The following is a 572013-nucleotide window of genomic DNA, read 5'->3' as shown; positions in this document are numbered from 1 at the left end:
GGCAGATCATGAGGTCAGGAGTCTGAGATAAGCCTGGCCAACATGGTGAAACTCTTTCTCCACTAAAAACACCAAAAAAAAATTAGCTGGGCGTAATTTTTTTTTTTTTTTGAGATGGAGGTTTTGTTTTTTTTTGAGATGGAGTTTCGCTCTTGTTGCACAGGCTGGAGTTCAATGGCACGATATGGGTTCACCTCAACCTCCGCCTCCTGGGTTCAAGTGATTTTCCTGCCTCAGCCTCCTGAGTAGCTGAGATTACAGACATGCACCACCACGCCTGGCTAATTTTGTATTTTTAGTAGAGATGGGGTTTCACTATGTTGGTCAGGCTTATCTCGAACTCCTGACCTCAAATGATCCACCTGCTTGCGCCTCCCAAAGTGCTGGGATTACAGGTGTGAGCCACTGTGCACGGCTGACTTTCCTTGTTTTTAATGACCTTGGCAGTTTTGAGGATTCCTGGAGAGATGTTTTGGTGAATGCCCCAGAGTTGGAATTTGTCTGCTGTTACTCTCCTGATTAGAAATGGGGTTGCAGAGGCAGGGCTGGGTGTGAGCATCATCCAGTAGGGCAGTCATTTACTTACATCGGTATGGACGTGTGGATGTCTGTGTCATACTCTGGGTTGTAGACTGACACTACTTGATTTTGTTGTTCAGATTGTTCTGACTTAGCCAGCAAAAGCTCTCTCAGTTGCTTCCTGTGTCCCTCTGACACACTAAATGTGTATATATATATTTTGAGAAGTAGTCTCTCTCTTGTTGCCCAGGCTGGAGTACAATGGTGTGATCTTGGTTCACCTCAACCTCTGCCTCCCAGGTTCAAGTGATTCTCCTGCTTCAGCCTCCTGAGTAGCTGGGATCACAGGCATGTCCCACCATGCCCAGCCAATTTTTGTATTTTTAGTAGAGACGGGGTTTCTCCATGTTGGTCAGGTTAGTCTCGAACTCTCGACCTCAGGTGATCCACGCAGCTTGGCCTCCCAAAGTGCTGGGATTATAGGCATGAGCCACAGTGCCTGACCTTTTTTTTGTTTTGGAAATGGAGTCTTGCTCTGTTGCCAGGCTGGAGTGCAGTGGCACAATCTTGGCTCACTAACCTCCACCTCCTGGGTTCAAGTGATTCTCCTCCCTCAGCCTCCCAAGTAGCTGGGACTACAGGTGTGCACCACCACACCCAGCTAATGTTTTATTTTTAGTAGAGACAGAGTTTCACCATGTTGGCCAGTATGGTCTTGATCTCATGATCCACCTGCCTTGGCCTCCCAAAATGCTGGGATTACAGGTGTGAGCCACCGAGCCAGGCCTGACACACTAAATCTTAAGACAGCATGGGAAAAGCCAGAAGCAACTCAATTTATAGTAGAATGTGGATAAAGTGACAACGTGTGGCTTCCAAGGCTAAGTCATAAAAGACATTGCCACTTTCAACTTGTACCCTCTGAGGCTGCTCACTTTGTGGGAAGCCAGTGGCCATGTCAGAAGGACACTTAAGCAACCTCTGGAGAGGCCTCCACTGGGATGAACTGGGGCCAAGAATAACCATCAGCTCTCCAGATGTGTGTCTGGGCCTCCTTGGAAGTGGATCCTCCAGCCTGAATCAAGCCTTCAGATGACTGTAGCCTTAGAGGGACCTCAAGGCTGAGCCCACCAAGATAGACCCCACCAGAATTCCTGACAAAAAGAAACGGTGGCTCACGCCTGTAATCCCAGCACTTTGGGAGGCTGAGACAGGTGGATCGCTTGAAGTCAGGAGTGTGACACCAGCCTGGCCAACATGGTGAAACCCCATCTCTACTAAAAATACAAAAATTAGCCAGGCATGGTGGTGCACGCTGGTGATCCCAGCTACTTGGGAGGCTGAGGCAGGAGAATCATTTGAATCGGGGAGTCGGAGGTTGCAGTGAGCCGAGACTGCACCACTGCACTCCAGCCTGGGTGACAGAGTGAGACTGTGTCTCAAATTAAAAACAAAAAAAGAGAGAGAAACTGTGAAACGATGAATGTTTTTTGTTTTTTTTAAACCTCTAACTTTTGGAGTAATTTGTTATACAACAATAGAAAACAAAGGCACAAGGGTAGAACACTATAAAAAAATAACATGTAAGGCCGGGTGTGGTGGCTCACGCCTGTAATCCAAGCACTTTGGAGGCCAAGGCGGGCGGATCACCTGAGGTCAGGAGTTCAAGACCAGCCTGACCAACATGGTGAAACCCCGTCTTTAAAAAAAATAATACGGGCCGGGCGCGGTGGCTCAAGCCTGTAATCCCAGCACTTTGGGAGGGCGAGGCGGGTGGATCACGAGGTCAAGAGATCGAGACCATCCTGGTCAACATGGTGAAACCCTGTCTCTACTAAAAATGCAAAAAGTTAGCTGGGCATAGTGGCGCGTGCCTGTAATCCCAGCTACTCAGGAGGCTGAGGCAGGAGAATTGCCTGAACCCAGGAGGCGGAGGTTGCGGTGAGCCAAGATCGCGCCATTGCACTCCAGCCTGGGTAACAAGAGCGAAAGTCCATCTCAAAATAATAATAATAATAATAATAATAATAACAACATGTATAGGACATGGTCCACCTGGGCAATAAAGTGAGACCCTGTCTCTACAAAAAAATAGAAAGAATTAGCTGGATATGGTGGCATGCCCTTGGAGTTCCAGCTATTTGGTGGAGGATTGCCTGAGGCTGGGAGGTGGAGGCTGCAGTCAGCCGTGATGGCACCACTGCACTCCAGCCTGGGTGACAGGGCAAGACCCTGCCTCAAATAAAACCTCACAAAAACCAAAAACAGAAAAAGAGCTTCTGGAAATTACATACGTGAAGACAGAAAATATAAACTCAATAAAGGGTTAGAAAAAACTTGAGGAAATCTTCCAGAAGTTGGAGCCGAAAGACAACAAGATGCAAACAGGAAAGAAAAGCGTATTAGACAATTCATTCTAAAGTCCAACTTCTGAAAAATAGGAGTTCTCGAAAAAGCAAAGAGAAAACAGAAGTAAAAAAGTACCACTGAAACAATCCAAACAATTTTCCAAAAACGGAACTGAAATATCCTTAAGTTTTCAGGGTGAAAGGGCATCGTAAATGCTCAGAATAATGTTTGAAGATAGTGTACTAAGGTGGCCAGGCTTGGTGGCTCACGCCTGTAATCCCAGCACTTTGGGAGGCTGAGGCAGGCAGATCACTTGAGGTCAGGAGTTGCAGATCACTTGAGGTCAGGAGTTCAAGATCAGCCTGGCCAACATAGTGAAACTCTGTCTGTACTAAAAATACAAAAATTAGCTGGGTGTGGTGGCCCGCGCCTGTTGTCCCAACTACTTGGGAGGCTAAGGCAGGAGAATCACTTGAACCCAGGAGGTGGAGGTTGCGGTGAGCCCTGATCGCATTACTGCACTCCAGCCTGGGTAATAGAGTGAGACTCCATCTAAAAAAAAAAGGCAGGAAGAATGAGGGATACAGAAGAATCAAGGATGACAGATGACATCTTGAGTTTTGGCTATAGCAACCTAGTAGATAGAAGTGACAGTTACCGAGATGACAAGGAAGACGGTCTGCCTCACCTCTGGCCCCTGAGGGCATGACTGGATTTCACAGGCTGCAGGGAAGCAGCACCGTCAGGGCTGGGCTAAGTTCAACTGAGGCCAGAAAGTGAAGAGGGTTTGGTGGAGGGTGGGGAGACAGTGGGAGGTAGATCAAGGGAGAGGAAACCCGTCACCGGAGTCACGGGCTTGCAGGAGGGCAGAGACGGCCAGAGGGACTGAGAACCATAGCACTGTGTGTGTAGCCACAGCAGGAGTGGTCCACATTGGTGGCTGGCAATGAGATTGGTTGGTTCCCCAGACTTTGTTTGTTCCTTTGACATCCAGGCTTCGTACGAACACCCATGTCCCCTTCTCAGAAAATTGCCCATCCCCTAGTTGGAATTCTTCTACTAAGACAAAATTTCCCTTCCAGTGACCTATGCCCAGTAGTTCTTGTTTTTTTGTTTGTTTGTTTTTTGAGACAGGGTTGCCCAGGCTGGAGTGCAGTGGTGTGAGCATGACTCACTGCAAACTCAACCTCCTGGGCTCAAGTGATCCTCCCACGTCATCCTCCTGGGTAGCTGGGATCATAGGCATGTACCACCATACCCAACTCTTTTTTATTTTTATTTTTTGTACAGATAGGGTTTCACTATGTTGCCTAGACTGGTCTCAAATTCCTGGGCTAAGCTATCCTCCCGTCTCAGCCTCCCAAAGTTCAAGGGGTTACAGGCATGAGCCACAGCACCCAGCCATTCTCAGTGGTTTTTTTTTTTTGTTTTTTTTTTTTTGGAGACAGAGTTTCATTCTTGTTGCCCAGGCTGGAGTGCAGTCCTGGCTCACTGCAAACTCTGCCTTCCATGTTCAAGCAATTCTCCTACCTCAGCCTCCTGAGTAGCTGGGATTATAGGCATGTGCCATCACTTCCAGATAATTTTGTATTTTTGGTAGAGATAGGGTTTCTCCACGTTGGTCAGGCTGGTCTTGAACTCCCAACCTCAGGTGATCCACCTACCTGGACCTCCCAAAGTGCTGGGATTACAGGCATGAGCCACCTTGCCCGAATCAAGTGGTTCTTGATTTACCTTCTGGTTAACTACAATGCAGAGCACATGACTTCTGTGCTTCCTCCCTTTGAACATTGAAAGCTTTTTGCCTGGTCATACCAAACCTTGGCAAGAATAATTTCACCAGTCACCCATGAGAAGGGTCACTTCTGCAGTGGGTCTTTAAAAAGAACAGGTCTGGGTTTTCTTTTTAATGTGATGTTGTCTGTTTGTTTGTTTGTTTGTGACAGAGTCTTGCTCTGTCGTCCAGGTTGGAGTGCAGTGGCATGACCTCAGCTCACTGCAACCTCCACCTCCGAGGTTCAAGTGATCCTCATGCCTCAGCCTCCTGCGTAGCTGGGATTATAGGCGTGCACCACCACACCTGGCTAATTTTTATATTTTTAATAGAGATGGGGTTTCGTTGGCCAGGCTGGTCTCTAACTCCTGGCCTCAAGTGATCCACCCGCCTCGGCCTCCCAAAGTGCTGAGATTACAGATGTGAGCCACTGAGCCCAGACTTCAACATGATTTGGATATTTAAGGTGCTCTTGCCATCTCAAAGGCTTTTGTACATTTCTTCAGATTACCCACTATCAGAAAACCTTCTCAGATACCAGATCTAAGAAAGATTTCTTTCTTTTTTTTTTTTTTTGAGACAGAGTCTCACTCTGTCACCCAGGCTAGAGTGCAATGGCGGTCTCTGCTCATGGCAACCTCTGCCTCCCGGGTTCAAGTGATTCTCCTGCCTCAGCCTCCTGAGAAGCTGGGATAAAGAGGCAGAAGCTCACTATAGCACTTATCTCAGACTGGGTTGTATTATTGTCAATCACTTTTACTGAGCAACAACTAAGTGCCTGGTACTATACTAAGTACTGAGTACCCAGTGGTGCTGAAGACACAGTCCCAGTGGCATAGGAGACAGGCACATTAACTGACAAGATGAGATAATGTGAGTAGGGCTCTGTCTTCGCCTCCCTAGACTCCAGGCTCCATAAGGACAGAATCTATGTCGTACTCAGCTTTTTCTTACCTGTAAATAAGTGTTTCACAGGTGGTTGTCGAATTAATATAAATTCCTTTTTAATTAATTAATTAATATAAGCTGCCTTTCTCATTGAGACCAGAAGTATCAGGGTCTCCCATTCAAGCCTGCTGAAGCAGGCCAGAACTGAGACAGACCAGAAGTTTTGGGCTCCACTTCCCTCTTTCAATCCTGGAGCTCCTAGCTCCTCCCAAATCCCCCCAACCCATGCCATCAATGCGGTCAACTCCCTTTTTTTTTTTTTTTTTTTTTGAGACAGAGTCTCGCCATGTCACCCAGGCTGGAGTGCAGTGGCGTGATCTCAGCTCACTGCAACCTCTGCCTCCCTGGTTCAAGCAATTCTCATGCCTCAGCCTTTGGAGTAGCTGGGATTACAGGCATGCGCCACCATGCCCAGCTAATTTTTGTATTTTTAGTAGAGATGGGGTTTTGCCATGTTGGCCAGGCTGGTCTCGAACTTCTAACCTCAAGTGATCCACCCACCTCAGCTTCCCAAAGTGCTGGGATTACAGGCTCGAGCCATCCTGCATGTGCCAGCAACCCCTTCTTAAATTAACCCCTTGTAGAATAGTAGAGCTTGTCTCCCCAGATAAAGGGCTGTAGGGAAGGAAACCAGCCCAGGCAGTTTTCCTAGCTCCCCACCTACCTCATTCCCCCAGGATATATTTTCAGTGAGCATCCCAGCTTCCCCCAGGCCACCTCCGTTAATCTTGTTAATGGGTCCTCCTGGAGAACCTGTCTCCTCAATAACCCTGACCTGATGGAAGCAGGAGGCACTGGGCAGCGCTGGACAGCACTGTGCGCCCTGCCCTTTGCAGTTACACTTGCTCAGCTGAGCGGTTTGTTAGGTTCGTGACTCCAGACTATCTGGTGACTGGAGTCTGTTTGCAGAGTGTTGCCACCAGGTACGCTGACATTCTGCCCCACTTTCTGGTGCCAGGCCCATGTGACCACACCCACCCATGCCCCAGTGAGGCTGGCTCAGGTTACCCCTGGGCACCTCGTGGTTCCTCAGGAGGCCCAGGGCTAAGTAGGAGGGCCCCGCCCCACCCTCCAGGTGGCGTGGATGCTTGAGGAACACAGAAGGGCCCCACCTGAGATCTCTGGGAGAGCCGTAAGGACATGCAGTGGCCTTGGCTGTAATAGATACCAGAATCTGGGGGCAGCCCCACTTCCCATTTCCCAAGCTTCACTGCGTGGGCCTCACCAAGCCACCTGGGGCTTGTCCATACTTGCCCTGTGCACTGAAGTCTAGCGTCAGTGCCAGCCTTGGCCCGTCCCTATCTTGACCACACTAGGCTGGGAAAAGTGTTCCAGATCATAATCGTAACTGCAGCTGGGCGCGGTGGCTCATGCCTGTAATCCCAACAATTTGGGATGCCGAGGTGGGTGGATCACCTGAGGTCAGGAGTTTAAGACCAGCCTGGCCAACATAGTGAAACCCCGACTCTACTAAAAATATAAAAATTAGCCAGGTGTGGTGGTGCATGCCTGTAATCCCAGCTACTCAGGAGGCTGAGGCAGGAGTATCACTTGAACCCAGGAGGCGGAGGTTGTAGTGAGCTGAGATTGTACCACCGCGCTCCAGTCTGGGCGAGGAAGTGAGACTTTGCCTCAAAAAAAAAAAAAGAAAAAGAAAAAAAGCAACATCAGTGACCAGCGGCCTCCTGTGCTCATCGTGGCGTTACCATCCGCTCAGCAAACGCCTGGACGCTGTTGTCGCCGCCTTTATTTCTTACGCCTCACAGCTCATTCATCAGCAAGTTCTTTCAGCTCCATCACCAAAATATAATCCTAGTCTGTCCATTTCTCACCATCTCCCCTGCTCCACCCTGGAGGCCTGCAGTGGCCTCTTAATGACTGCCCCACCTCCACTCTTGCTCCTGTCTATCTTCACATGGCCACCAGAGTGAGCTTTTAAACATGTAAATTGGGCCAGGTGTGGTGTCTCACACCTGTAATCCCAGCACTTTGGGAGTCCGAGGCAGAAGGATCACTTGAGGTCAGGAGTCCAAGACCAGCCCGGCCAATATTGTGAAACCCCGACTATTATTTAGCTGGGCATGGTGGCGCACACCTATAATCCCAGTTCCTCGGGAGGCTGAAGCAGAAGAACAGCTTGAACCCAGGAGGTGGAGACTGCAGTCAGTGAGCAGAGATCTTGCCACCGCATTCTAACCTGGGTGACAGAGATAGAATCCATCACACACATGCACACAAAGGCCAGGCATGATGGCTCATGCCTGTAATCCCAGCACTTTGGGAGGCTGAGGCAGGCAGATCACCTGAGGTCAGAAGTTCAAGACTAGCCTGGTCAACATGGTGAAACCCTGTCTCTACTAATAATACAATAAATTAGCCAGGTATGGTGGCACCCACCTGTAATTCCAGCTACTTGGGAGACTGAGGCAGGAGAATTGCTTGAACCTGGAAGACAGAGGTTGTAGTGAGCCGATATGGCACCATTGCACTTCAGTCTGGGTGACAAGGTTAAACTTCATCTCAAAAAGAATAAAGAAAAATAAATCAGAGTGGGTAACTCCCTGATTTAAAACTGTGCTTTCTCATCACCCTTAGAATAACATCCTGACTCTTTTTTTTTTTTTTAGAGACAGGGTCTCGCTATGTTGCCCAGGCTGGAGTGAAGTAGCTATTCACAGGTGCAATCCCACTACTGATCAGGAAGGGAGTTTTGACCTGCTCCGTTTCTGACCTGGGCCAGTTCACCCCTCCTTAGGCAACTAGTGGTCCCCCACTCCCAGGAGGTCACCATATTGATGCCAAACTTAGTGCAGACACCCGATCGGCATAGCACACTACAGCCCAGAACTCCTGGGCTCAAGAGATCCTCCAGCCTCAGGCTCCCGAGTAGCTGGGACTACAGGCACGTGCCATCCTGCCTGGTTCTTTTTTTTTTTTTATTTTGAGACGGAGTTTCGCTCTTGTTACCCAGGCTGGAGTGCAATGGCGCGATCTCGGCTCATCGCAACCTCCGCCTCCTGGGTTCAGGCAATTCTCCTGCCGCAGCCTCCTGAGTAGCTGCGATTACAGGCACGTGCCACCATGCCCAGCTAATTTTTTGTATTAGTAGAGACGGGGTTTCACCATGTTTACCAGGATGGTCTCGATCTCTTGACCTCGTGATCCACCCGCCTTGGCCTCCCAAAGTGCTGGGATTACAGACTTGAGCCACCGCGCCTGGCTTTTTTTTTTTTTTTTAGACTGAGTCTTGCTCTGTCACCAGGCTGGAGTGCAGTGGCGAGATCTCAGCTCACTGCAACCTCCGCCTCCTGGGTTCAAGTGATTCTCCTGCCTCAGCTTCCCGAGTAGCTGAGACTACAGGCGTGCACCACCACACCCAGCTAATTTTTGTATTTTTAGTAGAAACAGGGTTTCTTGTTGGCTAGGATGATCTCCATCTCTTGACCTCGTGATCCGCCCGCCTCAGCCTCCCAAAGTGCTGGGATTACAGGCATGAGCCACCGTGCCCAGCCTAACACCCCGACTCCTTGCTTTGCCCTGCAGGAGCCTGTGCATTCTGGTCCCCTGTGGCTACCTCCATAGTCATCTGGTGCTACCATGTATTCACTGGCCTTGGCACACAGCTTCCCTGTTTCCCCAAAACACCCAGCTTGCACCTGTCTCAAGGACCGCCTGCTGTTTCCTCTTTCCTCTGCTTCTCACCAGACTGGTCTCAGTGTAAATCTCACCTATTCAGAGCCTCCACCCAGCACCTTATCTAAAATGGATCCCTCTCCCAACCCCGCCCCACTCTCCAGCACTTCACCCAGCCATCTTGTCTTCAGAGCCCTTATCCACCTGAGATTATCCAGTGTCTTTCTGTACCTCTTTACTCTCTGATCCTCAGGAGCCCCAATGCAAGCTACTCAAAGACAGATCTTTTTTTTTTTTTTTGAGATGGTGTCTCCCTCTGTCCTCCAGGCTGCAGTGCAATGGTGCAATCTTGGCTCACTGCAACCTCCCCCTTCCAGGTTCAAGCAATTCTCCTGCCTCAGCCTCCAAAGTAGCTGGGATTACAGGTGTGTGCCACCACACCCAGCTGATTTTTGTATTTTTGGGAGGGGACAGAGTCTCGCTCTGTCACCCAGGTCACCCAGGTTGGAGTGCAGTGGCATGATCTCAGCTCACTGCAATCTCCAACTCCCCGATTCGAGCAGTTCCCCTGCCTCAGCCTCTAGAGTAGCTGGGATTACAGGCGCACACCACCACGCCTGGCTAATTTTTTTGCATTTTTAGTAGAGACAGGGTTTCACCATGTTGGTCAGGCTGGTCTCGAACTCCTGACCTTGTGATCTACCTGCCTCGGCCTCCCAAGGTGCTGTGATTACAGGCGTGAGCTACCACACCCGACCATGATTTTTGTATTTTTTTTTTTTTTTTGAGACGGAGTTTCGCTCTTGTTACCCAGGCTGGAGTGCAATGGCGCAATCTTGGCTCACCGCAACCTCCGCCTCCTGGGTTCAAGCAATTCTCCTGCCTCAGCCTCCCGAGTAGCTGGGACTACAGGCACACGCCACCATGCCCAGCTAATTTTTTGTATTTTTAGTAGAGACGGGGTTTCACCATGTTGACCAGGATGGTCTCGATCTCTTGACCTTGTGATCCACCCGCCTCGGCCTCCCAAAGTGCTGGGATTACAGGCGTGAGCCACCGCGCCCGGCCCTGATTTTTGTATTTTTAAAGTAGAGACGAGGTTTCACCATGTTGGTCAGACTAGTCTTGAACTCCTGACCTCAGGTGATTCGCCTGTCTCAGCCTCCCAAAGTGCAGGATTACAGGTGTGAGCCACCACACCCAGCCCCAGATCTAGTTTTTAAAATAACTTTTATCTTAGGTTCAGGGGTACATATGCAGTTTTGTCATTAAGTAAACTTGTGTCACAGGGGTTTGTTGTACAGATTATTTCATCACCCAGGTATTAAGCCTAGTACTCAATAGTGATTTTTTCTGATCCTCTCCCTCCTCCCAGGCTCTACCCTCAAGGAGGCCCCAGTGTCTGTTCTCCCCCTGTTTCTGTCCATGCGTTCCCATCATTTAGCTCCCACTTGTAAGTGAGATCATGCAGTATTTGGTTTTCAGTTCCTGCACTAGCTCATTTAGGATAACGGCCTCCAGTTCCATCCATGTTCCTGCACAAGACACGATCTCATTCTTTTTTGTGGCTGCATAATATTCCATGGTGTATATGTACCACATTTTCTTTATCTAGTCTAACATCAATGAGCATTTGTAGGTTGATTCCCTGTCTTTGCTACTGTGAATAGTGCTGCAGTGAACATACACGTGCCTATGTCTTTATGTATAATGATTTCTATTCCTTTGGGTAATGGGAATACTGGGTTGAAGGGTATTTGTTTCTAACTCTTTTTTTTTTTTTTTTTTTGAGACAGAGTTTTGCTCTTGTTGCCCAGGCTGGAGTGCAATGCCGCTATCTGGCTCACTGCAAACTCTGCCTCTCAGGTTCAAGTGATTCTCTTGCCTCAGCCTCCCAAGTAGCTGGGATTACAGGCATGCACCACCATTCCCAGCTAATTTTGTATTTTTAGTAAAGACTGGGTTTCTCTATGTTGGTCAAGCTGGTCTAGAACTCCCGACCTCAGGTGATCCGCCCACCTTGGCCTCCCAAAGTGCTGGGATTACAGGCATGAGCCGCCTCGCCCAGTCTTGTTTCTAACTCTTTGAGGAATCCGCACACTGCTTTCTACAATAGTTGAACTAATTTACATTCCCAACAACAGTGTATCAGCGTTCCCCTTTACCTAGAAATCTTGCCGGCATCTGTTATTTTTTTACTTGTTGAGGCAGATCTATTTTCTGTCATGTCTACATGAGTGTCCCCAGCAGCTCTGCCAAAAGTTTCTCAGTAGAAACATTTTTGAGGGATGAATGATGCTACTAATTTAGATACGTTCTCCTCTACTCTTACACAAAACTCAAGGCCCACCAGCTTTTTTTTTTTTTTTTTTCTGAGGCAGAGTCTCTCCCTGTCACCCAGGCTGACGTGCAGAGGCAGGATTGCAATCTTGACCTCCTGGGCTCAAGCAATCCTCCTGAATTAAAAAACAATGTTTTTTTGAGTCAGAGTCTTGCTCTGTCTTCCAGGTTGGAGTGCAGTGGCGGGATCTCAGCTTACTGCAACCTCTGCCTCCAGGGTTCAAGCAATGCTCCTACCTCACCTTCCTGAGTCCCTGGGATTACAGGCATGTGCCACCGCACCAGGCTAATTTTTGTATTTTTGGTATCGATGGGGTTTCGCCTTGTTGGCCAGGCTGGTCTCGAACTCCTGACCTCAGGTGATCTGCCCACCTCGGCCTCCCAAAGTGCTGGGATTACAGGCGTGAATCGCCACACCCAGCCCATTTAAAATTTTTTGTAGAGAGGAGGTCTCACTATATTGCCCAGGCTGGTCTGGAACTCGTGGGCTCTAGTCATTCTCCTGCCTTGACCTCCCGAAATGCTGGGATTACAGGCATGAGGTACCCTGCCCAGCCCCCACCAGCTTTTAAAAAAATAATGTTATTATTATTATTTTATTTTTTATTTATTTTTTGAGACAGAATCTCCCTCTGTTGCCCGGGCTGGAGTGTAGTGGCCCGATCTCAGCTCACTGCAACCTCCACCTCCCAGATTCAAGCTATTCTCTGCCTCAGCCTCCCAAGTAGCTGGGATTACAGGTGTTCACCACCATGCCTGACTAATTTTTTTTATTTTTAGTAGAGACAGAGTTTCACCCTGTTGGCCAGGCTGGTCTCAAACTTCTGACCTCAAGTGATCCACCCGCCTTGGCCTCCCGAAGTTCTGGGATTACAGGTGTGAGCCACTGTGCCTGGCCCCTTCCAGCTTTTTGAAAAATATTTCTAACAGTAGAAATTGGTCAGACCATAAGTTGTATGATTCCATTTATGTGGAATGTCTAGAATATCCAAATCTATAGAGGCAGAAAGTCGATTAGTGTGTGCCAGAGACAGAGGGGAGGGAGAAATGGGGCATGACTGCTAATGGGCACAGGATTTCTTTCTGGAGTGATAAAAATGTTCTGAAATAAGCTAGTGGTGATGGCTGCACAATAATGTGAATATATAGAAACCACTGAAGTGTAGACATTTAAAGGGTGAATGTTACGGTATTATGAATTATATCTCAACAAAGCTGCTATTTTTAAAAAGAACATGGCTATTATATAATTGAAACATTGCCCAATGGGTAGAAAAAAGAAATGAAAAATCGTATAAAATTCTACGCCCGGCCGGGCGTGGTGGCTCACGCCTGTAATCCAAGTACTTTGGAGGCCAAGGCGGGCGGATCACCTGAGGTCAGGAGTTCAAGACCAACCTGACCAACATGGCGAAACCCCGTCTTTATATAAAAAAAAATCTACCCCCAGAGATAGCAACTGAGAGCCTATTAACGAGTGTCCTTGAAGACATTTTGCTGGCAGTGTGCACTCTTACAGACAGACAGAGTTACTCTCAGTCTTTTCTAAGATCAAAAAACCTGAAGATCATGACATACTCCCTCGGCAACCTGGGCCGACCTCAGGAGTGAGTCTCACCAGAGCGTGAAGGGCTTCTATTAGGGTAGGGCTGTGATGATGGGAGAGGGGCTTTGTGGTTTGTAGAGACCCACCAGCTATCTGTAGTATACCGAAGAATCACCGGGAATCATACATAAACAGCATCGTATTATAAATGCTCTCCCGTTACCTGCATTGTTTATTTAATCTTGCATCCTGGCATATCTGTGTTAACATGTAGGGCTTTACACCAACCCTTCAACAACCTTGCAATAGTACACTGTGTGGATACTGCATAATTTACTTAACAGTCCCCTTTTCTTTTCTTTCTTTCTTTCTTTTTTTTTTAGACACGGGGTCTGGCTGTCACCCAGGCTGGAGTGCAGTGGCACAATCACGGCTCACTTCAGCCTCCACGTCCTGTGCTCAGGTGATCCTCTCATCTAATTATTTATTTATTTATTTATTTTTGAGACGGAGTTTTGCTCTTGTTACCCAGGCTGGAGTGCAATGGCACGATCTCGGCTCACCGCAACCTCCGCCTCCCAGGTTCAAGCAATTCTCCTGCCTCAGCCTCCCGAGTAGCTGGGACTACAGGCGTGCGCTTTTTGTATTAGGCGTCCAGCTAATTTTTGTATTTTTAGTAGAGACGGGGTTTCACCATGTTGACCAGGATGGTCTCGATCTCTTGACCTCGTGATCCACCCGCCTCGGCCTCCCAAAGTGCTGGGATTACAGGCGTAAGCCTCCGCGCCTGGCCCAGGCTTGTCTTAAACTCCTGAGCTCAAGTGATCCTTCCATCTTGGCCTCCCAAAGTGCTGGGATTACAGGTGTGAGCCAACTCACCCAACCCTAACAGTCCCTTTTAATAAGCTGCCTCTTCTAGGAAGACTTTGGGACCACCCACACCAGTGTGGACTGCCTCTGCCAGCTCTTCAAGTTCCCCATTGATTTTTCCCAGGGTAGAGAATCTAACAGTGACAAAGAAAACACTAGAAGTTGGAATCTGTGTACTGCCGCCTTTCTTTCCTCACTGGAACCCCAGGACTTCAGCAGAGGGCATACGCTATTAGAAAGTACTTATGGAATGAATGAAATAGTGACTTAGTAAACAATCTGAGTAGATAAATTCATGAGTAAAGCTGACCCTGGAGCAGCTCTCCAGAGTCTCTGAGGTTGTGAATAATAAACCATCTTCCCTGTGTATTGGGGTAGTTTTAGAATATAAAAAGCATTTTTGGTCGGGCGAGGTGGCTCACGCCTGTAATCCTAGCACTTTGGGAGGCCGAGGTGGGTGGATCACCTGAGGTCAGGAGTTCAAGACCAGCCTGGCCATCATGGTGAAACCCCATTTTATTAAAAAAAAAAAAAAAAAAAAAAGCATTTTCCTGGGCATCACCTCCTTATTTTTGATTTTCGACAGATAAAAAGGCATTATCCCCCTATTTTGCACTGAATGAACTGAGACTCAGAGAAGTCAAAGGTGTGAGCCTGTCATCCAGGTTGAACACCTCCCAGGTTCAAGCGATTCTCCTGCCTCAGACTCCTGAGTAGCTGGGATTATAGGCACATACCACCACGCCCAGATAATTTTTTTTTTTTTTTTTTTTTTTTAGACGGAGTTTCGCTCTTGTTACCCAGGCTGGAGTGCAATGGCACGATCTCGGCTGACCGCAACCTCTGCCTCCTGGGTTCAGGCAATTCTCCTGCCTCAGCCTCCTGAGTAGCTGGGATTACAGGCACGCGCCACTATGCCCAGCTAATTTTTTGTATTTTTAGTAGAGACGGAGTTTCACCATGTTGACCAGGATGGTCTCGATCTCTTGACCTCATGATCCACCCGCCTCGGCCTCCCAAAGTGCTGGGATTACAGGCTTGAGCCACCGCGCCTGGCAATTTTTTTGTATTTTTAGTAGAGACAGGGTTTCACCATGTTGGCCAAGCTGGTCTTGAACACCTGATCTCGTGATCCGCCCGCCTCAGCCTCCCAAAGTGCTGGGATTATAGGTGTGAGCCACTGAGCCTGGCCCACCCTGCTAATTTTTGTATTTTACTAGAGATGGGGTTCCATCATGTTGACCAAGCTGGTCTCGAACTTCTGACCTCAAGTGATCTGCCCTCTTTGGCCTCCCAAAGTGCTGGGATTATAGGCATGAGCCACCGTGCCAGGCCCCGACCTAATTTTTCAATTATTCATAGTGACAAGGTCTCAATATATTTCCAAGGCTGATCTTAAACTCCTGGGCTCAAGTGATTTGCCTGTGTCAGCCTCCCAAAGTGCTGGGATTCCAGGCGTGAGCCACACAGCCCGTCCCCAGAGAGATTCTCTTCATGCAGCATGTGATGTGGTCCACAGACTGCTTGGTGCCAGTCCGTGCTTAGAAACTATTAAAGTAGTTTGAGAGAAAAATGTTACATCTGTTCAACCCAATAACAACAACAACAAAATGGGCTTATAATTTGTATATCCTTTTTTTCCTTTTCATTTTTCCAGCAATTCATTTTTATTATGCTTTGCAATGGTTTTAGAGTGGAAATTAGAAACAAGCTGAACCAAAGCAAAACAAAATTGGTCCTTCACAAATAGTTTGAGAAGCTCTGGTCTATGAGACCTGGGCTGGTGTCCAGGCTCCACCACTACAAGGTAACAACTTGACCTTGGGTGAGCCTCCCAACCTATATGACTCTTAAGTTTCCTTTTAAGTAGAAAGGGATAATAATAGTACCTACTCTACAAGGTTGTTGAAAGCATCAGATAACATATGCAAAACATGTGCCTACGTAACAGGTGGTGATTCTCCCCACCCTTTCCCGTCCCCTCCCATCCTTTCTAGTGACTCTGGAATGATATATTCTGAGAGGCCAGGGGAAACCCAGCTTAAGAAAGAGGGATGGAGCAATAAGTGCTGGAGACAGGCAGAGTCGTGGCTCTAAAGAGTTGGGGAAGGCTGGGCGTGGTGGTTCATGCCTGCAATCCCAGCACTTTGGGAGGTCAAGGCAGGTGGATATCACCTGAGGTCAGGAGTTCAAGACCAGCCTGAGCAACATGGAGAAACACCATCTCTACTAAAAATACAAAAATTAGCTGGGCATGGTGGCACATGCCTGAAATCCCAGCTACTCGGGAGGCTGAGGTAGGAGAATCACTTGAACCCAGAAAGAGGAGGCTGCAGTGAGCCAAGATCACGCCATTATACTACAGCCTGGGCAACAAGAGTGAAAATAAAAAAAAAAAAAGTTGGGGAATAGCAAAGAGAGCTAGAAAATCTTTTCTAGAGGGAGCAAGAGCTGTACAGAGGACCTCAGCCTTCCAGGGTGCCTGTGTTTGGAATAGGACTAACCTGTGAAGGGGAACAGACTATGCCACCTGTGAAGGGCATCAGACTATGGCAAAAGAATTATTTTGGGCTGAAGACAACTGGGACATAGCTGACACAGGAAAAACTCTATGCCCTCTCTCTCTCTGTCTAAAAGAGGGACATACATTTCCCTTTGTAAAAGTGACATATTGGGACCAGAAGTAGTGGCTCATGCTTGTAATCCCAGCACTTTGGGAGGCTGAGGTGGGTAGATCATTTGAGGCCATGAGTTTGAGATCAGCCTGGGCAACATGGTGAAATCTCATCTCTCCTAAAAATTAGCTGGTGTGGTAGTGGGAACCTGTAATCCCACCTACTCAGGAGGCTGAGGCACAAGAATCTATTGAACCTGGGAGGTGGAGGTTGCAGTGAGCCGAGATTGCACCACTGCACTCACCTCAGCCTGGGTGACAGAGCAAATCTCTGTTTAAAAAAAAAAACAAAACCCTAAATAATCCTTATCTATCATTATTTCCCCTATATATTTACCATTATTTGCCATCCCTAAAACCCCTCTTCTTTTGTCTACTAATTTGTCCACAATTTATCACCCTTTGTTAAAATGCTACACAAGCGCCAAGTCTAGCTGCTTTTTTAGGTTTTCATTTTTTTCTGCGTAGCCCCCATGCATATAAAATTTAAAACATTGGCCGGGCACAGTGGCTCATGCCTGTAATCCCAGCACTTTGGGAGGCCGAGGCGGGTGGTTCACCTGAGGTTGGGAGTTCAAGACCAGCCTGACCAACATGGTAAAACCCCGTCTCTACTAAAAATACAAAAATTAGACAGGCTGTGGTGGCACATGCCTATAATCCCAGCTATTCAGGAGGCTGAGGTGGGAGAATCACTTGAACCCAGGAGGTGGAGGTTGCAGTGAGCCGAGATCATGCCACTGCACTCCAGCCTGGGTGACAGAGGAAGACCCTGTCTCAAAAAAAAAAATTGCTGGGCTCAGTGGCTCATGCCTGTAATCCTAGCACTTTGGGAGAATGAGGTGGGTGGTTCACCTGAGGTTGGTAGTTCGAGACCAGCCTGACTAACATGGAGAAACCCTGTTTCTACTAAAATACAAAATTAGCCGGGGACAGTGGCCCATGCCTGTAATCCCAGCTACTCATGAGGCTGAGGCAGGAGAATTGCTTGAACCAGGGAGGCGGAGGTTGCGGTCAGCCGAGATCGTGCCATTGCACTCCAGCCTGAGGAACAAGAGCGAAACTCAAACAAACAAAAAAACCCTTATTAAATGCCTTTTCTTTTGTTAACGTGTCTTTTGTCAGTTTAATTCACAGTCCCCAGCAACAGAACCTAAAATAGTAGAGAAGTTTGCATTCCCTACACCTGTTTTAGTTAGCCCCTGAGCTTCTTGAAGACAGATATCCCACCTCCATCAGCTTCTTGGCCTAGTCCGTTATCTGCCAGTTAGTATCCCGGGTCCCTTGTGGGAGGCTTGCAGCTAACTCAGTTACAGGGAGTGGATTAGGCATGGGAGAGGGAGCCACAGCTGCTATGGGCTGGTAACTGTGGGCTGTGAATTTAGCAGAGGTGCGACAAGTGGCTTGGAATCCGGGGGCTGCAGGGGTAGCAATGAGGCTGCTTTCCCAGCACTGGTGAAATGCTTCACTGGACTTTGGCACTACAGGCTTGGGGTAAGTGGCAGTAGGCAGTGAGCCATGGACCTGCAGGACCTTGAACAATTCCTTCTAGGGCTGAGAGACAGCCTGGGGGCTGTGAACAAAAATCACAGAGCTAACAGCCTGTATGGATGACAGAGGGTATGACCGGGGATATATCCCCAACACTCCTTGGAGATTGGGAACCCTTTCACTAGGGGTTGGTTAGGGAACCCCTGGCCCCAGGCTGCCCATAGCTAAGCTGAGTGCCCATTGTAGAGGAAATGAGACAGCCTTCTCATAAAGATCTGTTGAGGAAAACCATCATCACCAGAATATGCATAGGTCTTTGGCAAAGGACAAGCAAAGATGAAATCCAAGTCGCTGTGTCCCAGGACATACAGCATCAGGTGTGGGGACTGCAAGGCTTTGCCACAGGCATCTCCAGGCAGGGGGCAGGCTAAGCCAGCAGTTGTGGAGGCACCCTGAGCCTCCGCCTTGCTCAGCAGGACCCCCAAAAGCAGGTACCCAGGTGATCTTAGAGTCGAACCTCTGTATGCTAATCTCCCATCCAGAGAAGCTGAGCAGGAATGGGACCCCCGGCATGGGGGCAGGGTTGACACCTCTTCTACTCCTCTGGAAGGAAGGTGGTGCAGATTCAGCAGGGTGGGAAACTGAAGGATGTCCTGTTTGAGGTCATGGCCATCTGGTGAAGAAGACATCAAGATCATTTGATGAGAGTCAAGCGATGCAGGAGCTGCAGGTGAGGAATGGAGGAGTGATGGAGGGAATGGGAGAAAGAGCTGACCAGGACCGTGCCCCACCGAGATGGATGCCACTGACTGGTAAAGTCATCAATGAACACAGCTGTGGTCTAAGCACTCAGCAGAGGGCTGGGCACATTGTACGTAGTCAGTACATACTTGTTGACTAAGTACACAGTCATCGTTGTTGAGAGAGACGAGAGATCAGGTGGAAAACACATCTTACGTGAACTTGGTCAGCGAAACCTCTGGCAGTGGAGGAAACTTCTCCCAACGGAGGCACACCTACCCAAGGCCTCTACCCTGACCCAAACTCCCGACTCTGCCCTACCTAAAATAAATCTGGAGGCTCCAGATGCCCTGGAGGCTGGACACTGGTGTTTCTCTTCTTCTGGGACACAGGCTGCCTCAGACTTGCCTCATCTGACACCTATATCCCTTGCCCAAGTCTGCCTTGCCCCCTTGCTCCTTCCAGAAACCCAAATCCAGGTTCACTCTTGCTTCCTCAACAGACCTGACTGCAGAACAAAGTCCAGACAGAGGCAGAGCCACCCATGGTGCCCAGTGCCACCACCTCCTCCTGGGCACCACGTTACAGCAGGGCTTCCCATCAAGGCAGCTAGCAGCTCAAGTGTGGATCTTATTGCCAGTTCTCCTCTGTCTCTCTCTAGACCTGTTTTCCACTAGGAAATGCCCAGTGAAGATAAAGAGTCCTTGGTCCTCTTATCTCTGAGGGCTTGAACAACTTTCTGGCACTCCCTGGACAAGGTAGCCGCCCCCCGGAGGCATCCCATCCTTTTGGAGTTGGCCAAGAATTCCTGGCCCAAGGCAGCAAGAGCCTGGCAGCAGCACTGCCACAGAAAGGAACAGAGCTTGCTCCCCAAGGGCCTGAAACACCTGCCAGTACTGCCACCCGCTCTCCACCCCCAAGAGCTCTGCCCAACCTGTCCTGCAGGTGTGTCTGGATCAGGGCCAGTGGGGCCCAGCACCCACCTCATTTACGGGAAGGGAGGATGTAAACAGAGGACAAGGGGCGGGCACAGGGCAAAGGCAACCCAGGTCTCTTGTTTGCACCTCACTCAGCTCAGAGGCTGCCCACATCACACCCCAGGGGGGCTGGTACCCTGGGATCCCGGGAGCTGCCCACTGAGGGGCAGCATGCAGTGCCATGAGTTGCCTTTTGTTTTCTTTGTTGTTTTTTCTTGAGATGGAGTCTTGCTCTGTCGCCCAGGCTGGAGTGCAGTGGTGCGATCTCGGCTCACCACAACCTCCGCCTCCCGGCTTCAAGCAATTCTCCTGCCTCAGCCTCCTGAGTAGCTGGGATTACAGGCATGAGCCACCACGCTCAGCTAATGTTTATATTTTTAGTAGAGACGGGGTTTCATCATGTTGGTCAGGCTGGTCTCGAGCTCTTGACATTGTGATCTGCCTGCCTTGGCCTCTCAAAGTGCTGGGATTACAGATGTGAGCCACGGTGCCTGGCCATGAGTTGCCTTTATTTGCCCTCCAACCACCAGCCTCCAGATTTATTTTAGGCAGATCAGAGTCAGGAGTCTGAGTAGGGGCAGAGGACTTGGGTAAGTGTGCCTCAACTGGGAGAAGTTTCCTCTGCCTTTATTTCACCTTCCCCCCACCACCTGGGCCTGTTGCTGGCACTGCCCTTGGCCTGCCTGTCCTCCCTCACAGCATGGTCACGGTCCCTACCCACTTAGCCTATGGCCAGGATGCAACTAGAGAGCGGCTGGTGCTCGGCCATTGGCCAGAGTTTGCCACGTGGCCCACTCAGGGGAGGGAGGCACTTTAGGTTTCGTTTTCCCACTTCAAGGAGTGGAGAGAAGGCAGGGGATAGAAGGCCAAGGAATTTGAAGGGGCCTCGGCAATTATCAGGTTGGAACCCAGGTAGAGTGAGAATAAATAATACCACTTGCCTCTCAGGGTTAATCCATGAAGGATGCTTTTAAAATTTCCTGTGGCCCACAATTTTAAAAACTCCATGCAGTCAACAAATCTTTTTTTTTTTTTTAAGAACAAATATTTATTTTTTCTTTTTTTGTAAGAGATGGGGTCTTGGTATGTTGCTTAGGCTGGTCTCAAACTCTTGGGCTCAAGTGATCCTTCTGCCTCAGCCTCCCAAGTAGCTGGGATGGCAGGTGTGAGCCACCACTCCTGGCTAACACGTCTTTCTTGACCATCCACCAGGTTCCAGGTACCCCTCTAGGGGCTGGGATACATCAGTGAACAAAACAGACCACTGCCTGCCCATATTAGCCTTCATTCTAGTGGGGGATGGTCATGAAACAAGATAAATACACAAATATCTCACACATTAGATAATGATGAGTGCTGGGGAGAAAGAGAAAGCACAGGAGAGGTGGGGAGGGGTTGCCAGGGAGGTCTTCCTGATGAGGGGTTATTATTTGAATAAAGACCTGAAGCCACTGAGGGACAGATCCTGGTGAGCGTGGAGGGGAGGATCGGGGCAAGCAAAGAGGCAGGGCAAGGTGTTGAGGTGCGGCCACGTGTGGCACGTTAGGAGGACAGTGAAGAGGCCGGTGCTGCTGCAGGGAGGGAGGGAGCGGGCAGAGAAGAGGATGTCCAACACGGACCTTGGTGCCAGTTCTCCCAGGACTGTGTAGGGGCTCAGTGTGTGCTCTAGTGAGAGGAACGCCTTGGAGGGCTCTGAGCAGAGGAGAGTCATAGCTCACTCATGACTCAGCTGGATCACTCTGGCTGCTGGGTTAGATAACAATACATTATTAGTAAATGTTGACCTTTTTTTTTTTGAGACAGAGTCTCGCTCTGTCATTCAAACTGGAGTGCGAATAGTGCAATCTCGGCTCACTGCAACCTTCGTCTCCCAGGCTCAAGCAATCCTCCTCCTCAACCTCCGAGTAGCTGAGACTACAGGTGTGCACCACCATGCTCAGCTATTTATTTTGTATTTTTGGTAGAAAAAGGGTTTCACCATATTGCCCAGGTTTGAACTCCTGACTTCAGGTGGTCAGACCACCTCAGCCTCCCAAAGTGCTGGGATTATAGGCATGATCCACCACCGCTGGCCAAATGTTGGCTATTAGTTTTGAAATGTTTTTTGAAATTGTGATAAAAGAGACATTTTAACCATTTTTTTTTCCGAGACGGAGTCTCGCTCTGTCACCCAGGCTGGAGTGTAGTGGTGCAATCTCGGCCTACTGCAACCATTGCCTCCTGAGTTCAAGCAATTCTCTTGCCTCAGCCTCCCGAGTGGCTGGGATTACAGGAGCCTGCCACCACACCAGCCTAATTTTTGTATTTTTAGTAGAGACAAGATTTCACCATGTTGACCAGGCTGGTCTCGAACTCCTAACCTCAGGTGATTCACCCTCCTCAGCCTCCCAAAGTGCTGGGATTACAGGCATGAGCCACTGCGCTCAGTCATAACCATTTTTTAATGTATAATTCTGTGGCATTAAGTGTAGTCACATTCTTGTGCAGTCATTGTCACCATCCATCTCCAGAACTCTTTTCACCCTCCCAAACTGAAACTCTGTACCTGTTAAACAGTAACTCCCCAAGCTCCCTCCCCGCCACCCCAGCAACCATCATTCGCTTTGTTTTCATTAACGAGACTGCTGTAGGCATCTCATGGACGTGGAATCATGCAGCCTTTGTCCTTTGGTGTCTGGCTTATTTCTCGTAGCTATTAGTTTTTTATTCTTTCACTATAAAATAGGAAGAATAATAGTTGCTTTGACTACCTCAGAATTGTCATACGAAGACCCAAGGAGGTGACGCATGGGAAGATGTTTTATAAATGGTGAAACCGAGTCCAAATGTTAGGATTGCCAGGGTCATTAATCTGCCCAGGCAGAGCTTCCCAGCTGGCAGTGAGGCAGGACATGCTGCATTGGGGAGATTTCTTTCTTTTTTTATTTTTTATTTATTTATTTTTTGAGGTAGAGTCTCACTCTGTCACCCAGGCTGGAGTGCAGTGGCGTGATCTCTGCTCACTGCAACCTCTGCCTTCCAGGTTCAAGTGATTCTCCTGCCTCAGCCCCCTGAGTAGCCACGATTACAGGAGTCCACCACCACACCCAGCTAATTTGTGTGTGTGTGTGTGTGTATTTTTAATAGAGATGGGGTTTCACCATGTTGGCCAGACTGGTCTCAAACTCCTGACCTCGTGATCCACCCACCTCAGACTCCCAAATTGCTGGGATTACAGGCATGAGCCACCGAGCCCGGCCACATTGGGGGGATTTCTGAGCCTCCTTCCAGACATTAAACGGAGAGTGGTGGGTCACCAAGTGCTGGGCAAGTGACTGACTGCTATCCCTGGGTCAACAGTTTCGGGCTTATTGGAAAGGGCCTCCCTTGGCTGGGGCGGGGGCCTGGCATGCTGACCTTAATGAGAGGCAAGGAAGCCAACTCTTCCTACAGTCACCTGATGCCAGCGTTTTTCACCAGTTGACTCTGTGATGCTCACCGTATACCCTGGCCACACTGCAGAGTGGCAGAGCTGCGCACTACACATTTCCCTAAACTACTGACCACCCTAGTGCCAACTCCGAGCAGACGTCTCCGAGAGCAACTGTCGCAGTCTCTCACCTCAACTGTGGTTGGATACCAATCTTATCTTAGAGACATTCCCTGGGAATCTGAGGAGCAGAGTGAGAACTGAACCCACTCTGGGCCAGTGGAGGAGGGGGTTGGTGAAGCTTTCATGGAGGAGGTGACCAGATACTGCTTTGCCCTCTTCTCAGTAAGAACAACAGTAGAGCAGCGGAAGGGGAGATGGTGTGTGCCACACAGCAAGCCTTACGTGCATCACATCAGTTAATCTCACTAATCCCGCAAGGCGGGGACTCTTAGCACCCCACTTTACAGCTATGGAAACTGAGGCTCAGAGAGGTTCAGCCACTTGTTCAAGGTTACAAGCTCTAGGCGGCAATGCCGGGATGAGGTCTGAGGTCTGCTGGCCTCTGCAATCTGTGCTCTTTACACTGTGGGCGCCTTCTGAAAGGCAGGGCTGCCCAAGGTGTGGGCAAGGGCACTACTGGTGATTCTGAAGATGAGCTCCGGTGGCACATGGCCAAACATTTCTAAACATTCAATAGGTGTTAATTCACTTTAATGTATGCTAGGAAAGTGATAACTAGTACATCAAACTTTTGATGAGACAGACAGATGTGAAGTCTCCTTTGGAATTACATTTAAGTAAAATGGGCAGACTGTTTAAAGGGTTTTCAATCCACTTCTAAATTCTTCCAGGTGTCACAGCAAAATGTTATGACTATCAGTTGGAGGGGCTGAATTGTGGTAAGATAGACATAGCGGTACCATTTTAACCATTTTGTCCAAAGAAATCAGAAAAATAGGCCGGGCGCAGCGGCTCACGCCTGTAATCAATCCCAGCACTTTGGGAGGCCGAGGCAGGTGGATCCCTGAGGTCAGAAGTTTGAGACCAGCCTGATCAATGTGGAGAAACCCCATCACTATTAAAAATAGAAAATTAGCCAGGCAAGGTGGTGCATGCCTGTAACCTCAGCTACTCGGGAGGCTGAGGCAGGAGAAACACTTGAACCCGGGAGGCGGAGCTTGCAGTGAGCTGAGATCGCACCATTGCGGTCTTGCCTGGGCCATAAAAGCGAAACTCCATCTCAAAAAAAAAAAAAAAAAAAAATAGAAATCAGAAAAATGATTTATTCCAAAAGATGTTTTGGTGTAATTCTGTTGGGACAGATCTGCCCTCTGAATGTGCTCTCCGACTGACCCCCAGCTGGTATCTTGTCTGCCTTGCAGCCTTTTTTAAACACTTGATTGATTTCCATGTTGTAAGAAGGCAGGAGTCATCTTCAAATCCACAGATTCCAAGGAAGGACTAACATATTTGTCAGAAGAACAGCATCTTCTACCTCAAAAGAGTGGGTTAATATTGTACAGTCAGCACAGGTTAGGTTAAGCAGGCACATAATTCATCAAAATGCAAAAAAAGTGAAAGAAGAAATACTGCATTGTTAAGATACTTAAATGGAGTGTGAACATTTAAAACGGCCAATGCCCAATAGGCAAGTCAAGAAAGGTGATCTGGATTTGGAGGTGATTTTGCATCTGGAAGGAATTCTCTTCCCATGACCTTAGTGAGTCCTCTGGGGCATGTCTTCATCCTTAAGGTCAATGATGCTTCAGATACCAGATGGTTTCATTTCTCTGTGGTCCAAAGAGAGGGGTGACTTGGGCCAGAATTGCAGTCAATCAAGTTTCCTGCTTTATTATATAGGATATTACAAGCTGGGCGTGGTGGCTCATGCCTGTAATCCCAGCACTTTGGGAGGCCAAGGCGGGCAGATCACAAGATCAGGTGATCGAGATCATCATGGCCAACATGGTGAAACTTCATCTCTACTAAATATGTGAAAATTAGCTGGGTGTGGTGGCGCACACTCGTAATCCCAGCTACTCAGGGGACTGAGGCAGGAGAATCGCTTGAAGCTGGGAGGCAGAGACTGCAGTGAGCCAAGATTGTGCCATTGCACTCCAGCCTGGGAAACAGAGCTAGACTCCAGCTCAAAAAAAAAAAAACTGTATTACAAAGGATACAGACAGACAGATGTGTAGGGCAAGGCTTGTGGGAAGGGGCATGGAGCTTCCACGCCCTCCCTGGGCACACCACCCTCCAGGAACCTCCATGTATTCAGCTGTCTGGAAGGTCCCATTTTAAACATACAGTGCTGAGGTATTAAAGTATAGGCACATTGTGGAATATAGGCACGTGGCTCACACTTGTAATCCCAGCACTTTGAGGGGCTGAGAATGACTTGAGAGCAGGAGTTTGAGATCAGCCTGGGCAACATAGGGAAATCTCATCACTATACAAAAGTTGAAAATTAGCTAGGTGTGGTGGTACGTGCCTGTAGTCCCAACTGCTTGGGAGGCTGAGGTCAAAGAATCACTTGAGCCCAGGAGAAGCATTAAAATATGTTAGAATTTACGGTGTCTGCAGATGTGACCATGGGACAAGGTGACTAAAGATGGAAATTCAACAGCTGTGACAGCAGAGGACTTCTCCTTCATCTCTGTCTGTGGGGATAAATAGATCTGCTAAGCTGGGAAATTCAGGACACATGTTGGGAACAGGAGAAAGAGGAGGTGGAAAAGGGGTCAAATGCAAGCTCTCCATCCAAAGAACCAAGCAGGTGCTACTGGGCTCTCCTGGGAGCCTTCATGCTCCCAGGCCTTTGACACAGGGCTGGCCATCCACTCTGTACACACCTGACAAACAGCTGATAGGTGGCCCCTCTGTGGGCTGCATTCCGAACCTGCTGGTGCCATTTTCTCACACCTGTCCGACTGGGCAGTGCCCAAGCAAAGCCATCCAAGGAACTTCACACTGCCATGGATCCATATACGTCCCAGAAACCAAGTAGAACCCAGTGACTAGACATCCCATATCTCAAAGTTCTGAGTCAAGAGCAGAGATAACACTTAGCCCAGGATCTGAGCAGCGAGAAGACTGAGCCTGGGAAAACCCCAGGGACTTGCGATGAAAACAAAATCATTTCCAAAATGGGGATGGAGCCAATCTCCCTGGAGGATTGGGGTCCTGGCAGAGAATCCTCACTCAAGGTTGCAGTAGGCAGACTCCCCGTATGAGTCCGTTTTCACACTGTTGATAAAGACGTACCCGAGACTGGGAAGAGAAAGGGGTTTAATTGGACTTACTGTTCCACATGACTGGGAGGCCTCAGAATCACGGCAGGAGACGAAAGGCACTTACACGGCAGCAGCAAGAGAATATGAGGAAGAAGCAAAAGTGGAAACCCCTAATAAACCCGTCAGATCTCGAGAGACTTGTTCACTACCATGAGAATAGCACGGAAAGACAGGCCCCCATGATTCAATTACCCTCCCCAGGTCCCTCCCATGACACATGGGAATTCTGGGAGATACAGTCCAAGTTCAAATTTGGGTGGGGACACTCCTACCACTATGGTCTCTAGGCACAATGATCCAGAAATACTGGGATATGAGATTTCTCTCTAAGGAGCATGTTCATTGCTGGGGATGGGCCCTCGTGCTGAGTGGCCATCTGTGCCCCAGGCCTGTGGAAGTTGCTGCTGCTCCACGTGTGCCTTGGATACCTCCATGCAGCACAGCCCAGCCCAGCAAACCAGTTGATTCTACTTTCTGACTCAGATGATCTCTAACTAGCAGCCAGGCCTTACTCAACAGTACAGTTTACTGGATGTTATCTGGTAATTTCACACGCTACAAAGCCTTTAGAGAAGAGATCGCTCTTTTTTTCCCCCTTTGTACCTTCAGTATCTTGTACAGTACTCAATAGATAATAGCTTATTAAATATTTGTGAATAAATCAGTGGATACATGATCATCAATCCTGATGTGTTTTATTGAATGCCTTTCTTTTATAGTTTTTTTTTTTTTTTTTGAGACAGGGTCTCCTTCTCTCACCCAGGTTACAGTACAGTGGTGCAATCTCGGCTCACTGCAGCCTCGACTTCCCAGGTTCAAGCAATCCTCACATCTCAGCCTCCTGAGTAGCTGGGACAACAGGCACACACCACCACGCCAGGCTTTGCTTTGTTTTGTTTTAGAGATAGGATCTCACTATGTTGCCCAGGCTGGTCTCAAACTCCTGGGCTCAAGTGAAGTGCCCACCTCAGCCTTCCAAACTGTTAAGACTACAGGTGGGAGCCACCATGCCTGGCCACCCTCCATAGTGTTCTTTCAAGGTTTATATTTATACATGTGTGTAATACACACCACACATCTTTACATACATATGTGTATAATTTGTTAACTCTATGTTTTTAAAAATCCAGAATCTTGTGATGTTTCTAGAGAAATAATTTTATCTTTTAATATATAATTTGCATTTGCATTTTTAGAGGACTATTTGCCAGCTCCTAAAGTCAGTACATCTACCTCTGAAAACAGAATGGTTACACAGAACTGTGTCATGAAAAATAATTATCTCTTTTTATTTATTTATTTATTTAAAGACAGGGTTTCACCATGTTGGTCAGGCTGGTCTTGAACTCCCGACCTCAGGTGATCCGCTCACCTTGGCCTCCAAAGTGCTTGGATTACAGGCGTGAGCCACCACACCCAGCCAACAATTCTCTTTTAAAAATTCACAGCAATCAGGATAAATCTTATTTTGAAAAAGGAAATATACCAGGCACAGTGGCTCACCTCTGGGCCTCCCTCCAGCACTTTGGGAGGACCAGAGAGGCGGATCACAAGGTCAGGAGTTCGAGACAAGCCTGGCCAACATGGTGAAACCCCGTCTTTACTAAAAATACAAAACTTAGCCAAGCGTGGTGGAGCACACCTGTAATCCCAGCTACTCAGGAGGCTGAGGCAGGAGAATTGCTTGAACCTGGAAGGCAGAGGTTGCAGTGAGCTGAGATGGGGCCACTGGTGGCACTCCAGCCTGGGTAACAGAGTGAGACTCTATCTCAAAATAAAAAAAGAAAAAGAAAAGAAAAGAAAAAGGGGAAACCATTCAAGTGTGAATGGAGTCAAAATGGAAAAAAAGAGTTTCAGCCAAATTCTTTTCTATGCAGCATTCCCCGTGGGCAAACATCTCTTAATGAGAGAAATTCCTTCTTTCCCAAGTCAAGAACTTGCTGCTCCAAGTTGCTGATATTATAATGGTTCAATATTTTATATCAACTCCTGAGTCTATTTCTGGATTGGGAAGTACTTTTGGTGTCATGGGTAATCTAAATATTGATGGATGGAGCAGTTGGAATGTTGAGATCTTCAGGGGTAAAAAGGAATTTTTTTTTTCTTGAGACAGTGTTTTGGTCTGTCACCCAGTCTGGAGTGCAGTGGCACGATCTTGGCTCACTGCAACCTCTGCCTCCCAGGTTCAAGTGATTCTCCTGTCTCAGTCTCCGAAGTAGCTGGGATTATAGACACGCACCACCACGCCCAGCTAATTTTTGTATTTTTAGTAGAGACAGGGTTTCACCATGTTGGCCAGGATGGTCTCCATCTCTTGACCTCGTGATCTGCCCACTTCTTCCTCCCAAAAGGGTGGGATTACAGGCGTGAGCCACTGCTCCTGGCCTCAAATTTTTGTATTTTTTGTAGAATTGGGGTTTCACCATGTTGATCAGGCTGGTCTTGAACTCCTGACCTCACGATCCGCCCAGTTCAACCTCCCAAAGTTCTGGGATTACAGGCATGAGTCACTGCACCCAACCAGCAAGTTTTAAATGTAAGTCTGAGCCAATTTTTTTGTTTTGTTTTGTTTTGTTTTTGAGACAGTCTTGATCTGTTGCCCAGGCTGGAGTACGTTGGCACGATCTCGGCTCAATGCAACCTACGTCTCCTGGGTCCAAGTGATTCTCCTGCCTCAGCCTCCCAAGTAGCTGGGATTACAGGCACCCGCCATCACGCCCGGCTAATTTTTGTATTTTTTAGTAGAGACAGGATTTCATCATGTTGGCCAGACTGGTCTCAAACTCCTGGCCTCTAATGATCCACCTGCCTCAGCCTCCCAAAGTGCTGGGATTACAGGCGTGAGCCACCACAGCTGGCCTAAACATACACCTAAATTTAGATGGAAATATGTACTCTCTTTTTTTATTTTTTGAGATGGAGTCTTGCTCTGTCACCCAGGCTGGAGTATGGTGGCTGTGATCTCGGCTGGCTGCGATCTCTGCTCACTGCAACCTCTGCTTCCTGGATGCAAGCGATTCTCCTGCCTCAGCCTCCTGAGTAGCTGGGACTATGGGTGCTCGCCACCATGCCTGGCTAATCTTTTGTACTTTTAGTAGAGACGGGGTTTCACCGAGTTAGCCAGGATGGTCTCAATCTCCTGACCTCATGATCTGCCTGCCTCAGTCTCCCAAAGTGCTGGGATTGCAGGCATGAACCACCGCGCCAGGCCCAGAAATATGTACTTTAAAACAATGATAGATGAATAAAAAGCCACCCAAGCTTGTACAAAATGGAAAATGTTATTTGCTATCAGGAAGCCTTCCATGTCATATATATTTATATATGCTAAAGATACATTTTTAGGACCCTTGTGAGCAGTGATGCAGATAAGAAGGTAGTGGTCAAGGATGGGTGGTCACATACCCCAGCTCTGGCTAGCGTCCATGCAGCCCCTTGCCCTGTAGGCCTGTACCCCAGGACAGGCCTTTGAGGCCCTCCGGGACGAGCTGGTTAACCATTCACTCTGCTCCCAGGGTGAGGTAATCCAGTCTCCCCAGGGAGAGGCGAACCTTGCGGGTAAACCAGCCCAGCCTGCACTGCAGGGCTGATGTCACCCTCACCAAGAGCTAGAGCTAGCGGAGGTTGCTGCTGGCCAGGCCACAGGTGGGTGGGGAACCTGCGGTCAGGGGGTGGGGATGGGGAGTGGAAGGTGGGGGATGGGTTCTCTTGAGCTAAGGGCACATTCCTGACTAAATTCACCCCTAGGCTACTCCGGTGGAAACCACCAGCTGGTCCCAGGGCCCTGGTGCACAGAAAGAACCACAGGCTGAAGGAAAGAGATCTGTGAGAGCCCCCCTACCTAGTTTGAGGGGCGCTTGGTGGGAGGGGGCAGCTGGGTGGAGGGGAGTGACTCTGTAGGTGGTGAGAACATGGGAAATCCTGCAGAGAAAGCCCTGAAAGGCTACTGACCCTTAGTCCTGGCTCTGCCATACCATAGGCTACTGACCCTTAGTCTTAGTCCTGGCTCTGCCATACCGTAGGCTACTGACCCTTAGTCCTGGCTCTGCCATACCATGGTCTACTGACCCTTAGTCCTGGCTCTGCCATACCATGGTCTACTGACCCTTAGTCCTGGCTCTGCCATGCCATAGGCTACTGACCCTTAGTCCTGGCTCTGCCATGCCATAGGCTACTGACCCTTAGTCCTGGCTCTGCCATACCATAGGCTACTGACCCTTAGTCCTGGCTCTGCCATACCATCGGCTACTGAGCCTTAGTCCTGGCTCTGCCATGCCATGGTCTACACTCTGCTGGGTGACGTCCACCTCCATTCCCCAAATAAAGACAGACCATAGGTTCCTTGGCGCCGTCTCTCTGCTTTTAAGTGCCAGGTGCTTACATAGATGATCTCATTTCATCTTCAGAGCAACCCCAAGAGATGGCTGTGAGGGTCAGCCGCATGTGGGAGGTGGGGAAGCTGAGGAAGGAGCAGTGGGTGCTTACCCCGGATTACCCAGCAGTGAAGGCCGACTGAGGACTTCAACCCAAGCAGGCTGGCTCAGTCACCCACAGCCACAGTGCCATCCTGCCTGGGCCCCAGCTGACTTCTTCTGGGACCTGTCTTCCCCCACCACCCTCCCCCATCTGGCATCTCATATCCTCCTCCTTCCTCTCTGCCTTTTCATATCCAGTTCCTTGGAAGCCCTAGTCCTCAGAGAGGAAGCTAAGGAAGCATTGATTCACAGAGCTTCCCCATCCAGCCCAAGGGTATAATGAACAAGAAAAGCCAATCAGTAGCAAAGAGGTCAACCTTTTGCCCATTGATTAGAGCTAAAGGTCCTCAGCCTTGCCAGAGGTCACCAATCAGAGGTTCAAAGGCAGCCATCAATTTCTTGATGAGGTATCAGATAGATGATTCATTTATTCTATAAATTGTTTATTGGATGTCTTCAGTGGGATAGGCATTGTGAGCAAAGTGGGTAAAATGCCATGCACTCACAGAGTGTTCGTTTTAGCCGGGTGAGAAAGACAATTAAAAAACAACAAAAATAGATAAATCTTTTGTGTGTCTGAACATGATAAATACTATGGAGAAGAACAAAACCAAGAAAGAAGATAGGGAGGCAGGCAGGGCTGGGGTGGGCAACGGGTGTAATAATTTTTAAAATTTTTTTTTAAGAGACTGGGTCTCGCTAGGTGCGGTGGCTCACGCCTGTAATCCCAGCACTTTGGGAGGCTGAGGTGGGCAGATCACAAGGTCAAGAGATCAAGACCATCCTGGCCAATATGGTGAAACCCCGTCTCTACTAAAAATACAAAAAATTAACCGGGCGTGGTGGCGGATGCCTGTAATCCCAGATACTTAGGAGGCTGAGACAGGAGAATTGCTCCAACCTGGGAGGCAGAGATTGCAGTGAGCCAAGATTGCACCATTGCACTCCAGCCTGGGCAACAAGAGTGAAACTCTAACTCAAAAAAAAAAAAAAAAAAATAGAGAGAGAGAGACTGGGTCTCACTCTGTTGCCCAGGCTGAAGTTCAGTGTGGAATATAGCCTTCCACTCCTGGGCTCAAGACATCCTCCTGCCTCAGCCTCTTGAGTAGCTAACTTGACTACAAGCATATGCCACCATGCCTAAGTTTTGTTGTTATTGTTGTTGTTTTTGAGACAGTCTCACTCTGTTGCCCAGGCTAGAGTGCAGTAGCACAGTCTTGGTTCACTGTAGCCTCTGCCTCCCGGGTTCAAGTGATTTTCTTGCCTCAGCCGCCTGAGTAGCTGGAACTACAGGTATGCACCACCACGCCCAGCTAATTTTTGTATTTTTAGTAGAGACAGGGTTTCATCATGTTGGCTAGACTGGTCTTGAACGCCTGACCTCAAGTGATCTACATGCCTCAGCCTCCCAAAGTGCTGGGATTACAGGCATGAGCCACCGTACCAGGCCCTGGTACGGTTGACGAGACTGGTCTCAAACTCCCAGCCTCAAGCGATCCTCCCTAGGCCTCCCAAAGTGCTAGGATTATAGGTGTGAGCCACTGTACCCAGGCTGTTTTTAAGATGGGAGAAATTATAATACATGTATCTGCCCATGTAACTAATCAAGTAAAAATGAAATTTTTGGGAAGAGAGAGAGTTGCTAGAGCAGTGTCCTTGGGTAGGTGAGATGGGAGGGGATTCAGTGCCCAAGCAGAGGGGTTGGAGGAGCTCAGGAGCTCAGCCGGTCATCTGCCGTAACAGGAGAGAGAAGGCAGAGGGTTTAGGTGTGGAGGCTGGTAGGTGGGTGGGTGCAGAAGTGAGACATTGGAGGGAGTCCTCATCTGGTTGTTTCCAAGATACTCCGCCGAGTGAGGAGTGGAAAGGAGGTGAAGGTTTGATGAGAGAGAAGGTATAAAATATTCCTCTGAGCTGGGCGCCTGTAATCCCAGCACTTTGGGAGGCCGAGGTGGGTGGATCACGAGGTCAGGAGTTTGAGACCAGCCTGACCAACATGGTGAAACCCATCTCTACTAAAAGTACAGAATTTAGCCAGGCTTGGTGGCGGGCACCTGTAATCCCAGCTACCAGGGGGCAGAGGCAGGAGAATCATTTGAACCTAGGAGGCAGAGGTTGCAGTGAGCCGAGATCACACCACTGCACTCCAGCCTGGGCAACAGAGCAAGACTCTGTCTCAAAAAAAAAAAAAAATTCCTCCGGGAAAGAAGAGTGAGTCAACTTAGGAAAGGTAATATGATTGTCAGGGAACACTAGGGCCCACATGAAGTTCATGATCAGTAATTTAGAGCAGAGTTTCTCAATCTCAGCATTATTGACATTTTAGGTCAGTTAAGTCTTTGTTGTGGGGAGCTGGCCGGCGAGCTACAGAATGCTTAACATCCCTGACCTCTCTACTCACTAAATACCTGAGCAGCTACCCTCAGGTGTGATAATAAAATGTCTCCAAACACCGATGTCCCTGATGTGGACGGCGGTGGGAAGGGGTGCCAGGTACAAAACTACCCCCTATGGAGAACCACTGATTTAGACTGAGAACAGTCAATGTGTCTGTTAATCAGCACAGGTGCAAAGTCGGAATAGACGGAGGGTTGGATTTTTATCAAGACTGTGGTTCTGCCAAGCTAGAAGAACAAAGCAAAAGGGGCCAAAAGAGTTGAGAGTTTCTGAAAGAAAGTGATTGTAGGCTGGGCACAGTGGCTCACGCCTGTAATCTGAGCACTTTGGGAGGCCAAGGTGGGCGGATCACAAGATCAAGAGATGGAGACCATCCTGGCCAACATGGTGAAACCCCTTTTCTACTAAAAATACAAAATTTAGCTGGACATGGTGGCACACGCCTGTAGTCCCAGCTACTTGGGAGGCTGAGATTGCACCACTGCACTCCAGCCTGCTGACATAGCAAGACTCCGTCTTAAAAAAAAAAAAAAAAATAGAGTGATTGTAATGACTGATCATAAAATTTAATCTGGGTAAACAAGGGAGAGAAAACATTGAGGGATAAGGAAGAGAGAAAAGACAGAATTATCAATGGATTAGATATCCCCATGAAACTGAAGGGTTGCTGGAATTATAATTCCACAAGAGGTGGGCTATGAAAATGAGAGGCAGTGGCCAGAGTGAAATTGAGAATATTAAGGTGTTCAGTGTTTGGTAATGACAAGGTTTAAGACATGACCAACGGAGTCTGTAGTCAATGTGGTGGACAAGCCCCGCCGAAGTCTTAACAAAGGGTTTTTCAGTCACATCCTTGATTTCATGGATCTTCTCTTTGCCTGGAAATGATTTCTTTTGTTTTGTTGTGTTTTAAGTCCACAGGACCTTTTTTTTTTTTGAGACAAGGTCTTGCTCTGTCACTCATGCTGGAGTGCAGTCATGTCTCACTGCAGCCTTGACTTCCTGGGCTCAATCGACCCTCCTGCGTCAGCCTCCCAAAATCACACCTGGGATTACAGGTGTGAGACAATGCCCCACCATAAGCATCTTTGGACATTCGATACTATTGACTACTTCTACCTTGAGATTTCTGTTTCTTGGGTCTCTCCGACACCATCTCTCTGGTTTATGTTTTCTTCCTACCTAGCTGATCTCACCTTCTCAATCGACCAGCCCTTCTTTCTCCATTTAGCCCATAAACATACGGAAGCTCTATCCCTGCACTGTTTTCCCTGTTTTTTTTTTTTTTTTTTTTTTTTAGATGGAGTTTTGGTCTTGTTGCATCACTCCTTTTGGAGTGCAATGGTGCCATCTCAGCTCACCGCAACCTCTGCCTCCAGGTTCAAGCGATTCTCCTGCCTCAGCCTCCCAAGTAGCTTGGGGATTATAGGCATGTGCCACCATGCCTGGCTAATTTTGTATTTTTAGTAGAGACAGGGTTTCTCCATGTTGGTCAGGCTGGTCTTGAACTCCCGACCTCACGTGATACGCCCGCCTCGGCCTCCCAAAGTGCTTGGATTACAGGTGTGAGCTACTGCTCCGGCCTCCGTTGTATTTTTCTACACATTTTTCCTGATCAGTGTTCAAACTCTTAAAGTCAGCCGTCATTTAAATGCTTTATGACCCTAAAAGCTACTTGTTGATCCAAGCCTCCCTCCTGAACATCTGCCTACAGAACATCTCAGGCTCCTCAAAGTGCAGTGATCAGATCAGCATCTCCAGCACCCAAGCTGCTCTTCCTCCTGAAGACAGGAGCCTGGTCCACCCAGCCACGTGTCAGACTCTCTGTTATCTTGACTCTGCCCTCCCCTTCACCTCTCACAAGTCCTGCCCTTAGGACTGTGATGTCTCCTGACCCCTTGCTCCACCCCAGTCCTCATCTCCGCTGTCACCACTGCTACTCAGGCCCTCATCCCCTTTTCATGGGAACCGTAACAGCTTTCTGGGTGAAACCCTTTCTTCAATACTCTCCCATCATGCTACCCTCCACATTGCCATCAGTGAGACATTTGACTCTGTTACCCTACATTTCATGATCTACAAATCTCTCAGCCTCATTTTTGGCCACGCTTGCCCGGAATGCTAGGTTCCTATCCTATTCAATTTCTTCCTGTCCTCTGTTTAAATCGTACCATTTCATGCATCTTGACCTTTGCACATGATGTTCTTTCTGCCTAGGCGACCCCCATCTCTGTGCCCTGGTGAGTTCTTCATCTTCCTGGAACCCACACACATCTGCTTCCAGAGTCTGTGTTCTTCTCTGTGGTTTCAATGTCACCATATGTACTTCGTCATACATTTATTCCCATTATGTGTTAAGTGTCTGTTTACTCATGTAACTTCAAGAGGGGAGAGTCCTTGTCTTGGTTTCTTTTATATCATCAATGCCTGGCACAAAACAGATTCTTCAATGAATCATCATTCTTAATGAAGGCATAGTATTCCATATTGGAAATAGATGAGTCATACTTCGGGCAACTTGTTCCAAATCTAGATATGTTGTTTATTTCACTTTTTTTGAATTTACTGTTTATTTTTCAAAAAGAAGAAAGCATTTTCCTTTTTTTTTTTTTTGAGACAGAGTCTCACTCTGTTGCCCAGACCGGAGTGCAATGGCACGATCTCAGCTCACTACAACCTCCACTTCCCGGGTTCAAGCGATTCTCCTGCCTCAGCCTCCCAGGTAGCTGCTACTATAGGCATGAGCCACCATGCCCGGCTAAGTTTTGTATTTTTTAATAGAAATGGGGTTTCACCATATTGGACAGGCTGGTCTCAAACTCCTGACCTTGTGATCTGCCTGCCTCGGCTCCCCAAAGTGCTGGAATTACAGGTGTGAGTCACCCGTGCCTGGCCTGAAATACTGTCTTAAAAATTGCTAAAAGCGCTGGGCACGGTGGCTCATGCCTGTAATCCCAGCACTTTGGGTGGCCAAGGTGGGCAAATCATCTGAGGTCAGGAGTTTGAGGCCAGCCTGACCAACATGGTGAAACCCCATCTCTACTAAAGACACATAATTAGCCAGGCATGGTGGCACATGCTTGTAATCCCAGCTACTCAGGAGGCTGAGGAAGGCGAATTGCTTGAACCCAGTAGGTGGAGGTTGTAACGAGCCAAGATCGCACAATTGCACTCCAGCCTGGGCAACGAGAGTGAAACTCCGTCTCAAAAAAACTCCAAAAAATGCTAAAAGCATTAAAAATACTGGGAAGCAGAGGTTGCAGTGAGCCAAGATTGCATACCACTGCACTCCAGCCTGGGCAGCAAAGTGAGACACTGTCTTAAAAAAAAAAAAAAGATGTCTAACACTTAATAAAAAATTCTGAGACACACACAAAAATTCAAAGATGGTGGGGTACAAGTGGCTCAAGCCTGTAATCCCAGCACTTTGGGAGGCCAAGGAGGGTGGATCACTTAAGGTCAGGAGTTTGAGACCAGTCTGATGAACGTGATGAAACCCCATGTCCACTAAAAAATACAAAAATTAGCTGGGTGTGGTGGTGCATGCCTGTAATCCCAGCTGCTCAGGAAACTGAGGCAGGAGAATCACTTGAAACTGGGAAGTGAAGGCTGCAGAGGGCTAAGATCACGCCACTGCACTCGAGCATGGGTGACACATGCTGAGACTCTGTCTCAACATAAAATAAAATAAATAAAAATAAAAATACAAAAATTAGCTGGGCATGGTGTGGGTGCCTGTAATCCCAGCTACTCAGGAAGATGAGGCATGAGAATTGCTTGAATCCGGAAGGCAGAGGTTGCGGTGAGCTGAGATCGTGCCACTGCACTCTGGCTTAGGCAACAGAGTGAGGCCCTGTCAAAAATTTAAAATAAAAAATAACAACAAAACATGGAAACGAGGTAAAGGCTATCTTCAATGGGCTCATTAGTAGACTCAAAATAGCTGAGAAAAGAAAGAATACATTTAAAAAACACTACAGTTTGCTGTGAATATTTGGACAAAGTTTTAATCTTTCAGAGTCACAATTTCTTGCCAAATTGAAAGGAATAATTCTTTTCTCTGAGTAACTAAGAGGAAGAAATGTCTCTGGAAACATTAAATTTTTTTTATTCTGTAGAGATAGGGTCTCACTTTGTTGCCTAGGCTGGTCTTGAACTCCTGGCTCTCACTTGGCCTCTCAAAGTGTTGGAATGACAGGTATAAGCCACCAAGCCTGGCCCTGGGGACACTTTTTAAGGTGTTGTAGAGATGTAAGTAACAGCCTTTGGAAGCTTTTCTTCTGTCCCACTGATGCTTAATTTTTTTCCAAAATGGAAAATAGCTCATTTTTTTATGATAACATATGCCCTGTTTAACTTTTCTCAGGAAATATATACCACCCAGAGATAACCACTAACATTTTACAAAGTAGAATCATGAGTACAAACCTACTTTTTTTCACTTAATAATATATCCTGGACAATGCAACCTGTCGATAAATATAGCTCCACAGCATCACTTCAATGACTGCCTAGCATTTGAATAAATATCTCTATTGTAGTTTATTTCACCAATCTTCTCTTTAAAAATTTACTTATAGATTTTTGTGTATTTATATTTTTGTAAATGGTGTCTTGCTATGTGCCCAGGCTGGTCTCAAACTGGGCTCAAGTGATCCTCCTGCCTCAGCCTCCCAAAGAACTGGGATTACAGGCTTGAGCCACCACAACCCTATTTATTAATTTTTTTTTTAAGATGAAGTTTTGCTCTTGTTGCCCAGGCTGGAGTGTGCAATGGCGCTATCTTGGCTCACTGCAACCTCTGCCTCCCGGGTTCAAGCGATTCTCCTGCTTCATCCTACTGAGTAGCTGGGATTACAGGTATGCACCACCACACCCAGCTAATTTTGTAGTTTTAGGAGAGACAGGGTTTCTCCATGTTGGTCAGGCTGGTCTCGAACTCCCGACCTCAGGTGATACGCTCGCCTCAGCCTCCCAAAGTTCTGGGATTACAGGTGTGAGCCACCGTGCCCAGCCCACAAATTTTTTTTAAGCATCTCCTGAACCAGAATAGGTTCAGAGATGCTTTTTTTTTCCTTTTTCTTTTTTTTTTTTTTTTTTTGAGACAGGGTCTTGCTCTGTCATCCAAGCTGGAGTGCAATGGCATGATCTCAGCTCACTGCAACCTCCACCTCCCGAGTTCAAGTGATTCTCCTGCCTCAGCCTCCTGAGTAGCTGGAACTATAGATGCGTGCCACCATGCCCAGCTAATTTTTGTATTTTTAGTAGAGATGGAGTTTCCCCATGTTGGCCAAGATGGTCTAGATCACTCGACCTTGTGATCTGCCAGCCTCGGCCTCCCAAAGTGCTGGGATTAGAGGTGTGAGCCACCGCACCCAGCATTTTTTTTTTTTTTTAAGTGAAAGGAAGTTTATTAAGAAAGTAAAGAAATAAAAGAATGACTACTCCATAGGCAGAGCAGCCACCAATCCCTTTCTGGTTGACACTGGCTTGCTAGATTTTGTCTGCAATTATAGCATCATCACAATGAGCATCCTTTGTGCACTTTCCCAATTATTTTTCTTGGAAAAATTCTTAGACATTAAATTGCTGTGTAAAAACATATGCATGTTTTTTAAGGCTTTTAAAAACCTGTGAAATCATTCTCTAGAATGTATCTCCCATTTGTACTTGTAGTCCCAGCACGTTGGGAGGCTGAGGCAGGAGGATTGCTTGAGTTCAGGATTTCAAGACCAGCCCGGGCAACACAGTGAGATTCCTGTCTCCAAAAAAATAAAATAAAATTGCTGGGCTCAGTGGCACATGCCTGTAGTCACAGCTACTTGGGAGGCTGAGGTGGGAGGATCGCTTGAGCCCAGGAGTTCTGGGCTGTAGTACTTTATGCCAATCAGGTGTCCCCACTAAGTTTGGCATCAATATGGTGACCTCCCGGGACTGGGGGACCACCAGGTTGCCTAAGGAGGGGTGAACCGGCCCAGGTCAGAAACAGAGCAGGTCAAAACTCCTGTGCTGATCAACAGTGGGATCGCACCTGTGAATAGCCACTGCACTTCAGCCTGGGCAACATAGCAAGACCCCGTCTCTTAAAAAAAAATTAAATATATATATATATAATTTAAAAATTACCTGGGTGTGGTGGCACATGCCTGTGGTCCCGACTACTTGGGAGGCTAAGGTGGGAGGACCACTTGGGCCCTGGGGAGGCGGGGTGCTCAAAGCTACAGTGACCTATGATCATGCCACTACACTCCAACCTGGGTGATAGGGTGAGAACCTATCTCAAAAAAAAAAATTGTTTAAAAAATATAAAAATTAAAATTAAAAAGAAAGAAAGTGTTTCTCGGCCAGGCACAGTGGCTTATACCTATAACCCTAGCACTTTGGGAGGCCGAGGTAGGCAGGTCACCTGGGGTCAGAAGTTTGAGACCAGTCTGGCCAACATGGTAAAACCCTCTTCTCCACTAAAGATATAAAAATTAGCCAGGCCGGGTGCAGTGGCTCACGCCTGTAATCCCAGCACTTTGGGAAGCCAAGGTGGGTGGATTACAAGGGCAGGAGTTCAAGACCAGCATGACCAACATAGTGAAACTCCATCTCTACTAAAAATACAAAAATCAGCCAGGTGTGGTGGCAGGCACCTTTAGTCCCAGCTACTCTGGAGGCTGAGGCAGGAGAATCGCTTAAACCTGGGAGGCAGAGGGTGAAGTGAGCTGAGACCAAGCCATTGCACTGTGACCTGGGTGACAGAGTGAGACTCCGTCTCAAAAAAAAAAAAGAAAAAAATAATCGGCCATCGTGGTGGTGTGCTTGTAATCCCAGCTACTCAAGAGGCTGAGGCAGGAGCATTGCTTGAACCTGGAAGGCAGAGGTTGTAGTAAGTTGAGATTGCATCACTGCACTCTAGCGTGGGCGACAGAGCAAGACTCCATCTCAAAAAAAAAAAAAAAAGGAAATGTCTCTCAATTCACACCTGGACCAGTGGTTTATGTCAAGTTGGAGTTTCTTCATATCCTCGCCAGCTCTAGACGTCAGGGGCATTTTTAAAGTCTTTGCCAATTTGATGCATGAAAAATATCTCCCATGGCCTTAAGCTGCTCACATTTCAAGTGATGATAGTGAAGAGGAGGTACATCTGTCTGCGTTTGCCATAGAGAGTCTGGTTTTCCAATCCCTAGCATTTGCTCTGCCTGGAACGTTCCAGGCAGAGCAAATGCTAGGGATTGGAAAACTAGACTCTTTCTTCTCTTCTGGCTAGAAATGAGCCCAGAATCAAGTCTGTGATACAAAGACTCTAAATCCTAGCTTGCCTTACAAACACACAGAGTAGATGAGGATTGACCAGAGGATGCTGGGACTTTCCCCTGGCACTGTGGCCTGGGTCACTAAGGCTGGCAGGTGTGGAGGGGGCAGGTGAGGTTGAGTCATGCAGGACACTGGGTGTGGTTTCCTGGATCAGCTCCAGAGTTGACACGCAGGTTCCAGTAACGGGCGGCTGAGCTGGGCTAATTGCTGCTGCTGGTGCCTCAGCCCAGCCCTGCACGTAGCAGGAGGAGGAGGAGGAGGCGGAGGAGGAGGAGGAGAGGGAGGAGGAGGAGGAGGAGGAGAAGAAGTGGAGGATAAGAATAAGAATGAGAGGGCAACACTCCAAAGGGATGGCCACCATGAGGTTCTCAAGAACTGAAAACTTACTTCCCATCTTCCCTGCAGGATCCAAGGGTCCCTGGAAAGCGAGGCCCATTGAATCTGCCCTCCACCCCAGGCATGCTTGTATGTCCATGGGGCATTCCTCAAGCTGTACATCTAATGGTGGGATTTCAGGCACCCGTGCAGCAGAGACATTTGGGTTGCTCAGAACCTCTCAAAGCAGCATCAGTTGTGGAACTGAAGAAAGAAGCCAGCTTTCAAGCTCTGGTTTCCTAAACTTACTTCTATCTCTGAGAGCTTAACCTGTTTCTTAACCTCTCTGAAGCCTCAGTTCGCTCATCTGTGAAATGAGACACTCATCCTCTACATTGTTGAAAGATTTATATAGCTGTCTTTGGAATTTCCTGGGCTCTAGCCTAGGCTTTCTTTCTCTCTTTTTTTCTTTTTTTGAGATGGAGTCTCACTCTGTTGCCCAGGCTGGAGTGCAGTGGCATGATCTTGGCTCACTGCAACCTCTGCCTCCCAGGTTTAAGCGATTCTCCTGCCTCAGCCTCCCAAGTAGCTGGGACTACAGGTGCGTGCCACCATGCCCAGCTAATTTTTGTATTTTTAGTAGACACAGGGTTTCACCATGTTGGCCAGGCTGGTCTTAAATTCCTGCCCTCAGGTGACGCACCCACCTCGGCCTCCCAAAGTGCTGGGATTACAGGCCTGAGCCACTGCACCCCACCCTAGCCTAGGGTTTCTACTCTCCCTTGGTGACCTCTTCCCTCCTGGGTCTTCGGCACCCTGCATGGAGCCATGCACACAGCAGATGGTTAAGAAACACAGAGAGAATGAATGATGTATCTAAAGCAATAACTTGACACATTACCTGTCACCTGATAGGTACTCAGTAAGCGGTCAGCTGTCAACATTAAGCTCAGACTCCAAGTCAGCATGATTTGTGACTTTGAACAAGTTACCTTCCTTTTCTGAGCTTCAGTTTCCTCATCTACAAAATGAAGAGTGTTATAAGCCGGATGCAGTGGCTCACACCTGTAATCCCAGCACTTTGGGAGGCAGAGGCAGGCAGATCACAAGATCAGGATTTCGAGACCAGCCTGGCCAACGTAGTGAAACCCCATCTCTACTAAAGATACAAAAATTAGCTGGGCATGGTGGCATGCACCTGTAGTCCCAGCTACTCGGGAGGCTGAGGCAGGAGAATCTCTTGATCCCAGGAGGCGGAAGTTGTGGTGAGCTAAGAATGCATCACTGCACTCCCCAGCCTGTGCCACAGAGTGAGACTTCGTCTCAAAAATAAATAAATAAATAAATAAAAAGGAGAGTGTTCTATACTGAGTGCTCAGATCACTGGTAGTTATGTATAGGGGCTAATTGTAAGTGCTTGTTCTTCTTGTAAAAAGACGGGTTGAGGGGGAAATATATGCAGAGCTATTTCATGGAAGAGTGAAGTTCTGCCAACTCTCCTCCCTCAGCAGAGAGAGGGGATGGAACAAGACTGCTGGGCAGTGGTGGCATCTTTGGGCACTCCAGGTTCAGCAGCCATGCACAGGCCAGAAGACCATGCAGAGATAGTCCAGTGTGCATGAGGGCCCATGATATGCCATGCACTGAATTGGGTTAAAAGTCAATGGTCTTGGAGGTGAACAAACTTGATTCTTCCCAGTAAGTATCAGGGGCCTCTGGTGTCCATCCCAGGCCCTCATAGTAGAAGGGCCTGGCTGGGCGTCCATACTCATGAGTATCCTCCCATCCCCCCGACCCACTTCATTCATTCTCTTGTTAACATGCCCAGCGAGCCATCCTTTTGCCAGGTAGAGGGGGTACAAAACGTGCTCCTCGTCTGGGAGCAGTAGGTGAGGGAGGCATAGATTTTGTTCCACCAGGAGTTGAAAACTGAGTGCCTCTGGGGCCACACAGGTACTGCATGGAGCAGCCTGACTCCAGGGTGACGGACTGTGGTCTGGGGAGAGCCGACTCACTGTGCCAAATCTTCTCATTCTGTTTTTCACATTTATTTCTATTTTTCATTTTTTTCGAGACCAGGTCTCACTGGTGATTTGTAAGACAAAGCACTCAATGTAGAACAATCTTCATTTTGTAGACGAGGAAACTGAGGCTCAGAAAAGGAAGATAACTTGCTCAGAGTTACCAATCATGCCCAGGTGGGATCGTGCGACCACAGCTTCCTGCAGCCTCGACCTCCCAGGCTCAGGCTATCCTCCGGCCTCAGATCCTGAGTAGCCGGTGTACACCACCACTCCTAGCTAATTTTTAAAAATTATTTGTAGAGACAGGGTCTCCCTAGGTTGCCCAGGCTGGTCTTAAACTCTTGGGCTCAAGTGATCCTCCTGCCTTGGCCTCCTGGTGTTGGGATTTCAAGTGTGAGTTACCTTGCCCAGACAATTTTTTTAAAAGACAAGCAACAAATTCATTTTTTCTTGTGAAAATGTTCCTGCTTTTAAAAACTTGACAACTTGTTGATTTTTTGGTGACTGTGGCAAACATATCTGCAGTAGAAGGATGGTGGGTACCTCAGTGGAGCTCTCACAGGCCTGCAGCACACGGAGGCAGGGTTGGCTTCCTGAGTGTGGCCTGTCCAGCGATCTTACAGGCCCTGTGCTAGGAGGACCGCACCTCCATGACGTGTGCTCTGTTGCTGCCAATTAAAAAAAAAAATTTTTTTTTTGAGACAGAGTTTTGCTCTTGTTGCCCAGGCTAGAGTGCAATGGCGCGATCTCGGCTCCCTGCAACTTCTGCCTCCCAGGTTCAAGTGATTGTCTTGCCTCAGCCTCCCGAGTATTTGGAATTACAGGCGCATGCCACCACGCCTGGCTAATTTTTATATTTTTAGTAGAGATGGGATTTTGACATGTTGGCCAGGTTGTGCTCGAACTCTTGACCTCAGGTGGTACACCAGCCTCGGCCTCCCAAAGTGCTGGAATTACAAGTGTGAGCCACCATGCCCGGCCTAATAATTATTTAAAGGGTCCAGGCTTTCACTTTGCACTGGGCTCTGCAAATTACAAGGCCTGTTCTGACTGGAGGCAAGGCCTGAACCCATCTGGCAGTGGGGGAAAAGGGCCAAAGAGGAGGTGAGGAAATGCTTCATAGAAGGGCCCCCAGGGAGGAGGTGAGTAGTGCAAACAACAGGCCAGGATGTGACTGTGTGAGACTGTGAGGTGGGAGTGTGTCGTGTGTGCCAGTGTGCAAGTGTGTGAGGCTGTGAATATGGTCCATGTGAGTGCATGAGAGCAGGCAGTGTCTGCAGAGTGTGCAGGGGTATGTGTGAGGACTTGTGAATATTTATCTTTGTGAGTGTGTGTGTGTGACTTTAGTTCCCATGAGTGTGTATGAGTGTGTGTGTGGTATGTGAGGGAGGTGGCGGCCAGGGCAGGGAGAGTCACGGGGCCATTTAACAAATATTTATCGAGCACCTCCTCTGTGCCAGGCGCTGTGCGAGGTGCTGAGGTGAGTAAGCCCAGCACTTGCCCAGAGGTGCTCACAACCCGGGAGGGAGAGGGATGTGTAAACAGACAACTGCGGTGAGAGGGCAGATTGAAACCAGACTCCGCAGAAATGCAGCCCCTTCACCCACCTCCCCCAGGAGAAGCCAGATTTCCCAAGAATTGGTGGGACAGGTGGGGCTCTGGGAAAAGCCGGAACTGTCCCGGGAGGCCGATTCCAGCCCCTCCTCAGGCACACCCAAACACCACGGGAGGGGTGACCTCCCTCTGAACTGCACAGCGACACACCCAACCCCACAGAAGCAGATAAGAGGTGACCAGCAGCTCCGGCAGGTTAGGATATAAACAGCTCGGCCCTGTGGCTTCCTCCCCGACCCCACCCCGCAGCCGGGACGCACCTGAGGGGACCCTGAGCGGACCCTGAGCATGGGTGGGTGAGAGATGGGGCCCATCTCCTGCTAGGAGGAGTCCATTCAGAGGTGAGAGTCAGGGTAAGAGTGCCTGGTGCCCGACAGAGAGGGCCAGGACTGTGCCAGGACTCTGCAGCGTCCTGAAGGGTGAGAGAGGAGACAACTGTTGGGGAGAAAGACGTCCCTCCCCAGAGCTGCCCTCTTCCAGGATGTCCAGCGCTGCCCTGCAGAGGCCACCTGCCCAGGCGGCCCCATCTAGCTGCAGCGTGGGCGCAGGCGTGCTGCGAGCTGGTCCCCACTCTCACCCAGCCCAGCCGGTGACCTCGGCCCGCCAATAGCCTTGTCAGTAAAACGGCCCGCCAATAGCCTTGTCAGTAAAACGGGGACGCCCAGTCTCCTCAGAGAGCTGTGGGGCGGATCAAATGAGATAATGGGATGAGGAAAGCGCCTCATAAACTGCAAATGGCAGGACAAAGGTCAGCGCGCAGCGGGCAGTGCCTGCCCCCAGCCCTCCAGAAGAGGATAAAGGGGCTGAGCGCCACATTCCCAACCTTCCTCCCTGCTAGGATCTCCTTTAGGAGCTGAAGAGGCTGGGGGTCAAGGGAGGCCAAACAAGCTGGCCTGGGCTCCAGAGGCTCCTCCCACACTTCTTGGCTAGGTGACTTCAGGTCACACCAGGCCACCTCTCTTAAGGGTGCAAGGACCCAAGGTATTGTGGTGAGGGAAATTAGCCCCGAGTCTAATGTATAATTTTCAAAAAATGGGGTCATTTTTAGACTAAGTAGTTGTGAAAGCTTCCCCAGCTCCTGAGGCTAAACCTACGCCCTGGCCCGCACCCCCTTTGTCTAACTGGCTCACACTTCAGAAGGGAAATGTAAGTAAATAGTCTTTTTCCAAAATGGCTCCAGGATTCCGGGTTCTCTCATGCCAATTTCTCCACTCTCCTTTCCACCATTTCTTGCTCCTCCAGAGCAAGCCACATTTCCAAACATCCACACACAAGCTTTCGTTTCCCTAAGATCCCTTCTTTACCCACATCACTTCAGCGAATAATCTGGTTGGTATTTCCAAGATGACAGAGCAGTATTTCAAACTCACGAATGGGATTTGAATGTGCTCTATGGAGTGTGAAGCCTCAGACTCAAGGAACTTTCCACCTGGAAGGCATTCTTCATAAGTAACATCAATGAACTATTCTTCTTAAAACCTAGACACATTATCACTGTGGAAACAGAATAACAGTTCTGGCATCTATTGAGGATAGAGCCCCTACACCAGGAAAGGCTCCCGGGAAAAGATTTTAGGACAGAAATGAGGCACACCTGGAACCTCTTTCCACATGTCAAAAGGGAATACTACGTCTCCTCTCTTCTTAGAGGAGGATTAAACGAGGCAGCGTGGGCCAGCACAGTGCCTGGCATGAGACTACACTGTCCTTGGGTGCTATACTCACTACCTGGGCGACAGGATCATTCGCATCCCAAGCTCAGCATCACACACTATACCCAACAAACCTGTGTATGTACCTCCTAAATCTAAGGTAAAAGTTGCAATTATTAAAAAAGAGAAGGCCGGGCGCGGTGGCTCACGCCTGTAATCCCAGCACTTTGGGAGGCCAAGATGGGTGGATCACAAGGTCAAGAGATTGAGACCATCCTGGTCAACATGGTGAAACCCCGTCTCTACTAAAAATACAAAAAAATTAGCTGGGCACGGTGGCGCACACCTATAGTCTCAGCTACTTGGGAGGCTGAGGCAGGAGAATTGCTTGAACCCAGGAGATGGAGGTTGCGTTGAGCCGAGATCGCACCATTGCACTCCAGCCTGGGTAACAAGAGCGAAACTCCGACTCAAAAAAAAAAAAAAAAAGAGAGAAAGACTATACTTTCACCAAATGTAACTCCTTCTCTCATTCTTTCTCAATAAGTACCTATCTCCATTTTTTTTCCCCTTTACAAGATCCTAATTCTGATTTTGTCAGACTCAAAAACTGGGATTCATATGACAGATATACAGCTTACAGTCCATTTGGCTGGAATGTAAAAGCATCTGTTCCACAAGGCCGGCCATGCAATTCTAGACATCTTGAGAACATCAGGTCCAAACCCTAGCCTTACAGGAAGAATCAGTCCTAAAGAGGACAGACTTGGTCAAGGTCAAGGTCACCCGAGCAGTGTTGTGACATAGGGATGCTCCTGACCTCTGCTCTCTGAGTTCATGTCCTTGCGTGAAGTCTTGTAGGTGTTCTCCAGCAGCCTCACCTGCTTCCTTTGCTCGCCTCCCAGCCCCCAGCCCACCTGTCTGTAAGCCCAAACCTGCTACTCCCCTCTTCATCAGCCTGTGCCCTCACCCTCGGCCTGGTAGACACTCATCCTCCTCCCCTCCAACCTCTTGACCATATTCCATCCAAAGGCCCAAATTTCAGTACACAGGTAGCTAAGACAAAGGTTAGAAAAAGCCCAGAAGGCACTTTATTGGAGGTCTCTGCCTCCATTCACAGGAGAAAGGAGCCAGGAGTTCCATCCTCAGGGTCCCGGCATCAGCCCACTGGAGGGCCTGGAACAGTCCAGCACTCTGTGGGAGAGGAGTGGGAAGGGAATGTTTTAGAAAAAATAGATCTCTATGTACATCTGACATATTTATAGCACATAAATTAGGGAGTGCTCTGACCCCTGCCTGTGGAGCCCAAGCACCAAGCAGGAAGGTGAACGCTAGTCCGGAAAGAAGGTGCTAGAGCCCCTGTCCCAGGAGGCTCTCCATCTGTCTTCTCCATCATGGCGCTCCCCAAGGGCCTCCCCAGGCCTCCCTGGCTCAGTCCAGGTGTCTGCAGGAGGATGGTGCCGTCTCCGTTTAGTCTGGGTTTGAGGAGGCACCAGATAAAAGGAGACACGCTTGCAGCTATAGAGTCAGCTTCAAACCCCAGGGCTTGTAATTCCAAGAGGAGGTCGGGGAGGCGAGGCCACAGTCTCCAAGTCCCAGGACGATGGCAGACAATACACCAAAACTTCAGCTTCTCTCCACAGCACAGCTGGGAGCATTCCCCAGTGGAGGGGTCATCTGGCCTGCCTGTCCTCCCAGGAGGGGTTGCAGGCCCCGAGTGGCCCATGAGTTTGGTCCTGGGTATAGTTCCAACCCTCAGTTCCAACTCTGGAGAACCTCTTCCTCCTTCCAGCCACTGGAGTTTTTGCCAAACTTGTAGACGAGTCGACGGCCATCCACCCGTTCCAGGATCTCCCGTTTGTAGTAGTACCTGGGTCGGGAGAAGGGTGATCAGAGGTGCTTAGGCAGGAAACGGGCCCCAGACGGCTAGCCCTCCCACGTGGCCCGCATTACCCGCAGGTGACCCGAGCCCACTGGTCTCAGCCTGACTCACACTTCCTGAACTCCTCTGTTCTTCCCACCCGCAAGCAGAAGCTGTCTGCTCTGTCCTTACACTGGCCTGTAACTGTGGTCAGGACACATGGCTCTCTGCCCTTGCTTCTTTGTATCCTATGGCTATGACTTGTGTCTGATCATTAAATTACACGATTTTTAAGGCCAGGCGGCTGGGCGCGGAGGCTCATGCCTATAATCCCAGCACCTTGGAAGGCCGTGGAGGGCGGATCACCTGAGGTCAGGAATTCAAGACCAGCCTGGTCAATATGGTGAAATCCCATCTCTATTAAAAATACAAAATTAACTGGACATGGTGGCACATGCCTGTAGTCCTAGCTACTCAGGAGGCTGAGGCAGGAGAATCACTTGAACCTGGGAGGTGGAGGTAGCGGTAAGCTGAGATCACACCACTGCAGCAAGACCCTCTTTCAAAAAAAAAAAAAAAGAAAAAAGGCCAGGCACAGTGGCTCATGCCTATAATCCCAGCACTTTGGGAGGGTGATGCAGGAGAGTCATTTGAGACCAGGAGTTTGGGACTGGCCTGGCCAACATAGAGACCCTTGTCTCTATTTTAAAAAGAAAAAGAAAAAAAAAAGAAATACATGATTTTAGGGCTGGACGGGAACTGAAGATGACCTGCTCTCCCCCTGGCCATAGGAAGAAACTGAGGCCAGAGAAAAGCAACTTAATTCCTTCAACGAGGAGAAAGGCAGGCCCTGGGGTGGGCACAGTTCCTGCGCCACCAAGTGCACTGTGTCTGCTGTCTGCCAGGATAATACTCTCTCCGTGTTGTCTTTTAATGCACGAAGTAGGCCAACCCTGCTGCTGTCCTCACTCCACAGACTCAAGCCTGTTGCATGAAGCCGAAAGAGGGAGATGGGCCCATAAGCGCCTGTCCCCATGTCCGGCCGCATCGTGCGGGTCCCGGCCACCAGCGCACCTCATGGCCCGGCTCAGCTTCTCATAGGTCATGTTGCTGTTCTTTTTCTTTTGGCCCCACAGTTGGGCCACAGCCTCGGAGCGCAGGAACTTGAAGACGCCTTCGTGCCGATTCTCCCATTTCATGAGGCCCTCGTTGAGCTCCGGGTGGATGAGGATGTCCCGGATGAACTCCCACAGGTGGGTGCCTCTGGGCGCTGCAAGGCCAGCTTCTGTCAGTTTCCGTCCAGTGTCCCCTCTCACCCAAGGCCAGCCAGCCCTGCCCGCCCCGGCGCACCGCTGACTTGGCCACAGGCACGGAGCAGGCCCCTCCAGAGAACCTGCAGCGCCCTCTGTGCGGGGTGGCTGCCTTTCTCCTCAGCCCACCTAAGCACCCACCAGTGGCTTCCTCACATCACTGAGGGGTCCCAGAAGGCAGGCAGTGGCCAAGTGCAGAGAGAGCTGGAGTCAGTGGACAGGACATCTGGACTCTAGTGCCAGGCGCCTCCACAGGGACCCTATTTCCCCCTCCTCTCCAGGACCACCAAGCCAGGCTCTGCAATCAGGTGGTGACCAATACCGTAGAGCCCCCAGCATGTGCACAGCCTTAACCAACGCCATGCGGGAGACCAGAGAAAACGGGGGACAGAATACCCACAATGCCCTGCAGTGCCCCAGGGAACCGCTCAGTCTCAGCGCAGGGCAGACCCAGGCGCCCCCGGAGCTCACCATGCTTGCTCTTCTTGCCCTCGAGACAGTCCCAGTACTCTTTGCTCAACTTTCGGGGCCGGCCTCGTTTCCGCTTCCCGTGCTTGGGATCCCCCTTCTTGTAGTCAGGAAAGCCATCTGTGGGGACAGGGTGGAAGGTCAAGGAGGGTGAGGGGGAAGTTAGGGGGAGCAGCCCCTCTACAGGAAAAGCCTTCAGACGAGCTGGGCCCTCTGGGCAGTGGTAAATGGGACGCCCTCTTGGTGACCTCCCACGACTCACCACTGGGGAAGAGCTTGCTGTCAGTGGGATCCAGGTCCACGTCGCTTCCACCGGAGTCTGAGGAGTGGGAGCTCCGAGAAGTACCAGTCCCTGGGGGGGTGGTGTCAGAGTGAGTCCCTTGCCAGCCCACCCTCTGCTGAACCAGGCTGCTGGCTCTCAGGACACCCTTCCCAGCCTGTTCCCGTTCCTGCCAGAGGGTCCGAGTATTGGTGCCAGGAGCCAGAGGGAACCAGGGACACTTGGGGGAAGGGAGGTTGTGCCCCAGAGAGGGCTGTCACCTGTGGTGGAGACGTCAGAGCTGCCGGGGGAGGGGGCTCCTGCGCCACAGCTGCCGGGGTGGTAGGGGCTGGCTTGCTGACCGTCGTCTAGCAGCTCCTGGGCAAAGGGGCTGCCCTGGTCTAGGAAAAGGAGGTGAGAACTCAGAGAGGGCTCAGGGGACCGGACTAGGACGGGTGAGGCTGCCCATGGGTCTGATGACCTGCTGCGATTTTTCTAGTTGAGGGAGGAAGAAGTCTGGGGAGGGGGTCATCTCTAGCACTCTGTGGAGGGGCAGGGATGGGACAAGACAGGCTGCGGAAGGAAGGAGAAAACGGGTTCTCACCAAAAGGGACTGGGTCTAGGGTCTCCTGGAAGGCCATGCCATCCTTCTCCAGCAGCTCAATGATCCAACTGAGCTCATCAGAAGAGCTGGAAGCTGACAAGGAAGGAAGGAAGGAAACGTCACACTCCCCTCATTCCTCCCTCAAGGGCTCTTTCTGGCTGTGCCTCTGGCCCAGAGCTCCAGGCTGCCCACAGCCACACTGAACTCAACTCGGCTCAACATATGGAGCCGCTCCCCCGCCTCCAGGGCCTGGACTCACTGAGGTCTCGCAGCTGGGCATGGAGTTGGTCCCCTAGAGGCCCAAAGACCAGACGCAGCTCCTCAAGGGCACAATTGCAGAGGGTGGCCCCGTCCATGTCACACCGTGAGAAGTCGATGGCGCTGGCGTCGTACTTGTTCTTCTCCACTTGGTAGCTGATCCAGTCCAGAACCTGCGTCTTCGACCAGAACTGGGGCTGTTCGCCTGACCAGCTGGCCTTCTCTGCAAGAGCCAGGCATGGCAACAGGCTCAGCTCAGGCTGCCCAGCAGACCTCACAGCCCCGTTCCTTTTCTTTTCTTTCTTTCTTTTTTTTTTTTTGAGACGGAGTTTCGCTCTTGTTACCCAGGCTGGAGTGCAATGGCGCGATCTCGGCTCAACTGCAACCTCCGCCTCCTGGATTCAAGCAATTCTCCTGCCTCAGCCTCCCAAGTAGCTGGAATTACAGGCACGCGCCACCATGTCCAGCTAATTTTTGTATTTTTAGTAGAGATGGGGTTTCACCATGTTGACCAGGATGGTCTCGATCTCTTGACCTTGTGATCCACCTACCTCGGCCTCCCAAAGTGCTGGGATTATAGGCGTGAGCCACCGCACCTGGCCTCCTTTTTTTTCGAGATAGGGTCTCACTCTGTGGCCCAGGCTGGAGTGCAGTGGCGCAATCTCAGCTCACTGCAGCCTCCACCTCCCAGGCTCAAGTGATTCTCCTGCCTCAGCCTCCCAAGTAGCTGGGATTATAGGCATGTGCCATCATGCCCAGCTAATTTTTGTATTTTTAGTAGAGACAGGGTTTCACCATGTTGGCCAAGCTGGTCTCGAACTCCTGACCTCAAATGATCCAATCACCTGGGCCTCCCAAAGTGCTGGGATTACAGGCGTGAGCCATCACTCCCAGCCCACACAGCCCCATTCCTGGTGCACACTGGGGACTCCCACCTCAGCCCTTGGAGCTCTCCCAGGAGTAAGGGCAGGAGGTAGCATTCACAACACCATAGTCCTGGTATCCGACACCTCCCTCTGCCTATCACAGCCCCACAAACCCCAGCACCTCAATACTAAGTCTCAGCCTCTAGCCCTGGAATTCGCCTAGAGACCCTCCTCCCCGCCCATTTCCCCATCTGTCTAACAGGCCCTTAGATGGATCTGTCTCCCCCTCCATGCCCCATCCCACCCCACTGAGACCCACCTGTACCCTCCAATGACATCTGGGGGTTGCTCAGGGTCAGCACCAAGTCATCGGCCCCAAAGGTGGCAGCAGGGGGAACAGAGGCCAGGGTGGAGTCGTCCGAGCTGTACATAGCACTGAAGTAGTTGCTGAAAATGTTGCTAATCTCACAGGTTGCAGCCATGAGGCTACCTGTGGGTAAGGGGAGAGAGGATGAGGTTCGTGAGGGGATGAGGGTCCTCTCCTTACACTCCCAGCTACTCTGCTCTGCCCAACCCTGGGCAAGAGTAGCCCCAAGGGGCAGGAAGATCAGTAACTCTGTGGACACTCTCTCTTCAAGAAGGGCTCCAAGATCTCAGACCAGGGCAGGATGGCAGGAGCCTGCTGCTGGGCTTCCTGTTTCTTCAGATCTCTGGGGCCCTGGAGACAGACTGGCAGCGTCATAGCCATTCTGCCCTCCCAGAGACAATCTCCCTCTGTTCCTCAACCCTCAGGACACCTACGCTCCTGCTCCGAGATCCTAGACTGGAGTGCGCAGGTTCAGAACCGCAAATCCTCTGGACCCCTCTGCAGTTTCCCAAGAGCTGGGCAAGGGAATGACAGGCAGGGAATCCTACCGGAGTGGCGGAGTCTGGCTGTGGCAGGCAGGCCGGCAGGCAGGCTTACGCCGCAGGCGGGAGATAAATCCAGTTCTGCCAGGTAGCGCTGAGGTGTATGGCCGCTGCACTCCCCTACCCAGCTCTAAATAGAGCCTGGAGGGAGCTCCTCCCTGAGCTCAAGCCTTTATAGTGCGTCCCCTGCAGTAACCTGAGCTGGTGGCTCATTGGACGGAGGGGATTTCCTGGCCTTTAGACTGGGCTCCTGGCCCCAGGTGATTTGCATATTCAGTGCCACTTGGCCCGGATCTTAGCAGGCGGTGCTGGGAAATCAGGCCCGGCTGGTTTAATGATTGTCAGAGTCTGTCATCCCGCACCCTCTGGGGTTGGGCACAGGGCACTGGCTTGGGCAGGTGAAGGGAACATTGCTGGGGTGGGCGTCTGTGCTTTCGGCTGCCCTGTGGCCCAGGAAATTCCTCTGAGGGGCCAGGCTAGAGATGGACCAGGCAGGGGGAGGGCAGCTAAGGGAAGAACATGAACATGAACCCCTGGCTGACCTGAGTAAGAAAGCTGCTGGCCCCTAAATTCCAGAGGTTCGGTGACAAAGAGGCCTAGTAGGGAGAGGAGTTACTGGGTTTAGGGATTGTTCCCAGAACACCCAGGACTCTGGCCAGGAGCTGGGAGACGCTCCAGGCTCAAGGCTGGGCAATACCCATGGATTAATTGGTGGTGGCCGGGTGTGCCAGCCTAGCCTTGGCCCCGGTCCCCACCAAAGAGCTCCTTCTCCAGCACCCACTCTATTGGCAAGGTCTTCACTCCTGTCAACTGCCTGGACTTCATCTGAGCATCAGGGTTGCTGCAATCATTCCTGAAGGACCTAGCTTTGCTTGAAAGTTCTTCTCTCAGCGCATGCTGAAGCTGTCCCTCCCAGAGTTGCCAGAATCCACATGGGTAAGTTCATCCCTGCTCTCTGGACCTCATCTAATCTCTGGTTCACTTGGCCCAGTTTTCCAGTACCTTCTGCTGCCCTCTAGTGGTCAGAAGCCTGACTACCTGGGTCACGTCATTCAAAGAGGGAACGCAGAGTATTAATGTATTTACCAAGCACATTTCAGCATATTCTGTCATTTAATTCTCACACCGAGAAAGCCCTGTAAGGAACGCATGGCTATTCCCATTTTATGAACAAGAAAGTTGCATCATGGAGGGTTGAATGGCTTGCCCAGGCCACACAGAGTTGGCGAAGGGGTGAGGCTGAGAGTCACATCCAGGTATCCAGGTGTGTTGTACATGAAACCCTCGCTCTTTCCCTGCGCAGGACCCAATGCCTTCGGGCTTCAGAGTCTTCCCACCCAGCTCCATGGCCAGAGCCCTTGCCTTCCCTGTGGGCAGAGACCCCTACGTCTGTGGCTGTCTCTATGGACTCAGCCTGAAACACAATGGACAGTGTCCTATAGAGCCTCCTTGAGACCCTGAATGGGGTAAGACAGGATGGCAGAGGCAGGGGACTGATAGCCAGCACCTGCAATTGTGTGATCTTGGGTGAGACCCTTGGAGTCGGCACTTGTTTCCCCCTCTGTAAAAAATGAAATTGTCTGAATTTAATAATCCGTAAGATCTCTTCCAGATCTAGTTTTTTTGTTTTTTTTTTTTTTTGGAGACAGAGGCTCACTCTTTCACCCAGGCTGGAGTGCAGTGGCATGATCTCGGCTCACTGCAACCTCTGCCTCCCGGGTACAAGCAATTCTCCTGCCTCAGCCTTCCGAGTAGCCAGGACTACAGGCCTGTGCCACCATGCCCAGCTAATTTCAGATCTAGTTTTTCATGTATCTAAAAAGAAGGATCCAGTGGCTCATACCTGTAATTCTAGCATTTTGGGAGGCCGAGGTGGGCAGATCACGAGATCAGGAATTGAGGCCATCCTGGACAACATGGTGAAACCCCATCTCTACTAAAAATACAAAAATTAGCTGGGCGTGGAGGCACGTTGCCTGTAATCCCAGCTACTCTGCAGGCTGAGGCAGGAGAATTGCTTGAACCCAGGAGACGGTGGTTGCAGTGAGCCGAGATTGCGCCATTGAACTCCAGCCTGGCGACAGAGTCAGACTCCGTCTCAAAAAAAAAAGGTAGGATCTGTGTGACCCACCTCCATTAATGCCACAACTTGGGGAGTTCCTGGCCACCCTGAGCCAGGGTGAGTGAGATGGTTACTCAAATAAAAGGTGACTCCACCTCCAGAGATACTCCTTTCGTTAACTCTATAGCCTGAGGACTAAGAAAGTCATGGCCAGAGCTTCTTGCCTTCCTCCTCTCTGAAGCTCCTGGGTGCCTAGGAGAGAGTTAAAGTCCAGGATCCCCCCCATCCCCAGGCCAGTGCAGGCAGGAGAGCCTGGGGCTCAATAGGATTTTCCCCAGCCCTTCAGGGGGCCTCCTCCAGGGAGCCTGAGGCAGACACATCCTCCACCCAGTCCCTCCCCCAGGAATGTGGAAGAACCGGCTTCTAGCCCCAGGGCTGCTCACGTGCTCCCTGCCCTGAAGAGCACCTGGCTGGGGCTCCCGGGATGGCGGGGTGAAGAGGAGGATGTACAAGAAAAATGAGAGGGCTGTCAGCTCCCTTGCCTTGTTGGGGCTTCCTCACGGGTGACACGGAGCTGAGATAAGGGATCCCTATCGGCTAGCACCTTGAGATAAGTAGGAAATACTTGGATTTGAGGTCAGTGCCTTGGAGGCATGGGATGTAGGTGGGGACAAGGTTCTGGGATAGTGGTCTAGGGAGCTATGGAGCAGGACGCCAGGGCCTTCCCCGTATTCTGCGGTGGCAGGAACAGCCCAATGGCCTCCCCTCTCCCTACAGAGCTTGCGCATATGGCAGCACAGCCTCATCTTCGGGATGGAAGGATGTCCTATAAAAGGACAGGCACATCCAGTAGGCCTGTCAGGTACCAAAGTGGTGAACGAGGCAGGCTACACAGCTCAGGATACCCATGCTAAGAAATGGGAGGTCCCACAGTTAGTGGAGTCACAAAACGGCGGTACAAGGGCTTCCAGCCTTAGCTTCCAATGACCCTTCTTGATTACTGGGCCTATTGGTGCAATAGGTTTTGTAGAGCAAAGAAACATAGCTACTGATAAGTTAGGTAACAGGTGGGGGAGAGGGGGAGGCAACTGGATGGCCCTAAAATAGTCCTTGCCAGTAACATACTGCCAAAAACAGTCCTGAAAGAGCCACAGAAGCAGTTTGCTATCAAAACGCCAGTGCCTGGAGTAGCTCTTCCGATCCCGGGCCTCCGGATCCCTCTCCTGTGACCCATGTCACCCTCTCTGAGGGTGGAGCTGAGTGTGCCATGGGGCAGAGGCTTCTCCAGTCTACCACTTGGTTACCACTAATGCCTTGCTCTTGCTGAGTGAAAGCAAATCGACTGTTCCCAACGCTTGTGCAGAGGGAGGAAGCCTGTTTGATAACCTCAAGCTGAGGACGGAGCAGAGCTGTGAACAGGCTGGTTCAGGGGTGCCTTGTATTGAAGAAAGGCAACTGAAACACACTCATATTTCTTCCAACCGTCCCCTCATCCCACTCCCAAACCCAGATTGCTAACTGCTTAGGTCCCATGTTGAGGCCGGGAAATCAGAATTTAGTGCTAAGTTCTGAAAGACTTTACTGATTACCACACCATTCATAGTCATCTAGGGCCAAAGACAGGTGAGGCCCAGGGAAACCCTGGGGTTGGAGAGAAAGGTAGAGAAAAAGTCCTAAAACACTTTTTTTATTTTTATTTTTGAAATAGGGTCTCACTCTGTCACTCAGACTGGAGTTCAGTGGCACAATCAAGACTCACTGCAAACTTGACCTCTTGGGCTCAAGTGATCTTCCTGCCTCAGCCTCCTGAGTAGCTGAAACCACAGGCATGCACCACCATCCCCAGCTTTTTTTTTTTTTTTTTTTTTTGAGACGGAGTCTTGCTCTGTCACCAGGCTGGAGTGCAGTGGCGTAATCTCAGCTCACTGCAACCTCCGCCTCCTAGGTTCAAGCGATTCTTCCGCCTCAGCCTCTCGAGTAGCTGGGACCACAGGCGGGTGCCACCACACCCGGCTAATTTTTTTGTATTTTTAGTAGAGATGGGGTTTCACCATGTTGACCAGGATGGTCTCGATCTCTTGACCTTGTGATCCGCCCACCTCAGCCTCCCAAAGTGCTGGGATTACAGGCGTGAGCCACCGTGCCTGGCCTTTTTTTTTTTTTTTTGAGACAAAGTCTTGCTCTGTCACTCAGGCTGGAGTGCAGTGGCACGATCTCAGCTCACTGCAACCTCCACCTTCTGGGTTCAAGAGATTCTCCTGCCTCAGCCTCCCAAGTAGCTGGGACTACAGGTGTGCACCACCACGCCTGGCTAATTTTTTATTTTTTAGTAGAGACAAGGTTTCACCATGTTGGCCAGGCTGGTCTCGAACTTCTGACCTCAAGTGATCTACCTGGCTCGGTCTCCTAAAGTGTTGGGATTATAGGTGTGAGCCACTATGCCTGGCCTTTTTTTTTTCCTGTAGAGATGAGGTCTTGCTATGTTGGCCAGGCTGGTCTCAAAACTCCTGGGCTCAAGCGATCCTCTCGCCTTGATCTCCCAAAGTGCTGGCATTACAGGCGTCAGCCACTGGGCCTGTGTAGGGTAGTCCTACAGGGTTCTGTGAGTCCCTCCTGGCTGGCGCAGACAAGACATTGTAGAAATAAAAGACACAAGACACACAGAAAAGAGAATTTGGGTCCAGAGGTCTACTGCTACTCAATTGCAGGAGACCAGCAGTGGCCCTGAATGCTGGGAGGGGAAACTCTCATTTTTATTGAGTTGCAAATGTGGGGGCAGGGTGGGTAGGGCATGGTCTTGGTGGTGGAGACTGGGGGCAGGGTAGATAGGATGTGGCAGTGGTAGTGTCATTCAGGTAGGGGCTGGGCTATTTCTGGCACCCGAAGTGAGGTAAGGAGCATAATGCATCAGTACTTTTTCCAAACTTATCAAGAAAGAACAAAGACATAAAGATTTATATTACTATTACTGATTATCTTTTCTAAGAAAAACCAGGTGCAGAAGCAGAACATGAGAGTGGACATGGAACGTGACCACTGAAGCACAGCATCACATAGAGACAGTTAAGCCCCGGAGGTCTGTAGGCCTCCCTGACAGCTGTCAGTCCTACCGCAAGAGCTTGGAGAAGCGGAGTTTTCTCCTAACTCCTCCGGGGAAGGAGAGGCCTCAGCTATTTTGGACGTCTCCTTTCCTAGCTGGCTAAACAGCGGGCGCTTTCACAGTGCTGGTGCTGCTGCCGCACAGCCAAGGCGCCCTCCAGCAGCCCTTACGCTGGTGTGACAGAGGGCTTAGAGCATCTTGCCTTAGTGTCATTCATTTCACAATGTCACCCCAGGTTCACACTTCCGACCTGAGAGGCATTAGTAAAAGAATTAAGATCACCTATGAATAACTAATAACTACTACGCTTGTATTTCTAGTTACTTTCTTCTTTATTATTTATATGGAAATAGGTGGAGGCTTTTTCCTCCTGCCTCCGCACTTGTGGGATCTCCCCCTACATGCCTGGCCCATTTTTTTTTTTTCAGTGATGAAAAATAGGCATGCTGCTGCAGATAGAGAATTCAGCTGCTTCACGGAGAACTGAAATGCTATTCCTTTTTCATTTTCCTGCACCAGCTGTGCCATTTTGCCATATATTTTTTTCCTATGCATGTGTGGGACACCCACCCCCTTCACCCTGGCTGTTCCCTGAGGACAGGGAAACACTGTCATTCTCTGGGCCTCCCCCAGTGACCTTTCCTGAACAAACACAGTGAGGACTCCTGGTGAAAGAAATTTAATAGTCACTTAATCCATAACTCTTTTTGCTTGAAAACTTTATTAAAATAAGGATTAAACCTGAAAAAAGGGCGATGAGAATGCTAGCCGTTTGCATAAAATCAGCAAGAAAAAGGAAACAGGGAGAGAAAGAGGAAAGGAAGGAAGGGAGAAGGGAAGCAGGAAGGGAGGGAGGGAGGGGAGATCATTCCTCTTCACTTCTCCCCAGAGACTCAGAAAGGGAGGAGAAGACCCCCTGCCCTCAGTGCCTGCAGCCTGTAGCCGGGAGAGCTGTGGGCAGGTTCTCTGTCTCAGGGCTCAGTGGCCTAGAGAAGTAAGTTCCTACCAGAGCAGAGGCCCAAGAGTCACAGACACCTAAGCCTAGAGAACAGGTTATCCCGAAGAGATATAAACTCCAGAACGCTGATCAGAGAACTGGCATTTGGGAACAAACAACTATTCTGTAAGCCTAGAGAGCCTGAAGAGGCAGGGCCATGCACACGAGCTTCTAACTGCCCTTGGGTGCCAGGATCTGTTGGACATAGTTGACGACATTGCTGTGGAGCTGGGAGGCGGTGGATGCGAACGTCTCCTTGGCGAGGGTCTGGGCCACCTCGCTGCCACCCATCATTGCATGGTACAGCGGAAGTGTGTACTTCTGCTTCCCCTGCAAGAAACACACGTGCCTAAGCAGCTTTCCAGGTGGGTGTGTCCAGCCTGCCTGCCCCGAGTCCCAGTCTAACAGCAGCCATGGCTAGGTGCTAAAAGGGATGTGGGTATCACAGCTGGAATGAGGAGTTTTCCATCAGAAGTGCTCTAATTCAGGCATCTTCTTGGGGGCCAAAGATCCATGGAGATGGATCTCAGTATGCATCCCAATCCATGCTAACATGGGGATATCTACACTCAACAAAACGAATGAGGTGGGTTGACACAATGGGACTCCAGACTTTTGGAAAGGCGTAGGTGGTAAGCCACCAAGTGAACAGCAGGTATCGATGGCTTCAGCACATAAAGCTCATGGCTGCAGATGGTCCAACTGCAGTCAAACAAAGGAAAACCCAAGGAAAGGTCAAATTCAGGCAAATGTAAGCCAGTGACATCACAAGTTCCTAAAATCTGGAGCCTTGAGGAAGCTGTCAGAGGGCTCAGAATATCCCCAAAGAGGCACGCAGCCCTGACTCCATGCAGATCAGGAAATCTGAGCATTGCTTCCTATCCAGCCCAGCCCCCTCCCTGCTCTGGAATCTGATGACATCCAGTTCATCCTGAGAGCCCTGGGCCCTTCCCCAACAGGGCAACTTTCACATGGTGATGAAGGGTCTGGTTGGGGTCCCAACCGTGCCCAAGTCACAGGGCAGAGGGGACCTACCCTCCCAGCCTTCGCTCCTCTTGCTCATCCCCTGGCCCCTTTCCCTCTTGAGTTTCCCACATGATGCCATCACCCTCTTTCCCACCTGTGGGCTAGCTCTGAGCAGTTTTTTTCCCTGGGGTCCCACCAGCTAAACTGTAAAAAGCTCTGAAAGCCTGCAGGCCTCCTCTTGTCCCTAGGGCAATGCCTCCAAAGCCACACTAGTAAAGAGGCTGAGGGGTAGGGTCCTCAGGTCACTGCCCCTCCCTCGGTGTCTCAGACGAGTCCTCGATGAGCGCTGCCCACGTGACTCCTGCACGTATGGCTGAGTGGGTCCCGGGGTGCTTGTGGGAGCGGCCAAGCAGGGGTCACCCACCTGGTCCTCCAGGAACTCCTTCACTTTCCAGAAATCTTCCTGGTGGTCGTTCTTAAGGACGATTTGGCCCCATCGTAGCCGCAGCTCTGCATTCCGGGCATTTGAGATATTTGGGTATGTCTCTCCAAGTTTTTTCACATTCCCTGGAGAAGAGAAAGAAATGGTTTGTGGCTGGGCACGGTGGCTCATGCCTGTAACCCCAGCACTTCAGGAGGCTGAGGTGGGTGGATCACTTGAGGCCAGGAGTATGAGACCAGCCTGGCCAACATGGCGAAACCCCGTCTCTACTAAAAATACCGAAAAAGAAATTGGCCGGGTGTAGTGGTGCATGCCTGTAATCTCAGCTACTTGGAGGCTGAGGCTCTAGAATCAAGAATCACTTGGGGCTGGGCGCGGTGGCTCACGCGGTCAAGAGATCGAGACCATCCTGGTCAACATAGTGAAACCCCGTCTCTACTAAAAATACAAAAATTAGCTAGGCATGGTGGCGCATGCCTGTAGTCCCAGCTACTCGGGAGGCTGAGGCAGGAGAATTGCCTGAACCCAGGAGACGGAGGTTACGGTGAGCCGAGATCGCGCCATTGCACTCCAGCCTGGGTAACAGGAGCGAAACTCTGTCTCAAGAAAAAAGGAAAAAAAAAAGAATCACTTGAACTCAGAAGCGGGAGGTTGCAGTGAGCCAATAGCACCACTGCACTCCAGCCTGGTCCACAGAGCGAGATTAAAGCAGACTTATTTCCCCAAAATATCCCGTCCCACTTTTCCTCCCACCACTCACCTGCTAAAAGTCATCCTGGCTCTAACGTTTTTCACCCCCTGGTGAGTATTATTTTGACTGAGCAGCCAGAAAGCATTAGTGGCTGAGAGCTTTGGATGACTGGGTTCTGTGTGACCTGTCTGTACCTCAAGTTCATTCTCTGTTACCTGGCCATTAACATCACAGCACCTACTTCCTAGAGGAGTTGTGAGAATTAAATGACTTAATAGACACGAAGGGCTTACAAGAGTCGCCTGCAGAAGCTTCAGACTTGAGGCATGCCAGGCTTTACTACTTTGCCCTTGTGGTGCTTGTAAGTAGAACCTATAACCTCCAGATGGCACATTCTTTGTGGAGTTCCAGCCTCCCTATTGTATGTGGCAGTCCCCTAGGGGCAAGCATCATTACGTTTTGTTTGTTTGTTTTTTGAGACAGAGTCTCACTCTGTCACCCAGGCTGGAGTGCAGTGGAATGAACTTGGCTCACTGCAACCTCCGCCTCCCAGATTCAAGCGATTCTCCTGCTTCAGCCTCCTGAGTAGCAGGGACTACAGATGTGTGCCACCACACCTGGCTAATTTTTGTATTTTTAGTAGAGATGGGGTTTCATCATGTTGGCCAGGCTGGTCTTGAACTCCTGACCTCATGATCTGCCTACCCTGGCCTCCCAAAGCGCTGGGATTACAGGCATGAGCCGCTGTGCCCAGCCAGGACGCTACTTTTTATAAGTCTCCCTCTGGCCCCTGACAGAAAGCTCTGCACACAAGGAGTCTTGATTCACCATTTTTTCTTACCAGGAGGCAGAGGGGATTTCTGGAGGATCTTATCCAGGAAGTAGACCAGCTGGTAGGTCTTCCAGGGAGAGATGGCCACAGCTTCAATAGCCTTCACGTCCAGCTCCTCCGCTGACCACAGCTGGGCTAGCTCTTCAGCAGGCTTCATGAGTGAGTCCCCAGGAGAGAGATCAGGGAGGTAAGGGGGCCAGCCAGGGGTATTCAGCCATCGATCAAACTCAAAACCTGTTTGGTAGAAGGAGAGAAGATATTATCAGAATTCTCTGGCCAGGTTACGGTCAACTGGTTCAGGCAACTCCCAGAGGCCTCAAGTTTCTCCTCTCTCCATCCCAAACTCTTTCCCCAGCATTTCACATTACTTTCCCATATAACCACTTGCTCCCACAGGGTCCTAGTTATCCTAGAGATCGTGCTGTTTCTACCGTGTAAGTGCTTTTTTGGGGAAAAAAAAAGTGCTTTTTGCTCCAAATTAGCGCTGTGTTGTCAGAGCCAAGTTGATGGATGCTATATTCAAGTGCACATTCTTTTTTTTTTTTTTTTTTTTTTTTTTCTGAGAAAGAGTCTCGCTCTGTCACCAGGCGTCAGGCTAGAGTGCAGTGGTGGGATCTCGGCTCACTGCAACCTCCACCTCCTGGGGTCAAGCAATTCTCCTGCCTCAGCCTCCTGAGTAGCTGGGACTATAGGCACGTGCCACCACGCCCAGCTAACTTTTGTATTTTTAGTAGAGATGGGGTTTTACCATGTTGACCAGGATGGTCTCGATCTCTTGTCCTCATGATCCGCCCACCTCGGCCTCCCAAAGTGCTGGGATTACAGTTTTTGTTTTTTAAAATATTATTATTATTTTTTAAAAGATGGGGTTTCACCAAGTTGGCCAGGCTGGTCTTGAACTCCTGACCTTGTGATCTGCTCACCTTAGCCTCCCAAAGTGCTGGGACTACAGGCTTGAGCCACCATGCCTGGCTCAAGTGCACATTCTCTTACCGATCACCAGAACCACACTGTATGTAAGCACTGGGGTTCTAGGACCAGGCTGCCTGGGTTCCTACCCCAGCTCTGCCATTAACCAGCTGGGAGGCCACAGGTGTGTTACTTTACCTCTCTGCACCTCAGTTTTATCTATAAAGTGGGGGTGATAGGGCCTACCTCAGTGATAGTTATAAGGATTACATGAGCAAATAAACAATAAAAGCTTAGCATACCACCTGATGAATAGAAGTACTCTGGAATTATTATTTTTGAGACGGAGTCTCACCCTGTTGCCCAGGCTGGAGTGCAGTGGCGCCATCCACTACACCCAGCTAATTTTTGTATTTTTAGTAGAGACTGGGTTTCACCATGTTGGTTGGCCAGGCTGGTCTCAAACTCCTGACCTCGTGATCCACCCGCCTCAGCCTCCCAAAGTGCAGGCGTGAGCCACCGCGCCCGGCTGTATTCTGGAATTATTAACTACCATTAGCTACAGAGTCTCATGATCTTGAAATGCAAGCCTCCAACCAAAGAGTAGGTGCTGCTAAGGCCTGACCATTCCCACTGTCAGAGGACACGGACTTCACCTAACTTCACCAAACCAAGAACAGAGTGACTCAGGGTTCAGTTCACAGCAAGAAGTGGGGGTATGTCTAACGGACTGTGGCATCCATGACAGGACATCGTTCGTCCTTTCTTTGGAAGCGGTACCTCCCAGGCAGAAATCAGGACAGCCACTGGGGCTGCCCTCACTCGGAAGGCCGTAGGAGGGACTGCCACCGCTCCTGCCATGTGAGTTTTGGCTTGGGGCAGTGCTGCGGCAGCAGCAGCTCTCCGGGTAAGCTCAGGGTCTATGTGTGTCCAGGTGGGAGGAAAACCAGCGGAGAGAGTAAGGAAACAGATTGGGAGAAAATGAGGCAGAGAGGAGTCAAATGAAGTCATTTTTGTGAAATAAATCCCAGGATTCTGGGTTTGCTCCCCAACGTGCCCCTACCTGGCTGACTCTGGTCCAGTGTTTTCCCATCCACCACCATCTTCCAGAGTGTAAATTAGATATTCTTCGCTATTTTAAAGAAGCCTGTGGGCCAGTTTCTCTGCTTACCCGGAATGGTATCCACTCTCTTTTTCTTAAGCTCAGGGAAATATTCCAAGTAGAAGTCCAGAAAATCATCGGCTAAGATGCTTTGGAATTTGAATTCATGGACATAGGCCTGTGAGGAGGGAAGACTCTTCAGACCCTCTCTGGCCCTGTGGGGAGTGGAGTCCCTCTGTGTCCTGGGTCCTCCTCCAACCCCTTACCTCTTTCGCCCCCTGCCTCTACCCTTGCTCTGGCCCAGTGGCTTTATCCGCTCCTCTTCCTTCTCCCCTCATGTGACTGTACCTTGAGAAAATTGTCAAACTGATCCTGATCACCCACCAAGTGGGCCAGGTATGAGACAAAGCAGAAACCTTTCTCGTAGGGAGTCTCATTATAGGTGTCGTCCGGGTCAACACCTGGCAGAGGAGAAAGCAGACAAGATTTGAGCTTTTGTAGCCTGTCACCCTTAACGTTCTTCTCCAGCTCCAGAGTCAAAGACTAGCAGTGGAAGAGATCAGAATTCAGCTTCCCCAGCAACAACAAGGCCAAGATCTCTCTCTCCAGATCTCGGCCTGTCTCAAGGTGCTTCCAAGGATCTCAGAAGGGCATTCACTGTGGATCTAACACGAGGACAAAGAAACCAGCCTTCTGGAGGAACAGCCACATTTCCTTAGTCCCAGGATATGCTTTGTGTGGGTAGTTTCCATCAACTTTTCCCACTGAGCACCAGGCTATGTCACTTCCAGCCCTACTGGTCACCACCTAAATACTCAAACCTCCCCTCCCAGATCAATTGTGGGTTTTTTTTGTTTGTTTTTTTGAGACTGAGTCTCGCTCTGTCACCCAGGCTGGAATGCAGTGGCACGATCTCGGCTCACTGCAACCTCTGCCTCCTGGGTTCAAGCGATTCTCCTGCCTTAGCCTCTCCATTAGCTGGGATTACAGGCGCACACCACCACACCCAGCTAATTTGTGTATTTTTAGTAAAGATGGGTTTCACCATGCTGGTGGCTAGGCTGGTCTCAAACCATGATCCGCCCACTGCAGCCTCCCAAAGTGCTGGGATTACAGGCGTGAGCCACCGCGCCCAGCTAATGTGTTGTCTTTACAACTGTTCCAGGCTAAAACTAATTACCAGTCTCCAAGAAATTCATCTGCACACTTAACGGCATCAAGGAACATGAGCTTCAATTGCATTAAAAGGTTTCAGATTCGGCACACATGGAATGAAGGAAAATCTTAGGAAGTAAAAAGTTCTGAACTTGGAGAGTGGACCTGGATCTCAGCTGTAGTCATGCCCTGGTTAGATAAACGACCTGGGCAAGACATTTAATTTTTCTGGCACTCAGACCTGTCCTCTGCAAAATAAGGGTAATGCTTTTACTCTACAAAATCCACAGGTCTGCCCTGATGACGATGAAGGAATGGGAAAAGGCCTGGTAAAATGATATGGACTTGTACAAACACAAAGCAATGGTAAAGTCATCACGAACCGCACAGAACTGGACAGAACTCCTATCTGGCTGCAATGGCTTGGGTTCAGTCAGCCTAGTGACCAGAGAATTGGCTAGAAAGAGCTCTGGAGCACTCCTCCCTCTGAAGAAAGTATTCTAAGTGTGCACTGATCAACATGAAGCTCAAATTAACTTGGGGCTCCAAGCTCAATCGAGGGAAGTGGGTGTCAGACAGAGGAGCCTCCTGGACCTGGTTCAATCTTCACACGGAGCTTGTTGAGTGGGTGTTCCTCTCCAGTGATGTCCATGTGCTGACGCAGCAAAGCCCGCCCCGTTGCAGCCTCCAAGCAGGTGTATGCAGCGCCTGGTACAAAATCAAACGTAAGCCCGAGGAAAGTCTGTCACCACATCCAAATGTATTTTCCTGTGCTGCCTCCTTGTGGCCTTAAGAAGAACTGTGACAGATACCTGAAGCTTAATAGTATTACCCTCCTGGGGACCCAGGGCAAATAGGGACAGTTACAGAAAGCCTGACTTAGTCCCTAGCTCCCTGTTGCTCTGGGTTACAAAGGACTTGGTTAACTCAGGCTGTTGGCCTCTCTCCTAAGTGAGGACTGGGGGAATCACACCTTTCTAACAGTTACCTTTGCTTATCAAAGTACTATATTTTAATTTTATCTTATTATTTTATTTTTTGAGACAGAGTCTCACTCTGTCACCCAGGCTGGAGTGCAATGGCACGATCTCAGCTCACTGCAACCCCTGCCTCCTCCTAGGTTCAAGAGATTCTCCTGCCTCAGCCTTCAAGTACCTGGGATTACAGGTGTGCGCCACCACGCCTGGCTAATTTTTGCATTTTCAGTAGAGAGCGGGATTCACCATGTTGGCCAGGCTGGTCTGAAACTCCTAACCTCAGGTAATCTGCCCGCTTCAGCTTCCCAGAGAGCTGGGATTACAGGTGTGAGCCAATATGCTCAGCCTTATTTTTAGATAATTATTTAATCTTCTTCTTCTTTGTTTTTTTGAGACAGAGTCTTGCTCTGTTGCCCAGGCTGGAGTGCAGTGGCATGATCTCAGCTCACTGCCTCCCCAACTCAAGCAATTCTCCTATCTCAGCTTCCTGAGTAGCTGGGACTACAGGTGCACACCATGATGCCTGGCTAATTTTTGTATTTTAAGTAGAGACGGGGTTTTACCATATTGGTCAGGCTGGTCTCGAACTCCTGACCTCAGGTGATCCACCTTCGTCAGCCTCCCAAAACGCTAGGATTACAGGAGTGAGCCACTGCCCCCAGCAATGATTTGATCTTCTATGAAAGTCAGAATTATTTTCATGACTGTTTCTGTCAGACAAAAGAAATTATCACCCCCCAAATTTTTAAGGATCTCTAAGTCTTCCTCTGCATTAAAAAAAATGACTGAGAGACGAGTGAAGGGGAGGGAGACAGGGTTTTTGAACCAGCCAGCTCTGCCCCTTCCTAGATGTTCTGACTCTGAGTAAGTGACTCAGTCTCTCTCAGCCTCAGTTTCTTTAACTGTACAATAGGATAAAAATATTTGCTTGGGCTGGGCATGGTGGCTTACGCCAGTAATCCCTGTACTTTGGGAGGCCAAGGCAGGTGGATCATGAGGTCAAGAGATCGAGACCATCCTGGCCAACATGGTGAAAACCTGTCTCTACTAAAAATACAAAAATTAGCTGGGTGTAGTGGCGCGCATCTGTAGTCCCAGCTACTTGGTAGGCTGAGACAGGGAAAATCGCTTGAACCCGGGAGGCAGAAATTGCAGTGGGCCAAGATAGCACCACTGTACTCCAGCCTGGCGACAGAGCGAGACTCCTAAAAAAATTTAAAAAATTGTTTGCAGGATTCCTAATGGCTGATTAAGATGTTCACAAACAGCTCTTGCTATATACATTCTGAATGAAAGTACAGATTTGTACGAACTTTCTGGAAAGCAATGGACAATATGTACTAAAAAGACTAAGTAATTTAAAATGTTCAGGGCCAGGCACAGTGCCTCTCACCTGTTGTCTCAGCACTTTGGGAGTTTAGGCAGGCAGGTCACTTAAGGTCAGGAGTTCGAGACCAGACTGGCCAACATAGCAAAATCCTGTCTCTACTAAAAATACAAAAATTAGCCAGGTGTGATGGTGTAAGCCTGTAATCCCAGCTACAAGGGGTGGGATGCGGGGGAGCTGAGGCAGGAGAATTGCTTGAGCTGAGATTGCGACACTGCACTCCAGCCTGGGCAACAGAATGAGACTCTGTCTCAAAAAAAAAAGGTTCAGATCCAGAAGTTATGTTTCTAAGAATTTATCCTTATTGAAATAATCTGATATAAATAGACATTTATATGTAAAGAAGTTTGCCAATATATTTCAATGGAAAATTGTAAACAACCAGTAAATGATGAAACATCCATACAGGCAGCTATGGAAGAAAATCTAATGACCTGGGGAAATGTTTTAAAAACATCAGTCATAGTTTGACCATTCATACACACAGAAAAATGTTGGGAAGAATATACTACTGCCTCGTCTCTTCACTCCCACTTGTATTCTGAAATCCCATAAGGAGATCACACTGGCCCCACAGGTTAAGAATGGGAGGCAGAGTCCTTAGGAGAGAGGTGGGCACTTTACCAAAGAGGATAGTGGAGATCCTCCTCTGGGCGTACATGGTGAAACCTTCATTGAGCCAGAATTCACCCCAGTTGGCATTGGTGACCAGGTTCCCAAACCAACTGTGGGAGATCTCGTGGATGATGACATCTGCCAAGGAGCGGTCCCCAGCTAGCAGGCAGGGGGTGACAAAGGTCAGACAAGGGTTCTCCATTCCTCCAAATGGAAAGGACGGTGGCATGAAGAGCAAGTCGTACCTGCCAACAAGCGGGGAGGTCACCGAGAGGCCCAGGCTTCCCAGATCAGACCCTACCTCACTTCCCGGACCAAGGGCTTTCCAGTCTATTTCCAAGCCCTAAGAGATGCAGTCACTAAACAGGCAGAGGACAATCTCGGGCCCAGTGTGGAAAATACAGCCCAGGCTCCTCAGCGCTTCTCCCACGTGGCTGCCCTGCCTTGCTGGGACTTCCCTCGTCCAGGTGGTGTCTGCTCTCCTGGAGCTCACTCTCCAGGCACTTGTTTCCCTCTCTCCTTCCAAGCAGGTGTGGAGATGGTAAGTATATTATCAGCTCCATCACACGGAGTTCCCTGGAGGCCAACCTGGAGTCATAAAGACCAACATGGAGCCTTTTATCTTCTGAAGACGTCAAAGTTAAAAATGGAGTGTGGGGAAACTTCCAGCCATGGGAAAACACGGGTCAACAACGGCCCTTGACGGTGCTGCCCCATCTCAAACTGGCAACTGCAGGGCACATTCTGATCACCTCAAGAACCTCTTTTCATCTGGGCACGGTTGCTCACACCTGTAATTCATTAGTCCGGGCACAGTGGCTCACACCTGTAATCCCAGCACTTTGGGAGGCCAAGGCAGGCGGATCACGAGGTCAGGAGATCGAGACCATCCTGGCTAACATGATGAAACCCCATCTCTATTAAAAATATAAAAAAATTGGCTGGGCTCCGTGGCTCAGGCCTGTAATCTCAGCATTCTGGGAGGCTGAGGTGGGCAGCTCTCTTAAGGTCAGGAGTTCGAGACCAGTCTGGCCAACATGGTGAAACCCTGTCTCTACTAAAAATACAAAAAATTAGCTGGGTGTGGTAGTGGATGTCTGTAATTTCAGCTACCCGGGAGACTGAGGCAGAAGAATCTCTCAAACCTGGGAGGCGGAGGTTGCAGTGAGCCGAAATCACGCCATTGTGCCCAACCTGGGCAATAAGAGCTAAATTCAGTGTCAATGCCCTCCCCCCAAAAAAAGTAGCCAGGCATGGTGGCATGCACCTGTAGTCCCAGCTACTGGGGAGGCTAAGGCAGGAGAATCGCTTGAACCCGGGAGGCACAGGTTTCAGTGAGCTGAGATCGCGCCACTACACTCCAGCCTGGGCAACAGAGTAAGACTCTGTTTCAAAAAAAAAAAAAAAATTAGTTGGGTGTGGTGGTAGGCATCTGTAATCCCACATACTCTGGAGGTTCAGGTAGGAGAATCACTTGAACTTGGGAGGTGGAGATCATGCCACTACACTCCAGCCTAGGCGACAGAGCAAGACACCCATCTCAAAAAAAAAAAAAAGCCTCTGCTCCTAGGTCCTCTCTTCAGCAACAGTGAGAAGCCTGGCTCACACCCTCCTCATCTCCTCCTCTCCTTCACTTCTGGGATCAGGGAAACTTTGCACTGGGAGGCAGAAGGAGAAGAAGCCACACCAGGAGGGAGAATGGGAACCAGGGACTCAGTTTAACTGGAGACATTAGAGTCAATGCAATACCACACCTTCCCCAAACATAAGGTCCAAAAAGCTTCTCTCCTGTTGCCAAAAATTCTTCTATCACTCCGTCGTACTCCTTCTTGGCAGCATCAATCAGGCAGGGCTCGGCCCATACCCGGCTCCTAAAGACAAGAGAGCAGAGAAAGTGTAATGGTGACTAGAGACCACTGCAGAGTCCTGATCCGAAAGCACCTGGAGAAAACCGGCTTCCGCCAAGTGAATGTGACAATGCAGTCAACCACAGTGACAGGCGGCGCAAGAACAGGTCACCCACACAGATCCAAGAGACGGCTCACCACACCTGAGAAATAAGAACCCAGGACAGCCTCGCAGAGGTGGAAGCTGCCTCTTTTAGGCAACAGGATCTAAACCCACAGTGCTACCTGGTTATGGCTTCTCTACTGAATGCGATCTTGCAAAAGTTATTTAACTTCTCTGAGCCTCAGTTTCCTCATCTGTAAAATGAGTGAAGATTAAATAAGACAGCATTACGAAAGCCCTTCAGACAGTGGTTTATACAGTAAATTAGTTTCCTTCTCCCTACTTATAGGAAAGATGAAGAAAGGGTTCTAATAATAGAATCTGGAATTGAAAGGAACCTTAAGAGAAAAACTTTTTCTTTTTTTTTTTTTTTTAAAGACAGGATCTTGCTCTGTTGCCCAGGCTGGAGTACAGTGGCATGATCCAACCTCTGCCACCCGGGGCTCAAGTGATACTTCCACCTCAGCTCCCCCACCCTAGGACTACAGGTGCATGCCATCATGCCTGGCTAATTTTTTTTTATTTTTTGTAGAGGCAGGGTTTCGTCATGTTGCCCTGGTTGGTCTCAAACTCTTGGGCTCAAGTGATCCACCTGCCTCAGGCTCTCAAAGTATGGAGATTACAGGCGTGAGGCACTGTGTCCAACCTAAACCAATTAATGTTAATAGAAATTTGTTAATTGCCTTAGCACAATAATGGGATTGTGGTTATAAGGGAGAATGCCTTTATTCTTCAGAGAGGTTCACAGATATACTTGCTTTTAAATAGTCTAGCAAAAACAGAAACAAATCTACTCCTAAACAAAACTAATATGACAAAGTGGATGGTTCTACAGGTGATCAATGCATCATCCTTTCAATTTTCCAGATATTTGAAATTTTCATAATAAAAAGATAGGGAAACAAAGGTGACTTGAGGAGTCCTCCAACAAAAACAAAAACAAGATCCAGTCTAATGGAAAGATGCAATGGCCTCAGGGCTCCTGCAGCTAAAGGCTCTGCTCGGCCCAGAGCCCCCGGCTGTGCCATAGAACTGCTTTCCCACACGGACATATGAATGAGACTGGCCAGGCCTGGTGGCTCATGTCTGTAATCCCCGTACTTCGGAAGACCGAGGGGGACAGATCACTTGAAGTTAGGAGATTGAGACCATCCTGGCCAACATGGTGAAACCCCATTTTTACTAAAAAAAAAAAAAAAAAAAAAAAAAATTAGCAGGGCATGGTGGTATGCGCCTGTAACCTCTGCTACTCGAGAGGCTGAGGCAGGAGAATCACTTGAACCCGGGAGGCAGAGGTTGCGGGGAACCAAGATCACACCATTGCACTCCAGCCTGGTGACAGAGTGAGACTCTTTCAAAAAAAAAAGAGACTGACGGCAAAGTGGGATGGGTCCAGGCCACAATGAGGGAAAACTTCCTCTCTACCTTTGCTGAAGCACAGGAACTATTCCTACCAGGAGGAAAAGATACAGGGAAACCAGTATCGGGTACTTCTCAAACATCAAAAGCAAAGACCTAGCCATGCAAAACTGCACTTGCATGTGAGGAAGCACAGAGAGTCTGGGCTTACTAGAGGACAGGATCAGACTGGGATGGGGAGGCAGTGGCACGAGGTGGGACATGAGAGGCCCAAGAGGGTCGGGTCACAAAGAGTCTTATCTGCCCTGTTACAGAACTGGACCTTCAGGAGATCGAGACCAGCCTGGTCAACATGGGGAAACCTTGTTTCTACTAAAAATACAAAAATTAGCTGAGCGTAGTGTCATGCGCCCATAGTCCCAGCTACTCGGGAGGCTGAGGCAGGAGAATCACTTGAACCCGGGAGGCAGAGGTTGCAGTGAGCCGAGATCACGTCACTGCACTCCAGCCTGGGTGACAGAGTGAGACTCCGTCTCAAAAAACAAACAAACAAAAACTAGAACAGGACCTTCAGAGCCATGGGAGCATTTTAAGCCAAGTGACATGATCGGATTTAGTTTTAAGAGATCGTTCTGACTGCAGGACACAGGAAATATGTTAAACTACAAGAATGGGTGAGCTTCTACAAGAAAAGCACGCAGGAGAAAAGAACAGGTCAAGGACAGAAGCTTGGGGTAATACCGACACACAAGGAGCTGGGCAGGGGAGTCCAGGAAGGAGACCAGAAAGGATTAACCAGAAGGCCCTATGACCAGCATGGGTGGTGCCACAGAAGCCAGAGGGCCAACAGGGAAGAAGAAAAATAGCAGAACCCTGAAGACGAGGGCTAAAAAGCATCCCATGTGTCATCTGTGTTGAGGTGAATGGCCTCTCTTACTACACAGTTTCAATGGCATGACAGGGGTGGGGCCTGGATTCCAACAGGTTGTAGCAATAAATGACTGTGGGATGGGGGAGTTTTCAAGAAGTGCAGCCAGTGAGTATACATGCCACTCAAGCTACCTGGATACAGAGGAAAGGACAGTGTTTTTTGCCAGAAGAGAATATCTGCTCAAGGGTTTTTTGAGTTTGTTTTTGAGGTGGAGTCTCACTTTGTCACCAAGGCTGGAGTTTAGTAGTGCAATCGTGGTTTACTGCAACCACCTCCTAAGTTCAAGTGATTCTTGTGCTTCAGCCTCCCAAGTAGCTGGAATTATAGGCATGTGCCACCACGGCCTGGATGACTTTTCTATTTTTAGTAGAGTTGGGGTTTCACCACTTTGGCCAGACTGGTCTCAAACTCCCGACCTCAGGTGATCCGCCCACCTCGACCTCCCAAAGTGCTGGGATTACAGGCGTGAGCCAGCGCACCCAGCCTTGAGTTTGTTTTTTGCTTTGCTATAGATCTAAGAGAAACTGGCGCTTGCCTAGAGGGGGAGGCTGCAGGTTTGAAGAAAGAGGTAAATGATGAGACGGAGTCCCGGAGGGCATGTGGAGGGAAGAGATTTGGCTTTAAACAGAAGGAAGGACCTTCGTCAGAGTCCAGAAGGGTAAAAGCAGATGAAATGACTTTTTAAATGGAGGACAAGAAACTGACATAATCATATCTGATGAATTTAATATTCTCAATAAAGCAGGAGACAAGACCATCTGCTTAAGTGAGGGGATGGGGTTTGGATAGAAACTTGAAGAGTAAAGTCTTAGAATTGCTTAAAGGAAGTGAGATGGAAAGATAAATAAAAGGACTGTTGAACAACCTTGAAAGCACATCGGCTGCTGAAGACTGTACATCTGTTACATTTTTCTTGAAAACCCCACAAATGTCTATTTCGACTTTTCTTTAATTCCAAGTTTTCAGGAAGAAATGCGAAAGGTACGTATAGTGAATTACTGTGCAGTCTCATTATTTTCTACATCTCCCAAATACCCACTCATAGAAGTAGAGAAAAGGAATTGTATAACAAGGGACTGGGACATTACAGCAGCGGGAGAGTGGGCAAGGGGGTCTGGGGTGTTGGTGAGAGGTAATCAGCCACATACTTGGGCAGGGAGAGAAGCCCAGCCAGGAGGGACTTGACCGCCCAGGAGAAATGAATAGCTTTCCAGAAGGGAGGCTGCCATGTGTTTAAGGGGGAGACACGGTGGGATCTAGTGTGAGGGAGGCCGTCAGAGAGCTGGAAGGTTAGCAGAGTCAGAATGAATGAGGATATGGTGCTTAAAAGTTCAGATATTGTACAGTTCATGACAATGACTATGTCTAGGCCCTAGACTCCAGAACATGGCTGTGAATGTGGGTGGCTGACAGAGTGGAGAAGGCTCCTCGAGTAGAGGTCAAGAAACCCTGAAGGTTGGTGCAGTGGCTTATTCCTGTAATCCCAACAATTTGGGAAGCTGGGGGGAAGGATCTCTTAAGTCCAGGAGTTCAAGATCAGCCTGGGCAACAAAGCAAGACCTTGTTTCTGCAAAAAATAAACAAAATCAGCTGGGCATGGTGGCATGCACCTGTGGTCCCAGCTCCTCTGGAAACTGAAGTGGGAGGACTGCTTGAGCCCAGTAGCTTGAGGCTGCAATGAGCTGTTGTTTTGACACTTGCACTCCAGCCTGGGAGAGAGCGAGACAAGAAAGGAAGGGGAAAGGGAAGAAAGAAAAGAAAAGAAAGAGAAGAAAGAGAGGGAGAGAAGGAGGGAAGGGAGGGAAGGGGGGAAGGGGGGAGGGGGGAGGGGAAGAGGGGAGGGGAGGGAGGGAGGGAGGAAGAAAGGAAGGAAGGAAGGAGGAAGGAAGGAAGGGAGGGAGGGAGGAAGGAAGGAAGGAAGAAGGAAGGAAGGGAGGGAGGGAGGGAGGGGGAAAAAAGAACCCTGTAGCCACCTTTAACCCTGGGTATTAGACAGAAGGGAAAAGTCACCAAAGATGATGTGACAGGACACCAGACAGAAAAAGACCATGGGACAGCAGTCAGTGTCTTCAAGGAATTACTTTGTGAACTGTTCTACCACCACCTTGGATTTCAAAATTACCACAGTCCTTAAGCCCACTGGACTTCAGCTTACTACAAGTAGAAGGGTTAAGACAGGCTAGCCTGGGTCATCGAAGATCCCTCCGCCAGGACCCACATTTCAGTCAAAATAAATGAGAATGCGCCTGGGTGCGGTGGCTCACACCTGTAATCCCAGTACTTTGGGAGGCTGAGGCAGGTGGATCACCTGAGGTCAGGAGTTCGAGACCAGCATGACCAACATGGTGAAAGCCCTTCTCTACTAAAAAATACAAAACATTAGCCTGGCATTGTGGTGGGTGCCTGTAATCTCGACTGCTCGGGAGGCCAAGGCAGGAGAATCACTTGAACCTGAGAGGCAGAGGTTGCAGTGAGCTGAGATCACGCCATTGCAATCCAGCCTGGGCAACATGAGCAAAACTCAGTCTCAAAAAATAAAAATAAATATAAACACAAAAATCAATAAATGAGGATGCTCTCAGTCAAGCCGCAATCTCATCACCAGTAGTATAGTGCAAAGGGCACTAGATTTGCAATGGAAATACCTGTATTTTAATTGCAGCTTTGCCAACTAATGGTCCTGCACAAGCCATTCACCACAGACTTGGTTTGCTTATTTTTAAAATGCAAAGAGTATCATCCTCATTGAGTCTGTGTAAGGATTAGACAAGATTATACATTAAAGGGCCTACTGGGGTATATTCATAACTCCCCTCTGCCCAGGATTTTCTTGCTGCAGTAACAGGGACTGGGATAGGTGGCACACCTTGTCAAAAGCCCCTCCAATTTAATACACCCCCACAACACCCTAAGATGTCACCCAGAAGACAACGACTATCCATCTAATCAGGGAAGGAGTAAGTCTTTACCACCAGCTAAGTGGATTCTGTCACCTGGTTCGATATACAATGGTGTCATTTTATCACAGGAGTACAAAAAAACTCTTTATCATTCAATATCTTTAGAATCTATTTTTCTCTCATTTCCCATTAATAGTTACAAATAGAACCTTAGTAAGGATATTCTTGAAAACGACATTCCTTCACTTATCTATCTGCTCGTCTACTGCAAAGATGACGTCCTTTGGTCATTCCCTGCCCTGCCTATTGGGAAGACAGCCCTTCGTGAGAGGAAGGCGCTTTGTCTTTCCAGACTGGTACTGTTTTGAGTGTGTGCAGTGGGAGCAGATGCCAACAGAATCCCATCTATTATTCCATCTGATAACCAGAAACTAAGACTCCTGATACCAGCAAGTGCCACTGAGCCAAGTTATGAAGTCTGAGGCTTGTAACTAATCTTGTCAAGGACACCAATGTCTCCAGAACTGGGAGCAGGGCCAGAGATAAAGCACAGCAACAGCGCCAGGAAAAGGTCACGGTTTCACTGTCCAGCCTTTGATGCTCCCACATCGGGGCCAAGCTATGGTGGCAGCAAATATGAGAGCCAGGAAAATCCTATGCTCCTGGTCAAACCCCTTTTCTCAGAAAACCTTACAAAATCCCTTTTTATCTTGACAAGATCCATCTGACTTCATGGAGGCATTGCTGTCACCACAGGCTTAGATTCACGCATCTGCTGTGGACACCTCCCTCTTAGAAGGAAATAATAATACCAAAGTTGTATATTTCCAGGAATTAAGTGCTAGAGAAAATGGGGAGATTTGGTACAAAGATAGGAAAGTAAATATAGGTGCTAGAAGGGCATTTAGAACTTAAATATATTAACAAAGATCCATTTCCCAGGCTGGGTACAGTGACTCACACTTGTAATCCCAGCACTTTGGGAGGCTGAGGCGGGTGAATCACCTCAGGTCAGGAGTTAGAGAGCAGCCTGGCCATCATGGTGAAACCCCGTCTCTACTAAAAATACCAAAATTAGCTGAGTGTGTGGTGCATGCCTGTAATCCCAGTTACTCAAGAGGCTGAGGCAGGAGAATCGCTTGAACCCAGGAGGCAGAGGTTGCAGTGAGCTGAGATCGCGCCACTGCACTCCAGTCCAGCCTGGGCAACACGGCGAGACTCCATCTCAAAAAAAAACAAACTCCAGCCTACTTTCCAACATCCATGGACAACATCCTTGTCCCAGGCAAGGCAGCCCAGGGCAGCACTACTGCTAGCAGGGCTGATGACGTCATTCCAGGCAGCAGGATTAGAACTGGAGACAGGGAGTGAGAAAGGCAGGGAGAAAACAGCACTTCCTCCAACTGTAATCACGCTGCATGCTTCTCAGCTGCAGAAAGGCTCTGGACTCAGAGAGAGGATCCAAGACTGCCCAAGAACCACCCCAGCAGGTCCACTGGTCAGAGTCCTCCTCGCCTCTGAGGTCAATCCAACCTTGCCTGTCGGGTCTTTGTCTCATACCTGGGTCCAACTTCAGCCGAAACCAGATCTCCGATGGCCAAAGCTATCAGATAGGAGGGGATGGGCTGACACATCTGGAAGAAGAACTTATTTGGACCTCTCTTCTCCCAGGTGCTAGCACTCATCACAGCTGTGAAGCCATCTGGGACCTGACAACAGAGAAAGCTTAGGAGATTTTACCTGGAGAGAGTCTCCTTTTGATTAGTTTGAGTAACAGCATGACCAGCCACCTGTGTGTGATGAGAATGGCCCAGAGTCTATCTTGGAGAACACAAGGTTTCAAGAAACTAAATCTGTGCTTAACTGATGGAATTTCAAGGAGGGCTACATACAATTTCAGCAGGTGCAAGAATTAAAAAATAAGCCATTTTTCAGAAGTACTACTGAAGGGATATAATTATTTACCACTGATATGTGACCCGATTGATAGGGCTGAAATTATTTCTTATTCCCAAGGGTGGGTGCACCTAATCTTAGTCTCCTTACCTCAATAAGAGCTGAATATTTGTATTTAACGGCAGGAGTGTCGAAGCAAGGGAAGAAGGCCCGGTTTAGGACAGCCTGGCCCTGGGTGTACACAAAGGGCTTCTTCTTTCCTGCTGTCTGCTCAGGAGTCAACCAGCAAACCTAAGCAAAAAGAACATTTCAGAACTGACATCTCCCACACAAGCTCAGTCTGGCCAGAGAAGGGAGCTGGCTGGAATGAGATAATTTTAGGTAATTCTTAAATCCTTTCTGCCAGATAGTCTGGTTTGGACCAGAAAGCTCTCTCCGCTTGTGTATTTAGTTCATCCTGGAATCTAAGCCAAGGTATAAAGTCCACTTCACAGGCAGAGCCACCAGAAAGGGTCCATTCCTCACTGCATCCCATGGGTCATCTCACGGACCCTGGACCTGGCCTCTGACCCTGTCATGTGTCCCCCACCTATGCCCCTCTCACTGTAGTAGTTTCTCATCAAACAAAAATCTACTGAAGCAGCTGTATGTGGACTTGTGATAAGACACAGAAAAGCAGAACTCAACTGGGAGTCAGTGATTAATAAGTATTTTCTTTTTTTGTTTTTTTGAGACAGAGTATCATTCTGTTGCCCAGGCTGGAGTATAATGGTGCAATCTCAGCTCACTACAACCTCCACTTCCCAGGTTCAAGCGGTTCTCATACCTCAGCCTCCCAAGTAGCTGGGACCACAGGTGTATATCACCAAGCTCAGCTAATTTTTGTATTGTAGAGATAGGGTTTTGCCATGTTGGCCAGGCTGGTCTCCAACTCCTGGCCTCAAGCAATATGCCCACCTCAGCCTCCCAAAGTGCTGGGATTGCAGGCATAAGCCATCACGTCCAGTCTAATATGTGTTTTCTATTTTCTTTTGAGACGGAGTTTCGCTCTTGTCGCCCAGGCAGGAGTGCAATGGTGTGATCTCGGCTCACTGCAAACTCTGTCTCTCGGGTTCAAGCGAGTCTCCTGCCTAAGCCACCCAAGTAGCTGGGATTACAGGCACGTGCCACCACAGCCAGCTAATTTTGTATTTTTAGTAGATACAGGGTTTCACCATGTTGGTCAGGCTGATCTTGAACTCCTGACCTCAGGTGATCTGCCCACTTTGGCCTCCCAAAGTGCTGGGATTACAGGTGTGAGCCACCGCGCCCAGCCTAGTATGTTTTCTATTCCTAAAATTTATCTTTTCAGAAGAAATTTATTTTATATGATAGGTACTGGTTACGTGATTCATAATCTGTTGTCTGTTAGCTCTTAAACAAAGGGGCAAATCTGGGCCGAGCACCGTGGCTCACGCCTATAATCCCAGCACTTTGGGAGGCCAAGGCAGGTGGATCACTTGAGGTCAGGGGTTCATGACCAGCCTGGCCAACATGGTGAAACCTCATCTCTACTAAAAATACAAAAATTAGCCAGGCATGGTGGCACGTACCTGTAATCCCAGCTACATGGGAGGCTGAGGCAGGAGAATTGCTTGAACCCAGGAGGCAGAGGTCGCAGTAAGCTGAGATCACACCACTGCACTCCAGCCTGGGCAACAGAGCAAGACTCTGTCTCAAAAAAAAAGTGGGGGCAAATCTGAATGATTACAACAAAACCTGGTTTTTGCCTATAGCAAACAGGCATTCATTTACCACACAGATATAATGGGGAAGGGGGACAGGGTGGAACACGTCGGTAACAAATACCATTTAGAATTTAGAAATGGATTCGATTACTCCAGGATGATTCACAGGGGAAGAAAACTTTCTGGCTGGACCTTCAAAGACAAAGCAGGATTGAGATGGCTGGAAAGGAAGGGAGGAGACATTCACAAGGAGATGAATGGCAACATGAGCAGAGGCGTAAACAGATGTTGGCTCCAGATGCAGAGTGGGGAGGCAGGCCTGAGCAAGTCTAATGAAGGGCTCTGAACACAGGTCTCTGCCTGATACTATTTAAAGAGGCATAAGGAAGCTACATTGGGATGCTGAGATTTTCTTTGAGATTTTGTGTGTGAAAAGTTTAGTCTCCTTATAACAGGTAGAGCACAGTATAGAAAGGGTTGAGAGAATAACTTCACAGTGGAGAAAGCTGACAAACACTGCTTCAACCAGCGGACCAAGGTCAACGCTGACAGTCATAAATCATGTGGATACTATGCACCCTCAATACCTGATGAAAATGGCACTTTGGCCAGGCGCCGTGGCTCACACCTGTAATCCCAGCACTTTGGGAGGCCGAGGAAGGCAGATCACCTGAGGTCAGGAATTCAAGACCAGCGTGGCCAACATAGTGAAACCCCATCTCTACTAAAAATACAAAAATTAGCCAGGCGTGATGGTGCGTGCCTGTACTCCCAGATACTTCGGAGGCTGAGGCAGGAGAATTGCTTGAATCCAGGAGGCGGAGGTTGTAGTGAGCCAAGATCGCGCCACTGTACTCCAGACTGGGCAACAGAGCGAGACTCCATCTCAAATAAATAAATAAATAAATAAAGTCTATTAAAAAAAAAAAATTAGGGGCCGGGCACGGTGGCTCACGCCTGTAATCCCAGCACTTTGGGAGGCCAAGGCGGGTGGATCATGAGGTCAAGAGATCAAGACCAACCTGGCCAACGTGGTGAAACCCCGTCTCTACTAAAAAATAAAAATTAGCTGGGCATGGTGGCATGTGCCTGTAATCCCAGCTACTCGGGAGGCTGAGGCAAGAGAATTGCTTGAACCCAGGAGGCGGTGGTTACAGCGAGCTGAGATCGCACCATTATACTCCAGCCTGGGCAACAAGAGTGAAACTCCGTCTCAAAAAAAATAAAAGAAAATGAGCTGGGCATAGTGGCACACACCTGTAATCTTAGCAAAGGAGGCTAAAGCAGGAGAATTGCTTGAATTTGGGAGGCAGAGGTTGTAGTGAACCAAGTTCATGCCACTGCACTCCAGCCTGGGCAAGACAGTGAAGCTGTCTCAAAGAAAAAAAAAGAAAAGAAAGAAAAGAAAAGAAAAAGAAAAAAATGAAAACGGAATGAAAGAGCCTGACAGTACATACTCTTTATAAAGAGTCTGAAGTTATGAAGAGGGTGCTACCTACAGGGAGAACTCTCACCAGCACGGTGCCAAGGACAGGAAGGAATAAATACAAGTGTCATCAGTGAAGACCTTCACAGTGCAAAGGATAGTTCTCTGTAAGCACAGGCCTCTGCCATCATGCCTTAAATGAGAGCTATTCAGTTTTGATATTTAAGGTGCCACTGTTAGTGGACAAATTCAGGGAGGACTTGATTTTTTTCTAGTCATTATGTTTAATTTCTAATTCCTGCCAAAAATCAGGGAACAGACTGTAACAGAGCAACCAAACACATTTCCAGATGTTGCTTCTCTATGACGCACTGGAATTTTCCTTTGTCTTAGAGGTTAGTCTCCATCCCATGCTTTGGACTTGAATTTTCTAAACAAGTTCTATCACAGTGTTGGTTTATTTATTTATTTATTTATTTATTTAGATGGGAGGCCGAGGTGGGTGGATTACTTGAGGCCAGGAGTTCGAGACAAGCCTGACCAACATGGTAAAACTCCCTCTCTACTAAACAATACAAAAATTAGCCAGGTGTGGTGGGGCACGCCTGTAGTCCCAGCTACTAGGGAGGCTGAGGCATGAGAATCGCTTGAACCCGGGAGGCAGAGGCTGCAGTGAGCCGAGATCTTGCCACTGCACTCCGGCCTGGACAAGAGTGAGACTCTGCCTCAAATAAATAAAAGAAAAATTAAACTGTAAGCAAGCAGTTTACTGTGAAACTTGCAACCCACTCTACCTGAGAGATAACTGGCAGCCACAGCCTAAGGACTCTCCGGGAACGATTTTCTGACTCTTACAGATATAAGCCACGTAACTCCATCCTCTTATTTCCAATATTTGCCCTCTGCCCCGAAAAAAAGAGTTAACCAACAGTGAGGAGGCCAAATTATTATAACACCTATAGCACCCTGATTCCAGTTCTCACTTTCACTCAAATTCTTTCGTTAATCAAATCCACGACTTCACAGGAGGAAACAAAAAGATAAGAGCTTTAACCGCGTAACTAGAATGCCACACAGAACAAAGAGCTAGGTCAGCATCTGGCTAGTTCCAGAGCCAGCATAAAGCAGAGAGAAGGTGGCTGATAATCAGGGACCTCGGCCCAAAGTCCGAGGCAGCACTAAGCGAAGTGCATGAACAGTAGTAGGTCATCCAGAAAGCCATGGAGGGTCTTAGAAACGGCGGGTGCGAGGAGCGGGAATGAGGCACAATCTAGACAAGCCGCCAAGGCCTGGGAGGAGACGCAGAAAGGATGGAAAGGGCGAAGGGTGCGCCGCCCAGTGGCTGCAGCAAGCCCAGAAAAAAGAAACGAGGCAGCCCGGGAGGAAAAGAGGAAGCAGCGGGAGGAGGCCGAGAGGCGGCGCGCGGGAAGTTCGGCCCCTCCAGGGACCCGGTGGAAGGGTCCTCCCTGTCCGTCCTCCTGGGTGGGTGCGGGTGCGGGTGCGGGTGCAGGTGCAGGTGCGGGTGCAGGTGCAGGGCGGCTCGGGGCCGGTAGGGCGGGCAGGCAGCGGCGGGAGCAGTCCGGGCGCACTTACCCCGGGTCCCTCCCCGACGCGGTAGGTGAGCAGCACCTGGAGGCGCTCGGCGGCGCGGCAGGGCTGCGGGAAGCACACGCACAGGGCCTGGCCGTAGTGCGAGAAGGGCCGCGTGTAGAAGCTCACGGGCTCCGCGGGCGGCTCCTCGGACCCGGGCCGCTCCCGCCGCAGCGCCGCCGCCGTCACCTCCAAGCACGGGTGCGAGTCCAGCCGCAGCTCGGCGGCGTCCTCGGGCTCCAGGCAGCGCAGGTCCAGGACTGCGGTGCCGCTCAGCCCCCGGCTCCCTGCGCCAGGCCCCGGCGGACCGAACTCAGCCCGCAGGTCCAGGTGCAAGTGCAGCAGCTCGAAGGTCCGGAAGTTGGAGGCCGAGGCCACGTCCACCGCCTCCGCCGAGTGCAGCTGCTGCCGGGCCGCCCCGCCGCCGGATGAAGGCCCGCAGCTCGCCATGGTCCGTCCGCAGCGCCGTTGTTCACTCGCCGGGCAGCGAACCCGCGGGGAGCCACGCCCCGAGCGCCGCGGCCCCGCCCCCGCCGCGCGGCCCCGCCCCTGAAATCTGCGCCCGACCGCATCCCCATCCTGCGCTCCACTGCCCAGTCTTCAAGCTGCACGTGTGCCTCGGGACTCCGGACGAAAGAGGGCGGTGGGATCGTGTACCCCACGTTTGCCCATCTGTATCCTACTGAGGTGTTCCTGTCGTCCCGTTGGGGCACCCTTCTCTGCTGACCCTTCCTGCTTCCTCATCTTCTAGGCAGCGGCGAGAACCGAGCCCTGGCTGGTAAGGTCTGAGTTTGAGGTGTCACACCCTGCGCTAGGCCAGTTTTTAGGACTGTGTGTCACCTTGGGCAAGTCACCCAAGAAACGTGAATCTTCCCGAGCCTCTTTCTGCACCAGTAAAACAGAGTCATAATATCTATGTATCTCACGAGGTAATGTGAGAATTCTACCAGGTAACGTGTTCTGACACACCAGGCAAACAGCAAAACCATGCACCACTTCACGGAATTCACCCTGGATCGAGGCTTGTGCTCCAGCCACTCCAGGCACGCCTATCTTTCTATTCTTGGGCTAAGGAACAGGAATCAGCACCAGGCAATTTAAGGCTTGGCTGTCCATCTCATGTCACTTTATTTCCCTTACTGTATTGTACCGCTTGCAGAGCTAGAGACATCTCCACTGAATGAATACTTTGTTTCTCTTCTGTACCAGTGGGTTCCAATGGCCCTTCTAAGAATAGGAGCTAATCAACGATGTTTTTACCGTTCAGCTAGGAAATGAGATTTTTAAAAAGAACAATGTAGTGAGTTTTTCATTAAGGGAAATAGTATTCTATTCTGTGCTTCCTAGTTTTTATAGAGTTGAAATTATTTTATTTCATGAAATAATGCTTATGGTAGATAATTATTTTAATATTCCATGTAAGTTCAATGTCAGGGTTTTTTGTTGTTGTTGTTTAACTCTGGAAACCTGCTTTTCTGTAGCATTGAGAACAGTGCTTGGTACATATTAGACATTCAGTACACCTATCTTGAAATTATTCAGTCTTTGATCCAATGCACTTGTGCTGAGTATCTACTAGACACCAGTTGTTACTCTGAGTGCCTGGGATACTGTTTGAATAAGTCTGGCACAATTCCTCCTTGTGGCGCTCATAACCTCACTTACATTTTAGCACACACACAAGAAAACAGGTCATGACACTTCCACATGCTGTGCTCGATATGAGAAGAAAAGGATGCTGGGGAGCACAACTAGCCTGATCCTTCTAGTTAAATATTGACAGAAGAAGAGGATGTCATCCTTGGCTAAAGGGTAAAAGATTTTAGGCCAGGCGTAGTGGCTCACGCCTGTAACCCCAACACTTTGGGAGGCTGAGGCAGGAGGATCACTTGAGCCCAGGAGTTCAAGATGAGACTAGGCAACAGAGGGAGATCCTCCTCTCAGCAAAAAAATTTTTAAAAAATTAGCCAGGTGTGATGATCCACATCTATGGCCCTGCCTACTTGGAGGATGAGGTAAGAGTATTGCTTGGGCCCAGTAGGTAAAGGCTGCAGTGAGCCATGATCATACCACTGCACTCCAGCCAGGCAACAGAGCAAGACCCTGTCTCAAAAAAAGATTTTTTTTTTTTTTGTGAGACAGAGTCTCACTCTGTCACCCAGGCTGGAGTGCAGTGGCACGATCTCAGCTCACTGCAGTCTCCGCTTCCTGGGTTTATGCAATTCTCCTGCCTCAGCCTCCTGAGTAGCTGGGACTGCAGGCGTGTGCCACCGTGCCCGTTTAATTTTTGTATTTTTAGTGGAGACGGAGTTTCACCATGTTGGTCAGGCTGGTCTCAAACTCCTGAACTCAAGTGATCCACCCACCTTGGCCTCCCAAGTGCTGGGCTTACAGATGTGAGCCACCACGCCTAGCAGGAACTCTATTATTTCCCCTTATAGCCTCACTTCTTCCTGGGAATACCAGGAACCTCATTTCTACTTCTGCTTCCCTGCATGACTCTGACAGTGTCTGTCTAGTTTGCCTCAGAATTGGCCTGTAGATGGTAATGTAATAACGTACAGCAGAGATATTCAGGAAGGCCTTCTCCTTTGTAGAAAGGGGAAACTGTGGGCACAACCCACGTCTTCCCCAATTCATTTTAATTATTTATTTATTTGTGAATGCTTAGAATGCAACATATGTTGCACATTTCAAAATAATGGCCATAAATTTTCCATTCTACAGAAAGGCATGATTTTATAGATTTAAAAGTTACAGGGCCAGGCGCAGTGGCTCACGCCTATAATCCCAGCACTTTGGGAGGCCAAGGCTAGAGGATCATTTGAACTCAGGAGTTCAAGACCAGCCTGGCCAACATGGTGAAACCCCATTTCTTCTAAAAATACAAAAAATTAGCTAGGCGGTAGTGGTGCACACCTGTAATCTCAGCTACTAGGGAGGCTGAGGCAGGAGAATTGCTTGAGCCTAGGAGGCAGAGGTTGCAGTGAGCTGACATTGTGCCACTACACTCCAGCCTGGGTGACAAACTGAGACCCTGTCTCAAACAATAAATAAGTAAATAAAAATTTACAATAAATTCCAAGCAAAAATAAAAATAAAGCTATAGACGTATTTTAGTTAAATTGAAGAAAACCGGCCGGGCGCGGTGGCTCACGCCTATAATCCCAGCACTTTGGGAGGCTGAGACGGGTGGATCACGAGGTCAAGAGATCGAGACCATCCTGGTCAACATGGTGAAACCCCGTCTCTACTAAAAATACAAAAATTAGCTGGGCATGGTGGCGCACGCCTTTAGTCCCAGCTACTCAGGAGGCTGAGGCAGGAGAATTGCTTGAACCCAGGAGACGGAGGTTGCAGTGAGTCGAGATCACGCCATTGCACTCCAGCCTGGGTAACAAGAGCGAAACTCCGTCTCAAAAAAAAAAAAAAAAAAAAAAAAAACTGAAGAAAACCAAGACATAAAGATGATCCTACAGCAGTGAGTGAAAGAAAACAGACAGATTATCTACAAAAGAATGGCAATTAGAAATTGGACCAAGGGCAGACCTCTTATTAGAAACATACAAGCCAGAGACATTATTTTCAAAATATTGAGAAAAAAAGCCAACTGTCAAATTGGAATTGTATACCCAACTAAACTATTTGGTCATGTGTAGTGGCTCAAGCCTGTAATCCCAGCACGATAGGAGGCTGAGGCAGGAAGATCACTTTGGCCCAGGAGTTCCAGACCAGCCTAGACAACATAGGGAGACCCTGTCTTTATAAAAATAAAATAAAATAAAAAATGAACTATTATTAAAGAATAAGGGAAAAATAGGTTTTTAGATTAAAATTGAGAGTATTTACCATCCATAGATCCCTAATAAATTCTAAAGGAATTATTTCAAGAAGGAAAACACTCACTGAAGGAAGGAATGAGATGCAAAAAGGAAGAGTGAGCAAAAAAAGTAGAAAAATTTAAACTAGCAACTCTATAAAACAACAATAATAATATACTAATAATGTTTGTGTGAAGGAATCAGGATAAAACTAAACTAACAGATTAAAAGTACATGAGAGAGGGGTAACTGAAGTTAAAGCATTCTAAGCTCCTTGCATTTATTAGATGGAGAGTAGGGATAAATGTGAGATCTTAAGTATCTGTATTAAGGTTTTAAAGGAAACCACTTAAGTAATATAAATTGAAGACAGTATATAACTCACAAATCAATAAATGGGCAAATACACAGTTAAAAAAAAAAAAAACTCAGCTGGGCGAGGTGGCTCACACCTCCAGTCCCAGCACTTTGGGAAGCCGAGGCGGGTAGATCACCTGAGGTCAGGAGTTTAAGACCAGCATGGCCAACATGGTGAAACCCAGTCTCTACTAAAAATACAAAAATTAGCCACGTACAGTGGCAGGTGCCTGTAATCCCAGCTACTCATGAGGCTGAGGTAGGAGAATCTCTTGAACCCAGGAGGTGGAGGTTGCAGTGAGCCAAGACCGTGTCACTGCACTCCAGCAAAGTGAGACACAGCCTGTATTTCTATTTACTAGTAATGAACAATGAAATTTGAGATTTAAAAACCAATACTAGGCCAGGCACAGTGGCTCACACCTGTAATCCCAGCACTTTGGGAGACCAAGGCAGGTGGATGACAGGTGTGAGACACCTAGGATTACAGGTGTGAGACCAACATGGCGAAACCCCGTCTCTACTAAAAATACAAAAATTAGCCAGATGCGGTGGCAGGTGCCTATAATCCCAGCTACTCAGGAGGCTGAGGCAGGAGAATCACTTGAACCCAGGAGGAGGAGGTTGCAGTGAGCCAAGATTGTGCCACTGCACATACCCCAGCCTAGGTGACAGAATGAGATGCCATCTCAAAAAAAAAAAATCCACAACAACAACAAAAAAACACCAAAAAACCCAATACCATTTACAAAGCATTTCCTAAAATGAAATATCGAGGTTTAAATATAACAAACTATATGCAAGACTATATGCTAAAATTACAAAACACAGATAAAACTCAATCCCAATAAACACTCCAGCAGGCTTTTTGGTAGATAATAACAAGCTCATTATAAAATTTATAGAGACAGGCAAAGAAACTAGAATAGCCAAACATTGAAAAAAATAAACAAAATTGTAAGACTCATACTTTCTAATTTCAAAACTTACTATAAAGCAATAGTGTGATCCTGATGAAAGGCAGACACATAGATTAATGGGACAGAATAGATATCCCAGAAATAGACTTTGACAAAGGTGCAAAAAATAATTATGGGTCACATTTCTTACAGTGGACTTATATCACAATATATAAAGAACTCTCAGAACTAAACAGTAAGAAAAACAATTTAAAAATGTGGCTGGGCGTGGTGGCTCACAGCTGTAATCCCAGCACTTTTTATTTTTTTTTGAGACGGAGTCTCAACTCTATCGCCCAGGCTGGAGCGCAGTGGCACCATCTCAGCTCACGACAACTTCCACCTCCTGGGTTTAAGCAATTCTCCTGCCTCAGCCTCCCAAGTAGCTAGTATTATAGATGCCCACCACCACGTCTGGCTAATTTTTTGTATTTTTAGTAAAGACCGGGTTTCACCATGTTGGCCAGGCTGGTTTCAAACTCCTGACCTCAAGTGATCGGCCCACCTTGGCTTCCTAAAGTGCTAGGATTAAAGGCATGAGCCACGACCCCCAGCCAATAATCCCAGCACTCTGGGAGGCCAAGGTGGATAGATCACTTGAGTTTAAGGAGTTCAAGACCAGCGTGGGCAACATAGTGAAAACCTGTCTCTACAAAAAATATAAAAATGAGCCGAGCGTGGTGGCATGCATCTGTAGTCCCAGCTACTCAGGAGGCTGAGAGGGAAGGATTGCTTGAGCCAGGAGGTGGAAGTTGCAGGCGAGAGCTAAGATTGTGCCACTGCACTAGTGCTCCAGCATGGGTGATAGAGCCAGACCCTGTCTCAAGAAAAAAAAAAAGCATGAAAGATTTGAACGGACACTTTACTAAAAAAAAAAAAAAAAAAAATAGACACACAGATGGCAAATATATGAAAGGATGGACATCATTAATCATTAGAGAAATGAAAATTAAAACCACTGTGTACCTGTCAGCATTGCTAACATAAAACCAATGGCACTACCAAGTGCCAAGAATGCACAGCAGCCAGAACTCTCATAGGTTGCTGGTGAGAGGCAAAATGATACAATTTGGGAGACAATTTCGCATTTTCTTATAAAGTTAAACAGATACTTGCCTTAGGACCCAGCGATACAAGATATTTATTCACCCAAGATAAATGAAAACAGGTTCACACAAAAACCAGTAAGTAAATGTTTATAGCAACTTTATGAATAATCATGAAAAATTGGAAATAACTCCAATGTCCTTCAACTGGTGAATGGATGAACAGACAAGGATACATCTGCACAACAGAATAAAAAGGAACAAATGATTGATTCACATGCCATCTTGGACGAATTCAATGCACTTTGATAAATGACAGAAACCAGATCCAAATACTGCCTATCATAAGATTCCCTTTATCTACCGAAAAGATTAAACTATAGACAAAAAATACACCAGTAGCTGCCACGGGTTGGAAGGAGTAGGGGGAGGGGTTGGCTATAAAAAGGCAGCATGGGCCTGACACAGTGGCTCACACCAGTAATATCAGCACTTTGGGAGCCCGAGGTAGGAGGATTGCTTGAGCTCAGGAGTTCGAGACCAGTCTGGACAATATAGTGAGGGCTGGTCTCTACTAAAATTAAAAAAAAAAAAAATTAGCTGGGCATGGTGGCACATTTGTAGCCCCAGCTACTCAAGGGGCTGAGGCAGGAGGATTGCTCAAGCCTGGAATATCAAGAGAGCCCTGATTATGCCACTGCATTCCAGCTTGGGCAACAGAGCAAGACCCTGTCGCAGAATGAAAAGAAGAAAAAGGCAGTGTGACATTTTGGGAGCGAGGTAATTGTGGTTTAAGATTATTTGTGTGAAACTGTGGTGGTGGGTGGCCATCTCTCAGCATTTATCAAAATTAGTTGAACTGTACCCCACAGTGAATTTTACTGAATGTAATTTAAAAATCATCCAAGATGTGGAGAGAAAGACGGAATGAAGACTGGGGAAATGAATACAATTGCATTGCAAATGAATTGCATAACCACTCTGAAGGGAGCAGGGAAGAAAGTATACTTAAATAGCTTTGGAACATGTTTTGAATACTGAAGACTGAAAACAACTGTGTGCAAACACTATTCTAGCTGGCAAATCCATTTCTCACAGAGCTATGGTTTAGTAAGTCCAAAATATATGTAACCAGGATTGAACAAATGAGCAAATTATTATAATGAGAAGCCACGTTTCTTGCTGTTACAACTAAGACAGCTAGAATGAATCCTGTGGTGCTAGATTGGAGTTGGAGGGACTTAGTTTTTTAGCACATGGACACATACAGAAATACACACAAGTTTATGTGCATATGTTATATACTACATATGTTTTCTAGCTTTATGCACTGACAGAAACTAGAATATGCAAAACATGGGGAAAAGGAGGGAAAATAGCCAGTAATTCCTTGTCTTTTTAGCTAAAGGTGTTAGCCATTGCCAGTTTTCTTGTTTTTGAGACAGGGTCTTGCTTTGTTGCACAGGCTGAAGTGCAGTGGTGCGATCTCAGCTTACTGCTCCCTCCAACTCCCAGGTTCAAGGAATCTTCCTGCCTCAGCCCCTTGAGGGCTGGGCCTACAAGCATACGCCACTATGTCCAGCTAATTGTTTTGAATTTAATAGAGACCAGGTCTCACCCATGATGTAACAAATTGAATAGAATTATTATTGAGGCTGGACGCAGTGGCTCATGCTTGTAATCCGAGCACTTTGGGAGGCCAAGGCGGGTGGATCACCTAAGGTCAGGAGTTCGAGACCAGACTGGACATGATGAAACCCTGTCTCTACTAAAAATGCGAAAATTAGCCTGGTGTGGTGTCTGGCATCTGTAATCCCAGCTACTCGGGAGGCTGAGGCAGGAGAATTGCTTGAACCCAGGAGGCGGTGGCAGTGAGCCGAGATTGTGCCACTGCACTCCAGCCTGGGTGACAGAGCAAGACTGTCTCAAAAAAAAAAAAAAAAAAGCATTTATTATTTCAAGTCATTCTCCTGCCTTCAGCCTCCCACCTCCTGCATAGCTGGGATTACAGGCATGCACCACTACATGCAGCTAATTTTTGTATTTTTAGTAGAGACAGGTTTTCACTATGTTGGCCAGGCTGGTCTCGAACTGCTGACCTCGTGACCTTCCTGCCTCGGCCTCCCAAAGTGCTGGGATTGCAGGCATGAGCCACTGGGCCCAGCCTAGATAGAATTTGGACAATGAGTTTTAACTAAAAGTAACATGCCACAGGGTGGAGCTATGACCATACTTCCATAATTTGCAGACATTTCCTATTTGAAAACAGATGCACTTTTTGTTTTTGAGATGGAGTCTCGCTCTGTCACCCATGCTGGAGTGCAGTGGTGCGATCTCAGCTCACTGCAACCTCTGCCTCCCATGTTCAAGTGATTCTCCTGCCTCAGCCTCCCAAGTGGCTGGGATCACAGGCACACACCACCTTGCCTGGCTAATTAACAGATGCACTTTCAAGATAGCAGGTGCAGTTGTATCCATATCCAAACCAATTCAGAAATCCACTATTGCGGCTGGGCACAGTGGCTCAGGCCTGTAATCCCAGGACTTTGGGAGGCCAAGGTGGTGGGAGGATCACTTGAGTTCAGGAGTTCAAGACCAGCCTGGGCAATGTGGCAAAACCCTGTCTCTATTTAAAAAAGAGAAGTAATCTACTATTGCATGCCAGTTTGGCACAAGGTGTCAGATACAAGGAAAACCAAATGGGATATTTCTGACAGGCATTTCAACCTTAAAAGTGAGAAACTAACTTCACTATTCCAGTAGGGAAAACCTCCTTCCTACTCTGCTTGTTTCTCCAGTTATTTATTTTAGCAAGTAAAACAACTAGTATACCAAATTTAGTTTTAGAATATTTATTAAACAATTCAGCTGGGGATGGTGGCTACTACCCATAATCCCAGCATTTTGGGAGGCTGCAGCAGGAAAATCGCTTGAGACCAGGAGTTGGAGACTAGCTGGGGCAACACAGCGAGACTCCATCTCTACAAAACGTAAACTCAGCCAGACATAGTGATGCACACCTGTAGTACCAGCTGCTTGGGAGGCGGAGGCGGGAGGATCCCTTGAGTCTAGGAGGTCAAGGCTGCAGTGACCTATGATTATGCCACTGCACTCCAGCCTGGGCAACAGAGCAAGACTGTGTGTCTTAAAAAAAAAAAGTTAAACCTAGAACTACCATATGACTGAGCAATCCCACTCCTACGTATATATCCAAAAGAATCAAAAGTAGGAATTGAAACAGATAGTTGTACACCAATGTTGATAGCATAATTCACAACAGCCAAAAGGCAGAAATAACCCAACTGATAAATAAACAAAATGTGGCATATGCACACGATGGAATATTCAGCCATAAAAATTTTGCTACATGCTACAACATGGATAACCTTAAAACATGCTAAGTACATTAAGACAGACACACAAAAACAAATATTGTATGATTCTACTTATATAAGTTACCCAGAAAAGACAAATTCAGACAGCAGAATTTTGGTTACTAGTGGTTGTGGAGTGGAGAGAATGGGAAGTATTTTTTTTCAGACGGAGTTTTGCTTGTCACCCAGGCTGGAGTCCACTGGCACGATATTGGCTCACCGCAACCTCCGCCTCCCGAGTTCAAGCCGTTCACCTGCTTCAGCCTCCTGAGTAGCTAGGATTATACAGTAGCGCCACCATGCCCAGCTAATTTTTGTACTTTTAGTAGAGACGGGGTTTCTCCAAGTTGGTCAGGCTGGTCTTGAACTCCTGACCTCAGGTGATCTGCCCGCCTTGGCCTCCCAAACTGCTGGGATTACAGGTGTGAGCCACCATGCCCGGCAGAGAATGGGAAGTTTAAAGGTACAGAGTTTATGTTGGTGAAGGCTGGACGTGGTGGCTCATGCCTGTAATCCCAGGATGGGGTGTGGGAGGCTGAGGCAGGAGGATGGCTTGAGGCCAGGAGTTCGAGGCTACAGTAAGCTATGATTGTGCCACTGTATTCCAACCTAGGGTTACAGAGTAAGACCCTGTCTCTAAAAACAAAAGTTTATACTGATGATAATGAGAACATTTTGGGCATACATAGTAGTGATTGTTATACAACATTGTGACTGTGTTTCAGTGCCACTGAATTATACACTTACCAACAGTTCATAAATATTTTTTGTATATTTTACCACAGTAAAAAAAGCCCAAATACCCAAACACAATCAGCAATTAAATGCCTACCATATGTACGGCAGTGGGACAAAAGATAAACTGTTTACAGTACCCACATGGATTTGTTCTCCACTTCCCACAGATGCAGGCAAATGTGGAATTAACTAACATCATGCCTCCTATAAGGCCACATGTCACTTCCAATATTATCAGGAAAATGGCCTGTTCTGAAGTGCTCGTCCATTTTCCAGGCCCAGCCAGACCCCTAAATATATCCTTTATGAAGATCAGCTTCAGACGACTTGGAACACATTCAAAACAGTACGTATTTTATTTTCAAGCATACAAGAAACTCCCAACTCTTTCAGTGCCAGTAACACTCTTCACAAATTCTTCATATAGAACTGGGTATATTGGAAGCAAGTTGTTTCCGGCGAAATTTCTGATGATCAGGAATTAAGACTCAGAAGCCCTAAACGTAAGAGAGTTTTGTATCCAGTATCCTCAAAACCAAGACATAGTGTATTTTACTTTCAAAGTAAAGTATAAATATTTTACCATATCCTTCAATCCAAAAAGCATTTCACTGTGAAATGATCCTTGTTGACTCTGCATAATTCTCACACATAAGTCACTTCAAGTGAGATGAAGGACTAACTATAAAACATGCATTATTTGAAGTATATAAGCATGAAACGTCCAAGCCTACAACTTATCTTAAAAGAAAGAATAAGTTCCAGCATTTTATTGTTTGAATAACAGAACACACAAAACCAGGCAGAGAAGTCCCTAAGGAGATGAAAATCTATTTCACTGTTTTTTGGCGCTTTGGTCCTTCACCTTTCAAGCACTTACTGTATTTTCCTTTAATGATTTAGACATTTATTTTTATCACAAATGCAATTCAAGTGTGAATAAATAAATGCATTATCTTTTAGCACCCCTTTCCCCCTTGTTCCTTTAAATAGAAAAAAGTGCTAAATGTCTCTTTATAGCCTTTTGGCCATAGCTGTCCCATGGTTTTAAAAACGGACTGTAACTTGATCTTCTGAAATCCTTCTCAAACTACAACTCATTCTGTTAAAGAAATCCTAGGAAAGAAGTCCTACTGATATTGTCGATAGTCTCCAAAAGGTGAGGAAGGTAATTGAGTTGAAGGCAACTGGGAGGGGTCTTCCGCAAATTGAGGACCTGCAAGTGACAAATAAAAAGGATTTTTAAAAAATCACCTGAATATTATATAATTAAAAAGAACAAGTCTCTATAGAAAGTAAATAAAATCAATCAACTAAAAAAAATGTGCTAAATTAAAGCTATACCCCTAATTTCTTTATAGATCTGCCTAATTCCCATAAGAGTACTGGAGAACCTTCAAATTTGGTATAACATATGACAGACTGGCTTGTTATGCTCCAGAATGAGCAGCTCTCAAACGCTATGTCAGACGGACTAATTTTAGCAAGAAGCAAAATTCAAGTTTTTAAAGCAATTGCTGTAACAAGCTGCCATATATCAAGATTGGAAGAGTTTCTCCCACTTCTTGTCATATTTTTCAGTAGCTATTTAAAATTATTTTCACAAAATGTAAGTATCTTAGTCATGTTTTAAGAGACCTTGGTAATCCAATTTATATAACCAATTAAGTAGGGAAAGAGATCTAAAATGAGAAGATCCCCCCACCCCTCCCCAGCTTGCTGTAGAACAAAGTCTTGCAGTTTTCATTTCCAAAGGATAGGAGAGCCTGTGAACTGAGAAAAACAAAGTGGCTTAAAAAAAAAAAAAGACTTTTAGGGGATGAATCACTCTTTTCTCCTTTAAGAAAAACTGAAGTAGACTAAAAAACGTCTGGAAGGAAGAGAGAAAGGGCAGTGGTAGAATTCTCTGAAGCTTTCAAAATGCTTCATTCACATATTTTTACTTCACTATAAATGCAGTTATCTGTTAATTACAGAAGAATTGAGAAGATACTAGGTAAAAAAAATAAGCTGGAGAAAACCACTGTTACCATTTAAATACAGTTCTATCTTTTCCCACTGTTTTAAAAGCTTTTTCATGTAAGTTCATTGGAAAAATATAATTAACTTTTCAAAGATTTCCCCCCGACACAGATTTCAAAAACACATCTCCTGTCTAAAAATAAATACACCTCTTTAGGCTGCTTCTATATAAATGTGGAGTTTTAATTACTCAAAAGGAGATTCCAGCTGGGTGCAGTGGCTCACAACTGTAATCCCAACACTTTGGGAGGCCGAGGCAGGAGGATCTCTTGAGCCCAGGAGTTCAGGATCAGCCTGAACAGAGACCTCGTCTCTACAAAAAATACAAAAATTAGCCGGGTGTGGTGCTGCACACCTATAGTCCCAGCTGCTCAAGAGGCTGAGGTGGGAGGATCGCCTGAGCCCAGGAGGTCCAGGCTGCAGTGAGCCGAGATCACACCACTGCACTCTAGCCTGGGCCACAGAGACTCTGTTTCAAAAAAAAAATTAAAATAAATAAAATAAAATAAGGAGATTCCCTCTGAGGAAAAAAGCTGAAAACAAAGTACTCAAGGCTAACTTCTATAAGGCAATGTAACTATTTAAGTTTTTGCTATATCCATTTCTGAATTTCTAGAAATATGAAACTCTTTTGATGTTTTATGTAGTCTTTCACACTGAAGTGGTCAAAGAAAAATTGGAAAATGACCATCACAACAGTGTTAACTCAGAAGTAAGGAATGAAAAACAAACAGAAGGTGAGAGGGTCTGCAAGGTCATCTAGATCACCTCACTGGCATCTAATGAGTAGTGCACTTGGAAAATTGTGCCAAAAAGATACTGAATCTCTTGCTAGGTGCCTCAGGGAAATCAAAGCAAATTGGGAATTATGATCTATTCCTAATGCTCAATCTTTTCCAAGCTCCAAAAATAATTTTCAACACGTCTCACTATTCTACATATTTCCTTCCAAAATGCCAGGTTAAATTTTCACTACATTATCTTTTTTATTTTTTTGAGACGAAGTCTTGCTCTGTTGCCCAGGCTAGAGTGCAATGGTCTAATCTCAGCTCACTGCAACCTCCACCTCCCTGGTTAAAGTGATTCTTGTGTCTCAGCTTCCCAAGGAGCTGGGATTACAGGCATGTGCCACCATGCTCGGCTAATTTTTGTATTTTTAGTAAAGACAGGGTTTCACCATGTTGGCCAGGCTGCTCTCAAACTCCTGACCTCAAGTGATCCGCCTGACTCAGCCTCCCAAAGTGCTAGGATTACAGGCGTAAGCCACTGTGCCTGGCCACCTCACAATCTTTCTCCATCCTTCCACTGTCAAGGATATTTTTGTTTAGACACTGAAGTTTTTTTTAAGAGATGGGGTCTTGCTCTGTTGCCCAGGCTAGACTTGAACTCCTGGGTTCAACTGAGTAGCCTCCTGAGTAGCTGGGACTACAGGAATGTACCATCTTGACAGAAGTTTTTTGTTTGCTCTCTGCATCAGACAGTAGGAACAACAGGCAACAAATTACACCAACAAATTCTTAAAGGTACTTCCCCAGTGAACCCTAAAGTGCCCTTCCCAAATATAAGTCACTTTCCACTACTCTCTTCTTCAAAACAAGCAACACTATCTAAAATAAGCTAATTTATTTGTTAATGTGTTAGTCTGTCTTCCCTTACCAGAATGTAAGTCCTTGAGGGCAGGGACTGTCCTGTTCATTATCTAAAACAGTGTCTGGCATGCAGATGTACAATACTAAGTTGTCAATTGACTATCATTATTGTTACACATCTATAGAACCATTTTTCAAGCCTCTTTAAAATGATCAGATATTTCTTACAATATATAAGCACTGATAAAACCTAAGTACTATAAAGATGAACAGCAAATTATTTACACAAAAAACTTGTTATTGTGGCTAAACATAACATGTTCATTTTTTACCTATTATCACAGTCCTCATGAACCACAGCATATTAACACATACCACACATTTTAGCAGACAAAGTATGTTCTTTCTTAACATCAGAAAACCATTCCAAAACATTTGTGCTATGGTTTTAAGCAAAAAGAATACTCACCATTGGGAAACTGTGCAGAGGCAAATCTTGTCAACAAGATACCAGCTCCTTCAATTAAAGCTAGGAGAATACCACCCATTGCAGCTGACCCAACCATGGCCACTGGTCCATCTGAAGACATTAATAACAAAGAGATTTTTTTTTTTTTACAGAAATTTAGTCTACTGTAAAGAAGAGAACTGTCCATATGGCTACATGTTTCCCCTAACTCTCTCTCACTGCCTAAGACCTAGAGTCAGTAAACTACAGCCACCCACTGCCTATTTTTGTAAATCAAGTTTTACTGGAACATAGCTATACTCTTTTGTTTATGTATTATCCATGGCTGCTTTCATGCTATGACAGCAGAGTTAGGTAGCTGTGACCAAGACCACACGGCCTACAAAGCCTAAAATATTCACTATCTGGCCTTTTACAGAAATAGTTTGCAAACTCCTTGGTCTAAACCACTAAGCTCAAAGAAATTCTGTTTTGCTCTCTGTCCCAAGGATTCAGAAGATGGTTCTAAGTTTCTTAGTCATAACAACTCTATGTGGCAGGTATAATTATTAATTAACTCCAGATTACTGGTGAAGAAATTATAGTATAAAAAGTTTGGTAAACTGCCCAGTCATACAGCTAATAAATGGCAGAACCGGGACCTGAAGTGCTCTCAACCACTGTAATATATGGCTTAGAATTCCATGCCCTCTCATTCTCAAATATTCCAAATAAATAGAGCCCCTTGCTTTTTCCCCAAATCACCATAACCCTGACCACCCAGGCTCAAGTGATCCTCTTGCCTCGGCCTCCAGAGTAGCTGGGACTATAGGCATGCACCAACACACCCAGCTACTTAAAATTTCTTTTGTAGAGACCAGATCTCCCTATGTTGCCCAGGCTGATCTCAAACTCCTGGGCTCAAGCAATCTACCTGCCTCAGCTGCCCAAAGTGATGGGATTATAGGCATGAGCCACTGTGCCTGGTCAATGCTGTTTTATATATTACAGATGTCATTCAATTAAAGTAGATGAGGTTTTCCAAAAAATGTGGCTTCTACTAGTGTGTCTAATGACTACTTACTTCTTGCTGCCAGTATGGCTCCCGTTAAGGCACCACTTGTGATGGAGTTCCAGGGATCTTCCTTTCCTCTAACTTGAACCATACTACAGTCAATCATGGAAAACAGGCCTCCCCAAACTGCAAAGCTACCTATTTTATTGTAAAAAGAAACAAGCAAATACTAATTTAAATTTCACCTTCTATTTAAAATATTATACTCAAAAACAACACTCACTATATTCTCAAAACTCTTATAGTCCAAACAAATACATGCAAACACAAGTTTGAATAAACACTGAACAAGAGTCAGAATACTTCTTTTGGATAAAGCTTGGATTGTATTCCATCAGCTGGAAAATTAGCAATGGCCCAAAGGCTAAAAGAAATAAGCTGGCCGGGCGCAGTGGCTCATGCCTGCAATCCAGCACTTTGGGAGGCTGAGGTGGGTGGATCACCTGAGGTCAGGAGTTTGAGACCAACCTGGCCAACATGGCAAAACCCTGTTTCTACTAAAAATACAAAAATTAGCCAGGCATGGTGGTGGGCACCTGTAATCCCAGATACTGAGGCAGAAGAATTGCTTGAACCCAGGAGGCAGAGGTTGCAGTGAGCCGAGATCATGCCACTGCACTCCAGCCTGGGCAACAAGAGTGAGACTCCAACTCAAAAAAAAAAAAAAAAAGAAAACAGAAATAAGCCAAGCCTAAAAGAGTCAAGATGCATATGTGTGAAAACAAGCAAATCACCTTTCCAGAACACCATATCTCTGGGTTAAGCACCAATAAACAAAACCAAATTACTCTGCTTCCTCTTTCCTTCTCCTTTTCTTTCATAACTTTACTTACCTCTATTTTTGGCCTTTCTTCATTATATGTCATTGAGCATCTACTCTATGAAAATCACGTATGGGAAAACAAAAGAAATCCAGCTATTCTGGAATGTATTACAGGTGTAAGCCAATACATGCTTAAGTGGCAAATGAATGATATAAATAGCTAGAATTATGGAACATCAAAGGGATGGAAATTGTCCTTCCATCTTTTATTCCTGAGGCATGAATTTAAAATGACCTTCACTGGGCACGGTGGCTCACACCTGCAATCCCAGCACTTTGGGAGGCTGAGGTGAGCAGATCATGAGGTCAAGAGATCAAGACCATCCTGGCCAACACAGTGAAACCCCATCTCTACTAAAAATACAAAAATTAGCTGGGCGTGGTGGTGCACGCCTGTAGTCCCAGCTACTTAGGAGGCTGAGGCAAGAGAATCGCTTGAACCCAGGAGGTGGAGGTTGCAGTGAGTGGAGATTGCACTACTGCACTCCAACCTGGCAACAGACTGAGACTCTATCTCAAAAAAAAAAAAAAAAACAAAAACCTTAAATCAGCAGATTACTTTGTGCTTAAACTCTGCCTAAATACAAAAATATTGCAAAAGAGAGAAACAAAGACCCACACACATACATACATAAATATAAATAAAATCTAAAAAGACAACACTACGATTTTAATTGTCAGCATTTCTGGATGACATAACAGATGATTTTATTTCATTGTGTTCTTCTATATTTCCCAAGTCTAAAACAAATACATAAGACTTGCATCATATAAAAAGTTATTATATTTAATAAGATTAAAGAAAAAAGTGGCTGGTCCTTTCTTTGTTGTCTCCATTCTCACTGCCTCACTTGATTAAGCAAAAAAAGAAAAGAAAAGAAAAAAAAGCTGCACAAAACAGCTCTAGTCACTTTAATCTTTACCCTCTGAAATCTCAGGGTAGGAGGTAACATGTGTTAGAGCAATAAACTGAGTTCCACCAAATGTCTGAACCAGAGCATCTCCAGGATCTTTTTCCAATTCTCACATTATCAATTAAATCTAGTGGATAGTACCAGTGAAAGTATAGCATAAGCATCCTCATGTTTAGTCCAATATTAGACATCACATACTATGTAAAAACAACAACAACAGCTATTTCTTCTAACTCAGTAATTCTATGCCCTGGGAGAGAGCTATAATGTCTACGTATATTAGAATTACCTCACTAAATTTTTCTGACAAGACTCTCCCATATCCTCACGAGAGCCTGAAATCTCCCCATCCCTTGAGCATCATTGCCAGAGTAAGTTTTGACTGATGAGAATGGAGAGTTTGAGTCTAAGCAAGGTGAGGAGGAGATCCATAAAGGGTAGCCTGGTGTGAGGAGCCAGAGCCAGATGAGGTGAATGTCTACACACCTGGGCTGCCTAGAATAAGGTTTTAGAGCCTAAGCAAGGGAGAGATTCACAAGGAAGGCAGCCCGGCATGGAGTGTCAGAGCATACCCTGACGAACGGCAGCATGTTGTGGGGTACCACAGACCAAGCAGGTTAAGAAGGCAGGTATATATATGAAAGGGAAGAAAACTGATTCTTCAATGCCTCCTGGAGAAAAAAAATAAATGAATCCTGTGGGGCTGAATTGGAAATACGAGGTATCAATGCAAACTCGTGATTTTTAATATGTATAGATTTAGAGAAATACAGATTGCATACCATTCTTCTTTTTTTTTCCTTTTCCTTTTCTTTAAATTTTGTTTTGTAGAGAGGAGTTCTCTCTAAGTTCCAAGGCTGGTCTTGAACTCCTGGGCTCAAGCCATCCTCTTGCCTTGGCCTCCCAAACTGCTGGGATTACAGGTGTGAGCCACCACTCCTGGCCCTAAATGCCAGTCTCAACTAAAAGGAACTGGGCTCTTTGGAGAAATGGCTATGACAGGAAAAGCTGCCCTGCCCACGGCTAGGGCAGGAAAAGTACAAGATGAGCCTGAAATGTCTTCTTCAAAAATGCAAGAAAGTACTGAAAGAATAACAGGGACATGTCAAAATCATATCTGAATTTTCCTATGAAAATATAAGACCTAAGGCTGGGCGTGGTAGCTCATGTCTGTAATCCTAGCACTTTGGGAGGCTAAGGTAAGCAGATCACCTGAAGTCAGGAGTTTGAGACCAATCTGACCAATATGGTGAAACCCTGACTCTACCAAAAGTACAAAAATTATCCGGGCTGTGGTGGCATGCACCTGTAATCCCAGCTACTCAGGAGGCTGAGGTGGGAGAATCACTTGAACACTGGAGGTGAAGGTTGCAGTGAGCCAAGATCATGCCATTGCACTCCAGCCTGGGCAACCCTCTCAAAAAATAAAAAATAAAAAAATAAGAAAAAATAAGATCTTTCAGAACTGTCCCTGCACCTTGATTTGAGTGCCTTAGTAAATGCTCACTAAGTTAATAAAAACATCATGAAATTAAAATACCATGAAAAATTCTCCATAGTTTCCTACAAAAAGCTAACCTCAAGGATTTGAAATGGATAACTCTGATTCACTCATAACACCACTCACTCTTCCTCTATTTCACCCTACTTTTTTAAAAAAAGAAAACTCTCACAGTTTCCCCTATTACCAACATCTACATTAGCATGGACCATTTGCCACAACTAACGGTCCAATATTGACACAGAGTCTTGCTCTGTCACTCAGGCTAGAGTGCAATGGCACTATCTCAGCTCACTGCAACCTCCACCTCTCAGGTTCAAGTGATTCTTCTACCTCAGCCTCCCAAGTAGCTGGGATTACAGGCACTCACCACCACACACAGCTAATTTTTGTATTTTTAGTAGAGACAGGGTTTCATCATGTTGGCCAGGCTGGTCTTCAGCTCCTGACCTTAGGTAATCCACCCACCTCGGCCTCCCAAAGTGCTGAGATTATAGGTGTGAGACACCGTGCCCAGCTGACCCATTACTATTAATTAGTCCATACTTAATTCAGATTTCCTTAGTTTTTAAATGTCCTTTTTCTGTTCCACAGTACATTACATTTATTTTTTTATTTTATTTTTTGGAGACGGATTCTTGCTCTGTCACCCAGGCTGGAGTGCAGTGGCACAATCTCGGCTCACTGCAACCTCCGCCTCCGAAGTGGAAGTGGTTCTCCTGCCTCAACCTCCCAAGTAGCTGGGACTATAGGCATGTACCACCACACCTGGCTAATCATTTAGTTGTTATGTCTCCAAAGACTTCTTTTGGCAGTGACAGTTACCTGATGGCATTTAACTCACTGAAAAGGTATAAGATGATAGAAGCAGCCTCTCAAAAAAAAAAAAAAACAAGCAAAAACCTATATGGCTTTTGCACATACCATAGGTTCAGGGTTTGGTGTGGACTTTAATACCACTTATCATTCTTGAACAACACCAACACTAAAACAAAGAAAAACTAGTTACTAATTACTTGCCAGGGTAGATAATTATGACAGAGGGAAAAAATGAAAAAGATACATTACCTCAACCCTCAGGGCCTAAATTTCCTCATCTGGAAAATGGGAGATAATAATAGTACTAATTTCTTCATTATTGTAAGAGTTAAATAAAATAACACCGTAAAACACTTAGCAGAGTGCTCGGCAAATGCTAAGCACTCAATAAATGGTAGTTATTAGCTACTAACTTCTCAAGAAAAACAAAGAGAAGATTATTTTGATGCCCAAAACTTCTAAGGAATGACTGAAATATTAAGTCTTTCTCATGTCGTATATACAATCTCTCCAATCTATATCCTTGTGTTGTTTGTTTTTGTTGTTGTTTGAGACAGGGTCTCACTCTGTCACCCCGGATGGAGTGCAGTGGCGCAATCTCACTGCAGCCTCAACCTTTGGGCTAAGTGATCCATCCACATCAGCTTCCCTAGTAGCTGAGACCACAGGTACATGCCCCAATGCCTGGCTAATTTTTGCATTTTTCTGGAGATATGGGCAGCCATGTTCCCCAGGTTGGTCTTGAACTCCTGAGATCAAGCTATCTGCCCAATTCAGACTCCCAAAGTGCTGGGATTACAAGTGTGAGGCATCGCACCCAGCCCTGACTATACCTTTGTAAGGGAATATAACCTACAAACATTTTTTCATCACCTCCCTTTTCCCAGTTTCTGAATAACTAAGTTTACAAAGTACAAAGAATAGAATCTTTTCAAATTTTGCAATGACTTCTGCACAGTGTCCAAAAGCTAACATTGGAGAAGAGCCCAATCAGCGTGATCAGTTTCTCCTGCATGAAACCCCAATCCTTCAGATCATATTCTTTTCAGTTTTATGTTACCTCAGAAGCTATCATTTCTGACTCACAAACCTGAGCTTTTTTTTTTTGAGACAGAGTTTCACTCATTACCCAGGCTGGAGTGCAATGGTGCAATCTTGGCTCACTGCAACCTACACCTCCTGGGTTCAAGTGATTCTCCTGCCTCAGCCTCCAGGGTAGCTGGGATTACAGGCATGAGCCACCACACCCAGCTAATTTTGCATTTTAAGTAGAGACTGGGTTTCTCCATGTTGGTCAGGCTGGTCTCGAACTCCCAACCTCAGGTGATCCGCCCACCTCGGCCTCCCAAAGTGCTGGGATTACAAGCGTGAGCCACCTCACCTGGCCTCAAACCTGAGCTTTAAACACACTGTCTTTCTTCTGGAGAAAGAAAAAAAAAATCACTCAGTATCTAAAGGACAGAGACAAGATTTTCAAATGGGTATCATAAAATTCAGGTTAACTTTTCAAGAAAGAACTATGGGGATATATGTTTGTGACAAACTATTAGACCAAACTAAAATCATTAATTGTTGTAATCTAAAAATAAAAAATAGCTCCATCTTCAAATAAACAGAAAAAAATAGTTCAGTAAAAAGGAAAATTCTGCTCACCTCCTAACTGCGGAGCCCTGGTTTTAATAGCTGTCAAACTCCCTCGTAGTCTGTGGTTTACTCCCTATAACAAAACAAAGGAAGCAACCAAAAACATATTAGAAGTACATTTCTAAGCCACTGATGGGCCCACCAGTAATACCATCAAACCCAAGTTTCAAATGGTGATAAAATAAGACCATTCACTCACTTACCACTGGAGAATTGCGAAAACCTTTGATTGCTTGAAAGATACCTCCACCAATGGTACCCATCGTAAAGGCCCCACCACAGTCATCCACAATTCTCCATGGGCTAAGAACGGGGCAAAAAAAAAAAGATTACCATATTTCTCATTCACAAATCATAAAACCTTCTTTGCTAATGCAGTAAGGGATGGAACAGATTATACTGCAGGACCCGCTGCAATCAATAAATATTTGGCCTATAAAATGACTTGAGGAAATGCTGTAATCAAACAGGCCAGTCAGAAAATCAAAGCAGATTTGACTACAAAGCTAACCAGGTAACTGATTATATTCTTTCAGGACATGTGTACTAAGAGAAAGCAAAGGGAATACCTAACAATTTAGTAAATGAAAACCCATTATTTTTCTAAGATCTTTAACTCAACATAGTTAAATATTTTAACCCTCTGCTAACCTGTGTCATTACAGTACATCAAACAGCTATTTACGGTGTGCTGAGTCCTACATATCTAAGCACAATCCAGAATGGGGATAACTGCTTTGAAGAAGGTTAAGTCTGAAGAGCCAGGAGACCCTAAAACTTGTATTTTGTATGCCATTTGGGGAAGAGGGAAACACAAAACAGGCAACAGGGCTAGGATAGCAGAGTAATAATTCAAGGTCCTGGGCATTTTGACAAATTGAGGACATCTTGGTTCCTGCTCTTACACAATAAAACAAATGATTAACCAAAATATCAAGATTTGATTTTTTACTTATGACCCCAGAAACTTTAAACTCTGGTAACCTGAGACTTGTGAGAGCAATTACATTGTTTTATAATTATTTATGTGTGTGGTTTATTCATGCTCAATAAACGCTGAATGAAAGAATGAATTTCTGTCCATGGATTTTTCAGAGAACACATGCTATTACCTCTTCCTATTTCCCAGGTAATTTTTGCCCCCCGCCCATCCCCAGAAAGAATTCCAAGGAGGAAAACAAGGCCGGCCCCACAGCCTAAAGGAGCTTATCCAAACCCCTTGGCTAAAATGTATGTTCCATTCATTTAAAATGCTTCACTCTGCGGATTCATATCATGATACAAGTAAAACCTCAAGAATGGAACCCCCTCAAACGCCTATCTTCAGTTCCTCAACGCAGGAAGTGAGCAAGCGAGGCGGAGGGACGCGCCCAAGGTCACCTCAGCGAACAGAGGGGATTTTAACTGGACCCGCACAAGACCGACTACGCCCTGCGTTGGGAGGAGGTTCCAAGGTTCTATCAAACTCAAGTCTGGACCTCTTCACCATCCACCCCAAAGTCACAGGGGTGCTGGGTTGGGAGAGCGAGGCTCAAGCGGTCAGGGAGGTAGTGGGTACAGGGCTAAGAAAAAGACTGGCCACGAAAGACCGCACTGCTCACAATTACCAGGCCCAAATCGACGAGGCTGCGGTTGAGTCTGGCTTGCAACTTGGAAGCCTGGACAGGGGAGAAGGAGGGCAGTGGGCAGGGGGTGGAAAGAGAAATGCAAAGACAGCGGTGAGACTCACCAAGGCTCTCGCGCGTACTCCTCCATCTTGACTCCAGCGCCGCGAGTGATGCCGGGCAAGCTGGGCGGAGCCTGACCCCAGAGGCGGAAGTGATCCCAAGAGGACGGCCTTAAGGTGTATGAGGATTGGTTCACCGTTTCCCCCTGCAGCCAATGGGAGCCGGGACTCCTGTGGATAGCGTGTGGTTGGGATATTGGTCGCGGCGTGGCGAGACTGGCCCCGCCCACGTCCTCGAAGGCCCTGGGTCCGGGCTGTGTGGGCGGAGAGCTACCAGTGACGGAGTCACACTACCCAGTTACCAGAGGTTCCTTGGCCCGAGATCAACCCGATGCTTCCTAAATACGCTTCTTTTTCTTTCTTTCTTTTCTTTCTTTCTTTTGCTTGCTTGCTTTCCTTTATTTTTCTTTCTTTTTTCTTTCTCTCTTTCTTTCCTTTTCTTTCTTTTTCTTTTTTGGTACTTTTGCTGTCAAATGTGAATTAATACTACCTTATTCGTCACGTGTTGTGAAGCCATTACCATATACACGTAACTCCTTTAGGGCAGACAATGTCTTAGTGATTTATAATAACCGCAGTGCCTAGAATGTAGTAGCTGCTTAATAAATGTTTGTGAAATTGAACTATTTGAGCCATCTGGAGAGCCATGACCAATTTGGAGCCCTCGATTTCAGGCCTCTCCACCAATGATCACCAGAATGTGTGAAGATGTTTGGCTCAGAGAAGAGGGGACTTATGGGGACCTGGCCGGGGATGGTGGCACGTGCCTGTAGCCCTGGCTATTCCAGAGACTGAGGCGGGAAGATTGCTTGAGCCCAGGAGGTCTAGCCTGCAAAGAGCTGTGATCATGCCACTGTACTCTAGCGATAGAGTGAGACCCTGTCAAAAAAAAAAGAAAAGAAAGAAAGAAAACGGGGACCCATGGGGCTTTTAGTTTACTGTCAACAAAATCCCAATCATGTGATGGCTGTTAAAGGTGCTCTTCTCCATTCTGTATGTTTGTAATTGACTTTAAAACATGTATATATTTATTTTATGGATAAGTCGACTTGATGAATAACGGAAGACTGCAAAAGGGAGTGAAGGTCTCTCCAAAAGCTTGGAAATGAAGTAAGCAGATGAATTGACCCCTCCATGGAACTAAATAAATGTGTCTTTCGTATGAGAATGGTTCATACTACTCATCTGATTTGGGTGTGTAAGTTGGAGAAGACTTGTTTGGAATGTGACTGTAATTAAGAATAGTTAACTCTATTTAATTGTACAGGCTGAAGAGAGGTTGTGGGAGAGGGCACGTGGAGGAATTCAGAGGGCAAGAATCTGATGTTTAGTCAGCACTGCAGACCTGGTGGGTATAAATATTTCAGTAACTAGAGATTTGCACACTCATGGGGCAAGGATATTCTTTCTGGTCTCACCAGGACCTAGATAAAATATCCCTTAGCTCTAGCTACCTCCCTTTATTCTTGTTCTGAATTTATTAGACAATCGTCTTCTTAATTAGCTTCTGAATAGATTTCAAAATAGTGGAGAATACCCTGGCTTGTGTTTATAACTGTTCTTCTCCATTTGGTAGTTAATACTGGCTTATGTATCTGCCTCTTGTGAGTTAAGTTATTTTGGCTAAATCACCAGGAATAGTCAGGGTTTTCCAGAGAAACAGAACCAAGCGGATATATGTGTATACATATCCTATGTGTGCAAATACATAAATATCCTTTTGGTTCTGTTTCTCTCTATATGTATCATATATAATTAATAAGTAAATATTTATTTATGATGAGTAGTTGGCTCACATGATTATGGAGGTTAAGTCCAATAATCTGTGTCTGCAAGCTGAGATGGAGGAAAGTCAGTGATGCAGTTCAGTCCAAGTCCAAAGGCCTGAGAACCAGGGGAGCTGATGATGTAAATCCCAGTATGAGGGCAGGAGAAGGTGAAATGAGATATCCCAGTTCACCAGTGAGGCAGGAAAAGAGGGGCAGATTCTTTCCTCGGCCTTTTCAATGCCCAACTACGCTGAGTAGGGCAATCTACTTTGCTGAGTCTACCAATTCAAATGCTATTCTCATCTGGAAACATCCTCATGGACACACCCAGAACAACATTTAATCTGAGCACCCTATGGTCCACTCAAGTTGACATATCAAATTAACCATCACAGTGATGATGAGTTTCCGAGTTTACAAAGCTGAAGTCCAGCTTCTAGGCTGTGGTTCCCCAGCTCATTTAATTCCAACAGTCCCTATCCGAAGGGAGTTTACTGCTCTGGGAAGCCCCGGTCAAGTGGCTAAAGAAACTTTGAGTAAAGAGACTTCTCACTCTTTGATCTCTTTTAACTGCAACAGATAACAGAACATTTTTGACTCGGCAGGGCCCATGATTTAGTCTTTTTTGGGTAGAGAAGGAAGATGTCACGTCTCCTCAAAAATACTCACTTCCACTTGGTTCCAGGGTGCTAAGTGAAGAAAGTTTTTGAAAGGGTTAGAAGGGGCCGGGTGCGGTGGCTCACGCCTGTAATCCCAGCACTTTGGGAGGCTGAGGCGGTTGAATCACGAGGTCAGGAGTTCAAGACCAGCCTGGCCAAGATGGTGAAACCTCGTCTCTACTAAAAATACAAAAATTAGCCAGGCATGGTGGCACGTGCCTGAAATCCCAGCTACTTGGGAGGGTGAGGCAAAGAATTGCCTGAACCTGGGAGGCGGAGGTTGCAGTGAGCCAAGATCATGCCACTGAACTGTGGCCTGGGTGACAGAGTGAGACTCCATCTCAAACAAAAAAAAAAAAAATGAAAAGAAAAGGAAAAAGGATTAGAAGGGTTGGTACTCTAATCTCCCTCTAGTGAGTCTTAAAGAAGTCTGAGGGACTGTGGTGGCCCTCACTGATGTGATACAAAGGCATAAATAGAAGAAAGCAGTGGAGGTCCTTTAGAGAAGACTCACTATAAAGGTGAGGGGAGTTTGAACTTCTGATTCAACATACCAGTGTATAGTCTATTGAAAGTTACTGTCCTGGGCTCAGGATAGGACTGCTGCTAGAGCCCCATGTGGTCAAGGTACTCAGTAGATTGAGCTGGCTGCTGTGGCCTAAGGAACTCCATGCACCAGGTCATAGGTCACGTGCATGGCACCAAACCCACAGTCCCACCAGGTCTAAGTCCTGGAGAAATTCAGATTGGCATGGATAAGTCAGCCTCCTGTTGGGTTTAGGGTTTTAGTTTGTGACCGGGGCTGATTTGGTGGACAGAGGGGTTTGGCTAAAAGGTGACATTGGTGGAGAGACAAGGAGGCAATCTCTCATCTCTGCTGCCCCCTTTTTCCCTCCCACTCTTTCCTCTCAGGAAGACATTAGTCTGGCCTGTGTTCTGTCTCGAGCTCTCCTCTGCCCGATTCTGCTGATTTCAGGAGTGTTGGACCAGGCCAATGTCTTGCTTCCAGAGGTAAAGTCTGCTGCCTTTTAGGGAAACTGTCAGCATCCCTGCAAAAGGAGAAAACCAGTATGAAAACTTCTCTTTTCTGTGGTCTCTTTCAGGTCCCTGCCATAGTCATTGTATGTCAGCATATCTATTGATCTTTACATGTATATACACATACATATATCTACATAATTTAAGTCTACGGCAGGCACTAGTTAGTGCTTACAATGTGTCTCATGCTGTTAAGTATTTTGCATGCATTATCTTATTTAATATGCTCAATAATTCCATAACTCTGTGAATTAGGGGTTTTTGTTAGATTTATTTTATTTTACTTTTTGTTATTATTTTTTTAGACAGTTTCACTGGGTCGCCTAGGCTGGAGTGCAGTGGCATGATCTCGGTTCACTGCAAGCTCTGCCTCCCAGATTCAAGAGAGTCTCCTGCCCCAGCCTCCTGAGTAGCTGGATTACAGGCATGCGCCACCACACCCGGATAATTTTTTGTATTTTTAGTAGAGATGGGGTTTCTCCATCTTGGTCAGGCTGGTCTTGATCTCCCAATCTCAGGTGATCCACCTGCCTGGGCCTCCCACAGTGCTGGGATTACAGGCCATGAGCCACCGCGCCCAGCTTTTTTTTTTTTTTTTTTTTTTAAGAGATGAGTCTCACTATTTTCCCTAGGCTGGACTCAAACTCCTGGGCTTAAACAATCCTCCCGCCTCAGCACCCCAAGTAGTTGGGATTCCAGGCATGCACCACTGCACCCAGCTTGTAGATACTCATAATATCCTCATTTTCCATTTCCTAAGGCTCAGAGAGGTTAAATAACTTACTTAAGGTCACACATCTCAGATTTGAGCCAATGTCATTTGACTCTAGAGCCTGTAGTCTTATCTGCTATATTATACTGCCACCCTATATTCCTGAAAATGTGACTTTCCTGGGGTCATTCAGCCCAACTGAGAGCCACCTACGCATTCACTAAATTGGTTCTGGATCTCACTCTTCCCCCCTACCCTGCACCACATATTTTGACTGGAGCTTTGGACCTCTTCGCCTTCTTTTCCCTCCCCATCCCTCTAGCCACAACAGTGCTTGTTTTCCTCTGGGGAATAGACCATGCCAGAGTCCCCTGATATCCAGGATAGACTTGTCTCAGGTGGTAGTGGATTCTGAGCTGGAACAACCCTACAGAGTGGGTAGGGCAGTGGCCTCTCATTGTAGGGGCTGGAGGTGGCTATACTCCCTGGCCTCTGGGTTCCCAAATCCTCCAGCTCCAGCCGTGATGCCTTTCTAGGGAAGACTTTTGGAGTCTGTGAGCAGTCTCAGGGAGCCCTTGGGGCTCCAGGGAGTCAAAAGCTTCTGACTGAGTCATGTCAGAAGAGCCAGCGATTTGGAATTGGGAGGCCTGACACAGAGAAGATACTGGGGTTTAAGTGTAGAGACCTTTGGTTAGGAGGCATGAGTCCTGCCCTTTACATTTGAAAGCTATGGATTTATTTTTCTTTTTTTTTTTGAGAGAGAATAGGAAGGAGGAAAAAGGAAGAGAAAGAGAGAGAGAGAATGGGGAGGAGGGAGAAGGAAAAGAAAGAGGGAGAGAGAATGGGAGTATTGCTTTCTTGCCCAGGCTAGAATGCAATTTAGTAATGGGTATTGAAAAGCTCTTTTATACTGATAATTATACTTAATGATGTAGTCAGGAAGGAATAAGGGAAGAAGATAACAAACAAACAGCCAACCAATATTTAATTTAAACCTATGAAATGCTATGCGATTACTGAGGAGTGATTTACTTCCAATTATATAGTCACCTTTGGAATAGGTGTGAGGTGGTAATGTATGTTTTGTGTATTTGAAGTGGAGAGTTCTATAAATGTTTATTAAGTTTACTTGTTCCGGGTCTGAGTTCAAGTTCTGAATATCCTTGTTAATTTTCTATCTCGTTGATCTATAGAATCGTTAGCTCTTCTTGTTACATTGATCCTTTTGCCATTATGTAATGTCATTCCTCGCCTCTTTTGTTCTTTGTTGCTTTAAAGTCTACTTTATCAGAGGCGAGAATTGCATCTCCTGCTTTTTGTTTATTAGTTTATTTTTACTCTCTGTTTGATTGGTAAATCTTCCTCCTTCTCTCTGAGTCTTTGTGTATTGTTGCATGTAAGATGGGCCCGGATGCAGCATACCGATGGGTTTTGGCTTTTTATCCAATTAAAATATATATAGGTTTAATACCGGCATTTGATGCTAGCTGGCTGTTTTGCCCATTAGTTGATGTAAATTTTTTATTGTGTTAAAGTTCTTTGCTTTTTGATATATTTTTGGAAAGGCTGATATTGGTTGTTCCTTTATATGTATAGTGCTTCTTTCAGAAGCTCTTGTAAAGCAGGCCTGGTGGTGGTGAACTCTCTAAGTACTTGTTTGTTCGCAAAAGATTTAATTTTTCCTTCGCTCATAAAGTTTAGTTTGGCTGGATAGGAAATTCTGGGTTGAAAGTTCTTTTCTTTAAGGATGTTAAATATTGGTCCCCACTCTTTTCTGGCTTGTAGGGTTTCTGCTGAGAGATCTGCTGTAAGTCTGATAGGTTTCCCTTTATGGGTAACCTGACCTTTCTCTCTGGCTGCCCTTAGTATTTTCTCCTTCATTTCAACCCTAATAAATCTGGCAATTATGTGCCTTGGGGTTGGTCTTCTTGAAGAATATCTTTGTGGTGTTCTCTGTATTACCTGGAGTTGAATATTACCCTGCCTTGCCAGGTTGGGAAAATTTTCCTGAATGATATCCTGAAGAGTATTTTCCAACTTGGATTCATTCTCTTCATCACATTCAGGTACACCTATCAAACGTAAATTAGGTCTTTTCACATAGTCCCATATTTCCTGGAGACTTAGCTCATTCCTTTTCATCCTTTTTTCTGCATTCTTGTCTTCTCGTTTCATTTCACTGAGCTGGTCCTCGACTTCTGATATCCTTCCTTCTGCTTGATCAATTCGACTGTTTAAACTTGTGCATGCTTCGCGAAGTTCTCGTGTTGTGTTTTTCAGCTCCATCAATTCACTTATATTCTTCTCTAAATTGTCCATTCTCGTTAACAGTTCGTCAAACCTTTTTTCAAGGTTCTTAGTTTCTTTGCATTGGGTTAGAACAAGTTCTTTTAATTCACAGAAGTTTCTTATCACCCACGTTTTGAAACCTGCTTCTGTTATTGGAACACACGTGTAATCTATTAAGCCTTGTTCCGTTACTGATGAGGAATTGCAATCCCCTGTAGAGGGAGAGGCATTCTGATTTTGAGTATTCTCTACCTTTTTACGCTGGTTTCTTCCCTTCATTATATATTTGTCCATCTGTCGTCTTTATAATTACCGGCTTTCTAACTGGGTCTCTGACGTCCAACTTGTTGATTCCCTGCGCCGAAATCTGAGCAATCCACTGAGCCGGCCAAAACAGCGGTGTTAAGATTGCTGGTGCTTTTCTGCCCGGGAATCTCCGGACTCTGCACCAAGAACTGGCATGCTAAGACACCAGCAAAACCACCACGCCGGCCACAAGAGTCGCCCTGGCGACCCGTGGGGCTCCTCCACTGGGAATCTCCTGGTCCATGAGCAACAAATATTCGTCTGAAAGTGTGGCGTCCTCTCGTTCTTTGCGCTTTCACTGGGAGGTACGTGCCCGAGCTGCTAATCATCAGCCATCTTGGATCTCTCTCTGGATTTATTTTTCAAGAATCTTCCTGGAGCAGAAACCACTGGGCCCAAAAGAAAAAAAAAAACCACTGAAACCAGATGTACAGGCCTAACCCTGGGGCTGAAGGTAATGATTTGCTTTTAGGCCCTGACTCCTCCTCAGGGAGCAGTGAATATTTTTGGCAAAAAACCTGAGAAACAGTCCTCAGAAACTAGAAAAAGATTTGCTTTCAGCTGACTAGGAGACTAAAGGTCGGCTGAGGTCCCAGAGGCAGGGACCCCAGAAGATGATGCTTTTTTCTGGTCAACACTAAGAGTGAAGGCCTGCTGACTCAAAGGGGTGCAGGGGGAGGGGATGGACATAGGGAGTGCCATGTCCGCCCAACATACCTAACTAAAAGCCCACCCAGCGTGGCTCAAACCCTTTGTTATGCCCTCTGATATGACCGCCCTGACTCCTCCCTACAAAATGAATGTGTCTTCCACTGGGTTTGTAACAGTCGTACCTCTCTATAAGGCTCCTTGTACCTCTCCAGCTTGCTTCACTTTGCCTTACAGTGTAGTTATTGTTTTTTACCCTATTGAATTATACATGTTTAAGAGAATAACAATGTTGACCGGGTGTGGTGGCTCATGCCTGCAATCCCAGCACTTTGGGAGGCCGTGGTGGGCGGATCACAAGTCAGGAGTTTGAGAACAGCCTGACCAACGTGGTGAAACCCTGTCTCTATTAAAAATACAAAAATTAGGCCAGGTGCAGTGGCTCATACCTGTACTCCCAGCACTTTGGGAGGCCAAGGCAGGCAGATCACCTGAGGTTGGGAGTTCAAGACCAGCCTGAGCAACATGGAGAAACCCCATCTCTACTAAAAATACAAAATTAGCTGGGCGTGGTGGCACATGACTGTAATCCCAGCTACTCACGAGGCTGAGGCAGGAGAAACACTTGAACCCAGGAGGCAGAGCTTGCAGTGAGCTGAGAACGCACCATTGCACTCCAGACTGGGCAAAAAGGGCGAAACTCCATCTCAAAAAAAAAAAAAATAGCCGGGCATGCTGGCATGTGCCTATAATCCCAGCTATTCAGGAGGCTGAGACAGGAGAATTACTTGAACCCAGGAGATGGAGGTTGCAGTGAGCCAAGATCGTGCCATTGCACTACAGCCTGGGAGACAAAGTGAGACTCCATCTCAAAAAAAAAAGAGAGAGAGAGAGAGAGAGAGAGAATAACAATGTTGTAATAACAAGGTTGTAGTGCCTGGCAGGGTGCTATATATAAATAGTAGTATCTGAATAAATGCTTGAATGAATGAATGAATGAATGAAAGAGAACCAGGTGGGAAAGTGCGTGTGTGTGTGTGTGTGTGTGTGTGTGTGTTTAGAGGGTGTTTACTGTTGAGAGAAAGAAAAAGATAAAAAGATGAGAGAAAAGATGGGATGGGGAGAAAAGAACCCAGGACACGAGTAAATAAATAATTATAATCATTACTAATAAATATGGTGTTTACCATGTATTGGGTATATCAATGAAATGTTTTCATGTGTAAGACCTAATTCAATATTCACAACAATTGTACAAGTCTGGTATAACTGTTATCCTTATTTTGCAGATGAACTCAATTCTCAGAAAAGAAGGTAGATTGCCCAAGTCACATAGCCTGTAAGTAGCAATTCCAGAACCAAACACAAGTCTGTTGGCCTCAAGGCCCAAATGCTTAACTGTTAAATCATACTTCTATCCAACCTTCCCTTGTTGGGTTTTCCCGTAGCCCCTGTGCTTCTCTCTTTATTCATTCATTTATTTATTTTTTGAGATGGGGTCTTGCTCTGTTGCCCAGGCTGGAGTACAGTAGCGTGATCATGGCTCACTGCAGCTTCAACCTTCTGGGCTCAAGCAATCCTCCCACCTCAACCCCCTGAGTAGCTGGGACTACAGATGCTCACCACCACACCAGGCTAATTTTTTTTTTGAGAGATGGGGGTCTCATTATGTTGCCCATGTTGGTCTTGAACTCCTGGACTCAAGCAATCCTCCTGCCTTGGCCTCCCAAAATGCTGGGACTATAGGCATGAGCCACTGCACCTGTCCTGATTTTGTATCTTTAGTTATATCTCTTGCTCTTAGAACAATGCCTGACATATAATAGGCACTCAAGAAGTCACTCAATAAATATATACTTACTGACTGACCAATAAATTGGCTACTGACTCTTAAAATGACAACCCTAGGTTTCCCTAAAGTCTTTTTCCACTCTTCCTATCAAGTCTGCCTGCCTTCCTTCTCTCCCTCAGTTCCCACAGTGGGCACCATTCCCCTCTTCAGCCTTAACCTAAAGTGGGACTAGTGGACATTAAATGCCATGGCCAAGTTTTAGTCCTAGACGATCCCTGGACTCAGCAAATGCTGATCAAGTGACTGTCTCTCTCTGGCTTAGGATGGAAAGATGCCAGGAAAGATCGAAGCATCTACCGTGATGGGTTACACCAGGGCTTCTAGAAGGGATTTTGTGGCAGGAGGGAGGGGGGCAGGGGATTGAATGTCTCTGTGACTTGTGCAGGGCAGCATGATGGATGAGCAGTGGAAAGCCCTTCTATGAAACATGCCAGAGCTGTTGCAATAGTATCTCTCCCGACGGCCCAGCATTCTGTTTCCCTGAAGACATGCTAAATCGTGCTCTGGATTTATATGTGGGTGATGACCTGCTGGCTCCTCCTTGTGCTCCCAAAGGAGGTCTGTCTACAGATGCCCAGCAGAGGAAGAAACAGATGACAACAGGGGGAGGTTTGAACCGTCTTCCTAAGAGCCTTGGAACTTCATGGAAAGTGACAGCCTTTTCAGAGGTTCCTGACTACTGCAGATCCCCTTTCTTTCCCAAACAGCCTGCCAGTTTTTAGTGTTGGTACACAGTGAGAGGGATTTATTCTCTCTCTCTCTCTCTCCCTCCCTCCCTCCCTCTCCCCTGTCTAGCTATCTCTATCTCTAACTTTATCTCTCTGTCTCTCTCTTAAGAAGTGGCCAAAGGAGCCTGGAGCCTCTGATGCTCGGCTTTCAGGTCCTCCTTGGCAGAACATGGGTAGAAAGACGATGGGTAGGCAGGAGGTTAGGAGTAACAGCTCCTCATCTTGAATCTAGTCTTTCCTGGAGCTGTATACACCTGGGAGTCCCCCAGCACATAACCAAATACAGTAGAAGGAGGTCCATGAACCACACATTGACCACAGCGGTCCGTCCACCCGGTGATGGAGTAGTAAAATATGCTCTCGAACGAGCCTCGGGCTGGGCAGTTCACGGGCCCCCATGGCCTCGTCCCAGCTTGTCTGAATCTCCGTGGCTGTGATCTGCTTCTGCCAGCCTCCGCATTTTTGTATCTTTTTCTCATTGCGTGCCCCCTTGTCTTTAAAAGGCTAAACTGCTCTGTACTAAATTTGGTCACGCAGCGCTCCAAGATTCCCTGGAATGTCCTCAAGTTTCAAACAGCTCTGACAGCGAGGTAGGCCCGCCCCCTGCCTGGGGATTGGCTTCTCCTCTCCGGGCCGGCAGTTGTCGGGTCTTATTGGCCGCTGATTAGACCAGCCGGGGGCTGCAGGGAGGCTGCTGCGTCCGGTGAACACTTCAGCACCTGTAGCACAGAAGGACCAAGGAGCTGCAGTCCTCAACCAGCCGGGGGTTTGCTCCTCAGCCCACTTTGCTGCATCCAGATCAGCTCACCCCTCTTCCTTCCCTGCCCACCAGAACTCTGATAGCCCATTTTGCCAAGATGTCCAGGGTAGCCAAATATCGCCGGCAGGTGAGTGAAGACCCCGACATCGACAGCCTGCTGGAGACCCTGTCTCCCGAGGAGATGGAGGAGCTGGAGAAGGAGCTGGACGTGGTGGACCCAGATGGGAGTGTTCCCGTGGGGCTGCGGCAGAGAAACCAGACCGAGAAACAGTCCACGGGTGTGTACAACCGGGAGGCCATGCTCAACTTCTGTGAAAAGGAGACCAAGAAACTTATGCAGAGGGAGATGTCCATGGATGTGAGTGAGCACAGCCCTGGAGGGGAGGAGGGAGACGGGAGGGCTGGAGACCCTGGCTTCATGATTAGGATGCTTCCTTCCTTAGAAGAAACGTTCTTGTTGGCAAAGGATTTTAATGCTTCAGAACTGATGATTATTCACTGAACTAGTGGTGCGAATCTCTTACTCCTAATTTCTGTTTTATAAGCAGAAGTTGGCTATGTTGGAGGAACACGACGTTCCACAAAATCAAATAGAGCTACTAGTAGAATGGGAGCTGGAAGGTGTCCTTGAAGAGTCCATTGTCAAGTTGACTCCATCCTCGTCTCACAATGCCTTTATTTTTCTCCACACTCATTCTAGCCTATTGTGAGGAGGGTAAATTGATAGAGTGATACTTTAAGTCTCCCGTCAGCCACCCAGAAAGATGAAGCTAAGCCTTTTTTGTGGGAGAAAAACTCATTTTCAAGTCCCCAACCTTATGAGCATCTCACAGCACATGGAGGCTTGGGGGCAGATGAGTTTCCCAAAGCAAGGGGAGACGGGGACCACGGGTCCGTGGGCTGGGGAAGGTGGCTTAAAGACCTGGTAGCTTCAAATTTATTCCCAGGGAAGATGTTTTTTGTGGTGGTTAGTTGGTTTTTTCGTTTTGTTTTTGCACTCTCCGGAGGAGCCTCTGGAGGGAGCATGCCCTCTTTTTGGTAATTAACCCTTTTACCAGCTAGCGAGGCCACTTTGCCGGGGGATGAAGATATTCATAGAGGAGGGAAAGGGGGTGATGGTTTTGGAAGTATCTGCCCACACCTAGGATGGGCTTTAAGCACAACTTGCTTTCTGTTTTCCTGAGTTGGCATGGAGGAATTTTTGGTTCACTATTGCATTCATATGTGAGTTTTCTTTGACTCCATATGTCACACTCCATTCCAGTCTCCAATGGGGTATGACTTTGTGGGATCCCTTTGTCCACGGGAAAGAGTGTTGCAGAGGAAAATCGTTCGAGTTTTTGTTCTAGTTCTCTTACTCAGCCACATCTCTTGTACATTATCCATTACTTGTGAATTCTTGCAAGAAAAAGATCAGTCTCAATTCTTGCTTTTTGTCTTACTTCTACGGAAACTGAGGCACAGAGCTTCAAATGACATGCACATTCTCACAGAGGAACTGAGAATGGAACATTATCATCTAAAATGCCTGTGAAATGTCTGGCTGGGTATGAAATTGTGTTGACTGCTAGTCACAGAGCATATTGGTGGACACAGCCCTGACTCCTTTAGTGTAGGGATGAGAAAGAAGGGAGAAGGAGGAAAGGGGGTGAGGCAAAGAGGAGCTGGAACTCTGTCTCTGTCCCTACTGCCTCCCACCTTCACCGCCTATGTATAAGGGTTTGCCAAGAAGAGGGAGAAGGAGGGAAGAGGGATAGAAGCCAGGAGGCTCAGAAATGTATTATCCTGTATGCACAGTGGTTGCCCCGGATGCAGCTATGATAATGATGAATAAAACCAAAATACTTATAGAAAAAGTCGTAGCACTTACTGTGAGAGCCTGGTACCCCAAGACAGCTATCAGGAATCACACAGAAAGAAATGAAATGCACCCAAAGGCTTTGGCATCCCTGGAAATCGTTGGCTCTGCTCTTCCCCCCTCCCAATCGCAGGTTCTGGGCCCATGACTGCCTTGTGTCCAGCGGCTTCAGGGGCTCAGAAAGGTACTCCTGAGGCTGAAGTCAAACAAAGCAGTCTAATTACAAGCCAGAGTGTGAAGGACCCTCATGGTCCTGGAAATTTCACTGTCATAGACTTTTTCTTCAGCCAGTTAATACTGTGGCAAGTGTCTCCTCCCTGCCTCACCTCCCTCACCCCTGCCAGGCCCACACTTGGTTCTGCAGAGAGAACCCAAGTCAAGGAATAGAAGTGCTGTGTGTGTTTGTGTGCATATCCTTAATGTAAGGAGATGCCTTCAGGTCCAGTTTTCCCCTGTGGATTTAGGCTGTTCTGATCCCCTCACTCTTCCTCACCCTGTCCAAGGGCGTACATTGGCATAATGGCTGGCTGGAGTTCGGGGTGCATGCTAAGCCTGGGCAGAAGTTATCTCTGTAACTCTGGGTGAATGGGAATGAATGAACCCTAGAAGGTGGCTTCTTTAGCACCATTAGCAACATAGTGAATGTGTGGTGAAAAACTTCTAAGTGTTAGAAAAACCTGGTTTGAGTAACAGTGTCCCTGTGTATCACAGGTCACCTAACCTAAGTCTCAGTTTCTTCACCTACAAAATGCGGATGGTAGTACCCATCTCACAGCACTGTGAAAACTAAAAGGGATACTGCGGTAGAGCACTTAGCACAGAGCTCAGCGTGTCGCAAACACTCAGTGAAGGCCAGCTATGAAATTATTACCTCATTTGAGTCAAGGAACCCAGAAACTGGTGCAGTGGGCGAAAAGCACATCTGTACTCCTGCCCAGCCCCTCTCTTCCCTCAGTCTCCTGAGGGCTGAGCAAGCCTCACCTGTCAGTTCAGTGGCCCGAGTAAACAAGCCACCCCTGGGTGCTCAGGCTGGGGACCACCAACACCACAGACACAGCACAGTGGTGGGGGCAGGTGGGCTCCAGGCTGTTGGCCTGGCTGCAGCCCTCACTGACGGTGGCCTTCACTCCATGGGGGGAACTGGAAGGAGGTCGAAACAGAGAGTAAAGCAAGATGAGCATTTACTAAGAAGCTTCTACATGCCAAGCACGTTCCCCTTTTCTTTAAGCTTCACAATTCTTGGGAGATGGGTATTTTTATCCCTGTTATCTCAGAGAGGTTGAATAATCTTCCCAAAGTCACACAGCTAATTAGCTGAGATCAGTGCTTCTTCCTTGCTGCCATACTAGGGAGCAAAAAAGACAGTAATGTCAGTCCCTGCCCTGAAGAATTTGTGATCTAATTAGATTCTATACAAAACACACATGTATAGAACTATCAGAGTGTTACAGAGTAGAGACCACAAACTCTTATATTGGCTGATCTATTGATGAACATATTATATCAGCCAATAGATGAACATCTAATTGTTCATCTCCCCACCCCCATGAGTAGGAACATAACTATTTTTCCCACACCCCCCACCAACATTACTATTAAAACTAAGTGTGGATTAGGGAAAGTAAATCCTAACTAGATACTGGCTGCTGTTAAGGAATTTCTGTTAATTTCTTTTAGGTGTGATAATGGTATTGCAGATACACTTTTTAAAGGCTTCTTCTCCTTTAGACGTAAATACAGAAACATTTGTGGGAAAATTTTATTGGCTTTGAGAATTAGCCTTAAAATAATCTGGGTGGGAGTACAGATGAAACAAGATTGGCCACCAGTTGACAGATGTTGAAGCTGGGTGATGGGTCTGCATGGGTGTTCATTATACTATTTTTTCTGTTTTTGTATGTATGTCTGAAAATTTTCATAATAAAATTTAAAAAAGAAAGAAAGAAACCAACAGTGGGAGGTAGGCCTTGAGACAGTTTTTTTTTTTGAGACAGAGTCTCTCTCTGTCACCAAGGCTGGAGTGCAGTGACATGATCTCGGCTCACTGCAACCTCCGCCTCCTGGGTTCAAGCGATTCTTCTGCTTCAGCCTCCTGAGTAGCTGAGATTACAGGCATGCACCACCATGCCTGGCTAATTTTTGTATTATTAGTAGAGTTGGGGTTTCACCATGTTGGTCAGACTGGTTTTAAACTCCTGACCTCATGATCTACCCGCCTCAGTCTCCCAAAGTGCTGGGGTTACAGCTGTGAGCCACCATGCCCGGCCAAGACAGTCTTAAGGTCTGTCTTTTCCCCAGAAGGAGAGCCCCAAGATTCATACTCTGGCTATTGTGCAAAGTGAGTCTAGGCTGCAGAAGGGCCCTTGGCCTGCTTCTCCCTCCAGGGCCTCCCTTCATGGGATGGGATACTCCAGAGAACCTCCTAGTTGTTTACCTACTTTTTCATGAATATTCCACCCATGCCTCTTCCAGGTCAACTCGTATTTGTCCTGCCTGTCTCAGGCACCACTTCCTCCAAGTAGTCTTCCCTGACCCCCAGGCTAGGTCAGGCACCTTGTGTGAGCACTCTAATGCCAGCCTGTACCAAAGCCCTCGGGACATCACTTTTATATAATCATCTGTTTTCTTGGGCTGTCTCACTCACCAGCTTGTGTGATTTGGAGGGCAAAATGCAAAGGCAGGGCCCAGCACACGGCAGACCCTCAGCCTCAGTTTGTTCAGTGAATGTTAGCAGAGGGGTGGAGGAGGGTGGAGGTGGGACTTGGAAGCATTGACCCCAGCTTCTCTCCCTTCCTTTAAAGGGCCAGACCTGTCAGCCAGTGTAGCTCCGCCCTGATCCTCTGGAACTCTCCTTCAGCCCAGGTAGAAGACAAAGCCCCTGGCCAAGTGTGTAGCCAACAGTTCAGTGAAACTCTTGTCCTTGGCTCGGGTTTCAGGAACCGGATCCCAACTGGTCAACTCGTATGTCCTCTTTCCTTCCCAAGTGGGAAAGAAAATCTCCAGGCTGCCTCCCCCTCCCTTCTCCCTGGTGTTACCAGGGGCTGGGGATTAGCGCCTGTATCCAGCCAGGGGCAGGGGCAGCTGAGCTTTGGGGGTGGGGGTGGGTGGAGGAAAGCTGTCCCTAGAGGTAAACTTAAGAAGCAAACCCAAAGCACCCTACTAATAGCAGTGGCCAGGCCTGAGCCCTCCTGACCATCCCCTCCCACTGCCTGCACAGCCTCAGCAGCCCCTCCCCGATCAGTTCTAGTTCACAGCTCAGTGTCCACAGTATCTCTACAGAGCCAGGAAAGCCCAAGGCTGGCGGCCTAACCCTCAGAATGCCCTTTGCAGGGGGCTGGGCCCTATCAGGAGTGCGCTGAGCAGCACGGCTCAACGCTTAAGGAGATTAACCCCAACTGGTACACACCCAAAATAGCTCTGGAGGCTAGGGTGGAGAGGGCAGAAGAGGTGATGGGGGCCTGCTGACCTGGGGGGGCAAAAGCAGGCACCCAGCGAGGGTTAGACTCCGTTAAAAATCTCTACCTGAAACTTGAAACTGCCTCCATCCAGAGTGTGAAAAAGCAACTGATCGTTTCTTAAACTAGGTGGTACAATTCACAGGTGTTTGTCTTAAATATTGTTCTTACTCATGTTTTCTTCTGTATATGTATAATATTTAAAGAATTTTGAGGTTAGATGTGGTGGCTGATGCCTATAATCTCTGCACTTTGGGAGGCTGAGACAGGAGGATCACTTGAGCCCAGGAGCTCGAGACCAGCCTGGGCAACATAGCAAGACCCCATCCCTTAAAAATTGGCCTGGCACGGTGGCTCAAGCCTGTAATCCCAGCACTTTGGGAGGCTGAGGCGGGTGGATCATGAGGTCAGGAGTTCGAGACCAGCCTGGCCAGCATGATGAAACCCCATCTCTACAAAAAATACAAAAATTAGCCAGGCGTGGTGGCGGGCACCTGTAATACTAGCTACTTGGGAGGCTGAGGCAGGAGAATCGCTTGAACCCCGGAGGCGGAGGCTGCAGCGAGCCAAAAGCACTCCAGCCTGGGCAAGAAGAGCAAGAAAGACTCCGTCTCCATTTAAAAAAAAAATTAAAAATTAAATTTAAAAAAAAAGAATTTTACCAGCCTGGCCAACATGGTGAAACCCCATCTCTATTACTACTAATAAAAAAAGCCGGGCGTGGTGGTGCATGCCTGTAATCCCAGCTACTGGGGAGGCTGAGGCAGGAGAATCGCTTGAACCCGGGAGGCGGAGGTTGCACTGAGCTGAGATCACGCCACTGTACTTCAGCCTAGGTGATAGAGTAAGACTCTGTCTCAAAAAAAAAAAAAAGAATTTTGGGTAAGCAAGGTATCAGTGCCTGCCCCCACCATCAGTGCTGCCTCTGGGTGCCTGCCTTCTCCTTAACGGGGCAGTAGGTATAAGAGCTTGGCTGGATGGAAAATGCAAGAGGGAGACAGGACAGATGGACAGGACCAAGGAGCACTTGTAAAATAAGCTGGCTCAGCAGTGAGAGCAGGATATAGATGGTTAAGAGGTGGGGTATGAATCCCGGTAACCAAGGGGAGGTTGCTCCCAGCATCAGAGAAGGCTGGAGGCTTCAGGGATTCCAGGGGCTTCATGGCCTCCAGGCTGGGACAAGAAAGCGAGGACAAAGCCCCGGTCTAATCTGTCTATCCTCCTGCAGTCTCTCTTTCTCTCCCCCAGGAGACTTTAGAGTATCTGTGTCATACTGTGTCAGCATATCTACAGCTGGGCCCAGAGTGTGCGGAGCCTGAATGAAGCATGTCGAGAGAGACAGGCAATCTAGACACATGTATATAAACACACACACACACACACACACGCACATGCACTCACACACAGAGCAGGAACAGAGAACAACAAACAGCACCAGGCATGGGAGACAGGAGAGGCGACACTGATATTTGCATGCCTGCCAAGATGGATAAACAGGAATATCCTGAGCCAGAGGACACAGGCCTTTCCAGACCAGGCCTTTCCTTATTTATTGGACCACTTTTGGTATAATCGGCAATAAAACAGTAGTCTCCATTCCATGCGTCAGTTCCCCCAACGGCTTGTTAGCATCTGGGTAGTGTGGTGAGGCAGAATCTAGCCCTCGGGTGTCTGGAATCATATAGGCCCAGGTTTGAATTCTTCTCCTGCCCTTTACTGATCCAGCGACCTGGAATAAGTTACCCAAGGAAGGAAGAACATTAACTTGATTGGTTGCCTTCTGGTGCCAAAGGCTTTATCAATGCTATCTCATTAACACAACTTCTTGAGGCCCAATTACTTTACCTGTCAAGTGGGGATGATACAATCACCCTTGAAGGGTTAGAGTGAAGATTAAATAGGATGAAGCATTGAAAGTGTTTGGCACATCATGAGAGACCTTCTTTCCTCACTCTAAATTCTTCAGACTTTGTGCCGGTACATCTGCCAAATCAACATTATTTTATCTCTCATGGCGTTTAAAAAAAAATACCATCAGTGAGAGTGAAGGAACCACAAAGAGGGGAAGGGGAGGGAGAAAAACAGGGAGGCAGGGCTTGTGTAATTACTCGCCGCCTGGCCCCAGCCTCCTGATTTCTTTGAGCTTCTGCCTAATTTATTTTATGTCCCTGGCTCAGGGGTCCAAACTGAGTTGCTGGGTTGGAAAAAGGCAGAATGAAAGGAGATTGGGGGAGCTTTCGGGCTGGATTCTCCTTGTCTGCAGGCTTCCACCCCAGCACAAGCTCAGAAAAGCCAAGGCTGCCTTGGGAGAAGTTGGCCACAGCTGTCCCTGGGGCCCACTGCAGAAAGGACAAGCCGGGTTGTCGGGATGCTGTTTACAAACAGCTAGGAATAGAAGCACCTCCTGTTCCCACACCCCTCCACCACCCTCTCATGGACGGCCTGCAGGCTCCTTCTGATTGCTACTTCAATAGGCCTTCCCTCGAGATCCAGCCAGCAGGGCCAGCAGGACTCCTGTCCCCAAGACTGGCAGGTGAAAGGTGCTATATCCTCTGGCAGACATTCCCAGCAAAGCTCTGAGTGCAGAAGGTATGAGTCTAGTGGTTAGAACAGGCTCCTCAGGGGCCAGCTGGACCTGGGTGCAGATCCTCTTCTGCTGGTTGCTGGCTGTATGACCCAAACAAGTGATTTCACCTCTTGGAGCCTGAGTTTCCTCACCTATCAAATGGAAATTATGGCCTGTGTGGTGGCTCACACCTGTAATCCCAGCACTTTGGGAGGCTGAGGCGGGCAGGTCACCTGAGGTCAGGAGTTTGAGACCAGCCTGACCAACATGGAGAAACCCCTGCCTTACTAAATAATACAAAATTAGCTGGGCGTGGTGGCGCGTGCCTGTAATCCCAGCTACTTGCGAGGCTGAGGCAGGAGAATCACTTGAACCTGGGAGGTGGAGGTTGCAGTGAGCCAAGATCACACCATTGCACTCCAGCCTGGGCAACAAGAGTGAAACTCCGTCTCCAAAAAAAAAAAAAAAAAAAGGAAATTACGATGCTTAGCCACAGGATAGTTATGAGGTTTCAGCAAAATAATCCGTATAAAGCACTAAGCAGAGTGCTAGGTTGGAAGCTAGTAGTAAGGGCCCATGCGTAGTAGTTTCCTCCCTGCCTTTGACTCCATCCACTCCTTCCATTCCCATTCTCTTCATTTTTTATACACAGAATTCATGAATCATGCTTTATGTTTACAAGGAGGGAGGAGGACTCCATTAAATTATTAATTCTCCAGCTTTTTAATGAGTTCCTAATATGTACTTTCTATGTGCCAGGATAGAATAGTGAAGAAGACAGACAAGATCCTTGTCCTCACAGAGGTTACAGTCTATCTTTGTTGTTTGTTTGTTTTTGAGACAGGCTCTTACTCTGTTGCCCAGGCTGGAGTGCAGTGGCATGATCTTGGCTCACTGCAACTTCCATCTCCTGGGCTCAAACAATCCTCCCGCCTCAGCCTCCCGAGTAGCTGGGACTACAGGTATGTACTGCCCAGCTAATTTTTTTAGTATTTTTAGTAGAGATGGGGTTTCACCATGTTGCCCAGGCTGGTTTGGGACTCCTGGGCTCAAATGATCTGCCCACCTCGGTCTCCCAAAGTGAGAGAGTACTCCACCGCACCCGTTCTTGCTGAGAGGCTTAATAAGGTGAGACTGATAATCAGTATTTTTAGTAGAGATGGGGTTTCACCATGTTGCCCAGGCTGGTGTGGGACTCCTGGGCTCAAACGATCTGCCCACCTCAGTCTCCCAAAGTGCTGGAATTACAGACCTGAGCCACCGTTGTTCTATTTCCATATACAGATCATATACAGCATGTGTACATATAACACATAGCATATATCTTCTAAAAAAGAGTAATGTCATTTAAGGGAAGAGTATATGACCAACCATATCGGTGAGGGACAACTTCTGACAAAGTAGTCAGGGTCTTCACCACCAAAGAGGTAACATTTGAGCAGATTCTAAATGGCCCGAAGGAGCTATCCTTGAGAAGGTGTGGGGAAAAGCTTTCCAAGCAGAGAGAACATCAAAGACACAGGCCCTGGGGTTGGGGCAGGGTTAGTGTGTCAGAGGAAAAGCCAGGCCCTGTAACTAGAGCAGGAGGAGCAGGGAGGGAGGCTGGAGGAGACGAGGCCCTGGAAGTAAGCAGGGTTCTGATCACGTGGGGCCTTTTAGGGCAGCAGAGGGAGTTTGACTTTTTATTCTAAGTGCCATGAGAAGTCATTGGAGGGTCTTGAGCAGGAGAGAGATGTGATCTGATTTATGCCTTTAAAAGGCTCCTTCTGCCAGCTTTCAGATAAACAGACTGTAGGAGGGAAAGAGTGCAGATATGAGACCAGTTGGGAGGGTGCTGCCGTCGCTCAGGTGAGAGCTCAAAGATGGTTGATGAGAAATGGAAACTGGCTGATGCATTGGGGGGAAAAGTGTCAGGTGATCAGTCCTGCCCAAGCTATTGGGTGAATTTAATTTGATGTCCTTTTTTTTTTTCTTGAGACAAGATCACTCTGCTGCCCAGACTGGAGCGCAGTGGCGCAATCTTGGCTTACCCGCAACCTCTGCATCCTAGGTTCGAGCCATTCTCCTTTCTCAGCCTCCCGAGTAGCTGGGATTACAGTTGTCTGCCACCACTCCCAGCTAATTTTTTTGTATTTTTAGTAGAGACAGGGGTTTCTCCATGTTGGCCAGGCTGGTCTCGAACTCCTGACTTCAGGCAGTCCGCCTGCCTCGGCCTCCCAAAGTGCTGGGATTGTGGGATTGGCCAGGCACAGTGGCTCACACCTGTAATCCCAGCACTTTGGGATTACAGGCACAAGGAGGGCGGATCACCCAAGGTCAGGATTTCCAGACCAGCCTGGCCAACATGGCGAAACCCCTGTCTCTACTACAAATATAAAAAATTAGCCGGGCGTGGTGGCGGGCACCTGTAATCTCAGCTACTCAGGAGGCTGAGGCAGGAGAATCACTTGAACACAGGAGGTGGAGGTTACTGTGAGCTGAGATCATGCCACTGTACTCCAGCTTGGGCAATAAAAGCGGGACTCCATCTCTTTCTTTTTATTTTTATTTATTTATTTTTTTAAAGATGCGGTTTCACCATGTTGGTCAGGCTGGTCTTGAACTCTGACTTCAGGTGATCCTCCTGCCTCGGCCTCCCAAAGTGCTGGGATTACAGGCGTGAGCTACTACACCCGGCCCAGGACTCCATCTCAAAAAAAAAAAAAAAAAAACTCCACAAAGTGCTGGTATTACAGGCATGAGCCACTGCACCCCGTAGAATTTGATGTCCTTTACTGCCATGGGAAACAGCAGAGAAGGAGTGGTTTTGGGAGGTGAAGAATTCTGATTTGAACAAGTTAGGTTTATTGTGCTTAGTAGACCCCCAAGGGGAGATGTTGGGTTGACAGGGGATGTATAAGTCTGGGGCACAGTGGGAAGAGGGGACAGGAGATTACATTTGGGAATCATCAGTCTGTGGATGATACTGAAAGCCTTGAGCCTGGAAGAGATCACTTAGGGAATAAATGTGAATGGAGGAGAGCAGAAGGCTGAGGCCCCAGCCCTTCCATGAACCTGCCTCCCGGGTTCATTGTACCCATATTTAGGCATTGGCAGAGGAGAAGGAGCCAACAAAGGGACTGAGAGGCAGGAGGAAACTCAGAGTGGTCTCACCAAATCAGGTGAGGAAGGGTTTCCAGAAGGAGAGAGTACTCCACCGCATCCATTCTTGCTGAGAGGCTTAATAAGGTGAGACGGACAATCAGTCACAGTAATTGGTAAGATGGAAGCCGTCGAAACATTGGCAAGAATGATTTCACTGTGGTGAAGAGTGGACTCAAAGGAGAGAGTATGGATAAGGATTGGAGATGGAGCATCTAGGTAAGTCTCTTTTTTCCTCAGTTTTGTTCTAATGGGAAGCAAAATAGGGTGGTAGCTGGAGATAAATGTGGAATCAAGAGAGGATTTTTTTTTTTTTTTTTTTTTTGAGACGGAGTTTCGCTCTTGTTACCCAGGCTGGAGTGCAATGGCGCGATCTCCGCTCACCACAACCTCCGCCTCCTGGGTTCAGGCAATTCTCCTGCCTCAGCCTCCTGAGTAGCTGGGATTACAGGCACGCGCCACCATGCCCTGCTAATTTTTTGTATTTTTAGTAGAGATGGGGTTTCACCATGTTGACCAGGCTGGTCTCGATCTCTTGACCTCGTGATCCACCCGCCTCGGCCTCCCAGAGTGCTGGGATTACAGGCGTGAGCCACCGCGCCCGGCCGTAAGAGAGGATATTTTTAAAGACAAGGAATATTATTGCATGACTGATGGGATAGTTCAGTAGACAGGGAGACTTCGATAATGTCAGAAAATGGGGAAAAAGGGATGGAATGCAGTTGAGGGCTTACGTCTCAGCAGCAGATGATCACGTCTTGTATTAGGAGAGAAGGCAGCAGAGATGGGCCAAGATGCAGCCAGGTTGATAAGTGTGGTGACGGGAGGATGAGGTTCATCTTATACGTGCAACGTGCTGCTCTGGAAGAACAGCACTGGCGGCCGTAGACTGGTCCAAAGGGAGGAGAAACCAGGGAGGGTATGACAATAGTCAGAGGTTAAGCCTTGGGTCACAAGAAAAATGCTCAGAGCTCCCTGGATAAGGGCAGAGAAAACATGAAAGCACTTCCGGATATGAAATCTGGCATGAGAATAGTCGACAGACAACAGCCAGCTGCCAGAGCTGCTTGAAAATCCAGTAGATTTTCACCTCCAGTGCATCGATCTTCTGTCCCTAAAGCCACCCATGCCTAAGGAGAAGGAGGGAACACACTGGTCCCTTCCCAGCACATGACTGACAGCTGGCATGGTGGGACAAGTGCTGGGCTTGCAAGTCAAACCAAGGGGAGCTGGGGCTAATTCCCAACTTAACTATTTATCAGCTGGGTGGCCTCAGACAAGCATTTAACATTTCTAAACTTCACTTTATTTTTATTCTTAAGGGCCTTGTCTATATTGCATTTTTTGACAATAATTTTTTTTTTTTTGAGATGGAGTCTTGCTCTGTCATCCAGGCTGGAGTGCAGTGGCGTAATCTCGGCTCACCACAACCTCTGCCTCCCAGGTTCAAGCTCTCCTGCCTCAGCCTCCCAAGTGGCTGGGACTACAGGCACGCGCCATCATGCCCGGTTAATTTTTGTATTATTATTATTATTTTTAGATGTAGTCTTGCAATCTCCGCCTCATGGGTTTAAGTGATTCTCCCACCTCAGCCTCCCGAGTAGCTGGGATTACAAGCACCCGCCACCACGCCTGGCTAATTTTTGTATTTTTAGTAGAGATGGGATTTCACTATGTTGGCCAGGCTGGTCTTGAACTCCTGACCTTGAGATCCACCGGCCTCGGCCTCCCAAAGTGCTGGGATTACAGATGTGAGCCACCGTGCCCAGCCAACAATAATTTTTTTAGCATATTTTTATTGGAATATAAAATATTTACAGAAATGTACACAAAACATAAGTGAAGAGTTTCGTGAATTATCACAAAGTGAACAAGAAATTGAATGTTGTCAGCACCGCAGTATGGCCCCGCCCAAGCTTCCTCTCCAGAGATAGCCCCATCCTGATTTCTAATCCCCAGGTTAGTCTCGCCTGTTTTTAAACGTGTGTGTTGTGTGTGTGTGTGTGTGTGTGTAGAGAGAGACTCATGCAGTGTGTATTTTTTTGTATGTGGCTTCTTTCACTCAACTTTATGTTTGTGACCTGCAGCCATGCGGTTGTCTGTAGCATTTGTAAAGCTTCATGGCTATGCAGCATTCCACTATGTGAATATACCACAATTTATTTATCCATTTCACTGGTGATGGACATGCGGGTTGTTTCCAGTCTGGGGCTGTTACAAACAATGCTGTTATGAACATTTTTGGACATTCTGAGTGCACTTCTGACTTCATTTCTGTTGGGTACGTACATAACAGTGGAATTTCTGGGTCATAGAGAATGCATAGTGAACTTTAATTTCTTCTTCTGTCAATAAGAATGCTACCACCTAATTTGAAGGTCTCCATGAGGAACAGATGCAAAAGTTTGAAGAAGGTCTAATGTAGTGCTTTGCAAACAGTAGGCACTAATTAAGTGATAGTCATCAACATCATTTCTTTCTTTCTTTCTTTCTTTTTTTTTTTTTTTTTTTTTTGAGACAGAATCTTGCTCTGTCACCCAGGCTGGAGTGCAATGGCATGATCTCGGCTCACTGCAACCTCCACCTCCCAGGTTCAAGCGATTCTCCTGCCTCAGCCTCCTGAGTAGCTGGGACTACAGGTGTGCACTCTTTCTTTTTTTTTCTTTTTGAGACAAGGTCTTTGTTGCCCAGGCTGGAATACAATGGTGCAATCTTGGCTCACTGCAACCTCTGCCTCCTGGGCTCAATTGATCCTTCCATCTCAGCCTCCCAAGCAGCTGGGACTACAGGTGTGCACCACCATACCTGGTTAATTTTTTTATTTATAGTAGAGACAGGGTTTTGTCATGTTGCCCAGGCTGGTCTTGAACTCCTGAGCTCAAGTGATTCACCAGCCTCAGCCTCCCAAACTGCTGGGATTACAGGCGTGAGCCAGCACTCCCTCCCAGCCCATTATCTCTAATGGAGTCCATCTTTGAGAGCAACTAAATGCTGTCATATCCTTCTCAGCATGTTCTGTGTCCTGTCCTCCTGACCCTGTCTATCGAGATTTGGACACTTCACTAAAGTCCAAGTCAGATTCCTCTACCTCAGGACTCAACTCTTCCAAAGATGATGACGTAGAGGCGTATCCCACTTCATGTCCTCTTCTCATTCCTACCCTTACCTTCTCCCAATATGCACTGACTTCTCTTCCACTCAATTTTAAGGCTTTACTTGTAATTTTCCTCTTTAGCTTGTATGTTACTATGGTCATTCTGAACATTATCCTCAATTCTCACGCTCAATCTTCCCCAACCTTCCATCACCCCTAGCCTGGATGAAAGAAACCATTTAGCATTTCTATTGTGCACCCAAGCTACTGAACACACCCAGAGAGAGTAGCAGCCTCAAACAGCACTATATTGGTGCCTCTGTGGATTAAAATCCTATAACCTCAGCCAGGCCCTCAAAGCTGCCCAGAAAACATCTACTCTCACTCCTCTGGGACATTATTTTAAAAGTTAGCTTTTTTTTTTTTTTTAATAGGGTCTGGCCCTGTCACCCAGGTTGGAGTGCAGTGGCATGATTATGGCTCCCTGCAACCTTGCCTCCTGCGCTCAAGCGATTGTCCCACCTCAGCCTCCCAAAGTGCTGGGATTACAGGCATGTCCCACGTGCCCAGCCAGCCTTGCTTTATAAACCCTCTTGTCCCATCTCTCCTTTCACCCTCAACAGATGAGTTAGCCTCATATTTCATGGAGACACTTGAATCCATCAGATGAAAATGTCTTCAAATTCCTCTTCTGTCACCTGAAAACTTGTAAGCATCCATATATGCAGGCTTTCACTTTTTTCTTGGAGACAGAGTCTCACTATATCACCCAGGCTAGAGTGCGGTGGCGTGATCTCAGCTCACTGCAACCTCCTCCACTTCCCAGGGTCAAGGAATTCTCATGCCTCAGCCTCCTGAGTAACTGGGATTATAGGCGTGCGACCCCACGCCGGACTAGTTTTTGTATTTTTAGTAGAGACGAGGTTTCGCCATGTTGGCCAGGCTGGTCTCAAACTCCTACCCTCAAGTGATCCATCTGTCTTGGCCTCCCAAAGTGCTGCGATTACAGGCGTGAGCCACCAAACCCAGCCTTCCCTTTCTCTTTTATCCCATGGAAGGGATATCCCTCTCTTGTCCCAGACTATTACCCAAACCCACTTTTAGAATCTGTTCTCTCCTGCCTCCACAGGGACTTTTGCTCCTTTAAACATCTCTCTCTCTCTCTTTCTCTCTCTCTCTTCAACATTCCCTTTTAGTGGCTCTTTCTCTCCAGTTCCATGTTCTCTGCTTCTTAGCTGAGCTGTAGGAAACGGCATCTGTGCTCACTATCACCCTGGACGTCTCTGCCCACCCGCCCACCGTACAGACGTCAGCCTTGATGAGGTATCTGAGCATGCTTTTTAGTCTTCACCCTATTTGTTTACTTTGTGGTATTTAACCCTCTGTCATTCTTTAAAACATTCATTTCCCTCGGCGCCAATACAGCACGTTCTCCTTTCATCTCTCCAGCTGCTCCTTCTTAATCTCTTCTGTGAGCCACTCCTACTCTGCTGCCTAAATATTATTGTTTAGGGCTCTGCCCTTCCTATGTGCTTCATGGGTACCTTCATCCAACCGCACGGGTTCAGCTATCCCCGTGTGCTCTCTCTCTATCTCTGGCCTAGATCTCTATTTTGAGTTCTAGATCATTCAGTTGCCTCTTGGACACCTCAAGTGTCTCAAATTCAACTGGTCTGAACATAAATTAATCATCATCACCCCACCCCACCCCTGAACCTGCTTTTCCTCCTGCGTTCCACACCTTGGTAAATAGAAGTACCATCTAACCCCGCACCTACATCATAACCCGGACTGTCCTGCTCCAATCCCTCTCCCAGTGTCTGCAGACTTTCCTGGTGATAGGATCCTGTTGTTTCTGCCTCTGTGACCTCTCTGGACTCTGCCCCACCTCTCAATTCAACTTCTGTCATGTCCATGCATATCACTTATCAGCTAGAAGAATGTCACAGCCTCCTAACTGATCTCCCAGCCTCTCTTCTCATGCCATTGGTATCCATCCTCCCCACAGTGGACCTTCCTTGTGTAAAAGCCTTCAATTGCTCCGTGTAGCTTTCACGTTCAAATTCACACTCCTTAGCGTGGCTTTGAAGGCCACCAATGATCTAGTGCCTTCCTGTTTCTCAGGCTACAAATAGTTTTCTCCTTGACTCTCACCCTACAGTTATACTGGAGAACCATCGGTCCTCCAGAGTGCCAGGCTTTATCTTGCTTCCTCTGTTCCTTTGAACATATTGTCGCCTCCAACTGGGACGCCAGGCCTAGCCAACCCTCACTTCTCTTTCAAGGCTCAACTCAGCTGACACTTTCTAAGGAAGCTTTCCAGACCCCTCCAGCCTGAGTTGTGTGTTCCACCTCTGTGTTCACAAAGCACCACCTGCAACTTCTGGCACTTCCTGTTCCGTTCACATGTAACACATCATTTCAACACTGTCTGTTTCTGTGCTTTTCCCAGACTTCTTAAGGGTGAGGGCTGACTTATTCATCTTCATGTCCCCAGCAGTGAACACAGTACCTGGCTTAATAGATGCCTGTTGAATGAGGGAAAGAAGAGGAGTTTGCAAAGGCAGTTCTATCACACTTTATTGATTCTATAGAATTTGTAATTCATCTATACCCTCTGAGACTATTCGAAAATATGATTTTGTGTCCAATTCCTCAGCTGGAGTGCAGTTGTGCCATCTCGGCTCACTACAACCTCCGCCTCCCCGGTTCAAGCGATTCTCCTGCCTCAGCCTCCTGAGTAGCTGGGATTACAGGTACTCACCACCACACCTAGCTAATTTTTGTATTTTTAGAAGAGACAGCGTTTCACCATGTTGGCCAGGCTGGTCTTAAACTCCTGACCTCAGATGATCCGCCCTCCTCAGCCTCCCAAAGTGTTGGGATTACAGATGTGAACCACCGTGCCCGGCCGGCCTTGATCCTCTTTTATCCAGTTTTTATAAATAACCAGTTAAGTTAATCCAAAATTTACACCCCAAGGTCTGAATCGTTGGGATAGATCACTGCCGTATTTCACCTTCAGTTTAAACTTGTTCCATTTTTTTCTTCCTTTCCTTGCGATTCTGTCTTCCAGCTCCATAGTGATCTGAGATTACAGACTAACATATTAAGTCCACTTGCCAGGCACGGTGGCTCACACCTGTAATCCCAGCACTTTGGGAGGCCGAGGCGGGTGGATCACCTGAGGTCAGGAGTTTGAGACCAGCCTGATCTACTAAAAATACAAAAATTAGCTGGGTGTGGTGATGGGTCCCTGTAATCCCAGTTACTTGGGAGGCTGAGGCAGGAGAATCACTTGAACCCGGGAGGCAGAGGTTGCAGTGAGCCAATATTTACCATTGCACTCCAGCCTGGGTAATAGAGCCAGACTGTGACTCACAGAAAACAAACAAACAAATAAAATTAAGTCCACCTATGATCCATGGCACCACAGATAGACCCTAAATAAAATACTAATAATATTTTTGCTTCAGGTCCTTGACAGTGGAAAAAAAAAGAAAAAGAAAAAAATATAATATTTTTGCAGTCTGGGTGTGGTGGCTCATGCCTGTAATCCCAGCACTTTGGGAGGCCAAGGCGAACAGATCACTTGAAGCCAGGAGTTCAAGACCAGCCGGGACAACATGGAAAAACCCCATCTCTACTAAAAATACAAAAAAAATTAGCCAGGCCTAGTGGCACACACCTGTAATCTCAGCTATTCAGGAGGCTGAGGCATGAGAATTGTTTGAACCCTGGAGGTGGAGGTAGCAGTCAGCCAAGATCATACCACTGCACTCCAGCCTGGGCAACGGAGGGAGACTCTGTCTCAATAATAATAATAATAATATTTTTGCTAATAATTTGTACTATATGTACCCAGATAAGGCCTTCGGCTCCCATCATCTGGATTCTTCCCTAAAATACCTGGAGAAGTGCAGCAACTTTGCCTCTAGATCTAGAAAAAGTAGTACAGTGTTGTATGAAAGGAGAGAAGGTTAGCACTCCCCTTGACAAGGATGGAAGAGGCCCTCGGGCCTGACAACTATTTTATATTAAAAAAAAAGAAAGAAAGAAAAAGTAGTACAGCTCTCCTGGAGAACTTGTATAAGCAGATTTCCCTTTGCATCACACACATAAGAGCAGGAGAGGGAGCTGCCCTCTTCACAGCACTCTCAGAGCCCACCCCTTTGGGAGACCCAGTGCTTGGGTATGTGGCTATGATGATCTGGAATCTGGATATACCAATTCTGCAGCTGCGTAGACACAGACTTGCCTTTCTGAAGCCCAAGTTGTGAGGCTGGAGAAAGGAGGACCAGAGCTGGGATTAGGTCCTTGTAGGCAAATGGTCAGCTTTTCTCAGCCAGGCTTCTATAAGAGAATTAAGCTCTGGAGAAAATGAATTGAGAGACTATATCCTCAGTTCCCCCGTCTTAGTCCATTTTGTGCTGCTATAACAAAATACTACAGACTGTGTAATTTATAATGAACAGAAGTACATTTCGCTCATGGTTTTGAAGGCTGGGAAGTCAAGGACCTGTATCTGGTGAGGGCCTTACTGCTGCATTATCCTATCCATGGCAGTAGGCAGAAGGACAAGTGAGGGCCGAAGAGAGCCAGAAAGTTGAACTTGTCCTTTTATAACAAACCCACTTCCATGATAATGGCATAATCCATTCATGAGAGCAATGTCCCCATGACCCGAACACCTCCCAGTAGGCCCCACTTCCCAGTACCCCTGCACTGGGGACTGAGTTTCCAGTGCATGAACTTTGGTGGACACGTTCCAAACACAGCACTCCCAAAGATGCTAGCTGGTCCCATTCTCAATACGTAGGAAAGGAATTAACTCTGTATAATGGATGCCTTAGGGCAGTAAAGGCTTAAATTTTCTTCTGAAATTCCAATTGCCAAGGCTGACGTTGCACCATTTTGCTTATACTGAGTCTCCTCGAGGTGGATCGTCTCACCTACAAAGCAATGGCAGCATCTCTTCCACTTGCCACTTAGTGATAACCCACTTGTCCCATGTCCTCAACTGCACTGAAAAGCATAACAATTTCTAAATCACTGAGAGAATGTCTAATAATGATCACAGAGAACTAAAGACTCAAGTGTTCCAGTGGTCAAGGTTCTTTCAGGTTGGGAGGCTTTTGGTTTTACTTCCAGTCTCTGTAATCTTTGCCTTAAAAGCAGGAGAAGAGGGAGATACAAAGAACACAGACATGATCTTTCTTTCTCTCTCTCTCTCTCTCTCTCTCTCTCTCTTTCTTTCTTTCTTTCTTTTTTGAGATGGAGTCTCACTCTGTTGCCCAGGCTGGAGTACGGTGGCACCTTGGCTCACTGTAACCGCTACCTCCCAGGTTCAAGCAATTCTCCTGCCTCGGCCTCTGGAGTAGCTGGGATTACAGGCACCCACCACCACACCTGGCTAATTTTTGTATTTTTAGTAGAGATGGGATTTCACCATCTTGGTCAGGCTGGTCTTAAACTCCTGACCTCGTGATCCACCCGCCTCAGACTTCCAAAGTGCTGGGATTACAGGTGTGAGCCACTGCGTCCGGCCACCCAGACATGATATTTCTAAATTTATTTTCTTTGAAGAAAAATATGCTTATAATGTAGTAAGGCTCACTATAGACAACACGCAAAACATGGGAAAAGAGAGAGAAAATAGCCGATAATTCTTTGTCTTATTAGCTAAAGATATTATTGGCCATTGTTTATTTTCTTGTTTGTTTTTGAGACAGGGTCTTGCTCTGTTGCCCAGGCTGGAGTGCAGTAGTGTGATCTCGGCTTACTGCTCTCATGCACCACCACTTCCAACTATTTTTTTAAAAAATATTTTTTGTAGAGACAGAGTTTCACCATGATGCCCAGGCTAGTCTCAAACTCCTGGACTCACACAACCGACCCTCCTCCTCCCAAAGTGCTGGGATTACAGGGGTGAGCTATGGCTCCCAGCTTCAGTTTTTTTCTTGGGGTGTATAATTCTGTATGTATTTTTCTTTCTGTAGTTGAGATCATGTAATGCACACCCACATATTCGCATAAATTGTGTTCCCTACCTTATTTATTTATATTTTTGCTTATCCCTATATTATAATCACTTTCCCCATGTCACTGAAAATTCTTCCTAAACAGTTTTTTCAGTGGATGTCATCATACTCTATCGTATGCCTGTGTTGAACCATTTGCCTATATTTGGACATTTACATGGCTCCCAGTAAATACACTTTCCAAGGCCCCAAACAGATCCCCGGAGCCTCAGTGCAGGCTCCTTCTCTTGGCCTTTGGCGCCCATCCCCAGAGAGATGGAGTCAGCCAAACAAGAAGATAAACAGAACAGTTAACACACTGCTTCCCCAGCTGAGCCTTATGGGCTGATGGGTGAAACAAAACCACCAAAAGAGAGAAAAGACTCACTGGGCGCTGGAAACGGAGAGACTCCTGGTCAGCTCACAGCACAGACACTCCATAGCTCAGGGAAACATGAGGCCACACGTTATTTTTTTAGAGGATCAAGTTCCTGATGTTGGACTATCTGCCAAGCAAAGCAAACCCTACCTCCCTCACTTTGACTCCCTGAGGGGAAATGTGTCAGTTTGTAGGCATTATAGATAGAGCAGATATGCCTGGTTTTCCTTCGTTTGGGGAGGAAAAAATTACTACTTAAAATTGGCTGGGTGTGGTGGCTCACACTTGTAATTCCAACACCTTGGGAGGCTGAAATGGGAGGACTGCTTGAGCCCAGGAGCTCGAGACCAGTCTGGGCAACATAGGGAGGAACCCCCACCCACACAAATCTCTCCAAAAAGAATTTAAAAATTAGCCAGGTGTGATGGCACACGCCTGTGGTTCCAGCTACTTGGGAGGCTGAGGTGGCAGGATCACTTGAGCCCAGGAGGTCGAGGCTGCAGTAAACCACGATCACACCACTGCACTCCAGCCTGGGCACAGAGGAAGACCCTGTCTCAAAACAATTAAAAATAAATAAAAAAGAGAAGGAAATAAGAAAACCAAGTCTCCAGCCTTGAAAAATTTCAGGTCGGCCGGGCGCAGTGGCTCACGCCTGTAATCCCAGCACTTTGGGAGGCCAAGGCAGGTGGATCACGAGGTCAAGAGATCGAGACCATCCTGGTCAACATGGTGAAACCCCGTCTCTACTAAAAATACAAAAAAAAATTAGCTGGGCATGGTGGCATGCGCCTGTAGTCTCAGCTACTCTGGAGGCTGAGGCAGGAGAATTGCTGGAACCCAGGAAGCGGAGGTTGCGGCGAGCTGAGATAGAGCCATTGCACTCCAGCCTGGGTAACAAGAGCAAAACTCCATCTCCAAAAAAAAAAAAGAAAAAGAAAAAAAGAAAAATTTCGGGTATTGGGAGGATGTCAAGAAGGGAAAGTCAACTAGTTCATTCTCCTGCTACTAGAGGTCCCTACCCCAAAGACACCCATACCAATACCAAACCATAACCAATGGTCATGCAAAGTAATTTTCCCCTTCTGAGAAAACTGGAAAGTGTCTTACTCCCAGAAGCCCATAGGTAAGTACTTAGTTGCTGTCTTAGTTGCACATCACACAATATGTCCCAATTCATCCATGCACAATAAAAGCAGAGCCTAATGCCTTGGGTCCGAAGCTTTATGGGTTTCCACATACGTTATCTCATTTGATTCTTGCATCAGCCTTGTAAGGCAGACAGGGGAGGTAAATTTTAATCTGCTTGACCGATGAAGAATCTGAGGCTTAGAGAGGTCATCCAGCTGGTGGCCAAGGAAGTTTTTTTTTTTTTTTGAGATGGAGTTTTGCTCTTGTAGCCCAGCCTGGAGTGCAGTGGCACGATCTCAGCTCAGTGCAACCTCCGCCTCCTGGGTTCAAGCGATTGTCCTGCCTCAGCATCATGAGCTGGGCTTACAAGCAGGCGCCAGCACGCCTGGTTAATTTTTGTATTTTTAGTAGAGGGTTTCACCATATTTGCCATGGCTGGACTTCAATGCCTGACCTCAAGTGACTTGCCTGCCTCGGCTTCCCAAAGTACTGGGACTAGAGGTGTGAGCCACCACGCCCAGCCGGAAGATCTTGAACTCTTTCTTTCTCTCTCCCTCTCTGTCGTTTTTTTCCCAGAGATGGGGTCTTGCTCTGTCACACACGCTAGAGTGCAATGGTGCAGTCATATCTCACTGCAGCCTTGAACTCCTGGGCTCATCCTCCCACCTCAGCCTCCTGAGTAGTTGGGACTGCAGGCTTGTGCCACTATGACTGGCTAATTTTCTTTGTTTCTTCCTTTTTTTGTTGTTGTTGTTTTTCTTGAGACAGCATCACCCAGGCTGGAGTACAGTGGCACCATCACAGCTCCCTGCAACCTCCACTTCTGGGGTTCATATGATTCTCCCACTTCAGCCTCCTGAGTAGCTGGGACTACAGGCATGCATCACCACATTCAGCTAACTTTTTGTATTTTTAGTAGAGATGGGGTTTTGCCATGTTTCCAGGCTAGTCTCGAATTCCTGAACTCAAGCAATCTGCCCACCTTGGCCTCTCAAAGTGCTGGGATTATAGACATGAACCATCGCACCTGGCTACAACTGGCTAATTAAAAACAATTTTTTTCTTTTTCTTTATTATTATTATACTTTAAGTTCTGGGGTAACGTGCAGGTTTGTTACACAGGTACACATGCACCACGGTGGTTTGCTGCATCCATCACCCCACAATTTGTTTTTAATAGACAGGGTCTTACCGTGTTCCAGGCTGATGTCAAACTCCTGGCCTCAAGGAATCCTCCAGCCTCAGCCTCCTGAGTAGCTGAGATTACAAACTCGAGTCACTGTGCTGGCTCTGAACACTTTCTTTTGGCCTCAGGTTGCAACCAACTCTGCACAACTTCACAGAAAAAATAATCTGTCCCTCCAGCCTTCTTTTTGGACCTCCACCTGAATGGGAGATTCATCTCTTTGTTTAGCAGTTATGAAGCATCCACTGTGTGTCCAATTCCAGGATGGGTGCTGCTCAGTCCTGGGGGCCGTTTCAGCAGGCAGCTTTCCTGTCACTGTGCTGCACTCTGGAAACTCTCTGCACTCTGAGATGGGCGCTGGCCATGTTCCAGCACTGCCCTCTGGGAGACCCTGGGGAAGGGCTGTCAAGAGTCACCCCTGGCCTGGCACAGTGGCTCACACCTGTAATCCCAGCACTTTGGGAGGCCGAGGTAGGTGGATCATTTGAGGTCAGGAGTTCGAGACCAGCCTGGCCAATATGGTGAAACCCCATCTCTACTAAAAATACAAAAATTAACCAGGCATGGTGGCATGCGCTTGTAATCCAAGCTATTCGGGAGGCTGAGGCAAGAGAATTGCCTGAACCCGGGAGGCGGAGGTTGCAGTGAGCCGAGATTGCGCCATTGCACTACAGCCTGGGTGACAGAGCAAAACTCCATCTCAAATAAATAAATAAAATGTGGCTATGGGAACATTTAAGTTATATAGGTAGCTCACATTTTTTCCATTGGTCTACAATTTAGTTTTTACAACCACTGTAAATCGCAAATAGTTAGTTTCTCGTTTGCAAATAGTTTGGATGTTGGTTTTTTGTTTTCATCTTTTTCAGTTCTTTATTCAGTCTTTATCCTTTAGATGTTAAGGCAAGAGAAGATAAGCCAGTATGTGAAATAAGGTTTTGTTTAATATAACCCTTCTATCATTTTAATGTAATTAAGACCATGATCTTGGCCAGGCAAAGTGGCTCACGCCTGTAATCCCAGCACTTTGGGAGGCAGAGGTGAGAGAATTGCTTAAGCCCAGGAGTTCAAGACCAGCCTGGGAAACATGGCAAAACCCCGTTTCTACAGAAAATATGAAAATTTGCCTGGAGTGGTGGTGTGCGTCTGTAGTCCCAGTTACTCGGGAGACTGAAGCAGGAGGATTGCTTGAGCCTGGGAAGTCGAAGCTGCAGTGAGCTGTGACTGTGCCACTGCACTCCAGCCTAGACGACAGAGCAAGACCCTGTCTCAAGAAAAAAAAAAAAGACCAGGATCTCTTAAAAATTTTAAATTTAAACAAAAAACATTTTTAAAAATTTTTATGGAGACATAATTCACATACCATAAAATTCACTCTCAGGCCGGGTGTGGTGGCTCACGCCTGTAATCCCAGCACTTTGAGAGCCTGCGGCAGGAGAATTGTTTGATGTCAGGAGTTCGAGACCAGCCTGACCAACATGGTGAAACCCTGTCTCTACTAAAAATACAAAAATTAGCTGCACTTGGTGGTGCGTGCCTGTAATCCCAGCTACTCAGGAGGCTGAGACAGGAGAATCACCTGAACCTAGGAGGCAGAGGTTGCAGTGAGCCGAGATGGCACCACTGCATTCCAGCCTGGGTGACAGAGATTCCATCTCAAAAAAAAAAATTCACTCTTTTAAAATATGCAATTCAGTATTTTTTAGGAAAAAAACAGTATTCAGTATATTCAGTGAATATACTGAATATAATAGTATATAATATATACTATGTTATATATAACAGTATTATATTCAGTGTGAGTATATATTCAGTATATTCACAAAGTTGTACCACACCACTACCTAATTCCAGAATATTTTCATCAGCCCCAAAAGAGATCCCACACCATCATCAGAGACCCTTCATTTCTCCTCCCACAAGCCACTGGCAACCTAACTAGTCTATTTTCTGTCTCTACAGATTTGCCTATTCTGGACCTTTCATGTAAATGGAATCATATAATACGTGGTCTTTCAGATCTGGCTTCTTTCAGTTATCATATTTTCAAGGTTCATTCATGATAGAGCATGGTACTTTATTTCTTTTTTCTGAGATGGAGTTTCACTCTTGTTGCCCAGGGCGGAGTGCACTGATGCAATCTCGGCTTACTGCAACCTCCACCTCCCAGGTTCAAGCAATTCTCCTGCCTCAGTCTCCCGAGTAGCTGGAATTACAGGCATGTACCACCACGCCCAACTAATTTTGTACTTTTAGTAGAGACAGGGTTTCTCGAAGTTGGTCAGGCTGGTCCTGAACTTCCGACCTCAGGTGATTCATCCACCTTGGCCTCCCAAAGTGCTGGGATTACAGGCATGAGCCACCGAGCCCGGTCTTTATTCCCAGCCTTTATTCCTTTTAATGGCTGAGTATTATTCCATTTTAAGGATATACCACATTTTGCTTAATCATTCTTTAGTTAATAGACTTTGGGTGCTTTCCATTTTGGAGCTATTATGAGTAATGCTACTGTGCACATTTGTGTAGCAGTTTTTTGTGGACATATATTTTCAATACTTTTGTGTCTGTATTGAGGCATGAAATTGATGGGTCAATATGGCAACTCTATGTTTAACTTTTTGAGGAACTGCCAGACTGTTTTTCAAAGTGGCTGCACTATTTATATCTTACCAGCAACATACAAGGGTTCCAGTTTCACCACATCCTTGTCCGCACATATTATTGTCTGTCTTTTTTGTTATAGACACCCAGTAGGAATGAAGTATATCTCATCGTGGTTTTGCCAATCTCAAAGGGCGTGGATTTTGTTTCAGTAAATAATGTGGCAATTTTCTTGCTTCTATTCTGTAAGTCCGTTTCCTCTTCCTGGTAACTTACTTTTCAGAGTCACTGTATTCACTCTTGTGGTTTTCATTGACTCCCATATCCACCATATACACCAATGACTCCCAAACCTACCTCTCAAGCCTAGATCTCTTTCCTGAGCCCCAGATCTTTATTAATGCCAACCCGTTAGGCGTTTAAATTTTGTCATGGCCAAAACAGTTGATCACCTCAAGTGCCATCCTCATCTCCCCTCCATATTTTCTGCCATGGTTATAAGCATCATTCTCTAACCAGGCAACCAAACTGGAAACCGTGGAGTCACCCTCCACTTCTCCTTGTCATTGTCCACTTCACCGAATCTTATTAACTGTACCCCAGAAATGTCTATGGAATGCATCTCCACCCCTCTGTGCTCACTGCTCAGCCTGGTCCAAGATCCCATAATCCCTTGCCTTCCCTCCCCTCCCCCTCCTCCCCTCCTCCCCTCCCCTCTCCTCCCCTCCCTCCCCTCCTCTCCCTTCTCCTTCCCTGTTTTTTGAGATGGGGGGGTCTCACTATATTACCCAAGCTGGTCTCAAACTCCTGGGCTCAAGCAAGCCTCCTGCCTCGGCCTCCCAAAGTGCTGAGATTACAGGCGTGAGCCACTGTGCCCAGCCATGGATCTCATAATTTCTTGCCTGAACTTTTGCAGTAGCCTACTGGTCTCTTTCCCTCTGGTTTCTTCCAGCCTCAATTCCACTCTCCAAACAGCTGCCAGAGTTATCTTTCTTTTTATTTGTTTATTTATTTGGTTTTTTTAGAGACGGGGTTTCACCATGTTGGCCAGGATGGTCTTGATCTCTTGATCTTGTGATCCACCCGCCTTGGCCTCCCAAAGTGCTGGGATTACAGGCGTGTGCCACTGCGCCCGGTTATTTTTTTATTTTTTTTAAAGACAGGGCTTCACTGTGTTGGTCAGGCTGGTCTTGAACTCCCGACCTCAGGTGATCCGCCTGCCTTGGCCTCCAAAGTGCTTGGATTACAGGTGTGAAGCACCGCACCCAGCCCAGAGTTATCTTTCTAAGGCACAAATCAGATTGTCACTTCCTGGTTAAAAATCTGTATGCTTCTCCATTTTCTACTGGGTGACGCTCTCATTCCGTGGCACAATATAAAAAGTCTGTCATGATCTGGCTCCAGGGGACATTTCTGGTCTCATCTCCCACCACCACTTCCTCTCACCCACTCCAGTTACAAAAAACTTCTCAACAATCCCTAGACGAGCCATGCTCCAACAGATCACTTGCTTTTTTTGCCTGTTCTGTTCCCTCTGCTGAGAAAGTCCTTCTCTTGCCTCCTACGCCCAAATGACCTCATTGGAAGGAGGCCACCTCTAAAGTTTACTCTGACCTCCTCTATGTTTCCCACCCCCTATTCTACATGGGTCCTGCCCTGTGTAGAGGCCACTTGGCCTCCTTGATTTAATGGCCTGACATCCTTGTTTGCTCCTTCTCTTCCCACCAGGTCTTGGATTTTCTTTCTCCCTTCCAGGGGAATAACCAGACCCACCTCCCAATTGTCATTGAGCTTAAAGACTTAGCTTAATCCTCAACTGTTTCTCATGACTGACTCCCTTAGCAAGCAGGTGGAATTCTGGTCTCTGTGGCCTTGGCACAGGAGGAACCGGTGTCTCCGAGGGCCTCAGCTGCTAGAAGGGAGCTGCATTTGGGAGTTGTATTGACCCTGTAGTGTGAAGTCTTTCTAGAACAATTCACATGGCCTGGGAAAGCATGTCATTTTACCGGGGTAAGAATCCCCGGTAAGAGTCAGTGGTGGGTAAGAGGCTGAGGCAGGCGAATCACCTGAGGTCAGGAGTTCGAGACCAGCCCGGCCAACATGGTGAAACCCTGTCTCTACTAAAAACACGAAAATTAACCAGGTGTGGTGGTGGGCGCCTGTAATCCCAGTTACTCGGGAGGTTGAGGCAGGAGAATCGCTTGAACCCAGGAGGTGGAGGTTGCAGTGAGCCGAGATTGTGCCATTGCACTCCAGCCTAGGCAACAAGAGCAACACTCCATCTAAAAAAAAAAAAAAAAAAAAAAGCCAGTGGTGGGTGGAGATGGCGTTGAAGCCAATATATTCCCTCTTCTCTTTGCAGTTGGGTTCCTCTGGAGACTTTAGGAAGACATTGAAGGAGGCTGCTCACAAGAGTTTAGTGGCCAGGATGGAGAGACGCAGGCTGGAAGGTGGTGCGGTGGGATGCTGTTTGGTGGCTCCCTGGGGGCCTGGAGTAGATACCAGAGTTCTGCCCTGGAGTCGGCCCTGGTTAGTGGACAAAAAGACCTAGAAGGCACACGTACCACTTTGCCAGATTATATAAAGCTGAGAGGCACAGTGAGCATTTAAACAGCAGAACCAGGATCTAGAAAATTCTAGTCAGGCTGGAATGACAGGCTTCGTCTAACAGATGAACTTTTCTAGCCTGCAGCAACGCAGCCTCAGGGAGAGGACCCAATAAACCTGAAACACATACAGAGCACTCATAGAAGGGAAGGGGTCACCTTGTTTTATGCAGCCCCTGGGAATAATAGGACCAGAAGGGCTTTCTGACACAGAGTCAGCTTAAAAAAAAGAAAAGGGGCTGGGTGTAGTGGCTCACATCTGTAATCCCAGCACTTTGGGAGGCTGCGGGCAGATCACTTGAGGCTAGGAGTACCAGACCAGCCCAGCCAACATGGTGAAACCCTGTCGCTAGTAAAAATACAAAAATTAGCTAGGCGTGGTGGCGTGCGCCTGTAGTCCCAGCTACTCGGGAGGCTGAGGCAGGAGAATTGCTTAAACCCAGGAGGTGGAGGTTGCAGTGAGGTTGCAGTGAGCCAAGATCGCTCCACTTCACTCTAGCCTGGGTGACAGAGCAAGACTCCGTCTCAAAAAAAAGGAAAAAGAAAAAAAGGTTGGGCATGGTGGTTCACGCCTGTAATCCCAACTCTTAGGGAGGCTGAGGCAGGAGGATAGCTTGAGCCCAGTAGTTCGAGACCTGCTTGAGTCTTGAACTCAATATAGTGAGACCCTGTTCTCTCCAAAAAACAAAGGCTTGACTTCCTTAGGAAGAGCTGAGCTTCCTGTCACTGGAAATATTAGGCACAAACTACTTGGTAGGGACACTGTAGGTAGGATTGAAATGCTTGCATTTCGTTCTGGCAAATATTTATTAATTGCAGAGCACTCTGCCAGGCCAGGTGCTAAAGAGAGAAATAAAGGCCTGCTCCTTGCTCCCCATCTAGTCCAGGGAGAGACCAGTTACAAGTGCTAAGTGCAGAGATAGCTTTGAGCTCGACCTGCTGCAGGAGTGCAAAGGAGGGGCTCCTAACCCAGGGGCTAGGTGAGGGCAGTGAGAGGGCCCTTGGGCTGAGCGCTGATAAACAATTAGGAGGAATTGCTGTTATTAATTGTTTAGTAGGGAGGGGCATAATGGCTCATGCCTGTAATTCCAGCACTTTGGGACCTGAGGCGAGTGGATCACCTGAGGTCAGGAGTTCAAGACCAGCGTGGCCAACATGGTGAAACCCCGTCTCTACCAAAAATACAAAAATTAGCTGGATGTGGTGATATGTGCCCGTAATCCCAGCTACTCAGGGGGCTGAGGCAGGAGAATTGCTTGAACCCAGAGACAGAGGTTGCAGTGAACTGAGATCGTGTACTGTATTCCAGCCTGGGTGAAGGAGTGAGACTGTCTGAAAAAAAAAAAAAAGTTTCTGTCTTTTAGAAATACACACTGAGGCCAGGCATGGTGGGTCACACACTTTGGGAAGCCAAGGTGGGAGGATCACTTGAGTCCAGGAGTTCGAGACCAGCCTGGGTAGCATAGCGAGACCCTATCTCTACAAAAATAAAAAATAAATTAGCTAGGCATGATGGCAGGTACTTGTAGTCCTAGCTACTCGGGAGGGCTGAGGCAAAGGATTGCTTGAGCCTAGGAGTTTGAGGTTAGAGTGAGCTGTGATCGTGCCACTTTACCTCAGCCTGGGTGACAAAGCAAAACCTTGTCTCTAAAAAAATAAAATAGAAAATACAAAGCCAATCTGGTGGCCCACACCTGTAATCCCAGTATGTGGTGAGGCCACAGCAGGAGGATTGCTTGAGCCCAGGAGTTTGAGACCAGGCTGAGCAACATAGCAAGACTCCATTTCTACAAAAATAAAAGTTAGCCAGGCCTAGTGACACATGCCTGTAGTTCTAGCTACTTGGGAAGCTGAGGCAGGAGGATCACTTGAGCCCAGGAGTTTGAGGTTATAGTGAGCTATGATTATACCACTGCACCCCAACCGGGTGACAGAGTGAGACCCTGTCTCTAAAAAAGAAATAGAGATACACAATGAAGTATGTATGCATGAAATGATACACCTAGAATTTGCTTTCAAATAACCTAAGGATGCGAAAAAATGGGTGGGCATACAGATGAAACAAGATTGGCCATATGTGGAGAATCACTGAAGCTGGGCAATGGGTACCTTGAGGTTCATTGTGCTGTTCTCTCTAGTTTGGTGTACGATAGAACTTTTCCATATATAAAGTTAAGAGAAAGGAGGAGGAGGCCAGGCGAGGTGTGGCTCACGCCTATAATCCCAGTACTTTGGGAGGCCGAGGCAGGTGGATCACCCGAGGTCAGGAGTTGGAGACCAGCCTGACCAGCATGGAGAAACACCATCTCTACTAAAAATACAAAATTAGCTGGTCATGGTGGCGCATGACTGTAATCTCAGCTACTCAAGAGGTTGAGGCAGGAGAGTTGCTTGAACCTGGCGGGGGCAGAGGTTGCAGCGAGCTGAGATCACACCATTACACTCCAGCCTGGGTAACGAGTGCGAAACTCTGTCTCAAAAAAAAAAAAATGTGTTCAAGAATTACTAAGACTTTCAAGACAATGATAGCAGAGAATTAAACCAAGCATAGGGTCCTTCTGAGCCTGGAGCCCTGTAGGACTGCAGAAGTCAGACACCCACAAAGCTGCTCCTGCTTCAGTCAATGTACCGTTTTCTATTTAGAAGAGACAGGATGGGTGCTGTATGAAAGCCAGGGCTTGGGCTCACAGCCCTAGGCAGCAAAAGAACAGAATGTTCCTTCCCCCACCCCCCGGGACCTAAGTGGGACCCAGAAGCCTGGGACAAATAGCTTGCATTTGTGTAGATCTTTACAACATTTCCCAGACTTGCTCGGGTTTTCCTTGGTGCTGGGATAAAATGAAGCAGAAAGCACTAGCTAGGCCCTTCAGAGAGCAGAGTGCCACAGTGGCTTGTTTATCTCTCCAAAGAGATTTCCCGGTTTCTCCAAAAATGGGGTTTGCTACAAGCTTCCCAGTATGAGTCACCAGACCAGTTGGCAAAGCATTTAGTTCTGCCGAGAGCACTGGAGCTGACCCTTCATTGGCCAAGAAGATCTGCCACAAGAACCTTCAGTCCCCTAGAGATGGGTTCTTCGAACCCCCGAAACAGAAGTCAGAATGGCATTGCCTGTGAAGTCTTGCTACTGCAGGCTGTGGTGCATGCCCTCACCTCAAAACACCTCCGTCTTTCTCTACTTGCAGTAAATGCAGAAGCCTTGGTGGTAGGAGTAAGGGCCTATGCAGTAGGTAAAATGCAGACACTGTTCACTCTGCCCTCCTTTCTGATGCCTCTTGATGGCTCTTGGCAGGCTTCCAGGAGGGAGCAGGAGCCACAGAACCGCCCCTGAGGTCAGGCCATCTTCCCCCATTTACCATCCCTTTCACTAGAAACCCTTGTCCTTAAAGACTCAAGGCAGCCGGGCACAGTGGCTCATACCTGTAATCCCAGCGCTTTGGGAAGCCAAGGCAGGCAGATCACAAGATCAGGAGTTCGAGACCAGCCTGACTAACATGGTGAAACCCTGTGTCTACTAAAAATTCAAAAATTAGCTGGGCGTGATGGCACGTGCCTGTAATCCCAGCTACTTGGGAGGCTGAGGCAGGAGAATCGCTTGAACGCGGGAGACGGAGGTTGCAGTGAGCTGAGATCACGCCACTGCACTCCAGCCTGGAGGACAGAGTGAAAATCCGTCTCAAAAAAAAAAAAAAAGACTCAAGGCAGGCAGAACCCTCACAGCCTTGGCAGAGTTTGGTGACACACGCAGTGCAAGTGCCCAACCACCCACGTCTCCACATCATCCTTATCTTTTCCAGAAGGTGTCTTTGCTCCCCTTCCCTACAAGGACAGAGCAGGCCCTGAGATGGTGGCACTCGCTCCTCTCGTAAAGCCTGGTCTCCCGCAGGACTGCAGCAGAAAATGTCCGTTTCCCAGGTTCACAAACCACTGCCCTTCTCTTGGCTGCCATTGCACCACTCCCACCCCTGGAGATCATCATCTTGGGAGGTAAAAATGAGCCATGGCGTTTCTGTTTATGCTGGAGCTGGAGGCGGTGCCTGAGACCCTTCAGCCCTCTGCTCAGCACTGATGTTTATCACCAGTGCTGATTTGTAATGGCTGCAACAGAGCCAGGCGAAGGTCAGGCTGCGAGGCAGGTCCTGGCACAGCACAGCCAGGCTGAGGACTGAGTACAGTGACAGGGAATCCCCTCCCACCTCTGGCCCCATCTGTTCCTTCTCCCCACACCATGGCCTGATGCATCTTGGTTTTTAGTTTTGTTTTGTTTTGTTTTTGCTGCGAAACCCAGTTATTTAAAAACAATTTTCTTTTGTTTCTTTTTCATACACAGCCTTTGTTGGTTTTTGTTTTGTTTCGTGAGACAGGGTCTCATTCTGTTGCTCAGGCTGGAGTGCAGTGGCGTGATCACGGCTCACTGCAACCTCGACCTCCCTTGGCTCAGGTGATCATCTCACCTGGGCCTGCCAGGTAGCTAGGACTAAAGGCACATGCCACCATGCCTGGCTAATTTTTGTTCGTAGAGATGGGGTTTTGCCATGTTACCCAGGATGGTCTTGAACTCCTGGGCTCCAGCAGTCCTCTCGCCCTGACCTTCCAAAGTGCCGGAATAGATGTACCTTTGTTGCATTTTTCTGATCATAAAGACTAGTTCAAGCCAGATGTGGTGGCTCATACCATAATCCCAGCACTCTTGAGAGGCCAAGGTATGTGGATCGCTTGAGCCCAGCAGTTTAAGACCAGCCTGGGCAACATGACGAAACCTCATCCCTACAAAAAACTTAAAAACCTGCTGGGTGTGGTGGTGCATGCCTGTAGTAGCAGCTACCTAGGAGGCTGAGGTGGGAAGATCACAAGCCGGGGGAGGTCAAGGCTGCAGTGAGATATGATCACTGCACGCCAGCCTAGAGGACAGAGTGAGACCTTGTATCCAAAAAAAAAAAAAAAAAAAAAAAATTCAGACATTAGGTACCTGTTTGGGAAAAAAAGTAAAATTTCACCTTGTATCATATCCCAGGGTAAAATCCAGATGAATTCAAGATCTAAGCTAAAACTTCTCTAGATATAGGGTAATAGGTCTTTTATTTATTTATTTATTTATTTATTTATTTTTTTGAGACAAAGTCTCGCTCTGTTGCCAGGCTGGAGTGCAGTGGCACAGTCTTGGCTCACTGCAACCTCTGCCTCCCAGGTAGCTGTTACCTCCCAGGTTCGAGCAATTCTCCTGCCTCACCCTCCCAAGTAGCTGGGACTACAGGCTTGTGCCACCATGCCCAGCTAATTTTTATGTTTCTAGTAGAGACAAGGTTTTACCATGTTGGCCAGGATAGTCTCAATTCTCTGACCTCGCGATTCCCCCACCTCCGGCCTCCCAAAGTGCTGGGATCACAGACGTGAGCCACCGCGCCCAGCTGATATAGGGTAAGAGTTTAGCAGGATAAGAGGAAGTAGAGCTTCCCAAGTGGTGAGAGCATCACTGCAAGGGTCCGGAGGCCGGGCTTCTTCCAGCACCTGGGAGAAGAGGGCGGCCGCATGAAGAGTGCAGGGAGGAAGGCCAGGAGAGGGCATTGACAGAGGGAGGCCAACGGCCGGGTCACGAAGGGCCTGTGAGTCTGGACTTCATGTTGAGGCTACCGGGGAGCCACTGAAGAGCTTCATGGACGGGTCCGTCCCACAGCAAGGTCCCTGGGGTTGCAGTGCAAGGATCGCCCTAGAGGTCAGCAAAACCAGGGAAAAGGTTGTTGCCATAACCCCATGAGGTGAGGTGACAGTGGCCTGGACAAAGGGAACATTGGCGAGGATGGAGGAGAAGGATTGATCTGGGCGGTGCTCAGCCTGGAGTATCTGTGTGTGGGTGGTGAGGGAGTATAGAATACGTCGATTTCCCAGCCTTCCCCCTCGCTCCCTCGGGCTACTGGTAGGGAAGGGTGAGTAAGTGCAGAGGCGTCCACGTCATCTTCCCACATATTCCTCCTTTCCTCTTCCCAGCAGGGTTCTGATTGGAGCCATTGGGTGTTTGGAGGAGCCCCTTGCTGAGACAGGGAATAGTGTAGGAGTCGGCAAGGCAGTGGGAGGAGACAAGGAATCGTTTCTGAGGTACTTTGGGGCACACTAACCCAGATATCCATCAGACAGTACTACCTTCATAGTCGCGTCTGGCTCAGAGATCCAGCTTTGAGAGACATGAGCGTGCAGAACGCCGATGCCATCAGCGTGGATGAGATGATCCACAGAGAGGGTCTAAAGGTGAAAACAAGGGAGGCTGGAGGAAGACCTTAAGAACACCCAGATTTCTCAGGGAAGAGGGGCCTTGAAGGAGGCCTGCAGGAACTGTCAGAGAGCTAGGAGGAAAGCCACGAGGGCTGTGGTGGAGACTCGGGGGAAGCGTTTCAAAAGGGAGGGCCCAGCCAGCAGGGCCAGATGCTTCCCACGCAGTTTGAGCAACATAAGGAATAAAGATAAATCCGATTTAGCAACAGGAGGGTCAGAAGTGATCTGGATGAAACTAATTTTCATGGTATGTTGGGGGTGAGGCAAGAGTGTGTTAATTGAGGAATGAATAGGGATTGAAAAGTACAGCTCTTCGAGGAAGTTTGGGTGTACAGGATGGCTGGCACTAGAGCTGAAGGGACCACGGGCAGACGCAGGATCTGATTAACCGGGAGAGATGGGCAGGTTTAAAGGGTGGTGGGGGCCAGGCACAGTGGCTCGTGCCTATAATCCCAGTATTTTGGGAAGCCAAAGTGGGCGGATCACGAGGTCAAGAGTTTGAGACCAGCCTGGCCAATATGGTAAAACCCCATCTCTACTAAAAATACAAGAATTAGCCAGGCATGCTGGTGTGTGCCTGTAATCCCAGCTACTCAGGAGGCTGAGGCAGGAGAATCGCTTGAACCCAGGAGGTGGAGGTTGCCATGAGCTGAGATCGTGCCACTGCACTCCAGCCTGGGTGACAGAGCAAGACTCCATCTCAAAAAAAAAAAAAAAAAAAGGGTGGTGGGAAGGGGCCAGGAAAGAGGGAACAGCTAAGGCTGTGGGAGAGGGTGCTGGAGTGCAAGAGAGGGAAAAGGGGTGGGTACCGGAGCTTGTAGGGAGGGGTGAGTCTGGGCAGGAGGAGAGGGAAGGGTGAAAGATGAGCCTGGAGAGGTGGCAGGAAGTTGGAGAATTGCGATGGATTGTTTCCGTTGTCTTCCTGGGAAGAAAGCAAAGGAGACTGTTTGCCAAGAACAGGGGTGGAACAGGACAGGAGATACTAAAAGAAGGGAGAAGAATTCAGGTAGTTGCTATGAAAAATCAGGAGACAGCTAGACCCATAATGACAGTTACCTTTCGTCGAAAGCTTCCTGTGCATTCGGCGCTGTTGCAAATGTGGCATCCACACACCTCAACGAAGTCTCACTACAGCCCCGTACCGGATGTGATCTCCGTTTTACAGATAAGGAGGGCAAATTAACCTGTCCACATCCACATTGACATAAGAGCAAAGCGTGGAATCCTGACCTTCTAACTTTTAAGCTGGTCTTTGGCATTGGCGCCACTCGGGAGGGTGAGGGTTCACAGGGGCTGCAGACAGTGGACGGGTACCACGTGGGGCGTGAGCTACTTTCCCCAGAGAGCCCAGCGCCTGGGAGGAGGAGCCACACAGGCCTGCGGTCGGTGCTTTGGCTGGCGCAGGTGACTGGAGTTGAGGATACTGGCAAGATGGTGCCCGACGTGCTGGGTAGAACAAGAGGGGAAGCAGTCAAGGTGGATGGTGTAGAGGAGTCAGAAGTAGGTCTCATGCCAGCACTTCCACTTCTGGGTCGGTCTACACCCCAAAGACTTGAAAGCAAGGACTCACACAGATATGGGTACACCCATGTCCATAGCAGCATTATTCACAGTAGCCAAAAGCAGCCCAAGGGCCTATCAATGGATGAATAGATAAACAAGCTGTGTATATACATGAATTGCTAAAATCAATATCAAGGTATCTACATACAGTGGAGTCCTACTCAGCCTTAAAAAGGAAGGAAACTAAATTCAAATTTTGGAAGTGTCTCCATTTCACAGATAGCAGCCTCCGTTTGGCAGGACTTAAGTCTCACTCTTGCCCACATACTTCCTCAGCAGCAAGAGGGTTGGCAATGAGAATTGAGGATTAAGGAGACTAGCCTTGTCCTGAAACATCATAGTTTTTTTTTTTCTTTTGAGACAGAGTCTGGCTCTGTTGCCCAAGCTGGAGTGCAGTGGTACAATCTCAGCTCACTGCAACCTCCACCTCCCAGCTTCGAGTAATTCTCCTGCTTCAGCCCCCGAGTAGCTGAGATTATAGGTATTGACCACCATACCTGGCTAATTTATGTATTTTTAGTAGAGACAGGTTTTCACCTTGTTGGCCAGGCTGATCTCCAGCTCCTGACCTCAAGTGATCTTCCCACCTCAGCCTCCCAAAGTACTGGGATTACATGCATGAGCCACTGCACCCAGCCTGAAACATCAATTTATGATTCGTGGTCCAGGGAAAAGCCACTAAAGGAAGTAGCTAGCAGAGGACAGTTGTGGGAGTCTCATCTTAGCTTGATGCTAGCAAGTCTCTTGTTTGCTAAAACAAACTCGACTTCTTCCCAGCTGCTCAGTCCTTTGGGAGCAAGGGTAAAGATGGAGAATAAAATCACTGTCAGTTCCCCGCCCTGGTCCCAGCTTCCCACCTCTGGCCCAACGGGGCTGCGCTTTCCCTTGTTTACCACATTCCTTTAGGGAACGTCAGTGGTAGGCAGGCTCTGGGAGCTGGCCTGCCTTGCCTCACTGCCTCTCAGCTACCACCTCCCTCCCCAAGCTCTGGACATCTTCAAGGTTGCAGGCCTTAGCAGGCAGCCAAAGACCCAGGTGTACTTCTCAGTGTGGACTCCAGGAAGTTTTTACTTTATTTTTGTTTGAGATGGAGTCTCACTCTATCACACAGGCTGGAGTGCAGTGGCGCCATCTCTGCTCACTCCAACCTCTGCCTTCCGGGTTCAAGTGATTCTCTTGCCTCAGCCTCCCTAGTAGCTGGGATTACAGGTGCCTGCCACCACGCCCAGATAATTTTTGTATTTTTAGTAGAGATGGGGTTTCACCGTAGTGGTCAGGCTGGTCTTGATCTCCTGACTTCAGGCAATCCACCCGCCTTGGCCTCCCAAAGTGCAGGGATTACAGGCCTGAGCCACCGCGCCTGGCCAGAAGTTTAACATATACACAGGTGTGGCCTACAGTCAAACTTGGTGTGGGACCAGCCTGGTCTGGACCCAGCTCCCCGAGGGAGGGGACAGGGAGTCTAGAGAGCTACTAGCAGAAGGCACAAACTAAACAGGTGCACATGTGGCCCCGGGCCCTTCAGGGAGGCTGTCTCAGGCTCAGCCTTTTCCTCAGGAAAGGACGTAGGTTGCTTAGCAATGCTCTGCTGTGGGTCTTGCTGAAAGGCAGAGCCCTGGGTTCTCTTTCCAGAGGTGGATTGGAGTCACAGGCATCCGTTCTCCTTGCATTCCTGGCCCCTTACATGAAATGCCCACTCATCTTACCCCTGGCTTGGCCTGTCCTGGGCCTCGGCACCAGGCTCTCTTCACCAGCTCTGCTCACCAAGCCCCGGCTGGACTAAACGATCTGGGGTGAGGAGTCAGGGGTGTGACTCTGGGGGGCTGGGGAAGAAATCTGGCCCAGGCTGAGAAAGCTGAGGTCCAGGGTTCTCTAATCTACGGCCACACTGAGCCCACTGGCATTTCAGCCTCAGGATGGGTCTGTGACAGTGGTGAATAGCATGGGAGAGCACCCCGTCACCTCCAACATCATCAGTCTCAAATCATGTGGTTTCTATTCATCATTCATTATTTGTGCCCAGTTCCTCATTCTACAAACTTTCTTGACCTTCATCATTCCAAACTAACATTTGGCTTTATTTGGCGGACACCATTTTCTTATTCATCCAGCAACTCTCAAGCATCTGCTGTGTGCCAAGGCATCATGCTGTGTGCTGGGCATTGAGTTGGTAATAAACCATATTTCATGCCCCTGATCCTGCAGGAGAGATGGAAAAAGAAACAGAGTGACAGGAGCCAAGAAGGGAGGGAGCGGAGGGAGCTGTGGGGAGGGGAAGGGCTCAGGGGTCAGGGGTCACTTCCCAAAGCACACCACGCTTGATGCTGATGTTGATCCTGAACCATGGGTAGAGTGAGGCCAGGTGAGAATGGGGTAAAGAAATGCCTGTGCAAAGGGACAACACTGTAGGATGAGGCTTGGGAATAAGGAAGTAGACGAGGCCACAGAGGGAAGCCTCTTCCTCCACATGCTCTGCTCTATCCATTTACCAAACTGCACTCCTCCTTCAGGAAGCAGCTCAAATGTCCCGGCCTGCATGGATCCTTCCTCTGCTTCTTCCAGGCGCAGCCTCCTGGCTCTGTGCTCCATATACATGAGCAGCCTGGAAGGTCTTTCTCAGCTTCCTGTTTGCTTCTGCCAGAGACCCCCTGTGCATGTTAGAGCTCAGCCAGGCCTCCTCCACAGGCCCTGCTCTGTGCCCCAAGCTCCCTGTAGTTACTGCCATTCATGTATTCTTCGGGTTGCCTCTACCCAGCCTTACTATGGTGTGGGGCATGTTTTTCCTACCTCCATTTATTTTCATCTTTGGCCTCAAAGTTAAGCACAGGCCTTTTCATTTGAGTCTCATTGCCAAGCACTGAGAAAACCAGCACAGGGAAGTCACAGAGTAAGATGGAATACAGTGGCGGTCCCTGGGCTATAGACCCTGACTTTTGATGGTGTGAAAATTAGAAGTCCAATGGGTTGTTTTGTTTGCTTTTTCTTGAGACAGGATGGTCTCCCTCTGTCACCCAGGCTGGAGTGCAATGGGGTGATCTTGGCTCACTGCAACCTCCACCTCCTGGGTTCAAGCGATTCTCCCGCTTCAGCCTCCCAAGTAGCTGGGATTACAGGTGCCCAACACCACACCTGGCTAATTTTTGTATTTTCAGTAGACGCGGGGTTTCACCATGTTGGCCAGGCTGATCTCAAACTTCTGACCTCAAGTGATCCGCCCACCTTGGTCTCTCAAGGTGCTGGGATTAAAGATGTGAGCCACCATACCCAGCCCCCAATGGGTTTCTGACCTTGGTTTGTATTCTCTTGAGGCTGCCTTCTTCCTAACTCTGCCTCAGCAAAAGCCATGGAACCCTTTCCTCCAGATGGTCCCTCCTCTTAGCCTGGCATGAAATCCAAGGGAATGCTGGATGCTCCTTTGAGAACCTTTGGGGGTGACATTCAATTCACCATCTCTCTGCAGAGATTCATACCTTACCCAGCCCTGTGTCCCCAGAGCTGAACCCAATGCCTTGGCATTTGTGTGCATCTGGCCAAATGATCACATGCCCAGATGGCTCTCTTTGAGTTTGTGTTGTGTGCTTTGCAGGGAGCTCCTGGCAAGAATATGGCATTCATTCCTTAGCGTATCACTGTGACCATGGGGAGCACAGCATAGTAGTTAAGAGTATATGTGTTAGAACCCCAGAGACCTGAGTGTGAACTCCAGTCCTCCCACTTACTACTGACATAGTTTAAGAATGACACCATCAGCCGGGCGAGGTGGTGGGCACCTGTAATCCCAGCTACCGGGGAGGCTGAGGCAGGAGAATCACTTGAACCCGGGAGGTGGAGGTTGGGTGAGCTGAGATCGTGCCACTGCACTCCATCCTGGGTGACAGAGCGAGACTCTGCCTCAAAGAAAAAGAAAAAGAAGAGGGGCCGGGCATGGTGGTTCATGCCTGTAATCCCAGCACTTTGGGAGGCCAAGGTGGGTAGATCACGAGGGCAGGAGTTCAAGATCAGCCTGGCCAAGATGGTGAAACCCCATCTCTACTGAAAATATACGAATTAGCCGGGTGTGGTGGCACATGCCTGTAATCCCAGCTACTCAGGAGGCTGAGGCAGGAGAATCACTTGAACCTGAGAGGTGGAGGTTGCAGTGAGCCAAGATCACACCGTTGCACTCCAGCCTGGGTGACAGAGTGAGACTTCGTCTCAAAAAAAAAGAAAGAATGAAAGAAAAAAGAATAACAAGGCCAGGCACACTGGCTCATGCCTGTAATCCCAGCACTTTGGGAGGCTGAGGCAGGCAGATCACCTGGGGTCAAGAGTTCAAGACCAGCCTGGTTAACATGGTGAAACCCCATCTCTACTAAAAATATAAAAATTAGCTGGACGTGGTGGAGCACACCTGTAATCCCAGCTACTTGGGAAGCTGAGACAGGAGAATTGCTTGAACCTTGGAGGTGGAGGTTGCAGTGAGCTGAGATCACGCCATTGCACTCCAGCCTGGGCAACAGAGCAAGACACAGTCTCAAAAAAAAAGAAAAAAGAATGACACCATCTGCAAAAGGGGAAAATGTTACTTCCGACTTCCAGAAGCTGCAACTCCTCCTGAGCACGCTGTCCAGAGGCAGCGAATTTACAGCAGTTTATTTCTTAGGTACCACAGTAATGTGATGGTTGTAAGCATATAGGCTGGGCACAGAGGCTCACGCCTGTAATCCCAGCACTTTGGGAGGCTGAGGCAAGGAGGGTCACTTGAGCACAGGAATTTGATACCAGACTGGGCAACATGGTGAATGCGTCTTTGCAAAGCAAAACAGAACAAAAATTAGCCAGGTGTTGTCGTTCACGCTTGTAGCCCCAGCCACTCAGGAGCCCGAGGTGGGAGGATGGCTTGAGCCTGGGAGGTGGAGGCTGCGGTGAGCTGAGATTGCACCACTGCACTCCAACCTAGGTGACAGGGTAAGACCCTGTCTCAAAAATAAAATAAAACATATAGGAAACAGGGGGAAAGGAAGGTCTCAAGGTATAAGTGAAGGTTGACGCATGTGAAGGGCCCCGGCTCCCAACAGCCCAAGAGGGCTCCTCCCCCAAGCTTCCTCTTGCTGAGACTGGAGCCTCACCAAGCTCTGCCCACTTCGGACGGCAGTGCTGAGGAGTCAATTACATCAATGACTTAAGTAAAGTATGTAGCGCAATGTCTCACACCTTGTAAACACTGAATGGTGGCTGTGGATATTGTGATTTCAGTGATGGGTGGCTGGGGGTGAAGGGCTGTGTCTGGACCAGGCATTCAGGTGAAAGAGTGGCTTAGCAAGCGGCCCCGCTTAGGCAAAAGAGCAGAATATGAGGTTAAAAGTTCAGACTCTAGAGCCTATGAACCTGAACTTGAATCCTTGCTTTATCGTGTAATAGCTGCATAATCCTGGGCTTCGCTTTCTTCTTCTGTAAAATGGGGATGCCTTGTAGAGTCATCTGAAGACTGCATGAGTGCATAACCGGATGAGAGGCACCTGGGGTGGCAGGGCAGCCAGCACTCACCACGGTTAGCGACTGTTATGCCCTTGGGCACTCCCTGGACTAAGGATTTGGGGAAAAGGATTAAACTCAGGTTGTGGAACTTGACTTCTCAGGTGGACTGGCAACCAGGGGTGGGAACCATGCCCTTTAGAAATACAGGCTCTGGCCGGGCGTACTGGCTCACGTCTGTAATCTCAGCACTTTGGGAGGCTGAGGTGGGCGGATCACGAGGTCATCAGATGGAGACCATCTTGGCCAACATGGTGAAACCCCGTCTCTACTAAAATACAAAAAATTAGCCGGGTATGGTAGTGGGCGCCTGTAGTCCCAGCTACTCAGGAGGCTGAGGCAGGAGAATTGCTTGAACCTGGGAGGCGGAGGTTGCAATGAGCCGAGATCACCCCACTTAAGCCTGGTGACAGAGTGAGACTCTGTCTCAAAAAAAAAAAAAAGAAGAAGAAATACGGGCTCAAGGCCAAGTGTGGTGGCTCACGCCTGTAATCCCGGCACTTTGAGAGGCCAAGGCGGGAGGATTGCTTGAGGCCAGGAGTTTGAGACCAGCCTGCAAGATAATAAGACTCTGTCTCTTCCCCCCAAAAAAAAGAAAAAGAAGGAAAGAAATACAGGCTCAAAGCTCTGAAATGAGCTCCTCCAGCATTAGAATTTCTCTGGTTTCTTCACCAGATGGAAGGGATGGCCATTCTCGCCCCTGAGGCCCCACCATCTGCAGACATTTGGCCAGGGGGCTGAAGGCCGTGCCCACCCCCCGTCAGTTGCCTCACACACTCACAAGTGGGTTGGCTCCTGGAGTGCAGTGAGAAGCCACCAAGAGGTCAGGCAGGGTGGGAACGGAGCAGCAGGGGGGGCATCTGGGATGCCTGCAGGAGTGCAGCTTTTCTTAGCTTCGTGACTGCATGGGCCTTGGCTTCTCAGCCCACATTTCACCAGGTACACATGTTCCCCCGGGGGATGCCCTTCATGACCCCTCTGAAGCCCTGAGCATGTGCCCAAATGGCCCGCATTCTTCTGGGAAATGAGAGCACAAGGCTCCAGCGTTGCTTGTCAGGTTGATTGGGTGTGGATTGGGCCGCATGCTGTCTATCAACAGGGCTTCAGATTGGGAGCAGGGGATGGCTGAGAGCTCTGCTGGGCTCTGGTGTTGAGGGGCCACGCTGGGGCCGTGTGGGAAGAGCCTGACTCCCTTTCATTTCTGACAGCCTCCATGTGGGTTATTTGAGGATGGTGCACTTGCTGTCATCACCAAGCGTTTCCAGAGCAGCTGCGGTGTGTAAACCCCCTTGCCGAGCGTTCTTACTCTCTCTTGCCTTGGTCAGGGGCTGGGGGATCCAGTTATGCAGCACTGCCAGTAGTCTCAGAAAGTACCTGAGAAGGCTGTCCTGCAGCCGCGCCCCCATCATATACCAAAGCCCCCAACCCCTAATGAGGAGTTCCGTTTTTTGGGAATTAGCTATGCTCCTGTATGGGAAGGAGCTGAGTGTCTGTGTGAGTTTTTGTGTATAAGTCCTGGAACATTCCCAAAAGTATGTTTCCAGAGATGCTAACCTAAGTGGGTGAGGTTACACTTGGACTCCATCCTCACAGTTCCCCCAGAGGCCCCTAATAACTAGGAGGGGTGAATGGAAGGGTTCCCTCAGAACTCATCCTGCCAAGGCCAGTGGAGACGAGCCAATGTTTTCCCAGAGTGGGGGCTTTGAAGTAGGGGAGCAGGTATGGGATGGCCTGGGAAGGGTCAGAGCTGGGATGACTAAAAAAGAGGGTTGCTGGCAGGTGCAGAGACCTAGTCCCTGAGCCACTGCCAGAGCAGGAGTTGAAGAACTTCAGTCTGAGAATGGCTAAGAAAGGGCTGCTGGCCTTTTGGGGGAGGACGCAGAGATTCTGTGGCTGGCCCGAAGGAATGCTGTTGGCTAAAGTGGTAACTCTTCGGCAGCGGGAGGCCTGCTCTCGGGGGGCCATGCCCTCAACACTCTCTGCTACATACACTTTGATGTGAACTTGTCCCCCGGTCTGCCACATCCCCTCAGTTATGAGGGCAAGACTTTCTCATGTAGCACCGTGTCCCTCATCCGGTGTTGACGGAAGCCTCCTGATGAACGGAGCCACGAAAGGGTGAGTGAGCAAGGCCTGCAGCAGGACTCTTGGTGGAACGGCTCCAGGGCACAGACTCCCGGGGCCCACAGCGCCCAACAGCTGTCGCTCCCTACAAGGGCTAGTTGCCATTGTAGGTGGGGATGACACCTGTCCCTATCCCATGCCACCCCTGTCACCATAAGACTGGGGTGGGATTGGGGGAGGCTTCCCAAAGCAGCCTCATCCCTTCCCAACTTGTAGCCCTCCAGGCAGGTTTCCAGGGCTTAATATGTGGTCATTTCGTTTTCCATGGCAAAGTAGTTCCATTGGCTACTGGGTAAGAGCAAATTTCACCCTGCTGGGCAATACCCAGATACTAAGCAAAGGGGCAGGGGCTCAACTAGGAGGAGGTTGGGGTCCTACTGCCAGCCCTTGAGGCTTAATCACTGCTCATAAGGACCTGGATTTTTACAGCTTATCTCCTATTCAAGGCTTTCTTGTCATCGGGATCTAGGTTTGAGTCCTGGATCTACCACTTACAACCCAGTGAGGATCCCCGGAGGGGAGTGGGCGGTCAGTCCCATTGTGCATATGAGACAACAGGTTCAGAGGTGCTAAGTAACTCAGCCAGGGTCGCAGAGCTGGGCAGAGCTGGGATTTGTGCATGGGCTGACTGTCTAAAGAGCCAAAGGGCTCATATGCCGCTATAGGCAGAACTTTTCCAGAACAGCCCCCAGTTTTCCTGGCAGCTGTAAAGGGAACCTGTAGCTTTCTAGGGGTAATATCAGTTGTTGCAAGATCTTAATCTTTTTTTTTTTTTTTAATGGAGTCTCACTCTGTTGCCCAGGCTGGAATGCAATGGTATGATCTTGGCTCACTATGACCTCTGCCTCCCAGGTTGAAGTGATTCTCCTGCCTCAGCCTCCCGAGTAGCTGGGACTATAGGAACGTGCCACCACGCCCAGCTAACTTTTGTATTTTTAGTAAAGATGGGGTTTCACCACATTGCCCAGACTGGTCTAAAACTCCTGACCTTGTGATCTGTCCACCTCAGCCTCCCAAAGTGTTGGGATTACAGATGTGAGTTACTGCGTCTGGCCAAGATCTGAATCTTTAATGTCTAATGAGCTAACCCAAGCCTCAGTAGAGGACTCCTGCCCCACACACCACCAAGGGAAACAGGCATTATGGCCCCTATCCAGGACAGCCGGTGCCAGGAATCCAACTTCTTCTGAAGGACAATGGACCTCCTTTAAACTCGTTTATTTTATTTATTTATTTATGTTCAATAGAGACAGAGTCTCACTATGTTGCCCAGGCTGGTTCCGAACTCGTGGGCTCAAGCAATCCTCCTGCCTCAGCCTCCTGAAGGGACAGGATTACAGGTGTCAGCCACTGTGTCTGGGCCCTCCTTACACTTCTTTTCTGGAGACTCTAGAATCTTTCTTTTTGGTGGAAAACAATAAAAGATTTGGCACTCCACATGGAAGGCGGCAGGAGACCGCAGGGGGTGAACTCCCCCATCCCTTCTAGCCCTGGGCCCTGCTGCCTTCCCTGCCCAGCACACCAGCCCTGTAAGACTTCTGCTCTCCCAGGGGACCTTTGACAGGCCCTCCAGCCCATGGCCAGCCCTCCCTTGTATGGATAGATAAGACTGGCAGCTGCAGTGCCTGGTATCAGGAAGCCCTCAGGTAGCTGGAGGGAGTGGGACCAGAGCCCCAGCTCCTGCTGGGACAGCTTCATGGGAAATGCAGGGGAATGATCGGGGGCTCTGAGACATGGTGGAGGCATGTGGCGGGTACTGGTGAAGGATGAGGACAGACAGGTGGTAAGGAGTGTGTGCACGAGAGCAGGACTGACTGGTGCAGGACGAGCACAGACAGGCGGTAAGGAGTGTGTGCACGAGAGCAGGACTGACTGGTGCAGGACGAGCACAGACAGGCGGTAAGGAGTGTGTGCACGAGAGCAGGACTGACTGGTGCAGGATGAGGACAGTCAGGCGGTAAGGAGTGTGTGCACGAGAGCAGGACTGACTGGTGCAGGACGAGGACAGTCAGGCGGTAAGGAGTGTGTGCACGAGAGCAGGACTGACTGGTGCAGGACGAGGACAGTCAGGCGGTAAGGAGTGTGTGCACGAGAGCAGGACTGACTGGTGCAGGATGAGGACAGACAGGCGGTAAGGAGTGTGTACATGAGAGCAGGACTGACTGGTGCAGGATGAGGACAGACAGGCGGTAAGGAGTGTGTACACGAGAGCAGGACTGACTGGTGCAGGATGAGGACAGACAGGCGGTAAGGAGTGTGTACACGAGAGCAGGACTGACTGGTGCAGGATGAGGACAGTCAGGCGGTAAGGAGTGTGTGCACGAGAGCAGGACTGACTGGTGCAGGATGAGCACAGACAGGCGGTAAGGAGTGTGTGCACGAGAGCAGGACTGACTGGTGCAGGACGAGCACAGTCAGGCGGTAAGGAGTGTGTGCACGAGAGCAGGACTGGGCAATACCATATATTTCCCTGGTGCTTTCCTGGTAAATACAACTTCGGTCAAGGAGAAACCAGCAGTAGGTCACAGCCTAGGCCAAGGTAAAAATGCTGCCTTCTAATCAGCCCAGATCCACTCAAACTGTGACTTTTAATGTTCTTTTTCTTTTTTCTTTTTTTCTTAAGATGGGGTTTCACCATGATGGCCAGGCTGGTCTTGAACTCCTGACCTCAGGTGATCCACCCACCTTGGCCTCCCAAAGTGCTAGGATTACAGGCGTGAGCCATGGTGCCCGGCCTGACTTTTAATGTTCTAGGGGACTTTAGCCAAGGCCCAGAAAGAGTATCCTAGAAGCAGAGTTGAGAGACCCCATAGATCCTGCCCTCAGCCTGCAGCTTGAGCTAGGGGCATTCCAATGCCTCCGGATGAAAAGACTACACAGGCATCACTGGGCCGCCTTGGGGGCCATAGCAGTTGTGGCATCAAACCATCTGAATTGGCATCACCTCAGTCTTGCTTTGAGGAAGGAACAAATACTACTGAATTCACAGCAGTGGTATCACCTGTGAGGGGAGCGGTCATTGCCAGCCAGCCCTGCCCACCTTGGCTCTGCCCTCTTCTAGGTGAGTGGCTGGAAAGTGGCCTCTGCAAGCACAGGCAGACCCATACTCCCAACCCCCTGCTGGAGCCGTTCTCCCTGGGATCCGTCTGCAGACCTTCCTCCCTTGCAGCCACATGGGGCCAAATGACTCTGCAGAGAGGGAGATGCCTCCTCCACAGGTGATGGGTCACAGGAAAGAAAGAGGTGATCTTGGTGGGGGACGGCGTGAGCCAGCAAGGCATCAGTGGGCTGTGGTTGCCGAATGCAGCACACAGAGGCTCTGGCCCTTGGCCTTGCCCTCAGCAAGTTCTCATTTTAAACTTTTCAGATAGGCCGGGCATGGTGGCTCACGCCTGTAATCCCAGCACTTTGGGAGGCTGAAGCAGGCGGATCACCTGAGGTCAGAAGTTCAAGACCAACCTGACCAATATGGTGATACCCTGTCTCTACTAAAAATACAAAAATTAACTAGACATGGTGGCACATAATCCCAGCTACTTGGGAGGCTGAGGCCACGATCGCGCCACTGCACTCCAGCCTGGGGGACAAGAGCGAGATTTTGTCTCAAAAAAAAAAAAACGACTCTTTGAATAGACAAATAATCCTTTTCCTCTCTTGTTTTGCCAATGGAGGTGGTGAAACATTCTCTCCTCTGTTTAATCAGATAAGGCTTCTAGAGGAAGCAGCATCAGAAGGGCCCACGTAAGGGAGAAGATGCTGTGCTCTGCCCATGTGAACCTATCAAGGGCATTACACTTGGATCCTAACGCACATGGCAGACACAGAGCAACATCCTGTAGTCCTAAGCCTGGAGGAGGTGGGGCAAGGAGCTGCTTCTTACCTCTGAGCCTGATCACTACGTACCTCCACGTGTACAGGTTTTCAGAGGCCATCCTTTCCATTCCCCTGCCTCCATCGCACTCCCAAACCACCCTGTGGGCTTCCCCTAACCCTAATGCTTTTTTGCAAAGGAATAAAATAACTGTTGCTACGTAGTTTTCTCATCCAGAGGCCTGTGGACCTTTCCCGTATGGAAGTTCTTTGTTATAGCTAACCTAAACTCCTCCTGCTATAAGGGACAGACAGTTGGGTAAGGTCTGGAGACAGAAACACAGGCAAAAATAACCTCTGGAGGTCACTGGGATGCACCATCAGTTCTAGAAGCAAGAAGAAGTTGTCCTAGCCTCCCTTTCAGATTAGCACGAAGGAAGCAGCTCTGCTTTGTGCCAGCTCGGGGGAGCTCAGCTCAACAGAAATCCCAGCCCTGGGAGGACTCTGGGCTCCTTCTCCTTTTAAGGCAACGTCTCAGCGCTCAGGGCTACACAGACTGCAACAAGCCCCAGCCCCTCTCATTCCTGGCTATTTGGAGGAAACTGATGATTAATCAGCCCTTTCCCTCCCACCTCCAGCCTGTTTTTCATTAGGTTCTTTTTAAAGTGTTGGCACACCTCCTCAAGAACAGACACTTGGCAGATCCTAACCAAATAGGACCCCAGTGGAGGGGAGGTCCCTGGGAGGGAGTGGGGAGTAGTCCTGGATTAGAAGAAAGGGGAGAAGTCAGGATGTGGGGTGTCGGGGAAGAAAGAAGGTTAAATTGAGTCCTGGCTGGGGGCGAGAGGGAAGGTCTGAATGGGAGTCCTAGCTCTGAAGGGGGCTGCGTGAAAAGAGGAGGCTGGTGAGTGAGGCTCTGTGGGCAGCTGGGCACTCCGGCACCCCAGGGATGCTGGGTGGGCAGAAAGGAGCTGCTCTGGCCCCTGATGGGGAAGGTCAGAGACGGTTACATTGACTTGGTGGCTGTTGGTGAGACGGGTCTGAAACCCAGCTTTTCCTGAACTTGCTAGGTGAAGTTAGTAAGTCATCTCTCTGGGTCCCCACTTTCTGAGTGACGCCTACAAGCAGCATGCGAACTCTGGAAAAGGGAAGCTATGCAGTGCACAGTGGGCTCTGAGAACTCCCGAAGGGTGCACATTTTGGGAAGGGAAGAAAGAGCGGAGGGCAGGAGTCTTTGCCCTGGGGGCCCCATCTCTAGACCTTGGGCCCAGAGACGCTGGTCCCTCCAGCTCTCACCTCCAAGCTCCCAAAGTGGACAGAATCTGTGATGGAACCGCTCCCAACTTGGTGGGATCAGGGGATAGGAGAGGGTATTCCCTGGTCAAACTATGGGCAGATGATTATAAGAACTTCCTAAAAGGGCTGACCCGTTGGGTTTCCTTGTTTCCATTCTAGTTACATGCTCCTCTCCTTTGGTCCCTTTCAAATCAGGGTTCAGTAAAGTCACCATCACTTCTGCTCTGGGGTCAAACCCAGTTCCCTGGGGGCCTGAGTGGGTGTGAGGGGGAGCGCTCTGCCCCTTGCTCCATCACCACAGCCCCAGTGAGGCCTCCAGTGCAGCGGGACCTTGGGGCCTGCAGGGCAGGAGGCTAGAACGGATACATTCCAAGGCCCTGTCTCACTAGGCCCTGTGCCCCTTGGCTGTCTATTGTGATTCTAGCAGAGGAGCCAAGGACTATTGCTGCTAAAAAAAACCCAGGGATTGGTCCCCAATGGCATGTGTTTGTGGTGCAGGTACAAACGGTTTCCATAGGACTCCTTTTTCTCTCCATTCCCACTGGGAAGAGTGGAGGGTGTAAAGAAAGGCCACCTGGGCCAGAGAGCATGATAGAGAGCTGTTTTCCTTTCTTCCCTCCCCTATCCCCACACTTCAACCTGGCACCCTTGAAAGAAAATATTTTGGCCCAGCACAGTGTCTCATGCCTGCAATCCCAGCACTTTGGGAGGCCGAGGCAGGCAGATAACAAGGTCAGGAGTTTGAGACCAGCCTGGCCAAGGTGGTGAGATCCCATCTCTAATAAAAATACAAAAAATAGCCAGGTGTGGTGGTACACACCTGTAATCCCAACTACTCAGGAGGCTGAGGCACAAGAATTGCTTGAACCTGGGAGGCAGAGGTTGCGGTGAGCCAAGATCGCACCATTGCACTCCAGCCTGGGAAACAAGAGCAAAACTCTGTCTCAAAAAAAAAAAAAAAACAAAAAAAAACAAAAAAACCTTTTAAATATTCAAACTGTAGCATCTTCCTTTGAAGAAGCTTTAGGGGAGGACATCACAGCATCCCTTTAAGTCTCAGTTGCTCTGGGGTCTCCATCACAGTTAGACAGTTAAGTCTAACGTCTACTCTCAGGCAATCCTGCCGCTTCCTCTGCTTCTCTGACGAACATGAGAAACAAGGGCTCTCAAAACAGGGCTCAGGCTTGGTGCAGATTTATGGAGGAAGAAACAGGGATCCATGGAGTGTGGGTGGCTTATCTTGTGTATAAAACCCAAGCCCCATTGCAGCTCAGCTGACTGGGTCCCACGGCCTCTCACAAACTTTGCAGTGTCTCGGGAGTCAGAATTGAGTCACGGAATCCAAGATCCAGAATCTGGCAGAGTCCTCCAGAGACCAGCTGACCCAATGAATTCCAGGGCTCTCCACAGAGAGGCGCTTTGTCCTTAGCTAAGTTTTTATTAAAAATAAGGATGATATTGTGAATTTAAAAAAATACATATTTGATGTTAAGGTATATTCTTTTTTTTTTTTTTTTTTTGAGACAGAGTTTCGCTCTCGTTGTAAGGCCAGCTGCCTCACCGGGAGTTAAATGGACACATTTATCTCTCCCCATGCTGGCCTCTCTATGCTGGCTCCCCACACCCACTCCTATCTGTTCTCTCTATGCAGGCACCACACACCCACTCCTGCATTCCTCACTCGACCCCTTCAAAATTTAAAAAGCCCACCAAAGATTTGTCCAACGGCAGCTTAACATTGACCTCCCCAGCCGTTCACCCCACCAGTAGTCCCGCCTGGCAACCAATGGCAGCTCGCCCAATCAGCACCTTGACTTTCCCTCACCAATGAAACTCTCTGCTCTTTGTTTCCCTAATAATCAATCAATCCTCTTCACCAATGAAGCTGTCTGCTCTTTGTTTCCCTAAAGACCAATCAATTACCTCCACTCCCTATAAAATCCCACACCCTGAGAAGCCCAGTGCGACTTCTCTGGCCCCTTCCCGGACCACAGAACCTTGCCCGGGAGCTGAATAAATTGGATTCTCATTTTCTCACACTGGCCTCAGTTTCCTCATTTTAACTTGGCAATATACCTTACACTTGTTACTCAGGCTGGAGTGCAATGGCGCGATCTCCTCTCACCGCAACCTCCGCCTCCTGGGTTCCAGCAATTCTCCTGCCTCAGCCTCCTGAGTAGCTGGGACTACAGGCGCGTGCCACCATGCCCAGCTAATTTTTGTATTTTTAGTAGAGACGGGGTTTCACCTTGTTGACCAGGATGGTCTCGATCTCTTGACCTCGTGATCCACCCGCCTCGGCCTCCCAAAGTGCTGGGATTACAGCGTGAGCCGCCGCGCCCGGCCTAAGGTATATTCTTTATTATGCCTACCTTCTTTAAAATTAGCTCCTTCTTATTTTGATGATATGATGATGGTAAATAGAATTTTAAAATATAAGACAAGCATCGTGGCTCACACCTGTAATCTCAGCATTTTGAGAGGCTGAGGTGGGAGGACTGCTTGAGGCTAGGAGTTTGAGTCCAGCCTGGGCAACATAATGAGACACCCATCTCTTAAAAAACAAACAAAAAAAAATTACAAATATCTTTAACTGGCAAAATAAAATGTTAGCATATGTTGATCCCTCCAACATGTTTTTCCTTTGGAAATGCATTGGCTTATAAAAGTCATGTATATCAGAACTGTTGACCTACTTCTTAAAAGCAGGGCCAGGACTAGAGTGAGGGATGTGAGGCAGTCACCTTGGGCACAGAATACAAGCAGAAGCCAAAAAATTCAGTGAGCAAGATACCTGATGTTCTCATGTATGTGTGTGTGTGTGTGTGTGTGTGTGTGTGTGTGTATATATATATATATTTTTTTTTTTTTTTGAGACAGAGTTTCACTCTTGTTGCCCAGGCTGAAGTGCAATGGCAAAATCTTGGCTCACCACAACCTCCGCCTCCCAGGTTCAAGTGATTCTCCTGCCTCAGCCTCCCAAGTAACTGGGATTATAGGCATGTGCCACCACACCTGGCTAATTTTGTATTTTTAGTAGAGACAGGGTTTCTCCAGGTTGGTCAGGCTGGTCTCAAGCTCCCGACCTCAGGTGATCTGCCCGCCTCAGCCTCCCAAAGTGCTGGGATTGCAGGTGTGAGCCACTGTGCCCAGCCTTCATGTATATTTTAAAAAATACAATTAATGCAAAAAGTCCACAATGAACAGCAATGCAGAATTTTAAAGACGCGATCAGTGTTAGTATTTCTCCTTTTGCCTCAGGTTCCAATGTGCTTGGCAGGTCACCACTTGGAGGCAGTCCTTCTACATCACCCGTGACAGGAAAGGGCAATTCTGGGTCTGAGAATACTCCATAAAAGGAGCTGCCACGACCTTTGCAGGTGTTAGGTGATCTCACGACCCTCAGGCCCGGAGTCAGATGTCATCCCATTCTGCAGCTTGAACCTGAGTCCCTCTTTTGCTGCCCACACCAGCTGTCCTTCAGAGGCTCAAGGGCGGTTATGTAAGCGCTCCCCCACTCATCCCCATACTCATTCCTCTCCCTGTGTAGCCATCTCTTCATGTTTATTTTTCTTTTCTGAATTCTTAGGAAAGCAAGCAAGTGCAGAACAAGACAGATGCCAAGAATGGAGAGGAAAGGGGCAGAGATGCCAGCAAGAAATCCCTGGGCCCCAGACGGGACTCAGATCTGGGGAAGGAGCCAAAGAGGGGTGGTTTAAAGAAGAGCTTCTCTAGAGACAGAGATGAAGCTGATGGCAAGAGTGGCGAGAAGCCCAAGGAGGAGAAGATCATCCGGGGCATTGACAAGGGCCGGGTCAGGGCCGCAGTGGACAAGAAGGAGGCAGGGAAGGATGGGAAAGCAGAGGAGAGGGCAGCGGCCACCAAGAAGGAAGAGGAGAAGAAAGGGGGTGACAGGAACACAGGCGTGAGCAGGGACAAGGATAAAAAGAGAGAGGAGATGAAGGAGGCGGTCAAGAAAGAGGAGGATGAGAAGATAAAAGGGGAGCACAGGAACACAGACACCAGGAAAGAGGCTGAGATGAAAAGAGCAGGCGGGAACACAGACATGAAAAAGGAGGATGAGAAGGTAAAAAGAGGAGCTGGGAACACAGACACCAAAAGGGAAGATGAAAAAGTCAAGAAGGATGAGCCCTTGCATGAAAAGGAAGCCAAGGAAGAGAGCAAGGTCAAAACACCCGAGAAACAGACGCCCGGCGGCCCCACCAAGCCCTCTGAAGGGCCGGCCAGGGCGGAGGAGGAGGCGGCTCCCAGCATATTTGATGAGCCTCTGGAGAGAGTGAAGAACAATGACCCTGAGATGACTGAGGTGAACGTCAACAACTCAGACTGCATCACAAATGAGATCTTGGTCCGCTTCACCGAGGCTCTGGAGTTCAACACTGTGGTCAAGGTGTTCGCCTTGGCCAACACGCGAGCGGACGACCACGTGGCCTTTGCCATCGCCATCATGCTCAAGGCCAACAAGACCATCACCAGCCTCAACCTGGACTCCAACCACATCACAGGCAAAGGCATCCTGGCCATCTTCCGGGCCCTCCTCCAGAACAACACGCTGACCGAGCTCCGCTTCCACAACCAGCGACACATCTGTGGAGGCAAGACAGAGATGGAGATCGCCAAGCTGCTGAAGGAGAATACTACCCTGCTCAAGCTGGGCTACCATTTTGAGCTGGCTGGGCCCCGAATGACCGTCACCAATCTGCTCAGTCGCAACATGGACAAGCAGAGACAAAAGCGGCTGCAGGAGCAAAGGCAGGCACAGGAAGCCAAGGGAGAGAAGAAGGATCTGCTGGAGGTACCCAAGGCGGGGGCTCTGGCCAAGGGCTCCCCAAAACCTTCACCTCAACCATCTCCAAAGCCCTCTCCAAAGAACTCACCCAAAAAAGGGGGTGCTCCAGCTGCCCCACCTCCCCCTCCCCCACCCTTGGCTCCACCCCTCATCATGGAGAACCTGAAGAACTCACTCTCACCAGCTACTCAGAGGAAGATGGGAGACAAAGTCCTCCCTGCCCAGGAGAAGAACTCCCGTGACCAGCTATTGGCCGCCATCCGCTCCAGCAACCTCAAGCAGCTCAAGAAGTTAAGTAGTTACAGGCATGAGCCAACAGGGCAAGGCTGGGTCGGGCCTGGAGGAGAGGGCAGGACTGCAAAAGGGAATGCGTGCAGAGGAGCTCACGGCAGCTTCAGACAACACAAACCCTCAGGGCCTGTAGGGATCTCATGCATCCTCCTGCTTACAGGCAGCCACACCCGTACATCCCCTATTACCCTTCCCTTTTTTTGTGTGGAGATGGAGCCTTGCTCTGTTGTCCAGGCTGGAGTGCAATGGCATGGTCTCCGTTCACTGCAATCTCTGTCTCCCAGGTTGAAGTGATTCTCCTGCCTCAGCCTCCCAAGTAGCTTGGATTACAGGCACCTGCCACCATGCCCAGCTAATTTTTGTATTTTCAGTAGGGACGGGGTTTTACCACATTTGCCAGGCTGGCCTCGAACTCCTGATCTCATGATCTGCCCGCCTCGACTTCCCAAAGTGCTGGGATTACAGGCATGAGCCACTGGGCCTGGCTGACGCTACTCTTCCTTTAAGGAGCTTCCTTTAGCCCCTCACTCCATGCTTCTCTTTCATCCTGCAGTTAAGCCTGTTTCTCCTTGAAATGGAGAAATGGCCTCTACAGAGTAGTTTTGCCTCGGGTCCTTCCTTTAAGTCTTCTCCATTCCCCCAGACAAAAATTATCCACATTTTACTTAGCCTCCTCTCAGGACCAGCCAAGTCCTACAGGTCAGTCCATCCAAAAGGTCTCTGGGAGATTCACCTCTCAGGAGAGTCTACCTTTGCCTAGCCAGTGCCATGGACACAGGAGCCATCCCTGGACACCCTACTGCTCAAAGCCCTGCCTCCCCTGGAAGTCTGGCCTGGGTAATACCTGACCCCCACAACATCATCTGGGACAAGACAGCATGAGCTAAAGGACAACCTCAATTGTAATTCCAGCGGTCACTCAATGACATCCAATTTTTACAGACAAGGAAAAATGCTCCCTTAGTGTCAACACCTCATTCACATTCCACAGCCATAACATATTGCAGTGTCTGGTGTGTCCTTCCAGTAGAGAGGGAGGTGAGGTGGCTGAGCTCCCTTCTCTAACCTGGCTCTTCTTTGCCCCTACAGGTGGAAGTGCCCAAACTGCTTCAGTAGGACCAGGCTGCCAGGCACCATCTGCCAATGCCATGACTGCTCAGGCCTCACCTCCCAGGGCTACACAGACCCTGCCCACCCCGTCCCTGGCTGACCTGCTGTGGATGTCCCTATTCTGCCATGGGAGAGTCGAGGCCTCGGTCACGCTCAAGGAAGGACGCCTCATCTCTTCTCACTTTCCTTTTCTTGTCTCTGAGGCTCTCCAAATTTTTCTTTTGTACCTGGAGCTCAGGTTTCTAGACAAGAAGAGTCCTTTTAGCACATCGCTGAGAAGATGGCACTGTCCAGGGCCCATGTAGCTGGCAAGCTGCAAAAGGCCAGTGATCCAGGAAAGATGTCCCACAGGGACCACATCCACCCCAGCCCCACTGCCCTCCAGGGCCAGGATTCAGGCCTCTGAGGAGCCCACGGGGCAAAGCTGCTGGGCCAGTGGCACTCTGTGTGGGACAATGGCAGAAAGATGGAGAGGCATGAGGGCCCAAAGGGGAGTGTGGGGAGGGGCTGAGGATACCCCAAAGCCCAGGCCATTCAGAGGACATGGCAGGGGCAGTGGCCTGAATGGACAGTGCCTGGTGGGTAGGCTCCAGACAGGAGGAGTGGGACAGACGGCAGCTGGACTTGAAGGTTTCATGCCAAAGCAGACACTTTCCTCACACCTGCCTGCTGTTGTATAAATAGCTGTGTATCTGTTTTTCCATAAGATTTTGATAATATATACAAACCTTTAGCTGTGAATGGCTACGCCCCACCTGCTGTCCTGAACTGTGAGTCCTGATCCTGACCCTGGGCTCCCTGGAGCTCAGGTCCCCTGCCACACTATCTGAGTTGGCCATGAAATAAATTCACATTCTCAGAAAGTGCAGCATGGAGGAGAATCTGAACTCTGAGCAGAAGACTCTCCACTGACCTGGTTGTCCAGGGCTAGAAGGCCAGGCCTCTACCTGCTCCTGAACCAGTCCTGCTGCCTGGAGTCAGTAGCCAGAGCTATTCTCGGGGGTGCTGGGGCAGAGTGGAGCCCAGGGCACCGGGAAGGCTATATTAGGCATGTTCAGGGATGCTCATTCCGTGACTCTGCCTAACCACAGGCTCAGGGCCAGGTCCTCACAGCAGTCACAGGCCCAGGAAGGCAGCAGGCAGAGAAGTGGAGTGACTGTTTGGGGAGTAGCTCCCATACCTGTGTGCCTTAAGGCTCAGAGGGGCCTCATTTTCCCCAGCCCTCCCCGCCTACTCACCAATTCCGCTTCCTGCCCCAAGTGCAGGAATGCTGACGATGCTGCCCTGGCCATCGTCGGGTGCACATGAAAGGCATCTTTCTGAATTTCATTCTCTTGAAGATGCTGGCGCCCCTTGGCACTGTGGAACTGCCACCTTGGGTCTGTGCCACTTGTAGGTTTTTCTACCCAGGTTGCCTCGACAGCAGGAGGCACGGCAGTTTCACCATCTTTGAGGTGAGGGTGGGGTGCTCCAGCTAGGAAGGAAGATCGCTGTGCTAGGTCTGACCAAAACCAGAGGGTGGTCTAGTCCTGGGGTAAAGCCCTCAGATCCCAGGGTACGCTCTTCCCCATTCCCTCCATCCACTTGCCTGTCACTGTAGTCACCTGAGCAATCACTGGGCCCAGAGGAAAGGAGACAGACACACACTGGCTCCTGGACCTAAAGGACATGAGCTGAGCTAAGGCTGGCTAGAGCTTCCACTGTCAGCCCCGCTGCACCCCCGTGCCTGCTGGGCGCTGGGCACTAGCTAGGTTGCTTCAGCTGATCCTTCAACTCTGTGAGGCGGATACCAATAGTCTCTCTCTTTTGCAGATAAAGTTTGGCTCAGAGAGGTTAACTAATATATCCATGATCGCACAGCTAATAAAAGGCAGAGCTCAGGTCTTTTTCGTTTGTTATTTTTGTTTTGAGCCCAGGTCTTCAGGCCATAGAACTGCCTCTGATAACAGCTCCTCTTCCTTCCCTCACTGAAATAAGGCTGTTAACGGTGCTGCAGGAAAGCACTGGATGCTCACCTGAACCCAAACAACCTGCCTCCAAATCTTAAGGCTCCAATTAGCCAGAGAGAAAAACCACTCCCTACTGTCCCGGCAACAAGTGCACTGCCCTCTTCCTCTACGCTCCCGCAGGATGCTGTTTCCACCCTGGATGAGGAATGTCATCATTCCTCTGGTGCGCTTGAACCTGATGCGGGAGCGCAGCGCCACCTGGGGGTGGACCGCAACCCAGATTCTCCAGCTGCGCCAGGAGCACGCTGGAGCTGTGCTAGGGACGGGGAGGGCGGCGGTTTTGGGGAGGAGGAGGAGAAGTTGGGTGGATAGCCTGTTGAGCTGTGGAAAAGGGGCCCAAACTCTGGGGGCTGCATTTCTGCTGGGACGCGCACCCACTACTGCCCACCTGCCCCACCAGCACTGGCAGTCACCCATCTGTCCAGCTTCCTTTCCTAAAACTTACGGAGGAAAAGACAGAAAGGCTCTATCCTTATCTGATGTCCATACTGTACAGGGACAAAAAAAGAGGTCTGAAGACAGCAAATGTCCAAGTTGATGAATCAGGATTTGAACCCAAGTCTCCTACCTTTGGGTTCATCTACCAACCTGGGAGAAGCCACGGTCTGACCTCCACAGTCTCTGCCTGCAGCTCCCACTGTCATATCCTCCACTCTGCCCCCTCACCCTCCATCACTTCCTGGGGGATCACATTCCCTAGCTCTTACCCCCAAGGGAGGGAGGCTTCACCTCCCAGCTCTCCTGGCCCGCAGGGCCCAGCTGTTACACCTCAAGCTTCTTGCCTCTTGACTATCTAGATGGGAAAAGTGTCTTTCCCTCCACCTTCCCTAGGCTGCTCCAAGAGATGCCAGCACTGGGACCTAGGCCACGGTGCTGGCTGTGGGTGGGATGGCAAATACCAGCAGCTGTCAAGGTGCTGGCCTCACCTGTCCTCACAGAAGCTCCACCTGCAGATGAGCAAGGGTCTCTAGGCCTGGGCACTGTGTCACACGTGTGTCACTCTAAGAAACATGAGATGTGGATGCAGGTCACCCATGAGCTTCTAGACCACCAAGTCGGGAGTGCCATGTGCTGCCCCCTACTCTGCAACCTGCATGGCCATGCTGGGGCCCCTGACCTCTGACATTGGCCTGACTAGGGCCTGTGTGGCTATGGAGCTGGGCCAGGCTGCTGGCCTAAGAGTGGCCCAGAGAGTGTGGCCCCCTCAGTACCCCTCCCCCAGCACCTCCCACTCATCCTGCCTATGGCCCTCTTCTCCCTTCCTCCCTCCCTCCTTCCTCCAGCCCTCTAGGGCCCTTCCCTTACTTGCCCCTCCCTCCGTTACTCCACGCTCCCACATGCCTCACTTCTGTTCACCTCTTGGCCCCTCTTCTCCCCTCCCCCAGGGTGTCTCTCCTTTCCTGCCCACATTTCCCCCCTGCCCATTGTATTTCCACGTGTCCCTGCCCTAGCTCCCTCCCTGCACCTGACCCTTCCCATTCCCCTGTGAGATCTGCTTCCCCTGGAGCAGGCCCAGCCTGGTGAGATTCCTGCCCTAAGAATGCATTCCTCTTGCTTTTATCTGAAAATGCCCCTTTTATCCACATATGCCTTCCAGACCGAATTCACCATTTCCTCCTAGCATAGCAGGACCCTATTGACACTACTGAGGTCCCCCAATCCTTGAGGGACACTGCCCCTCCCACCCTCACTCCTGCCTGCCCTTATAGGGTGCCTGACTGGCTTTCAGGGGTGCTAGCTGAGGAACAAGGCAATCTGGAGAGGCAACTACAGCTTTGTGCTCCCCTGGCCCTGCTGGGCTCCCCTTGTTTCCCAGACGATGAGTCAGATGAGGTGAGGTCAGAGGGCACTGCAGTGCTTTGGGAAGAGATGTAAGGATTGTTGCCTTCATTTAAAGAACTCCAGGATATGTGAGAGCCATCTTCACTGCTCAGAGCATGTGAAAGTCCTACTCTGTCACAGTTTCGCTCCGTTTTGCATTCTCTTCAGTGTTTTTTTTTTGAGACGGAGTTTCGCTCTTGTTACCCAGGCTGGAGTGCAATGGCGCGATCTCGGCTCACCGCAACCTCCGCCTCCGGGGTTCAGGCAATTCTCCTGCCTCAGCCTCCTGAGTAGCTGGGATTACAGGCACGTGCCACCATGCCCAGCTAATTTTTTGTATTTTTAGTAGAAACGGGGTTTCATCATGTTGACCAGGATGGTCTCGATCTCTAGACCTCGTGATCCACCCGCCTCAGCCTCCCAAAGTGCTGGGATTACAGGCGTGAGCCACCACGCCCGTCCCTCTCTTCAGTGTTTTGCAGAGTTAATTGACTGAAAATGAGGCAACTCCACTCTTCCAGTCTCAGCTGGGGTAAACCTGCCTCCTACCCCAGACTACAAAGCATTTCTTCACTGGCACCAGGTTGTTGATTCAAGGATAATTAATTCTGACCGGCATCACCTTGCATATATTTACACATCATTTCTCGGAGAAACTAAAAAACCTTAAAGTGTAGATCTCTTCCAGCAGAGAGGAGACTGGACTCCAAACCTCAGATGACCTGGAGACCCTCTTTCCTAAGTTGTGACCCAGGCACTCCAGGGCTCCAGCTCCCACCTCTTGTCCCCACCCTCACAGAGAAAGTGGATTTGTATCTGTGGCCTCAGCCCTGTTTCTTCCAGCATCAGCAGCCTCTCCCTGTCTGGGTCTGATCCAGGGGCAGACATGTGGGCCCCATGAAGATTTCACTGGGAAGGGGAAAGCTGTCAATCTAGGGGTAGAGCTCCATCCAGGGGAATTTCTGACCCTGGCCCCAAAACCCTGGCTCAGGAGCTCTTGCCTTCCAGGCTGTATGAAAAGAGGTAATCCTCAAGATTATGTGGGTGGCAGAAGGCCCAGGGGGCATGGTCAGCACAATGGCCATATCCAGAACCCAGCTGGGCTGCAGGAGCCCAGAGGTCTGAGGGGGCAGGGCAGGAGAGCAGAGCCTGAGGCTGCAGTGGGGCTGGAGTACCCATGGATGGGGAGAAAAGGAGGGCTGGGCTTAGGGGATGTTTGGATAAGGAGCTTGGGGAGGGGATGGAGCTCTTCATTGGTGGGGCTTTGCCAAGCTGAGTTGACACTTTTCCCACTTGAATTAAAAATGATAAAACCTCCTTTCCTGGATCTGTCACCAGACAAGTCCTGAGAGCACAAGGACCATGACCCCAGGGAGCAGGGAAAGGGAAGAAAGCCAGTCAGCTCCAGGACGGGGGCATTTCTAGGCAGTATTTGTGAGAGGAGGGGGAGAAAAGGTCATATCTCCCACTGTGTGGCTCAGTGGGGGCCACAGACATGCACCTGGGAACTGGCGATCCAAGCAACTGACAGGAGCACCTGGCACCGGTTTCTTCGGTCACCCAGTGCCTCCACCTGCCTCCTAGTCCTAGGTTCTCTAATCAGGAAGAAAAGGACAGGACTAACAATTTCATGTACGTAATATTTCATCCTCACGACAGCCATGAGGTATTATCCCCATTCTATTTATTTATTTATTTACTTAGAGATGGATTCTGGCTCTTGTTGCCCAGGCTGGAGTGCAGTGGCACAGTCTCGCTCACTGCAACCTCCGTCTCCTGGGTTCAAGCGATTTTCCTGTCTCAGCCTCCCGAGTAGCTGTGATTACAGGCGCCTGCCACCATGCCTGGCTAATTTTTTTTTATATATTAGCAGAGACAGGGTTTCACCATGTTGGCCAGGCTGGTCTCAAACTCCTGAACTCAGATGATCCGCCTGCCTTGGCCTCCCAAAATGCTGAGATTACAGGCGTGAGCTTCCGTGCCCAGCCTATCCCCATCAATAGACGAGGACACTGAGGCTTGGAGACCTTTGGCAACATGACCAAGGTCAGAAAGTGGTGGGGCCCAAAATGAATCTAAGGGTACCTGATTGGGAGAACTGTCTTTGTTTGTACAGTTAGCAGTGCCTCAGCTGCAGTAGAACTGTTGACCCCTAGCAGGGAATCTCTGTAATGCAAACGAGCATCTCTTCAGAGCTGTGGTAAAATTCACCTCATTGGCTTTAGGAAGCAGCCCAGGAACCATCCAGCTCGCCTCGTTCTGCCTGTGGATGGGGGTGAGGATGGTGCTGGTGCTGGCCCTCCCTTACTTTTGGAATATGGAGTGGGCAGCAGTTTGGACCCAGCTGAAGGCAGTGCTCCTAGAAGGTGTGGATGGATCCAATGATGCGACTGATATGAGTTACGTCTTTACAGTTTTAATCCAGCAGGCCAGAGTCCTGGCCAGTGGGGCAGCCAGAGAGGATGGCTACTGCCAGCTGCTGATGGAACCTCCTCTGTGCCCCTACTCCGGCCCAGAGGGGACAAACAGTGGGGCCCCAGCCTTCCTGGCTGGGATCTTGGGAGCAGAGGGACTATTTGAAAACAGGCACTGTGACCCAGGCTGCCATCTCCCTCCCTTGCCCCCAGTAAAAATAGCCCACAATCCCAAGCCCTCCCCCACAACCTGTCATAGTTCTAGTTCAGTTCCTGTTCCACTTCCCTGGGGCTCTGTCCCCAGTAGGGCCCAGGGCTTGGGTTGGTCTGGAGCCTGGTGACTAGAGGACTCCTGCCCACCCCCAGGGCCAGATGCAGGTACAGGATGAGGGCATCTCCCAAGGTTGGCATCACTGAAGGGGAAGCAGAGACATGGCTGATTCCTCAGGCTCCTGGGTGAGAGGGCTGTGGTGGCATATAGGGAGGAGGAGCTGAAAGCGAAAGAGAAAGGATGAGGGTGAGGGGTGGCATTGGTGGATGAAAAGTAACCCCTTACCCCTGGGGGCAGATAGGACCCATAGGGAAGAGTGGGCCTGGAGGTTTCTGGCTAGAGGTGGAGGAAGTCTGGGAGAGAGAATCTGCGAATGAGAGCAGCACAGGGGAGGTCCCGGGGCAAGGGGTCGGGGAAGGCAGCAGCAAGGGGCTCCAGATTGCTTACTTACCTGCAGGGTTGTAGACTGGGGGCCCAGTTGGGTAGAGTGGATACTGGGGAGCAGGACCACTAGGTGGGTACATGAAGCCAGGCTGTGGGGTTGCAGGGCCAGCTTTGGGGTCCTGGGGGTATGGGTATACTGGCTGCACTGGGATGCCTGTCATTGGAATCTCCTGGCCTAGGTAGGGGAGAAGGATCAGTATTCAGAGACCCATCTCCTATGGGAAGCCTCCTCCTCCTGCCCAGAAAACCAAGGTAAGCACTCTGGGGCTGGCCTCTGGCAAGCTCCAGGCTGACCACCTCTGCCTTCCACACCCTGCTTGGCAGAGTTGAGCAGGGAGCTGTGCACGTGGCCCCAGCTGGTCAATCTGCATTTAGCAAGTTTGCTCCCCTCAGCAGGTTTCAGAGAGCTCATGAACCAGGGAGCACAGCCCAGGGAATGTCCCACTTGGGTTGGTATCCTGTAATCCAGCAGAGCTGCCACTAAGGGGGTCTTCTCTTAGGCCTTCCGTCCTATACTGATCTCCCATATGGTGTCACCGTCCCCATGTCATCAGGTTGGGGCATATGTGCATCACATGCCTACACTCAGGCACATATTCTGCTGTCCACTGGAGCACATTCAATTAACGTTCATCATTACAGACCCGACTCCTAACTAAGAGTCATGTGCATGCATACACCCACTACACTCACTATTGTCGACAGACTGCACTCCTGGACACATCTGAATATTCATGTGCATGCACAGAAATGCACACAGTCTGACGTTCCATATACCCCTGGGCACATTCTAATATTCATGGGTTTACAAGCATTTGTCTGGGTTTTCATGCTGGCAGGTGTGTGTATACAGAAGCACATATTACTACAGAATTTACCCAATCCGTGAACTCTCTGCTGCCCATTATGGGGCTTAGCCCAGCCCATCTGAGGCCCATCTTGCCCGGTACTGAGTATACCTTCAAATGGGCTCTGGAGCTGCCGGCGCCGGCGGTACAGGTAGCAGCAGGAACAGAGGAAGCAGCAGATGGTGGTGGCGACCACGGCAACAAAGAGGATCACGGCGGAGGCGATGCCTGCTATGGTCTTGGGACTTTAGACAAAGAACAGGTCCTCTCACCTTCCAACACTCATAGGAGGGAGTCCTCATTATGCTGGCTCCAACTCCTGGCCAGCAGGGGGGGTCACAGCATGCTGAGATTTGGGGTTCCTTGTGGGGCTCTGCCCAGTCCCTGTGAAGGAGATCTTAGAGGACCTCTACTTCCCAGAAGGCTGTGCTGCCTGGCTGGCTAGTGTGAGGCATACGGGGATTTGCAGTGCACCCCCAACCATTGCTTTTGCATCTGTAACTTACATGATCAGACATACAGCATAATATCACTGAAAGGAGCCTTAGAAATAATCTAGAGCCATTTTTTCCGAACTCCACTTCAATCACTAGTCTCTACATCTATTTTATATGTGATATATTTAAAAAGTCTGACAACCACTAATTTTGGCAACCTGCTCATTTTATGAAGAGGAAGCAATGACCCACAGAAGGCAAGTGTCTTCTCCAAAATCACACGACTAGTAAGAAGTGGACCTGGGAATCGAACCCAAGTCTCCTGCCTTTGCGCCAGAGCTCCTTCCACAAAGCTACACTGTCATCCAGGTGTTGACCCTGAATCCTCCCTCCCCAGGACCTGGCAGGACCAAAGGGAAGGAGGACTCCAGAAAGAACCTGGAAACCCCGGCCCAGCCAAAGCCCATGAATGTAACTAACATGCCTTTTCTGGAACTCCCAGGCACCAGCACCTAAGCACCTAGCTCTGTCGCCAAGCCGGAGTCCTTGTGACTCCATTCAGCTAAGAATGTGGAGGTGGACAATGGAGAAGAGGCAGGAGTCCGGGAGGGAGGAAGGGAGGCCTCTGGAGAAAAGGATGGAGGAGGGGGTGAGGGTGAGGAGGCAGGAACCCACCTGAAGGCCAGGCAGTGCTTCTGCTGCCTCTCCGTGATGAGCAAGGTCAGGTCCCTGCAGCAGTACCGGTGGTAGCAGGTCCCACAGCAGAAGGTGAAGAACTCGCAGCTAAACCCCGGATGCCAGGAACCATTCTGGTCCAGGTACCACAGGCAGTCCTCGCCAGCCAGCGCTGCGGGCAGGGGTTGGGGGTGCCCAGTGGCCGCCAGGCCAGTTCATCCCCAGTCACCCTCAGCCCCACTCCCCCGGCGGTCCCCAGCCCGCTGGCTCCCGAAAACTGACGGTTGCCCCTTGTCTCCACACTGAGGGGCTCAGCCCGGAGCCCCAGAGGCCTTTGACTAAAGCTGACCCTGCACCTCGGGGTCAGACTCCCATGGCCCAACATCCTGCCGCTCCCTCTTCCCTCTCCTTGAGGACCCAGCAACAACCAAGGCTCCCGTGGCAGCCGAAGGGTCTCGAGAAGCCCCTCGCCCGAGCCCCCCAGGTCTGCCCCTCCCCTTCCTCCTCCTCCATCCCACCGGACCCCGCCGCATCACTCCCCATCCCCTTACCCAGGGGAGCCCCCAGCACCAACAGAGCGATTGCGGTGAGCGGCGCGGCTCGGCGGAGCCCCGCGGGTGGCATGGCGGGGGTTGGGCGCGGCCGGGGCCGGGCCTCCCAGAGAAGGGACCGCAGGACCAAGCCCGCCAGCTGGAGCTGCGGCGGGGCCCAGCCAGCGGCCAGGCTCGGGCTCCTCTTCCGCCTCCTCTGGGGGCGGGACTAAGCGCCCCGCCCGCGCTAACCCAGCCGGCGCGGCTCCGCGCAGCGCCCAGGAGTCCACCCACCAGCGACGCCCACCTAGCCCCGGCTCTGGAGCTGGGCGCCCCTCACCCAGCAGAGCACTGCCCTGCTCCCCCAGTCCCCGGCTCCGCGGTAGTTCCTCCCGTCCGAGCCACCATGGGCACCGCGGGCAGTTGGGCACTGGGCCAGGGAAGTCTGACTGTGTCCTGGACCTGCCCCCGGCCTGGGTCCAATCAGTATGCTGGACTCCAGAAGTCCTGATTCTGGTGCCACCTCCGAATGCCCAGACACATGGGCCAACCCTGGAGGGGCAGGGCTGGACCTTCCCTTGTAGGGGACCTCCTCTGCCGTGTCCAGCCTGGGACATCCTGTGGGGATGGAGAGGGAAAGAGGCTGGATGTCACCCCGCCCCCATTCCCAGAACACAAGCCCTCATTGAGAGGCATTCAGAGTGGCTTTGTCCCCAGCGGTGCCCACAGGCCTGGACCTTGCCAGCTGCACTGGCTCCTGATGATGGACCCTTCCCCCTTCAAGTGGACAGCGCTGGCATGCATCAGCCCATGGCCTCACTGGCAGGGATGGCATGCTGCTGGGGCCACCTGGGGCCCATCCAGTTAAACACTCTTCACAGTGAAAACCCTTCACAGAACAAGCCTGTACTGCAGTAGCCACCGGAGCATAGGGAGGGCAACAGTTAATTTTTCTTTTTTCTTTCTTTCTTTCTTTCTTTCTTTTTTTTTGAGACGGATGTTTGCTCTTGTTGCCCAGGCTGGAGTGCAATGGCATAATCTCAGCTCACTGCAACCTCCGCCTCCCAGGTTCAAGCAATTATCCTGCCTCAGCCTCCCGAGTAGCTGGGATTACAGGTGCCTGCCTCCATGCCTCGCTAACGTTTTGTATTTTACAGAGTTTCACCATGTTGGCTAGACTGGTGGGGAACTTCTGACCTCAGGTGATCCACCGGCCTTGGGCTCCCAAAGTGCTGGGATTACAGGCTTGAGCCACTGCACCCAGCTGGGCAACCGTTAATTCCAGGTGGAGACTGTTTTAGGGTGGGAGAGGTCAATCAGTCCCCTCACAGATTTATACTGAGTGCCAGTGACTATGCCCCATGCTACTTGAGGTACCCTCATAGGAACTGTAAATTAAGCCAGGAGAACATCAAAAGCCTACTTTAATCCCCTGCCATCTACATCCTTTACATGTACTTCCAGACTTCCGCATCTACCTCACTGGAATCTTTCCACAATTCCATGAACTAAGCGAGGTTGGTAAGTGTTATAAATCCCATTTCACAGACAGATAAACTAGGATTCATGGAGGTTAAAGAACTTGTTCAAGATAATACAGACAGTAAAGGGTAGAGGCATCAGAAGACCCAAATTTAAATCACGGTTGATCCCCAGCTGCAACAGTGCAGACAGCAAGCGTTTCTTGTGTTCCGGGGTGAGAGAACCAGGGCAGGTCCGTGGAAGGCCCCGTAGAATCTTAGTAGGTTAGGGAAGGACAGCCAAAAGAGGAGCTACCCCATCCTGGGCCCCTGTGGGGCTACCTACCCAAGAGAGCTGGAATGGGAGAGGATAGCCCCAGAAAGTTGCTGGTAGCCTGATGGGCAAGAGTATGTCCTCACACAGGACACAGTCACAAATGCAGCAGCAGGGACAGAGAGAGACGCCTCTGAATCCAGCACCACCTACTCAGTGTGCCCATTGCCATCCATCTCCTCATTCCTACACTAAAAGCTCCATGACTGCAGGGACCACGTGGCTGTGTTCACTGTTGCCACCCAGCCCTTGCCATAGGTGCTCAGTCATTGTTGGTGGAATCATCCTCAGATGAAGAGCTGTCTCCTGCCCAGCGCTGACTCTCCCATGTGTACCCTTGGCCCCTGCTGATCTGTCTCTTCATTACCCTTTCTCTTTAGTGTCTTTAGCTTCTCCCACCTTACCAGCTTCTTTTCCTTAAGAAAATGAAATCTCAAGTCTTTCCTATTTAAACTAAACCAAACCAAACCAAAGCACCTTCTTCCTGAAACTCATCCTTCTCTAACTACTTTCCTGCTTTTCTGCTTTTTTCTCCAACTAGCTCTCCTCAAAACATATACCCCTAGTTGACACTTCCAGCTTGCAATGACATCTAGCATGCACCAACATCATCAGTGATTTACTAATTGCAAAATGATTTTTTTTTTTTTGAGACAGAGTCTCAGTCTGTCTCCAGGGCTGGAGTGCAGTGGCATGATCTTGGCTCACTGCAACCACCACCTGCTGTGTTCAAGCAATTCTCCTCCCTCAGCCTCCTGAGTAGCTGGGACTACAGGCTTGCACCACCATGACTGGCTAATTTTTTGTATTTTTAGTAGAGATGGAGTTTCACCATGCTGGCCAGGCTGGTTGTGAACTCCTGACCTCAGGTGATCCGCCCGCCTTGGACTCCCAAAGTATTGGGATTACAGGCGTGAGCCACTGCACCCGGCCCTAATTGCAAAATTCTAAGAATGTGTTTCAGTTCATGAAATGGGAGGTGACTAGACTAGGACAGAGAGTGAAGAGAGGGGCTGTGGGCCCACCAGAGGGGAGAACTGGCCACACTGGGAGAACTGGCACTTCTTACCTTGACGAGGGATACTGGAGCCTGTAGATGGAGAGCTGAGGCTAGCTTATGTCGCCAAAACGAACCTGGGTCCTGAAAGAGTCCATAGAGTTGGCCGGGAGTGGGGAGGGACTTGGGTGGGAGGACTTGGGGCCCTGGAAGAGGTCATCTAAATCTTCAAGCCTGGAAGGGCTTCACTACACCTTCTCCAGGTAAGGGCACACCGGAATATCCTCCCCTCACCAAGCTGGTCTCTTAATCCCCAGCAAGGGAAAGAAATCCTTTCCCGGAAAAGAGGAGGCAGAGGAATCTGTGATCACTTGAGACAAAACATAGGCTTTGCCAGTAGGAGGTTCTCCCCAGGGTGTCTGGAATATGATGGTAATGATAACACCAGCAGCAAACATTGCCAGTGAGCTCATCCCATTGTACAGATGAGGAAACTGAAGTTGGAAGTGTAGTTCTCCCAGCTCACACTGCTGGGATTTGCAGTTGGACTTTTGTGGCTTCAAAGCCCAGGCCCTTCAGCTTCACCACATGCTTCTCTTTAAACAAGTCTAAAGGGCCAGGCCCAGTGGCTCACACCTGTAATCCCAGCACTTTGGGAGGCCAGGGTGGGCAGATCACCCGAGGTTGGGAGTTCGAGACCAGCCTGACCAACATGGAGAAACCCCATCTCTACTAAAAATACAAAATTGGCTGGGCGTGGTGGTGCATGCCTGTAATCTCAGCTACTTGGGAGGCTGAGGCAGGAGAATCGCTCGAACCCATGAGGTGGAGGTCGCAGTGAGCCAAGATCACACCACTGCACTCGAGCCTGGGCAAAAATAGTGAAACTCTGTCTTGAATAAAACAACAACAACAACAAAAATGTCTAAAATACTCAGTGCTATGCCTGACACAAAGAGGATGTACTCAGGGCAACCTTGATGCCCAGCCCTTATCTCTAGCAGGCCTCTGCATGTGGTGAGAAGATAGCCAGGGATATCTGGAGTAGGGAAGGATAGGAGGAGGGGAAGGGCTGGGACCATGCCTGTGACCCAGTTTGGGCTTGGCTGGGGGCTGTGGTAGGAGTGCTCTGCTGAGTCACCTCACCTCTGGGTTGAATGACAGCCCAAGGCTCCTCCCAACCCGTTCCATGCTCCTCTTTTCTATCAGAGCAGATTGACACAGGCATTCCTGAGGCCCTCCTTACTTTCCTGGGCCCTGGGCCCCAGAGCCTCCATCCCACCCTGCTCCTGCCCCACCCCTGTTCTCTGACTGTGGAGGCTCCTGCCTCACTTTTGTTGGCGGGTGGTTTGAGTTGAGCCATTCCAAGATAAGGGAAACTCCATTCCTTTCCAAATGTCTGCCTCTGGTCAGTCAGTACTCTCCAGGAACACACTCTCCTTTACTCTGACCTCCTTTTTCCTTTTCCTCCCTGCCCAGACTCTGGCAACCCAACTCCTGCAGACAGGTAATTACACATTCTCTCCCTCCATAGGACCCTGCATTCTTTCCTCTTTTCCTTTTTTTTTTTTGAGATGGAGTCGCACTCTTGCCCAGGCTGTAGTGCTGTGGCATGATTTTGACTCACTGCAACCTCTGCTGCCTAGGTTGAAGCTATTCTTCTGCCTCAGCCTCCCAAGTAGTTGGGATTACAGGCACCTGCCACCAAGCCCAGCTAATTTTTGTAGTTTTTAGTAGACACAGGGTTTCACCACGTTGACCAGAGTGGTCTTGAACTCCTGACCTTGTGATCCACCCACCTTGGCCTCCCAAAGTACTGAGATTACAGGCATGAGCCACTGCACCTGGCCATTTTTTTTTTTTGAGACAGAGTTTCATTCTTGTTGCCCAGGCTGGAGCATGGCACAATCTCGGCTCACCGCAACCTCCACCTCTCAGGTTCAAGTGATTCTCCTGCCTCAGCCTCCTAAGTAGCTGGGATTACAGGCACGCACCACCATGCCTGGCTAATTTTGTATTTTTAATAGAGACAGTGTTTCTCCATGTTGATCAGGCTGGTCTCGAACTCCTGACCTCAGGTGATCCACCTGCCTTAACCTCCCAAAGTGCTGGGTATAGGCATGAGCCACCACACCTGGCCCTGTCCTGATTTAATGTCACACCCTTCCTGGAAGAGTTTTGGACACACTAATTCTCCTTGCAGTCCACAGCTAGTAAGAGTAAGGCCCAGGAAAGCACCAGGACTTGGCCAAGGTCTCATGACTTAGTTGGGCTTTTGGCTCTCATTGCCCAGAATAAGCAAATATCTCTTTTAAATCAGAATGCTTTTCTTGGCGTCTAGCTTTAATCCTTCTTGCTGTAAATGAGACTGTCCCTGTGTTTGTCCTCTGGGTGGAAGGGATTTGCAAGTGGAGGGTGGGTGAAGGACAGTGAGGATCAGCCTCACTGTGGCCCGCCTGCTGGTAAGAAGGAGCACTCTTCCATGTAACAAAGTTGCACCAGTACCCTGTAAATTTATATACATATATATATATATACATGAAGCACCCTTCTCCAGAAGGACTTTTTACCAATGCCTTTGTGGAATTGCCTCTCCCAGAATGCCAGGCTTCTGCTTGCTTGTAGAGTGCCCAGGACAGCCTGGGCCTCAGGAAAGAAGGGAGTGTAGCCAGTCTGGCTTGGATGGCAGCTGTGAGCAGCCCCCTACTCAGGCACACTCTGGGTGGCTGTGAGAGCAGCAGCAGTCCCAGGCAGCCAAGGCCTGGCCTCAGGAGCCCAGCCTAGCCAGTGGGGCAGATGGGGAGGGCCATGTTATCTTTAAATGGCACCTTACTCAACCTGCCACTCTGCCAGCTGGGCAGGATGGGGGTAGACAAGTGTTATTTTTGGATCTGAGGGTAAGGGAGGAGGAAGACTCTGTTTATAGCTCTCTCCTTTATGTGCCTACTCTGTCTCCTGGGGAGGATTTGGGTCCACGGGCCTCAGCCCTCCAGCTGACCCTTTCCAACCTAGGGTTTCTGTTTTCAGCCTAGCTGTTAGCCATCTGCACAGATGGGAGTGTTGAATCTACAGAGGCACAGGGTTTCTCGGAAAGGCCAGCTCTGTAAAGGCAGGTTTAGGTGGTGAGCACTGCATGAGACTCGGGATTAGACTAATAGCCAACATTAACACTTACTATGAGGCAGCACTGCGAAATGCCTTGTATTAGTATATTAACTTTACTTAATCCTTACAATCACTCCATGAAACAGATACTTGTTCTGCGGATTAGGAAATGGAGACATAATTTAAGGAGCTTGTCCAAAGTCACCCAACAGGCAAGTCGCAGAGCCAGGGTTCAAATCCAGGCAGCCTAGCTCCGGAGCCCATGCTCTGAACCACTAACTAGATACAAGTCCTCTCTGCCATTTACTGGTTCTGCAAACTTGAAGGAACCTCTACTCCCCTCTGGTCTTGTCTTTGTCTTTTGGAAATGGACTATCGTTCAGTTCAACCCACTAGAATCCCCAAGTTAGAACTGGTAGAGACACTCTAATTAATTGTGTCTCTCTCCCTGTTCAGTGGAAAAAGAACTTACTCAAGGTCACACCACAGGGCACTGGCACGGGTTTCGGTGCTCTTGCCAGTGAACCTCCCTGTGGCAAGGATGAATCAAGGGAGCTGACCAGGGATATTACTTATGAATTTGCAATCACAAAATCAAGTGTGGAAGAAATACAATTTTATTTTCTTTTAACCAAAATAGACGAGAATGAGTCTTTATCCTGCTACCTGGTTTGTTATTACGGTTTGTCTCCCCCTCCAGAATCATGAAAAGGTCCTGGGGTCTCGAAAACATTAAGGTGAGCCCTCTAAGCCTTGGTCTGCCCAGGTTCTGCTCATACATGCTCTTTTTTTTTTTTTTTTTTTAAGACGGGGTTTCGCTATGTTGGCCAGGATGGTCTTGATCTCCTGACCTCGTGATCCGCCCGCATCGGCTTCCCAAAGTGCTGGGATTACAGGCGTGAGCCACCGCGCCTAGCTATATATGCTCTTAAGTTTGCAAATTCGGAAGTGTTGGTGAGCCTTGGTGACCAGGGCCCAGCATCCCGGGGAACTCCATGCAGCCTTTTCCCTAGGAACTTCTATCATCTCCAGGTGCTTAGCCACAATCAGGGCAGGATCGTCACCACTCATAAGTCTCATGGACATTTTTGTCGCTGACTTATCTTTTGGGAAACGACCCCCCTTTTTCTCTCCCCCTTCTTCCTCCAGGACCCTGGGCCTGATCACGGTTCACTAGAGCTTTCACCATAGGGTCCAGAAGCATGGCTATTCTCATGCAATCCTGCAGTCCACCCTGCAAAAGCAACTAAGGCAAGGAAATGCAAAGAATTAGGGTATGTTCTTGGACTAAGTGGGGCGGGGTGGGGGGAATCTAGTGAAAGCAAATTAACACTCAAATAGTTTATAATGTCACACAGCTAACCACAGAAAAACTGCTTACTAGGTGGAAGGCAAGAGCTGGGCCTACCACCTGTTTCTATCCTGCTCCTCAGGCAGGGCTGCAGTGCTACAATTCACTCCTCAGAGCTGTCCTCCCAAAGGCTCACCAAGACCTTAATTTAGCAGCAGCATGTGTGAAATTGAACCGAGTCACAGTGTAATCCAGTGAGTCAGGGAGAATGAGCCAAACATAGCTCCCAGCTATGGGTGGGGGATAGGATGGGACATTTTCCACCACTAGAGGTGCTTTCATGAAGTCATGCTTAATTCTAACTACAATCTTGTGAGGTAGGTATTAGATCCCTATTTTACAGATGAGGGAACCAAGGCTCAAAGGAAATGTCACTTGCCTCAGCTATGTAATCATGCCAAGTCAGAACTATGGAAACATGCCAAGCCTGGAAGGGATTTCCTAGGCCTCCTAGTCATGCCAGTAGTTCCTCAGTTTTTCTTCCTACAGCACATTTGCTATGATATCATGTATTCTATACGTGTTTAAAAACCCTAGTATAATTTTGAATTGTAGGAAGCCAGGAGTAATGCTACCCTTTTCCCACCTACTCAAAAAAGTAAAAAACTGAAATGTGAGGGTCATTAGATGGCTAATGTTGACCTGCACCATCCATCAGAGAAACTTAAATAATTCACAAAAATTGGAATTTTTTTTTTTTTGAAATGGAGTCTTGCTCTGTCACCTAGGCTGGAGTGCAGTGGTGTGATCTTGGCTCACTGCAACCTCCACCTCCTGCTTTCAAGTGATTCTCCTGCCTCAGCCTCCTGAGTAGCTGGGATTACAGGCACCCACCACCATGCCCGGCTAATTTTTTTTTTTTTTTTAGACAGTTTCACTCGTTGCCTAGGCTGGAGTGTAATGGCATGATCTCGGCTCACTGCAACCTCTGCCTCCCAGGTTCGAGAGATTTTCCTGCCTCAGCCTCCCAAGTAACTGGGATTACAGGCACCCGCCACCATGCCTGGCTAATTTTTAAAAACATTTTTTTAGTAGAGACAGGATTTTGCCACGTTGGCCAGGCTGGTCTCCAACTCCTGACCTCAAGTGATCCTCCCACCTCAGCCTCCCAAAGTGTTGGGATTACAGGCATGAGCCACCATGCCTGGCCTATATTTTTTAGTAGACGCGATCTCACCACGTTTGTCAGGCTGGTCTTGAACTCCTGACCTCAGGTGATCCACCTGCCTCGTCCTCCCAAAGTGCTGGGATTACAGGCGTGAGCCACTGCATCTGGCCAAAAATTGGAATTTTATTACAATTACTTTTGGGTGCTTTGCTACTGAAATCTTGGTCAAGTATGGTTAAAACCTAGTCTAAATCCCCATGAGAATGGGGAATTTTCCCGTGATAGATATTACTGCTAACAAGAGGTCCAGCCTCCGTTTGGGCACTTGGATTGAGGAGGAGGAACTCACTGCAATATTTTAAGACAATTCATTCCACAATTCATTTCACTTTTGGAAAGTCCTTATTTGTCATTCTTTACGTCCTACTGACTTTCCCTTGTCAACAACATCTCTAGTCCAGCTCTTCTACCTTATCCCCTGTAGTTACAACCTTAGTCCAGGCTCGGAGTTTTCCCACCTGGACTGTTGTAGCTGCTGCCAGACTGCATTCCCTTCTCCCATCTCCTACCCCTTCAATCCAGGTTCCAAGTTACCCTTCTAGTCACAATTGGATCAACACCGCAACACATTCTAAGACACAAAACCTGATCATGTCACTTCTCTGCTTAGTAGTTTTGAGTGGTCTCTCATTCTCTAGAGAAGGCAGGCCTTGTAGGACCCTTCACAATCTAGCCCTCACTTGTCCTTCCAGCTTTATCTCTGGCCAGGATTCCCATGAACTTATGCATAAATCTCAATATTTTCAATGTGCATATAAGGTCAGAAAATGAAATCGTTTCATGATGGCCTTTTCTTACTTTTTCTCTGCAATGTCTTACCACACTCTCATCTGCCTGGCAAATACACAGGAGAGGCAAAACAAACAGGCAACAAGTACAAGCTGCTTGGACTGTAATCACACACTTCCAGTGTGACCTTTGACAGGTTAATATGTCTGCTTCAGTTTCATCAATCTGTAAAACTGGGTGAGCAAAGTGAACTACTTTGTAAGGTTAGTAGGTGGTCTAAGTGAGGTAAAAGTATTTAGCATGCCCACTGGCATTTAAATACTCCAGAAACAGGTACTGTTCGCTCCTTGCAAGTGTTCACGGGTTGTCTTCTCCGTGCCACTTACCTGACTTCTTCCCCCCAGTTACCATTAGTCAGTTCCTCTTTTGGGCAATGGGAACTAAACCCAGTACACTTACTTCTCTCACAGCACTCCCCACATTTATTATACTACGGATGCTTCCCAGCTTAAAATGGGGCATATCCCAAAAAACCCAACAAAAGTTGAAAATACTGTAAGTAAAAAATGCATTTAATACACCCAGCCTACCTTAAACTTACTCAGATCACTTACATTAGCTTACAGTTGGGCAAACTCATCTAATGCAAAGCCTATTTTATAATAAAGCATTGAATGTCTCATGTAACTTATTGAATACTGTACTGCAAGTGAAGAACAGAATGATTGTATGGATACCTGTAAGTACTATTTCTACTAAATGTGTATAACTTTTGCACAATCCTAAAGCTGAATGAAAAATTGGAAGTCAAACCATCATTATGTTCGGGCCCATCTGTATTTCTGACCTCCTACTAGACTAGCTCCTTGAGGGAAAGGGGCCAACCCCTCCAGCATTTAGCACGGAACTTGCATGTCTAATGTTCACTGAAATGGGGCAGCGGGGGGGCAGGGGGGTGGTGAAAAAAAGAGTAGCCAGAAATTGGCCTTTTATTTTCTACTCATTGATCATGGGTCAGCTTAGCTGGGGTGCAAAAGTGTAGTATGTATTTCACTGGACCATCCTTAAACTTCCCAAAGCCGTGTCCTATTGCCTCTTCTCCAAGCTAAGCATTCTTAGCTCCTTCAAGCCTTTTTCCCTTGACACGATTTGTCCTCTACATCTTAGCTCTCCTCTGGCAGAGCACTCATCTGTCTGGTGCTCTTGTTGAGCACTAGAAGAGAACATAGCAATGATGATGACTGATAGGCACAGGAATACTCAGTGTGGTTTCTCATTCTCTAGAGGAAGCAGGCCTTGTAGGACCCTTCACAACCTGTGTCTTAATGTGTCCACACTATCCTAGACAACTTTTTTTATCATCTCATCCTAGGACCACACTGGAGTTTTCTGGACACATTAATAGTTCTTGGGTCAGGTGTGGTGGCTCACGCCTGTAATCCCAGCACTTTGGGAGGCCAAGGCAGGTGGATCACAAGGTCCAGAGATCAAGACCATCCTGGCCAACATGGCAAAACCCCATCTCTACTAAAAATACAAAAATTAGCTGGGCGTGGTGGCACACACCTGTAGTCCCAGCTACTTGGGAGGCTGAGGCAGAAGAATCACTTGAAACCAGGAGGCAGAGGTTGTAGTGAGCAGAGATCACGCCACTGCACTCCAGCCTGTTAACAGAGTGAGACTCTGTATCAAAAAAAAAAAAAAAAAGGTTCCTGGCATAATAAACTTTTTATTATTTTAAATTTTAAGGGGCAAGGTCTTGTCATGTTGCCCAGGCTGGTCTCAAACTCTTGAGCTCAAGTGATCTGCCAGCCTCAGCCTCCCAAAGTGCTGGGATTTCAGGGTGAATCACCACACCTGACCCTCCTGACATAACTTTTTTTTTTTTGGAGATGAAGTCTCACTGTCGCCAGGCTGGAGTACAGTGGCCTAACGGCTCACTGCAACCTCTGCCTCCCGGGTTCAAGCAATTCTCCTACCTCAGCCTCCCGAGTAGCTGAGATTACAGGCGTGTACCACTACACCCAGCTAATTTTTGTTATTTTTAGTAGAGGCAGGGTTTCACCATGTTGGCCAGGCTGGTCTTGAACTCCTGACTTCAGGTGATCTGCCTGCCTCAGCCTCCCAAAGTGCTGAGATTACAGGCCTGAGCCACCATGCCCAGCCAAAAAACTTATTACTGGTACGCAATACTGTGAGAGCACAGTATTCTACAGTCCTCAAGTCTTTCCACAGATACTGTCAATCTGCATTTATTGAAATGTTACATTTAGATTCTGCTCTTTTTTATAGGCTGTAATGGTATTTGTTTGGATCCTAAATTCGGATTACAAATTGTCATCCTTCCTAGGGGTTTCTTGTTATCTAAAAATCTGATTAACATTCCTAATTTACTAGTACTATCTCTTGTGTAAATGGCTTCAAATTCTTTTGTGGAATGGGTAAGGCATAAAAAAAGTAATCACTAATATCAGAGTGGCCAAGAACAGAGTCCTGGGGGCACATATCAGGTCAACCCACAATCAGTGAATTTATAGTTAGTTGGTGGTCAGTTCCCAACTTCTCTATCTCCCTAAAGCTTTGACTTTACTATGTCCAGATTATTTTACCAGTTAACAAAGACTATAAGGCCAGTTCAGAATCACTTTCTCTGAAGTCCACAATGAGCATCTGTTAAACTCATCACTCTTAGTTAGCTGCTTTTGGTTCATTTGTTGTAGGTTTTCTTTCCAAATCAATGTCACTTATACGTCTGTAACTTGTGTTATCAGCTTCCTTCTTGAACTTTGAACTTCTCAGTCTTCTAGGGTTTCTTCTATTTTCTTTTCAGTTAACTCCAATAAAGGCTCAACAAACTTCTGGGAACCCCTTGGTGACCCAGCTGCTGTTTTTACCAGAGTCAGGAGACTAAAATGTCTCAGAGAGCTAAGTGCTCCTTTTTATTTTTACTTCATTTGCCTTACCTTGAAATTTATAGTTCCTTCTAACCACTTAGCGCTGCCCTTTTCAGACTGAAGCTAGTTCCCTTTGGCCAAAGACAGGAGACAAAGTATGGTCTAGAGTTCAACTTTCTGTCAACATGTACTGGCCTCCAACAGATCTTTTTCCTTCCTGCTGACACTGGACATAATCTCTCCAACTCTTTTTCTCACTAACAGAATGGGAATATCCACTCTGTGATCCTGTTATAAAAGTTAAATGGGATAATGTATATAAAAATGCTCTGGAAACACAATTAAGTACGTGCATGCCAAGGGGTCCAAGACCTTCTGCTCTCAGCCACAGCTGACTACCTGTTAGCCACGGGGGGCCCTTAAGTGATACTACTACTTTCCTCAGGACTGAAGTTCTCCTGAGGCAGGATGCCCGGTCCTCCCCCAAATCAGCACAAGAGCAGAAAGGACCCTTGCCAAGGGACTTAGGACCACTTTTGGCACTAGATATAGAACGTTTTTCTAATTAGCAGACCCAGAGGGACCCACATCATTCTCAGTCTGTGTGGGAGCCGTAAGCCTTCCCAAGCTCAGCAGTTCAATGCTGCTGGCATGAGACCATTCTTTTGTGCCAAAAATCAGAGGCCTTTAGCACCAAACCCGACTGGCATTGCCTTGAGATAACTATGGAGTGAGCAAGGCTGAGACAGTGGTTTTCTGAGCACCACTTGGTCAGACCTGCCATTTCCCCAGCAACTCCCCCAATGCCATGTGGAGAAGAAGCAGGGTTATGAGCAGGATTAACCTCAGAATCTGGCTGGCAGGGGACAACTGGAACATGCCCGCAGGCTTTTCAAAGATAGTAAAAACTTTTAACTCTGTTCTTCCAATCTCAGTCATGGATGTCGAACACTGTGGACACCTAGTGGCATGAAGGCATTACTAGCTACACTATCATTAGGTTTCCTAAGTCCAATGGTCAATGCCCAGAGAGTGGAGATTCAGATTCACTTTATATTCTATTTCTTCGTGAGAATGCCAATCTAAAGAAATATTCTGTGGCTACTAAAAATGGGAAACCAGATGTGGGCATTATCAAAAAAAGGCTTCATCTTTCTCCCCATGATTTTTTTTGTGTGTGGAGTCTCGCCTTGGAGTACAGTGGCATGATCTCAGCTCACTGCAATCTGCCTCCCAGGTTCAAGTGACTCTCCTGCCTCAGCCTCCCAAGTTAACTGGGATTACAGGCATGCGCCACCAGGCCCAGCTAATTTTTGCATTTTTAGTAGAGACGAGGTTTCACCATGTTGGCCAGGCTAGCTTCGAACTCCTGACCTCAAGTGATCCACCCACCTCATCCTCCCAAAGTGCTGGGATTACAGGCATGAGCCACCACACCCAGCCTCTCCCAATGATTTTCTAATCCTCATTTACTATTTGAACCCAAAACAGACTAAACTTCCCAATTAAGGAATCTCTCTATTTGATTAAACAATGCCAGTTCTCTAAGAATCATTTTAGGCTAGGTTTGCCAAGACACATTAGAGTGTTTAAATAGGCTCCACCTAATCCTTTCCCCTACTACTCTTACTTCCCTTCTAAAGGGAATAGAAGAAAAACAGGTGCTGAGACACCTTATACCATGCAACTAAATTCATTTGTAAAGATTACTTTACTGTCCTAGAAAAATACATGTTGCAAATTTGAGGGCTAAAACTTAACCACTTTAGAGGCTTCCTGAGGGAGAGGGGATAACTTTTGAATATCAGACTCTGTGGTAATGTGTGGGAGAGCCATATTAAATATAGTTGGGTCAGGTGAATTAAAAAAAAAAAATCCCTTTTCCCCATTTTTTTTTCTAAAAAAGGAAAATCAAATTGCCATCTATCTGTCTGGCTTATTTTGTGTGTGCATGTATATATAGGAACAGCTTAAGGGGAAAGGTTATGTCATGCAATGAGGCAAAAACAAGATGACCTCCTCTGACAGAGAAGCCTTAGTGTTATAGAAGGGAAGCAAGGCAGAGGTCACTGGAAAGGCTTAGAATGAAGCTGCTCCTGCCTGTTCCTCCTGAAAACCCAGAGCAGCAGTGGTCCAGGGCAGAAAGCATAATGATCTCTCTTGAGGATTCCTATCTGAACACATCAGAAGTCCTATGAACGTAGATAGGTCTGTTTCAGAATATAAATGGTAGTGACTTCCTGTGCTCCTGAGGCGAGGCAAAATAATCCATGAACACCTAATTCTTCTGGGCAATAATGTTTCTGGACTGGCCAGCAGAGGGCTCTAGGAACAGAGGTTAGGGCAGAGTTGGGGAGAAAAAAGGTTCCAGAGATGGGATGTCTTCAGGGGAACTTTGAAAAATGTCCTTTGTTCCAGCATTCCTAAGTGACCGGCACTGGTGAGCCTGGTCTGAGTTGTCATCAATGTCACTGCTGAGGCCAAGGGCCAAAGGTCAAGATGCCACTTTAGGTTGAGAAGAAAGCACATCTTAAGGCCACTGAGGGCTGCAAAATGGTTTGTGGCTGGGCCAGAAGGAGGAAATGTAGAAAGGTTCCCCTTTTTAGATGCCAATGGTTTGTAGAACTCGCCTCTCGTTGTCATTAAGGTGGCCTGAAAACATTATGTAGCAGGGCTGCTGAGCAAACTGGCAGAGGAAATCTGTCAGATATGCCTGAAGGAAAAGAAAAAGAGTGGCATTAGTGAGAGGCTGCAAGGTCACCCATTTGCAGTGGAGCAAGAACCACAACCAAATGGCACAGGGAATGCTGGTTTTTAGACAAATGCCAATTCCCTGAGGGATGGTCTTTCATGTTCTTGGATCTAGTTTAGGTAATTCATAGGAAAACAACATTTTTCCAAGGCTCTATCACCCCAAAACCTTCACAACATACCCTCTAGAAGCTGAATGACAAGACATCAAGTGCAAAGTTCCACCCCCTGCCGCCAAAGCCCTTGACTACTCACCAAGACAAGGAGTCTTTCCCGTGAGGCTCCCATGATAAACTATAAGTGGATTTTTTTTTTTTTTTAACACAGGATCTTGCTCTGTTGCCCAGGCTAGGGTGCAGTGGTGTGATCACAGCTGATTGCAGCCTTGATCTCTTGGCCTCAAGTGATCATCCTGAGTAGCTGGGACCACAGGTGTGTGCCACTACGCTCAGCTAATTTTTAACTTATTTGTAGAGACAGGGTCTCCTGTGTTGCCCAGACTGGTCTTGAACTCCTGGGCTTAAGCAATCCTCCTGCATTGACCTCCCAAAGTGCTGGGATTATAGGCATGAGCCACCATGCCTGGTTACAAATGGATTTGAGCCCATATTCCTGTTTCCGTGGCCTGGGACACTGTCATTTGCAAGGCATCTCTGGACACCCTCACCTGCAGATCAATCTGATAGAGAGGATCCTTCAGGGCATCAGGGTCATCTTCCTCATCATCCTCGTAGTAATCCTCCTCTGTTAGACATAGCCAACACATGGCAGGTCAGGACAAAGGCCATGATCAGGCCCTGAGTGGTGATATACTACCACATGACTGAGGCAGAGGGTACAAAAGCCCAAGGAATGTCCCTGTGGGCCCACCTCTCCCCTTTCTTGGGTACCCCGTTCTTGGCACCAGTGTGCAAAGAAAAGGTATTTACCATGGCTGTCCTCTTATCAAACTGCTTACCATATTTACTTGTAGCAAGAATGTCAGATAAAAGTTGGCCAGCTAAACCATCTTCCTCTTCCTCATCTTCCTCCTCCTGGTCCTCCCACATATCATTGGAGTCATCTACTTGGAGATGAAAAGCAGCTAGAGCACATTCATGCATTTCCCCTCCCCAAATCCAAACAGGCCAGAACAGAAGGGCCTCAAAGGCTTCTGTAATGTGGCTTGTAGTCCCCAGTGAAAGAGAACCAGAAATGGTCAAACTCTCCTGGTAAGTTTGAATGAAAGAACCTGGAGAGATAAAAGGCTGAGAGGCTCCTAAGAAGAACCAAACCAAAGAAGGGCTGTTAGCTAGCTTGGCTGCCTCCCACATCAGCCTCTGTGAGATTTCACAGGGCAGACTGGAGAAGCAGCTCTTTAACATGCCTAGTGCCTAGCATGGTGCCAGCCACAGAACAGCCATTCCATCAATTACTTTTTTTTTTTTTTTTTGAGACAGAGTTTTGCTCTTGTTACCCAGGCTGGAGTGCAATGGCGCGATCTCGGCTCACCGCAACCTCCGCCTCCTGGGTTCAAGCAATTCTCCTGCCTCAGCCTCCCAAGTAGCTGGGACTACAGGCGCGCGCAACCATGCCCAGCTAATTTTTTTTCTATTTTTAGTAGAGACGGGGTTTCACCTTGTTGACCAGGATGGTCTCGATCTCTTGACCTCGTGATCCACCCGCCTCGGCCTCCCAAAGTGCTGGGATTATAGGCGTGAGCCACCGCACCCGGCCTTACTTTTTTTTTTTTCCAATCAGTGACTCAACAAACAAGTTGATAATTTGACAATCTGTAACTTGATCTGCCATGTTAAAAGTTTCCTGGGAGTAAGGGCCTGGTGCACCTTGACTCCACTCTGCAGGAGTGGCCTGGCGAGCGGCATTAGCCTCCATGACATTGGAGAGCTCGTTGATGATCAGCTTTAGGATCTTGACCAGCAAAGGAATGTTTGTCCAGCGTTCTGGGTCTGGGAAGGAAGAAAAAGGCTTCAAGTCAGAGTGTCACTGGGCTTACTTCTGGCAGTATCCCTGTCCCCTCCTCAGTGCCACTCACCAGAGTTCACCACCCCTCAGGCTTTCACTGTCCCTAACTATATTCAGCCTCCAAAGAGTGATTTAAAGTTAAATAACTTTATTCTGTTTGGTATTATAACAGTTCAGAAGTTGGGAGAGATGAGAGTTCAGGGATTAAAGGAAGTAAAGTCTTGTTAGTAATAAAGCTCTGAAACTAAGGAACTGTATAGAGCCAGTATTCCAGTCCCAATGGCTTACAATTTGAGAGTCAGCAGAGGTAATTATAAACGTACATTAAAGACAGCAGCTCTATACTCCCTACCTGCAAATCATTGGAGTTATAGGCCAAAGGCAACTCAATAACAAAGACATGCTGACTATCTGTGCCCAAGCCTCAGAATGAAGCTGGAAGCTGGGATGCTTGGTACCTGAGACTATTTTGTTTTGTTTTGAGATGGAGTCTCATTTTGTTGTCCAGGCTGGAGTACAGTGGCGCGATCTTGGCTCCCTGCAACCTCTGCCTCCCAGGTTCAAGCGGTTCTCCTGCCTCAGCCTCCCAAGTAGCTGGGATTACAGGCACCCACCACCACGCCCAGCTAATTTTTGTATTTTTAATAGAGATGGGGTTTCAACATGTTGGTCAGGCTGATCTCAAACTCCTGACTTCAAGTGATCCATCTGCCTTGGCCTCCCCAAATGCTGGGATTACAGGCATGAGCCACCATGCCTGGCCTATTTTTGACAACAGGAAGGAACTGTATGTTCTGATCACTTTTACCTAAGTTTTCTGCCTCTTCTTTACCAAACCCATCACCAACAATTATGTTTTAAAAATATACACCATGGTGCATTCCTGCCCTTCACCCAGGTATCCTTAGCCCCTTCCTATAGGGACAGGATTAGAGGAATCACAGCATCACCCACTTTTGGCTGACTTAGAGCGGGTGCGGATGCTCTCATCCATGCTGTAGATCTCCTCTCCCTTCACACGAATATCCTGTAGCCGTTTGTCATCTGCATTGATGCCATGCTGGAGCAGCTTACAGAGTGCCACAGAGCTGGCAAGGAAGAGCCAAAAAAAAAGGTCAATCAGCCACCCATCTAGAGATCATTCCAAGGAGATAAGCAATTATGTCCTAAGACCCTCTATTTGACAGTGAAAATTCTGTTAACTAATTAGGAGAGCTAAGAGGAGAGTTCAGCTGAAAATGAGATTTTAGCATTCATGAGATGGTCTAATGACATCTGTTTTTTTTTTGGAGACAGGGTCTCATTCTGTTACCCAGGCTGAGTGCAGCGGCGTGATTATGGTTCACTGCTGCCTCGACCTCCCTGGGTTCAGGTGATCCTCCCACCTCAGCCTCCTAAGTAGCTGGGACTACAGGCAAGCACAACAATGCCTGTCTAATTTTTGTATTTTTTTGGTAGAGATAGGTTTCACCACATTGCTCAGGTGGGTCTCAAGCAATTCACCTACCTCAGCCTTCCAAAGTGCTAGGATTACAGGTGACCTGTTCTTGAACAAAACTAGTGTGGGCAAGCATTAAGATGGCTGTCCATATTGTAAGGTGCAATGAGGTGATAAGAATTAGTGGTATAAAAGTCTAGGATAGAAAGTTAGGAAGCCAGGGTTAGAAGGCTCAGGGTTTTTTTTTTTTTTTTTTTGAGACGGAATTTTGCTCTTGTTACCCAGGCTGGAGTGCAATGGCGCGATCTCGGCTCACCACAACCTCTGCCTCCTGGGTTCAGGCAATTCTCCTGCCTCAGCCTTCTGAGTAGCTGGGATTACAGGCACGCGCCACCATGCCCAGCTAATTTTTTTTTGTATTTTAAGTAGAGACGGGGTTTCACCATGTTGACCAGGATGGTCTCAATCTCTAGATCTCGTGATCCACCCGCCTCAGCCTCCCAAAGTGCTGGGATTACAGGTGTGAGCCACCGCGCCCGGCCAGGCTCAGGGTTTTTAATTCATTTATTTATTTTTGAGACAGTTTTGCTCTTGTTCTTCAGGCTGGAGTGCAATGGTGTGATCTGCCTCCTGGTTCAAGCGATTCTCCTGCCTCAGCCTCCCGAGTAGCTGGGATTACAGGCACCCACAACCACATCCAGCTAATTTTTGCATTTTTAATAGAGACAGGGTTTCACCAAGTTGGCCAGGCTGGTTTCGAACTCCTGAGCTCCAGTGATTCACTTGCCTCAGCCTCCTGAAGTGCTGGGATGATAGGCGTGACCCACTGTGCCTGGCCAAGGCTTGGGTTTATAAAGGAAAATAAGCCACTAGCAGCACTTAGATGTGTGAAGTCTGTGGTAGAGAAGGGATCTCTAGTAAGCAGAGATCAGAAATATATAGTCTACCTGTGTTCACTGTCTTTTGGAAAATTCAAGATGGCAGCTATTCACATACGTGGGTTAGCAATAAAGAAAGACAGGGAAAATGGAATACAGAGGGCCGTTAGCAATGTCAAACAAAAATCAATGGAGCAAATCAGGGAAAAAAAGAAATACGGGTCAGGAGCAGTGGCTAACACCTGTAATCTCTCAGCACTTTGGGAGGCTGAGGCAGCGAGTGGATCACTTGAGGTCAGGAGTTCAAGACCAGCCTGGCTAACATGGTGAAATCTGGCCTCCACTAAAAATACAAAACAGAATTAGTTGGGTGTGGTAGTGCATGCCTGTAATTCCAGCTACTTGGGAGGCTGAGGCAGGAGAATGGCTTGAACCTGGGAAGTGGAGGTTGCAGTGAGACAAGATCATGCCACCACACTCCAGCCTGGGTGACAGAGCAGACTCTGTCTCAAATAATAAAAAAAAAAGAAGCATGAGTGGTGGCAGAATGCCCAGAAAGAAAGAAAGAAAGAAAGATAGGGGTTCTACCTGACTTTGCCTTCATACTGTCCATAGAACAGGTGCTGTCGGCTCGTCCACTCAGCCATCACAAACTCTAGGGCAGGTTTGCCAGTAGGTCCTGGGAGGCTACACAGGAACTCCAAGAGAGGTTCTAGCTGAGTGTGCACCAAATGAGCGAACACCATGATCAAAGACTAGAAGAAAATAAGGATATTTGCTTCAGAGAAATTAATTTCAGAGACATAGGAAATGAGAAGGAACTGGCCAGTCAGATAAGAAACAGAGTCTACACTGAGGGTATTATCCACAGGACAAGAAAACATGGAGGCTTCCTTGTCCATGTTTCTTAGGCCTGACAGATCCCATTTTACTTAATTGCCCTGTAAGGATAGTAAAAGGAAAATACTCAGGACCAAAATACTAATTTTCATCTCTATCAGCCAGGGGGTAAGAAGCCACTCCCCACTGTTCTCTTACCTGCATGACACTGAGAGTCTCTGCCTGCTGCATCTTACTGAGGATGGCACGAAGAATCTGGTCTAGATTCTCCCCCAGCTCCCGCCCTGCCTTGGAGATGAGGGTGGAAACAAGGCGGCCCACAAAGGCTGCAGTGAACTCTGAGGTACGGGGATCCAGGAGCTGGCTCACCACTTGCATCACATACCACAGTCCATTGTGGCCCTGCTCATCATGCCACTGGGCAACTTGTTCCAGGGTCACTGACACATAAGCCCGCAAGCACTCTCCGCCATTCTGGGGAGACAGGGGTGGCAAACAAGATTAGTAATCGAGGACAGATGCCAGGAGGACCCTCAGTCTGTATAAACAAATGTTCTCAGAGGCCTATGACTCATAAAAGCAGTGAGTGTATAGGGTTTGTGGTGGGCTCATATCACTGGAGTCAGGAATTTACTGTTATAGACATAGATATGCATTACACAATCCCCCCTTTACCTCATCAGCTATCTCAAAAATGTGTATTTTTTTATCACAAGGGACTATCTCAAAAATGTGTATCTTTCTTATCACAAGGGACAATGGCCAAGCAAAATGAATTTTAATCAAAAAGATCTACCTCTGGTACTGAAAAAATATGTTTACAATCTGGCAATAATTGGGGATACTATAGGTCTTTATATAGGTCTTACACAAACCACTAGTTGCCTAGGGATTTCTAAGCTGATCAATATTCACTGGCAAGTTCCTATAACTTTTATAATCAATCAGTCACCTGAAAAGGTAACCAGTTCACCCAAGAAACGAAAAGAGAAAAAATATTCAGGCATCTCTCCCCTCGCCAGAGGCCCATCAATCACTCTGCTGACTTTATTAAATATGCAGAAAGACTTTCTTATGGCCCCAAGTCTAGATGTCTGTAATCTCTTTCACAGTAGCAATACCCAATATAGATAGGCAGGGTGGTTGGTATCTGTTATTTTTTTTTTTTTTCTTTTTTAAAGATGGGGTTTCACCATATTGGTCAGGCTGGTCTTGAACTCCCAACCTCAGGTGATCTGCCCGTCTTGGCCTCCAAAGTGCTTGGATTACAGGCGTAAGCCACCACGCCCGGCCAGTATCCGTATTTTTTAAGATTGTAACATGCTCCAAAGCACCAGAAATGCTTGGCTTTTGCACCCTGAACCCTTCCTGAATCTGCTAGGTAAATATGGAGTTGAGGAATTCCACATGTCAATAGCATAAAACCATGTCAGATTTCTCAGCACATTATAAGCCCATGGCTGGGAGCTATCTTCCCTCTTCTAGTATCCATGTCTCAGATACCTGCATGGTGGCATTGTCATCTGTGTGAAGGGTACACTGTGCCACAGCAGGGAAAGCTTGGCAGATGAGAAGCTGTGAAAGGGGAGGCTTTGTGTTTCGTACTACTGTAGTCAGGATATCGATGGCTGTCTGAAAGAGAGAAGAAAAAGAAGAGTCAGAATTGCCTCTGGAATTGAGGGTACCCAACAACCAAGATCCTTACTGGATGGGTATCACACAGCAACCCAGAGAAAGCTTATTAATGAAAGACGAGTTTCCAAAAGAAAAGGAATAATTAAACAGGTAGTGCTCTCAGCCTCCTCATAATAGCTTACTAATTGATTAGCTCTAGGAGTGGGCATTAGTACCTGGTGGTGGATTGGATAACCAGGTAACATACTTAGTGGTGCTCTGTAACAGTGGCACTCTGTTCAATTTATTGAGGGTACCTCTGAAACAAGAAAAGCCATCTTCTTAAAGTTTCAGAGAATCACCCACTGTCTTTGTGGGCAAAATAGCCCAGCAAAATCACCCCACAAATCTCTAATACTATTAGGTTCTTGTCAGCTAGATGCATCTGTGGGTGGCACTTATAAATCTCTCTCTCTCTCTCTCTCTCTCTCTCATACACACACACACACACACACACACACACACACGCACGCTTGTAGCCACTTACCGCACAGAGCCCTGCAGGGATCTTGTCTGCGGGGGCCTGCATTATGCTGACCAGAGTGGGAATCAGCCTCATTTGCATTGGACCCTGACAGGCTTCAATCTGGGACAGCTCCTTGAAGATGTCCTGAGCCAGTGAGGCGACGACGGGATCTGAAGTGGATAAGGCAACACGGAATCCCCCCGCCCGATGGTCTGCATCTGCTTCTCACTTAATGATACCTGTTGTTTGGCCCTAACCTAACAACTTTTGCATTGATTACCTATCACATATCCGGGACCTAGTGGGGCCACATGAATAACCTGAAAGAACAGGAGATACGCTAAATCTACAAGAGGCACAGTTTGTATGGCTTCATTAAAGTAGGGACTAGGCATTAACAGCTACTCCTAAAACAAAATGTGGCTTTTTCTACAGAAAATCTTTACGGTCTATTCTTGTGAAACCTGGATTATAAAACCAAACGCTAAAAAAAAAAAAAAAAAAAAAGTCCAACTGATACTTTAAGAAGACATGAAAGTTATAAAAACTGCCAAAATACTGACTTTGATGAAATCATACATATCTTCTGTGGGGTAGCCACAGTAGACATGAAGAACTCCCAAAGCTACTTCTGGGGCAAAAGGCAAAACTCCTAAAAAGCAGAGCCTTACGAAGAAAGGGAACACTAGCTCAACGTTCTTTATTTATATAACAAAATATCCTCCATTTAGTATGCAAAAATATATGCAATGTGCGTTAAGGTTCTGAATTATGTCACTTGCTTACTAGCCCTTTATTTATTATCTTTTTCCCTAAGCCCTTAGTAGAGAGTAAATGTTACAGAAATACTCTATTTTTTAATGCTGCTACATTTACAGCACAATTCTATTTTTTGCTAATTGAAAGCCAGATTTTTTGCTTATGATGTTAAAACCATAGCATCATAGCTAAGACCAGACCCAGGGAATCTTTCATTTAAATTCACCAGCCACCATCTTTTCTTTGGTGCCTCTCATAACACACCCTCCCTGGTGGCATACCATTACTGTACTTTAGGAAAATAGCGATGGTGAAGGGGCAGATTTTGCTTTCCATGCTTGCTGTGAATTCGGGGTCTACTGTACAAACGATGCACAGGGTCTCCATCACCAGGTTGAGGACCTCTGAGCTGAACTGGGCTGCTAGGTGAATTAAGCCATCAAGGATGCTGGGGAGGAAGGGCTGGAGCACGTGGGTACTCTCTGAGACTTTCAGTTGGTCACAATAACTAGAGAGAGATAGATAAGCAAGAATTATTTTTAAAAATTCAATTCCTGGTTTTTCCAATCAATCTCACATATTATAGCATTTTTATGTGTAGCTTTATAAAGCTACTTCTAAAGTTAGGTAAGTTTCTACATCCTTCTGTGATGTATTAAATAAACATCACCGCCACCATTTCTATGTTCTCTAATTTATTTCTGCTTTGACCTTTGGTATTTTCTTAAAAATTTTCTGTTTTTCTTGAGGTTTTTTTTTTTTTTTTTATCCTGAAACAAACAAAATTTATATCAACATTCTATGTACACTTTCAAAATCAGTCTATTAGCTGTAGGGTTTAAAGTTCCGCTATAGTTTTACTGTATTAAATCAACAAATACTTACTGAACGTTGCTTACCATGTCCAACAGGATAAAATTGTTAAAAATATATTGTCTAGGGCCAGGCTCGGTGGCTCAGGTCTGTAATACCAGCACTTTGGGAGGCCAAGGTGGGTGGATCACCTGAGGTCAGGAGTTCAAGACCAGCCTGGCCAACGGGGCAAAACACCATCTCTACTAAAAATGCAAAAAAATTAGCTAGGCAGGGTGGTGCATACCTGTAATCCCAGCTACTCGGGAGGCTGAGGCATGAGAATCACAAACCCGGGAGGCTGAAGTTGCAGTAAGCTGAGATCATGCCACTGCACTCCAGCCTGGGTGCTATAGTGAGACTGCCTCAAAAACAACAACAACAAAACAACAAAAAATACGAAACAAAACAACAGCAAAAAAAAAAAAAAATTGTCTAAGTCTTTACTTTTGTTTATCTTGAGAATGGCAATAAGTTAAAAGGCAATAAAAACTAAGACCCTAGTACAGAAACAAGGCACTTAGCAGGTACTCAATAAATGGTTTTTTTTTATTTATTTTTTTGAGATAAGAGTCTCACTCTGTTCCCAAGCCTGGAGTATAGTGGCGCAATCTTGGCTCACTGCAACCTCCACCTCCTGAGCTCAAGCAATTCTCTTGCCTCAGCCTCATGAGTAGCTGGGATTACAGGCGACTGCCACCATGCCCAGCTAATTTTTATATTCTTAGTAGAGACGGAGTTTCACCATGTTGGCCAGCCTGGTCTCCAACTACTGACCTCAGGTGATCTGCCCCCCTTGGCCTCCCTAAGTGCTGGGATTACAGGCCTGAGCCACCGTGACCAGCCAATAAATGGTTTTTCTTAACTTAAATGTTTTGTTTAAAATGTCTTATAACCATATTATAACCATATTATTTGTGTCAGCTTTCAAAGGTCCACAATGACCAGTGAAACTGTGGGGCTTTAAGCTCAGATCTGTCCGTAGACTTTTTGATTTTTGGTCCATAATATTTGATTCCAATACTACCCCGCTCTGACCAAACTTCTCCTAAAGAGCTGATGTGAAACCTGGCTTTCGTCAGCGCTAAACTCCTTAGACTAGGATTTGGATTCATCCCTCAACCAGCATTCATCTGTCCTCTCCCTTCCTCCATTTCCCACTTCTAAGGGTTTACAGTTACTTTGCCCCTCTAATGAACTTGAAACTGTACAGTCTGGTAGATCACAGAGTTTGCATCACCCATCTACATCACACTGGGTCTTGTATGCCATGCTAAAAGTTTGGACTTTATTTTGGAAGTAAGTGTTTCTTTAACTTAGGTGTTAAATCTTCCCTTTACTCTACCCTAAAGTCTCCAGGGGAAACTGATGCCCCAGGAAAATATTATATATTTATCCTGTGGCTTCCTGTACCACCAGATATAATATGACTTTCTTCTGAAGTACCTCTATCTCACTTTGAAAAGAACAACTGGGAACCATGAATAACTTTAATTGCAGGAGCAACAAAGTCAGTTTTCTATTTTAGAAAGATCAACTTGACAGTTCAAATAATATGGACTGCAGAAGTGTGAGGCTCCAAATAGATCAATCAGGAAGCTGCCGCAGTAATTCAGGCAAGAGAAGTAGAGAGTACAATCAGGGTAGTAGCAGTGGAAGACTAGAGAAGGAAGAGATGAGAGGCAAGGAACCAAGATCTAAAAGGCAAATACCTGGGATATCTACCTTTATTAAAACAGGGAATACAAGATCTTTAAGTTCAAGATCTAAAGTTACAAGATTTCTGCCTTTACTAAAAAAGAAAATACAGGTAGGACAGGCCTGAAGGTGGTAAATGGTAAGCTCAGTAGTAAATATGTTGATTTTCAGGTACTTATAAGCTATCCATCCTGGTATGGATATTAGGCAATGGATATATTAGTGTGTAGCTCAGAAGAAAATCTGACATAAATTTGAATTGAAAAATGTGACACAAGTATAATTGTTAATCAGTAGCTTGTTTCAGAGATTATTTAAGGCAGTTTGGAATGATACATAAACTATGACATGAAGGAATAAATTAAAACTGGGGCTAAGGAAAACACAAAAGCAAGGGTGGAATGCTGACCATTAAGAAGTTACGAGTGACATTAGGAAAAACAGTTCCAGGCTGGGCACAGTGGCTCATGCCTGTAATCCCAGCACTTTGGGAGGCCAAGGTGGGCAGATCACCTGAGGTTGGGAGTTCAAGACCAGCCTGACCAACATGGAGAAACCCTGCCTCTACTAAAAATACAAAATTAGCTAGGCATGGTGCCGCATGCCTGTAATCCCAGCTACTTGGGAGGCTGAGGCAGGAGAATCACTTGGACCCAGGAGGCTGTGGTGAGCCGAGATCACACCATTGCACTCCAGGCTGGGCAACAAGAGCAACACTCTGTCTCAAAAAAAAAAAGGAAAAAGAAAAAAACAGTTCCAATAATGTGACAAGGACATAAGCTAGTCTGCAATTGGCTACTGAACTAAATAGAGAATGACCAAATGGAAACTCTTGACTGAAGAAAAGACAGCTAACGATCCAGTCATAGGACAGTTCTTAACCAGGGATTCACAGATAGGCTTCAAGGAACCCAGTGTTCGACAATGAATATAAAATTTTGTGAACACATGAGTGTCCATTCTCTGGCCTGCATAGCCATAGTTTTTGTCATCCTTCAGCGAAATCTGTTACATCTCTCAAGAAAACCACTAAACCACTGCCCATGTGGTCCAGATTTGAACATTAAAAATAAAAATTTTCTTTGGATTTCTCCTGATTATAAAATGTAAACTTGTTGAAACAAACAAACAAACAAAAACATTTTAAATATATAACAGAGAATGAAAGTTCTTTGTACTGGAATCTCCCTCAGAGAGAATTCTCTGGGGGAGATTAGAGTACAAAGTAATTCTCTCTGGGGGAGATTAGAGTACAAAGTCATTCTTTCTGGGGGAGATTAGAGTACAAAGTATGCCTGGTATACTGTTGTCCACCTAAGACACTCTGGAAAGTAATGGGCTTATTTTACCCAAAGTACTTTCACATTCAAACTAAACTCCTCTCACAGCTTGCAGCAGCAAACATTTCCATAAAATCACAACACAAAGTGGTTAATTCTCCATCATATATTCATAATCTGTTTTTTAGTTTAGTCAAGTAAGATAAGCACAGGTTTTAATGGTTTTGTCCTTATTTGGTGGGCAAATACTTTCAATCTTACACTGGCACTTGTCACAGGGGACATTCAGTATTTTTTTTAAACACCTCCAGAAATAATTAATGCATACGAATGAAATCAAGTTTCACAAAGGTCAGAAGCTATACAGGCAGTGACCACAGGTACCCACTCAGAAAAACCCTTAAAATAACATTCATGCCTTAAGCAGGTTAGGGCTCTCTCTTCTCAGACATTTACAATGGTCTTAGAGCTTTCTGAAAAGCTATACTTAGTTTGCCTGTTAAAATAATATTTTTAATTATGTTAGAGCCAAAGATCTGCTTCACCTAGATTGAAGCAGAAAAAGATAGGACTCTGTTTATGGTGATAACATTAAGCACTTAATCAAAATGCAAACAGTTCTTGAATGCTTTCTAATGCACATAATACATGGCATCCCAAAAGGTACTCCTCTGCCTCAAAAGGTAAGACAGGGCAGGCATGTGGAAAATAAATTTTGTGTTGGTAGTTTTAGGATTCAGCTGGGATGCTTAAGTTTGAATCTTAAAATATTCATTAAAACAACAATGGTCCCACTTTGGGAGGCCGAGGCGGGTGGATCACGAGGTCAAGAGATCGAGACCATCCTGGTCAACATGGTGAAACCCCGTCTCTACTAATACAAAAAATTAGCTGGGCACGGTGGCGCGTGCCTGTAATCCCAGCTACTCAGGAGGCTGAGGCAGGAGAATTGCCTGAACCCAGGAGGTGGAGGTTGCGGTGAGCCGAGATCGCGCCATTGCACTCCAGCCTGGGTATCAAGAGCGAAACTCCGTCTCAAAAAAAAAAAAAAAAAAAAAAAAACAACAATGGTCCTTCTAGTCAGTGTAGGACTATAAATAAATGACTTTTGATCCATTAGCAACACTGGCTCTAAGAAAGATAGGTAAAACTGGGAAAAAATAAGCAGATAGATTTATAGGCCACATTATCCCAGATTTGGTTTCTAATATGAATATAATCAACAACATAATGATGTGGACTCTAATCCTGCTTCTATCATTTATCAATTGTGCCATCCTATGCAAAACATTTTTCTCTCCAAGTGTCGGTTCTTCACCACTGAGAGAAAGGGAGTTGCCTAGATGATTCCAGAACTGGAGTGAATTTAAAGAGGAAGAGGAGCAGAAAAGAACAAAACATCTTATGGACTGATAAAAGCCATGTCCCTAGCATGGATTCTTTCCTTGTCCTTCCAACATTCATCCTGAAGGAGATCATTGGCAGGGATTTCCAAGCAACATAATACACTAGAAAACTACGATTTGGTATATGTACCCTAAGCAATTTTCTCTTAAGAGAACTATCACGCTAGGGTAGCATACTCACCCCCAGATGGCTCTCACTGCGGAAATTCGAACTGATGGGGGCTGTGTCTCATGAAGACCACTAACCGTTGCCTGGAGGAACTGCTGGATGAGTTCAGGAGACATAGCAACAGTGAACCGACTGGCAGCCCAAAGTGCCCGGCCCAAGAGGAAAGGAGACACTGGGAGAAAAACAGAGCAATTAGGGGCTGGATAACGAAAATTCCTATTACTTGTCCTTTTTCTTTCCCACATTCGTTTGTCAATTTTTTTTGTTTGTTTGTTTGAGATGGAGTCTCACTGTCACCCAGACTGGAGTGCAATGGCGTGATCTCGGCTCACCGTAACCTCCATCTCCCCAGGTTCAAGTGTTTCTCCTGCCTCAGCCTCCCAAGTAGCTGGGATTACAGGTACCCACCACTACTCCTGGCTAATTTTTGTATTTTTAGTAGAGATGGGGTTTCATCATGTTGGCCAGGCTGGTCTCAAACTTCTGACCTCAAGTCATCTGCCTGCCTTGGCCTCTCAAAGTGTTGGGATTACAGGAGTGAGCCACTGCGCCCGGCCCTCCATTCCTCAATTTTTTAGAAGTAAATGGATGCTACATATTATGCACAACTTACTTGTACATCATACAAGAAAAAGCGTAATCTTATATGATGAAAGCAAATGTGTGACCTGTGGTAGAGAATGAATTTCCCAGTTTTCACTTGCCTTTACTGGGCAAAGTAGATCTTGAATATTATTAGCCTAAAAAGACTTTGCCACCCCAGTCCTCACCCTTAGCTCTCAATATTCCTTACCTACACTACTAGTTAATCTTCTAAATGCCATCTGCATTGCTACTTTATTCCTACTTTTGGACCACTCTTAAAACATAAAGTATAGCTCTGATCATGTCATTCTTCTATTTAAAATCTATCAACGAACTCCATAGTCCACCAAATAAAGATTACCTTAGTCATCATGTTATTCAAGGCTTCCTAAGATCAGTGACTTTAGCATTACCTGTGATTTCGCTTTATGGTTTCCAAACTCAAGCACAAATCCCCCCTTAGTAACTTACATCTTCACTCTCTCAGCTCTCTGCCTTGTTCATATTGCAAGCCAACACATTCACCTTCTTACATTACTTAACTCATCTCTTGGGCTGAAGCAATTCTAACTATCTCTGTGCCATAGTAATTCTTTAGTGTTCTTACATGCTATAGATTTTGTTTGAGTCTAACCACTAATATAAGGATTACCACCCTTGTCTACTATAAGGTGCTGAGGAGAGACTATTCTTATTCAGCTTATCACAGGGCTTAACTTGGTTACTCACACAATAAACATCTTGTTGATAGAAATAATTGAACAGAACCTAATAAACTGTGACAAATAATTATGCAATACAGATGCTCCTCTGCTTATGATGGGGATACCTTCTGATAAACCCGTAAGTTGAAAATACTGTAAGTTAAAAATGCATTTAAATTTAATACTGAACATCATAGCTTAGCCAAACCTACCTAAAACATGCCCAGAAAACTTACATTAGCATAAAGTTGGGCAAACTCATCTAACACAAAACCTATTTTATAATAAAGACTTGAATGTCTCATATAATTTACTGAATAATGTACTGAAAGTGAAAACAGAATAGTTGTAAGGGTACTTGAAGTATGGTTTCTACTAAATGCATATTGCTTTGGGATCACTGTAAAATTGAAAAATCCTAAGTCCAACCACTGTAAGTCAGAAATTGTTTAAAACTTTATATAATGTGCAGAATTAATTCCCAAAGGATGGTCCGGAAACTCCCTAAAGGTTAAAACTATTTTCATAGTAATACATAATTTTTTTTCATTTTCATTTTTTTTTTTTTTTTTGAGACTGAGTCTCACCCTGTTGCCCAGGCCAGGGTGCAGTAGCACAATCTTGGTTCACTGCAACCTCCGCCTCCTGGGTTCAAGCAATTATCCTGCCTCAGCCTCTTGAGTAGTTGGGATTACAGGCATGTGCCACCATGCCTGGCTAATTTTTGTATTTTTAGTAGAGACAGGGTTTCACTGTGTTAGCCAGGCTGGTCTCAAACTCCTGACCTTGTGATCTGCCCACCTCGGCCTCCCAAAGTGCTGGGATTACAGGTGTGAGCCACCACACCCTGCCTCACTTTCATTCTTTCACAGGTATCTAGTGGAGTTTTCCAGAGGTTATATGATGTGTGACATCATGGCTCTGACAGCCAGTGGAATGCACGTTTCTATTTCTTTTATTTTAAAAAGTTTCAGTTTTAATCTTTAGTATGTTAAATATTAATAAATTAAAGCCACATAAAAATGTCTTTTAAATTGTTGATAATTTGAAACAAAAAAGTTTCAGAATGGTTGGTGTAGAAAAGGTTTTAGCTACAGGCAGGATTAACAAATGATATATATTAAGCCTTTTTCCAGTCTAAATAACAAATACTCTAAAATTTCCAAAGTTTTTGAAAATTCTTTGCTAGGGTAAATAAACTGTACAAGAAATGTGTTGATGGGCTTCAGAAATCATTCAATGTGTAACTATGGAATGCCTACTCAAGGCACTTATGGGGGGGAGGGTAAAAAAAAGGCACTTGTAGAATACAAAGATAAGACATGATTTCTACTCTCAGAGACCTTACTAGTAGGAGTAAGAAAACATATTCAACAATGTAGCATATGATAAGTACAGAGTGAAAGAGGATATTCCCAATGGCTCTGGATGTGGAACCATTTTAATTTTGTGATTCAGAGAATGGAAGTGACAGAGTGAGATACCCAATAATAGATTACCTATTTAAAATCACAGAGAATAACGTTTTCAAATGACATAAGCTACTCCCAGAGCTATACTATGGAGAGAAAGTGAATGGATTGAAAATGGAACAAACAATACCAAATGTTCCATGATTTAGGTACTGAGAGAGGAAGCAAAGAGAGTGCTTTGGGATGTGGATTTGACTCTAAGGATGAGAAAAGGCATGGCACAGGCAGAAGCAAGTAGCAGACAATGCCACATAGACAACAATGATTCTTAGCTACTGCTCTGTATTGCTGAAGAAATCGGTCTAATAGTAAAGAGCTACTTTTTTTTTTGTTTTAACTGAGTCTTGCTCTGTCGCCCAGGCTGAAGTAGTGGTATGATCTCGGTTCACTGCAACCTCTGCCTCCTGGGTTCAAGTGATTCTCCTGCCTTAGCCTCTTGAGTAGCTGGGACTATAGGCGCCCACCACCAAACCCGGCTAATTTCTGTATTTTTAGTAGAGATGGAGTTTCACCAAGTTGGCCAAGCTGGTCCTGAACTCCTGACCTAAGGTGATCCACCTGCCTCAGCCTCCCAAAGTGCTGGGATTAGAGGCGTGAGCCACTGCGCCCAGCCTACGTTTTTCTTTTTAAGACAGAAAGCTAACACAAGTAGGAGAATCGAACATTTTAATTATTTGGATATTGACCAAAAAAAAGTTAAAGAAAAATGAAAGGAAACAAACAGGAAGAATGTGCTGACACAGAACGACTGAGGGCATTCTGGACTTAACAATGAGAGCAGAACCTGGTAATTCTCAAGGTACAACAACTAGATTTGCATTCCATTCAAATGCCAAAAACAACCGTGAATGGGAACGCCAATTTGGGAAGAAACATAAACATCATGGAAGAATTATGAACTAGGCAGTATTAATTTGTTATTAGGTGAAGCTTCAGCCCAGGCCTCTGGGCTGTTTTAGAGGTTTGTATGAGTTCAAGCTGTAGGATATAAAGAATTTTCACTCAAAGGACACAAGCATATTTGGCCTACCAGTCTAAGTGAACAACCAAGTTAATGACAGGTCTAAAGAGCTTCTAGAATCCTGGCATGTGCTGAAACATACCTGAGAGGTTGAGGTCTGCAAGGATGACATTGGTCAGGAACCCATGCATGTCAAAATGAATCCTGCCATTTTTCACACTGTCAGTGATGATGGCCTTCACTGAGCCTAGGGCAAGCATGCATGCCTCATGGATCTTCCACCTGTGAAAGGATACTACAGCCTAGTAAAACAAACTACACTGCCAAAAAAGATAAATATTTGAGGAAAGAAGATTCAGAAAAGGGTACTCTGGCACAATCTCTCCCAAAAGGGTTATTTACTTTAAGCCCTTATATTCTAATAGCAAAAACAGAGTGAAATTTTAGTAATAAAGAGATTATTAAATCTGTTATTAAATTAAAACCAAAATAAATCCATCATTTCACGGCTTTTTAAGAAGGGGTAAGCAAAAGCTTCTTAACCAGTTAGCTGCTCACTCTTACCAGTGCTCAGTGCCACTGTTTTTGGTTTGCTCAGCTTCTTGTAAATGTCGAGTGGCTGCAGCAGCCAGGGCTGCTGCACTTTCATTCTGGAAATCTGTGGCCACAGCCTATGGAGAAAGAAGAGCTAATAAATCTGTTTGTGCCCATTAAATGCATTTTAATTGCAAACTGCTTTAATCATGACTGTTAGAAGTGATTGGTTCAAGCTCTTTCACATACACATGCAAATCCCTGATTAATTGTATTAAAAATGTTATACCAGTAGGTCAGGGTCTCTAATGAAATAAAAGTAGTATCTGTATTTCTGTAGTGCCTGGGCATTGTAAGGCTAATCAGTTGGCTCCTTTGCTATATTCAGCAGAGTATAAGTGAGCAATAATAGATCTAGCTTTGGATGACAATGGGCCAAATATTTGCTCTTTTGGAACCTGATCATAGAAAAATAAGTCTAATCTAATTGAAACTGAATGTAATTTTTCATAGGTCCTTAGAAATACAAAATTAAATGATAATGAGAAGTGATTCATCAACAGAGAACCAATCTTTTACCTAACAAGAAGGAAGTGGTAGTTTCTTCTTAGTATTTCAGCATAGAGACAATGCTATGTTCTAGCTAAAAGAGCCAAAGAAAACATGAGCAGGCCAGGCTCAGTGGCTCACGCCTGTAATCCCAGCACTTTGGGAGGCCGAGGCGGGTGGATCACCTGAGGTCTGGAGTTCGAGACCAGCCTGACCAAGATGGAGAAACCCTGTCTCTACTAAAAATACAAAATTAGCCAGGCATGGTGGCTCATGCCTGTAATCCCAGCTACTCGGGAGGATGAAGCAGGAGAATCACTTGAACACGGGAGGCAGAGGTTGAGGTGAGCTGAGATAGTGCCATTGTACTCCAGCCTAGGCAACAAGAGCGAAACTCCGTCTCAAAAAAAAAAAAAAAACAAAAACAGCAAAAAAAAGAAAACATGAGCAGATATTTGGATGTTCATCTTTCAGCAATCTGTTTTGTTTTGTTAGGTTTGCCAACCTTTGATCTGTGCTATAGATTCTTGTTGAAGAATGAATTAAATGGAAATGTTCTGGATTCAACTACTCTTACTCCATGGAACACTTTATCCTCTACATAGTTCTCCCCACTATTCCAGCACTATGGTCTGCACAATTCTTACATCCAATAAGTCAGAACCGGTAGCAATGATTTTAGAATTTCTGAGTCTCAAACTTCATTTCAGAAACTCTTGTAACCCCAAAGAGGTCTGAGATAAAGCCACTCAACAACATTGATCACCTTGGATTAGTTACTAGAAAAGAGGAAATGCTCAAGTGACTGATTAAAATTATGTGGCTGAAGTATCAAGGTAAACTTACCAGCAACAAGTCTTGAGCTGCTATTCTAACAGTATAGGAGAATGTATCATCATCTTCATCTTCTACAAATTGTTGGGGGTTGGCTGTCCATACTTTAATCTGAAAAGATGAAGTTATATCTTTGTGATGCTGCCAATCTGATTCATAGCTTTTCATTAACAGATACAGGAAGACTTCAACCTATTATCCTGAACAAAACTCTAGCCTAAGCCGGGTGCAACGGCTCATAACTGTAATCCTGACACTTTGGGAGGCCAAGATGGGAGGACTGCTTGAGCCCAGGAGTTTGAGACCAGCCTGGGCAACATAGTGAGACCTCAACTCTACAAAAAATAAAAAAGTCTTCTGTGAGTAGACAAGTAACAGCATAAAATAGAGAGAGAGAGAGAAATAAAATAAAATAAAAAAGTCAATTGGGCCTAGTGGCATATGCCTCTGGTCCCAGCTACTCAGGAGGCTGAGGCATGCGGATGGCTTGAGTTTGGGAGGTCAAGGCTGCAGTGAACTGTGTCTGCACCACTGCACTCCAGACTGAGCAACACAGCAAGACCGTCTCAAAACAAAACCAAAAATACACCAAAAACCTCTAGCTTCAAAAATCTTTTCTTTTTGATGTAGACAAACAAATAGTATCAAGTAGCAAGGTAGGCAGCAACAGCTACTGCTCTCTTTTAGAATCTGGCCAATTACCAGCTCTCTGCCACTGTCAACCAGTGATTTTCTGAACATATTAAGTCTGATGGAATATTTACTGTGAAAATTAGGTCAATTCTTGTGCTGTTTTAAACGAGGCATTATCTAATTTTGAACATTCTTTGCTGGTTTTAATGACCCACCATCAGGCTAATGGTTGATCTCTACATTTTACTATAATGAAGGAATAGATCTCCGAAAAATCAGGGTCTTAGGTTAGTAGTCCTGTGAGATTTTCTAATGGCAAAAGTAGGCCAGGCACAGTGGCTCGTGCCTGTAATCCCAGCACTTTGAGAGGTCAAGGTGGGCAGATTACTTGAGCCCAGGAGTTAGAGACTACTAGCCTGGGCAACATAGTATAGTATTTTTCTACAAAAGATTTAAAAATTAGCTGGGTGTGATGGCAAACTTGCATTTGGCAATAAAATGATGTCACAGCTTTCCTAGAACTTCACATGAAATTATTCGTCTTGTGTCTATTTTTAGAAATAAAGTGTTCACTTGACCAAGACTTCACATTCTTCAAGTTGCACTTTCCAAATACATGATGGTAACTGTCTCTCAAATATTATTTACCTGTTCCTCAGTGATTTGCATGTACAGGATAATATAATAAATCAATTCAGGCAAGGCTTTCTTAACAGTGCTTTTGAATTTGCTATTTTCTAGTAGAGCATGAACAAATTCAAAAATGCTAAAGACAAGATTTTCAAAGCCCAGGACTTCACCTACAGGAAATATACAAAAGAAGAAATTAATGGCGAGAAAGTAAAAAGAAAGCATACATGCTGAAAATGAACTATATTATCTTTGTAAATTATTGAATATTTAAAGTACTTGCTAATAATTATTCCTGAGGAATTGGGAGAGAGGGCTCAGAAGTCACAAAACGGAATTTTGAGGACATTAAATATTCTTTGGTTTTTCAAGTAAAATAATCAGAAACACTGAATATATTTCTCAGTATGTCTATTTTTCTAATCTGAAATACTCTGAAATATTAAAATAGAAATAAAAGACTCATCATCTGGGACGCCAAAATGAAACATGACAAAATGCCAGAAACAGGCTAGATTAAATGGCCTTAAAAGCATCTCTTCCAACTCAGAAATTCTATGATTTTATGAGATTTATGCAAATACCTATGAAGAACAGACTGAAGATTGTCAATTCTTATTTCCTCACATCTAATATATTGAAAATAAACTCAATTAGAAAACACTTAATAGAATGAAGCCTCTCAAGTTTACTGTTTTTTTACCTCCTATCTCTGGCTTTTTCTTTTCCCACTAAGTGGTATTTCTATAAAGATCAAATAAACTACATACCATCAGAATCCACAGGATCTTCTACTTCTTCTGTGTAATTTACTTCTGTCCTCACATAAGTATGATGAAGAGTAAAGAAATAGAATTTGGAGTCTGCTTTGCATATAATCTACAAGGAAATGTTACATATTCCAACACTAAAAGTAGACACCTTAAAAAAGCCTGTTTAAGAAGAGTGGAACCACATGAATGAGAGACCCAATGCTAGATTCCTAACTATAGGTGGTAGTAGCTCCCTTAAGCTTTCAATAAAGGATATAAAGCTGCACTCTCAGTTAGGGTGTTCCAAACAATAGGCAGAATCTGCTGCATGGAGGAAACCATGTGCTTTGGGAAGTTTTTCACTAGGGCTGTCACTGCCTAAGAAGTTAAGAGAAAAAGACCCAAGTTATGAGTGATATATAAGAAATCAGTGATTTCAGACCACCCTCTCAAACTCCAAATATTTCATTGGTAGGAAGTTTTTACCTTTAGGACTTCCATCTTAAACCCACTGTCAGATGTTGGGCCATCTGGTATCTGGAGGGCCTGAACAAAGGCCTCTGTGAACTGCTGTACAACGGGAAAGATCAGGACTTTGGCTGCACCCTGATAACAGAAACCAAAGTCAATGCTGGACAAATCCCTAATCCAGTCAATGCTTCAACACATATGTATCAAAAACTGATATTCGAAAGGCACCTGAAGCTCTCTTCAGGCTCCGGGACCAATCAGATGAGAATAGCTATAAGGTCAGTGAAGGTGTTACCCAAAATTTCATTAACCAGCACTGGTAGTTCTTCATCACAGCCCTCTTACAAACTGTTATGCAAGACCGACTTTCCTCATAACTGTTTCTGAATCACAGGGATTGTTTTGCTTCACACAAAAGGGGCCATAAAAGAGTAGGAAAGTTCTGAGTGATGACTACTGTGAAAAGGATATAGGATAACGTGTTTGAAGAGGTAAGACTCAAAAGGAGACTAAGCTTTTTTTTTTAAGATAATTTTTAAGTGTGAGGGAGATCCATTTATTAGCATAAGTTATTCAATACCCTTATTTAAGGCCAGAACCCAGTGATTTCTAATTGAAAATATTGGCTGTGAATTGCTGGAAGGTTTAATAATGTTATCTCTGTTTTGAAATTCTATTACACAGGATTGAGTCAAAGAGTATCTGTGAGTCACCTGAATTTGTCTCCTGGCCAGCTGCACATTTGATTTTGAATCATTGTGCTGCCTTGGATCCAAGGAGAGGCCCATGGTTGTTCTCAGCTCTAGACCTTGTCATCCTCTCTAGTTCTGTTTTAATGATGAGGGATGGTAAACTGGGCTGGGAATTGAGAGATTAATATTTGGATTACATTTCTACCACAAGAAGTTGCATGACCTGTGATTAGAGAGGCTGGCATTTGATGAAAATTCACTAAAAAATTGCCATATAACTTATCACCATGTCACCCAAAGATGTCCAGCATTTAGAATTTATCATTCCTTTAATACAACAAACAAAACAAAATACACTCTAGGCCAAATCCACATCTGGTTGGGAATCCTAGTATCTCTGTGGTGGGGGTAGGGTTCAACTGTTCAAAGCATATTTTTCTTTGGTTTCCTACTCTTCATTTCCTGCTTCTGTTAAATTCTTATTCCCTGTCTGCATCTCACCTCCTGGCCATTTTTTCCCTTCTATTTTTTGTCATTAACTCCATATAAGGAAGACAACTTTGTCTTTAATTTTCCACCAATTTTCTTTTACCCAAGACAGTGTTGCAAATTTTTACTGAAAGTCTGGCATAAAGCGTGTGTGTGTGTAGATTAAGCTTTTTACAAATTGAAAATTCAATCAGGCCAGGTGTGGTGGCTCACACCCATAATCCTAGCACTTTGGGAGGCCAAGGTGAGAGGGTCACTTGAGCCTAGGAGTTCAAGATGAGCCTGGGCAACATAGGGAGAGACCCTGTCTCTACAAAAATAAATTTGTTAGGCCGGGCGCCATGGCTCATGCCTGTAATCCCAGCAATTTAAGAGGCTGAGGCAGGCAGATCATGAGGTCAAGAGATTGAGACCATCCTGGCCAACACGGTGAAGCCCCGTCTCTACTAAACACACAAAAATTAGCTGGGTATGGTGGCACGCACCTGTAGTCCCAGCCACTCAGGAGGCTGAGGCAGAAGAATTGCTTGAACCCAGGAGGTGGAAGTTGCAGTAAGCCAAGATTGTGTGACTGCACTCCAGCCTGGCAACAGAGCAAAACTCTGTCTCATAAAAAACAAAAACAAAAACAAAAAAACTCAAATAAATAAAAAAATAAAAATATAGCTGGGTGCTGTGGTTCATGCTTATAATCCCAGCACTTTGGGAGGCTGAGGTGGGAAGATTACTTGAGCCCAGAAGTTCAAGAGCAGCCTGGGCAATATAGTGCAACCTCATCTCTACAAAAAAAAAAGAGAAAAGAGGATCAGCCAAGTGTGGTGGTGCACATCACACGTGTAGTTCCTACTCTGGGGGTGGGGGTTGCGGAGGTGGGAGGATCACTTAAGCCCAGGAGTTCGAGGCCGCAGTGAGCCATGATTGCACCACTGTACTCTAGCCTGGGTGACAGAGCAAGACCCTGTCTGGAAAAATAATAATAATTTAATAAAAATGTGTCTATCTCTAATACTGGTTAGTGTGCTTTTTGGTGCCGCTATCATGAAATGACTCACTGCTTTGCATGAATAAGACTTTTAAGCATGAAGTCTGTTATTGATCCAAAGACCTACTTACCTTTTCCAGCTCTTCCATGTTACAGATCATATGGGCACAAGTGGTAAAAATCTCCACAGCTCGGGAACGGGTTCGAATACCATAGACCTGGAAAAAAGGTTACAGAATAGCCATGAGATTAGAGCATGTAGGTATGTGTGTATCTCTGACTAGAAGTAAAGCTATGACTAATGAATCCTCACATGACATTAGATATCCTTGAGAGATGGTAAATGTCATTCATTTATGTCCAGGAGGCAGACTTCCGTTAATTCAGAGAATGAAACATAGCGGAATCATAATGTTGGAACTTACTGGAATGAACCTTATATATGGGCCTCTGTGGGTTCATTTGATTAAAAACCACCAGGCTGGGTAGTGCTTAAAATCCTAACACAGCCAATATATTTCCTTTAAAATGCAGATCATTGGTTGGGGGCTGAGGGGTGTAGGGAAGTTAAAGATTATTTATCAGGTATTTATACCTTATTATAAGTTATTCATATACACACTAATCAAATATATATACAATATATTAAGGGTCTATTATGTGCAATGCAGTGATAGATTGCTTCCAATTACTTAGCTGAGAAAGGCAAGCTTAGGTGGGATAACTCAATAAGAGGCTGGAAGTAGCATGAAGGCACTATTTATTTACTTAGGGGCTCCTGGATGCCAGTAAGTATGATATGTGAAGAAATATTTAAGCTATTTCCCTTTTTTTTTTTGAGATGGAGTTTCACTCTTGTTGCCCAGGCTGGAGTGCAATGGCATGATCTTGGCTCACTGCAACCTCCGCCTCCCAAGGTCAAGCGATTCTCCTGCCTCAGCCTCCCAAGTAGCTGGTATTACAGGTATGCACCACCATGGCCGGCTAATTTTTGTATTTTTAATAGAGACGGGGTTTCTCCATGTTAATCAGGCTGGTTGGTCTTGAACTCCCGACCTCAGGTGATCTGCCCCTGTCAGTCTCCCAAAGTGCAGTGATTACAGGTGTGAGCCACCATGCCTGGCTATTGCACTCTTTTATCAAAGGCTTGCCCTTGTAGTTGAGTGAAAGGTCTAAGGTTAGTTCAGATTCAGACAGCGATCTTTCAGATCTTTGTCAGTTCTAGTCTTTAGATATTGACATCAGTTACAAACACTATAAATCTCCCAACTGAGAGGTGGGGGCTGACGAGAGCCTGAACTCACTATAATCTTGGAGCTGAGATTTCATACCTCAGCCATAGTGAAGATCTTATACATTTCTGGGAGAATGACAGGAGCAACAAGTGGCATCTGTGTGTCCGTCACTTCTCGAGTGAATTCTACAAAGAAAAAAGTAGTACTGTTAAAAAAAAATACTGCTTCACAAAGATATTAAGTGTGATATTGCTGAACTGATTCTAGGTGGCAGTTCCCAAACAGACAGGACACAGGTAAAGACAGTGGCCTGATGGTCTCATTCTGTGAAAGCAAAATTAGCGAGAGTTGCTGATTATTTGTTAGAAGGAGAAAGAATAATATGGAAATAGAGAAAAATACAAGAGATTATAAAAGAAAACTTAATATAAATACTTAAAGAAAATCTGTAATAGAACTGCATAAAAGTCCTTGTGAGGTAAACTTGGGAAAATTCTATATTAATTTATCTTGTGCCCATCTGTCAACATTCAGTCACACTTCGAGGTTTCTTACCTTTGGTTCTGTTTTTTAGTACTTTTGCTTGGCAAGCTGGTTTGATGCACATTATAAAACATGTACAGACTTACTAGGCCTCAACTCCACTTTGTATATATTACTCTTCTCAGTAGATAATATTTATTGACCTAAAAGTCAGAGGCTGTTGCTAACTGGAACAAAAAGGGATTTTCTACATAAATGTGGCAAAAAGCAACCTATACACAGAATGAGACTTGAAGAAGGTGATGGAAATATGGGTTGTATCTTTCCTTTCACTTCTTAAAAAAAAACCCACACCACACACAAGGCACTGAGACAGCACAAAGGACCCTGGATTCATGTTACAAAGCAGCAGGATAAAAGCCCTTGAGTTCTAATAACTATTCACTTTACCTGATGCTTTTCCACATTATCACTATAAAAATGGAAATAGAAGCTCGGCACAGTGGCTCACGCCTGCAATCCCAGAGCTTTGGGAGGCTGAGGCGGGAGGATCAATTGAAGCCAGGAGTTCAAGACCAGCCTGAACATAGCAAGATATGCCACTACATTTAAAAGGAAAAAAAAAGCTGCATGTGATGGCATGTGCCTGTAGTGCCAGCTACTTAGGACGCTGAGGCAGGACTTGAGCCCAGGAGGTCAAGGTTACAGTAAGCTACAATAGTGCCACTGTACCCAAGCCTGGGTGACAGAGTGAGACCATGTCTCTAATAATAAATAAATAAATAACTAGCTAACCACTTGGGACATTCTGGGGGAAGATACACAGCTAGAAACACAAGTTGGTATTTTCAGGATTAATGTACTCAATAGTTTTGGGCAATATCAATCCCCATGAGTCAAATGAAGATCAAATACTCAAGGATTAATTTTCTTTACTAGCTGTAATTTCCTCCTCAAGAATAAAGTCTGAGCTTTGAATAGTGAGTGTTCTATTTTATTTAGAAATCCAAGGAAATTAGTTGAAAGAAACATGATAGATGGCATAATGATAACAAGCTTTATGAAAAATATAGTATAATTCCTTTTTTTTTTGACATGGAGTTTCGCTCTTGTCACCCAGGCTGGAGTGCAGTGGCGCAATCTCGGCTCACTGCAAACTCTGCCTCCAGGGTTCAAGCGATTCTCCTGTCTCAGCCTCCCGAGTAGGGATTACAGGTGCCTGCCACCACGCCCAGTTAATTTTTTTTATTTTTGGTAGAGACGGGGTTTCACTGTATTGGTCAGGCTGGTCTTGAACTCCCGAACTCAGGTGATCCACCTGCCTCGGCCTCCCAAAGTGCTGGGATTACAGGTGTGAGCCACCACGCCTAGCCAATTTAATTCTACTAATAAAGTGCTTACATGCTTTTTACTCTCCTATACTCATCCCTAGTATCAATTTATTAATACTTTATAGGTTTTATTCCAAAAGTTTTCTGAAGTGATTCAGCAAGTCAGAAAAATTCTGGGACTCCAGCAACACCTCAATCTCCAAACTTCTTTGAGACTGAAGAAAAAGCTGTATCTATGGATCACTCCTTAGCTGGTATGTTTGCATTTCCTTTACAACATGAGCCTTAGTCAGTTCTCATCTATAAGTAGATAAGTTTAAAAGGAAGCCTCATTAAAAGGAAACTGGTACAGTATCTTGAAAGACTCTGAAGAGAATCAGTACCATTCTCCTACTGGGCCTCTGTCCATCACCAATGTCTTGCTATCCTCATGCACGCCTAAGTTTTTGTTGTCAGAGCATTGTCTGCCCTTGTTTGAAAATCTGTGGAGCAATTATTTGGGAATAGCGCTTGGCTGCCAGCCATTCCATGTCTGGTGACTCCATTACAAAAGGAGACAAATTTCCCCAACAGTTCTTTCCCTGTGGCTGGCAGAAAAGTGATCTCACCGAACAGTAATTTCCTTAGTCAAACACAATAAGGGCTCTTCAGCATCCAAATCAAGATGTATGTACAAACACCTTTACTCTCCAGGTTTGTCAAAAGAAGCTGAATTTCATGTTGGAAGTCTGAGAGGGAATAGGCTTCCTTTCCTTGGTAGAACATGTATCTGTTAATTGATATCCTGGCACTACGAAGTTGTGAATAAAGAATTCTAAAAGGCCAATTCCATGGAGAGGGGTGTGTGAAATCACCTGAATAATGTATGAGTCATAAAGGAGAAGCAAGGGCAATAAGCAGGGAAGTAAAAATCTAAGCAAGGAACATTTTGATCTTTTTGGTAAGTCTGTTCTGTATCCGAGCTAAAAACTGAAGCTTTGTCACAGGCAATCAATATGAATATAGTGGGTAATTCAAAAAGGCAGCTGGGCATGGGAAGAGGTGGTTTTGAAACAAAAAGAGAAAAAAGACTTGCATTTGGCAAAGAGTTGATATTATCTACCATTAGTATCACATAGACTAGCAAAATTGGGCCTATGTGCTAAGTTCAGTAAACTGAGATTCAGAGAGCACAGAATTGGCATGCAGAACCAGGTAAGAATACATTTCAGGTAAACTAGCAGGTCATAGAGAAAGAGATAAGATATTGGTGGGACTTCTACAAACCTGTGTGAATGAAGGACAAAGATGATTTCTAAAAGATCAGTACAGGATGACTAAAGTCCAGGTAAGAACTTCTTGAAGGCAAAACAGAGTAGTGACTTCATCTAGGGAATAGAAAGCAGGGAGGAACTTGCAAAGGACTGGGAAACTCAGGCCATCCCTAAGGATATATGAAAGTAGACTCTGGGTGGGATTGATAGATTAATCAGGTTTAGAAGAGATATCCATCAAATCTCTTTGAACTAAAAGCTGAAGTTTTCTTTCTTTCTTTCCTTTCTTTTTTCTTTCTTTCTTTCTTTTCTTTTCCTTTTCTTTCTTTCTTTTGAGATGGAGTCTTGCTCTGTCACCTAGGCTGGAGTGCAGTGGCACGATCTCGGCTCACTGCAACCTCTGCCTCCCTGGTTCAAGTGATTCTTCTGCTTCAGCCTTCCGAGTAGCTGGGACTACAGGCGCACACCACCAGGCCCGGCTAATTTTTGTATTTTTAGTAGAGACAGGGTTTCACCATATTAGCCAGCCTGGTCTCGAACTACTGACCTCATGATCTGCCCGCCTCGGCCTCCCAAAGTGTTGGGATTACAGGCGTGAGCCAATGCACCCGGCCTAAAGTTGAAGTATTTTTATCAACTTCTCAGAACAGAGAAAAAGAAAAGATACTGAAACTGCATATTCTCTAACTGGCTAAATGAAGGTCAGGATTATATGGCTATACTGTTTTTATCTTCTTTTTAATATTTCTATAAAAATTCATTTTACAATTCTTAACTTTGCCTTGGTTGAACTAAGTGGAAAAATAATATATAGTAACCATCAAAGTAACTAAACTTTACTGAACATGTCAATAAAGATAGATTAGCTATGTAAACTATACCAAAAGCTTTTTTATGCAGACACTACTATCATCTTAATTTTATATACAAGGAAACTCAGGCTTAAAGAAGGTAAGTGAATGATCAAGGTGAAGAATCCAAAATCTGAATACTCAATCACTATGCTATTACTGTATCTGTAAGTGGTAAGGTTTGGTAGTAGATGTAAACTTCATTCTCTAGAAAAATACAATGGAGCTGCAGGGTAGATGCAGAGATAAAAACTAGGAGGAATAACATAAGCAGCAGTTCCTACTGGTCTGGGCCATTCTATCACATAGCTTCTTATAATACTCCTGTTGCTTGAGATCCAAGTACCAATACCAGGGAAAAGGGCTTCTGGTACCTGTCAGAACACGCATGGCTCCATGGACGGCATTTAAGTCTCCGCTCACCAACATCTCCATGAGCAGGTTGAAGAGTTGGGGCCAAGCTTCAGGCCAGTCCCAGTGGGCAATAGCTGACACTGCATAGGCCACACTGGAGCGCACTTTGCTTATCGATTCTCTCAACCCATTAGGCAATAGCTCCCGGATAACAATTTTTGCCTGTAAGGGATAAAAGTCCACCTGCTATTAGATCAGGTTATATGTGACTGGCAGAGCCCAGTCCAGTTGGGAACTGTGTTGAAAAAACAGTGCGTACAAGGTACTGCATATCTACAGCAAACTCCTATATATAAACTTGACAATTCATTTGGAGAGTTCATCTGTGATCTCTAAACTTATGGCGTCCATTACAGTAGCCACTAGCTACACATGGCTATTAAAATTTTTAAAAATTTAAAATTCAGTTCCTCAGTTGCACTAGCCCCATTTTAAGTGCTCAACAGCCGTATGCAGCTAATAGCTATTGTTTTAGACAGCACAGATACAGAATATTTCCATAATTGCAGAAAGTTCCAGTGGAAAACTTGCTCCAGATCTTATACCTCAAAATTTCTTAGGAACTCAGATGATTCCACAGTACTGCACTAAGTACAAACATTCTTTCATTTAATTCTTAAACCCTTAGTTGGTAGTTTTATTCTCATTTTAGAGATTTAGGAAATTAAGGCTTAGGCGTTAACTACATTTCCAATGATCTCATAGCTTGTGAAAAGCAAAACTGGAATTTGAACACAGAAGAGCCTGACACTTGAGCTCTCTAATCTACAGCCTACAATGCCAGCCACCAATCTCCTTTTCTGCCTAGTCTTTTGATTGCTCCATGCTGCCAAAGAATGTTGATAGTCTAATCTCTTAAAATGGACCCTCATATTTCCTCAGGTAGACTAATCATTAGTAACTGACTTACCCTTTCTGTAGTTTCAGGAGGCCTAAATTTCTCTGACTGGGCACACCAGTGAGTCTCCACATATTGTTTCAAGATGACTGATGCCAGCTGTGAAGAGAATAAGCCAAGTAGTACAGCAAGAAAAATAATTTTTTCACATATAAAAACTAGACACATGGCCTGATACATCTGAAGTATATCTAAATCTGGCACAATATCCTAGGTTATTTATAAATTGGCCTTATTCTTTCTCTTTCCCATAAGAAAGTTTCATTACCAAGGAAAGGGAAATTACTTATAAATTGGGCCAGTATGGACTTACCTGACGGATTGCCAGTGCTCCCTGGGGATCTACAGTCAGCTCTGCCAAGTGAACACCAAATTCTGAAAGAGAAAATTTTATTGTGAGTCTAAGGGCACCCAGGAAAGCCACAGCAATTTACTAAGCTCTAACCCTTATGCCAACAAAATTTCAGAAAGAAACTTAATCTGTTGCTTCAAAAAGAGCTGATAACTGTTAAGATTGGTTCCTCCGAATAAAAGAAACAAGTTGGCCTGCAGGACATGTTACAATGAAGTTCCAACACCCTCACACTTTCTCCAATCACTGCATAGCACCTTCCAGCCATCTTCCCTTCCAAGATGGCAACATCTTCCTTGTAGACCAATTAAGGCGGTAACTAAGTGAAACATGGAGCCAGGCATGGTAGCTCAACGCCTGTAATTCCAGCACTTTGAGAGGCCAAGGTGGGTAGATCACTTGAGGTCAGGAGTTTGAGACCACCCTGGCCAACATGGTGAAACCCCATCTCTACTAAAAATACAAAATTAGCTGGGCTTGGTGGTGTATGCCTGTAATCCCAGCTACTCGGGAGGCTGAGGCAGGAGAATTGCTTGAATCTGAGAGGAGGAGTCTGCAGTGAGCTGAGATTGCACCGTTGCACCCAGCCTCAGTAACAAGAATAAAACTGTCTCAAAAAAAAAAAAAAACAAATAAAAATCATGGAAGCATCTATTCCTGAGGACAACTTAAAAGGTGAGATTTCATTAGTTGCCCAGATGTATGCCACCAATTATGAACTGATTAAGTATAAGAAAACCTGGTTTCAACAAACTTAGTCCTAAAAACGAGCAGTTTCCAGTCAGCAATGGAACTTGAACTGCACATTGGGAGGCTGTAAATAACTCTTACTTCCAAATTAAAATTTATTTTAAAAAATGGTTATTACTAAAATAAATTTTGTTTTAGAAACAGGGTCTCACTCTGTCTCTAATATAATCATAGCTCACTGCAGTGTCGAACTCCTAGGCTCAAATGAACTTCCCGCCCTCAGCCTCCCAAGTAGCTGAGGCTATAGATGCATGCCACTGTGCCTGGTTCCAAATGAAAATTTATACCTAATATATACTTGCAAAGGAGTCAACTATCAAATATTTTTGTGAAAAGAGGAAGAAATGTAAAAGAATGTAAAACCAAGAGTGCATTGTAATTTTTACATCTCGCATTGCAGGGCTGTGCTATCCAATGCAGTAGACATTAGCACAATGGCTGCTAAGTACCTGTAATGTGGCTAGTGAGAACTGAGATGTCTGTAAATGTAATACTCACTAGATTTCAGACTTAGTTATAAAGAAGAGTAAAATATCTTTTTATATTGATCAAATGTTGCAATAAGACTTTGCCTATATCAGGTTAAATACAAAGTTAAAATTTAATTTTATGTTTCTTTTTGCCTTTTTAATGCAGGCACTAGAAAATTTTAAATTTCACATGTGACTCATACTGTATTTCTGTTGGACAGCATTATGCTAAAGAATGAACAGCAGCTTTCTAGACTTGCTCAGTTTTAGTAGACACATAGGTCACAAAAGGCTCATCACTCCCATTGGAGGGAGCTATAGATTAGTGTGATTAAGAGAATGGGATGTTTAGGTTCAAATCCTGAAGCCACCATGTCTGTCCTTACGTAGGTTTCCTTTCTAAACCTCAGCTTCCTCTCCCACAAAATAAGGATACTAGTACCGGGGCCAGGCACAGTGGATCACACCTGTAATCCCTGCACTTTGGGAGGCCAAGGCGGGCGGATCACCTGAGGTCGGGAGTTCGAGACCAGTCTTACCAACATGGGGAAACCCCGTTTCTACTAAAAATACAAAATCAGCCAGGTGTGGTGGCACATGCCTGTAATCCTAGCTACTTGGGAGGATGTGGCAGGAGAATTGCTTGAACCCAGGAAGCAGAGCTTGCAGTGAGCCAAGATCACACCACTGCACTCCAGCCTGGGCGACAAGAGTGAGTGAAACTCCATTTCAAAAAAAAAAAATTCTGGTATCGACATATCAAGCAATCCTTCTAAGATTGAATAAGATAACATATGTAAAGTGCTTTGCACAGTATCTGCCATACTGGTAAAAACTTGAAGAAAAAAATAAGTTATTTTGCTATTATTTTTTATTGGTCATTACGAATACACTGGGTATGGCTTTCCCATCTATGTAAGTAAAGTTACTTTCCATGTAAGTTCTACTTTCACTGGAATGGCCATTCAAAGGGCATTTATACAACAGAAAAGCTTAATATCAAGAAAGAGTTGTTACATGCAATGTTTCAAGTTCAAGGCTTATCCAAGTAACCAGGGCAAAAACTGCTGAAAATGACCTATGTCCATATTTTACAAAATAATTTTTAGACTTACAGAAAAGATGAACAGTAGAGAGTTCATGGATATCATTCATCCATTTTCCCCTTATATAACCATGGTTCAGTGATCAAAAACCAGGAAATTAACATGGGTACAATACTATTAACTAAACTAGACTTGATAAGAACTTCACCAGTTTTTTTCCTTATTGTCCTTTCTCTTTCAGGATCCCATGACCCCACATTGTATTTGGCTGTCATGTCTCCTTAGTTTCTTCTAAAGTATGACAGTTCTTCATTCTTGTCTTTTGTAACTAGAACACTTTTGATGAATATTGATCAGTTATTTTGTAGAATGTGTCTCAATTTGGGTTTGACTAAAGTTTCCTCATGTTTAGATTGAGGTTATGCATTTTTGGCAAGAGTACCAGAAAGTGATGCTGCGTCCTTTTCAGTGTATCATACTAGGGAGTACATAATGTTGATAAAAATGTTATTACTGGTAATGGTAACCATGACAAGGTCTGCTGTGTTTCTCCACTTAAAGGTACTGTTTTTCCCTTTGTAACTGATCCAAATCTTGGGAGAAATATTTTGACATTTTACTATTATCCTGTTTCTTTTCAAACTCTCAGCCACTGATTTTAGCATCCATCTGTGGGTGTTACCTGCCTAATGGTGATTTTTTATTTCTTTTATTCTCTTATTAATTGGAATTCCTTTATAAGGAAGTACTGTCCCTTCTCCTTTATATTACAATATTATAAAACATGTATTTTGGTTTTTATCCATGATTCCTGATTCTTAGCTGCTGTAAGTCTTATTATTTCCTAAGTGACTAGAGTAATATATATATTTTTGAGACAGTCTCACTGTCACCTTGACTGGAATGCAGTGGTGCTATCTCAGCTCACTGCAACCTTTGCCTCCTGGGTTCTCCTGTCTCAGCCTCCCAAGTAGCTGGAATTACAGGAGTGTACCACCATGCCCAGCTAATTTTTGCATTTTTAGTAGAGACTGGGTTTTGCCATGTTGGCCAGGCTGGTCTTAAACTCTTGACCTCAAGTCCACCCGCCACAGCCTCACAAAGTGCTGGGGATTACACATGTGGAGGTACCACACCTGGCCAAGAATATCTTTTGTTAAAGTATTTAGCTTTTGTTCTTGGTTCCTGAAGAAGCTCCTGAAGGATAAAGGTGACAGATAGTCTTTTCTTACATCCAAGATACTTTTTCCTGTCTTTTCTTCCCCCACATCACCTCAACTTTCTTTTTTTTCCCATTCCCCTACCTGATGCAATGGTCTTAGGACCAAGGCTGCAACTACATGTGCTGGAAGCAGGGATGATTCCTAAGCAAGAAATTGTAACTATGTATTTTAACTTAAGTCAGAATTTCTAATGGACTGATGGGAATGGGTTGTGCCTTCACCCCATCCAGCAAAATTGGAGCTAACAGTTAATACAGCTATATTGCCTGATGGCAAAAAAAAACAGTCCACTAGTTCTGCACCTCTATAACCTAACCCTGTCTGAATGAGGATACACTGAGGAAGAGGTACTTGCTAGACTAGTATTGTTGCCTGCAATCTAGACTAGCACAGTGGCTGATTGTAATGCCCTTTCCAAAGGTGGAAAGTTTGGGTACTTTTTAGAGAGAAGAAACAGTAGCTCAGAGGAAAGAAATGAATAAGTGGATTATGAACTGAGAGGAATCCCGTATCACATTAACACTTCAAATAAGGCTCAGAACAAGAGATGACACTGTCTCTTACCTCAATTATACCAAATGCCTGAAATGGTAAAGTTCTGTGTTTGCTGAGACTACTTCGGCTTTTGGAACCTCACAAAAATGAAAGGAAGCCTACCAACCTGAGTGGCCTCACCCTGGGAGATATTCATACAATATAATGAACTAGACTAATTATTAATTATTGAATGGGATTCTAGTAATGTGGCAGAATCTTCTGAGATGTACATCCTTTTGACGTAAGGGATCAGGGTTCGAAGACCCAAGGGTGGACTGTGATATTGTGAAATATATATTTGGTCTTTGACCTCATTTCCTGGCAAACAGCTCCTAAAATCCTCAGGAACTCCAAAGTGATGTCTTTTTATATGCTAATAAGCTGACTGATGGTTGGCAGCTCCTCCTTTCTTCAGGATGGGGGCTGGTTACTGGAAATTATCTAGGTAAGATTAGAGGGTTGGGACTTTCAACTCCTATCCCCACCCTCTGAGAGGGTAGAGGGGCTGAAGGTTAAAGTTGATCATCACCGGTCAGTGGTTTAATCAATCATGGTAGGGTGGCAGTCTTGGGGACAGAGCTTTGAATCTGTAGGACCTGCTGCTATCTTCAGGTAGATAGGCTGGAATTGAATTGGAGGACACCTAATTGCAGGTCTTGCCATTGTTTAAAAAAAAAAAAAAAAAAAGGAATTGGAGGACACTCAGCTGGTGTCCACTACAGAACTGACTGCTTGCTTGCTGGTAGGAAGAAATCTCCATATATTTTTGAGGTCACAGAAGTCTTCCGTGCTGACTGTTGTAGTGTGAGAGCAGAGGAACAATGGTTTGTCTTTTCCTAATATTTATACCTATATGAACTCATAAATAATTACTTTATTCTATGAGTTTTAATCCAATACTATCTTATTTCTTTTATTGCTCAAATTGTTCCAGCTTTGGCCACTGGAACTTCTTCCAATTAACTCCTGTGTACTTCTATATGTTCCCATCCTTTATCAAGCGCTTCCTTATTTTTCTTATACACAAAGTAGTCTATACTTATCTTGTATTTTCTCTGCCGAAGCCCCGATATCAACTTCTCCTCCAAGAAGCCCTGGGGTCTTTTAGTGGAGAATTATATTTAGAAACCAAGATGTGAGCACTAGGTACGTTCATTGCTACAGGAATGTCACTAGTCCTAGGCATTCTCAGAGAACAGAGCTAGGAAATACAGTATATCTAACCATCTATCTATCCATCCATCCGTTTATCATACTGATTAATAGCCCAGATGCCAATCCAAACCTCAAGGTTCATTCTACTCTTCCATCTTTCCTTATTTGTAACTTCTTTCTCTGACAGTGATACACATGGCTCTCATCACTTATATTTACTTATTTTTTTAATCTTAAAATATAAAGCAATTACAGAATTATTAATCCATACCTTTGTGAAAAACACACCTACTAACTGAAGTACAATTTTGGTGTATAGTTTTTTTTTAACTGTAACCTACATAATGCAGTCAAATACTATTTTTAAAAGTTACTTAGGTTAGTTCTTCCTCTCACCTAAAATAGTTATGTTATTCATTTATAAAATATTTAGGTTCATTTGTTACTACTTCTATTTCATTTTTAGCACCCCATCATTGTTTGATTTTAATTATTTATTTATTTTTGGTATGTGAAACATTATCATGATTCTCAGAGTCAAAGCTATACAAAAAGGAATATTCCAAGAAGTGTCACTTCTTCCTCATCCCTACTACCTTGCTTTCATTACCCACTTCTTTATACCCCTTCCCCATCCACTCCATGCAGGCAGGTAACCAAAATCAATTTTTTATTTTCTTTCCTGTATTTCTTTTACACAAATGAGCAGATACTTTTTTTTTAAAAAATATTCTCTTCTTGTTTACATGAAAATGAGTATATTATAGACACTCTTTTGCACTTTGCTTTTTTTTTTTCAGCTAATATATCTTGGGATTTCCAAATCAGTTCGCTGACATTCCTGAAGTTCTTTCTATAGCTGCATAATATATGCAAATTTCCATGTTATTCATGTGCTCTCCTCTGTATGAACAGTTAGATTTTTTCCCAATATTTTGTTTTTATAAATAATATGGCAGTGACTAACACTGTGCATATGTATTTTTGAATTGCTGAAGATATGTCTTCAGTATAGATTTTCAGAAGTGGGATTGTGGGTCAAGAGGTTAAGTGCATTTGTGGAGCTACTGGGTGTGATCAAATTTTTCTTCAGAAGAATTACACCAATTTGCACTCCTACCAGCAATACATAGGAGCATCTTTCTAGTCTTGCCAACGGAATGTGTTATCATATTTAAAATTTTTTGGCTGAGTGCGGTGGCTCACACCTGTAATCCCAGCAGTTTGGGAGGCAAATTGCTAGAGTCCAGGAATTCAAGACCAGCTTGGGCAACATGGTGAAACACCATCTCTACAAAAAAATAGCTGGGCATGGTGGCTCATGCCTGTAGTCTCAGCTATTTGGGAGGCTGAGGTGGGGAGATCACCTGAGCCCAGGAGGTTGAGACTATAGTGAGCCGTGATCATGCCACTGCACTCCAGCTGGGCAACACAGTGACACCCTGTCTCATAAGTAAATAAAGTAAAAATTTTTGTCAGCCCGAAAGGTGAGAAATGGTTAATTTATTGCTTTAGATTGTATTTCTCTAACCACATGTGAGTTTAAACCCTTTGTGTTTGTCTGAGTGTTGTTTTGGTCCTTTGTTCTCAATTTTTAAGAATTCTTTATATATTAAAGGTATTATCCTTTTGTCTGTGGTATATGTTGCGGGAAAAAAAATTTCTCCGTTTGTCAGTTGTCTCCTGATTTTTTATGTGGTGTTTATGCCATGTAAATTGTAAAAAAATTTTATGTAGTCAAATTTATCAAAATATTTTATTGCCTCTGGATTTTGAGTAATAGTTAGAATGCCTTTCCCTATGTCAAAATTAAAGAGAAATTCACCCATGTTGTCCTCTAGTACTTGTGCAATTTCATTTTTTCTATTTAGATTCTTAATCACTTTAGAGTTTATTTTTAAAAATCTAGTGTGAGATACGGGTCTAATTACAAATGGCTACACAATCATCCCAGTACTCTTTATTAAAATGTCCACCTTTGGTGATTTGAGATACCACCTTCATCTATGTTAAATTTCCATAGGCACTTGGATCTATTTCTGGAGTTTCTATTCTATTCCACAGTTGTATTTGAGTACAGTGCTGCACTGTTTGTTTTAATTATAGAGGTTTTATGTAATGTTTAAATGTCTGATAGAACTAGTACCCCCTTGTAGTTTTCTTTTTTCAGTGCTTTCATTCTTCCTTGTCTGTTTTTCTATATGAACTTTAGAACTAACTTACCTAGCTCATCTATTATGTTGAGTTATCCTACCCAGTCACAGAGTATGTCTTTTATTCACACCCGATTTTAAGTCTTTCAACAGTGTTTAAAAAGTTTCCTCTGGCCAGGCGTGGTGGCTCACGCCTGTAATCCCAACAGTTTGGGAGGCAGCGGTGGGCAGATTGCTTGAGCTCAGGGCTTCGAGATCAGCCTGGGCAACATGGGGAAACGCTGTTTCTACCAAAAATACAAAAATTAGCCAGGTGCGGTGGCACATGCCTGTAGTCTCAGCCATTCAAGAGGCTGAGGCAGGAGAATCACTTGAACCTGGGAGGTGGAGGTTGCAGTGAGCTGAGATTATGCCATTGCACTCCAGCCTGGGAGTGAGACTCCATCTCAAGAAAAAAGGTTTCCTCTAATAGGTTCTTACACACTTACTTTTTTGTTGATACTGTAAATGGTTTTGGTTTCTTTCCCCCGCCTAAGCTAGCTGAGATTTTATTTTGGACCTAAAAAAAGCAATTGAATTGTTTTGCAGCTGGAGGCGTGGGCAAGGGGGTCTCAATCTTCTTCACAACCACGGCCTTGGCAGAGCTGGTGTGGCTGAAGGAGCTGGGGCCTGCGCCAGAACCAAAGCTGGAGCCCACGTCATAGCCGAGGCCGGGGCTTGTGAGGCGCCCATAGGCAGAGCTGAGACCGCCTGCATAGCCGCTGGTGGTCGTCGTGTGGATACTCATATTCTGCATCCCAGACTCCAGCCGGCTCTCCTCACCCTCCAGTAGCTTGCAGTAGGTGGCGATCTCGATGTCCAAGGCCAGTCTGACATTCATCAGCTCCTGGTACTTGCGCAGCTGCCGTGCCATGTCCTGCTTGGGTCACTGCAGGGTGGCCTCCACCTCCTCCTGCTTGGCACGAGCATCGTTGAGTGCCAGCTCCCCACGCAGCTCAGCATCTGCAATGGCGGCCTCCAGGGAAGCCCTCTGGCCTTTAAGGCCCTCAGTCTCAGCCTGGAGCCGGCTGGTGTTCATCTTAGAGATCTCAGTATTTGTACGCTGCAGGTCATCCCCGTGCTTCCCAGCCTGCATCTGCAGCTCCTCATACTTGATCTGGTATAAGCTTTCTACCTCAGCCTGGCTGCGGTTGGCAATCTCCTCATACTGCGCCTTGACCTCAGCGATGATGCTGTCCATGTCCAGGGAGCGCTGTTGTCCACAGACAGCACCACAGACATGTCCAAGATCTGGGACTGCAGCTCCCGGATCTCCTCTTTATACAGATACCTAAGGAAGTCGATCTCGTCAGTCAGCCCTTCCAGGCAAGACTGCAGCTCTACCTTGTTCATGTAAGCTGCATCCACATCCTTCTTCATGAGGACAAATTCATTCTCCATCTCTGTATGCTTATTGATCTCATTCTCATACTTATTCTTGAAGTCCTCCACCAGCCCCTGCATGTTGCCAAGCTCCGCCTCCAGCTTCAGCTTCTCCTGGCCCAGAGTCTCCAGCTGCTGCTGAAGGTTATTGATGTAGCTCTCAAACATGTTGTCCATGTTGCTCCGAGCCATCTGCTGCTGCTGCTGCTGCAGGAGGCTCCACTTGGTCTCCAGCATCTTGTTCTGCTGCTCCAAGAATCATACCTTGTCGACAAGGAGGCAAACTTGTTGTTAAGGGTATTGATCTGCTCCTTCTCCTGGGTACGCATGGCCTGGATGTTGGGGTCCACTTCCAGATTAAGGGGGTTCAGCAGACTCTGGTTGACGGTAACGGCGGTGATACCTCCCATGCCCATGCCCATGCCACTGGCCCCAGCATAGCCTGCACCCAGGCTACCCTGGAAGCCGCTGCTGCCCACGCGGGAGAACATCGAGGAGCTGATGCGGACACCAGGCCCACTCATGTAGGAGTGGCTGCTGAAGGCCTGGGGGCCAGAGGTGGACACCCTGTAGGACTTCTGGGTCACCCTGATGGACATGTTGGAGGCAGGAATGGAGGCAGGCGGGCTGAACCAGGGAAAGATTCCAGAAGGAGCGGAGAAGCTGCTGCTTCTGGTTTTGGTTTTTAAAAAGCCATTATGTCCTCTAACCTTTTATTGTTTGTATATGTGAAAGCCATTGATTTTTGTATTTTACGTCCTGTTATTTTACTGAATTCTTAGATATTTTTCTTTCTTTTTTTTTTAAGACAGAGTTTTGTTCTTGTTGCCCAGGCTAGAGTGCAATGGCTCGATCTCGGCTCTCCACAACCTCCCGGGTTCAAGCGATTCTCCTGCCTCAGCCTCCTGAGTAGCTGGGATTACAGGCATGCACCATTACGCCTGGCCAATTTTGTATTTTTTAGTGGAGATGGGGTTTCTCCATGTTGGTCAGGCTAGTCTCAAACTCCCGACCTCAGGTGATCCGCCTGCCTCAGCCTCCCAAGATATTGGGATTACAGACATGCACCACCGTGCCTGGCCTAATTCTTAGATTCTTGACTCATTCTTATTACACCTTTATTTTAAGCTGCAGTTTTTGATCCACTCCTATGGCACTTATCATTTCACTCAGGAAAGTGGATTTTTTTTTGTATGACCACCACAGAAGAAGCTACATTCTTTCTGAAAGAGTTATTAAGTGATTAAATCACAAGCAAACACTTGAAACTTGCACAATCCCCCTACAGATACTGCAATCCATTACAATTCTAGGATTAATTTGGTTAGTACAGACTTTGGTCAAATCTTTTTTTTTTTTTTTTTTTTGAGACGGAGTCTCGCTCTTGTTACCCAGGCTGGAGTGCAATGGCGCGATCTCGGCTCACCGCAACCTCCGCCTCCTGGGTTCAGGCAATTCTCCTGCCTCAGCCTCCTGAGTAGCTGGGATTACAGGCACGCGCCACCGTGCCCAGCTAATTTTTTTGTATTAGTAGAGACGGGGTTTCACAATGTTGACCAGGATGGTCTCGATCTCTTGACCTCGTGATCCACCCGCCTCGGCCTCCCAAAGTGCTGGGATTACAGGCTTGAGCCACCGCGCCCGGCCTGGTCAAATCTTTAAAACTCATTTGTAGCAAGAGACAACAGGTGTCTATAATCCAAAGATATGGGAGTCACCTTTCAGAAAATTGATTCTAAAATACAGATGAGTCAGATAATTCAGGAAGATCTCTTGGATACCAATGTTCAAGTTCAATGGAAAAAAGCACTCTAAAATGCAGCTGTGAAATCCATTTAAAGGAGAAAGACAACTAGTAAGGGTACCTACAATTCCTTTGAGCTCAGATACTCAGTGTGATAATAGATGGTAACTTCATGGCCCCAAGTCTGCTTAGAATGTCACTGTCTACCCAGAATTGGCCTCCCTGGACATGGTGAACCAATTCTGGTGTGTCTTATATAACTTCCTTCAGAATGATATACAAGCATATTCATAAATTACCTGGGACATACAGTATTATCTTTCAAGGCACTATCTAAATTATTTTTTCCATAGGTCATTATGCTGTGGGTTTTTAATGTTACTAGCAATAGCATAATTTTTGGATCATTACTACAGGGACAAACTAAAATAAGATCAAAATTAAGAAGTTCTTCAACATACAGTGTGAAAAGATACTGAGGAATCAGACTTTTTGAGAAAGGTTTGAAACTTAAGACTAGAAAGCTTAAACAAATCTGAACAATTGTCCTTCCAATGAAAGCACTGATATCCATATAGTTGCAGGGTAATACTGAGGCTCACAGCTCACATAAGGGAAAAAGGACCACACATTTTCCATCAGTTCACTCTGGATCACAAGAGTCATTAGAGCATGAAGACTGTCAAACTTTACATACAGGTCCTGTCACAGTTTAGGGGTCCTTTCTCATCCACCAGAGCATTTCAAGTCTATTCTCTTCAGAGAAAAGCTTAGCATGAATATATTTTTTCCATATCCCTGCCAGAAGATGCACTCTGTGATGATCACAATACCTAAAAGCTCTTCACTCTAATACTATAATAAGTTAATCATGTCTGGTAACCTATCAAAAATCATATACCAAATTCCACTAAGCACCTTGCTTCACACTTCACTGAGACTGGAAGGGAGGGTAAGAATAAGAGACCATCAAAGATTAAGACCCACGTAGGGGCCAAAAACCTAAGTTAACCAAGGGATCTGTACCTACAGCAAGTATTTTAAGATGAATTCCTTCCAAAAGCTAATTTCATACATGAAAGAAGCAGCATTAAAATTCAAGTAATATATATATTTGCTCAAAAAAGCAGCTATAATGGCAAAGAAAATCTTCAAAGAACATCATCACTGTTAACTAAAGACAAATTTTAAATTTTAAAATAAAATAGATGAACAGAATAGATTTTCTTCTCTACAGACCCCCAGAGTTTCAAAAATTGTGACCACATGCTCAACATGACCACATGTTTGGAAGTCTCAAAAATTCAAAGACAAAGAGCTTATTTGCACTAGGTTACATGGTTATGAAAGAGGGAAAATACAAAATTATTTTACTTAACCCAGTTTATTCTGTCTAGACCACATACCTACTAGAAATACAAGGCTATCAGTCACAATTGAAGAGTGTCATGTCCATAAAACTTTACTTAAAAGCTATATAAATAATTGTTTCCAAGCAGTATGGGGTTAATGGTAAACTCTGTGCTATAAAACAAATGTAAAATTAGCTGGGCGTGGTGGTGCACACCTGTAGTCCCAGCTACTCAGGAGGCTAACAAGGAAGGATTGCTTGAGCCCAGGAGTTTGAGGCTACGTGTGAGCTATGATCACACCGCTGCACTACAGCCTGGATGACACAGTGAGACTCTGTCTCAATTAAAAAGCAAACTAACAAACTAATGCAAAGAAGGAAAAGCCAGAAAAAAGTCCTAAAGCTCTCTGCCTTATTTTAAATCTGATCAACACATTTGCTCCTATCCACTGGTTTCTGTTAAGCAGTAAAACCCTATTTACAGATTTTTCACTTAACAAGATACAATATTTTTTGAAATACAACTAAGTATATCTGTTAAAAAAAAGGCACGTGTGTGTGTGTGTCTGTGTGTGTGTGTTGGGGAACTTCTGGTTTTACTGATTGGTGTCTTTTAACATAATCTCTTTAAAAACACGAGAAAGAATAGCCTAATAACTTACTCCGGGATGATGAAGTCAGGGAAAATATAAGAAACACAGACAAACATATCCACTATATTTTGCTTTGCTTGGAAAGAACCATTTAAGATTAAACTAAGATTCAGTCTATGAAGTTGAGCCAAAGGGCAACACTACCAAGAGGGTTATATGAAGTTAGCTTTGTAAAGCTATTTTTGTTGGGAAATTTAATTTCTCTAGTTCCCTTTCCCATGGTGAAATAAGGACAGGTCATTCCGTTAAACTGGGTTTTCACCCTGACTCTAGAATCTCAATTATACCTTTATTCCAATCCAAAACGGCATCCTTTGACTTCCTTTCTAAGAAGTCCTCTGCCCTCTTTCATTCTCTAGTCTCATTCTCTAGTCTCATTCTCTTTTAGCCTCTTGCTTCCCTCTTGTTATCCTTGCTCCCCTTTCTTTTTTTTTTTTTTTTTTTAAGAGATGGGGTCTCGCTATATTGCCCAGGCTGGAATGCAGTGGCTATTCACAGGCGTCATCCCACTACTGATCAGCACGGGAATTTTGACCTGCTCCATTTCTGACCTGGGCCAGTTCACCCCTCCTTAGGCAACCTGGTGGTCCCCCACTCCCGGGAGGTCACCATATTGATGCCAAACTTAGTGCGGACACCCGATCAGCATAGCACACTACAGCCCAGAACTCCTGGGTTCAAGCAATCCTCCTACCTCAGGCTCCCGAGTAGCTGGGACTACAGGCACGCGCCACCGCGCCCGGCCCTTGCTCCCCTTTCTCTCCTATCACCCTACTTGGCAAAAACATTATCCATTTAAAACTTGGTTTAGAAGGGAAAATCCAAAGGAAAGCATGGAGGATAAAGGATCAGTTAAGAAATACACACTATTGGTCTGACGGGTCTCCTAGAGAGACAAGACTTAGCAGTACTTTGAGAGTCAAACAGTAAGAATTGTGAACAGGGATTGTTGGAGAAGGACAGGGTTTTGAGTAGAGCCCTGGATCAGCCCCCTATTTCTCAGGGGGGTTGGTAAGCACAACAAAACCAAGCTGAAAGGAAAAAGAAAACTCTACCACTGGCCTTTTTCCGAGCGTGGCCGCCTTCCGCTCGGCTCAGTGCCCGCCACATGCCCAGGAGTGCGTCTGGATCCTTGAGGGGCGCCCTTCGCAGGTGAACAGTGCTTACGCTATACTGCAAAAGAGCCAGAAAAGTGCCCATGAGAACCAGAAAGCAAACTTCCAGCCAGTAGGATCATCTCTCTAGGCATCTAAGGTGGGGATATCAATACAGATATCTAGGCAGCATCTGAATGCCAGGAAAGGTGAGGGAGAGATAATTTCCCCCCATTCCCTGTTCAACATAATGGTGGTAGAAGGGAAGAAAAATGTATTCTCTGTGACTATCTACTGGGAACTAGATAAGGCCAAATGATAGGGGAAATGTCTTCATTTCTAATAGGCAAAAAAGAAATAACTAAAAGAAGAAAATGACCAAGGGTCTAAATCTAGTTATATAAGAAAGTCTGTGCATGCTGGCATGGAGAATTAAAAGCTGCTGAATGAAAGCAACCCATTCCACCAGATGGGTAATGCCATTCTTAGAGGAAAGTAGAGAAAGAAGAAGAAAAAGAGGGAAAGAACTTCACTCTACAATATAAAAAAGTAAAGCACAAATACACCAAAACTAAAAGGCTGACATTCTCAAAAGATGGTAATTCTCATGATCTCACCATAAGTCAGACAAAAACAAAAGAGAGTTGATGAAGCTGAGTACAGAATATGAGACTCTGACGTAAGAAATCTTTGGTGGTTCATAACCTCTCCAGTCTTTTTAACTACTATGTTTATAAAGTGCTTAACATGAACCTGCCTATTAAACAAAACAGAATTAGAAAGAATGCTCTAGACTCTTAGCAGTGAAACAACAAAAAAAAAAAGTCTCTAACAAATCAAAAACTTTTTTTTCTTAAAATTTTTACCCTATTTAGGTAGAAGTAAATCTACAAACCTGATCAAACTTAAAATCTCAATCCTCCTAAGAAAAATGAAAGGGTGGCTCATCCCTATAATCCCAGCACTTTGGGAGGATCACTGAGGGCAGCAGTTCAACATCAGCCTGGTCAACACAGCAAGACCCCATCTCCAGAAAAAAGTTTAAAAAAATCAGCTGGGTATGAACACATGTTTGTAGTCACAGCTACTTGAGAGGCTGAGGTGGGAGGGTTGCATGAGCCCAGGAGTTGGAGGCTGCAGTGAGCTAGGATCACACCACTGCACTCCAGCCAGCCTGGGTGACAGAGCAATACCCTCTATCTTTAAAAAAAAAAAAAAAAGAAAGAAAGAAAGAAAGAAGAAAGAAAGAAAAACAAAGGTTAACAATTATCTGCAGAATACTGTACACCATAGTAACGTCCAAACTTTCTTTCTTTCATTTTTTGAGATGGAGTTTAGCTCTTGTTGCCCAGGCTGGAGTGCAATGGTGCAATCTTGGCTCACCACAACCTCCGCCTCCTGGGTTCAAGCGATTCTCCTGCCTTAGCTTCCCTGGTAGCTGGAATTACAGGTGCCCGCCACCAAACTCAGCTAATTTTTTGTATTTTTAGTAGAGACGAGGTTTCACTATGTTGGCCAGTCTGGTCTTGAACTACTGACCTCAGGTGATCCACCTGCCTCTGCCTCCCAAAGTGCTGGGATTACAAGGCATGAGCCACCACACCCAGCAGCTTCCAAATTTTCAAGCAATGTTCTTCTCAATTCAGGATGGGAGTGCTATCTGATGAAGGTGGTTACTGGTATCATCTCTTTATCTAATTAGCCCTTTTAAACAGACTTTAAATATTCCGAGAGGTTTGCTGGGTTTCTTCCAGATTCCAAGTGATTAGGGAAAATAGCAAGCACAGGGACTCAAGAAAATCATTCCGGCTGGGCACAGTGGCTTATGCCTGTAATCCCAACACTTTGGGAGGGCAAGGTGGGCGGATCACCTGAGGTCAGGAGTTTGAGACCAGCCTGGCTAACAGGGTGAAACTCCATCTCTACTAAAAATACAAAAATTAGCCGGGTGTGGTGGCGTGTGCCTGTAATCCCAGTTACTCAGGAGACATAGGCATGAGAATCACTTGAATCCAGGAGGTGGAGGTTGCAGTGAGCCGAGATCGTGCCAATGCACTCTAGCCTGGGTGACAGAGTGAGACTCCATCTCAAAAAGAAAAAGAAAAAGAAAATCATTCCAGGACACCAGGCAGATGAAGCAACCTATCTTATCCTTTTCAGACTGACATACTATATGAATCAAGTGGATCTCTCAAATACACACACTTCCTTGGCTTAAGAGAACAGGTGCCCACTCTGGAAAATGTGATAATTAATTATAGGCAATTTATTTCTCAGAAAATATCAGCTGGTACACTAAATGATCAGGATTACTCTAGGCTCCAGCAACCTTTACTTTCTAAGATAACTGCTTCTTAAAATCTCATCTATAGTAGTTTGGTCACAGCATGTCAACTTCTCTTTTGCCTGTCCTTTTAACAAGGAGTTGACAATTGACCTGTGCCCTTTCTCCACAAATTAGATATTCTTCCACTTAATCTTCAAGACTGGGGATCATCACCTGGTAGCCAAGGAAGGTAATAAACCTTTTTGGCAAAGGAAACAGACCAGTTAATATTAAGGACCATGTGGGACCAGTCTCCTATGTGATGGACTAATAAACAGCTCACGAAGACAGTGTGGTTATTTCAGAGGACAGAGGGACTAGATCTGGTTGTCACCTGATCTTGGGCCCTGTGGAACCAAAAAAGGATCAAAAGATTATCAGAATAAAATAATAGTAGACACCAAATCCCAGATTTCTCATTAACTTCAAATTTTAAGAGTGTTTCCAGCCTGGCAGGTTGGCTCATGCCTGTAATCTCAGCACTTTGGGAGGCTGAGGTGGGCAGATTGCTTGAGCTCAGGAGTTCAAGACCAGCCCGGGCAACATGGCTAAATTCTGCCTCTACTAAAAATACAAAAATTAGCCAGGCATGATGGTGCATACCTGTAATCCCAGCTACTTGGAGGCTGAGGCACAAGAATTGCTTGAACCTGGGAGGCAGAGGCTATAGTGAGCCGAGATCATGCCACTGCACTCCAGCCTGGTCCACAGAGTAAGACTCTGTCTTAAAAAAAAAAAATGTGTTTCCAGAAAGCAAGGTTCTTTCTACTAGGATAAAACTAAACTGTGGGCTAGGCGTGGGCTCACGCCTGTAATCCCAACACTTTGGGAGGCTGAGGCAGGTGAATCACCTGAGGTCAGGAGTTCAAGACCAGCTTGGCCAACATGGTGAAACCTCATCTCTACTAAAAATACAAAAATTAGCTGGGCATGGTGGCAGGTGCCCATAATCCCAGCTACTCAGGAGGCTCAGGCAGGAGAACTGCTTGAAGCTGGGAGGCAGAGGCTGCAGTGAGCCAACATTGTGCCATTGCACTCCAGCCTGGGCGACAGAGTGAGACTCTGTCTCAAAAAACAAAGCAAAACCAAACCTAAAATGTGAAGCAACACCAAAGGAGTGGAAAGTAATTTGTCCATGTCTGCAAGAATGGCTCATCTTGCTCTGTAGGGCATTCTAACAGGAGCAGCAATGTCCTGCCAGTTTCATCAGGCCAGATAGTTGGCTAATTCCTGGCTGGAAAGCAAGGTGCTATGTTTTCATGTAAAGAAGGGTTGAGGCTGGTGGAGAAGAAGCCACTATATTATACCATGTTGATAAAACATCTGAGATTTTCTGAACCCAATTTCAAAGATAACTTAGTTGTTAAAGGCCACAAAAGGGAGAAAGCAGACTGCATCTGAGGAATGGATTACCATTCTCCACCAAAAAAAGAGGCACAGAAGCGGATAAATCTCTATAGTTTTTCGGATAAACATAAGGAGCAAGACTACTTAAAAGACACAAACAGCCTCAAAAGGGTCCGAAGCACTGGACTGAACTCCAGAGACTGATCCAACCCTCTAACCACATCCAAAACCTGAGTCATATGCTCCATTAACTAGACCAATGTCAGGTCACTGTATCAATGCCTTTCCATACTTCTCATTCTCACAGCGTGCCCAACAGCACATTACCAGTAAGTTATGGGGGAAAGGGAGGGTCAATGTATTTCTCATCAGTGGCCTAGATCAAAATTCTGTCCTTTTGAAATTTAATTTTTCACTTAAAGACCCAAAAAGATGCCAGGTGCAATGGCTCATGCCTGTAATCCCAGCACTTTGGGAGGCCTAGGTGGGAGGATCGCTTGAGTCCACAAGTTTGAGGCAGCAGTGAGCCATGATGGCACCACTGCACCAAAGCCTATATGATAGAGCGAGACCCAGTCTCAAAAAAAAAAAAAAAAAAAAAAGATGAATAAAGTGAGGAATCAGAGCTTCAGAAAAGACCTCAAGAACTTTATAACTGACTTTGCCTAGATGAGACCATGGCATTTGGCTAAAGTTGAAAAGATCAGAGCAAAAGTGGAGACGTTGTAAGACAGTTTAAACATGAGTCAAGGTCCACCTTTCATACAAAGGTGCCACACATGCCTTTGGGGCACCAGGAACACTGGGTACCACTCAGGGAAGGTTTAGTTAGGATGAATTTGCACCAGACTCTCAGCTGTATTCAGGTGGCAACTTGAATGTGATGAGGTTCCTTTGCTTTGTCACTCTTCCTTCCTCATACTCAAGGGAGACAGACGTGAATGTGCATAAAGGAATTTTACTTAGAAGCCGATAAAAACTCCATGGTTCTCAAAAAGCTTTCTCCTAACCAGTGGTTTCTCTTCTTGTAGGATCCGGTATTTTATAAAACAATGACAATTACAACCGGGTCTTCAAAATGGTCCTTAGCCTGTTAGATCCCAAATCTCAACATATTTCCAACAGAAGAAAATTTGTTTTCAACAACTCTTTCATACTGTGAGAGAATATAAACTAAATTTAAGAGACATTTGTTCTAAATTCTTTTCAATAAAAATACGTCCAGTAGGAGAGTTAACTCAAGGTTTTGAATGTGATGGGTATGTGTGATGGGACAATTTCCCATACCTCTGATGAGATATTTAAGTGGTGATGGAAATATTCCTGAGTTGGGAGATTCTGAGGATTTGGAGTTCCAGTGAAGCTCTGACCAGAGTTCTTATACAAAGACCAAGAAGATTTTTCCTCCTCTTGTTTCTCTATTAAATTGTTCTTTGTAGTAGCTACACTGAACCTGGTGAAAGGCTCACTCAGGAGGAAATTGATAGAAAATCTCGAACCCATAGTTTATTTTCTACTCCATCACTTTAAAGCACACAATAGAGGATGGAGACAAAGAATCAAAAACAAAGGATGATCAGGTCCTCCAAATAGAAATGCACAAAGGTATTTAACAAGGACAAATTATTTTTAAAATAAACGGAAGTATGGTCAGGACGGTGAAGCAGTTGCATATACATTTAATTTCTTGGAAAACATGAAGAGTACAAACAACCAGCTAGGTTTATAACTCACAGGCAGAAACTTGTTTGATGACATCTATTCGCTCTGATAGCCGCCTTCTCAAGGCCCTATCCTTCACCACTTCTAATAGCTCCCCCTACTCTTACCCCAGTACAATAGAGCTGGTGAACAGAACAGCAAAAGACCTTGGTTTTAGACTCAAAAAATATTTCCCAGAACGCGCTACTTCCTCCAGCAGCACCAAGTCTAGCTCCATCTCCGTCCCCAGCAGATTCCAGGCTCCATCTATCTTTTCGAGTCTCCACCCTCCCCCGCCAACCCCCAGGCTCCACCTCCCCCGACCCCATCCTTCAGGCGCGCCTCTCCTCTCTGGGACTTTCACAGTCACCAGCGCCATCAACCTCTCGCTTCCTACTCCACTTCTCGGCGTCCGGATCTCCAACTGGCTCAGGCTCCCCATGTCCCCTGCCGGTCTGGAGCTGCGGTCAGCGGATTGTGCGGCTGAGCCATCCTCGTGACGGTCCCGCCTCACTCACCCTCCGTCACCTCCAGCACCTTAATCTGTTCTTCAGCAGCCGCTCGCACCTCCTGTACTGGGGATAGGATCCCAGTGAGCGTATCCACCAAGGCCTCCTTCAATCCTTGTGCCACCGGACCTGGCAGCCCGGAGGCCGCACCAGCTGCCGCTGCTGCCGCCATCTTTCCTCCCCTCAGCCCGCCAGCCCCGCGGCCGGGACCCGCCACGGAATGACGGCCTCCGCGCGCGGCCAATCCGCGAAGCCGCGCCTGCGCACCAGAAGCGGGAGGGAGCGGGCGGGAGTGGACGGAGGGCGGGGAATGAGTCTAAGCCTCCAGAGACAGCGCCTCCTGTTGCGTGAACAGGAACCGCACCTTTCTCTGCAAGGATCATTGGATTTATGTGAAAACTGAGCCCCAGAGGTTGAGGGCCTTTCCTAAAGTTGCACAGTAGGTTAGCAATCTCATTTGGAATAAAGGTCATGATATATGACTTTATATTTATGCATCTTTCAGGTATTAGGAGAGAGGAGGCGGGATGGGAATGGATGTAGAGGGCTTTAAGGAGAGAGGTCTGGGTCACAAATAGCTAAACACATTCTTTTACCCCCAAACACTGAAAAAAAGTTGGCTAAAGTGACTCTCTTCATCTTAGCCTCGGGAATCTAAAGAGAGAGAGAAGAAACTGAAGCAAACTTTATTTTATTTTATTTTTTTTTTTGAGACGTTGTCTCGCTCTGTTGCTGGTCCCTTGGTTTCCCAGCCTAGATGAGCCCAACCTCGAAGCTGGAAAGTGGGTGGGCAGGGGAGAGCACCTGCATGTGAAAGGGTGTTTCCTCCAGAGTGAGTGCTGTATGTGACTATTTGAGAATGTATCCTATTTGTTGAAAATGTACAAATGTTTTTCCCTGAGAAATTAGGGCTGGACATTTAAGGGGTGTGGGAACAAGAGCCGTCTGATGATGTGGTTGTCAGTGGCTGGTTGTAGGAAATGACCCACGCCTAAATAGTGGAGCAGGTGTGGAGGATGAGCACTCCAGTGAGGTGTTAAAAATGCAGGGTGTGGGGGCCGGGCGCGGTGGCTCACGCCTGTAATCCCAGCACTTTGGGAGGCCGAGGCAGGTGGATCACGAGGTCAAGAGATCGAGACCATCCTGGTCAACATGGTGAAACCCCGTCTCTACTAAAAATACAAAAAATTAGCTGGGCACGGTGGCGCTTGCCTGTAATCCCAGCTACTCAGGAGGCTGAGGCAGGAGAATTGCCTGAACCCAGGAGGCGGAGGTTGCGGTGAGCCGAGATCGCGCCATTGCACTCCAGCCTGGGTAATAAGAGCGAAACTCCATCTCAAAAAAAAAAAAAAAAAAATGCAGGGTGTGGCCAGGCACAGTGGCTCACGCCTCTAGTCCTAGCACGTTGGGAGGCCGAGGCAGGAGGATCACTTGAGCCCAGGAGTTCGAGAACAGCCTGGGCAATGTGGTGAGACTTCATCTCTACAAAAAAATACAAAAATTGCTCAGGCATGGTGGCCTGCGCCTGTACTCCCAGCTACTCAGGAGATGGAGGTGGGAATTGAGCCAAGGAGGATGAGGCTGCAGTGAGCTGTGATTGCACCACTGCACTCCAGCCTGGGTGACGGAGTGAGATCTTGTCTCAAAGAAAAAAAAAGGGGGGGGGTGGGCCGGGTGCCGGGACTCACGCCTGTAATCCCAGCAGTTTAAGAGGCCAAGGTGGGTGGATCACGAGGTCAGGAGTTCGAGACCAGCATGACCAACATGGTGAAACCTCATCTCTACTAAAAATACAAAATATTAACCAGGCATGGTGGTTCACACCTCTAATTCCAGCTACTCAGGGGGCTGAGGCAGGAGAATTGCTTGAACCCAGGAGGCGGAGGTTGCAGTGAGCCGAGATCGCACCACTGCATTCCAGCCTGAGCAACAGAGTGAGACGTTTCAAAAAATAAAATAAAATAAAATAAAATAAAATAAAATGGCAGGAGGATCACTTGAGCCCAGGAGTTTCAGGCTGTAGTGCACTGTCATCACGCCTATGAATAGCTACTGCATTCCAATTTGGGTGACATATAGAGACTCTGTCTATAAAAAAATAAAAATTAAAAAAAAATGCAGGACAGAGTGTCAAGCATGTAGTGGCAGAAGGGATGGAATGTCGTTGGAATGGGAGATTCTAGAGCAAACAGGAACAGGTAGTTTTTAGTGAGCTGTTCCGGTTATGTGCCTTCGAAATGGTTTCCAGGAACCCTTATCAAATGAGTTCATTCTCACATGGCAAAGGAAACCAGCTGCCAGTTCCTAGGTCACTTCCAAGACTGTGGATGCTAGACTGATAGCAATCAGGGATTAAGTCATCTCATCAGAAGATTATTTCAAAGGAAGGATTTATTTATTTATTGTTGAGTTGGGGGGTCTTGCTGTGTTGCCCAGGTTGGACAGGTGATCCTCCCGCCTCAGCCTCCACAGTAGCTAGAACTACAGGTGCACCCACTGCAACTGGCTTGAAGAGAGTTCTCAACCCGCTTGTCACTTCCCATGTTAAAAGGGTAGAGATAAGTTGTGTTACTACAATTTCATAGGGAAAAGATTGCTTCTTGGACCCTTTAATTCCACAATGGGGAATAGTAAGACATATTTTCCTTCTTGAAGTAGCCAAGAAAAGCTGAACTTGATTAAACAGCTTCTTTCTAATAGGTCAGTTCACTTTTACCTCAAGAAGAAAATGGAGGAAAGTCCAGAGGGTGGAATGTTTTCAAACACTGTGGCAACCCGGATGGAAGATTCCAGAGCCTTGATGTTTGGGCTGGATGCTTTGAGTCCTCGTGAAGGATGCTATGTCCACCGTGTGCGAGCTGGGGTTCCCCCCACCCCCAACCGAAGGAGTCAGGAGACTCTAGTTTAGGATTTCGGGATCAGATATTTCCAGGCAAGTGGGTTATACTTCTGGGTTAGGCAAATGACCACAAGCAGTCTGACCTTGCTGATCAAGGAATGGGCCACAAGATAAATGGAGACAGAAAACAGGCAGAGAGGGAGCTAGAGAGCCAGTGGACAATACAGGAGATAACTTTATTGAAACGCAAATGGCATTGAACAGATGAATCTTGCTGGGAGGAGACATGCCAGATGGACAGAGGGCCCAGATGGGGGTGGCCTCAGTGGTGATGAAGCCAGGCCTCTTCAGCTGGCCCTGGCATGAGTTTAATTTTTAAGTAATTTCTTATTTAAAATGAATTACTGAGGGGACAGCCCAGCTCTCTCTTCATGATTGTTACCGCAACTATATACAACAGTTTGCTTTCCAGATTCAGTTTCGCTTTCTCTACGTTAGATACAAAAGGCGGCAGGTTGAAAGAGGAGAGGGTCAAATGAGAAAAAACATAAACACATAAACATACACATATCCTGGTTTGGGGTTTTTGCACCCAGTAACTTGAAAAAAAGCATTGCGAAAACTTCTGCCCACTCTCCACCTGAGAACACCATGCACTTGAGAAACATGGACTGCCACATAAACGGTGCTGCCTCGCGCGGTATGGAGGCGGAGAAGGAAGCTAGCAGGGGTTGGAATTCATTTTAAAAAAAGATTGTTTTGTTAGAAAAATCAAAAACAAAAAAGCGTTAGACAGTGGGAGCCACTGCACAGCAGTAGCCGAGACTGGCTGCGACACGCGAGCTCTGCCTTGATACCGTCTTTGTATCTTCAGGCATAGAGAAATGGCCAGGGAGCAGGAAGACCCCGCTGGAGATGGCCAGAGGACCCACCATCAGCCTTCTGGGGACCGAGGAGGTGATTTTAATGGAATTATTTTATACTTGCCTCCCCCAGGCTTTAGACCTTCCTCTGAACACTTAGTTCCAGAGCTTAGGAGACCTATTACTAGCAAGGTATTTTGCTTTGTGCTGTACCCCAGGGAAAATTGACAAACTTGAAACAAAACTAGTTCTAAACAGCCTCATCTCCCCCATGGCCCCATCAGCTATTTTGTGAGTTTGTAAAGATATGAAGCTTTTTTCAGATTTTTTTAAAAAAGGAACTTATGGGCCGGACGCGGTGGCTCACGCCTGTAATCCCAGCACTTAGGGAGGCTGAGGCAGGCGGATCACCTGAGGTCAGGAGGTCAAGACCAGCCTGGCCAACATGGTGAAACCCCGTCTCTACTAAAAATACAAAAAATTAGCTGGGTATGGTGGCGTTTGCCTGTAATCCCAGCTACTCGGGAGGCTGAGGCAGGAGAATTGCTTGAACCCAGGAGGCGGAGGTTGCGGTGAGCCGAGATCGCGCCATTGCACTCCAGCCTGGGTAACAAGAGTGAAACTCCGTCTCAAAAAAAAAAAAAAAAAAAAAAAGAGAAAAAAGAAAAAAGGAACTTATTTGGCCAGGCGCAGTGGCTTATGCCTGTAATCCCAGCACTTAGGGAGGCTGAGGCAGGCGGATCACCTGAGGTCAGGAGGTCAAGACCAGCCTGGCCAACATGGCGAAACCCTGTCTCTACTAAAAATACAAAAATTAGCTGGGTGTGGTAGCAGGTACCCGTAATCCCAGCTACTCGGGAGGCTGAGGCAGGACAATCGCTTCAACCTGGGAGGCGGAGGTTGCAGTGAGCCGAGACTGCACCACTGCACTCCAGCCTGGGTGACAAAGCAAGACTCCTCCAAAAAAAAAAAAAAAAAAAAAAAAACCACACACACACAAAAACAAGAAAAAAAAGAGTTTATTCTATTGCCTTGGCTGAGTACTTCCATATCCAGGTCCTGGTGTGGGGAAAGAGAGGAGGAGCACAAGGATTGAAGTGCCCAGGGCTGTGTCTTCATTATGCAGGACTCCTAATAGCTGAGCTGAGTGTGGATAAGGGGCCTTCCCGGGATACTGGAGCCCTACATTGTTAGCTGCCGTACAGAAGGAGGTTCTGGCCCGGTTCTCAGGCCCAGCAATGCCCTTTAAAACTCAAATAAACGAGCAGTATGTTGCTGGGAGAACATGTTGTCATGGAAATACAAATTAGATTTTTTTCTTTTACCTTTTCCATTCTATTACATAATCAGCTCAGAACGGATACAAATAATCTGGCAGAAGAGCAATCTGAAAGAGACCTCCAACTGCTTTCCTTGTTGAAGCCCCTTAGTGTGCCAGGTAGAAACTTCCGAGGCATAAGATTTTTCTCTGAAGGTTGTGTTCAACTAGGAAAGATGTGAACATTTTCCTAACTTCCACACAAAGGCACACATAACTTTCTTTGTTAAAATAAATGGAAGAACAGAAACACAAGAAAGCATGAGAAAGGTGACCTTGAAGTTAACATTAAAGTCTGAATTATAACCTAGAACCTTCTTATTTTGGGCCCTAAAGCCTCTCAGTGTGGGAACTCCGATACTCTAAAGGGCTTTCCCTTTGAAACAGCTGAATTTTGTGTGCATCATATCACCAGGAGTTGATGGGTTGCTAATTCCGCTCACTAGAGTTTCTGATTCAGCAGATCTGAGATGGGATTGGGAATTTTGTTTCTAACAAGTTCCCAAATGCTGCTGATGCTGCTGGTCTCGTGCCATACTTTGAGAACCACTGCTTTAAGGAATGAGAAACCAGGGTTCACTCACTCACTTCCATGACCACCCTTGTCACAGAAAATTCTCCACCATGTAATCGTTAAGAAGATCCGGCATACTGGAAGGATCTAGTATACGTAAGTTTAATTTCAAACCATCAAACTGGAAGGATGTAGTAGATATTGGTTTAACTTTCAACTGTCTTCGTGTCCCTGCAGCTTTGGCATTTTGATAGGTGTCCTCCCTTCAGGGCTACATCTTCCGGTTTACTGCCACCTTTCCCAGGATCTGTGGCCGGCAGTGCTGGCTTCCAGGGCTAGGCTGAGCAGACATGCACCCTGGGCAGTGGGGAGTGTCAAGCTGGTGACGCCATATATCCATAGTCAGGTTGATTCAGGACTCATTAAAACATAAGGCTGATTGGATTGTAAGGGGTAATATCATCAGGCTTTGGCCTTTTGGGGAACAGTGTTCGCAAGACCATTTTATTACTATGGACTAATCAGTGGAGCCATGAGCCAGAACTTGTGAGTAGTATATCCATCTCTATGAATAAACCCTCTGCAAAAGCCCATTTTCCCATCCCATCACTGGGGTTGGCTTATGAAATCCGCTTCTTAACTTTAGCTTAGCCAGTGTCAAGGAATAAAGAAAACAAAAACAAAATATGACGAGGAACTGCATTTGGTGATCTGGGTCACTTCAGCACTTACTCCCCGTGTTCAATGTGTGATTAGGACAATTCCCCTCCCCCATACACTGCAATAAAGTATTCTTAAGGTCTCATGTAGATATCTCTTTGATCCTAACTTGGAGGGCTGAGTCCTCTTCAGTCAGGCAAATTTTACCTAAATGCAGGGTTTCTATGTGGATGCACCCCAAGTGAGGATGTGAGGTGTCTGTGAGAAACAGCAGGCTACCATTTCTCTCTTCTTACTTCTTTAGAATACTTTAGGAAATAGAGTTATTTCTCAGACCACTGTAAGGGGATATCCCTCTGAGTAGCGTGACCCTTGTTTCAGGGAGGTAGAAGTGAAGAGATGGTGAGATTAGGTACAGTTAGAGTCTAAGTCTTGCAAGAAAACCAGAAGGCAAGAAATTAAGAGGAAAAAATAGCCCACTATTTTGTCTTTAGTACTTAAGGAGTATGGATAGATCAGTTGGAAGGTTGGCAATTCAAGACCAAAACAGTATACCAACCAATAAGGATTTCACTCTAGGGTCTTCCCATGGACTTGTAGCAGATTCTTCTTCCCTGCCAGCCTCTACCTTCCCAATGGTTAGACATGAAAAAGACATGGGTACTTAAGGATTTACACAAAGACAGAGATAAGCACCGTAGAGCTGCCACAAAGCATAGATTTTTAAAAAATACTCTATGAAGCCTCAGAAGGTAGGAAACAGCAACAGCAAACTGCTCTTGTGTGTGTGAGAGAGGGAGATACACACACACACACACACACACACAGAGACATCGGGTCCCGCATTAGCCTCCAATGACCTAGTATTTTATTTTTAGTGCCTAGGCAGGGTCTCAGATACAAATACATTGGACAAAACTTGTTGGTCATCTTCATCCAGAAATGAAGGGACTCATCTGAGGAGTCTCTCCTGGAGTTTTGGCTCTCCCCATTGGCTGACATTAGATATTGAACTCATGTCATTTCCTAGCCAACTGTGGTGAGGGATGGAGTTGGTGGGGGGGGCGGGGGGGCCGTACGCCGGAGAGGAAGAGAATAGCACAACTTCCAGGATTAGGCTGGATTCTTCTGAAGGTGGCTGAGGGTTGAGAGTTTAGCTATGGGACCCAGTGTTTCTTTTCTGAAGGATCCCAGTAGTCTCAACCAAGAAGCAGGACGTAGGTGGGAGAGAATGCTGTGGATTTGCTCCTTGCCATAAATTCTAGGGCAGTGAGTGGGGAGCTCAGGTTTTCTGCTTCAGAGAAGTCTGGATGAGCGTCCCAAGGGGTTATAGCACCATGAGGAGGCTCAGCCTTCTGCAGTTGCCACATAACTGTGATTCCTTCATGAGAATGATCGATCCCCACAGTGAAGAGCAACTGTAAACAGGGTCCTAGACTCCAGAGGGAAAGCTGAGGCTTCAATACCACCTCACTAGATGGGAACACACTTTCTGGAGGAAAGTAGTTGGAGACCTGGGCTAAATGCAGCAGTCAGCTGAGAGTAGAGGGTGGTGGAGCCCAGGAAGAGAAAGAAAAAGTCAGCATGAGGCCTCCAGAATCAACCTGCTGAGAAGCCAAATAAAATTCATGGTGTTATCCATGGTTACCAGAGAGCCAAGAATCCCTTTGGGGTCAGAGGCAGTTGGAATCAAAGAAGGGGTCCTCCCCTCTCCTTTTTCTCAAGTAGCCAGTAACATCCATGGCAGAAGGCACTGGCTGGGCAGCACCAGAAAATAGAGTGAAGCGCTCAACCATCAAATTAAGATGGCATTAAAAGTCTGAGCCCTGCCATGGAACTGGAGCTTAGGACAGGGTTTAGAAGAGGCCTAGGTCCCAAGCAGGCCCATCCATCCTGTGTTCTCTTCCTTCTAAGATAGAACAGCCAGCTCAGAGGCCTCCTCATTCTGCACAGCAGAGACCTTAAGGCAGTGATTTCAGCACCATCCTTGGACACACAGCCTCTTCCCACCACAGAATTGCATATATTACAGCTGAGTTGGTTGGGGATCTTCACAGCTCATGGAATTAGCAGCAATAGCAATAATAGTCTCCATGATACAGAACCCTGTCATCCCTGGGAGCTTATCAGGTGAATGCAGAAGTTTTTGTGAGGGGCAGCCTGGACCATCTCGTGGACCTAAATGAAAATATACTGATACGAAGATTCAGATGCATCAACTCCTTGGTTGGGTGGAACAGTGATCCAGGTTGGTATGCCTATAGATTCTGATAGACTTGTGCTACTTAGGAATCTGAAGAGCAAACACGTAGGCCCGTGCTCATCATATATCCCTGACCTGCAGAGCCCTGAAGCTTCAGCCTACCAGGCAGCTCAGCCTGGAAGCTGGTCCCACAGGGCTTTCAGAAATGGCAGGAAGTAGACTTGCTCACTCCAGACAAGTAAGATTCCATAGTCCTTCGGGCTCCATCTTAATCGATCCCAGATCTTCTGCCCCCAATGATTGTATATCTAATCAAAAGCTTCTTTCTAGCTGGCTCCTTGGGTTTCAGCTACATTTCTTAGATGCTCCTAAGGTCTAGATAACAAGGGGGTGTATGCTTAATAGAGGTTAACATTTCCTACTAGACTGTAAACTTAAGGGCCCAAGTCTTTTGTGTGTGTTTTTGTTTTTTTATCCTAATGACTTGTACATAGCGAGTACTCAGTAAGCACTTGTCAAATGAAAGAACAGGGACTGCCAGACCTTCGGGGCAAAGGGAAAGGAGCAAATCTGCAAAGGTAGGATCTCTTTGGAAGGCAGATATTGGCCACCAAGTCAAACTCCTTGAGTCTTATATTCAGATTGGGATGATCTCACATGGATGTTCAGTCTCTTAGAAGTGAATATTCACTTGTCAAAACTAGTAAGAGCCAGTTAGGCTATTTTGATTCAGTCAGGCACCATCAAAGTAGTGCAGTGAAAGGCCAAACTGGCCACAAGACAGAGGAATGTTTTCAATTTCTTGGCTTTCCTCTGGTCCATGATAAAGCTCAGAGTAACTCTTCTATTAAGATGGGGCTATACCCTCTCATGACAGAGGCTGGCAATTGAGCTACCCAGCAGAACGTGTGCTTTCTCAAAAGGGAAGTCAAGGGAACTCGGTTCCTCTTCTCCCTCTACTTCTGAGCCAATGCTTCATGTCTCATATAAACCCCATGGATGCCAAAGATAGTGGCATGGCAGGTGTCATGCCAATTGCATGGCATCAGATTCTCCAAATAAAACCCGCTTGGAAAAGCCAAACTAGCTCCTGGAAAAGCAACCCAAGCATCTCATGAACATGTGAGGAAATGGAAAAATTAAAAAAAAAAAAAAGGAAAAAGAAAAAAAATAAATAGGCAAATGGGAGAAAAAAGTGAAAACAAAGTTAAAAACAAAAATAAAAAAGTAGGGTTTATTGACTCTCATGCATGTTAAATTAGAGGGTAGAAAGACATGGCTAGCAGTCTTCCTCTGAAGGCTGTAATGTTATTTTTGTGGTTTGGTGACCTCTCAGGTTGGCAGCCGTCCTGTCGATGTCCCCTATGTCATCCAGAGGGCAGGAGCGGGCAGCTCTCTTTCTGCCTTGGCAACTGGTTCCCCTCTCTCTCCAGCTTCATCTTTTCCATTGTTTTTTGTTTGCTTGTTTTTGTTTTTTGTTTTTACCGTTTACAGATTGATTTAAACATTTTTTAAACCACATGCTTCTTTTTCTGGGCTCCAGCCAGATCTCTGGGGGAGGAGTTGTTGGCAGTGGTGATGGAATTGGGAAGGGTCTGTGAGAAAATCTGGGGAGCTTTCTGCCTCCCCCAGATCCCCCTCACATGACTGTCTCTCTCAGGGTTGCTTGTGAGAATCAGTTAGGAACTGCTGCAGGGTTTTGATGTTTTCTGAACCCCTCCCCAGAAAGCCCAGGAGTTTGTAATTGAAACAAGAAGTCGAGGGAAAGACCCAGAATCATCTTTTCCCCAAAGTCATTAGAGGAGGCCAGTAAATCTGTTTAGGGGGCACAAGTTCCCAAATGCCACCCCACCAATCCTTACTAGGAAGTTCTCAAAGGTACAGCACCAAGAACCTGTCCCTCCTCTTTCATCTCCTCCTCCCTCCTGTTCTCCTGGGGCTGCAGAGCCAGTGCTGTGAAAGAAGAAGGGGGAGAGGAGGAGCTAAGATAGCTGATGCCAGCGTTCTGCTGTCCAGGGGTGACAGTGACTGCCGAACCCTTAGAGTGTTGCCTGGAGGTTGGGGTCCAGGATGGTTTCTCGATCTGGAGACTCAATGTAGTTGGCAGCTTCTTGAAGTTTTAGCAGCATGGCCATCTAAAGAGGAGCAGAAAGATGGATTTATGAGAGCTGGGACTCTGGGTCCTGCCCACAGAAGGGAAATGACAAGGCCAAGGTGGGAGGACAGCTTGAAGCCAGGAGTTTGAGATCAGCCTTGAAAACAAAGAGAGACCCTGTCTCCACAAAAAATAATTAAAAAAAAATCTGCCAGGTGTGGTGGCACATAACTATAGTCCCAGCTACTCAGCATGCTGAAACCCATGTGGGAGGATGACTTGAGCCTCTGAGCCTAGGAGTTTAAGGCGACAGTGAGCTTTGATAACATCACTGCACTCCAGCCTGGACGACAGAACAAGACTTTGTCTCAAAAAGAAAAAAAAAGAAAAGAAAAAGAAAATCTAGATCATGGGTCTGATCCTTGGTTTCTCATGAGGAAGAGCTCAGAGTTTAGAGTGGTTTGTGAGAGGCAGTGATGACAGCTTCAGTGGTAACTGTTCTACATGCGTATGTATAAAAATTACTTGGGAGTATGTCAGCTATACAAGGGATAAGGTACCATGCTGTGATGTATGGAGGAATACCAAAAAAGAATGAGACACTTCTGCCTGCAGGGTGCTTGCACTCCAGGAGAGGAGAGAAGGCCTGAACGTACCAACTAATACCGGGAGGAATGTGAGAAATGCTAGAAAAACACCTCTGTCTCTAACAATTCCCCTTCCAATAGATTACAACCCAACAGCTAGACACTGTATTATTAGAAACCTATTTCCCTCCAGCTTACCAACAGTGTTGCTTCATGTCAAGTCTAAACACCTCAGTGTATTCACTTCCTTCTCTTTACCTACTTTTTTCCCTGGACACTTCAAGATTGGGTCCTTCCATTTCAGCTGGGTAAGCCTGGTGCATTTTCTGTTGACTCTGCCTTCCACATTCTCTTCTGTCTACATGATTATTTATAATCTTCCAATTTAAAAGCATTTTTACACACATAGCATCTGTTTCTAACAAATCAAAATTTAAATAAAAATGTATTATGATTATTTATTTCCTATGAGAAAGATAAAATTGTAAGGTCATAGGATTTGTGCATGCTAAGTTTGAATATAATCTGCCAAATTACCCTCCAAAATAGTTTTATCAACAACTACTCCCAGCGGCGGAATGTAAAAGTCTATGCTTCCACACGTACTACTTTTGCCAACGTGAAGTGGTATCTGCTTTAATTTGCATTTCCTCAATTATTGGAGAGGTGGAGGATCCGTTCATGTTTTTATTGGCCATTTGTGTTTCCTCTTGTCAAATGCCTACTCATATCTTTTTTTTAAGAGACGGGGTCTTGCTCTGTCACCTAGGTTGGAGTGCAGTGGTGCGATCATTGCTCACTGCAGCCTCAACTTCTCAGGCTCGAGCAAACCTCCCAACTGAGCCTCCTGAGTATTTGGGACCGTAGGCATGCGCCATCACTCCCAGCTAATTTTTTTGTTTTTCCAGATATGGGGTCTCAGTATGTTGCCCAGGCTGGTCTTGCCCTCCTGGCCCCAAGCCATCCTCCTCCTGCCTCAGCCTCCCAAAGAGCTGGAATTACAGGTGTGAGCCATTGTGCCCAGCTGTTTTTATCTTTTATCCATTCTTCTATTTGGAAGTTTTACATATTTTAAATACCAGTCTTTTTTTTTTTTTTTTTTTTTGAGATGGAATCTTACTCTGTTGCCAGGCTGGAGTGCAGTGGTGCGAATCTCGGCTCACTGCAATCTCTGCCTCCCGGGTTCAAGCTGTTCTCTTGCCTCAGTCTCCCTAGTAGCTGGGACTACAGGCACATGCCACCACGCCCAGATAATTTTTGTATTTTTAGTAGAAATGGGGTTTCACCATGTTGGCCAGGATGGTCTCGATCTCTTAACCTCGTGATCCACCCACCTCAGCCTCCCAAAGTGCTAGGATTACAGGCATGAGCCACTGCGCCAGGCCTAGATACCAGTCTTTTTCTGGCTACAGGCATTGCAAATATTCCCCCCAGTCTGTACGTGCCTCAGTCTGCTTTCTACAAGAGTTCCATGAAATCATTTAGCTGAAAGCAGCCTTCAGGATAGCGTCAGAGGAGAACAGAAGTAGAGACAGTGCCAGGGTGTCCTACTGCTCTAATTCTTTGGTTGATATTCCTCCATGGGATCGACCTGAGACGTGGGTCTTTGCTAGAATACATCTTGCTGGGATGCATTATTATTTAGCTTAAGCCAGGTCTCAGGCATATGATCTTTATAACCCCAGATTCTGATATTCAGAGCTCCTGACTGGCCTCACTGGTACTCACTCTTTACCCTCCAGGCACCTATCAGTGTATGTATGGAAAGTGTGAAAAATTCAGTTTTTTTAACTTATTTTTTTCTTTTTTGAAATACAGACAGGGTCTCACTACGTTGCCCAGGCTGATTTTGAACTTAAACAATCCTCCCATCTCGGCCTTCCAAAGTGCTGGGATTACAGGTGTGAACCACCCCGCTGGTCAAGAATTCAGTTCTGTAATAGTCTTATTTTTACTCTAGAATGGCTTCCACTCACCAGAGGATCTGAGTCCAGAGAACTTGGGGTGCTATCTTTAACTGTCCTATCCTCAGGAGGTGAGGCAATGCTGTGAGGGCCCACGGTGGGTGGGGGCAGGTGGTACAGCTTTGATTGGTCTTGTTGGGCTGATGGCCAGGGAAGTGTGTCCCGGACCCATTCCACTGGGTCCTCCCAAGCGGCTTTCTGTCCGTGGACCTGGAAAGAAGGTGAAATATGATTACTGTGGGGAATTCACATATTAGAGGTTTGTTTACGCAGTCTCTTGGTAGTTCCTACAAAAAAATATGCTCCTTAAAAATGCGCACTTCCTGGCCGGGCACAGTGGCTCACGCCTGTAATCCCAGCACTTTGGGAGGCCAAGGGGGCAGATCACTTGAGGTCAGAAGTTCGAGACCAGCCTGGCCAACGTGGTGAAACCCTGTTTCTAAAAAAAAAAAAAATTAGCCAGGCATGGTGTTGCATACCTGTAATCCTAGCTACTTGGGAGGCTGAGGCAGGAGAATCACTTGAACCTGGAAGGCAGAGGTTGCAGTGAGCCACTGCACTCCAGCCTGGGTGAAAAGGCAAGACAATGCCTCAAAAATAAAGTGTACTTCCTCAAATGTAAATCCTCAAGGCTCTGATTTCTATGGAGTTTTCCTGAGTTTTCAAACAAGGAAATAAGTTGGTATAAATTGTAAAATAATTTTGGAGGATAATTTAGCAGGTTATATTGAAACTTTTAAAAATATTTAATTTTTATTTTTCCAACTTATTTTATTTATTTATTTATTTTGAGACGGAGTCCCGCTCTGTCACCCAGGCTGGAGTGCAATGGTGCACTCTCGGCTCACCGCAACCTCTGCCTCCCGGATTCAAGCAATTCTCCTGCCTCAGCCTCCCAAGTGGTTGTGATTACAGGTGTGCACCACCACACCCAGCTAATTTTTGTATTTTTAAGTAGAGACTGGGTTTCACCATGTTGGTCAGGATGGTCTTGAACCCCTGACTTTGTGATCCACCCGCCTCAGCCTCCCAGAGTGCTGGGATTACAGGCGTGAGCCACTGAGCCTAGCTTATTTATTTTTTAATCAACAAAAATTGTATGCATTTATGATGTATAACATGATATTATAAAATATGTCTTTGCCATGGAATGGCTAAATTAAGCTAATTAACATATGTATTACCTCACATATATTTTTTTTTCCAGAGAGAGTTTCGCTCTTGTTGCCCAGGCTGGAGTGCAGTCTTGGCTCACTGCAATCTCCGCCTCCCAGGTTCAAGCAATTCTCCTGCCTCAGCCTCCCGAGTAGATGGGATTACAGGCATGTGCCACCACACCCGGCTAATTTTTTGTATTTAGTAGAGATGGGGTTTCACTCTGTTCGTCAGGCTGGTCTTAAACTCCTGACCTCAGATGATCCACCCACCTCTGCCTCCCAAAGTGCTGGGATTACAGGCATGAGCCACCGTGCCCAGCTTTATCTCACATATTTTTTTTTGTGTGGTGAGAACACTTAAAATCTATTCTCTTAGTGATCTTCAAGTAAATAATACATTGTTATTAACTATAATCAGCGTATTGCACAATATGTCTCTTGAACTTATTCCTCAGGTCTAACTGAAATTTTGTTTCCTTTCACTATTGACATCTCTTCAACCACTCGTATCCATCTACCCCCTGCCCGGCTCCTGGTAACCATCATTCCACTTTCTGCTGCTCTGAGTCTGACTTTTTTAGATTCCATGTATAAGTGAGATCATACTTATTTCACTTAACATGATGTCCTCCAAGTTTATTCATGTTGTTGCAAATGACAGAATTTCTTCCCCACCCCCTAACCACCTCACCTTTTTTTTTTGAGACGGAGTTTCGCTCTTGTTACCCAGGCTGAAGTGCAATGGCGCGATCTCGGCTCACCGCAACCTCCGCCTCCTGGGTTCAGGCAATTCTCCTGCCTCAGCCTCCTGAGTAGCTGGGATTACCGGCACGCGCCACCATGCCCAGCTAATTTTTTGTATTTTTAGTAGAGACGGGGTTTCACCATGTTGACCAGGATGGTCTCGATCTCTTGACCTCGTGATCCACCCGCCTCGGCCTCCCAAAGTGCTGAGATTACAGGCTTGAGCCACCGCACCCGGCCACCCCACCTTTTTTTAAGAGACAAGGTCTTGCTATGTTGCCCAGGCTAGACTTTACCTTCTGATCTCAATGGGTCCTGCTGCCTCAGCTTCTAGAGTAGCCGCTGGGACTGCAGGCTTGCGTTATTATGCCTGGCTTTGAATTTCCTTCTTTTTTACACTGAGTAATTTTCTACTGTGTGTATATATACCACATTTTCTTTACTCATTCATCTACTGGTGGATGCCTAGGTTGCATTAAAACTTAACATGCACAGATCTTATGACCCTGCAATTTCATTTTTCAAGTAGGAAATTTTTCCACTTTAGTCATAGTATTTAACTTCTTTTTACTTTCTTGAAAACAAATGTTACCTGTGTGAAAATGGTTCTAAATTGAAAAGCTATTAATAATAATGCAATATTTCCTTAAAATAACATAATTTATAAATGAAATAATGATTTCTGGCATCAGTCTGACAGATAGCATCTCTAGAAATTTATTATATCTATTTTTTTTTCTTTTTTTTGAGACATAGTCTCACTCTGCCCCCCAGGCTAGAGTGCAGTGATGTGATCTCAGCTCACTGCAACCTACACCTCCTGGGTTCAAGCAATTCTTCTGCCTCAGCCTCTCAGGCTAATTTTTGTATTTTTAGTAGAGATGGAGTTTCACCATGTTGGCCAGGCTGGTCTCAAACTCCTGACCTTAAATGATCCACCCAACTGAGTCTCCCATAGTGCTGGGATTACCACAGGAGGCATCTCGCCCGGCCAAGATATCTATCTTAAAAACAAATTACTTTTACAGATAATATATGACCAATTGGGTCTAGCTATTACATCACAGTTTATTAGTGCTGGAATGGACTTTAGTGATCATTATACCCTAATTTACAGGTAAGAAAACTGAAGTGGTTTAAAAAAATGACATGTTCCTTTTGCACTAAATTTTATTCTTAGTTTTAATTATTATTATTATTTTTTGAGACAGGGTCTCACTCTGTTGCCCAGGCTGCAGTGTAGTGGTGAGAATGTGGCTCACTATAGCCTCTACATCCTGGACTCAAGTGATCCTCTGGCCTCACCCTCCAGGGTAGCTGGGACTACAGGGTGTACAGCAGCATGCCTGGCTAGTTTCTAACAATTTTTTATAGAGACAGGGTCTCCCATGTTGCCTAAACTCCTGGGCTAAAGTCGTCCTCTTGCCTCAGCCTTCCAAAATGCTGGGATTACAGGCGAGAGCTACTGGGCCCAGCCTTATTCTAACTTTTAAAAATCTTTTCACATATTTCATTTTGTCTTCAAAAGACTCCAGTGGCCGGGCGCGGTGGCTCACACCTATAATCCCAGCACTTTGGGAGGCCGAGGCAGGTGGATCACGAGGTCAAGAGATTGAGACCATCCTGGTCAACATGGTGAAACCCCGTCTATACTAAAAATACAAAAAATTAGCTGGGCACGGTGGCGCGTGCCTGTAATCCCAGCTAATCAGGAGGCTGAGGCAGGAGAATTGCCTGAACCCAGGAGGCGGAGGTTGCGGTGAGCCGAGATCGCGCCATTGCACTCCAGCCTGGGTAACAAGAGCGTAAGTCCGTCTCAAAAAAAAAATAAATAAATAAAAGACTCCAGTGATTGGGGTAGAGCAGATGGTGTTATCTCCTTTTTTTAACAAATGAAGATATTAAAAAAGGTCAAGTAACTTGGTCAATCTAACATACTTAAGAGTAGTTAGTAAGTAGCTTTTTTTTTTTTTAAGTTACGGTTTTACTTAATTCTTAGCTCAATTATTTTTCTGTTTGCTCTAACCCCTAGAGAATGGTTTAAATTGGGCTCAGAGCCAGAAGCCCTAGAGATGGCCCTGGAGAGATGGCCCCAGAGGCAGTGGTCATCGTGCCATTTGCTGAATGGTGGCTGGAGGCAGGAAAGCAACTTAGTCTATCTAGTGCCGTGCTCCTCCTGTTAGAAAGAGAACCTAACTAATCCCAGTAGTCCCATGCCTAACATTAAAGAAATGTTTCTACTTTGTTAGGTAGGACAGCCTGATCTTGGGGAGTGAGCAAAGAGGGTGGGGCTCACCTTGATCCCATCCTTGGCTCCTTCCTGTAGATAGGGAATGATGGAGTTGTTCCACAGGTCAATGAACCAGGTCCGGAAGTCCTCAATGCCAATGGGACAGGACAGAAAGAAGCAAGGGCCTAGGGAAGAGGATGAGGCCATGAAGATGGCTGGGAACCTAGATCTTCCCGGTTGTGTGCCTCTTTTACTCCTTAGTACCAGGCAGAGGGGTCTGACAGCCAAAGGATTAAAGGAAATGTAGAGTTGTCAAGACAAGTGGATGCTGACTGCCTAGATGGCAATCTCGTGTCCTGCTTCACAAGGTAGAAGTGAAATGTGAGATAAGGGAGTGAGGAAAGCTGTTTAATTCCCTCCTACATATGTTCCCTCCTTTTTTCTGTTAATTGTGGGGAAAAAACCAAGGAGAGGGATTGAAGTGGTGCTAACTGTGTTGGGAAGGCCTGTTAATGATTCTAAGTCTGAAGCCACAAGGCTTGCAGCTCCTTTACATGCTGAAGACTCCAGGAAGGAAAGAGAGCATCCCTCCAGGTGGTACGGTGGAAAAGGGAAGAAGCCACCTCCTGACCCCCAGGGGGAAGCTGGACCCCAGTACCGATGAGGAAGTCTGAGGTGCTGTGCTTCTCAAGGAAGGTGTGGAGATGATACCACAGCTTGGGTACCCAGTCGAGCACCCGAAGCAGCTCTTCCTTGTTGGCATTGATGTCGCTGTCTGACTCTACCAGCTTCCTCCTCAGGTAACGAACCAGGAAGCCATTGGCTGGCTCCACGTTGTTGGAGAAGGTCAACATCCTGCCACCAAGGATGGGGAAAGTAGGGTCAGAGTGGCAATGGGGACATTATCAGGGTTCAGCCCCGGCCAGTCTGTCCCTCCTTCTGCCTGCTTCTCACTAATGCCTACTTGGTTTCTTTTCAAGTAATAGTGGGGACATCTGAGTTCAGAGCAGCAGCCCTGGGGTGGTAGAGCTGATTCTCAAATTGGTAGCCCTCTTCAGATAACCTTCTGACATCACTGACCCAGATCAGCGTGTGTGGGCAGAGAATCCTAATTCTGCTTAGAGCAGCCTACCTGGCTCTCTTAGCTTTGCAGTCCTTTTCTCTCCTCAAGTGTCCTCCTGTACCTTGTAACTGACATTTCAAATACATCTGCTTTCTCGTTCCAGCCCAAAAGGCTCTGGCTACTTCTCTTTCCTTCTCCTGTCTACTGCCTTCCGGCCAGAGTTCAGGACTGAGGACTCTTGGGTAGGGTCAGAAGGTTCCTCCAGGGCCACAGTTCTTACCTGAAGCTCAAGTGCAAGCCATGGTTGGGTGTCATTTTTACAGGCTGATTGGTGGTACCTATAATATAGGGACTGTAGGAAGAAGGGGAAAAAAGATTCACTTAGACTTGCCTTCACACTTGCTTTCTGCCACATGCACACAGAAAGGTTGTCCTGGACTGGATTCTCCCTCCTCCCACTTCAGTGAGTTTTGTCTTGACCCCAGCTTACTTACCATTTATGATACTTGCAGGTGAGGGCCCCATTGACCAACTCACTGATGGAGCCTGCTTCACTCAGGTCATCCAATAGGATCACCAGGGGCACATCCCCAATTCCTGTTTCCCGGTCTATCTGGTTGGCCAGGTTGGAAAGATACAGTTGCAGATCCTGGAATAAAAGAAGGCTGTGGGTCCACACTTGGGAATAAGCAGTTGGATTAGCCCTGGAAAGCAGGATTTTGAAGAAGTTTGACTAGATCTAGATTCCCCTGGGGCCCTTAGTTACTTGGAAATTTGATTACAGAAGCAGAATACCACAGGGTGATAATCAGTGTTTCCAAAGGCTCTAAAGCAACCCTCTTAAGCAGCAGCCCCTAAATTCTCCAAAGATGGGGAACACAGGCTATTTCCTAGATGGATTTTCACTGGTGCCATGGACTACTATTAACGGGCATGCCCCCCACCCAAGCTGGGAAGAGCAAAGATTTGAACCAACTCCGTAGTATTAGGGTGTGCTCAAGAGACATCAGGTTTTGGCAGGGGAGGGCACGATATGTACCATTTAATTCTGAGTGCTTCTTCCCAGAGAGCCCAAGGTCAGAGAGTAATACTGAAAAGAAAGGTCGGAGGAAGAGAATGAAGGAGAAGGGATGGGATTGACAGGGTTGGCAGAGAGTGAGGTAGAAATGAGGAGGATGCAGTTCATCAATGACCAACTGAAGAGGAAGGTGTACAAAGCAAGGGAAAGTGTGGAGAAACAAGTTCAGGGCAAGAGGCTGGAAAGAAATTGTGGGGAGGAAAAGGAGAAGACTGGAAAGGGGGATAGATGGAAAGGAAATGAACACAGAAGAGGAGGAGAAAGATGAAGGCAGGGGTGAGGAAAAGGGAACACTGAGGCAGGAAGGGGCCAGGGCCAGGGGCTTGGGGAAGGCTGAGGCATGAACAAAGACTGGAGGGGTCTCAGGGGGCAGCCACCTTGCAAGACTGCTGGTGCATGTTGAAGGTGCTGACGATGCCCTCCGTGACCTCGCGGCCAGAGCGCTCCACCAGGTACTCGGCCAAGCGATTGGTCAGGTAGGTCTTGCCCGTGCCGCTGGGGCCCGAGAGGACGAGGCGCCGGTGCTTCAGCAGGAGGCTTATGTAGTGCTGCATCATCGGCTTGGGGATCAGCGTCTCAAACACCAGGCTGTCGACGCATTTCTCCTTCAGACCTGAACCCCACCCCAGAAAGCACGAGTCTTGACCAGCGTCCTGAGGACAGCAAGGGACCCTAAAGAGCTTTTCTTTCTTCATCTAGGAGCTCCCTGAAGAAACGGAGAGCCACTTGCCCATGGTTCCATAGGAGTCCCCTAACTCCTAGTTTTGAAAACTTAGATCTCCTTTTTAGGGGCATGCTCTGAGCTGGGGGTGAGGAGTGGAGTAAGAAGCCAAGGCTTAGCAAAAGTGTCCCTGGGAGACGAAGTTAGGACTGGGTCTTATTCTTCTTTTGATAGCTCACATTACTTAAGCACCTTCATATTATACCTTCTCAGTGAGTTCTTGCTGAATGAATGCATGATGGATTATTTGGTGATGATCCTCTCCCTGCCTTCATGCCACACCAACTCACCCCAAGAGACAAAGACTGACCTTTGAGGGAGACTGATATGTTATTGACACCTCGACGGCAAGGCGGCATCTCGGGGGGCTCTGCATCCAACACTCGTTTCACGTGGCTGATGCTGTAGCCGTGGATGGACTCCGTGCTTAGTCCCAGGGTAGAGGCTGGGTCCATTTTAGAAATATAGTCCTGACAGAAGAGATGGGGAGAACAAGAAGAAAAGATAAAGCACAGGTGTAAAACCACAAGAAAGAATGAATATCAGAGGAAACAGAAGTAGATGGACAAAGAGCAGAGCATATGCTTTTCTCCATAAAGCCTCAAAAGTCCCCAGGATCCCAGTGCCTGGATGCTTTAATATCCTGTGAGAAGCCAGGCATGGTGGTACACGCTTGTAATCCCAGTGACTCAGGAGGCTGAGACAGGAGAATTACTTCAGCCCAGGAGTTCAAGGCTGCAGTGAGCTGTGATCGCGTCACTGCCCTCCAGTCTGGGTGACAGAGTGAGACCCTATCTCTAAAAAAGCATATATATCCCATGAGAGGATGAGCAACCTTTTTGAGTACAGGTATCTCTTTACCTTGAACACTTGGAAAACAGCTTCATCCAGCATCTTCCAGTCAACTTTCCCACTGACCTTGCTACATCCCAGGAAGAATTCCTGCTGCTTCAAGTCCTGTAAGGCCAAGGTAGGAAACATTTGAGCTTCACTGCAGATGACTCAGTGAACAGGAGGTCCTGAAGGCCTTGGGAGTTGAGTTCTTTGGTTTGGAGGTACCCAGGGCCCAGATTTTCTTGGAGAAATCTAGCAGTATTATGTTCCTTCTCACAGTGGCTCTCCCTGAAGCTTCTTACCCCTTTGATGATGTGTTGCGGAGGCATCCTCACCACCACCCGAAGGGTCACTTCCTCCTTGGGACCACAAGTACTGATGCCATCCATGGGCGACAGGTCTGCGGGGATGGAAAGAACCAGCTGGTTTCAGGAGTACCCGCAGCCTTTCCTAAACTCTCCCATCGTCACCCTTTCCAAATAACTCTGTTTGCCACAGAGAAGGAATGGGGGTCCCAAACTCAAAAGTAGTTAAGGTTGAAGGACCATGACACTCGATGTCTCAGGACACCGGCATCTGCTTGGTTTGGGCATTGTTACCTCCCTGACCAGAGCAAGTGGAATCGTGTAACAGTGAAATAAACCCTTTTCTTCCCTTCACCCTTATAGTCTTCTCCCAAGCAGGTACCTGTGTCTGCAAGACTGGGGCTGAAGGAATGGGTGAGTGCCAGGCCCAGGGAGCGGCGTGGGGAGGATAACGCAGATGATCCAGGGACCTGCCCTGGAGTGGAGCCTGAGGAGGGGCCTGGAGCTACCTTCAGCCGGTCATTCTCCGCTTTCAGCAGGTCCACTTCCAACTGTGGCAAGAACAGACAGGGTAGGGTGGCAGGTGGGACAGATGGCAAGCCTTGATCTTCCGTTTCCTGCAGCCATCTGCCCAGATACCGACCTGCATGTTGTGCATGGTCTCCCGAAGCTGATCCAGTTGGTGGGCAGAGTTGAGGGCCTCCAGGCGGATGTCTGTAAGCTTCATCTCCTTCTCCCATAGCTCAGAGCGCAGCTCTGATACCTCCTTCTTCTCTGGCTCTTCCTCCTCATTTGCATGGAATAGCCTAGTGTTGGGAGCTGGGTGAGCAGGGCCCCTGTAAGAAAGCAAGAGTCAAGCCAGGCTACATGAAGAAGCACTAGAGTTACTAGAGAATACCGAGAGGCATGCTTGGTGGTCTTGGCTCCTCCTGCCCATAGATATTCAATCAGCATGAGAGGAAAGGTCCATCTGTTGGTCTCATATCCCCAGGGAGAGGTCAGTAATAAGTACTGCTTGTCTAAGGTCTAATGGCCTCCTGTCAACTCTAGCCCACAGCTTACACTGGTACCAGGCTGGGTGGCAGGGAGCCAGAGAGCACTTACTCAGTGACATCAGTGCCCACGGAGGACGAGGTGGAGGACTTGATGGAGGGTGAAGCAGTCTCTGTAGAACCATGCTGTAGTTTGGGGGATGAGGGGGCTGAGGAGTCGGGTGTAGCAATCTCCTCTATATCGGAGTATGAGGAGGCTGACTTGGGCCCCTTTTTTATACTGAAGGCTTTGTTGAAGGAACTTCGAAGCTAGAAAAAAGCAGATCCAGGTAGAGGGATATCAGGACTCTACTCTGGGGATGGGGGAGGACTGGACTGGGACTTCTGAGACAGAGAGAGGTGGAGGCAGGGGATTTACTTTAATTAAGCCACCCTCTGTAATTCACTTGATTCACGAAACACGGACAGAAGAGTTGCCTAGAAATTAGGACTGTGGAGGCGGAGGTTGCAGTGAGCTGAAATTGCGCCACTGCACTCCAGCCTGGCAACAGAGTGAGACTCTCTGTCTCAAAAAAAAAAAAAAAAAAAAAAAAAAAAGAAAGAAAGAAAGAAAATTAGGTCCAAGAGAAAGAACAGAATCTTCTAGCTTGCTGCTATTGTAGGCTATGGGAACTTCCTGGGTATTCTCTCACTTATAGGGGGAATTATGTCCCTGATGGGGACAGAGAGAAGGTCCCAGAGGTCATAAGGTATACCATTCAGTGATCCAATCCCACCTTCTGCAGCAGAACAGTAACCACTCAGTCTAGAACCTAGCTCACTGTGGGCCTCAGACGCCACTCCATGATGCCTCTGACTAGGGCTCATCAGCTCAGAATCTGTTCAACTAGTCAACTATCAACCAGAAACTGGTAATATGATTCCGTGGAGAACACGGATAGGCAGTGGGATCAAGCTTCTTTTAGTATTTCTTGTGCTCAGCACATCAGAGAATGGTTAAAACAGCCAGATATAAGCATTTTTTATGATTTCAAATGTCCTAGAAGAAGGGCTATTTCCCAGCATTTCCTTAGAGTACTTGGGGCATTATAATCTGACCATAGCTTGTTTGATCTTGGTGTTGATGAGCTTAGGTGTTAGGGATGTGAGCTAGAGATGCAAATCAGGGTCCTGTCCCCATCCACATGCATCCATACAGCATGCACACACCACACACCACACACACACACACACACACACACACACACACGGACACAGATATGAAATGGCAGCAAAAGGCAGAGAGTAAAGGAGGGGTCGAAGGTTACAGGGGACAAAGGCAAACCAGATCTTTGGGACAGTGAGAAAAAAGAAGGAAAAATTTGAGGGTACACTTTCTAAGTGTCTCTCCTGGAACACAGGAAGGCTGTCAGGTGATGGATGGAGCTGGTGGGTGGTGCGTCTTGGGGTTTCCACCAGGCAAGACATAAAGGAGGACCAACTTGGCTGTGGGGGGATTTGAATAAGTGCATATGTGTGCAGCTGGCCGGCTCCAGGTGACTTCTTATCACTGAGCAGTCAGGGCTCAAAAGTACCATAAATCTCAGTTCTCTGTAGAGATGAAGAACTGAGCCTGAAAAGGCCAGAGAGTTGGCTTGCTTGAAATTGCATAATTTACATAAGACTTAAGACTAGAACTCAGGCTTCATAATTTTCAATCCAATAAAGTTTTCTCCATGCCACTGCCTCACGGGATGGGGTGTGTGTGTGTGTGTGTGTGTGTGTGTGTGTGTGTGTGAACACATGCATAGAGAGATCCTATGACAAGCTGCCTGAAGCATACGCCCTTAAGATCAATGAGATCCTGAGAATATGTGTAGTTCAGTATTCCCAAAGCCAGAACTGTTGGGAGATATTTGATGTTATGTGGCTAATGGTTCCATGATTAAATGAGTTTAGAATAGATTAAGCAAAATGAAACAAGATTATTTGCTGGGGGATATTTCAGAACTTTTTTCTGTGCAGATGTAGTAAATGCAGTACTTAAGCTGGGCATGGTGGCTCATGCCTGTAATCCCAGCACTTTGGGAGGTGGAGGTGGGTGGATCACCTGAGGACAGGAGTTTGAGACCATCCTGGCCAACATGGTGAAATCCTGTCTCTACTAAAAATACAAAAATTAGCCAGACATGATGGTGCATGCCTGGAATGCCAGCTACTCAGGAGGCTGAGGCAGGAGAATTGCTTGAACCAGGAGGCAGAGGTGGCAGTGAGCTGAGATCATGTTACTTCATTCCAGCCTGGGTGACACAGTGAGACTCTGCCTCAAAAAAGGGATTTCCAACTTTCTGGAATCCCCTCCCACACAGTGGGAGCTCCTTCCCAGATTAAAAAAATAAAAAATAAAATAAAATAAAGCCGGGCGCGGTGGCTCACGCCTGTAATCCCAGCACTTTGGGAGGCCGAGGCGGGTGGATCACAAGGTCAATAGATCGAGACCATCCTGGTCAACATGGTGAAACCCTGTCTCTACTAAAAATACAAAAAATTAGCTGGGCATGGTGGCACGTGCCTGTAATCCCAGCTACTCGGGAGGCTGAGGCAGGAGAATTGCCTGAACCCAGGAGGCAGAGGTTGCGGTGAGCCGAGATTGCGCCATTGCACTCCAGCCTGGGTAACAAGAGCGAAACTCCTTCTCAAAAAAAAAGTAAAAAAATAAAAAAATAATATAAAAAGAAAAGGAAAAAAGAAAAAATGCAGTACTTCTCAAATTTATTTGACAATTGTATCACTTTTTTCTTTTTTTGGAGCCAGGGTCTCTATCACCCAGGCTAGAGTGCAGTGATTTGATCTTGGCTCACTTAACCTCCACCTCCCAGGCTCAAGCTATCCTCCCACCTTGGCCCCCAAGTAGCTGGGACCACAGGCGAATATCACCACACTCAGTGAATTGTTGTATTTTTAATAGAGGTGGAGTTTCACCATGTTGCCCAGGCCCATCTTGAACTCCTGAGCTCCAGTGATTCGCCCACCTCAGCCTCCCAAAGTCCCGGGATTACAGGCATGACCCACCATGCCCAGCCAATGACATCACTTTTTAGGAGCATCTCAATGGACTGGCAATCAGTGGAACATACTTTGGGAAATGTTAATCTAAAAAATCCAAGTTAAATAAGTATCAGCCTCTTCATATGTGTGCTATATCCTAGTCAGTCAGTGCTCTAGCTAAGCTGGTCTTCTCCCTCTCCCACTGCTTCTCTTCTGCACGGTGTCTATGTAGAAGGCATCCCAACACATTCCTCTCTACCTATCACAATTCCTTCTCAGTTTAACTTTTACCTCCTTTGAGATGTCTTCCCTGCCTCTCGTAATCACTGTCTCTTCATCTGTGAACTCCTTTAGCACTTACGGCCTGAATAAGCACTGTGGCACCATTGGATTGCTATTAATTTTATATGTATATATTTTTTGGTCTCCCCTGTAATACTGCAGCCTCCTTAATGATGAGATTATACATTCCATTTTTCATATCCTTCACAACACCTAGCACAATGTTGGGGTAGGGTTAGAGCGGACCCCAGGTATCTGGATTGTAACAGAAATTCTGGATGCACCTTCTGTTTGTCTTAGACTATACTCGAATCCCTGAAATGTCTTTGGGAACTCCATGGATGCTTACATGGGTTTAGGCTTTGGGGTGACTTGAGTGTACCCTCCTGGTCTATATCCCTCACCTATCTCTGGTTCATCCTACTCTAGAGCTAAATCTTCAGGTTAGGCCCAGGCTGAACTGACCTGTGGAAACTGCGGTCAAGATAACTTTCATCCAGTGACGCTCTTCCATGTTGGGTCTCTAGGTTTTATGGAACCAAAAAGAAGGCGGCTCATTTTCTAGATAGGAGGAGTTCAATTTGACTGCTTTTTGTAACAGGCCAATTTTGTAACAGGGGAAGATAGTAGGGAATAGATTTCAATTTTGTTTGACTTTCCCATTTGGCCCCCAACCAGACCACTCCTCTGTCCTCACATGGGGCAGCTGTGGATGGACCATGCAGTGGAGTGGAGTGAGTTAGGAACTCTGGTGGTTGTTACAGTTAGTGTTATTTATGAGTGGCCATTCTTTTTTTTTTTTTTTTTTTTAGGGAAAGGAAGTTGCTCTGGAAATAGGGAAGGTATGGCAAAGGGAAAGAGAAAATAAGGGGATAGGAACTGGGTCTCTTACCTCATAGACCTGGAAAAAAATAGGGATTTGGAGTCAGCATTTTGAAGGGAAAAAAAAAAAAAAAGAATCAACACTTAATCACTCATTTCACACAGCTGGTACCTGTCTGCATTATACAATGGTCTGGCTGCGAGTCTTACTGAACAGGGGACAGGGGAGCAGGACATCTCCACTTGGGGATGCTTTCTTACCACAGTCAGCGAGAGGGGCTGAGAGTGTCTAGAACTGTCTGAAGAATTTCAGAAAGGGCATCCAAAGTCAGTTTAGGATTATGCAAGGGGAGAAAACCACACACACAAAAATGACCTCTGGACCTGCCAAAGGTAATATAAAGAGTCCTTTGAAATAATCTGGAAAGCTCCACAAAACATCTCCAAAAATTAGAGAAATGACCTCCAGGAGTCTAGAATGAACAGCTTTGTTCATAAAATCTTCTCTGCATAGTATAGAAGGGAGTGCGGGGGTGGGGGCACAGAACCGATGAGATGTTCCCTTCTGAGTATTTCCTCAGCATCCTTCTGTTGCCAAATACATCTGGCCTAACCAGTATGGAGAGCTCAAGGAAATCAGATGCCTATAAAGGTCAGAGGGGTGGCCTTGGGACAAGTAGGGAACGACTGAGGGAAGGGAGAATTTGGGAGACCGTGCTCTGGGCAGACATCACGTTAGATGTCTCAGTGTTAGACGGGACTATGCCTTGGTTAATCCTGGAAGGATTCAATCCCTATGCTGAGGTGAAGGTGGTCCACGACGGTTCTACCTAGGTCCCCACCCCCCAAACCTTTACCTACCCAACTCTTTTTTTTCTTCTTTTTCGCATCAGCATCCTTGCTGCTGCCAATGCTGGAATGGCTAGTGATGCTGTTGAGGCTTGAGATGCTGTCTGAGGAGTTTTGTCTCTTGATCCGAAGTTCTAGGGCCAAGAAGAGGTGGGAAAAACAGATTTAGAGAGGATGTGAGACTTCAGGCAAGTCTAGTTGCAGAATATAAGAGAGAACCAACCAACTCCTCAATTCACATCATTCATTTTTTTGGATGATTCATTCAACAAACTTGTATTGAGTCCCAATCGTGTTTCAACACAGAAAAAATGCAAAGGTAGGAATTAAATAAGAAATGATTCCTCTTCTCGAGAACCAGAAGTGGCGTGGAGTCATGAACTCAGCCTGAATCAGTGAAAGGAGTTAACTAAAGCCAGCCCTCTACAGTCTTATGGAGATATCAGCCTACTATTTTTTCATGATTTTTCCAGCAATACTTAACTATCTGATGGCCCAAGACCAAGAACTAGCCATGTACTAGCCAAGTACATCACTAGCCATGCACCCTGCTTTCCACCTGAAAGAGCTTCAGTTCTCTCATCTGGTGGGTGGAAAATCTTCGCTTTCTGAGAAGGTTTGTGATGACACAAAAAATGATCTACTTTTCTACAACAGGGAAGGAAGGAGTTAACAAAGGAGATGTCTGAGTACTGAAAGAACAGAAATTCTTCAGATGGGAATTTTGGAAAACATATTTAGGGCTGAAGAAAGGGTACATGCAAAGGCACTGTCCAGGGAACTGGCTTTGCTTTGAGAACTGTGGGTAGCTGGAATGGAAGCAGCACAGGGCACCTGTGTGGGTACAGAAAGAAGTGAGGGTGGAGATTAGGGTCAGGCCAGATCAGGGATAGCCCTCAATGTCTATTTCCCTTTTTCTTTTTTCTTTCTTTTTTTTTTTTGCGAAGGAGTCTCACTCTGTTACCCAGGCTGGAGTGCAGTGGCGCGATCTCAGCTCAGTGCAACCTCCACCTACCAGGTTCACGCAATTCTCTGCCTCAGCTTCCCAAGTAGCTGGGATTACAGGTGTGCACCACCATACCTGGCTAATTTTTTTGTATTTTTAGTAGAGATGGGGTTTCATCATCTTGACCAGGCTGGTCTCGAACTCCTGACCTCAGATGATCCACCTGCCTCGGCCTCCCAAAGTGCTAGGGTACAGGTGTGAGCCACCGCGCCCGACCCCTATATAGTACTTTTAAGAGCAAATCATACGTTATAGAATCAAGCAATCTTCAAAAAGTTAAGAAACCACTTGTGCATTTTGAATTTTGTACCATGTATATTTATTATCTATTTACAAATAAAATAAAATAAAGATAGGCATCATTGCCTAAGCACTGATTCTTTGAATGTTCTTAGAAATCCTTCTGACCAAGTTGAGGCTGGATCAGCATTAACTGAGGATAACATGAAAGCTCATAGCAAAAAGCACAATTCATTCATTCAGCAAATATACGTTCGAAGAGTAGTAACATACAGAAAAACCCATATACCCTCCACCTAATTAAACAATTGTTAAGATTGTGTTTTATTTTCTCTCTCTCTCTCTCTCTCTCTACACACACACACACACACACACACACACACACACAGAATTTCTTGAACAATTTGAAAATAAGTTACAGAGAACACATCTTTTGCCACTAACAACTTCAGGATATACTTTTCTTCTTTTTTTTTTTTTGGAGATGGATGTACTTTCTAAGAATAAGAACATTCTCCCACAGTACTATTATCACACCTAAGAAAATGAACAGTGGCCGGGTGCAGTGACTCACACCTGTAATCCCAACACTTTGGGAGGCTGAGGTGGGCAGATCACCTGAGACCAGAAGTTCAGACCACTCTGGCCAACATGGTGAGACCCTATCTCTACTAAAAATACAAAAACTAGCCAGGCGTGGTGGGCACACACCTGTAGTCCCAGCTACTCAGCAGGAGAATCACATGAACCCGGTAGGTGGAGGTTACAGTGAGCCAAGATTGTACCACTGCACTCCAGCCTGGGCAACAGAGTGAGACTCTGTCTCAAATAAATAAATAAATAAATAAATAAATAAAATCAACAGTATTTCTTTTCATGTAATATCTAGTCTATATTCAAATTAGAATTTTTTTTTTTTTTTTTTTTTTGACGCAGGGTCTTACTCTGTCATCCAGGCTGGAGTAAGTGGTTACTGTGGCTCACTGCAGCCTCCACCTCCCGGGCTTAAGCAGTCCTCTAGACTCAGCCTCAGGAGTAGCTAGGACTACAGGCTAATTTTTTAAGAATGAGGTCTCACTATGTTGCCCAGGCTGGTCTTGAACTCCTGGCCTAAAGTGAACCTCCCGTCTTGGCCACCAAAAGTGCTGGGATTGTAGGCATGGGCCACTGTGCCTGCCCTGGAGTAATTTCTGATCTTAACTGACATAATTGGATTATTCTGGGGGCAAGGGAAGAACTGGAAGAACTGGAGCGCAGCAAGACCGGTTAGGAAATTATTGCAATATTCCAGGAGAAGAATGATAAAAACCTGAGCCAGGGTAGTGACAACACAGAAGAGGGATAGAATTTTACAGGTGTCAAGTAAAATAAGTACTAGGCCAGGTGTGGTGGCTCATGCCTGTAATCCCAGCACTTTGGGAGGTTGAGGCAGGTGTATCTCTTGAGGCCAGGAGTTCAAGACCAGCCTGGCAAACATGGTGAAACTCCATCTCTACTAAAAATTCAAAAATTAGCTGGGCATGATGACACATGCCTGTAATCCCAGTTACTCGGGAGGCTGAGGCAGGAGAATCACTTGAACCTGGAGGCGGAGGTTGCAGTGAGCCGAAATCGCGTCACTACTGCACTCCAGCCTAAGCAACAGAGTAAGACTCTATCTCAAAACAACAACAACAACAAACAACAAAAAGCAAAAACTAAACTAAAAATTGTAAGTTGGATTTTGGAAAAATGGGAGTCACTGGTAACTTTAATGAAAGTGCTTTTGGTAGAATGATGGTGACAGAAGCGTAATTATAGTGGGGTTAGGTGTGAAAAGGAGGTGGAAATGTAGGATGGACTAGAGGAAGGGAAGAGATGAGATTATAGTTAGAACATAGATTCATACATCTTTCCTCTTTAAGATACGAGAGCCTGTGGCAGGTTTATAAGCAGAGAAGGAGTGAACAGAGAATAAGAGATCAGGGAGGTGGAAAAGGGCGGGTGTGTCGGGGAGGTGGGCTGTATAGTTGCTGAAGAAGGCATCCCAAAACATTAGGTAAGTGGTCACTCTTGGCCAGAAGGGATGGATCCTTCCAACAAAATGGAGACAAATAAATAAGTATTGGATGAATATAAAGGCAGGGAGTGGGGAAGAGGCAATGGAGGTCTCCCTTGAAAATGATCATTTTCTTAACTAAGGAGGGGGCCAAGGCTGTGTTCAGAGTGAGGCAAGTCAGAGGTGGAACGAGGAGCTTGAAAAAAGTAATGAAAGCTGGGAATCACTGACAGTGAAATAAAAAGAAAACTGACTGTGGACAAGTAAGAGGACTGCCAAGGTTATCTTGAAGGCCTGACTGGAATTAGAGATCACAGATTTTTGTGGCATCAGACTATCATCCATCTTGACTTCTGTAGCAAAGCTTGACTGGTTACTAAACATCCAGGCTAACTTGCCATTTCAGCACCATGTAACCTATGTGAACTTTGGTTGTTACATTTGAAGAGTTGATTGAATCTCCCTTGAAGAATTGAAGTGAGGATCAAATAAGATTGTGTGTGTGTGTGTGAACACACAACACATATGCATAAAAATGGAAGGGCTATTTTAACGATTGTCTTTGATGGCTCTTTGGCCCTGACCTAAAGGTTAAGGAGAAGGCCATGGGGCTTACAGGTCTCCTCTACTTGCCTTCATGCCCTGGGAAGCTGGGGTCATGCCCCTGGTACTCCTCACTGACCAGTCCAAACATCACACTAAAGGGTATCTAAAGGCCCTCACCTTCTAAAGATTTGATATAGGATCTGGAATATTATGGGCCCAGATAAAAATCTGTAATAATCTTCCTTTCCTGCCATCCCTGTTCCCTCTCAATCTGTGGCTGGATGTCCTACCTTTGGGTGCGGTTTCTGAGGCATTAAGGGCTCCCTGGATGACTGCCTGGGCCTCAGAGTTCTTTTTCTTCAGAAAGTCTATGGTTTCTCGCAAATCCAGCAGCTCAGTATCCTAAGAGAGAAATGAAAACAGCGTCGGCCAGGTGCGGTGACTCACACTTGTAATCTCAGCACTTTGGGAGGCTGAGGCAGGTGACTCATCTGAGGTCAGGAGTTCGAGACCAGCCTGGCCAACATGGTGAAACCACATCTTTACTAAAAACACAAAAAGTAGCTGGGCGTGGTGGCGGGCATCTGTAATCCCAGCTACTTGGGAGCCTGAGGCAGGAGAATTGCGGGAACCCAGGATGTGGAGGTTGCAGTAAGCCGAGATTGTGCCATTGCACTCCAGCCTGGGCAACAAGAATAAAACTCCGTCTCAAAAAAAAAAAAAGAAAACAGTGTCATTAGTTGGGATTAGCAGGAGCCCTTATGATGTGCTAGGCAATGGGCGAGGCATTGGAATTCTACAAAACTTCATAGACAAGGGCTGGAAACTGGGATAAGGAATATGCTCCCTCTCTATTGGGGGGCAGATTGAGAATCCAGGGTGACAGTGAGGGATGGGGAAACTGGCACTCATGAGCAAGAGGAGGAGGTCAGCCTGGACCTCTCTGACCAGGAGAACCCCCTTTACCGCACCCATTCCTCCCTCCCCTTCCCAGGCCTCTCACCTTCTCCTCGGCCGTCTCTGCCAGGTGTCGCAGGCGGGATGTCATATTTACCAGGCTCTGCTCGAAAGCAGCCACTAGATTAGCCTGAAACAAACACATAAAGGGACTGCTGAGTTGCATGAGGCTGCGGGAAAGGCAATGACCGACAATGGGAAATAGTTTTAACTGATTTCCTGTATCTCAGAGCAGACCAATGCCAGAAAATCTCTTAGTGGTTTAAAAATACCGATTTCCCTAAGCAGACAAAGGGGAAATTAAAGAAATTTTCTGGTGGGAACCAGCTTCGCGAATAATGAAGCCAGGGTGAGGGCAGGACAGGTGTTTGGAGGCTCTTGGAGACTTGAGATCTAAAACCCATCATCTACAGAGGTAGGACTAGCCCCCTGTGATATATGGTGTGGCCAACTTGGTAGGAGGCCCATAGCCTCTGGGGTCGTTCCTATTATTTTGGTTTAACTCCTGCATTGTGGAGTGGGCCGGCCCCCTTGAGGCCAAATAATCTCCCAGCAGAAACTATTCGGTGCATCTCTTCCTCTTCTGCTACTCCACTGCTTCACCCTTTCTTGCTTTGCAGCTGCTCCTTGTTCCTGGATTCTCCAGGTTTTCCGGGTTGGAAGGAAACCGCAGGGACATTCCACAGTTTGGCCACTAGGTGTCAGGTCTGTTTCATGAGGAGTGAAGGATACCAAAGGGCTCTCCGGGTAACAGGCAGGCTAGTTCAGAAAGGTGCTGAGCGGAGAAGCTAAGGCCCCTTGGTTTGGCATAGTTTGATCTCTAACTGGCCAACTAGCTGCAAGATGTATAGGGGAGGTGAAGGGAATAAGGCCTGGGGCTAGAAAGGGGAGCACCTGAGGATGGAGAAATAGCCATCGTGAGACTATCTGAGCAAGCTGGGACCCCAGCACGAAGGGGATATGCTCCGGGCAGCTTCTTCACGCAGAGCTCTAGGAAATCTATGGCACTCTCATGGCTTTTGCCGGCTTACACTTCTCCCTCCCTGTTGGGTCAACTCTAGTTTTCATCTACTGTCCCACATGGCCGGAGACTCCTTCATAGGACCAGGGCTGGAGGCAATCCCTTTGGTCCCGTTACAGCCTCCTCTTGCACTTCTACTATAAATCTGTCAGGGCCTGGGCTCTGAGGAGATTAGACCATGTCATGACCTGAGCAGTTTCCTTTCGCCTACTGTGCAGGGAACATCTGTCTTCTGACCTCAGGTCTTCTCTGGTTTGCTTCTCCACATCCCTGCATGTCTGCTTGTAGACTGCTTAGAGTTACTGGAAGACTACTCATGAGAGGCCCCGACAACCCCTATATGCTCTCTGTGTTGGCCTTTCCCCATCCAGGGCACCCCTTTTGCACTGGCTGGGCTTCCTCCCCACTTCCCTCTACACTTCCTCTCCCTGCATTGACCCTTCCCCTAATCCCAACCTCAGACCAGGGTACCTGTGAGACCTCAGGGGTAAGCAGTGGTGCTGCAGGAAAGCCAGCATGCGAGCGGGGTAAAGAGGTCTGGGCCCCTCTGTGCAGGGTGTGCCCTCAGCTTCAGCAGCTAGTAAGTGCCATGGAGCATGACAAAAGTTTGGTTTGGAGTCAGGGAACCCTTCCTAGAGTCCCAGCATCCCATCTCCTGCTTGAGGGCAGGGTTCCGGCCCTCGGCAAAAATCTGCCTTTAAGATGCAGAACCCACCGTGTCTGGGTGTTCAGTTTGTTCTCTCTTAGCCAAATGGAACTTCCTGTTCTAAGAAAAATCACCCTCTAAATTCAATTTCTTGGCTCCAGCCCAGCCTTGACAGCATGGTGGCTGACAGACTGCAGTGTAAATGAATCAGACATAATAATGTTCTCTGCCTCCCTGGCGCCTCTCACCCCCCACCCCAGCATCTCCCAGACATGAATTTCCTGGGGTGTGCAGGACGTGACCCAGGCCATTTGCTTTGGTGGGTGTGGCACAAGGGAGAGAAAAGATGGTTCTTGTTTATGTTACAATTCTTACGGGTCCCCCAAGAGTGGGAAAAAGTGCTTAACACGAGCTTCAAACAAACTGGTACAACTTCAGAATTGAGGGTTTGGGAAAAGCGAATCAACAGAATAACTAGTGTGGTGAGGGAACTGCTGCTGAAGTATGTTGGAAACATTCAGAATCTTGGTGGAGATTCTTCTACCTAATTCTAAGGGATAGACCCCAGGCCTGACAGCTGGGTTCCCCAGAGAGGAAGGGCAGAGAGAAAACCAGAAACTACTGCGGAAATTGCAGACATGGTTACTTTTGTGCAAACACTTGGAAAGCTCCTGCAGATCCGGCTCAGCTGTTGTTTACAGCTTTGGGGGAAAATGGCTCTTATGTTCTCTGTTTGCAACTCAGTCACAGGGGAGAAACTCCCAGAGCCTGGTTAGAGGAGAGGTGGCTTCATTTCTCCCCATGTCACAGAGTAGAAAAACTAAGGCCTAAAGGAAGACACTCATTCTAAGTAGATGTCCTGAGGGCAGAAATAAATAATTCTAGCTCTCAACTTAAATCTCAGATTGTTTCTATGATCTGCCCAAGGAGACTACTCAGAAAAGGCAGGTGAGAATGAAGGAGTCAGACCAGAATAGGAGTTAGGTTTCTCAGTAGTGTCGTGGTCACCAGACAGAATTCTAATGACCAATTCTGTGCCTGCACAGTTATGTGGCATGAACAAAGACATGAACACACCCCCGGGCAGTGGAAAGGCTCTAAGAGCCCTATAATTATAATCCATAACTGCTTTTGTCCATGGCCAATGGCAAGGTTGTTTCTGCCTCCATGCAGAACCACTGATAATCAATCTTCTTCTGTTTCTCTAGGGAGCTCAGACCATCAGACATGAACTCATCCAGACCTATTAATTAGAGTGGAAGCAAAATAGTTCTTCATAAAAGTTGAGGCTCAGAGAAGGGGAAGAGCAATCCCCTAATCTATCGTAGAGCTGTGAAGAAGACCCATGCCCTTGAAGTCTCAGTCCAGGGGATACCTCACCAGGCAGTTTTCCTCCCTTGGCTGAACTTGTCTAACTACAGTCAAAATCACTGCCTACATCTTTCCCTGCTTCATGGCACTCACATTAGCAGAAAGCTGCGACGTCAAGGTGGCCACTTTTTCCTGGGATGATTCCAGTTCCCTACGAAGCTTCCGGATTTGCTGTAAAAGGAAGAGAAATACAAACTACTGGCTGCAGAAGCTGTGTAAGATTTGGAAGGAAAATGGGTGCAGTGATGTTAACAAGCAGAGCCAAAGCTTTGCACCCTACCTCAGATTGCATCCTCTCCTCAGCCTGAAGAAGGGAGCACAGAAGGAGAGAAAGAGAAAGGAAGTAGTTACTATGGAGGTGAAGAAGTCAGGTCCCAGTGGCAGGGTAGAAAATGTGAAGAAGCATGACTCAGAGGCGCAGAGGCTGAAACTCTTGTTTCCTGGCCCTGGCTCCTCACAGGCCTCAGCTCAGATCTATACTAGGGTTTCAATAAAAGATTTCTTTGGAGCTCATCTCCAGCAACTTTGTCATTGCCAAAAAGGCTAGGAAATGAGACTTTGGTTGGTTTGAGAACTAGTGGTTATTGCCAGGAACTTGGAGTAAAGAATTCGGGGCAAAACAAATCTATGAATCAAGAAATGCTGGCTGGGAGCAGTGGCTCATGCCTGTGATCCCAGCACTTTGGGAGGCTGAAGTGGGTGGATCACCTGAGGTCAGGAGTTCTAGACCAGCTGGGCCAACATGGTGAAACCCCATCTCTACTAAAAATGCAAAAAAAAAATTAGCCAGGCGTGGTGGCAGGTGCCTGTAATCCCAGCTACTCGGGAGGCTGAGGCAGGAGAATCGCTTGAACCTGGGAGGTGGAGGTTGCAGTGAGCCAAGATAGCGCCATTGCACTCCAGCTTGGGGTACAAGTGTGAGACTTTTTCTCAAAAAAAAAAAAAAAATGCCCAATAGCCAAATGCTGTGGCTGATGCCCCACAATGAATACTTGGTCTCCTCTGGGTTTCTGGAGTCCAGGTCCTAGAAACATATTCATCTTACTTTGCCATAAATGCTTCCCACCTACTGTGGCACAGAAAGGGTTCGCTAACATGGGGATTCTCCATTTATCAAAGGAGGGGAACAAAAATCATCAGAGTTGCTCAGAAGCTGGTGGTGGGGCCAGAAAGATCACTGATGACCCGAGGCACCCAAGCGAGTGCTACAAGCTCTAGGCACCTCCCCCACTCCCACCCCAATGGGTACAGTGAAGAGATAGCAGTGCCCCCATCCCTTGCCCAGTTACCCAACTCCAAGGAGGGTCTAGGGAGCATGGGATGGTAGAGGAGAGGGGATGAGAGGGGAAGAGAAGTTAATGCTCTTACTGAGGAGTAGGTGGAGGAGGCACTGGAGGCCAGGGACAGCACTGAGCCGTGAACTGAAAGAGAAGGAGAGCACAGAGTTACCAGTGGGTTCCAGGGACAGGGGCTTTTGGGAAGAGCCCTAAGGCAGGAGTTTGGATTCTGATTCTGGAGGGCATCTGGAGCAAACAGAAAGAGCAGAGTAGGGAACCCAACTGGTATCACAACCACTCAAAGCAAGGTCTTGAGTCAAGCTAGCCTCCTCTTTCAGCCTACATTCTCTGGCAGCCTGGGTATGGCAGTCCCTTGCTCAGCCTGCTCCGATGGGCACAGGGTTTCAGAGAAGGGAAAGGAGACTTTCGTGGATAGTCGTCATCTTATCTTCCCAGCCAGGAAAGCACTTTAGCCGCAGGAGAGGGGAGTTTCTCAGAATAAATACTGCAATTCTGCCTGTGCCTCCTCCTCTCAGCACTGGGGGATGTGCTTAAGATCTTGGGGATCACTGAGACGAAAACGATTCTTAAGTGAGGAATACTCATTCTGACTATTCAGTAGAACTTATGGTTAAAGCCTGTCTGCAGCAAATGCCTCCTGGAATGACCATCCTGAAAATCGTAATGGGAGATCTAACCTACCATTAGCCTGGTCTTCTAGCTGTGATCAATACTAACACCCAGATCACCACCAACAATCAGATGGCCCTCCCTAATGCTCATCTTTGGAATAGTTTTGAAAGAGGAATGAGATGCCTAATTATTGTAAGGATTTATTAAGAGCTACTATGATTTCCTGTTTTCTTTTCATATATTCTGAGAGACTGTGGGGAGGAAAGACTATGGCTAGAATGGGGAGGACAGAAGCTGTGGTTTTCAGAGCATCCTGAGGGGTGCCCTTTAACCCTTCCATGCTCAGTTTCCCTCCCCCAGCCCCAATGATGGATGCTCCATCCCAATACCCCAGTGCTAGACGTGCCACCCAAGGTTTCTGGGCCCCCAGACCCTTCAAAGGGATGGGGAGAAAAAACTGAAATGGCCCAACTTGATGTTCTGTGAATCATATGTGTGTGTGGTGGTGGGAGTGGTGGGAGTGGAGGTGGTGGGTGAGGGGACCCAGCAGAGCTGGAATGAGCGTGAACCGCGCTGGCATGAAGTCTCACCGTCGTCCGTGGGGTCTCGGAAGGATCCTGACCGAATCATTCCCTTGGGTCTCTCGGCCAGGGACAGGGTGCTCCCCATTTGGGAGCCGCTGTACAGCTCGAAGGCCGCCTCGTGGGTGGGGATGCTGTTGGAGCGGGTGATTCTTGGCGTGGTGGCCGCAGTGGGACTCACTGGAAGGACAGAGGGAAGGGGGACAGGAGAGGGAGGGGGAGGGCAGGAAAAGAGGCAGGGTCATCAGCTCTCTGGGCCCTTGGGGGATGGAGCACCAGGAGCATGAGAGGCAAATGGGGAGAGGGCAGGAGAGGAAGGGGCAGGTGCGGTGGTGGGAGTGTGCAAGCAGCTGGTGGTTAGGAGCGGGGTCCCTCCTGGGGAGATCAAGCCTTAATGGAGAAGGACCCTGCTGTCTGGAATAAAGACCTTCCCTCAACCTTGCCTGCCTCAGAGTTGTTGGTTTTGAAGGTTAGGCTGGGGGCCTGGCAGCTTTTTCGAAACCTTCACATCACTAGGATGTGCTGATGAAAATGAGATGCTGTGATTCTCTAAAACACAACTTCCAGCTCAGGAGGACTGAAAATTCAAACCAAGATCCAGATCTGAATGATGAAAAAGAACCAGTTAGAGAAGGGGGCTGGGCTACAGGATCCAGTGGCCTTGGCCTTGCGGAAGGGCGTGAGAGTCTCCCCACAAAGCAGTGTCACGCTAAGTTACTGGGTTGGCTCTAAAGCATCAAGAAATATGGTCCTCTTTGCCTAGCATAGCCCTGACTTGAAGGTCAGATGGACAGGGCAGGCGAAAGTTTCAGGTAAGGCTTATGGGATGTGCTTTGAAGCTGGTCTCGGCTAAATCCTGTTACCCTGCAGACACCTTCCCCCTTTGCCCCTTGCTGGGATTACAGCCTTTCAGAGTTTCACACCCACAAGGAGCTCCCCTGTCTATTCTGCCTCTACACAGGCAGATGGATGTCTCATCTGTCCATAAAGACCTGTGCAGAAGATGGCACATCTCTCTGTTGACCTTTTCAAATTCCTCAGATAATGATTGCTTAACCCAGTCCCTCATTCTGCAGCATAAATGCAATTCTTGTTTGGTCTTCAATGGAGATGGAGAACAAGCTGGCCCCATCCTCCATTTAGTAGCCCTTCAGAGGCCAGATGATCCTTTCTGAAGAATGGTTCTTTTCCCTAGGCCAAGTGATCCCAATTCCTAGTCTTTCCTCAAATTCCCCACAGTCATTGCATGGGTGTGTTACAGGTCCTTGTCTTTTATTAACTGATTTCTTTTACTCAGCTGAAAGAAGAGATGGATTTAAAGAGATGCAGCAAGCAGATAACAGGCCTATCCCAGGTACTGTTCTGGAAAGGGTTCCTGATAGGCCAATCCTGGTGTACCGCTTCCCAGAACCGGGGCTGATGTGCTTCCATGCTAGGCCAGACCCTCTACCTGATGCCTTCTCTCCTCCCTGTCTCCACGTCACTTCCTTATTCCCTAGCTCTCCTTTGTGCTTAGGATTTGGGAAGGGTGTGGCCAGGACACATCTTAGTCAGCCCTGCCTTCAGGGTTAGGATGGCGTGGGCTCAGCCAGAGCAGTTGAGGAATCGGGACTTGGCTGCGTTTGGAGGCAGATCTTGTCCTTGGCAATCAACAACCTTTCCCCCTTTCCTCCCCATCAGCCTGACATTTCAGTATTGCCCTTTCATTAGCTGGCCCTAGTAGCACCAAGTGTGGTGGCTCCTTTCTGGCAGCTCAGTGTGCCTGCTCTTGCACTGGTTTGATCTCTGGGCGTCGGGTTACGGCTTTTCCATGCCACCATTCAGACTCTGTGATGCTAAAAGGACCCTATGACTTGTGCCCAGGGGCAACTTTTCAGTTTAGGATCTTGAGGTACTCTACCTTCAGTCTTACTTTGGGTGGATAAACTGAGGCACCACGAAGCAACCCAATAGAGCATGAGGCAAATAGGAGATGAAACCCAAAGCCCACCTGCCTTGCCTCACCCTGCAAGGTGACCCCTGCTTCGCCCCATGCCACAGCGAGTGACTGAAAACACTAACCTATGTTGGTAAGTTGGCCCTTTGCACTCAAAGACATGGGGAGTGCAGGGGGAGAAGGCAGCTCTGACTGGTCATCGGATTCAGGCAGCCCACCAATGGTATGGGAATGTCGCCTCTCCTTGGTCTCCTCCTGGGACTGTAGCTGGTACCTGTAGGAGGCAGCAGAAGAACTCAGTCTGGGATTAACAAGTGCAGTCAGAGGTTTAGTTGGTGTGGAGGGTGTCTGAGCTAGGCTGGAGCCAGGAGATTCTGAAAGCAGGACAAAGAAAAGAGGGAGCGGTCAGGGCTCCCCAAGGAGGGAGGAAGAGATTGGGACTCAGCATCCTCTCCCAGACCATCCAGAGGGTGTGAAGGGACCAGCAGGTATTCCCGTGAGGGTTCCTGAAGTGGGGGCAGAATTGATGGAGAAGGTATGAGAACTTCTCCCCTGAAGTTCAGGACAGAGACTTATGCTTCGACGTGCGGGCTTTCAAATTGCAAGGGTCAGTCAGGCGCAGTGGCTCACGCCTATAATCCCAGCACTTTGGAAGGCTGAAGTGGGTGGATCACTTGAGGTCAGGAGTTCAAGACCAGCCTGGCCAATATGGTGAAACCCCATCTCTACTAAAAATACAAAAATTAGCCGAGCATGGTGGTGCACACCTGTAATCCCAGCTACTTGGGAGACTTGAATCTGGGAGGCAGAGGCTGTAGTGAGCTGAGATTGCGCCACTGCATTCCAGCCTGGATGACAGAGCGAGACTCCATCTCAAAAAAAAAAAAAAAAAAGTTGCAATAGTCGCCACCCAACTGAACAACTCAATACTGTCAGAACAGTGGATGACCAGGTAGGTCCTGCCTCTTGCCCAGCTGAGTGACCCAAGAGGCGGGCTGTTCTCCCTCATACTCTGAGGGAGGAAAATTACAGAGATGAAGTTCAGCCAGGATTGGGATGACATAGACTAGTATAGGTAAGTGCATGATTCCCATGTGCAAACTTGTTTCTCCCCATCACCAAAAAAAGAACACTTGCTGTAAAAGTTGACTCACATAGTGTTAAGCTTGGGCAGGGTGCTAGGTGGTACTTGTATGGGACCACATACAAATGATTCAGCAAAAGGGGTGACTAAATTCATGACTGGAGCCTGGGACAGGTTGAGATGTGATTTTTCATACATACCAGGAGTCCCATTTATAGGGAAGAAAAAACACATTAAAGGGTTACCTGAGCCCTTTCTTGGGAAGAGTGTTCCGATCCCGCTGATTACTGCGGAGATAAAAAAACAGAGAGAGAGAGAAGCATGTGGGTCCATCTTAGGAACTAGAGTTTAGGACCCCTGGTGTGAGGTATGCAGACCCCTAGATGCAGGACATCAGACTGTGAGCCCCTTTAGCTCTAGAAACAAAGAGACAGCTATAGCCTGCTTCTTGGCTTACAACTTGGGAAATTTTCTGAAATACTAAATGTCTTTTCTCTGATTAGAAATTAAGGTATGGTTAGTCATTTAAAGATCAAATTATAGAGCCAGGGACAGTGGCATGAGCCTGTAGTCATAGCTCTCGGGCGGCTGAGGCAGAAGGATTGCTTAAGCCAAGGGGTTTTGAGTCCAGTCTGGACAACATAGTGAGATCCCCCATCTCAAAAAATAAAAGATCAGATTATAGTAGTAAAAACTACCACATAGGTAGTTTGATAACCTTAGCATATAGGGGGAAGGGAGGAGAAAAGTAGGATGTAACATAATAGAAAAGATTTTGGGCAGCTGGGCACAGTGGCTCACGCCTGTAATCCCAACACTTTGGGAGGCCAAGGCGGGGGCAGATCACTTGAGGTCAGGAGTTCACGACCAGCCTGGCCAACATAGTGAAACCCAGTCTCTACTAAAATTACAAAATTTAGCCAGGCATGGTGGTGAGGTGCCTATAATCCCAGCTACTCAGGAGGCTTAGGCAGGAGAACTGCTTGAACCTGGGAGGTGGAGATTGCAGTAAGCTGAGACTGCACCATTGCAGTCCAGCCTGGGCAACAAGAGAAAAACTCAAAAAAAAAAAAAAAAAAGATCTTAGACTAGGAAGCAAAAGCTCTGGATGATAGGTTAACTTAATTATGAGATCTTGGATAAGTCATTTAACTTCTTTATGCACTGGTTTCTCCATTTGTAATAGAAGAATAATAATTTTAAAACAAAAACATCTTACCTATCTCATGGAGTCTTGTGAAGCAAATTAAATTACTTAATGTATGTGAAAAATTGCAAAAGTCACAACATGACAATAAAATATAGGATAGTACTGCTAATGGCAAAACATGCCCAAGACACAGCCACAGGCCGAAGTTCTGCTGTCGTCTACCTACCTGTCCAACTGCCCAGCTCTGGGGCTTCCGCTCCAAGTCAGCTCTTCCGTCTCTTCCTCTGGGGGAGCAGCAGGGGGAGCAGGTGGGGTGGGGATGGGAGTACTGCTGGGGAAGGCACTGGGCAGGCTCATTGGCATCTGGAGGGACTCCATGCTCCTGTGCAGGCCTGAGAGTTTGGGGTACATGCGGGTCTCTTTTGGCACACTGAAACCACTCATTAGCTCCAGGCCCTGGGAGAAGCTGGCTGAGTTAATATTGAGGATGGGTGCCGGACTGGGTGTGAAGCAAGAAGGGAGAGGGCCCCCGGATGCTGAGCTTGTAGCATGCAGATCTGGGACCTTTGAAGCATGGGTGGTGTCACTGGATGATGGTAGATCCAGACTGTTGGAGTTGACCTTGTCTAGATTGGCTAGTGAGGGTGGTTTGACAAAGCTCTTCGCTGTGGCCCTGAGAGAAGATCAAATGAAATATTTAGAATAACAGAATTACAGAGCGAGAGGCAGATAGGAGCTTAAAGAAATCTTATCCAGTCTTGTTTTCTGCCTATTTGCTAAGCACAGAGGCTTATCCTAATGCTGTTGTGAAATACATTGGAAGGAAATCTGATACCCAACTTAGGGCACCTTCAGCTTAGATAAGGGGGACAGCATATGCACATGGGGATACAAGTGAATTTATGCAAATAGGTATATATGTGTAAATAAACAGTGCTGAAGACAGGTTAAGGATTGATCAAAGAATAGTACAAACGAGGTAAGTTTTGAATACAGTTTTGAAAGAGGGATTCAGTCTTTCAGAACTTTCAGAAACGAGATTCTTTCAGAACCCTGGCATACAAGGGAGATGCAAAGGCCTAGAGACAATAGTGGATAGGCCATGCCTCACCTAGTCTAAGGAGGGCAGAGATCTGCAAAAAAATGACAAAGCAAACAGACAAGGAGGAGGCTGCCCACACTGGGTACCTGAGAGGGGTTGGTGGCAGCTCTGCCAGCTTGGTGGCTGTGGGGTGGCTTGGCTGGTTCTTGGGAGTACTTTCTGGGGAGCCAATACTCTTCAAGGAGATGCTGTCTGAGTCCAAGGCCACGGCCTTGGCTTTGGCCTTCTCCTTTTCCCGATCTGTCTGATTGACAGGGGCTGGAGTGGTCCGCCCACTGGCTACTTTGGTAGGCTCCTTCAGTCTGGAAGGTGTAAGGCCTCCCTGCTTGGTGCTGAGGAGACTGGGGTCAATGCTGCTGCTCACAGGGCGAGGTCCGCCCCTCCCGCCGGTCACACTCATAGAACTGGACTTGGCTGGCCGGGGCAGGCTGCGGTACTGGATGTTGGAACGGGCTCCGGGAGCCAGGAATCCTGGCTCTGCGCTGTTGGACACATCTAAGCTAGTCTTGCGCCCATTTACTGGCTTGACAGGGATGCCTGAGGACTTCTGGATCTTGCTGAGAGTGGCTGAACCACCGGTTTGCATGACGGTGGCTGTGCCTGTGGCAGGAGGAGGCTTCTTGTAGCCAAAGGATCCTGAAGTGGAGGGGCGAGCAATGCCCGAGGGGGGCTTCTTAGCATCACTCAGGCGGTCCCGACCAGCATCAGAGGAGGAGCGTTGGAGACCAGTATTCTTTACTGCAAGCTTACCCTTGTCTGTAGCTTTGCCCTCCGGTTTGCCTGCAAGAGGACAGGAAATGAGATAAGAGCTGAAACTGACCAGTATCTTTAAAACCCAACCAACCCTTTCTTTCCCTCCATGGGAGAAGGGAACATTGTCCATGTATTACAGAATTTTAGAGACCTAAATATGGATAAACAGGTACAAGACAAGCTAATAAAGTTTCTTGTCTGAAAGACTCTGGCTGGGAGGGGTGGGGAAGCTAGGAATATTTTTCGATTTGCTTCCGGAGTAGGATGGTCCATTTTGATTAAAATGGCAGAGGCAAAAACAAAGTTGATCAAGAACATCCATCTAATAACTGGTTGTGGAAGAGAAAAAAAGGAGGGGAAGCAAATGGAATTGAATTTGACAATATCTCCTGGTAATTAGAGACTAGAGGAAAATGCTGATTAAGGCTAAAAGTTACCCAAGGGGCCAACTTTGGGGGAACTATAATCTCTTGCTGTAGCCATTTTATTTCTTGTTTTCTTAGGACCTTCCTGGGATGTCAAGTAATATCTTATGAAGATAAGTACATAGACTGACTAACTTGGGAGAAAAAAGAAAGAAACCATTGGAAGCGTTTGGAAGGAGGTCAAACTAGTCCCTAAACAAAATACACTCCCTCCTGTTCCTCATATTATCTGTGATTTTGGCCCAGTCACTTAACCTCTTTGAGTTTCTATTTCCTTCACATTTGTAAAATGGAAATAATAATACCCATCTTTCCTAACTCACAGGACTGTCCTTAGACCAGGCAAGATAATGCATGTTAAAGCACTATGCAAATGTTTGCTATCATCCTGTGGGTTAATAACCACTAAGAAGAGGAGCAACCAAAGAACTAGGTCTTTGCCCTCGTACCTTCCTTTATTCCAGGCTCACCTGCGACTTTGAGGGCACTCTGGGCTGTGTGAGTGATGGGGGAAGTTACAGCCACAGGTGGGGTCTTGCCCTTCTTCAGGGAACCAGGGTGTCCCAGGCTGATGGGCTTTTTCAGTTCTCCACCCTTGGATGAATCATCACAGCTCTCAGGCCGCTCCCTCCGCCACTTAGACGTCCCAGGCTCCATCTTCAGGCTACCACTGTCGTACTCCAGTTTTTTGGGGGCCTTTTCCTCTGATTCACTAAACCAGCTCAGCCCACTTTCTGCCAGTGAGCGCTTCTCTGAGTCTGTGCGTAGCTAAAGAAAAGACAAAAAGGCAGAGTGAGATACTTATATGCAGATGAGGAACTGGATAGCCGACGGGATTGATTTTAGTCAGTACCTGGCGCTGTGCATCCCAGAGTACTAAGTCAACCTAGGGTTTCTACCTAGACACCTAGGATTCCCGACAGCAGATGGCATATATCTCTAGGTTTCTTTTTCTTCTCCAGTTGGAATAGCTCTTACATGTATTACTCTAGATTAGTGTAGGCACTAAGTATAGACAATATGACAACATCTAACGTCTTGGGTGAGTAGCCTTAACTTTTTTTTTTTGCAGGGAGCAGCTCTAAAATGACCTGGTCAAAGGTCTATGAGAACCAATCCCATGGAGTGGGTGTGTACGTGCAACCCCATACACAGACAATGCTGTGGTTCATCTTGAGATGGTAGCTTGGGTGTTTGCAAACTCACGTACCACTATTGTTGAGTTCCTGCGAGAAGCAGTAGGAGTAGTTGGGAGGGAGTTGAGTGAGGAGCTGGCATTGAATTCTTCTGAACTGAGATTGTCTGAGGCATCGCTGAGTCCACTGCTGATGGAGCTGCTTTCATCCCAGCTACAGGACAGGAGACATGAAGGTTCGTGGTGAAAACAGAAGCCAAGGAAAAAACTAAATGTTTCATACTGATGCAAGAATGGCTCTGCACCAGTATACAGGCTAGCCAAAAGCAGAAGACCTGGGGCTTTGTCTTGGGTTTGCCAGCAATTCAAAGTGTGACTTAAACTTCCTGGTAATTTGGTGATGTTCTTTTACAAAAGGAAGACACTCTGTCTTTATCTGGCAAGAGAAAATGTTCTATCTCCTTAACAGAAAGGTATATTATAAAGACAAGGTAATTTTTGGATCTAATTATACAAACCAATTTCCTCTCCCTGTAAACAGCCTCCATTCTTAAAATTACCATAGCTTTGTTCATTTTTAGATGTGTTCTGCTTCTATTCTCCCTCTCCTTTTCTAAAAATGTCTACAACTGGTAATGAGGCCCAGAAAGAGATTTCTGTTTTGTAGAACCTCTTAGACTTTTATCATTTCTCACTGCACCTCCATTTATGCAGTTCATCCTATCCTGGGATCGGGTCCTGCTTCTAAACAGAACATGCTGTTCTTCTCGTAAGTGAACCAAATTTAAGGTGCTGTGGCCATGCAGAGGGGCCAAATTTGTGCAGAATGGGTTCGTTTCTCTGCCAATTGCTTGGAATATCAGATTTGTGGTATTAGGGAGATATTGCCGTTAAATATCTGTACCTGTAAACATCTGTATCCAACACTCCTGCATGCACTAAGTGAACTTACTGCAACCTCCACATCTTTATAGCTTGAGCTCTACAACATTCCTTTGTCTGTTTGTCTGTTTGTTTGTTTGTTTGTTTTGAGACGGAGTCTTGCTCTGTTGCCCAGGCTGGAAGGCAGTGGCACAATTACAGCTCACTGCAACCTCTGCCTCCCGGGTTCAAGCGATTCTCCTGCCTCAGCCTCCTGAGTAGCTGGGATTACAGATGCCCACCACCACACCCAGCTAATTTTTTTTTTTGTTTTTTTGTTTTTTTTTTAGTAGAGACAGGGTTTCACCATGTTGACCAGCCTGGTCTCGAATGCCTGACCTCAAGTGATCCGCCCACCTCAGCCTTCCAAAGTGCTGGGATTACAGGCGTGAGCCACCGTGCCTGGCCTGGCTGCCAATTTTTGGGCATAACAAGTTTCAGTCAGAAAGTTTATCCTTAACATCAAAACTAAATAGCTTCCTCTAATATTTATATTAATTTTCTCTTATTCTATCTTTGTTTGCTATTCACGTTTCTTTTCGATCACATGCACTGTTTTCTAAGCTCAAATTCTGTCCCCTATAAGCTGTCTTCAAAGGCCCTGTTTTCAAGTCTTTCCCAATTCCTTTAGACCCTAAATGTTCTTCAGATTTCACTCAAGTTTTAGAGCCTAACACTGAACACAGAAGTTCAGTAAGACTGCTATATATGAGTATCTGTTTGTGCCAGTAGGAATTAACTTCTAAATCCTTGTTATCTGTGTTCGGAGTAGGTTTGTTTATCAGCTTTGCATGTGTGCAAGGACTAAAAGGCTGAAGACCTTTTTGGGTGAATTAGCTGGTATCTGAAAATATTTTTCTTTTTGATTTATTTTGAGTTTCATACCATGGAACAAAAATTAGACATACAAGTCGTCTAAGTGGTTGGCCCAGATCTCAGCTGGCTCCCTCTAATTCATGTGCTGGGAATAGGAAAGTGGGTGGTTTGGACATTTTGGCTTTGTTGCTCTGTAGTGATTTATCCAAATACATTGAGAAAGAGCAAAGAAAGCATGGGGATTAGAACACACTACAGAGTTCTTTAAATGTTATGACTTTGAAATACAGCCATTATTGAATGACAATCAACTTCTTCCCCCTTTCCCTTCCTGATATACAGTAAATCTCACGTTTGTCCTGGGCTAAGATGTCATACCCCCTCATTTTGTAGAGAAAGAATACTGAGGAAAGATCAATGCTGGTTTTATGATCCTATCAGCTCTGCTGGGTCAAGATAAGATCTCTGGCAAGCAAGCAAACAAACCATTCTCAGCATGTTCTCTAAGTCAAAGACAGAGGAAGCCTGTAACACAGAATCTTTCATCTGAGATTAATTATTGGTAATCAAGGTTGTGAGGCAAAGAAAGCTCTTATGGAAGGACCCTGGCAAAAAGAGGACTGCTGCAGCTCAGAAATCCAAAAGAAACCTTCCTTTGCCCTACATTTATGGAAAATTTAATACTGAAATGGGGGAGGAGGCTTATCTTTTAGGAGAGTGTTTGGGTTTTTCTTGCTTAAAAGACATTCCCTCCCAAGCTCTTTTCCTGTAGTGAGGAAGTATAAACCTAGAATTACCAAGGAAGGTTGGCTAGAGGATATAAATACTTCCTAGCACAGTTAGCATTTCCTTCCTTCCTTGCTTGCTTGGATAGTTAGCATTCCCTCCCTCTCTTCCTTCTTTCTTTCCTCCCTTCCTTCCTTCCTTTTTTGAGACAGATTCTCACTGTGTCACCCAGGCTGGAGGGCAGTGGCATGATCTCAGCTCACTGCAGCCTTTGCTTCCCAGATTCAAGTGATTCTTGTGCCTCAGCCTCCCGAGTAACTGGGATTACAGGTATGCAACACCACGCCCAGCTAATTTTTGTATTTTTAGTAGAGAAAGTGTTTCACCATGTTGGTCAGGCAGGTCTCCAACTCCTGGCCTCAAGTGATCTTCCAGCCTAGTTCTCCCAAAGTGCTGGGATTACAGGTATGAGCTACCACACCCTCTTTCTTAAAAAACAAAAAACAAACTCACTGCTAAATTTGAATGGCTTGAGAAAAAAAAAAAAAACATTAAAGAGTGACAGAGAAAGATCTTTTGTTTGGGAAAAAAAAAAAAAAGGGCTGGGTGCAAGATTCCTCCTTGTAGCCAGGTGTTCAAGACCAGCCTGGGCAACAAAGCAAGACTCCTGTTGCTACAAACAAAAGAAAACAAAACAAAAGAAGGAATACCTGCTATAGCAAGGATTCAACTATCATAAAAATATAAAGGAAAAGTGCTCCTTTTTTGCCCTCCCATTTTTACTTCTAAGGTAACAATTATTAACAGTTTTTTGTGCATCCTTCAAAAATATCCCTATGCTATATCTTCTAGTTGTTCGCTCTCTGGATGTGCTGAATAGTTGACATTATGGGACCACACTTCATTATCCTGGAGATTCTCTACCCCTGACTTAAACTGGAACCTCAGTCTTCCTCTTTGTTGGTTTACTCCTCGGTTAGGTGAAGTACCTCTTCTGGTAGGTTTCTGAAAAGGGATGCTTTGGAAGTCAACTTTGTAAGACCTTATGTATCATAAAATGTCTTTTTATTTTTTTATTTATTTTTATTTTTTAAAAGATGGGGTTTCACCATGATGGCCAGGCTGGTCTTGAACTCTTGACCTCAGGTGACCCACCCACCTGGGCCTCCCAAAGTGCTAGGATTACAGCTGTAAGCCACTGCGCCCGGCCCATAAAATGTCTTTATTCTATCTTCACGTGTGATATTTTGGGTAGCCACAGAATTCTAAGCTGAAAAATATCTTCTTTCAGAATCTAAGGGCGTTGTTCCATGTCTGTTTCTATTGTTGCCCTTCTGAGTCTTCGTCCTTGCATGTGACCTGATTCTTTGTTTCCCCTCTGGAACTTTTAGCATCTTCTCGTGCGCTGAAACATCACTAATGACGTGCCTTGGTGTGAGACCTTCTTTACTCATTGTGTCGGGTACCTTACCAGATGCTCTGAATCTAGAAACTCAGTACCTTCAGTTTTGAGAAATTTTTTCAAAAATTTTTTGATGATTTTCTCTTCATTTTCTAGTTGTCTCTTCTAGGATGTTTATAATTCAGATAATAGATTTTCTTTGGCTGATTTTCTACTTTTCTCTCTTATTTTCTGCATCATTAAAAAAATAAAACAAAAAAAAAACCTCTGCTTTTTTTTTGTATTGTCTCCTTATGTTGCCCAGGCTGGTCTCAAGTGATCCTCCCGCCTTGGGCTCCCAAAGTGCTGGGATTACTGGCTTGAGCCACTACGCCTGGCTGCTAAACTCCACTTTTTGAGCAGTGGCCTCAATTTTATCTTCCAACCTTTCTATTAAGTTTTTCATTTCTTCTATCACACATACATATATAGATATACACACATATAAATATATAGACATAAATACATATACACGTAAATGTATGTATGGGTAGTGTGTACATCTATATGTACGTATATGTGTATGTATGTGTATGTATATTTGTATAATATGTGTATGTATATTTTAAAGACAGGGTCTTGCATTCTTGCCTAGGCTAGAGTGTGGTGATGTGACCATAGCTCACTGCAGCCTCAAACTCCTGGGCTCAAGTGATCTTTCTGCTTCAGTTTCCCGAGTAGCTGGGATTATAGTCATGTGCTACCATGCCCAGCTAACTTTAAAATTTTTGTAGAGACAGGGTCTCACTATGTTCTTTAGGCTAGTCTCAAACTCCTGGCTTCCAGTGATCTTCCCTCCTCAGCCTCCAAAGTTCTGCGAGCCACTGCACCCACGCTTCTACCATATTTTAAATTTCCAAGGCTTCGTTAAAAATTTTTTTTAAACAGCATATTGTTCTTTCTTTCAAGGATGCAATCGCTTTTTCAACTCTCAGAGACATTCATTCATTCATTTAGAGGGGCAGGTTGCCAATGTCCTTACATAGTTTCTTGTTCCAAGTTGCTTTGTTCTGTTCGTACTGGTGAGACTTCATGTTACAGACCTTCTGAGATGTGTGATGATGCTTGGCTATTTGCTAATATGGAAGACTGGGACACTCATTATAAGTTACTGGGAACGTTTGTGCACATGTAGTAGGACTTGTCAACTATGGCTTCAGTATAGGGAGATGAGATTGGACTGATTCATTTAAGTTTTTTCTTATGAGCTGGTCAGATTTCCTAGAGATGAATCTTCCAAACTCCAGTCTGAAATATATAAGACCAGCATTCTGAGAGCTGAGTTAGAGAAGAGCCTGGAACTTTCAACATTCAATATGCAAAGTTTCATTTATTCCTCTCTCCCTTGCTTTAGTTCAAAATCTATGCACTCACTTGTGTCAGGAGTCCACCAGACCAGAGACTACCTGTTTTACTCTCTCCAGAAAATAAGTCTCCAGTCTTCTGTTAATGGAGGAAAACAGCTTCCCCTCTGGGAGCAGATGGAGGGGAGAATCTGAGAGTCTAAGTGTTTTTTATTTAAATTTTCAACCAGTTCTGTTTGTAGACTTACAAACAGGGGAAAGGGTTCCCCCTTTCTGAGAGCAGATGGAGGAAAGAATCTGAGAGTCCAAGTATTTTTTATATAAATTTTCAACCAGTTCTCTTGTTTGTAGACTTACCCTTTCCCCATTAAAGCTAGCTCATGCCACCAATTATGAAGCTTTTTGAGGATTCCAGGTTGCAAACCAAGTTCCTGCCCCACTTCCTCCACTGCTGGCCTATGATTCAACTTTAAGTCTGATCCATCAGTTCATACTTGTCAGTATGATTTCCAGCTTCCCATGATCTCATCACTATTATATCTTTCTTCTTCTATTCTTTGTTTTTGTGGTTTTATGACTTAAGAAAAGAAAAACCTTTATTGTCATTTTACTTTTGTGGTAGTTGTGAAATATATTAAACTAATTTAATTAGCAACAAAATCCCCCTAAGTGACTCTTATGAATAAGATATCCTGGCCGGGCGCGGTGGCTCACGCCTATAATCCCACCTCTTTGGGAGGCCGAGGCGGGTGGATCACGAGGTCAAGAGATTGAGACCATCCTGGTCAACAAGATGAAACCCTGTCTCTACTAAAAAATACAAAAATTAGCTGGGCATGGTGGCGCACGCCTGTAGTCCCAGCTACTCCGGAGGCTGAGGCAGGAGAATTGCTTGAACCCAGGGGACGGAGGTTGCAGTGAGCCGAGATCGCGCCATTGCACTCCAGCCTGGGTAACAAGAGCGAAACTCTGTCTCAAAAAAAAAAAAAAAAGATATCCTGGTGGGTAGCCTTTGAGTAGAATGAGGTGAGCAGACATTAGCTTTGGAGTTCTAAAGTCAAATAACATAGAGGCAGAATAAATCATCTAGATGATTTTTTATTTATTTATCTTTTTTGAGACAGGGTATTGCTATGTTGCCCAAGCTGGTTACGAACTCCTGGGCTCAAGTGATCCTCTTGCCTCAGCCTCCCAAAGTCCTGGTATTATAGACACGAGCCACTGCATCTAGCCTAGATGATTTTTTTTTTTTTTTTTGAAGACTCAAGAGCTGTGGGAGAAAAAAAAGGCTGGATGGACACTGTCCATCCTGAAACATATGACTGGTTAAGGTGTAAGAATAGAATGTCTTTAGAAGAGTTTGCAAATTTTATCAGTTCATGAGTCGGAGTACTGCAAAGCAACTGCCTGGTCACTCAAGATAGCAGGGAGAAAGGAAGGCAGCTTAAATATGTAACCAAAAACAATAAAGAGGACAGGGCCCAGAGTTATGGAGGGCTACTGCATCTGTTGTTTGGCAGAAAGAATTTCTTTGCTCACTCTAAGCTGGATTTTGCTGTCTCCCTCCTATTTCTCTTTATATGTTTTTCACATAGATCTCAAGTACAGAAAAGAGAGTTGGGCAACAACAAGCTAGGCCTAAATTCACGAGGACACGAAAACGACAAAGAATGCGGAGACCTCAATATCCCTCCATAATCTAATCTACAAATGCAAACAGCCACTCGCAGGCAACTGGTGTATGAGAGAAATGGTGTCAAAGTTTTGATTTGGGGCGAGTTCTCATAAGAACTTCTAAGTTCGATGGCACTTTATCATTTTCATCGATCCCCAGAATAGAAGAGGAAATGAGTCTGAATGAGCATATCAGAGACTGAGTCACATATAAACAGGACAATGAAAATGAAGAACCTTGTCAACAGAGATTCCAAGGGAGCTGTAACAGATTATGAAGGTAAATTGAAGAACTTTCTCCATGGGATACTTATTTTCCCATTTACTGTTCTCCTCATATCCCCTATTCTACCCTCCAAAATTTATACTTCCCATTCCCAATTTCCACTAAAAGCATCACCTTTTCTCCCTCGTTGCTCTATCAAAAACTTAGGTATGCCTTCAACTCCTTTTTCTTCCCCCTCCTCATCAAGATTGTAATATATCATTGATTGTATTACCACTCTCCTCTCAAATCTATCTCTTCCTTTAAATTTCCCCTGCCTTTGCTCTGCTTCAGAGTCTAACGTCCTCTCACTTGAGCCACTGTGAAAAGACTTCTGTTATCAGCTCCACTCTGTATAGATTCTCCCTCCATCTAACACGCACTGAATAGAATCAGAAGCCTAATCACCCAAAAGTGATCAGCAAAACTTTCATTAGCTCCCTCTTGCTGATGTGATAAAATAAAAATTCTATAGCCTGGCTGGGCACGGTGGCTTATACCTGTAATCCTAGCACTTTGGGAGGCTGAGGAGGGAGGATCACTTAAGGTCAGGAGTTTGAGACCAGCCTGGGCAACATAGTGAGACCCAGTCTCTCTATAGTTTTAAAAAATATTCAATACCCCATTTATCAAGATTATTCATAAGCCATCATTAATGCAGTATAGTGATTAAGAGCACAGATGTTGGAGCCAGACTACCTCAGTTTAATTCCTATAAACTCTGCCTACGGTTAAATTGAACTTCAATTGAGCAAACATTCATCAAGTATTTATAAGTCATCCTAGTATTTATAAGGCATGGTGTCACTTGCTATGGGCGTTCAAAATAAGTGACTATCCAGAATGAGCCTACAACCCAAGGATAGAGAAAGATGTATAAATGAAATAAATCCATGACAGAGGTATAGACAACATACATAAAGCAATACAGAGGAAGGAATTATTTCATCTCCAATAAAATCCAGAAATATGACTTTACCATGTTAGGATACTGACAAATATAGTGCTTTATCCACTTTTCTCCACTCCCATCCTACTCTTACTTCCTGTATTCCCTGGGATTCCTATTAGGTGACCAACTCTCTCACCTAATTTCCTTTTAGAAATACAGGCCTGCATGAGGAGGCAGTCCTGACATCACCAGGCAGTGATCTGTGTGCTGCTGAAGACTCTGGAGTCCTGGCATTATCCCAGGGATCTGACATCAGTGGACGTAAGCCCTATCTATTAATATTTCGCATAAGCATTTTCCATTTCCAGATCAAATACTAAGTCTTCCATGAGGTTTTCCATGATCCTCCTTGCCAGAAAAATCTCATTCCCTTTTATGTTTCCACAGACATACCTATACTTCTATTAGAGTGGTCTGCCTTGAAATAGTTATGTCCGCACATCTTTTCACTACACTGTATTTCCCTGAAGGTTAAGATTAAATCTCATGCTTATTTGTACTCCTTATATAATATCTTGTATCCAGTGGGCACTCAGTCATTGCTTATATGAAAACAAGAATGCATAACTTCAGGAAAAAGTTATTTCAGAGCTGCTATTTATATATTCTCCAAAAATAACTAGTAATTTGTTTATAAATCTAATCCTCGCTTTGGGGTTGGGGGAATTTATTAACATTCTCTTTTTAGAGCTTTCAGTTCTCTGCTGAAATTCCCTATCTATACAAGAATGTAATTCACCTTTTCTTCGGGATCCTTAAAGATATTTATAAAAAGGATTTTACAATCCTTGTCTGTTACTTTCAACATACGGCTCATCTGTAGATCTGCTTCTATTGACTATTTTTCCCCCAGTCATATTTTTCTGCTTCTTCCTGAGCCTTGTAACTTTTTATTTTATGCCAGATGTTGTGTGTAAAAGTGTGGCAATAGGTATATCCAGAAAAGGACATGTCCCTTCTGTTGTTAGGCTGCTAGGATTGAGAGCTGAGTCAGTCTAGCCTGTCATAGAGCCAGGTCTGGGCTCTGTTATAAGTCAGTTCACCAAATGTTTTGAGGGCAGGATCAGGGCTGTCCTTTCAGTAGGGCTTATGATCTGAGCATAGCGAGTCTCCAGAGATCTCTCTATGCCATCCAGCCCAGCTGCCAGCTTTGGGCTGCTGTCGAGTTCTCTGCACTCTTGGTGAGCCACTTCTGTGCATTCAGTGAAAGATCTTTGTGCTTTGGGGGGCCTTTCTCTACCTCCTGCCCTGCCTCTCAGGTTCTGCTGTACTGTACTGCTGCTGTATAGTCAGTGAAGGCCCTGTGTATGTACACTGGGTGAGGTGGGGATCTTTCTCAGATTTCTGTCCTGTCCTTAGCCATCAGCTTCCTGCCACTGTGTACTCAGTGAAGGCCTCATGAGAACGATTTAGGGGTAGGTGGGTACATATTTGCTCTGTAATTAGGGCTCCTTATGGCCAGTCTGCATATGGCCTTCAAAAGTCTGTATGAAGTTTTCAGCTATTTTCTCCTTATCCTCATCTATGATAGGTTTGCCCCTCTTAGTTGTACCCCTAGGAGGAAAACAGCCATGTATTCCATCTCTCCTAGGAATGGCTCATCTCTTTCTGGAATTTAGTTCAACTAGAATGCTTTGCATCCTTAGATATTGATTTTTTTTTAAGTTATGTTGTTTCTTATCCAGCCTAGCCTTGTTGTTAGGATGAGAGTGATAGTATAGGACACTATACCATTCCCTTCAATAAATTAGCCTCTTGAGTGCTCTTAGAATAAGTAAAGCCCGTCATCTAGTGCTGTTAAGAATGGCAACTGATTCCTCCTCTTGTTTTCTTGCCCACTTCCTAGCATTGACACCATAGTCTAAGGAGCACTCTGGTGCACCCATCTCCTCTGTAGGATGAAAAGAGGGACTGTGAGGAGGCCAGCTCAACTGAACACTGCTCTGTTTGTGTCTGTGCAGACACGTGGCAATGCATGGGGCAGGGAACACTCCTCCCCTCCGGGAAAAGCACCAACACTAACGTAGCTCTTGGCTAGGATTGGCTACCCCTCCCAGACTTCTCTCACACCGTCTGCTCCCCACATTTTAGGCCCAGCTATTATTCCATGGAACTTCAATAGCCAAGGGAGCCTGCAGGCAGCCAGAGGGCCAAGGGTGTGGGCTAACTAACTGGAAGAGTGGACCAGCTTGTGACTAATAGGAAAAAATCCTTATTGCTTCTCTAGCACAGCATGGCTCTTAAAAGTCAGACTTGAACACTGAATCTGTTCTGTCCAGAATATATATGCCTTGCAAATCAGTAACTAAGTTTCTCTATTTGCTACTTAATGCATGAGAACTGTGTACATGGAACCTTACTTTCTCCTCTGAGAGTGGAGAAATATCTGTAGTACAATAGGCTGGTTTTAAGAGCCAAGGGTTTTTTTTTTTTTTTCTTTTTCTTCTCTTGGAATTATTTTTACTCCCAGCAGTGTTTATGGAATTGGAAGCCTAGGGTATACCTAGGACTTCCTGCTTTCTTATATAGGAAAGAGAAGAGCTAACTTATCATCTAAACTGGAAACAGATTCCAAGACAACAGGAAGCTGTTTGGCCACAAAAGGCACCTTACTTCATGGAAATGAGTCCCCAAATCAATCATGAAGAGAAGCCAGAGTCAGAGTTGGAAGGCTTTTCGGTCCCCATCACTATACCAAGTAGGTATGCACCATATTCTATCAAAGATACAAACATCAAACAGGTCAGAGGGGTAAAAGAGCATCAATAACCACAACTCTTGATACTGTTTCACTTGCTAGAGTTGATGGATGGTGGCCTAGGTTAGGCAATGAAATAGGCAACAGTGACAAAGTGTGAATTAGACCCAGGGACTGAGAGTAATCTGATAGCCAAGATAAGTAGGAGGATAGCAAATGTGATGAGCCTGGTTCTAGGTTTGCCAAGGGCCAGAATGTCCATGGATCAAAATGAAAAGAACATTTTTCATAATGCAAGCATTTTAGATAAGGCTGTCATTAGATGGTTCTGCAGCCAGGGATATCTCATGACTTTGCCCCTGCTACTCAAATTACTCTTGATATTTTAAGGAGACAGGGCAAAGAGCACATAAAGCTGGATCTGGAATCAGTCCAAGTCAGAATTAAATACATAGAGACTCAAAACTAATCTGTCCTCTTGAGGAGGCTAACCTTATTGGCTAGAAATGGACTGAGCTGACCTCAAAGAATACACTACAGACCAGAATACACTATAGACCAGAATACATTCCTAATATTTGCTCTAGTCTTGAAATTTTCCATAGCTTTTTTGGACCAACACCAGGTTAAAGCTAAGATACAGCTTTCCTTCTTGCTCACTACTTTAAGAATATTCTTGCTATCTGTGATGAAATGTAATATGTTAAACCATATGAAATTGTCAATCTTATAGGTAAAAAAAATGATCAAACCTGGGCACTTTCATATGATTCAACATTAAATACATTTATTTTTGTGTTTGGTCTATGCTTTAGCACTTGTTTGCTACAAAACCGTGGCCATGGACTCTAAACTCTTTTTTTTTTTTTTTGAGACAGGATCTCACTTTGTCACCCAGGCTGGACTGCAGTGGTGCAATTTAGCTTACTGCAGCCTTGACCTCCCAGATTGAAGTGATTCTCTGTTTCAGCCCTCTAAGTAGCTGGTACTACAGGTATCACCATGGCACCTGGCTAATTTTTGTTTTTTTGTAGAGACGGGCTTTCGCCATTTTGTCCAGGCTGGTTCCAAACTCCTGAAGTCAAGTGATCTGCCCACCTTGGTCCCCCAAAATGCTAAGATTATAGGCCTGAGCCACCATGCCCGAACTTAAACTCTTAATAGGGAGAGACCAAGTTACAAAATCCAGGTCAAATGAAAGAAATGACAACTTGTCCCAGTCTAAGACTAGTTTGGTACATCTGAACAAGGGAGTATGTTTTGGGCTTTCCTCAATCCAAAGTTCCAAAGATATCCCATTCTTCATTGGTCTTCTATGCTTTCTTCAGACCCATTCCTGGAGGTGAGCCACTCAGTTCATAGTCCATGCTTCTCTAGAGGTCACTCAGATAGTCATGGAGATGTGATCCCTAATGAGAAAATTAGCAAGTGATGTTCCATCTCTGGTCCCTGCAGCAAGTGGACTCCTTTGTTAAGAAGTTGGTGACCTAGATCTGTGTTAATATGGTAGCCACTAGCCATAGGTAGCTACTGAGTATTTGAAATGTGGCTAGTAGAAAAGGAGACTGTAAAATATCTTAATTATCTTAATAATTTCTATATTAATTGCATATTAAAATAATATTTTAAATACGTTAGGTTAAATAAAAAACATTACTATTAATTTTTCTTGTTTTGCTTTTCTAAATATTTCTACTATAACATTTAAAAATACATGTGTGGCTTGCATTAGATTTCTATTGGAAAGCGCTGTCCTAAACAGGAAACTTTTGGTCAATGAAATGTCAGCTTTAAAGAGCTGGAGTTCTTTAGCTGCTATAGTAGTTACATTTGATCCATGACCTGAAAAAACTATGGTTTGCAGTTAAACTTCACCTGATCCCTTTGATGGCAACAGATGTGGTAAAATTTTTAGGTGCAAACATTGAATTATGAGCCATCGTCTTCGGAGACCATTCAAGAGGTTAAAGAGGATAACTGATTTTTAAAAAAAGGTTATTGGAGAGTAAGAGTGAAGTTGGGCAATTTTGTGATGCTGTTTTGAAAATGAATCAAGACCATCTAGAGAAACCAACATTCTGTTCAAGTACTGCCTAAGTTCTTAAAGTCAGTAACCTCTCCTGCTCCCCATCCCCACGTGGCCCTAGAGAACTCCAAGAGCGAGGGGGAGTACCGTGTCTGCTTCATTACATGTCTGTGGTTTGGCAGAGATCACAGCAAACCAGCTTGACCTGGCCAACAAAGCCAGGCAATGGGAGGACAGGATGAATTGCACAGAGTGAGAGATTTAGAGGAAGAGAGGGTGGGGCAGAGAAGAAGCCAATGTAAATTTTTTTTAAGTTAAGGGTTTGCCAAGTCTTAAGGGTAAAAATCACCAAGAAGAAGGGACTCTAAAGAACAAGGTAACCAGAGTCTTATAAGAAATTGGAGGATATGTACAATTAGGAAAATTTATTTGGCCCCTCGACATATTGGCAGTAAGCTCATACAATTCCAGTCCTATAAGAAAACGAATGGTTTCAGTAACTTTTAAAAGACATTTCCTAAACTCTAGTTTCAATCACAGAACTATCTGATTAATTTGTTCAACTCTCAAATGCTGAGGCTAAGTTAATGAATGGACTGTAGCTAGGAAAGCCCGCATTCAGATTTAAATCCTACAGACTGGTTACATGCATTATTAAAAAATCAGAAAAAACAGTCATAACAATTTTGGACCCTACCATTTTGGGGTATCTATTGTAACACATAGGTGATGACTTCTTACTCAGATCCAGCTGGGAAGATTAGGACGATGAATACCACAAATTTTGTAAATATTTCCTGGACTAGGTATGGTGGCTCACACCTCTAATCCCAGCACTTTGGGAGGCTAAGGTGGGTGGATTGCCTGAGCTCAGGAGTTCGAGACCACTGTGGGCAACATGGTGAAATCCCGTCTCTACTAAAATACAAAAAATTATCTGGGTGTGGTGGTGTGCGCTGTGTAGTCCCAGCTTAAAGCAGGGTGTCAGGAGGCTGAGGCACAAGAATCACTTGAGCCCAGGAAGTGGAGGTTGCATTGAGCTGAGATGGCACCACTGCACTCCAGCCTGGGCAAAAGAGCAAGTGTCCATCTCAAAAAAGAAAAGAGAAAAGGAAAAGAAAAGATTTCCTAAAGATCAAACCCATCCAAGAAAATTACACTCCAATGCCCTACTGTACCTTCATCATTCTGTTTGATGCTGAAATAATCGTATTTCCACTGTTGCCTTTTTCTTTTAAGTCATTCAGTTTTAGTTACTGACAAAGTTCTCTATGGCATTTAGAAAGGAGTTAAAGCAATTAAATACAGGGCCATGACACCCCCAAGAGTATAAAAGGCCACCCTAATGTGCCCGTAGAGAGAGGACTTCTGTTATTTCTGAGGATTTGTGATACAACGGAAAAGTAAGAAAACTTGACTGCTTGGTTCCAAATTTAGTCCACCTCAAGACTTCCTTGCTGAAGTTCTAGCCACCTTCAGCATACCCACTTTAGCTCACTCTCCTTTCTGATAAGGTCGAAGTGTTTTAATGGTGGCAATAGGGCCATAGGTCCAGCCCTAGACAGAACCCCACTCAGTCCAAATAAAGCCATACATTTCTGTGCTTGATCTTCACAGATGCCATCTTGCCAGTGGCAAAAGAAAGTAATTGGTCTGCAGAAGCTAATACCCTTGCAGTTACACATAAAATTCTATGCATGTGTGCAGTCTTCTGGTATCTGATCATACGTTCAGATTCTCAAATGTGTCTATGACTCAGAACATTTTCTTTAAATTACTATCTTGACTCCTGACACCCTGCTTTAAGATCACCTTCTTGTTTCTGGCATTTAATTTTTGCCCTAAGGTTAAGAAAGTTTCCTAAACTTAGACCATTGTTATGGTATAGATTATGTCTCCCCAAATGTATGTGTTACAGATCTCACTCCCAATGACTGTATTTGGAGATGGGGCCTTTAGGGAGGTAATTAAGGTTAGGGGCCAGGCGCGGTGGCTCACACCTGTAATCCCAGCACTTTGGGAGGCCGAGGCGGGTGGATCACGAGGTCAAGAGATCGAGACCATCCTGGTCAACATGGTGAAACCCCGTCTCTACTAAAAATACAAAAAATTAGCTGGGCATGGTGGTGTGTGCCTGTAATCCCAGCTACTCAGGAGGCTGAGGCAGGAGAATTGCCTGAACCCAGGAGGCAGAGGTTGCGGTGAGCTGAGATCGCGCCATTGCACTCCAGCCTGGGTAACAAGAGCGAAACTCCGTCTCGAAAAAAAAAAAAAAAAATTAAGGTTAAATGATCTTATAAGAGTGGCGCTCTAATCTGATAGGACTGGTGTCCTTATAAGAAGGAGACACCAGAGGGCTCTCTTTTTGTGTGTGCACAGAGTTAAAGCTATGTGAGGACACAGTGAGAAGGTGGCTGTCTACAGTCAGAAGACAGGCCTCATCAGAAACAAACCCAGGCAGCACCTTGGTTTTGCGCTGCTGGGCTTCAGAACTGTCAGAAAAGAAGCTTCTGTTATTTAAGCCACCTGGCCTGTGGTATTTTGTTATGTCAGCTTGAGCAGACTGCCACAACCATTAAGTTATGAAAATAAGCTTATTTTATCTACATGTCAATATCCCCATTGAACTACATTGGATATTGACCACCTCTAGGATTCAGGCTAGTTTTCAATTCAGAGATTTACTGCCATCAGATTTTTTTATCATGATTTCATAGGTTATCACAGCAAAATTAAATATCCAAATCCATCTGCAAGGCACAGTAGATGCTATGGATTGTGAAAATCAAGGAGTCAGACAAAGTGGAAGGAATTATCATTGCTGCCTAGACTTGGCAGCGAAATAATCCCGGAGAAATTACATCTTCCTATGATGAAATCAGGCTCTATGTGTGCTCCTGTAATGACATGATACTCAAGTATTCAGCCCTGCAAACAGCTTGGATAGCACTTTGTAGAACAAAATGGATGCAACTGGACTAGAGGTATCAATATATTTTATTAGGATCTTCATGTGGGCAAGGGTAATTGCAGGGTAGTAGGGGAGAGACAGAGAAGTGAGAATATAGAAGGAAAGACATGAGAGACTGTTTCCGAGGCGTGGGTTAAAGCTTTGCCATGTCAGCTGGCAGGGCTAGTGCGAGAAGAGCAGAAAGTTGAGCTGTTTAACGGGAGTCTCCTTAATTAGGACCAACTGTGGGTGAGGAATGCTGACTCGGCTGGCCACAATTTGTTTGAGTTTTCTCTAGTTTCAGAGATTTCCCTTTTTGTCTGCCCCAAGCCTTTGCCCTCCTCTACTTCTTTCACAGGGGAGGGAATGAGAAAACAAGGCATCTTCCTTTCTTTTTCAGATGTTTCCAAGTCAGGAAATTGAAATCCTTCAAAGAGTGAAAGATAACTGGGAATCTCAAGAAAAGCAAAAAGTTCTCAGGGATACCACTGAACTAACCTTCAAAGGATTAAAGGCAGTCCTCTGGAGCAAGCTCTAGAGTACCGAGGATGTACCTCTATCTCCACTAGTCGGTATTACGACACGTGAGTTAGCGTACTTGTCTTAGCCTCAATTTCCCCAAGTATAAACAGGTAATTCAACACTCACTAATCAAAACCTTTAGGAAGCTTGAACATCAAGGAAAGTAATTTCGATTCTTAACTTGGTCAAAAAAACATCTTGAGGAAAACCAAAAAGTCACAAAATTAAGGTATCAATTAGTGTGAGTGACCTTATTTTGAGTTCCCATATTTTTATTGGAGAGGGCCTGAAGGAGGCTCTAAGAATAATCAGTAGGATTCTGTTCAGAACCAACATTTTTTTTTCCTCTTTCTCAAACCCACATAGATGCCCCATTTTAAAGATTTTTGGAAAGGGATGAAAGTGATATTTGATTTAAAATGTCATAAGATTCTTCCTACTTCCTCCCTACTGTCTTCACCCATGTTCTTCCTGTAATGTTTCCTTAGGAGTCCAGTGCACAATTCCAAAATTCTTGGCTAATTAAAAAGAAATGTAGAATAGTGTCTGCATTTCTGCATCTTCTCTAAACCAATAAGGAAGTAAGAGATAATTGACAATATTCCGAAAAGTAGGAAAAGTTTGGCTTAAGCGTCCAGAGTAGGAGTTGGCCAGATAGTAAATATTTATAAGGCTTTGCAGGCCATAAAGTCTCTGTGGCAACTACTTAATTTTGCCATCGTAGCACAAAAGCAGCCATAGATAGTATGTAAACAAATGAATGCAGCTGTGTTCCAATAGAACTTTATTTAGGGACACTAAAATTCCAATTTCATATAATTTTCATGTGTTCTTCTTTTGTTTCTTTCAATCATTTAAAAATGTGAAATCCACTCTTACCTTGCAGGCCATACAAAAACAGGCAGTGGACTGGATTTGGCCAGGCAGGCCAAAGGTCACCAGCCCTGGGGCTAGACCAAAAAAAAGGCCCCCTAAAAATGAAAAGACCTAACAATCACACAACTGACAAGTCCTGGCCGAAAAAGCAACTCTGGGCTAAGAATGACCTCTTGGATTTCTACTTTGATTACTTCTGATCTAACCTGCTCAGTTTTCAAGTCAAAACAAGATTTTTCTACTACTGACTCAGTTTTTTTGGTTTGTTTGTTTGTTTGTGTTCTTTGAGACAGGGTCTCAGTCTGTCACTTAGGCTGGAATGAAGTCCACTCCCCACACCTGCAGACCCCAGCTCTGGGGTATCCCTTCCTCTCTGCAGCCCCATCCCTTTGGGAAAGTCGTTGAACTCCCAGGTCCTCAGTTTCCACATTTGCACAATGGGAGATGTGTCAAGAGCAAAGGGCATCACAGATTTGAAGGCACCGAGGACTCGGGAGCTTGCAGCTATGTCAGGAGGTCCTCTGGGCGCCGTCTCCTTGGGTGGGTGCTACTCTTCCAGAAGCACTGGTTGGAACCAGGACATGAACACGGCTCACTGCAGCCTCAAGCTCCAGAGCTCAAGGGATCCTCCCACCTCAGCCTCCTGAGTAGGTGGGACTACATGCGGGTGCCACTATGCCCAGCTAATTAAAAAAGTTTTTTTTATTGTAGAGACAAGGTCTAAGTTGCCCAGGCTGGTCTTGAACTCCTGCCCTCAAGTAATCCTCCTACCTTGGCTTACCAAAGTGCTGGGAGTACAGGTATGAATCACTGAGCATGGCCTGATTCAGTTTTGACTCAGAAAAAAGGAAAGGATTGGAAAAGAAAAAAAAAGAAGAAGAAGCATTAGTATTGCTTGTACCTCACTGACAATCCCCCATTCTGGAAGCAGGCAATGCCTTAAAGTGGATGGAATAAAGCAATAAATAAAAGTCTACTTTATCAAACTAACAAGTTGCCATTCATCTTCAGATCTCGGATCACCCTGTGAGCACAGTGAGTATTGCAAGAGGTAAAAGGGATAGGAGTCAGGCCTCAAATTCATACCACTAGGCTGAGGAATCTGTGCAACTCTGAGCAGTTTCTGGCAGCTCTAAAATATCCAGGCCAGACTGTTGGTGTGAAATGCTGATCTGGCTATAAACACCTCCAGCCACTGAGCTACTCTCTCTTCTCGGAATGAAGCTTCCCACCACAAACCAGATGAATTGCCAGGCGTTCCCTTTGAACACACCACTCCCCGCTTTTTGACTTCTTTGTATCACATTCAGTTTTCTCACTCCAGAATCCCTGGCCTTCCATTATCACCTTCTTTTTCTTTTTTACTCCATTAAATAAGAAGTCCACTTTCCAATGTCTTCTTTAGTGTTTCTACAAAAGCTGAGGAGATCATCTTTTTTCTATTCACAGACTCTCCTTATTCAGTCAAAACAATCTTTAAATCCTGACTCAAAATAGAGGGCAAAAGCAAGCTTTTTTGCTGCGATTACCCTAATGCTGTCCACATTCAAACTACTAACAACAACAACAAAACCAAAAGGAACATGAAAAAGGAAAGCTGCCAGCAAAACAGAAACAAACACAGATTCCGAATACTAAAACCTAAAGAGAACAATACTGGATGCTAATTCTTCAAGTGTGTCTGCTTGCATACTACTGTATTAAACTACATGGCACCGTGTTAGTCAGAGAGAAGCTCCTCCTTAGGTCCAGAGGCTTGAGCATGTGGGAGGATCTATTCAGGATACAGGCAAGGTATGTGACACAATGACCCTTTGTAATGCACATAAAGAGACTCCCATCCAAATCCACAGATTCACCATAACCACTTCCTTATCAAAGTATTTGTTGCAATTTAAGCTACTCGGTTTCTTTTCCATTTCAAAAATCATACTGAGAAACCAACTCACCACAGAATGCAAACATTTCTCTTAGGAATTCACACCTTATGGAGATCCCCAGGGAGAAATTCAGTGAACAACTTTGGATGAAGAATGTTACTCTCGTACAAATCAAATGCAGGGACACCACACAACATCAACTTTTGTCCCTACACTAAATGCAGAGGAAAAGAAATACTTTAGGCTGGTTGTGGAGAGTCTTTAATAAGGTAAAAGATGAGGCTGTTTTCCAGGTTATATAAACTTTTAAAAAATAATTTTCTTTTTAAAAAAAATTTAATTAATTAATTTATTTATTTATTTTGAGACCGGGTTATGAGACTGGCTAATTTTTGTATTTTTGGTAGAGACAGGGTTTCACCATGTTGCCAAGGCTAGTCTCAAACCCCCTGGGCTTAAGCGACCTATCCGCTGGGGGTTCCCAAAGTGCTGGGATTACAGGTGTGAACCACCATGCCCAGCACCAGGTTATATAAACTTTTGATATAGCTTCAGCAATCTCTAGTAGGATTATTTTGAAGTTTTGATCTCAGTGGCTTGGCTAGATTTCCTAATTCTGGTAACTTTTGTAACTCCTTTTCATGCCCCGGCCTCATTTAAGTTCAAAACTAAAAATAGCAATCATATAGGTTGAAGCAGCCACAGGGCCAGGAGTACTAGATGATAAGTTTTCTCTTTTTACTTGTCCACAAAGAACAATAACCTCAGGACTTGAAGGAGCTTTGGTGTATTGCAAGGGAGACTTGTCAATTTGTTCGGGGGGGAGTTCATTCAATCCCTCAACTAGCACCCTGATACCATTATTTCAAAAGAAATGGTCTTGAGGAGGTAGGAGAATGTAAGGACACACTTCATTACTGAACTGTCAAGATTTCCACTGTGGCAAAGCAATCCATCTAAAAGTCTGAGAGTGCTCTGTGGAAAGTTGCTGTTCACTTAATCATCAGGCAGGCTGGGATCTGACTCAACATTAGCTATTACTTATACCCATCCAGTCAAGCATAACCAACATAACCTCTGCATGGCTGGACAAGGATGCAGCAATGTCCTGCCCTAAATCAAAGGAACATCTGCAGTTTTACTAAAAAGATTCATGGCTCTCTGGAAAACAATCTTAAATAATTTAGGAACTTGAGAAGACAACCAAATCATATTAATGAACACTCAAAACCTCCGCATCATACTTTTCAACATCAGATATGCTGGGTGATGGCCCACCTTCAGTCTGTGAAGTTGATGCAGTATCTAGCTCACTAGTTTGCGTGTTATCTGCCTCTGAGCTTGCATCAAACCAAAGCAGTTTCTCTACTTCTTCACTAACTAATGCACTGTGGAAACCCAGTGTTTCTTAAATACTTGCCATTAAAAGGCATCTTTAATGTGCTGCCTTTTATAATGACAGAAAAGGGCATGCATTTTACATTATACTTCTAGTGGCGCTGCCAGATGTATGCTAATCAATGCAAATAATCTCATCTTCTTTTTCTTTGGGAACATCACCAGATACCATTATTAAAACAATAGTTACCATATGTTCAGCACTTAAATATGTATGCCAAGCACTTTGAGGAGCACTTAACATACATGTATAACCTCATTTAAGCGTCATATTAATTCCGAGTTAGATATGACTTCCATTTTACTTACACTGAAACTTAAGACAGATAAAGTTACATACCCAGGGGCCCACAGCTAGTAAGAAGAAAACAAAGCCATTGTAATATCAAGATCTATCTGACTCTAAAGACTGTTTTTAACCACTACGTATACTACAACAAATACTTCCATCATGAGAGAGATAAACTAAATTAGGCATTTACTCAGATCACTTGGGGACCATATGGGATCACTTCTGCAGTGCATTACTTGGCAGCCTTCCAAACGGTGTTCCACTAGAGGGTGAAGATCACTTATGCATCTCCAGGGACTCTTTGCACAAAAAGGTAGTCTCCAGGTCAAATTTAATTTGTGTCTGCTCCGTCACTTCTACCCTGCGCCTCAGTAGTTTCTGACATTTGGGATTTAGAATTGTGAAAAAGAAATGAGATTAGTTCCTAGATCTCAAAAAGCCTGCAAATCAAAACACAATTTGCTTGAAAGAGTGACATGCTCCAAGTATCTACAGAAAGGGCCTTAGCAAAAAGAATAATGTAGGATAGGCTATGTAGCTTGACAGAAAGCTTCCATATTTGCTCAGGCTGGTTCCTACAGTTTCCAAAGGCAGATCACTGTACTTCCTTAAACATGATCTCCACCAAATAAAACGTCAACATCACGTGCCTACAGCAGAATGGGAAGAAAACAAATTGATGTCCAGGTGTCAGATGAAGAGCAGCTACCGATAATTTAACTGACTTCGCATGTGGTGTGACAGGCACTCTTTTTGGACTGCCCATGCTAGCATCTTTTCTCTTTAGGAAAACTTATCAAGTACCCTACCTGGCCCCAAAGACCTTACTTTGTAAAGGAAGTCTACGCAACTCATGGGCAAGAATCCAGACATCACTCCCTCATGGTGAGGACAAGAAAAAAAATGCTGGATGAGTCCTCACAAGTGGGGCCACCATACTGAGACATATGGAATTGGGGAGGAGGCCCTGTAGCCCTTGGGGGCGTTGGACAGATCAAGAGGGGTCCTATGCGTGGGTGCAGCCAACAGCCTTCCAGACCCGCCTGGGAACCAGCTGCATCATCCTCACGACGTCTCATTCCAGCACAACTAGGCTGGCCAGGTGGTAACAGCGGTGCCTTTGCTTTGGACAGCCTGTCTTTCTTTTCAGGCTTGGGTTAGTTTTTTGAGTTGAAGATGTCAATGCTCTGATGCCCCCTAGCTTAGGCTTTGGGGTCCACAGCTTTAAGTTGGGGCCACTGCTCATACAGCCCTCACCCCCAACTTGGTCCTATAAAAGGAAGTCCCGCCCATCAGGTTTCTCTCTCCTCCTTGTCTATCAGCATGCCTAGTGATTGCCTTGGATTGGTCTTCTTGTGGGGTGGGATGGTCTGTGCCCTGACCTTCCGGCTGTTTTCCTTCTGGTGCTCACCTGAGAGGCAGTGGTGCAAAATCCAGAGGTTATTTAGGTAGCAACCAGATTTGGGAAGATGAGTCTATGTCAAAAAGTAGATCGTGGTGGAGTAGGGCACTGGGCTAGACATAGGTATGAGGGAACGCTATAGACTCCCTTCGCCACATAGAGGAGGTTGTTAACCCAATCCTGCCAAGAACCACAGGCCTACAAACACTGGAAATCTCCAAGTCCAAGAGGAAATGTACCCTTCAGGTGCCTTGCTGGATGAAAATGAACTCAGAGAGTTTCCCAGGTTAATGGCAGATGCCCCTGGTCAGCTGATTTGGGGGAATGTCATTTGATGACAGCACTGGAGACGTAGTGCATGGTACGAAGTACAATACTGTGCAGTCTATATCAAGACAGCGTATCAAATATAGAAACTGAAAGAAGGCAGAATGCAGCAGCTCATACCTGTAATCTCAGCCGAAGCAGGAGAATCGCTTGAGGCCAGGAGTTCGAGACAAGCCTTAGTGAGACCTCATCTCTACTAAAAAGTTAGCTGGGCATGGTGGCGAGCACCTATAATCCCAGCTGTTCAGGAAGCTGAGGAAGGAAGACAGCTTGAGCCCAAAAGTTAAGAGGTTACAATGATCTCCGGATTGAGCCACTGCACTCCAGTCTAGCCTGGGCAACAGAGCAAGTCAGTCGAAAGAAAAAGAAAAAAGAAAGAAAGAAACTGAAAGAAGTCTCTAGAAACGCCTTGCCTTCGGAGATCTCGAGGAGAGACTGCTTTTTCAGATGTTCAATAGCATGTACAACATGAAAGTCAAGTTGCAGGGGCAGGCTGTTGAGCAGAGTTAACAGGGATTACTTCTTTGTCCGAGCAGTATGACACTGTGGGATGGCTAGAACCGTAAGTGCTGCATAGGTCCCTACAACAGCAGTGCTCTGTGGACAGCCTGCTTTAACATACTCTTATGCCAGACCTGCCACTATTATTGTGACCACAGAAGGAAACTTTTTGGGCTACGAGAGAATCATTTTCTGATCGATCACAAAGATAGCCAAAGTAGGGGAAAGAAGAAAAGAATTGCTCATTAGTTCTTTGCCCGATTCCCAGAGGAGGAAGGATAAAAAATATGGGATGTGTTGGAGAAGAAAACCTATTGGTTTGGAGAAGGAATTTTTCTTCAGGGTGGAAACACAGAGAATTTCGACATATTGAGTCACATGAAGGCAAAATATGGACTAAAAAGCTAAGCTGTAAGGAAGTAGGGATTTTAAGGCATTCTGAAGGAGACGGCAGAGTCTTCCCTACTTGGCAGCAACCCAGGACATCATCGGCCCGTTTGGCCAAAGAGATCGAATGTTTAGTTATGAAATGCAGGGGACCCTGAGACACTTCCTGTGCCCTGTGCTGATGTTTTATAGAGAGAGAGAAAACAATATGAAGAGTTGGCAAAATGGTTTTGTTCCAGAATTAGCCAGAAAACATGAAGTATTCAGGAAACTAAGCTTTTTAAATGTCTGAAAATATGCTTATAGTGGGATAGACTAGAAAAAATCTAGAAAAACACATGATAACTGAAGATTTAAATATTTTTATATAGGCTCTGCATTATGCCCACGTGTGTTTATTTTTTTCCCTAATTTTCAGTCTGTTACTTGGAACATTGCTCCTTAGTAGTAATTAAACTGTTAAGAGGGAACTTTTTCATGCTGGATCTATTCTGCCCACCCTACACAACTTTTTTTTAAAGCTCTTTTCCTTCTAGGAGCCTCTTCTCCACATCAGGCTTAAGGAGTAAGTTTCTTTTATTGACTTTTACATTCCAGGTCTTTCCAGACATAAACGAACTAATGTGTCAGAGCATTAATTGCCAAATCTCACAAGCCACACTTCTACAATTCTTGTCTTACAGCCTCTAAATAAAATTGAACTAAGAATGCAAGTTTTCCTAGCCTATATCTGGTCATGGAAACCAGTTTAGTTCCTATCCTGTACCAGTTAATAGCCAATCATTACTGCCCTTTCAAATAGCAATAAAAACTAAGTTAAGCTAAAATAAGTATATCTCCTTCTTCTTCCTTTTCTTCCTGTTCCTCCTCTTCCTCTCTCTTTCTTTTTTTTGAGACAAGAGTCTCACTCTGTTGCCCAGGCTGGGGTACAGTGGTGTAATCACGGTTTACTGCAGCCCTAATCCCCTGGGCTCAAGTGATCCTCTTGCCTTAGGCACCCGTGTAACTGGGACCACAGGCATGTGCCACTATGCCTAGCTAATTTTTAAATATTTGTAGAGAGGGAGTCTCACTTTGTTGCCCAGGCTGAGGAAATAAGATATTATCTTAAGCTTTTAAATGTTTTTATGCAAAATATTTAACAGTTATTTTAGAGATAAGAGAGTTTTTGTTGATTCTTTTTAGTGTTACTGAAAAATATTGAAATGTGTGCAAAATATCAACTGGGGCATATTGAAGGCAAGATATTAAGTAACAGGTAGTCTTTACTCTGAATTCTTATTACTCATATCTAAAGGTACTAATTTCTCTAAAGTTGTATCTCAAAATAGCTAAAGTCATGCCTCTGTTCCTGACTGGCATTTTTAAACATTTTACTTGATATTACAGATTCTTTAACATTGTAGTATAACTCTGTTGTTTGAGACAAATTTCGTATATGGGTTTATTGTTAATTTATTGGGAGAGTCCATTGTACATATTGAATGAAATGCATTATTTCCCTATTCTTAAAAACTGATTTAGTTAATATAACAGGACAAAATAAAATCATATCTTATGGTACAAATAACGTAAAATATAAAATTTTCTAGCATAGATCATAGGATTAAAAAGGTAAAAGCAGATAGAGCAGATCGTTACGTCTATTTTGATCCTGCTGCCTCATCACTTGTGAGCCGCATGGAGAGAACTTTCCGCCTGCATCTGTAGGCTACCATCCGCCTCTCCCTTCACCTGCTACACTCATCGCCTCTCCACCTTACCTCTTTTCGCCTGCATCTGTAGGCTACCATCCGCCTCTCCCTTCACCTACTACACTCATCGCCTCTCCTTCGCCTGCATCTGTAGGCTACCATCCGCCTCTCCCTTCACCTGCTACACTCATCGCCTCTCCACCTTACCTCTTTTCGCCTGCATCTGTAGGCTACCATCCGCCTCTCCCTTCACCTGCTACAATCATCGCCTCTCCACCTTACCTCACATTCTTGGCTTTCATTTCCACTGCTTCACTGAAATCTCTCTGGCAAAGATTACCAAAGATCGCTACATTGTTAATTCCACTAGGACTTTTTCATCCTTTCTGATTTCTGCGTTGCATTTAACACTGCCAGTCACTCCTTGAAACTCTTCCCTCTGTCAGCCTCAGTGACAGCATTCTCTTTCTGTTCCTGCTTATCCAGATTCCTTCTTCCTCCTCTGCCCACCTTTTACACTTTGGCCTTTCATTATACGTGGCTCTTGGCTTACTGCTGTTCCTCTTCCACCTATTCCCTTGGGAGTCCTCTCCCATTGGCAAACGTGATGGTAGAGTAGCTTCCTGTATAGGGGATGACAGGTTGGGCAGAAGGGTCTGGCACAGAGTAGATTCTCAATAAATACTTGTTGAACAAATCAAGGGGTCCTATTAAAATATTTTCCCCAGAACAGATGTGATTAGAGAACCTTAGGGCCTGTGGCAGGAAAGAAGGCAATATGGAAAAACAACATTTGCTAAGTGCTTTATTCAGAGCAACTTTATCCTGTTGGAAGCTCCCAAGTTCTGGCTTTCCTTCACTTTCCCCTTCTTTGGGTAGTTATCTGCCATCAGAATGACAATATATCTACTTCTGGCAAAGCGTTTTCATGGGTTCCTGTAGTTGGGAAAGTCACATAAGGGCTTTATTGGTTCCTTCTTTTGTGTAACACCAATAATCATATACACATTTGCCCACCAAACAGAAGCCACCCCTTTATGTAACCCACAGTGTGTTTCTGGAACGTCCTCCTGTGCAGACTTTGCCTAGCACAGCTTAAAAATTGCAAGGAGGATGCAGAATGTGCAGTGGAATTATTTGTGTGTAAAACTGTTTGACTCTCACGATGAGAGCTTCTTGAGAGCCTGAAGTTTTGTCATTTCTGTGGAAAGCATTTATCCTGGCCAATGAAAACACACAGTGTTTGAGTTGAGCACTGTCATTTTGAGGAATCACTGGAAAAGCACGATTGAGGTAAAACATTACTCCAATCTGTTTCTCTAATAAGGACATTTGAAAGAGACACTATACATTCTTATACCAACTTTAACCACTCTTCAATCCCAGACAGTAGTCAAACATAAGGTCACCAAATTTTCCTATCATACGGTGGATAGTGGAATTTAATTAAACAGGGGGCTTCTCTAGTTATTCAATTATGGGCTGAAATTTAATACAGCACAATTGCCTCTGATTTTTACATTTATGAAATATGCAATGTAGTTCTTACAGGGGTTCATCAATCCCGTCTCCTAGGATAAACTGCAGTACGTATGCCACAGTGGCTCCAAAACAGACCATTTTAAAAGTATTTATGTGATCATTTTTTCTCTGAAAAACCACTTTTTAGATATGTGAATGCTCTTCCTTAGGGAACTTCCTTCCAAAGTATTCTTTGCTTGGGGGATGTGAGTTTCCAATCCATTCCCAGGTCCCAGACAGAGCTGAGATACTATACAAGGTAACCTTTAATTTGAGCCCCACTTTCCCCCCAAAACAACCCCTACATTCTTTCCTAATGTAAAGATTTCCAATAACAGCGTAAAACTAGCAGTTAATAATAGGTCCCAACATGTAAATTACAGTGGTCTCCAAAAATAAAGCTTCATGGGGGAAAAATTTGCAAGTTACCACCGTGAGGTAGATGCAGTAAGGACGTTTCCTCACACCATGGAAATCTGGATGTCTCTGCACAACTGGCAGACAAATATTCTGAACACAGTCCTTAGAAATGATTTTTTTTTGGTGTAAACCAAACTATGACTTTTCCCTACCTCGCCTCTCCGTCTCCTTCTCCTCAAAGAACCTTACAATTAAACACCCAAAGCTTGTTCCTAAGTCTAAGTCTTTCTTTACATTTTTAGAGAGCAATTAAAAAAAAAAAAAGGCAAAGCTGTAATCCGTTACCTTCTTAGCACTTTGTCTAAGGTGATGACTGGGACCATGTGTTATTTGTGAAGTTTTCTTTCTTGCCAACCAGCCCATAAATGCTTACGTCCTTGAGATCCTTAGAATAAGAGTGCTTGTTAAGGATTTGAAAAGAAGTGCTCCCAAGAGGCCCTCTTAATTCATACATTCTGAATAGCTTCCTCCCCCACTAAGATTCTCTACTCTTTTTATTAATACTACGAAGGAACACTGGGCAGGTTTGTCCAAAGAAATCCATTTAGAAATTCCATGGAATAGAAAGTTCACTTGTCTCTTTAATTCAGGTCTTAAGGAAGGTTGAGTTGTCACCCTCACCATGGGGGTGATCAGTGATCTGGCCTTGGAGGGCTTTGTAATTTTTTTAGACCTCTTGCCTTCATCTTTATTTCAAAATTAACCGCCTTCTTATCTCAAGTCATTTGGTTCATGGACTGCTTACTCTTGGTGAAATATCTTTGTTGAGGGCTCTGAACGTTTTCACTTCAGAGAGCAGGACAGCTGAATACCACATTGTGCATGGAGGTCAAAGGTCAGCACTAGAGAGAAAACCCAGCTAATGCATTGTGAAAGACCTTCGGTTTTATGGGTGAGTTTTCCATGCATGTGAAAGTAAGCACATCTCTCACCTATTACAAAGCTTTGAACAAAAAAAGAGTGAAAAGCAAAAGGAATCTTAATTCTTAACCAGTAAGTGGATGAAGTAAAGATCTTATTCCAGAGAAACAAACCATACACAGGTGTTCAGGCAAGGTAAAAAGCCACTCATTACATGCCCCAGGCATGACATCCTGCCCGCTTACAGATGAAGAATGAATGGAGGAAAGAATAACAGGGAGCTGAAAGGATTTAAACTTCTCAAACCTTCACCTGCAAATGCCAGCTTTACCAAACATTTTTGAAAGGCAGATGTCCTACTCAGTTTTTACAGAATCAGGTACTGAAATATCTGTAGTGCTTTGCAAATATTAATACCTGACCATTTTTGTAACCGGTTATTGCTTTCAACACCCCATGAGATTGGATTGCCATATTTCTGTAGCAAATCCTTACTGATACACTTTCCATTCAGACAAAATTCCGTTCTCTCTAAACTATCTCATACCCATTATGTGCCTCTCAACTGCCAGTGAACTTCGTTCTCCTTCAAAGGGGGAAACTAAGGCTGGAAGATCTGCCTTCGGTTATGGAACAAGTCAGTGATGACAAAGCCAGTATTTGATTTCTAGGTGTTTTATCTCTTCACTTCAGTGCTAAAAATGTGCTCCAACCTGGGCTGGATGTCAAATGAATACTTAGCAGGACATCAATCCTTTTCCTGGCTTCCCTGACATATTCTTTTACTTATGCTTTCCTCAAAATGCCTCCTGCCACATCACCTCCCCCAGGTTGAGAGGCAGAACAGTTTTTGTTATCTAAAGATACGTATCTTAGGGAAAAATAACAATTTTGAGAACACAGGAAATGATTGGCTAGGAAATTACTTTTGGTATTAACATGCTTTTCTTGGGCAACTATGAGTGAAATCCCTGTTCCGAGGCTTTATGATCAGTCTGGGACTTTCGGCGTAATCCTTAAAGAAGTCAAAAGAAGGAAGATTGAAATTAAAAGAAGAGAAAGTTAATCAAAATCAAACTGGTTTTGTTTCTAGAGAAGATGCCTTCAGGCAACAGACAGAAATAAAAACATCCTGCTCTTTCTTCCATTCTGTTCCGATACAGGATAGATCCAGACCACTTCTCAATTTACAAAAGGGGTCCTCACAACTTCACCCCACCCTCCAGCCCTCCTCCAATCTCAGAAAGGCAGGGAGGCCAAAAATTCCTGCCTGCCTCTCTGAGATTGGAGGTGACAGTCCCTCTGGGCATCAACTAAGTGGTAGGTGTGAGTAAATATAAATTTCATCAATTATTACTCCAAAGAGTTGAAAATGAATAAATACAAGCTATAACTTGGGCACTAAAAATATGTCCTTGGTCTCACTTGGGGAGAGCTACTTTAGATCGCATATAGATTTGGAGAAAGAAAGACATAGAAAAGACCTAATCTGGTGGCTTGCAGGCCTTTTTCAAGAGCAATCATTGTTACTAACATTTTAACCAGAAGTCCTCAATGTACAAAACAGGTAAGAACAGGGCTGCTCTGTTTGAAAGGGAGGCAGAGGCACCAAGTCCACCTGCCCCTCTTCCTCCACTTCCCCCCTTGACTTGGTCAACTCTCAAACCATGAACAGTTTTATCTCAGTCATTTCTCCCCTATCACCAATGCACCATGTCATCCAGGCAGATGGGTGTTTTTCTGCTTTGAGAGACTTCTGGGGAAGGGCTTTCATACCTTCCTTAGGCACTCATTACATGTAAAACCCTTGCAGCAGTATGTCTTTGTTATATAAAGTTACATAGAAAGTTGTCAGTGAGCCTCAGTGCCATTCAAAGTACTAGGACCAATAAAGTTTTTCCTGACACACTTCTGCTTTTCCAACTCGAGTCTCCACAACCATACCTACAGCACATTATCACATCTAGTGTCCGTTTCTTTAAAGTGGAGCAAAATTTTAACAACATAAAGCAATCTGAAAGCAAAATCCTTCTAGAGTTTTGTAATCTCCCCTAACCTTTCAAGTCCTACATATAACTCAGCAATATGCCTTTTTCTTTTCTTTTCTTTTTTCTTTTTGGAGACAGAATAGCTCTGTTGCCCAGGCTGGAGTGCAGTGGCGTGAACATGGCTCACTGCAGCAGCCTTGATGTCCTGGGCTCAGGTGATCCTCCCACCTCAGCCTCCTGAGTAGCCGAGACCACAGGCATGTGTCATCATGCCTGGCTAATTTTGCTTTTTGGAGAGACTGGGTCTTGTCATGTTGCCCAGGCTAGCAATTTCCCTTCTCAAACTTTTAATATACTTTTTATGGAAACGACTTTCTTTTTATGCTCATATTTCATCAATTTATGTAATAATTAAATTATCCAAGTTCAACTGGCATAAACAGGTTTGGGAGCAAATGCAATTCTAGGAAAGCATTCAGCTTGATTGGTGGAGCAGAAGGGTCGAGCCTGTTGACAACTTGTGCTCCGTGTGCAGAAGGCACACAGTCAGAGGGAATAGAGAGCAAGTTGGTGCAGAGGGCTGTGCTCTATCTGATGCCCAGAACCATTTTGGAAAGACAAAAGCAAAATTCACAAGGCTGAAGACATCAGAGCTCCCCTCCTGACTTTAGCTGCTTTTCAATGTATTTCTCTTTGCTTCACCTCTAATTTTTTTTGCTAAAGGGGGATGAGGAAGTGAGGCTAATAATTGTTATTCCTGAGTCATTGGGCTGAAATCACGTGGCCAGCATTATTTAACTTGGATGACATTATTTCACTGGTAGGATTGTTCTCAGTTAGAGAGAGTCTTTTTCTTTTTTTAAAACAGAGTCTTACTCTGTGGCCCAGGCTGGAGTACAGTGGCGTGATTTCAGCTCACCGCAACCTCCATCTCCTGGGTTCAAGTAATTCTCCTGCCTCAGCCTCCCGAGTAGTTGAGATTACAGGCACCTGCCACCACACCCAGCTAATTTTTGTATTTTTAGTAGAGATGGGATTTTGCCATGTTGGTCAGGCTGGTCTTGAACTCCTCATCTCAAGTGACCCACCTGCCTTGGCCTCCCAAAGTGCCAGGATATAGGTGTGAACCACCCCGCTGGGCCAGAAAAGTCTGAGTTCAACTTTATAAAAGGGACATGAGGTAGCTAAGAGCCTTACCTGAGCAGACTGCTACGTCAAAAGCAGACACCAAACCCAGGAGTCCCAGTTTCTTTGGGGGCCTCCTATGGGCTCCACTGTCTCCCTGGCACAGTACATTTTTTCCCCAAGGTCTTGTGGACTCTCTGGGGATCAAAGCTGCTTTTATAATGAATAGTTCTGTGCAAATTCCCAGAATTAGTTTCTCAGATAGCAGGAATGCTCCTAAACCAGGTTGCGCGTGAGTAAGCAATGATTTCCTCCCTTCTGCAAGAGGCTCAGGGCTAGTTTCTCAGACAGAGGACGTGACTGGCCACTTTTGCCCCCTGAGGTTCTGAGGTCAGGGGCAGAGCTTGGTGGAGGCTCGTAGGTTCCCTGCTGAGGTAACTCAAGTGCAGCAGCCCAGATTCCATCTCCCTTTCTAAACACCCCACACATGCTAAGGCTCAAGGAGCACAGCTTTGCCAGGGATTTCCATATGAGGACCCCAGAAAAGAAACAACTTGAAATATAATGGCAAACATGAGATGCATCCATAAAGGATGAAAGCAATTTCTATAAACCACGTGAAAAAGCTGGTGTTATTGCATATACCTCCTCCTTCACATTTAATTCCTAAGAGTGAGGGAGGAGGGCCCTTTTAATAATGGGAAAAGGAAAATTAATAAATTAGCATACTGTTCATTATACTGCAAAGGTAATAATTCCAAAACACATTCTGAGCACTTAGAAGAGTAGTCTTTATGAAGTTTTCTCACTCAGACAGCCACCTTTCCAGGGAAAGATAATCTACAATCTTCCCTATTACCAGCTCAACGCTAGCCTAGACGGCATCTGCAAAGTTGTTAGGCATGAATCCCATATATTGGGGACCCACTCCGGTGGGGTTGCCATAAGGAGCTCTGGGCTCTAGAAGAAGGATCCCAGGATAAGCACTCAGTAGCAGCAGGCATGGGAATCTGGGTTGGCAAGCCAGGGCCTGGAAACTACAAGGATATTTACCTAGAATGTGTGAAGAGAGAAGCTTAAATGGGGGAAAACAGTACAAATTTTGGGCACCAAATACATATATAATATAGGAAATAGGAGGAAGTGGCAAAAACTTCCAGAGGATGAACGTGTAGCATAATGTAAACAAGGGATTTTATTAGGAAACTTTTTCCAGACAACAGTGAGGCATCCATTTCCAGGGATCTGATGAACAACGCAGGCACCGCTTTTCAACCACATATCAGAGGCAATAAATAAGGAGCAGGGCCTAGGATGTGTACCCTGGAACACCCTCTGCCGTCTTCACCACTGTGTCTAGGGACAAAATTCCAGAAACCCGTGACACCCAGGAATAAATCCCAAGTATGTGTTCTCCTTCAGGGCCTTTGAGCCACAATTCCACCCCCTGGCAGAAATACTAATTCTGTTTTAAAGCTGCTAAAAACCTATTTTTAAAATCATACAGTTGGCAGATCATCAAAATCAAAATTTGATAGTCTAGTATAGTCTTATAGAAGAATTTAAAATAATCCATGGGAAAATGTTCCAAGCCTGAAAAATAACACTTTCACACACACACACATGCAGGACCATGTGTGCGTGCACCGAGACAACTGCCTGCACAACCTCGAAAATGGGGGCCCAGGAGGACGGTGACGATGACAGAGTGGGATGGGACATATGTTCCAATTTCTTTATACATTACCTATTGATCCACTGCCCCATCAATTCTCCTCAAGATTTATCTCAGGCCCAGGGCTCTTCTGTCTCTTCCTTCATACCTGAAAGTCTTCCTTCTTCCTGAATGCTGTCTCAAAATAGCTTCATTTTTATTTTTTTGAGACAGGGTCACACAGGCTGGAGTGCAAGTGGCATGATAAGAGCTCGCTGCAGCCTTGACCTCCCAGGCTCAAGTGACCCTCCCACCTCAGCCTCCCGAGCAGCTGGAACTACAGACGCATGCCACCACGCTCGGCTAATTTTTTGTAGAGAAGGGGGTTTCCCCAGGTTTCCCTGGGGTCTTGAACTCCTAGGCTCAAGCGATCCACCTGCCTCAGCCTCCCAAAGTGCTGGGATTACAGGCATGAGACACTACACCTAATCCCTCTATCCAAATTTCTATGCAGTCTAAATATAAATCTAAAGAGCGGTTGAATGTCCATGAGTTTCCCATACTCACTGCCCTTCTAATGTGCTGCTCTTTGACCTGGGCATAAATCTTCCTTCATATTTCTGACTTGCTTGCTTCCTATTTCCAGCTACTGTTATTCCCCAATAACTGTTAAATACCCAACTCTATTACAAGTTAATCATAGAGTGGATTGGAATAGGTTGCCTTTTGTTGCCTTTTTAGTGATTAACAGAATTTCTTGGCACATACTAGGCAGTGAGTAAATACTTGCTAGTGGATTTGTTTCCATTTTATGTACCTGTTATGTTTCAGGAGACATGATTTGTCCTAATCTGAAGGGCTCTGTGTATGACATGACACAGCATAAATACGGTATGTCCAAAGCTGTACTGTACTGCTATATGAGCATTTTTTTTTTTTTTTGGAGATGGAGTCTTGCTCTGTTGCCCAGGGCAACAGAATGCAGTGGCGTGATCTCAACTCACTGCAACCTCCACCTCCTGGGTTCAAGCTATTCTCCTGCCTCAGCCTCCTGAGTAGCTGGGATTACAGGCATGCTGATTTTTGTGTTTTTAGTAGAGATGGGGTTTCACCATGTTGGTCAGGCTGGTCTCGAACTCCTGATCTTGTGATCTGCCCACCTCAGCCTCCCAAAGTGCTGGGATTACAAGCGTGAACCACCATACCCAGCCTTTATTAGCTCTTATAGTGGTACCCTATCAGCTACTTTTTGTCATCATCAAAAGACCATTACTAACTTCCACATATGCATCACTTGGATAAAATCCCCTGGCCCCTAGAAACTTGTAATTGGACAAAACTATCACCATATGATGAGTAAATAGACACGTCTAAAAGCAAGGCTAGGCATGGTAGCTCACACCTGCAGTCCCAGCACTTTGGAAGGCTGAGGTGGGTATACTGCTTGAGCCCAGGAGTTAGAGAACAGCCTGGGCAACATGGTGAAATCCCACCTCTACAAAAAAATTAAAAAATTAGCTGAGCGTGGTGGCATGCACCTGTAGTCCAGTTACTTGGAGGCTGAGGTGGGAGGATTGCTTGAGGCTCAGAGACAGAGGTGGCAATGAGCGGAGATCGGGCCACTGCACTCTAACAAGAGCAATGAAGCCAGACCCTCTCTTTTTTTTTTTTTTTGAGACAGAGACTTGCTCTGTTGCCAGGCGCCAGGCTGGAGTGCAGTGGCACGATCTTGGCTCACTGCAACCTCCGCCTCCTGGGTTCAAGCAATTCTCCTGCCTCAGCCTCCTGAGTAGCTGAGACTACAGGTGCGTGCCACCATGCCCAGCTAATTTTTGTATTTTTTAGTAGAGACGGGGTTTCACCTTGTTGACCAGGATGGTCTCGATCTCCTGACCTCGTGATCCACCCGCCTTGGCCTCCCAAAGTGCTGGGATTACAGGCGTGAGCCACCGCGCCTGACCTCAGACCCTCTCAAAATAAATGAATAAATACAATAAAAGTTAACTTCCCTGGAGGCTGGGGAACCTCATTAGCAGCTCTTCTTTATAGGAAATAACCATCCCAAAAGAGAACTTTATTTTTAAGCTTGTAGAAAGTACCAAGCTCTTTAGATTTACATTTAGTCTAGTGAGGAATGGCTGCACAGCCAGCTGGAGCTGGGTTTGAATTTCTGCTCCACTACTTACAGACTGACTTAGGACAGGCTCTTCCCCTCCCTGAACATATGCACACATCACAACAACGGTCCTGTCACCATCAGCCTTTCAGGGTAGCTGGAAGAGTAAATAAGATAACAAAGAAAGCACCTGTGAAGCACCCAGCTCGGTACCCAGGGAATCAGAGGCGGGTGCAGAACTTTCCTCTCCTCCCCTCTTTTGAATAACTCATCCATTATTCAAATGGCTCCTGCAGCAATACACTAAGTAGGAAAACTGGTTTGTGAGGAAATTCATACTTGCTACATATCCTTTGTAAGTCCATGGGTTACATCAAGCATTCCTTGATTATGCTCAGTACTTATGGACCAGTGGCCAGGCTATTGTGTATGTGTGGACATATGCATGTGTGTGGGAGGGATATTTGATATACTTTCTTTTTTAATATTTCTTCCCCAATCATGAGTCAGAGCCTTCATGGGATAAAGTCTTCCTAAGATGTAAAAGTCCAACAATGTCCAAGAATTGAGCATTTCCAGGAAATTCCTGAGGCATCCCAAGAAAGTTAGGCTGGGGATAAATTCTTACATCCTACACCTGCTCCCCAAGTGTAAATTATTTGATTCTGCTTCAATGGCAAGGGCAAGGACAGTCTAAGGACAGTCTATTATTCCATGAACTTAATGTGAGATGACACTGACACCCAGGTCCAGAGGAAGCAAGCCAGTGGCACTATCAAAGGCCTCCAGATAGGATTCCTCCAGATAGCAGTGAAACAATCATTCAGTTGTTTGTCTCAGAGGATTCTGTCTTAGGTTGGAAGTCTGTGTGACTGGTGAAGGCATAGTGATTGTGGGGCTAGGCAGAGAAGTTGGAAGATGACACAGAACCTCTCAATTGGGAAAAGCTTCTCCCTCTTTCCTCAAATAAGCTCTTGTTCCTCTGGAAAACTCTTAGTTTCTCTTCAAAGCCCAAATGAAAATGCTACCTCCTCTAGGAGGCTCTCCAGGACTACTCAAAGTACGGCCCCTTCTTGCTTGCTTTCAGTTACTGCATATATGAGCTGGTATCACAGTTACTTGCTGCCTTCTGCCTCCCCACCAGACTGCACCCTCCTGCATTATCCCTTCTCATATTTCTCATGGTTTGAAATAATGTATTTAAAGTATTTGCTAATGTTGACTGATCCGTTTCCACTGTAAGAAAACAGTTCCTAAACGCAGGGACTATGGTCAACCTTGCTGCTCACTATTCTATCTCCAGTACCCAGCACTTTGCCTGGCACCTGGGAAGTGCTCACTAGAGTTTGTTGAATGAATGAATGAATAAATAAATAAATAAATGTCAGCTTCTTAGGGTTCTGTCTGTTTCTCCAGCAACCAGCATAGTGGCTGGCACAAAGTTACCAGGGAGGAAAGGTTAAATGAACAAAATTGCTTTTTAAAAAATCATCTTTTAAGTTTTAAAAAGTGGTCTATTTTTATGTAAATTGCTATCAAAACCAAACAAGTATAAATATGCCATTCTCATTAGCATAGAATGGCAGAAATGTGAAGTCAGGCAATTAAGAATTTAAGTAAAAATCAGAGATATATTCTAAGGTGGGAACTGTTTCCTTTATTAGACTCATAGGTATCCTCATTACTGTCCTAGTAAGATGAAAGGAAAGGATGCTAAAAAAACAAACACTCTAAAGAATTTGAGAGAGACTCTTGCTTCTGAGAATGACCTCAAGTGATCACAATTTCACTTATAAAAGCCCACATGTTTAAAGCATTCTGCTCTTCACATTTTCTCATTGTCATTACATCCCAGTAAAGTAGATCAATCAGGAGCTATACCCATTTTACAGAGAGGAAGACTGAGGCTACAGGCTATGCAATCTCTGTAAGGTCACAAAGCTAATTAGTAGTGAGTGAGTTCTGAATCAAGTCAGCTGACTCCAAGTTTAGTAATCTTCCCACTCCCCATTGGTTGATGGCAATTATAATTTTCACTTCATTCCAACTAGAGTTCCAGGCCAACTCTAAACCTTTGCTGAGGCCTCGAATTACTGTCAACTTCTGCATCTTCAGCATTTAGTATTCCTGAGGCCTCAATTGGTATTGGTAAGAATAGACTCCTTATAGCATAGTAGTTAGGGGTTGGTTTTAGAGTCAGACTGACCTAGGTATGAGGACAAATCCCACTACTGTGATCTTTGGTATATTTACTTATTAATCCCCCCGTGCCTCAGTTTCTTCATCTGTGAAATGGGATGGTAATAATATATCCCTCGTATAGTTGTGAAGATTAAATGAAAAAATGGTTACAAAGCACACAGTACAGGTTGTGTTTTACAACCTCATGTTAAAATGAGAAAAGGGGATTAGCTGAGATGTTAGACACAGACTGCCCTCCCTATTAAGACACTTTCTGCTCATTAAGTCCCTCCTTCATTCCTCCCAAGCCCAGGGCAGGGGCTTTGCAGGAAAAGGTTAATCCAGCAAGTGTGGTTTGCCAGTGGTGTGCGTGCCTAGCCCCATAAAACCCTCTAACGAGAAGCAGCTCGTTGGCTTGGCTGTCCCTAGGCATTCTGTCCTCTCACAGAGGCTGAGTTTGTGCCAAGCCGAAGCCCTCTGCCCCAGGGAGTCTCTGTGGGTTGAGTGAGGCAACTGTAGTGAGCAAGTCTTGTTCCCACTGATCCCCAGGCTCTAGCTAAGGGTTCTTTCCAGGAGGGAGTCTAGGAGTGCTGAATGGGATAGATGCCTGGACTTCCGGCTTGGAAGACACTGAAGTACAGTGTTTGCTGGGATAGGAAGAGAAGGAGTCTCCAGGAGAGACCATAATGTTTGACATATGCAAGAACAGTGTTTGCAGGACAGCTTCCATGATAGATGCAAGAATCCTAGGCATCCAGAGAAAACAGGACATCTGTTCTGAGACAACGAGGAGGCCATGGACTGATCACAGCTCACTCATCAAAAGCTGGTCATGGACATATCTGAGGGCCAATTAAGTCATTCACCCTGATACCCTCGCATCTTCCCGGTGCTACCTCTTTGGTGTTTAAGGGAAACCTGATCCTGGAGAGATCAGGTCTCTTTGATCCCTGCTGGCCTCAGCCAAACATTGTTTACAGGGAAAGTTTTGAGCCCTCCCCAGGGCAAAGACTTGGGCTAAGCTCCCTCTCTGTGGATTGGAGCCAGGCTAGTTAAATTTTATATGTGAAGTGTGGCAATTCAAGGAATGACCTCCCCTTTACAACATCCCCTCTTCTCCTTGCCTACCAACAGCAATTGGCCTGAAAGTCTTGGGCTTGCATGGAAAAGAAACCACAGGCCTAACCCAGCTCCACCCTAGCAGGCCGGGTAGGTGTAACATGACCTGCTCCTCAACCTGGGCTATGGCAGACAGGTACCCGCCCTGGCACACCTGCCCAGAAGTCTGTTTCTGGTAAGGAGCTACGTGAGTATTCAATAGCTATGGCCCCAGGATAGGGCACTAAGCTCTCTTTATAAGGGCAGGTTCCCCTGAAATGGAGTTGGGTAGAGGAAGGAGGCAGGGAGAATATCAATTCAAAAGGAAGAATGGGGTAGCCTAGAAAGACTGTTGAGTAGGAAGGAAAGAGTGACAGGCGTAGAGAAAGGGCACTGGGGTCACTTAGAGGAATTGCACACCCTCCAGGCATTGGGGAAGCAAATAAGAGTAAAAGTAGTGCAAAGACTGATTGGGTGTCAATTGAAATTGTAATTTACCTTGGGTACACCCTGTGTGGATCTGAAGTAGGCCCCAGCTGGGGTGGCAGAGATGGAGGGAGAGGAGGAGGTTATAGGCAGTTCCTTCCCTCCACCTTCTCCAGCACCCAGTGAGCTGTCCAGGACTCAGCCCAGGATCTCACCTGAAGTAAGAGGTCCCTACATGGGTCTGTTCTCTGCTCTGCTCAAAAACTGGTTCCTTTTGACACCACCATACCTACCAGTCATTTTGGCAAAATGACCCGAAGGACCCGAGTCACATTCCAGGGGGACTGCAGGGTTGCATTCTGCCATACTGTGGTAGGGGGAAAAAGTTTGAGGTCAGCAGGTCTCTGGCTTCCAAGGGGCGCCTGGTGCCCCTGCGGGGTAGGAACGGAGGCCGAAGACGCCTCTCTTTTCAGGCCCTGTCCAATTCTTTGCTTTTACCCTAGGCCTTTATGTGCACAGTTGCAACTGAGCCCCTGGAGGGTACTTGGGGCTCCCTTCGTGGAAATGTGAGGAAGCAGGAGCATGTTACAGGGTGCAGGTCTGGGCTGTGAGAGGTTTGAGGTGGGAGTGGCCACAGCACCAGGCCTAGGGCCCAACCTCCAACTTCCGAGGTCTGGGCGGGAGGCTGAGGGAAAGGAGTGTGTATATGGGGTGAGAATAGTGAGGTGGGAAGCCTTCCCTGCCCCCCAAAGACGTTTAAACCCCAGCCCTCTTTCTCAGGCCGCTGGAATTTCCTAATCCTCCCTTGGAAGTGCAGTTTCCAAGTCAGCTCAGAGGGTCTCAGGGCCAGCCGTGGTTCCACTCACTTCCCCTTTATGAAGGAGCCTCTGTGCCTTACCCTCACCTTACAGGGCCAGCCCCTCACTGTGTGTCTCCGAAAATTACCGGGCGCTCCGATTTTTCGCCCCTTCCCAGGGTAGAGTACCAGGCTTCACTCTCTCTTGGAGGGATCCAGCAAGCAATAGGGTCACAAATTCAACGTTCCCTCCCTCCCCTGTTTCATCCCTCTGCCTCCCATCACCTCTTTTCACCCCAGGACGACCCCCGGAGCTTCCGGAACTGGGGTGACCTTGGCAGAGCCGGCCTGGGACTGTAGGCCCCTCCTCTTTCTACCCGCCTGGTCCCCAGGACCCCCGACCCTCACAGCCCGGGCCCCCACGCGCCACAGCCGCAACCATCGAAGTTCAATCAAGTTGCGCTATTGTCTCAGCTCAGTCCAGGTCTCCCGGGCAGCCTAAGCGCCTTTCCCTCCCTTTCCCGTACCTCGAGCCCTCCACACACCCACTCCCAGCCCCAAATGCCCAGGAGCCAAACGTCCAGGAGCGCGGAGCCTGCGGCGCTGGCACTCCTCTCTCTGGCGGAAAAGCGAGCGCGGCCAAGACCCTCCTTCTTGCGGACCCCACACCCACCGCCCCTGAGACTGCAGCTGCGGCGGAACTGGGGGGCTGCGGCTGGGCGGGAGGGGGCGCACAAACCCGACCCCAGCTCTGCGGTTTGGCGGTGCGGCCGCGGGTGGGGGCGCTTACCTGCGGGGGAAATTCACTGTCCTTCCCGACCGGGGCAGGGGCAGATGAAGCATCTTCCCCGGCTCAGGCGGCCATTCACCGGGTGGGCACCCAGCGCCCCCCAGGACCGCTCTCGCCCGGCACCGGGAGGATACCCGAAAAGGTGTGAGCCGTGGGCCACGCGGAGGGTCAGAAACCGAACCCTCGCCTGCCCTCGCTCCCTTTCCTCCCCACCACCCGGGCTCGTACTTACGGCTCCAGCTGTACTTAAAGTGACAGAGCCCCATTTCCCCGCCGCTGACTTCTGTCCCGAGCCCGGGCGATGCAGGCTGCGAGCGGGCTCTTTAACGCCCAGAGCAGGTAGACAAAGAGCCACCGCAGGCTCCTCCGTTCCGGTGGCCTCGGAAGCCCGGAGGTGCTGATGGGGCTGGGGGCTCGACCTTCACCTGGGCCGCTCCTGAATTAACCCCTGGGATGCCAGCTGCGGTCCCTCGGGCGCTCTTAACTCGCGCTGCACTGGCAGGAGGGGGAGTGAGCAGCGAGCCACTTCTCTCTGTGGCAGGGAACCGATGTGCACGGGTGGGTAAGGAGTTAGGGAGGCCTGGGGAGAACCTTCTCCATAGAGGGCTTCCTCCTAGCCTCCTCCTGGCTTTTTTCCAGGTTTTTAGAAATTTTTAAAAATCGCAGCATGGAGTCAGTGCATTGCCTAAAACAAGGTCCAGGAGGGGTGTGGTGGGAAACGAAGGTCGGATAGGGGTACTTATTGCCAGAGGTTGGCTCAGGACCCTTCTGCTCACAGCTGGGAGCTGAGCAGGATGGTGCGACCTTCTGAAGTCCTAACCACCTCAGGGGGTGGGGCCCAACATCTCTCCAGCTTTCGGGAGACCACAGGTTAGGTAAGATGTGCTTGCTGGGGGAAGACTGTGGGAGAGAAACAACAGCTCAAGACACCCGAGGATCTGTGTCTTTATCCAGGACACATTTTCAGCTGGCTGGTTAGGAAAAAAACAGTGGGATCCAGTAGCAGGGCACTCCCATTGGGCTCCTCTCCCCTAAGGGTCTTCCTGGTAATTTCACTCTATTGGTTCCAGAGAAGGAGGAGGGGAGGATTAGCCTGCTGCCCTTGCCCAGGCTTCCTGTAGTTCTCACTCTTTGCTCCTGGAAGGGGCTGAGTGTCTATGGTTGGATCCCAATCCCAATGCGAACTGGGCAAACTGGGAAGCCTACATTTTAGAGATGGGCAATTATACCTGCAATTTCTTTAATCGATAGAAACAACAGCAGCAAATTTTTAAAGCCCCCTAAGGTGCTGAACTCGGATGACTTGGGACCACAGAGCAGTAGTCTCTAGTGTTTGGGCAGCTCGACTGACTGAGCCACACGCACAGCTCCAGGCCACATGTGTTCCCTTAGGCCTATCTTTCTGGGCCTCAGTTTTTACAGATGTTAAGGGAGAGGTTTGCACTCCTGAACTCCCCCTCCTTGTTCTCAGCACCTGGGTGGTGCTTTGAGTCTTAGGAATAGTCCTTTCCCGCTCCCAGCGATGCAGGCTGCCCCTAATATTTTCAGCCCACAGGTCAATGCTCTTTGGGTAACTGGACAGCCCATCTTCCCTACTACTCTGGCTGCCCAATGCCGCTGACCTGGGGCTGCAGCTCTGGAGGGATGAACCACAGTTCTTAGAGGGGGGAAAACCTCAGCAGAGGGACCTCTGTTTCTGGAGAATGGAACAGTTTAAGTTGGAGGAAGAGTCTTTGTTTCTGAGATTGCATGTTGTGGCCAAGTTTTCCAAATATGCTTTGAGATCAAAGGGGAGTAAAGAGCTGCAGTGATCCTAGCAGCAGTCCCTCAGATTCCCCCTAGCATGGGGGGCAGAGAGATTGTATTCCCTTTACCCTGTTCTAAGTGGTTTCAGTGGTAAGACTTAGAAAAGATGCACCAGCTCTCAAGCAGACCAGCTCTGAGGGGGAATCAGAGCAAGGCAGATGGTTCTCTCTCAGATATTCTTCCATTTCAGTCCAGGATGATGTCCCTGGCCAAGGCCTATCTCGGCTCTCCTGTCCTGGTAATGTCCTGAGCCTCCTATCCTCGCCACCACCCTAAACAGAGGGTGAGCATAATGAATTCTCTAGGGAGATTCTGTCCATGCAGCTGTGCTGGAGCTAGCCCGGGTCATCTGGGGAGCAGCTTATGGTGGCGCGCCATAAGGGATTCTCTTTAGCCTCAGCCAGCATGGAATCCTGAGTAAAATGACTTTGTCTCAGCCAAAGGAATGTCATCAGCAGGGGATGTTTTCCTCCAGATCTAGCTGTAAGCTTTCCATAAGGTTTCCTCCTTTGTGGTTTTCTCAGCAGGGCCTGGAAGGAGGGAGATCTGAGGCCTGGAAGGGGTGGGCACAGGGGTTTACTTGGAGGGACAGGGGTCTCGTGCAGGGAGCTGAGCCGTTCCTGAACATTCCCTCACAGCCCCCTAGAGACCATGTGGCCCTATCCCTCATCCTCATACCTGGAGGCCTGTCCACCCTCCCTTCCAGCCTCCTCCCCCCGTATCTCACCTCACACAGGGACCGGAGGAACAGATCATAAAGAGAACAAGTCTCAGCCAGCTCAGCTCAGGGGAGGGGCTCTCAGCTGAGTCCCCACTGAGAGCATCCTGGGATATAGGGTCTCTAAGCCACCTCCTTCTTGGGATTGATTCCTGAGCTTCCAGAACCCAACAGAAGGTGAGTTTCCCGCTATCAGTTCCTCTTTCCTTCTTGATGAGGAGTCTAAGTCCCATAGTAGTGTCTATCTTGCTGCTTGGTGGAGGTTATGGAGGGCTTTTATAGGGGAAGAAGCAGGATCCCAGAAGCGTTGTTACTTAAATAAATAACATGCAAATTAGCACCTGCTATTTTCAGCCCACAGGTCAAGGCCCTTTGGGTAATTGGCAGCAGCACTGAAGAGAAATACTGTCTGGGAGCTTTTTGTGAAAATAAGAAAACACAGCCTCCCCTGTCAGTGGGCTCAGCTCCTGTGCTTGAAGGGCCCTGACCTTGCCCGTCATAGGGGGTGTGGCAGAGTGGAAGGGATATGGCTGGCACGGTTGCCTTGACTACAGTGGGAGGGGGATGATGGGCAATGCAGGGGTGACTCTGAGCATGATTGCAGACTGGGGCACAGGGTATAGGGGACAGCTGAGGGACACATGGTAGAGGGGGATGACACCTGCTGAAAGGGAGCTGGGAGTCAGGCACTTGTCCAGAAAGAAAACCCAGCCAAAGAGGGAGAGAGGAAAAAGGCCTGTCTATCTCACATAGGCCTCCTCTGTGCTCCTCTGGGGCTTGTCTTTAAAGAGCCCTTGGGAGCCATGATCTCATTTGTCTCCCATGCCAGCACTCTCACAGCAGCTCTTTACAAGGGGGAAACTGAGGCATAGAGAGGCCAAGAAATGTCCAAGCAGAGGGCAGAATGCAGACTAATATGTATGAGGTCCCTCAGCCAGATTTCTGGGAGGGGGTAATTCCCTCTTCCTTCTCACACCTTCCCCGTCTCAAAGGATCTCTGGAGTCACTTTGGCTGATGCCCAAGGTCCTTTTGGCCGACATTCCATTTCCAACAGAGACATCTAAAGATAGTTTATGGGAGGCTCTCCTTGTCTTCCTGACAATAATCTCAGAAGCTGATGTGGTTGGGCCGGGTGTGGTGGCTCACACCTGTAATCCTAGCACTTTGGGAGGCCGAGGCGGGTGGATCACCTGAGGTCGGGAGTTCATGATCAGCCTGACAAACATGGAGAAACCCTGTCTCTATTAAAAATACAAAATTACCAGGTCATTGTGGCACATGCCTGTAACTCCAGCTTTTTGGGAGGCTGAGGCAGGAGAATCACTTGAACCTGGAAGGCAGAGTTTGCGGTGAGACAAGATCATGCCACTGCACTCCAGCCTGGGCAACAAGAGTGAAATTCCATCTCAGAAAAAAAAAAAAAAAAAGTTGACGTGGTTTATTAAAATAGGGCAAAAAAAAGGGAAGACTTGCGAGGCAGTTTGGTGTTCTCTGAATTCCAGTGTCACTTGCCTGGGGGTTTCTGGATCCCAGTGTCACCTGTCTGGGGCCTGACCACATACTTGATTTCCTGGTAAGCCCTAGAAATGAGACCCATGAGAAGATTAGGGTCCCAAGGTAGGTATCCACCACTCTGTCCGTTGACCTGCCCTCATGTCTTCTCTTTCCCATCAATCATGAGGCTATTTTCATTTCCAGCTTCAGGGAAAGCTGGAAAAGCTCCTGTCCCTGCAGAAGTGTTGGCCAGTCAGAGAACGTCCCTCTGTTCTCTGTGTGTGATAGCTGTGCCTGAGACTCCCCTGCATCCTAGCCAGGCCTAGCTGAAAGCATAGTGGCAGAGGTAGGACAATGGACATTTTACAGCAGAGTGATTAAAAAGAGAAAGAATTAAACCAGAATAGAGGGGCAGGGAAATGAAAGAGAAAGGAACTGGGAGAGAGACTTCAGTGAATTAACTCTTTCCATACTGTGGCAGGATCAGTGGGGAATTACCTGGCCACATTCTTAATCCCAGCTTTCAAAAACCAATCCCAGATCCCCCAATGACACTACTGAATCCTGACAGAATCATCTATTGTGACCTTGACAGATGTCTAGGAAAATAATTTCCTTTCTGTGTGGCAGGAGTTTTCAAAGCATTTTCACATCTGTGAGTTTATTCTATTTTCTTTTTCTTTCTTTTTTTTTTTTGAGATGGAGTCACTCTGTTGTGGGGCTGGAGTGCAGTGGTGCAATCTCGACTCACTGCAACCTCTGCCTCCCAGATTCAAGCGATTCTCCTGCCTCAGCCTCCTGAGTAACTGGGACTACAGGTGCAAGCCACCAGGCCCGGCTAATTTTTGCATTTTTCGTAGAGACAGGGTTTTGCCACGTTGGCCAGAATGGGCTTGATCTCTTGACCCTGTGATCCTCCTGCTTAGGCCTCCCAAAGTGCTGGGATTACAGGCGTGAGCCACCCCGCCCCGCCAAATTGATTCTATTTTCAAACAACATAGTGATCTAAGGTGAGGCAGGTATTATTATACTTGCTTTAGAACATTAACGGCCAGAAAGATTAATAAAAGAGTGGTCTCATCTAGCCACAGGTTTGGAAGCCCCAGTGACATTGGGTCCAGGTCAAGGCAATGGATTTCTTCACCATTAGCAATGCCTGTGTCTTCCAGAGTTCCTAATGCATGAGTGCCGGGAGCTTCTCTCCTTTCCTGGACCAGCATGGCTGCTGTCTTTCCTCCTCAATTTCCAGGCCCTTCCTGGAGGAAATGCCAGGTACCCTGGATCAGACCCAGTTCATGTGGTCAGAAAATGCAGAACGTTCGAGACAAAAAGGACTTTAGAAAACATCTAGTGCAAACCCCTCATTTTCACAGAGGAGAAAATTAAGCCCAGACAGGGCAAGTGAGTAGCTCAAGACCTTTCCACCCAACCCAGGTGTCTTGATTCCTGGAGCAGGGTTCTTTTCACCAGTCACTGGCACCACTTCTTGCCAACTCTCTCCCTGGGGCTAGCGTCGGGCTCAGACTGACAGGTTTTGAAGGTAGGTAGGAGAGTTTGAACTGGGGACACTGGGAGTCAGCTGATGCACAGTGGAGCGTTCCAGAGCCCAGCCCTAATCCCAGCTGTGTTACTGTTCAACAAATATTTACATAACCTTCGAGGAGACCTGCCTTTCTCACCATCCCACAGTTGGGAGGGGCAGCACAGAGGGGAGCCCCTCAGATCATATGTAGTGAGCTACCATCTCAGCAGTCCTAGCTGGATGTCTTGCTTCCAGTATCCCAACACATCAGTGGCTCTGTATGCTTCTGAGAACATGGGACAGAGGACCACAGGAAGGGGTCAGAGAGAGGGGCTGCCTGTCCAGTAAGGGCCTGACAGACCCTCACCTGGGGTCACTGGGCAGATACCAGGGTGTGTGTGAGTGTGTGTGTTGTGTGTGCATGCATGTGCGTGTACGAACCCTCCACCTCAGGAGGCCAGGAGCATACATTTCAGATCAGCTTAAGTATCTATGCCGCTGCACTCCAGTGGTTCTCCACTGCTAATTTGGATCCCAAATCTTTGGTAAACAGAAATGAAACCTCATATAATGTATTGAGAGCACTGTAAATGATCTTCTTTTTATTTATTTATTTTTTTGAGACTCGGTCTTGCTGTGTCACCCAGGCTGCAGTGCAGCGGCATGAACATGGCTCACTGCAGCCTCAACCTCCTGGGTTCAAGCCATCCTCCCACCTCAGCCTCCCAAGTTGCTGGGACCACAGGTGCAAGCCATCACTACCAACTAATTTTAATTTTTTTTTAAATACAGAAATTCTGTAACATTTTATAGAAAAATTTTATATAATTTTAAAATTTTTATAAAAAAAGTTTTTAATGAGTTTAAAAGCTGTGCTGTCCAGGCTGGTCTTGAACTCCTGGGCTCAAGCAATCCTCCCACCTAGCCTCCCAAAGTGTGAGGACAACAGGTGTGAGCCATCACACCTGGCCAATGTTATCTTCTTTAATCCTCAAAACCTTCTCCCCACCTCCACTTCTATCCCTGGTGTGAGCCACCATCTGCTCTCACCTAGATAACTGCAGCAGTCTCTCTTCCTTGATTCCTGGTTCCCCTGTGGTCTGCTTTCCTCATAGTAGCCAGACAGCTCCTTTGCAAAACATATTGGATCACATCGTCCCTCTCCCTGAAGTCCTCCAGTGGCTTCCTCTCTCGGAAGAAAAGCCAAAGTCCTCAGCATGGCACAGCTGGCCCCTGGAGACCTGTGACCTCATTTCTGGCCACTAGCCCCCTTGCTGACTCTGCTTCAGCCACACCGACCTCATTGCAGTTCCTTAAACTATGCTGATTCCTGCCTCTGGGCCTCTGCACATACTCTTCTGTCTGCCTGGACAGCTCTCTCCCCAGTTGTCTGCATAGTTTACCAAAGAAGCCTTCCCTGACTACCTGCTCTCAAATACCCGCTACCCCATCACTCTCTGCCCCTTACCCTGCTTTATTTTTCCTTACGACACAAAGCACCACCCAACCTACTGCATGTTTATATGTTGGCTTGTCTGCCATTTCTTTTTCTTTCTTTTTTTAATTATATATATATATATATATATATTTTTTTTTTTTTTTAAAGACAAGGTTTCACCATGTTGGCCAGGCTGGTCTTGAACTCCTGACCTCAGGTGATCCGCCTGCCTTAGCCTCCCAAAGTGCTGAGATTACAGGTGTGAGCCACCATGCCCGGCCTAAAATTTTTTTAAAATACGGAAGGTTTCACAAATTTGGGTGTCATCCTTACACAGGGGACATGCTACTCTTCTCTGTATCGTTCCAATTTTAGTACATGTGCTGCCGAAATGAGCGTGGCCATTTTTATGGTTGTAGTTGTTCTTTGGTTTTTTGAGATAGGGTCTCGCTCTGTCACCCAGGCTGGAGTACAGTGGCGTGATTTCAGCTCACTGCAACCTCCGCCTCCCGGGTTCAAGCGATTCTGATGCCTCAGCCTCCCAAATAGCTGAGATTACAGGCACATGCTACCATACCCAACTAAGTTTTGTATTTTTAGTAGAGACAGCGTTTTGCCATGTTGGCCAGGCTGGTCTTGAACTCCTGACCTCAAGTGATCCACTTGCCTTGGCCTCCCAAAGTGCTGGGATTACAGGCGTGAGTTACCATGTCCGGCCATTTCTTTTCATATATCCATTTAAAAGTAATGCCTATTTTTCCTCCTGCCACATCAGCAGTGTCTGGTATACATTAGGTGGTCTACAAGTATTTATCAAATGTATGAGCAAATATCACGAGGTGGGCATTCCTTTCAGATAATGACACAGAAGCACAAAGAGGCTAAGTAATGCACATAGGCCGTGAGTGGCAAACTGAAAATTATAGCCAGGCCAGGCGGGCTCCAGAATGTTCCATCTGTTTTGCTACTCTGATTCCCAAGAGCAGGAAACTAACCACAAGGACCTGTGGAGATATAAGAGACTGCATAAACCAGGCATGGTGGCTCACGTCTGTAATCCTAGCACTTTGGGAGGCCAAGGTGGGTGGATAGCTTGAGCCCGGGAGTTTGAAACCAGCCTGGGTAGCATGGTAAAACCCTGCCTCTCCCAAAAAAGGAAAAACGAAAAAAAATCCCCCCAATTAGAGTGTATTTTAAAATTTAAGAATTAGCCTGTATTAAATTTAAAACTTAGCATGGATTAAAAATAGCATGGTGGCGCTTGCCTGTAGTCCCAGCTACTTGGGAGGCTGGGCTGGGAGGATTGCTTGGCCCAAGAAGTCAAGGCTGCAGTAAACCATGATTGTGCCAGTGCACTCCAGCCTAGGTGACAGAGTGAGACTTGCCTCAGAAAAAAAAAAAAATAGAGAGACATTGTGTATAGTTGTTGCCTTCCTAACTTCAGGGATATCTGATCAGAGCTGGGAAGGGTGGGATCTCTTAGTTGGAATCTCACACAGGGAGCTCCTTTCCCTGGCTAAATCCAGAAAACAGTGAACAGCAGAGGACAGTTCACTCCAGCATGGGCACAGGGCAGCTGGCCATCCCCCAGGGCCCCCAGCATGGGCACAGGGCAGATGGCTATCCCCCAGGGCCCCTCTGTGGAGGCTCGTTGTGGCTTGGAAAGGGGCAGTGACAGCCAGATGATAAGCTCTGTCCCTGATCTTCTAATAACACTCAGCAGAATGTCAGCAGTCCTGGGAACCTCAGCTGCTAGAAGTCCCACCACCTGAAATTGTCCACATGGCCATGCATGTGTAGATAGTGTCATTCCTGAACTGCCCTTTGTCATCAAACTCACAGGGGCCAAGACAGAAGCCAGACGTCAAAGTAGAGGAAGAATGAGAGATTGAGGCTGGGGAGATGAGCTGGAAGAGGGTGAGCAGTCAGTCAAAGAGGGCAGGAACTAGGTCAGAGATTGTTCCTGTCTCCCAAGCTGGAGATGCCCTACAAGAAAGAGACAAGACACGCCACAGACCCCTTTTAGGAGGAGCTGGCCAAAGGAGAAGGTGGGTAGGCTGGTGAGAATACACTCACCCTGCTCTGGGTCACCCCCCGCAGGCTGAGCACAAGGTCACTTGCCTTTCTTTGGAAGGATCCCTCCACCTCTCAGACACTCTCTGAGCCTGCCTGGTTGCTGCACACCCCCTGCGCATCGACGGGCCTGTCTTCAAACAGTCGATCTGGTGCACACATAGCCTCTTTGTATCCAGCCACCTCTCACACACATGTTTGGATGGGTCTCACACAGTATCTGTCTCTCATTTCCACTGCTTGGCGTGCACATCACGAACGTGCTGACTCTGTTTATCTACCGCACATGCCCCCGTGTCAGCCTCTTCAACCCTGTCTCTCCGTGATCCTGCCCTGCATATTCAGTGAGTGCTGATCTGCCTCCAATGGAGCTACGTGTTTTTGGTCTCTCAAGGCCTGACTCACTCCTCTGGCCCGCTTTTCAAATCTATACTTTTATGCCTCTGCCTGTGCTTGTTCCATTGTCACTCCGATATATCGATGACAATCATTCAGTCCTGCAGCATCTTTGGGCCCCCAACCCTGAACACCTCAGTGGGAAAGTCCCTCGGCCCAGCCTGCTGGCCTTTCTTCAGCTGCAGTGAATGGCCTTTTACTGCCTGGCCAGAGACATCTGATAGCCCAGAGGCCAGAGTTGGCCCCTCATGAACATCCTGGGACAGCTCAGCCTTTGAGTTGGAGTCAAACAAGGACTTGCATTCACAGAGGCTTGGGTTGCTCTTTCTGCCCTTGGCCCAGAGTTCCTGACTGTGGCTACTTTGTGGCTCCCCAAAGCAAGACTCTATCCTGGAAGATAGAGAGGTCATGTAAGGGCATTCCAGGAGGGGGTCTCTAACAATGATTCACTGGTGAGTCGACAGCACGGCCTGAGAACCGACGCTGCTAGGTGTTGAGGGGAAACGGAGAGACAGAGAAGACAGAGTCTCTGTTTTTGGGAAGCTCCTGCTCCAGCAGAAGGCCTGTGATCCCTGCCCCTGACATGCTCACAGGTTTCAGGGACACAAGGGTTGCACACACAGGGAAAGGCTTCAAGGAGCACAAACCGAGGCAGTAGGTGTGCTGGAACGTGCACAGAATGTGGGGGGCAGAGACCTGGGTTCTGTTCTGGTGGGGCCACTTTGAGTTATGTGATCCTACCAAGCCAGTTAAGCTGAGTTCCAACTTCTTCACTTGTAAATTGGGGGGAAGAATATCTAACTCATAATGTTAACAATAAATAAGATAATGCCATATTAGTATGTGCAAACCATACATGCTATGCAACTGCAAGAGAATCATTAAAGTGCAAATTACTGCAGTACAAATTATGCACACCAGTTCCAGGACAACCCAGAGTCCATGGGATGAATCAGGAAAGACTCCCTGGAGGGAGGGCATTTGGCAAAGACAGGTGGGCAACTGGACATCACCATCCAGGCAGAACAGTTCCATTCCATAGATGGCCTTTATAGCTTTGGTTTTCTAGGAGCAAACAAGAGAAGGAGGGAGGTAACATTTACTGACACCTGCTGCATGCCAAGTGTTATTTTTTAAGATGGAGTATGATCTCGGCTCACTGCAACCTCCACCTCCCAGGTTCAAGCAATTTTCATGTCTTGACCCAAGTAACTGGGACTATAGGAGCCCACCACCATGCCCAGCTAATTTTTGTATTTTTAGTAGAGATTGGGTTTCATCATGTTGGCCAGGCTGGTCTCAAACTCCTGACCTTAAGTGATCCGCCTTGGCCTCCCAAAGTGCTGGAATTACAGGCATGAGCTACCGTGCCTGGCCACCAAGTGTATCACATAGGCTATATTTCACTACATGCTAACAACAATCCTATTGCCATATTAGTATTCTCACTGAAAATAGATAAACAGCTTTCCCAAAGCTTCAGATCTGGAATCTGAACACCAGGCCTGTCATAGTTCCAAACTTGTACTCTTTCTGTAATATCAGACTACATGGAATTTCCAGGCACTACACAAGCTCAGCCGGCTTATCACAGAACATAAGAAGAAGGTTGACAATTAAAGAGGGGAGACAGTGGCCAGGTGACAAGTGTGCAGAGCTGGTGGGGGAAAAGCCAGGCTCATCTCAACAGCTTCCTCGACCCTTACTCATCCTGATTGTCAACCAGATTCCATGTCATCACAGTAGGTGAAAACTCCAGCAGCTCAATTGTAGGTTACTAGGACACACTACAGGAAGGAACTTGTGTTCCAGGTCCTAACTGGCATTAGTTGCCATGGCAACTAGAATACATCCAGCAGCCCCTCTGGAATACCTGGCTTGTTCCAACCTTTCACCAACCCTGTTGGGTTTGAACAAACACTCTTATCCAGATTAACCTTGCACAGACTGAGGGGTGCTGCCCACTATTTTATTTTAAGAATTAAGGAGGCTGGGCACAGTGGCTCACACCTGTAATCTTAGCACTTTGGGAGGTCTGGGGGGATTGCTTGAGCCCAGGAGTTTGAGATCAGCCTGGGCAACATAGTGAGATCCTGTCTCTACAGAAAAATTTAAATATTAGCCATGTGTGGTGACGTGTGCCTGTAGACCCAGCTACTCAGGAGGCTGAGGTGGGAGGATCATGTGAGCCTAGGAGGTAGAGGCTGCCATGAGCTGTGATTACGCCACTGAACTCTAGCCTGGGCAACAGAGTGAGATCCTGCTTCAGAAAAAAAAAGGAAAAAATAAGAAGGAATATTTTGAGAGCCAGGGGTTCACATGTGACCCAGGAATCTAACTCCATACCTTCCTCTCGTCTTGCCTTCCCACCTTCCCTCTTTATAACTGGTGGTGTTGGTGTGCCACCTACACCCCTCCATAGTCACTGTTCCTGTAGGTGCTGTCTGAGCATGACTGCGGGTGCTTGTGACTCAGACTCAGGGATTCCTCTCAGCCTATGTGCACAGGCTTGAAACGCAGAGCCGAAGACCTCTAGGAGCTGCCCTTAGCCAATAATGAATGGGAGCTGACATATAAATACCCAAACTTCCTTGCCCTTCTGGTGGGTAACACTGAGGTGTATTCCATGTCACCTCCTAGAAATCTGTAAGCCCCAATTGCCCACAGCAGTAACCTGCACATGAACATAGCCTGTAGTGGCTTCCTTCTCTTCCCTGACTCACTTTCCCACTCCGATCAGCACATTCTGGGCATCTGCCAAATAAACCACTTGCACCCAAATCCTTGTCTCAAGGTCAGCTTCTGGGGGTACCCAGCCCAAGACACTCTTCAGATGCAAAAACCCATGTTTCAGTGAAGGACAGACAGCCCAACTAGCCAAGACAATGTGGGAAAGAGGTTATGGCCACTTGTGTGATTCTACGTGCAGCGAGCTTAGCTATTTGCACCACATGCTATACTCAGCCCAGACCTCAAACCACAGATGGGCACCATTTGCTGCATGAGAACATTGCAGGAACAGGTAAAAATGGGTCAGGACAAATCCATCTTTCTTGGCAAACAACTTAGTATGTCATTCTTCCAGTGAGGATCAGAAAGATCATTTTCAAGCATGAAGGTTAACACATTTTTCAAAGAATGTACTATCATCTAGAATGTGCATGTGACAACACAGGTCCAGCAGCTTGCTAATGTGTATTATCAAATGGCTGACTAAGGACAGCTAGCATTTATGATATCTAACATGAGAGTATTAACTAATTTAATCTTCAAATCAATCTTACAGAGTAGGCACCACTTCTCTCGCATTTTTCAGCTGAAGGAACAAGCAGAGGGAAGTGAAAAACTCGTCCAAGCTCACAGAGGCAGGATACAAACACAGGCAGCCTAGCTGTGAGCCTTCACTCTAAACCATGCTAGGGCTCTGCCCATCTGCGTCATGCCTGTGTTGATAAGCCTGTTCTCAAAGGTCTGTTTATTTAACGGCACACTACAGGATTGAAAGACTATGAAGACTGTGTCGCAAAGCATTCCTTGAAATGTAAGTCAAGCCCCAAATTTAACGTCCTCATCTTCCAAGTTTAAGAAATCTTATTTTGATACTCTAGCAACCCCTAATTAAGACAGAAGCCATCAGCTAAATGAACAGAACATTAAATTGAGATCAGAATAACAGATTTCTTTTCTTTCTTTCTTTTTTTTTTTTTTGAGATGGAGTTTCACTCTTGTTGCTCAGGCTGGAGTGCAGTGGCGTGATCTTGGCTCACCGCAAACTCTCCCTCCCGGGTTCAAGCGATTCTCCTGCCTCAGCCTCCCAAGTAGCTGGGATTACAGGCATGCACCACCACACCTGGCTAGTTTTGTATTTTTAGTAGAGATGGGGTTTCACATGTTGGTCAGGCTGGTCTCAAACTCCTGACCTCAGGTGATCTGTCCACCTTGGCCTCCCAAAGTGTTGGGATTACAGGCGTAAGCCACCACGCCAGACCAGAATAATAGATTTCAAACCAACAGCTCTTTATACTTTTCAAAGCACTCTTACTATTCTTTTCCATTTGATCCTCTTAAGGCAAAAACGATGACCTTTTTTACAGATGAACAAACTAAGACTCGGAGAGGCCAGGTGGCTTGCTCAGTGCCACACAGCAAGCTAGAGGTGTGCTAAGGATTGAACTCCAGATCTCAGGATTAGCCCAGTGCTTCTTCCCCAACACCACAGAGAAGCATCAGCCAAGCCTATGCGTATGAGTCTGAAGTCAGCATTGTAATTGTTAGAGATTATCTTAAACGAAGCAATAGCCATCATCTACTTCAACTACATACTGCTTCCTTTACTGTGGATACAATACATACCCTATCTTTCTATTTTATTTTAATTTTTAAAATTTATTTAATTTCCTAGAGATAGGGTCTCTGTTGCCCTGGCTTGTGCAGTGGTGCAATCATAGCCCACTGCAACCTCAACTGCTGAGCTCAAGGGATCCTCCCGCCTCAGCCTCCTGAGTAGCTTCCACAGGCATGTGCCACTACGCCAAGCTAAGTTTTAACTTTTTTTGTAGAGACAGTATCTTGCTATGTTGCCCAGGCTAGTCTTGAACTCCTGGTCTCAAGCAATCCTCCCACCTTGAACTCCCGAAGTGCTGGGACAGACATAAGCCACTGTGCTTAGCCCACTTATTAATTTTCTTTTTTTGAAGAGACAGAGTCTTGCTCTGTCACTCGGGCTGGAGTGCAATGGCACAATTGTAGCTCACTGTAGCCCCCAACTCCTGGACTAAAGTGATCCTCCTGTCTCAGCCTCCTGAGTAGCTGAAACTATCTATAGGTATGTGTCGGGGTCTCACTGTGTTGCTCAGGCTGCCTACCTCCCTTTTAAATTTGAAGTCCTTTCAGGGCAGAAACTTGTGGGGATCGCTCCAGCGTTGAGACCACTCAGTGTCCCCGCCATAATGGAGCTTGAGCCCGGACACGTTTCCCACCCCCTGGAGGCAGTCGAGACCAGTGAAAGAGAGATTTAATAGAAGTTTGAGTTTGCAGAAGTCTATTTCTGGTCCACTGACCTAAAGGCTGGGTGAAGGCTGTGTGGTTTTACTAGGCATTGTTTCTTGAAGTACCTGCTCTGGGCTAGTTTTATGACTTTGTTTACCCTCTATTGATGGGTCCCGTGCTTGTTCCTGTGACTACTATTTGCAAAGTTAATGGGTCTATCGCCTCTCTGATGACTTGCATAGATCATTAACATTTTAACTATAGGTTTCCTCACCCTGATAATGAGACCCACCTGCATGACTTGATTGTACCCATTGTGTGTTTTCCGCTGCCCGGATGGCTCTCTCTTCCCTTTATTAAGATAATGGCATCTGTTCTGATAATTGAGATGGGACTAAGAATGCTTATGTAAATGAGGTGGGGCAAAGAATGTTCCTGTAAAATGAGGTAGGAAAAGATATATATACTAACTCAGTGTACAATAAAGTTGCTGGTTTTAGGCATTGCTAATTGGGAACTGCCTGGTCAGCCCTCCAGACTCCAGCTGTCCTGTCTTCTTTTCTTCCGCGCACTCTCTCTTCCAGGTATTGGGACCCTCTTGCAGGCCAAGAGACCCCGGCAGACGTGCCGCTCTCACCGGCCCCCGACAGAAACTGAGTTTCCTTCCTGAACTTGAATGTTGGGTCCTCCTGAGGGTGGCCCCCTACCACTTTCTGCTTCCATCTTTGGGTTCCATGAGCAAAAATTAGGCCTGGTCCAGCTGCCCCGCTAGACGGGATTCCTAAAGACCTACCAGGAAACAGAGAAGGCAAAGGCAGAAGAAGAAATAAGAAGTGGGACAACTCTCCTCCTTGTCCATTCAAATTCAAAAGGGGTCTCTTCTTTTTTTATAAACCACATAAACCCAGTGCTCACTGGAAGAGACATCAATGAGAGTGGCTGGGCTGGGTATCTTGGAGTCTGAGAGTCAGACCTGAGCCAAGTGAGAGGGCAGTGAATGCAGCTCCTTCTCAGGAGGGAAGCTGCAGGGGCTGGGGCTCCGTCAGCAGGACTGTAAGTGTCTCTTTAAGGCTTGAGCTCGCTGACTCCGGGAGCACAGAGCCAGCCTGGGAGAAGGCAGGGGCCTACAGTTTATTTTATTTGACATTTTTCAACGTCAGGACACTTCAGAGCCAAGGAGGAAACGAATCCCATCTGTTCTGAGCCCCCAAGCACAGTTCAAGAGGACAGACTGGGGAACGGAGGAAGGGGAGGTGAAGAGAAAAACAAGAAGACTGGAACATCCAGCCACACACAGAGGGCAGGAAGCAACCTGATGAGGGAGACAGGGTGCGGCACAAGTCACCAAGGAATCCTTCTGTTCCCTAACACGTGCATACAGAGCTCACTCAAGATGGAGCCTGCTGCTGGGAGTGGTGGCATATGCCTATAATCCCAGCGTTTTGGGAGGCTGAGGTGGGTGGATCACCTGAGGTAGGGAGTTCAAGACCAGTCTGACCAACATGGAGAAACCCTGTCTCTACTAAAAATACAAAATTAGCTGGGCGTGGTGACTCATGCCTGTAATCCCAGCTACTTGGGAGGCTGAGGGAGGAGAATCGCTTGAACCCAGGAGGCAGAGGTTGCAATGAGCTGAGATCGCACCACTGCACTCCAGCCTGGGCAACAAGAGTAAAGCTCTTGTCTCAAAAAAAAAAAAAAAGATGGAACCCGCGGACCCTTGTCTACTGCTCTGTGGCCCTTGGCATAGGTTTCAGGACAGCAGTCCTTGGTTGTGGACCTCCCACCTCTGTGTAATATGAAGGGCACCCTGCTGTGGACCTCACACCTCTGTCTAATGTGAAGGGCGCCCTCTGGAGTTGCGGGACTTGGCTATAGTGTTGCTGTGTTGGCCTGCAAGTTCCCATCCATTACTGCCACCCAGCTCAGACACAGCTCACCCATTCACATAGACAAAAATGGACACACTGAGAGAGAACCCATGTTGAAGAAGGGAGAAGATGGAGGGCCCTCTGACCTCCTCCCTCCAGGCACGCGTAGCCCCTATACTCAGTGCCTGCACCCACCTCTGTATGGGTACCCAAGCTCTATTCCCCTCCACTCCAATGGATGCCAGGGATGGAAGGACAGATGGCTGTGAAATTTATCTTCTTATTTAGATTAAATTCCAGACCTTCCTATTTTTAGAAAAGCAAATTCCTTTTTTATTTTCAAGTGGTAAAATGGCCCGAGCTGTCATCTAGGAAAGTCAGCGGCCAGCTCGAAGTTGTCTGCAGTGTCATGATTTGGATATTACCCTGGCAAGACTACTTCTAGTGTCAAGCGGGTGATCAGTCTAGGTGCCAAATTTTAAGAGGATCATTGATAACTTGAGAGCTTCCAGAGGAGGGTGACCAGGACAATGAAAGGTTTGAAAAACTGGGTCAGTTAAGAAAGTACTAAAATAAGCTAGGAACCGTTTCTTTTTTTTTGGTCTAGAGAATATTCGATCTATATTAAGAACATGTTGAACTATTTGGATGAAGACTTACACTTATTCTATTTTTCCCAGATGACAGAATTTGAATCAATAGGTGGAAGTTACAGTGAAGCTGATTTCAGCTGAATATTTAGAAACTTCCTTATAACTTAATTCTATATGATATGGAATAAGCTTCCCATCACTGTGCCTATGGAAGCCAGGGATGAAAGACTGTCAGGGATACTGCAGATAAGATTTTTGTACTAGATAGGAAGATGGACTAGTCTAAAATCACTGGGAAGCTTTAGAAAAATGTGGCTTTCTGGGTAGCAGAGATCCTACATTGGTAAGTCTGAGGCTTAGAATTTGTATTTCTAAAAAACCCCATCAGCTATAAAACTCTTGGAAGAAAACAGGGGAAAAGCTGCATGACGTTAGATTTTGCAATGGTTTCTTAGATATGATACCCAAAGCACAGCCAACAAAAGAAAAAAATAGATAAACTGAACTTCATCAAAATAAAAAGCTTTTGTGCATAAAAGATACATCTACAGAATGAAAAGGGAACCCAACCCACAGAATGAAAGAAAATATCTGCAAATCATATGTCTGATTAAAGGTTAATATCTAGAATATATAAAGAACTCTTAATACTCAACAAAAAAACAACACAATTTAAAAATGGGCAAAGGACTTGAATAGATATCTCTCCAAAGAAGATCTATAAACAGCTAATAAATAAGTACATAAAGATGCTCCATATTATTAATCTCCAGAGAAATCAAAACCACAATGAGGTAACCACTTCACCTCCATCAGGATGGCTTTTTTTTCTTTTTTAAGATGGAGTCTTGCTCTGTCGCCCAGGCTGAAGTGCAGTGGCACAATCTCGACTCACTGCAACCTTTGCTTCCCGGGTTCAAGCAATTCTCCTGCCTCAGCCTCCCAAATAGCTGCAATTACAGGCGTGTACCACCGCGTCCGCTAGTTTTTGCATTTTTAGTAGAGATGGGGTTTCACCATGCTGGCCAGGATGGTCTCCAACTCCTGGCCTCAAGTGATCCACCCGCCTCGGCCTCCCAAAGTGCTGGGATTACAGACATGAGCCAGGTGTGTGTGGCCAGGATGGCTATTATAAAAACAAACAAAACAGAAAACAGTAAATGTTGGGGAGAATGTGGAGAAATTACAACCCTCATTCATTGTCGGTAGAAATGTCAAATGGTGCAGCCATTGTGGAAAACAGTGTGGTGGTTCCTCAAAAAACAAACAAAAAAAACAAATACATAGAATTACCATACAATCCATCAATACCACTTCCAGGTATATACCCAAAAAGAACCAAAAGCAGGGACTCGAAAATCATTTGGACACCAATGTTCAGAGCAACATTCTTCATAATAGCCAAAAGGTGGTAACAACCCATGAACAGATGACTGGGATAAACAAAATGTGGTATATACATACAATAGAATAGAATTCAATCGGAAAAAAGAATGAAATTCTAGCACTATGACATGAATGATCCCTGATGACATTATGCTAAGTGAATAAGTCAGTCATTTAAAAAAAAAAAATAAGGCCAGGCTCCGTGGCTCACACCTGTAATCCCAGCACTTTGGAAGGCCAAGGCAGGCAGATCATGAGGTCAAGAGATCGAGACCATCCTGGCCAATATGGTGAAACCTGGTCTCTACTAAAAATACAAAACTTAGCTGGGCATGGTGGCGCACGGCTGTAGTCCCAGCTACTCAGGAGGCTGAGGCAGGAGAATCGCTTCAGCCCGGGAGGTGGAGGTTGCGGTGAGCCGAGATTGTGCTACGTACTCCAGCCTGGTGACAGAGCAAGACTCCGTCTCAAAAGAAACAAACAAAAAAAACAAAACAAAAAAAAAAGCAAAGACTGTATGAATCCACTTATGTGGGTTACCTAGAGTAGTCAAATTCATAGACACAAAAAGCAGACTGGTGGCTGCCAGGAGCTGAAGGGAAGAGGAAAGGGAAGCTACTGCTTAATGAGTACAGAGTTTCTCTTTGGGGAGAGGACAAAGTTCTGGGGATGGATGTGATGATGGTTACACAGCCATGTGAACGTACTGAATGCCACTGAACTGTACACTTTAAAATGGTTAACATAAAATGGTAAATTTTTATATTAGGTATATGACTGCAATTTTTAAAAATAAATAATTTGTAAAAAACTTGTATGATTATTCTGGCAGCAGCATCAGAGTCACTTTTTTCCTTCTAGTTTACTGACTTCAGTTTGAAGAATTTGCCTTCTTTGATTTGCCAACTAACGACCCAGGAAGGGGCCTGGTCACTGGAGGGAGTAGGGAAAGCTAACTTGAGACTGAACAGAGGCTTGGGAAGAACCCCCAAACAGACAGTCCCCCAGCAGATAAACAGAGTGTGGACAAAGCATCAGAATTGCTGTCATCTTTTACGGCTCACTCGGATAACTGGGAGCCAATTATGTCACCCAGTAGGGAAAGATAGCTCCCCTTTTCTGTGGCTCAGTGCTGGGAGCTCTTGGGAGATAGGAAAGTGAACTGCAGGGGGCTGAGGCTGATGGGTGGGCGGGGTGTTGCAATGTGGCCGAGGAGGGAGTGCTGAAGCTATCTCTACAGGGAATAGCCCTACCCCTTTTATGACTAGAAAAACAATTTTTAAAGAAATAGGACATTTTCTAAATTATAACATCTAGATGGAAACCACAGTGGGGATGAGAAGACCAACAGGAGGCTGAGCAAGGACAGCTCAGGTGTGCATGTTCACTTAAAGGGCTGCTGGAACCCAGGGTGCCCTGTCACTAACTAAAACAACAAAACTTAACCATGAAAACACATAATTGAGGAGTGACTGTTTACATTAAATTACTGGGGATTATAAGTTGATTCCCTTTAACTCTGACTTCCTAAGCACATTTAAAGATGGCCATGTTTACAGTCCTGGTAGGGAAGTTAACAAACTCGTGTTAAGGGTTACTGCTAATTGACGACTGACCACAGAAAATGCATGTGAAATTATCTTGTAAACTAGCATCACAGTTCACAGTAAGGTCCACTTTATGGATATTGTCATGCCAGCAACTGACTCTGTGTTCCGCATGCAAACTCCAGGCTTCCCTGGGCTTACAGCTGGGGGCTGTGCAGGAAAGGCAAGTTCTTTTCATGCTAGCCTCGGTGAACTCTAATTTTAAAAAAATGGATTCAGGAGCACATGTCTTGTCTGGAGAAAAGAGGATAAAGCAAGGGTGCTGGAGGGGCACAGAGGGGTTTTTCCTACCCCTTCCCCCGTATTCCATGCCCCGACACTCTATTATGTATGCCCTGGGTTTGACCAGCTGCTACTAGTTCTGTCTTTACTGCTGATTCTGAGTGAGTGGCACTCTGGTTAGATTACACACCCCTGACAGCAAGAGTAGTGCCTCCCCATCAGTCTGGGGTTCTAATAACAACAAAAATAATAATCGCAACAAAAATAATAGCTATCATTTAGTGAGCATTTACAATGAGCCAGGAATTATTCTAAGTACTTTACATATATTAATGCATTCAACCCTCATCATAGCCCTGAGATAAGTTCTACTATTATCTGCATTTGACAGATAGACAAATGAATGAAAGCCTGGCAAGGTTAACTAGTTTGCCCAAGCTCATACAGCTAGTTAAAAACCAGAAGTCCTGCCACCTTCCTCAGATTGGGACTTCTCCAAGCAGGGGTCTTGTACCTTCCAACACTTGGGGTATTTTCTGCCATCAGATGGGTTGGTGAGGTGAGGGGCTCTCAGAGGGGTCTCAGCTCCATCAGTCTGGGAGCTGCACTGGGCAGGGGTCCCAACAACTCCCTCAGTCTGGGAGCTCTGCAGGACAGGCGTCCTATCACTTCACCTGTCTGGAAGCTCTATAGGGTCTGGGGCTATGGTCCTTCTAACATAGGGGGAGCTTTCTAAAGATTCAGTCCCACTGGGCTTGCGCCACCCTCTGTTCCCTCCCGGAGCTCTCAGAGGAGGGCAATGACCTGACACTTCCTCAGGCAGTCCCTGGCAGCTTCCTAGGGTAGAGGCTGTGTGCAGCAGCTCCTCACACACCGTGGCTCGCCTTCCTGCCCAGCACACGCCTCTAACCACAGAAGGAGCTCTGGGCCTGTGCACTGGATGGCTCTTCTCTGGTCCCAGCTCCAGGCTGGTGGATCTGAGAGTGAGCACGAGGTGGGGCTGGCCCCTGGGATTTAACAGGCAGTAAACAACCCCATTCATGCGTCAGTTGTTTTGCTCCAGAGCAGCCTCATCAGCTGGACAGGCCCTGACCAGATCCCTCCAAGTTTCTCCGCTGGGGTGGAGATGGGAGCAGGGAACAGTAGATGGCCTGGAGCTTGGCTCTTGTCTTTTCCGAGGAGAGGCTACTTTCCACTCCCTTGAAGTGTGGGATTTTTACTGGGGAGAGGCAGTCCCTGGCAGGAAGATACTAAGTCCCTGAGAAGGAAGGGAAGGGCTGCTGCCGCTACTTGTACGGTCCCTTGGCAGGGGATGATATAGCAAACCAAGAAGGGAGAGTGGAAGTGGCAGTCAGCTAAGAGGTGCTCCAGAGAACCTTCCAGATACTGCCTCTCTCTGGTCTCCGGGCTTGGAAGAGTTGGCCAGGATGCCCCGAAGCTCCCAGCACTTCATTCTTCCTGTCTTCTCCCCTATCCTCCCAGACTAGGAGAAGACGGCAAGAATGAAGTGCTGGGGCCTTGGGGTCCTGGCCAACGCTTCCAGGGTTGGAAGGCGAAGGCACAACTCTGTCAATTAAGGCAGAGAAAAATAAGAAGATGAGGGTCCCTGAAGGGCAAAGGGCAGGAAAGAAGGGTTTGCCATACTGCGTGGAGATTAGGAAATTGCATGATTGGTAGAAGGTTTGCAGAGGAAGAAACCCAAGGAGCAGAGACTGAGAGCCACAAGGTCAGATAGGGAACTGAGGGGTTAGGAACCCCTGGCAAAGGAAGTGGAGCTACTGCTGCTACTCACTGTTTGACTACCGATTTCACCCACATGCTCTCATTTTCTCTTCTTAGGTGGATAGATACGATTTTAATAGTTAATATCCTTTTTTTTTTTTCAAATGGGAAAGCAGCTTTAGTTGTCCAGCGTCTACACAAAGTTCGCATAAGAGGGAGGAATAAAATGCTTTTCCAAGGCTCTTTGGGCCAATTTCTTGAGGGCAAAGAGCCAGGGAGGAGGGTGGGGCATACCACAGAATGACAGCCACAGAGACCAATGAGAGGGAGGCGCCTTCATTGACCAATCGGTTCCTTGGATGTAGGCCCCACCCACCACACCCAAGTCTAGAGTAAACCACGTCGAATTTCAGAGGCAATCACAAAGTGTACATAGCACCCTTTTGTGTGCTTTCGTCAAAGCACAGCAAACCCAAACCCCTGTTTTGAGTTCCACTCCACTTTTAAGGCATTCAATCCCTGTGGTCTTTCCACCATCCTGCCCCCGCCGTCTTCTTAGCCCCTGCGCTTACCCGGTAGTGATGTCGTCATCCTCTGTCATGGTCTTGCCCATGAGGTCACTGTCGCTCATGTAGCCGGACTTGAGGTCCACCTCATCCGAGTCCAGGGACTCGACCAGCTCCAGGCGGGAGATGTGGCTGAGCTTGCTGGGGCTGCGCATGGGCATGGTGTGGGAGTAGTGGGCCCGCTCCCCGTGCATGTACCAGGCGGGCGACCCCTCCGAGCGGCAGCTCCCACCCACAGAGGGCGCGTCACCAGCCTGCAGCCGTGGACTGGACTGGCCATAGCGCCAGGAGAGAGGGGACGAGCGGTTGGAGAGGCTGGACACACTGCGTGGGTTGGCGTCATCGCTGTCGTAGCAGGTCATCTCCAGGGAGCTGGGCGGAGAGCAGAGGGCACTACTTAGTCCTCGGCACAGCCGCTGTGTGCCCTGTCCCCTCACACGCACCCCAGCAATGCCTCCCCTCCACCCACAGGCCCTCTCACCTCCTCCCCACCTGCCCAAGCTCCACCTCCTCCATGAGGCCTCTAACTGTGTGTTGCCTTTGTGATATGTTATCTGTTTGACAAAGGAGATGATCTTAAGTGGCTAGGGAAGCAATCCTGTATACTGTTAAGAGCCTAGATTGTGTAATATGACCTGGGATTGAATTCTTTTTTGCTATTTGTTAGTAAGCGAGCTCAAGGAAAGTATTTAACTGAAGCTTCAGTTTTCCCATCTGTACAATGGGGATAACGGCATAAAATCTACCTTACAGAGTTGTGAGCATCGCATATGTACAGATGGAACACAGTGCCTGGTATATGGAAGGGCTCAACAGACCTTGGGGGCAAGTGAGAGAGACTGGTCACTTGAACTTAGAATGCCTTGATCATTTTGTTAAGGGTGTGTCCATCACCTCTTTTCTATTAATTGGCTGAAGGCTAGCTGATTCCCAAACATCAGATACAGGAAAGCTGAAGCAGAGTGCAGACGGTATATAGGAAAAGCTTTGGGAATCTGGGATGTGTGGCAGGTCCCCAGTAAGACTGATTCCAGCCACAGGCCTAGGGCAGCAGGGGAAGTAGAGCCTTCCAGAGAACAGCAGCAGCCTTAACTGAACAAAAGAGAGGACATGGAGAACCGGATGTGAGAGTGAAGCTGGATGTCCAGGGTCCCAAAGCCTCAGGCCCTTCCTGGCCAAGGCCAAGGAAGCAATGCCCAGGTTAGTGCTGGATGGCCTGAGACTAGCAGAGCCTGGATGCCTAGGGAAGAAGAGAGGGCCAGGGGGACTGCAGAGAGGAAATACAGTTGGAATCTGGTTGGAGGGGTGGCCTCGACTTGGGTTCAGGCTGAGACCCATAATTCTATCTAGCCTAGCAGTGGGGCCGGCCCAAATCAGCCTTAGATAGGGTCTCCATAACCTATCCTAACTAAAGCCAGGCAGGGCTAAGTAAATGAAACAGGGTTTGATGGTCAAGAAAGCTGGGGCAACTGAGGCAATCTGTGGCTGGACCTGAGTTGCATGAAGTCAAGCAATCTTTGCTCTGTGAACACATCCACTGCTTAGCCACTTTGGGGGCTGGAATGGGAGTGGGACATTGATTTTTCCATTCTGGTTTCTATGAAGTTCCTTGAAAAAAAGAAAAATTTCCAACGTTGTCTCTACTGAACCTAAGAAAATATCTTGTTTTCTGATCAGCAGAACTGGAGGGATCCAAACACTCTTGAAACTGAGTGGGCTGGGTCCTGGCAGTAGTCCTGTGGGCAAGATGAGGGAGCCCTGGCCGGGCAGGGCAATCAGTGGCGGCTGCTTTTGGGTCCATGCCCAGCCTCTCCCCTCCTGGCCTTGCTTGCCCTATTTATTTATTTATTTATTTATTTATTTATTTATTTATTTTTGAGACAGGGTCTCACTCTGTTGCCTAGGCTAGAGTGTAGTGGTACAAACATGGCTCACTGTAGCCTTGACCTCCCGGGCTCAAGTGATCCTCCCGCCTCAGCCCCAAAGTAGCAGGGACGACAGACAGGCACACATGACCACATCCGGCTAATTTTTGTACTTTTTAAAGAGATGGGGGTTTCGCCATTTGCCCAGCTGATCTCAATCTCCTGAACCCAAGCTGTCCTCTCACTTCGGCCTCCCACGGTGCTGGGGTTACAGGTGTGAGCAACTGCGCCCAGCCTCTGGCAGCCCTTTAGGAACCCCTTTGCATTCTGCAGCTCTGCCTCATACAGTGTATTATTTCAGCTTCTAATTATGGTGGACCCAGACATCACATCTCCTTGAACAGAAATGGACGTTCTCTGAAGCCAGAGGCTGTGGTGATGGTGCGACTTTGCCTGCCTTGCTCACTCACTACTGTATTTCAGCACTTTGCATGGTGCCTGGCCTGTAGTCGGCGCTCAAGAATGAATCAAAGAGGAGCAAACTCACAATGAATGTGTGAGTAAAAAGAAAGGAAGTTTTCATTAGAAAACTCAGTCCAGGGCTCCAAGCAGTAAGTGCTTGATCAAAGCAAGCAGACCTTGGCCATGGGATGAGATATGGGAGGAAGAGGAGGATGGTAACCATGATGAGAGGGTGGGGGAGTCTCCAGGGGGAGCTGGTTTGGGTAGTTAGCCTGCACTATGGTTAGACACTGGTGTAGGGGCAAGGGCCGCACTCAGCATCTGGGTTCCTCGGTTCTATTCCTGGCCTGCCCCTGTTTAGTTCTTTGTACTAAAAGTGCCTCTTTCACTATTCCACAGCTCTCTCTCTCTCTCTTTAAATTCTCCCAGACACATCTCTAGACCTAGGTTGGTGAGGAAGATTCAAGCTCAGATCCTCAGTTCTTGAATTCCAGCCCTGCACCCACCCTTCAGGCTTGCCTCTCTTTGGGGAGGACACAGTTTCGTTTCCTCTCCAGCCGCAGTCTGACCCAGACTCTGCTCACTGGGGGAAATGAACCAGTAGAAATAGAGGAAGCAGCACAGGAGTAAAGGCTTCGGAAAAGGAACTGAATCTAGTTCCTCTTCAGGGAGTTCCTGGGTGAAACAGCCTTGCAGGAAGCACACACTGGACTATAAGCTCCTTGAGGATGAAGCTTGTGTGTGTTCTGGGGAGCCAGTGCCCAGCGCTGTGCCTGGCACACAGCTGGCATGGGTTCTGAGCATGCTGAGTGCAGAACCGACCCTCATCACCCAGTGTGACTCTGGCAGGTGCCTCCCTGCCCCCAGCCGCATTCTTTAACCCAGGGAGTATGTATATATCCTGCCTACTTCCAGGGCTAAAGGAAGCGCTCATTGATAGAAAGTCCTTTTAAAAAGTAAAAGAGCCAGCCAGGCACTGTGGCTCACACCTGTAATCCTAGCACATTGGGTGGCTGAGGTGGGTGGATTACCTGAGTTTGGGAGTTCGAGACCAGCGTGGCTAACATGGAGAAACCCCGTCTCTACTAAAAATACAAAAATTAGCTGGGCATGGTGGCGGGCGCCTGTAATCCCAGCTACTAGGGAGGCTGAGGCATGAGAATCACTTGAACCTGGGAGGCGGAGGTTGCAATGAGCCGAGATCATGCCACTACACTCCAGCCTGGGAGACAGAGTGAGACTCCATCTCAAAAAAAAAAAAAAAAAAAAAAAAAAAAAAAAAAAAACCACAAAGAGTCAGGGAATCATTGGTTTGGCTATCAGTGTGGAACAGGAATAATATAAACCAAAGCCTAAGAGAGGAAGTGGCTCTAGGTCCACAGTAAACAGAAAAACCAGCTTCGGGGCTCTTGGTTCCCTTCCCATTAAGGGAGGCAGAAGCCAGAGCCCTAGACTCTCCCCCTAAACCAGTCAGCATTATGCAAAAGGCTTGATTTAGGCCTCCCCTTCCCCACCAGAAGCAGAAAACGAATAATGCCTGCTGAGGATCAAGCTGTCCAGCTCAACGCTGGGGGCTGGGGGCTGGCTGCTCTGAGTCAGTAGCACCAGGAGGCTGGAGCTGCTACTTCTGCCCTGCCCCTGTGAGTGAGTCATTTGGGGTGTGACCCTCTCAGCAACTAAGCACTTTCTGGCGTCTTTGGCATGAGGCTGGTGGGTGACTGGGTGCTGAGAGATGTTCCAACAGTTTCCTCGGATGGGGGCAGGCAGATGTCCAAGGTTTCATCCGCTGGGTCCTAAGTTCTGCCAGACCTGTGTTCTACTCGGGTTCCTGCTGGGAGATTGGGGCTATGAGGGATGGAGGTAGGAGACAGATGTAAGGGGGTCCTGAAGCCCCCACTATTCACCTTTTTCCAGGACTTCCTTGGTCATGTCCTTTTCAGTAGTCAGGGTTCTACTGGCCTGAGCAGAGGTAATCCCCAAAGAGTTTTGATTTATCTTCTCATTAAAATATTCAAGATGTCTGGGAGTAAAGGGCTGAGTCTCCAAGATGTGGGCATGGGATGGGGATGGGGGAGGAGTAGGACAAGGAAGGAGAAGGAGAAGGGTAGTCTAAGTAGGAAGAACTAGAGCCGATGGGTGAAAGCTACTGAAGACTAAGTGCAGTTCCACATCAGAGTCGCTGCAATCCCACAATGCACTGGGGTTACTGAAAGGTGGTGTGTTGGCCAGGCGCGGTGGCTCATGCCTGTAATCTCAGCACTTTGGGAGGTAGAGGCAGGTGGATCACTTGAGGCCACGAGTTCAAGACTGGCCTGACCAACATGGTGAAAGCCCGCCTCTACTAAAAATACAAAAATTAGCCGAGCATGATGGCACATGCCTGCAATCCCAGCTACTCGGGAGGCTTAGGGAGTGGGTGATAGAGTGAGACTCTGTCTTTAAAAATAATAAAAAAAAAAATAAAAAGCCTATGTGAAAAATAAAATAAAAATAGAAAAAAGAAAGGTAATGAGTTTTTTGTCATTGGTGGTATGTAAATATGTCCATGGGTGTGGCCCCATCCTCAGAATCCCAAATGGCCACACCCTGGGCTAAGCAAGGTCCTTTTCCAGTGCCCATGACCCAACTTTGCTCTCAATTTTCTGGCCCCAGGATTTGGAGAATAATCTACTTCCAGTCTAACTGGGGAGGCTTCCTAGCCCTCACACAGCCTTCCTGCCCCACGGCCCCCATGATTTCCCAGTCTGGCTGTCTGTTCTCCCTCCCTCTGTCCCCAGAGCTTAGCCCAGCCCTCTGCCCCACTTGGAGCTGACAGCATGAGCTCATCTGGGCAGTCCAAGGAGCCAGCAGGGGAAATTCTGAGTCACAGCAGAGCCTGTGGCCAGGACTTTGCTCCAGAGAGAGGTGCTGTGGGAGGGGGTGAGTGCCCCATGCAGCTGGAGGCTGTGAGGTCTCTGCAGGGAGTGGGTTAGGGGGATACACCTAACAGGGCATGGATCTGGGTGACATTGTGTACGTCCTGTTGAGCACTCAAGCTTCCCTCAGTGGCTGGTGGAAGAGGCTGGGGGCACCTAGCTGACACAAGAGCGACAAGATACAGGTATTGCGAAGGGAACCAATTCTAGAACCCTAGTTTGACAGAGACTTTGGAACAGGAAGAGAGTATTTAGTAAACCTTCTCTTGACAGATGAGGAGACCGAGGTCTAAGGAGGGAAAGTGAGTATCAAAGATCACACATTGAGCTGCGTAATGGCTTCTGCTTTCTGACTCCTGGGCTAGTGATTTTCAAGCTGATTTGCTGAAGTGAAATGAAATGCTCAGGCACAAGCAGAAAGAAGACAAAGCCAAGCTTCTATTGAGACAAATGAGTTTTCTCCCCCTTCCACAGTGGCTCCATGCCTCAGGCCATCTGGCTGACCTGGCAGAGGTGTGGAGAGACCCTGCGGACCTGCTCTCCAGAATGGGGTGGAGAGCCAGGAAGGCAAAGGGCATGATCCTCTCTGCAGCTGGAGCTTACCTGTGAGTCACCTGGGACCCTCGCAGGCTGGACATGGTCTCTTCCAGGTTCTGTCGAAGATCCAGGACATTCTGCACTGTCCTCTTTCTCTGGGACTCTGGGTCTAGGAGGGAGAGAAGGAAGAGCTGGGTGAGTGAAGAGGACTTAGTGCTAGGATCCTGGGGGTCAGGAAGCGGAGATTGACAATGTCCCCAAGAGGCTAGTCCCTGGGTCATGACAGTCACCTCCCTCCTCCCTTTCTCAAAGACAACCAACAGAATGGGCCCTCCCAAAGGCCCTGGACACGTGCCCTTGAGCCCTCTGAAGCCCAGACCCTGGCAGGGGGTGCAGACATGGCTTTCTGTGTCTGTGCACTCCTTTCAGAGCCCCCAAGTAACTGCCTCTACCTTTGACTTTGTTTTGGGAGGCCCTGCTTCTCACAGCAGAGGTCCTGGGCAAGATTTCTCGTGGTTGAGATGACTTAGAACATCTGCCTGAAACTCCCTCTCCAGTGTTGTGCTGGTAAATGTTGAATGACTGGCTCCTGGAGGAAGGGGACATGGATGTGCAGTGTTTGCCAATTTCCATGGTATAAATCCTCCTGTCATGGCCGCTTTCAATCTACCAACATGATGTCACTGACCACAGAGTTAGGAAGAGGTGCTAACAGCTGGCTCTGGGGAACTGGTACAAGCTGGCTTCTGCACACCTAAGCCCAGGCACTGACTGGTAATATCTGGGGTTGCTCTATGGGGTCCCGGGAAGTTAGCTCAGATATAGCCTCCTAAAGGTGAGGTAGCTGGTGGGGAGGTAGAAGGGATGAGCAGTCATTTTCTGGAGCTTGAACTGAGCTCTGGGCAGTCCCCACACGAGTGGTGCAATCCCCAGTGAGGAGGGTGCATGGGTGTGGCCCCATCCTCAGAATCCCAAATGACCAAGAGCAGTTTTATTCAACCCTGATATCCAGATATTAGCCTGGACAAGATGAGAATCTACAACAGCAAACAGGGTGAAAATAACATCCAAATGACTGAGAGGTGCTTGAGCATGAAGGAACGCAAAGAACGTTCTCCTTCCTTCCTTCTGCCCATCCAATTAATATACATATATTTTTAAGATGGAATCTTGCTCTGTTGCCCAGGCTGGAGTACAGTGGAGCGATCTTGGCTCACTGCAACCTCCGCCTCCTGTCTTCAAGTGATTCTCCTGCCTCAGCCTCCTGAGTAGCTGAGATTACAGGATGGTGCCACCACGCCTGGCTACTTTTTGTATTTTTAGTAGAGATGGAGTTTCACCATGTTGGTCAGGCTGGTCTCGAACTCCCAACCTCAGGTGATCTACCCGATCCACCCGGCCTCCCGAAGTGCTGGGATTATAGGCATGAATCACCGCACCCAGCCTCATCCAATGAGTCTTAATCAAGCACTTACTTCACATCAGGCACCACGCTGGGCCCTGAGGACAGTATAATGAAGAGAAGCTGGCCCTGCCCGTGGCTTATCTTTCATTTTGGGACCTAAAGTCATGCATGGAACCAAGTCCCCTAGAGCCTCCCTAAAAGACAATCTGCAGGAGAGAGTCAGGGAGTGACAGATAGATGACGGCAAACAACAGAGAAAACCCAAGAACTCTCCAGGCTCCTCCCCTTTCCCCTCCATCTCAAGCCTTCTGCCGCTGCTACAGAGGCCAAACGCCCCCTCAGTCCCTCCTCAGCCCACAGACTCAGCAGGAGTGTGAGGTTCTTTTAGCTGCCAAAGGGAACATTTCTGAATCTCTTCAAGAGGTTTTTTCCCCCTAAGACTAAGCTCAGGCTGGTTGGCAGGCGGCTGCTTGACTGTCTTGTCAGGGAGGGGAGGCTGGGTGGAGCAGGCAAGGAGCCCACATTGTCCTCTCCAGAGCCTTTTGGGCACCTTTTCTGAGAACCAGCTCCACACCCAGGCCCAGCCATCCCTCCCTTCCCCTCCCAGGGAGAGCTTCTCCAGCTCCACATCCTCTCGTGGTCAGCGCCACGAATCCAGGCCTCCATGCCGGTGGCAAGGATCAGGGACAAATGGTAGGCCACCATGCTAGTGGTCTAATCTCTGTCCCCAGTCCTGGCATCACTTCCGTGGCCGCCAATGCCTGTTTATCCTGGCAAGTGTCACCTTGTAAGCTGCTCCATGGCTTTAATTGATGGCTTGGTGTGAAACACAGACAGGGTCAATTTTTTAGACTCGCCAAGAAATAAAGTTGAGTTCTAAAATGCTTATGTGGGGACCAAGAACATGCTGCCAAGGTATGGGTTTCTGGCCCAGGGTGATGCTTTTTATGGGCTTGGCAGAGACGAAGGACAGGCACACACATCTCCAAAGGGTGTGTATTCCCAAAGAGGAAGGTGACCAAGAGTTACTCAGAGACTTCTGTGTGTGCCAGACCTACACATTATCTACTTGAATCCTTGCAACATTTCTAGGAGATTTGTGCTACTGCCCCATTTAACAGATGAGAAAACTGAGACTCAGAGAAAACAAGTAACCTGGCCAAAGTCACACACCTAGCATGTAGCACAAGGCAGAGTTGCACCCAGGAAGAAACTCACACTTGTTTTGATATATCACAGGGCATCTCTACCACTAGCGTCAAGCATGGTGACTATTGTATAGAAGGCGCTTAGGCTGCAAGCAGTGGGTCACGCCGATAATCCCAGCACTGTGGGACGCTGAGGGCCAGAGGATCGCCTCAGCCTGGGAATTTGAGACCAGCCCGGGGAACATAGGGAGACAATGTCTCCACCAAAAAAAAAAAAAAAAAAAAAAAAAGGCCAAGCATGGTGGTTCATGCTTGTAATACTAGCCACTTGGGAGGCTGAGGACGGAGGATCACTTGAGCCCAAGAGTTCAATGCTGTAATGAACTGTGATCACACCACTGCACTCCAGCAGCCTGGGCAACAGAGTGAGACCCTGTTTCAAAAAAAAAAAAAAAAAAAAAGATGCTTAATGAACATTTCAAAACTGGACAGTTTTTAAAAAATTTCCAAAAAGCCATGAAAAAAAGTAAAAGGATAAATACACGTCACCTTAGGGAAATGTCTTTTTTTTTTTTTTTTTAAGACTAAGTTGTTCTTCTCTGTTGCCCAGGCTGGAATGCAATGGCGTGATCTCAGCTCACTGCAAACTGCACCTCCTCGGTTCAAGTGATTCTCCTGCCTCAGTCTCCCAAGTAGCTGGGACTACAGGCACCCACAACCAAGCCCAGCTAATTTTTTGTATTTTTAGTAGAGATTGGGTTTCACCATGTTGGCCAGGCTGGTCTTGAACTCCTGACCTCAGGTGATCTGCCCGCCTTGGCCTCTCAAAGTGTTGGGATTACAGGCGTGAGACACTGCACCTGGCCAATGTCTTTTTTTTTTTTTTTTTTTAGGAAAATGTTTAAACCACATAGTAGCCTGCATTCCTTAATGCCCCAGGTGCTCCAGATGGGAGTCATAGACCTCTAGGTCACAGGTTTGATCCTCTTTCTACATATCTCTTCCCTCAAAGACCTCTACCCTAGCCCCCTTCCCCATTTCCACATCAGCAGAGTGTGGCGGGACTACCTGAGTCTCCCAGACTTGCCAAAAATGAGAGCCACAAAGAAACTTGAAATTCATTCAATCCTGCTATCTCTGGAGAGCTGGGAGGCTAAGGTCCAGGAGGCAGGGGCTAACTGGAGATCACAGGGATGCTCATGGAAGAACACTGGACTCCAGGCAGCTTCCTCACAGGTGTAGATTTGGGGTATACAGGGGAGGAGGTTAGGGCAGGGTCTGGTTTCCCGGGGGGTGACCAGGTGGTCTCTGCTCTCAGGCTGGAGAGGCTCTGCAGAGGCTACACTCTACAGTTCCCTCTGTGCCCCAGCAGTGGCCCCTGGTGGCCATCATGGGTAGGCTGCTCTGCCTCTCCAAGGCTCAGCCCAGGGTGGGTCTGGCAGGTTGGGGCTCTGGAGAAGTTTGGCTTCCTTCACATTCCTGGGTGACAGACACATTCCAGGGGTGGTGCAGCCACAGCCATGGCCAAGAGGACTTACTTGTGCATAAAAGAAAGGCCTCGAGAGGCTGCAGACACTTTGCCTAGGTTGAGAGGGCAATCTGACATTCACACCCATGACTCTGAAGGTGAATTTTGACATTTTAGCTTAAAAATATGAGTAAGTTACATTTGCAAGGGAATTGACTTCACCTCTCACCCTCATCCACTCCTGATCTTTACCTTTCTTCACCTCTGACTATCAACTCATAACTAAGCTTCATCCCTTTCTCACCGTCTCTGGTGAAGGTACGGATCAGGGATGGGGTGAAGGTAAGGATCAGGGGTGGGGTGAAGGTAAGGATCAGGGGTGGGGTGAAGGTAAGGATCAGGGATGGGGTGAAGGTAAGGATCAGGGGTGGGGTGAAGGTAAGGATCAGGGGTGGGGTGAAGGTAAGGATCAGGGATGGGGTGAAGGTAAGGATCGGGATGCGGTGAAGGTAAGGATCAGGGATGGGGTGAAGGTAAGGATCGGGATGCGGTGAAGGTAAGGATCGGGGTGGGGTGAAGGTAAGGATCAGGGATGGGGTGAAGGTAAGGATCAGGGGTGGGGTGAAGGTAAGGATCAGGGATGGGGTGAAGGTAAGGATCGGGATGCGGTGAAGGTAAAGATCGGGGTGGGGTGAAGGTAAGGATCAGGGATGGGGTGAAGGTAAGGATCGGGGTGGGGTGAAGGTAAGGATCAGGGATGGGGTGAAGGTAAGGATCAGGGGTGGGGTGAAGGTAAGGATCAGGGATGGGGTGAAGGTAAGGATCGGGATGCGGTGAAGGTAAGGATCGGGGTGGGGTGAAGGTAAGGATCGGGGTGGGGTGAAGGTAAGGATCAGGGATGGGGTGAAGGTAAGGATCGGGGTGGGGTGAAGGTAAGGATCAGGGGTGGGGTGAAGGTAAGGATCAGGGGTGGGGTGAAGGTAAGGATCAGGGATGGGGTGAAGGTAAGGATCGGGATGCGGTGAAGGTAAGGATCGGGGTGGGGTGAAGGTAAGGATCAGGGATGGGGTGAAGGTAAGGATCAGGGGTGGGGTGAAGGTAAGGATCAGGGATGGGGTGAAGGTAAGGATCGGGATGCGGTGAAGGTAAGGATCGGGGTGGGGTGAAGGTAAGGATCAGGGATGGGGTGAAGGTAAGGATCGGGGTGGGGTGAAGGTAAGGATCAGGGATGGGGTGAAGGTAAGGATCAGGGATGTGGTGAAGGTAAGGATCAGGGATGGGGTGAAGGTAAGGATCAGGGATGGGGTGAAGGTAAGGATCAGGGATGTGGTGAAGGTAAGGATCGGGATGTGGTGAAGGTAAGGATCGGGGTGGGGTGAAGGTAAGGATCAGGGGTGGGGTGAAGGTAAGGATCAGGGATGGGGTGAAGGTAAGGATCAGGGGTGGGGTGAAGGTAAGGATTGGGGTGGGGAGAAGGTACCTGGGGCTCATGCTACTCTGTGACAATGAGAAAAGTAACCTAAAAGTTCAATGTTTTTGTTTTTTTTTTTATCTGGAGACAGGGTCTCACTCTGTCTCCCAGGTGGAGTGACATGATCTTGGCTTCACTGCAGCCTCAACTTCCCTATGCTCAAGCGATTCTCCCACCTTAGCCTCCCAAGTAGCTGGGACTACAGACACGCCCCACCACACCCAGAGTTTCGCCATGTTGCCCAAGCTGGTTCTGAACTCCTGAGCTCAAGTGATCCTTCTGACCCAGCCTCCCAAAGTGCTGGGATAACAGGTGTGAGGTGTCATGCCCAGCTAATGGCTTGTCTTATTGGCTAAGTTGAGATGCCTTGGAGGCTGCCTCTATGTGTCTCTGTCAAATGTTTGCTCTTGCTGTGGGACAGGCCTGGGGACAAAATAGAGCCCAGACATGGCAAAGACGGAGAGGGAGTCTGGCAGCCCATCCTTTTCCTCAGGACCCCTCAATGAAGGATGTGCTTAGAATACTCCCATTTCCTGTGGCAGCTTTGTGCAAATCAGAACAAGGTACCCTCCAGTCTAACCCACCTCTAGCCAGGTCCATGTCTTGGCCAGTAGAGTACAGCGTTCTCCTTCACATGACACCAGTCAGGATGCCACCCTCCCAACCTCACTCTGGGTACCTGGGAGTGCGTGCTCTCTTAGCTCCTACATAACAGGATCCAGCTGCAAGAGTGGAGAGTGTGTGTGTGTGTGTGTGTGTGTGTGTGTGAGAGAGAGACAGAGAGAGAGACAGAGAGAAGTAGGGTTTGAGTGGGGGAAGGGAGCAGGTAGGGCTCCTAGCATGCTCCAGGGTAACACCAAGGTCTATGGGGAGGAGCGCATGATGTTATCCTGGGCTGCCCCTCCAAACTTTCCCCGAAAATGGAGCAACTGGGGAGAGAATGTGTGTGTTACTCAGGCTCAGAACAGATGCAGGAGTCTCTCCCAACCCAGCCATCACCACGGCAATTCACAGTTACCACGCACAGCAGCATCGTCCCGGCATGCACTGAGGCATCTGCAGAGGAGGGCGGTGTTTCTTTCTACACATTATTGGCTCTTACACAAGACCACAGAGAGAGAGCCTTGTCCATCTCAAGGGTCTTTGGGCAAGGCCTAGCAATCAAATACACTTGACAGACAGGTGCATGTACACACAAATCAAATAACGCCCAGCTACTCAGTGTTCACCACGAGGCGTTTTCCTTGTTACTTAATTTGAGCCAGGAGACTGATCACAAGTCTTTTTGACTCCAAAGCCCTTGTTCCTTCCACAACAATACGGCATTTCAAAATGCATTCACATGCCTCCAGATACACACAGCTACTTGGAGTCCAGCCTGTAGTTTGTGGAAACCCTCACAAAATTCTGCAATGCTGCAGACATACGCACGGAGAGATTTCTGTGGACCTATCTCTCATCGTACGGGGAGGAAGAAAGAAGACTAAAACGATGCTAGAGGGACAGCCTGGGGTGCGCTGTGAGGATCACGTAGGAAGGGTTTTTCTCTCTGTTCCCATGTCAGAACAGGGGAAACAGGCTTCCCAGGAAGGCAGGACTGTGAAATCGCTCATCAAGAGATTGGGACCCTGGGGCAAAGCTGACAGTGGTATACTGGCAAGAACACAGTCCTTAGATAAAGAGAGACCTGCACTTCAGGTCCTGTGACTGTCCCCTCCCCAGCTTGTTTGACCTTGAACAAGTCACCGCACCTCACTGCAGTCTCCCGCTCTGTGAAATGGGAATGATATCCACTTGGTAGGGTTGCCGCGAGGCTTAGAGAGCCAATTCACTAACACGCATATAGTACGGTGCCTGGCACACAGTAGGTGCTCTATAAATGGTGGCTCTTATCTGTCAGAAGGCACAAAGGGGTGGGTGAAAAATGGGTGCAGCCTCGGGCTGGCACTGAGGCTGGCCCCTTGTCTCTCTCATTTGCTGATGGGCGGGTGCACAGCCTGCAGGTGCAGCTCAATGGACCTACATTCTCTTCCAGGACCTTGCTTTGGCTAGGTCAGACCCTCACTGATACCTGGAGTTAGGGGTGGAGGAGGTGGTGACAAAACCTTGTTTCTGTGTCATCAGGCCTGACTACCACCCTCTCACTGCTGTGAGGCAGTTAAATCCCGTTCCCTTGGAACTGGTCTCAGCTGTGGGATATCGTGAGATTCCAGACTCAGGGGCCCCCTCTGGCCTGGAGTCTAAAATCTGATGTAGTAATGGGTGGAGAGCCTCCAACTGAGGGTAATAACCCCCAAAATTCAGAGAAGTTCAGGAAGGAGGCTCATGGGAATCCATCACCCAGCAGTCAAATTTCCCCAAGTTCTAAAAAATTTTAATTATTGACTGACAATTAAGTCAACTGCAATAACTGCCTGTTGAAATCTTAATTATTTCCACCAATGTTTCAGAACACACATTAGTGGTTCAGCCCAGGGCAGTTGCCACAGAGGACTCATCTGACTTCTAGACTGGCTTCTGCTGTGAGTGGCTGGATGAGGCGGGAATCAACGGGAGGAACAGAAGTGAGTCAAAGAAAAAACGTTTTCAAGTCAGAGCTTGAAAGGATCACATTTTGTACATGGGGGTTACAGGGGTCCCCGAGGGGAGGGGCCTGCCCAGTGTCACCAGGTTGTGAATGGCATGGTAGCTATCACGCTTGGCCCAGGGATCTTTTGACCAGCACTTCATGCTGTGGGCTGGGGATGAAACACACAGAGATGTATCACCAGAAGAGGTAAACTGCAATGTAAATTAACCATGTGGGATGGTTTGGGACTGGGTCTGAAACCCAGGCTAGGCTAAATGACCTGGAAACAAGAGGGATTAAGCAACACACACACACACACACACAGCAACACACACACAGAGCAACACACACACACAGCAACACACACACACGGCAACACACACACACAGGAACACACACACACGGCAACACACACACAGAGCAACACACACACACAGCAACACACACACACGGCAACACACACACACAGCAACACACACACAGAGCAACACACACACACGGCAACACACACAGGAACACACACACACGGCAACACACACACAGAGCAACACACACACAGAGCAACACACACACAGAGCAACACACACACACGGCAACACACACACAGAGCAACACACACACACGGCAACACACACACACGGCAACACACACACAGCAACACACACAGAGCAACACACACACGGCAACACACATAGGAACACACACACACGGCAACACACACACAGAGCAACACACACAGCAACACACACACACAGCAACACACACACAGAGCAACACACACACACGGCAACACACACACAGGAACACACACACACGGCAACACACACACACAGCAACACACACACACAGCAACACACACACACAGCAACACACACACAGCTCTTCTTAATAACTCCCAAGACGAGAGAGAGAAAAAAATCTTTCCCTGCCCTGTTAGATCCACAGGGTGAAGCCCAGGTCCATGCAGAGTTTATCTGCACATGTCACAACCAGTATTTGTTAATGATCATTTTGTGCTTATAATAAGTCAAACGTCTTTGGGAATCATTTTTATTCCTCTCTTCCACTGAAGGACATAAACCTTCAAACTCCAGCCAGGGAGGGCACTGCAGGCCCAGCTCAGTGTACTCCTTGGTCTAAGAGAAACTCTGGGTCTCTACCCACTGCTTAGTTAGACTGGGGGGTTCTGCTGGTTCTTGCATCCAGTGACCTTGCACTGATTCACTGCAAAAGCTCCGTCCTACAGTGTGGCGGAGGCAGGTATGGAAAACTGACAGATAACCCAGCAAGCAAATCCCCTCTGCCTTCAGGCAGAGCGCAGTTACTGTCCCTACAGGGACTGCATCCCCTCCCCTTATCCGTTTCCTTGCCATCTGATGACCTGGGAGGCCCTAAAGCAGATGCTGGCGGGCCCCCACACCAGAGGCAGCCCGCTTCCATGGAGGGTGCAGGCAGGGGACTATTTGTTCTGTTACTAATCCTATCTTTCCCTCATTCCCACATGTAAGTCACAATATTGTCAGAGGCAGTTGTCACAGAACCCCCGCAGTGTGGCACATCTCATGCTTCTAGTAGTTGAGTGCTCCCGCTCCCCAGGGGAGCTCCCCGGGTTTTCATCCTTACCCCAGAGAATCCTGAACCATCTCAATCAGTGAGTGGGCTGCACTGGAGCCCAGCGTTCAGTGGCACTCCTGTTGTTTGCTGCACGGGGTCAGAGCCAGGACTAAAGGACTAATATGTTGGCCACATGGCTGTGTGAGGCCAGGAAAGAAAAACTAGGAAATAGAAGCAAATCTGGGGCCAGAGAAAGGAGTTTGCATGGCCACCTCAGCCTGGAACTGCCAGGCAAATATCTTTCTAGATCACCTACAGTTTTGATTTTCACTGAGTGAGATGGCTTGGATTAGGGATCCTTGGTAATGTGTCTCCACTGGGCTAAAACAAATCGCGAAGCAGGGCATGCTGGGTGGACAACTTAGAATACATAAAGAGGGTGAGGAGTGGTGGTTTATGTCTGTAATCACAACACTTTGGGAGGTAGAGATGGGAGAATCCCTTGAGTCCAGGAGTTCAAGACCAGCCTGGGCAGCACAGCAAGACTCCATCCTTATAAAATATAATAATTTTTAAAGAGCTCTAGCTTGGTTTTCCTAAGAACACACATGACTTAGCTGTGGGAGCCAGGGTGAATTACTTTCCTTCCTTGGGCCTCAGTTTCCCTATCTATAAATAAGCTTGGAGTAGAGGATACCCAAGCCCCTACCCAGCTTTGACGGTCTGGTTCTATGGGTTTGTACTTGGCTGAAGCCCATAAAGCATCTTTTTTCTCAGCATATGTTAAAAAGGCAGACACCAGGGTGTCACCTCCCAGAGCTTCTGATTCAGCAGGATGGCGATGGGACCCAGGAATCCGCATCTTTGCAACCCCTGCCTCCCCCCCCCCCCCAGTGGGGGATGCGCTACATGAGGCTACATTTGGGAAATCCATTGGATGCCCATTACAAAACCAGGGCTTGACTTCCTGATGCCAAGCGGCTATGCAAAGTGTCCCGGGACTTCAGAGCAAGTCTACTTTCCAGGTACGAGTCTGTTCCCTGAAAAGCCCCCTCCTTCATCTCCAGGCTCTGGATAAGAGAAGCCACCTAGCCAACTCAGCCTTGCAGCTAGAGGATCCAGCCCCAGTCCAGCCCCCGCCAGGTCTCTGGGGCTTGTTGCTGAGAACGGCCACAAGGGGGCGTTGCCGGTCCTCAGCCGTCTGTGGCCTTGCTGCGGCTGCAGCGCAGCGAGGTGGACAGCGTCTCGCTCAGGCTCCGGAGCCGCCGCCCAGGTCTCTCACTCTCTCTCTCTCTCTCTCCCTCGGTCTCCTGCTTAGCACAAGTCCTGTCCTCCCGAGCTCTGCACTCCTAGGCCTGACATCCTTCCCCCAACCCAGGGATCGTGGCCAGGCTGGGAGAACAGCCTGAGTTTGCAGTATCTATGATGGGGCGCCCACCCGGTTCTTGGGGAGCAAGGCCTGGCTTCTGGGATTATCCAACCAGCCTTGGGCACCAGGGAGGTTCTGGGGACCCACGGGTTCCACTTGGCAAGGTCTGATTCAGGGCCAAAGTTTCCCAGAGGCTCCAGCTAGCCTTTCTGCTCCAGTCCCCTGGGGAATATTAAATAGATCAGGGTTCAAATCCGTGCTCTGAGGCCTCACCTCTGCTCCTCCGCAGTGTTCTTGAGGCTGGGAGCTGCCTGAGGAGCTGGGAGGAGAGTCACCCCATCCCCTCCACCACACCCAGCTCGACCATTTCTGGGGAGTGGCAATCTCTCTTTGCAGCGAGGGGAGGGCAGGCAGTGAACCAGAAGGCAGCCCCACGCGGATGGCTAGTTCAGGCTGCAGCCTGTTAGAGGACAGCTCAGCCCTGTTCAGCCCCATGCATAAATGCAGCCTTCCACAGAGAACCTCGGCCAGAGAGATGAGCTTAAAGTTCCAGAAGAAAGCGATACCTCCCAGCCACTTAATATTTAGCAACAATATCACCTTAGGAAAGGACTTGCCAAGGTCAAGGGTGGTCGATGCAGAGGACTGTGAGACCAGGAGAGGGTGCCTGGCCTCGAGCCCTGTTTGGAAGGAGTGCTGGTTTGCTAATCCTGCCTTCTCTACTTCAGGAGAAGCCCCTCCCTGCTCCATTTCCTTGTGAATGTTAGGTTATAGGATCAGATAGCAGACTCAGACATATTCCGTCTTCTCTCATTTAAAGACCTGGACTCCCGGGCTGTGCTTGGAGGGTAGGCCTCCTGCCTGTCTCAGCCTGGAGACATAGCCCTCTGTTCCCCAACAGGCCCTGTTCCTGCCCAGTGAACCTCAAGGTTTACTGAAAATGTTTTCCATTAGTGATCCTGCCCAGACCATTCCTGTGACACCCTCCTCCAAAGAAGTGGTTGCTGCTGGGAGCTGGGAGTGGTTGTTATAGCAACAGTGTACACAGCAAAGAGAACCATCTGCAGGCACACAGGGACGGGAGTGGGAAGGGGCTGAGTCCAGGTGTGGATGACAATTGGAGGAGGCCCTGGAGGATTTCTGGTTGTGACACTAGTAAGATTAGTATTGGCTAACTCTTCTACAGGGCTGGGTACCAGGCACTATTCTAGTAGTTTTATGTATATTAGCCCATATCTTCAGGACAACTCTTTGAGATAGCCCAGTTATTATCCCCATTTTACAGTTGAGAAAACTGAAGCCCGGGGAGGTTGGGCAAGCTGTCCAAGGAAATATAACAGCAAATGGCAAAGCCAGAATTCAAACCCGGATAGTCTGACTCTAGAGCTGCATAGTCCAATATTATAGCCACTAGCCAGAATGGCATGAGAAAGAGAGACAGAGAGCAAATTCATACTGAAATTCACCTTTTAAAAATGTACAGTTAATTTGGGAGGCCAAGGCAGGTGGATCACCTGAGGTCAGGAGTTCAAGATCAGCCTGACCAACGTGGTGAAACCCCGTCTCTACTAAAAATACAAAATGAGCTGGGCATAGTGGTGCACACCTGTAATCCCAGCTACTTGGAAGGTTGAGACAGGAAAATCACTTGAACCCAGGAGGCAGAGGTTGCAGTGAGCTGAGATCGTGGCATTGCACTCCAGCCTAGACAACCAGAGTGAAACTTCATCTCAAATAAATAAATAAATAAATAAAATGTACAGTTCAGTTCAATGGTTTTTAGTATATTTGCACAGTTGTACAACATATCACTATCTAATCCGGAATACTTGTATCACTCCGAGAAGAAGCCCTGTGCCCATCAGCAGTCACTCCCTCTTCTCCCCCTGCTCCAACTCCTGGCAACCACCAGTCTACTTTCTGTCTCTATGAGCTTACCCGTGCTAGCCATTTCATATAAATGTAATCATGCAACATGTGGCCTTTTGCATCTGGCTTCTTCTACTTAGCACAATGTTCTCATGGTTCCTCCATGTTGTGGCAAGATCTCTGCTTCATTCCTTTTCACGGCTGAATGATATTCCATTGTATGGATATACCACATTTAGTTTATCTATTCATTTTATAGGCATTTGAGTCATCTCAACTTTTGGCCTAGTATGAATAATGCTGCTATGAAATTCATGTTCACATTTTTAGGTGGACGTATGCTTTCATTTCTTCTGGATGTAGGCCTAGGAGTACAATATTGGGTCCTGTGGTGATTCTACTTTTAACGTTTTGAGTAACCGCTAGAGTATTTTCCAAAGCGGCTGCTTTCTCATTCCCACCAGCGGTGTACGAGAGTTCCGATTTCTCCACATTCACTGACACTTGCTATTGTCTCTTTTTGATAGCCACCTAGTGGGTGTGAAGTGGTATCCCACTGCAGATTTCATGTGCATTTCCCTAGTGACTAATGATATCGAGCATCTTTTAGGTTTTAATTAATTACAGTTTCAAATTCAGTTCTTGGGTTGCACTAGCCACATTTCAAGTGTTCAGTAGCCACATCACATGACACAGCTCGTAGCTACCGTGGCACAGATACAGAAGTTTCCACCACAGTGGAGCACTCTTAGAGCCCACCGGAGTTGGTCTGTGCTCATATCACTGGCTCTTTTTCTATAAGGTGTTTGCCTTTGGAGCACTTTCAAGTTCATTTTATGGATGGGGCCCACCTTCAGGTTTCTGGGACCCTGCCACTGGGTTAGACAGAGACTTGCCAGATAATATATAGTTGAGTTAGCGGCAGAAGAGAACCAGAGCTTCACCCACCTGCCCACTCCACTCCTGTGCACTGTCCCCTCAAGGCCTGTCCCTAAATCCCAGACATCACTTCCTTTTGCAGAACCTACCAGTGGCCAAGTGACAAAAGGCACCTCCTCTGAAGACACCACTCTTTGGATGGGAGTAGCTCTGCCCACCACACCCCAGCCTGCACCAGAACTCCAGGGGTCAGGTCTCCTAGCTACGGACCTTTCCTGAGTTCTCCAAACTAGGCCTTTGCAGTCTTCTACGTAGGATGTGAATCCCACGTGATTCCTCTGGAAGTGGCCACATTTCACATAGCGAACACATCAAATAAGCGGACATCACTGCCTTTGAACCACCGATCTTCCACCAGGTCATGCGGGACTATGCCCTGTCCGGCAGCTACTGGCTTCCACTTAGCCACTGTCTTGAGGGTTCTGAGTCCACCCATACAATGGGGCCTGCCCTCAGGGAGCTTGCAGCCAAGAGGCTGGCATGTGCAGCTGTGGTCAGGCATCCTCTGTGCATGGCGGCCAGAGCCTCAGCTGGGGACTGACTAGAAAATGAGAAGGTGGGCTTGGAGGAGTCAGAAGGGAGCTCCTGGAAGAGGTGGCCACTGATCTGAAACCAAAGGAAGGGAAGGAGTGAATCTGACCACAGGCCACAGGGCAAGTCTCAGGTTTAGGAAGGATATACCCTATGCAAAGGCTGAGCCACAAGAGAGGAAGAACTGGCTCTGGGCATTAGGCAACAAGAGGCCACAGGACATGGAGCCAGGAAGCCTTCGTCAAATCGCAGCTTTACCACTAACAGGCCCTGTGACATCAGGCAAGGTATTCAGTCCTCTCACCTGTAAAATGAAATAACAGCTGAGCTGTTTGAATCTCATGTCTTTCGCCTCCTGGAGGGCAAAGACCTGGCATTCTCATTCCGAATCCCTACACACAACATCTCAAATACAGCAAGTGCTCCACACATTGTTTTAAAGTGACACCGTATAGGAGAAGAGGTGGTTTGGGGCTGGGAATGGGAGACAAAGCAGATGTGGCAGGGTGACTGGGCTGCTGGCATAAGGTCTGGCCAGCCGGTGCAGACAGCTCTGACGCAAGCCTGGAAGAGGCTGAATGGTAAAGCTCATCAGAAGTCAGAGCTGGCACAAGCCTCAGAGGTCATTTAACAGATGAGGAGACTGCGGCCCAACAGAATAGCAGTGACTTGGTCAAGATGACAAGGCCTGCTCTCAGAGCCACGCTTGGGGATAAAGAAGGAAAAGGTCAGGCTTCGAGGAGGATTATGAGAGAGAAAGCTGGGGGCAAGATATGAGCAGGCAGGGCAGCCCAGAAGGCGGTGCTCCCTCTGCTGTTCACACCTCCCTCTTCCCCTGCCCCAGCTCGGCCTGCACAGCATCTGCTCTGACATCAAAGAGCTGACGTTTGCCCCGCCTGGCTGCCTCCCCCGAGGGTTCCCATTTCTGGAAAAGCCTGCTGTGTCACTGATCCCTTCAGCCCTCTACTGCCCACCGCTGGGGACCCTGTGACTCAGCCCATCTGCCACCAAAATGTTCCCCCATTTCCAGGATGGTCCCAATGCTCGCCAAAAGAACTCGGTTTAGACTAAGGCCCCGAACTCACCTCAGGGCTTGGGCACCAATTGAAACAAGAAGGAACTACATTAGCTTTAAGGGAGACTTCCAATTAAGGAGGCAGAGAGATCCTACAGTGAGGCTTAATAAGATGTGCTGAAGAGTTTTTGCATTTAAAAAACATTTAGTTTAGTGAGCATCAGAAGGTGAGAAAAGCAGGCAGTGTTCTGAGGCAAGAAGGGAAGGAAAAGGAAAAGAGACAGTATTTTCTGAGTGTGCGCCATGCGTGGTGCTAAACACAAATACGTATCGTCCTCCTAACGCAGAAGCCGGGGCAAGTACCCCGATTTACAATGTTTGGCTCAGAGAGGTCAGTTAACTTCCTAAGGTCACACAGCTTGTAGGGTCGGTAGCTGAATCCTAGTCTTCTCTGAAGTCCATGCTTTTTCAAAATGAATGATAACATGACCAAAAAGACAACAGAGGCGGGCGCCAGGAGGCCCTTCCTGACTCACGCCGGAATCGCGCTCCTCACAGCTCACAGAATGAGGCCTGTCCTCCACTGCAGGCAATGAATGAGATACAGAATTGCCAGAAGATGGGGAGTCATGGGCCACCGGCCAGGCCAACCATTTCTCCACCTCCAAGACGTCGGGCTGCCAGCCAGTCCAGGCCTCGCTGGCAGTCGGTGCTCCTGTCCAACGCTTCCTCGAGGGAGCCCTTTCTCCTCACTGGGCTTTGTCCCAGCTCTGAAACCTGTAAAGCTTCTGGCCTCGGAAGAAACTTCCTAGAGCGTCTGGCAGGCAGGTTGTGTCGCCTGCTTGCCAAGACCCATGGCTGCTCTCGGCTGCCTAATCAGATCATTCAGAATCCTCCTCTTCCATCCGATTCCAGCGCAGGAGCCTGGGAACCAGCTGCGGCCAGAAGCAGAGCCTGGGACCCACTCCCTCTCCTGCTCCCACCCTCTCCTTCATGGGTAACATGTGTGGGACTGGAGGCTCCCACTTCCACTCCTTGACTCTGCCCTGCCCCCACTACCTGGCCCCCACGTATGTGGAAGGGAAGTACCACACCGGAGGCAGAGACCCCTGGATTACAGTCCCCTGCTCAGCCTTCATGGGCCTCAGTTTTTCCTTCTTAGTAAAGGAATCAGCCCCATTCCCCCTCTCCTGAGAGCAGGGCAGGGATATGAAGAGGAAAGCGAAGGGCATGAGCAGGAGGAGATGTGCTGGACCTTCCCCAGAACCAGCAGTGCAGCCTGAGTTTCTGCCGTGGTCTGGTGGCAGGGTGGGGTCCGGGCCTGGGACTGCTCTGGGGAGCCTTTGGACCCCTATCAGAGTGAGGCCAGGGGTGTACAAGAAGAGGCGATGGAGTGAAGATCAGGGTTCTTCCCCAGCCCTTGTCCAAGCCCTCCAGGGCCTGCATCCAGCCCATGGTGGCCCAGGTTCCATGCTGCAGTCACCAGGCACCTTCGGACTGGTCACCAAGTGAATGGAGCCAAATTCCCAGGAAGCAAATATCCCCTGGAGAGACTTTCCAGGTCTGCCAAGCTACAAAGCTGCACCTGGGTTCAGCCCCAACACATCATTCCAGGACAGAGCCCCATGGCCTTCCCCACACCCGCTCTTCCCCCCGGCCGGTCAAATGTGTTGGAGTTCTGGGAAGAACCCGGCACGGCTGGAGCACTCGGACAAGGGCAGAGGTGGGCTGAGGGGGGAAGCCCCCACTCCGTGTGCTGCACAACATTCAGCTTGAACCAGGAACTATACACTGGCTACGGTGAAGTGAGGGCCCTAAGCCAAGAGGAGAGCACTGCTAAGAGGACCCTCGGTGGAGGAGCCGGCATGGGGAGGGCATGGCTCTGGGTACGCAGGGAAAAGCCTGATGGCATCTGCTGTTCACCTTTTGCCCTTAGCCCAGCCGGGGGGCAAGAGGCCTGAGCATGGAAGACGCTGGTCCCAGGGCAACGTAAGAGCTGGGACCAGGTTAGGCTCAGCTGGAGGCTCTCCAGAGGAGGCAGTGGACAAATGACATGAACCCTCAGGGTCCAGCCAACCCCGCCTTTTGGATATATGGACCCCTCTGGCAGATGATCTCATCTGTCCCTCTACCTTTGGAAGCCAGGAGGCAAACGGCTACTGTGTGCAAGGTCCTTTCACGTTCCTCCTGCCGCGTGAGCCCTACAGTAATCCTGTGAGGCAGCTTCTCCGTTCGTCTGGCAGCTGAAGAGACTGATAAGCAATTTGCTTTAGGTCTCAGTTACAAAGCAGCAGGACTGGGATTAGAACCCAGCCTCTCTGTCTCCAGCCCCAGGGCTCGTCCCACTGCGTCACTCCAGAGACTGCATCTTGCCCATCCCCGACTTTGAATGAATAAGCCACGGACAGAACACAGAGCCCAGAGAACACAGGCCCCTGGCTATTTACGGCTCCTGGTTCACTTCTAATCCTTGTCAATAGGATGTACCTATTCTTAGAGACATGTTGCTGATCACCCACGGGGGCCAGCTTCCCAGACTTACCCTCCTCCCTCTGCAGCCAGGACTGGTGGTCCTGGCTGCATTCTCCCTGCAAATGATCCCCTGCCCAACTCAGGGCAAGAAGCCCCAGCAGCTGGTGACCCCTGCCCCCACCCTCCCCAGGGTCATCTATCTTTAATGAGCCAGAGGACGCAAAGGGGACACCCTGGGCTCAAAAGGAGGGATGAAAGGAGGGATGGGAAATCAGCTGCCTGAGCCCAGCTCTGGCTCCAGTCAGCACTTGCTTTTCCTCCATCAAAGAACAGAGGGAGTCCCCTTGCCCTCAAGGTTTCCCCAGCCATTGCTTTCCCTTCCTCTATCCCTCTACACCCCAACTGGGGGAGTCCTCAGTGATGACTGTGATGACTGAGGGGCTGCTGGTCCCCTCCAGCTCTCTGTGTTCTGGCACCCTCCTTTGCTCAGCACTGACTGGCGGTTGCCATGGGAACAGCGGGCCAAGGCTTTGCTCCTGGGGACAGGCGTGAGCAGAGTCTTGACTGAATTGATGTCTGTGTGTGCGCCCTCCCCCACCAGGAAGCCAGACTAGGGGACACGCTGTGGAGACAGAATTTTGTACAGGAGCACCAAGCCCTGGCTGGAGGCCGGGGGATGGCTGAGATGGCTTCAGACAGGCCCTGCCCCCAGCCCCCAGCCCCCAGCCCCAAGGTGTCTAAAAGCACACCTTATCCACACAAACTTGAGGCTCTGCAACATGAGACTTCAGCATCTCTCAGACGGCATTTGAGTCTTGCCTGACATACGAGACCCTCTACAGACTTTTATTGGCCTGATCTTCCATTAGTGTCCCACATACTGCCGCCCGTTCAGGCTGATGCCTAGCTGCCTCCCACCATAGCGCCTTTGCTTCCTCCATCCCTCCTACAGCAACCATCTAAAAGACCATCGCTGCTGGGAGCCTTCACCGCAGCCCTCAATGCCCAATTCAAGTCATACCTCCTCCAAGAAGCCCTTCCTTGGCCACTCCAGAGATCAATCCCCTTCAGCTCTGGAACATCTGATCTCTGAACCCCTCTCGTCAACGATCACATATTGCCTTTGCAGTGACAGCTCCTGTTGCCTGCTGGTCTTGTCTCCTCCACTAAATATTACATCCCTTATGTAGCCCCATCCACACCCCAGCGGCACTGGGCAGCACACAGCAGCTGCTCGGGAAATGCTGCCTGAGTGAGCAGCCTCCATTCAACCTCCTCCCATGGAGAATGCAGACTGCCTTTCATCTGGCCCCTCCTCTTGGTAGAAATCACTACTCCTTCCTTAGGGTCCCTGCTGGAGCCTGTAACAGACTTCTTCCACAGCCTGTGTATCACTTGATCACCCACACCTCTTTACACATCCATCTGCCTTCAGGGCAAAGGCCAGATGCTATTTATCTTTGAATGCCGAGCACCTGGCACAGTGCCTGATCTGTCGTAGGCCCTCCATAAAGGCCTGCTAAACAAATGCATCCCCTGGGCATGTAGTCAGATGGCACCTCCTCCACCCACTTACCTGCCATCCTTGTCCTGCCTCCCAGGCCTCTGGTTAATGGATGGACAGGGAGGCAGCTTCATGTCTCCATTTACCACGCTACAGCCTTCTCTCTCTGGCCCTGCCATCCCATTCCATCCCATCTCTACAGCTCACTTCCTTCGGGAGAGCTCATGCAATCCCTCCCACCCCAATTTCTTATTGGCCTATTGTCTCAACCCTTGCCTCTCAAATACCAGCAGTCACTATCTCTTCCAGTTTCTCCTGATTCAGTGCCTGGTTTGACTCCCCAGCTACTACCTCTGCCAGTTTCTCCTGATTGGTAAGTGTCTGTCTTGACTCCCCAGAGGCACAGGCCATGTTTTTCTTTCTTCTGTCTCTGTAGGTGCCACTGCAGGGCTCTGCCTCCGATCCTACCTACAGGTAGACTCAGAGACAGCCCTGTTCCATGCCAAGTTCACCTGACTTGTCCAGTTACACATGTGAGCTCTGTCTTCTCCCTGATATCTCAGCTTCAGTGCTCCCCTGTCAGACACAAATCAGAGGGAAATGGCTCCCCGGACACCATAAACGCTTTTAATGGCGACCAGGAACTGACTCTAAGATTTTCCTGCATTTTCCAGACCATTACAAACTCATATTACCAAGGAGTTACAGTGACTTTCCCTGGAAAGGCAGACGTATATATATATTTTACTGGACACACAACTCTTTAACTCATATTAAAAAAACTACAGTAAAACTCACTGTCCCAGATTTATAAACTGGAGCTATCTGTCACTACACCCTAGCACTCTGCTTTCAGTGGTTCTTTTCCTAAAAAGGTCCCAAAGCCTCCCTCAAGCAGCTCTTAGGTGCCACTGCTCTGCCCCACAGCAGCCTCTGTTTCCCATAACTCGGCACTCACCACATTGTAATGCAATTGCCTGCCTGCTTCTCTATATCCACACCTGACAAGCAGCAACTCTGGTGTGTCCGTGGCTGTATCTCCAGTGCACATAACACAGGAGTTAAATGTTTGCGAAAGAATGAATAACGGATGAGACAGCAGGGAGATGAGAACTCAGCCACAGGGCAGCTCAGCAGCTGAGAAGGAACGGGGTGGGGTAAAGCGAAAAGAGATATGGCCTAGGAAATGGAGTCACACACAAAGCGTGAAGAATGACCAAGAGAGGCCCACGCCTCCCATTCTGGGCTGCCTTCAAGCAGAACAGCAGTCCCCAGTTCTGACATAAGGTCTCTAGACCACAGCCGGGGAGTTACACAGGTGCAACTGGCGTGCCAACTCCAAATGACTGGTAATAAGTTCTTAGAGGGCTGTATTGAGAAGTATTCCAAGGCCAGGTCCACACTGATCAGGAAGGAGTTGTGATCGATTAGTGGGCGGTTCTATACACCACTCTGTTTCCTTTCCTTCAGGCAGAACTGTATGCACAGCCACCTACTCACTTTTCTTAAGCATCTCCAGAAAAGGCCATTCCACAGCGTCCTAAGCCAGGGTCACACAAGCCACTATTCTGTTCCTTATCCATGGACCAGGGACTGGGCTGCCTGCGATCCCCTACAGACATCTGCTCTTTCCACTTCTGAGCCTTTGCTGATGCTGTTCCTTTAATCCGGAATGCATTTCCGTTTCCATTTTCTGCATGTTCGACCCTTCCCCATTCATCTGTTTGTTTACCTACTCGACAAGCATTCTCCGTACACTTTCTATGTGTTAAACACCGTATTAGACTCCAGGGATAAAAAGCTGACCAAAACAAAATTAAAGCTTCTTTTCTGGCCTGGTGCCCAAACCTCAAACCACTTCTTCCAGGGAGCCTTCTCTGGTCCTTCCACCCAGAAATGACCACAGTTTCCGCTGAGGCTCAGCATACTATGGTGCCTCTGTTACAGAGGTTCTCCACAGAGGTGGTGCCCCTCAGGGGACACTTGGTGATGTCTAGAGATATTTTTGACTTTCCTGACTTGGGAGGGGGTGTGACTGGCATCTAGTGGGTAGAAGGCAGGTCTGCTGCTAAATGTCTTACAATGCCAGGACAGCCCTCTATAGCAAAGAATTAACTGACCCCAAATGCCATTACTACCAACTCTGTTATCACACCACCTTCTTTCTGTTGTGTTGAACCATTAACATGAACAACTACCCCTTCCCATGCTTCACTTCCTGGATTTTAAGTTCCTCGAGAACAGGATCAATGTATTATTCATGCAGAGGGTCTAGAAACTCTCTGAAGTTATATGCAAAATCTTGTGCCCATGTGTAACATTCATTTTCCTAGGGAAGGGAGTCCGAGACTAGAGAAGCGAAGACTCACTGACCTGGAGCCCAGCGCTCTGCCACGGACAGGCCACGGAGGAGACAGACAGATGCTGGGGGAGCAGAATCTCCAGCCCGGCTGCTCTGAGGCCCCTAGCAGAGCTTCCCCGACGCTCCCCCAATCACACAGATCTCTCTCAAAGTTTAGGTTGGGATTTCGTTGTTGTATTTAATAAAAGGTGCTTTATTAGGGGAAGGTACAGACAGAAGCGTGGTCTTGGGTGGCCATAGGACAGGTGGATCTCCGTATGTGTCACCCCTAGACCCAGGGCTTATGTACCATAAGGAAAGGGTATATGTGCTCCAGCAAGACAACCAAAAGCAACCCCCAGAACAGGCAAGAATGCTACTACTGTAAGTGGGAAAGCCTGTCCATCCTGTCCCCTTTGCTTATGAACCTATGAGTCTCTGGAGGGGGCCTCAGCTTTAAGCTCTTACCAATCCTCCACTTCATTGAAGGAAAGGAGCTGGGGCCTGGATACACAATGGATGTATCTTTGGTTGAGTGGTGATATGATTTAAGAGAGAACGTATCCCATCCCACCTTCCAGCCACTTCCCCCTGGGAAAAAAGAAGCAACCTATAAAACCCTCCCGCAGGGCCGAGCGCGGTGGCTGAGGTCTGTAATCCCAGCACTTTGGGAGGCTGAGGTGGGCCGATCACCTGAGGTTCGGAGTTCGAGACTAGCCTGACCAACATGGAGAAACCCTGTCTCTAAAAAATAAAATGAAATAAAATAAAAAACTCTCTTGTAGCTGCCTAGATGTAATCAGTGAAATATATTTGGATTCATAATTGGATTCGTATCCTATAATTTGGGCAATATAAGTTGGGATTTTGATGGGCACCTCAATAGGCACCTTGGGTGTTACTCGTCACTTAGTGCCTTCAAGATGACTAAATTATGTAAAGTAAGTTTCTACAAAAAGGAGGACTTCTGCTTTAGAATGCCTTGAGAATGCTCAACAGAGAAGGGCATGTTCTTCTAGGGAGTGTGCTGGGATTAATTGCCTCTTGGAAGCCCATGAAGGTACCTGGTTAATCTGATAACTGATCACAAAGCTTGCACTCAAGTCTCCCCATGTTTCCAAGGGATAAACTGAGGCCTTAAACTCAAGGTCAGCGGTACATGTGGAGCAGGCAACACGTCTAGTAACCCAGGTCCCAGCCTCTGCTGCTGCCCTAACCAGCCTCCTTTTCAATGGAGACAGAATTTATCAAAGTGAGAGCCAATTTCATTCTATCATGTCAGGGACAGGGAAGAGAGATAAAAGGACATTTGACTCCCTGCTGTCAGCCGGAGACGCTAATGAATCCTTTGCTTCCGAAGACGATTATCAGACAGAATAATTCATCGCTAGAGATTAATTGGACTAATTACGTTGGCTCTCAGAATCCCTGAATAATTATTTTCGATGGGGGCGGGTGTCAGTGACAATTGTGTGATATCTGAGTCTCTTCCCTTGAATGAAAAGCCCGCAGAAAGGGATTCCTGGTTTTGAACAGTGGGTAGGATGTAAATATCATGGATGGCTAAGTTTCAGCTCCGATTAGGTTACGTGGTGCCCATATTTTGTGTGGAAAAACTTTATTCAGGGAAATGTTATAACTTCCAATATCCCAGATCATCTTCTTCACTTCTTCATTCAACAGATTCTTTAAAACATCCCATTTTCCCCAGGAAGTCCTCCTTGATTCCATGGGAACAGGGAGACTGCAAGCTGTGTAGATGCATGTCCCTCCTGGGAAGAGGTTTACCTGGTCCATAAGCACTAAACTGCCACAGTCCCCTCTGCTCCAGTGCCACTCTCCCTAACCACCCTCACCCCACCAAGGAGCCCAGAGCCCAAGGCCTGGCACACAGGGAGAGCAAGGAAGGAGGGACCTGCTCTCATCAGAATGCTTGATGGTACCTCTGCCATCTCTCCCTCTTTAAATGACGAGCCGACAACCTTGCTACGTGAATAATACAAAGGCTGAGTGCACAGCAAAAGAATTGAGTGTTTAAATAAAACTTACAACCGAGTTCATCTGACACATGTGATAATCTGCATTGTCACTTTCACGTTATGTGGCAATTAGAAATCAAATGGCTGGGCAGTCATTCCTCTTTAATTACGTGCAGCTGAATCAGGCGTGTTTGGGATGACATTGCTGGAGGTGATTGGAGGGAAAATGAGAACCTTTGGCTCCCCGTCTTCCCCCATCCGAGGGAAGACCTTGGAGAAACTTGCCCTCCCTCAGATGTTTATACTCTCCCATCAGTTCCCCACAAATGTTGGGCTTCAGGAAAGGGTGGGGTACCAAGTTCACTAGTTTTAGGGCCCTAGCTGACTCTGAACCAATATCCAGGCTGGGCAGGTGGTAGCTTTAAAATCAGACAGATCTGGGTTGGCACCTTGGCTCTACCATGAAGTATGTAAACTTAAGTAAGAGTCTTTATGTTCAAAAATCTCATTTTTTTCCCACCTGTAGAATGGAGATAATTATGTGTATTCGCAGGGCTATTAGGAAGATTAAATTAGATAATGTATTGTTAAGTGCTAGCACAGTGCCTAGTATCTGGCAGGCACTCATATTATAGTTGTTATTGTTGTGATTATTATTGTAAGTGGGAAAACCCATCCATCCTGGTCCCTTTTGGTTATGAACCTAAGGGTCTCCCAGAGGGGCCTGAGCTTTAAGCCCTGACCAAACCTCCCACTGAAGGTAAGGAGGTGGGATGCTGGATACACAATGGATGTATCCTTGGTTGAGTGGTGATATGATTTAAAAGAGAACATATCCTGTTCCACCTTCTAGCCACTTCCTCCTGGGGAAAAAAAAGCAACCTTATAAAACCCTCCTGTAGCTGCCTAGATGCGATCAGTGAAATATACTTGGATTTGGTGGTAAAATCCTTAGAGGGAGAGCCACTGGTTAGTCACTCCGTGTTGTAATTTATATAATACTGTATATATTGGCAAAGGAGACCTTCCTAAATACTGTATGCTTATAAAGACTTCTGAAGGGAGAAAGGAAAAAGCGTTTAAGATGAAGCTGGCAAGCAGCTGAAAGGTTTCTGTTAATGGGTAACTGTGGGTAACTATGCATAATTGCAAAATACCTTTCACACCAGGAAGGAGCTTCTGAATTGAGTGACAAAGCAGCTGCTGCTGGAGGTTTTTGCAATGGCAGCAAAAGTGAGCCTCCTCCTGTCATCCGTCCTTCCTCCTGCGGACAGGGAGGGAAGGTGAGTGCAGTCTGAGGCTGGCAGGAGAGGTAGGCTGCAGGGGTTGGGCTATTTTCCAGAAAGAAAAGGATAGATTGCTGCCCGGAAGCCAATTTAAGGGCTCTTTAGGAGGCAAATGTGGCAAGAGAACCAGCAAGAGAAAACCTGCCTACAGAAGCTATTGAAATAAGCAAATGGACTGAGTGGGGGAGAGGACATAGACGCAAATCAACGCAACCTTGCAACAAGATGACAAGATTTCAGTTCTGCATAAAGAAATGTGGTCAGGAAATGTCTGGGACATGCTAGAGACAAAGTATCCAGTGCAGTTGACAACTGGGCATCCAAATGCCTAGAGTCTGGGCTTGCTCCGCACCTATTCAAAGTGGGATGACAACTCTCTGAATTTCTGAAGCAACTTGTCCTATAGTTTAATCAGACTGCTGTCCAAACACCTTGACTAAAGAAATGGGTGTCTGGATGGAGATCTGCGGAAGGTGTAAGAGGTAACTTTAGAGCATGGTACACTGGGGGAGGGCTGGTCTGGATGGAATACTGACGGGGCAGGGATGAAGGCAGCAAGAGCGCAGCCTGAGGGAGTTGAGTATGGGGGGCGGGCGTTGAGAGGAAGGGCAGATGCAGGGATGGGGGAGGAGTGAAGGTGCTAAAGAGAGGTGCCTTGATTTTCCTGAGGACCAACATGACTCTCTTCCATCTAGGAGGGCCGGGAAGCTGTCACTTGGTGCTTAATAGGTCTGCATTTCTCCCCAGCCTCTTCTCTGGCTCTGGAACTTCAGGTGAGTGTGAAATAAAAGCAGTGAGCTGAGAACATCTTGTCATGTTGATCTGTAGCTGTCTCAGGTACCCTTTACAGGGACATTCTGCAGAAAGCAAGCCAAGAATGCATTCAGGAGTATTTTAGTTCACAGTGGCTTTAAAGACATGCAGCTCAGGGCTTTCCCATATATCCATCACGTATCATGACAATTCCAGCCCAGGGCATTCAGAAGGATGGACGTGGTGCAGATGGATATGAAGAGCACAGGAGGCTTGGGCTCTACTTCTTGCTCTGCCACTAGCCGGCTAGGTTTCCTGGACCTTTCCTCATTTGTAAAATGATCTATAAGTCACATACATGCCCTGATTATCACCACAGAGAAAAAAAGGACTGGCTGCTGGGTCAAGGGGGACAGGCAGGGACTGTCACTGAAGATTCTGCCACAGGCGGTAATGGATCCCAGATAGTCTGGCCTCACATCAGGAAATATCAGGTGTTCCAGCAACCAGATACAGAGGAAATGAGCAGAAACACCCAAACATGGGGTAATGGACACCTTCGTAATGATTACAGGCTGTTTCCCACAGAGCATCACTTGGGGGAATGTGCGAGCTCATTTTCCTAACAACCCCAAGGCTGGAAATCCTGCACATCTGTGATGGAGCTGGTCTGAGTTTCTGCAAACTCAATTAAATTTAGCAAGCATTTGAGTGATTGCTTTAGTGTTTCTCAGCCTTTGGAGTATAGTCTTTGGCCCAGCCTTAAAAGATTGTGATTCAAAATAACTGGGATTTTGTTTTTGAGATAGAGTCTTGCTCTGCCTGCCAGGCTGGAGGTGCAGTGGGGTGAACCTGGCTCACTGAAACCTCTGCCTCCTGGGTTCAAGTAATTCTCCTGCCTCAGCCTCCCGAGTAGCTGGGATTACAGGTTCTGCCACCACACCTGGCTAATTTTTGTACTTTTAGTAGAGATGGAGTTTTACTGTGTTGCCCAGGCTGGTCTTGAATTTCTGACCTCAAGTGATCTGCCGATCACGACCTCCCAAAGTACTGGGATTACAGGCATAAGCCACCACGCCCGGCCAGAACTAGGGTTTTCAAAAGCTGCATAAAGGAAGTAAGCTTAGAATGAACCACGTGCTACTAGGTTAGAGTTGCAGACATCAGTTTGAACTAATATTTAGTTACACACACACACGAGTTTACATATGTATCACATATATATGGAGAGATAGGTATGTGCACATACATGGGTTAGTATAGACACATATATTCCTAGCTCTGTCCCCAGAGAGGGCCTAGAAGCAGTGTCACCCCAGCGACACTCAGCACTCAGTCTCAGTTTCTGTACCTCCTCCCATTAAAGAAACTAGGATTCCTTGGAGAAATAGCTGATCCTCGCAGCACTGGGGCAGGGAATATGCAAAATGAGCCTGGAGCATCTTGTAGGGCTAAACAGCAAGGAAATAAATAAGGAAATAAAGATTGCGGTATGTCAAAGGGACACAGATGCCAGTTAAAAGTGCTCCTGTAACAGGCAAAGCTGAAACAATTTGAAAAACAAAATAAAAAATGTAGAACTGGATTATAACTCAAAGTATAAAATAAACATCCATGAGTACATACTGCTCTAAATGAATGAATGAATGAATGAGATTTGTCTCTTCTCCCCCATTCATGAGGTGAAGCCCTCCTTGAATGTGGCTGCACACAGTGACTTCCTTCTGAAGAGTACACTACGCAAACGTGGGAAGATGGGAGGGGACAGGGATGGTAACGCGGCATGGAGAAACTCAACCAACACTACCGTAGCCAGGTAATTCAGGTCAACATCAACAGCGTTAAGTCATGTTGGTAGCATAGCCCAGGGGTCCCCAAACCCTGGGCCATGGACCGGTACAGGTCAGTGGCCTGTTAGGAACCCGGGCTGCACAGCTGGGGGGTGAGCGCGCCTGAGCAAGCCCCACCTCCTGTCAGATCAGCGGTGGCATTCGGTTCTCACAGGAAGGTGAACCTTATTGTGAACTGTACATTCTAGGGATCTAGGATGCACGTTCCTTATGAGAATCTAGTGTCTGATGATCTGAGGTGGAACAGTTTCAGCCCGAAATCATCTCCACCCCAACCCCCCACCCGTCTGTGGAAAAATTGTCTTCCATGAAACCAGTCCCTGTTGCCAAAAAGGGTGAGGATGGCTGGTGCAGACCCTTCACATGATGTCATGAGAATGGCATTTTACTTCTGTGGTCTTCATCCCCCGAACACATAACCCCTGTGTAACCAAAAGTATCTGATAAACCCACTGCAGGACACTCTGCAAAATACCTGACCAGCACTCTTCAAAACTATCAAGGTTATCAAAAACAAAGAAAGTCTAAGACACTGTCACAGTCTAGAGGAGCCTAAGGGAATCTGATGACTGAAGGTAATGTATTAGCCTAGAAGGGATCCTGGGACAGAAAAAGAACACGGGGTAAAAACCAAGGAAATCCAAATAAAGTCTGGACTTCAAGTTAGTGACAATTTATCAATATGGTTCATTAATTGCAGTAAAGGTACCCGAATAATGTAGGAAGTTGGCAACATGGGAAACTGGGTATGGGGTATGTCAACCCTCTGTACTATCCTTGCAACTTTTCTGTACATCTAAAACTATTCCAATACTAAAAGCTTAGTAAGAAATTAAAAATTACGTCGAAGTTCTGAGGTACAGCCATGGTGATACACAGCTGACCCTTGAACGACATGGACTTGAACTTAGTGAACTTATATGTGCCTTTTGTTTTCCCCCAACCTTGCATGGAATGAAACTACAGTATTCCTGGGATGTGAAAACTGCCTACGCCAAGGGCCAACTTTTCATAACACGTGGGTTCTGCAGAGCTGCATGTGGGTCTTGCCTATGCGGGGATTTGGTTATAAATCAGTGGTCCTGGAATCAATCCCTTGTGTATACCGAGGACGACTATACTATGTAGCAGATACTGAAGAGAATAAGATAATGAGTGACACAGCCTTTACCATCAAGGTTCTTAGACCCTGACCAGGAAGAGTGGGGAGCTGCTATCAGACGAACAGAGAAAAAAGCTAAAATAAATAGTTTCAGCCAGTAAATGCCATCAGAAACACCGCCACAGAAGTTCAAAAGAAACTCAGAAGAGGCTGGTGGTTGGGGTAAGGGTGGGGGGCCATGGGGAAACTTCTTTTTTTGAGACAGAGTCTCACTCTGTCCCCTAGGTTGGAGCGCAGTAGCACAATCTCAGCTCACTGCAACCTCCAGCTCGCCTCCCAGATTCAAGTGATTCTTGTGCCTCAGCCTCCCGGGTAGCTGGGATTACAGGCACGTGCCACCATGCCTACCTACTTTTTTTTTTTTTGAGACATAGTCTCACTCTGTCGCCAAGGCTGGAGTGCAGTGGCTTGATCTCGGCTCACTGCAACCTCCACCTTCTGGGTTCAAGCAATTCTGCCTCAACCTCCCAAGTAGCTGCAATTACAGATGTGTGCCACCACGCCCTGCTGACTTTTGTATTTTTAGTAGAGATGGAGTTTCACCATGTTGGCTAGGCTGGTCTTGAACTCCTGACCCCAGGTGATCCACCTGCCTTGGCCTCCCAAAGTGCTAGTATTACAGGTGTGAGCCACTGTGCCTGGCCCCTGCTAGTTTTTGTATTTTTCGTAGAAATGGGGTTTCACCATGTTTGCCAGGCTGGACTCAAACTCCTGACCTCAAGGGGTCCGCCCCCTTCAGCCAGAAAATTATTCTTAAAGGATGGGTAAGATGTTCATAGGTGAAGATGGAGGAAGTAGGTGTTTCCAGGCTGGGTATATGCCTTAATCCAAGACACAGAGGCCAGAAAATGTGAGGTTGACTTTGGGGAGAGCAAGGAGCCTAGCTGGATCGAACACGGAGCAATGTTCCCACATGGTCTTGTGGACTGCTGGCCCTACCAGTGTTCTTTCAAAGCAGGATCCCACAGACAATCACGCTGGGGAGATTCTGCATATTTTAACCCATTCCTGGGGAGTCACGAACCCTATTAGTATACAAAGTCTCAGAGATGTCCACATCAGAAAATCTGTTTAACTTTCTCAACCCAGAGTTTCCTAGATTTATTTGACCACAGGGTCTTTTATTTTTAAGTAATGCCAATTAACAACTTTCACAGAATTCCCTCAGGGAAATTCTGGCAGATGGTTTGGGTAGGGAAGAGAAAGGAGAAGCTAGAAAGGTGAGAAAGTCCAACTGCGGAGGCCTGGAATGCTGGGATAAGAAATCAGGATGCTATTCTGTGGAAGCCACTGAAAGCCTCTGTTCTGGGGAGTGACATGGTCTCAGCGGTGCATTAGGAAGGCACCCCCAGAGCAGTGTATGGGGGAGAACTGGAAGGAGGGGAGTCAGGAAGCATTCATGAAGGAGATGATGGTGTGAACAGGATAATGGCTGAGGGAAAAAGACAAGTGTGATATTTCAGAGGCAGAAGCCACAAGAGTCAGTGAGCGACTGAACCAGGGTCGGGGGCCAGGTACATAGTAAGGGCACCATACATTTCAATAATTGGTGCTGGGTGTGGTGGCTCACACCTGCAATCCCAGCACTTTGGGAGGCCGAGGTGGGCAGATCACGAGGTCAAGAGGTGGAGACCATCCTGGCCAATATGGTGAAACCCTGTCTTTTTATTTATTTATTTATTTTTATTTTTTATTTTTTTTAAAAGATAGGGTTTCACCATGATGGCCAGGCTGGTCTTGAACTCCTGACCTCAGGTGATCCACCCACCTCAGCCTCCCACAGTGCCAGGATTACAAGCATAAGCCACCGTACCCGGCCGAAACCCTGTCTTTACTAAAAATACAAAAATTAGCAGGGCGTGGTGGTGAGCACCTGTAGTCCCAGCTACTCAGGAAGCTGAGGCAGGAGAATCACTTGAACCAGGAGGCAGAGGTTCCAGTGAGTCCAGATTGCACCACTGCACTCCAGCCTGGTGACAGAGCGAGACTCCATCTCAAAAAACAAAAATTCAATAATTGGTTTGTAGGGGTTCAGAGGGGGATGTTGAGAGGAAGGAGGAAGGAGGAGGTCTATGGAAACCACGGGGAAGGTAAAATACAAACAGCTTTCAGCAGAGGGGGTCCTTGGGGGTGGCAGGCAGTCTGACATGGAAAAATCAGGACACTGAGTTTCCTTGCCCTTTGAGGCGGAAGGAACTCTGGGCTGCTCATTTTCACGTGGCTGCCTCACTTTCCCAGATGCACACCGGTAATGAGAGGACCATGGTTTCTGGTTCTCCAAGCACCTCCGAGCCCTTTGGGAGATGAGCTGTAAATGAGACCACTGCCGGCTTTGTGACGAGAAAGGTGCTTTGAGGGCCAGCTGGCCTCCCTCTGCCTTAATTGTGGCCTCTCTGCCCGCAGGCTCTGGAGGTTGACTCCCCGCTGCAGTCAGGCAAGAGGCGGCTTCATTTGGGTAACTCCTGCACATACTGAGCGGTCTTCCCCCAGTAACTAACCCCCACCCCAAACCCCCAGCATCCTAATCACCTCCTCCTTTCTGGGCTCCCCTGACCTTTGTCTCCAAGGGAGCCTCCCCTCCCCAGCATCCTGTGTCCCAGCTGGAAGCAGATGGAGGGGAGGGGCTGCCAAGCCCCTCTCCACCCCCTGGATGTCTCACAGGCTCTCTGGTGGGGTCCTTCCTCCTTCAAGCTTTTCTCTCTGAGCTGATGCTGTTGAGTTTGGATTGGGAGCCGGGGACAGACAGAGGGAGGTGTGTCCTTGAGTTCGAGCTTGTGGGGAGATTCGTTGTGGTGGTGAGTGGGTGGTAAGAAATAATGCATTTGCAGGGATGAATGGAGCCTGGGATTTTGGAAAGCAGCCTCTTTTGTTGGAGGCTGAAGTCAGAAAGCTAAACAAAATTGCTGATAGAGTTACTCCTTACTCATTCCTTTATTCTTCTTGGAAGGGTGCTGAAGTTACTAGGAAACTCACTATAGGAGAGGAGTTAAGAGTGTAGGGTTCAAATCCTGGCTGTGCCAATTATCAACTCTGTGACCTCCAGCAGAGTCCTCACCTTCTCTGTGCCTCAACACCCTCATCTGTAAAATGGGAGCAAAAGCACCTACCTCAAAGAGTAGTAGTAAAGACTGATCAACCTATTACACATAAAATGCTTAGTTCAGTTTCTTGCATACAGTAGCCCTTGAAGCACACCAGCCACTGGAGCTCTATTAGAAGCCTCCAGGGAACGTTCAGAAAGGCTCACTTCGGCGGCAGCAGCAGCTTGGGCTGAGAGGTAGGAGGCCTGGACTTGTGTCCTAGCATTTCTGCAAACTCACTGCCAAGTCAGTTCATAAGGAGCTCCCTCATCTATCTTTTGGGGATATTAATAGTTGTCCTACCTACTTTATCGGGGTGGTATGAAAATGAGATCACATATGGCAAGATACGTTTCTGAGATGTTTAATTTATTGTGCCTCTCTGTGTAACTCCACTCACCAGCTCCCATTCTGAGCAGGTCACCAGGTTTCAAAACTCTTTGGGGCATTGGATAGGGTAGGAAGCAGAACGGGCCAGCGCATTTGGTCAAAGCTTCAGGATATTAAGAAGGTGAGTTTGGCCAGGTGCAGTGGCTCACACCTGTAATCTCAGCACTTTGGGAAGCTGAGGTGGGCAAATCGCTTGAGCTCAGAAGTTCAAGACCAGGCTGGGTGACGTGGTAAAGCCCCATGTCTACCAAAAAATGCAAAAAATTAACCAGGCATGGCAGTGCATGCCTGTGGTCCCAGCTACTCATGAGGCTGAGGTGGGAGCATCACCTGAGCCCAGGAGGTGAAGGTTGCAGTGAGCTGAGATCATGCCACTGCACTCCAGCCTGGGCTGGAGACCCCATTTCAGAAATGAAACAAACAAACAACAAAGCTGGTGAGTTTAGGGGAAGGGAAGACACCACTTCTGAGAAGCAGAGAGTGGGCAAGGTTCTCCTGAACTAGAGATGAAAAGAGCACCGTGAGTCCTAGGAGCAAGCAGCCAGATGCATTCCCACACCCTGCAGGGGACGGGGTGGTATAAAGGGAAGGAATAGGGTACAGGCTGTTGGCCTTGGCAAAGAGCTAGAGAGCCACGAGGAAACCCGCAGGGACCACGACAGAGTGGTCCTTTCCCGTTTTCCAAGCTTCGCCCACACCTTCTGGACCTGGGTGTGAACCTGGGTTTGGGGAAAAGGACACCAGCCATTCTTTTTCCGAGACGAAGTCTCGCTCTGTCACCCAGGCTGCAGTGCAGTGGCACCATCTTGGCTCACTGCAACCTCCACCTCCCAGGTTCAAGCGATTCTTCTGCCTCAGCCTCCTGAGTAGCTGGCATTACAGGCATGCATCACCATACCCGGATAATTTTTGTATTTTTAGTAGAGACAGGGTTTCACCATGTTGGCCAGGCTGGTCTCAAACTCCTGGCCTCAAGTGATCCATCTGCTGCGGCCTCCCAAAGCGCTGGGATTAATGGCGTGAACCACCGCGCCCAGCCAGAGGCCAGTAATTCTGACTTTGAAATGTCCTGCCACTCAGGAGGATGGGGCTCAGAACTAGAATTACACTGATTTAAAGACAATCAAGAATGGGATGTTTGTTGCATGGCCAAGTTTGTGGGTTGCTATTCAGATCCATTACACACAGATTCCAAAGCTTAAAAAGTACGGAGTGCCAGAAACACAGTATTTGACATGATTATTAATTACCTAATTATTTTGGTATAAAAATGTTTGGCAAGAGGGGAATAGGAAAGGTTGGCCAGGCCAGAAAGGGCTTGGGCTGCAGCTCCTGTGTTCACCTTTTGGCAGAGCTGGTTGGGTATTGCAAGGAGAATGGTGGCGGGCCCACCAGGAACCCTGGCCTTGACCACTCCGGTGAAACTATTTCCTTGCAAGTCAGCTCTCCCCAACCGCTGCCCTTGATGTGTGTGGCCTGCTTTGCCTCCCTGAGGCACCGATTCCTCCCTCCGCTTAAGGTCCCAGCACAAGGAAAGGGGACAGAGCTGGGCCTGTGCCTGGGAAGCCGACTCTGTGTCCTCCTCAGCACTTCTGGGCAGCTGCATTCCAGTCCTGGGAAGGAGAAAGGGAGAGAAAGAGTCCCTGAGCCCTGAAACCTGAGCCCAGACTGGCTGAAAGAAGCGCAGCTTTCAGGAAGGAGTCAAACTTTCTCAGACGAAAGCTTCCTGTTAAGAGCAGAGGGAGTGGCTGCTGGGAGGCCAGGTCTCCAGAGTCCCCAGGGCACCTCCTCTCTCTGGCACGCAGGAGGCCAGAAGTCTGTGCCCCAGTAAGGATCCATCAACACCCTATCTCAGAAAGAGGGGCTGGAATTATCTCTTTATGGTAGGGGATAGGGTAGGAAACAGAACTCTCCAGCATACTTGGTGAAGAAAGCTTCAGGCTATTAAGAAGGTGAGTTTAGGGGAAGAGAAGAGACCACTTTTGAGAAGCAGAGAGGGGGCAAGACTCTCTTGAACTAAAAGTGAAGAGAGCTTTTGGTACAGGGGAAACTGAGGCTGGGGATGGTGATTTGGGAAGAAATACGTCTAATTATGAATGATGGTCCGGCCACTGGGCCGATGAAATGCTTACCATTTTTTCTTCCCTCCTGAGGCTCCCCTCCTGCCAACTAACTTCAGAAAGTGGTTCCAGATAGGCAAACTTCATTGCCTCAGGAGGCCAGGGTTTGGGGTAGAGTGGAGGGAGAACATGAGTTTGGAGACATGAATTTGAACTGTGGGGGTTGTACACCTCAAATTCCATTGCTTTGTTTTAATCATCTCCCTTTAAGGAAAGGTAACTTGGGGAAGAAGATGGAGGGAAAGAGATGATATTTAAACTTGCAGATTCCTTTGGGATGAGTAAAATACAAATACCTTACCAAGTGCCTGGTTCATTTTTTTTGTTGTAAGTTAATGGTAAGTAATGGTAGTGTTTATGGAGCCGTTCCTTTGAGCAGGCTAAGTGCACTGTCTAAACCTAGGCACTCTCTCTCCACCACGGTGAAGAAGAAGCTGACATGACAAGAGGCTGGCCAGCCCTGGCCTTGTGACAAGAAGTGCCCTGTCAGAAAGGAGACTATAAGCATGGGAGGAGCCTGGGGCAGGGGTCTCAGGAGCAGAGGACAGGCAGCAGTGGGACCTTAACTTTGCAGTTTTTATGGTTTTGTCAAGGAGCAGATTTGGCACTGAAAGTCAGGCATTCGCCAAGGAAATGGAGGACACGGTGGTGTGGTCGGGATGCTGCTCCCTCTGAATCTCGTGTTGAAAGGCAGTCCCCAGTGTCAAGGCGGAGCCTGATGGGAAGTGTGGGGGTCATGGGAGTGGATCCCTCACGGCTTGGTGCAATCCTTACCATAGTGAATGAGTTCTTTTTTTTTTTTTTTGAGATGGAGTCTCACTCTGTCGCCCAGGCTGGAGTGCAGTGACGCAATCTCGGCTCACTGTAACCTCTGCCTCCCAGGTTCAAGCAATTCTCCTGCCTCAGTCTCCTGAGTAGCTGGGATTACAGGCACATGTCACCACACCTGGCTATTTTTTTTTTTTTTTTTTTTTTTTGTATTTTTAGTAGAGATGGGGTTTCACCATGTTGGCCAGGCTGGTCTCAAACTCCTGACCTCAAGTGATATGCCCGCCTCGGCCTCCCAGAGTACTGGGATTACAGGCATGAGCCATTGTGCCCAGCCATGAGTTCTCGTGAGATCTGGCTTTAAACTGTGTGGCACCTACCCCCAAAACTATCTCTTTTGCTCCCTCTCTCACCATGTGACATGCCTGCTCCGCTTCACCTTCTGCCATGACTAAAAGCTCCCTGAGGTCCCCCCAGAGGCTGAGCAGATGCCTGTACCATGCTTCCCGTACAGCCCGTAGAACCACGAGTCAATTAAACCTTGTTTGTTTATAAATCATCCAGCTTCTGGTATTTCTTTATAGCAATGCAAGAACGGTCTAACACACATGTTTTGCTGTGGAGGGTCTCCAGGAGGGCTCCTGGTACCAGCAATAACTATTTCTCAGAAGCCCTGGGCTGGGCCTTGGACAAACCCCCCACCCATTCCAGGAGGAACCCAAGAAGGGCACAGAACAGAATCATGGGTAGTGCAGCACTGCGGCAGACATCCCCCACCACCCTTCCTCTCTGCTGCAACCCCTCTTCCAAAATACTTTTTGATTTTAGACAAGTTGTCATGGCAACGCAAGTCCCCATCAGCCAGAGGGTTACCATGGTGACTTAACTTGGCTCTGCGTCCGTCCACAGCTAAGGAGGGCTCTACACCTTAGCTGGTAAGCAAGGCTTGCAGAAAATCAAGTGAAGGGAAGATTGAGGCCCTGGCTTGTTGTGGAGCACCTGGACACCTGGGCTGGCCACCTGCCAGGCCTGGCAGCGAGGTCTTAGAGCAGTGGTCGGCCCAGTCCCCAACAGGACTGAGAAAGGTAGGCTTAGCTTTTCCTCATCTTCAGTTCCTGCTTCAAGGCATTGACTGGGCCCGACCTTCGGAGGAAGCACCTTCCCCATGGCTGCTGCCCTTCCTGTTTGACCTCTTCTAGGAATCCTTTCCTAACTCTGCCTGGCTTCAAAAGCTCAACTCTTTGACATTCCTTTGGTATTTACAGACTCAGTTTACAAAGTGCCCAGACAACTGTTGGGCAATATTCCACATCCAGGCTCCAGACAGGGCTGCGATTCAACTGCTATGCCCCTTGCAGTGCCCATGGCTACATCCATTCTGTCCTGTGCCTGTGCCTTCCCTTGTTAACGATCTGGGTCTTGAACTCTTGTGTCCGCTCTCCCGCATCAGAAAGGGGGCTCTCTGAGGGCAGGGCCTGTTCCTTGCGTTTGAATTTCTGCATTGAGCTTAGCTGAGGCTACAGAGACAGGGAGGTGAGAATGGCCAATATTGAGAATGGCCAATATTGGGAGTGGCCAATAGTCATGTGCTTGACCCTCCCAGCTGTGAAAAGGAGGAGAGAGATGTGAAGTCAATTCTCATTTTTTGGGAGGCTGACAAACTGGTCTGTAAATAATTGAGGCTGCTCCTTCAGCTGTTTCACTGTCTCTCCATCTCCCATTTTACCACTTTCCAGCTACTATGCCAAGAGAAGAGAACAGAAATGAAATCTGCTAAGTGTGTGCCTCCCACGACCATCCCTTACAGACACACTCTCGCTCTGCTTGTAGATGCCTCGGCCCATCTGTGGGGCCTGCCTGCCCACGGGCCGGAAGCGTTGGACAAAAAAGCAATCCATCAAATGCGGAGACACATTTGTACTGTGTTCTGAGATAAATTTTTAACTTTTATTGCATTCTCACAGAGCCGAAAACAACAAATTCATTAAAAAACAGCAAGAGTGTACAATTAAGCTCACTTTTCTTTTTAGCCTGCAAAAAGTGGCGTGTTTAAAATTAACTGCAGCATTTTTTTTTTTAAAAGACCAGAGTCAGGCTTTTCTTTGATACTGCCTGCTGATTGGCCAGTGGGCAGAGTTCTACATGTGGGCCTAACAGGCACCCCCAGGGCTTCCGTCGTCCCCACTGGCATCGCCATCAGTCTATGTGCATCCACAGGGCAGTCGAGCTTGAGCGTCTGCTGGGCGGTGGTTCCGAGAGCCCAGTCTGTTTGGCAGGTTCTTGACAACATGCAAACCGACCCTGCCTTCCAGAAGCATCTGAGTCCTGCTCTGATCCCAGGGACTTCTTACAGGCTTTCTTAGAGCATCATGCATATCCCCCTACAAAACCACCTTGTTTCGATGACATCCTGAAAGCCAGCAGAGCTCAACTGTTAAGCACAGGTGTCTTGAGTTCTGCCACTTACTAGCAGTAAAAGCTTAGATAAAGAACTTAACCTTTCTTTGCCTCAGGTTCCTGGCCCATAAAATGTGAATGATGATCACAATAACATCTACTTCATAGAGGGGCTTTGCAGACTCACTGAACTGTGATACATAAAGCACCCAGAACAGGGCCTGGCACAAAGAAAATGCTCTATTATCCAAAATCTGGGTAAACTGTCTTGACAACCAGTTCTCAGGGACTTTCTGTGCTTAGAAAGAAGGTTCTTTTAGGCCAAGGACTTTTCCAATTGCAGGTTGCAACTCATTTGTGGATCATGAGATTAATGTAGTTGATTGCAACCAGCAATTGGAAAAAACAGACCACATACAATACAATCAAGAAATCACACATACACAAACATTAAATATATTGTGCACAGTATTGGTTCGTAAAACTTTTGACTCAGTATGTGTGTACTGAGTTTGCTGAAAAACGTGTTTCTGACTCGGGGGGGTCAAGGTGGGAGAAAAACGTGTTTTAAACACGGCGCTTTAGGCTGTGGTCACATAGTAGTGGCCTCAGTGTGAGTGAGTTCTTGGTTTGGTCCTGAGAGAAAGTAGAGAAGGAAGAAGAGAAAGGAAAGCTTTGGCAGGCTAAGGAGGAGAGACGAGACACCCCGATAGGGTGGGAGTGGGTCAGAGGCCGGGATGCGGAGGATGGGGATGGCAGAGACAGTCTCACATCTCTCACGTTTTACCCTAAGCTGGCCTGCTCCTTGTGGAGAAATGGAGCCTCTCTTTGAAGAGTTTAACCTCAAGATAGCCTGACATTACTCACCAGAGAGAGAAGCCAGCATTGGTATCGTGACCAGTGGTGTGGTTCCCCATGGGAACTCCCAGACAAGGCTCCTTTATGGCCAAATCTGCTGACCAGACAGCTGGGAGATTCCGTGAGAAATGCGCGCTGCCTAGAGACCTGGCATGCCCACGGGTCTGCATCTCCCGGTGACGTCCACCTGACACTCAGGAGTGCAGGGGTTTTCACATCCGTGGTCTCATGTGGTCCTCCCCAGCGCTTTTTGAAATAGAAAGGGTGAGCAAATATTATTCTCTATGTAGGAGAGATGAACAAACTGAGCCCCCAGGAGGCAGAGTGACTTGCTCAAGGTCCTACTGCAGCACTGTCAGCCTCAGGGTCCACATTCTTCCCTGTTGGTCCAACAAAGTTCCATTTGCCCACTCTAACCTGTCTTATACCTACAGAGGTGTGTGTAGGTGGGGTGGGGCAGGAGGCAGTAAGAAGGGGAGGTGTCAGCTTTGAAGAGGGCGCACCTTAACATATCTGGAGCTCCTCAGTTCAGCCCGTAAAAAGGACCTATGAAGAGAGATCAGTATCAGAGAGATGGGACGCTGAGATTTAGCACTTGGTTATATCCTGGGGAAGATAATACCCTCCCTGAAGGCAGGGACCACTTCTACCCTTCTGTGAGAACTCCACAGTATCCAGCATGATCCTGGGCTCAGTAATACTGTTTGCCTCAAGAAGTAAAGTAAGGAGGCCCTTTAGATGTCACCTTTAGCTCTTATAACTGGGCACACTCGGGACAGAAATGACCAGCATCACAACTGCCACAACAGTGAGTGTCCTTTACTAACCTTGCCTCTGCGGTTGCAGAGAGGATGACTGCTCTAGTCATCACCATTGGTGCCACCAGTACCAAAACCATTGCCATCATCTCCACCACCATCATTGCTGCCATCATCACCAAAACCTCTACCACCATCACCCAAACATCACCAGCATCTCTACCAGCATCACCAAGACACCACCAGCATCTCTTCCACCATCACCAAAACATCACCGTAATATCTACCACCAACACCAAAACACCACCAGCATGTCCATCACCATCACAAAGCATCACCATCATCTCTACCATCATCACCATCACTGCCATCATCACTGCTGCCACCATGGTCACCACCACATCTGCCTGCTTAGGACGTTCTAGCTGCTCCTCCATCTTTCCTGAGCTCAGTGTATATGAATCTCATGTGCCCTAAGTACAGCAGAGATGAGCTTACCTTTTTAATAAGGCAGCCTTATTATTATTTTTTTTTTTTGAGACGGAGTTTCGCTCTTGTTACCCAGGCTGGAGTGCAATGGCGCGATCTCGGCTCATTGCAACCTCCACTTCCTGGGTTCAGGCGATTCTCCTGCCTCAGCCTCCCGAGTAGCTGGGATTACAGGCACACGCCACCATGCCCAGCTAATTTTTTGTATTTTTAGTAGAGACAGGGTTTCACCATGTTGACCAGGATGGTCTCGATCTCTTGACCTCGTGATCCACCCACCTCGGCCTCCCAAAGTGCTGGGATTACAGGCGTGAGCCACTGCGCCCGGCTAAAAAGGCAGCCTTATTAGAAAACTAAAGGGTTTCTTCCCTTTGTTATCAAATTTATTTCTTTTATACCTAAGAAACTTTTGTATTTAGGCAAAATGAAGTATTTTAATTTTTTTAAAAAGTAAAAATTTAAAAAACCATCAATGCACAGGATCAGAGGTGCTCCTGGGGTTCAGAGGCCTTAATCCTGGTGTCACTGGAAACCTCACTGTGGGCTCAGGGAACACAGTGAACCAGGCCCACAAGTCCCTGTCCCTTTTCCCAGGGAATCCCTGGTCAGTTCTTCAGCCTCTCCCCTTCAGCCTCCTCCCTGGAACCTTCAGGAATCTGTTTACTGCCCTGCAACCCTCACATCTGCACTGCCTTTTCCCTTCCCAGGCCACTGTGGGGTTACCTGGATGGCTCTAGCAGCTTCCTGTATCTTCCAGGAATCCACTCTACCGCTTATTCTCCCCACAGCAACCTCAGTGACTTTAGAAAAACACAAATCTGATGTCATTACCCCACTTAAAACCTTTCCTGTCTTTCCGCTGGATGTAGGGATAAAATTCACAATCCTGACCCCCATCTACAAGGCCCTGCTTGGCCCAGCCCACTCACTCATCCTCCCATCTTCCCGGCCTCATGCTGTACCACTGTCACCTCAGTGGTCCTCTTCTACTTTCCTCAAGTACGTGAGCCTCCTTGGACCTCTGAGCTGACACATACTGTCCCTCTGCCTGGCTGACTCCTGCTCAACCTCAGAGCCCTGGCTGAAGGCTCACCTCCTCCGAGAAGCCCTCCCTAGCCCGGCCTCTCTAATCCAAATCTTTGCGCCCTTTACTTCCCTACATAATGTATACCCAATGTGAATTGAGGATTCTGTGATCATTTTGCTCCATGCCATTTGCCCCACAAAATTGTAAGTCCATGAAGAGAAGGAATGGGTCTATTTTGTTCATTGTCGAAATTCCTAGACTGGCACATAGTAGATTCCCAACAGGTGTTGAGGGTCCCCATGCCATCTGTCGATAACCATGCCTGGGCTCTTAACAATGCTACACAGGGTCCCAAAGCTCCATCCTGTTACCTTCCATTCTTTTCCTACCCTAGGGCCAGCCACGCTTAGGCCACGGTCATGCATTTTCCCTAGAAAACCCATTCAAGGACCTGATTCTGGGTTTCAGCACACCGCCCGTGGCTCTGCTCAACAGAGGAGTTAGGAAAAGGAAGCAAGGCGCAGGAGTGACCTCAATGCGGCTTATGAAGATGTCGATGATAAAGACGCTGAGAAGAGTGAGGTGAGGGGAGAAAGTGGAGGGAAGGGTCCTGAAGATCCCCTTCTGTCCACACAATGGGGTCTGGAAGAGGCAGGCAGGACTGTTAAAAGCCCGGGAGACTAGGAACCAGCATCAATTTTATCCACCACAGAGGTGGCTTAAAAGGCCTTCACCCTTCCATGCTCCATCTTTCCAAGCGGTGGGGTGGGGGGCTGCATTGACCCATGCCCAGCACCACCTCTCTACCCTTGGAGTCTCAGTCCCCAGAAGATGCCTTCCACAGTGGCACCTCACACAAGTGAGCAGTGCTGGGGCCGTGGGGAGGGGCTCGGACACAGGCAGAGAGACCCTAGGAGGAAAGCCACGAGTGGCAGTGGACAGGAGGGATGGGCAGGTGGAGGGAGCTGGCCTCACCCCAGTCCACGGCACATGGTTCTTTGTGCCAAGGCTTTTAAAGTGCCCATTAGTGAACATCACATTTCAATCTTAAAAAATCACCTTGTTAAGAGGTGTGGACGCACAGCTCACTCCCATTTGAGTACAAAGCCTGCTAAAGCCATCAGAGTAGAGTAGGGATGCCGGGAAGCTGGTGGGGGTGGCAGGAGGCTGGGGGATGGGAGCCTCCTGGATCTGGGGCTGAAATCCCTCCTTGCTGGCCTGCTCTTTGAGAGAGGAGCTTGGACTTCGGCAGATATGACTTCCTACTCTGCCCACTGCTGTCACCACCTTAATTTCTCTCAAGGGGAAACCTGAAGCAGTCCCCGTTCCCCAGGAGGCCTCAGCAGGAGGAATGCATGGGTGCTATGGTCTCAAGTGCCTCAAGCTGAGCAACGGTGCAGGATTTCCTGGGGCCTATGGCCATGGCCTGTGATGGGACTCTGGCCAGTGAGACTGGCCCATCAGATGCCTGGTGGGGGCCTCCACCCTGGACTGTCAGGAGCTGGCATGTCCCTACACTGGGGGCATCTTCCAGAAGAGGAGCCCTCAGCCACCACCCCCAGCCATGGAAAGCAGCTCTGGCTGCCCTTCAGGTTTCACTGAGCAATTATAGAGTCTCTGTAAGTGGGAGGAACTGTGGAGTGACTTTTAAAAGCATATTTATGAGGTTTAAAAGCCACAGGGAGGGAGACGTGAGTTTGTTACTTGACCCTAAAACCTCAGACAGTTTTAAAAATTCATGGATCAGGCCGGCAGCAGCTGTTTGCTGAGGTGCTACTGTGACAGGCAGCGTATCCTCCTCCTCCCCGGGTCCACCACCTAAAATAAGAAGAACCAAGAAGAATCACAGGACAGGAAAAGACGGCAGGAGACCTGGATTTGGGTCTCTGATCTGCCACTCACCAGCTGGGTGGACTTGGGCAAATTTTGCTTTTGGGCATGTCGGTTTCCTCATCTGTCAGATGGGAAGGGATGATGATCCCACCCGGCTCTGACATGGTCCTGCCCTCTCCTTCCCTCTCTGTAGGAGACCACCAGCTCCAGGGAACACATCTGCCAGGGTGGGAGCAGCACTTAGCCCACTCCTTTGTTTCGAGAACCAGCTGTGTGTGCCCAGTCAGGGGATCCTAACTTTACAGCGTAAGGAAGGGGATAGCTGAAACTTTAGCGGGGAAATCACTGCACCAGGAGTCAGGGGAGCCCCAGGTGATCCTTAGCAAGTTCCTGCTCTTCTCTGGGCCTCTATGGCTTGCCATAGAATCGGAAGTAAGGGGACATCCTCAGCCTCAGCTGCGCCCACACCCTCGGGTGAATTCTGACCTAGAGGTGTCTCGAACCTCTCTGGGAACCTGGCTTCATGGAGGGGGAGCACGGTGTCCTTGCCTCTATTCTTGGCTCTTGTTTTTCTAATTCCATGGGGAGAAATCCTGAAACGGAACATGGCAGAGGGTGGCTGCCTGCTGGTTCTGCCACAGAGCCCACACAGAGCCCCATACTTCTCTACCTTCCAGAAACCCCAAGTCCTCCAGCCTGCAGGCCCTCAAAATTGCAGGCCAGGAGGGAGCTGAGAGTGAGGAAGGCCGTTCCCGCCCAGTAGAAAGGTGAAATATTCAGCAGCCCACCCCACTTGCTCTTTCTCCCCCTGGATACAGGTGGGCAACATCTTCTAGGCAGGCAGTGAGCCAAGGATGTGGGCTGCCAGGGAGATGGCCACGGAGGGAGATGTCCCTGGCTTCCTCCACCCATCACTCCTGGCTCTTATTTATCACAAAGGCAAGCTCTTAAAGTCTAACCTCAGTCCTTCCTGCTCTTCTTTTACTATCATTTTCTCCTGATCTCTCCTCAGTGGATATAAAGGACAGTTGCTCGACCGCCCTCACAAACCATCCCCCACCCCATCTGTGTTTTCTTCCAGACTTATGTTTCCTACATACAGAGCTGCTTGGGATAATATATAATTTTTTTTTTTTTTTTTGTAAGGAGAGAGGCAAGACAAGGTTGGGGGTGGGGAAAGATTCCCTTTCCAATTATGCCTGGCTCACGCTGATACTAGTGTCAGTTTGCATTCCCTGAACATATGGGAGCCAAGAAGCAAGAGGGAGGCAGAGATGGAGGAGAGGTGCCGGCTTCCCAGCCTCCTCCATGGGCAGATGGGAGGCCCAGTGTGGCTGGGGAAGGAGCGATTAGAGAGCTGGGCTATCTATGAGAATGGTGGGATTCCGGGGCTCATTTCCTCCACTCTGGCAACCCGCTCCCTCTGACCTCAGAGGGACTCACCAATGGGTGAGTGGCCGTCAGCTGCCCACTCCCTCTCGGCTCCCTCCTTCACTTCCTTTACACATGAGTTCAAGGAATCAAAATGGACACCAGTCACAGTCAAAAGTGATTGGAAACCAGAAGAGGAAAACCGCTATCCCGAAATCTTAAGAAGAGCAGTTTGAGGCAGATGGAATGGCTTTTTTTTTTTTTTAACACTAGAACAGATAATTGAGAAATGAGTGAGAATGGTAGAAAAACCCAAGCCACAGCAGGTTTCCTGTCGGGCTGGGAGTGGGCGGGGAGGCAGAGGCAATTCGGTCATCTTAATGATGATTCTCCAAAGGTGTGTCTGCGGAAAAGGAGCCAGGTGTTCTAAGAAGCACCCTGATCTTACCCTCTCCTTTTCTTTCAGTCAAGGGAGGAGTGAAGGTGATCCATCTGACCTCAGGAGGTGGTGGGGAGGGCTATCTGCTCACCTGTGGCTCTACCCTCAACCCTCCAGAGAGAGACCGAGGTGGAAGGAGTAGAGGAGAGGGCTTTTCAAACATTATTCTGCATCTGGTGGTTTCCTACATGAGCTAGTGCTTGTGGCCAGTGGGGACAGAAATGGAGGATGGGTCTCGCCCCCACCTCCATGAGCCCTCAGCAAAGGCAGCCAATCTCTAAGCCAGCTGCTGGACTCCTGACAGTGAGTTCCAGGAACCAACACTGTTGGAGGCACAATGAGAACACACTGTATCCAGGCAAAACCTGCGGCGCTGGCCTCAGAAAAGAGGCAAGAAGCCGAGAATGCCAAGCAGATCCGCGGGAGTGGCCGAGGCAACGGAGAGGAGCCCAACTGGAGGATTTCCTGAGCATGGCGAAGGAGAGAGCTAGGAGAATGGGTTGGGGGGCACTTCAAAGAGAAGAAGGTCGGAAAGGAAGAAGCGTGGGTGGGAGGATGCTGATGCTTCTTAATCAAATGCAAATTTAAGGCAGACAGTGTGCAAACTGACAGGTCTAATTTTTGTGTCTGCAATTTGGGCGGTGTTTGGAGAGGAACTAGCATCCTGGGGAGATGCTTCTTGAGAACAAGCTTGGCACATACAGGCAGGACCTGATGAGCGAGTCACCCAGTGACCCAAGGACACAGAAATGGAGAAATGGGTGCTTTCTAGAGATGGCAGGCCTGGCTGCAGCGGGGAAGGGAGGAGACGGGTGGACTGGTGGCAGAGGGGCAGGCTAAGGGCATGCCAAGGCTCATGAAGAGTCCAAGGAAAGAGACGACTGAGGAAGGACAGACCAGGGCTTATCTCCTCCACTAGAATGGGAGCTCCCTGAGGCAAGACCCCTGTTTCCTCCAACTGGCCAGTGGGTGCAGCGTGTCTCCTCTATTAGGACAGGGAGCTCCCAAGGGCAGAGGCCATGACTCCTTCCTCTACAAACCCACATAGTAGAGTGGGCAGATAACAATGAAATAGTAACATAAAATGATCAATTTTGCGGTGCTTTTCATTTGCTAGGCACTGTGCTCAGTGTATTACACACATTATCTCATTTAATCTTCATAGTAATCCTATGAGACAGATATTATTTGACCCATTTAACAGATGAGGAACCTGAAGCTAAGGGAGGTTAATTGACTCGGGATCTCACAGCTGGTTAAAACAGAGCCAGGATTTGTATGTTTGTTTGTTTTGAGGCACAGTCTCGCTCTGTCCCCAGGCTGGAGTGCAGTGATGCAATCTCAGCTCACTGCAACCTCCACCTTCTGGGTTCAAGCAATTCTCTTGCCTCAGCCTCCCGAGTAGCTGAGATTACAGATGTGCAACAGCACGCCCAGCTAATTTTTGTATTTTTGGTAGCAATGAGGTTTCACCATGTTGGCCAGGCTGGCCTCAGACAGAACCAGGATTTGAATTCGGGTCTCTCTGACCCCACAGCGTGTGCATTTGGCCACTATACTCCGTGTCTTCCCTCCTAGAACCCAAAAGAATAATGACGATGACTTAGGCTATACAGAGCTGCTGCGAACAGCTTGAGTCGAGAGGCTGGGAACTTTATGATTGTAATCCAAAGATACGATTTCAACAGGAAACCCAATCTCTATGCAGAGTGTGGGAAAATGGCAGGAATCCACCCCCTGCCCAGCACCAGGTCCAGGCTGGGCTCCTCTGACTCAGAAGCAGTGCTAGTCCTCTTTGGCAATTTTTTTTCCCATCTCCCGTGGAACCCCTCCACCCACCCTGTAAGGCAATACCAGGGGACCCTCCCCACAACCCAATACCCTAGCTCCAGCCCCATGTTTGTGGGAAATAATGAGTCAGCACCAAGCCCAACCACCTGTTCCCCCATGAGAGAAGAGATGGATCCAGGATGTCTTGGCCTTGTTCCTCCCCAGATGTCCTCCCAGCTGTGTGATAACAGGCCACTGAGGCAGATTTTATGCCTCAGCCCTGGGAGGAAGCATGGCAGACTACTAGAGGGCTTGTTGGCCAATGGAGAGACTGTGAACAGAACAGACGGTTTCATTGAACCTGGGGTACAGAGGGAGATAACAAGTCCAGGCTAAAGGTATAGATCAGGCCTGAATCCTCATCCCTGCCCAGAAATGAAGACATGGCCAGTTTTTACCTTGATCTCAAAAGGAGCCAGGCCCAGGCTCCTGTTGAGATCAAGGGATTGGAAATGGGTCATGGACTCAAATGTAAGGTGCTACCCTTTGATAATCTTCTCCACATGTCATCGTCTGTTGACTTTTCTCATATTGTTTCTTCTATATTCTTTTTATCACAGTCTAAACAACCTTGGGGCTGACATATAACCTTAAAACCTTTGCCAAAGGCAACTTCTGGAGAATGTTTTCTTCTCTCCTTGTGACAGGTCAGAGACCTTTCTTTTCCCCCCCAGGGGAACTGGATGATCTCTTGGACAGAGGAGACATGAAATTGTGGGCATCCCTCTTCTGCCACATGGACCAGTGGCAGAAGCAGCCAGTCTGTGGTACAAGAGAAGAATGAGGTGTGTGGAAAAACAGAGGGAGCAAGAATGCAGAGCACATGAAGAGGCACAGAAAACTTCGTCCCTTTCCCCTGGAAACATGGCTGCTTCCGGAGCTCCAGCCCTACAAGACAGCTCTCTGTCCTTTAATAAACTCCCCCTTTTGTTTAAGCTGGCTCCAGGGGGCTTATAAATGCAGAACCAAGAGTCTGAGCTAAAGTATTAGAGCTGAATTGAAACAAAGTCAGTGGCTGGAGCCATTCTGTGAATGAAGCCCATTGTGAGCACTGGTCGCCCCTAGGGTCTGTGGAGCCCTGGTGGCTACGATGAGGAAGGACAGGGTGTCTGCAGGCCTGCAGGAGAGGTGGAAGTGGAACTAGCTTTACTGATCATCTCTGATGTGCCAGGTGCTCTATACTCACTCTTCTAGATAATTCTTACAATTACCCCCATGCCGTGGGTACAAGCCCCATTCTACAGATGAGGAATAAGTGCAAAGAGGGCTACGGACAGCCAGCTGGTAAGCAGGGAATTGAGCTAAACCCTCACATGCATGACTACAAAGCTGGTGCTCCTTCTATCACCCCAGGCAGTCAGAGACGCAGAGACACGTAGGGCTCCAGGCCAAGGCCAGACACCAGAGTCTTGGTGGACACCCGTCCCCTGTAGCAGACACACTGGAACCTAAAGGATGTGTGTGTAGAGTGGAGAATTAAACACAGGCGGTGGTAAAAGCGCATCAGCTATAGATCCTACGAACTGTTCCAGCCTGCAGCAGGTACCCAAGTGAGTCCAGGGATGTTCTAGGCTTCCAGTTCCCTGTGCCACTAAACTCTTACAGGAAACCTCAGAGTGCGTCCACCCTGTTTAGAATAAAAGATCTGGGCTGCTGCCCAACAGGGCTTACCATGCCTGTGGGATGCAGTGATGCCACTGTTCTCTGCTGGTGAGAGGACTTACGGCATAGTGGCTATGGAGGCGAGTCACTGGAGCCAGACTGCCTGGGGGTCATACCCAGGCTCCTCCACTTCCTGGCTATGTGACACTGGAGAAATTACTTAACCTCTCAGTTTCTTCATTGCTAAAATGGGGATAACAGTAGTACCTAATCCACTAGGTTGTTGTGATTATTCAATGAATGAATAAATGCAAAGTGCTTAGGACAGCACCTGCTGCATAACATATAATAAATGATAGATATTCTGATGAGTCCTTAAATCTTCCATGAAGAAGCTAACTTCCCCCCTAGATGCAGCTCTCTGAAATCTAGTCTAGAAATCAGGGGCCATATACAGGCTGAGGGTGAGTGGAGGGGAGAGTAAAAGGGGAGTCGTCCCCTGAAAAATGCTGATGGGGCTGACATCTGCAGAAGCAGCCACGTGCCAGCCTCTGCACCAGCCCTTTCCCACACAGCATCTCATCCAGCCTCCCACATCTGGGAGTCAGGGAGTCTAATCCCTATTTTACCAGGCAGTTAAGTGGCTTATTCAAGATCAACAGTTAGCAAGTGACAGAGCCAGCATTCCCGGTCAAAAAGAAGCAGAGGAACAGCTTATTTCAGGCCCCCACTCTTCCAGACCATTCTAGTTATCCTCATCCCAGCCACCTCGGCCCCCTTCCTTCCTGTATACCCGGGGACGCTCTCTTCTTGAAGCTCCAGGCCTTTGCTCTGTCCAGCACTAGCCATGATACTGTATCCTAACTGCCCTTCTGTGGCTCTGCTTCCTACACTAGACAGTACGAGCCTTGGGAGGAAGGGTACTTAGCAGATAACTGACTCTCCAGGAATGCTAAGGATGGCAGAAAAGAACCGATTCCCATAGGCCTGGGCTCTCAGGACCTGTTGCTAGACTGATGCAGTGCAAGGGTTCTAGAACATGGAGAGGGCAGGGGCAGCAGCGAGTTACTACTTGTGCAAGAGGCAGCAGAGTCTAGCGGCTGAATGACGAGCCTGAATCAAGTCTTGTTTGAATCTTAGCTTGACCATGAACTTGCCACATTCCTTTGCGGTAAGTTGCTTAGCCTCCTTTAGGCTTCCCTAAGTTTCCTCATACCTAAATCTTATATAACAGTGGGGTTACAAGACAACAAGCATACACCAATAAGGCCATATTGGTTGCTAAAAAAAATAAGAAACACTTCCTTACAGAAAGCAAATAAGTGCTTTTTTGAGCCCTCATGTGCTCCCACTGCCATCCTGGCCACTTGGGCCCTTCCTCTGGGCCTGTCACAATCCAGCAACCACAGTTAACAGGGGGGCCCCAGGACTCCTCAAGCCCTGAAGCCTGTGAGGGTTGTCAAATATTTTGGGTATGATCCTTGATTCATATCTCAGTGTGAGGATAAAACGGGTTTACACAGACAAAGTGCTAGCCCTGCGGGCAAACACTGAGTGCTCAATAAATGTGAGTCATTATTGTTGCTGATTTCCAGTGACTCAGACATGTCTGTGAGTGTTAAATGGTCCCCCACGGGTCCTCAGGATGAAGATGCCTGACCTAGCTGCAGAGTACATGGCCTCGATTAGAGTCTCAGAGGCTAAGTGTTTCCTTCCAGGGAGCCCAGACCCTGCAGCAGGCCCTCAGTGGTCCGAAAGTTATGGGCTGGGCTGGGAAAACTCAGAAAGTCCCAGGGTGTCAAGCAGGGAGGCCTGACACTGGTGCTCCTAGGAGCCCAGTGGGTCCCTTGACGGTGGCAGCAGGAGGAGCAGCAGCCTCTCCATGTTGCCTGCAGAGCAGCAAGCACACCCCACTGGGCAGGCAGAGTGTCAGGCAGCACAGGGCCTCAGCCCGCCACTGTGGCTGAGGAAGGCCACCCTCTGGCTGCTGCCATCCACTGTGGCGGTAGGAGCAGCAGCAGCACTGGCCTGCCTGCCTCATACCTTAGACAGGCCCTGCTGCCTTCCTTGCTGCTATGACTCTGTTCCCCGGGTGCTGGACACCTGGACTCCACGGCAAAACCAGCTCCTCTATGGCAAAACATTCTCACTCCTATAGCAGTGGAATCCGATGGCAATGCCCAGGGCATGGCAACTGGAACAGCCAGTGGCATCTCAAAGGAACAGAGAAAGATGAAGGCTTGAGTTTAGGAGAAGGGAAACCCTCACCCCCTGCAGGCTCTCCTACCCCAGCGCAGCCTGCTGTTTTCACTCCCTGAAGGACCATCTGCTCAATGGGATCCACGCCAGCTCGTCCCCATCCAGTCTTCCTACCTTCAAACAAACAAAGCTGGATAACTGGAATGTCTTCCCCCATTGTGCCAAGTGTCCTGGATTCCTTTATTTATTTTGTTTATTATTCATTTATTTTTAGAGACAGGGTCTTGCTCTGTGTCACCCAGAATGGAATGTAGTGGCCTAATCATAGCCTGAGTTTCAACTTCCTAGACTCAAGTGATTCTCCCACCTCAGCCTCCCGAGTAGCTAGGGCTACAGGCACATGCCACCATGCTCAGATAATTTTAAAAAAACCTTTTTTTGTAAGGATGTAGTCTCGATTTGTTGCCCAGGCTGGTCTTGAAGTGTGGGCTCAAGTGATCCTACAAACTTGGCCTCCCAAAGTGCTGAGATTATAAGTGTGAGCCACTTTGCTAAGCCTCTGATTCTTATAAATACTCCTTTAAATTCCTCCCCAACTTCCAGCTCCTTCAGGAAGGCTTCTTGGATTGAACAAGAGAGCTAGAGTTAGTACATGGCACCACACCACTTATGCCTGCCTCTGAAAACAGTGCAACTGAAAAGCTCCCTGGCTAGTCCTAAACTGGTTTAATGTCTCGGTTCTGCTCTACGTAGTCTGGTTCAGCTTTGCTGTGGGTTGTGGGACTGTTTTTGGTACGGCACTTCCCAGGGCTGGGGCAGTGGAGGAAAAATTCCTGGTCTGGGCAGAGCACTGCACCTCACGCAACAGGGCCTAATCAACTCCCAGGGCACAGCAACTGGAACAGCCTGGTGGCATACCAAAGGAACAGAGGAAGATGAAGACTTGAGTTTAGGCTAAGAGTTAGGATAAGGAATGCCCATACCCTCTCAGAGGGTCAACCTCTGGGCATGGAGGCTTCCTCTCCCTCCATCCATCCCAGCACTGCACAGGCTTCGAGAGTAATCCTCCCTGGACCAGACAGATGTGGAACTTGAGAGGCCCTGGCTGGCTGATCTCATCAGTCAGCAACAAACATCTCCAAGGACCAGCAGGCACAGGACTCTTTTGGGATACTTTGGGGACGAACTTTGATTGGTCTCTTCCATTCAAATGTCTGTTCAGAGCCTACGGTTGAATCCCAGTGCGCTCCATGTTGGATCAGCCACGATCTCACCCCAACCTGTTTTTCTGATCTCATCTCCTCTTTCGCCACCTTTTCCACCTCTGTAAGCCAGACAGGACTCGTCACTACCGGCCATCAAGCCCACATTTCCTCCTCCCTTCCTTTTCTAGCTTTTCCTTCCTCTGCTGCCGGAATCTCACCCTTCTATCAAAACTCACATCGCTCTGTAGCATGTCTCCCTCCCCATTCATGTTGCATGTGCCACCACACACCCTACACACCGATGCTAATTCCGGGCGGCCTTACCCTCAGTCGCCTATTCTTCGCAGCATACTGCAATCTGCCTTGTGCTGGAATGAGCCTGGACACTTCTCATCTCCTCATCCAGCCTTTCAGAACCTAGCAAGCAGGGCCCAGAAACTCAGTCTCTGGAAGCACAGTGCTCTGTCCACACTAACTGCTTGACAAGTTGCTCCTGAATTAAATGGAATCACACTCAGTGTTTGAGGGAGCAGGTTATCACAGGGGTTAAGTTTAAATCGTAGCTCTGTTGCTCACTTGCTTTGCTGGCTTTGGGTAGATTACCTGTATTTCACACAGGGTCTTGATCTATCGCCCAGGCTGGAGTGCAATGGTGCAATCTCAGCTCACTCCAACCTCTGGCTCAAGCGATCCTTCTTCCTCAGCCTCCAAAGTAGCCGGGACTACAGATGTGAGCCACTACTCCTGGCTAATTTTTTGTATTTTTAGTAGAGACGGGGTTTTGCAGTGTTGCCCAGGCTGGTCTCAAACTCCTGAGCTCAAGTAATCCACCTGCCTTGGCCTCCCAAAGAGCTGGGATTACAGGCGTGAACCACTGTGCCTGGCCAGATTACCTGTATTTCAGTGACTCAGTTTCCTCACTTTTAAGTACCAGGATCATAGGATTATTGCGAGCATTAAGTGACGTACTGTGCATGAGGAACAAGAACAATGCCTTTCACTTACCAAGTGATTGACATGTTATTGATAACTGTTAGATTATTGATTCTTGACCTTCCCCCCTACTCCAGGACACTCGGGTCCCAGGAGCTCCTAGGAGGCAGCCTCCATCTGGGGATGTTGGAATCCTAGACCCCATGACAGTTTAGGGACCCTGCAGAGAGAAGGCAGGCCCTGCTGGGTGGCTGCCAGCTTTCCCAAAAGGGAAAGGCCTGGTTAGTGGGTCACCAAGGGCAAAGGGAGCCTGTGTCCTCAGAGTCTGAGGAGTAACCAGCACTTACAGTGCTTTTCTGGGAAAGAAGCCAAGGAGTCCAAACCCCAGCAGGCTCTGCCTAGGGGTCTATTTGGGGGGAAGTTGTTCCACCATGGTCATATTTCAGACTCTTTTAAACCTGCCCAGCTGTTGCATATACATGCATGTAAATGTACCTTTAGTATGTACATATGCACTGCAAGCCAGAGAGCTGGTGTTTCTGTGCACTGAGCCATGTGAACACACACCATTCACTGCACACTTAAAGTTTTCACACCCTGACACCCAACCTCACCCGAGTCCTAGGGGTTTATGCCATACAAGCTATTAATCCAATATCTCTCATCAAACTTGCCTAAGTCTTGCTTTCTCAACATTCGCTATCTTCCTGCTCAGCCCAAGGTCATACTTTATAAGCCCAGTTCTCCGTGGAAACACCTGGAGTTTATAACATTCAACCTTCCAGACCAGACCACATCCAACAGCAACACCCCAACTGGATCACCTTCCAGACAACTCTGGGATTCCATGAGGACCAATGCTGGGAGCACATACAGCACATCAGGGCTTCAGGCTGCCCTTGTCCCTGCTTTCCACACCTCTAACTCACAAAAGAAGGCACCCTGAGAAGTCCAGAGTGACAGCTGCCTCACAGAAATTAGAAGATGCTGCAGAGAAACCACCACTCCAGTGGCCCTGAAATGTATCATTGAGATGTCTAAAATAGATTCCAGGATTGCTCAGGCCAAGGCCCAGACCCTGCCGAGCCCTGGCCGCCTTGCTGAGGTTTGGCTGGAGCTGAGTTGGAGAACTGTGTGTCAAACACGCAATATACCACAGCACTGGCAGGGAAAGCCTGGGCCTGCTGAAGCCAAAGCTCTTAGGGGGTGAACCTGGAGACGGGCTGCTCCCCATGCTCTCCCATCCCTACCTCAGCACCAGAATGGGCTTGAGCAGTTTGGAAACTCCCAATGGGTCCTCATCCTCCCCTAATGGGAGCTTCCAACCCATGCAATACACCCCTCCAATTCCAGAAGCATCACGTCTGGGAAAAAAAAAAGGTGCTTATACATGGTGCTTATACAAAGCACCATGGTGAAAAGCAGGTCACTCCACTTACCCCAGGCACACACTGCTATGCCCACACTGGATGACCATGCCAGACACACCTTTGGTGTAACTCTGCTCCTCCCGCAGCCTCTAGCTGGGAGACAGAAACAGTTCCTGGGGCATCTTCCCAGTCTGCCCCCCGATCTCTGTGGGTCAGAAGGAAGCAAAGACCTTCATTCATTGAACAAGGTGGAGCTGAATCCTGAAGGCACTGGTGTCCTGCTTCCTGTAGGAGGCCCAGTCCCCAGGGGCAGCAGTGTGGGGGAAGGCATGGGAGGCGATGTCTGCCTCCTATAGGAGTGAACTTGCCCACGCAGGGCCACTGCACCCCCCACCCCCCACCCCCGCCCTTCCTGTGCATGAGAGAAAAGGCTGCAGGCTCTGGGACATCAAACGCATCTGGGTAATCCAAACAGGGTGTGGGGGAGGTCAGCCAGTGCAAATGAGAAACATGTGGCGTCCATTTCCCCTTGTTGGCTGGCTCAGGCTTTCCAGGCAGAGAGAGAAGGCTTTGGGCTTTGGGGAGGAGAGCTTCCTGGTTGGGCCAGAAGAAAGCCCAGCCAGGTGCTGTGGGTCCCCGGCAGGGAGCTGCTCTGGGATGCTGACATTATGAGGAGGTGGGGTGGGGTCCAGGTAGAGAGCTGGACTCCATTGGGCCCCTGAGTCAGGGTGAACAGCTCAGGCTTCTCCTATCAGGTCTTGTTCCAAAAGAAGACAAATGGAAGAAAAATGGAAGGAGGAGGCAAAAGGAGAAAAGACCAATAGAGCGTAGATAGGTGTCTGACCCCAAGTATAAGAAAGGGGATCCCAGGAAAGGCAGGCTAGCTTCATCTGTCAGCATCCAGAGAGCAAATTCAGGACCATGGGTAGAAATCCTCAGAAGACAGAATCAAGGCTCAGCAGATGAAATATCTGTCTAATAATGAGTGCGTTCCAGGAAAATAAGGTAGTGAGCCCTCTGTCACTAGGAGAGTGTAAACAGAACACCCACCTGCCTATGATGCTATAATGGGATTAATTTTGGTTTGAGGTGGGTGGCTCAACTAGACAATTTCCATTCTAGAGTTCTACGAAAGCTCAGGGAAGGGTGAGGGAAGTGGCGTGCTGTGCGGAGAGAAAGGGACTTGGCTGTCCCGGAAGACACTGCAGTGTGCTGCAGAGGTGACTGAGCTGCAGTTATGCAGCCTGAGGGCTCTGCTCAGCCTGCTCAATGCAGCACTGGCTCTCCCTTGCACCACATGGAGCAGCCTCACCTTCACCTTTGAGGTCAGAGGCTGTGAGGTGTGGTATGTGCGTGTGTGTAGAAGGATAGCTGCTGAGAAAGGCAAGATTGGAGGTTAGCAGAAGAGAAAGGATCTGGTGTTCGCAGCCTGTGATGGGGCGGGTGGTAGGGGGTGGGCAGTTGTAGCCACAGTATCAAATTGGGCAGGGAAAATGGGAAGGGGGGGAACAAGGAGAAAGTGTTAGGAAACATCCCCAGGTGACTTGGTCCTGCTACCCATTCAATCTAGGTCTAGAAGGGGCTGTGGCCTGGGGTTGGAGCCATCAGTGATGGATGGTAAAGGGTATCTCCCTGGGTTGGTTTAAGCTTCAGGGAAGCAGAGTGGCTCTGGGCGCTTCTCCATCGGTCTCCCCAGAGCAGAGGAACTGCCCCTAGAACCTACTTACTCATCTACGCATTACTCTCAGAAGCAGAGCATGGGCTGTGAGGACAACAGCTTTGCCTGCAGCAGTCAGAACAAGGCAATGCCCGAAGGAGAGGAACATGACCTGGGTGCGGGCCCAAGCCTAGCCTTGGAAGAAACTTTCTGGACATAGTGAGAAAAGAAATATTCTCGGTGCTAACCTGGAGGAAGGCAGGAAGCCTCACAGCCCCAAGGCTCTGTGCCAGTGCCTTCTCCACAGACACACACACGCCTGCAGGCGGCTGCACCTTGCCCCAGCCCTTCCTCCTGCCTGTGAATCCACAGGCATGCGCCATCACTACTGCTGCTGCCCAGGGGGAAGGCAGAAGTGAGCTTTGTCCTCGGGGAACCTGAGGGTGTTGGATAAGCTTCCATAGATCACTATCTGTTCTGGTTTGGAGAATTCTCTACCCATCCCAGCCTCACAATGCACTGAATACGAAGGAAAACGAACACATTTCTTTTCCCTGCTACTCAAAGTATCCCAGAGCACATTCTCTGGAGCGACTGACCCCCTTGTACCGCCCCTCCCCCCCCAAAATTCACAGCAATCGACTGGCTTATAAATGAATAGCTTCCTGCCTTTCTTCCTCATTTCTACTTGGCCTGCACTTCTGAGGGTCTAACTGTCGTCATGGCAACCCCTTGTGTGGGTCCAGACATCTTCATGAGGAAGAGGGACTTGGGATGTCCAGGTTCCTGGGTTATTTTATGCCCTGACCTTGGGCAGTCTTAGCTGTCTCACTTTGCCCCCTTTTCCTGGAGGACTGAAGGAGGGAACAGGAACACCTGGGGTATCAAAAAACTGGTTTTGCTCTGGGATCCTTAGGTCCAGGGCTGATGAGGTAGGAAGATTAGGGAATCTTCTGCAGTACACACACAGTCCCTGACTTGTAATGGTTCGGCTTCTGATTTTTTGACTTTATGATCACATGAAAGTAATATGTTGGGTAGAAACTATACTTCTAGTACCCATATAACCATTTTTACTTTTAGTATTCAATAAATTCCGTGAAATATCCAACTTTATTATGAAATAGGCTAATATAAGTGTTCTGAGCACGTTTAAGGTAGGCTAGGCTGAGCTATCATGTCTGGTAGGTGACGTGTATTAAATGCATTTTGACTTACAATATTTTCAACTTACAATGGGCTTAATGGGACATAACCCCATCATAAATTGAGGTGCATCTGTATTTTATTGCTCTGTATTAATACAGGCTCTCTTTAAGCCACTTGGGACATTTTCCAGGTCTGATCACCTTAATCTACACCCCTTCCCATCTCTATGGAGTAGGGATGAGTCATGGGAGGATCTCTTCCACTCACAAATGAGGAAAGTGAGGAGGTCTCAGAGCTTAGGACTTCTACACAGAGAACTCAGGAACGCAGCCTCCAGCTCAGCCCCCAGACCCAGGCCAAGGGCCTGGTGGCCTTTCTTCCAGAGCCAAACTGCCTGATGTGAGTATCAGGCCAGGGTCCAAAGGCATCTGATTCCTGGAATTAGCCCATTTGCCCTTGGTACTCACCCCTCAGCCTTCCAAGTTTCTAGGGTTCCCTAGTGGGACCCGAGTTATTTGGCAGCTTCCAAGGTTAGCGAAGGGACAGGGAGCCTGCCTAGACCATCTGGGACCCCAGCTGATTTCTGGGAAGGGGATGATCAGGTTTCAGTCCTTCTCTTTTATTACAGAAAGGCTCTGACTGGAAGCTGCCTCACTCCCACCCCCTCTCTGCCTCAGAAATTGGTTCTTGGCAGTTTCTTGGATCTAGGATGGTACTGGGGAGTGAATGTAACTGGACACTGTGCCTCACGGGTGGGGACAAATGCCCAGTGTCTTCAGTCACAATCCTGAAACATCAAGGCACCATTTCTCCCCAGAGGCTACCCTGCTCTCCACTGAGGGCCTGTCTGATACCTGAACCCCACCTTCATTGGTTCTGAAGACAATTCCCTCTGTGGTTCCCCTCCCTCTCCCCCTTCCCCAGGCAGTCTGCCCTCCACCCTTCACACAGGGGAAAAGCTTAGTCTGGAGGTCACCAGCTCCCCTCCTCTCCTTCCTACCACCATTTGATACCAGGCTCTGCCTTGCTACAGCCTGAACCAATGCCCACCCCCAACTTTGGGTCCTCTCAGCTGGAGACAGGCAGGTTTGAGAATTTCCATACTTCTCCCCCGACTCCAGAGAGCTAAGCCCCTCAGCTCTCTGTGGGGTCATCGAGGCAGCTCTGGTGGCCCATGCCCAGTAGACACGGCCTTGGGCAGGTCCCTCTGCCTGCTGACTCTTCCTCTCTCAATCAGGTCTCCTAGGAAGAGCTGCAACTTAGGACTTAGGAGATCAATGCAGAATCTCCCTTCCACCATGAACTCATAGAGGCCTTTAAGAATCTCAATGCTTTTGACTCTGCCTTTCCCCAACTGGGAAGTGGAGGTGTTCTCTCCTCACTTCCAGGTTTGCTGAGAGGCTCCTGTGTCAGTGTGCTTTGAGAAGTGACAACTGCTGAGCCGGAATAAGGAACCACAGCTCAGCTTCTCCTCCTCTCCTGCCCTCCCTGCTCCTGCCATCCTCCCCACTCCTGCCTCTCCTCCCCACTCCCTAGCCAGCTCAGGACTGTTTGGCTCCTCTTGAGGAGAGACTAAGAGGGCTTCAATGGGACAGTGTGAGGACTTCCAGGTCTGGGGAGGACCCAGAGCAGCTAAGTCATCCCCAACAAGTACTGCTCTGACCTTGAAAAGGTGTCTGTGCCTTCTGCTATTCTGTGCCCTGACGCTGCCTTGCCCTGACCAAGTCCCTCTCTTAGTCTGACACACACACACACACAGTCCCTTCCTCTCCCACCCCGCTTTCAGTTCCTCAGCAGGCCTCTCTGTAACAGGGTCCAGTTGCATTCTATCCATATCCCTCCTTGGTGCAGGCAATTGTTTCATTAATTCTTTCCCTTATTGTCTCTCTTGCCCCAGTGGACTACCGGGCAGGGCCTCTGACAGGCTCAGTCCCACACTGAAGACCGAACGGCACACTCCCTTTGCAGAGTGAGGCTGCCTAGTCAACTTCTGCACCCATCCAGCCATCCCCACCTTCAGGAGGGGCTCCCCGGGGAAACGCCTGCTCTTCTTTTGCCCTTGTTCAGTCTCCAGATTGCCTCTGCAAAGCCCATCTGCGGCCTCCTGCGTGAGGATGAGTTCTCCAAAGGCCCAAATCCTTGCGCCTGTCAGAGGACCCTCATCCTAGCCCGCACAGGAGTCGAGGGTCCCTGGGAAGACTGCAGCAGGCCGAACCGGTCTCCTCCGGCTTTGCATTCTCCAGGGCCGCCCGGCGAGCTCTCGCACCTTCCCCACCCGCCAAGCCCGTCACTCGGCCCCGCCCCTTCACACGCGCATGGGCACGCCCCTTCCCAGCCCCCAGCGGGCGGGCAGCCTGCCGGGTACCCAGGAAGCTCGGGTCCCTCGGCGCCGGAGGACCCACATCCCAGCCACCGCAACAAGTCCGCGCAGCCAAGGCAGCTCGCCTGGGCTCCAGGCCTCGCCGTCCTTGTCCCGTGGCCCCAACAGGGCCGGTGCCAGTTCCCGAGGCACGGCCGCCTGGCGTCCGGCACATCCCAGATCTATCCCTCTCTGAGGGCAGGGGCTCTCCAGGGAGAGAAAGAGCAGTTCCGGGTCCCGTTCCGGGTTTTTTGACATAGATTCTTCAAACACGGAGAACAATGGAGCAGCTCTGCGCTTCCTCCACTCGAGCAAGCTTTGTTCCTCCCTTCCCGCCTGCTCGGCTTCCATTAGCCACAGGGCAAAGGCTTCCCGGTCAAACAGGAGTCTCAGCGCAAAAGCCCAGACCTTTCCACGCGCCCTAAAAGACCTGCGGGCGTAGCGGCTAGGGGCAGAGCCGGGGCTGAGGTGTAGGACGTACGCCCAGATGCGCGCAGCTGGCAGCCCGCCCACCCCCGGCCCTGGACGCTTCTCTTAGCCAGAATCCCCACACCGGGAAATCCGACTCGCGCTCCCACTCGGGATCCACAGAGGAAGTGGAGCCTCAGCTGTGTCCCGCGGCTAACCAGCCCTCACATCTGCTCTACCACATCTGTCCCCTAGATCCGGGCTCTCGCTGGACTCTCCCCTTGCAATTCGGGATGCTCTCGTCAAGCGCAGGCCACACCAAAACGGAGGTTTCCACCAGTCCCAGATTTTGCCGTATTGGGATTCTCGCTGTATTTCTGAGAGCCTGTGACTCCCCCACCCCATTGTCCAGCCTCACCTCGGGCAGGCCAGCGTCGAGCCCGGGTTCCCGCCTGCAATGTCTTTAAGAAGATACACTTGAGCCATGCGCATCTGGAGGTGGGCCAGCTCAGCACATCTGGGCGCAATGCCCCTCACAGCCTGCATGTGAACAGGAGGGCCCCCCGGGAAGGCGCAAGGGGAGGGGGCTTCGCTTTCCTCACACCTTCCCCAGCAGCCGGTTAGGAGAAAGCCAGGGGCGGGGCGGGGCGGGGCGGCAGGACTTACCCAGCATCTGGCTGAAGAGCAGCTGCTCCAGGTCTCCTAGCACGGTCACCACCAGCTCGGGGTCCACCTTGAGGAAGGCGCGCTCCTCCTGGCCCTTGGCGGAAGGAACGGGCCCAGAGCTCTTTTGCGCCTTGGCCTTGCTGGAGAGCAGCTCGTCGTCGGATTTGCCATCTTCGCTCACCGCCGCCTCAGGCGCCTTGCTGAGCGGCTTGACCTCCGCATAGGGTCCTCGAGGGATCCGGCTCGGTTTTCCCAGGCTGGGCGCGAGCGGAGCCAGGGGGGTCTTGGCGCCTCCCGCCGGGCTGCCCTTGGCCTGGAAGAGCGAGTGCTCTGACTTGGACAGCGTCTTGGACATCAGCGGAGCCTCACGGCCCTTGGACCCCACCTTGCCTAAGCCTTTGGGCGCCTTGGCCATATCGTCGCTCCACTCGGGCTCATAAAGCTGCAGCTTTTTCTCGGAGTCCGTGAGAAAAGAGAGGTTGGTGAGCGACTTCTGCTTGCGCAGGTTGGAGGCGGGCGGCCCGCCGGGGACACGGCTGTCCACGCTGCCGGACTTGAAGACCTTCAGCTCAGCCGCGCTGGCCTTGGCCATGCCGCCGCTGCCGCCCGGCGCCTTGGCGCGCTTGGGCAGCATGCCTTTGCCGTCCGCCGCCGCCGCCTTCCTGCCGGCGCCCCGCGGCTCGTCCGCGCCCTCGTCGCCGCCGCCGCTGCTCAGCTCCACCTCGGGCTGCACGCTCTTGACGCTGCTGCCCAGCATTCTGCCCGCGAGGAGCGCATGGACGATCCGCGCGTCTGCAGGCACGGGGGGAGGGGGCAGGGGGCGGGAGCGCAGGAGAAGGAGGCGGGGGAGGAGGAGGGGGAGAGAGAGGACGGAAGAAAACGAGGAAGCAGGGGAGAGGAAGGGGGAGGGAGCGAGGGAGGAAGGAGGGAGGCAAGCCGAGGGCGCAGGGTTAAGAAACGCGAGGAAGGAAGCCAGGAAAAAGGAAAGAGCAGGGAAGCCAGGAAGCCGGGGAGCGATAGGGCGGGGTCGGAGGAAAAGGGGCGGGGCGGCGGGGAAAATACAAATTAAAATTTAAAAATCAGTCAAAGGAAGGATGGAAGCCCCGCGGCTCCTCTGACGCCCAGCAGTGCTTCGGCGTCCGGATCCCAGCCCGCGGCCTGCCTGCCTGTCAGTCCCGTGGACACCGCATTGCCAGGCAGCAGCCCGGCTGCAGTCAGCCAGCCAGCCCGAGTAGAAGCTGCAGGCTGCGGCTGCGAGAGGAAGAAGGAGGGAATGGGAAGGCGGGGAGCAAACAGGAGGAGGGGAGCGAGTGTGCGCACGGGGAGGGAGGTGGGGGAAAGAGAGTGTGTCTATTTCTGGCTCGGGAGGGGGAGGTATCTGCGAGCGGAGCTCCAGGGGCGGATGAGTGGGGGGTAGGGGGGAGATAAAGGATCCGACCAGTTTTTCTCCCAGCTTTCCGCGCAGAGGCGGGGCGGGTTCTTCGATTTTCTGAGGGCACGGGTGACCCCCTGCCGTGTCCGGGAGAAAGATCTGTTGAGGAGGTGTGGAGGTGCAGGTAAAAGAGACGGAGAGAGGGCGGCTCAGAATTCGGGAGGGAGAGGGCCCGTGGGCCTCGGAGAGATATCGGAAGAAGGATGGAGGAATGATATCCAGGGTGCTCGTTCTCCTCCCCCAACCCCAAACCATCTTTGGTTTTCCCCCAGGAAACTCCCAGTCCCGCCCTACTTCAATCTCTGAGGCTCAAGGTTGCCCTCCGGAGCCCAGGAGGTGGGATGATGGGGGTAGGACATGGGGGGCTTGGAGAGAAGGGGCCCAGGGTTTGTAGGGGAAGAAGTAACTCTTGAAATCAGGAGACTGGGTTTCCCTTCCACTTAACCACATGACCTTGTCAAAGTCATTGAGCCCCTCTGGTTCTGTTTTCTTTTACAGTGGTTAGAATACCAGCTTCATAGATAGAAGATCTTTGGAACTGTAAAGGCCTGTGTCAAACCAGGGAATCAACAGGAGGCTTTGCCCTGGGTTCCCTGCCTGCCAGAGCTAAAGCTTAGCTGCAGAGTGCTTTCAAAAGATGTTTCCCTAGCCTTCTTCCTTCCCTCCTACCTGGGCCTGGGGAAAGGGATGGGGTGTAGAGGCAACAAGAGCCAGAGGGAGTAGGCCAAATTTTGCCTAGGACTGTACCTCAGTAGAGGGGACACTGCCCATCCTCTCATGGCCTCCCAAGTCAGGGCCAGGTTGCCTGAGCAAAAGGCTCTCAGGAGAGGTGAGGGACAGGAGAAAGTGGAGGCAAATTCTCTGAAAGCAAAGCTTGCTCCAGGAGGGGTGGGCCCCAGATGGAGCCACACTCTAGGGATTGTACAGCCCATTTGGCCAGAATGTGGTAACCATCAGATGATCTCTCCATCCTAAACACAACCTCCATCTCTCTAGCTCCTTTCCTCCCTTTCCCCTAGAATCTGGAGAATTGTGTGTGAGTCTCATGGTTCACGCACTCTTGTAACACTAATCATCGCCTCCTGTCTGGTGTGAAATGTATTTGTGTCTCTGTCTGTCTCCCCCACCAGCATAGAACCTCTCCCAGTGTAGAACCGTTTCACTAAGCACCTTGTATGGAGCAAATGTTGCAACTGTGTTGGTTAAATGGATTTGGAGGCCAGAGCACTGCCCACTGGGTCTGTACCCTGCATAACTCTTGGGTTCTGGTGGTATCTCAGGTCTATCTGCCTTCCAGAATGAGATACCATAAAATCTGCAAAGACAGGGATCACAGCAGAAAGGGTAAGTGACACTGAGAATATAGAGTTCTCAAGTAGAGGGGTGTTTGGTAAGAAGCGTGGACTCTTGGCTAAGTCTTGGAGACACAGAAAAAGATGGCGACTGTCCTGGAGGAACTCTGGACTCTTGTATTTCCTGTCTGGCAGGGAATATAAAATAGACAATACAAGACTTGGGGAAATAATAATCCTGTCCCTGTGAAAAAAGCAATGTCACACACATCAACACATTCATCTCAGGTAGACATAGTTGTATACGTTCTAATTACAGGAATAACAAGAGGAGTGGAGGACAGGAGTTGGGTGCAAAGGTTTACGAGAGGATTCTGTACCGTCTGCAATGCAGGATGCACACTGGCTTTAGAGGCCTGTGTCTAGCATTAAGAAACTCAGGGGAGGAACCCTTCCAAATAGGAAATCACAAGCAGTGAAGAACTGGTTAAAGGGATGTGAGTGGTATCATGCCAGAACCAGGCCAAGGCACAGAAAGTACCCAAAGGATGAGGCCAATCATGGGACTTTCTTTCTGGGTACACACGAAGTACCCATGCTTACGTCCAAACATGAGGTCCCAGCGCAAGCAAGGGATCAAGCCCCACCTTTGTTGTCAGATCTTTCAGTAAGTAGGACCATGCCCTTCCTCCCCCATCCCGCAGGCTACTTGTAGTGAAGTCGCATCACTTCTACGGTCTTCATCCTTACTTATTGGTCATTCTCTAATTTACACAAGATGCCCCTAATTCAATCACATGAGAACCATACCTTTCCTAAAAATAGCAATTTGAGAATCTGACAACACCTATTCTCTGACTTGCCAGGTTACAGTTGTTCTTACTTGTCTCAATATCCTCTTTCTGCATGTAAGTTCATCTTTTCCTTAGCAGACAAAGGGAAATTCACTGGCTACCATCCTGGCCAAGAAAGCTTATTTTCACTGTGTATATTTTCACTGTGACACATTCCACCCAGTGTATACTGCTGTGAGCAAAACCTGGTTCCCTCTCCCCGGTTTAATTTGGTCCCTTGTCTCTGACTCCCATGCCTGTAGGTTAGTGCCTCTCAGATTCTTTAGAACTGCTACAAACACGGTTCCACTTGTTGCTCTGTCCACTTGCACTTCCTTGTCACCTTATGCCCCCTCCCCAGGGCCTGATCTTCCTTCCTTCCTTCCTGGTTATCTTGCTCTCTTATTTGATCTGGTGTTTGGACCTTGTCCCTTTCCCCTCTCTTTATTTCTCTTTGTTCCTCTGCACCTCATCTCACGCTCTCATGGGATATCCTACTCCCCAAATCCCAAGTCCTTTCGCTTCCCTCAATAAACAGCTCCTGAAATTCTGCTTCTTTTGAGAAGAGAAAAAAGTTGTCTGTAAGAGAGCCCTCCTCCCTGCCATCTAAACCTAGTGCTCCACACTCTCTCCTGCGTGAAATGTCACCTGTCGGTTTATAACACTGAAGACGCTTTCTATGCACATCCCATGAGTTAATCCAGTGCCAATCCCCTTGAGCGCCAGTCTCTGTGCACTGTCATTCTTTAAAGGGCCTTGCCATGGCCAGGTGCTGGTCCCTTTAAATGGCCATCTTGGCATCCAGGAAGTTTCTGACACTCCCTCAAGTGACCTCTCCCTTTATCTGGCTCTTTTTTGATTCTTTTCACATCCCATGAGTTTCCCACTATCCTCTACTGCAGTGGGAGCGCTCTGCTGCCGTGGCAACAGCCATTCCAACATCAGTCGATAAAACCAATATGTGCAGAATGTTCCTTCGAGTGATTCCTAAAAAGCAAAGGACCTGCCCTGTCACAGTATCCCCAAACCCAGCCCTGAGCCCCGTCCACTGGGCCATTTACTCCTTCTCTACCCTGCAAGAATGACAGGCTTCAAATTGTCCTCTGGAGAGAGATCCTACCATCAATGATCAATGAAGAGGCTATGTGATGAGGGAGAGGCCTGGCTGGGCAGGCAGGGGGTGCTGGTGATGTCAGTAACCAAGTTTCTAAAGGGGTGGAGAAAGAGGCTGGTTTGGAATCATGAAAGTCCCCAGTCCCCAGCACCCCAAAGACCAGCTCATCACCCCACTCCTCTCTTTCCAAAAGGCATTGGTAGTTTCTGGAATGGCGATAGGATGAGTGATTTGGCCATATCTGTTGACAGATAAAGCAATTTGAGGAATGAAGATGTAGGCATATAGCCAAGGAGACCCATGCTGTGTGATTTCACATTCTCACACCCCTGTAATTAGAAACGGATGTAACCCGGGTGTCTGTTGGGGGTCTGGGGAATCTGCCAGTTGGGACTATGTTAGGAGAACTGGGGGTCAGGGAGAGCCAAAGAGAGGAGAGGGTGGGAAGGTAGGTTAGGCTGTCCCCACCTCATTGACCTTGAAAGGTGACCTTGGGGCCGGGTGTGGTGGCTCACGCCTGTAATCCAAGCACTTTGGGAGGCTGAGATGAGTGGATCATTTGAGGTCAGGAATTCGAGACCAGCCTAGCCAATGTGGTGAAATCCTGTCCCAACTGAAAATACAAAAATTAGCTGGGCAATAGTGGCACGTGCCTGTAATCCCAGCTACCCGGGAGGAGAATCACTTGAGCCTGGGAGGCAGAGGTTGTGGTGAGCTGAGATAGTGCCACTGCACCACTCCAGTCTGGGCAACAGAGTGGGACCCTGTCAGAAAGAAAGAGAGAGAGAGAAGAAAAGAGGGAAGGAAGGAAGGAAGGAAGGAAGACCTTGGGAGAAGGAGGGATCTGAGGGAGGAAGAAGGGGGCATGTGAGTCCATACTTGGCTCCCTCCAGGGCTAAGGGCAGAGCAGGGAAGGTTTTGCTTGATTTCTGGGACCACAGTCAGGATCTGGAGAGCAAAGGCTGGAAACCCAGCCACATGGCTCTTCAAGCCTAGCCCACTCACTCTGGACCAGCATGGAGCTGTCACTGCCCAAATGAGTGACAAGCATTTTCTATACATTTTCCCTGCTTAGACACCTACCATGAGGTCTCCTCATCACCTCCCTAGCAGATGCCAACACCCCTGCCTTTGTGGAAAGCCCTCTAGCCATTGCTCCCCACTTCTTTCTGTCCTTTTCTCCACCATGTCATTCCCTCATGTCATTCCAGCTATCAGTAGGGACTTCTTGAGCACCCAAAATGCAGGCGAAGCCAGGCTCCGGCTGCAGAAATAGCTGATGCATGAGCGTGGTCTTGTCTGCATCTGGATGACCAGCTAATTTTCTCTGCGGTATCCTCCAGCACCTATCGTAGCCGGCACTGACTACTCATGCCTTGCTTGTTGCCAGCTACGATAGATGCTGGAGGATACCACAGAGGAGAAACAGACCAAAATTCTTGTCCTCGTGAACTTATATTCTAATGGGTAAGAAAGACAATAAATTAGAGAGAGATGTTAGTTATGAAAAAGTGCTAAGAAGAAAAAGCAGGAAGGGGAATCTGAACTATTCGGGGGTAGGGGTGAATGTTCCATACGGTGGCCCAAAAAAGCCTGCACCGAGAAGGTGAACGTTTGAGTAAAGATAACAAGGAAGACAGGGAGCAATTTGGGAGCAAATGGATATCTGGGAGAAAAGATTTCCAGACAGAGGGAAGAGCCCACCAGGATCAAAGGCCCTGAGGGTGAGTGTGCCTAATGGTTTCTTTATTTTCTTTCTTTTTTTTTTTTTTGAAACAGGGTCTCACTCTCACCCTGTCACCCAGCCTGGAGTGCAGTGGTGCAATCACAGTGCACTGCAGCCTCGACCTCCTGGGCTATAGGTGCGCACCACCATGCCTGGCTAACTTTTTTTAAGTTTTGTAGAGACAGGGTTTTGGTATGTTGCCCAGGCTGGTCTCAAACTCCTGGGCATAACTGGTCCTCTGGCCTCAGCCTCCCACAATGTTGGGATTACAGGTGTGAGCCACTGCACCTGGACGTGTCTGCTGTTTTCAAAGGAAAACAAGGAGATGAATGAGCGTGGCTGGAAAGAAAGGAAGGGAGAGGACAGTGGCGGGGGATGAGGTCAGAGAGGTAATGTGAGGCCAGGGCAGAGAGGGCCTTTCAGGACATTACGAGGGCTTGGCCGTTTACTCCCAGTGAGATGGGAACCTTGGCAGGTTGGGAGCAGAGAGTGACATGACCTGGCTTCCCTCTGGAAAAGGTCACTTTGGCTGCTGTGTGGGGAGCAAATTGCTGGGCTCAAGGGCAGATGCAGTTGCAATCACCCAAGTGAGAGATAATGGTGGCTTGGAACTGGGTGGCGACAGTCATGGTGGTGAGAAGTGGTCAGGCTCCAGATAGATTTTGAATCTGTTAGAATTTGCTATTGGCCAAATGTGGGTGTGTGGGAAAAAGGGGAACCAAGAATGTCCCCCAAGGATTTGGGCCTAGACAACTCTAAGATTGGAGTTGCCATCAGGTAAGATGGGAAGGCTCCAGCTGGTTTTGGAGGCAGAATTGGAGTCCTCTCTTCTCCCTGGCCCTCTTAAGGCCAAATCTACCTCCTCTAGGCTGCCTTCCCTGACTCTCACGCAGTTCACTGCAGCCACCTTCATCGCTTCCTAATGTCCAGGGCTGTCATTCCTCATTCACTCATTGGTGTTTTCCAAGGATCCATCTTCCGTTGAACTTTTTCTCAAAACCCATCTCAGCTCTATGCACATAGTGGGATCTCAAAAATATTTGGTGAATGACGACTGATTACATGAATGAATGCGTGACTCAGAACAGATGTGTAGGGAATTGTAAACAGCAGTGACCTCTTAATACCCCATGGCAAGACACAGTGCAGCTGGCGTGTGGAATGGAAGCCAAGCTTCTGGGATGGTGGCCCAGCAGCATCTTTTCTCCCTTCCCTGCAGCCCTGGGCCAGAGTGAGGCCAGTGGACCCTCGCCTTGCTCCTTTGAAGGAAGCTCCAGTTCTTCAGAAGAATGACCTCGGGGCATTCAGGGCTGAGACCCTCTCCTGCCCCTAGATCTCTGCTCTGCCCAGAGGCATGGGGAGAGTTTCACTGCACCTCTGGGAGGCAGGGGGAAAATGGACAAAGTCTCCTCACAGCCCAGGCAGTAATCCCAGCTGGGACTTCAGCCCCATCCCCCACTCCCACTTGCAGAAAAAAAGGAGACAGTAGACACAGTGGTCCAATATGGATGTTCTGGGTGGCTCACACCTCCAGGGCCTCATCCAGGAAGCCTTCCTAGGTTGGTCTATTAGCCCACCCACTACCTTGGCTTCGCCAGGGTGTTGGTAGTTGAGACATGTCTGTGGACACTGCAGGTCCCTGGCTCACCCTCTCTGGTCCCAGAAGACTCCCTGAGCTCAGTGGTCTGGGCTACAGGTGTGTGGCCTCCAAAGAGAAATTTGTTGTCTTCTGGTCTTTTGGGGAAAATGAGGCAGAGAAAACTAGAGGCTGGGAGTGGAGCCAGAGGTCATGGGCCTCAGTCTGCCCTCTGGCTCAACCATCTCGGGGGAGCTTCCAGAAGGGTGGAAATGCTGAGAAATTCTAAGCTACAACCCACATTCCTTGGAGCTCACAGCTGCCTGGACACATCTTCCCCGAATCTCTAAGCCAACAGGGCAGGGGTAGAGCAGGGATGAGCCTACCCGTCGTGTGAAAGGATACAGGCAGAAATGAGGTCCCTTAGAAGGAAAACAAGTCACCTCTAGTCACACAAGTAAACAAGACCAGAGCCTGAAGCCCCATGTCCCCAGCTGGAGGCTGGGGTTCCCCAAGCTGGGATGGGGACAGGGCACAGGCCCTCGCTTCAGAGGCAGAGTTCTCAGGGCTATGTAACCCTGGAGGGAATGGAAACTGGTTGAAGGCTCCTGGGAGGGCCTGTTCCAGACCTGGGAGGGGAGGATAGGAGCTGGAATCCAAAAAACTGACCCATCTTCAGCCAAGGGTTTCTCAACAGGAAAGTCAGGGGCTGGGGAGGGCTGACTCAGGGCTGGGCTATTGCTTCTCCCAAGTGCTCTGGTCCCCAGGCTAGAACACAGGACCTCTATTTCCCGTGACTGCTTTCTCAGCAGGGGAGCCCTGGCAGTGTGCAACAAGGCACGGGGTTTCTCCTTCCTCTCCTGGGGGACCGAGGTGCAGGATCTCCAAGCATTGAGACCTTCCTTCTCCTTTTAAAGCCAGAACTCCGTGATCTCCTGCAGGGAAGCATATCCCTGACCCTGATGACCTAGATGGCCTCCCAGGAAAGACAGTCCCCTGCCCTCTGCTATCTGGCTGCCTTAGAGGCCAGTACTGGCCAACACGCAGTTCTCAAGCCCTTCCCCACTCTGGCTTCACCTGCTGGAAACCTTGCCCTCTAATGCTCTCCTCTAAATGCCCCTGGTCTAGGCCTGACCCCCAACCCTGCACCTTTGCTTTGCTCTGCCCTTTTCCTGAATGCCTTCTGTTATATGAATTCAAATCCAATTCTCCCTTCAAGGCCCAGCTTCAAGGCCACCTCCTCTAGGAGGCCTTCTCTGACTACCCCATCCCACACTGCTTTTTGCCTTTCCTACCCACTGATTATAGTCAGGTGCCATGTCGTCACATCCTGCCTACTTATATCCCAGGGAGATATCCTCTCTTGCCAGCTGAATTGGAAGTGCCCTGCATAGGTTAGTTGGTAAGGGCTCACTGATGCTTGCTGAACTGAAGGACTGGGGATCTTACAGTCACTAAGTACCTCCTATTGCCAGGGACCTTCTTAGACATGTAATGTTCATCATTTCATAAAACCCTATGAAGCAGGGCCTATCTTTATCTTCATTTTACAGAGAAATGCACTTGCCCCAAGACCACACAGCAAGCTGCTGGTGGAATCAGAATTTGAATACAGGTCTGTGTGTGTTCCACATCTTCCCATAACTTCATGCTATTACCATGCAGCTATTTCTAGAGACTTGCTTAATATAATAACTGCATGTGATTCCGAGACATTTAGAACCCAAACAGCAGGAAAGTCTAGGATCCTGGCAGAGAAAGGGGGACTGGGTATTTAGAAGGGGGAGTGAAGAATGGGAAGGAGGGCACTGATTCTCCTGCCTGTCCTGCTGAGGAGCTCCTGTAACCCAGACACCTGCTGCCTCTGAAGTCTGTATGGATCTAGGACTGCAGTCACATTAAGACTGCCCCACAGAATCCTGGGAGTGAGAATGTGGCAGAGGAGAATCCTTCAGACAGAGCTGGTCTCTGTAGCTATACTAGTCGCTTCATAACTCAGCCCCATGACCTGTGTCCTGGGGTCTTGGTTACTTTCAGTGGACCTGACAGTTTCAACAAGTCAGGACCTTCTGAGGGCTTCCCTAATCTCAAGTCTTAGGGGTTCTGAGTCGTCTTTTTGATTGCTATGTGACCTTAAGAGAAGGTCTGCAGCTGGTCTTATAAGAAATTGGGCGGGGGTAGGGGCTGGAGTATCTCTACTCCCTCTGCTCAGGGGCTTCTAGTGGGGAGAGGCAGGAGAACATCTAATCGAGGGTACCCTGTCTGAAACTACTCATTTCAAATCAGATCCCTGTGCTCCTCAGGCTAATAAAGAGCCCAGGATAAGAAGTCCAGATGTTTCCCACATGTGCTTTTCCTGTATGTTGCCATAGCAACTGTCCCATACACACCACTGGGGTGGATATTGCACAGTGGGCCCCAGCAGAGCGCTGCACCACCCAGGTACATTGCGCTTAGACCATGACCCACCCCGATCAGTTGTCATGGCAACTGCAGGCCTGTGAGGGAGAACTCCAGGAAGGCAGAGGAAGGAGAGGGTAGGGTGTGTGACTGTGCCCATGTTTTAGTTGGGGACAAGCAAACTGCTGGTGTGAGCATGTGTCCTTCAGGATGGACAAACCTTGTCCTGTCCATGAAGAATTTGTTGTTTTAAGGTCATTAAATCACAACACTGAGAGGGACCTTAGAAATAACCTTACTCTGTAATAAATCCTCCTAATTCGCTGTGGGCCACACAAACCCAAAAGCCTGATGAGGAACAGCACAAGGCCCCTGTGGCTATCTTGTCAACAGAGTGATGACATCACTATCCTAAACAGAACTTCTTAATCTATGTTCACTGACTGGATTCAGGGGGTCCCCAGTACCAGCCATCAAACATCAGCCAAATACTGTGAATATGTCCATTTATCTGGGGGGACATATTGTAATAACAGTCAAATTCTTAAAGACGTTCTTGACTCCAGAAAACTAAAGACAACTGCAAAAGTAACGAGAAACTTTTACCCACCTTAGCCTGAACCAGCTGGGACAGATGGTTTAAAGAAACCGGCCTTCTTACTACCCTGGAGAGAAAGATATTCCCATTTTGTGGCTGCACTCATTTTCTCCGTTGGCACCTCTGTGCTTTATTAAGAGTTTTTGTTAGGTTTTTGAGTGAGGCATTAAACTTAACAGAGGAATGCCATGGACTCGTATTTCAATGAAATTTTAATAGAATAATCACTGGCAATTACTTGGCATATAAAAATTGCTACGCAAATGTTAAGAGTATTCGTTGGTGTGATGGGTGGGAGTTCCAGGGCCATGATGAGAACATCGTCTTTCACAGGGCCTGATGTCTTTACAAGGGGCTTGCCACCTCTGTGCTCCCTCCTGCCTGCATGCAACCTCAGATTCTTTGGCAGGAAGGATGCGGTGAGCTCATGAGGTCAGCTGCTGCCCCTGGACTGTGCCAGTGTTTATATGAACCTCAGGCTGCTCTCCTTCCACTTCCACTGGGGCTGAGCTCTCCTTCTGCCAGGAAGTTCTCTTATTTATCCGACCTCAATCATTCATAACACAGAACACTCTAATTTCCTTCTCCTGGAAGGATTTTCTTGAGAGAAGGGACAACTGAGCATTTCTCTGCTTTCCTCTCCCTGGGCTCATCTGGTCTGGTGTGGATGACCGCACGCTTGCTGACCCTTCCTAGGTTCTGACCTTTAATTATCTTCTGCTCTCTCTGAAGCCTGGGACTCCCACCACCCAGGAAGGCAGGTTTTTTATTCCTTCCGCCCTTTTAAAGGATGAATATTGTGGCTGGGGTAATTCTCAGCATTTAATCTCTCTGGCTATTGTGTCTGTGTCACCTCACTCTCTTCAACTCCCTCTCCCCAGAGCTCCTTCTGTGTAAGCCTGCCCACAGCCTTATAGTGGGGAGGGAAGTCTCTCAGCAGGGGGCCCTAATCCTCTTACAAAAGGGTTTGGGGGGGCATGGGATGGTGTGTTCCAGTTTCTGCCCATTCAGTAGTGCTGGAGGGAAAGGTTTCAGCCTTGGCCTGAGACTGGCGTGGAGCCAGCACTTCTTGAGATAAAGCCTCCTCTGCAGGCTCTCTGTCTGCCCTGGGCCTTCCCAGGGAGACCACAGTTCAGAGATAAGGAGGGCTGGCCAATCTTTGCCCCGGCATGGGGCAAAGACCTGAGGAGCCAGATCTTCAGAGCTGCACTTGAGGTGACGATTACCTGGATTGGCCAGAGAAGTAGGGAGCAGCAGTGGCGGAAGCTTAGCAAATAGTTCCACCTCTCATGGCTGAAATCTGTAGCTGCTCCACAGCTCCCTGCATAACAGCCTCTGAAGTTGTTTGGAGTGGTCTGATCTGGAAAGATTCCTGTCAATCAGGCCACCTCTCCTTAAGTGTCCTTTTTTTTCCCAGGACCTTTCCATGGCTCATAGACACGTGGAGAACTAAACAAGGGGTTGAGATTTCCTAGGAGGAACTGAAGCACATCACTGCGGGTTTGGAGAGTTGAATCTCTAAAAATCTACTAGGAGGCTGCCAAGTCCAGGACAGACAGGTATTGGGTGTAGGGGGGTAATTTTCTAGGAAAACCACAGGGGAAAGTTTATCACCTTCCTCATCTATTCAATACTCAGGGTGAAGGGGGGTGGCCCACACACTGCTGTTGCTTATAGTCCCAGGAGTGTCATGAGGCCAGAGCTCTGCTCCTGCTCTTTAGGGTGGGAGACATATTCCAGAGGTGGAGCTTCTCCAGGGCCATCGGGTAGATCAAGTACAGCTGCACAGGTTGTACACTGCACAGCTTTAGGCTACATCATAAAGGGCCCACAAGGGCAGAAGTTGTTGCCTATTTTTTTGTCTACATATGTATTCTACGCTTCTACAATAGCAGCTGGAACACAGTAAGTGCTTTATAAAAATTGGCAAATGGATATGAATTTCCTCTAGAGTTGGGCAATGCAGAGGCCCTGGTTTTCTCAGTGCAGCAGCAAGAAACAGGGAAGCTGGGTCTTGCCAATCCTACGTACTGTATTTGGAGCACTCATAGTTGCAAAACCCATATAGAATCACTCATACACCTTTTAGAGTGGGAGGACCTGGGTCCAGGTAGCCATGGGGAAAGGAAGCTCCAAGCTGACCAGCTTCTGCCATTCTTGCCACTCCACTGAAATGGCTAACATTGGATCAAATCCACTGTCTGGAGATAAATCCCCTTCCCAGCCAAATACTGTCTTGAAAACTCAATCTCCCCTCTCCCACTATATTCCTCTAAAGGAATAGCATCCAGATCCCTGCAGTTTCTTTTTTGAGATGGAGTCTCGCTTTTATTGCCCGGGCTGGAGTGCAATGGCGCAATCTCGGCTAACTGCAACCTCTGCTTCCTGGGTTCAAGTGATTCCCCTGTGTTAGCCTCCCAAGTAGCTGAGATTACAGGCATGCACCACCACGCCTGGCTAATTTTGTATTTTTAGTAGAGACGGGGTTTCTCCGTGTTGATCAGGCTGGTCTCAAACTCCTGTCCTCAGGTGATCCACCCACCTCAGCCTCCCAAAGTATTAGGATTACAGGTGTGAGCCACCATGCCTAGCAACCCCTGCAGTTTCTACTTCAAATCCCTCCAGCAGGTACCTCGGACAACCCCACTTCTCTGGCCTCTGTCTTGATGGCCCCTCCCAGAACCAGGCTGGTCATCTCACTGCCTCTCCTGGCCTCCATGGGAGAACTCCCAGACTTGGGTCATTTTCCCCTCCAGTGAGGTCATGGCATGTATGGTTAAGAGCATGACCTCTGAAGACCAGCTGCATGGGTTCAAATCCTGGCTAGACCACCTTAGGCAAGCCACTTAACCTATCTGTCCCAGTTTCCTCTGTCTGCAAAGTGAATGTGATAATAATAAGAACACTTGCCTCAATAACAGATAACACCAAACACGTATTGAGCAGTTCTTATGTACCAGGCATTCTTCTAAGCACATTACCTATACCCATGCGTTTAATCTTCACAAAACCCTATGAGAAAAGCAGTTATCATCCCCAATCACAACCAAGGAAACAGAGGCACAGAGAGATTAAATAAGTTGCCCAAGGCTGCACAGCCAGCAAGTGAGGAAGCTCTGATGCAAGGCAAATAGGGAGTTAGGTTCCGAACCTTATGCAGTTGTTAAAAGGACTAAAGGTGCCTATGACGATGCCTGGTTCACAGTAAGCCACAGTAAGTGTCAACTGCTGCTACTAGTGCTATTATGGCTTCCCGTCCCAGTTCCTGGACGCCCATCAGGTCCTAGATTGCTGCTTTGTTTATCCACCAGAGTCTCTAGAGACCCTTGCACTCCCGAGCCGCCTATGCCCCACAACAGCACCAACCTGCTCAAGCTCTGAGAACACGGCTAATATCATCTGCTCCTGAACTTGTTCTACTTTCTAGTCAATTGTCTGCATGTCTTCTCTCCACGGATGGCTGGGACATAAGGCTCATCTCAGCCTGCAGGTCCCCAGAGGGCAAAGAACACAGCGGTGTGAACCCAGCATGAAATGACATAGGTTTGGAGTGACAGGGATGCCAGTGGCATCCTGAGACCTGCTCAGATTGAGGGAGAGGTGAGCAGGGACTGTGGCTCACTGATCCCATTTCCTTCCTCATTGCTTGGCAGAGGCTAAGGAGGACTGAGTTGAGCTTGGACAGTGTGCAACTGAGTGAGTACTGGAGGCAGATGGGAAAGCAGGGAGTAAGAGAAAAGTGTGAGCTTTTGACAAGCCTAGGATGGAATCCTGGCACAGCCTCCTAGCTGGATGTCCTCAGACAGGTTTTTTTTGTTTTCTGTTTTGTTTGTTTGTTTGGCAGAGTCTTGCTCTGTCACCAGGCTGGAGTGCAGTGGTACAATCTAGGCTCGCCACAACCTCCGCCTCCTGGGTTCAAGTGATTCTTCCACCCCAGCCTCCCGAGTAGCTGGGACCACAGGAATGCACCACCACACCTGGCTAATTTTTGCATTTTTAGTAGAGACAGGGTTTCACCATGTTGGCCAGGATGGTCTCGATTTCTTGACCTCGTGATCCGCCTGCCTCAGCCTCCCAAAGTGCTGGGATTAAAGGCGTGAGCCACTGTGCCCGTCCCTCAGACAGGTTTTATATAACCTCTCTGAGCCTAAGTTTCCTATCCATAACACAGAGTAATAATAACACCTTCAAAGGATTGTATAAGGTATTCATGAAAGACTTTACATAAAGCACTTGGCACTATGCCCTGCACATAGTAGGTATTCAATAAATGATAGTCATTATTACCATTTATTTCCTTTTAGTGTTTAAGGAGTCGGAAAGCAGTGGTCCTGGTTTCAGTTCACATGCTAACTTCCCATGCAGTCCTGAGCAAGTCACTTCTCTTCTCTGAGTCTGATCTCTCCTCAGTGAAAATGAGGCCAAATTTGGGAGATCTATAAAGTTAGTTAGAGCTTTGACTTCCTATGTTCTTTGATGCAAGTCATCTGTAGTCCAGGAATACTTGGATTTGGTTTGAAACCCCCGGAACAAACTCCTCTCCCAGAAAGTAGTTACCATTCCTTGCTCCTGCCCTGGGCATGCTGGCTTTGCAAGTTTTCTTAGAATGAAGACCCTATCCCTGCTCTAGTTCAAATCCACAAGCCATGGAAAACTTCACTGTGGCTTAAAGATGGAGCCAGCTCAACAATGGAGAAGAAGGAGGAAGAAAAGAAAAACAGCCCTAGTATGAAACCAAACTGCCAAACTCCACACTGCCCCACCCGTGCTCTATATTTATCAACCCTCGTGTGAGGAGGCAGGGAGGAGGCTCTGGCTTGTTCCCGATGACACATGTTATGAGGAGAAAAAGATCCCTTCATTATGGGTCCACTTAGTGTTCATTCAAACATGCCACAAAGTGGAAGTCATTAAGGAATCTGCATAAACCTTAGGGCAACCATTCCCAGCCCTCCTGCACACAGCCTCACACACGTGGGCACGCGGTAATGCCAGCCTTGGCTCCTCTTGGCCGTCCAAATTAAGATCTGGTGGTGGTCTGTGCACTACCTGGTGCTGACGCAACCAGTGGGAGAGTGAGCAAATGGGACTGCACTGGGCTCTCACCAACAGAATCAGGTGGGCCAGGGAGGGTCAGGGCACAGGTACAAATACCAGTGGGCTGGGCATTTCCACACTTGCCCCAGGGCAGAGGCAGAAGGAGCAGCTGCTGTTGGGTGGCCTTCAGGACATATGAAGAACATCTCCAACACCCCAGGTTGGAGGCAAGTCATCATGGGAAATTCTCCTCCTGCTACATAAAGATTAGAAAGCCTTGTTTGGACGCTATGCCCAGAGTCCAGGCAGATTAAGTAAGAAAGTGGTACAAGGCTGAGAAAGCTCTTTGGCCTTCTCCTGCTCCCCTCAAAGACTCTGCACTCCCCTCAACAAGCCCATTCAGTGAGCCTGGAGGCCAGAGAGGAGCATATTGGGAAAGGAGCAGAGAAAGACTGGTTGGTCTTTCTCGGGTGGTAGAGAAGAAACAGGCTCAACCCTGATCACCAGGCACTATCCTAGGTGATGGGGAGCAAGATGAGTTCATGGTCAGGAAGGGAAGATATATGAGCTTCAAAAAAAGCCCCCAAACCCTAGCCATCTACAAATTGATATGGAAATAGCATGATCAATAACTGTGAAATAATTCTGCTGGATTCTATGAACGATATAAATACATGATGAGTACTCTCCAAAGCACCCAATTCTCCTTCTATAAAATGGGATAATAAGCTCAGTGCCCTCCTCATGCTGTGGGGCCTGGTGAGGGAGGCAGGACCGACTGGCTGCCTTCTCAACTCCTATGTAGGCAGGTCACTGGGCATAGCTTCTGGGATCCCAACAAATTTTCTGGATAAGTCTCACTGGAGTGAACCCCTGGGCTGTGAATGCCTTGAAGGCAGGTCAAAGTCTTATTTGTCTTTCACTCCAGTGTCAGGCACAGTGTCTGGCACAAGGCAAACACTCACTGATGGTTTGTAGATTGAATGAAAGAATACATGAATGAATGAGTCATGTCACACCCCGAGTGACTTGGGGAGTGGGAGGGCAAGGCATAAAATGAAACCCTTCAGTTGCCTCCTCTCTTCTTCTCTTCTCTGTCTTCTTCAAGCTCAGAAGAGCGCAGGCTCTTCCACAAGACAGGCAAATCCCAAATCTCTCTCCCCATCCAATCCATCAAAGAGCTCAGTGTATGCTCGGCAGAGATGGGTCACCATGACAACTAGCTAGCGCAGGAGTAGAGGCAGTGCTGTGAACCCTGCTCCCCTTCCCTAGGAGCCTTGGAGGAAGCCAGTGTTGCTCACTTTCCTGGTAAAGCCCTCCTCCAAAGGTTCCCTGACACTCTGTCCCCCGAGAGGAACCCAACCGTGATCCAGCAGACACTTTCACATCTAACCAGTGAGGGTGGTCTTCCAGCTGACAAGCCTGGGGGATTCCTAATGCTAGTCTGCAGCAGACGTTAAAAGTAAAAGTCCTCTCATCAACTCATTGGATAATAATCGTGAGTGAGCGCTGGGTTAGGTGCATGGAGATCATTAGGCTCTAACAATGTGGCATCCACATGAGGAAGCCATTACGCTAACAAAACTGCAAATGTAAAAATAGAGCTCCACATAGTTTCCTGGTTACCACATTCTAATTCTGATGACTTTTCAGTGCCAGAGAAATTTGGTTTCCTTTTGTCCCCTGCCGTGCCCTGGTTCCCCTGCATGTATACTTATTGTGGGAGGAGATGGCTTACTTGCAAATGTCCAATCCTTAACCCAAAACGCTCCCCCACAAGGCATGTCATGGAAGAATGAGGGTTACTGCTCTGTTTTTAGGGTTGCAGGAGCTCCAAGGTCACAGCTATAGACCAGGCCTAGAAAGGGCTCAAAAGGTCCCAGCTTCCAGGCCAGAGGGGCTATCCGGCCACCTGCCCAGCAGGGGACACAGAAGACAGAAGCGGTACACCATCCTGTCCAATGATCTCAGGGTGAGGCTGTGTTCTAAGCCCCAGCTTTGCCCTCAGGAGCAGGGCACTGAGACAAAGCCGGGAGACAAACCCTCTGCACAATCTCAGGTTTGTGAAAAGCAAATTCATTGCTTCGTTGGGGCAAGTTTCCCTTTGTCTGGGACAGTAAAGGATAGACCTGGTTGCCTGCAGTGTGCAGCCTCGTGTACCTGTGGTGTGGATCACAGCCATCCTCTGGATACTTTTTTAATGTTGTAAGAAAATCAACACACATCCCTAAATGCTGCTGAGTTTTGAATCTGACCCACTTCTGAGCACCTGAGGATGCACCTGGGCCACTCAGTGCCTCTGCCCTTAGGGAATATTGCTGTATTTGAGATTTAGGGATCTTCTTGGTGAATCTTACATTCCTGAGGCTCAGGTGGTATCTCGTGACTACAGGATGACACAGGGAAGGGGACATGTGTGGGAGTGGCCTGTTAAAAGTGGTCTTGGGAGGGAAAGCATTGTCAGGCAGCTAGCCAGATGGTTCTGGCCTGCCTCCCTAATTCCAGCACCTTCATTTCTCAACCTGGGCATCACTCAGAACCTGGCTTTCACTCCCAGCTTGTTACCTTTGTGTCATGACTTCACACATGGCACACACATGCAGTGACTCCCAAGCCTGGGAATCAGATAAACATGGCACCCCCTGGCCACTTCCCTATGCAGCCCCTGAAGGGCTCCTGGGTTTGATGGACCAACCCTGGGTTGAGTTAAGCATGATGAAAAAGCGCAATTCACAAGTTAATGTCTCCTTGTCAAAAGATGGCCCCATCCAGCCTAGGTCACTTCTTCTTCCCTGTGGGTAGTGAGGAGAGTTCGAGCCCAGTGGCCTCCCGCCCGTAGGAGGAAGTCTCCCCCAGAGCACTTACCCATGCAGGAGAAGCTCTCCTCAGTCTCGTTGAGGGGCTCAGGGTAGCCATCAAGGGCCCAGCTGCCCTGGGGGAGGGGGCCAGGTTCCTGGTCAGTTTGCAACCTGTGGGGCCAAGAAAGGGTAGTCACTCATGGTAGAGGGTTCCTGGTCTCTAAGCCCCTCCACAGGGCTAAGAAAACCCTCTTAGAGCTTGGTTCTTCTTCTCTGATAGTGCCCTGCACCACTCAGGACCAGCCCCTCCTGATGGGTGTGGGCTCATGTCTGTACTTCAGCAGGCAAAGCTGGGCCAGGCAGGAAGCCCCAAAGGACACCGGGATGCCTGACAGTCTACGACCTACCCATTTACCAGGAACATTATCACTTACAGGGCAGAGGGATACCTTAGCAACTCCAGGCCTTGGGTGCTTTGTCCTGCCATGACCCTTGCCCTCAGGATGAGCACGTATGTACAGCCATGTACATATACACAGGAAAGAGCTACCACTGAAGTTGAAGTCAGTGATTCCGGGTAGCTCAGGGAGCACACAGGCTTTGGGCTGGTCGGTCAGGAAAGGAGGAGGAGTAGGCTCAGCTGCAATCACAGTGACTCCCAGGAGGACACGTCTCTTGCTGGGCCAGTTGTGGTAGTGGGAAGGAAGGGTGAGGTCTCTGGGCACCAGCTCCCAAGTGCACACAGACCTCTGAGCACAACCTCAACCGTACAGTTGCTCCCAGGAACAAAGGCTGTGGGAGTTTTCATTATAGGCAATTACCCTAGGCTCTGGGAGCTGGCCCGCCCACCCATCCGCCTGCTGTCTCCAGCTAAATGGAGCCTTTGGCAGTTTGGCAGGAGGAGGAGCGGAGGGCCGTGCAGGCAGGAGGGAAAATTGAAGGGCTGGGCCATGGAACCCTGAGAGTCTCCAGTGCCACTGAGATTTGTCTTTCTCTCCCTCCAGTTTTCACTTTTTTCAACGCCTAGATGGCTGGGACTCTGGGTTCAATTCTGCCATTAATTCACTGTATAATCTGGAGTAGATCTCTTTGCTCTGGGTCTGGCTTCCATCATGGGGAGAAGAGATGTCCCCCAAGGCTGGGATCAGTTTTACAGTCGAGGGTTGTGAGGTGTTTGCTGCTTCTGCTCAGCTTTTTCTAAGCTATTTAGGCAGTGTTGAGCTCTTTTGTATCTCAGGCCCCTTGGGTGAATGCTGGGGATAGGGCAGGGTGGGGTGTCATCAGAGAAAGCAGGAGACCTCATCCTGGCCCCTGGGGGTGCTTGGTATGATGGGGACAATCACCATGTACTACTGTCTCTCTCTTTTTTTTGAGACAGGGTCTCACTGTGTCACTGAGGCTGGAGTGCAGTGGCGTGATCAAGGTTCACTACAGCTTTGACTTCCTGAGCTCAAGTGATCCTCCCACCTCAGCCTCCCAAGTAGCTGGAACTACAGGCTCAAACCACCACACTGATTTTCATATTTTTTGTAGAGATGGGGTTTTGTCATCTTGTCCAGGCTGGTCTCAAACTCCTGAGCTCAAGAGATCTACCCACCTCGGCCTCCCAAAGTGCTGGAGTCACAGGTGTGAGCCACTGCACCAGGCTTCCATTGTTAATTAAATGTCTGCCCAGGTACACGAGTGCCAAGGGGACCAAGGAGATAAAGAAAGAAAGACTGGGGTTGGCTGGTTTCTCGGAAGAAATTAGAATGGACCTGGGATTTTGAAGTAGGGGATGAAACATATTGGTGAGAAAGTAACAGAACATTCTACTGGGAAGAGGGAATTCTATACAATGTGTCAACTGTTTTATTGATTAACATCATATATGTGGGCTGGGCGCGGTGGCTCACGCCTGTAATCCTAGCACTTTGGGAGGCCAAGGCAAGTGGATCATGACGTCAAGAGATGGAGATCATCCTGGCCAACATAGTGAAACCCCGTCTCTACTAAAATACTAAAATTCGCTGGATGTGGTGGAACGTGCCTGTAGTCCCAGCTACTCAGGAGGCTGAGGCAGGGGAATTGCTTGAACCCGGGAGGCGGAGGTTGCAGTGAGCCAAGATTGCACCACTGCACTCCAGCCTGGCGCCTGGCAACAGAGCAAGACTCTGTCTCAAAAAAAAAAAAATTATATATGTAAAGAGCTAAGCACAGTGTCTGGCCTAGAGCATGTATGCTATAACCAGTGTTAAAAATAGGAATAGGCAGCCAGGCACAGTGGCTCATTTCTGTAATCCCAGTACTTGGGGCCGGGGGCCAAGGTGGGCATATTACTTGAGGTCAGGAGTTTGAGACCAGCCTGGCAAACATGGTGAAAACCTGCCTCTACTAAAAATACAAAAATTAGCCAGGCTTGGTGGTGCATGCCTGTAATCTCAGCTACTCAGGAGGCTGAAGCAGGAGAATTTCTTGAACCAGGGAAGTAGAGGTTGCAGTGAGCCAGGATCATGCCACTGCACTCCAGCCTGAACAACAGAGAGACTCCATTTCAAAATAAAATAAAAATAGGAATAGACCAGGGTGGTGGCTCACACCTGTTAACCCCAGAGCTTTGGAAGGCCAAGGCAGGAGGATCATTTGAGCCCAAAAGTTTGAAGTTACAGTGAGCTATGATTGTGCCACTGCACCCCAGGCTAAGGGACAAAGCAAGACTCTGTCTCCAATAAATAAATTTTAAAAATTAAAAAAGGAATAGCCATGATTATTGCTGCCACTAGTATGATACAAGAGCAGGTGAGGGTGCATCAGTTATATGGGCTTGAGTAAGGCAGGCTTTATCTCTAATCTCAGCTGGCTCTGTATGTTTATCCACGCCTGCCTCCACCTCCCCAAACATGGCCAGGCCTCCATGTCTGCCCTCAGTTCTCAGTCTGAATAGACAGCACTGTGTATGCCAGAAGTCAGGCAGAGATTGAACCAGAGAGAAGAAAATTGCAGTGGTGACACCAGTAAGCCTATGCTCCTAACATCATTAACCGTATTTCCAATTGAAGTCCAACCCAGGGCCCACCCAATGCAGGAAGAAGAGAATTGTTGGGGGTTAGGGAGGTGGCGGAGGCTGCACTTGGTAGCTGGGAAAAGTCAGCAAGGGCTCTGGTGAAGCTGCTGTGGCTCTCTTTTCTAGGATGGTAGAGAGGGATGAGGTTGAGGATGTGATGGAATTAGATGTGTGAGACTAGGGTGTCCTGAGAGCAGACGGGGCATTGTACCTTCTCTGGGTCCAAAGGGAGGTGGTGGTTGAGAGGAGATAAGCTTCACTGGGAAGGCCACACCCAGGTCCTTGAAAAGAGAGGGCTATGGAGGATGGGGCAGGGGAAAAGATGGCTGCCAGATTCATCTCCTAGAGAAGCAGGTCAGGCATGACCAGGCTGGAGATGGGGAGGGAGGCAGGTGACCTCTGCTTCTGCATTCCACTGGGGCTTTGCAGAAGGCCAAGGTGTTGGGGTGGGTGGCGGGACGGGAGGAGAGACTTCCATGAAAACAGGATGTTTGTGGACTCTAGGGAGCAGATGGCACCTCCTTGGCTATGAAGCTTGGAAGGGTGGCCCAGCCTGGCCCTTGGCAGAGCTGCCATGGCAGCAGCTCTAGGCCCTGCAGGCTGTGTTGGGTGCCCGCCCATTGGCCTGCAGCATCTCAGAGTGTCCTTGGTCCTAATCTCACCCTTGCTTGCACCATGACTCTCTCTCTAACCCTAATCCAGAGCCTGAAAGGAGCTGGGTCTAGGAGGTCGGGTGGTGTGACACATTTCCATTTCTGTTTAAAATGCAAACACGCAATAAATGTTTGCTGAGTGAAGAAAACATGGTTCTGTTTAAGTTGCATTAAAGTATTTGGAGGAAAAATTCTGACCTCTTTGGAAAATGTCAGGTTCTGAATATACCAGGGGACTTGTAAGGTAGATAATGTAAAATCTTAAACAATTTAATGCCTAGACACTTTTTCCCAAAGAATGAATTCAAAATGAAGGGAATCAGGTAGGAGAAGAAAGTCAAAGAGTCACCAGGGAAACATTTTACTAATTGGAAAAAGGCCATTCAAAGGCAGGCCTGCCCTGCATTTCTGCTTCTTGAGTCTCTCAACAGCTTCAGAATCTAACTGAAGAAAGTCACAAGGGACAGAAGTGAATTGTCCCTTAGGAAAAGAAGCATCAGTGTGCTTTGCGGGCAGTACAGTCAGGCAGAAGACATGCTTTGAGAGCCAGGGGCCACCCCAGTAAGAGCTCCCTTTGGCTGTGGAGTCAGCTAGAATTCTTGCAATAACAGGGAGTTCACTGCCTTCCGGTCAATTTGTAATCCTCTCTAGTTTTTGGAAAGTTCTTCCTCTTGAGCCTCAAATCTGTCTTGAACTAACTTCTAACCACCATGGTGTTGAGTCAGGTCTTTGGAGCTGCACCAAGCAAATCTAATTCATCTTACAACATGACAGCCCTTCAAATATTTGAAAACAGTTCTCAGACCCTCTCTAAGCCTTCCCTTTCCAAAGCAAACTTCAGTTCCTTTCATCATCCTATAACACCTTTTTTGGATCCCCCAGTAACACGTCAGTCTTGCTCTACATGTGTTTTTGTGTGTCAATGTCCTTTTAAAATGTGGTGTTCATAACTGCATGTAACACTCTAAATGAAGCCTGAACACATGCAGAATGTAGTGTCCTGAATTCCAAACACCTATTCCTGTAGTATAAGATTGCATTCAATTTTTCGGAGATGAAGATACACAAGTTGCCTTCTATGGAAGGTTAAAGCTCCTAGTTGTTCCCTACTCCCACCTCCAGCCGCTCTGATGCCTCAGAGGCCCCTGGTGTGTAGCGGATGCTGTACGAGCTTTTCTATACCCAAAATATAAGTGAGAATTTCTCCTTCCTTAGCATAGGGGGAAAATATAGAAAGTTAGTTTAGTCAAGAAGATGCTTAATTTGCATTTGGGCATTTCTAAACTATAAAATAATTAGTAATTAAAATGTGGTGTACTTAATGAGGTCATAAAAAAGAGCATAGTTGACTACGTGTTTTTCTGTGCAATCAATTTGCTGTGTCTGAGACAAGCTGGAGATACTAGCTTGTTGAGCATCTTGTTGTGAATACTGGCCTGGCCACCTCCACCAATAATGATGGCAACACCTATCTGTGTGTTTAAGAAGCGTTACTAAGTCCTGATATGCCAGGCACATAAGCAGATATGCACGAGGCACTATAGTAAGTGCCTACCTACCTACCTACAAGGCATATACCCACCATGAACTGAAGGAGCAGTGCCCAAGCCAGTAGACTTGGTCTAACTCACAGTGCTGGCAAATGTCCCACGTTTACTTGGGTGAGACTGATGCTACCTATGTATCTAGCTACTTACACTTCTATGGCACCCCAATCTGTAAATTGTTTCATTATGTTCCAGAGAGCAAAAATGGACATTTTAAGGTACCCTCCTTGTGAGCCTCTTTGTTGTGGATTCCCTAGAGTCAAGAAAGACCAGAGCTTGGGTTAGGGACCCTTTTATGGTCCCAATCCCATCTCAGCTCTCGAAGCCCCTAACTGCGCAGGCCTCCACCTACCTCACCCTTGTCCTACCCCCGGGGCCCTCTGGTCTTTACCAGCCACTGATCGTCAGGGCCCCTGTCCTCTTCAGGCTTGTGCCTTGGTCCCAGCATGGCTCCTTCTCCTTCCCTCCCTGCCTGCTCCCCAGCTCACCTGTACTGGAAGGGGGCCACCGTGGCTGTGACTGGCTGACTCTGCTGATGGACCGAGGAGAAGCTAATGGCCCCTGGAGCAGGAGAGGGGCGTTTGCCCTGCACTGGGCTGCAGACTGGAGAGGAAGCCCATGAAGCTGCCCCGTCATCAGGCTCCAAAGACCTGGGGGTCCCAGAACTTTTGTAGTTTATATCTCTTTGGTCTTTTTCTGGGCAGCTTGGAGGCTTCCGACCTTCCGGATTCCCTGGTATTTGCGTTTCTCCGTGAAAGCTCATCCGAGAAGGGCTCCTGCCCCGGGTCTGGCGGACGGGAAGCCCTTCCTGAGCTTTCTTCTTCGTTCCCTGGGTGCCTTGTCTCTCGCCAAGTCTTCTGGATCCAGCCCGGCTGGAGAGGGCTGCTTTCGGCATTGTCCTGGGACTACTCCAGGGGGAACTGGAGGGACCTTCCCCATCCTCGGCTGACTCCCTCACTGCCCCAACAGCCTTGGGAGAGCCTCTCCCCCGGGAGGCCCTAGGAGAGGAGTTTCTAGAATGACCTGCAGCCTTTCCCAGTCTTGGGGAGGCCGCTCTCTGTGGGCTCAGGGCCAGGCCGGCCTGGCGGGGCCGCAGCTGGGGAGAAGCGCCCGGTGTAGGAATCCTGGTTTGGGAAGAAGCACGAGGCACAGGGATGGAGGATGCATAGTGAAGGCGGCTGGTGGGATTCACATTGGCCATCCCATTCATTGTCCGAAAGGCTGGAAGGGTGGGCTACTGTCCTGCAGGGAGAGAGGACAAAAAAGACTGTCAGGCATATCCCCCCAAGCTTCCATCCCTAAGTGTAGAAAGAGAATGTTGGGGTCTGTGAGGAGGCTCGAGCACCCAGGCTGGGCACTGGCACTGCTGGTTCGCATCGTGACTGGGTCACTGGCTACCCGTTGGACTCTGGGCAAATCCCTTTCCCTCTCTGCTCTGAAAAGCTGTTATGAGGTTCATCTGCAAGCACATCTGGGAAAGTGCTTTGTGAACTGCCATGTGCTGTACAAATGGGCTTCATTTAACTTTCTTTGACTCTGTTCCTGTTCCCTGATCCGGGACAGACTCTCCTTCTCACAGCCCCTCCCTCTCAGGTCTTTCCTGGTACCCCGAGTCTAGAATGTCCTCCACACTAAACAAGCTCCTCATGTTCCCAGCCTCTCCCCTGCATGTTCCTTCCACTCATCACTCTAAAGCTGACCCCTGGTTTTCCTTACAGCACCCTCTCCAGTGGAGTGCAACCTTCCTCCGCATGCTGTTGGGGCCCAAGGGTGGGAGAGCTAATCACAATCTCCCCAAATCATAAACTTGTAAACAGGCAAATGCCACCCCTGAGGCTGCTGCCATTCCCTGGTCCCTCCCTACTAACCCCACCCCCATAGTCACTGGGCATTTGGCACTTGGCTCACAGCCTTCCTCTCTAGCCCATTCCCTACCCACCTCCCACCCTGGCAAAAGTGACCTCTGCTACCTCTGCCACCCTTGTCTAAAAGAGACTGAGTGTCCCATCTTTGGTTCAGGGCAGCTCCCTATGTAACCCCTGTCAACAGCACTTGATCGCTTCTCTTCCAGACCTTGACTCATTCATTATCCCCTTTCTCTCCTGTATCACCAGCTTCCCCTCCTCGCCATGTTAATTAATGAATTAATCACTTCCATTTCAAAGGGAATTTAAAGCAGTTTACAAAGATATATACAATCAATTCCAGATAGATTAAAGAGTTAAAGGTTAAAAAGTGGAGCCATAAAAGAATTTCTAGAACACATGCATGTATGTTTCCATAATTTTGTTGTGGGAGAGGCCTTTCTAAATACCACATCAAAGGCAGAAATCATAAAGTAAAACAATGATAGACATGAGTGCATAAAAATTAAAATCTCTGTATTTGCAAAAAACCTTTTCAAAAGGTTCAAGACATCAATAAACTACAAAAAGGCCAGGCACAGTGGCTCATATCTGCAATCCCAGCACTTTGGGAGGCCGAGGCGGGCTGATCACTTGAGGTCAGGAGATCGAGACCATCCTGACCAACATGGTGAAACCCCGTCTCTACCGAAAATACAAAAATTAGATGGGCATGGTGGCAGGCACCTGTAATCCCAGCTACTCAGGAGGCTGAGTCAGGGGAATCACTTGAACCTGGGAGGCGAAGTTTGCAGTGAGCTGAGATTGTGCCACTGCACTCCAGCCTGGTGACAGAGCTAGACTCCGTCTCAAATAAATAAATAAATAAACTATAAAAATACTTGCAGCAAGTATGAAAAACAAGGAATTAATACCTTTACATATAGGGAGTTTTACCAAATCAATATTTAAAAGCAAACACCCCAGAGAATAAAGGGCAGGCAGGGCACAGTGGCTCACGCCAATAATCCTAGCACTTTGGGAGGCCAAGGGGGGAGGATCACTTGAGTCCAGGAGTTTGACACTAGTCTGGGCAACATGGTGAAACCTCATCTCCACAAAAAATAAAAAATAAATAAAATTAGCTGGGTGTGGTAGTGTGTGCCTATAGTCCCAGCTACTCAGGAGGCCGAGGCTGGAGGACTGCTTGAGCCTGGAAGGCGGAGGTTGCAGTGAGCCGAGATTGTGTCACTGCACTCCAATCCAGGCGACAGAGTGAGACCCTGTGAACAAGGAAACTGCAAAAGAGTAAATACAATAGGCCAAAACAAAACAAAAACCAAACTCATCATTAGAAATTGAAGAGATGCAAATTAAATAAGTTATCATTTGTTGCTATCAAATTTACTATATTATAGAAAATTAAAATATCCAGTGTTGGTAAGAGTATATGGCCATGAGGCTGGGTGCGGTGGCTCACATCTGTAATCCCAGCACTTCGGGAGGCTGAGGCGGGTGGATCAGCTGAGGTCAGGAGTTCAAGACCAGCCTGGCCAATATGGTGAAACCCCATCTCTACTAAAAATACAAAAAAAGAAAAAAAAATAGCTGGGCATGGTGGCCCATGCCTGTAGTCCCAGCAACTTGGGAGGCTGAGGTAGGAGAATTGCTTGGGAGGCAGAGGTTGCAGTGTGCTTAGATCACACCACTGCACCCCAACCTGAATGACAGAGCAAGACTCTGTCTGAAAAAAAAAAAAAAGTATAGAGTCGTCATACACTGCTGTGGGGACAATGCCAAATCTAAAAGTGTGTGCTAGGAAAGTGATTACAGATGGGAACAAAGGTTTACATACAATAAACATAATCAGTTTGACTCTCCAAGGGTGTACTGGCATTGGATGAAGAAAAAGAAAAAACAAAGGACATTTTGGACAGAGAAGACCACCAAAGCATGGCCGGTTCCCTTGAGATCCCTGGGATCCCCCCTTTCATATTACGGAGAAAGCTGTAAGCGACTGCATGGAATTGTTTATAGCTGTTGCTGACCTTTCCCAGACCTTTGACTCTGTGGTCTAGGACCAATTACAGCCTAAGCTATAAGAAGACAGTGTAGACCCTTGAACACTGATGGATTTCTAAAACTCCAGTTTGAAGTGACCATGAGAGTCAGGGCTTATTGGACTGCTCTGCAATAAATGAAATAAGCTCCACAAGAAATTATTCTACAAGGGAAGTGCTATGACCCCCTTATCCTTTTCTCTAATTTGTACTTTAATGACTTGATACCATTATTCGATGAGCTAAAGCAACCCTCATCCAGCAGAAGGACGGCAAAGCCATGTGTGCCCAGGGAACTACAACCAGCTCGCCTCTGCTTCTCCAGTGGCTGCCCATGGCCTAGGCCTGGAGGGCCACACCCAGGGCTTGCCTGCCTCCTGCCTCTTCCTCATCTAGCTCATGTCATTCCCTGCCTACCCACCAGGCCACATACTGAGGGACCCTCTGAGTCACCCTCTACTTGCCCACAGTCTCCCACTAAGGGCACCCTGTCCAGCACCCAGCCCCAGCATGCCAAGGACAACCCCACAGGAAGGACAGAGAAGGACTTTCATAACGGGAACTCGGAGAGTGTAAGCAGGTACTACTTGCAGCTGTAAGAATCTGGGTAAATTATTCAGCCTCTCCATGTCCAGTCTGCAAAATGAGGATAGGACAAAATCTAGGAACTGCAGGCAGGTGGAGAAGCAAGTACTCTTTAAGACCAGAAGACAGCACCATGCTTTATCCTGGCTTCAGACCAGTAGTCAGAATTCTCTCTCAGCAGAGATGAGAGTCGATTGACTTTGCTATCCTCCTTCTATGTAGCCACCCCTCTACTGGTCAGTCATGTGAATCTGTGACAACGCCATGCAGGACAAGAAGTAAAGTGTGGACCTGCTCAAAGACTCCTAAGGGCCCTGAGCTGCTGACCTTGGCCTATAGCACAGAGCAAGGTTGTACACTGACTATACAGCTAACCAACTGGCCACCCATGAGAAGGACCTTTGACCACTGACCCATTGCAGCCACACCCCTGAGATTTCAGCATTCCCAGGTTCCATTCCCTGCACTGACCATGTGCCACATGGTCCGTGTGTGCTTCTGCCCTGCGCTCCGATCCCCACCAAATCCCAGTGTGGGTACCAAAGTCAATTTCGCACCCTAGACCACCCCTTCTGGGAGCTGTGTTGGTGAGAGAATCCAGAACTAAATCTTGACTTCATCTCTCCTGGGAGTCCCTCTCCAACTCAGGTTGTGTTGCCCAATGACCGGCCCCCACCAAGAGCCCAACTTACCTACATTGTCCTCCATGCATCCCTGGGCTCCCAGACCCTTGGCTCAGACCTCCCCCAGTCCCTATAGCTAGGGCTGGCTGGATTTCCAGCTACAAGAGCCCTAAGGCTGAGGCGGCTGCGTTCCTTCGCTTGCTAATGGAGCAGACGCAGTTGCTGCTTTCCTGGATCATCATTTTTTCAAAAGCTCGATGGGAGGAGGGTTTTAAAACATTCCCATGGTAGGTCACAAGAGTCCCACCCCTCCTTCTCCACTGCAGCTGGGGCCCTGCTCTGTCCTCTATCTGCAACTTGATAGCCCTCACCTAGACTGGCAGGGAATGTACACGGATGTGACCATTGCCCCAGGTGGGAGCCTGGGAGGATCAGACTATCTTTGGGGTGGTAGAGGAGGGCTCCCCAAACAGTGAGTTATTTTAGCCTAGGGAAAGGGGTTACAAAGGAGCTTTTCTGGTTTGCCTTCGGAGCGAGTACTCAGCAAAGTACTCAGTAAAGTACTCAGTACCTTTGCACCTGGCATACACTTCTGCCCTAGACAGAGTAACAGTCCCTTGTATTAAGACATTGTTTCTAGTTCTTAACAACAACCTTACAAGGTAAGTTTTATTACCCCTTTCACAGGTCAAGAAAATGAGGTCCAGAAGTTAAGTAAGCTGCCCAAGGACACACAGAGCTAAAAAGTGGCAGAGAGGTGCGATTCAAACTCGATGGACAGGACTCTGGGGCTCAAGGATAGATCCCCTTGGCCACACCTGCCAAGAGCATATCCAGGCTCTGCCTACATGCCCCCAACCTCCATGATCAACTCTGACCTTGCTCTGATTGGAGCTTGGGACCTTCCAGAGATGGAGTTGGGGGTGGGAAGGGGGGATCCATTTTACAGGGTGGAAACCGAAGAGAATAAAATCAGTCACAGGCAGCTCTGCGGGCGGCCTCCTTTCCCTGTCTTATTCTCCCAACACTCTAGAGATCTAGCTAGTTTTCCCAACCACCTTACTTGCTGTTTGCCTTTGTTGGTACAGGGGCATTGCCCACGTGAGACCGCAGACAGCATGGATGGGAGGGGATAAGATAGGCCTCATCCAGCATGGCTGCAGGTTTAATATATGCCTAGTTGCTGGCAAGTTACACACCTATAATTTCAGCACTTTGGGAGGCCAAGGAGGAAGGAGGATCGCTTGAGCTCAGGAGTTTGAGACCAGCCAGGGAAACATAGCAAGACTATGTCTCTACTAAAATAAAAATAGAAAAATTAGCCAGTGTGGTGGTGTGTGTGGCCATTATAGCCAACCTTGTGCATCTCAAGAGACCAAACATGTTCCCGACATTATTTTATTCAGCCTGCTCAGACAGAACATAAAGCAATAGAGAGTGAGGTGGGGTAGAAAAAGTTCCCCTCATTTCAGAGGAAGGGAAACAGAGCCTCAGAGCAAGCATGCTGTCTCCCAAATCATTTGGTCCTTTAGGAATGCAGATTGGGTGCTGCAGCTAGCAGGCATGTCTAGGCCCCAGGAGAGATCACCTGTGCGGAGGCCTCACCCTTCAGCTTTTGAGGCATCCTCCTCTATGGGCCTCAGCTCAAATCCCACTCCCCATGTGTATTCTCTCCCCTTTCTTCCCCAGCCAGCCCAACCCTGCTGACAGGGACCTGAAATCCCAGTCTTCCTCCTCAATCCCCACCTCAACCCAGGTGTGTTGGGGTTAATGTTTGGTCTCTTGAGATGCACGAGGTTGGCTATAACGGCCCTCATCTCCTGGACCTCAGTGTTAGACAAAAATGTGTCTGAGAAGCAGGACAATCTATGTCTCTTTGATTTATTTGTTCTTGACACAGGGCCCAGGCTGGAGAGCAGTGGAGCAATAATAGCTCACTGCGGTCTCAATCTCCAGGCTCAAGCGATCCTCCCACCTCAGTCTCTTGAGTAGCTGAAACTATAAGCACACACGCCACCACACTGGCTAATTTTTCTATTTTTATTTTTAGTAGACACGAGGTCTTGCAATGTTTCCCTGGCTGGTCTCAAACTCCTGAGCTCAAGCGATCCTCCTTCCTCCTTGGCTTCCCAAAGTGCTGGGATTACAGGATGAGCCACCATGCCCAGCTTATGTCTCTTAAACAAGGGTCCGTTCAAGCCAAAGAGCTTGGCTGTCAGCGCCAATCAGCCTTTGTGATAACTTTGCAATGTGTCTGGGAAGTCTCAAGGGCAGAAGTTTGGGGTAGAGCTGGAGGTGCAAGCAAGGAGAGTGTTTCTTTCTTATGGGGGAGAGGGAGAGAGAGAGAGTTTGTGTGTGCGTGCATGTGTGTGTGAGACAAAGAGAGACAGTGAGAGAGTGAGAAAGAGAGAGAGATAGAGATTGGGAAATCCTATTAAGATCCCCTACCTCCGAAGATGCTTTCTTTGCTCTTTTTCTCTAAGTGCGAAATTTCACTTAACCTCAGTGAACAAGAGGAGGGCTTCATTGCTCTTTAGTTCCTTCATCCTGGGGATCCTAGTCCTCAATAAATTACATGAAGGAATTATTACTCTCTGTTCCAAAAGAACATTGCACTTACAAAAGGATTCATGGCAGGATCTCTTTGTTCAACAACCACACACCTTGGCTGGGCACATTCCATGTACCAGGTGCTGTGGCAATTGCGATGGCTGAGACCCAGTTTCCACTCTCTAGGAGCTAGCAATCTGGTGGGGAAGAAACACATGAACACTCGTGACAAGTAACATGTGCAGTGTGTGCGTCAAGAGAGACAAAACAGGCTGGGCGTGGTGACTCAGCCTGTAATCCAAGCACTTTGGGAGGCTGAGGCGGGTGGATCACCTGAGGTCAGGAGTTTGAGACCAGCCTGACCAACATGGAGAAACCCTGTATCTACTAAAAATACAAAATTAGCCAGGCATGGTGGCACACACCTGTAATCCCAGCTACTCAGGAGGCTGAGGCAGGAGAGTCGCTTGAACCCGGGAGGCAGAGGTTGCAGTGAGCTGAGACTGTGCCATTGCACTTCAACCTAGGCAACAAGAGTGAAACTCTGTCTCAAAAAAAAGAGAGAGAGAGAGAACAGAGTGCCATGGGGATTTAGATGTCATGTCTGTCAGGGAGGCTGGATCTGGGGCAGCTTTTAGGAAGAGCAGTGGGGTTGGTAGTTGGTGGTTTGAGGTCTGGGAAGTAGTGGATTTGATGGTGGAACTCCTCATGTCCCTGGGTCTATCCATCAGTGCCCCAGTACAGAGCCCTGCTCTTTAAAGAGCTCTGTGGTAGAGTAGTTAGAAAATAAACTCTGGAGCCAGAATGCCTGGGTCCAAAACTTGGCTCTGTCATTTGCTGGTGGTGTGACCTAAGGCAAATTGCAGAACCTTTGAGTTCTCTCCTTTGTAAAATTAGATTGAGCCAGGTGCAGTGGCTCATGCCTGTAATCCCAGCACTTTGGGAGACCGAAGTGGGTGGTTCACGAGGTCAGGAGTTTGAGACCAGCCTGACCAACATGGTGAAACCCCATCTTTACTAAAAACACAAAAATTAGCCGGGTGTGTTGGTGCGTGCCTGTAATCCCAGCTACTCAGGAGGCTGAGGCAGGAGAATCGCTTGAATCCGGGAGGCAGAGGTTGCAGTGAGCCGAGATTGTGCGACTGCACTCCAGCCTGGGCGACAGAGCAAGACTCCATCTCAAAATAAAACAAAAAACAAAAAAAAAAACGAGATTCAGATAGGATCTACTCATAGAGTTGCTGTGAAGAGTAAGTTAGTTAATAAACAGAAAGTGCTTAGAACAGTGTCTGGCACATAGTAAGGACTCGACAAGTATTTCTGTTGTTATGATCACAGGGACAAACAAACAAAAACAAAAAACAAAAATCTTCTTTTTCAAGTGTCCCTCCATCCCATGTACCCAGGGATAGAGGCTTAGCTGCCTCATTCTCCTGAGCTTCCAGCAAAGCAGAAGAGGCTGAGAACACCTGCCAGGTCTGGATCAGAAACCTGGAGCATCAACACGAACAACACTGTGCGTGCTTCATACGATAATACCCAAGTGCCCACCACAGTGGAAAGGGCAGGAGACTAGACAGCTTAAAAAACGTGTAATGGAAAGAGTAAAGGCTTTTGAATCTGAAGATCTGGGTTCAAATCCTAGCTCTGCTACTTCTTGCTATGTGGCATTAGACAAGTTAAGTTTTCTGAGCCCAGAATCCTCATCTGCAGTAAGTAGTCATGGGGTTTTATAAAGATCAAATGAGAGAGTAAAGACAAGGCATCTAGCATGGTGACTGGCACATAGGAAGTGCTCAAGAAATGGCAGAAATTGGCCGGGCATGGTGGCTCATGCTTGTAATCCCAGCACTTTGGGAGGCCGAGGCAGGTGGATCTCAAGGTTAGGAGTTCAAGACCAGCCTGGCCAAGATGGTGAAACCCTGGTCTCAACTAAAACTGCAAAAATTAGCCAGGTGCGGTAGCAGGCTCTAATGCCTGTACTCCCAGCTTCTTGGGAAGCAGAGGCAGAAGAATCGCTTGAACCCAGGCGGCCGAAGTTGCAGTGAGCAGAGATTGCACCACTGCACTCCAGCCTAGGCGTCTGAGTGAGATTCTGTCAAAAGAAAGAAAGAAAGAAAGAGAGAGAGAGAGACAGAGAGAGACAGAGAGAGGGAGGGAGGGGAATTATGTTAAGGAGAACAGCTGTCCCTCCTCCCAAAGGAAAGTTGCTAAATTCAAACACAGAATGGGACAGTCTGCTGGATGGCAGGTGAGTTGAGAGGCTGGTGGCTTCCCAAGCAAAGTGAGACAGACTCTGCCCCTGAAAACTATGTATCAGCCGCACCAATACACTTTTCTCACTCCTCCCTTTCCAGTCTACATCCCAACTGTCTGCTCTCTAATCCTCACCCTGGTACTTTATTTACTTTATTTTTAAATCAAACACTTTTTAGCTGCATTTGCTGACTGCCTGTCAGGCACTGTTCTAAGTGCTTTGCCTATATTAACTTGAAATTGTTCTATGAGTTTGTGCTATTATTATCATCCCCACTTCAGAGGCAAGGACACTGAAGCACAGAGAGGCTGAGGAACTTTCTCAAGATCACACAGCTAGTAGATGGCACAGTCAAGATTAGATCCAAACAGTCTAGCTCCAGAGATTGTGCTTCTCACCCTACAGCCTAAATCCAGGCTTCAGCCCTGACTCCTTTCCACCCCAATCTTCCAGCTTTTAAGCTTCATTCCAGCGCCAGGCCCCGCCCCATCAGGACAAATGGAGGCGACCTGACCAAGAAAGCTCTGCAAACCCCGGAGCAAGGAAGCATTTTGGGCCTATAAATATTTCACTCTGGCTCAGAGGGCGGTGAGAGCCTAAGCACCAGCTCTCTCAGATCTGCGGGGGCCAGGGCGGGGCGAGGGGAAGGGAAGGCAAGCACCAATATTTGGCAGCGGTCCCTCCCTCCCGGGTCTGGAGAGCTCGCCAGTCACAAGTTCCCGGCCCCGCTCTCCACCGCCCTTTCTGCCCTTGAGGCTCCCGCAGCAGCTGCCGGGGTTGGGGAGAGGGGGCGGGGCGCGCGGGGCGGCGGCCGTGGTGCTGATAGGACAGCTCCTCCTGCAGTGGCCCTGTTAAAGGGGCCGCAATTGCGTTTGGGAATGCACTGAACATGCCCATTTCAACCAGAGTATCCAGGGGTTGGATATGCAAAAAAAAAAAAAAAAAAGGGAAAAAGAGAACGAGGAAAATATTCATAGTAAAGGATTGGAGTAGCTCTGAACTCAAGCACTGAGGTACAGACACTGCACAGCACAGAGTGTTGGCTAAAAACAGAGTCCTGGAGCCAGAACCACCCCTCTCCCCACTCCCCGCAGCCCCATCTTCCCACCCTCACCCAGCCCCCTCAGCCCCCTGTACAAACCTGGGCTGCTCCCTGCTTTGTGGTCCTGAGCAAATTACTTAACCTCCTCAGCCCGTTTCCTCCTCTGTGAAATGGGAATGACAACAATATCTACCTCAAAGGGTTGTTATAAAGACTAAGTGAATTATTATTATTATTATTATTATTATTATTAAGTCTTGCTCTGTCGCCCAGGCTGGAGTGCAGTGGCACAATCTCAGCTTACTACAGCCTCCGCCTCTTGGGTGCAAACGATTCTCCTGCCTCAGCCTCTCATGCAGCTGGGATTACAGGTGTGTCCCACAATGCCCAGCTAATTTTTGTGTTTTTAATAGAGACAGGGTTTTGCCATGTTGGCCAGGCTGGTCTTGAACTTCTGACCTCAGGTGATCCACCCACCTCAGCCTCCCAAAGTGCTGGGATTACGGGTATGAGACACTGCACTTAGCCATTAGTACCTTTTGTCAGCCATTCCAGTCAGAATAGCACAAACATTGTCAACAGAATGTTTCACCTTTAACCTACATTTTTGTTTTCTTATTTGAGTACAAACAGGACAGCCAATTCACATAGGGTTGGTGGCAGGGGTGGGAGGAGAGGGTAACTAAATTACACAGCAGACCAAGTTTCCAAAATAAATACATTTAAGACTGTAGCACGGGCTAGTTCAGAAAGATGGGGAGATTCCTTTTCATGGAGGTCCTTCGGAAGTTGAGGCACTCCTGACTATATGAAGATGACTTAGGTGCAAGCTGTTCAGAGACAGGAAGTGGATGGAATGACTGCATGAATCCAGGAGTAACAGACAGAATCCCTGGACCACACACAGGCCTCTTGGCAAGCTTTCTTACAACATTTGACACATACACTCCCTTTGCCCTGGAAATCCAGGTTAGTTCCTCCCAGGACCAAATCTCAACTTGGGCTTCACCTCAGGCAAGAGAGAACTTTGTCTTGTGGTGTCACTCCAAAGATATGACTTGTACTGCTGCAGCCCTCAGACCATCACCATACACGCAAAGCAACACTCACTCACACACACGGATGTACACATACCCACTCACACCCACCCACACAAGCACACTCACACACCGAGACACAAGATGCACATTGCCTTGCTCCAAATGCTGTGTCCCCTCCAAAATTCCTAAGTTGAAACCTAATCTCCAATGCAATAGTATCAAGAGGTGGGCCTTTGGGAGGAGATTAGGTCATGAGGGCTCTACCTTTGTGAATGGGTTAAGTCCCTTGATAAAAGAAACTTGAAGGAACCTGTCTACTCCTTTCACTGTGTGAGGACACACAGAAGTCACCATCTGTAGGGAACAGGCCTTCACCAGACACCAAATCTGCTGGCACCTTGATCTTGGATTTCCATCCTCCAGAACTGTGAGCAATACATTGCTGATGTTTAATTTTAATTCTTTCTTTTTTTTTTTTTTTTTTGAGACGGAGTTTCACTCTTGTTACCAAGGCTGGAGTGCAATGGCGTGATCTCGGCTCACCGCAACCTCCGTCTCCTGGGTTCAGGCAATTCTCCTGCCTCAGCCTCCTGAGTAGCTGGGATTACAGGCACGCGCCACCATGCCCAGCTAATTTTTTGTATTTTTAGTAGAGACAGGGTTTCACCATGTTGACCAGGATGGTCTCGATCTCTTGACCTCGTGATCCACCCACCTCGGCCTCCCAAAGTGCTGGGATTACAGGCGTGAGCCACTGCGCCCGGCCAATTCCTATTTTTTTAGAGATGGAGTTGCAGCTCTGTCACCCAGGCTGGAGTGCAGCGGCACTCTCACGGCTCACTACATCCTCGGCCTCCTGGGCTCAAGCGATCGGGGGGAACCGCTGAAGTGGGGGGACTTCAGCCTGCTGAGTAGCTGGGACTACAGTCATGTGCCACCATGGCACATACAAAATACAGTTAATTTTTTTTTTTTTTTTTTTTTTTTTTTGAGACGGAGTTTCGCTCTTATTACCCAGGCTGGAGTGCAATGGCATGATCTCGGCTCACCGCAACCTCCGCCTCCTGGGTTCAGGCAATTCTCCTGCCTCAGCCTCCTGAGTAGCTGGGATTACAGGCACGTGCCACCATGCCCAGCTAATTTTTTGTATTAGTAGAGACGGGGTTTCACCATATTGACCAGGATGGTCTCGATCTCTTGACCTCGTGATCCACCCGCCTCAGCCTCCCAAAGTGCTGGGATTACAGGCGTGAGCCACCGTGCCCGGCCAATTTTGTTTTTTAACTGTATTGACCAGGCTGGTCTCCATCTCCTGGGCTCAAGTAATCCTCCTGCCTCAGCCTCCCAAAGTACTGGGATTATAGGCATGAGCCACTACTCCTGGCCTTCTGTTGTTTATAAATTGCTCAGTTTGAAGTATTTTGTTATAGCAACCCAAATGGACTAAGACACACACATTCTCACACACACACACACACACACACATTCTGACATACAGAGATTGACATATGCATACACAATCTACAAATACATATACACACTGATACACAGATACACACATTCACACAGAGACACACAGATGCATGCTCACACACTGACACACACACTCACTTGCACCACACACAATTATACATACAACTCACACTCAGGTTCATTCTTAAACACACAAACACACACATCTCCAGCTTCCTCTCCCACCTGTCCTCCCTGTCCCTTGCTGTCCCTTCCCTTTGGCCCATTTCCCACTCAGCCCAGGGTGAGGAGGTGCTCTGCGTCCCCCCATCCTAGCTCATCTCAGAGGCTCCAGGCCTCCAGCAGTGTGCTCACAGGCTTCTCCAGAAAAATGAGCCCCAACACCCCTGCTGTGGACACACAACTTCCAGTATTTGTGGGTTACAGACCTTGTCCAGCTCACAAGTGGAGCTAGGGGTAAGGGTGTAAAGGCAAATCAGAATATCCCTATGCTTGAGAGGAAGTAATTTGTCCGAAGTCAACCACTGAGTTACAGGAGAGCCTGGGGTGACTCCCCCACTCCAAGGCTCTTCCCCCATACCACAGGGTCTCCTCTCTGCATAAGGCCCCAGTGTTTCCAGTCTGGGCATTGCGAGGAGGTCCCAGGGCTGGGGACAGGACTGCAACAGTCATTTACTAAGTGTTTATCCTTCTTGTCCAGCCTCTAATCTCTGCCAACTCTCAGGACAGAAATGAAGGAAGAGCTGAGATGTGGGTGTGGGGAGGCCATAGTAGAAGGATCTGAGCCCATTCTCCTTCCCCAAGCTCTTGCCTGTAGACCCTGGCTTCAGGCTCCAGCAAACCAGCTGGGGGCCATTCAGCCGGGCCTGATCCTTGGCAGAGAATGCAGTCACCCCAGTCTGTGTCAAGAGAAAGACAAGGATGGGCAGCCAATGGTGTGGTCCCATCAGAGTGGGCATGGGCAGAGTGGGCAGAGCCTTGGCAGGAAGCAAGGGAGGCTGAGGTCTGCTGGCTGGGACTTGGACGGGGAGGGGGTGGGGCTCAGTACCCCCAGCGCCCGCCTGGCTGGCTCCTGGCTCTGAATGGGGATTAGAATTGTCCACAAGCCATGGGAGTGATCATTTCCCTCCCCATCGCCACCCCCAGAGCCCAGGACTCTGCCAACACCTCCAGAAGTGTCCTTATTCTTAGCCTCCTGGGTGGAAGGTCTTCCCATCTCCCTAGGCTGGAAGGTCTTCCAAGTGTCTCACCTTCATCCTTCCTGCTAATAATCCCAGTTCACTTCCTGGTTCTCCATTCTAGGGGCTTGTTTCTCACAACCTCTGGCCTCTGAGAGAGAAGCGGGTTTTGAGCTTCAGGGAGGGAACCCAGAGCCGCCCAACTGAAAAATGTCATCAGCATATTGGTATTTTTCGCTGATTTGGTCCATGTGAATGGCTCCACTTCCAGCATCCTCAGTTCCTTTTCAATTAGCCAAGAGAAATGAGTTAGTGCTAATGAAAATCAATGGTTTAAAACTGTCCCACAAGTCCCAGGGGGCTGGAGGCCTCCTTTATAAATACTTCCCAGGAAGTTGAGCTGGGATGGGAAGAGGTGCAGACAGCTTCCTTCACCCTGAGTAGAGCAGAGAAGATGCCTTCCCTTCTCTCTGCTCCTTCCTCTGTTCCAGGATACCTCCTGCTACACAGGCTCCAGCTCCAAACACCCAACAATTGGCATGCTCCCCTGCAATGCAGATCAGAGCTTCGAGTTCTAAGCCACAAGGGTTTAAATGTCTAGGTCCTTGGGGAGGTGCCCTGAAGACAGTCCCTGTTCCATCCAGGTGTCCCTCTCTCCCTCCCCCATCCCCATGTCTCTCCATCTCCATATATATGTATATGTACTTTCCTCCGGGCCAGAGTTACTAGAAGTCTGGCTTCCCAAACAATAGTTTAGATTCCAGATGGACACTGGAGCTGCTGAATGGGGAGGAGCAGAGGTAAGTGGAGCCTTGGGCTGGGGGAGCTCAGTGCAGACACAGAAACTTGAGCCTGTGAAGACCCCCAGGCAGCTAGTCAGATGACCATGTCTCCCACCAGGCCTGTCAGCTCCATCTTTCTCACACTTACTTTATTATTTTTTTTCTCCCCCATTTTAAACTTCCAGCATTTCTACATGAATGGGTTTTCCAGCCAGGCAGATGGAGGCAGTATCACAACAAATCCCACACACTTCCAGGGCCACTGGTCTGGGGTAAGGGACGAAGGTTCCTTGGTGCCGGGGCAGGAGAGATCTGGGGAATTCTGGACTGTTCCTAAAGCTGTCCAGCCCAGAGGCCCAGACCACTTTGCAGTGTGTGGGCTGGTTCCCTGCCTGGAACAGCAGAGCCTGGCATTTAGAGAGGGCTGGACCTGGAATCTGACTTCCAACCTGTTGGTGGAACTGTGTTGTGAGGTGCAGACCAGACCTCTTGCCAAGTGAAGGCAGCACCAAGCTGGCTACACTAGCAATAAGCTCTTCCTTCCCCCTAGCAGCTCAGAATGTGTGAGGGGCAGGGTTGGGGGATCAGAAACTTGAGCTGGGATCTGGCAGCAGGCCCAGCAGTCACGTGCAGCCCAGGAGTCAGAACACTGGACGGGATTCCAGTGCCAAGCATCCTCTGAGTTACTCCGTCCCTAGGCCTTAGCTTTGCTATCTGAAGAGTGGGGCAAGCACTTCCAGCACTTAAGATAATTCCAGTCCCGTTGCCCTCTCTTGTTCCATCGGTTGCTTATGTGTTTCTGTTCTCCACCAAAGCTGAGTTCCCCTGTCTTGCTGGCTCCAGCAGCTTCCCTCAGAGCCAAACTAAAACTATGCTTGAACCCCATTCCTGCCAGCACAGCGCTGCCAAGCCAGGGTGACTCCTCGCTCTCAGCAGCAGCACATTCATGTGGTAGTCACGCACAGAGGGTGAGGCCAGGCCTGGCCACTGCCCAAGGCCCCAGCGCCAGGCTGCAGGAGAGAAACCCTCCTTCCCCAGCTGACCCCAATCTCAGAAAAAAGGTCCCATGAGCTGTGAGGCTCCAGAGCGTAGCTGCCCAAGGCCCGGCATCCTGCCAGACACCCGGAGCCTGACAGGTGAGCTTAATTAAGGGAGACTCCTATCAGCAGAGTGGAAAGCGCCCCCTCTCCTTCCCCGTCATGCTGGGCAGACCCAGGAGAGCAACTGCCTCTGTTCTGCCTGCACTCGGGGCCTCACTAACCTGGAAGTCCCCGCACATCTCTGAACAGGGTCACCTCTGCCTGGAAGGGCTGATCAGGAGGTTAGACCGGGGCTGCCCAACAAGCAGGACCACAGCAAGAGGGGCATCTGAGGTGGAGTCCATTGGCATTTGTAGACTTGGATCAGAAACTCACAGGCCATGCAGACCAATACCACTTACCAGCTTTCATCCCCATACTGAATGACACTATTCACTTTTATTTTTAAGATGAAGTCTTCCTCTTGTCCCCCAGGCTGGAGTGCAATGTTGGGATCTTGGCTCACTGCAACCTCTGCCTCCTGGGTTCAAGCAATTCTCCTGTCTCAGCCTCCCGAGTAGCTGGGATCACAGGTGCCCACCACCACGCCCGGCTAATTTTTGTATTTTTAGTAAAGATGAGGTTTCACCATGTTGGCCAGGCTGGTCTTGAACTCCTGACCTCAGGTGATCCGCCCACCTGGGCCTCCCAAAATGCTGGGATTACAGATGTGAGCCACCACACCTGGCCAGTATTGACTTTTTATAAGTTTTGCGGAGATACTGTTCAGAGTCCAGTTCTACTTATAAGCTGTACAGTTTTGGGAGAGTTACTTAACCTCTCTAAGCTTTGGTTGGTTCATCTGAAAAACAAGAGTACCTATATCACTGAGTTGCTGTACCGGTTAAGAAAAAAATAATGTGTAGAAAATGTTTAGCACTGTAGCACATGGTAAGTCCTTAAAAAAGGGTAGTTCTTATTACTTATAAAAATAACATGTGCATTAGAAAAAACTTTGAAAATCTCAAAAAATGTCTATCACCTATAAGGTTACCATCCTACTAAGTCAATTATTAGCATTTGTAGGTGTTTTGGGTTCTTCCAGGGTTTTTACTGTTCATCACACACACACACACACACACACACACACACGTTATCATTATACTCTATATTTTATATCTTTTCACTATGTATTATGCATTTTTACTTTTCATTTTAAAGTCTTCAGGCCAGGTGCAGTGGCTCACACCTGTAATCCCAGCACTTTGGGAGGCTGAGGTGGCGGATCACTTGAGGTCAGGAGTTTGAGACCAGCATGGCCAACATGGTAAAATCCTGTCTCTGCTAAAAATACAAAATTAGCTGGGCATGGTGGTGCATGCCTGTAATACCAGCTACTCAGGAGGCTGAGGTGGGAGAATTGCTTGAACCTGGGAGGCAGAGGTTGCAGTGAGATGAGATGGTGCCACTGTATTCCAGCCTGAGAGACAGAGTGAGACTCCATCTGAAAATAATAATAATAATAATAATAATAATAAAGTCTTCAAAAATTATTAAAAACATACTTATTAGTAGGTAATAAACTATTATGTGAATGCATTATACAGAAATTATTAGGCCAGGCATGGGGACTCATGCCTGTAATCCCAGCACATTGGGATGCTAATGTGGACAGATTTACTTGAGGTCAGGAGTTCAAGACCAGCCTGGCCAACATAGTGAAACCCCATCTCTACAAAAATACAAAAATTAGCTGGGCATGGTGGCAGATGCCTGTAGTCTCAGCTGCTCGGGAGGCTGAGGCAGGAGAATTGCTTGAACCCGGGAGGCGGAGGGTGACACAGGGAAACTCTGTCTCAAAAAAGAAAAAATTATTTGACCACTTTACCACCACGGTCATTGTTGTTTCCAGTTTTCCACTATTATGTATGACAGTGTGATAAACATGCAAAGTAGTTTTGCTTGAGACTTAGATTATTTCCTCAGGCTACATTCTTTGAAGGAGAATTACTGGGTCCAAGAGGAGAATCTTATAAAGATTCTTGGTTACAAATTGCAGATTGCTTGTCAGAAGATTAACTAAGTTGTTCTTCCTCCAATAGTGTCTAAGGGTATTTGACTCATTCCATTTGTCTTAGCAATTAGTATCTTGCATCTAAACGGCCTTGTTCAGCAGGGGGGGTGTGGCCTTTGCTGGAGGCCTGGCCCCCCATTTAGCCACACATATCAAGAGCTTGAACCATGTTCTTGAACAGCCAGGCCAAGTAGAGGAGCAAAGCTGGAGAAAATGTGGGAGGGGTGGCCCCACAGCCAGCAGATCTTGTTCTGTTCTCCCTCCCGATCGAACACAGATAATAACAATGAGCCGCTCTACTTTGGGGATTTAAGTTAGAGGTTAGAAAGAACTTTCTGTCCATGAAGAGCACTGAATACTGGGACTCGGGTCTTTCTAGTCCTTCTGTTTGGAGTTTGGAGGGGCAAAGATGCTCTTTTGCTTGTAAAGTTCAAGGCCAGGTGCATGGAGAGAATGAGAAGATGAGCGGTGGCCTTAGGAGAGCCTCACAGTTCACATGGCACTAGTGAGGGAAGGGCCAGCTAAATGGCATGGTTGGGTGAGGAGGTTGAGTGGCTATAAGTGTCAGATACTGGCTTGGGGACAGGTCTTCCATGCACTCTCTGCCTTGAACAATACAGACAGACCAGGTAGCCCCAGTTTTGCCCATAGAAGAGGTTTTGCAATGTGCAAGTCCTGCCCTCACAAGGGTTCTGGTCGATCCCTGGCCACGTGTCCAGAAAGGTAGTGCCTAGGTGCTCTGACCTGCTCCGGCTGTCTCACCTTTCTTTTCAGTGCCTCCCCTTTCTAAGACATCACTTAACTTCCCCTTTCTAGGTGGATCCTCTAGCCACCTGGTGAATATGTCAGGCCTTCAGAGGCTGTGAACGAAAGAGCCAGGGTCCGCCTGTCAACACAAGCCCAGGTACCTGGAACTCTAACACGGTCTGGACTTCTTTCCCACTGCCTCTTTCCCTCTTTTTCCCTGCAGGCTTCCTCCTGGCAAAGTGGAAGGGATGCAGAGGCTGCTGAGGTCAACCACAGCCTGTAGATGGACAGAGCAGGGATCCCACAGGGCTCACACACCCGCAAAGTGCTTGGGCAGGAGATTGTGTGGCCTCAGATCTTATTTATAATATCTCCCATCCCCCCTCTCCTTAGCCCTCCCCTAGATGCAGCTGGCCAGGCATGGCCCAATTCAGATGCACCCACACCTATGGCTTATTGGAAAATATTCTCTATTATCTTACTCATGCAACTATTGAAAAATCCTCCCTCATTTGGGCTGCCTTCCTGAACCGACCCACAGAAAGGCGATCATGTGGCCCATTCCCATCTGTCTAAACAAAAAATGCCTGTGGCTCTCATTCTTGCCCCTCACATGAATGCCCTTATGCCAGAATGTATATCCCCACACACAGACAGACTGTCAGTCTCGTGACTTGTTATCTCATGAGGTCTGGGTTCAGGCCATTTGTGACACCCTCTGGGGAATCCTGAGAGTGAGCAAATTATTGCTGGCAAAACTGCACAAATGTCCTAAAATAAAGGGTCTCATCGCCTCCTACTACCACCTAACTTTTATTTCCCTCTTTTGGCAATACTTGTTGTCATGGAGATTCTAACACAATGGGGCAGGTAGGAAGCCGGTTGCTAGGCAACGAGATGCTGGAGGTACAGGATTGGCTGCCAAGGTCTAGAGGAGCAGAGAGGATAGAGAGGGAAGGTGGAAAGTAGAGAAACACCCTGGGGGCAACACAAAGGCATGGGAGAGAAGCAGAAGACAGGACCAAGGGGAAGAGAAAAAAAAACAGAAGCCAGAAGAGAAAACAAGCAACCTCCCTGGTGCTGGGTCATCATTTGTGTATGTGCTAGGATGCCCTCAGTAAAAACAGCAAAGCGAAACAAATATACACTAATATATTTTCATAGCTGTGTTTATATTGTAGCAGGATGAATAAAAATTTACACAAAAAGAAGTTCTTAAATATCAGGGCAGAAAAATTCTACCAGAAGATACTCTGTACAGTGGAAAGAGCATGGGCTTTAGTGTCAAAAACTTGGGTTTGAATCTTCACTCCACCCCTTCCTTCCTTGATGTGTGAAGTGGCATGACTTCTTTGAGCTTCAGTTTTCTTTCTTTCTTTTTTTTTTTTTTTTTGAGACAGAGTCTTGCTCTGTCATCCGGGCTGGAATGCAATAGCACAATCTCAACTCACTGCAACCTCCGCTTCCCAGGTTCAAGCAATTCTCCTGCCTCAGACTCCAAAGTAGCTGGGATTATAGGTATGCGCTACCATGCCCGGCTAATTTTTGTATTTTTAGTAGAGACAGGGTTTTACCATGTTGACCAGGGTGGTCTCGAACTCCTGACCTCAAGTGATCTACCCGCCTAAGCCTCCCAAAGTGCTGGGATTACAGGTGTGAGCTACTGTATTATAAATTTATAAAATGTATTTTATTTATAAAATGGGAATAGTCGCCAGGCATGGTGGCTCACACCTGTAATCCCAGCACTTTAGGAGAACACTGTGGGAGGATCACTTGAGTCCAGGAATTCTAGACCAGTCTGGGCAACATAGTGAGACCTCCATCTCTACAAAAAAATTAAAAATTAGCTGGGCATGGTGACATACACCTGTCGTCACAGCTACTCAGGAGACTGAGATGGGAGGATCCTTGAGCCTGGGAAGTCAGGGCTGCAGTGAGCAGTGATCATGCCACTGCACTCCAGCCTGGTGACAAAGAGAGACCCTGCCTCAAAATAAACAAAATGGGAAGAGCAACATTTATCTCACAGGGTTGTTTCAAGGAAAAATGAGATGAAGTGATGAGCTCGGGCACAGAGTGGGAGCTCAGGAAGTGCTCAGTCACATGGTTATTTTTGTTGGCTTTCTGTGACCAACCATTTGTTTTTATCTTAATCACCATTATAACCAGAATTGAAAGGCTGTGCAACGAAGTGGAAAGAACCTTGTTCCCGATGCCCAAAGACCTGGCTTCCATCCAGAGTAATACACCTACTGACTGTGAGACGTGGGCAAATGATTAACCTAAGTCTCAGTTGCTCATCTCTAAAATGGGGATAACAATCTCTCCCTCATCCACCAGGCGGATGTCCTAAATGCTGATTACTCCCATCCCGACTCCCTGCCTGGACTACTGCCTGGAGTGGGGCCAGTTTCCACCTTCAAGGAAGGGAAGGGTTCAGTGGTACCTGGATGCCCTTCCAAGCACCCCAATTCTATGTGACCATGTAGAAGACAGTGAAAGAGAATGCAGGCATGTAGAAGACAAAGCAAAGGGATATCCTCCAGGCTAATTTTCAGGCAAATTAATTCTGCCAAAGTCATGACTTCTGCTACCAGAAGCAAAGGGCAGTAGTAGGTCCTGACCGTAGTTACAGATGAAAACGTACAACAACCATTCCTGTATATTTCACAATGATGAGACTACATGAGGTCTGTTCATGAGCATGTGAGTCACCAAGTCATAGGAGAAGAGATACTTAAGGTGGCAGGACTGACTTGAGTTACCAGAGGCAGGTGGAGCTTTGGTAAAATACTGGATGCCTCCCAGGAAACCGTAAAATCTTTTGGGACCCATGAAGTTCAGAGAATTATTTTTGATGTCAAGCCTAAACCTTTCCTGCTGTAATTTTCAGTTCAGTCTCCCTGGTTCTGTCCTCAGAGAGCAATTAGCTGGCTGAGAAGATAACTGTCTCACCAACTTCTAGGTTCACGCCAGGACTGGGGCTGCAGGCAGGAGAGCAGTGACTCACGCAGACACTGTTTAATTCAGCTGTCTCACTGTCTACACTGCTTCCCTAGCTCTCGCCCCCAATGCTCTAAATCCCTCTGTGGTTTTGAAGCCGACTTTTCCAATAATACCAACAACATCAGGGGAATGCTGCTACCATTTCTGCTTGGCCTGAGCCAGGCTTATCGGGATGGAGAGGCTGGGCGAGGGGGCTGAATGGGACTCGGGAAAGTCAGGAGTGTGGGTAGGACCTGAGGGGCAGCTGGTTTCCATCCCTGTCCCCCTGGAGCAACCCCCAGCCAAGAGCAGCTCTCAGGAGGTGCGGAAAGCGTAGCTCTGTGGCCAAGGATGAAGGACTATGGCTGAGTTCATGGTAAAAAAAAGATAAGGCTGGGTGTGGTGGCTCATGGCTGTAATCCCAGCACTTCGGGAGGCTGAACTGGGCAGATCATTTGAGGTCAGGAGTTTGAGACCAGCCTGGCCAACACCAACATGGTGAAACCCTGTCTCTACTAACAATACCAAAATAATTAGCCAGCATGTTGGCACACACCTGTAATCTCAGCGACTGAGGAGGCTGAGGCACGAGAATCACTTGAACTTGGGAGGTAGAGATTGCAGTGAGCTGAGACTACACCACTGCACTCCCGTCTGGGCGACAAAGCAAGACTCTGTCTCAAAAAAGAAAAGACAAAAATAGAAACAAAAACAGTTAGAGAAGAACCTAATTGCAACTTTAAGAACAAGGAGTTCTTTAGGCCCAATGGGGTCCAATTCTTTTTCTCCTGCACTGGGAGGAAACATGAAGAAAAATGCTTGAACCTGTGGCAGCAAGAAGGACTCAGGAGAGACTTCAGGAGGTGGCCTTGGCAGTGACTGGGTGGAGAAGGAAGTCCTCTGATGCGGGTGGCATGTTCTGATTGGATTGATGTTTTTTTCATTTTAGACCCTTAAAAGGTGGACTATTGCCAAACCGTTCTCTCTGGTGGGTCAGTGGAAGCAGAGAGTGGGTGTGGGAAATACACCTGAGGAACCCATGTTGAGGTGCTCCAGAGAGGGGCAGTTGACAGCCCAAGCTGGGCAGAACTTGGAGGTTTGCAAAGGGCTTGTAGAATCCCCCAACACCACCACTGAGGCTGCCACGAGGGAGTAGAAAGAGCTGCTGGGGTGGGGGGCTCCCCTGCTTTAACTAGATTTAAGTTCGACTGTTTTAAATATTAGTGCTTCTGTTAGTCTGTTCTATCTGCTGTAACAAAATTCGGCAGACTGGGTGGCTTTTAACAACAGAAGCATACTTCTCACAAAGTTCCACAGGGAGGAAGCCCAAATTCAAGGCGCCGGCAGAGGCAGTGTCTGTGAGCACCTGCTTTGTGGTTCATAATGCACCTTCTTGCCCTGCCCTCACATGGTGGGAGGAGTCAGGAGTCTCTCTAACGTCTCTTTGATAAGGGCCCTAATCCCATTCACCAAGGCTCTGCCCTCATGACCTAATCACCCCTAAAGGCCCCACTGCCTAATACCATCACCCTGGAGGTTAGCAATTTTTTTTTTTTTTTAGACAAGATCTCACCCCCTCGCCAAGGCTGGAGTGCAGTAGCGTGATCACAGATCACTGCAGCTTCAACCTCCCGGGCTCAAGCGATCCTCCCACCTCAGCCTCCTAGCTAACTGGGACTACAGGTGCATGCCACCATGCTCAGCTAATTTTTTTTTGTGGTAGAGTCGGGATCTCACTGTGTTGCACAGGCTGATTTTGAACTCCTGAACTCAAGTGATCCTCCTGCCTCAGCCTCCCAAAGAGCTGGGATTACAGGCGTGAGCCACTGCACCTGGCCAGGATTCCAACATGTGAATGTTGAGGGGATGTGAACATGCAGACAACAGCAGCTCTCCCTGTTAGAGCTTATGGAAACGATGTGGTCCCCAGCTGAAATAAGTCTGAAGACTCCTCCAGTTGTGTAGCTCCCTGGAGCTGGATGAGGTAGGTGACTGCTATGGCTGCCATCAGTCTGTCTCTGAACAGGAGCCAGAGCAGGAGATAACCTGAGGTGTCTGAGAGCTTGGGAAGAGGAAGAGCAGGTTTCATTGTGAAAAGCAGGTTTACTGACCACCTTTGGCAGAGCCCCAGGGAGGGGCAAACCTCCCCAGGAGACGGCTCCTAGAACTAAGGAAATGAACCTTCCAGAGCCAGACGTCAGGTAGGGATTCTCTCAAGTGCTAGAGGATCACAATCTCGGGATAAACTTGATCTTGAGGGCTTTTTGGCTCAGGAGAGTCCTTTGCTCTTTTACTAGGATCGAGGGATCAGACACCTCAGTGTTGTCAGCCTCCCTAGGCTTGAAATTTCTGACTCATCTTGGTCCATTTTTTTTGTCACTCCCTCCCCCATTTTTTTTGAGTTTTTATTTTGAAGTAATTTTAGATTTACAGAAAAGTTGCAAAGATAGTACAGAGTTCCCATCTACCCTTCACCCAGTTTCCCCTAATTTTAGAATTTTACATAACCACGGTACATTTGCTAAAATGAAGAAATCAACACTGGCACATTACTATTAACTAAAGTGCAGACTGCATTTGGAGTCCACCAGTCCTTCCTCTGATGTTCTTTTTCTGTTCCACGATCCAATCTGGGATACTCCACGGCATATAGCTTCCCTCCACCTTTTGAAACCGAAGCTTCCTTTGGAAAACTCCAGCCTGTCTCCACCATGCTTCCGGGGAAAAGAAGTCAAATTTTGGGTTATCGTCCACCCTCGGTTCAGAGCAGGATAGCACCGCGCAGGGCACGGTGCAGGAATAAAAGGAAGAGAAAGTCACAGAGAAAACGAGTCAAGGGAGGAGGCTCACTCAGTGACCTGGAGAGTCTCTCCTTTGGGGCTTTTCTCTGCTCTGGCCTTAGGGCCCCCTCTGGTACAGATGTCATTGACTGTACAAAGGCTTTCAGGGATGATTGCAGGGCCGCCATCCCAGGAACTGGGAGAATGAGGTATCCAGAGTCACAGATGAGCTGCTTTGCTTCAGACCCTTCCCCTCTCGGGCGGATAACCAGGCCTGAGATGTCTCCTTGGTTCAGAGCCCAGAAATTGGCCTGTGACTTTAAAACTCAGCCCCTATTTTTGAGCACATAGCACTTCATAATAAACAGCAGAGAAAGTGAAGCTGAGACAAGACTGTATCTCAGCAGAATTGTTTCCAAATAAAGTGTTGTTTTTTCCCCCTCAAGCTCTCCCTGGAGAGGCCGATGGTGCTTTAAAACCACTAAATATCTCTCCTTGTTTATGACACAGACGCCATCCCTCCCTCCCCCTGTTCCTGAGCCTGGTCTCTTTTATAGCAATTGCGTGAGTGGCGCTGAAGAGAATCAGAGCAGGCGCTCGGAAGCCTGCCTGATGGTTCCCCCTCCTAGTAAGAGGGTCTCATGACAGATGCAAGATTCATGGAGAGAAGCTCCCAGGACTTGAGCATCGAAGTGGGCCCTAAGTCCTGGATCTCTCTGGCTGCCTGCCACAGACCCTGAGCTGCCAGATAATCCATTCTCCTGTACCAACTGTGGGTCAGGACCTCATGAAACCCTTAACAAATTCATTTTGTGCTCTGTGTTTACGAGGGTCACGGGGAACTGGAATTGCATCTGGGAGAAAGGGATGGAAGGGGCCATCCGAGGAGAGGTTAATGGACTAGGGTGGCTGATTCCAGAGTGAAGGTCAAAGCGGGGCTGGCTCATGGACCTTGCAGATATAATGCCTTTGTCCTCGGTTCCCACTGAAACTGGGCCTTTCAAAAGGAAATCCTCCTCTAGCCATAAAGACTGGGGTTGGATACAAGAAAGGGACATGAGGAGGAGCTGGGAACCCCTGAATCATGTGGTCCAAAGAGAGTGTGACCTCATTATCCCAGAGGGTCCTCCTTGTAGGATTCTGCCTCCTCAGGGTCCCAACTTGGCCAGCTAAGCCCAAGTGGAGCGGCTGTCAGAGTGGGTGACTGCCAAAAGGCAGAGATCTGGCCTTATGCCTCTTCATGTGCTAAGTGGGGCCAGCAAAACCCCCATGAGAGGTTCCAGAAATGTTTTCTGAATGACAGGCAGCTCCTTCCTGATCCCAGTGCCCTGCCTAGTAATGATTTTATGTTTAGAGGCAGCGGGAGGGATGTCATGGCCTCTGTATGGCCTATCATCAGCTCCAGGGTAAGCCACAGAAAACAATAACGCCCCCTCCCACTTACTTCTGTTCCCAAACTGAACAATCAGGCTCCTCATGAGCAGGACCCTACCAGGCTGTAGTTTCACGGCGTTTATAAAATGGCAACATGAGGGCTGCCCTCACCCACTGCTTTTACTGTACCCGTTAGCTCAGCTCCTTCTAGTAGGGGGAAGGCATTTGACAGACGACAAACTTGAGGTTGGGGAGTGTGAGAGATTGTCCAAGGTCACAGCTCCATGCCCACTCCTATTCCAGGCCAAGTATGTCCAGTTGGTCTTGCCATCCTGCCAGTTTTCTTGACCCTTGCTCTCTGGTCTCACCACCATAACTCAGGCCTTTCTGTGTTCTCACCAGGACACACACTTTGTTCTCCCCACCCTGTGCTGCATGGCCGAGTCATACCATTTCTACCCTGAGGCCAGAAAGACCTGATCAAATTGTGGTTCTGATAATGACCCTCCCATGAAGTAAAATCAAGTTTCTTGGGGGTCCTCTAAGACCCTCCATCACTTGATTTCTCTTTATCTCCCAGCCTCATCGCTCTGCCCTCCCTGCCTCGTTCTTTATCTTCAAGTTTTACTAAACAGTTTATCACTTATCCACACACCACAAGGTTTCAAGTCTATCCTTAGCTAATTTCTTTTTTTTTTTGAGACGGAGTTTCGCTCTTGTTACCCAGGCTGGAGTGCAATGGCGCGATCTCGGCTCACCGCAACCTCCACCTCCTAGGTTCCGGCAATTCTCCTGCCTCAGCCTCCTAAGTAGCTGGGATTACAGGCACGTGCCAGTATGCCCAGCTAATTTTTTGTATTTTTAGTAGAGACGGGGTTTCACCATGTTGACCAGGATGGTCTAATCTCTTGACCTCGTGATCCACCCGCCTCGGCCTCCCAAAGTGCTGGGATTACAGGCTTGAGCCACCGCGCCCCGACTTTTTTTTTTCCTTGGAGACACAGTTTTGCTTTTGTTGCCCAGGCAGGAGTGCAATGGCACGATCTTGGCTCACCACAACCTCCACCTCCCAGGTTCAAGCAATTCTCCTGCCTCAGCCTCCCAAGTAGCTAGAATTACAGGCATGCGTCATCACACTCAGCTAATTTGGTATTTTTAGTAGAGACACAGTTTTTCCATGTTGGTCAGGCTGGTCTCGAACTTCCAACCTCAGGTGATCCACCCACCTCAGCCTCCCAAAGTGCTGGGATTACAGGCATGAGCCACCTCGCCCGGCCTCCTTAGCTAATTTCTATTCATCCTTCAAGCTCAGCTCAGATGTCATCCCTTCCAGGAAGACCTCTCTGACCTTCTGTAAGTGGCCCTGAGCTGCCAGAGCACTGTGTACATAGCGCTGGCTGCTCAGTCACCATGTATACCTGGCTCATCTCCAAAGCTGCCTTCTTGAAGACACTTAGCTTAGGCCTGGTATCATGCCTGGCACGTAGTAGATGCTCAGTATATACTGGAGCCATTGATGACACCTTGACGCTCAGCTGAACTCCCTCCCCTTGCTCCCTTGCAGAGGTGGGTGGGGCTGACTTCCTCCAACTCTGCTGGCTGGAATCTAGGGGAATGGATAGGGCAGGAGATGGCACGCCTCACAGGGGAGGGGCCTGCGTCACCTCATCACATTGGGCCAGGACATCATGGGCACAGCAGGAGGAAATGAGACACAGCTGGCAAGGAAACAGACCAGGAACTCTTCCCAGTGGAACAGGAAGCAGGGTGGAGCGTGGGGGCTGAGCTTCCGCAGGAGTGGGAGGGAGGAAACCTGGCTCCTGTGCTCGGCTCCTCCCAGCTCAGCCCTCAGCCCGGTCACTGGAGCAGGGGCTCTGCAGCCTGAGGGAAGGGGTCATTGCGGATCCTCTTCTCAGGCTTTAGCCAGAGGGCCCCATGGGCATGTTAGAAGGTTATGTGATGATAGTCTGTGGTTTGCACAGTGAGTCTTGACAAGGAAGCCCCCAGGACGACAGCTGAGCCGCCTTCAGAGTGAGGCGGGAGGGTGAGAGGGACAGTGTAGGGGGGTATTTGGCCAAGGCCGGTGTGTGTGAATCCTGAGAAATGCTGGGTGCCTTAGGTAGGTGAAAGCTGAGAAGACAGATGGGCCTGCAGAAGGCCTAGAACACTCCCTCTCCTCAATCCCCTTCACTGATTCCTTAACCTCTCATCACAAGATCGCTTCCTCAGTGACAATTTCCCTAACCCCCCAGACTAGACCAATGTTCCCATTGCTTCTCCCTTATTAAAACCTACCCTGCTAGGCTGGGTGCAGTGACTCACACCTATAATCCCAACACTTTGGGAGGCCGAGATGGGCAGGACACCTGAGGTCAGGAGTTCGAGAGCAGCCTGGCCAACATGACGAAACCCCATCTCTACTAAAATACAAAAATTAGCTGGGTGTGGTGGCAGGCACCTGTGATCCCAGCTACACGGGAGGCTGAGGCAGGAGAATCGCTTGAACCTGGGAGGCAGAGGTTGCAGTGAGTCGAGATCACACCACTGCACTCCAGCCTGGGCAACAAGGGCAAAACTTTGTCGAAAAAAAAAAACCTACCCTGCTTGTCCAACATCTTCCCACTGGCTAGAAGCTCTGTTGGGGCTGGACCATATTTCGTTTACCACTCTATCTCCCACACCAACTGCAGTCCTGTAAACATAGTAGATGCTCAATAAATATGGTCGAACAGGTGACCACAGGAAGTAACTGGAGAATGATGGAAATGGGAATCTCATGACCAGGCGCTAAGTCAGAGCCAAAGACAGAGCCAGAGAATGACAGTGTCAGCCCTTTCCTCATCCAAAAACAAACAAACAGAAAAACCTGAGGAGTTCTTTGAAAGTCCAGCCCGTGAGCTGCTGTGGTTCTTTCACATGAGCCCAGCCAGTAACAGGACTGGCTTGATCAAGCTCCCTCTTCAGTGCATCCAAAGCCCTGGGCTAACTTGAGCTAACCTCAGGGCTGGAGTTAGGGTACCCCAGAGAAGGGAAGAGAGTCCCTGGACTAACAAGAGATACATGAAGGTGCCCATGGCAATTTTTCAGCCTGATGGGAGAGGTGGGGTCTACAGGTGGACAGAGACTCAAGAGAAAAATAATAACAACAGCAAACACTGATGGCCACGCACCACATGCCAGGCATTGCTTCCAGCATTTCACGTGTATCAATTCATTTCATCTTTGCAAAACTCGGTGGGGTAGATTATGTTATTGTTCTCATTTTACAGGTGAGAAAACCGAGACAGAGTGAGGTTAAGGTGCTTGCCTTAATCACACAATCAAGATGTGGGGTGGCTGAGATTTAAGCCCAGGCTGCTGGCTCCAGAGCCAATATTCTAAATCACGACTCCACAGCATCTCTGGTATGAGTGATACACATAACTGCAGAGGACACAGTCCTGAAGCAATGTTAACCACAGTTAGTTAATTAGCATCCTAGAAGAGGAGAATGCTGCGTCAGGAAGGACATGGTTTGGTGGAAGAGGCAGGAGAAGGACACCCTGTTTGCAGGGGACACATAAGTGATGACTGAGACAGCACAGGAAATTCTGCTTTCAATTCAGCCGAGAGGCAGAGGGATAGAATATATTCCCCCTTCCCTTGGCTGGAAAACAGTGGCCATGTTGGAGGTCAGCTTCTAATCCCAACTGAAATCTCCAGACCCAGCCCACTTGCTGTGACAGTGCCCACCGCTGCGCCTGCCTGCCCCCAACCTGCCCCCACCCTGCCCCCAGTCCCTGCCTCAGATTGATCAGAAGGGTATGGCCTGGAGAGGAGGGTACTGGTGAGCCGAGGTGAGAAACAGACTCTGTGCCCTTTGGCACGTGGGAGGGAGGAGGCTTTAAGGAAGCACTTGAATAAAGTGTAGCCATTGAGCCAGAGAATCAGAAAGAGAGAGCTGGATGGGGCCTCTGAAGATCTGGCTTATTGAGAAAGCTTCAATTGAAAGAAAGAGGTTTGTTGAATGAAGGAAGAGAAGCAAAACAGCATCCAGTTCTAAGCATGAGTCAGGGTGAGGTGCCTAGTACTACCCTTATACATCCTGTGCCTAGCACAGTGTCAGGGCCCACAGAAGAGCTGATAAAATTGAACCCAAATAGCAAGTTTTGCAGCAGAGGCAGACATCTGAGCTTGGCCTGAGATTGCCCGGGGTGTCAGTACCGAGGACAGGGATCCCACTGGTGGTGGGAGTGCCTCAGGACCAGCCCAGACTCGCAGCCTTGGAGCTGTGCTTGGATACCATCCTCAGACATGTGGTGGGCCCACCCCAGAGACATGAAGCAATCCTCAGCTGCTTTCACATCCCTCCCCTCAGGGGCCTCCTCGCTGTGCTAGGCACAAGAGCAAAGCACCTTGCATTTGCCTAATGCTTAGCCCAGATGCCTCCCTCATAAAGATGATTCAAATAGTCCCTGCTCCGTGCTCCCTTTCTCAGGCCTGACCCTCTAAGCTGGTCTCTGAATCCTGGAGCAGCGAGGGGGCTTCAGCAGTTTCCCGTGCTGGACAGCTCCCAGAGCCCAGTTCCAGGGAGGAGCCTGCCATTCCGTCCGCTGTGCCCCAGGGCTCTGCGCAGGCAAGACTGTCCAGAGAAAGGCCAGCTCCCCATAACCCCCAAGGCCCCTCACTCACTTCACCTCACTCACCACAGAGAGAACCCATAATGCTCACTTTGCTGCCTGCCAGTCCTCTCCCCATCTTTTTAGAGTAACCCTGCAGAGCCAGGCCTCAACTATGCTGATAAGAGAGTTCATGGGGCCTGCATCGTGAGCTCTGCCACCGATCTGGACTAACCCGGCTCCACCTCTGGTTACTCAAAGTCCACAGACCTCTGATCACAGGGCTCTCTTCAAGCTGGCTCCTAAGGCTCCCTCCTGCAGGCTCTTGCAGACTCCATGCAGCCTGGGAGCTCCACAAGCTTTCCCTTCCAGCAACCACCTCCTCCTCTCCCTTTCTCCTGGTCATCCTGAGCCCCAACCCTGTCTTGACCAAGAGGCTCTGAAATGAACAAATGAGGCAGAAATAAGGCCCTGCCCACATGGTGCACTCCCATAGCTCAGGAGTAAGGACTGCTTGGGCCCACAATGGCCCTCTGAGCTACCAATGGGCAAAGAAGTGCCACTCCTTTGCCTGCAGCCAGACTTCCTGGCTCTCAGCTCTTGGCTGGTGCTATTCTCAGGACAGCTTGCTACATTCAGCCTCTTCCCACCTGCACCAATGGTGGTCATACCACCCTGACCCCCAGGGCCTGAAGGCAGAGGCTTAAAACACCTGCTCTTAATTCATCATCATCCTGGTGAGCCTCCAATGGCCCCAGGCTCATCCAGTCTTCCTGCAGCTGCAACTGGAGCAGAAACAGAAGGGATAGTACTGAAAGCTGGGAGTGGCTCAGAGTTGGGAAGAAGCCTGTGCTGAGGCCAACAGGAGCCCTGGTCTGATGGTGGGAGAGGAAAAAGAATCTGTACTCAGACACATGCTAAACCGCCCCCTCCACTACCCCCATAACAATGTTGCAGTCATAGCAACATACAAATGACTGCACGCATCGTGCGGGCCCCGTACGTGGAAGTTCAGGGGACTCCTGAGAAAAGACAGAATCAGAAGAGAATGGGCCAAAGGAGAAAGGCCACCAACATTTGGATAAACTGTTCCTTCTGGATTAGGTTCTGCAATCCTCTGACTCATCTGTCGTTTAACTGCTGCCCCAGGGCCTGACTAATTGCAGGAAAGTTGAATGTAGCCAAAGAAAACAGAGGTAGATGTTAGACAGCCTTAGGTTTCCAGGGCTTGGAGGGAGAGCAAATGTCTTAATTTATGGGCATGCATTAGCCTCCCCCACAGGAGAGGAAGTTGTCTCTGGCCAGGAGTGGATTGAGGCCCCAGGACCCAAGTAGCCCCGCCTGCTGACAGGCTTGTGGGGTTGATAGATGAACAGGGCCTGAAGCTGGAGACGCTTGGAGCCGGAAAAGGCATCAGTCACCTAAGGCTTTATCAAGCTAGTGGCGGCAGCCGTGATCCAATAACCCCATTCCCGCCCCACATCCCAACCTCACAGTTGCAGTCCCTACTCAGCCCCAGATATCAAAACTTCCACCTTCCAGATGGGGCAATACTGCTTGGTGACTGGGACAATTTAAGGTAGGGCTTGGCAACATCTTTGGTGATGGGTCCCTCATGCAGACTAAATAATGTCCACAGAGTTCCCCAGTAATCAGGAACAGGGAGTGAGATGTGACTGGGAGAGGACATAGCCCCACATTGAGAATGGTAGTATCTGAGAGTGATGGCAGAGGACCACCAACTGCATCCCAATCCTCCCTGGACTCGCTCCTGGTCTGATGGGTAGAGCTCTGGGCTGGGAGGTAGACTGGGTCCCCTCCCACTTGGCTACGGGGCCCTCCACCCCTTTCTGCAAAGTGCTGTCATCTTGCCACCTGGACCCCAAGACCTGAGCTTCTCTTCCATTCCCTGCTGGGTGCAATTGCTTATCTCCTCCTTGCCACTCTCTTTGTATCTCAGCCTTTAGAGCACAACCCAAAGACTGTCTCCTCCAGGAAGCATTCTGCTCTAGGCCCCCCGTTCTTTAATTCATGACCCTGATTTACTGACTGGCACTCTCACCACCTTACATGGAATAAGTGGGCAAAGTGCTGCCTACAGAGCACCAGCCTGAAAGTCAGGAAACCCTGGTTCAAGCCCCAGCACTGCCACCCTGGCTGTGTGACTCTGGTGAAATCACTTGCTCGCTCTGAATTTGTTTCTTCAACAAAATGAAAGGTGGCGCTAGGAGCCTTTGGGTGATGGCGTTCTGCTGGTTCTGTGAGCTGCTGCCCCACCCCACCCTTTGCCAGGGGAACACTCCAGGGTAAGACTGTGTCTTCCCTCTTTGCTTCAGGATTGCGTCTGCTGTTGCTGATTCCACAAAGACTTGCTGATGGCAAATGGGAGGATGTGTGTGCTAGCAGAAGGCAGCTAGAGGAGAGGCAGGCAACTTTTTAGAACGCTAATGGCCCATGCAGGTGTGACTGGTGCTTCTCATGCAGGAAGCACCTCAGGAGCCCTGCTGCAGGGAGAGAGGAAGGTGGAGGTTTGTTGGGGGGGGAGGAGGCATCTCTGCACACTGTCCTCGCATTGCCTAGTCTGCAGCCTACACAGGCTGCCTCATCAAAGACATCGCCAAGCCCTGCCTTAGATTGTTTCAGATCCTGAGCAGGGTTGCCCTATCCAGGAGGTGGCAATTTTGATATCTAAGGCTGAGTAGGGGCTGCAATCAAGAGCTCAGGGGTGGCGACCCATTCCTGCCATTTTGGGTGCTGTTCTTCTCAGTTTGAGCCCATGTCCCTTCCTTTCCCTGCCTCATGATTCAGCTTTTTCACCTTCCTGGACCTCTTAGGGGAATGCAGGAGAGGGACAATGCTGCAGAGAGAAGATGCTCTTGAGAGGGAGATGCCAGAAGCAGTGATCCACAGGCCAGAAGGAGATGTTGCAGTTAGGGTGGGGCCCAGGGTGAAGCAATGGGTCTCCTACCCGGAGAGCCAGCCAGCCGGCTGCAGAGCTGCAGAGATTTGCATATATCTGCATATATTTACACACACTTATTTTCTGTCCCAGTGCCAACCTAGCTCCCCACACCCTCCTTCTCTATGCCAGCCTGCTCAGCCCCTGAGCCCAGGCAGGACAACACCTGGCTGGGAGCGCCTGGGGCCACTCAAAGGCAACTGAGCCGTGGGAGGGACCCTGACTCTGGGAGGTTGTGCGAACAGCCTTTCCTCGCCTCACCTCTTGACAAAGAGGCCTTCTGAGCACAGATCTCCCGTGGTGCCAACCTGTCATTGCTAAGGGGTGATAACAACTGCAGCCTCCCTCCCCTGCCTCTTCTCCCCCAGGTGACCCCATCGCACATTAAGGATGAGTAGAAAATCCATGTGTAGCTGGAGAGAAGCCCTAGAGATGTTTGACACCAACACCATTGTTTTATAGGAGAGGCAAAGGAAAGGGGCTGAACGCTCGGTTAATTCAGCCAATCTGTCAATGCTGCCTACTTTGTGACAGACACCACTCTAAAGGCCAGGAATTCAGCAGGGGACAGAACAGCCCCAAGTCATCCTCTAACAGCTTGACTGCATGTGTTGGAGAGAAGGGCCATGAAGAAAAAGGAAAGGTAACAGGTTAGATGGTGCTAAGTATGCTGAACAATAAAGAGAGAGAAGGGTCAGGGAGCGCCAGGCTGGGGTGACATGGCGGTTAGAAAGACATCTCACTGTCTGCGATCCTCAGTCACCAGCAAGCCAGTTAACAGAATCAGAGCTACAGTCGGCCCTTCTAATGCCTATCCCACCCCATTCCACCCAGCCACTCCTTCCCATCTGCTTTTCTGGGCTGGAAAATAGGGCAAAACAGTTCTCAGGGGCCTGGTCGCCTCGGCTAAGCCAGCCCACCGGCTCGTGGCCTAGATGCTCCAACTCCTGGCCCCTCGCAAGAGCCTCACCTACCCAGATGGCAGCTTCCCCTGCAGCCCTTCCTCAGCTGGGCCTGGGCACCTCACAGCATGCAGTCATTAAAACCTGTGTCCGAAAAAGCAAGCCAGGGGTTGCCAGAGACCAGGAAGAGGAGGACTGATGGAAACTTTCTGGAGTGATGAAATGTTCTAAATCATAACCATGATGGTAGTTCAATGACTGTATGTGTGTCAAAACTCATCGAATTTCACTTTATGTAAATGAAACCCCATCTCTACTAAAAATACAAAAATTAGCCGGGCATGGTGGCGGGTGCCTATAATCCTAGCTACTCAGGAAGCTGAGGCAGGAGAATGGCTTGAACCTGAGAGGCGGAGGTTGTAGTGAGCTGAGATTGTGCTATTGCACTCCAACCAGGGTGACGGAGGGAGACTCTGTCTCAAAAAAAAAAAAAAAAGAGTCTTCCCTATGAAATGGTTGTGAGGATCAAGCTACATAACATAACTTTGGGGTCATCCATAATATGTGCTCAGTTAATAACAACAGGCTGGGCTCGGTGGCTCACACCTGTAATCCCAGCTCTTTGGGAGGCCGAGGCAGGTGGATCGCTTGAGCCAGAGAGTTCGAGATGAGCCTGAGCAACATGGCAAAACTCTGTCTCTGCTAAAAATACAAAAAATAGCCAGGAGTGGTGGTGTGTGCCTGTAGTCCCAGCTACACAGGAGGCTGAGGTGGGAGGATCAATCGAGCCTGGGAGGCAGATGGTGCATTGAGCCAAGATCATGCACTTCACCTCAGCCTAAGTGACTGAGTGAGACCTCTTCTCAAAACCAAAACCAAACAAACAAAAAACCCCAAAAAACACTTTATTCAACATTTATCGGGCAGGCATTAGCTTTAGTGCTTTACACATATTAACTTATTTAACATTTCCCCACAAGGTACTAAATATTACTATCCCCATTTTATGGATGAGGAAATTGAGGCATAGATGTCAATTTCCTTCTCCTTTCCCTATCTGTAACATGGAAATTTTCAATCTTTATTTTTAACTCTGTTTCTGCTGGATATTAATGGATGATCTGAGGTAAAAAATCTCCATATTCAAATAAGTTAGAGAAGTGGGAGGCTGAATAGATTTCTCTTTTTAAAAATGGAGATATCATTCACATATAATAAAATCCAACCTTTTCGGCTGGGCATGGTGGCTCACAACTGTAATCCCAGCACTTTGGAAGATTGAGACAGGTGGATCATCTGAGGTCTGAGGTCAGGAGTTCGAGACCAGCATGACCAATATTATGAAACCCTGTCTCTACTAAAAATACAAAAATTAGCTGGGCATGGTGGTGTGTGCCTGTAGTCCCAGCTACTCAGGAGGCTGAGACGGGAGAATTGCTTGAACCCGGGAGGCAGAGGTTGCAGTGAGCAGAGATCACGCCACTGCACTCCAACCTAGGCAACAGAGTGACTCCATTTCAAAAAAAAAAAAAAACCTTTTTAAATTGTTCAATTGGTTGGTTTTTAATATACTCACTAAGTATGCAACCATGACTACTATCTAATCTCAAAACATTTTCACCATTCCCAAAAGAAACCCGAAACCTATTGCAGCCGCTCCCTGTTTTTCCTGTCCCCAGCCCCACCAACCACTAATTTACTTTCTGTCTGTATGAATTAGCCAAAACTCATACCTGGGCGTGTGGCTCACACCTGTAATCCCAGCACTTCGGGAGGCTGAGGAGGGAGGATCACTTGAGGCTAGGAGTTCAGACCAGCCTAGGCAACATAGCAAGACTCTGTCTCTACAAAAAAAAAAAAAAAAAAAAAAAATTTAATCAGCTGGGAGTGGTGACACCTACCTGTAGTCCTAGCTACTCAGGAAGCTGAGCGGGGAGGATCGCTTAAGCCTAGGAGGCAGAGGTTGCAGTGACCCGAGACTGTGTCACTGCACTCCAGCCTGGCGACAGAGCAAGACTCCATCTCAAAATAAATAAATAAATAAATAACTCCCCCATTTCTCCCTGCCCAACCCCCATTTTACTTTCTGTCTCTAGTAATCTGACTACTCTAGGTAACCCAGAGAAGTGAATCACAGAGTATCTCTTTGTGGCTGGTTTGTTTCACTGAGGATTTCACCAAGGTTCAGCCACGTTGTAGCACGTATGAGAATTTCCTTCCTCTGTAAGGCCAAATCATATTTCATTGCATATCGCATTTTGTTTATCTCATCTGTCGACAGATACACGGGTGGCTTCTGCCTTTGGCCGTGGTGAATAACGTTGCCACGAACATGAGTGTACAAGTATCGCTTTGAGATTCTGCTTGCAGTTCTTTCGGGTGAATGCTGAGAAGTGGAATTGCTGAATCATATGGCATTCTATTTTTAATATTTCGAAGAACTGTCATACTGCTTTCTATAGCTGTTGTACCAATTTACATTCCTACCAATATTGCACTCAGTTTCGGTTCCAGTTTCTCCGTATCATTGCCAGTGCTTATGACTTTCTGTGCTTTTGATAGTAGCCACCCTATTGGGTGTGAGGTAGTATCTCTTTCCGGTTTTGACTTGCGTTTCTTAATAATTAGTGATGCTGAGCATCTTTTCATACACTTGCTGTCCATTTATATATATCCTTTGAAGAAATGTCTAGTCATTTGCTCATTTTAAAAATCAGGTTTTTTTTGTCGTTGTAGAATTGTAGAAGTTCTTTATATTTTCCAGATACTAGACCCTTATCAGATATACGATTAGCAAATATTTTTTTCCTAATCTGTGGGTTGTCTTTTCACTTCCTTGATATTGTCCTTTGAAGCACATTTTTAATTTGTTGAAGTCCAATTTGTCTATTTGTGTGTGTGTGTCTGTGAAGGAAGAGCTTCTCAGAGCCTTTCCTATGTTCACGTAGATCAAGATTCCAAAAGACAGATGGATCTTACTGCATTTCCACAACTTGGCTGACCACAGAAACCTAGTTCTGTGCCTCCCCCATCATCGTTTTCTCCTCAAAGAATTCTCGAAAGCCCCAGAACACACTGAAATGTTCTGCTTTAAGGGTTTTTAGCACTTCACGGAAAACCCTCCAGCAGAAGATGAGGCATCACACATTCAGAACCCTAAAACCCGAATAGATCCAGCCCAGTGCCTGACTTCAGGGATGAGGTCCCAGTGACCTGCCCAGAGCTTGGGAGACTGCGGAGATCAGGCCCTTAGGACAATTACCCAGACAGGAAGTATTTGTCTTATCAGTTGTGCATGGGGCAGAGGCTGGGTGGGAGGATCTTGGTCAGTTGTTAGAATCCTCAGTGAGGATTTTAGGCCCATCCTTCACTCTTGTGAGCCTTTGGTTTGGAAAGGCAGGGGCCCTTCTCCCCTCCCATGGGATGCCAGGACCTGGACTGCCTGCCAGCTGGCCAAGAGCTTCCTTGATTCCCTGTTTCACTGTCTGCTCCAGACTCTCCCCAGACCCCTCTCTCTAGATGACTCAGGGGCAGATGAGTGAACTGAGTGAAAGAGCCAGAATCCAGGCCTTGGTGGAGCATCTGGACTGGCCCAGCCTGTCAGCAGGGCTGATGGGCTAAGCTCTGAGGGTTTCTTATAGACTCAGAGGAAATTCTAGAAACAGACTCAGGAGGGCTTTCGTAAGGCTGCCGTGGGCTCTGCCGGACACAAGCACATCCCAAGCTGGAACCAGCTGCTGAGATAGCAGCTGTATTCCATCTCCAGGATTTGGTTTACCCAGATGTCAACAAGGTCCAATGCCTGACAATTATACAACTTTTTCTTTGAAAGTTTGCACACATATCTCAGGCAATCTCTTAGTCACATGGGAGACCAGAGGGGCAACAAAGTTCTTTCTCATTCACTCCTTCCTAACACATTATGACTCCGGAGAAGCTAAGTGGTTAGAATCCAGATTCTTTGTTTTTATAGCTGCATATAGATTATAGGTTACATTTCCCCCTCTATATGCAGCTCCATCTTGTAAGGAACCATTAGATGGGCAGTCCCTGAAAACAGGGCGTCGTGAAAAGAGCAATGGTTTTACAGTCTCCTAAATGTGGATTTGAACCTAGAGTCCTCCAGGTATTGGATGATTGACCTTTGGACCACGTCCTTCACGTCTCTGAACTTGATATTGTTCTTACACTTAAAATGGAAATAACAACACATGTAAAAGATCTGGCACGTATCTTCTTTTTTTTTGAGACAGAGTCTCACTCAGGCTGGAGTGCAGTGGTGTGATCTCAGCTCACTGCTACCTCCGCCTCCCGGGTTCAAGAGATTCTCCTGCCTCAGCCTCCCAAGTCGCTGGAACTACAGGCACGTGCCACCACATCCAGCTAATTTTTTGTATTCTTTTTTAGTAGAGACAGGGTTTCACCGTGTTAGCCAGGATGGTCTCATCTCCTGACCTCATGATCTGCTCACCTCGGCCTCCCAAAGTGCTGGTATTACAGGCATGAGCCACTGTGCCTGGCCTGGATTCTCTAATTTTTCAGAGGAGGAAGTTAGAGCGCAGAATGAGTGATTTGCTGAAGGACACACTGCAAAGTGAGATTGCTAAATTCTTCTACTAAATCCAAGTCCCCTTGGGCAGGTGAAGGCCTGACTGGCTCCTCTCCCCTAGGCACCAACACTGCGCTGCTTAGGCTATTTACATGCTTTGTCTTGTGGCTTGAGTTTTGACTACTGGAAGCACCATTTGCCGTGAGAATAGAAGACTGGAGGTTTACACAGTTACGCAAGGGAGCTGGCAACTTCAACAGCTCCTTATTCATTTCCATGGCTTCCTTGGGAAGAAAGGAGACACAGGATTTCAAAGGCTCAGAAAAGGTCAATTGTTTGCCCAAGGACACCCAGCAAGCTTGTAACAGAACCATGCCAGGGCCCCAGGTGCCACCCTCTGTCCCAGAGCCCTTCCTACCAGCTTCAGCTGCCTCCTTCACCCACTCAGAGATTCCCACCTCCAGCAGGGAAGGAGTTAATGCTAACCTCTGTTGGCCTCTGCAGGTGCTGCTCTTGAGAAAGAGCCCCTTAGCAGAGTCTACAGATAATGGGAGCAGGAGAGATAACAAGCTTTCTGTCTTAATTGCAGACGGGAAAAAGGGTTGGCTTGTTGGAGGGCTTGGACAATTAACACAGCTGGGGCACAGGGCCTGATGAGCCCTGGATGGGGCCTTGCGCCTGCTGTCTCCTCTCCGACAAGCACAGCGATCAGGGCTATTATACCAACACGGGCAAGCCTGACGCAGCGTGAGTCTGGTCAAGGCACACAAAGAAATCAGCCAGGCAGGGAGGAGGCTGAGAAATCACCAAATGGGCCAAGCCCCAGAGGGTGCAGAGCCGCCATGGTTGGCCCCGCTCAGATACCTGGACAGTCGGAAAATGGGCTGAGCTGCACAATGCCGGGCCTTGGGTCCAGCCCTCAGGGCTATGGCAGCGGATGCTGAGGGATCCTGTGTACACGGCAGCCTCCTGTAGCCTCTCCAAAGGCTAGGGGAAGAGGGAGCAGCAAGGATGACAGTTAAGATCAGAGAGCGGAGTGTGAGTGGGTCTCAGAAGGAGAGCAGCGTGCTTGGGATCCTGTCTAGCTTATTGAAGGGTGTCATGGACCTGGCCGCAAGCCAGAAGCTTTGCAGTCAGCAGGCAGGGGCTGCTGACCAGGCTGGGACTGGACCTCAGCACTTTTCCTTCATTAAGTCCCCAGTGCTCTCCCACGCTCCCATTCCTGGCGACACGCTTCCTCATGTGAGCCCACCTCTCTGAGATACTGGACACTTCGGAATCATGCTCCTTTGTTGGATTTCCCCATTCTTTGGCCTCTGGGCCCGTCCTGGGCCTTTTCTTCCCATCCATTCCACACTATTCCCCAGCTCTTCTCTGTGTGGGGGAGCTGGCTGGCTGATGCCTGCAGGCTGACTGTCCCAGGGTCCTGAGTCAGCTGGCTTCTGGCCATAGGAGGCATTAGTACGACAAAGAGACTGGGAGGAAGGGAGAAGCCAGGGGATTCCTCTCTCTTCCCCTCTATCTCAGGAGGTGTCTTAGCAATATCCAAGTCTCCTTAGAGGCCCAGTCCTTCCCAGACTGGTCCTGTGTGCTTCCAGATTCCCAGGATCTTGGTTGCCTCTGCCTCGGGGTGGCAGCTGCTTCCTCCTGTTTGACTCGTCAGCTCTTCTCTCTCATGTAGCCAGTTCTCAGCACTAAATTTCCTCGTTTGCAAATATGAAAAGTGGTTTCTGGTAAGAATGACTGATATGAACTCGTGACCAGGCTTCCCTGCCCTTTTCAGACTCACGTGGTGTGTCCTTCATGGTTACTCTTTTGCTGACCACTTCTAAAACATGGCCGCTCTGTTCTTGGTCTTTTTTTAAAAAAATTCTTAATCAGGGAACTTTTTTTTTTGAGACAGAGTCTTGCTCTATCACTCAAGCTGGAGAGCAGTGGTACAACCTCAGCTCACTGCAACCTCTGCTTCCCAAGTTCAAGTGATTCTCATGTCTCAGCCTCTGGAGTAGCTGGGACTATAAGCGTGCACCACGACGCCCAGCTGATTTTTATATTTTTAGTGGCGACGGGGTTTCACCATGTTGGCCAGGCTGGTCTTGAACTCCTGACCTCAGGTGATCCTCCCACCTTGGCCTCCCAAAGTGCTGGGATTACAGGTGTGAGCCACCGCGCCCAGCTGGCGCTCTATGTTTTTAACTACTAATTCTAAGTAGCAACTTTCAAATCTGCTTCTCTCTGGCTTTAACTTCTCCCTGAGACACTTGTCCACCTGACATCCTTACTGGGCTGCTCACAGACTCCCACACTTGACACAGCTGCACTTCACTTCTTTCTTTCCCTCTCAAAATCTGATGCTCATCTTCTCAGTTGACGAGCTACTTCTCAGCAGCTCAGATGGCTCCTGAGCCGAGGCGTCAAGCTCCTCCTTTCTCCCACGTCCATTCCATCTTGTGAATCTTCCTAAATCTCGCTCAGGATTATCCCTGCAACCCGTCTCCACCACCACTGCCTATGTTCAACCCTCACTCAAACCATAACAAAAACCCGCTTGCTGGTCTCTCCACTTCCTGCCTTGTCCATCCCAAGATGACTGCTCAGAAACACACGTCTGACCATGTCATTTCATGCCTAAAACCCTTTAAGGGTTAGCATGGCAAACAATGCCCTCTGTGATCCGGTCTCTACCCCATTCCCTGCCTCTGGTAACTTCTCCAGTTTTGTCTTCCTTTCCCCATGCCATGCACCACCCCCCACGAACAACCTGCAGCGAGTACTCTGCCCCTCCTGCTGTCTGATGCCTCTGTGCCTCTGTAGCTGCTGTTTCCTGCTGGGATGCCCTTTACCATCGTGTCCATCCAGAAATCCATCTATCTTTCAAAGTTTAGCTCAAGCATGACCTATGTCCTCTAAGAAGCCATTCTTGCCCCCACCCCATCCCACATAGGGCACTGACACCCACCTCCTTCAAGCCTTCAGAATACCTCACATTCTTTTTTTTTGAGACCATTTTGCTCTGTCACCCAGGCTGGAGTGCAGTGGCATGATCTTGGCTCACTACAATCTCTGCTTCCTGGGTTCAAGCGATTCTCCTGCCTCAGCTTCCTGAATAGCTGGGATTACAGGCGTGTGCCACCACGCCCAGCAAATTTTTGTATTCTTAGCAGAGACAGGGTTTCACCGTGTTGGCCAGGCTGGTCTCGAACTCCTGACCTCAAGAGATCCACCCACCTCAGCCTCCCAAAGTGCTGGATTACAGGCATGAGCCACCATGCCCGGACTAGAAAACTTTTAGATGACAGTTGTTCAATGATAAAGTTTGAACAATGATAGTTGTTCAGACTTTTAGATGATAGTTCACTCCAGTCAAACACCATAGGAAAATCTGTGGCTCCCACTTTCATCCAAGCCAGCAAAGGGCAAGTGGGGAGCCTAGAGTCCACCCTCATCAGGGCATGATTAGGTGAATGAATGACTGAGTGGGTGAACTGTTAACAATTCCTTATGGGTGCATTAGGCACATTAGATATTCCCCTTTCTGCTATTCATAGATGGCTATTTCAGAGTATCATTAACATATGTGGTACTGTTACCCACTCAAATTGTTTGTACCCTTTCCCTGCAATAAACAGTTTTGCCAAGAACATTCTTGCAGCTAGATCTTTGTACACATTGATGATCATTTACTGCAGATAAATTCCTATGTAATTCCACTTTAATAATGGGATAAACAGAACCAAATTAGGAGGAGAAATTTGCTGCAAAAGAAAAAAAGGTCATAATAAGCAATTCTGGGCAAAACAGAACGCCTAGCCAGGCTCCCAGTTCTTGACTGTGGATAATTGAAGGGGCCCCGGCAATTCTACTGGGCACCCATAGCCAGAGACCCAGGGACAGTCCCAGAGCGCTCACTCTGTGGTCCCCTTTGTCTGTGATCTCATCATGGGAGGGGACTGGTTTCCCAGCTGTGTGACAAACTCCCTGACAGCAGGGACTGCATTCCCCAGTGCCTGGAGCCTGGCAGTACCTGGAACAAATGTGGAAGGTGCTCAGTATACATCTACCCTGGCCTGCAGGCATATTAAGCCATGACTGTGAAGGAAAGGGAGCTGTCATTTATTTACTGGGCACCAGTGATGTGTCAGGCACCGTACTAGGAACGCTGCGTACGTGATCACATCCGTATCTCCTTTCATTCTCACAGCAACTCCCAACACGACCTCCCTTTTCTGATGAAAATGAGGCCCAGAGAGGTCAGGCTGACTTATCCTTCGTCACACCATGATGGCATTGTGTGTCGTCCCACTGGCTAGCCCAGAGACCCAGGAGCCAGGGCCTGCGAGTCCACACAGCTCACAGTGGATGCTGACCACTCTGCTCTTTCAAAATCAATGGCCACCAGACCTGGCGGGGCTGATACAGCCCTTGGCGGGGACAAAAGCACTCACAGGACACCTCGACCCTGGCAGGGGTGGATGTGGACACAGCGGAAATGGGTGCTGAGATTCGATGAAGCTCAGGAAATGAGAGGGCTTTGTTGCCTTAGCAATGAGCGACCAGGGTCAGTGGCAGAGCGGAGGCAGCTGCAGGGCTAATGGTAGAAAATAGGCCACGCTGTCACGCCTGAGGTTCCAGAGATGGAGAATGTGCAGAGGTGGCCTTCTTCCTGGACCTGGCCTTCTGGGAACAGGCCTCCTCCATTGAGAGGATAGATCCCGAGTGAGGGAGATGCAACGTGCCTTGTCCCTCTTCTGAGCAGAAAAGGAAGAGCGCCTGCTGGGTTTCCCCATATCCTGGCCCTGGTCATAGCCCTCAGCCAGCTCAGGAAGACCCTCCAGAATAGGCCAGGCTGTAACAGGGAGAAAAAGCTTTTTTTCTCTCACTGGTGGGACACCAGGCAAGCATCTCTTTGGCCTCTCTGGTGGTTTTACCACACCCAGCCCTGAGAACCTGGTGTTATTCTCTATTCCCGCATAAGGACAGGTATTCCCAGGGCATGCGGGGCAGACCTGTACTTCCCATTGGCTGGGCCTGCAGGGTGAGAGGCAAGGGTGGGGGCTGGGGACCAGATGTCCCTGGAACTACAGAGGGGCAGAATTCAGGGCTGTCTTGCCAAGCATTCTCCCAACAGCCGGAAGGAGGGGCCTGACCCTGGCAGTTGCTTGATCTTTGGGTCTGTTGAGTCTGCCCTAGAAGGGAAGGAAGAGCAGCCCTGGGCACAGCCTGCATGTGGGCCATGGGCTCCAACCAGGTGGGGAGAGAGCCTGCTTCCTTCCACCTGCTCCAATTCTTTTCTTTGCTGTTTTTCAGGTCAGCTGAATCAGGGCACACATGAGGCCAGAGAAGCGCTCACCTTGGATGGCTGTGGTGCCACTTCTTAATCATAATAAATAAGAAGAATATGGTGTTTTACAGTTAAAGTATTTCCACATATACCATCTCGTTCGACCCTCACAATAACCCCATGAGCTGGACAGAGCAAGTGGTGTCTTTCTCATTATTTCACAGGTAAAACAGCAACTGAGAAGTACATTGACTTGTCAACGACCACAGACTGGTCAGAAGCCCAAGACCTGGGTGTCTGCTTCCAGAGCCTTCGTTCTTCCCGTTCCTCTGTGGCCTGAGAAGAAGGTGTCCAGGTGAGCAAAGAGAAAGAACTGGACCAGCAGAGACTGCAAGGGGCTTCCTTATGTGGGGCTTACTAACTGTTTCATCCTGAGTCCCTGCAGTCCCATGATCACAGGATCCCTCTCTGTGTGGTACCCCAGCAAAGTGGTGCAGAGAGATGGGCACTCCCAGAATCGCTGGACCTTCCCTAGATCATTTTTAAATACCCTTGACAATCTGGAGCATCTTATAGGGTGTCAGCTGGGAAGGATGGCAGAAAGATGGTTTTAAGAACCTCTAAAGTGAAGTGAGGATGCAAGGATCAGCCTCAGGGTCCAAGACACTCTTCCAGTGTCCCTGGTGATGGGGAAACCAGGGTGCTTTGACATCCCTGGAGTCATTTGTTTCAAGAGCTGAAGATGATGTTAATCTTGGACATCAAAATCCTTCATAAATCAAAACCTGCTCTGGTCAGGCCCTGGCATCAGGGGAGTTCATGCCATACCTGTGAACTGCTGCAGCTGCTGGTCGCCCTCAGGTACCAGGAGTTGGCCAGGCTGACTTGCACTGGAGCGAAGCTGCCACAGGAGCCATCCCGAGATCAGCCCAGACCTCATGGACCTGAGCATCTCTGGCCAGGGCTGGCTTTCCACACCTGGACGAGGCTTTGGTCAGCTCCGTACTGTCCTCAAGGCTGCTGGGGGTTCTGAACAGAAGTCCTAGGGGCTGGGGGAGTGGCCTGGGATTGCCTGGAGCAGGGAGGAAACACACTTCTCCCTGGGTGTCCTGCTAACAGGAAGCAGCTGGGAGGAGTGGGGAGCTGAGGAAGCCCTACCTTGCACAGAGCTCTAGGCTCCTGGACCACCCAGTCTGAACTTCCTCCCTAGGACCTGCCATTCAAGCCCACTGACCTAGAGGAACTCTCAAACTTCTGTGCATGCATGAGGCACATCTGAACTTTTAGACTAAACAGACACCCTGGGAAAGAAAAGGGAGTCAGTGAGCAGCCTGAGGATCCAGAGACCCTTGCAATGGAGACCCCTTTCCCGAGCACATACTGTGGGACAGGCGCTGTGCAAACATGCATTGTTTATATTATATTATATGATTGAATCTTTACAACAACTTCAAGAGGAGGAGTCCTTAACATTTCCATTTTACAGATGAGGAAACTGAGGCCCAAGGAGGTAAAACAACATGCCTAATTGCCACAGTCTAGGTACGAAACTCACATCTGCCCGGGTGCACTAGGCAGCCAGCATGTTCAGGGTCGTGTGTGTACACGCAGCCATGGAGCCCCTCACAGGAACTGCACTGGGCCCAGTTATGGCCAGACATGCCACTGCCCAAAACTCAGAAGGAACAGATATAGCACCCAACAAGAATGTGGGATGCAGCCCTGGGAAGCGGTGACGGCGGTGGCGATGGAGTGCTGATGCTCTGTTAACAAGTAGGCTTTAGGTGTTACAGGAAACAGACAAGCCAAGGTTCCAGGATTCTGGGATTGGCAGCCCCGATCTACCCACAGGAAACTGCCAGCTAGGGACAAGAAGTGCTGCCCACAAGACTACAACTGAGCGAGGGCCTTGCTCTGATGCCAGCCCTCCACCAAGCTGGAGGAGCTGTGGCAAGTGCTCCACAGCTGCCCCCACTGCCTTTTCACCCTAGCCCACAGCCTCCTTTTACTGTCAGCCCAGGATGCCCACACGCCAGCTACTCTTTATGTACACAGCCCGGGCAGCCTATGACTATGTGGCTCCTAGGCACGCAGAGCCCAGGGCACTGTGAGTTCCAGCTCCCTGTGCCCCTGACAGCCTTGGGCACATCAACATTATCTGTACACACAGTAGAGTCTCATTACTGATTCATTAGACCCTGTGGATCCCTGAGATGCCTCCCTGAGCAATGTTATCAGTAGAACCAAGAGGGGTAGCCAAGCTCTGGCTCTCTTGCCTCAGTCCTCCAGCTGGGTGTTGTGCAGACTCTATCCCGATGCATCTCTTGAGCCGCTTGAGCACTTTACCCGGTGGCCCACCTCGTCCTGCGCGGGCTTCGACCCCGTTAACACGGCAGAACAAGGCCCCTCTGGACCAGCCAATGCCCCCATTCCTGTGGACAGCCCCATCAGAAAAAACAACAGAGGTAACCTCCTGAACCAACAGAAGCCTGTTCCCCATGAACAGGGTGGGGATGTTTGTCCGCTGCCCCCTGCAGCTGATGGCTTTCCCATCTTGTCAGGCAGGAAGGGACAGGGTGTGGGGAGGGTGTGATACTGATTTCCAACCACCACCCAGTGCAAGATCCTAATCAGTCCTGTGAAGAGCAGCTGGTCATTTCTTTTGTCTTCCAGTGGCTGGGGCTGGGGGCTGGGAGAGGACAAACTCTTCAGCACCCCGTGGTTTGGGGATTGTAAGTGAGGAGGGAATCACAGATAGTGAGCACATTACGGAATATACATATGAAAGAATATTTAAAAGGATGTGTACAGAGATTTGATTGATATAGAAAAACATCTGAGATCGTATTAAGCAAAAAACAAAAATACAAAATGGTAAGCAGAATATGATCTCAACTATGTAGAGACAAACCTGCCTTAAAAAAAGCTTAGAAGGAAATGTTAACAGGGGTGGCTTCTAGAGTGGGGGATTTTGGCTACTTCAAGCTTTTCCGTTTTCCTATGATAAGCTTTGTTAATCCGGGGGCGAAAAACAACACGAGTTAAAATTTGGGAGAATGAGGACCCATGGATGGGGCGCCCCCTGTGATCCAACAGTATCTTCCCAAGGGACGAAGGGTTCTGTGTGTGTTGTGGGTGGGCGGGGGGGGGAAGTGCTGAGTTCTGGTACAGCCAGAGAACTCAAGGGGCTGCGTTCTGGAGTATTCCCGAGGGTGCTCCTGCCTGATGGGAGAGACACAGCCCCTGGGAAATGCAACCTAAGTGCTGAGGGAGTGGAGAGAGGCCTGTAATGGCTGAGGGTGTGCACCCTGAGCAATATCACTGGGGACTGGCAGAGCCAAGAGTGGAGGGCGCAGGGGAGGGTGGCAGCGGCGGGCTCAGAGGGAAGCCCTCCTGGAGGCGGTGGGCCTCAAGCAGACCTCCAAAGTGAACTGCGGTGTGGCTGGAGCTGCCGGCATGCCACGGGGCCTGGAGAGTGGTTCTCAGAGCCAGCAGGAGGAATGCCCAGTAGAAGTGGCCAGCCTCTCCCTGAAGGAGGTGGGCAAGTGTCACCATCAGTACGGCGTATGTGTCGGGAGGGAGCTGGGAGGTGGGGCAGAGTGTAGGGGAGGCCCCTGGAGCCCACAGGAAGAAGTCTGGAAGTGAAGGGAAGAGCTCAGTGCTGGGGGGACAGGAGGAGCAGCCAGGATCTGAAAGGAAGGACCAGCGTGAGCCTTGACATGCAAGAGGGTAGCTGTGTTTCAAATTGGTCTTTTAAAGAAAAGTCTGAGAGAGAAGCGCTGAAGGACATTTGGGTGTTAATTTTTGGTTCAGTTGAGTGACTAGGGGTTGGGGGAGTGTCTGGCGCCTCCGGGGATAAAATGCTGGTCTGAAGCCACAAGGCCCCTGAGAGGTCAAATCCACCTCATCATGTGGCCTGGGGTCCTGCCTTCAACTGTGTGGGCCTCAGTTTCCCCCAGAGAGGCAGGGGGTGGGTGACAGCCCTTCTATTATCCTCAGGTCTCAGGGGCTCTGCTAATAAAAATGATTGCAAAACGCTTTGCAAATAGCGATGCTGCCTCACAACGGAGGCAATTCTTTCCCACAGAGGGGGCTCAGTTCCTGCAGGGATCCACTTGGAACCTCTCTGCCCTCCAAAGAAGGGACCCTTCTGTTCCCTTGTGATCTCAGTGAATGCTGCGTCCCCGGGATAGCCATGGGCCGGGCCCCATGCCCGCTGTTGGCAGCCGCCCTCACATAGCACAAGGGAAACTTTGTGTGTGCCTCCTAGGCCTGGAGCGTGAGCTGCCAAGAGCAGGCTCAGTGTCTCCTCTGATGGCGGAGGAAACCGAGGCACAGGAAGGGACAGTGACAACGGGCCCAGCAGAAACCAGGACCTGTACTTCCTTATTTAGAAAAGTGGCATCGATAATTAGCATTTATAAGGCACCACGTGGTTTAGGTAGTAATGATGATAGCAGTAACTAAATATTTATTGAGCACTTACTATGTGCCAGTCACCTTACATATATTACCTTTTTTAATCACATGTTTATTCCTGCCAACAATCCAGTATGATAGGAACCATCAGTGTTCCCTGTGGTAGGCAGAATAACAGACCCCAAAGATGCCCATTCGCTTTTATCCAGAAGCTGCAGGTGTTACCATAAATGGCAAATGATCGTCACAGGTGTGTTAAGATTAAGTACCCGGGCATCAGTAGGGTATCTCGGATTATGCAAATGGGTCCATCTCATCACACGAGTCCTTCAAAGCAGAGAACCTTTCCCAGCTGCGGAGAAGCAGCAAGATGGCAGCATGAGAAGGACAACAGACCTGCTGTTGCTGACTCTGAAGACGGAAAAAGGGGCCACACCAAAGATGGAGCGTGGCCTCTAGCAGCCGGAAGAGGCGAGGAAACAGATTCTCCCCTGGGGCCTGCAGGTGGGAACACAGCCCTGCCCACACCTTGAATTTAACCCAGTGACACCTTGTTGGACTTCTACTGCACAGAACTGTAAGATAAATCCGTGTTAAGACACTAAGTTTGTGGTAATTTGTTATCCATTCCTATTTATTTATTTATTTATTTGAGACAGAGTCTCACTGTATCACCTAGGCTGGAGTGCAGTAGCATGATCTTGGCTCACTGCAATCTCCGCCTCCTGGGTTCAAGAGTTCAAGCGATTCTCATGTCTCAGCCTCCCAAATAGCTGGGACTACAGGTGCATGTCACCATGCCCGGCTAACTTTTATATTTTTAGTAGAGGTGGGTTTCACCATGTTGCCCAGGCTGATCTCGAACACCTACCTCAAATGATCTGCCCACTTCAGCCTCCCAAAGTGCTGGGATTACGGGCGTGAGCCACCGCGCCCAGCCACATTCCCCTTTAATATGTAAGGACATTAGGGTGAGAAATGTTAAAGCCACACTGCTGTGAAGTGAAGGAGATGGCACCTTTCACACCTACAAACTGACTATCTACAATGAGCCAGACCCTATGCCAGGGCCAAGGATCCCTTTCTTCCTGAGTGCTTCCGTGCTTCCTTCCTTCTTCCTTCCTTCCTTCCTTCCTTCCTTCCTTCCTTCTTCCTTCCTTCCTTCAACACAGTCTTGCTCTGTCACCCAGGCTGAGTGCACTGGTGCCAGCATGACTCACTGCAGCCTTAACCTCTGGGGCTCAAGAGACCCTCTCACTACAGTCTCCCGATTTGCTAGGGCTACAGGTAAACACTACCGTGCCTGGCTAATGTTTTAAATTTCTCAGAGACGGGGGTCTTCTATTTTGCCCAGGCTGATTTCAAACTTTTTGGCTGATGTGATTCTCCTGCCTTGGCCTCACAAAGTGTTGGGATTACAAGTGTGAGCCACTACACCTGGCCAGGAATTTATGGTCCAAAGAGAACTGGGTCCCAACCAGATCTGCCTGCCTGCAAAGCTTCTGCTTGTCATGACCACAGCATTCTGCCTTCACAGCTCTTTCACAAGTTACCTCATTCTATCCCTACAATAACACATTGAAATAGGGATCAATGCCCTCATTTCGCTGATGAGGAAACTGAGGCTCAGAGAAGTGGGGTGTCAGTCACAGGGCCCCCAGGTGGTCACATCATGCCCAGAACTCAAGTTCCTGGCATTCAATTCCAGACTCTGGGTTCTTCCTTACTTCTGATGTGGAGGAGTCCTGGGGTCTTTCCTTGCTGCACCTGTATCACTTGAAGCAGACATTCGGGATACCCCACAAAGCGGTGTCTTGGGGATCGTGGTCTCATATGCTTTTCTCTGGTCCCAGTTCCAATATCTTCTCCCAGGCTGGGACACACCAGAAAAAAATCGTGTTGGGTCAGTGACACCTATGGGGCAAGTGAATGGCTCCTCTGCCATCCAGGCTGGGTGCCGGTGTCCGGATGCTCTTTGAGGGGCTGTTTCCTGAGGACAAATGATTCCTGTTGCTGCAGATGCACAGGAGGAGCGTGACCGGGGCAGCTAGCCCTGAGTCGCACCACCAGCTTGCTAAGCATGTCTGCACCCTCTGATGATCCAGTCACCTCTTCATTAGTCTGTAGCTTCCCCCACACATCCTCCCTTAGGACTCAACAAAAGACCAGGATATCTCAATCAGAAGGCCCAGGCCACCCTAAATACTCGTAACCACGCACTCTGGTGAAAACGGTTTACTATGCATGTTCCTGTGCATTAACTCACTGATTCACCCACTGCCCGGCGCTGTTATCAACCCTGCTTTTTAGAAAAGGAAACTGAAGTTCGCACAGATCCCATGATTCAACAGCATCCAGGATCTGGACTGAGGTATTGGATTTCTGGCAACTTGCTGGTTCCTGACTGACAGACTCTATAGGCAGGGCCTGTCCACCCCTCCCTGCCTGCTCCCCTCCATCCACCAGGCCCAGGAGAGAGCACCAACTGCCTGCAAGTACCCTGCCAGCTTAAACAGAAAGAGATGCCGCACGCTGCTTTCATACATTCCTAGCATGACCTGCTTAATACGATGCCTTACGCTCCACTCGGAAGGAAGCTTGGAGCTTTCAGAAAGCAGTTTCCAAAGTGATCAGTCCTGCCGGATTCCTTTCAGACCATACCGCTGTGTCCGAGGCAAAGGACCATGCCCACTTGGGACTGGCCCACCAACCCTGTTCTGCCCAGGGCTCAGGAGGCCCAGCTGCTGAGGGGTTGCTGCGATGGAGGAGTGAGTCATGGAGCCTGGAATTTGAAGCCTTCCAGAACTTCACCCATCCCAGCCAACTTCACATCTGTCCTCCAGATGTCTCCACTTCGGAAATGCTTTCTACCAACAAGGACCCAAGGTCAGGGGGTATACTTGACCTTAGAAAAATAACTTCAGGCCGGGTTTGGTGGCTCATGCCTATAATCCCAGCACTTTGGGGGCCGAAAGGCCAGAGGATCATTTGAGCCCAGGAGTTTGAGACCAGACTAGGAAACATAGTGAGACCCCACTCCCCGGGCTGTCTGTAAAAAAAAAAAAAAAAAAAATAGCCGGGTGTGGTGGCATATGCCTGTAGTCTCAGCTACTTGGGAGAACCGCCCCCAGGAGTTCAAGGCTGCAGTGAGTATGACGGCACCCAGCCTAGGTGACAGAGCAAGACCTTGTCTCTAAAAAAGTAAGAATAAATAAATAGAAAAATACCTCGAGAACCTCCCTGGTCTCCTTGGTTGATTCTCCTAAACCTAACCGGGTGCCTTTGTTCCAACCACTGATAGTTTCATGCTGTGACAGGGCTTACTGCCTGCTGGCCCCGAAGGTGGGGAATCTGAGGGAGGAACATAGCCCCTGCCTGCAGGGAGTTCCCAGGCTGATGGGCAAGGCAGTTCCTAATCTCACGGAGGCCCCAGGCTGAGCGGAGAGTACAGCCTTGTCCTTAACCAGATCCTACGCTGACGGAAGAGACAGAACCCTGCCCGCAGGGAGCCTACGGCCTAATAGGGAAAACCTTCTGTATCCGTGGGAAGCTTCTGATGTCCAGAGACAAGGGACTCAGAAGAAAAATCTAGAAACATGAATAATGGAAGTGAAAAGCTAACGTTTATTGAGTGCCTAGCATATGCCAGCTACTGTACAGCTTTAATCTTTAATTCTCACAATTACCTCATTTACAGTCAAGGAAACTAAAGCACCTTGGTTAGTTCCCCAGCTAGTAAGTAACAGAACCAGGATGCAAACTCGGATCTGTGCAGCACCTGCAGCCTGGTTTTGTGTAACACCACGTGTGACGGGGCAGATTCCTTTACCTTCTTTTTCCACGTCACCCTTTAGGCTGGGAGCCGGCTTTTGTCTCCTATTGCAAGTCACCATTCTCACAATATTAAAAATTACTGGCCCAGCATGGTGGTTCATGTCTGTAATCCCAGCACTTTGGGAGGCCGAGGCGGGTGGATCACCAGGTCAGGAGTTCAAGACCAGCCGGGCCAATATGGTGACACTCTGTCCCTACTAAAAATACAAAAATTAGCCAGTCGTGGTGGCGTACACTTGTAAGTCCTAACTACTTGGGAGGCTGAGGCAGGGGAATCGCTTGAACCCAGGAGACGGAGGTTGCAGTGAGCCAAGACTGAGCCACTGCACTCTAGCCTGGGCAATGGAGACTCTGTCTCAAAAAAAAAAAAAATTACTACCCATAGGGCTACTTCATTGACTGACAATATCCCACTGTCCCAGCAGCAAGAGGGACTGCCGACTCTGTCCCTCTAAAATAAAGAGAAGGACTCAGAGGAGCTCCCATCCTCCATTAGCAAGGGGTCCCATGCCCCACAGAGGTAAGCTGTGGTCAAGGCAGCCGCTTTTTGGGGTCTCATGGAAAAAAGGTTGCAAAACCAAAGCCCCACCCCAGGTTGGCCCCAAGCCAATCACTGGAGGAATGCACTCCTGGGGACCCATGGAAAGAGAAGTGACTGACTGCACACCACGGGGAAGCCTGTGGTGGTGGCAAGTGCAGCGGAAATGCTGACTACGTTCCTGAGCCCACTGTCTGCTTCGTGGCACCCAGGGCTGGCCTGGAACAACAGCCTGGCCTTCCCGCCGTTGTGCTGGAGCCGTGGGAGGCCTCGGGTCATGGCAAGAATCCACAGATCCCAAAGCCTTCTGCAGTCCTCGGTCCCAGGGAGGGGCCTCTGCAGAGGAAGAGATATAAATGCTGCCTCGCAGCAACAGAGATGCAGATTTGTATACACATCAGTGTCTTTCCTCAGGAACAGTGACTTGGGCCTTGAAGAACCGGGAGACAGGATTTCGTTAAATATCCCGTTTCTCAGGGCCTGCTGTGGGGCAAGAGCTCTGGCAAGGAACCTAGGGTCCATTGCCAACCCCAGCTCCTCCTCTCCTTCTCTCTGGCACCCCAACCCACCCCAGATGCTTAGGGTCGCCGAGCTCTTGCCTGTTGGTCACCACACCAGGATGGCCAAGGCTAGACCACTAGTAGTTTGGGATCTTCAATGGGGCAAGTTGTCCTGGCCTGGCAGGGGGATATGCTGATGGTGGAGGGGAGGCTGGCGCTGGCTAAGGGCCCCATAACCCAAAGGGGAGAAGATTCCAGAAGCAGCAGCCAGGCTGAAAAACTATTGACCTTTTGGTCTTGCCTTCTAATAGCACTCTAGCCTGTCCCATACCCTGTCACCCAAGATCCGTAATGGAGTTTACATCCTGAAAAATGAAACCTGCAGGGGAGAAAGCAAGGATCTTGGTTTTTGGTGAGGAGGGGGTGGTTTATAGAAGATGGAACCTAAATCAAGAACAGGAGAGTTTTTTGATACCACCCAGCCAGCCCGAGGCAAACACAACACACAGAGACATATGGTTCTGCTCTTCCCAGCCTCTGACCGTCCTCGGCCGCCCTCCCCTGCCTGGCTTCCCACATCTCTCACCCCGACTTTCTTCCAGTCCGAAGAGGAGGGGACACGTGCATGTAGGGCCTGCCTCCCCAGCCCAAAAGATGCAGAGCTGCCAGCTGCCTGCAAAGGAGGGGAGGGCGTGGATCAGGCTGGGTTCTGCTGGGTAACTGCACCCTCTCGTGGTGGCAACAGGAAGATGCAAGGCTGTGCAGACAAAGGGCGAACCAGATTCTTCTTCCTTCCCAGAATCCCTCCACACCGCCTTTATTAAGCACCTATTGGCGGATGGCACTGGGTTCTGCCCAAAGAGAAGTGGATGGATGGACATTGCACTGTTCTTAAGGGCTGCTCAATGAAACCCGCACAGGAGAGAGGGGGCCAATCCTTCCACAGCTCTGGGCTATAGGCCTTCCCTTTCCTCTCACTCCAGCTACAGCGATCAGTGCTGGAATGGACAAATTTGCTGCCCTCTGCCCACATGCATGGCGCCTCCACCATCATTTGGGACAAGCATGTCACTCCATCAAAACCCTGCTCCCAGCCCTAACTCTAAGGACCCTCAGCCTTCCCCAGCCCACAAAGAGGCTTAAAAGCAGCAACTATTGGAAGAGCCCTGTTCTTGGTGGTTCATGTGCAAGTCTCCAGGGTCGGATTGTGTAAGGATGTGCTTCCGGTCTCTCCAAATGGACGGGGAGCTTCTCAAGGGCAGGAAACATTTATTGAGAATCTATTTCATGCCAGGCCCGTTATAACCACAATTCATTGAAGTCTCTCAGCAGGCCCGTAAGGACCATAAATAACCTCCAATTTACAGAGGGGAGACTTGGGCTCCAGGAGGCCAAGAGCTATCAACAACCCCTTTCCATATGCCTGGCGCTGTGCTAAATGTATTATATGCATTATCTCATTCAATCCTTGTGGACAAGGTTATCCAATAAGCTAAGTTAAAATTATTCCTATTTTGGGCCAGGCACAATGGCTCATACCTGTAATCCAAGCACTTTGAGAGGCCGAGGCAGGTGGATTACGAGGTCAGCAGTTCGAGACCAGCCTGATCAACATGGAGAAATTCCCATCTCTGTTAAAAATACAAAAATTAGCCGGGCATGGTGCCGCGTGCCTGTAATCCCAGCTACTTGGGAGGCTGAGACAGGAGAATCACTTGAACCTGGGAGACAGATGGAGGTTGCAGTGAGCTGAGATCGCACCACTGCACTCCAGCCTGGGCAACGAAGTGACTCCATCTCAAAAAAAAAATCCCCATTTTACAGTGAAGGTGCTGGGACTTAGAAAACGATACCCCCTAATATGGCCCTTTGACATGCAGAACTAAAGAAGCAGACTCGAGGTGTCTCTGACCTCCCCACCCCAATTTCTGCCTCTCAATCCTCCACCTTTCTCAAAGCACAGGATGAAGATGTTCTCTGGAATTCTCTCATCTCTCTAGAAACCGGACCCCAAAGAGGAACACAGTTGTTTTTTATTCTCTCCCTGAAGTTTTATTAACCAGAGAAGATTAAAACTCATATCACAGGGGAAGAGACTGAAAATTAAACACCACACCTAGAGCCCAGATAAATTTTGTCCGAAACTGGTGTTTGTTCTCTGGTTCCATTCAATTCTCAAAGAGAATTATTTACTAACCATTGTCTGAGCAGTGGGCTCATTCATTTCCCCTAAAAATCACTACCCCCCAAAATTGCCACATGGCCCGCATTTCCCCTTCCCCTATGAAGAAGGGTATATAAGCCTCTGGGCCCCACTGGGTCATGGAGTGGCCATTCTCCTGTGCTTCCCATGGGCTTATACGTATTAACTGTCTGTCTGCCTTTTCTCTTATCTGCAGTGTCAGTTTATTTTCAGTGAACCTTCAGAGGGTGGTGGGAAAGCTTTCCCTTGGCCCCTACGAAGGCATGAAGACATTGAAGGGATAAATAATATGCACAAAGTTGCACAGCCAGGAAGAGGCAGCAGGATAGAAACCCAGTTCTGCTTTACCCGTATTCTCTTTTTTTTTTTGAGACGGAGTCTTGCTCTGTTGCCCAGGCTGGAGTGTGATGGCGCGATCTTGGCTCACTGCAACCTCCACCTCCCAGGTTCAAGCAATTCTCCTGCCTCAGCCTCCCGAGTAGCTGGGATTACAGGCATGCACCACCATACCCAGCTGATTTTTGTATTATTATTATTTTTTTTTAGTAGAGAAAGGGTTTCACCATATTGATCAGGCTGGTCTTGAACTCCTGACCTCGTGATCCTCCCAAAGTGCTAGGAATACAGGCATGGGCCACTGCGCTCAGCTGTCTCACCCTTATTATCATCCCTGGTTTTTGTTATTGTTTTTTGGAGGCCAGGCCTCCTCCTTCCTGCCCCTCCAAGCCTCTGGCCCAGGGTTCTGTGTACAGCTCAGTCACCGCCCAAGAAACAAACAACTTCCTTTCCTCAGCCCCTAAGGAGTCCTTTCGTCCTTCTACAACCAACTCCAGAAACTACACAGAGTGCTTTCTTCCTGTCTCTTCGCCCCTTCCACTCCTATTAGAACAAAACCACGTTTGACGTTTCTCAGCATTATTACATTAAAGAGGCCGGATCCCAGCCAGCTATTTCTGGGCTGTAATTACTTATTCTAGCTAGTCTAAGTGGTGTGGGCAAGCTGGTCCTCAGTTAACCCACCTGGAAACCGGGAAGATCAGGAATTGTCTCCTGGAATTTGATTACCAGCTGAGGAAGGTGCTAATTTGGAGGTGGTAGTTTTGGGGAGGCTGGGTGGTTTCTGACTTTAATTCTAAGACTAACCCAGGGGAACCTGTGGGGCCACAGTGCAGCTTTGTAAGTGATCTCTGCATGGCGAGTAAATGTCCTGAAATCAAGCCCTAACGCGGGCCCCTAATTCGTTGCATGTGTGGTTGGGCACACAAGCATCAGGACAGTCTGAAGGCTGTCCTGTGGGCTGTGCTGAGGGACATTGGACAAGCACATCCCCCAACCTTCTGTCTTTCTTCCAAAATCTCTTGCATTGTTTCACAACAGGCGGAGCACGAAGTTGAAATTCACCCAGGCCCCTCAGAGGGCGTTGGGATCCTCCCTCAAGTACTAATCACAATCCGCTCTGGCTGAATGATGGGGGTTGAAATGTGGCATTTCCCCATCACGGTTGGAGCGTGGGAATGCGTAGAAATCTCCAACTTGACACCAGCCGAACTTCCCTGGGGCTTCCTAACAGAAACAGCAGCTCATTTTCATCTCAGCCCCTCCAGGCCTTAAGCGGGGGCCCTATGGTCTGGCAGGATCACTGAGTCAGGGTTCCCGGGACCCTGGCTGACTCATCTTCCTCCTCTGCACCAGACACGGAGTCTACTGGTCTGAGCTTTTGCCTGAGATATCGGCCGCTGCACAAACCCCTGTAGAATTAAGCCCCTGTTTTCACAGGGGGAAGACTAATGACTTTCTAGGGCTCTCCAGTGAGAGGCCACTTGAGACCTGAGCACGTTTTCCACACAGGCATTTGGAGGACGGTGTTCCTTGCTGGTGAGGAGGGGGCCCCAGGGACTGGCGGTGAGCCTCTATGGAGGGGACAGAGCTGGTCCTTAGACCTCTGCTGCTGGCCCAGGTTGGACTAAGGTTGAGGCTAGGACAGCAAGAGGGGAAGAGTTCAAGTCTTTTTCACCCCTTGCCTAGAAGGCCCCCCAATTCCCTCCCCTTCATAGCCAGTCTTTGCCTGACTTAATTCCTGCAGGTCCAGGAGGGGGAATTCACCTCCCAGGAGGCCCTTCCTGCTCCTCTAGGGGTTACAGTCCCTCCACTGTCCCCACGCTGTCCTGAGCTATTACAGTTGGGGTGTAATCACTGGTTTGCTTACCAGACCTTTTTTATTTTTGTCTTTTTTGAGACAGGGTCTTCCTCTGTCGCCCAGGCTGGAGTGCAGTGGCACAATCTCGGCTCACTGCAACCTCTGCCTCCCAGGTTCAAACGATTCTCCTGCCTCAGCGTCCTGAGTAGCTGGGACTACAGGCATGCGACACCACGCCCGGCTAATTTTTTTATTTTTCTATTTTTTTTTTTTTTAGAGATAGGGCTCGCTATGCTGTCCAGGGTGGTCTCAAACTCCTGGGCTCAAACGATCTACCTACCTTGGCCTTCGGCCTTCTAAAGTGTTCTACAGGCATGAGCCACCGTTCCTGGTCTCAGACTAGTTTTTATGAAAGAGCGTTATACTGTTTGTCCTTAGCACCTAGGACAGTCCTAAGCTGTGGCTAATATTTAGTGAATGAATGAATGGATCAGTGAAGTAATGAATGTGGCATATCAATCCTCACTTTCGGACCTGAAATCCTGTCTCCCAGCCCAGATACCTCTTGGGCTTTTCCACAGGCCATTCTCATGGGGTTCCAGGTAAGCCGACCTCAAGTAGTACCCTAGAAGCTGGCACTAAATTTGCCCCTGACCCCCACCCCCCATCTGCCTTCACGCCACCTTTCCTCCAGCACCTGGGAACCCATTTGGCTCCCAAATCCCCACTGCCCCTCCCTTTTCTGGCCTTTCTCTCGGAAACACCTTTTTCCTGCCCACATCAGGCCGCTGTGTTTCCTGCACAGGAAGAGGGCCTTTTGATTCCAGGGTGCTATTTACAGCAGTCCTCCCTCCTTCTGAGCCTCACCAAGGTAGGCGCAATGGTACAGGGACGGGGGGTGGAAGATGCTGGGGACTTTCCAGGGTCCCAGACACCAGGAGAAGGAAGCTGAGTTCCCAAATAAGGGACGGAACATAGAGGAAGCTTCTGAACCCCAAACTGGCTTTCCCTCCTGACCTCCCCATATCTGTTAGTAGCTCCACAGCTCTCCGAGGTCCCCAGACTCAAAACTTCAAGCTTCAGAGTCAAGGAGTTAGGGGATTTACATCCAGGAAAAACATTACAGATTATTTTGTAGGTGAGGAAACTGAGATCCAGACGGGAGAAGAGATTTGGACGAGGCCACATAGAATGTTAAAGGAAGGTTCTCTGGCCAAAATCTCCCGATTCTTGCCTTACCCATAACAATGACATAGGATTGCCCCATTCAGTCTTGTGAGGCAGGTGGTATGTTATGGGTTGAATTGTGTCACCAAAAAAGATAATTGAAGCACCAGTTCCCAGTGTCTCAGAATGTGACCTTATTTGGAAACAGGGTCATTGAAGAAGTAATTAGTGAAGATGAGGTCATACTGGACTAGAGTGAGCCCCTAATCTGGCATGGCTGCTGTATTTATAAGGAGAGGGACATTTAGACATAGACATTCACAGAGGGAAGAGGATGTGAAGACCACAGGGAGGAGATGGCCACGCGAAATGGAGGCAGAGATGGGAATGATGCGTCGCTACGCCAAGGAACAACAAGGATTGTCCGCAAACATCAGACACTAGAAGAGGCAAGGAAAATTCTCCACTAGGCCAGGCGCAGTGGCTCAAGCCTGTAATCCCAGCACTTTGGGAGGGTGAGGCGGACAGATCACAAGGTCAAGAGATTGAGACCATCCTGGCCAACATGGTGAAACCCCACGTCTACTAAAAATACAAATATTAGCTGGGCATGGTGATGCACGCCTGTAGTCCCAGCTACTCGGGAGGTTGAGGCAGGAGAATCGCTTGAACCCAGAAGGCGGAGGTTGCAATGAACCAAGTGGAGTGCCACTGCACTCCAGCCTGGAGACAAAGTGAGACTGTCTTAAAAAAAAGAAAAAAGTTTTCTACTAATTTCAGAGGGAGTATGGCCCTGCCAACACCTTGGTTTCAGACTTCTAGCCTCCAGAACTGAGACCATAAATTTCTGTTTCATTAAGCCACCCACTTAGTAGTACTTTGTTACAGCAGCCCCAGCTAACTGATCATAGTATTATACCCATTTGACGGATAAGGACTCTTAAGACTGAGGCAGGTTAAATGAGTTACCCAGATTATACACCAAAAGGCGCAGGAGGGACTCAACTCTCAGCCCAGCCCTCTTCCAAAAAGACTGCACACCTTTTGGATTCTGCTTTCTGCTGTGTCCCTCCCACATTCCACAGTCATCCAGTCCTGTTGGGTTTTCCTTTGTAAAAAGCCTCTCCACGGCTCTTCCTTTCCTTCCCTAGCAGGGCCGCCCTAGCGCAGACTTCCCATGTCAGGAATGGTACATCTGCTGGCCCAGCTCGCCCTCTTCCAAGCCACTAGTTGGTTCGACACCTCTTTATCAAAAGCCCATTGCTTGCTAGGTTCTGTGCTATCTGCTGGCTTCTCATTGGTGAACAGAGCAGATGTGGTCCCTGCCATTTGGGCCATGCTGCTGGTAAAATAGCTTCATTGTGTCACTTCTTGGCCCCGGGTCACCAGTGTCTCCCCACCACAGGCTCCAGTCTTGAACATGCACCTGTGTTTCCTACGTGCAGGGCCAGACACCCCTGTCTGTTGACATGTGCCACCTCAATTCAGATCAGAGAATAACATTCTGTCTTATGGGGAAACCAAGGGCCCCTCTGCAAATGATCTGAACTTCCCAGCTCCAGGAGATAAAGGCAGCTCCAGTCCATGGAGGGAAGAAAGGCATTATGGTCTTTTACAGCAAGACACAGAAATGCGGAAGTTGTCTGGAAACAAAGAAAATGACACTGAACACATTCAAGAGGCCAGGTGCAGTGGCTCATGCCTGTAATCCCAGCACTTTGGGAGGCTGATGTGGGCGGATCACAAGGTCAGGAGATTGAGACCATCCTGACTAACATGGTAAAACTCCATCTCTACTAAGAATACAAAAAATTAGCCAGGTTTGGTGGCACACGTCTGTAGTCCCAGCTACTTGGGAGGCTGAGACAGGAGAATCAATTGAACCCGGGAGGCGGAGGTTGCAGTGAGCCGAGATCGTGCCACTGCACTCCAGCCTGGGCAACCGAGCGAGACTCCATTTCAAAAAACAAAGAAGATCCACTTAGGACCAACCAGCTTAACTCTCAAAACCCTTGCAGATACTCTACTGATGCTCGATAGATGTGAATCCTACAGCAATGAAAGGAATCTAAAGTTTCCTTTCTCCCATAAACAAACTGGCACATTCATACGTCAGAAATTAAAAGAAGCAAAATACATCATTTGACATCGATGAATCTCAAAAACATTATGCTGAGCTAAGAAGCAAGACACAAAATAGAACCAACCACCTGATTCCATCTATATGAAGTTCAAGAGCAGGCGAAACTAATCTATGATGCTACAAAGCAGAACACGCAAACAGTGGGCGGGAGCGCATTGACAAAAGGGACAGGAGGGAAACTCTGTGGGTTGATGGAAATGTTCTATATCTGGATCGGGTGTGGGTCACACGGGTGTATTCATTTGTCAAAAACACATTGATTGATCTGTTCATTTCACTGTTTGTAAATTACACCTCAATTAAAATAGAACAGAATAGAATAAAAGAAAAGGATTCCCTCCTTCTCGGTTGGAACACACAGTGGCCCGCCTGCTGCAGGTGAACAGACCCTCACATTTTCTCCTGCTTCTCTCTCTAGACCTGAAATCTGGCTCAAGCTCTGTTCCCTCCTCTGACTGGGTTTAGGCAGCAGCCCAGGCTCTCTACAAAGAGGCAGATGGGAGCAAATAGGGCCGGCAGCCCTGGCCCATGGGCCACTGAGTGCAGGCTCTGTCTGGCTTTGTGAGTCGGGCCTTCACCTCAGAGGTATCCAGGCTGAGCCCTCCCTGGAGTCCTATTGCCATGGAGATGGCCCCAGCCTGTATTTTGGTCCACAAGCCTCGAGTTTATCATTTCAAATCTCCCACCTTCCCATATACTTTGCCTCCGCCACAGGCGGCTCCTCCTTCCAGAGCAAAGCGGGTGCTATTTATAATGCCCTGGAAACACAGCCTGGGCCAGATAATAGGCCAGCGTTGCCAAACAAAACCCCAGGCCACTCCGCCCCCCTCATCCCCTGGAGGCCTACAGTCTGGAGCTCAGAGGGGCCTGAAGGACCATATATCTTAGAGCCGGCACCACAGACAACCCTTCCACAGGTCCATCTGACCCACAGACAAGGAAGCATCTCCCCCTCTATAGGTAAACATCCCTTTTGGGATAAATTCACCCCGAAGTGCAGTCTGCATGGCTGGGGCTGAATGTTTGAGGCCTCCTTGGCTTCGCTCCAACCCTTTGCCTGTCAGGCATGTATCCTCAGTGGATCAAGGATTTATTTTATACATGGGGGTGCAGCGAGCCACGGGGCATCCAGATTAAAAATCATGAGAAAGACCAACATTGGCTCTAAGCCAGAGGGTGCTTAACACCTTCTAGGATGATCTTCACAATTCCCTGGCTTGAGTATCATCATCCCCATTTTACAGACAAGAAAAAGAGGCCCAGGGAGGTTGTAGAAACCCAGGTCAGGATGACTCCTAAGCCTGTGTATTTTCTATTACTTCATAGGCCCCCGAGGCCCAATGTCAGGGAGAGGTCCAGGAAGCAAAGAGGTGGCCTCTAAACAAGCCAGGGAAATTCAGGACCTATAGTGCTCCCCTGGGCAGGAGAAAGGGAAAGAATATTCCTTTTACCTACCCCAGCTTAAAGGCATCCCTTACCCCAACCCCTCACCATCCTGCCAAGTAATCAACAAATGTTTGCTGAGCCCCTACTGTGTGCCAGGACCCAGTTAGGCTACTTCCAAGTGCTAAGAGTAGCCAACTGAGTGGCCTTATGGACTTTCCTCTGCCCTGGGAGGCCTCTCCCAGACTATCAGCACACCAGCCCCAACTCGGCATCTGGCCCCACCCTGCCATCCCAAACACAGAGACCTTTGTCTTTGTCACAGTCTCTGTGGTCAGCTCAGCAGTGGCCCTTCCCCTCCACTTCCCACAGCCAACCCCCAACTCTGTGGTCACTTTCTAGGCCTCCCTGTGGCCCCTGATTTCTTTCTGGCCATGGCCAGCAAGAGGAAGTGGGGAAATGACTCAGAGGGGTGATGTGGCGTCTTTGTGATGATATTTGGTAAGGAGACTGGTAATGAGTGACAGAGAGGCACTGGATCTCACAGGCGATGTGTAAATTGGGAGGGGCCGGCTGATTAGCTCCAGACCAGAGGAGTTTTAATGGGTTGCCAACCTAACACAGGCCTAAATTCATGCACAATGGTAATTTTCAACTCTGATGAGAAAACGAGAAACAGAACTCAAAACATAACATTTTTACATTATTTCTTTGACTGGATAAAAGTGAGCAGGAATGATAAAGTTGATGATGTACTTTAAAGTAGCTTTTATTGAAAAATAAATCTTAAGGACTTGTCAAAATAAATGCAATAGCGAAGTAAGTTTAAAAGCTCAATATGACTTTTAAATTTGTATAACAGACATAGTGTCTGTGGTTAAGTTCTATGAGCCATTAAAGACACTGGTGGTGCTGGGCGACGTGGCTCATGCCTGTAGTCTCAGTACTTTGGGAGGCTGAGATGGGAAGATCGCTTGAGCCTTGGAGGTCCAGACCAGCTTGGGCAACATAGTGAGACCTCATCTCTACAAAAAATGTGAAAGTTAGTCAAGTGTGGTGGTGTACTCCCAGGTATTCGGAAGGTTGAGGTGGGAGGATCACTTGAGCCCAAGAGGTTGAGGCTGCAGTGAGCTATGATTGCGTCACTGCCCTCTAGCCTAGGCAAAAGAGTAAGACCCTTTCTTAAGAAAAAAAAGAAAGACACCAGTCCCCTGGCCCCTTCTGCTATACATGACCCTGGAGTGTATTGGAAAGGACAAAGACCAGGAGTCAGAAGACTTGGATTCCCCAACTTATTCCCTAAAGTTATGTGGTGTTGGGAAGGTTACTTAGCCTCTCTGAGTCTGATTTTGACATCTTTAGAAAGGGAAATTTTTGTCCTGCCTACCTCATAGGGTTGCCATGAAGAGTAAATGAGATGATGGATATGAAATCATTCAGCATGGACCGTACATTAGACCAGAGGAACTTTTGCAGTGAAGGCCCGAGGAAGGACTCTCATAGCAAGATGGGATTTTGGTCATGGGACTTCAGTCAACCAACCTCCATCCTCAGGGTCAGGTTGGGACTGCTCCAGAGTGGCGTGGGTCTCAAATACCGCTGAGAGACACCTTCAGGGCCATACCTGCATAGACCACCCACCCTACCTGTTCCCAGGACAGAAGGGGCAGAGCCGAGGAGTTCTTCAGAGGCCCTGGGTTCCAAAATACAAACATAAAACTGCAAAATTGTAGTTAATCAAGATTTAATCAAACATCTATAAAATGTAACATTGTGTCAACTGCTTCAATACTTAAATTTAGCTTTTACAAAAATGTATTCTGTTTGAAAATAACCTAGGCTGGGTGCGGTGGCTCACACCTGTAATCTCAACACTTTGGGAAGCCTAGGGCGGTGGATCACCTGAGGTGAGGAGTTCGAGACCAGCCTGGCTAACATGGTGAAACCTGTCTCTACTAAAAATACAAAAAATTAGCCAGGTGTGGTGGTGTGCACCTGTAATCCCAGCTACTTGGGAGGCTGAGGCAAGAGAATTGCTTGAACCCAGGAGGCGGAGGCTGCAGTGAGCTGAGATCACGCCATTGCACTCCAGCCAGCCTGGGTAACAAGAGCAAAACTCATCTCAAAAATAAAAATAAAAGAAAGAAAAAAGAAAATAACTTATAGGTAAAATTTTTCTTCTGATCCAGTAATTTCTGCATATGTTCAGGATTACCAAGAAATAGCCAATTTAAAATTACTAATAAATGAATTGCTGATATCCAAATACTTTTAAAAGTGAAATTATAGGCCAAGCATGGTGGCTCACACTTGTAATCTGAATGCTTTGGGAGGCCAAGGTAGGAGGCAATCCTGAGGCCAGGAATTTGGGACCAACCTGGGAAACATAGTGAGAACCCGTCTCTACAAAATATACAAAAGTGGTGGCAGGTGCCTGTAGTCTCAGCCACTTAGGAGGCTGAGGCAGAAGGACCACTTGAGTCCCAGAAGTCAAGGCTGCAGTAAGCCATGTTGGCGCCACTGCACTCCAGCCTGGGTGACAGACTGAGATCCTGTCTCTTAATAAATAAAGAAATAAAATTTTAATTTTATTTTTTAAATTATGACAAAAAATTAGCAATTCACACGGGATGTAGGGTGTGGGTGCATCCTCCTGGGCATGCTGTGCCCTGGGGCTCTTTCCGGGTGAGCAGGCCCAGTGGACATCCAGGTCTTAAGACAGTCCTCTCTCTGCTTAGCATTGCAGAAAAGCTTTCCCCAAGCCCAGCCCTTTTGTCCTGCTCACCTCTGTGTATTTAGAAACCAGAAGGCCAGGCACGTTGGCGCATGCCTATAATCCCAGCACTTTGGGAAGTTGAAGCAGGTGGATCACTTGAGCCCAAGAGTTTGAAACCAGGCTGGGCAACATGGTAAAACTCAGTCTCTACAAAGAATGCAAAAATTATCCAGGTGTGGTGGTGCATGCCTGTAATCTCAGCTACTTGGGAGGCTACAGTGGGGGGGTCATCTGAGCCTGGGGAGGTTGAGGCTGCGATGCACTGTGATTGTTCCACTGCACTCCAGGCTGGATGACAGTGAGACCTTGTCTCAACAAAAGAAGAAAGAAAGAGAGAGAGAGAGAGAGAGAGAGAGAAAGAGAGAAAGAAAGAGAGAAAGAAAGAAAGAAAACTAGAATATGAATATCTGAATCTAAAGCCTGCCTTCTCACTGCTATTATGGGTGGTCACCATCAAATTGTACAGAAGACCTTATAATAACAAGCAACAGTTTCCTGTCCCACCTTTTCCCAACTCCGTTCTATTGTCGAAATAGTTTTCTGTTATTAGCTCCTCTGGTGGTTACCCACGTAAACTCTAGATAACATACTCCTAACTACTCCCCGTTGTGCCACCTTTAGACAACATCTATCATTACTAAACAAGTTAGATGAGTTTAGAGCGCTTACACTAAACCCAACTCTCTTTCTCCTTCTCTTCCTCCTAATATTTGACTTTAGTTACTTTTAGGGGTTATCTTGTACCTTTGATCTTCAAATTTGGTTTCTCGTTTTTTAACACTTTGACAGACTCTTGAATCCCCTCGGTGTCAGAGGAGAGTATTAGAGACCTTCCTCTTCCACCTCTCTTCTTCAGTCAGTAACACCTTTATTCCTTTGTTTATTTAAGAGATGGGGTCTTGCTCTGTCATTCAGGCTGGAGTGCAGTGGCAGAATCATAGCTCACTGCAACCTCAAGCTCCTGGCCGGGATAAGTGATTGATCCCTCTGCCTCAGCTTCCCAAGTAGCTGTGGCAGGAGGACCATACTATAGGTGTGCGCCATCATGCCCCGCTAATTTTTTAATGTTTTGTATAGATTGGGTGATGAGTCTTGCTAGGTTTCCCAGGCTGGTGTTGAATTCTGGCCTCAAGCAATCCTCCTGCCTTGGCAGTTACACCTTTACTGATTGCTATTTACAGCCTACCCAGTAACTACGACTAAGTATATTGAGCTTTGCTTAAAGATTACCGGTAAATGTCAGTTACGTGATCATGACTACATAAATATCGTTAAATCCCAGTCGTAGAGCCTCACTTTCCTCCTCTGTCAAATGGGGACAGCATAGCATGTTCTAACGCCTCATAAGACCTAGCGAAGAGGATACAGGATGTGCAGAATGCGAATGACGAAGGTTTTTACAAATGTAACCTCTTATTTTTCCATCATTATTACATGACATGCAGCATGGAGTGGTAATAATGGCTCGTACTATTTGGGCAACTTAGATAATTCTCTGAACTACAATTTCCTAACCAGTCAAATGAAGAGAACACTAGTACCTAACTCGCTAAACTGTTGTAAAGATTACATGAAATGATATAAATCAAAGTGCTTCTCCTCCTGTGGATCACTATCCCAATTTTAGGGATCATGACCATATTTCCCTTTTGCTAGGAAAGAGTATTTCAGTTTATACCCCAACTCAGCAGGGTATGAATTGATAAGAAGTATATAGCACTCTCAAAAAGGCATGTGGGAAACCACTGGAAAATCTGATTGTGGCCATATATTAGGCAACTCTGTTAAATCCAGTGTTAATGCGTATGATTGTAGTACTGTAGTTTTGCAGGAGAATGTTCTCGTTCTTCGGAAATAACATGCTTAAGTGTTGAAGGGTTAAGTATCATGATGTCAACAAATTACTTTTTTTTTTTTTTTGAGACGGAGTGTCGCTCTATCTCCCAGGCTGGAGTGCAGTGGTGCGATCTCAGCTCACTGCAACCTCTGTCTCCCGGGTTCAAGTGATTCTCCTGCCTCAGCCTCCCGAGTAGCTGGGATTATAGTCACCCGCCATCATGCCCAGCTAATTTTTCTATTTTTAGTAGAGATGGAATTTCATCATGTTGGACCAGGCAGGTCTCAAACTCCTGACCTCAAGAGATCCACCTGCCTTGGCCTCCCAAAGGGCTCAGATTACAGGTGTGAGCCACCACGCCTGGCAACAAATTACTTTTAAATGGCTCAGAAAAGAATGATGTAGATTGATTGATACAGAGAGTAGTCTAGCAAAATGTCAACAATCAGTGAATGTAGACGTTCATCATACTAGTCTGTCTTTCACATTCTCTACTTATCTGACAGTTTTCAGAATAAACTTTGTGTGTGGGGGGGTGGGGTGGAGTTTGCACCGTAGGAAAGCACCTTTCCCCTCCCCTTGGGAACTAGGCATGGGCCCTGAGGGTGCAGCTTACCCAGTGAGGTAGGGGTAAGTGTTGCTGTCACCTTCTTAAATCTCCTTGGTAAAGTGGACTATGCCCCGAGGGCGATGAAGAGCACAAAAAGCCGGGGTCCACGGGCAGCACGCAATAGTGCAGGTTGTACCATGCAGTCCAGCCCTCCTCCTGAAGCTTAGGGGTGGGAGAGCCAGAGGGCCTTACAGAATGGTCCCAGATGAGAGACAAGGCAGGCAGCTGCTTCGTGTGGGTCCTGGCTGGGGCCCCCTAACTGTGTGTCTCATCAGCTGTCTCTCCTTTGTTAAAGGGAAAGCAGGAAGAGAGCAGTTGGTATCTTGGCACTACCCAGAACCCAGATACTCCTTCCCAGTCAACTCAATTATCTGCACCAATGAGCTGGGAAAAAGGCACTGGTAACTGACTCTTGCAATAATTTATTATGGACCTATTCTATGCTAGGCTCGAAGTCTACGAAAAAATTCGGTAACACCGAAACATGATGAAATAACTAAACAACAAACAGTGAGGAGCAAAGATACAGTCAGACTCTCGTTCCTTTATGCCTTCATTTATCCCTCTGAGTCAGCCCAGTTCTCAGGTTTTCAGGGGCAACCTACAAATTGAAAAGCAGATCTGCTTTGTCTATCTGATAATAAATAGGTGATCTGCCTATGGCCGATGAGTGCAAGTAAGCTCACAAGTAAAGTGCTGCACTTCATTCTGGACATGACACATTCCAACAGGAGAAACTAGCATTTTAAGGGTGAAGAAAATAATGAAGAAGGTGAGTAAGAAATAGGATGAGGCTGGGCGTAGTGGCTCATGCCTGTAACTTCCAACACTTTGGGAGGCAGAGGCAGGCGGATCACTTGAGGCCAGGAGTTCGAGACCAGCCTGGCTAACATGTATCTGGAATAAAAAAAAAGCTACATGCCTGGGTGACAGAGAGAGACTCTTCTAAAAAAAAAAAAAAAAAAGATGAAATCTAGCATTTATTGAGCACACACATTGAGCCTCCCAGAGACTGAGTCAGGTCTGACATAGCCTCACTTGATTCATGCAATCACTCTCTTGAAATTGCCAGATCACAGGCATCACTGTTGCAGGTGTTGGGGTGTGGAGTGGCGAGGAGGAGAGGGAAGAGGTTAAGAGGGAAGTTGGGAAACATTGTCCCAGGAGTAAGGCATTTTCATTCCACTTTTCCTGAGGAAGAAACAGAGTCTCTAAGAGGTTCCATGGCCTGCCTAAAATCACACAGAGTGCAGCAATGATGACATGATTTCAGTTGCCAATATTTCATAAATGCTCTTCTTGCTAAGGACTTCAGGTGCCAAGTCAATGTTTGAACCTTGACTTCAAGTCTCGGTTATGTCATGGTCCACAATCTTGCTATTACATCATCATATATCTGTCTTCCTTGAAGATACATGGGACACAATCAATGAAGCTCTGAAGGAAATGGGGCTGCTGAGACCAGAGAAGAAAAGATGGGGACAGATGCATGGTAGTTGTTCCCAAAAATATTGAAAGACTGACACTTTGCAGGCAATCACACTTATTCTGCATGACTAATTTTGAATATCCTCCACCTTATTCAGGGATGCATTTTGGTGAAGCCCACTAAGCTTCTGGTATCTTTCACCAATGGGTGGAAGTCATACCCATGACAGATTACTATAAGGAGGAACTCTGAAAGACAGAACTGTCCAAATTGGGAATAAGATGATTTCAACATAGTATTGATGGGAGTACCCCAGCAACAGAGGTGTCCAAGCTGATGACCTCTTGTGGGGGATATTTTTGGGGGACTTAATGTATCTGGAATAGAAAAAGCTACATGACACATAAGGTTCTTTCCAAGTTTGAAAGAGTAAATGCCAACTTCTGTAGAATTAAACTATTTACAAATGGATTTTAAAATCAGAGAAGGGATGGGCCGGGCGCGGTGGCTCAAGCCTGTAATCCCAGCACTTTGGAAGGCCGAGGCAGGTGGATCTTGAGGTCAAGAGATCGAGACCATCCTGGCCAACATGGTGAAATTCCATCTCTACTAAAAATACAAAAAAGTTAGCTGGGCATGGTGGTGCACGCCTGTAGTCCCAGCTATTTGAGAGGCTGAGGCAGGAGAATTGCTTGAACCTGGGAGGCGGAGGTTGCAGTGAGCCGAGATCAAGCCACTGCACTCCAGCCTGGCACCTGGCGACAGAGCAAGACTCTGTCTCAAAAAAAAAAAAAAAAAAATCAGGGAAGGGATGTAAAGTGGGTCAGTATTACTGACCAGATGGGGAGGGAATTGCGTCATTGAAAGCTGTGACCAGTTAAGGTTTCCAGGGAGTAAATCAGCTCAACCATTGAGTAGTTCTAACCCTCACAGTGCATCAGAATCACCTAGGGAGCTTTTAAAAATGACAGACACTGAAGCCACACTCCAAACCAAGTGAAGCTGAATCTCTGGGGATGGGTCCAGGAATCGGTCATTTTTAAAAGCTCCCCAGGTGGTGCTAATGTGCAACCAAGATGTAGAACCCCTGAGCTAGAGGAAATGAAGCCCGAGCTGAGACTGGGCGTGGTGCCCTCTGAGTCTCAGGATGACCAGGAATCAGTTCATCTCTGCATCGGGGCCAGTGATGGCCCCTCTGGCTGGAGGGAGTTGGTGGGAAATTGAAAGGCAAGAAGATAAAGCCCTTTAACCCTTTAATATCTAACTTCTAGTTATTAAAAAATATTCACAAATTCATAGAGATGGGAAGTAAAATGGTGGTTCCCAGGGCCTGGGGGGAAGGAGAAGGGAGAGTTACTCTTTAACGAGTACAGAGTTTAAGTCCGGGAGGGTAAAAACATTCCAGAGGTGGAGGCTGGTGATGGTTATACAACAATGCAAATGTATTTAATGCCACTGAACTGTACACTCACAAGTGGCTAAAATGGTAAATTGTAGGTTATACATATATACTCAATGCAATTTAAAAATATTTAGAGTACACTAATTATAATGAAAAGTATAATTAAGGCAGGGTGAGGTGGCTCATGCCTGTAATCCCAGCACTTTGGGAGGCTGAAACAGGCAGATTACCTGAGGTCAAGAGTTTGAGACCAGCCTGGCTAATATGACGAAACCCTGTCTCTACTAAAAATACCAAAATAAGCTGGGCGTGGTGGTGGGCGCCTGTAATTCCAGCTACTCAGGAGGGTGAGGCAGGGAGAATTGCTTGAACCCAGGAGGTGGAAGTTGCAGTGAGCCGAGATCGCATCATTGCACTCCAGCCTGGACAACAGAGAGAGGCTCTGTCTCAAAAAGAAAGAAAAGAAAAGAAAAAGGATAATTAAATACACCAACCACCCAAATGTAGAACGTTAGCATTTAGTCAAATTTTATTGTCTTTTTAAAGGAAAAAAAACATGAAACTGCGGATTAAGAAAACAAAAAGCCTTCAGAGGGATTTATCCCAGGAATAAAAGGGTGGTTCGACGTAAGAAAAGCAATCAGTGTAATGTACCACACTAACACAACGAAGGAAAAAAACACAAGCCACATGATTATCTCGAGTGATACAGAAAAAAAGCATTTGACATAAAATTCAACACCCTTTTGTGATAAAAAAATGCTTAGAAAACTAGGAATAGAAGATGATTTACTCAACACAATAAAGCTCTTTTATGAAAAGCCCACAGCTAACATCGCACTCACTCATGAAAGGCTAAAATCAAGAAATCTCCCTAAGATCAAGAACAAGGGAAGGATGCCTGCTTTCACCACTGCTGCTCAACATTATACTGAAAGTTCTAGCCAGAGCAATTAGGCAAGAAAAAGAAATAAAAGGCATTCAAATTGGAAAGGAAGAAGTAAAACTGTTTCTGTTCACAGTTGACATGATCCTATATATAGAAAATCCCAAAGAATCCATAAACAAAAAAGCTACCAGAGCTAATAAATTCAGCAAAATTGCAAGGGACAAGATCAACACACAAAAATCAGCTGTGTTTCTACACATCAGTAATGGACAAGCCAAAAAGGAAATTAAGAAGCAATTCCATTTATGAAAGCTTTCAGAGCATCTGAGGATTGGATATCAGAACAGTCTTGCAGTCTTTTGAAGTGGAATCATCTCGTTAGTAACGGTCCTTGGCAGAGGCACATGCATCAGTGCCTTTAATTTTTTATGCGTGTTACTGCATCTCATATTAAGTAGAGCAAATAGATTTGCTGGGGATGGTAACGTGGACGGCACAGGACGTGTGTAAGAAGCTGAACCACATCCACAGGCAGGTCAGAGTGGCCTGGGTCTCAGCCATCCTGCCTCCCTTCACGTCTCAAGAGTCACAGGAAGTTGGGAAGCAAAATCTCAGGCCTCTGGGAGGAAATCAGGTCTCAGTCAGCCTTTCCGGGAGGTTAAAGGGACTTATTAGGCCCAGGAAACTGTTTACTGTGGAGGGTGTTTTTCACTAGACTAGTTTTTGTGGGGTATTTTTAAGTTAAAGAAGGAACTAAAAGTGTTTTTAATTATAATCTTTTTAGGGCGACTAGGGCCCAGAAAGACGAAGTGTTTTGCCAAGTATTGCCGCATTTCTTAGCTCTCCATGTTCCAAAGACTCTAAAAGCTGATAGGTGGCTCCATCACAGAGATAGCTCTCTTGACCCTTGCTGTGTTTCTGTTCCTCTTTCTTGCTAACAGCTAAGTAACATCTGCTGAGATGGCAACACTAGGAAGAGAAAAGTTCCCAGCGATTTGCTGAAAGGGAATGAGCCTGAAACTGGCAGCCAGAAGCTCTGTGTTCTAGGTGGGCTTCTGTAGCACCCCAGCGGTGTAGATCTGAGCCTATCCGTTCCCTTCAGTGCGCCTTGATTTTTGTCCGTAAAGGGGAGAAGATCAGGGGTTGGGAGGCGTGGAGATCCTTTTAATTTTGACATTCTGGTTTTTCTTAAAGACCAAACCCTTCACGAATTCAAAAGAACTTTAAAAGAAGAGGGAAGTGGCACTGATTGGAAATGGGAAGATGAAAAGAGAGACAAATTGTAAACGTTGGATAGGAGACTTTTCTATTCTAGACCACTTCTTTCTACTGGGCCCAAACTGAGTTGATACCAGAGGTTCACAGGGACTCAGGAGGGGGCCAGATTAGGCAAGGCAAGAAACAATAGCACTCTTTATTTTTTTGAGACGGAGTTTCACTCTCGTTACTCAGGCTGGAGTGCAATGGTGTGATCTTGGCTCACTGCAACCTCCGCCTCCCTGGTTTAAGCAATTCTGTCTCAGCCTCCTGAGTAGCTGGGATTACAGGCATGCGCCACTACACTTGACTAATTTTCATATTTCTAGTGGAGACGGGGTTTCATCATGTTGGCCAGGCTGGTCTAAAACTCCTGACGTCAGGTGATTCCCCCACCTCGGCCTCCCAATGTGCTAGGATTACTGGCGTGAGTCACCGCACCTAGCCAAAACAGCATTTTTGTTTTCAATTTCCCCAGACCAAGGCTTACCAAAGAAGCCAGATCCTGGAAAAGGCCCAAATACTCAAAGCTTGCCTACTCACCTGTGGGCAAATCAACATTTTTATGGACTGCCTTTTGAGGGAAAAAGAGGTGGAGGGGATCTGGGGGAGCAAATCAACTTCCAAAGAATGAATAAATGGGCACTTAAGTGAGATGGGAGGCCTCTGAGTGCTACTTAGTTTTTCTTCCCAATTCTACTAATTTGACAAACATCTATAAAGTGCCTACTGTGTGTTGAGTGTTCTGGGTGGTCAGATAGGGTGTTTGGCTGGAAGGTATTCACAGGGAGATAGGCATGTGCACAAACACCCGAAGATCTAAAATACAAAGCATGGCACACTGATAATCAACAAAAATAAAAAATGCAAAGCAGAACGTGAGACCTGCCCCAAGGAAATTTAGATAAACTGCTAGAGAAATTCAGATTCGCAGCTGTTCTCTTTCACCTGGAAATGGTGTTCTCTTTCACGTGGTAGTCTCTTTCACCTGGAAAGTTCAGGAAATAGACACTAGGGGCTGGAGCCCAAATCTGAAAAACCTTCTCCATTCTTCCAACAGTAGCAATGTTCCCTGGCTCCATTTTACAGAAGTGAAAACCAGGACAGAGACATGAGCAGTTATTTGCTCTCTGATCATTCAGGTGGCTGGCAACACAGCCAGATGGAAAACTACAAACTGATTGAAAACTTCCCATAGAAACCGATGGTGAAAGCATGTGCCACTAGGAAGCTCATCTTAGAAGACGAAATCCATAGAGCTCTTCCCTCTGTCTCCCTTCTTAGGTCAATCCCAAAGACACACCAACCAAAAGTCAAAGCAGGATAAAAGCAAATTTCATCAGCAAGCTGGGGTCATGTGTATCTCTGGCCTGAGGGGAGCCAAGGTCTCTGCAGTGACAGATCCTCCACCTGGGGTGGCCATTGTGTGAAGTATCCAGCCCCATTGTGAGTGAGTTGTCGGGGACCTCACGTAGGGGGAACAAGAGCTAGCCCACAAATGAAAACCCAAGAAAGCCCTCTGCTTTTGCACAGTGAACGAACGTGGCCACAGGCTTCTCAGCACTGAATTTGAACGAGCCAATGGTATCCCAATCATTGAAACAGGAAGCCAGATAAACAGCATGTTATCAACGGGGGATGCAGCTCTTCCCTTAAGCCGGCGCCAGCTGCGCCCTGTGACTATCCTAACAAAGTCCCATTGACTCACCAGCTGATTTTCCTGTGTTCGGCTCCGGGGGACAAGGAACCCTCTCTGCCGGGTGGACGTCACCCCTGCACACCGCCCCCGCCACCCGCCACTCGCGTCCTCTCCAGTTCCTGCCTCCCCTCTCTGCCCGCTGCAGACTTGGCTGCTTTTTTATCCTATGACCAGTTTTTATCGGCTCTGAGGATTAGCAAGGACAAGAGCCCGAGACCCGGGAGCGCTCAGGTGAGCTCCCCGTGTTCACCCAACCTCTGCGTTCTCCTCCGAGACCACTTTCTCCGCTCCCAGACCCACTGGGAGGGCGCCAGAGAGGATGGCCTCCGGGAGATTGGCGGCAGGGCGCTTCTCGCCGCATCCCGGGGGTGCGGGGAACGTTTTCTGGAAGGCCCGCAAGGTCACCCTCCCCAGCTGTTCCGCTGGCTCCTGCTGGGATGGGAGGAGTTAACTCTTGCTTCAGCGAAAGGCAGAAGTGCGGGTAGGGTGCGTGCAGGTCGTGTGGTGCAAGCATAAGAACGCAGCACCTGGCGTCTGCTGATAAGATCTCAACGCACTTTAAATTGCAGGCATTGCACAACAAGGAAACTGAGGCTCAGAGGGACTGAAGTTGGGCAGCCCCTCCCCCCCGAGTCAACTCCAGAATCAAACGCGCAATCGGTCCCGCAGTGGTCGAAGGGGCACACACCTCCCTGGGAAGTCGCGATCATCTAAGTAGTTATTTATTCCAGCGCCTCTCCCGAGCCCAGCCAGCAGCCTCCCTCGGACACCAACCTCCCCTATCCCGGGGCTTGGTCCTGGCCACGCAGGACCTGCCAGCCGAGTCCGGGAAAATGGGAAGCTGCAGACCCCCAGCGCCGCGACCACGCGACCGCCCCGCGCCGGCCACTCACCGGAGCGCCTGCCCGCTCGGGCTCCGGGTCCGCGCCGCCGCCGCGCAGAGTCGCGCATCCCGTAGGGCAGCGCGGGTGCGGGGTCCGGTCCTCGCGAGCACAAAGTTTCCCGGGGCTCCCCGGGCCGCCTCGGCCCCTCGCACCAGGTTCAGCGTCCGCCGCGCGCTCCGGCCTCGGGCCTCGCACTAGGGCCGCCGCCGGCCCCAGCCCCACAATGAGGAGGGAGGCGGCAACCTGAACAAAGTGCCTCCCCCCCGGGCCCGGCGGCCGGGGCGGAGCCTCGTGACCCGCTGCCCCAGGCACACGCCGGCTGCCTCCACGGCGGGCCCGGGAGGGGAGTGCCCGGCGGCCGGGGTCTGGCGGGAGGAGAGGCTCCGCTCCGGTCGCCCTCGCTTTCCTCCCCCTGCACTGTGCCAGTTTAACCCGCAGAGGGGCGGAGGCATGGGTCCCTTCCAGACTTTGTCATTGGAAAGCTATTCCCGTAACCCTTTGCTGCCTTCGCCTTCCCGCCCCGCCTCCCAGGCTGGCCTCAGAAAGGCGGCAGCTCGGTGGCAGAGCCGCGAGCTGGCAGGGCAGGAAGCCTTTGCACAATCGAGCCTTTCCTTTGCCCGGGAACCCGCCACCGCCACTTCCAGGCCGGGCTTCCTCCCTCCCCCACATGGCGTCCGGGTACCGCTGATTCAGCCGCGGTTAGAAGCGGGCAGATGGATGGACCAGCCTCTCCACCCGACTCCTGACCCCGGGCACCCACTTCCTTTCTTTCTCTACCCCACTGAACTGTCATGCTGTCTGAGCTGGAACTCTTAGGTGCAGAGGAGAGGAGAGGCCCCGCAAGTGCCCCGCAAATAGTAGGCGCTCAGTAACTAAAATGACTTCTCCCCACCTTCCTGACTGCCGACGCCCCTCCTCCTCCTTCCAGGGACTTGGGAGTGGGAGGAGGGGGAAGAAGAGGAAAGAGGAAACGACCGGACCTGAAGAGAGTGAATGGGACGAAGGCCCTCAGCCAGAACCTACTGCAAACTCCCTGCAGCGCAAGGCCCCTGCCTCCTGGCCTGGGGACTACCAGGGTCTGCAGAAGAAGGCAGAAGGAAGTCAGGTGGCCCCAGCTTTAAAGCAGGCTTTGAGCTACATGGGAGAAAGGGAGTAGCTGTGGCCAAGGACCCAGCAGATTCCCCTGCTCCAGCCAACAAATATAAGGACTGATTTATTCCCAGGGCCATGGGGTTGCAAGTTGGAGGGCTGATGGGTAGAAAGCAAAACTGCCTGCTCCCTGGGAGGTCTCAGAGCTCTTTGCCAGCAAAATCAGTGCGAGCAGAGTCAGGATGAGAGCCCTTGAGTCCTCCCTGAACACCCCCACAGTGGCTTTGAATATGGAGAGATGAGACACTAGACAACAGACAAGCAGCGACATTCAAGAAGTTCCCAATTGATGAGGGAAAAAGATTTGTTGTATGATTTTTGTCCATGAAGGGAGTGAACTGCCTTTGGCAAGGGATAAGGGGGTGGACTGCAGAGTGACAATGTTACTCTCTGCATAAAGACTAGAAGTGTGGGCTCTTACGGCAGACTGCATGGCTTCAAATCCTGGATCAACAATTTTTTAGCCATGGGAACTTGGATTCTTTAACCTCAGGCTACCGCAGTTTCTTCTTCTGTAAAATGGGATAATAATAGTTCCTATCTCCTAAGAGTGTTGAGACGATTAAATGAGATAGTATAGATGACACACTTAGAATAGTAGCTGGCACATAATAAATACTCACTCAGTAGGCTGGGTGTGATGGCTCACGCCTGTAATCCCAGCACTTTGGGAGACCGAGGCATGTGGATCACTAGGTCAGGAGTTTGAGACCAGCCTGGCCAACATGGTGAAACCCCGTCTCTACTAAAAAAAAAAAAAAAAAAAAAAATCAGCTGAGCATGGTGGCAGGCAGAGGTTGCGGTGAGCCAAGATGGTGCCACTGCACTCCAGACAGAGTCTCACTCTGTCTCAAAAAAACAAAAATTAGCCGGGCATGGTGGCATGTGCCTGTAGTCCCAGCTACTCAGGAAACAGGCAGAAGAATCGCTTAAACCCTGGAGGTGGAGGTTGTGGAGCCAAGATTGTGCCACTGCATTCCAGCCTGGACAACAGAGCAAGACTTCATCTTTAAAACAATAAATTAAGTTAAAAAAATGAATACTTAGTAAACATTAGCTGTTACTTTGATCTCGAAGTCCTCTAACTCTGCACCCAATTTGGCATTCAATAATGTGCTAGCTAGAATCCTTTTGTGCTCTTCACAGTCCTGCAAAGGGGAGCCTGGTCCTTTAAGAAGAAGCACTGTCCTTTCTTGAGAGCTCATAAGGTGAGGCCCCAGGGACCAAGGACCACACAGTAGGCATGCAAATGACTATCAGAAGGTGAACCGACTCCTTGGCCCATTGTGAGGCTGGATGCATAGCTCCCCCATCCACATTGGTAATGCTGGCATGATGTCATTCCTTGGGTGCTACCCAGAATGGAAAAGAAGGCCAAAGCTATAATTTTGTAAGGGTTAGATCTCTTCCATCAGTACATAGGATCAATATTTCTCTCCCACTTAAGAGTGGCTACTCATACCAGTTCTCCCTGACTCTGCTCCTAATGTCCCAATCAATCTGGGTGATGGGATCATTTGTACCCCAAACCCCAGCATCACGAAATATACCCAGGTAACAAACCTGCATATGTACCCCCTGAATCTAAAATAAAAATTCAGAAAAATGTCCCGCTCACAAACTTCAAAGGTAACCCTGTATACGGAGGCAAACATAATAGCACGTGGTCAGGTTGAGGGAGGAAGGAGTAAAGGGGACAGTCTGGTTGGGGTGACAGGCAGAGGATATGAAAGCTACTGAAAGAGAAAGTGGTCAGGACAGAGCAGCAGGGAGGAGAAGCCAGAACTGACTCTGGACAGAGCACTGTTTGGGTAAGAAACGGGGTCCCCGCCCATCCCAGAAGGGGCCTCTGCCAAATGCCTACTTTGTGAGCAGTTTTTGTCTGAACACAGTGATGACTCAGTTGCTCTGTATCTAGCAAATGGATTTTCCTTAAATATGAAAATCAATAAGAGGTAAAGGCAAGGACCTGGCTGTGAGGAGGGGAGGATGGAGAGAGTGGGAGAGGTGCTGGGGCGTGAAATGGTTGGTGACTGATGGAAGGAGGGAGATTCAGGATCACAGCAGGAGACGCTTGGTGTAGTCACCTGTACCCCCATTCCCCACCGAGAAGGTGGCCTCCAGGTCCTGCTGGCCTCACTGAGGTTCCTTAAAACCCAGTAGCCCCCACCCCGTTCCCTTCCTCCACAGTTTAGAGCGAGTTCTGTTTTGGGGCAGGAGATTGGTAGCAAAAGGATTAATGTCAACCTGACAAATGAGTTTTCAAAAATCAGCCCAGAAGCTTGTTGTCACCCCCACAGAGTATCAGAACTGGCCGTGGATGAGAACCCCAGGAAGCATGGCAAGTGACATTTCAGCCCCAGCCTGATTTCTGTGGGGGCTTTGCCGGTTTTCCTGCTGCCTTGAGGTCTGTGAACCAATGCCAGTTTGTTTCTCTGCTTGGGTTGTGTGACATGGGACTTTGGAGATTTGAACATACTCACAGCTCCTGCATTCCACGTGGCCCACAGGGAGACCATCTTTCCCCTTCGGACTCTCTTGTTTGGGGCTCCCAGAGCAGTTTGTGAGGTCCGATGGCAGGGATATGAAGACAACATATTGCTTTATTTTCTTGAGCATTTAATGAGCGTGGCTGGAGCTTGTGAGGTGGAGTCCAAGGCAGCTTCTGACTTCCTCCTCTGAAACACAGTGGAAAAACACTGGGCCCAGCTTCAGAAGACCTGACTCCATGCCTTGGTTCTGATGCTGGCTGAAGTGCATCACCTCAGTTTGCTCATCAGTAAAAGAGAGTGTTAACACCCAGGGGACAAAAACACCCACCTACCAAGGCCGTGGTGTGTATTCAGTGAGATCATGGAGAAGAAAATGCTTTATCCAGTGCTGCTGACATTATCAAACAGAAAGCATCAGTTCCTGTTCCCAACCCCGCCCCGCCTCTCCACCCCAGTCAAATTCACTCTGGTTATGGAATCAGTGCTTAAAAACCCATTTTTCAGTGATAGAAATCGGACTGTCCACTAACAACCCTTGTCCTTTCCAGTTTGATTCCTCAACCAGTGAGGTACTTCCCATGCTAGTGGAATGGGGTTGGGCATGGGTGAAACAGGCATCTCCATCCTTGGCCACAGTGGCCTCAAGACTGGCCCTGGGGCCCCCTTTCAGAAGGGCCCTCTGTTTTGACTGTTAGAGCTTACAGGGACCTGGGAAATAGTCCATAGGGAAAAGCTGGCAGAGTAATGAATGTTTTACGAGAGTGAGCCAGTCACTGCCTTATCGGGAAGATGCTGTTTCTCACTCTCTCTCTGTTACCAGGAAGTGAGATGTGCTGAAAGCCATCTCGGTGTTTTTCCAAAGATGGCCTTTGAAGAGGAGGTGTTTCTTTAAGGGGCCAGGAGAGTAGGGGTGGGGTTTGCAGGGAGAAAATCTGCCCCTTTAAGAAGCCTGGTTCTGGCTGTGGCAATTCTGTGGCATGGAAGATAATAATAGTCCCTACTTATATAGCATTTGCTGTGTGCCAACTGCTATGGTAAGCATTTAACATATATTAACCCATTTAATCCCCACAACAACCCTATGAAATCTGTATTACTTTTTATCTCCATTTTACAGGTAAAGAAATTGAGGTCGGCTGGGCATGGTGGCTCATACTGTAATCCCAGCACCTTGGGAGGCTGAGGCAGGCAGATCACCTGAGGTCAGGAGTTCGAGATCAGCCTGACCAACATGGAGAAACCCTGTCTATACTAAAAATACAAAATTAACTGGGTGTGGTGGCACATGCCTGTAATCCCAGCTACTTCGGAGACTGAGGCAGGAGAATCACTTGAACCTGGGAGGCAGAGGTCACAGTGAGCCGAGATCGCATCATTGCACTCCAGCCTGGGCAACAAGAGCAAAACTCCATCTCAAGAAAAAAAAAAAATTGAGGTCAAATATCTTGTCTGGGTCTCAGCTAGTAAGTGCTAGAGGCAAGATTTGAACTCAGGAAGCCTGGCTCCTGAATCCATGCTTTCTAATACTACATGTATGCAGAGGAAAGGCATCTATAGCCGTGGAGAGCTTGATTATGTACTAGCTTAGCACATTTCTTTATTTCTTTTCAATAGCTTTATTGAGGTACAATTTACATACTATGAAACCACCCACTTGAAATGTACAACTCTAAATCTACAGAGTTGTACAATCATGACCACAACCAAGATTTAGAACATTTCCACTACCCCAAAAAGCTTTCTTGTTCAGTGTGTGTGTTTTAAACTGAGTCTCAATCTTCTCAACTGTAAAATGGGAATATCAGTGCCTGCCTCATAGGATTGTTATGAGCATTAAATAAACATGTAGGCCAGGCGTGGTGGTTCACGCCTGTAATCCTAGCACTTTGGGAGGCCTAGGTGGGTGGATCACCTGAGGTCAGGAGTTCAAGACCAGCCTGGCCGTCATGGTGAAACCTCATCTTTAAAAAAAAAAAAACCATGTAAATGTATATGGTAATGCTCAACGAATGTTACTTATTGTTGTTATAGTCTCTTAGAATCACTTAAATACAGACTTTTAGAACTAGAAGTCGGAATGGTCTTAAGGACAATCTAATCAAACTCTCTCCTTTAACAGAGAAAGAAATAACAGTGCCAAGATAACAAGCAGCTTGCCAATTAACGATAGTAAATTTAGTGGCAGAGCTGGAAATGAAACCCAGGTTTCTTGGTTGGTACTTCAGTTCTTTCTTTTTATTTTTTTGTTTGTTTGTTTGTTTTGAGATGGAGTCTCACTGTTGCCAGGCTGAAGTACAGTGGTGCAATCTCGGCTCACTGCAATCACAGCCTCCCCAGTTCAAGCGATTTTCCTGCTTCAGCCTCCGAGTAGCTGGGACTACAGGTATGCACCACCATGCCCGGCCACACCTGGCTAATTGTTTTGTATTTTAATAGAGATGGGGTTTCACCATGTTGGCCAGGATGGTCTCGATCTCCTGACCTCGTGATCAATCCACCTCAGCCTCTCAAAGTGCTAGGATTACAGGTGTGAGCCACCGCGCCCGGCCCTAGTCCTTTCTTATCTCCTGAGAGACTTTTCACTCAAAGCACAGGAATATCATTGTCCAATATCTCCCACCCCCATCTTTCCAATCTTTGTGGGTGTCTCCAGAACAGTGCTGACTGGCGGGCATGGATTCTGGGAGTTTGCTTGCGCCGGAATACACAGCACTCTGGGTTTGGAGCAGGGAATGTGGCTGGGGCAGGCTGGGTTCAGAATCAGGGGACAAGATCCAGTGTGGAGGCTGAGAAAGGAATGTCCATTGTCAGAATGGGGAATGCATTGACTCAAAGAATCCAGGACACAGCCAGTCCAACAGTCAGCTAGTCTCTGCAGAGCCAGCTTCAAGGCATGTGACCTGTACAGTCACACGGGGCCTCAAGCTTAGAAAGGCCCCCTGCTTGGTTTGATGCTTCGTTGTTGCCATCTTGAAATTCACAATGATTTTTAACAAGAAATGTCACATTTTTATTTTGCACCGGATCTTGTAAATTACGTAGCTGGCTTTGCACATGTGAGAGAGCAGAGCTGCAGCCAGACTCCTAAGGCCCTTAGTAAAGGATAGTGTCTCTCCACCCAAAACTTACTCACATGCAAACTGTCTGTGTAATACATAGTCATAGAGTCCTAATACTGAGCATTAGGGGAATAAAAGCCTAGGCAACACAGGGAGAACCTGTCTCTACAGAAAATGTATTAAAATATTAACCAGACATGGTGGCACATGCCTGTGGTCCTAAGTACTTGGGAGGCTGAGATAGGAGGATGACTTGAGCCTGGGAGGTCGAGGCTGCAGGGAGCCGTGGTTGTGCCATTGCACTTCAACCTTGGCAACAAAGCAAGACCCTGTCTAAAAACAAAGAGAGAATAAAAGTTGTGAAACAATTTGCACATTATGTTCCAATTTATGACAAAAGATGCTCCATTAAAGTATATCTTTCTATATGTACATATGCTTGTATGGAAGTATATATTTTTAAAGTCTGGAAAAACACTTTAAACTGGCAATCATCAAGGGAGTCATTATTTTTTTCTGTGTGTTTGAGCTTGTTTTTTACAAGGAGACTGTATTCATGTATTATATACATATAATTATAAATAAAATTGTAAGATACCCCTAATGTATTCTGCAAAAATTTTCTTATATTAATAAATAGTCTTAAAATGCTAAGAAAAGGTGTCTTGAGAGGGGAAAATGGAAGTAGGTGTGAAGAGCAACGCTGGAGAGTGGTAGACAGAGGAAAAGACTATTTCAGGCCATACGGGGTCTCAGGGGAGCAGGCTTGGACTCAAGGAAGGGAATACCGGGTGGGGAAATGCAGAGGTAACTGGCAAGAGGGTGGGTGCTAGGTGTCAGCTCTGTTCAGATTTAGAGGCTGTGATGTCCGCTTTGGTGAGGGTGGAGGAGGATGATAGAAGCTGGAGGTGGGCGAATTGTCAAATACGACTGGAGGTAAGGGCTGTATAGGTGACTCTGGCTGTGGTGAGAAATGGCTGAGGTGGAGGTAGGCAGGTGATTCCCTGCACAGGGAGAAAGAATGGGGCTCAGATGTGGTATTTACCAGGGAATGGGAGATTTGAGGCAGTGTTGCCCAGTGGTCAGAGTACAAGCTTTGGAGTCAAGACTGCAATCAAATACCAGATTCGCCAGGTGCAGTGGTTCATGCCTGTAATCCCAGCACTCTGGGAGGCCGAGGCAGGCAGATCGGGGGTCAGGAGTTCAAGACCAGCCTGACCAATATGGTGAAACCCTGTCTCTACTAAAAACACAAAAACTAGCTGGGCGTGGTGGCAGAGGCGCCTGTAATTCCAGCTACTCAGGAGGCTGAGGCAGGAGAATCACTTGAACCTGGGAGGCAGAGGTTGCAGTGAGTCGAGATCACGCCACTGCACTCCAGTCTGGCGACAGAGCAAGACTCTGTCTCAAAAAAAACAACAACCAGATTCACTGTATCCTAACTGTGTAACCTTTAATCCTCCCCTGGGAAACAGAAATGATCTTAATAATACCTATGTGACAGGGTGACTGGGAAGATTTGATGAGATGATGGAGGTAAAGCATTGCATCCAGTGGCTGGCACAGACCCCAAAACCTTCCGCTTTCTCTTTAATTGATTTTGTGGTTCAAGGCTCTTAAATGGCAAGAAATCATTTGCATGAATAAAGAGCCATTCTCCCAAGCACTTCCCTCCTAGTTTTCTGGGAGAGCCACTGGGAGCCAGGATTCAGAGTTCCATCCTGCAAAAGCTGAGCTGAGCTGGCCAGGAAGGAGGAGGAGCTGACTGTGGCCCAAGCTGGGGGAGCAAGGCCGAAGGAGAGAAGCCAGCCCTAATTCCCACAGTGCTGGTGCCAGCGAGGCTGACTTTGGGAAAACCTTATCAGGGGTCACACTGTGGGATCTCTAGTAGAAAGGTGCTCTGTGAATGCTGATCTCAGATTCTCTCACCCCCTGGCCTTTTCGGTGCACTCCCCCCAATTCTGGGGAGAGTGTGAGTGACTGACATGTCCTGCTGCAGCTGCAGCCTCCTCACTGTGGGTACAGATGTGCTCAGCCGCAGCTGTGACGTGGAGCCCACACCTGTTCCCCAGATCAGCTGCTGTAACTCTACTCCTGGGAAAGCAGGCCAGGTGCCCAGGCCTTGCCTAAGTGGTCAGAAAGCAGGTGGAAATTCGGGCATCTGCCTGTCACAGCAGCGGCACAGTCTGCCTGGAAGGGTCACAGGGCCCTGGGAGTCTGAGCTACAGACTGGGATCCTCTTCCTGCCCAGGCTTGCTCCCAGCTGTGCGCCTCCCATGGGCCCTCTGTGGTTTTCTGACCCCCTCCCTGGGCACCACCACATTGGGGTGGGAGAGACTGAGCAGCTAGGAAGGAGGCGGGGAGTCTTGAATGGGATGCCTCTGGCCGTCTGTTATTCTGGACCTGTGAGTTGTAAAGTCAGGCCGACTTATCCTGGGACGTGAAGGCGCTGTGGAGCTGAGCCGCAATGAGGACCAGAGGAGTCAAAGAGAACTGGGGCTGGGAGAGGCCAAGGATGAGGGTGCGTCTGAGAACCAGAGCAGGAGCGCCTCTTGCGTGGCTTTGGCCGCGGAGACCTTCCTTCCGGAGACCCTGGGCTGCCACGGGAGAATTCCACTGAGCATGTGTCGAGGGCAGGCCCAGGCAGGCCGCGGTGGGAGCGCTGCACAAACGCTGCTCCAGGCCGTGGCCAGCCAAAGCTCCGCTCCAGGAAAGCCCGCGTACCGGGTGAATCCAGAAATCCCAGGTCCCTGGGAAAATTTCAACAAGGCAACTCCGACACGCTTCCTCTGACACCCAGACCGACACAATATATTGCTCATGCCAATACACATAAAAACCTCCCGATAGAAAACCAGATGGTGAGTTGGCATTGCTGATGTCTGGATTCTACACCCACACCCACGTAGTGCTTATAAAGAACACACCCTCCACTCCTCCAGCCCACTCCACGTTCAGGGAGAGGAATCTTGAGCCTGCGATGCTCACAATGATTCTGTTGCCTCAATGGAAAGGTGCTTGCCAATTCCCCAACATCCCTGGCAGTGCCAGGAGAAACAGCACATGTGGCAAGAGGCTCCTGGCCAGTTGTGGGACACTGCTGACCCCTGCTGGCGTTTTTCTCTCCGCCCCAACTAGGGAGAGCCCCAGGGAGAATGGAGTATTGGAAAAACCCTGCAATCTGTCTGGGAGGAGTAGGAAGAAATACCCCAGCTCAGAATCTCCTCATCTGGAGCGACTTTGATGAGACTGAGATGAAATTAGAATAAAACCCAGACTGAGTTTCTGGGAGGAGTGAGACAGAATAATAGTATGTCCCCTTCAGCCTCTGTGGCCTGGAAAACCCTGCTGCCAATCCCCTTGAAACTAAATTAGGAAAGCATTAACAACACTCCTTTAGCCAAGCTCGACCATTAGAAGAACAAAAAAAAAAAAAAAAAAGGAGAGAGAGAGAGAAAGAAAGAAAAAGAAAAGAAAAAACCCACCATCCCCAAGTAGCCCAATATTTTCCAATTACAATCAACCCCTTCCCGGCCACCCCCACCCCCACCCCACACCAACCTCTTTCAGAGCCTTTATGAAGTTTTAGCGTAATTTATTATTGTGGGCTTAATATTCCCCTTAGACTAAGATGTGATCATCATGGGTTTAACACTTTTCTTTCCATGAGAGAGAGTAGCACTGTGCTCTTTGAAAAATCTTTACTAAGGCCGGCTCTGGTGGCTCATGCCTGTAATCCCAGCACTTTAGGAGGCCGAGGCAGGTGGATCATCTGAGATCAGGTGTTTGAGACCAGCCTGGCCAACATGGTGAAACCCTGTCTCTGCTAAAAATACAAAAATTAGCCAGTCGCGGTGGTGGGTGCTCGCAATCCCAGCTACTTGGGAGGCTGAGGCAGGAGAATCACTTGAACCCAGGAGGCAGAGGCTGCAGTGAGCCAAGAACACGCCACTGCACTCCAGCCTGGGCAACAAGAGTAAAACCTCACCTCAAAATAAAAATAATAACTTTGTACTCTCAGAGAAGAAGTTTAAGTCTTCCAGAATCTCTACTGGAATAGTCATAGGGACCAAAGGAGGACCAGGACTCTGATAATTCCAACAGAATTAGTATGGAAGCCCCTTGAGAAGTGGTTACCCATTATTAAAACTCCTTTCTCTGGCCAGCCATGTTGTCTCGCCCCTGTAATCCCAGCACTTTGGGAAGCCAAGACAGGCAGATTGCTTGAGTCCAGGAGTTCGAGACCAGGCTTGGCAATGTGACGAAACCCTATCTCTATAAAAAATACAAAAAAATTAGCCAGTTGTGGTAGTGCATGTCTATGATTCCAGGTATTCGGGAGGCTGAAGTGGAAGGATCAGCTGAGCCCAAGAGGCGGAGGTTGTAGTTAGCCGAGACCGCAACACTGCACTGCAGCCTGGGCAACAGAGCGAGACCCTGTCTCAAATAACAGCAACAACAAAACCCTTTCTCTCCTTTGTACTCCACTCTAGACCCAGAGCCGCTTTTCACTTGGTTGTTAAACTCCATCAAGGGTGTGTATACTCCCCGTCACTCTGCAACCCATCACCATTAGGCCTCTACTCTGAATACTCCCACAAAGGCAATCATGGGCCTCTCAAAAGCTAATCTAATGTACGTATTCCAGTTCTCATTTTACTTGCCCTCTATAGCATCTGACATTTTAACACCCATTCATTATTTATTTAAAAATTTATTATGAACTATTTTAGGCCTGCAAAAGGTATACAGAATAATATAACAAACATACCTGTTCTATAAGTCAGGGTTCTCCAGAAAAGCAGAATCAATAGAATGTATACTACAGAGAGAGAGGGAGAGGATGGAGGAAGAAAGAGAGAGAAGGAGGAAGGAAGAGGGAGAGAGAAAGAGATTTATTTTTATTATTATTATTTTTTTTGGAGACGGAGTTTCGCTCTTGTTACCCAGGCTGGAGTGCAATGGCACAATCTCGGCTCACTGCAACCTCCGCCTCCTGGGTTCAGGCAATTCTCCTGCCTCAGCCTCCTGAGTAGCTGGGATTACAGGCACGCGCCGCCATGCCCAGCTAATTTTTTGTATTTTTAGTAGAGACGGGGTTTCACCATGTTGACCAGGATGGTCTCGATCTCTTGACCTCATGATCCACCCGCCTCGGCCTCCCAAAGTGCTGGGATTACAGGCGTGAGCCACCACGCCCGGCGAAAGAGATTTATTAAAAGGAATTGGCTCATGCAAGTTCCAAGACCTGCAGGGTGAGTCAGCAAGCTGGAGACCCAGGAGAGTTTATCGTCTGTTAGTTCCAGTCCAAGTCTGAAGGCATGAGAACCAGGAGAGCTGATGATGTAGTTCCCGTCCAAAAGCCAGCAGGCTCGAGACCCAGGAAGAACCAGTGTTTCAGGTCAAGTCTGAAGGCAGGAAAAAGCCAGTGTCCCACTTTGAAGGCAGTCAGGCAAGAGGAATTCGCTTTTACTTAGGGGAGGATCAGCCTTTTAAAATTCTATTTAGGCCATCAACTGATTGGATAAGGCCCACCTTTATTAGAGAGGGCAGTTTGCTTTACTCATTCTACTGATTTCAAGGTTAATTTCAACCAAAACACCCTCACAGAAACACCCAGAATAATATTTTACCAAATATCTGGGCATCTTATGGCCCAGACAAGTTGACACAAAATTTAGCCATCATACCTGTAAATGCCATGAGTTTAAGAAATAAAGGATTACAAATATAGCTTTAGCTCCTCCTCTGGTGCATTCCTTTCTCTCCCCCCAGAGGAAATGTTATTCTGAATTTGGTGTTAATCATTCCCATGCATATGTTTCTATTTTTACTGTATTATATACTCTATATGCATTGCGTTTTAACTATATGAATGACATCATGCTGTGTATATTCTTCTACAACTTTCTTTTTTGACTCTACATATTTGTAAAGTTCATCCATGTTAATGCATATAGCTTTAGTTTACTCATTTCACTGCTGTATAATATTCCATTGTACAGCTACACTCTATTCTATTGTTTCTGGTTTTTTTGCTATTACAAACTGTGCTGCTATGGAAATTCTTGTACAGATCTTATTGTGCACATTTGTGCTTCTCCAGCAGTCTACCCAGGAGTGAAATTGATGGCTGCAGAGTTTGCACATCTTTAACTTTACCGTACTCATGCTAACGCTGGTATTGTCAAAGCCTTTTTTTTGGACAACCAGATGGGTGTGAGATTGTAGATTATCATGATTTTAATTTGTATTTCAACAACGATTAATAGGATTGAACATCTTCTCATATGTTTATTGAGATTAGAATTGCCTTCTATTCCTATTTCCTAATCTTTTTCCAATTATATTGTTGGTCATTTTCTCTTGGATTTATAATAATTTTATAGTGTGGCCAATTGTCGTTTTTCAGTTACACGTTTTTCTCTTATCCTTTCCAAACTGGTGGCTTCTGTCTCAGCACTTTTTAATAGCTTTATTAAGGTCTAATTAACATATCCTAAAATTCAATCATGCTAAAGGTGTAATTCAATGATTCTTAGTAAACTTGAAGAGTTGTGTAACTATTACCACAGTCGAGTTTTAGAATATTTATAACATCCCAAAGCAATTCTTCCTGCCCGTTTATAATTAATCTCACCCCCTGCCACAGGCAAACACTAATGTGCTTTCTATCTCTATAGATTTTTCTTTTCTAGACATTCATGTAAATGAAATAATCTAATTTATGGTCTTTTACATCTGGCTGTTTTCACTTAGAATAATCATTTTAAGGTTCATTTGTGGTATAGCTGTAGTAGTTTTTTTTTCTTTTTATTGCTGAGTAGTATTTTATTGTATGAATACAGCACATTTTGTTTATTTACCAATTGATGGATATTTGGCTTAATTATCTCTTATGTGAAATAGCTCTCACATTTATATTTGACCCCCAGCGTGTAATGTGTCTTTTTTACCCCTTATGGCTGCTTTTAAGATTTGCTCTTTATCTTTGGTTTTCAGCAATTTTCTCTGATGTACCAAGTGTGATTTTTGTTTGTTTGTTTTTTGTTTTTTGAGATGGAGTCTTGCTCTTGTCTCCCAGGCTGGAGTGCAATGGTGCAATCTCAGCTCACTGCAATCTATGCCTCCTGGGTTCAAGTGATTTTCCTGCCTCAGCCTTCCAAGTAGCTGGGATTACAGGTGCCTACCACCACATCCGGCTAATTTTTGTATTTTTAGTAGAGACAGGGTTTCTCCATGTTGGTCAGGCTGGTCTCGAACTCCCGACCTCAGGTGATCCGCCCACCTCAGCCTCCCAAAGTGCTGGGATTACAGGTGTGAGCCACTGCACCCAGCTCTGGCTAATTTTATATTTTTAGTAGAGATGGGTTTCATCAAATTGTCCAGGCTGGTTTTGAAATTCCTTTTTTTTCTTTTTTCTTTCTTTCTTTTTTTTTTCGAGATGGAGTTTCGCTCTTGTTACCCAGGCTGGAGTGCAATGGCGCGATCTCGGCTCACTGCAACCTCCACCTCCTGGGTTCAAAAGATTCTCCTGCTTCAGCTTCCCATAGCTGGGATTCCAGGCACCCGCCCCCATGCCCGGCTAATTTTTGTATTTTTAGTAGAGACAGGGTTTCAGCATGTTGGCCAGGCTGATTACGAACTCCTGATGTCAATTAATCTGCCTGCCTTAGCCTCCCAAAGTGCTGGGATTCTAGGCATGAGCCACGGTGCCTGGCCAGTTTTAAATACCTTTTTAAAACTCGTATTTTTTACCCATATAGTTACCATTTCTTCTACTCTTTATTTCTAAAAGATATTTTTTCTAAATATAGAATTATATGTTGACAATTTTTTAAAAGAACTTAAAAATGGGGCTGGGAGCGGTGGCTCACGCCTGTAATCCCAGCACTTTGGGAGGCCGAGGCGGGTGGATCACGAGGTCAACAGATCGAGACCATCCTGGTCAACATGGTGAAACCCCGTCTCTACTAAAAATACAAAAAATTAGCTGGGCATGGTGGCGCGTGCCTGTAATCCCAGCTACTCAGGAGGCTGAGGCAGGAGAATTGCCCGAACCCAGGAGGCGGAGGTTGCGGTGAGCCGAGATCGCGCCATTGCACTCCAGCCTGGGTAACAAGAGCGAAACTCTGTCTCAAAAAAAAAAAAAAAAAAAAAAAAAAAGAGTTTAATTTACAGAGAGCTTGCTGAAGGAGAGATGGAAGTTTTATTATTACTCAAACTAGTCTCCTGGAAAATTTGGAGACTGGAATTTTTAAGGACAATTTGGTGGGTAGGGGGCCAGGAAGTGGAGAACGCTGATTGGCTGGGTCAGAGATGAAATCACAGGGGGTCAAAGTGGGATTTTCTTCCTGTCTTCTGTTCAGGGTGAGATCGAAGAACTGGCTGAGCCAGAAAACAGTGTGTGTGGAACCAGCTGTTGCATCAGAATGCAGCGTGAAAAATGTCTGGAGCACTGGTCTTGGGTTTTACAATAGTGATGTTATCTTTCCGAGCAACTGGGGAGGTTCAAAATCTTGTGGCCTGTCTGTATTAATCTTTTGAGACTTGAGTCTCACTGCTTTTTCACCCAGGCTGGAGTGCAGAGGTGCAATCTCGGCTCACTGCAACCTCGGCCTCCTGGGTTCAAGTAATTCTCCTGCCTCAGCCTCCCAAGTAGCTGGGATTACAGGACCCCTGCCACCATGCCCAGCTAATTTTTGTAGTTTTAGTAGAGATGGGGTTTCACCATGTTGGCCAGGTTGGTCTCCAACTCCTGACCTCAGGTGATCCACCCGCCTCAGCCTCCCAAAGTACTGGGATTACAGGCGTGAGCCACCGCGCGCCCGGACTGTCTGCATTAATCTTGAGGCTAATTTGTTAGTGCTACACAGGCAGTCTGGTCCAGGGGCCGTGTTAGGGGAAAAGGCTGTTATCATCTCTGTTTCGAAGTTAAGCTATAAGCTAAATCCTCCCAAAGTTAGTTTGGCCTACGCCCAGGAATGAGCAAGGGCAGCTTGGGGGTTAGAAGCACGATGGAGTCAGTTAGGTCGGACCTCCTTCACGGTCATCATTTTCTCATTGCTGTAATTTTTGCAAAGGCAGTTTCAGTTGCTGGGGAGGTTGTGGGAAAATGCGGAAGTGATTGCAAGTGGGTACAGGGTTTCTCATTAGGTTGATAAAATGTTCTAAAATGGTCTGTGGTGATGGTTGCAAAACTGTAAATATACCAAAAAAATTGAAATGTACACCTTAAATGGGCAAATCATATGACATGTGAATTATATCTCTATAAAACTTTAAAAAAATGTTATCACATGCCATGTGTCTATGTGGGTTTCCAGTAACTACTCTTGCCTCCTGGAGTGGCCAGATTAGGTATGACTAAGAATTTGTGGTACGGTCTTTTGTATTATCTGACTCTTTTCCTCTCTCCCTCCCTCCCTCCTTCTGTCCTTCCCTTCACCCTCCCTCCCTTCCTTCCTTCCTCTCTCCTTCCTTCCTTCCATGAACTAGATGCTACCCTAGGCACTGAGCATACAGATATTGACCAAGATCTAATCCTGTCCTCAAAGAGTTCACAACCACATGATTGTCCTCAGCCCCCTGTAGCAAAGGAAACTTTTACTGGGATCACTTCTATATACCCTGAGCTATGTAGAGTAAATTTAACCTTTCTAAAGTCACGTAAATCTGCACTTAGTAGGGGCTCAGGTAATGGAGCTCCAGTGCTCATAAGCAAGTGAAAAACACAAGGTAGATTTAATATCTGGTATCTGTTTAGCCCTTCTCATCTCCAGGGTAGGTCACAGAATGCTCACAGAAAAGGAAGCTTATTCCTCTTTGGGTCTCAGGGTCTAGAAACCGTGTAGCTGGAAGCTCACTACTGAGACACTCAGCAGCTACCAGGTGGGCAAACGCCCTATTTCCTACACAGCCAAGCTTGACCACCACTATTCCTGGCTCAGGCATCCTTTCCTGTAAGGCTGGTGTTTGACATGGAAGGTCCTGGGCATTCAGGCTGTGGTGCCATCAAGGGCCTTGCACTGTCAACCTCTGAAGTGGTTCTTGATCTCACTCCATATCCAGCTCAGTGTGAAGCTGCCTTCTAACTGGGGCTGTGTCTTATCTCCGACCCAGCTCCTGCTCATGCATGATGACTGCTCCCTGCCTGTTATTATCCCCGAATGATAGCTGCTATGTCTTGTGGCTTCTTGTGAAACTGCCTTTGCAAAACTATAACTGAAGAAATTATGACAGTGAGAGAAATCAGACCTAACCATTTTGCTTCTAACCTTTAAGCTGTCCTTATTCATTCCTAGGCATAGGTGGAATTAACTTTGGGAAGGAATTCAGTTCATGATTTGACTCTGAAACAAAATTGATAATAGCCCTTTCCTGAAAAGACCCTCTTCCTGCCTGGGGACCAGTCTGCCTTTGCAGGACTAACAAATTAGCTACAAGATTAGAAATGACAGTTCAGGGGTCACGCAGCCTCTGGCTCCAAGAGTCTGAACCTCCTTAAATTGCTCCAGGGATCATATCACTTTTGTGAAACCTAAGATCGGCGCTTGAGATATCTTGCAGACCCTACATTCTGGGTGGATCAGCTGATACCACCCAGACCTGTAATCTGGCTCAACCAGTTCTGCCATCCCACCCAGGAACAGAAAATAGCAAGAAAAACTCACTTCAACCCCCTATGATTCCGTCTCCAACCTGAGCAATCAGCACTCTCCATTTCCCAAGTCCTCACCTGCCAAATTAAAACTCTGATCCCCGAATGCTCGGAGAAACTGATTTGAGCAGTAATAAAACTCCGCTCTCCCGCACAGCCAGGTCTGTGTGAATTACTCTTTCTCCATTGCTATTCCCTGTCTTGATAAATCAACACTGTCTAGGCAGTGGACAAGGTGAACCTGGTGGCGGTCACACTTGTGTGCTTCTCTCTCTTGCTGCAATACAGTTTTTGTTAACTATTGCTTTCTGGTTTGGGCCCTGCCTACTACTGCTTTTGATGACTCAGCTTGGACATAGCCTCTGGTTATTCCTGGCCACTTGCTATAGGGACACAAAGTCAATTCTTCCCTCTCTAAGAATCAGTTTTGGCAGGCCCTCACCCATGATTGCTAGTCCACTGCCTTTGCCAACTGTGAGCTGCCATCCATGCCAGCCTCCTATCTCCCCCTTGGAGTCCACTTCAAAAGCCATCTCTCCCTGCCTCAGCATCTTCTCTTCAGAGGAATGTTTCTCATAAGTCTCAGTGAAGATGGCTCAGTAAATACTTCTAAAACCTTATGCTTTCCCTTTACAATGCCAAGTCTGTAAAAACCACTTTCTTTCCTAAAAATGCGTCTCCGAAGTTACCGTCAGTGAAGACATCCACCTGAAATGACTCCCTGCCAGCAGCAAGTTGTATTTTCCCCAAATGGTTGCAATAATACTTTATATTCCACGTGCTCTTCCAGCACCTTGCCACTCACACATCGGGAGATACAGTCTCTGTTTCTTTCTTTGAAACTGAGTGGGGCTTCGTGACCGTCTCAACTAGTGAAGCACAGGGGAGGATTCGAAAGGCAAGACAACTGTCTTCCTGCTCTCTCTTGGGATGCTTGCCCTTGCAACCAGCCACCATGCTGTGAGAGAGTCCAGGTCCCATGGCTAACAGCCTCAGCTGAGGTCCCAGCTGACAGCCAGCATCAGCCTCCACCACAGGAGTAAGGCAGACTGAAGAATCCAGCCAGCTCTCATCTGACTATAATCACAGGGGAGATCCCAGCAAGAACAATCAGCTGAGCTTGGTAAACCCCTAGAAGCAAGAGAGATAAACACAAATGACTGCTGTGTTATGCTACCAAGTTTGGGGTGGTTTGTTGCACGGTAATAGTTACCAGAACACCGTCTGTCTCCACACATTCTGAGCCTGACCACCCTTTATGGCCCAGCTCATTTGCCTGTCACCTCTCATGTAAGCCTTCTCGGATCCCCACAATGGAGTTGTCTCCCTCTCTGAACTCCCGGTGCTCTCACTGTGCCAGTCTCCTCTCTCACATCTGGGTGCACACCTGATCTCTCCCCTCCCTGTAAAGTCTCAATTCATATCTCTCGGCACCCAGCCCAATACTTGGCACAGAGTGGGTGCTCAATACAGGCCTTCTCTGTCTGGATGCATGAAGACAGGGGAAGGGATCCTGCAGAGAGAACATCTGCCAGTGGAGAAGAGAGGTCCTGAGTCACAAAACAGCTTCCGCTGCTTCCAAAGGCCTGTTTCTCTGACTAGTGTCCTAGGACATTTTTGGCTTCTCTGCTAAGAATGTAGGGTCATGAGTTACAGTCAAAATACTTATTAATAAGTATCAAGTTGTCAGAGGTGTTTGAGCCAGAGCAACTCCATGTTGAGTAGGGGCTGGGTAAAATGAGGCTGAGACCTACTGGGCTGCATTCCCAGACAGTTAGGTTAGGCATTCTAAGTGACAGGATGTGATAGGAGGTCAGCACAAGATACAGGTCACAAATACCTTGCTGATGAAACAGTTTCCAGTAAAGAAGCCAGCTAAGCCAGGTGCAGTGGCTCACGCCTGTCATCCCAGCGCTTTGGGAGGCCGAGGTGGGCAGATCACGAGGTCAGGAGTTCGAGACCAGCCTGGCCAACAGGGTGAAACTGCATCTCTACTAAAAATATGAAAAATTAGCCAGGAGTGGTGGAGAGCGCCTGTAATCCCAGCTACTCAGAAGGCTGAGGCATGAGAATCACTTGAACCTAGGAGGCAGAGGTTGTGGTGAGTGGAGATCATGCCATTGCACTCCAGCCTGGGTAACAGAGCAAGACTCCATCTCAAAAAAAAAAGTCAGCTAAAACCCACCAAAACCAAGATGGTGACGAGAGAGACCACCAGCCTTCCTCACTGCTACACCCCCACCAGCACCATGACAGTTTACAAATGCCATGACAACGTCAGGAAGTTACCTTATATGGTCTAAAAGGAGAGGCATGAATAATCCACCTCTTATTTAGCATATAATCAAGAAATAAGCATAAAAATGGGCAACCAGCAGCTCTCGGGGCTGCTCTGTCTATGGAGTAGCCTTTCTTTCATTCCTTTACTTTTCTAATAAATTTGCTTTCACTTTACTCTGTGGACTCACCCTGAATACTTTCTTGCATGATATCCCAGAACCCCTCTTTGGAGGTCTGGATAGGGACCCCTTTCCTGTAGCAAAGTGCTCCTTGGAAAGAAAGGATTGTCCAAACTGAGGGTTTTCTTAGGATGACAGTGTATGGCCACTTTTGGGGCTGAGGCACAGCAAGGTGTCTTTCATAAATTCACCAGCAGATGGCAAGCTTACTCGTGGTTTCTTGCAGACTGGCTTTAGGCCCGCATTCATAAACTATTGAGCACCTACTCCGCATAAAGCTCTGTGTGAGCTACAAAGGAGGGTAAGCTACAATTCCTGCCCTCCAAGATCTTCCAGTCTAGTGAACTCAATGCTTCTTTAGTTTCTCTTTGGGTTGAAATAGTTCTTCAAAAGTCATCCAATCCTTTCTTCTGTCTGTGTAATTTCATATAATTGATCCTGATGGAAAAGAGGTGTCAATAGTCTTGCCAAGGCCAGGTGTGGTGGCTCACACCTATAATCCCAGCACTTTGGGAGGCTGAGGTGGGCAGATCACCTGAGGCCAGGAGTTCGAGACCAGCCTGGCCAACACGGTGAAATCCCACCTCTACTAAAAATACAAAAATTAGCCAGGCATGGTGGCTCATGCCTGTAGTCCCAGGCTGGGAAGGTGAAGTTGCAGTGAGCCTAGGTCGCACCACTGCACTCCAGCCTGGGCGACAGAGCACGACTCCGTCTCAAAAAAAAAAAAAGAGTTTTGCCACGAGTCTGGTTATTTTCAGTCTATTTTACTGCTTTAAGCAGATTGGCCAGGTGACCATAGACGAGATCAGAGCAGTGAAGGCAGCTTGGCTAGTGACCAGGAGAACAGGCAGAAAGAGATTTTAAGGCAGGAGGAAAGCAAATTGATTAGGAGATTAGGAGCTGGCGTGACTGAAACTGGGCCTGTCAGAAAAGCCTCTCCTGAGTCTTCAGCCAGCTCCCTGTGGCCACACTTCCCTAGAGCCTGTCAGGCTCAGAATATTGGAGCCATGCACAGCCAGCTGCCGGGAGCTCCCTGCCGTCTGCTCCTGCCCTGAGCCCCAGCTCCTCCTGCTTTCTACTTTCCACACTTTGGCTGTGAGAGACACTCCACAGTTTTGCCTGTTTGGGACAGAGGCAGTGACTGCAGAGGGAGCAGGAAGGAAGTGGCCTTATATCAGTTTCAGGCCAAGGGGAGAGGAAGAGAAAGTGGTCATTTAAAAACCTAGCTATACTGTTTCAGAGTATCCTTAAGGACCCAACCCTGAGCCACACCTGTGCATTTCTGAATCCCCTTTCAAGCTCCCCTGGAACATTCTTTGTGCTTCACAGTGTAAATTTCAGCTTGAAAATCAGAAGAACCGGGCGTGGTGGCTCACTCCTGTAATACCAGCACTTTGGGAGGCCGAGGCAGGCGGATTGAGGTCAGCAGTTCGAGGCCAGCCTGGCCAATGTGGTGAAACCCCATCTCTACCAAAAATACAAAATTTAACTGGGCATGGTGGTGCACACCTGTAATCCCAGTTGCTCAGGAGACTGAGGCAGGAGAATCACTTGAACCCAGGAGGTGGAGGTTGCAGTGAGCCGAGATGGCACCATTGCACTCTAGCCTGGGTGACAAGAGTGAAACTCAAAAAAAGAAAAGAAAATGAGAAGAGGTTTCTAGATCAGGAGCCCCTGGAGTTTTTATTTTGTTCCTTTCCAAATGGATTTCCCCTTTTCTTGCCTCTAGGCATTTTATTTTATAACAAGTATACACTGCCTTTTCTGATTTTCATTTGACTCTGGCTGCCAAGCTCATTTCTGCAGCAAACCCTGAGAGATTCTCGGAATCCTCCTTAGGAAACCTGAATACGGGAACTGAAAGCAAATGCTAGGCCTATTCTACAACCCCCTTTGACTTGCCTCATCATAGCCTAGCACCGCAGAATAGCGCCAGAGCCAGGGAGAGCCTTGCAGATCACCTATGTGGGTAGGTGGGGCCCAGTCATATTCCCAGGGGCCCACAGAGATACTAACCAGCAAGCATGATACATTTCCTAAGAACTTCCATTTCTCTGAACAGTAAGCAATTTTATTTTATTTATTTATTCATTTATTTTCTGAGACAGGGTCTCACTTTGTCACCCAGGCTGGAGTACAGTGTCGTGATCTCAGCTCACTGCAACCTCTGCCCCCTGGGCTCAAGCGATCCTCCCACTTCAGTCTCCCTAGTAACTGGGACTACAGACATGCCGCCTCGCCCAGATAATTTTTGTATATTTTATAGAGACTGGGTTTTACCATGTTGCCAAAGTTGGTCTCAAACTCCTGGACTCAAATGATCCACCTGCCTCGGCCTTCCAAAGTGTTGAGATTACAGGTGTGAGTCATCCTGCCTGGCCAGCAAGTCATTTTAAACATTATCTTTCTTCTTTTTTTTTTTTTTGAGACTGAGTCTCGTTCTGTCGACCCAGGCTGAAGTGTAGGGGCATGACCTGCTGTGCTCACTGCAACCTCCACGTCCCGGGTTCAAGCGATTCTTATGTCTCAGCCTCCACAGTAGTTGAGATTATAGGCACATACCACCATGCCCAGCTAATTTTTGTATTTTTAGTAGAGATGGGGTTTCACCTGTTGACCAGGCTGGTCTTGAACTCCTGGCCTCAAGTGATCCACTTGCCTCGGCCTCCCAAACTGCTGGGATTAAGGCGAGAGTGACTGTACCGGGCCATCAATAGTATTTTAAGTCATAGATGACAGAGCTGAGATTCAAACTGCAAGTTTAGGGCTGGATACTTTAAAGCATAGCTGCCTCTGGTGACCTAAGGGGTCTTGTTTTACACTGGAGTCCGTTTCGGCTACGAAATGGCTTTGAATACCCCTTGGGAAGTGTGAACACCGATGTCTGTGGAAAAACATTCTAATCTGTGCAGTGAGGTCATTAAACTCCGAGCCTTCATACTCCCTAAATTTATTTCTTTAGCTCTACAAAATCCTCAATCCTTCAAGCAGAACTTGGGGGAACACATTACACGTTTTCTAGGGTGTGGGGAAGAGGAAGGAATACCAAATGGTTTGGTATAAAGGAGATTAGTACTCCTTCAGCAAGAAGTGCTACATAAATGCCGTAACCTGCCAGCCCTTGCCTTCCTTGACTCCATTCATTTTCTTTTCTTTTTTTCTTTTCTCTCTCTTTTTTTTTTTTTTTTTTCCTGAGACAGAGTCTTGCTCTGTCACCAGGCGCCAGGCTGGAGTGCAGTGGCACAATCTCGGCTCACTGCAACCTCTGCCTCCCGGGTTCAAGCAATTCTCTTGCCTCAGCCTCCTGGGTAGCTGGGACTACAGGTGCACACCATCAAGCCCAGCTAATTTTTTTTGTATTTTTAGTAGAAACGGGGTTTCACCATGTTGGCCAGGATGGTCTCGATCTATTGACCTCATGATCCACCCTCCTTGGCCTCCCAAAGTGCTGGGATTACAGGCTTGAGCCACTGCGCCCGGCCTCTTTTTTTCTTTCGAGACAGGGTCTCACTGTTGCCCAGGCTGTGGCAGGATCAGCCTTTGCCACCTCGGCCTAAGCAATGCTCCCACCTCAGCCTCCCAAGTAGCTGGGTCTACAGGTGTGCACCACCATGCCCAGCTAATTTTGTTTTTTTTTGTAGAGATGGGGTTTCCCCCACGTTGTTCTCCAACTCCTGGGATCAAGTGATCCACATGCCTTAGCCTCCTAAAGTGCTGGGATTACAGGTGGAGCCCCCGTGCCTGCCTGGCCGCTCCATTCATTTTCTTCCCTAGGCATCGCCGTACTTCCCAGGTGTGAGGATGCCTGGCGAAGGCTCCCAAGGCTCCTTCCTCCTTGAAGCTCCCTCTCCCTTGGCCTCCCTGCCATCAGTTTCTCCTATATCCTTCATCACTGCTTCTCAGTTTCCTCTGTGGGCTCTCAGTCACCCTCAAAGGGTGTTTCTCGGGGCTCTGAGCCCGCTCCTCTTTTATAAGCTCTCTCTAGACTGAAGACCCCCAAATCTCTTTCTCCATCCTGACTCCTCCTTTGCTCTGTGTCCAATTGTCTACTGGACAGTTTCACTTGGATGTTTCACAAGCATCTCAAATCCAGTGAAACTAAGTTCATTATCCCTTCCTGCCCCTTAACCTGCAGCTGGTTCTGAATTCCCTAACTTGGTGAGTTGCCCGGCCTAGAAACAAGGAGCCATCCCTGACTCCTCCCTCTCTTTCTACTGCACCCCACCCCCAGAAGACAATTGCTTATCAAGTCTGGCAGATTCTGTCTCCTCAACAACCCTCAAATCCATCCCCCACTTTCCATCCTCCGGGCTACTGCCGGTCATCGCCTGTTCCTTTTTTTTTTTTTTTTTAAGATGGAGTCCCACTCTGTTGCTAGGCTGGAGTGCAATGGGGTGATCTTGGCTCACTGCAACCTCCACCTCCTGGGTTCAAGCAATTCTCCTGCCTCAGCCTTGGGAGTAGCTGGGGCTATAGGCATATGCTGCCACGCCAGGCCAATTTTTTGTATTTTTAGGAGAGATGGGGTTTCACCATATTGGCCAGGCTGGTCTCGAACTCCTGACCTTGTGATCCACCCACCTTGGACTCCCAAAGTGCTGGGATTACAGGTGTGAGTCACTGTGCCCGGACTACTGCAATAATCTTCTGATGGGTGCCCCGGGCTCTCCTCCCACCTCACAGGGCGTCATAGTCATCTTCCTAGAATGTTTTTCAAACTGACCATGTCGTTTTCCTATTTAAGGTCCTTCAGTACTCCCACTGCTCTCAGGACAGTGCACCCGCTCCAAGTGGTGTGCAATGTCCACCATGTTCTTCTGGTCTCCGCCTAGCCGACGGCCCCATCTCTCACTGAATCCTGTCTTTCATCTCAGGTGTCAGTTCGGCTGATAAACTTGCCATTCTCTGGTTGAACAATGCTGTTCCAAGATCTTGCCCCTTCTTCTTGTTCCCTAGCCAGCTCTTAATCATCTTTCTTGACCCCAGGCTCTCCCCCAGGGAAAAAGCTTTAAGCATCCTTTGTTACTCACTGTCCCCTACACCCTTTCCTTCGTGCTCCTGAAAGACTTCAAGGGCCTGATATTAGTTTACCCATTAGATGAGTAAACTTCTTGAGGTCAGGATCCAAGTTATATTCTTCCTTATATTCCTAGAGCCTAGAGACCAGCCCAGAGTGGGGCCCCAATAAATGTCTGCTGAGTGAATGGGTGGATAGATACATGGATGAACAGGTGGATGGATGGACAGACAGATGGATGAACAAATGGATGGATGGATGGATGAATGAATGAATGAATGTACAGATGGATGGAAAGATGGACAAGTAAGAAGATCTCCATCCCAGACTGGATCTCTAAGGTCTCTGGGATGATGGGCAGAACTAAGCCAGCCACATCTGCTTACTCTTTCGTCAGCCTCACACTCAGGTCCCCCTCACTTGGGATCAATGCGGAAAAGAAAGGTTTCACCACAGGAGAGGAGAGAGAAGATGTAGCATCAGGATGCTGATGAGGGAGGAAAGAGAAGAAAAGATGACAGAAGAAGTGGCAGAGAAAGTTGGAAGCTGGAGGGCAGGGGCCCTACTTCCTGCCTGTAACAAGCCCCACTTCATCCTCAGCAGCCATCAAATACCAACCCAGAGGCATTGGAAATAGAGCGCACAGAGAGGACATAAAGATACTGAAAAGGTTAGACATTTGTGAGAGTCCTGAGAAGCAGACGAGCCCCTAAGCGTGCCAAATCTCCTTCTAGAACGCCCAGCAGATAGTCTCTTGGTGATGAGCTCCAACTGCACTGTCTCTGCAGCTGTGGGTGCTGCTGGCCAGGTGGGGCCAGTCTAGATATGGTTATGTAAATGAGGTCAGCCAGAATGAGAATCTCTTTCTTAAGGATATCCTAAGTAGTGATGTTTACTGGGTTTTCTGTGATTTCAACATCAGGCTTGTGCCTGTTTGCATGGTGGGTAACCCCAGCATCACCTTTGACTCAACTCAATCCCAAAGCCCTTCCACATCCCTCAAGTCTTCTTTATCTGCAAATGGGCTATCTAAGACCAAGCCCAAATAATTGGCAGCAGGCAGAGAGAACAACATAATCAGGTGAGAGGTTCTGGAAAAACAGCAAACAAGGCAGGTCCCACTCGGCTTCCTTTATCTCTAGCTCTGCGTAGACAGCTCCTAAGAAAAGTGCACTGGCAGTCTTTGGGTAGACAAGCGGGGTGACCACCTGCCCTGGACTGCCTGAGATAGTCCTGCTGCCTTAGTGTAGTTAGGAATACTACCACACACTACTGACTACCAAAAGGATTCTGGTTTAGAGACACATTGTACAACTGCTCTGTTTACAAGGTGCTCTAACATCTGGGAGAAATCCAAGTGTGACCGCAGTAACTGCTCTTCTTTTCCTGGATCTACCCTAAAGCCATTTCACAGCACAGGTTGGCATGTCCTCACAGGGAAATTTATCAACAGTCCCACGACTCCAGAGAGGACAAACCCAGGCCAAAGAAGGAAATGCAGGAGTTTGCCCTTTTAGTAAAATCCTCGGCAGAACTCCGAGGCTCATCTCTCCATGATACTGAGAATTGAAAGGAGACAGGGAAATCCCATGGGATCGCCGTCTTTGGGCAGAAGCCCTTGGTCTCTGACACTGATGGTAGTTCTGCAACTGAATGTACCTGTTTAACTATTGCTTGCTCAGTGCAGCTGTGGTCAGGAATTCTTCTGATTTCTCCTCCTACATCTTGGTCGGGTCAGATGAAGATGGCCCAGTCTGCAAGAAATGCTGGTTGGGTGCTTATAGACATTTTAATCTGGGAGGGCCTTGTTTATATGATGAACCTGGCCAAAGGGAAGATATTGCTTAAGGTAGAAAGCAAAAAACCTAGATAAACACTTCTTCTTCTTCTTCTTCTTTTTTTTTTTTTTTGTGAGACACACTTTTGCTCCGTCACCCAGGCTGGAATGCAGTGGTGCAATCTTGGCTCACTGAAACCTCCACCTCCCGAGTTCAAGTGATCCTTCCACCTCAGCCTCAAGTAGCTGGGATTACAGGCACACACCACTATGCCTGGCTGATTTTTTAAATTTTTTGCAGAAACATTGTTTCCCCTGGTCTCGAACTCCTGGGTTTAAGCAACCTGCCTGCCTCAGCCTCCCAAAGTGCTGGGATTACAGGCGTGAGCCACCATGCCTGGTCAAATACTTCATTTTCTAAATCATAAGATGCTTAACTTTATTCCTGGAAAAAAGTTGATTCAGCAAACCAGGGCTTTAAGTGAAGCTGGTTGAGGCCTGAACCCTTTCCTGCCCAGGGTGGAAGACGTAGCAGCTACATCCATAGGCCACCTGGGGTGTGGGGTGAGCAGCTGCCTAGCAAAGCTTCCAGGGTCTCCCTGCAGTGAACTGTTATGGGCATTAGGAGGCTGCAGAAGTTCCTTCTGAGCATGCTCTGGAATATAGCAGAAAGTTACGCACAGAGACACACAACATTCGCAATCACACTGAAGTGCACATCCAAGATCCGAGGGCGGTTTCTTTCCCATCACAGTCTACACTCTGAAAATAATGTAATTCAATGTTAGAGAATAGACATAACATCAGCCCTTGACTTCCTTTGGTCTTAGAAATAAAATGAACAAGTTTGAGAAAACCTACTGTAAGGCCGGTTGCCTCACTGGGAGCTCGGATGCACACCGCCCCCCCGTTTTGTCCGAAAGCTCTGACGTACTCGGGCATGTTCCCTTCTCCCTTTCTCGCACAGCCTGACTTTCCCTTAAAGAACCCAGTATGCAAGCGGGGTCTTGTGATTCTAGCCAATAGCAGCCGACTCTTTCTAGCCAATAGCAGCCGAGTAATTCTAACCAATAGCAGTCAAGTCCTGTATGCAAATAAAGGCTTGTAACCTTATCCAATAGTAGTCCTGCTCTCCCACAACCAATCGAGCTTCTTCATTCGCTATAAAACCCCACGTCTGAGAGGAGTCCGTGCGACTTCTCTGGCCCCTCCTGTCGGACCGCAGAACCTCACCCGGGAGCCTGAATAAATTCCTTCATATTGGATTGTCTTGTGTTGGCCTCAGTTTCTTCCTTTTAAACTCGGCAAGAACAAACCTTACACCTACAAACTACAAGACAGGGCTTTGTTTCCTGAGGGGCTCACTCCTTCCTTACTCCTCCTATTCCTGGAAACATCAGTTTCTCTTGCAGATTCTTCACGTTCCCCCACATCCAAACTCACAGGTTCCCAAAAAGGGCAGTGCTCCTTTCTTGATGCACAGCAGGATGGACAGAGGCAGGGAGGAGGAAAAGAAAATGGTACTTCCCCTTAAAGTCTGGCTCTCCTCCCCTACCTAGCTCCTCCCTGCCAGAGGCTCCTGGGAACCTTCTTCTCTGTGTAGAACATTGCATTTCTGGGCTGTTTCCCATCCAGGCAAGGGGTGAGGGCTCTCCTCTGGCCCAGGAAGCAGCTCTGGAGGGTGTGAGCTTCTCTGCCCCCTGTAACACCTACACAGGACACTCAGGAAGGGATGGGGACTGGATGAGGAGGTGGGGACAGAATGCCCCCTGGAACTGCCCCAGGGGCAGCTTGAGTGGCCTGAGCCTGTGTCTGTCCTACTGAAGGTTGGAGCCCCAGAGAAAAGCCTCTATGGAGGTGCCCACTTTTCAGAACTGCTGCTTTTGGGGGAGAACACCTTTTTCCAGGTGTTGTCCTTGGGGTAGCAGGGAAGACCGGGAAAAACTGACGGGACAAGAGCTGTTGGAGGGGGAGTTACGTTGGTTGAGTGTGTACTACATGCTGGGTGCCGCTGAAGGTGTGCGGGTCCTACAGGAGGTCTTTTAGCCCTCACTTCCCTGTAGATTACACGCGGTTCACAGATGACTCTGAACCCAGAGGGGCTGTCTAGGCCCAGGGCCCAGCTAGTGAGTGGATGGACAGAATCAGACCTGCCCTGGAAGGGTCTGTCTTACCCTGGCGCCCAAGATGTGTCCCTTATCCTCTGCCACCAGTACACGCAAATAAGAGACACCCCTTTCGTTAGGGGCCGAAGTTTATCGTGGGTCTGACCTCTAAGGTCACATCTCCGCCTGCTCACCCGACTGACAGGACACCCCTGAAATGTCCCTCACATGTGCAAGACGTTTTCCGCGGTGGCGGCGACAGGGCGCACAGTGGGACCGCAGCGCGAGCACGGGGCGCGCGCCCGCAGTCGGTGACTTCTGAACCCGCCCCCTGCCGGCCGGGCTGTCCCGGGGCCTGGGAGGGCAGCGCCGCCGGGCTTCGCGCCATGACATCAGCCCTGGAGTGGTGCAGTGTGCAAAGCCCACTGGTTGGCGTGGCCCGGGACACGCCTTCCCCGGAGCGGAACAAAACGGCGCGCAGGCCGGGCGCACCCAGCCGCCACTTCCGAGAGCGCCTGCAGCCCGCGCGCCGCCCAGCCAGCTGCCAGGTGAGTGCGCCCCGGGCCGCGCGGCTCTGCCCCCCGCGGAGGGGCGCCTGGGCATGCACTCAGCGCCTCCCGGTGTTGCCCGCCCCGCCGCGGCCGCGGGGCTATAGCGTATGGGGAACTGTGAGAAGTGACCGCAGTTAGCCGGGGGCAGTGCTGCTCTTTCCTGAAGGCACTAGGTCCCTCCACATCCCGCGGCTTCCTGGGCTTCCTGGACACAGTTGACTTCCGCGTGTCCGTGACCCAGGGCGACCCGGCCTCCCCCAACTGCCTGCAGGTCGGGCAGAACAATCGGCGATTCTGCGCGACACTGACGCTCATTGTATGGCAGAGAGATGAGGGCATCCGTGCCACCCCCTCCCTCACCCTCCTGCTAGGGAGAAAATGCCCGCGGGCGGGGTGGGGCAAACATCTGGCGTCATAGGCCTGACCTTGGACATCTGTGTCCCTGAGGCAGGTGCGAGTTTTCCCTCTTGTGAAAGAACTGCATGGAAACCTCTCCACGCCAAGTCTTGGTGCCAGGTGGTGATAGTTACTGAAGCCTGAAAGAGCCTGCAGTCAGTGTTTTGTGGCCTCAGTCCTTGAAAGCTGGGGAGGAAGAAAGGCGCTGGTGTTGAGCACATTTTAAGCAAATCACAATGTGTTACCTAACCATCAGCCCTCTGAGGCAGGTAGTGTATCTACTGGTACAGACCAGAGAATATTTTGCATGTTCCTGGTTCTGGTGCTGTTGTGATCCAGGAATCGGCTGGAGCAATAGTGGGCTCAGGCTCTGCCTAGATCCCTGGGCTCCAGCCACCCACACGCTGCTCCCTGAGAGTGAGTGAATGGGCAGGCCCTCCCCATGCTGGGATACTGTCACAGTGGCACCGAGGAAATCCACTGGGCCCTGGTAGAAAGTGTATCAGTGTATTGTGAAGAGGTGACCTGGAGTCTTGCTGGGGATTGTTTGGAAGGCAGAGTTTTGACTCTTGGATTTGCCACTTAACACATAGGTTTCCTTGGACAAACTGTTTAACTTCTTAATGCCTCAGTTTCTTTCAGGGATGCTACTTGGGGAGCGTATTACGCAGAGCCTCCAAGGCAGGAGTGCTCTCCCAGTTGCATCTTCTTCCTTGTCCTCCGCTCATCCCTTGTCTCCCGACCAGAAGCTAAAGAGGCTGGAGGTGCTAGCTGTCTCTCTCTGTCCTCTCAGAGTGCATGCTGGGGATTTCCCCAGGTGGGATTTGGGGGACTGAGCTTCCCCTGCTCCCATTCAACTGCTGCCTCCTGACTCTCCAGCGGCACTCTGGCTCGGGAGGCCAGTCTACGTCTTTTGAGAGGCTCTGTCCTCAGCCCTCAGCTGCTGGTGGGCAGCTCTTACCCATTGTTTCCTAAATCCAGCCTCATGCTGCCAGGCTTTCTTTGCCTTGGAAAGGATATCCAGGGCGGAGGCAGTCAGACAAGGAAGGAAGTTTATCCTGCAGAGGGTGTAGTGTGGGCTGGAGGAGAGGGAGGAGAGAACCCTCTGCAAGGCCTGAGATGCCCAGGACGGAGGGTATGTGGGGGATGCAGGAGAGAAACTGAAGAGAAGGCCCATCAGCTCTGCAATTGGCCTGCTAATAAGATGGGAAAAACAGGGGTGCTGTGGCCTCTTTGCCTCCGCTGGTCTGTCTTAGCACCTTCCTTCCTGGCCCAGATGTTTGCTCTTTTAATTGCACACTTGTGCATCTGCGTCTGGAGCTGGTGAGTCCTGACTGGGCCAGAGTTGCAGCCTGGGAGTGTAGAGACACTTGACTGGGTGATCAGTAAACATTTGATGAATGAGTGGGGTAGCTATCGTCTTTCAGCTGAGTTGCCCTATGGACAGAGACTCATAAACCTTACAAATAGTGACTAGCCAGTTTTTCCACATACGTAGATTGACAAGCAGGTGAGGAGAAAAGGCATAGTTTTATTTCCTCTCTCCTTCCTTCCTTCCTTCCTTCCTTCCTTCCTTTCTTTTTTTGAGGCAGAGTCTGGCTCTGTTGCCCAGGCTGGAGTGCAATGGCGGGACCTTGGCTCACTGCAACCTCTGCCTCCCGGATTCAAGCGATTCTTCTGACTCAGACTTCCAAGTAGCTGGGATTACAGGTGTCCGCCAATATGCCCGGCTAATTTTTGTATTTTTAGTAGAGACGGTGTTTTGCCATGCTGGCCAGGCTGTTCTTGAACTCCTGACCTCAAGTGATCCACCTGCTTTGGCTTCCCAAAGTGCTGGAATTTCAAGTGTGAGCCACTGCGCCTGGACTGTTTTGTTTTTTAGAAACAGTGTCTCATATATTGGCCAGTCTGGTCTCGAACTCCTGGCCTCAAGTGATCCCCTCTCTGCCCCTACCATCATCTTGGCCTTCCAAAGCGCTGGGATTATGGGCATGACCCACTGTACCTGGAGACATAATCTTTATTCGCTGTCCATCTCCTGGTGGGGGAAGCAAATTGGGAAGGCTTTTCTGGCAGGTTGCTAACGTTTTAATATTTATGTAAGCCTAGCTTATTGTGAAATGTTGGCTTGCTAGAAGACTGTGAAGATAGATGCATTAAACATTTTGGGATCCAAAGAGGTGCTAGTGAGAATAAAAAGACTTTTTCCTCCAAGTCAGCCGTTTGCTATTACTCAGGCATATTGTCAAATATCAAAAGAGACACAAAACTGAATGAGAAGGGTTAGAGTTGGCCTCTCCTTCACATAAGAATAAGCAGATATCTGCACTTGCTGTGTACCAGACAGTGTGAGAAGCGCTTCACATGTGTTGTCTTGGACAATTTATGAGGTAGCTACTGATGCTCTCCATTTTACAGATGGAGAAACTGAGGCCCAGAGGTAGTAAGAAAGTTGCTCAGGATCACAGCTGGTCAGCTGTGGAGCTGCCATTCAAATATGGGCTATTCCCAAAATTTATGCTCACTCACTACCTTAGTATTTTTCTTTGCTGCTCTACATTTCCTTCTTCCAGATCAACTCACTCAGGAAGTAGCTGTCATTTGTGGAACACATCCGCTTTACAGGGTACTTTACAGTGTCTTATAAACTATTTAAGTAAGATAATCCTTAAGTTGGATGGATCAGGGCTAGAACTCCTGGCTTCCGGGTTTTTAGTCTGTTGTATGGGCAGGTAGGAGCAGAGGGGACCCTGGGAGTTCATCCCCAGACACCCATGGATATGTTTCACCAGGTCTGCATGTTTGAGTTTCGGAGGCAGGTTTGCAGGAAAGTCAAAGAAGCCTGGAAAAGAGCCTGCTTGAGAAAGAGAGAGAAAGAGAGAGAGAGAACTAGTGAAATTTGAGGGGAGGGCAGAGAAGGTGAGGTGGAGGGGTCCTGGGTTCTGACTGCTGTTTCCAGTTGTCAAGAATTTATATGGTAATGATGTGCCTGTACTACGCAGCTCCCCAGGAATTTGTCTGACGTCAGCACTGAGCAATTCCCATGTATGGTAAAGTGTGTAAATACGGGGGCAGCTAGCATTTCCAGACTCTGACATTTCCAGGGCTTCTCCAGGGCGAGTAGGCAGCGTCTGAGTCTTCAGCGGTAACAACAGAGGAAGAAATGGAAGGTTAGCAGCTGGAGCTCAGCCCCAGCCAGGCAGCCGGCACCCCCGACCCCACACCGTGTGCCTGGCTTGCTTTATGCAGGGGTGGTGTGGGTTGGTGCTTCCTGGGACGTCAGCTGCAAACAACTTTGTTTTTACTATTTAAAAATCAATCAAAGAAAAATCACTCGGAGCATTTGTTCAGCACGGGATAACCAACATCATTCCTGATCTGGATAAGAGCAAGGAAACCACATCTGTTAATTTTTCCGTCAGTCTTTATTATAATACAGGATTTCCTGTAGAAGTTTTGAAATACTACAAAGAACTCATCGACCTCCATTTCTACCTGTGTTGACCTTCAGACATTTTTTTTTATTTTGAGACAGAGTTTCGCTCTTGTTGCCCAGGCTGGAGTGTGGTGGCGTGATCTTGGCTCACTGCAACCTCCGTCTCCCGGGTTCAAGTGATTCTCCTGCCTCAGCCTCCTGAGTAGCTAGAATTATAGGCATGCACCACCACGCTTGGCTAATTTATTTATTTTTTTGTATTTTTAGTAGAGACGAGGTTTCACCCTGTTGGCCAGGCTGGTCTCAAACTCCTGACCTCAAGTGATCTAACCATTTTGGCCTCGCGAAGTGTTAGGATTACAGATGTGAGCCACTGTGCCCTGCAAACTTCTGAGCTCCGAGGGTAGAGAACTCTGCTATAGAAAGCATCAGGGGCAAGTGGGAAAAGGGAGAGACATACACCGCCCTTGTCAGCTCACAGTCTCACAAGGGCCACTGGACATGGATTCGAAAAGAGAAAACTCATGCAATAGAGAGGAGGATCCCTGAGCTAGAATAACAGTAGAGTTCTGGAGTCCCATAGGGCCTGGAGTGATCGTAGCTCAGTGATGCTGGTTACCTTCTCAGAGAGGCGGGCCCTGTGCAGGGTTCTGAAGGAAACATGAGGTGGAATGTGCAAAGCTGAGGCCAAGCCTGCCGCATCTCCATGGCAGCCATTCTCCCCCTACCAGTGACCCTTACCTTCAGGAGAGGCCTATTTCCTGAGCTCTCAGGTGTCACCTTTAAGACTTGGCTCTAAGCCCCAACCAGCAGGGCTCCCTCCTTCCCTCTCTGCCCTCGACTGCTCTCTGGACACTGGGGAGTGGGGTCAAAAGCTGAGCTGCAGTTTGGAAGGGATGCAGCCCTCCTTTCCACCTGGCAGATACCAAGCAGCTCAGCTAATTCGAGGGAGCTAGATAAACATCTGCCAGGTTTCTACTGGAGCAAGTGGGTGGGGACTCTAGCTCTGTGCAGTCAGTCACTCTTTGGCCCTAGGGAATAAGTGATTTTGAAATGGGAGAGATGGGATTTTTCCACTGGAGAAATAAAGATATGGGTGGTTTTGAAGGGTTTGATAAGAGGGGGCTTGCCTTCAGGCACTGGTGGCTGGAAGTTAAGGATTTTACATCTCTACAATGATTCCTTCAGCTTGAAACAAAGATGACTACCTGTCACCTGAGCCTGACTTTTTTTTTTTCTTGAGACTGAGTCTTGCTCTGTTGCTCGGGCTGGAGTGCAGTGGTGCAGTCTTGGCTCACTGCAACCTCCACCTCCCGGATTCAAGCAATTCTCCTGTCTTAGCCTCTGAAGCAGCTGGGATTACAGGCACCCACCACCACGCCTGGCTAGTTTTTGTGTTTTTAGATGGGATGGGGTTTCACCATGTTGCCTAGGCTGGTCTCGAACCCCTGACCTCAAGTGATCTGCCCTCCTCGGCCTCCCAAAGTGCTAGGATTACAGGTGTGAGCCACCGCGCCCAGCTGAGCCTGACTTTCATGAGATTTGGGGTGACCGTGAGAGTCTGTGCCCTTTTTCTTCTCCTTTCTCTGCTGCTGTAAGAGCTGCCACCTTGGCTTTCTCCTCTCAAGACTGATGATCTGGGTACAGTCCTAATGGGACGGCCAGGCTAGGAAGATATGGCAGCAGACACAGCAGGCTTCTAGCCTCCAGCCATTTCGGGAAAACAGCTGACCAGGTGTTTCAAGCCATTCAGCAGAAAATTCAAGCTCTGTTCTCTGTTGAGACGCTCAACACAGTGAAATAGGGCATCTCACACAGCTGCGGGGAGCTGAACCCCAAAGAAGGGCAAGTAACTTGTCCCAGACTCATTTGCTGGGCTGGCAGATGAATCAGGAGTTCCTGGCCCTATTTGGCCTGTTACTTCTTAAGCCTCGCTCCTTCCATATGTGGACTAGCTACACACGGACAGCTGGCCCACATCTAGCAGTGTGGTGTCAAGGTATGACTGGGCTAGTCTTGTGAGAGGTAGTCAGAGGGGTGGGCACTTACAGTGTGCTGGCCATCACTTCCATACTTTCTCATTTAATCCTTACAGCTCAATTTTAGGGAGTTCACGTGCGGTCCATTTTAGAGACAAGCAAATTGACGTTGAGAGAGGAAAGTAACTTGCTCAAGATCATTCAGCTAAGAAGGGGTGAATCCGGGTCCATCGAGCCCAGCTGCCATTTTCCTAACCATTGACCTTTGGAGCCTGAACTCTGACCTGGGGAACTTCTCTCTTCCCAGCCTCCTCAGGGCCTCTGTCCCCCAGAGCTGGGAAGGCAATTGAAAGGAGCCAAACGTCCCTCTAAGGCACTCCATGAACTCAGAGAAACAGGTTTCCTTTTAAGGCAATTCGGTCTCCCTACAGGCAGAATTTGGCTTTTGGAGAGAAGGGGCTGGGCAAAAAGGGTGGGGGGTGGAGTGGAGACTCAGCCCTGCCTGTTGCCTAGCTGAGCCTCTTCACCACAGGCAAGGTCACCTGGAGGGGTCCTCTTGTGGGTGGAGAAGGACAGGAGCCCATCCACAGGGACTGCCTGAATCCCTTCCTGGCTAGGGACGCAGTCATCACTTTTCATCTCAAGGCAATAGAGCCCTGTCCTTTCATTGGACTCTTGAGGGGAGACCCCCACCCCTGCCCCAACTAAATGACCAGGCTCAAAGAGCAGCCTCACTAAGAGATGTCCAGAGTAGATTTTCCTTACTGGCAGGTCCTTGGGTTTCACCCATTTCTCCGCCCATGTTCTTGATTCCCTGGGGCCTTGCTGGATGTGGGCCCCTGACATGGAGCCAGGGAAAACAAGGGGAGGCCTGTATGGAGCTGTGGGTCTCCCCGAGAGGGAGAAGGGCTTTTGTGTCTGGGAACAAAACAGTGCTTGGAACTGGCTTCCAACCATGTGATGAGGGGAATTTTCCTCCCTTAGGGGTGTTCCTAGGGGCCTGAGTGTGTCCCCTGCTGGTTCAGGGGCTTGGAAAAGGAGAGGATCCGCATTGATGTACTGTATGCCTACCACAAACAGCCCCTCTTAAATATGCAAGGGCCATAGCAAGGTGACTGGGGCACAGAGGACTCAGAAGCAGATGAGCTTGCGTTAGAATCCCAGGTCCACCTCTTCTAGCTGTGTGACTATAAGCAAGTTGCCTAACCTCCCTGAGCCTTGCTTTTCTTATCTGTAAAGTGGGCATACATTCTTTATCTTCGGGTGATGAGGATGAAATGAGATGATGCAGCTGGGCACGGTGACTCATGCCTTAATCCCAGCACTTTGGGAGGCCAAGGCAGATCACTTGAGGTCAGGAGTTCGAGACCAGCCTGGCCAACATGGTAAAACCCTATCTCTAATAAAAATACAAAAATTAGTCGGGTATGGTGGTGGGTGCCTATAATCCCGGCTACTCAGGAGGCTGAGGCCTGAGAATTGCTTGAACCCAGGAGATGGAGGTTGCAGTGAGCATAGATTGCTCCGCTGTACTCCAGTCTGGGCAATAGAGTGAGACTCCACCTCAACAAAAGAAGAAATGAGATGATGCAAACGAGCCATCTGATACATAGTAGGCGTTCAGCCCATGGCAGTGTGGGTGCTGTGGCTGAGTTCCAAGGGTCACACTAAGTCACCTTATCAGAGGGAGAAGAGAGCCTGTGTGGCTCCATACAACTGGACACATTATTCACAGAAGTTTCCCAGCAGACCTCCCTCACATCTCACTGGCCAGAAATGGTCTCAGCCTGTTCCTGATCCAGCCACTGGCAGGAGAACGGAATCCCCACGGTTGGCTTAGGGGACTCAGGCTCTGTTCCTCCATCTGGGGAAGGGGCATCTCCCCAGTCACTCCATGGCCTGAATAAAATTGGGGCTCTGTAGCAAGGAAGAAGGGGGAAATGGCTGATGGTTAGCCCGATCATAACACACATTGCTGATTGCTGTCCCTGTTGGACTGTCCTTCACATTGTATTGAGGTTTTCAGCTCCAAATCTTTGCTCAACAAGGGCAGCTAGCAGTCCTCAGAACAGAAAAAGGCTGAAGGAACAGTGCGACATCAGAGGCTGGGAACGGGGACTGTCCCCGGGTCTGGGAGCTCAGGCGCCATGGATTATCTGAGGAAGATGGAGATGGGGATGTGAGCAGTAGAGGAATTCCTGCCGGGCTTGTCAGCGACGTGTGGGAGCCTGAGGAGGAGCGGCCAGTCCAGAACCCCAGAAAGGGAGAACTGGGCTGATGTAGCAGGCACAGTCTACCTAGACCCCCAGCATCACCAACACCACTTCCCCACAGGAAGCCCTGCTCTCAGCCTGCACATGCTTACTAAGCACCTCCGCTAGTGGCCAGGATCTGCAGAGATTCACCGTGCAAAGAAAATGGCCCCAGAAGCCGTGGCTTTCAATATCAGTACATCCTTCATTCATTCCTCAACTATTCACGGCCTCCTATCTGAACAGCTACATGCCAAGAGCTATGCAGGGCATGGGGACAGAGTGGCGAACGTGACCTGGATCCTCTTCTTGAGCGGAGGCCTGTGTCACCACCAGATGGGAAGCTCTCCAGCAGTGGAGACTGTGTGTCCCTCTGCCCTTGACGTTGACTCTTCAGCTGACATCGACTCTCCAGCTGTTACCGGGGGGTTGGGCTCTGGTTGCCCCATCCCTATTTTCAACATTTCCATGCCACAGGCTCCTTGAGCTCTCTCCTTAGGCTCCTTTGCCTACCTCCAGAGGCACAGACCCCTCTGACTCCCAGCCCCTTTACTTTCCAGCACCTCCCTGTGTCCTTTCCTCACTATGTCCTGGGCAACCGCAGGCGCCCAGCCTGTACCCACTGTAGGTGGTGCTTTGTATAGCCCTTCCCTCATGAACTCTGTTGAAAGAGCTGGAAGGGCCATCTTCGTCCTCCAGCCACTCCTTCTGTTGAGTGAGTGAGTGAAATGGAAGGAGAGAAGCAGCCGCCATCTGTTCTCCATGACCTTCTGTGCTGCTCTGTGGCCACGGGGGCACTGACCTGAGGCATCGCCTGGACTTTTGTGTGCCATGTATGTGCCAGGCTCTGTGCCTTGCCTTTGATGTATCATATCTTATTTAATTGCCAGACATACTTGGTGAAGCTGCTATTCTTATCCTTATCTAATAGATACAGAAATCAAAAGTGTGGAAAGACCAACTATCTGGCCCAAGGTCACACAGCCAGTGAGTGACAGGATCAAAACTGAGATGCCTGCCTGGCATCAGGACCCAGCTCTGAACCAACACATAGAGCATCTCAAAGTTCATCCGGGCCACCTGCTTTGTTTGCCTGGGATGCTTGTTAAAAATTGAGATTCATGTACCTCATTCTCAGAGGTTATAATTCATTAGATGTGGGGTGGTACTACTAAATCTGATTTTGCAAAAGCCCCTCACTCTGAAGGTTGAGAACTCTGCCCTGTGTGCCTACCTGCTGCTTTTTCTCTTTTCTTTTTCTTTCTTTCTTTTTTTGAGACACAGTGTTGCTCTGTTGCCCAGGCTGGAGTGCAGTGGTGGTTCACTGCTACCTCCGCCTCCCAGGTTCAAGCGATTCTCCTGCCTCAGCCTCCTGAGTAGCTGGGATTACAGGCGCCCACCACCATACCCAGCTAATTTTTGTACTTTTAGTAGAGACGGGGTTTTGCCATGTTGGTCAGGCTGATCTGGAACTCCTGACCTCAGGTGATCCACCCTCCTCAGCCACCCAAGTTAAGAAGGAGAACAGGCGAGAGCCACCGCTCCCAGCCCTGCTTTTTTTTTTAAACCTTTTTTCTCGTGGTGAACTATAGCTTATATACAAAAGTGCACACAAAACCTACATGTACAGTTGAAAGAATAATTATAAAGTGAGTCCACCCACGTGAAGAAGGAGAATATTGTCAGGCAGCGTCTTGCCAGCCTCCCTGGCCTCCCACTCAGTCATGGTCCCTTCCCTCCCTTAGAAGGAAGTTTTCTAAGGTAAGAGCTTGTGATCATCATTCCTTTGCTTTTCTGTAGTAACTTTTCCACACATATGTCCATTTCTTAACAATATGAGTTTAGCCCATTTGTGAATTTCACACAAATGGGCTTGCGTTTTCCCAGCTCTGGTCTGTCTGCTTCTTCCCTTCCACGTTGTCTTTGAGATCCATCATGTTGACGCATGTAGGGGTTGGCAGTCCATTTTTATTGCCACTGCAGCCCTGTATGTTCTGCTGATCCACATCCTTTGGAGTGCCTAGCACAGGGCTGAAAATGCAGCAGCTGCTCCGTAAAGACCTGTTAATTAGATTGGGGGAGGAAATCCCCAAGTGACGTGTGAGGATGCCATGGAGAGCTAGCAGAAAGTGCTCTGCCAGGCCTGGTGGCCCCCTAGGCATTCTGCCTTCATCTTTCTCTCCTCAGGCTCTGGCTGTTGCATTTCTGTCGTGGACAATCTGAGATGTTTCCATCTCCCTGTAAAATTAATTCCCATTTCTGTGTCCCTTTTCAGAATGCCGAACTGGGGAGGAGGCAAGAAATGTGGGGTGTGTCAGAAGACGGTTTACTTTGCCGAAGAGGTTCAGTGTGAAGGCAACAGCTTCCATAAATCCTGCTTCCTGTGCAGTGAGTACACCCCAGGCCCTGCTGCTGTTGCCTTGGACACCCGGGTCGGGCCTGCCCCCACAGGCTGGGCCTGTCAACACCCCGGGGAACTGGTCCCATGGGATGTAAACAGCTTGACATTTGGCTGAAGCGCAGCTGGGCAGGGACACACTTAAGGGCCTCTTTGTTCCGTTCAGAAGCTTCTTTCTCAGGGATGAACTGCCCAGAGCGGGTTGGGGTGGCGAGTGTTCAGGGGCTGAAAGCCAAGCCGTAAAGACTTGGTTAAGAAAACTTTCCACTCAGCTCTCTCTTCTCTCTCTCCCTGCCATGATCCCACCATTTCAGAGGAAAACACTTCCAGCCCTTTGGACCCTAATTCTCTCTTGTTCAAAGGCAACAGAGGCCACACCTCATGGTGCAGCTGAGTCTGGAGGAAGAGTGGGGCTCCTCCTTCCTCAGCCCGTTCACTTCTTCATTTCCCATTCCCACCCAGACAGCCTGGGATGAGAGGAAGAGGGAGTGAGGAGTTCCCTGATATCTACTCCAAATAAGCCAGAGCAAGGCTTGCTTCAGTCACAAGCCTAGATGAGTAGGAAATCAGATGAAAGATACGAAGCAACTAACAGGGGTCAGGTCGACCCAGGGATCCTGACACCGTGATGCTGCACCAGCCAGTACCTGGGCCAGGTGATGTTTCCAGGATGTGGCAACTTGGAGAAGCCTCTCCTCAGGTTCCTAAATGATTTGGTTCATTGTGATCAGAGCAGAAGGTCTAGATTAGAAGAAGAGTCAGCTTCAGCAAGGTGCATTTTATTTCCTGAGACAGAGTCTCACTCAGTCACCCAGGCTGGAATGCAGTGTCTTACTGCAGCCTCCACCTCAAAAGATCCTCCCACCTCAGCCTCCTGAGTAGCTAGGACTACACATGCATGCCACCACGCTTGGCCAATTAAAAAAAAAAAAGCTTTCAGAGAGACAGGGTCTCCCTATATTACCCAGGCTGGTCTTGAGCTCCTGGGTTCAAGCAGTCTGCCCACCTCAGCCTCCCAAAGTGTTGGGATTACAGGCATGAGCCACTGTGCTCGGCCAAGAGGTACATTCTTCATGAGAGCAGATGAAATGGACGGTAGGAGAATGTCTTAGTTAAAAAAGATTCAGTGTTTCTTATCCATGCGATGATGGACACGTTAGTTTCTCTCTGGTTGAGTTTTCTCATTATTACAGTGGAGGTAATAATAGCTACCTCGTGGGATTGTTGTGAGAATTAAAATGAAAGAAACTTGTAAAACAAAGCACTGAAAACAATTATGAATATTGAAGAAATGATACTTGCGTTGACGCGCGCGCGCGCACACACACACACACACACACACACACACACAGCTGAGGGATCTGTTGCAAGAGATTGTGATGCAAAAAAGACCTCAGCGGGGCTGAGGCCCCAGCCCATCTGGGAGATCCAAGAATGGGGTCCCGTCTGTTCTGCATTACATGAAGCAAAGTTTCATGATTTGTGCTCCAGAGCAGGATCCAGGTGGGCCAAGAGCCACCTGTTCAACAGACGTTTGCATCTCTGCCTGTCACTGGGTAGACCAACCTGAGGCCACCTCACACAGGGCAGCAGGGGCCCCACACCCTGCTCGGGCGGCCTGGAGTGACAGCTCCAGGGCTGCGTTTGATGAATGGGGAGTAAACAAGGTTCAGTGGAGCTTTGTTGGCTTCCAGCCTGCAAAGGAAGCCAGAAACAGCAGCGTCTTGTTATCAGCAGTTCACTACTCTTAGGAATTTCCAAGCTGTTTATTTTTCCAGAGGGAATAAGAGAGAGCTTGGCCCTGGCTGGGAAGGGAGTCTAGGCTGGGAAGGGGGTCCTAAGGGCCCCTCTCTTTGCTCTCGGATGTTGCTTAATCACTGACTATAAGGGGTCAGCTGTGGGCGACAGTGCCTGCCTGCAGACCTGTTTATGGAGGAGTAGTCGGTCAGAGGGTTGAGGGAAGTCAGGAATTCAGGGGGTGGCATAGGAAGGAAGGAGCAGGGCTTGGGGCAGGGTGTGAGGGGCGCCGCGGATGAGAAACAGTTGCAGAAAACAGGCTGGGGAGCAGGGCTCTGTGTTATGCAATGAGCAGCCATAGGAAGCAGTCTCAGGTCACGCTAGGGTCTCAGGGGCCGTGCAGCTCTTGGGTATCAGAGCACCAAGTGGACCCCTGAGCACTGCATGAGTCCCAGCAGGCTGAGCCATCTCCACAACTTGCTCATCCCTCATGCCCAGCACAGCACCTGGCACACAGTGGGGTTCCAAGTGGACCCCTGAGCACTGCGTGAGTCCCAGCAGGCTGAGCCATCTCCACAACTTGCTCATTCCTCATGCCCAGCACAGCGCCTGGCACACAGTGGGGTTCCTGACAAAGATTTGTTTATGAATGGAAGGAGCATCATTTCTCTTTCTCAGTGAAGTGGGTGGTAACTGTCCACCCCATTCAGGGTGCCTACTGAATCAAAGGACTTTCCCTCCTGAGGAAGGGAGAGGCTAGCCGGGTCTGGGCCAAAGGCAGTAAAGGCTATCTCCCTCATCGATCAGGACTGTGTAGGTCCCCAGAAGCAGTTGTGACCAGGTGGTTCCTTGGCTCCAGATTCTACTCAGCTTGCCCACCTACATGCCTGTATTAGTCTATTCTCAGTCTGCTAATAAAAACATGCCTGAGACTGGGTAATTTATTTATTTATTTTTATTTTTATTTTTGAGACAGAGTCTTGCTCTGTCACCCAAGCTAGAGGGCAGTGGTGTGATCTCGGCTCACTGCAACCTCCATCTCCTGGGTTCAAGCAACTCTCATGCCTCAGCCTCCTGAGTAGATGGGATTACAGGTGCCTGCCACTGCATCCGGCTAATATTTGTATTTTTAGTAGACATGAGGTTTCACCATCTTGGCCAGACTGGTCTTGAACTCCTGACCTCGTGATCCACCCACCTCAGCCTCCCAAAATGCTGGGATTACAGGCGTGAGCCACCGCACCTGCCTGAGACTGGGTAATTTATAAAGGAAAGAGGTTTAATGGACTCACAGTTCCACATGGCTGGTGAGACCTCACAATCATGGCAGAAGGCAAAGGAGAAGCAAAGTCATGTCTTACATGGTGGCAGGCAAGAGAGCTTGTTCAGGGGAACTCCCATTTATACGACCATCAAAACTTGAGAGACTTTTTCACTATCACAAGAACAGTACCGGGGACCAGCCACCCCCATAATTCAATTATCTCCATCTGGCCCCACTTGACATGTGGGGATTATTATAATTCAAGGTGAGATTTGGGGGGAATGCAGCCAAACCAGATCAGTGCCCTTTCCTGAGGGTCTGAATGGGCAGGAGGGACAGAATGATGTCATAGGCAAAGTTGGGGAGAATCACCTCCACCCTGGGCTTGGCCTGGGAGCAGGGACTGAGAGGGTCTACAGTACACTCCCATGGTCTGGAAAAGGGCTGCCAGATCCTATGAGCAGGTGGTGGTTCAGAGGCTGGTGGGAAAGCTCATCCCCATGGCCGGGAACCTGCCCAAGGCTATGTGCCCATCTCTGAGCTGTACCCAGCTCCCTCCTGGGGAAGGTCAGGTTGGGCAGCCCTGGGGAAAGAGCTCTGTGGTGGTGGCCGATGGAACAGGACCCCGCAGGTTGGCCCTGGGCTGTTCCCTAGAATCCAAGAGCACGAGGGAGCTCACAGAAGCCTTGCCCACCCTCTGACCCCAGTGTCTCCTCACCCACAGGCCGAGGCTTACTGTTACTTTTCACCCTCCCGGCCCCAGTGCTTGGCCCACTGGAGGGGAGCCATGGCTCGCAGGAAACAACCAGGTCTGGAGGTCAGGGGCTGGGTTCTGTCCTGGCCCTGCGTCTGGCCAGCATGTGATCTGGAACTGTTTTGTGGGCCTCGGTTTTCCTTCTAGAAGCAGAGACTCATTCTCCATTTCTGAGTGGGGCAAGGGGGCTCTGACCTCTCCCCTGGGGCTGCCTTTCCCCTGTATTTCCAAGCAGCGTCACAAGGGCCCACCAAGGTGGCGTCTGGAAGTGTGTGTTTCCAACAAATCCGGTCCTTTTTTTTTTTTCCTTTATTGGCTTACCATGATTTGGTAGAAATTTATTCAGACCTGCTTTCAAAATTCCCCTTGATGGAGTCTTTGGTGGATCTTACAAGTGAGCTACAGAGTCTCTCACTATATCACCTGGATGGAGGTAGAGGGGCAGAGGCCCACCGTGAAGCAGGATTGGGCCTCTGGGAGAACAGAAGGGCCAAGGCAGGGCAGAAAGGAGCAGGGAGGTCTTCGGCAGGGAGCCATCTGGAAGGTATCAGCTTGCAGGCCCTGAAGTCTGCCCTGGGCCAAGTTCTTGGGTCTCCTGCTGGAGAGATCAGCCAAAAGAGACCTCGGTTCCCCCAAGCACTCTTATCTGCTTTCTGCCTTCTCTCTGGTCTTGGAATTTTCAGTTCAGTTTGGATCTTACAGGCAAATAATTCCAGGCCAATTCCTGACTTCCCACCCTAGAAGGGAATGTTGGAGCCCTTGGCCTGTGGTTCCCTCTCCCTCCTTCTCCAGGCCCCAGGGGAAATGGTGGGAAGTTCCATATTTGGATGGCCCAGAGTGCTGGAATGAGATGGAGATCTCCAGGGCAGGACAAGAGGGTCCTTATTTAGTCTGAAGCCTCCAACCTGGGGCTTAGGGTGAGAGAGGAGCTGGCAGAGGGCTGGACCCTTTAAAGGCAAGAGGGTGGCAGTTGCAAGGAAAGGAGCTGAGAGTTTCTCAGAGGGTGGTAAGAGGCGTGGCCTCTCCAGTGGCATCCTTGGTTTCTGTCTTCAGGACATGTTTGAGGGTGCAGTCCAGTTGAGATGCCGAACTCCAGTATTTAAGGAATATTATCAAACCGAAGTAGGATTATAGGCCAAGTGAAGAAACAGAATGCAGCTGAATCTCTTGAAGGAGTATTTGGAGGTTAGAAGCAATGATCTCTTGAGGCCAGGGCCTGTCCCTCCCGCTTCCTTGTCTCCTGATGGTACTGACTTTTTATACTACTAATAAGAGTAGCCAACATTTATTATGCACCTGCTGCATGCAGGGTAGTGTGCCAAGTACTTCACCTGTCAGATCTCATTTCATTCTCACCACCAGCTTTTGGGGCAGGCATTATTATCTTTATTTACAAATGAGGACACAGAGGCTGGAAAGGCTGAATAACTTGCACATGGCTGGAAAGGGAGAGGGATGGGACTTGATTCTAGGAAGTCTGACTCTTCATGACCCCAAGCTCTGAACTATTTTAACTTTATTTATTTATTTATTTTATTTATTTTTGAGACAAAATCTCGCTGTGTTGCCCAGGCTGGAGTGTAATGGCGCGATCTCTGCTCACTGCAACCTTCACTTCCCGGGTTCAAGCAATTCTTCTGCCTCAGCCTCCGAAGGAGCTGGAATTACAGGCGCATGCCACCACGCCTGGCTAATTTTTGTATTTTTAGTAGAGACAGGGTTTCACCTTGTTGGTCAGGGTGGTCCCGAACTCCTGACCTTGTGATCCGCCCGCCTTGGCCTCCCAAAGTGCTGGGATTACAGGCATGAGCCATCGTTTCCAGCCACTTTATTTTTATTTTTAAATTTTTTATTTGTTTATTTATTTTTAAATAAAGAGACAGGGTTTTGCCATCTTGCCCAGGCTGGTCTCAAACTCCTAGGCTCAAGTAGTCTTCCAGCCTTGGCCTCTCACTGCTGGGACGACAGGCGTGAACCACTGCACCCAGCCTCAACTCTTTTACTTGGATAGCTAGGCATAGCTGCCCTCTGAGATTAACAGGATGAAATATGAGGGGCCCACAGCCTTTCTAGCTCAGACCGTTGCAATCCCTAGCTCCTCCCACTCTACTCTCTCTGACCCCAGGAGTCAGGAAGTTCTTCCCAGTGTCTGACTTCACTTCTTCCTGTGGCAAAGTGATTTCTGAGATTAGAAACTTCAAATCCTGTTGTGATTAGCACGAACTGTATCTCATTTCAAAGCCCACCATGTTGGGCACTTAATAAATGTTAAACTTTTCTTCTGGGGTGTCACGCCACCTGCATCTCCCCCACTTGGCTCCCTGACGGCATGCACAGATAGTCCCTTCTGGATTCCATTGTTGAAGGCAGGAAAACCCTGCCCCTCTTCTTTTCTTTTTTCTCCTCTCCTACTGGGACACGTGGTCTCTGTTGAGAGCAGACTGAGAAACCTCAGTAGGCGTCCTGTGGTTTGTGGTCAGCCCAGGCCGTTGCCTCTGAACCCCTGTGTTGCACTGCAGCCTCAGGAAGTTTGGGGGTGCAGAGGACCGGAGGAGACACACATGGATTTCTGGAAGAGGAATTGCTGTTGGCCAGCATTTCTAGAGTCAGACATGCAGATCCCATCCCTCTGTCCTCCCACCCATTGGCCATCCCGCCTGCCTCCATTTCTAGACAGTTTCTGAAAGATCAGGATATGATTTATGCAGATAGCCCAGAGAGCTTCAGCAGTAGGAAGCTTGCAGCTCCCTGCAGCTTCAACTCACCGTGCCCGCTTCCCCTCCACAGTGGTCTGCAAGAAGAATCTGGACAGCACCACTGTGGCCGTGCACGGCGAGGAGATCTACTGCAAGTCCTGCTACGGCAAGAAGTATGGGCCCAAAGGCTATGGCTACGGGCAGGGCGCGGGCACCCTGAGCACCGACAAGGGCGAGTCGCTGGGCATCAAGCACGAGGAGTGAGTAAAACATCCTCTCCCAACCGTTCTCTTCAGTTCTCTTCCCCACCCCTGCATTAGGCCTCACGTGTATTTAAACCGTTTTTGGGTAAGCAACGGAAGGCTCAGAAAACCAGTTATTTAAAAGGCAGCCGCAGAGCAGTGCTGTGTGTCAGGCTGCTGCAGGCGCTGGGGATTCAGCCGGGGCTAAAACAGGTGGGGCCCCTCCCTGCGTGGAATGTGCATTCTATATCTAGATAAGGGTCAGAGCTGGGAGGAGCCCCAAGAATTAGTCCAATTTCCTCTTTTTTTTTTTTTTTTGAAAAGGAGTCTTGCTCTGTCACCCAGGCTGGAGTGCAGTGCTGCAATCTTGGCTCACTGCAGCCTCTGCTTCTTGGGCTCAAGTGATCCCCTTGCCTCAGCCTCCCCAGTAGCTGGGACTACAGGCGTGTGCCACATACCCCGCTAATTTTGTGTTTTTGTAGAGACAGGGTTTCACCCTCTTGCCTCCTCTTTTTATAGATGAGAAAATCCAGCCCAGGTCCAGTGACTTGCCTGGGGTCCCACGGCTAGTGAGTGTCGGAGCCAGGCCAGGGGCTCAGGGCAGCACCACTCCACACCAGCCTCACTCTCAGCCCTGCTGTCTTCCACCCCTAGTGAGGAGAAGTCATCTCCCTTGCTCGGAAATGCCACAGGCTTTCGCTAGGTCCCCCCCGCCCCCACCCCATGACACTCCCTGGCCTCTGGGTAAACGGTGGCTTTGGCAGTCGGCCTGGCTGGCTCCTCAGCCTGGGGGTGGACGGAAATGATGGATGAGTTACTAAGTTTCAGCTAAGGTCATTGCCCCAATAGGAATGATTCGTCAGCAGATTTCTCCTGGAAAGAATCTGATGGAGACCAGCTGCAGGAATGAGGGGCAGAGGAGGGGGATTTTTTAGCAAATGGGGTGTTAAATGATTCTGAGGTTAACTGAGTGACCGAGGGAAGTATGATGTTTCAATGAAAATAACATCGTGCTGAGCCTTGGTTTGTCCATCTGTAAAATGGGAGATAACCCTAGAGGCCCTAGCCTTTGTGACTCTGGCAGAGAGAACTGCCCGCTGCTCTGGCATGAGACAAAGGTAGGGTCATGCCCTCTCAGTGCCAGCCCTACCTGTACTTACAGTGTAAGTCACCTCACCCCATGCCCTTCTCCATACAGAGCCCCTGGCCACAGGCCCACCACCAACCCCAATGCGTCCAAATTTGCCCAGAAGATTGGTGGCTCCGAGCGCTGCCCCCGATGCAGCCAGGCAGTCTATGCTGCAGAGAAGGTGATTGGTGCTGGGAAGGTAAGGCGGCTGCTGGGCTTGATGGGGATGGGGAGATACCTTCCTGAAATGTGGATTCCAGAACTTTTATGTTGGTGACCCAGCTCTGCTCAGGGCAGCCTGAGCGCTGGGGTTTAACCTCTTCCCTTTGTCCCTGTGGGTTGCATGTACCTGTGCTTTCCAGTCTCCAAGGAGCTCATGTCAGCCATGAACAGTAACATCCCCAGCATGGATGGATGATGGGCAGTTCACAGGGAGTGTCAACAATCTGTATCTCTAATGTTGGAGAACAGAGTGTAAGCGTACATGGATGGGCTCAGAGGGTCCACAAAGCCCTGAAAATTATATGCAAACTTTCATGGGAACATGTCTGTTTCTTAGAAGACAATCCATAGCTTTTATCAGCTTTTCAAAGGATTTGTGATCCCAAAAATATACATTCTGTTTCATGGGATGTGAACTCCTAAAACCCATCCAAATTCCCCCAGGGCAGAGATTTTCAAGGTTCAAGCCTAGCAGAGCCTCCTGGGAGGCTTTTTTCACACTGTTTATAATTGCCACACATGCCATTCTCCCATGATATTCTGACAGTAGCCCTCAATCACCAACGCACAGTGACGATCACCAGAGCAAACCAGCAATTCCCAGTTGAGCTGATCACTTCCCTCAGACAGGCTGCATAGAGAAGAGGCATAATTCTTGCCCCAGGGGTTTGCAACATCAGATGAGCGATCAGAAAATCACAGAAGTGGTATCTTCAAGCTATGAGGCCAGACTGGATTTCTGGAGTATCACGTGAGACCTGAGATAGAAAAGTGACTTGGCCAAGATCACACAACAAGGTTGTGGAATGTCTGGGCCTAGAGCCCATCTTCGGCTCTTCTGGATTCGGGTTTTGGGTTTCAAGGATTTTTGACCTTGAGGAATGGGATAGGGGAATAGATTAAGGAATGTTGAGCAACTAATACTTAGGCCAAGATTAGACTCAAAAAAGGGTTAGCCTCCGTCAAGAAATATTGAGGAGCTGGGAGTACTTTTGGGTGCTTAAGAATGAGCAAAGAGATTCAGCTTATTTTGGCAGTAGGGGGTGGCTAGAAAATAGGAGGAGGGGTATTGGTCTAGGTGTGATTTAGCTCTTCTCCAGCCTGGAGAGTTTGGGGTAGCAGCCCCTGCTTTACAGAGGAGGCAGCAAAGGCTGGACTCTCACAGTCACGGTCGGACGGAGATGGGTATTAGTGTCGCTGTTGTGCAGATGAAGAAACTGAGAGTCAGAAAGATTAAATAATTTGCCCAGATCTGCTAGCTAGGAAGGGGCTAAGCCAGGCTCCAGCCCAGGTTTGTCTGACCTCGAAGCCCTTGCTCTTACTGCTCTTACTACTGTTAATGCTACTTTGGACCATTTAACCCTTTTGAACCCATTTCCAACACTGCAAAATGGGAAGGGATTGTTAATCCTAGCACGGTGATGAAGAGCTTGGGCTCCAGACAGCCCTGCTTTGAATCCTAGTTTTGCCACTTATTGGCTGAGTGACCTTGGGAAAATTTAGCCTTCCTGAGCCTCAGTTCTGCACCTCTAAAGTGGGCCTGGATGGCGGAGGAAATGCAAAGTGGACAAAATAAGGCAGGGTTTTTGTTTTTGTTTTTGAGGCAGAATTTCACTCTTGTCACATAGGCTAGAGATCTTAGCTCACTGCAACCTCTGCCTCCTGGGTTCAGGTGATTCTCCTGCCTCAGCCTCCTGAGTAGCTGGGTCTACAGATGTGTGCCACTACACCCAGCTAATTTTTGTATTTTAAGTAGAGATGTGATTTCACCATGTTGGCCAGGGTGGTCTTGAACTCCTGACCTTGTGATCCACCACCTCGGCCTCCCAAAGTGCTGGGATTACAGGCATGAGCCACCATGCCCGGCAACAAGTCAGTTTCAATGATTAAATGAAATAATACATGTATAGCTTGCAATGTAGTGCCAGGTATGTGCTCAGTACAGTTTTGCTGTTATTATTATTGTTGTTTATTTTCAGGGATTGTTCTGAGGTCACAATGAAGATCCTTGCCATTGATTAAATGATATAAAAACAGGAGACCATCATATTATTATGAAATTGGGGTTTTTTGTTCTCTCTCCTTATGAGAATAGAAAATGATTAAGAATAGCTAAGGATCACTATTTCCATTAGTTAGACAGTCTATAAGGCAAAGTTAAGGCTGGACTAAAGAGTAGGATAAGAGAATTTTGCATTCAAGTGGAAAAGGTAGGGAGAAGCCCCCACCTTTCTATTGCCTCAGTCAAGAAATATTGAGGAGCTGGGAGTACTTTTGGGTGCTTATGAATGGGCAAAGGGATTCAGCTTATTTTGGCAGGGAGATGGCTAGGAAATAGGAGGAGGGGTGTTGGTCTAGTTGTAATTCAGTTCTTCTCCAGCCTGGAGAGCTTGGGTAGCAGCCCCTGCTTTACAGAGGAGGCAGCAAAGGCCGAGTGACTATTGAGGTTGCACAGGCACCGACCGAGACCCGGGTTCCCCCATCTCAGCTCTTTGGAGGAGAAGCCAATGTGCAAGGTCAGGCAACCAGGAAATCTGAGGGCATGAATTTCCTTTCTCATCCTCCTGCCCTTAAAAGGCCTTGCTTTGTCTTATCTGACTGCTGCCTGCCTCTTGCTTTTCCTGTGGTAAGCAGAGCTGTCTACACGTCAGCCTCTCAGCCTGCTCAGCTGCTGATGGGAGCTGGCTGCTGAGAAGTCTGTCTGCAACATCCCATCAGTGTACAAACTCGGGCATCACTTTTTCCTGGGAGCGCTGATTGCCCTGTGTTGCAGAATGGATGTGAGGGCTAGATAGTTAAATATATGATGCCTGGCCACAGAAAAGGTGTTCGTCATTGGGATTCTCCTGGACCAGCCCAGTCTCTGAAGTTCTAGATTTAGGTGCCCCCTTTGCCAAAGCCCATCACCTGTTGGAGGGTAGGGTGGCAGTATATCCCTCCTCACTGGGTAGCTGTGAACATTAACTGACTTCACCAGTGTAAAGTGCCTGGCACAGGGCCTGGCACAGAGGAGGCCCGAGTCAGTGTTGTCTAGTATTACTTTGGAAGGAGAATAAGTCCATGAAATGCATTGAACTCAGCAGGGAAAGACCTGAGGAGTGTAGTTTCTCCAGGGGCCGCAGAAGACCCTCTGTGTCTCTGAGATGCCCCAAGGCAACACAGGGCAGAGAGGTCTTCCTGATGAGGGCTGTTCAAGAACGAAGTGGCAGTGCCAGGAGGAGTGCAAAGCCCTGGCTCTATTGGCAAGATGGATCTGGAGAAGGCTCATTTAGCCCAGCCAGTGGGGGAACAGCTACCTTGGTGTTAAACCCATCCCCTCGCCTGCCTTTTGTGGTGTAGCTGGTGACCCTAATCATCAGGCCATTGCAACATATCATGGAAGATGGTGCGAGGTGGCCTGTGGTCCCTGTCCTTCTCCCTCTACTGCCTAGCACTATGCCCATCTCCTCCCAGCAGCACCAGCTGAGCAGACTTCAGAGATGCCTCGAGCCTTTATATCATGGTTATGTCAAAGGGAGTTGGCCTAGGGTTGGAGGGTGCCCTAGTCACTGGTGGCAGCCATTAACTGTTTCCTTCCCTACCTAGTCCTGGCATAAGTCCTGCTTCCGATGTGCCAAGTGTGGCAAAGGCCTTGAGTCAACCACCCTGGCCGACAAGGATGGCGAGATTTACTGCAAAGGTGGGTGGTTTCACTTCTAATTGAGGATCAGGAGGCCTGAGGGCACAGAGGGACTAAGTAGTTTTGCCTTTGCTGAATGTAGACTAATTCCTGGCCTTGGGATCCAAGGTCCAGAGCATCTAGTATGATTCCTTCATTGTACAGATGAGGAAACAAGCCCAGAGGGAGACAGTAACTTGGACAGAATCATATGGCAAATTGAGACAGGCATAGGGCTAGACCCTGGCTTCGTAACTCCCAGTCCAATGCTCTACAGCAGATGATGCTTCTATAATTTTGGTGGCAGGGGCAGTGGGTACAGGGTGGAACCAAGAGCCTCTTCACTATTTTGCTATTGAGATCGGGGTGCTGTGGAGTTGAGGGGGTGCTAGTGTACCTTCCTTCTCTAGGGGTCTGGCTGGGCACTAGGAGTGGGGGATCGTCAGCAGGAGGGTGGGTGGTGTGGCTGGGGGTGGAGGACGAACATGCCCTTACCTCTCTCCTCTCTCTACAGGATGCTATGCTAAAAACTTCGGGCCCAAGGGCTTTGGTTTTGGGCAAGGAGCTGGGGCCTTGGTCCACTCTGAGTGAGGCCACCACTGCCCACCACGCCCTGCCCACTCCTGCGCTTTTCATCACCATTCCCTCCCCAGCAGCTTTGGAGACCTCCGGGATTATTTCTCTCTCTCGGCCCTGCCACATATCACTAATGACTTGAACTTGGACATCTGGCTCCCTTTGGTTTGGGGGTCTGCCTGAAGTCCCACGCCACCAAAGGGCTCCCCAGGCCTGGCATCTGACCCCGTCACCAGTAGGAGACCTCAGTGATTTTAGTCTAGGTGAGAGCAGGCCCCTCTCCCCACACCTCACCCCACAGAGCTCTGTTCTTAGCCTCTTGCTCTGTGTGTGTCCATCATCAGCTGACCAAGACACCTGAGGACACATCCTGGTGCCCAGAGGAGCAGCAGCAACAGGCTGGAGGGAGAGGGAAGCAAGACCAAGATGGGAACGGGGGCCAGAGAGTCTCTTCTGTGGGAAAGAGGATGGGCTTCCTAGTGTCCCTCAGAATAAGCCTGAGGAGTCCCAGCTCAGGGAGTCACTGGCGGAGGCAGAGAGGCACGCAGGCAGGATCCTAGGAGCCCCTGCTTCTCAAGGCCTCTTGCCTTTGAGTCTTTGTGGAACTGAGAGCCTCCCACTTGGAGTGGGAGGAGAATAACCCAGGTCTAAGGACTGCTAAGTCAGGATGTCATTTAACCTTCTCAGACATGCCGCTCCCTGCTTGATGGGGGGATCCTAATGAAACGCCCGAAACATATGTTGGCATTTATCAGTGGCCCAAATCTTCAGGTAGTTACCTCTGGCCTTAACCCTGGGTCCTGAGGCTGTGGTCAGCAGAGCCCAGGTCAGGGCCCTGTTCTTGCCACACCTACTTGATCCTCAGATGTGGAGGGAGGTAGGCACAGCCTCGGTCTTCATCCAGACACCCCTTCCCTTTGCCCTGAGACCTCAGACTCTTCCCTTTAACCCAAGACCCTGCCTCTTCCACTCTACCCTTCTCAAGGGACCCTTCGATCACATCACTCCACCCGATCCAGGCCCCAGGTTAGGAGTAGTGGTGGGAGGAAGGGGAAAGGGCTGGGCCTCACTGCTCCACGCGACTGAAACACTATCTGAGTGAAAGAACAACACTGAAAAGGCTGCAGGCATGGGCTGTACCCAAGCGGATTTCTCATGTAGTCAATAAAGCTGTTTAGACCAGAACTCTGGTGTCCCAATCCCGTCTATGGAGCTGGGAAGGAACTCAATGGGAGCAATCAAAATTAGCAGGGCTTTCGGAAGCCGAGGTGGGTGGATCACCTGAGGTTAGGAGTTCAAGACCAGCCTGGCTAACATGGTGAGATCCCATTTCTACTAAAAATACAAAAAATTAGCCAGGCACAGTGGCTCACACCTGTAATCCCAGCACTTTGGGAGGCCAAGGCGGGCAGATCATGAGGTCAGGAGTTCAAGACTGGCCTGGCCAATATGGTGAAACCCCATCTCTACTAAAAGTACAAAAATTAGTTGGGCATGGTGGCACTCGCCTGTAATCCCAGCTACTCGGGAGGCTGAGGCAGAAGAATTGCCTGGGAGGCGGAGGTTGCAGTGAGCTAAGATCACACCACTGCACTCCAGCCTGGGTGACAGAGTGAGACTCTATCTCAAAAAAAAAAAAAAAAATTAGCTGGGCATGGTGGCGAGTGTCTGTAATCTGAGCTACCTGGGAGACTGAGGCAAGAGAATCCCTTGAACCCAGTAAGCAGAGGTTGCAGCAAACAGATCACACCATTGCACTCCAGCCTGGGTGACAAGTGCAAAAATCTGTCTCAAAAAAAAAAAAAAAAAAAATTAACAGGGAGTCTGGTCAAAATGAATCAAAGTACATTTGTTCCTGCTTTTTCTAAGGACCAATTACTTCTCAGCATCAATTCCAACTGAACCACACTGTCTGAAGTGACCTGACCAACCGAATACCACTGCCTTGTTCTGTCTGGTCTCTGCCCCCAAATCTGGGCTTGAGAATTGCATGGACTTTGGACTTGGAGGGGCTCAGCTAGGCCCCAAGACTGTGCTCAGAACTTCTCCCAGCTTGGAAAGCCCCAGCCTGAGGGGGAAATTCAGCCAGAGGAACTTTCACTTCAAATCTAGAAAGCTCACTTCTGCCTAGGAGGGAGTGGTGGAGGGACCTGGCTCCGCCTGCTGTGCTGTTAGGGGCCTCACAGCAAGTCCATGGAAGGCCACATTTTTTGGAAATAGGCTCATGTGAGGGGTCGCAGCATCCTTCATCTTAGACTCATCTGTCTAATGCGTCCCAGCTAAGCTGCTCTGCTTTAGCCCTTCTTGAAAATGTGCCCACACTAAAATTTCAAAACAAAAGCAGATGCTTTAACAACGCCTCTTGTACGTACTTCCCAGATGACCAGCTCCAACAGTGGCCTTGACAGAGCGATAGGAAAGTGCAAGCTGACAGGGAGAAGAGCTGGAGGAGCTCAGAGGAGAATTTCAGCCCAGGGTGGGCACTGACGGGGAGTTCTGCAATCGGGGTCAAGGGCTCCATCTTGGTAACCCCTCTGGCTCCAGCACAGGGCGTGGCCCACAAAAGCTGCTCTGGACAGGTTTGTGCAGACAGGAGGATGGCTGGTTCCACGCACACAGGTGGACCCTCCTGTTCTGGGCGGGGCCTGCAGG

At 47.9% G+C, this 572013-nt stretch overlaps 8 protein-coding genes, 2 long non-coding RNA genes, 1 other non-coding gene and 2 pseudogenes across 20 annotated transcripts; 5 read left to right on the top strand and 8 right to left on the bottom strand.

Annotated features, from left to right (window-relative positions):
* Positions 1–47407: 47407 nt before the first annotated feature.
* On the bottom strand, positions 47408–53033 carry ELF3 (E74 like ETS transcription factor 3). Of its 2 annotated transcripts, XM_012459486.3 has the most exons (9): positions 52885–53033; positions 52289–52459; positions 51105–51326; positions 50846–50938; positions 50523–50642; positions 50245–50334; positions 49986–50102; positions 49279–49474; positions 47408–48213 (listed from the first exon to the last, which is right to left on the bottom strand). In XM_012459486.3, the coding sequence occupies exons 2-9, from the start codon at positions 52449–52451 to the stop codon at positions 48099–48101; spliced, it is 1116 nt and encodes a 371-aa protein (XP_012314909.1). In that variant the 5' UTR covers positions 52452–52459; positions 52885–53033; the 3' UTR covers positions 47408–48098. The 2 variants fall into 2 exon arrangements, with proteins under 2 accessions (XP_012314909.1, XP_064216305.1); XM_064360235.1 differs by lacking the exon at positions 52885–53033 and having other exon boundaries at positions 52289–52844.
* A 255-nt stretch (positions 53034–53288) lies between these two features.
* LOC135268214 (uncharacterized) lies at positions 53289–65205 on the top strand. The gene is made up of 2 exons (XR_010336485.1): positions 53289–53814; positions 65145–65205. It is a non-coding gene; the product is annotated as an uncharacterized LOC135268214 (long non-coding RNA).
* Positions 58743–82402, bottom strand: RNPEP (arginyl aminopeptidase). Its single transcript, XM_012459487.2, has 11 exons — positions 81956–82402; positions 77360–77500; positions 76874–77022; positions 69868–69984; positions 68123–68358; positions 65729–65842; positions 64328–64440; positions 64049–64157; positions 61978–62202; positions 60428–60570; positions 58743–59367 (listed from the first exon to the last, which is right to left on the bottom strand). Exons 1-11 carry the CDS (start codon positions 82400–82402, stop codon positions 59209–59211), a joined length of 1953 nt encoding a protein of 650 aa, XP_012314910.1. The 3' UTR covers positions 58743–59208.
* Positions 82403–92580: 10178 nt separating this feature from the next.
* TIMM17A (translocase of inner mitochondrial membrane 17A) lies at positions 92581–104861 on the bottom strand. Its single transcript, XM_012459488.2, has 6 exons — positions 104812–104861; positions 103286–103385; positions 103092–103155; positions 97391–97519; positions 96328–96438; positions 92581–93463 (listed from the first exon to the last, which is right to left on the bottom strand). The coding sequence occupies exons 1-6, from the start codon at positions 104835–104837 to the stop codon at positions 93378–93380; spliced, it is 516 nt and encodes a 171-aa protein (XP_012314911.1). The 5' UTR covers positions 104838–104861; the 3' UTR covers positions 92581–93377.
* A 10599-nt stretch (positions 104862–115460) lies between these two features.
* LMOD1 (leiomodin 1) lies at positions 115461–172268 on the top strand. Its single transcript, XM_064360234.1, has 2 exons — positions 115461–115927; positions 167767–172268. The coding sequence occupies exons 1-2, from the start codon at positions 115667–115669 to the stop codon at positions 169570–169572; spliced, it is 2067 nt and encodes a 688-aa protein (XP_064216304.1). The 5' UTR covers positions 115461–115666; the 3' UTR covers positions 169573–172268.
* LOC135268259 (U6atac minor spliceosomal RNA) lies at positions 133641–133719 on the top strand (annotated as a pseudogene).
* Positions 172269–176614: 4346 nt separating the features above from the next.
* Positions 176615–180028, bottom strand: SHISA4 (shisa family member 4). The gene is made up of 5 exons (XM_012459490.2): positions 179859–180028; positions 179308–179479; positions 178307–178440; positions 177355–177522; positions 176615–177123 (listed from the first exon to the last, which is right to left on the bottom strand). The coding sequence occupies exons 1-5, from the start codon at positions 179929–179931 to the stop codon at positions 177077–177079; spliced, it is 594 nt and encodes a 197-aa protein (XP_012314913.1). The 5' UTR covers positions 179932–180028; the 3' UTR covers positions 176615–177076.
* Positions 180029–186332: 6304 nt separating this feature from the next.
* IPO9 (importin 9) lies at positions 186333–244824 on the bottom strand. 4 transcript variants are annotated; one of them, XM_012459503.3, is made up of 25 exons: positions 244647–244739; positions 238716–238833; positions 225118–225179; positions 224817–224903; positions 223867–224068; positions 219671–219759; positions 218471–218557; positions 216192–216311; positions 215983–216083; positions 215724–215782; positions 214972–215123; positions 213703–213801; positions 212338–212444; positions 211916–212055; positions 208064–208223; positions 202928–203154; positions 201909–202057; positions 201251–201379; positions 199946–200221; positions 199496–199662; positions 197546–197679; positions 196453–196575; positions 195585–195689; positions 195294–195370; positions 186333–194588 (listed from the first exon to the last, which is right to left on the bottom strand). In XM_012459503.3, the coding sequence occupies exons 2-25, from the start codon at positions 238768–238770 to the stop codon at positions 194478–194480; spliced, it is 3018 nt and encodes a 1005-aa protein (XP_012314926.1). In that variant the 5' UTR covers positions 238771–238833; positions 244647–244739; the 3' UTR covers positions 186333–194477. The 4 variants fall into 4 exon arrangements, with proteins under 4 accessions (XP_012314926.1, XP_012314925.1, XP_021532984.1 ...); XM_012459502.3 differs by lacking the exon at positions 238716–238833 and having other exon boundaries at positions 244647–244824; XM_021677309.2 differs by lacking the exon at positions 244647–244739 and having other exon boundaries at positions 238723–238822.
* LOC105721897 (keratin, type II cytoskeletal 8-like) lies at positions 233050–235273 on the bottom strand (annotated as a pseudogene).
* LOC135268213 (uncharacterized) lies at positions 244460–381392 on the top strand. Its single transcript, XR_010336484.1, has 3 exons — positions 244460–245076; positions 257677–257751; positions 381235–381392. It is a non-coding gene; the product is annotated as an uncharacterized LOC135268213 (long non-coding RNA).
* Positions 254231–517381, bottom strand: NAV1 (neuron navigator 1). Of its 6 annotated transcripts, XM_064360228.1 has the most exons (33): positions 517360–517381; positions 478147–478257; positions 442027–442780; positions 436363–436466; positions 417490–418281; positions 357963–358065; positions 352124–352489; positions 289761–289899; positions 289021–289318; positions 287459–288152; positions 286497–286943; positions 285366–285407; positions 284162–284310; positions 282110–282280; positions 280978–281030; positions 279890–279913; positions 279703–279780; positions 276618–276701; positions 275905–276016; positions 271797–271918; positions 266917–267113; positions 266456–266648; positions 266195–266363; positions 265810–265907; positions 265535–265630; positions 264984–265143; positions 264330–264565; positions 263369–263523; positions 263155–263226; positions 262470–262666; positions 261878–261996; positions 257693–257890; positions 254231–255169 (listed from the first exon to the last, which is right to left on the bottom strand). In XM_064360228.1, the coding sequence occupies exons 3-33, from the start codon at positions 442746–442748 to the stop codon at positions 255074–255076; spliced, it is 6486 nt and encodes a 2161-aa protein (XP_064216298.1). In that variant the 5' UTR covers positions 442749–442780; positions 478147–478257; positions 517360–517381; the 3' UTR covers positions 254231–255073. The 6 variants fall into 6 exon arrangements, with proteins under 6 accessions (XP_064216298.1, XP_064216299.1, XP_064216300.1 ...); XM_064360229.1 differs by lacking the exon at positions 478147–478257 and having other exon boundaries at positions 517360–517376; XM_064360230.1 differs by lacking the exons at positions 279890–279913; positions 282110–282280.
* LOC135268242 (U6 spliceosomal RNA) lies at positions 336985–337091 on the bottom strand. Its single transcript, XR_010336517.1, has one exon. It is a non-coding gene; the product is annotated as a U6 spliceosomal RNA (small nuclear RNA).
* A 29184-nt stretch (positions 517382–546565) lies between the features above and the next one.
* On the top strand, positions 546566–570546 carry CSRP1 (cysteine and glycine rich protein 1). Its single transcript, XM_064360227.1, has 6 exons — positions 546566–546619; positions 556961–557073; positions 563626–563794; positions 564975–565104; positions 568713–568806; positions 569300–570546. Exons 2-6 carry the CDS (start codon positions 556962–556964, stop codon positions 569374–569376), a joined length of 582 nt encoding a protein of 193 aa, XP_064216297.1. The 5' UTR covers positions 546566–546619; position 556961; the 3' UTR covers positions 569377–570546.
* Positions 570547–572013: the final 1467 nt, after the last annotated feature.

Source organism: Aotus nancymaae, unplaced genomic scaffold (genome assembly GCF_030222135.1).
Source record: "Aotus nancymaae isolate 86718 unplaced genomic scaffold, 86718_ANA_hifiasm-v0.15.2.pri h1tg000039l, whole genome shotgun sequence".
In the NCBI taxonomy this organism is placed as follows: Eukaryota; Metazoa; Chordata; class Mammalia; order Primates; family Aotidae; genus Aotus; species Aotus nancymaae.
This window is presented reverse-complemented; position numbering and strand designations above follow the sequence as displayed.

Excerpts from the sequence above, each read along its gene's own strand:
- LMOD1 (XM_064360234.1), top strand. The coding sequence starts at position 115,667 with ATGTCCAGGGTAGCCAAATATCGCCGGCAGGTGAGTGAAGACCCCGAC. Across the intron at positions 115,928-167,766 it reads AGAGGGAGATGTCCATGGAT|GAAAGCAAGCAAGTGCAGAA; the intron begins GTGAGTGAGCAC and ends CTGAATTCTTAG.
- TIMM17A (XM_012459488.2), bottom strand. The coding sequence starts at position 104,837 with ATGGAGGAGTACGCGCGAGAGCCTTG. Across the intron at positions 97,520-103,091 it reads CAGGGCTCCGCAGTTAGGAG|GTAGCTTTGCAGTTTGGGGA; the intron begins GTGAGCAGAATT and ends ACAATAAAATAG. Across the intron at positions 96,439-97,390 it reads AGCCATACTGGCAGCAAGAA|ATGGACCAGTGGCCATGGTT; the intron begins GTAAGTAGTCAT and ends TAATGTCTTCAG.
- NAV1 (XM_064360228.1), bottom strand. The coding sequence starts at position 442,748 with ATGAATGGGATGGCCAATGTGAATCCCACCAGCCGCCTTCACTATGCA. Across the intron at positions 265,631-265,809 it reads CGCAACACATCATCAAAGGG|GACTTGAAGCAGCAGGAATT; the intron begins GTAAGAAGCTTC and ends TTGGCCTTACAG. Across the intron at positions 264,566-264,983 it reads CATATCAGTCTCCCTCAAAG|GTCTGAAGGAGAAATGCGTC; the intron begins GTCAGTCTTTGT and ends GGTGGGGTTCAG.
- ELF3 (XM_012459486.3), bottom strand. The coding sequence starts at position 52,451 with ATGGCTGCAACCTGTGAGATTAGCAACATTTTCAGCAACTACTTCAGT. Across the intron at positions 50,939-51,104 it reads TGCCCAGCTGCGAGACCTCA|CTTCCAGCTCTTCTGATGAG; the intron begins GTGAGTCCAGGC and ends CTTCCTTGTCAG. Across the intron at positions 49,475-49,985 it reads GGGCAAGAAGAGCAAGCATG|CGCCCAGAGGCACCCACCTG; the intron begins GTGAGCTCCGGG and ends CTGGCCTTGCAG.
- IPO9 (XM_012459502.3), bottom strand. The coding sequence starts at position 244,809 with ATGGCGGCAGCAGCGGCAGCTGGTGCGGCCTCCGGGCTGCCAGGTCCG. Across the intron at positions 199,663-199,945 it reads AGACTCTCAGTGTCATGCAG|TCTTTGATCATGGTGTTCGC; the intron begins GTAAGAGAACAG and ends ATTTTCTTCTAG. Across the intron at positions 194,589-195,293 it reads TCTATCAGATTGATCTGCAG|GCATATCTGACAGATTTCCT; the intron begins GTGAGGGTGTCC and ends CTTTTCCTTCAG.
- CSRP1 (XM_064360227.1), top strand. The coding sequence starts at position 556,962 with ATGCCGAACTGGGGAGGAGGCAAGAAATGTGGGGTGTGTCAGAAGACG. Across the intron at positions 565,105-568,712 it reads AGGTGATTGGTGCTGGGAAG|TCCTGGCATAAGTCCTGCTT; the intron begins GTAAGGCGGCTG and ends TTCCCTACCTAG. Across the intron at positions 568,807-569,299 it reads TGGCGAGATTTACTGCAAAG|GATGCTATGCTAAAAACTTC; the intron begins GTGGGTGGTTTC and ends CTCTCTCTACAG.
- SHISA4 (XM_012459490.2), bottom strand. The coding sequence starts at position 179,931 with ATGCCACCCGCGGGGCTCCGCCGAGCCGCGCCGCTCACCGCAATCGCT. Across the intron at positions 178,441-179,307 it reads AAGCACTGCCTGGCCTTCAG|TCCCAAGACCATAGCAGGCA; the intron begins GTGGGTTCCTGC and ends CTTTGTCTAAAG. Across the intron at positions 177,124-177,354 it reads CCCAGTCTACAACCCTGCAG|CTCCTCCTCCCTATATGCCA; the intron begins GTAAGTAAGCAA and ends TTTCGCTTTCAG.
- RNPEP (XM_012459487.2), bottom strand. The coding sequence starts at position 82,402 with ATGGCGAGCTGCGGGCCTTCATCCGGCGGCGGGGCGGCCCGGCAGCAG. Across the intron at positions 69,985-76,873 it reads TCGGCTGAAGTTGGACCCAG|GAGCCGGGTATGGGCCGAGC; the intron begins GTATGAGACAAA and ends TCTTGTCTTTAG. Across the intron at positions 59,368-60,427 it reads AGGAGTTCCTGGAGGACCAG|GGGAAGCAGAAGTACACACT; the intron begins GTGGGTGACCCC and ends TGTTTCTTGCAG.